The sequence below is a fragment of the Schistocerca americana genome, chromosome 3 (assembly GCF_021461395.2).
Source record: "Schistocerca americana isolate TAMUIC-IGC-003095 chromosome 3, iqSchAmer2.1, whole genome shotgun sequence".
NCBI classification, from domain to species: domain Eukaryota; kingdom Metazoa; phylum Arthropoda; class Insecta; order Orthoptera; family Acrididae; genus Schistocerca; species Schistocerca americana.
Window position 1 is genome coordinate 113,347,871 of NC_060121.1, and position 548,021 is coordinate 113,895,891.

General features: G+C 41.8%; 1 protein-coding gene across 1 annotated transcript; it reads right to left on the reverse strand.

The window, feature by feature from the left end:
• Positions 1-24,753: 24,753 nt before the first annotated feature.
• LOC124605904 (coiled-coil and C2 domain-containing protein 2A) lies at positions 24,754-373,737 on the reverse strand. Its single transcript, XM_047137851.1, has 21 exons — positions 373,548-373,737; positions 359,140-359,337; positions 340,372-340,510; positions 336,743-336,860; positions 318,448-318,749; positions 307,629-307,914; positions 267,235-267,467; positions 231,082-231,324; positions 222,777-223,016; positions 188,199-188,340; positions 187,312-187,515; positions 178,769-178,965; positions 167,492-167,815; positions 162,844-163,039; positions 126,742-126,930; positions 96,669-96,834; positions 72,477-72,598; positions 63,466-63,717; positions 35,204-35,433; positions 28,125-28,260; positions 24,754-25,618 (listed from the first exon to the last, which is right to left on the reverse strand). The coding sequence occupies exons 1-21, from the start codon at positions 373,735-373,737 to the stop codon at positions 25,430-25,432; spliced, it is 4,296 nt and encodes a 1,431-aa protein (XP_046993807.1). The 3' UTR covers positions 24,754-25,429.
• Positions 373,738-548,021: the final 174,284 nt, after the last annotated feature.

The window sequence follows — 548,021 nt, forward strand, 5'->3', positions numbered from 1 at the left end:
TTGTATTATAAATGTGGAAATAACTCTGTATGTTATACTTTCACAAATAAACCACTGAACCAATTTTGATGAAATTTGGCATGGAGACGGCTTGAATGCTGAGGAAGAACATAGGCTCCTTTAGAAAATGCATAGTCCAACTTCTTCTCTGAAGGTAAGATACTGTTTTGGAGGAACTGTTTATACTCTTAAAAATAACTCCGTACACTCAGGATACTTTTAAACCAATCTCCCTATATTTTCACTTCCAAAAACAAGACACCATATAAATGATTCATTTTGTAACCCCAACAATTACTGCTCCGGCAGATACTCTTACATACTTTATAACAAATACAACCTAGAAAGCTCTAGCAAGTCCACCATCTGGACCTCACGAAAGTAAGTGAATAAGTAAGTGTCTTTTCTTTTCTTTAACAGCGTTCAACTGTTCTCAATAATGACTGATGTAGCACCGTCACGTAGTAAGTCGTGTTTGCTCCTTGTGCTGGGCGTGTAACTTCTGAGGCGAGCACTGCGACTAGCTACCCACGCCGGTCAACCGTCTGATACACGCCAGTCCTGCACACACATAATAATGGTGCAGTAGGCACAGTTCCACTTTCAGACACTCATCTTTAAAATAACGTGTGTCTAGATGGTGGAAATATGAGTGTCTCTAGAATTTACCTACTCCAGTCCTGTCACAGGCTTACCCTGCCCCATCAGAAACCAGGCCATATGTGAAAGCAGTTAAGTCATATACCAACTCTGCTGCAAACACTTCACAGCTTTTTACGTAGGTATTAGTACCAACCAGCTGTCCACCATGATGAATGTTCTGATTTATCCTTGATTCTTGTGAATACATTGTGAAATTTTATCACTTTGTTTTTATACATGGTATTTTTATATGTTGTACTAAATCCACGAAAGCCATACACAAAGTAAATAAATAAATGGCCACCACCAAACTGTTGCCAAGAACAAAGTTGACCACCTGGTAGCATAACATGCAGCAGTACACAGCATGCTCGATTTCAATGGCTGCTTCACAACCTAGGCCATCTGGATCCTCCTCCTCCTCCTCCTCCTCCAGCAGCAGCAGCAGCAGCAGCAGCAGCAGCAGCTCTTCTGAACTACACAGATGATAGTTACCCTTACAACACATCCTCCACTTCTGTAATTGTCCTGGCTTCAACTTGAGGTAATCCACTTCCTTGCACCCTCTAAGCAACAGTTTCCCCTTCCTCTGGCCCATCGCCTTCTCCCGATTCATTTCCCTAAGTCACCTTCATCGTGTGCCGCTCCCCAATGGCCCTTATTACAATCGTGCTTTACATGCCTCACCTACATACCTGCCGAACCACTAGCTACCCACCCCAATTCTCTCCCCCTGTCCCCTCCCTCCCTCTCCCTCTCCCTCTCCCTCTACACACTCTATCCAACGCTACCCCCACCACAACCAGTTCACAGCATATGCACTGTAAGTCCAACTGGCACCTTGTAGGGACATAGGTGAGACGACTTCAATCTGTTTAACTGCTGTATTTTCGCAGGCCACTAGTATCGCTAGGTCATCTGCGAAAGCTAAAAAACTGACCTTTATGTCATCATCCTTTTGTCCAAGTTGAACGGGTTTCCAATGTAATATATGTGAAAGGGGTTTGAGGTGAAAAAAGATAGAACAATTACAGGCAATCCAAACAGAGTCATGTTGCCATGCTCCAAAAAAACTAAAGATATTAACTGAACCTTCTGTCTGTAATAAAGCCTGTCTCCTTGAATTAAAATAAGTAAAAAGAACCTCATCAATATATATCAAAACGGCTATCAGGTAAATGATCAGTGGTTGATGAATAAATATCACTATGACTTAGACCATCAATCACTAATGGAACACAATTAAATTGGCAGCATGTGTTTTTAATCATGAACAGAAAGAAAGAAGTTAAGGGATACTTTCATTTTTTTATATTCATAGATGTCACAAGGAATTGCTGGAATCCTGAGGTTGGCAAAAAAGGCTCATAAATGCTATTTTCATAATAGGTTTCTTTCTCAAATCAGGGCAACATTTTACTTTAATACTTTAATTGTGAAAGTATACCACTGTGACATAACTACGCAACAGTCTGAGAGAGTGGTGAAGATGTCACTGACATCAAAGATATTATCAAGAGGATTATAGAAAGAATTTTAACTCTGAACTGTGTGCCAGACTGGGACTCAAACCTGGGATCTTGGCCTTTTGTGGGAAAGTGCTCTATCAACTAAGTGATCTGACCATGACTCGTTACCCCTCTGACTTCCACAGTGCCTCGTCTCCTACTTTCCAAACTTCACAAAAGTTCTCCTGCATACCTGTCAGGAAGTCTGTAAGGTTGGAGAAGAGGTGCTGCCAGAAGCAAAGCTGTGAGGGCAGGTAGTGAGTTGCACTTGGATTGCTCAATCTGTAGAGCACATGCATGTAAAAGGCAAAGATCACAAGTCCGAGTTCCAGTCTGGCGCTCGGTTTTAATTTGACAGGGAGTTTATTCCATCACGCTGACCACTCAGCTACCAGGGGCAGACTTATTAAGATAATTAACAGTAAACTGGAGAAGAAAGGTTCTGTACTTGAACAGTTTATTAAATCAATAGTCATTCATCTTAAGGTATTAACTTAATGCCCAATTCCTTCAAATGTTTCAGGTGCCAGTAATTTAGATATGCTATGCAAGCACCCTGTGAATAAGAAATATCCTCATTTTTGCCACCCTATATTAAATGTTGTAGGTCATTCTATATGAAGCTGAGACAGATCTGTGGACCTGGTTGAAGGAAAATCTAAAACATATATAACCAAGCATGTACTGTAAGCTGAACCTAAGAAGATATATAAAACATAACAGTCATTATACATGTAGTGCCATCAATGCTGTGATAGTAAAGAAATGGCCAGTCACAGAGATGTGGGCAAATTACACACAGGCTAGAGTATGTAAATGCTGAAATGCATATCACAAAGCAGGTTATGCAATCTAGTTAGGCAGTTAAGCCATCAGGTATCACTGATGGACAGCCCAGTGTATTCTCCAGACAGACTGACAGTAGTAGGTTTCCTAATGTGTTCCAATCTATGAAGAATCCAGTATCATTATGAAAAGAAAAAAAATTGACCTAGAAACCACAAACATGAGACCACTCAGGGGGCTTGCCGCTCTGTGGTGGGTTCATGCTTGGCTATCACAAGGTCCCAGGCTTTGCAGCGGATCGGAGTGTGGAATGTCAGATCCCTTAATTGGGCAGGTAGGTTAGAAAATTTAAAAAGGGAAATGGATAGGTTAAAGTTAGATGTAGTGGGAATTAGTGAAGTTCAGTGGCACGAGGAACAAGATGTCTGGTCAGGTGACTACAGGGTTATAAACACAAAATCAAATAGGGGTAATGCAGGAGTAGGTTTAATACTGAATAGGAAAATAGGAATGCGGGTAAGCTACTACAAACAGCATAGTGAACGCATTATTGTGGCCAAGATAGATATGAAGCCCACACCTACTACAGTAGTACAAGTTTATATGCCAACTAGCTCTGCAGATGATGACGAAATTGAAGAAATGTATGATGAAATAAAAGAAATTATTCAGCTAGTGAAGGGAGATGAAAATTTAATAGTCATGGGTGACTGGAATTCGGTAGTAGGAAAAGGGAGAGAAGGAAACGTAGTAGGTGAATATGGATTGGGGCTAAGAAATGAAAGAGGAAGCTGCCTCGTAGAATTTTGCACAGAGCACAATTTAATCATAGCTAACACTTGGTTTAAGAATCATGAAAGAAGGTTGTATACATGGAAGAACCCTGGAGATACTAGAAGGTATCAGATAGATTATATAATGGTAAGACAGAGATTTTGGAACCAGGTTTTAAATTGTAAGACATTTCCGGGGGCAGATGTGGACTCTGACCACAATCTATTGGTTATGACCTGTAGATTAAAACTGAATAAACTGCAAAAAGGTGGGAATTTAAGGAGATCGGACCTGGATAAACTGAAAGAACCAGAGGTTGTATAGAGTTTCAGGGAGAGCATAAGGGAACAATTGACAGGAATGAGGGGGAAAAAATACAGTAGAAGAAGAATGGGTAGCTTTGAGGGATGAAGTAGTGAAGGCAGCAGAGGATCAAGTAGGTAAAAAGACGAGGGCTAGTAGAAATCCTTGGGTAACAGAAGAAATATTGAATTTAATTGATGAAAGGAGAAAATATAAAAATGCAGTAAATGAAGCAGGCAAAAAGGAATACAAACACCTCAAAAATGAGATCGACAGGAAGTGCAAAATGGCTAAGCAGGGATGGCTAGAGCACAAATGTAAGGATGTAGAGGCTTCTCTCACTAGGGATAAGATAGATACTGCCTACAGGAAAATTAAAGAGATCTTTGGAGATAAGAGAACCACTTGCATGAACATCAAGAGCTCAGATGGAAACACAGTTCTAAGCAAAGAAGGGAAAGCAGAAAGGTGGAAGGAGTATATAGAGGGTCTATACAAGGGCGATGTACTTGAGGACAATATTATGGAAATGGAAGAGGATGTAGATGAAGATAAAATGGGAGATACGATACTGCGTGAAGAGTTTGACAGAGCACTGAAAGACCTAAGTCAAAACAAGGCCCCGGGAGTAGACAACATTCCATTAGAACTACTGATAGCCTTGGGAGAGCCAGTCCTGACAAAATTCTACCTTCTGGTGAGCAAGATGTATGAAACAGGCGAAATACTGTCAGACTTCAAGAAGAATATAATAATTCCAATCTCAAAGAAAGCAGGTGTTGACAGATGTGAAAATTACCGAACAATCAGTTTAATAAGCCACAGCTGCAAAATACTAACACAAATTCTTTACAGACGAATGGAAAAACTAGTAGAAGCCAACCTCGGGGAAGATCAGTTTGGATTCCGTAGAAATACTGGAACACGTGAGGCAATACTGACCTTCCGACTTACCTTAGAAGAAAGATTAAGGAAAGGCAAATGTACGTTTCTAGCATTTGTAGACTTAGAGAAAGCTTTTGACAATGTTGACTGGAATACACTCTTTCAAATTCTGAAGGTGGCAGGGGTAAAATACAGGGAGCGAAAGGCTATTTACAATTTGTACAGAAACCAGATGGCAGTTATAACAATCGAGGGGCATGAAAGGGAAGCAGTGGTTGGGAAGGGAGTAAGACAGGGTTGTAGCCTCTCCCTGATGTTATTAAATCTGTATATTGAGCAAGCAGTACAGGAAACAAAAGAAAAATTCAGAGTAAGTATTAAAATCCATGGAGAAGAAGTAAAAACGTTGAGGTTCGCCGATGACATTGTAGTTCTGTCAGAGACAGCAAAGGACTTGGAAGAGCAGTTGAATGGAATGGACAGTGTCTTGAAAGGAGGATATAGGTTGAACATCAACAAAAGCAAAACGAGGATAGTGGAATGTGGTCGAATTAAGTCAGGTGATGCTGAGGGAATTAGATTAGGAAATGAGACACTTAAAGTAGTAAGGGAGTTTTGCTATTTGGGGAGCAAAATAACTGATGATGGTCGAAGTAGAGAGGATATAAAATGTAGACTGGCAATGGCAACAAAAGCGTTTCTGAAGAAGAGAAATTTGTTAACATCGAGTATAGATTTAAGTGTCAGGAAGTCGTTTCTGAAAGTAATTGTATGGAGTGTAGCCATGTATGGAAGTGAAACATGGACGATAAATAGTTTGGACAAGAAGAGAATAGAAGCTTTCGAAATGTGGTGCTACAGAAGAATGCTGAAGATTAGATGGGTAGATCACATAACTAATGAGGAAGTATTGAATAGGATTGGGGAGAAGAGAAGTTTGTGGCACAACTTGACCAGAAGAAGGGATCGGTTGGTAGGACATGTTCTGAGGCATCACGGGATCACCAATTTAGTATTGGAGGGCAGCGTGGAGGGTAAAAATCGTAGAGGGAGACCAAGAGATGAATACACTAAGCAGATTCAGAAGGACGTTGGTTGCAGTAAGTACTGGGAGATGAAGAAGCTTGCACAGGATAGAGTAGCATGGAGAGCTGCATCAAACCAGTCTCAGGACTGAAGACCACAACAACAACAACATTCCTTTTTTCTTTCTTCATTCACCTTCTTCTATCCTCCTCCCACTTTGGCGTTTGAGGTTCCACTTTTTCTTCCTCCCTGCTCCTGAAAGCTGGCCCATGCATCTGACAAGTGACAGGTCATTGGGTAACATGTAATTCCCAGCTCTCGGTGGACAGGTAGGGCACGTAGCCCCTGGAACAGGCCAGGCCCAGGGAGGGGTGATTGCCTGAGTTGCTGCCTTCCCAAATTGATGATTGGTCCCTCTTTCAGGTGTTTGGGAGGTATGACCTGAGGTGTTGAACAATTACCTAAGGCAGTTGCGCCCCCTTCTGAAGGGTACCCCCAGCTGGAAGGAGCACACCATTGGAGACGATGTTAATCAAGGGGGATTTTCTCACAATGAGCCTATCGTCTTCACAGTCAATGGCTATGAAATGTAAACAGAATGAGGATAACAATTTAAAAACCTCCAGCTGCACCAATGTTCCTTGTGGTTTCATGTACGTCCATCCTTCGCAACGGTAAATCCGTTTATTATTCAAAAATGTGCTGATGAAATTGCTGGCCCAGTGAAATCCTGCTGTTGTTTATGCAATGGCACTTTGCTATTGTAGACTACTTCAGATTCTCAAGCACAACAACTGCTTGCAGCTTCGCTCCTCCGTGGCTATCCTGTTTGTGTTGAGGCTCATCGAATGCTGGATTCTTCCTCTGGTGCCTAGTGTGACTGAGGCAGAAATCCAAACGTGCCTCTCTGATCAGTGTGTCATTGCCGTCCATCGGGTGATGAAAAAAGTGGATGCCTCCTTAGTGCCCACACGCACTGCCTTTCTCACTTTTGATAGAGTGTTTCTTGCATCAAACATCAAAGCAGGTTATGAAGTTATCACATTCAAAGCATATTTTCTGAACCCGATACGCTGCTACCAGTGTCGTCATTACAACCATACTGAAAGCCCTGTCGACGCCCAGCCAAATGTGTAATCTGTGGTAAGGATGCTTACAAGGGTGATTGTCTACCGCCTCCTCCCTGCTGCATCAACTGCAATGATGACCATGCTGCCTCTTCCTGTGATACTGTTCTTGCTACATCTCGCTCCATGAAGGACATGGCCACACAGACATGCATCCTCAAATTTAACACCACTGTTGTGAAATTGCCCAGCATCAAGGTAGCTGTCTCCTTCTCTAGCTGTGCGACGCACCACCAAATTATTGCCTCACGAGGCAAAGTCACCAGCTACACAACCGGTAGGCTGGAAAGGACAGAAGGCATACTCCTGTGGAGACTTCCTATGTGCCTCCAGCCAACCAACACCTGTGTCTTCTTCTGTTAACTGGAAAGGCTCAAAGATGTCAAACAAAGGCAAACGGTCTTCTCCTTCGCCGACTCAAAGATCCTCTTCAACGGTGTAGCCATTGCCCGGCTGACCTCTGTGTTGCTGGTGCGCACCATCAACCATTTTCCTACCCTGGACTCTGTAGGCTGACAACAGAAGAATGATGACACTTCTGTAGAACTCATGGAGTAGGATCCTCCTGCCTTTCTGCCCCATAGCAATGAGTCTTCAAAGGCTGGCTCTAGGCAGCTGCCAAGGTGACACTCCTTCATTTTTTACTCATCATGACACTCCTCCACTGGAGCGTTCGTGGTCTTTGGTTCAACAAAGAGAATTTATGACTGCTCTTAGAATTGCCAGTGTCTATTGTTCTCTGTCTTCAGGAAACAAAATTGAATCCTGATAACCACTTTGAGCACTTGCATTTTTTCCCAGTCCTAGTAAGGACAAACACCTTCCTTTTAACTACTGCACAATTTCTCTCACCAGCTGTGTTTGCAAGGTATGATTCATACCTGGCTGGTATGGTGGCTCGAGTCTCGCAATTTACTAACGACTGCATAGTGTGGATTTTGAGTGCAGTGTTCGGCACTTGACCATCTTGTCACTTTTTCCACCCAAGTCATGAATGGTTTTCTGTGGAAATCCCATTCTGTGGCTGTGTTTTTCAATTTGGAGAAAGTCTACGACACCTGCTGGAGGACTAGTTCTCTCTGTACTCTCTACACGTGGGGCTTCTGTGGCTGCCTGCCACATTTCCTTCAGAATTTTTAAAATACTGAGTTTTCAAGGTAAGTTTAGGTTCTGCCTTGTCGGACACCTTTATCCAGGAAAACAGTGCACCTCAGAGTTCCGTTCTGAGCATCGTCCTCTTTGCTATTGCCATTAACCATATCACGACCTGTCTATTGCTGGGCATCTCCCACTCCCTTTTCATTGATTTTGCCATCTATTGCAGTTCTCCACGGACTTGTCTCACTGAGCGGCATCTTCAGCAATGTCTTGATCATCTCTACTCATGGAGCATCAACAAAGGCTTTTGTTTTTCCACTGACAAATCTGTTTGAATTTCTGGAAGCGCAATTGGTTTCTTCCACCATCTTTACATCTTGGGCCTGTTGCTCTTCCATTTATTGAAACTATGAAATTCCTGGGGCTCATGCTCAATAGGAAACTTTCTTGGTACTCCAATGTGTCTTACCTGGCAGCATGTTGTATGCAGTCCCTCAGTGTCCTACATGTCCTCAGTGGTACTTCCCGGGGAGCAGATCATACCACGCTTCTCTTTTTGCACCGGTCCATTGTCCATCAAAGCTAGACTATGGATGTTTTGTTTATGCATCTGCACATCCGTCCCTCTTCCACCATCTTAATATTACCCACCACTGTGGCATCTCTTTGGCCAATGGCGCATTTTAGACTAGCCTGGTTGACAGTCTGTATGCAGAAGCTGCCGAACTACTGCTGTCCTACTGCTGTGACTTTCTCCTCTGCAGATATGCATGCCGTTTGACTGCCAATTATGTCCACCCATCCTAAGCCTCCTACTTTGATGACTCCTTTGATCACCAGTATGGTGCTTGTCCCTCTTCTGTTACCTCCTGGAGTCCACTTTCAGCACTTAATATAGCGGCTTGACACCACCTGCAACTTTCCAGTGGGTGTGAACCCTACTCCACCTTGGCTTCTTGATGCGGCCCGTATTAATCTTGGCCTTCAGTTTCACGACCTTCACATGGAACTTCGTGATAGTACCTTTGTGTATGCTGATGGCTCTCCTCCTTTGTCATTGGCACCGCCATTTTTTGGTATCTGATTCTAGAACACTGCTCAGTATTTACAGCTGAGCTCTTTGCCCTGTATCAGGCCATGAAGTACATCCGGCGACACAGGTTTTTCAATTGCGTAATCTGCTCGGACTCTCTCTGCACCATTCAAAGCCTCTGTGTGCTGCACACAGTCCATGCCTTAGTGCAACACCTTGGGCAACTATTTTTGCAGATTTCGAGCTCCACCCACTATCACCCTCCCCTTCCTCCATCAGAAACGAATGGAGGAAGCTTGGGCGATACCCTTCTCTTCTCAGAACAGAGTGCTGCAATGCCACTTTTACTATGACGGAGCTAGATCTTCCTCTCACTTCATCCCGATCCTCTGCCCCATGACCAGCCAGTGTTCGCTTTCAGATGTTGCGCACCTTACTCTTGCGGGCAAACACTTTCTCCTTCATGTGTACAATTGCATGTGGGCAGAGGGTACGTTTCCCAGATGCAGGCCTGAAGTCACTGTCGTACCCATACCTAAGCCCTGTAATGACAAACACCTTTCTTCTAGCTAGTGCCCCATTTCTCTCTCCAGCTGTGTTTGCAAGGTGCTGGAGAGAATGATTATGTCCAGCAGGTATGTTGGCTCGAATCTCACAATTTACTAACCACTCCGCAAAGTGGATTTCGAGCACACTGTTCTGCAGTTGACCATCTTGTCACTTTGTAAACCCATGTCATGAACGGTTTTTTGGAGAAATATCTGACTGTGTCAGTGTTTTTTGATTTCTAGAAAGCCTACGACAGCTGCTGGAGGACTGGTATCCTCCATACTCTCTACACGTGGGGTTGCTGAGGCAGCCTGCCCCATTTCCTTCAGGAATTTTTCAAAGACAGAGTTTTCAAGGTATGTGTGAGTTCTGCCATGTCGGACACCTTTATTCAAGAAAATGGTGTGCCTCAAGGTTCTGTCCTGTGCATCTTCTGCCAGGCACCTTTGGCTTCCTTTATATCAACAATTTTGTGGTCTATTTCAGGTCTCCATGGACTTGTCTCTTTGAGCAGCATCTTCAGTGTTGTCTCGATCATCATCACTTGTGGAGCATCAACAATGGATTTCCCACTTCCACTGACAAAATCATTTGTATTAATTTCTGGCAGTGCATTGTTTTTTTCCACTGTCTTTACGTCTTAGTCCTGTTGCTCTTCCGTTCACTGAAACTATGAAATTCCTGGGACTCATGCTCAATAGGAAACTTTCTTGGTCCTCCCAAGTCCCTTACCTGGCTGCTTGCTGTACACAGTACCACAGTGTCCTACGTATCCTCAGTAGAACTTCCTGGGGAGCAGGTGGAATTACTCTCCTCAATTTGTACCAATCTCTTGTCTGTTCGAAACTAGGCTATGGGTGTTTCATTTATGTATCTGCAGGTCTGTCCCCCTTATGCTGTGTCTATACAATCCACCATCGTGGCACTCGTTTGGTGGTGCCTTTTACACTAGCTTGTTTGAGAATCTGTGTGCAGAAGCTGCGGAACTACTACTGCCATACCGACATGATGTTCTTCTCAGTGAATACGCATGCTGTTTGTCTGCCATGCCTGGCAGCCCATCCTGTGTCTCCCTATTCAATGATTGTTTTGATTGCCAGTATGAGGTGTGTCCCTTTTGTCTGTTACCTCTTGGAGTTCGCTTTCGGCTACTTCTCCGACAGCTTAACTGCACGCTACCTGTCACTTTCCCGATGGCCGTGAACCCTTCATCACCTTGGCTTCATGCAATGTCCCATGCTCACCTTGGACTTTCATTCACTTCCTAAGGACACTACTCTAGACTCACTCTATTACCGTAAGTTTCTCGGCCTTCACACAGAACTTCACGATAGTACCTTTGCGTACACTGATGGCTCTTGGACTGACTGTTGTGTCAGGTGCGACTTTGTCATTGGCACTGACAATTTTCGGTATTGGCTTCTGAAACACTGCTCAGTATTTACAGCAGAGGTCTTTGCCCAGTATCAGGCTAAGCAGTGCATCCGGTGACACAGGCTTTACAATTATATCATTTGCTCCAACTCTCTCAGAGCTCTTCAGAGCCTCTGTGTGCTGTACACCATGCATCCCTTAGTGCAACAGGTCCAGGAAAGCTTCCACTTGCTCACTCTTGATAGAGCCTCTGTGATTTTATGTCAGTCCCTGGTCATGTTGGTCTGACAGGAAACGAGGCTGCTGTCACTGCTGCTAAGGATGCAGTCCTCCTACCATGACCCACTAGTTCTTCCATTCCCTCTGATGATCTCTGTGTTGCTGTTTGTCAGCAGGTGGTGTCACTTCGGCATCACCACTAGTCTTCCCTTCATGGGAACAAGCTCCGGGGAATTAAACCTCTTCCAGCAGCTTGGTCGACCTGCTCTCGGCCCTCTTGCCACAAGATCATTTTAGCTAGGTTGCATATTGGGCACTGTCTTTTTAGCCATCGTCATTTGTTAAGTGGTGAACCCCTCCCCACTTTGTGCTCATTGTCCTCAATATTTGATGTTTCACCATGTCCTGGCGGAATGCCCATTTTTTTAACCACGTATGCTGTAATTTATGTTTGCCGTCTGAGTTATCGGCCTTTTAGTGAACGATGTGTGGCTGTCACCTCCTTTTTACATTTTATCCATCATAGAAATATGGCAAAGGACATTTATTCTTTAGTTCAGGACCTCCATTGTCTCTCTGGTGTATTTTACGGAGTTTTCTCCAAGTCCCTGTTTTTAGGTGTCTTTCCTTCCATTGATTGGTCTTAATGTGTAGTTGTTCGTAACTTGTAACTTCTTTTTCTTCTTTGTGTTTGAGGGTTTGACCTTTGTTGTTTTTGTGCCCTAAAACAAAATAAAAACAAAAATAAATAAATAAAATCATGGTGCTTTGCACGAGCTCCACTGGACCCATGGATGTCCACATGAATGTTCCCCAGAGCATAACAGAGTTGCTGCCAGCTTGTCCCCATCATGCAGTACACATGTCAACGAGTCATTCCACTGGAAAACAATCGATTTGTGCCCTCCTATCCATGATGAAGAAGGTATCGGGATTCATCAGACTATGCAATGCTCTGCCACTACAGTAAAGTGCAGTGCCAATGGTCACATGCCCATTTCAGCCATAGTTGTGGTGTTAATATTGGCACATGCATGGGTCATCAGTTGTGGAGGCCCATTGTTAGGAACATTTGGTGCACTGTGTGTTCAGACACACTTGTATGCTGCCCAGCATGTTAGTTCCGCCATAGTTCACTGCCTGTCCTGTTTTGGCAGTCTGCCCAGCCTATGACGTCGGACATCTGTAACGAGGTGTGACTTCTCAACCTCATGACATCTAGACATGGTTTCACCTTGGTTTTGCCACTTGTTGAAGACAGTAACCCCAGCACTCCTCAAACCCATATCAAGTTGTGCAGTTTCCGAAATGCTCATGCCAAGCCTGTGGGCCATCACAATCTGCTCTCGGTCAAACTTTAGCTTGCGCGCCTTCCCCATTCTACACACGGACCGCATTCTCACTGATACTACATACACCATGTATGTGTTTGACTAGCATCTTTTCTCACCAGGAGATGCTGCTGTCACCTGGAAGGGTTTATGCTGATAGTAGCTCGGTGGTCATAATGTTATGGCTGATCAGTGTACATGATAATGGGAAGAGTATGATATGCGCTATGGCATATGATACTATCAATCTGTGCAATCCTGATTTTTACATAAAATAAGGAAAAGGCAACCACTTACCTACGGAGACTTGGTGCATGGCACACACAACATATAATAGAAAGCAGTTTCCTGGGAAGATGAGAGACAGAGAGGGGGAGGAAATGGGAAATGATCCATATGAAAGGAGAGGGTAGGAGATTAGAGTGAGGTAGGTCTTTTGCCATGTGACTCAATGGCTATGCAACATGATGAAAGGAGTTCCGAGGGGTAAACAGAGGGAGAGGAAGGTGGTGGCGAAGATGGAGACAGGGAGGGGAGAGATTAAGAGAGAGGGGTCAAAAAAAGGGGGCAAGAGGTGGAAAGGGCCCACATGGAGGGGTACGTAGAGGAGTGGGAGAAGGCATACTCAATCTGTATGGGAAAGGAGTGATGAGAACAGGAAAGAGAAGGGGAAACACGTTAGTGGAGGTTCAGGTGGGGAGGCAAAGACTGTGAGAGTGCAGGATATGCTGAAAAGACAATTCCCAGCAGCACAATTCAGAGAAACTTGTGCTGGAAGGGAGTATCCAAATAGTGAAGCAGCTGTTGAAGTCATAGTGTTGTGGCGTGCAGCATGTTCGGGAACTGGATGGTCAAGTTTGCAGTTTGCCACAGTTTGGCAATGGCTATTCATGCAAGTGGACAATAGTTATGCCCACCTACAATGCCGTACAGTAATTGCAGCACAGATAAATAAAGTGGCTGCTTTCACATGTGGACCTGTCTTTTTTATTGGGTAGGAGATGCCTATGACTGGACTGCAGTAGGCGGTGGTGAGCAGATGTATGGAACAGGTCTTGCACCTGAGTTGACCATATGGGAATGACCCATGGGGTGCAGGAATGTGAGCAGGATTGGAGTAGAGAAATATTTTGTAAGTGGACAGGGTGGCAGAACATTACTCTGGGTGATGTGGTTAGGATGTCCCTTATCTTAGGCTATGACATGGTATGACAAGAGGTAGTCAACGGCCTAGTGAAGGATATGGTTGAACTTTTAAAGGCAAGGATGATACTGGGTGATAAGAGGAGTGCTAGCTGGTGGCTAGTTAACAGGGACACTGGTGTCAGGGGAGGAGATGGAACAGGAAAGCTGTTTATGAATGAGCTGGAGAGTCTCTGGTAAGTTTATCAGTATATTTCAACAACTCCTGCTTTCCACTTTCTAAGCCGCATCTGCAGTGAAAATCTCTTCTATTCACACCACCCCTTCCCCCTACAGATCATGTATTCTCTTCTTTCTCCCGCCACTCTTCCTCCCCCACCATGTGGACTCCCCCCCTCTCTCTCTCTCTCTCTCTCTCTCTCTCTCTCTCTCCCTCTCTCTCTCTCTCTCTCTCTCTCCCCCCCCCCCCCCCCCCTCTCCCACTTACCCCTTTTCCCACCCCTCTCCCTGCCTGTCTCCCTCCTTACCACCACCTTTTCCTTCTTTCTTTCTCTCCCTCGCCCGCCCCTCTCTCTTTCTATCGTTAGGTGCTCTATCCTCTTGTTGTGCTGCTGTTGAGTCATCTGGTGAAAGACGTACCTCACACTATCCTGGTATCCCCTCTTTGCATCATGCATTCTTTCCCACCCCTTCCTCACCTCCGTCTACCCAGACAACTGCTTTCGACAATCGACATTCAATAATGTCTCTCTGCTACTGCGAACATGAATGTTTGTGTGTGTGTATGTGTGTTTGGGGGGGGGGGGGGGCATGTAGTTCTACAAGAAAAAGAGCAAGAACTCAAAAGCGCCAGCCCTCTATAGATAAGTCATTGCCTTTCCATTATTTTATATATTTTTCCATCCAGGAGTTTAATTATTGTTACCAGTCCTCATTTATCCAATTTCAGCCTTTGCAACATTATATAAACATTTTCTCTGTTTGTTCACATATTATTTCCTTGTTATTAACCCTTATAAATAGAGGGGAATTGCTAGAGCTTATTTCAAGTGTGTTTCTACAATATTCATAAAGCTCTCACAGCTACTCAGTATTCTCTGCACTTGACAGGCAGCTTGACCACTCCTATTTTATTTGGACTTGAAATGAATTACTTGGTTTCAAAAACAAGGGCAATAATTAACTTGTTGTGGCTAATTTTGACAGAATTGTCCAATGACATCAGAAGTTAATATATTTTCTCCTGCATTCTGAATTAGTTTCAATCTCTGTTTAATAATCAATCTTCCTTCAAAATCTGGGAGACATCTGCGGGGTGTGCTGTTCTTATGGTGACAGCTGTAGAGAGTTACTTCAGGTATGCTGACTCTTAGTACTGGATTATTTCGTAAACTGATTTGAGTGCACAATTAATCACAACAGCACCTCTTACTGTAGGGCTGTGTGACTATCTATTTGTGCTATCTGCATTTGTGGTCTGGTCATCTATATTTAACAGTTAATACGTATGGGTGCCTCCCCCATGACCTTGCGTGCCTCAGCGATACAGATGGCCGTACCGTAGGTCCAACCACAATGGAGGGGTATCTGTTGAGAGGCCAGACAAATGTGTTCTTCCTGAAGAGGGGCAGCAGCCTTTTCAGTAGTTGCAGGGGCAACAGTCTGGATGATTGACTGATCTGGCCTTGCAACACTAACCAAAACGGCCTTGCTGTGCTGGTACTGTGAACAGCTGAAAGCAAGGGGAAACTACAGCCGTAATTATTCCCGAGGGCATGCAGCTTTACTGTATGGTTAAATGATGATGGCGTCCTCTTGGGTAAAATATTCCGGAGGTAAAATAGTCTCCCATTCGGATCTCCGGGCGGGGACTACTCAAGAGGACGTCGTTATCAGGAGAAAGACAACTGGTGTTCTACGGATCGGAGTGTGGAATGTCAGATCCCTTAAACGGGCAGGTAGGTTAGAAAATTTAAAAAGGGAAATGGACAGGTTGAATACAGGGTTATAAATACAAAATCAAATAGGGGTAATGCAGGAGTAGGTTTAATAATGAATAAAAAATTGGAGTGCGGGTAAGCTACTACCAACAGCATAGTGAACGCATTATTGTGGCCAATATAGACATGAAGCCCATGCCTACTACAGTAGTACAAGTTTATATGCCAACTGGCTCTGCAGATGATGAAGAAGTTGATGAAATGTATGATGAGATAAAAGAAATTATTCAGGTAGTGAAGGGAGACAAAAATTTAATAGTCATGGGTGACTGGAATTCGAGAGTAGGAAAAGGGAGAAGAGGAAACATAGTGGGTGAATATGGATTGGGGGAGAGAAATGAAAGAGGAAGCCTCCTGGTAGAATTATGCACAGAGCATAACTTAATCATAGCTAACACTTGGTTCAAGAATCATGAAAGAAGGTTGTATACATGGAAGAACCCTGGAGATACTAGAAGGTATCAGATAGATTATATAATGGTAAGACAGAGATTTAGGAACCAGGTTTTAAATTGTAAGACATTTCCAGGGGCAGATGTGGACTCTGACCACAATCTATTGGTTATCAACTGTAGATTAAAACCGAAGAAACTGCAAAAAGGTGGGAATTTAAGGAGATGGGACCTGGATAAACTGAAAGAACCAGAGGTTGTACAGTGTTTCAGGGAGAGCATAAGGGAACAACTGACAGGAATGGGGGAAAGAAATACAGTAGAAGAAGAATGGGTAGCTCTGAGGGATGAAGTAGTGAAGGAAGCAGAGGATCAAATAGGTAAAAAGAAGAGGGCTAGTAGAAATCCTTGGGTAACAGAAGAAATATTGAATTTAATTGATGAAAGGAGAAAATACAAAAACGCAGTAAATGAACCAGGCCAAAAGGAATACAAACGTCTCAAAAATGAGATCAACAGGAAGCGCAAAATGGCTAAGCAGGGATGGCTAGAGGACAAATGTAAGGATGTAGAGGCTTACCTCACTAGGGGTAAGATAGATACTGCCTACAGGAAAATTAAAGAGACCTTTGGAGAAAAGAGAGCCACTTGTATGAATATCAAGAGCTCAGATGGAAACCCAGTTCTAAGCAAAGAAGGGAAAGCAAAAAGGTGGAAGGAGTATATAGAGGGTCTATACAAGGGCGATGTACTTGAGGACAATATTATGGAAATGGAAGAGGATGTAGGTGAAGATGAAATGGGTGATACGATACTGCGTGAAGAGTTTGACAGAGCACTGAAAGACCTGAGTCGAAACAAGGCCCCGGGAGTAGACAACATTCCATTAGAACTACTGACGGCCTTGGGAGAGCCAGTCCTGACAAAACTCTACCATCTGGTGAGCAAGATGTATGAAACAGGTGAAATACTGTCAGACTTCAAGAAGAATATAATAATTCCAATCCCAAAGAAAGCAGGTGTTGACAGATGTGAAAATTACCGAACTATCAGTTTAATAAGTCACAGCTGCAAAATACTAATGCGAATTCTTTACAGACAAATGGAAAAACTGGTAGAAGCCGACCTCGGCGAAGATCAGTTTGGATTCCGCAGAAATGTTGGAACACGTGAGGCAATACTGACCCTACGACTTATCTTAGAAAATAGATTAAGGAAAGGCAAACCTACATTCCTAGCATTTGTAGACTTAGAGAAAGCTTTTGACAATGTTGACTGGAATACTCTCTTTCAAATTCTATAGGTGGCAGGGGTAAAATACGGGGAGCGACAGGCTATTTACAATTTGTACAGAAACCAGATGGCAGTTATAAGAGTCGAGGGGCATGAAAGGGAAGCAGCAGTTGGGAAGGGAGTGAGACAGGGTTGTAGCCTGTCCCCGATGTTATTCAATCTGTATATTGAGCAAGCAGTACAGGAAACGAAAGAAAAATTTGGAGTAGGTATTTAAGTCCACGGAGAAGAAATAAAAACGTTGAGGTTTACTGATGACATTGTAATTCTGTCAGAGACAGCAAAGGACTAGGAAGAGCTGTTGAACGGAATGGACAGTGTCTTGAAAGGAGGATATAGGTTGAACATCAACAAAAGCAAAACGAGGATAGTGGAATGTAGTCGAATTAAGTCGGGTGATGCTGAGGGAATTAGATTAGGAAATGAGACACTTAAAGTAGTAAGGGAGTTTTGCTATTTGGGGAGCAAAATAGCTGATGATGGTCGAAGTAGAGAGGATATAAAATGTAGACTTGCAATGGCAACAAAAGCGTTTCTGAAGAAGAGAAATTTGTTAACATCGAGTATAGATTTAAGTGTCAGGAAGTCGTTTCTGAAAGTATTTGTATGGAGTGTAGCCATGTATGGAAGTGAAACATGGACGATAAATAGTTTGGACAAGAAGAGAATAGAAGCTTTCGAAATGTGGTGCTACAGAAGAATGCTGAAGATTAGATGGGTAGATCACATAACTAATGAGGAGGTATTGAATAGAATTGGGGAGAAGAGGAGTTGTTGTACAACTTGACAAGAAGAGGGGACCGGTTGGTAGGACATGTTCTGAGGCATCAAGGGATCACAAATTTAGCATTGGAGGGCAGCGTGGAGGGTAAAAATCGTAGAGGGAGACCAAGAGATGTATACACTAAGCAGATTCAGAAGGATGTAGGTTGCAGTAAGTACGGGGAGATGAAGAAGCTTGCACAGGATAGAGTAGCATGGAGAGCTGCATCAAACCAGTCTCAGGACTGAAGACAACAACAACAACAACAACAACAACAACAACAAGTATGGGTGGAAACATCTTTACCTCTTCACTTCATTATCCTATGAAATTACTCTGGGGATTTGCATAATTTCACTTGCGAGTTGTTGAAAGCTTTTTTGTAATTTCTGAGAGTTCACATTATTGTTTGCTGTTTCAAAGAACATACATGGCCATCAAAGACCAGTGCATGTAAAATTAGCTTTGTAACTCTGTATTTTTGTGTGAGAGAGAGACTCTTTTTGGGATTAGACTACACTCGTACTTACAGGAAGGGAAGCTACTTGCATATTATGTGAATGGCAGATTTCTACCATGGCAAAATCAGTTAACCAGTGGTAAACATGAACCCACACGCTATACAGATGACATCTAGAATGCTAATGCAATCACACCTGCACAAGTAGGATATAATGCACTATGCATTAAATTTCAATTAAGAAAGAAGTCATCATCCCAAAAACTGATCTGTGCACTAGTCACTTCCTAAAGTTTTCACTATAGGTGGCATGTCCTTGTCTTCCTTTGACCTGTGAAGTGAAGTGTTTTACCAAAGCAATTATTAGGAGGCCTATGTTGAATTTTCCATCCAAATTGTACAACTGATCAGTGCTCTCTGATTCTAACCACAATGGAAGGCTTGAATTAGAAAATAGGCTGTGACATTCTGGACTTTTGCCAAAGGGCTGAGAACTACAGGGTAGCCTAAATGGGTCAGTGGTGCAATACATATCAGAGAGTACTATCTAGTTGGCTGAGTGTGCATGGTGTCCACCAATTTTGTTACCTTAGGCGACTCTCCATCTGATCCAGAAAATGATAGTTGTAGGAGATGCCAGAGTATTAGTGTAAGGCCCAAGGATAGGAACCCATGGATGATATAGTTAAAACCCAAGTGAACAACTACCAAAGGACTCACAAGAAAGTCCCAAAGTTTGAAGCAATCTTAAAAAGCAGTGGCGCTCACACAATACTAAGTACTGAAAGCAGGCTAAAACCCACAATTGACAGCAATGAGATTTTTGGGGTGTATATCAAAAGGATAAGTTTATGGGAAATGGATGTGGGGTTGACAGTAGACAAGAAACTCAAACCTACCAATACAGAAATTGAAGCCACAAGTGAGACCGTTTGGGTGAGACTTAGTATTAAGAACAGGTATAAACTTACAATTGGGCTCTTCATAGACTACCATGGTCAACCCAGATGCTAGTGAAAACCTTAGATACATCCTCAACTCACTAGTACAAATATTCCCCAATGATACTGTCATAATTGGAAGAGACTTCATCCATTCAACAATCTATTGTGTTAATTAAAATTTTGTAAATGGTGTGTGTAAAAGAATGGTGTGTGTTAAAGACAGCCTGCAAAATAATACCAAAAGCTTTATCTGAAAACTACTTGGAACAAATAGTTTGTAGTCTCACTCATAATGGTAGTAAATGGACATAATCTCTTTGAAGATAAGCAAATTGAAATTGGTATCATGAGGCAGTTGTAGCTACAATGCTTACTACATTACAGAGGGCAGTTAAAACAGTATTAATATTTACATGTTCAGTTACATAAAGATGCAGTTGTGTCATAACTCAGACAGAAATTCAAAAACATTTACTTATGGGCAGAAGCAGGTAGAGGAGTTCTGGCTGAAGGTTCAAAGAATAATTGACTACACACTGGATAGAGGGTACCTAGTACAGCAGTTTATGATGGAAGGGACCTTCCATGGAATATACTAATTGTAAAGAAACTTGTAAAGGAGCCACAACTTCCGCATGATAGTGTAAAACAAATAGGAGGCTATACATAAATATTGACTGAAACATGATAGGCTGTCCAATGGGCAATACATGAAGCCTTCAGTGACCAAGTTAGCAGAGTCTTATCAGCACATCTCTCACATACCCAAAGAAATTCTGGTCTTATGTGAAGGCTATCAGTGACATTGAAGTTAGTGTCCAGACACATACAGATGACACTTAATTGATAAGGAGGGTAACAGAGCAAAAGCAGAAATGATGTACAACATTTTCATATGTTTCTTTACTAAGGTAGGTATGGGACTACAGTGCCTGTTTAATACTTCCACCACTCAAAAGATGGATGGTCATTGGCACTGAGAAACAACTGAAATCACTAAAATTAAACAAGACTTCAGGGCCCAATGTAATCCCTGTCAGATTCTATATAGAATCTGCTGCTGACTTAGGCCCCATTTTAGTCATAATATACTATAGGTACCTTGATAAAAAGTGTGTCCAATGATTGGAAGGAAACACAGGCTACATCTATGTACAAGAACATAGCACAAGTGACCCACAAAACTACCATCCAGTGTTACTGGCATCCATGTGTTGTGGACTCCTAGAACATATTCTGAGCCAAGCAAAATGAGGCATCTTGAAGAGAATGACCTCCTCTATGCCAAACAGAACAGATTCCAAAAATTTCACTCAGGCATCAAACAACTTGTGCCATTGTTGCCTGTCATCATTAAAGACACAGATCAAGGCAGTCAGGTATATGCAGTATTTTAAATTTCTGAAAAGCATTTGACTCAGTACCACACCTATGCTTATTATTGAAACTACAATTGTAGGGTATATCAAGAGAAATTTGTGACTGGATTGAGGATTTCCCAGTAGGGAAATGTTGTCTTGGATGGAGAGTCACTGAGTGACATAGAAGTAACTTCAGGTGTGCCCCAGGGAAGTGTGTTGAAACCCTTGTTGTTTATGTTGTATATTAATGACTTGGCAACCAATATTAGTACTAACCTCAGGCTTTTTACAGATGATGCACTTATCTACATTTAAGTACTATCTGAAATAAATGCACAACAATCCAACCAGTTCTTTTACTGCAATATGAGTGGGTCACCACTGGATTCAGTCAGTTCATATAGGTACCTTGTGTAAAAACATGTAGGGCTATCATATGAAATGGAATGGTCAAGTCTGCAAATGAGACTTGTCTGTTCAATTTTATAATATTTGTCAAGTGTGTGGGGCCCATAGCAAATAGGACTAACAGGGGATACTGAATGCATAGAAAGAAGAATGGCTCAGGTGGTCCCCCTTGACTGATGTCAGAGCATCGTGGAAATGCTGAAAAATCTGAATTAGCTGTTAATTGAACGTAAGTGTCAATTATCCTCTGAAAATCTACTTACAAAATTTCAAAACTATTATTAACTAAAGAATCTAGAAACTTTCTTTAGCCACCTACCTGTCTCTTCTGTAGTGCCCACAAAGACAAGAAGAGATTAATTACACAATGCATGGAGGCATTTAATCAGTCATACATGATTGGAATGGGAAGAAATCCTTCCATGCACGTTGCTGTGGGTTTGCAAAGTATGTATTCAGGTATAGATCTAGAGTGCAGGTTTACTTTTACTTTCACTGCACAGGATACTTCATTTGTTTAGTGTTTTCTGGTCTTAAACAATCATGAATACATTAAAAATTACAAATAAAGAAATTCTAAACAATCAGTTAAATAAACAAAAGGAAAAGTTGAAGATCAATGGCTATATTTTCCAACCACTTATGGTAATTTATTTTGAAGCAGCTTGAATAGTTCTCCCATGGGTACGATGAATGCAGGTAATGGGAATTCCTGAACAATGTGTTGCACTGTCTGTGCCACCTCACTACAGTCGCTGCTCACAGAGTTTACCATCTGAGGCTGTAGAGATTAGCAGCTGTTTTCCTAGTCCCACATCTTATACAATTCAGTCTGCACTGAGAAATATGAGGAAGGTTAAAGCCTATAAATTCGATAGTTAGTTTTCAGCTTGTGAGATGCCTTGCTGGGATGATGGTAACCATTCTGATTTACAGGCAACTGCTGGATTGGAACTGCTGGTTAACTGGCTCATGGTAGATGTACAGACTAGTTCCTTTATATTTTTGTCCATAACCAAGTGAAACCTTGCTATCTTCTAAAGTGAGGTGGAGTGATGTTGCTTAGCAACAGGAGCCATTGAACAGGCATAAGGAAAGCATATCAGATACAGTGCACAGCGTCTGTCAAAACTGAACGTTCATTAAGTGAGTGTAGAAATAGTTGAGCCATATGTCTGAACAGTACTGAATGTACTACAGTCAGAGCTGTTATTCATAAAAATGTTTGTGACAGCTCCCCCAAGAATACCAAATAACTTCTGCAATAAATTATTGCGGTTCCAAAGATAGTGCCAGCAGGTTAGAAAGTGATGTCCAGGTAGTTTGGAATGAAGTTCCATTGTTATTCATTGTCTCTGAATATTACCTGTGGACATTAATTTGTGCATTTGTTGCTCATCTAGACTGTTGAAACTTCTGTTTCAGCAGATTTGGTTTCAGCTTCCACTTTCTGAAATATTCATCTAATACACTCATGTCCACTACCACTCTTTCCTCAACCTCTGAGAGACTGGTCCATTTGGTCACTAGACAGACATCACTGACATGCGTAAATTTGAGAGGCACAGTTGCTGGTAGGTTGTGGATATAGAGCTTTAACAACGTAGGGGAGACAACTGAACCTCGAGATGAGCCATTTTTCAGTTTTTTGGATTTATTCTGCATGTGTTCAGAGTAAATGTGGAATATGTAGAACTGCAGTCACCAGTTTCACTATAAGTCTTTATCTCCAGACTGTGCCACATGCTGCAGGCAGATCTAGGAACACATAATCACTTTTTTTCTTTCTTCTTGATGCCAGGTGCTTAAGGAGATGACCTGGTCCTTGCAATTATGATTGGTGGCAGAATCCTGCTTCTTTTTCTGCTGAGATTAGTGTTTCAGTTGGCGATGCTATTCTGTTTAGTATCAAACTTTTGAGTAATCAGTATGTAGCAGAGAGCAGTGTAATTGGTCAGTCACTTTGTGGAAGGTCTCAATCCTTCCATGGTTTCAACAGTACAATGACATTAACTTTCTTGAAGAATGGTGGTACTCTGGCCATAATATGCAGCTGAAAAAGGAAGTAATCCATTGTTTGGTAGCACTCCACAGAACTTGAGCAGTTCTGGGAAAATGCCACAAAAGTCTGCAGACTTTTCACTCTGGTGGTAGTTTAAGCCTTCCTGCACATGGAAAGATAAAAGTGATTAAGCACAGAAATCATGTCACTGAGCCATTCGTTTCATCGTACGTAGTTCACTTTTGATTCTGTTATTAAATTTCTTACTGGCAGTTAATGTGGAAATTGAGGTAAGGTGATTTGTAATGGATTCTATATTAACCATTGCACAATTTCTTGATACTGTTGCAAGGAGTCCAATATATGAATGAAAGACTAGGCTTTCTTGCTATAATTACTGAAATTTATACTCTCAACAGTTTTCAAGAGTTCCGAAGCTGTTTCATGGGAGTTGATTTCTTTAAATTCAGCAGCAAGTCTGTCTGTTCTTTTCATTACACTCTTGTGTAATGTCCTTTCTGACTCTTTGTTGAATGCTTCTCTGGGCTGCTGCTTTAATCGAGTTACAAAACCTCTCATACTTCTCTGGAACTGGCTTAATCTATCTCATATTAGCATCAGTGTGTTTATCATATGTTTCCCTAATGGCTTTTTCAAAGTAACAAGGTCTCAAAACAGAACATAAAACTGAACTCCAGTATATGATGGCTGTGAAGGGGTTAATGAACGTTTGCCTCCAAATTCATAAATGTAGTATCATCAAAGTGGGAGAAGTGAATCACAGATTAGGTGAATAGTCCTAGTTTCACTAAACTGAATGAAATAAGCCTTTGACTTTGGCATCATATACAAGACTTACATTATTCATTTGTATTTATATTACATTAATTGTAACATTCCTTTTTTCTTTGTCAGATCTTTCTAACTTGCACTAGAAGCGGTGCATAAATAAGCATCCATTTCATCATGACATGATGCCACATTATGTAACCTCATATAATATTATACAATGTCCTGTCCTATATCATAATGTATTTATCCTGAATGCCAAATTACACGAAGCACAGATAAGTGAATAAATAAATAGAACATTTGTGCTCAACATGATGTCTGCTGCATCACATTTAAGTCTACTGATCACTTCCTTGAATGATTCTTGATCCACTGTAATCAGAAGTTTTTATCTGAAAGTAGGTTTCACATGCATTGCACTGGTCAGGAAATATACAATAGAATTATGAAATGCAAGCTTCAGCATTCAGTATAAAATATTTATTTTATTTTATGAACTAGTATTACAATCTGTCTCATAACACTATATCCTGTGCCAAGAACAATTTATTTATGCTATGGTCACAATGTAACATGATAATGATTTTCTTCACAGTTACACATATGTTGTTCACCATGGTCTCTTCTTCAGTATGCTGCAAGTTATCTTCTGTTAATGGTTTTGATATAGAAGACAGTTCTTGCTCAAGTACGATTTCACTTGAAGAGGAGGATATAAATGTTATCTTATTTAACATGAACTAGCTGTAATAATAGGAAGGAGTGAAGGCAGTTTGTGGAAGCAGCATGTGCTCTGCAGGGCCTGTGATCGCTGAATATCTATCTATCTCGCTGTAATATAAATTTTATTTTCATCTGTTTTCTGATAGCCTAATAATAAATAAATCAAACATTGGATGTGAACTGTTCCATTCCATTATTTGTAATTTGTGATCTTACCTGAATGGTAGTAGCAGTCTTATTAGGGTACTAAAGCCAAACAAAAACCTAGATAAAAGAACATTAGTGGAGTTTGGATGATACAACATACCTAAATAATATTCCTGCAGTTCTCTGTGTGTAAAAGTATAAATACTTCGGTACCTTCTTTGGACATGCAGAACGTTTATAATCACAAAAACACAAAAAAGGCTATCATCAGCAGCTTGTCAGTAATAACAGTCTTATACACCAGTAAATAGTTTGCCAGCCAATATCTAAGAACCAGTTTAATAGTTCACCTTCTTTTGATGAGTGACGCTACATATATCCACACTGAGAGAACATTGCCAGGGTATGGATGAACATATACTGCAAGTGCAAATTCAGTTTCTTCATTCTCAGTATTATGGACACCTGTAGCTTTCACTGTCTCATTAATAGCTTCGATGTTGGTATATGGCATATTGATAGGAAATCCACAAACCTAAAGACATATTATACAATATTAGCAGATTAATGAACATGTAATTTTACTTTAATTTTTAGTATTTAGTATTTCTCAAACTTCAACAAAAAGAAAGGACAGGTTGATAGAAAAACATCCAAAGGCATCAAGGAGTAGTAGTAGTAGTAGTAGTAGTAGTAGTAGTAGTAGCAGCTTTATTCATCCATCGATCTCTTTTTACACAGATATAGGACAGTCAGTAACTGAAGGAAATTTGTGTGTGTGTGTGTGTGTGGGGGGGGGGGGGGGGGGGAGGATGATTGGAAGGAGTATAAAATTGACCAAGATTTGAATACAGTATGCAGGTTCATATGGACGTAGATTGCAACAGATCTAAGATGCGGAAATGAACAGCATAGACCAGACTGGCATGTACAGCTGCATCAAAGTAGCCTTTGGACTGGCTGCATCAACAATAGCACAACTGCACAGTATATATATGACACCAAATTAGATTTGATTATCAAAACCAGTAGACAGAATGGCATATATCACAGCATGAACATAAATATGCACAGTTGTATTTAATGGTTAGCAAGTGTTTCAAGCATATTTTATGTAAGACAATCCGTGCAGTAAGCCGTAGTTGTAGTAGTAGTAGTAGTAGTAGTAGTAGGAAAATGAGGAGGAGCAATGGAAGGTAGAAAGGCAGCAGCTGCTTCTATAAAAAAAGACTTACATTACAAAAGTCAAAGAATTTGCAAGCATAAATTATGCAATAATGGAGCAACAGTTCCTCCAATAAGTATAGCAATACTTGAGCTGTAATTTTTGGTCTTTTCATTTCCAGTGGAAATAAATCTTGCAGATCTAATGATGTGTACAGATTATCATGAAACGAAGAAAAATATAACATCCCATGTTGGGAACTGATGAATATGTCCCAACTTTGCAAAGCTAGAAACTGGATGCACTAGAACAATTGGATATTACCAGTCATAGTGTGAGAAATACATAATACAATGAAATGAACAGCTTACAGGTGACACAAATATTTGTTTCACAAACTTTGCAGATCTTATTTAATGTATGTAATTATTATTAGCTTTCCATTCATGATGGGATTTGAATTTGCAGGCTACCACACATTGTTATACATCATCCTTGTTTATTCAATATCTTTTTGCTTTAATATTTACATTCATGCAGAGCTCACTTGCATTATTTAAATGTTGGTCTGTGGGAAGCGGCTTTCTAGAAGATACATGGTTTGTGTACATACAGGGCTGTTATTGTGACATTGCCGATACCTATGGACAACATACTCCATTTCATTTTATCTATATCATCAGTTGACAGTGATTAAGCAGGCACAACAGCAAGGGAAGCAGTCACATTATTTTATTATTTTTATTGTTCTTGTTCAGGTTTTATATTGGAGCTTTGAGGTTTCCTGTGCAGTAATTATGAAGATCAAGACTTGGCCTTTGAAACACACAAATTCTAGTGTTTTTTACATGGCAATAGGTGGCTGAGTTGACATTGTAACATTTATTTTTACAACCATGACCTCATATCCATTATGGAAAAAAAATCAGAACTTACCATTCAACTTACACAAAATAAGGGATAGTGGGATAATGTCCTTTATCCCATGCAAATGTCTGCTTGTGTCTGTGTATGTGCGGATGGATATGTGTGTGTGTGTGCGAGTGTATACCTGTCCTTTTTTCCCCCTAAGGTAAGTCTTTCCGCTCCCGGGATTGGAATGACTCCTTACCCTCTCCCTTAAAACCCACATCCTTTTGTCTTTCCCTCTCCTTCCCTCTTTCCTGACGAAGCAACCATTGGTTGCGAAAGCTTGAATTTTGTGTGTATGTTTGTGTTTGTTTGTGTGTCTATCGACCTGCCAGCACTTTCGTTTGGTAAGTCACATCATCTTTGTTTTGTCCGCCCCGGTAGCTGAGTGGTCAGCGTGACAGACTGTCAATCCTAAGGGCCCGGGTTCGATTCCCGGCTGGGTCGGAGATTTTCTCCGCTCAGGGACTGGGTGTTGTGTTGTCCTAATCATCATCATTTCATCCCCATCGACGCGCAGGTCGCCGAAGTGGCGTCAAATCGAAAGACCTGCACCAGGCGAACGGTCTACCCGACGGGAGGCCCTAGCCACACGACATTTCCATTATTTTATCTTTGTTTTTAGATATATTTTTCCCACGTGGAATGTTTCCCTCTATTATACTTTATATTATTACATATTCAAAAAAGATTTTATGGAATGGAAGGAGTTGCCTAGTAGAGATGATTTCAGTTGGTATTTATAGTTAATTTTATCATGTAATGAAGTCTTGATATATCTGCCTGTGTGACATACATCACATTTATGAATGTTAGTGTTGTTGGTGAACTGACTGACTGTTGACATGAAACTTCATAAATTAATGAAAGTACCGTGAGGCTGACATCAGCATGCCCATCTGTTTGAAGGTCTGTGAAACTTTTTAAAGTCTGATTTCCTCCATACAACTAAAAGCTATATACTTGCCTTGTGTGACCCTAGTATTTGTTGTAGTTCGTGAATATGTTCAGCTATACCCAATTCTTTGGATTTCAAAGATGCTGTCTCCATTTCAGGCAATAGCTTCCGTAAAATTGCAATACAGTAACGGTTCCAAATTGTCCTGTAAAAATATGTACATATTATTTAGTTCAAAATATGTTAGCCTCTCAGCATTATAATTGCTCGAAAGCATGTCTAGTAATTTCAAGTTTGCTGCAGATGCATATTTTATCTACAGACGAACTGCCAATGTTGTCACTGATCATAGTTCATCTGGAGACCATTGCCACTACCAGTTGCGAACAGCTGAAGAATATAATCATGTAGAAAAGAGATACGTCTGCTTCATGTGCTTTGGGGAAGAGCTTGTCTTCATTCTGTAGTGCTGAATTTGTAGCATGTTTGGCTTGGGTGTGTTATACACAATATATGCACTCAGCTCATTGATATTGATTCCCAAAGTACAAGGTGATTCTAATTAAAGTTAAACTTTCAAAGCACTGTAGAGATAACACCACTGGTTAGAATGATGTCAAATTGCAATGGAACATTATTGGACAAGGGGGAAAACGAATGGCAGAACAACATAAATAGTTACAAAATGTAGCAATAGATGGCACTGTGAGCATCATAATGTAATAGTGGTCAACTACAAATGACAAATGAATCATACAACAAAGCCTAAGGTGTATGTCTGATGTTAAACAAACTGTATTACTCAGTGAGCATGGGTGTGCAGATGTGACACTGTTAATTATGTCATCCCATCCACCACAGCAATGTCATATCACATCAGATGGCAAAAATCAGTTTTTAACTGTCCTGAGACCAAAAACTGCATAAAAAGCATCAATAAAAATCAAATCGGATTATTAATTTCCATATGACTGGCACAAAACATGTTGAATATGCTGTCCACCATTTTCTGCAACAGGTAGAAACAGAAACATCATGTTCCACAACTGATTGAAGTGTTTCCGGCATCACATTTGGAATGTGTTGCGCAATGCATGCCTTGAATGCAGCTAAGTTTGCAGTTGGAGCACTGAACACATCTTTCAAACAGCCCCACAGCCAGAATCACAGGGATTAAGATCAGGTGATCAGGACGGCCAGGCTGTAGGGAAATGGCAGCTGATAATTCTAGCATTTTCGAAATGGACTTCAGCAGCTGCTAAACTGGATTTCCAACATGTGGAAGTGTGCCACCTTGCATAAAAATGATCCCATCCACACTGTTGGAGAGCTGGAATGATGTGGTTATGTAAAAGACACTCATAGCACTTACCAGTGATGGTACAGGTAACAGAACTGGAAGCACCTGTCTCTTCGAAAAAATATGGCCCTATGATAAATGATGCCATAAACCTGCACCACATAGTGACTTTTTCGGGATGAAGTGGTAATGGTTGATTTGTATGTAGATTTTCCATTGCCCATATTCGACAATTCTGTGTATTGACACATCTTGTCAGATTGAAGTGGGCTTCATCTATCCATGCAAGCAAGAAATTCTGAAACAAAGGTCTCTCTTGCAGGTGGTTCAACAGGAAGCAACTCGTGGACATGGGTAAATTTGAATGGATAGCAGAGAAAGATGTTTCATAGGATTTTACGCACCGTGCGCATGAGTATGTCCAATGTTCAGGCAATTCTCCGTGCACTACATGTTTGCACACCACCTCTTGTCTCCTCCTGCATTGCTGTGGCCATTGCTTCCACTGATGTCGAATCAGTTTGTTTCCTCCCTCTACCAGGTTGCACATCAAAAGAACCCGTGTTTTTGAATTTCCAAATCATTTTCTCCAGACCTACAGCAGTCATCGGACCAACGCTTTTTTTCAAATCCTTCAGTGTCCAGAACTTCTGCAGAGTGACAGATGCACAGCCATCATTCTTGTAATACAGCTTTAAAGCAGAGCATGATCACGCATTGAGACAGTCATGGTGAATGTCGCAGATGCTAAAGGAGGAAAAGCCGTGTACTCAGCGTGTTTATACCCACTTCAGTGGGTCACGCACATGACAGGTGTTTTCATTTACGTATTCTGACACATACAGCGCCATCTATTGATCAATTTTCACACTATTTTTTTCCTTCTGCCACACATTTTCCCCTTTCTCCAATGATATTCTGTTGCCATTTGATGTCATTCTGAGCAGTGGCTTTATTTCAAGAGCGTTTTGAAAGTTTAACTTTAATTATAATCACCGTGTATATAATAATGCATGGGCAAATTTTATGACTGCTTAATGATACACAATGCTTCAATTAATGCTGTACACACACAAAAAAACACTTTTGTGTTGTTAGTTTACAGTCATCATAGGGTTTGCCAGTAACTAAATTATTCTGATGCTCATCTCTCACAAATATGATTCTGCACAGTCATACTGGTTGGAGACCAATTACAGAATTACTTACCCAGTGGTAAGATCTGTGTGTAATAGTAAAAGTATGAAATACATTATATATTCTTACTTTGCATTATAAATTTAGATATTTTACAAAAGCTGTTGAATTTTTACTAGTTGCTGTGGTAAATCATTTTCTTGCATTGAATAGATAATGGAACCTGAAGATGATCTTACAAATGAGAAGGTGTAGAAATACTGTGGTAACTTTTGTCAACTTTAAAAAGGCTTATGATTCAATGGGTAGGCAAACATCATTCGACACTTCAGAGGAATTCAAGATTGACAAAAAAAACAAGAGATGAAACATGGATGGCCTACGTCACACCAGAATCAAAGCAACAGTCCATGGAAGTTGAGCAAGGGCATCATTTTGCTGCAAGAAAATGCCCGTCCGCATGTGGCGAATCGGACCAAAGATCTCATCACATCTTTTCGATGGGAAACTGTAGATCATCCTCAGTACAGCCCCGATCTTGTGCCCAGTGACTATCATCTGTTCCTGCGCTTGAAGAAACACCTGGGCAGTCAGCGTCTTCAAGACGATGAAGTCAAAACAGTGGTGATACAGTGGTTAACAGGTCAGGCGCCAGACTTCTATGAGGAGGGTATTAAAAAACTGGTACAACGTTATGACAAGTGCCTCAATATTGGCAGAAATTATGTAGAAAAGTAGATTAAGGTACAAGCTTTCATGTAAAAATAAAATTATTGAGATACCTTAGCATGCCTTTTTTTTAATTTCAAAACAGTACTTACTTAAAAAACACGCCTTCTAAATTCATAGGACAAATGTTAGAACCATTTCATATTCATCCCGATGTTCATTAAGGAGATGGCCTCTTCACCCTTCTATTTAACGTGGTTCTGGAAAAAACTGTGAGGACATGGGAAAGGAAATTAAGGGAATTCAACTTGAGAGTAAAAAAGAGCAGAGAATCATTTTGAACTGTTTGGCTTTCGCGGATGACCTTGCCCTTCTAACCAACAATAGAGAAGAAGCCAAACTTGCACTGGAGAAGCTTTACAAAATCTTACAGAAAACTGGACTACAAATCTCCTACAAGAAAACTCAATACATTGAAAGCAAGCCTGCAGATAATCTCCCCATTACAACTCAGTACGGGAAAGTGGCACAAGCTGTGCACTTAAAATATCTGGTAGAGATAATCCAACCATCAGGACAGAACTCCAGAGCCAATCAGAAAGATCTCCAAATTACAGAAAGCATATAAGCTCACTTGGAATCACTAAAATAAAAATATATTTCTGTGAATGCAAAGCTAAGGCATTACAACACAGTTATTCTACAGGGTGCACTCTCTGCTGCAGAAACTACAGTGATTCATAGTTATACCAAAATCAGAGAGACTGAAAAACAAGAAAGAAAAATTCTGAGGAAAATATACTGACTAGTGTTTTATGCAGGAATTTGGATGAAGAGGACAACAAGAGAGAGATCGATAAAGAGATATAAACAATAATGGATACCTTTGGAAAGAGGAGAATGAAATTTTAAGGACATTTTGGTAGGATTAACAAGAACAGGCTCAAAAGGCAAATCTTTGACATAGCAAACACTAGCAAGAACAAGACAAAGGGGATAATTGAAACAGAAGATGTTAAGGAACTGGGAATCACATAAGACAACATAAACAATCGAGAACAGTTCAGGAAACAAATAATTGGAAGAATGCAAGAGAGAGCACAGTGAGCATATGAAGAGAATTTGGGAAGAATGAAGGAAGGAGAAGAAATCATGACTAGTCAAGGTTAATTCCTATCTTAAATGGGAATAATAAATAATAATAATAAATCATTTTCTTTGTGCCCTTGAAAAAATCATGACTAATCAAGTTTAATCACTCTCTCAATAGGGAATAATCAAAAAATAATAATAAATCATTTTCTTTGTGTCCTTTTTAATTCAGCTATATTGTATTTTCTGAAGTTTCACACTGTCATTTGGCAAATAATTACTTTGAGAGGATTTGAAATTTACCTTTTGTTAGATGCAACTCTAAAAAAATATGTGCATCAGTGTATTCTAAAAAGGAGTGTTAAAAATACTTATGGATAGGCTTGTTTTGTTGCAAATATCCGTCATCTTCAAAGGAACACACAACTGAAAAAACACTGCTGACTGTTTATGGCATTAAGCAGTCAGAAGAATGAAATATAAAATTTATGATTTACTTCATTCATAGTGATACAAATGAGCAGATATAGTTTCATATTAATGCTACTGCATTACTTTTGAGAAATCATCTTCTGGAATGCCATCTCACACTATGGAAGATCTACTTTACTCTAACATATCAGTTAAAAAACTAATGTGGTGCTGCTACACTATCTTTAACTGAGTGCAAATACCACTGGTACAGATTTCTGAACCATACTGAAGAGCCCCTTTTTGAGTGACCTTATTTCATATTTGTTTCATCAGTAACATTGTGTGAATAGCAATATATGGGAACAGGAATAGTCAGAAGGGACAATTCATATTTGTCCTCAGAAATTGTTGTTGGGAACATCCACTATTTGTGATGCACCAGATCAGTGACAATATCATCAAATTTGCCACTGGTCTGTTACAAATGCCTGGTATGTTACCAGAATGACAGTGATTGTCTACTAAACTTGTGGATATCACTTGAAGCCAAGACACAGATCAGACTTATCTGACAACATGATTTTCAGACAACTCGCAACTCACTGTCTATGCTCATTTGCACATTAAAGTCTAATCAAAATAGAGGTTTTCTTGATATGGACAACACACCATGCTGTCTTGGATGGAGAGTCATCAACAGCTGTAGCAGTAGCTTCAGGTGTTTCCCAGAGAGTTATGGCAAATGATATTAATAGTAATCTCTTGACATTTTTCAGGTGAAGCAATTATCTATAATGAGATACTACTTGAATAAAAACAATGGAAATTCCTGGATGGAGCAATAGATAAGATAAGGGAAAAGTAGCTGCCCACTGGTCACGGAACAGTGTGTGGAGCATAGAAATATGTAACGGAAAACTGCATTCACACTAGCTTTCAAGCAATAGGTAATGTGAAAGCTGTTTTCTGTTAGGTGTTCCTGTGCTCCATGGATCAATCTGCCATAGCTGAGTGGTTGTCCAATATAAAACTGCACAAGCATCCAATAATATCTTGGTAAGATTTCAAAGAGGGCAAACACTGGCAATTTGCATCAAATGTTCACAAATGTAAAATTATGTAATTCACAAAACAAAGTTATAGTATCCTATTACTATAAAAGAAGTGCATCATAACTGGTCTCAGTCAACTCATAAAAATAACTGGAGATAACAATTTGTGTGAATATGAAATGGAAATATTGCACAGGCTCAGTCACACAAAAGTGGTAGCAAACTTTGATTTGTTGGAATGATGTTGGCAAAATTCTGTCAGTCTATGAGGGAGATCACTTACAAAACATTTGTGCAACATGTCCTAGAATACTGATCAAGTTTGTGGACCATATCAAATAGGGCAATAGGGGACACTGAATATTGACAAAGAAGGAAAGTATGAATGGCAGCAGGTTTGTTTGACCCATGGCAGAACACTTTGGACATACTGAAAAATCTCAAGTGATAAACATTTGAAGATGGATGCCAACTATTCCATAAAAGCTTACTTAGAAAGTTTCAAGAAACACTAAGAACTGTGGAATCTGGAAATATACTACCCCATGTTGTAGGGACTGTGAAGACTAATTACAGAACACACAGAGACATTTAAGCAGCCATTAAATGTCTAAAGTCACTACTGTCATAATCTGACTTTGCAGTTCATCTACAGTAGTTGAAAACAGGCAAAAACACACACAGTCAAGATGGTCCACTCCTTGATTCACAACTGTTGAAAATTCATAATTGTTTGAAACTGTATGGCCTATCTACTGCTGGTGAATTGTGTTACTACTAATATATTGGTGTCAGTTCAGTGGGGCTCCATTCAGCTGGAAAACTAATTCACTGACATCAAGCTACAATGGCACACCTTGCCATCTATTCTGAACTCTATGTGTCACTGATGACTACTCTGATCAGTAGCATATTTGGAATGATTTTGCCAGCAAAATACTGCTCTAAAAGATTAACATACTTCAAAGATTAGTAAAAGAAAGGTTTGTACTGCAACATCATCATCTTCGGAAACTGATGAAAGCACTGAAGGAAGGGTGGGTTTGGGGCAGGGGACATACCATTGTAACCTACTTGTAAAAACTCAGCCAACCAACTGACAGTATGAAAAGCTCTGAAGAATGTTTCACAATTATGAGTACTTGCATTATCTATCAACAGCTGGCTTCTGTAGCTGAACACTTCCCTTGCCCCAGCTAAGGGCAAAGTAGCTTTAAAATTGTAGTATGAAAAGAGTTTCTATCATACACTAAATTAACAATGAAGATGAAGATAAATTTGCAAATCTCATGAAAAAAATATTTTTAAACTTCATAAAACAAAACTTAGCTCTCCTTGGCTCAGAATAGAGGACTGTGTAATGTAGAAGTGAAAGAAAAAGAGTACTTTATTGTTTATTCTATTTCAATAGGAATTAAAATGAAGTAAGAAAACAGTCAGTACTGTGTGACGGAGATAAGAGGTACTGCTTAACTTTTGCTTACCTCGATGTTTTTCTCCACTGCATAATATTCTTTTGTAAATATTTCTCAATTTTGTCCTGCAGTTGCTGCACAGCTGAAAGGGATGTCTCACTGTATTCAAGTGATGGAGGTTGAACACTTCCTGTAGGTGCACTCACATTTCTGCCAAATGCTGGATACCAATCTGACTTTCGGCTCACATCAAAACGTGTTCTATGGGGCATCTCTTCATTCTGAATATTTGCCCATACCTATTAAAACAAATGAGTATTTTACAACATAACTTTTACAGCAATATTTTAATATTGTTATTGAAGTTTGTGAAATAAGACATTTGTCTTACAAAAGAAATTAAACAAATGAAATTACTTTATTTACTTATGAAATAATAATATAGGAAAAGTAAAGATACACACATGGCATAAGCATTGTAAAGTCTTGGGGTTATGGAGATTTCAGGGCTGAAGATTGTCTTCAGCTGCAAAAAAGTAGCAATATTCACTGAAAACAGGCTTATACCCTTGTGGCACATAGATAGCAGTGTTGGATACGTAGCAGGGTAATTAGTAGAAAGTAAGCTGGTAACCACTTGAATTTTTGGTTTTAGCTAATAAATTTTGTGAAGTTTTGTTGGTATTGGTATTAGTTTTGGTTTAGTAGTATTAATAAAAGTTGTTGCTTTCTTAGTAGAGGGAAACTTTCGAGACTGCTATTGTTAGTTCTATAAATAGTTCTACTGGTGTAACTGAACTTAGATAAGTAGACATTTAGTTTTTTTCAGTAACTCTAAAATTTTACCAAGACTGAGAAGTGTGGGCTCTGTCGTAGGTTTGTGAGTAGTGGGTTACGGTGTGGGGTTTGTTCAAAATATTTTCATTGAGCGGAATACAGTGGGCAAGCTAGTGGGCATTCTAGAAAGATCCTCTCCTGGGAATGCAGAATCTGTAGTAGAAATAAGTTGATACAGGAACAGGAGAAGAAGGTCTGTGGCCTTCAGGTGCAGTTACAATACACAAAGGAGGAACTAAATAGGTTGAGGAGGGTGAATGGTGCTGGGGAATGGGAACTGGCAGTTGGCAAGAAGGCAGCTAGGAGGATCAGGTATTCAGACAGTCGTACTTAGCGTATATGCAATAGATTTGACCAACTCTCAGAGTTGAGGGGAGAGGAGCCTTGTGTAGCTATAGATGTAGGAAACATGCAGCAGCCTCAGCAGTTAGGAGGACTAAGTCAGTTTCAACGTCTCACAGAAAGAAGAAGGTTCTGCTGCTAGGTAGTTCACACAGTAGAGATGTGGGCCAGCACTTGCAGGAAGTGTTGGGGAGTGAGTACCATGTCACCAGCTTTGTGAAGCCTAGTGCAGGGTTGGGCGTCACTATCAGCCTCATCTTAATGCAGCAGCTGTTAAGTGCATTAACATGGGGCTGGAGAAGGCACTGCTGGCATGGGCCACATTGCAGTGGTGCACGTTGAGTCTATTAGTAGGTTGGATTTCACTAGGCATGGCCTGCACCTCAATAGGCATGGGAAGGGGAGGCTGGCAAAGCTTATAGGTGACAGTGTAGTGTGTGGTGGCGGTGGGATCACTCATGGAAGAATTCCTGTAGTAGTTGGTGTCACAGCTACACCTTTTTTAGATTGAAGTCAGCTGATAGGTATACCTGGTTAAAAGAAGTCCCTCAACTAAGGTATCACCTTCACAGGATGTCATGTTTCCATGTAGAGAAGGAATTAGCATATTTCATCAAAATATAAGAGGTATTACAGATAAAGTTAGTGAACTGCTTATAGATGTTGACTCTGAAATTATTGGTATAGTGGAGCACCACTTAAATAATTTGACAATTCAAAGGCATCCTTTACCAGGATACAGATTAGCTGGCAGTTTTTCAAGGAGTCCCTTGTGGAGTGGGGGAGTGGCTATGTTTGTAAAAAACAGTATTCCATTTGAGCCCATAGACGTATCACGGCATTGCACTGAACAGATATTTGAATTTTGTGCAGGGGCAGTTGAATTTAGTGAAACTAAACTTCTAATTTTTGTGGTTTATATGTCCCCTAACTCTGACTTCAGAGTGTTTCTGCTCAAGCTAGAGAGGGTTCTTGATTCACTTTATAGGAAAAACCAGAAATTCGTTATATGTGGTGACTTCAGTATTAATTTTGTATATGATTGTGCAAGAAAAAGGATGTTGGTAGATCTCCTAAATTCATAAGATCTGATGCAGACTGTGTTTTTTCCAACTAGGGTGCAGGGGAACAGTAGCACAGCCACAGGTAATATTTTTATTCATTCTTCATTACTAGATGGGCATTCTGTTAGTAAAAGGGTGAAGGCCCTTTCAGACCATGATGCACAGATTTTTACACTAAAAGTCTTTTTTACTCAAACAAACATCACATATAATTACAAATTATGTAGGGAAGTTAATCTAACAGCAATTGAGAGTTTTTTAAATCTTGTCAAGGAACAAGAGTGGCAGGACATTTTAGTGCCAATAACATAGATGACAAATATAATGCTTTCCTTGACACATTTCTCATGCTCTTTGAGAGTTGCTTTCCATCAGAATGTTCTAAATGTGGTACTAGCAGTAAAAAGTGGCCTGGGTGGCTGACTAGTGGGATAAGGATATCATATAGAACAAAGTGGAAATAATATCAAAATGTTAGAAGTAGTCACAATCAAGCTACAGTAGCCCATAACAAATAGTATTGTAAGGTGATTAAGTTATTAGGAAAGCAAAGAGTATGCGTTATGCAAACAGAATAGCTAATTCACAGGACAAAATTGAAACCATATGGTTGGTTATGAAGTGTCTCGTCAACAGCACGAGGTCAACAATATAAAAGTCAGTTCATAGTAAAAATATTTCTGTTAATGATAAATCAGATATATGTACAGCATTTAACAATCATTTTCTGAGCATTGCAGGTGAATTAAATAATAATTTAGTTTCTACAGGGAATCACGTAACTCTCTTGGCAAATGCCTTTCCAGGACTGATGTCTGAAATACTCCTCTGTGATAATAGACAAGGGGGAGATTGAGTCAATAATTAAATCACTGAAGACTAAGGATGCTCATGGATATGATGGAGTGCCTAGCAGAATATTAAAGTACTGTGCTGCACCTGTTAGCCCTGTACTTAGCCATATTTGTAATTTTTCCATTAGGAATGGTCAGATTCCCGAACGATTAAAGTACTCAGTAGTAAGGCTGTTTTATAAAAGGGGAGAAAGGGATGAGTAGACAATTTTAGACCTATTTCTATGCTATCAGTATTTGCTAAAGTTATTGAAACGGCTGTGTATGTAAGGATAATTGCTCACTTTATATCACATAATTTGCTATCAAATGCACAGTTTGGAAGTTGTTTAACAACTTTTCTCTGTGAGGTACTGGGTGGGTTAAACAAAAGGTTTTGAACACTAGGCATATTTTTTGATTTAACTAAGGTGTTTGATTGTGTTGATTACAAAATATTATTCCAGAAGTTGGACCATTACAGAATACAGTGTTGTCGTAACTGCTGTCCGCTTCACGTCTGCTGTGCAGCGAGCTACCATAATTTAAGTATTAACTGTATTTTTCTTCCGTGTGTTTTTGCTTTTAGGAAGCTTTAATTGTTGAGTGCTATTAATAGTTCCATAGATTTCGTGTTTGTTTTGAATACAGTCAGAGAGAGTCCCTTTAGTCAACCATAATGCCAGTAGTGCTAGTGTTTGTTTTCAATACAGTCCAGAGACAGGTAGTGCTATTTTCATTGTTTTCTACAAGAAGTGGCTAGCAACCACAGTTTAGTGAATAAACAGCCGCCTTTAGTGAATTAGCAGTCTAGTTAAAAGTTGATTAACTCTCTTCAGTAAATTGATTCCTTAGGATGGATGGGATGTGTGACTGCTGTGTACGGACGCAGGAGGAGCTGGCCACTGTTCGCGAACAGCTGAGCGTGTTGATGGCCGCGGTCAGCCGTCTTCAGGCTGCTGCCTCAGAGTGTAGCGGCAGTGGGGAGTCTGGTGCGTCGCAAGGTACACCCCAGGTGTTACATGCTTCACCCACTGTCCCAGCTGTCGAGACATCTTCGCGGGTACTGGGCGCGGTTGGGCCACCCTCTCCCCAAGGGGAGTGGCGGGTTCAGCGGCGTTCGAGGCGGAGGGTCAATGTGGAGGCTGGCCGTGTGGCATCGCCCGCTCTGCCTGTGAGTGGACATGTGGCTGCTCCTTCAGCAAGGTCCGAGCAGGCACACGGGGGGAGGTGTTTATTAGTTATTGGGAGCTCCAACGTTAGGCGGGTGATGGAGCCCCTTAGGGAAATAGTGGGAAGGTCGGGGAAGAAGGCCAGTGCTCACTGTGTCTGCTTGCTGGGGGGTCTCATCCGAGATGTGGAGGAGGCCCTACCGGCAGCGATAGAGAGCACTGGGTGCACCCGACTGCAAATTGTTGCTCATGTCGGCACCAATGACTCCTGCCGTCTGGGTTCAGAGGTCATCCTCAGTTCGTACAGGCGGTTGGCGGAATTGGTGAAGGCGGAAAGCCTCGCTCATGGGGTGGAATCAGAGCTAACTATTTGTAGTATCGTTCCCAGAACCGATCGCGGTCCTCTGGTTTGGAGCCGAGTGGAAGGCTTAAACCAGAGGCTCAGACGATTCTGCTGAGATCTGGGGTGCAAATTTCTCGACCTCCGCTATCGGGTGGAGAAATGTAGGGTCCCCCTGAATAGGTCAGGCGTGCACTACACGCCGGAAGCAGCTACAAGGGTAGCGGAGTACGTGTGGAGTGCCCATGGGGGTTTTTTAGGTTAGAGAATCCCCTCCCTAGGCCCGACAAGACGCCTCCTGAGACGCGGCAAGGTAGAAGTAGGCAAAATGCAACAGGGAATAACAATATTAATGTGCTAATAGTAAACTGCAGGAGCGTCTACAGAAAGGTCCCAGAATTGCTCTCATTAATAAACGGTCGCAACGCCCATATAGTACTAGGGACAGAAAGTTGGCTGAAAACAGACGCAAACAGTAATGAAATCCTAAACTCAGATTGGAATGTATACCGCGGAGACAGGCTGGACAGTGAAGGGGGAGGCGTGTTTATAACGATAAGAAGTGCAATAGTATCGAAGGAAATTGACGGAGATCCGAAATGTGAAATGATTTGGGTGAAAGTCACGGTTAAAGCAGGCTCAGACATGGTAATTGGATGTCTCTATAGGCCCCCTGGCTCAGCAGCTGTTGTGGCTGAGCACCTGAAGGATAATTTGGAAAATATTTCGAGTAGATTTCCCCACCATGTTATAGTTCTAGGTAGAGATTTTAATTTGCCGGATATAGACTGGGAGACTCAAACGTTCATAACGGGTGGCAGGGACAAAGAATCCAGTGAAATTTTTTTAAGTGCTTTATCTGAAAACTACCTTGAGCAGTTAAACAGAGAACCGACTCGTGGCGATAACACATTAGACCTTCTGGTGACAAACAGACCCGAACTATTTGAAAAAGTTAACGCAGAACAGGGAATCAGCGATCATAAAGCGGTTATGGCATCGATGATTTCAGCCATAAATAGAAATATTAAAAAGGGTAGGAAGATTTTTCTGTTTAGAAAAAGTGACAAAAAGCAGATTTCAGAGTACCTGTTGGCTCAACACAAAAGTTTTGTCTCAAGTACAGATAGTGTTGAGGATCAGTGGACAAAGTTCAAAACCGTCGTACATAATGCGTTAGATGAGTATGTGCCAAGCAAGATCGTAAGAGATGGAAAAGAGCCACCGTGGTACAACAACCGAGTTAGAAAACTGCTGCGGAAACAAAATGAACTTCACAGCAAACATAAACATAGCCAAAGCCTTGCAGACAAACAAAAATTACGCGAAGCGAAATGTAGTGTGAGGAGGGCTATGCGAGAGGCGTTCAATGAATTCGAAAGTAAAGTTCTATGTACTGACTTGGCAGAAAATCCTAAGAAATTTTGGTCTTATGTCAAAGCGGTAGGTGGATCAAAACAAAATGTCCAGACACTCTGTGACCAAAATGGTACTGAAACAGAGGATGACAGACTAAAGGCCGAAATACTAAATGTATTTTTCCAAAGTTGTTTCACAGAGGAAGACTTCACTGTAGTTCCTTCTCTAGATTGTCGCACAGATGACAAAATGGTAGATATCGAAATAGACGACAGAGGGATAGAGAAACAATTAAAATCGCTCAAAAGAGGAAAGGCCTCTGGACCTGATGGGATACCAGTTCAATTTTACACAGAGTATGCGAAGGAACTTGCCCCCCATCTTGCAGCGGTGTACCGTGGGTCTCTAGAAGAGCGTAGCGTTCCAAAGGATTGGAAAAGGGCACAGGTCATCCCCGTTTTCAAGAAGGGACGACGAACAGATGTGCAGAACTATAGACCTATATCTCTAACGTCGATCAGTTGTAGAATTTTGGAACACGTATTGTGTTCGAGTATAATGACTTTTCTGGAGACTAGAAATCTACTCTGTAGGAATAAGCATGGGTTTTGAAAAAGACGGTCATGTGAAACCCAGCTCGCGCTATTCGTCCACGAGACTCAGAGGGCCATAGACACAGGTTCACAGGTAGATGCCGTGTTTCTTGACTTCCGCAAGGCGTTCGATACAGTTCCCCACAGTCGTTTAATGAACAAAGTAAGAGCATATGGACTATCAGACCAATTGTGTGATTGGATTGAGGAGTTCCTAGATAACTGGACGCAGCATGTCATTCTCAATGGAGAGAAGTCTTCCGAAGTAAGAGTGATTTCAGGTGTGCCGCAGGGGAGTGTCATAGGGCCGTTGCTATTCACAATATACACTCCTGGAAATGGAAAAAAGAACACATTGACACCGGTGTGTCAGACCCACCATACTTGCTCCGGACACTGCGAGAGGGCTGTACAAGCAATGATCACACGCACGGCACAGCGGACACACCAGGAACCGCGGTGTTGGCCGTCGAATGGCGCTAGCTGCGCAGCATTTGTGCACCGCCGCCGTCAGTGTCAGCCAGTTTGCCGTGGCATACGGAGCTCCATCGCAGTCTTCAACACTGGTAGCATGCCGCGACAGCGTGGACGTGAACCGTATGTGCAGTTGACGGACTTTGAGCGAGGGCGTATAGTGGGCATGCGGGAGGCCGGGTGGACGTACTGCCGAATTGCTCAACACGTGGGGCGTGAGGTCTCCACAGTACATCGATGTTGTCGCCAGTGGTCGGCGGAAGGTGCACGTGCCCGTCGACCTGGGACCGGACCGCAGCGACGCACGGATGCACGCCAAGATCGTAGGATCCTACGCAGTGCCGTAGGGAACCGCACCGCCACTTCCCAGCAAATTAGGGACACTGTTGCTCCTGGGGTATCGGCGAGGACCATTCGCAACCGTCTCCATGAAGCTGGGCTACGGTCCTGCACACCGTTAGGCCGTCTTCCGCTCACGCCCCAACGTCGTGAAGCCCGCCTCCAGTGGTGAAGCGACAGGCGTGAATGGAGGGACGAATGGAGACGTGTCGTCTTCAGCGATTAGAGTCGCTTCTGCCTTGGTGCCAATGATGGTCGTATGCGTGTTTGGCGCCGTGCAGGTGAGCGCCACAATCAGGACTGCATACGACCGAGGCACACAGGGCCAACACCCGGCATCATGGTGTGGGGAGCGATCTCCTACACTGGCCGTACACCACTGGTGATCGTCGAGGGGACACTGAATAGTGCACGGTACATCCAAACCGTCATCGAACCCATCGTTCTACCATTCCTAGACCGGCAAGGGAACTTGCTGTTCCAACAGGACAATGCACGTCCGCATGTATCCCGTGCCACCTAACGTGCTCTAGAAGGTGTAAGTCAACTACCCTGGCCAGCAAGATCTCCGGATCTGTCCCCCATTGAGCATGTTTGGGACTGGATGAAGCATCGTCTCACGCGGACTGGACGTCCAGCACGAACGCTGGTCCAACTGAGGCGCCAGGTGGAAATGGCATGGCAAGCCGTTCCACAGGACTACATCCAGCATCTCTACGATCGTCTCCATGGGAGAATAGCAGCCTGCATTGCTGCAAAAGGTGGATATACACTGTACTAGTGCCGACATTGTGCATGCTCTGTTGCCTGTGTCTATGTGCCTGTGGTTCTGTCAGTGTGATCATGTGATGTATCTGACCCCAGGAATATGTCAATAAAGTTTCCCCTTCCTGGGACAATGAATTCACGGTGTTCTTATTTCAATTTCCAGGAGTGTACATAAATGACCTGGTGGATGACATCGGAAGTTCGCTGAGGCTTTTTGCAGATGATGCTGTGGTGTATCGAGAGGTTGTAACAATGGAAAATTGTACTGAAATGCAGGAGGATCTGCAGCGAATTGAAGCATGGTGCAGGGAATGGCAATTGAATCTCAATGTAGACAAGTGTAATGTGCTGCAAATACACAGAAAGATAGATGCTTTATCATTTAGCTACAAAATAGCAGGTCAGCAACTGGAAGCAGTTAATACCATAAATTATCTGGGAGTACGCATTAGGAGTGATTTAAAATGGAATGATCATATAATGTTGATCGTCGGTAAAGCAGATGCCAGACTGAGATTCATTGGAAGAATCCTAAGGAAATGCAATCCGAAAACAAAGGAAGTAGGTTACAGTACGCTTGTTCGCCCACTGCTTGAATACTGCTCAGCAGTGTGGGATCCGTACCAGATAGGGTTGATAGAAGATATAGAGAAGATCCAACGGAGAGCAGCGCGCTTCGTTACAGGATCATTTAGTAATCACGAAAGCGATACGGAGATGATAGATAAACTCCAGTGGAAGACTCTGCAGGAGAGACGCTCAGTAGCTCGGTACGGGCTTTTGTCAAAGTTTCAAGAACATACCTTCACCGAAGAGTCACGCAGTATATTGCTCCCTCCTACGTATATCTTGCGAAGAGACCATGAGGATAAAATCAGAGAGATTAGAGCCCACACAGAGGCATACCGACAATCCTTCTTTCCACGAACAATACGAGACTGGAATAGAAGGGAGAACCGATAGAGGTACTCAAGGTACCCTCCGCCACACACCGTCAGGTGGCTTGTGGAGTATGGATGTAGATGTAGATGTAGATACAGGGAGTAGCTCACAACTGGTACACCTTTTACTTCAATACACAGCAAAAGGTCATTATTCACAGTGTCGAGAATGTCTGTGATGTGGGGTCTGAGTGGGATACGGTCAAATGGGGGATGTCCCAAGGATCAGTGTTGGGGCCACTCCAGTTCCTTATTTATGTAAATGATATGCCCTCTAGTATTACAGGTAACACTAAAATATTTTTGTTTGCTGATGACACTAGCTTGGTAGTAAAGGATGTTGTGTGCAACATTGGCTCGGTTTCAAATAGTGCAGTTCATGACATAAGTTCATGGCTTGTACAAAATAAACAAACGCTAGATCACAGTAAGACTCACTCAGTTTTTACAGTTTCTAACACACAATTCAACAGAACCCAAACGTTTTAATTTCACAGAACGGGCATATGATTAGTGAAACTGAACAGTTCAAATTCCTAGGTGTTCAGATAGATAGCAAGCTGTCATGGAAAGCCCAAGTTCAGGATCTTGTTCAAAGGCTTAATGCTGCCATTTTTACTATTCGAATGGTATTTGAAGTAAATGATCTTTCGACACAAAAATTAGTCTACTTTGCTTATTTTCATTCGCTTATGTCATACGGTATTATATTTGGGGTAACTCTTCCCATTCTAAAAGGATATTTTGGCTCAGAAACGGGCAGTTTGGGCAATAAGTGGCATGAGTTCGTGAACCTCTTGTCGATCCTTGTTCACTAGTCTAGGTATTCTGACACTGGCCTCTCAATATATATATTCTTTACTGTTGTTTCTTGTTAACAATATCAGCTTATTCCCAAGAATAAGCAGCTTTCACTCAGTTAACACTTGGCAGAAATCCAACCTGCATTTGGATTGGACTTCCTTAACTCTTGTGCAGAAAGGTGTGTAGTATACTGCTGCATCCATTTTAAATAACCTATCACAAGAATTCAAAAATCGTAGCAATAATTCACACACTTTCAAATCGAAACTGAAGAGTTTCCTCAAGGGTCACTCTTTCTATCCTGTTGAGGAGTTCCTTGAAAAATTAAACTGATTCTTATGTTATATTGTTGATTGTGTTTACTTAAATTTATGGCTTGATATTTTTATCTGTTATTACTTTTATGTTGTAATTTCATGAACTGACACGTTCCATGGCCTTGGAGATTTGCTCCTCAATTTGGTCCTGCAAAACTTGACATGTAAATAAATAAATAAAATGTCATGTCACACAAGTTGTTTGCATGTGTTTACAAGCACTGCACTGTCAAACATTTCAGGCCAGTCACTAGAGGAACTGTGTTTTATATATGCGGTTTGATTTTGTTTATTCTTTGATGTATGCTTTTTACATTTTTGTTTCTTCTGTGCCTTGTTTACTGCATAGTTACTGGATAACTTGTATGTTCTGCTATCTGTGGATTAATGTTGAGTTGTGAGCTTGTGTTCTCAGAAGCTATTATATTTTGTCACCATTTCTCCTGTGACTGCATTCAATGAAGTTTGTCACTGGTTGCAAAAGGGAGTTTTTCATGTAGCCCAGTTTCATCATATTGAGATACAAGGATTAAACTGTTGAACATTAGCCTACCTGGCTTGTACTGACAATACTCATGGTCAAACAGGCTCAAGAGTTCCCAATACAGCACAGAAATTGATAAGGTATCAAACACTACTGATCAGCCACCTATCTAATAGCCGGCATGTCCACATTTGGCACAGATAACATCAGCGATGCATCTACATCTACATCTACATCCATACTCCGCAAGCCACCTGACGGTGTGTGGCAGAGGTTACCTCGAGTACCTCTATCAGTTCTCCCTTCTATTCCAGTCTCGTATTGCTCATGGAAAGAGAGATTGTTGGTATCCCTCTGTGTGTGCTCTAATCTCTCTGATTTTATCCTCATGGTCTCTTTGCAAGATATTTGTAGGAGGGAGCAATATACTGCTTGACTCCTCAGTGAAAGTATGTTCTCAAAACTTCAACAAAACCTCGTACCGAGTTACTGAGTGCCTCTTTTGCAGAGTCTTCCATTGCACAATGCATCATGGTATGAAAGCAATGAGGCCTTGGTAGGTTGCTGAAGGGGGCTGGCACCACATCTGCACACACATCACCTAATTCTCGAAAATTCCACGTACAGAGACGAGGAGCTCTGATGCCACATTCAGTCAATTCCCAGATGTGTCTGATTGGGTTCAGATCTGGCAAATTGGGGGGGCAGCACATCAACTGGAACACGGCTTTGTGACATGGTGCATTATCTTGTTGAAAAATGCTACTGTCATTGGGAAACACGATCATCATGAAGGGGTGTATGTTGTCTGCAACCAATGTACGATACCCCTTGGCTTTCAGCGTGCCTTGCACGAGCTCACCTGGCCTCATTGACTCCCAAGTGAATGTCCCCCACATGAGCTCCACCAGACTTATGGATGCCCAAGTGAATGTCCTCCTCCTCCCCCCCCCTCCCCTCCCCAGAGCATAATGGAGCCACCACCAGCTTGTCTCAGGTGTCAAGGAGCTATTCCGCTGGAAGACGACGAATTCGTGCTCTCTCATCAGCATGATGAAGAAGGTATCAGAACTCACTACACTATGCAATGCTCTGCTACTGTGCCAATGCCCAGTGCTGATAGTCTCATGCCCATTTCAGTTGTAGTTGCTGGTGTCATAGCATTAACAGTGGCCATGCATGTATCATTGGCTGCAGAGGCCCATTGTTAGGAGTGTTTGGTGCACTGTGTGTTCACATACACTCGTACTCTGCCAGCATTAAAGTCTGATGTTAGTTCCACCACTTTCTTGCACCTGTCCTGTTTTACCAGTCTGCCCAGCCTACAATGTCCGACATCTGTAACGAGGAGTGACTGCTCAACCTCACAACATCTAGACGCGGTTTCACCTTGTGTTGAAGACACTCACAAAAGCACTCCTGAACACCTGACAAGTTGTGCAGTTTCTGAAATGTTTGTGGTGAGCCTCTGGGCCATCACCATCTGCCCTTGGTCAAACTCAGATAGATTGTGCACCTCCCTCATTCTACATACGAACAGCACACTCAGTGATATTACATGCAGCATTCATGTCTGACTAGCAGTCATTCCTCACCATGTGAGGTTGCTAACATCTGGATGGGTTTATGTTGATAGTAGGTTGGTGGTCATAATGTTCTGGCTGTTACATTTAACTCATGTAGTGCAAGTTCAAGCAGTATGTGAGAAACAATGAACTAGCCCCAACAACAAGCTTTCATTCCACTTAAGATTTAACAATTTTGTGAAACACAGGGGGAAACAGCATTACATGCTACCACCATACAGACTCATGTAGTATTTGAATAGATATGCAATAAGAGTTCTCATATAATATGCATGCACATATAAAGATTTATGGTGAGCTTTAAGTACAACTAACAGTCAAAAGTTGCTCTTCATAAATTGTCACATGACTCTAATGCCAGCTCAAAGAGAAATAATGTTTCATTTGATTTAATTGTTAGAGTGTATAATGATTTACTAGATAAGTTGAAAATAAAAATTTTGATCCCGGCTCATGTAACAGATAACATTTATAGAAGTTATCAGCATTGAACCAGTTTGAACAACTGAACTGTATAACAAACAAATTAATTAGAACAGCAAAATCAATCAGTTATTGATAATATAATGTAAATGGATGTATAAAAAATCTACTCACCAAGCAGCTGCAGGGGAACACACACACACAAAAGTATTTAACGTTTACAAGCATTTGGAGCCAGTGGCTCCTTATTCTGGCAGAAGAGTTGACATGGAAGGATGAGGGGTGAAGGAAAAGGACTGGAGAGGTTTAGCGAAAGGGGCACAGTTCAGAAAATTCACCCAGAATCCCAGGTCAGGGGAGAAGAATTAGAAGTTATAAATTAGAGAATTAGAAGTTAGAAATATAATAAATGAAATAAAATACTGGGGATGAAACTGTATTACAAGTACAATTGTGAGAATCAATTACAACTGTGAGAACCATCATTGAGTTCTTTCCAACACATGACACTAGATCATGGGATGATTGAAAGATGAAGCCAAACCTGATATTTCCAGAGTTGTCATGTAAACTACTTGAGCTGTTTGAGAAATGCTGAAACACAACACTACAGGATAGCCATTCAGTCTCCTTTTGGTACGACCAGTTCAAAGCAGTTTCACAATAGATAGTTACTAATGCAGTTTCTAAAAACTGCTTCACTTTTGAAAGTATGATTTTACTTGTTCCACATACCTATAGATTCTACTGCATTGTGGTATCTTCAGAACATGATGAGTGAATGAATTACATGATATGATTCATGTACAGAACAACATAGAGCCTCCCAGCTGCTGTTGGTACTTTACAGCAATGTTTGCCTTTTTTCACACAATAATGGTGTTGCCATCAGAATTTATGACATGTCTATTTTCATCCTTAGACATTAATGGACAATTTTGCTCATATCTTCAGTGTTTGTGAATTATTGTTCACTATAAACATGATGGTCTTTGATGATTATGGAATGGTAATACTTCATGCAGACCATAGGAATGAAGTCCCATATATGGAGGAAGTAAGGACTTTGCTTGGGAACTGTTATATCTTAGTTGAAGGGAAAGTAGCACTTCATGTTCTATGGCTTCCACAGCAGAGTGACACCAATGCATATAATCTCAATCTGGAGCAGCTCGATTTCTCCATGACGCCCAATGAATCCACAGGCAATGCAGTCAGGCACAATGTGGTGTTTTGCTTAACATATACTGAATGAGATGGTGTTTGCATCTGCGGCATCTCTCTCATGCTTGACGACAGCCGAAACTGAGGAGGGACTCTTTGGAAATGATGATATGCTGCTAGCTAACATAAGACACTCAGCACTGAGAAGGCACTATAACAGGAAGCACCTTTAGTTAGTGTAAGGACAATTATATGCAGGGGAATAAGCATAGAAACTTTGTGGCATCCCAGACACATAATAACTATATGGACAGATAAAGACACTCCTGAGAAGTTATTCCAGAATATGCCAACAGTTGAGATGGCATTTTAAAGTCTCTGACTGTCAAATGGATGAGGTGCCTGTAATTCTGAGTTGATATCACATTTCATGACCCACTGCTGCATTTACAACTCATTCAGTCCTCTTCAGCTATATGGATACAAGCTAAGATATAATTGTAGGACCAAGTGACTAACAAAACTACTGAAGTTAAGTCTGAGTTACTATAGGATGCTGAAAATGGTCTGAACGGATAACTGTATATTGTGCAACAATAGTGGATCTGGAACCACACAAGAATGAAAAAAGACTAAAATTTCATGCTTTATTGATGCTGAGGTCATTAGAAACTGAGCACACACTCAGACTGAGGAAGGTTAAGGAAGAACGCCAGACATGCCCAATCAAAGAAATCATCACAGCATTTATCTTAAGCTATTTACGGGAAACCTATACCTGGATGCCCAATACGGATCTGAACCACTATCCATCCAAATATGAGTCCAGTGTCTTACCACTACGCCTCCTCCACATTGTGGGAAACACACCATCTACTAACAGTATACACATCATAAGCAGAAAATGTCTTGGAGCAAGTAGTATTAAAAAGGTCATGCGGAAGGAGAAGGCAATAAGTGCCTGCACTCAAATTTACACTTTATTACAATAAAAAGCTGAAATGAACTACAGCCAAATCAGCCTCAGAATGCTCAACAGTACCGACTGACCACCATGTCATCCTAAAACTGATAGGTGTCACTGGATGCGGATACGGAGAGGCATGTGGTCAGCATACCACTCCTGGCCATTTTCAGATTTTGTGACCAGGCCACTACTTCTAGATCGAGTAGCTCCTCAGTTAGCTTCACAAGGGCTGAGTGCACTCCACTTGCGAGCAGCACTTGGCAGGACCGGACAGTCACCCATTCAAAAGCTACCAAAGCCCGGCACTGATTATCTTCAGTAACCTGCCACAAGCTGGTGGTACCATTGAAGCAAGACCATATTACAATAACAGTACAAAATTTCCAATTATGCCATTTTTAGGGTTCTGTAACTCAAACAGTAAAAACAGAACTCTTATGGGACTGCTTTGTTGTCTGTCCGTCTGTCAATCTCACTATTAAGACACTCTTTCTCACGAAAAGGTAGAGGTATCAAACTGAAATTTATGTCACACATTAAGGTCTACAGTACCTTGACAGGGCAGAAAATTGAAGCTTCTAAGTTAGTTTAGTCAATGGCCCAGGTTGTGAGGCAGCCACTGAAACAAGCATTTTATGTTCAGCTGGATGTCGTGCCACAGGGTAGTCCACTTTTCTATTGGCCACAATTTGGCTGTGTCCATTCATCCTGATGGACAGCTGGTTTGTAGTCATACCAATATGAAAAGCTGTGTAATGACTGCAGTAATGCTGGTGTATGACATGGCTGCTCTCACATGTGGCTCGGCCTCTGATGGCATAGGATAGGCCTGTGACAGGTTTGGAATAGGAAGTGCTGGGTGGGCAGGCCTTGTGCCTGGGTTTTTCACAGGGAAATGACCCTTTGACAAGGAATTGGGATTGAAAGTGACATGAGGATAGACTAAGATGTTGTGGAGGTTGGGTGGGTGATTGAAAACAACTTTAGGAGGGGTGGGAATGATCTCGGGAAGGATGTCGCTCATTTGAGGGCAAGATGATAGATAATCAGAGCCCTGCAAAGGATGCAGTTTAGTTGCCCAAGTCCTGGAGGGTACTGGGTGATGAAAGAGGTACTCCTCTGTAGCTGGTTCTTGTGGGAAGTGGGAGGATTAGGGTTGTAAGGGAGATATTGCATGGGGAATCTGTTTGCAGACTAGGTCTGTGGGATAGTGACTGTTTGTAAAACCTTCAGCTTATTGGGCAAGGGAGTTCTTGAAACTAGAAATACACTACCCCTGGCTGTCTAGACTGTATGGGAGCAATTTTTTGATGTGGAAGGGATGGCAGCAGTCGAAATTCAGATGTGGTTGGTGGGTTTAATATGGACAGATGTGTGGAAGAGGCCATCAGAAAGGAGGGCATCAACATCCAGGAAGGTGGAACGCTGTGTTGAGGAGGACCAGGAGAAGCAGATGGGAGAGAAGATATTGAGATTGTTAAGGAATGAGGATGGAGTGTCTTGGCCCTGAGTCCAGGTCATGAAGGTACACTAATGAACCTGAAACAGGCCAGGGGTTTGGGGTTTTGGGAGGATAGGAAGGTTTACTCTAGATGGCCCATAAACAAGGTGACATAAGGGGTGCCATGTGGGTGCCCATGGCTGAGGCAAGGATTTGTTTGTATACCTTTGCTTCGAAAGAGAACTACTTGCGTGTTAGGATAAAATTAGTAAGGTGTATGGGGAATGAGGTACTGGGTTTCAACTCTGAAGGACAATGGGAGAGTTACAGTTCAATAGCACTGAGGCCATGAGCATGAGTGGCGTTTGTATATAGGGAAATGGCATGAAGAGTGACGTGTAGGTATCCAGAAGGTAAAGCGATGAGGATGGTGAAGGAACTGCAACTCAACATGTCATCTTTACAGTGAGTAGCAATCTATCCTTTTCATAATATTACTGATATTCCAATCTGGACTTTGCATTGTTTGTTTTTATCCTAACAGCTTTTCTTCCATCCCTCAACCCAGTTATGTTTCCCTTTGTTACTATTCTCTACAGCATTACTCTGCTCATTGTCCACTGTTTCTCTTTTTTCCTATATATTTTTCATCATCCTCCAAATTGCACACATGCTCTGATATCCGAGCTACACTGTATCAACGGTATCGTTTGCACAAAACACACAGTTATGTGACCATGCAGATTGTTGGTGCAGTCTCTCATGCCCCAGATTCTTCCCACCTATAATTATACTAATTCCTGCTGATTACATTTCCTCCCTCATCTTCACATATTTTTGTGTGTTATTTTCCACAATCTACTTATGCCACACAAACTTGTGTACCTCTGACTAATCTCTAATCTCCCCCCCCCCCTCCCCCCCAAACCTTACACCAACACATGCCATACGCCATACTCCTGTACCTTATCCATTTTATCTTTTTCACTCATTTTTGTACATGTTTTATGTATTTGTGAATATTTTATGTATTTCAGCAAATTTTTACATACCTGTATATTTTGTGCATATTTTTATACATTTGTGCATGTTTCTATGTGTTTGTACATGTTGTTATGCATCTTTTTCTGTTATCTCCCTTCCCTAACAACCAACTAATGCCTTCATTTGCCCATTTTGCTACATCGTTTCCCGTTTCCTCCCAATTGTCCCTGCCACAATGGACTTCTGCTCTGTCTTTCTGCACGATTTCAGGAAAGTTCTGTCTAAAACCCAGTTCCACAACCTGTTCCTTAAATGCTGCTTATACCATGCAATCCCCTCAACAGCCTAACCATAAAAATTCATTTCTCTCAATTGCCCCCATCATTTTACAAAGACCTTAACCTTTTCAGAAGCTACCTGTCCCTATCCCTCATAAACCCAATAATGCAAAAACACATCTCAATGGCACAGGCATCCCACAACCACATCCATTCCCTTGATGAGATACTGCTACTGTGTGATTCCTTCTACATATATCATATCTTTGAAATTGTTTCCCTTGCTCTCCTGCACCTGGAAGTGTGTCCCTGACATCACCTATATGAGTTATCCAACCTGGTGACATCCTACTGCTGCCTTGGGACACCATCATCCAACCTCTATCCATTCACAGTGTTCCTCCTTGTCAATCCTCAATAGCACCCAGATTCTCCCTAGCTGACCTTCTCAACTTGCCACATCCCTCAAATCTCCCTATCAGAACAACCCCAGATCACTATTGTTACCCTTTCCACCAAAATTCTTAGCACCACAGAAACTTCAACACTATCCAAAAGCCTCACTGTTTGCCCTACACCCAAAATTAACCATGTTGGACTTGCCAAAAACCTTCTCCCTTTCTCCTGATCCCTGTAACTGAAACACTTATTTGCTACAAATCCCAACATTGTATCCTACCTCTCCCAGTTCATACCACCATCCATCCTTGATCATCCTCCCTCCCCCCCCCCCTCCCCCCCTCAATCACCCACCTAACCATCCGCTGGTAACCATCCTTCCCCAGGTCCCTTCCTAAGAACACCAAGCTTTCAGCAGAAGAAAGAACAACCATACACAGTGTTGTAACCGTGACCGGAACAGTCGTGGGGTGACCGTGAATGAAAGCGTGGCAGGTCACAAGTGAATTCCTCACGAAATTGACAACGTCCATTAGTACATGGAAATAAGCAAAGTAAACACGATGAATGTAAGCAAGATATTGAGAGACTTACGCGAATATCAGACTGCCTCGCTGAGTGAGAGGCAAGCGCTTAAATACATGACAGGCTATGTCGCCTATGGCCGCTGGGACCATGGGCTCCACAGTGGTGCCCTCACATTATATGTAGGCCAGGAGGGTGTGCAGCCACAGCTTATGGCATGACGGTTACGAGAGACCTCTAGTGGTAATTGAGGTCCATGCCATCTGGCACAGATTCGAAACCTGCGGCACTTGGTACCAGATCCCTCCCCCCTGAAACTTGCACAATGGGGTGGAAATGCCCCAGATGGTGCCGCAGTGGTTGGCAGATGGGAGAAGACCTGGGCTCGTCAACCGCCGTAGGCGGGGAGGAAGGGACGTCCGAGGTGTCCATGATGGCCGACCCAGAGGCCAAGGTGGCAGAGGGAGCTGCCGATCCACTTGGGGGTGGGGAGGGCCGCAGCAGGCTCGCGGGGAGGCTGAACCAGGGGCAGTGGCAGCGACTCGAGGACCACGTCTGTGCCTGAAGGAGATAGCAGAGGAGGAGATGGCTGCGGGAGTCCCACGGGGGTACATGGGCGGAGCTGGTTATAATGGCGGCGCTCCAACCCATTCAACGTCTGCACTGACGTAACACACCGCCCATGGGCTGCGATGACTGTGGCGGGCATCCAACCCACCTTGCTCCCATACACGTGGCCCCACACGGCTGTGCCGGTGGTGTAATGCTGAGAGGACCAGGACTGGCGGCAGGAGGGGGCAGCATCAGCAAATGGACCACGGCTGCCCATGGAGGAGCTCCGCCGGACTACGTCTGTCAATTGGCGTGGTGCGATAGGTGCTCAAGAACAGGGTGAGGGCCGACGTGGTTGGAGATAAGCCTCTCTGCCGTGCCATTGGAAGAAGGGTGGAAGGGCGGGCTACGGATATGTTTGATACCGTTGGTCTGACAGAAGTCATGGAAGGAGGATGCCAAGAATTGGGGGCCATTATCGGAACTAATGTGTGAGGCAGGCCCTCAATGGCGAGAACCTGGGCCAGGGCCGTGAGTGTGGCATCCATGGTGGTTGATGCCATGCAGACGACATATGGGTATTTGGAGTAGGCATCAATGATAAGTAACCACATGGACCCCAAAAATGGGCCTGCAAAATCGAGATGGATGTGATCCCAGGGCCAGCAAGGCACAGGCCAGGGTGCAAATGACTGAGGGGGGCTTGCCTGGTGATGCGCACACACAGTGCACCCACAGACCAGGTGGTCAATATCGCCATTATTGCCAGGCCAATACACGTGCCAGCGAGCCAAAACTTTCAATGCGTGACGTACCACAATGCCAGCGGTGTAACAAACTGAGTACTTGATGCCACAATTCTAGAGGGATGAACACCCGATGGGCATCCGACTCCATGGCCAACAGAAGGACATCATCAACCACGGAGAGCCTGTGGGACAGATGACACCAGGGGCTGACTTCAGTCCACATCTGACAAGTAATATAAGAGGGCCACCCATGGACCACGTAGCAGAAAACCTGCTGCAAGATAGGGTCTTGGCGTGTAGCCATGGCAATGTGAGCAGCCATAAGAGGCAGACTGTCCAGCGAATCCTGGTGGGTGGAGTCAATGTGAAAGCAGAGGACTTCCTATTGGTCAAATGCAGGATCAGGGCCTGCTGGGAGACGTGACAAAGCATTCGCGTTAGCATGATTGGTGGTGGGTTTATACCGAATGGTGTAAGCATAATTCCGTAAAAATAATGCCCAGTGCTGGAGTTGTTGAGCCATCCCCTCTGGAAGGTGAGTGTGTGGTCCGAAAAGCATAACTAAGGGTTTATGGTCCATCAGGAGGGTGTACTTTGCCCCAAAGAGATAGATGTGAAATTTTTGGATGGCAAACACTATCACCACAGCCTCCTTTTCAATTTGGGAGTAGTTCAGTTGTGCTGGGGTCAAAGTCTTAGATGCATAAGCGATGGGCTGATCTGAGCCATTGGCATTCCAATGCGCGAGGACGGCCCCAATGCCATATGCTGATGCATCAGCCACCACAACCAAGGGGCGGTCCAGAGAGAATGGAGTAAGGCAAGAGGCGGACTTCAGCATAGCCATTAAATGGAGAAAAGCCTGGTCACCAGCAGGAGTCCAATCAAAAGGTACCCATTTGTGATGCAAGTGATTGACAGTTTGAGCAATGGAGGCAGCCTGGGGTAAGAACTTTAAGTAAAAAGCAACCTTGCCCAAAAACACCTGGAGTTAAGGTAAGTCCTTGGGACGAGGAAGGACCTCAATGGTTGCGACATTATGACCCAAAGGGCAAATGCAATCTTTTCTAAGCCAGTGGCCTAAATATTCCAACTCTGGTTGAAAAAAACATCACTTGTCCAGCCAACAGTGTAAACCTGCAGATTGCAGAGCGTGAAATAAGGCGCTGAGGTTTTGAAAATGTTCCTGGCAGGAAGAAGTTGACCTCAGGGAAGATCAGTTTGGATTCCATAGAAATATTGGAACATGTGAGGCAAGACGGACCTTACGACTTATCTTAGAAGAAAGATTAAGGGAAGGCAAACCTACATTTCTAGCATTTGTAGACTTAGAGAAAGCTTTTGACAATGTTGACTAGAATATTCTCTTTCAAATTATAAAGGTGGCAGGGGTAAAATACAGGGAGTGAAAGGCTATTTACAATTTGTACAGAAACCTATTGGCAGTTATAAGGGTCGAGGGACATGAAAGGGAAGCAGTGGTTGGGAAGGGAGTGAGACAGGGTTGTAGCCTCTCCCCGATGTTATTCAATGTGTATATTGAGCAAGCAGTGAAAGAAACAAAAGAAAAATTCAGAGTAGGTATTAAAATCCATGGAGAAGAAATAAAAACTTTGAGGTTCGCCGATGACATTGTAATTCTATCAGAGACAGCAAAGGACTTGGAAGAGCAGTTGAATGGAATGGATGGTGTCTTGAAAGGAGGATATAAGATGAACATCAACAAAAGCAAAATGAGAATAATGGAATGTGGTCGAATTAAGTCGGGTGATGCTGAGGGAATTATATTAGGAAATGAGACACTTAAAGTAGTAAAGGAGTTTTGCTATTTGGAGAGCAAAATAATTGATGATGGTCGAAGTTGTTGTTGTTGTGGTCTTCAGTCCTGAGACTGGTTTGATGCAGCTCTCCATGCTACTCTATCCTGTGCAAGCTTCTTCATCTCCCAGTACCTACTGCAACCTACATCCTTCTGAATCTGCTTAGTGTATTCATCTCTTGGTCTCCCTCTACGATTTTTACCCTCCATGCTGCCCTCCAATGCTAAATTTGTGAACCCTTGATGCCTCAAAACATGTCCTACCAACCGATCCCTTCTTCTAGTCAAGTTGTGCCACAAAGTCCTCTTCTCCCCAATCCTATTCAATACCTCCTCATTAGTTATGTGATCTACCCACCTTATCTTCAGCATTCTTCTGTAGCACCACATTTCGAAAGCTTCTATTCTCTTCTTGTCCAAACTAGTTATCGTCCATGTTTCACTTCCATACATGGCTACACTCCATACAAATACTTTCAGAAACGACTTCCTGACACTTAAATCTATACTCGATGTTAACAAATTTCTCTTCTTCAGAAACGATTTCCTTGCCATTGCCAGTCTACATTTTATATCCTCTCTACTTCGACCATCATCAGTGCACAGTCATCATGGTCGAAGTAGAGAAGATATAAAATGTAGACTGGCAATGGCAAGGAAAGGGTTTCTGAAGAAGAGAAATTTGTTAACATCGAGTATAGATTTACGTGTCAGGAAGTCGTTTCTGAAAGTATCTGTATGGAGTGTAGCCATGTATGGAAGTGAAACATGGACGATAAATAGTTTGGACAAGAAGAGAATAGAAGCTTTCGAAATGTGGTGCTACAGAACAATGCTGAAGATTAGATGGGTAGATCACATAACTAATGATGAAGTATTGAACAGAATTGGGGAGAAGAGGAGTATGTGGCACAACTTGACTAGAAGAAGGGACCGGTTAGTAGGACATGTTCTGAGGCATGAAGGGATCACCAATTTAGCATTGGAGGGCAGCGTGGAGGGTAAAAATCGTAGAGGGAGACCAAGAGATGAATACACTAAGCAGATTCAGAAGGATGTGGGTTGCAGTAAGTATGGGGAGATGAAGAAGCTTGCACAGAATAGGGTAGCATGGAGAGCTGCATCAAACCAGTCTCAGGACTGAAGACTACAACAACAACAACAACAACAGCTGTGGACAGCATGAGTTTGGTTGGAAAGGCACGAGCAGGTGCCAACATAGTTCACAAAATATTCACTTCTGAACGCATACTACAACTTCACTGCAGAAGCCACAGAAATCACACAAGAGCACACATCAGCACTCCGAAATATTTCTATCCTCCACAATCATGTGCAAACTGCTCCACTGTCCAAGTCTTTCCGCCAACTGTGCATCCGTCGTGCCATCACGTGCAGCACTTCCCGTCCTGTGCGACTATCCCCCATGCCGCACTGTTCCGCTCTCCAGAATCCCCGTGTCCTCTCTTGAAACGATCCTTCTCCCCCACTTCCATACAGTCTCACCATTAGCGAGTGCTGTGATTGGCTATAGCACTCCCTTCATGTCTCCAAGCCAATGTACACTCACAAATGTATTTAAACACATACAAAATACTGGAGTTACAAAAAATAACTTGAAATTAAATAAATATTCCTATGGCTGGACCATAAACACACACTAATACACATTATTAAACACATAAACAAAAAATAGACATATATCAAAGGTACAGCAAGCAAAAGTAGGCCACTAGCCTAACGTCTCTGTGCTTTCTAAAACACAGTAAATAATTGACCAATTTCTTCATGAAGAGCATTTATTGGATATAAACAAAGGCATAGAATAGTAAATATATTTATAAGCATGCTGCTACTGTTTTTTTCGTGTAACTGTGGAGTACTTATGGCCTGACGCGATCGATAGTAATCGGCCACTTTGACCTCCAATAACTCATGTACTATTCAAGTCACATGCCTGTAATTTATACTAATTTAGCTTTACACTAAAAGCTTCCTAAAGACATGTTGGTCAACAAAATCAGATAAAATGTTTAGATTTTGGAAATTTGTTGCTGGGTATTGCTTGTATAATTTATGGTCAGATATTAAACTTTAAATTAATAAAGGTATTGAAAATCTGATTACACCATCAGAATCGTTGTGCAAATAATAGTAATGCACATGTTTCTTTTTGAGGTATCACGATTCATCTGGCTACTATAAATTTCCGTATGAACTGTGAAATGTCTGCTATTATTGTTTCACAAAGTCCACCATATTTGGCACTCCCGGCATAGATGTCTCCTTCATCGACACAAAGCACCGTCCTTGTCACAGTGTCAACATGGAATTCCCACCCACGCGATCGGGCTGGACCCCTCTTGCTTCGGCGAACATCCGGCACCACGTGGTCGGCTTGCCGAGCGACCCGCACCCGCCAAGCGGCCACACCAACTCCGAACTTAGAATATTTTCAGGGCACCACAATTCGCCTGTTACTTCGCACACCTCCACTTATTAACATTCTGGCTTGCCAGAATGTTCAGAAGTAGCAACCTTCAGTTCATACTAGTACACATAAACAAATTACAAAGAACAGAATTAACTGATTAAAATCCCAGGCCAATAGGGTTCACAAAATTTTTGTAGTGGTGTGGGAGCAGCATGAATTTTGAAATAAAATAACACAAATTATGAACGAAATGGCATATTAAATAAATGCCAACATTTCAGTTATGCATACACAACTTTTTTTGACAAGAAATGAAGTTTTTTAAATACACTTTCATTTGTGTGTAATTTTGTAAGCACTTCTTGTGCCACTCACTCAGCGCTAAGGCGCCTTCTTGCACTAATTTTTCCGTCACACTACACATGGTCACACGGATTTTAGCATGAAGTATTGATCAACTCACATCAGTGTTTTGACCAAGTGCCTCACAGAAATTGTGTCTGCCTCTGAATTCCAAGTTCCACCATTTATCGTGACAAATTTGTCTACAATGAAAACCAAAAGTACAAACCCCTCAACAAACCATTTCCCAAAACCAACCAGGATCCTCATTAAAGATTCCCTCCAGTGGAAAACGATACTTTAGGAACAAAGCCACAAGGCAAATGACTGAATCACAGTAAGCTCAAATTTCCATAAGTTCTATTTATTTGGCTTTGATCAATTCTTCCCACCTCCACACACCAACAATTGTTTGCACATACAATTACACTTTTAATGCCCTTCAAATTGACCACTAAATTCTTTGCCACACTCTTATACAAAGCATAAATGGATATATATTTTACTTAAATTCATGAAGTCACTGACCTCCACGCACCCTCAGTGCCTAAACTTCCCCCTATTGCACATGTACAGTGCCACAATAAACTAACAAATTACTAATGAACCCCCAAGTAAAACATATAAATTATCTCTCCAAAATTACTACCACTAATTACAAATTAGAACAGCTTTTAATTTCTCCCCTTTCTCTATATGCCCTTAGCTATTTCAAATTTCTCTTGTTTCCACATATGTGGCAGCAACGACCGTAATATTCTAGCATACCAATGCCAATCAGTCTTATTAGAATCACACTCCTCCTTTATATACCAATTTGTACGAACTTCATTACACAAGCTATCCCCATCATCACTATTTACTTCAGCCCTCTCTAAATTTTCTTAGTTTTTCCATACATTTCACTGATTCATTACCCACAGCCTGCACAACTTTACTGTTTTTTCCCCTCAAAAATATCAACACTTGCAGCTTCAACAAAATTACACATCAATTCACTATTAAACACTTTATCTTTCTGAAAGAATACATTGATGCCTAAGCCATCATTACCATAAATATTCATCTCAGCAACCTTATCTGCTGACACACTATTTAAATCACTACATAAATTCACCTCAGAAAGCTTTCTTTCCTCCTTCGACAAATTAACTTTACATGAATCATACACCACTTTATCCTCCGCCGGTACGTTACACAAATTGCTGCTACCTTGTTGTACAATTTTGGGACTTCCAGACTTGCTACATTCTGCTGTGATTGGACAAAAATCAGCACATACTGCCATTTCTACACACTTTTCATCCAGATTAGCCCCCGATCCTATTTTACATACCTTCTCACTTTCACACTCTGACATACGTTTTAGATTCACACATTCATCAATAAGTTTCGTTTCGCCTTCATTCGTGATTAGAAACGCGTAAATTCCTTCCTCCGAAGTATCAATACCAGTAGCTTTTACATCATTACATAAATTACCATTACTCTGTTCCTTTAAACAGAAATCATCTACCTCTGCAGATACATTTTTAACTTCAACTGCTGGCGAGACCAATGCTAAGCCTCCCTTAGTAACTTTGATGCTTTCCGCTGAAACACAATCACTCTCACTTGCAGCTGGCGAGACCAAAGCTACACCACCTTCACTAACATCGATGTTTTGTAGACTCACAAATACTTGTTACTACATCACCTTCCTTACTGCAATTGCTACTATTTGCTAATACCTCTTCAGAACTCTCCATCCAATTTGCTTTCACAAAATTCATCTCCTCTTTAACTCCTTTTTAAGCCCCTGAATCTTTCCATTCATCACCATTCACACACTCATTCATTACACATTCATAACTTACATCATTCCCCACAAATGTATTCCCATTACTTTTATTTAAATCTCTCACAAATCTATGCTTCTGCCGTTTGCACCTGCTTTTATTGAAAGAGACACCTATATAGCCTTCCTCTTTAGCAAACTCCATATTACATATTTGTTGCCTTTCTCCAAACCTATCAACATTTCTACCATTACCATTATCTCCATTCTCACAAACCTTACTAACTTTACCTAATGTGCAAATAGTTCTCCTTTGAAGGAAAGGTATACAAACAAATCTGCAACAGACCCATGGGCACCAGCATGGCACCTACCTATACCAACTTGCTTATGAGCCATCAAGAGGAAACCTTCCTAGCCTCCCGAAACCCTGACCTCTGGCTTGGTTAAGGTTCACTGATTATATCTTCAAGATCTGGAGTCAGGAGCCAGACATTCAGTCCTATTCCTTCATGACCTCAACACTTTCTTCCCATCCACCTCACCTGGTTCTCTTCAACCCAGAGTCCCACATTCCTGGACATTGACCTCCTCCTCTTCGATGGTTACATTCACAGATCTGTCCACATTAAACCCACGAACCACCAGCAGTACCAGCATTTGAACAGCTGCCATCCCTTCCGTACCAAAAAATTCCCCCCGTACAGCCTGGCCAGCTGAGGACGACATATTTGCAGTGGCAAGAAATCCCTGAAGGTCTTACAGACAGGCGCTACCCCAATACCTAGTCCATTAACTGATGTCCTGTGCTATATCCCCACACACAATCAATCTTCCCTCTTCCCATAAGAACCAGCTACAAAGAACTGCTCCCTTTGTCACCCAATTGTATCCCAGAGTGAAACAGCTGAACCACATCCTTTGTCAGGACTTTGATTATCTATCACCTTGCCATTGAAATGAGGGGCGGTCATCCCAAGATTATTCTGCCCCCCACCCCTCCCCCATAAAGTGACATTCCATCAACCACTTGACCCCCACAACCTAGCCCATAACTATGCCACTCCCAATCCCATCCCCTTGCCAAAGGGATAATTTTCATGCAGAAGACCCAGATGCAAGATCTGCCCCAATCCACCCACCCAGCACCCCATATTCCAGTCCTATCACATGCTTGCTTACCTTATCCCATCAGAGACTGGTCCAACTGTGAAATTAGCCATGTCATATAACAGCTCTGCTGCAATCAATGAACAGCTTTTTATATTGGTATGACTACGAAGCAGCTGTCCACCAGGATGAATGGTCAGCACCAAACTGTGGCACAACATACAGCTGAACATAACAAACTTATTTCAATGTCCGCTTCACAATGTGGGCCATCTGTATTCACTCCTCCACCACCAGCTTTTCTGAATTGCACAGAAGGGAGTTATCCTTACAATGTGCTATCTGCACTAGTCCCTGCACACACGGCCAGGCAGCACTCACTCCTTTCTCCCTACATGTACCCTGCTATCCCCCCACTCTGACTTGCTGCTTCTATTCAGCACAACACCATTGCATTCTGGCCGGAGTGGACAGAGATCTGAAGAAGGCTATGACTGAAAGCACAATGATGCCTGTCTGCAACTCACTGTGTCATATTTATGGTGAGTAGCAACCTATCCTTTTCATAATATTGTTCATATTCCAAACTGGATTTCACTTTGTTTGATTCTATCTATATACATATTGATTCTGTTGATTTAGCAGTGAAATGCATGCCTGGAAACTGAGAGGGTCGAATCTTGGCCGGGCCACAGATTCTTCAGTCTTTGTTTTAATCCAGTCTTCATCTCTCTGTTCTGTGAGGAGTCATCAGAAACACCACGTGGTTCAGATTTCACGTTAAACTGTATGTCCTCTTTCCCCAGTTCAATAACTAGAGCAGGTTACAGGACACTTAAGCTGCTGAAGTGGTGTCCAGTGGATTTCACTGAGCCACATGAAATTATTATTATTAGTAATGTTTAGAATGGACATCAACTGATGGCCTCTTAACCCTTTTTTGCATGAACCATAAGTATTTTTGCTTTGTTCCCTTATGTGTCAAAGATAAAATTCCCAGTTGTATTGTTATTTCTATGTGCTTGCTTGCTTAACTACCTCCATTATTTATTGCATTAAATGGAGAAAGTCTTACTGTATTCAGTGTAACTTAATAGTCAGTACCAGTACTCACATTGTCTTCATTAATGAGGCAATATGTTTTTTGGAGAGGACAGAATGTGTCTGTGATGCTACATGCTTGACCAGACACAGGATCCCAAATGCGGAAAGTTCCTGGGGCATCTCGAGTTAAAACATAGGCAGCTGGTCCATGGGGCACACCAACTCCGAGGAGCAGCCAGGCTTGCATTCCCAGATGCAGGAGGTAGCAACACAGCAGCACAGCATGGTCCTCACAGTCGCCAGACAGCAACCTCACAACTTGCTGAGAAATATACCAAAATATACAGATGTAACACAAAATAAAATTTCCCAGATATGTTTGTTAACCTTATGTTATACTGTTTATATCATTATCATGGTACAGATATGTGGTTCACTTTTTTGTCTGAAATATTTGCAGAATAGGACTAATTCATAAAAAGTTACAATATTACAAAATACGGAACTTCGTAATACACATGGATTAGATTGAGATTTATAACATTAGGGCAATATCCACTGCAATATTAATGCTATGGACTCTGTGAGGTAACAAAAATCAAAAGAACTGCTTGAGCAACTGATTCTAAAAAATCAAAATGAATCAGAAAAGCTCAAAAGACAATGCAGATAATATACATAACAAATCAATATGTATTCAATAGACAACATACAACAGAGATAAGTGTATTGCTGCATTGATTTCAGAGACAGATAATATATTTATTAAACTAAAAGAGAGAACTATAGATTCAAAAGGACTCTCATTGGATAAAATTGTTAATACAAGTTTTTGCGATATGAAAAATTACCTAATTTGGGTGAACCAATAGTATAGTCAGTTTAATACACAGAAAAGTTTGTATGATTTTCCTCCTATTATTTAATATAAAGATGCATGTATCAGACAATAAGAAAGAAAATTAAATTACAATTAAAATATGTCATATATATCATTGAAAGAACCATGATTTTAAAAAAAAAATTATAAGTTGGTGTAGACACATTACTCGAGTAATAATAGGAGAAATGTACAGGTATCAAAAATGTATGGTGGTTCACTTTCAAATATCTTGTGAGAAAATCTGTGGTATTTACCACCAGAAGCTGAAACATTGTTGAGCTTCCACTCACTGTTGGTGGTCGTTATGTGCGAGGCTAAAGTCTAAGGCATACAACTGACTATTTATGGGCCAATGTGAGTTCCAGAGCCTGGCAGACGAATGGAATGATGTTCTGAAATTAAGTAAATGCACTAAAATGAAATGACTGGAGGTGTGAGTGGCACAGATAGCCTAATAGTAATGACAGCTTCTCACAATGAGCAGGAAATCCAAGTTTATGCCCCAAGGTGGCATCGACTTTCAACTGTCACCTATATTGATTGATTTGATATTATTTATTGTATTCAATACTGGTGACAAAATTTCATCTAATCTAAGTTTTTCTTCTTTTATGTGAAAATTATTGTTGTGTTGTCAGATTTTGCTAGCCTTACTGTACATTTTAGTAACATGATGCCCAGTCCTATTCCTGGAGAGACTACAGACAATTTTGATACCATTTTATTATTCAGTATGTTTCATAGACATGAAATGATGTCACAAGAATAATATATCTTTACAAATTGCTTGTCAGTTCTACTTTGACCCTATCTCACAACAACTTACTTTCCGTGAGACATGAAAAACCCTGCACACTGCCACAAGAAAACCGACAAGTAAGGCTTAATGACACTTTCAGTAGATTGGGTCATGGAAAGAAGCATCACTCAGATTTTTAAAATTTCTTGTATGTCTGTAGTATCAATTCAAACATCAGAGTCGGTTTTATTTTTGGATGGGTAGGTACTTAAAAGAGAATGGCAGAACTTTATGTACTGAAATCTATGGAAAGTTACTCACACAAATAAGAATCTGTACAAAAATTCTGACCATCATTCAAATAAGGAAAGAACAGTTGAAAGGAAACAACTGGTTGGAAGCCTCATGCAAGCTGAGTTTACGAACCTACAGCAAAATAAAATAGCTCTTGTGGACCAAACACAAACCAGCCTCTGCAGTTAATGATGCTAGTTGTAACTTGGGGCTTGCTCCATACAATAGTGACTACCTTTGAAAGTTGAAGATGAAAGGAAATCTTTTAAGGAAAAGTCCACTGTTTGGTGATTTTTCAAGGAAGACTGCACAAGGATATGGTGGGCAGTCACTTGACAGATGACTTAGATGAGTTGGAGCATCTGAAAATAGCCAAGACTGACAGAAGATCAAAATTTAGATTCAACACAGGACAGATAAACTACATAGCAACACACAACATAAATTCCATCATACAACCAAGGAAACTCAAAATTGTAGCAGACAAAATGGATTGCAAAGGAGGACTTCAGGAAATGAGAAACACTGATCAGGAACCAACAGAATCACACAGATATATAATTTATAGGGAAATACCAAGAAAAAGTGTATTGAAACAATGTCCACAGTTAGGAACATGATATGGGGTCACTCTCAAAATAATTGAATCTGTAATAGAATTTAAATCACAATCTCCCAGGCGATCTACAGTAACTATAAAAACTGCAAATAAAATATACACAATAATAAATTCCCATCCCCTAACTAATTATAAAAATAATAAGAAAGGACACAGAGAAAATATGGATGAATTTTGGAAGCTAGATCAGATGGCAACAAATGTAAATAAAAACCACACCAAAATTTTAATTGTTGATTTTAGAGGCCAGCCCGGAAGGGAGAAGACATACAGGGATGTAACAAAGAAATGGCTAACACAAAGAAGAACAAACAGGAATGTATGAGACTACTGGAATTGTGTAGAAATCATGATATGATCTCAAAGTCCACACTTCAAGAAAAGACCAAATAAACTCAAAATTTGGAAATATCTGGACTGGAAAACAGGAGAATGGCACTGGATCATGTCTGTATGGCTAAAAATTACCACAATGTGAAAATTCTGAGCGGTACAGATACTGTATCAGATCATTACATGATAAAAATAAAAATTAAATTTACCCTGTTAGCAAGGAAAAAATCCCACCCCAAAAAGAAGAGAACCCATGACCCTCATAAGTTGATAAGTAACAAGGAATATGGAGAACAAACAAGGAATATAAAGATAAAACAGATAATCTAGAGGAAATGGCTCCTCAGTAGAAATAAAAAGCTGAACAGTAGCCCAGTAAATCCAAGGAAAAAAACATAAATGGTGGAGTGATGAATATGATAAAACAATGGCAGATAGACATCAAGCTTGGCTAAGGTATCAGCGTCATAAAACAGGAGAATCACACTTTGAACTCACAGACCAAAGAAAGATAACTCAAAAAGTAATAATAAAAATTAAATGCCAATATTGAAAAGATATACTTCTAATGATAGAAATAAATAGTGAGAAAACAACCTCCAGAGATTTCTACAAATTATTTAGCAGACAAGCACAAAGATATGACTCTCCAATATTAATGTTAAAAGTATAAAAATAATAAGATGGCCCTTGGCAGTGCAAAAATATAGAAATTTTAGCAGAAATATTAAAAAAATTACTAAAAATTGCAAAGATGTTCCAAAACTACTATAAATAAACACAGATGCCCCTATTAAAACTCCAGCAGAAAGTGTAAACCCACATGCAATCCATGAAGTCTACAAAGCTTTTAAAGAGCTCAAAAACTAAAAGATCAAAAATTTGTGGAACTTTGGAAATACGCAGCAGAACCAGTGAAGATATCATTACATCAATGCACAGTGAAAATCTGGAACAAGGAAGAACTATGAGAATACTGACTACAGACTTCAAGAATGCTTATCATTGTTTCTACAGATCTTCAGTGATGAAGACACTAAGAAATTTCAGTCTCCACCCCAAATAAAAATTTAGCTCTAATGAACACCAAATCTACTGTAAAGTTCAGAGGAGAAATATCTGAGCCATTTATGACTAAAACAGGGTTAAGACAGGAAGATGATTTATCTCCGTTACTTTTCAACTGAGTGCATCATGAGAGAATGGTACAAGGAAAATCCTAAAAACATAAGAAATGGAACCAAGAAAGATAAAATAAACTTAAACTGCTTGGGATTCTTAGATGACTTAGCGTTACTAGCTAATACATTCAAGAAGCCAGAAATCAACTAACAACCCCACAAAATATAGCACAATGAACAGGACTCCAGATATCATTCAAAAAGACTGAGAAAATGGTAGCAGATCCACTATTAATCAACCACATAACAGTAAATAACAGGGAAGCAAGAAACATGCATGTAACAGCTAACAAAATGATAAAAGCTCAAAAATTAACATGGTTGCGTACAATAAAATATGTCTCTCAATCAAAATTAAATTAAAACTTTACAATATGCTGGTTCAACAAGAAATGACACATGGAAGTGAAACTCTTTTCAGTCACCCAGAGAAACATATTTGACAAAATCCTAAAAGTAGAGAGAAGAATAGCTACAATACACATAAATAAGAATGATCAAAAAGACGAAAAATGGCAGATTGTGCCACATGAAGTGGTGTACAGCAGACTGGAGCCCACTGCAGGTACTATACAGAAAAAAGCATCTCTTTTTTTGGTCACATTACAAGGAAACCAGAAACCAGACTACCAAGAAAAATTATAAAGAAACTTTGGAACATGAAGCAACAAGCAGGATGGGTATGGAATATCAGGGAGGATATGAAAGAGCTAGAATTAACCCTGGATGATTAGCAAAACAAAACAGAAACTTTAAAGCAACTGAAAAACATAAAAATAAGATCGAAATAAAATACAGACAGACAACAAGTAATAAGAAAGAGTATTTACAGATGAGGAACAACAAAAAAGATCAGAATGAATGAAAAGATACTGGGCAATTCAGAAAGAAAACCTACTGAAAATGACCAGAAATTGATTGAAACCGTCCAATGAGGCCTTAAAGCAGGAGGAGGAGGAGGAGAAGAATGAGAAGGAGAAGAAGAACCTACGTTGTCAATTTTGTGATTCACTGACACTTATTTTAGCAAATAGTATATCTACATCAGAAGTGTAGATATAGAAAATGGAAATGGAAAGTGCTATACTGCAAATACTTTCACTACATGCCAGCAATATACATGTTGATTAAGATTTCATCCTTACTGAAGGCTGTTCTCGGTATTTGCAGTAAAGAAAAATGCCACTCTTACAGATGGTGAGTAGTGTGTTTATGTATGATGGTTATCGGGTGTTTGAAAGTGGAATTTGTAACACTGCATGCCCAGAGGATGTGCATGTGCAGTTTATCACCGTCTTTCAAACTTTGAGACATGGGAGCATCATATCAATGTTCTCACAGACAGTTAGCTACAATGTGACTATTAAAAAGTGAAGCTGACGAGGTGCACTCAGGAAAATTGTGCAGCAAGAAGAGTAGGCACAGGTCCTTCCAGAAAGGTTACACCATTAGAAGATAGCTCTGACAAACAGATGGCTGACAACAATTGAAATATGGTTACAGTCTGGATGTCATCACAAACTGTCAGAAATATTAGTAAAAGTTGTATGGGAAATCTCAAATTATCATTTGCAGTTTATCACTGCCACCATGTCACAGGTACCACAGACTTGCACGGTGTAGAGCCAGCGTCAACTGAGATGCTGAGGACATAATGTGGTGTCCAGTGACGAGTTTTTGGTGGTAGTATTGATGCCAAAATCTCTGTAGATGACAAGTTAAAATGTCACAGGGAGCAGTGATTCTTGATGCCTTACCCCTTCAACTCCTGGAATCATGGATACAAAGATGCAACTGATTTGGTAACTGTTGAACGGTGGATGAGTGTTTGGAAGTGCATAGTTAGAACTGTAAATACTGTTGTCATATACTTCATGGACAGAGTACCAAAACGTATATTCCAGTGGATAATGCAATACCTGACCATACAGTTCGCATCACAAAGACCTCAAGGAATGTACTGATTGAGCCTGTTCATTTGTCACCCACAGATCATGTCTGGGATGTGATGGGAAGACGTATAACAGCCTCCAGGCAGCAATCTTCATGAACTGACACAGCATGTGTTTCAGGCATGGCAAAAAATTCCTCCAGGATGATATTCAAAGTCTGGCGGTCTCTGTGATTCAAAGAACACAAGAGAGCACTAATGCGTGTGGGGTAACACCTCTTACTGATGTTGATGGTGGCCATTACTTTAAAATGGAATCTGAGTTTAACCATTTTATTCCTGCTTTGCAATGAACATTTCTTCAAGTTTTATAAATACTAGATTTGTGCTTCACAGTGTAACGCTTTCCATTTCTGTCAGTGTATACAAAATAAGAGTGCACTGAATATAACTATAACAAATGCATGACACAAAGGAATGAAATACATTAGACGCCAGCAAGTACTGATTTATATCAATGGAGAAAGTTGCAGATTTGTGCTGGATGGAGATTTGAAGTTGGGTCTCCTGCTTCTTAGGCAGATGAGCTGACCAGTATCCCATACAGACACACTGATCATTGCAGCTGCATGGACTACCCTAGCATGCTTCCCATCAGACCCAGATTCTCAACTTATCCTCAGACCACTGATGTAGAGCCCCATACCCATTATCCTCATTACTCATGTCATTTTGCCAATTCCCATAAGAGTTCAAGCTTGCAGTGCATCTGCACTAAAGGGGTTGCAGCACACCAGTCTTCAACTCTTATGAGAATCGGTGAAATGCTGTGAATAATGAAGATAATGGGCAATGGGCACTATTTCAGTAATGTGTAGATAGGTGGGAATTTGGGTCCGATGGGTGCATCCTAGGGCAGTCTGGGCAGTTGCGATGACTACTGTGTCCAGATAATGTAGTGGTCAGTTAATTTGCCTGTTAAGCAGGAGATCCAGGTTTGAAACCTGGTCTGACAAAAATTTTCAACTTCTCCCTTTGACATAAATCAATGCTCACTGGCAGCTGATGTCTTTAATTCCCCCTTGAATCATATCTTATTTTACGGACTATCTATGGACTGTAAACTGCACCTTAATTTTTAAGCAATTTTTTTAAAATAACATTTTTAACATTTTTATTATTAGATTGCAAAACCAGACTAAAAAAAATCTTAGTTTATGAAACCAAAGTGACCTTTAAAATCCCTGAAACCTGTCATTTGAACTTTCTTCTTCTTCGTCTCCATCATCATTGTTGTCCTTTTCACATATAAGATGCTCTTCATTGCCATCGAGAGTGTCGCTTATGCTGCACTTCTTGAAAGATTTAACAACAAATCTTCTCTCACTCTAGACCATAACTGTTTTATCCACTCACATATTTGTTTCATTGTAGGTCATTTTAACACTCCCTTCGGCGTGAATTCATGTTGGATTTAATTCATCATCCACTTGTTCCATTCCTTTCTCATATTCACTGTAAATGGTTTATTTATGGAGACATCAAGAGGTTGCAATTATGAAGTAGGTTGTCCTGGAATAACAGCAAGCTCTGTATTTCACTGTCTCAATTTCTCTTTCACAGAATTTTTCAAATGATTGCTAAACTGGTCCATCACAAGAACTCTTCTTCTCTCCCACACTCTGTTAATCAATAATGTCTTACCAGCCAAGTCAATCCAACCCTTGTCATGTATGTGAGCAACAAAACCTGGCAATATTTCAGGTTTTGGCATTGTTTTGTGCTTGAAAATGATCACTGGATAAAAGTTAGTACTGTCAGCACAGCATGAAAGGACAACAGTATACTGCAATTTTTGATGCCAACTTGTTTTTATAGTTACAGTTTTAGAACTTTTCAAGACAGCTGTTCTGTTACCCAGCAAATCAAATGTCAGAGGAGTTTTGTCCATATTCACTACTTGGCTTAGTTCCACATAGGTTTTCTTTTGATGTTGAATAATAAAGCAATAGAAAGATAATATTTTCTCTTCATACTCTTGTGCCATTTTCCAAAATACTTTGGTTTTTGGTTCGCATACTAAGTCCATGTTGGTTCACAAACCTGTAGCACAAACCAACTCCACCCCTAAAGTTTTTCTCATTTTTCAGTTCTTCTTTACTGGCTCGCTAACTGCGAATGTTTTTTTATGTTGGTGGAGAGCCGAAACGCCACTCAGCTGCTCTGTTTCCATGTTCTTCTGCATCTGCTATTACTTTCAATTTATAGCCCCATCATATGAATACTTTTTATTTTTTCCATTACGAAACTAGCTACTAACAAAAATATTGTACTGTTACTGATAACACAAATCACTTTAATTCGTGTTCACTGGCACATTTGATGGCAATGACGCATCAAAAGTTAAACGGTGTTCTGGGTTTGTTATGGTGGGGCAGGAAGGAGAGCGTGTTTGCAGGCTTGTGAATCCCTACAACTCATGAGAATTGCATTGGTGTACTGCTGCTGCCGGTTGAATCCAAGGCTGGCAGATAGAGATAGGTTTCCCATGGCATTGAAAATATGGCAATTTTTAAGACTGGTCAGAATTTTAAATCAATCACTGGATATTTTTAAATTAATTTTGAGCATAAGATGCACCTTTCAAAGAAAAGAAGTGTGTCTTGTAATCTGTAAAATACAGTGTTGCTGCATGATCAAAATGGTTCTGTTATTTCACACTTGTCTGAAAGGAACAGACACCACATATATAAAAAATGCCATAATTTTAAAGAAATTCTTTGTTAAAAGCAAAATATTGGGATAATAAGTGGATCCCTCCCCTCTCCCTGCCCAGAATATAACATGCGGTGATAGAACAAAACATTTAAATTTCACAGATGAAGAATACTTATTACAACTTTTATTCCGAAAAACATTTTTATATTTGTATAATCACTGGCATAAAAAGAAAGAACTACAGTTCTCCAGTTTATGCATGAGTAATATAATCTTGTACCTGAATGTGTGAGAAACTGTTGTTTGATTACATTTAATTTATTTAGAATTACTTCTTCTCTTGCCAGTGGAAATTCACCTAGAACAGCTATTATATTACTATTATGTAATTAAACTGCTTGCTACAAAGAAAAGTGCACTTACATCTGATGTCAGCCACACATCAAAAAGTCCTGGGAATAGTGTGTTACCAGATATAACAGGTATCATTGCAACATAGCGAGCAGCCATTTCTGCTGTCACAGGACCATCATCTCCACACAGATCTGAAATATTATCAGTGCAATGCGTCTACATCAGGATTGCAAGAAAACTGACGAAATTATGTTTTTAATAGCACACAAGATATTCAATAGACATTGACCTAAGGGAGAGGTAAACAAGAAAGTGCAAAATATGGTGACTCTGCTGTCAAAATGTATAGGCCTAACGTACTCATACCAAAGCTTTGAATTTTTCTAAGGTTTCACTTTCTATCTGAAAAATGTTTGTTATTAGAAATGTGTAACTCAGCTCACAAAAATCTGGTTTCTAAACCTTCATCAATTATGGAGCTGGATACTAGTTTTAGTTCCCTCAAGTCACCTGACAAAACTAAAAGGATGACCATGCAGTGAAAACAACAGCAACTAACCTTATTGATGTATGGTATGCTAGCTTTGTAGCTAATCTCTCTCTCTCTCTCTCTCTCTCTCTCTCTCTCTCTCTCTCTCTCTCTCTCTCTCTCACACACACACACACACACACACACATCACCACCTCCCTTATCCTCCCTGTCACTCACTATTGCACACTTTGAACACCCACTGCTATAACATACAATAACAAAAAGAACAGCTATACCATAATCCACTGTTTTCTCAAATGCAAGGCTTGTTTCATACCTAAACTCTCCTGTACTTTTTCCTTCTATTTATTTATGCACTTAGTGTTCATTTTTTCCTGTCAACATAAATTGCAAAACATAACCATAGCACCCACTACCAACCCAAACTTCTAGATTGCACATATTTAAAAGTCTTACAATAAAAATATCTATCCTTCCCGGTAGACCCTTAGGGCTTCCTATCTCTGAGAATGAAACCACAGAATTACATTTACAAAACCATTTGAGAAAGCCATGTAACCTATGCCTTCTTCCCATCTGGAAATACCAATACTCACAAAAAAACCATTAACCCCATAGCCTTTCTCTCTGTCAACCTCTCATAGTTTCCAGAGCCTGCTTTGGTGACCTACTCTACCTATCACTTTTCCATACACTTCCACATCCTCCTCCCCATAAACTAAATTACTTTAACACTATCTGCAGCTTACCAATACTGCTGTTAATCTGTCTTCCAAATACCTGACTGCAGCATAAGTCTCATTCCTCTCAAAAAGCTTTACTTTCAGTTCAAAAACTATGCTTAATCATGCTGTTCTTTTCAGGCTTTGTCAATGACCGGCTTAATTCATTTATTTCACTGGAAGATGTTTTCCCTACCCACACAACTGACCACAGTCCAGCTAATGCACATAATGAAGCTTGCCATAACCACTTCAAGACTCACTTCAACTGAAATCCTCCCCAAGCTCCCTCTCTTCTGCACATAAACTACCAGGAACACTCCCAGACATTCCTCAGCTCCAACCTAGCTTTACCTGCACTATTTGATCATAAGTATCTGGACACCCCCAAAAACATACGTTTTTCATATTAGGTGCATTGTGCTGCCAGGTACTCCATATCAGTGACCTCAGTAGTCATTAGACATCATGAGAGAGCAGAATGGGGTGCTCTGCGGAACTCATGGACTTCAAATGTGGTCAGGTGATTGGGTGTCACTTGTGTCATACGTCTGTGCACAAAATTTTCACACTCCTAAACATCCCTAGGTCCACTGTTTCTGATGTGATAGTGAAGTGGAAATGTGGAGGGACATGTACAGCACAAAGGCGAATAGGCCGACCTTGTCTGTTGACTGACAGAGACTGCTGACAGTTGAAAAGGGTTGTAATGTTTGATAGGCAGACATCTATCCAGACTATCACACAGGAATACCAAACTGTATGAGGATCCACTGAAAGTACTATGACAGTTAGACGGGAGATGAGAAGAAACACCAAAAAATGCCTTGCCTGATGTAAGGAGCTAAACACTGGATGACTGAACAGTGAAAAAACGTTGTGTGGAGTGAAAAATTATGGTACACAACATGGCGATCCAATGGCAGGGTGTGGGTATGACGAATCCCCGGTGAACATCATCTGCCAGTGTGTGTAGTGTCAAAAGTAAAATTCAGAGGCAGTGGTGTTATGGTGTGGTCAGGTTTTTCATGGAGGGGGCTTGCACCCCTTGTTGTTATGCATGGCACTATCACAGCACAGGCCTACACTGATGTTTTAAGCACCTTCTTGCTTCCCACAGTTGAAGAGCAATTGGGCAATGGCAACTGTATCTTTCAACATGATTGAGCACCTGTTCATAATATACGGCCTGTGGTGGAGTGGTTGCATGACATGGTCTGGCCTGCACAGAGTCCTGATCCGAATCCTATAGAACACTTTTGGGATGTTTTGGAATGCCAACTTCGCACCAGGCCTTACTGACTGACATCAACACCTCTCCTCAATGCAGAACTGCATGAAGAATGGGCTGCCATTCCACAAGAAACCTTCCAGCACCTGATTGAATGTATGCCTGCAAGACTAGAAGCTCTCATCAAGGCTAACGGTGGGCCAACACCATATTGAATTCCAGAATCATCAATGGAGGGCACCACAAACTTGTAAGTCATTTTCAGCCATGTGCCCAAATACATTCAGTCACATAGTGTACCTTCCCCAAATGTCTTTCCATGAGTCCAGCATCACAGCTATGTTATATGCTGCTTTTGATGACTTTAAATCAATCTTAAGGTTACCATTTTTCTCACAGACTAAGAGTCCACCAACATGGGCATCAGCTGCAGTGACTATTTGATGAGGGGCCACTGCCAGCTTTCTAAAATTCCTTTAAAAAAAACCTTGGCACTGCGATCCTATCATAGAAGTTCAACATGAACTTGAACCAACATTATTATATTAGGTCCATTCCAAAACTTTTCACCTACGGGAAAAATGCTGAATGAGGCTAATGACGGAGCATTTTTCCTCTTTAATAGAAAGTCCACTGACAATGCTGGAGCTTCAGCAAAACATGTCTGCGATATAAAAGAAAAGAAAAAAATGGTCTTCTGCTCAAAATAAAGATCTCTCTACTGTTTGTTCAGTTGTGGCTCACAAATGATAGACCAGCTTATCCAATGAATTTTTTGCAATCTCACTTCTAGCATCCAAGTCACTAATTACTTCTTCCACTGCCTTTTCACAGCTCCTGTCACAGTATCACCAGACTCTTTGCTTGTAGCATCCCTGTATGCCAACATTCCACAGAACCATGGCTTTTCTACCATGGAAAATTACCTTCTACCTCCTGACACACTGGACACTGTGACCGAGCAGTTCTAGGTGCTTCAGTCTGGAACTGTGCTGCTGCTACGGTCACAGGTTCGAATCCTGCCTCGAGCATGGATGTGTGTGATGCCCTTAGGTTAGTTAGGTTTAAGTAGTTCTAAGTCTAGGGGACTGATGACCTCAGATGTTAAGTCCCATAGTGCTTAGAGCCACTTGAACCTCTTGACACCAAATCCACCACCCACTTTCCTACCCTCTTGGTTAACCACATGCCGATTCATAATTATTTCTGCTTTGTAAGCAAATCACACAGAAATCTGCAAAACTACTCAGGGAAGTCACATGGCATGTTCCTATGATCATCGTTTATGAACCACCTAAAGGATCATTCCCATTTTTTCACTGATGACATATTTGTGACTGACACATGGTAAGGAGAGCCTTGATCTTTTCTTCCGTAACTCTTTATCTCAGTTCTGACACCTGTCATACATTACATGCTAAAAACATTCATATCACACAACAGCTGTGAGTATTCCATGTGTAATGGGAAGAAGGTGATATTCAGATACACCAATAAACATGCCAAAGCCTTTAAAGACAGACACTATTCTTCCCATTTAGTCTACAAGGAGATTTCTTGTGCTATTTCTTTACACAACAGCCAACAAATCTGTCACAACTGTCAATCAACTGCCAGCTATTATTCCACTTATCACTGAATATCACCAAGGCTTTGAAAAGATCATCCTCATCTTTCACTGTGCTTCATCAAGTTGCAATATAAGAAATATCCTACTTGAAATCCTATCCTCATCAGCCACAGCAATGTTTACCAACCCCAATGTAGCTCTTTCCAGTGAGCACATTCACTGTAAGTGTGCTGTTACTGATACCCATAGCAACGATCTACTTAGCAGTATGTGCTAGCTAGTAAATCTTACCTTCCAGTACCTTCTGTCATTACACACCTTTTCTGGCAGATGTGGCATTGTCATGTGGTGCTGACAACACTAGTAATAATGAGCATAGAGAGTCTGTAGCATTTTTGAGCTAGTCAAGTTAACACCTGATGAAGGAATTGCAGAAGACGGACATCTGAAGTTAAAATGAAAAATATTGATATAAAGACTAATGAGGAGACATGAATTTGAGCATGTTGGACATGCAAACAGCAGTGGTGCCTGACATGTATGCAAGAAGTGGCATACAAGTGAAACAGTGAACACCATGAACATTTAGTAAAGAAGACAGGTTCCAGTGGTATCGGACATCGGTACCACAAAACATCAACGACAGCATTGCAGCAAAAATTTGGATGTCTCGCAAAAGCTTCACTGGCATAGTGGGTTGCATGCGGCATTGCTGCTGTAGGTGTTGATGAGTAGAAGTGTATTTTGGGTGAATGTTGGAAATAACCTAATGTATGGTGTCGGGAAGTGAAAATTGGTGAAATGTGGCTATAGCAATAAAAGTCATGGAGGAACAAGACAAGACAGATAGTGAATAGAATTTTAAGTTATACAAGCCGGGAACAAAATGAAAAGGTAGATGCAGATTCAGGTGTCGCAGAAATGTCAGAAACCAGTGAAATAGACTTTTATTTCATGAATGAGGCAGTAGATGTGAAAGACAGTAGTACACTAATTTCACAACTGCAGAAAAAATACTAACAAAGCAAAGCAAGCAATATAAAACAGGAACAAACTCAGACAATTACCAAAGGGGAAAAGAATTTAGGTATGCAGACATTTTTTAGCAGCTGTGAGGGCATTGGGATAGAAAGACATCTGCCTTGAAAGGGATAGAGAAAAATATACATGAAAATTCACCTGAACTGAAGAAAAAGATTCAGGAAAACAGTGCTCAAATAAATCAAGAGTTAAAGGTCAGAAAGAAGAAAACACTATGTATTTCAATAGGATGATAGAGGAAAACTGGGCCTAAATCAGAGAGGTAACATCTCAGCAAGCAGAATTCCTTATTCAATGGAATGAGCAAATCAATAAACTGAAAAATGTGTCACAAAGGGCAGACAGACAAACTGAAAAATAATGCAAGTCAAACCAGCTGTGGCTAGGTGCACCAGCAATTACAACCTCTTTGATGCACAACTAGTCTCTGTATGAAATGAGACAAAAATAATTGAAGTTAGTGATAACAATAAGGCAGAGATTCACCAAGAGCAAGACAGTGTTAACAACATGAGAAAATATGGTTGCTGACACTGTGACTGCTGACAATGATAACATATATACCTTTGTAAAAGAAATGATATAGAAGGAAGCCACTAAAATCAATAGAGTCTTGAGTGAACAATGTAGCAGTAAATTGTTTATAAGAAGGGCAACCTTCTGATGGAGATGGCAAGAGATTCCAACCAGGAGGGAGACTACATCCAGTGGCATTTTTGCACAATCTTAAAAGTGAAATATGGATGAAATGGGCCAACAATAAAAACATGTACTTTGCAGTGAGGAGGATGGAGCAAGGAGCTGCCAACTGGACAGATACATTAAATTTGAACAGGATGATGTACAATGATTTGGAAAAGCCTTTGTGGATAACCACTGGCCACAGGAAATGCAAGAAGAGGTCATGGATGAGCTGAGGGTGTGGGGCTATGGCTGACAGACACGTGGGTCACTGGCAGGCATGCCAAAGAAGTCACTAGAATTAAATAGATATTTGGACATGTCATTGGGAGAGAAAACCTTAACAAGATGCTTAATGAGCAGAGTACTGGCATGGTATGGAGATGTCATACAGTCTCATCATTGAAAAGAAAGAGTATGTGAAGATGATTATAAAACATGTAGAAAACAAGCAAACAGGAAATTCGAAAAAGGATTAAAATAACTGAGGCCCAAACTACTGAGATCCCAAATAGAGGGGTGAATGGCTACAATATAAGTGGTATGGCAACAATAGGGAGCATGAAGCACAGCACAGAGGAAGTCAAGAAGGCAGAGGCAGCTACATGAGAGGGGTTCCTGAGGTCACAGTTGAGGCTGTGGCAGATATAATCACAGCTATTTTGTAGCCCCATGTGAACAGGAGACAGCAACTAGCAGACAAAGAAAGCAGGTGAGACAGTAGCCCAGGAAACGACTAAGGGTTCCAGGTATGCACTGCTCTGGAACTGTGCTTGAGGGGCCATTAAAAGCACAGATAGCCACCATCAAAACTGAAGGGCTGAAAGACAAGAAACAAGAACTAATAGAAGAAAGACAATTAGCAGAATGAGAACAGGTGTCACCTATTACAAACGAAGAAGTAGCATTCATAAAGGTACAGGCTTTGTGAGATTAAAAAAGAGAAGCATGTGTGATATCTGAGAAACTGTATAACAAACAACTGAAAAAAGGGGCAACAAACATAATTTACCAGTGAGTGGTTTCAAAATTACCAGAGAGGTCTGAGGCAGCAGCAAAAGCCTTTAAGGTGGGAAGGTTAAGTGACGGTTAGCATCTGTAACATTTGACTGTTTTAAGGGCATATCATGTGACCAAGGAGACAGAAGCAGAGTAACACACACAGAGATGTGCCAGTCACAGTCGGTACAGCGAGCTGTGTGATGTGGTGCATTTCAACACCGTGATCATTCTACAGAGCTTCAGTGAGCAATGCCATATGACATAATGTGCATGGAAGATGCACAGTGGGGATGCCGACAGATGGTTGCAGTAAGGTGAGAACCATGCTTTGCGCTGTAACACAAACAGCACTCCTGTGGTGGCTACACTCTCTGCTGACAACAAGATCTACCAATGGTGGCACACCATTAGCTTCAACAGGGATAGACTGTGCCTCTTCTTTTATAATCATGAGTATGTTCCAACACACAACTGGCAGTTAAGCTATGTAAGTTGGGCTGCTTACTTAGCAACCCACCATACCACAACATTACTACAATGGGATGCCGCCACCACCCAAGGCAGCACATACGGCTAGCCTGAGGGTTAGGGAGTGCTTTGAGTGCAGAAAGGGAAGGGGGCTAACTGTACTGAGTACAGGGGATACTTGACAAAATTTACATACCTGGATTATAAACAAGCTTCACAGAACATACCTGCACAAGAAACACGCATTTCATTCTGTGCTTTATGCACAAGGGTTATTCAAAAAAGTATCCAATCTTATTTTCATGGCAGTCATCGATTGGGCAAATGAGTGGAATAACATTATTGGAACAGTTTTGTTTTAAGCTTGGCGATTCTCATGTTGAAACAATCTGCAATATTCAACAAGGGTTTCGGGAGGAAATATGGGTCCCAACAGATAGAGGAGTGGTACAACCACTTCAAAGATGGTCATTCATCAGTGAAGAATAATGCATGTTCAGGTAGGCCCTCAATAATTGCAAATGAGCTTGTTACTGATGGTGCAAGGATCCTGGTGATGCAGGAGAGACAAATCACAGTCAGAAAACTTGCAGATGAGGTTAAAATTACTATTGGATCCTTTAATTCCATTTTGATAGACCATTTGGACTTCAGGACAGTGTCAGTAAAATTTGTGCTGAAGTTATTATCAACTGAGCAGAAACAATTTGTTTTGGAAGTTGCCCACGACATGCTAGATACTGTGAACAGTGATCTCAATTTTCTTGACACAGTGGTCACTGGTGATGAGTCCTGTGTTTATGAGTATGACCAGGAAACAAAGTTCCAGTCATTGAAATGGAAGCAGCCATCATACTTCAGACCCATAAAAGCAAGGCAGTTATGCAGCAATGTGAAAGTCATGCTGACTATTTTTTCTGACTCCACTGGTGTTGTATATTGTAAGTACATCCCAGAAGTACTACCAAGAGGTTCTGCATCACCTTCATGAAGCAGTGAGTTGCGAACAGTTAGACTCATGGGCAGTGGGGACCTTCACAATAATAATGCACCTGCTCATCGTTCTCAATTAATTTAGAGTTTTTTGGCCAGGTACAACACAGTTGTGGTTTACCAGCCTCCCTGTTCTCCTGACCAAGTACTGAGTGACTCCTGGTTTTTCCCTAAACTGAAAAGGACTCTGAAGGAGACCAGATTTCAGAAGAGGGAAGACATTGTGCAGAATTCAACAGAGCAGCTCCACACCACACTGAAAGAGGCTTTCCAGTGATGTGTATAGAAACTGAATGGGACTACTTTGAAGGTGACTTGAGTCAAACAATTGTATGTGAATAAAGATCAATTTTATAAATAACAATATTATGAAAAGGATAGTTGCTGCTCACCATACAGCAGAAATGGTGAGTCACAGAAAGACACAACAAAAAGACTGTTACAAAATGAGCTTTTGGCCAACAAGGCCTTTGTCAAAAATAGACAACAGACACACAAACACACTCAAGCAAATGCAACTCACACACACATGACCACTCTTTCTGGCAGCTGAAGCCAGCAACAGTTATAAATAATAGTTGCATACTTTTTGAACAGCCCTTGTACTATTACACAATTATTAAGTTTTACAGAGTGCTACAACTTTTTATATAGTTTTCATGTATGTTGTTTGTGTGATATTTGTCCTTTATACGTGCTAGGTATTTTGTTTCTGTATGAAATCATTTTGATACCTATGCTTTGACCTATGATGTCTGATGATGTACCTGAATGGCTACCAGTAACTTTGTAAACATTTAGTGAGTGAATGATTTAGAGTGTTGTCTCATTGCAAAATGTAGTAAAGCCATAAATAAAGGTTTGGCCACAGAAGTTGGCCCTGTGTTTTGATGTTTTAGAGCTTTTTTTTTAACAGGTGGTGCATTTATTTGCAAATTTCATGGGATTTCGTGATTTTTCGCCAAAATTTGAATTTTGGAAATATGAAAGGATGGGCATGAAAGGATACTATTATTGGTACCCTTACTGATGATCTACCTAGCAGTATGCACAAGCTGATGAGACTGAGCTTCCAATATTTTCTGTCATTATATGCCTTTTCTGGTGGATACAGCACTGTGTCATGCCAATAATTCTAGTAGTAATTAGTGTGCGAAGTCTGTAGTGTTTTTTAGTTGCTGGGTCAAAATCCGTTGAGGGAGTCATGGACATGGGAATGAGTAGTTAAATTAGGTAATATTTAGAAAATGTAGTGAGGAGTACATTTAGTTTATGTATATGAAGGTTAAGGAGACGGCACAAATATGAAAGTGTTTCAGGTCAAGCACAAAAGAATTTATGGGACGAGAAGTGAACTTACGTGATTCATCTGAATACCCATTGTTAGTATGGACACCAGCAAAGGGACTAAAGTTTAGAATTAGATAACATTAGCAGACGGTGGAACAAATGAACCTTGGTTGTGAATTATATCAGTGTGAATGAGAAGGAAATATTTAGACATATTCTGTTGCTCAGAGTTCGATATGATTTCAGTAGCAGTGAGTTAAAGGCATGTCACAAATAATTAGGCACATGGTTTATTTTCTCCTGCAGTTCCCCTATTTTATTTTGTATTTATAATTCTGCATTCACCTGACCAAAAGTCCTGTTCTTCCTGCCACTGAACTTCACTAACTCCCACTATATCTAACATCTACTTATCCATTTCCCCTTTTAAATTTTCTAACCTACCCATCCAATTAAGGGATCTAACATTCCACATTAAATCTGCAGAATGCCAGTTTGTTTCTCCTGATGAAGATACTCTCCTGAGCAGTTCCTGCCCACAGATCTGAAATATTTTACCCAAAAGGATGCCATCATCATTTAACCATAAAACAGAGCAGTATGCTCTTGGGAAAAATTACAGCTGCAGTTTTCCCTTGCTTTCAGCCGTTCACAGTACCAGCACAGCAAAGCCATTTTCGTTGATGTTACAAGATCAGATCAGCCAGTCATCCATACTGTTGCCCCTGACACTACTGAAAAGGCTGCTACCCTCTTCAGGAACCACACTTCTGTCTGGCCTCTCAATAGCTGCCCCTCTGTTACGGTTGCACTTACGGTAGAGCTATCTGTATCGCTGAGGCACACAACCTGCCACACCAATGGCAAGGTCCATGGTTCATGTAGGTCATCCCCCTTAAACATCTGATCACCAGACTTTAGGAATATGGCAATTAAGCTAGAATTTCCAAGGGTGGGCTCACATTGTGCTCCCTGTGAGATAGCTATTGGTTTGTACATGGTATTATTTCATCCTCCAGTGTGGTAAAGATCTTTATGGTATGTTAGAGATCTGTTGAGTGTGACATCCAGAGAATATTTAAGAAGAATGTACTTTGGAGCAGTACGTCATAGAACTCAACTGATACATAAATTCACAAGCCTGTTGTACAGATGGAAGCAGCACATTTCCTTTTTTGTACTGTTCACACAGTCTTCTCTTTATGAAGTAGTCCCATAGAACAGCCAGATTGCTTGTCAGTGACAGTGGTAGTGTGTAGCTAGCATCCATCACATACCAAAATTTCCTGCTGAATCTTTCTGGAAGGTTATACATTACATTGAATAGGTTGAAGTAGTAACTTAGAAATGAAACTGTGGTGGAAACTTTCTGAATTGCTATTTAGTTTCAATAGCATGATTTTACTGAAGCCCCTTTGCCACATACTTCATAGTCAAACAACACAGTAGTGAAGCCTTTGTTCATAGGAAGTTTCTCTCATGTGAATATTCCTTCTGATATGAAGAAACAAATTTACAATCCTATGGGCCAGAGTGTGAAATGTTAGATACCTTTAGCTGGTTAAATAGGTAAAGAAGCTGAAAAGAGATATGGATTGGTTAATATAATGGAAGGAAACATTCCACGTGGGAAAAATTATATATAAAAACAAAGATGAGGTGACTTACCGAACAAAAGCGCTGGCAGGTCGATAGACACACAAACAAACACAAACATACACACAAAATTCAAGCTTTCGCAACAAACTGTTGCCTCATCAGGAAAGAGGGAAGGAGAGGGGAAGACGAAAGGAAGTGGGTTTTAAAGGAGAGGGTAAGGAGTCATTCCAATCCCGGGAGCGGAAAGACTTACCTTAGGGGGAAAAAAGGACAGGTATACACTCGCACACACGCACATATCCATCCACACATACAGACACTAAGAGAAGTGAAGATAGTAACAACTATGGACGGCGGGAAAGGATTGAAATTGGAAGCCATCTTCCAGAATTTTGCACGGAGCACAATTTAATTATCTTAGTACTCGTTTTAAGAATTGGGAATGGAGGGGAAGCTTCAGTGTAAAACTAATGTTGCGCATATTCCAAGGGAATATTTCACAATATTCACTCCATGTTCAAAAGTATGTGTGGATGGATATGTGCGTGTGTGCGAGTGTATACCTGTCCTTTTTTCCACCTAAGGTAAGTCTTTCCGCTCCCGGGATTGGAATGACTCCTTACCCTCTCCTTTAAAACCCACTTCCTTTCGTCTTCCCCTCTCCTTCCCTCTTTCCTGACGAGGCAACAGTTTGTTGCGAAAGCTTGAATTTTGTGTGTATGTTTGTGTTTGTTTGTGTGTCTATCGACCTGCCAGCACTTTTGTTCGGTAAGTCACCTCATCTTTGTTTTTATATATGGATTGGTTAAGTTAGATATAATTGGAAATAGTGCAGTGGCAAGAGGAACAGAATTTTTGCACTGGTGATTACAGATTTATAAAAATAGGATCAAATTGGTGTAATGCACAAGTGCATTTAGCAACTGATAAGAAAACAGGAATGTTGATACGTGGGTAAACTACTTAAAACAGCATAGCAAATGGAAAATAATGCCCAAGATAAACAAAAAGTAAAGGTCTATCACAGTAGTACAAGTACAAATGTCCAACAGCTTTGCAGATGATGAGGAGATTGAAAGAAATGTATGACAAGATAACAGAAATTACAGAAAGTGTTAAGGAAGATGAACATTTAACTGTAATGAGGGACTGGAATTTAATGGCAGGAAAAGAAAGAGAAGTGAAGATAGTAACAACTATGGACGGCGGGAAAGGATTGAAATTGGAAGCCATCTTCCAGAATTTTGCACGGAGCACAATTTAATTATCTTAGTACTCGTTTTAAGAATTGGGAATGGAGGGGAAGCTTCAGTGTAAAACTAATGTTGCGCATATTCCAAGGGAATATTTCACAATATTCACTCCATGTTCAAAAGTATCCAGTGTCCTATTACTGGACTTAACATTAGGTGTATCCATTCTTTGCTTTTAAGACAGCTTTAACTCTGATGGGAACACTTTCAGTGAGATGCCTGAATGTCTGTGGAGGAATAACAGCCCATTCTTCCTCAAGAGCTGGAAGCAGAGAAAGTAGTGATATTGAAAGTTGGGGTCCAGAGTGATGTCGACATTCTAACTCATCTCAAAGTTGCTCTGGGCTGGTCAGTCCATTTCAGGAAATTTATTGTCCGCAAACATTGCCTCACAGTTGCTGGTCTGCCATAGGGTGCATTGTCATGCTGATACAAATGAACATCATCTCCAAACTGTTCCTCTACTGTACACAGTATACAATGTTGTAAAATGTGTTCACATCCTTCCGCACTTAGCATTTTTCTAAGTGCAATAAGGGGAACACACTTTAACCATGGAAAACATCTTCTTACCATAACACTACCTCCTCTGTACTCCAATGTTGGCACTACACACGATGGCTGGTAATATTCGACAGGTATTCGCCAAACCCAGATCCTTCCATTGGCCTGCTACAACATATAACCTGGTTCATCACCCAAAATCACTCATTTCCAGTCATCTACTGACCAGTGGCGTTGCTAACCTGGTTCATCACCCAAAATCACTCATTTCCAGTCATCTACTGACAAGTGGCGTTGCTCTTTACACCAACTCAAGCGTCCCTTAGCACTGACTACAGAAATGTGTGGCCTACGAGGAGCTGCTCGACCACTGCACTCAATTAATTTTAACTCCTTATGCACAGTACCTGTGCTACCTGGATGAGTGGTAGCACTTTGGAACTCCCAAATGATTCCTTCCACTGATTTTATATGCCTTTTTTACAACCACCCTCCACAATACTCAAGAGCTCCTATCTGTCAGTACATGGGATCTGCCTGGTCATGGTTTAGTTGTGGTTGTCCCTTCACATTCCCACTTCACAATCATACAGCAACCAACAGTTGACTTGGGCAGCTTCAGGAGGGTGGAAATATCCCTGATAGGTTTGTTACTCAGGTGACACCCAATGACTAACCAATGCTTAAACTCTGTGAGCTCTCCTGAGGAACACATTCTGCTGTTACTGTTTGTCAGCTGAAAACACAGTACTCCCCACCTCCTTTTATACTTGGCAGGTCTACCTCTCGTGATATCTAGTTGTCAATTCTGCAGTACATAGGGGTGTCAGAAAGCTTTTTGTCAAACAGTGTATATAAATTACCCACTGAATACCATCAGGCTGCTCATGAAGATGCTGTTACACAATGAGAAGTCACAATGCTAGAAAATTGCAGTAAAACACAAAAGACCCACAGAGGATCACCACTTGGTATCACAATTGGCAATTAACCCTCAAAATAACAAATGTAATATATAATGCACAAATAGATGGAAAGAACCATTGCTGTATGATTACACCATTGCAGAACAAACACTGGAAGCAGTCATATCCATTAAATATCTGTGAATATGCATACACCAAAAGCTAAAGTTGTAGATAAAATATCCCTCTACACATCATAAGACGGCTTGCAAAGTAAGGATGTAGATGTAGAAGTCTGAATATGAGGAAGAGAGACAGAGACATCATAACACTTAAGATTGATTATATAATTACAAGACAAGGATTTAGAGACCAGATGTTGAACTGTATAATGTTTCCAGGAGTAAATGTGGACTCTCATCACAGTTTATTAGTTATAAAATGCAATTTAAAGCTGATAAAATTGCTGGAAGGTTGGAAATTAAGGATATGGGGTCTGCATATGTTAAAAGAAATAGAGATTGTTGTTGAGAGTTGGAACTTCAAGCAATGACTTATTATAATAACTGAAAAAATATGATAGAAAATTAATGAGTAGCTTTGAGAAATGAAATAGTGACAGTAGCACAAGGACAACTGTGGGAAAAAAGGTCTTGTAGGAATCCTTGCAAATATACATGACATTTACACTGAACTGATGAAAAGATAAATTATAAAAATGCAACAAATGACAAGAAGAAATGGAACAGAGCACTGAAAGACCTAAGTCAAAACATGGCAAATGAACAGATGATATTGCCTCAAAATTATCAAGTGGCAAAGGAGAATCACCCATGACCAAACTGTTCCACACAGTATATATGCAACATGTGAAATACCCTCTGATTTGAAGAAGAATTTAATAATCCCATTCTGAAGAATGCAGATGCTGACAAGTGTGAATACTATCAAACCATCAGATTAGTAAGTCATGTTTGCTAAATACTTTCTTGAACTATTTAAAGAAGGATGGAATTACTGGCAGCACCCAACCTGTGAATAGATCAGTTTGAGTTTCAGAGAAAGTTAGCAACAAGCAAAGTAATACTAACTCTAAGATTATCTTAGAAGCAGATTTAATACATGCAAGCCACCATTTATAGCATTTGTAGATTTGCAAAGATCTTTTGATAATGTTGGCTGCAATACACTCTTCAAAATTCTGAAGTTATTAAGGATAAAATACAGGGAACAGAAGGCTTTGTAGAGCCTGTACATAATCCAGAGTGCAGTTATAAGAGTCAAAGAACACAAAAGGGAGTTGGGAAGTAGTTGAGAAGGTGGTGAAACAATGTTGCCACATATCTTCTATCTTAATTGGTTTGTACATACATAGAGCAAGCAGTAAAGGAAACTAAGGAAACATTTGGAAAGTGAACTGAAGTGCAGGGAGAATAAAAGAAACTTTAAAGTTTGCAAATGACATTGCAATTCTGTAACAGACACCAATGGACTTGGAAGATCTCGTGAAAAGGTTGCATATAATCTTAAAAAGAGGTTATAGAATGAACACAACAAAAGTGAAACAAGGGTAATGGAGTGAAACCAAATTAAATCGGGTGATGCTATTTGTATTAGGAAATGAGACACTGAAAATAAAAGATGGATTTTGCTGTTTGGCAAGAAAATAACAGACAATGGCCAAAGTAATGAGATCTTGTGAAAAGTACAGTGGCATTAGCAAGAAAAGTACTTCTGAAAATTAAAAACGAACAAACTAAATATCAATATAATGGAAGGAAACATTCCACGTGGGAAAAATTATATATAAAAACAAAGATGAGGTGACTTACCGAACAAAAGCGCTGGCAGGTCGATAGACACACAAACAAACACAAACATACACACAAAATTCAAGCTTTCGCAACAAACTGTTGCCTCATCAGGAAAGAGGGAAGGAGAGGGGAAGACGAAAGGAAGTGGGTTTTAAGGGAGAGGGTAAGGAGTCATTCCAATCCCGGGAGCGGAAAGACTTACCTTAGGGGGAAAAAAGGACAGGTATACACTCGCACACACGCACATATCCATCCACACATACAGACACAAGCAGACATATTTAAAGACTAAATATCAATTTAATAAGTGCTATGTATTTTCAAAATTATTTATCTGGAAAGTAGCCTTATATGGAAGTGAAATGTGAACAATACACAATACAAAAGGAAATAAAAGCTTTTGAAATGTGGTCTACAGAAGAATGCTGGATATTTGATGGGTGGATCAGGAAACTAATGAGGAAGTGCTGCACAGGGGAAAAAGTTATTTATGGCGTAGCTTTACCTGAAAGGAAGGGATAATTTGAGATGAAACATACTGTAGCATCGAGGAATAATCAATATAATTATGGAGGGAACTGTAAGGGGTAAAGATTGTGAGGAGGAGACCAATGCTTGATGACTGTAAGTAAGTTCAAGTGGACACGGATTGCAGTAGTTATGAAGAGATGAAGAGTCTTGCAGAGAACAGATTGGTATGCAGAGCAGAACAATCTTTGGACTAAGATCGCAACAACATCAATTGTGTTGAGTTGAAATGGTTTACAAGAAAGTGTGTGTGTATGTGTGTGTGTGTGTGTGTGTGTGTGTGTGTGTTTTCTTTTCCGAAGGAGGCTTTGGCCAAAAACTTTTCATTGAGCTTGACTCAACCTGTCATCTTTGTGGTGAGTAGCTACCTATCCTTTCCTTATCTTGTTGATATTCCAGTCTGGAGTTTCCATTGTTTAACAATGTAACTCACCAATATACGAGCCGAGCTGCCACTTTGGACTGTAATAAAATATAGTAACCACATCATCAGTAAAAAATAAAAACAATCTAAGATCAAGGTCAAGTGCCACCTTGGTCACAACACATGCACAGTTGACAGCAGCTCTTAGGAGATGATACCTCTAGTCATTTAGTCCATGGTCTTAGAGCTTTTTACTGATAATGCAATTGGTGTAATTGCTGTAGTGTATTACAGTCCAAAGTTGCAGCTCAGTTCATATACTGATCAGTTACAATTGTTAAACAATGGAGACTCCAGGTTGTAATATCAACATTATAAGGAAAGGATAGATTGCTACTCATCACAAAGACGACAAGTTGAGTTGCACACAAGCACAATGAAAAGACTATTACACATTTAGCTTTTGGCCAATGTCTCCTTACACACACACACACACACACACACACACACACACACACACACAAATTAATTCAAACACACATCCCACACACATGACCGCAATCTCCAGCAGCTAGGACTGGAATGCAACTGTCACACTGAATGAAAGCAGTGATCTGGAGGGGGTGTGAAAGGAGAACGGATAGATGGGTACGGGTGGGGGGAAGAGAAATGTGCTGTCTGTTGGAGCATACAGGGACTAGATAGAGGCATCACAAGACTACCACACATGCTGTGTTAGGAGGCTGTGGGGTGTGGAGGTGGGTTGGGGGAAGGGAAATGGGGAGCAGAAAAGGAGAGGAACAGGAAAGGGAAAGACAGGCAGGTGGATTAGTAGAGAGTGGCACACAATGAGGGAGAGGAGACATGAATAGGAAGGAATTTATGGGTCAGAGGGTGTGGAAACTGTTGGGTGGAAGGTGTTGGGACAATACATTACTGTGTGTTGATCCCATGACAATTTCAGCAGTGAACAATGTGTTGTTAGGATAATTCCCACCTGTGGAGTTCAGAAAATCTGGTGGTGGAAGGGAGGATCCAGAGGTCCTGGGTTGTGAACCGGTCATTGAAATCAAGAATTTTATGTTCAGCAGCATTTTGTGCCATAAGGAAGTCTACTTTCCTCTTGACCACAGTTTGGCAGTGGCCGTTCATCCTGATAAACAGCTGGTTGGTAGTCATACAAATGTGGAAAGGTGTGCAATTATTGCAGCAGATGTGGTATATGACATGGCTGCTTCCAAAAGTCACCTGCCCTCTCATGGAATAGGATAAGTCAGTGACGGGACTGGAATAGGAAGTGCTGGGTGAGTAGATTGGGCAGGTCTTGCATCTGGGACGTCTTTTTGCATGTTTTTACATATTTGTGCATGTTTTTATGCATCTTCTCATGTTTCTGAATGTCTTTATGTATTTTTATGTGTCTTTTTTGTTATTCAGCTCCCCTCACAACCATCTAATACATTCATTTCCCCTATGCCATTTGTGCCACAATGGAACACTGCTTCATCTTTCTGCACCAGTCCTGAAAAGTACCTCTTTCTCTAGCTAAAACCCAATCTCACATCTGCTTCCTTAAACACTGCCTAAACCATGGAATCCCCCACAATGACCCAACCATGAATATTCATCTCTCTGGCTCCCATCCCTCCTTTCACAATGACCTTCACCTTTTCAGATTCTACCAGTCTGTGGCACTCATGAACCTGGTACTGCAAAAACACATCTCCATGGTACAGGCATCCCAGAATTGCTTCTACTCCCTTTGCAAGATACTGCTACTCTACAATCCCTACCACATGCAACGTATCTCTGAAACTGAATCCCTTGCTCTTGAGCACCTGGATAAGAATTCCAGACACATACTCCATAACTTATCCAACCTGCTGGCATTCTACTGTCACCTTATGGCACCACTCTCCAATCTTTAACCTACCCACAGTGTTTTTCCTTATGAGCCTCTCATGGCACCCAGACCCTGTCTACTGACCTTTCTAAATCACGAGCCAAAGCATTTATGGAAAATGGTTGTTAACATTTGCACTGAAGCACTCAGCTCCACAGAAGTTTCATGCCTGTCCAAAGGCCTCACCTGAGCCCTCTACCCAAATTTAGCCACGTAGGACTTGTCAAAGACTCTCCTTTTCCCAATCCCTGCAATGGGAATGCTTCTTTGCCAGTGTTTCCTCCAACCAAATCCCAACATTGAACCCTACCTCTCCCATTTCATACCACCATCCAACTGTGATTCTCCCTTCCTCCCTCTCTCCTAACTACCCCTTGGTCACCTTCCAGGAATACCTTACATCCAACTTGGCCTCACCACCCTTCCACAGGTTCCTTCCAAAGAACACCTACCATTCAGCAGAAGAAAGTACAGCCATACAAACTTCAAAACAAATTCTAATCTAAACATTCTGCCTGCAGACAAAAGTACCACCACTGTCATTATGAACTGTAGTGATTAACTGGTAGAAGGCCTTTGCCAGTTATCTGACTCCTGTACCTCTAAACTCTGCTAGACTGATCCCATCCCAGAAGTCCAACATCACCTCCAGCCCCTGTTTAAAGCCTTAGGCCCTTCCCAGAACCTCTCCCGTGAATCCATTCCCCATTTCGCCCCTATGACACCCCACATATGCACCTTCTACATTCTACCCAAAACCCAACAAACACAAGAAACCATGATGCCCCACTGTAGCTGGTTATTGTGCCCCCATGGAAAGAATTTTGGCCCTCACTGAACAATACCTCCAACCAACTGCCAAATATCTAGCCTTGCATCAATGATATCAACCACTTCTTCCACTGACTCTCCACCTCTCTCCCAGCTGCTTCATCTGGTTCTACTCGACTCAGTATGCCAATTTCCTGGATGTTGGCCTCCTTCTCTCTGATGGATCCATCTGCACCTCTATCCATAGTGAACTGACCAACCACCAACAGCATCTGCATTTTGATAGCTGTCATCCCATCCAAATCACACAATCCCTCTCACAGAGCTAACTGGGAATGGCATATCTGCAGTGACAAGGACTCCACTGCCCAGTATGCTGAAGGTCTCATAAAGGCATTCACAAACAGGCATCATCCTCCAGACCTATTCCACAAACAGATCTCTAGTGTCATTTCCCCAGACATCCCCAATCCTCCCACCACACAAAAGAACCAGCTACAAAGGAGTGCCCCCACAGGAATCATATACCTCTGGAAGACCCAGCTGCAAGGCCCGCCCAATCCATCCACTCAGCACTTCCTATTCAAGTCCTGCACCAGGCTTATCCCATCTGAACAGAAGCCAGGGCACCTGTGACAGCTGACATGTCATAAACTAGCTCTGCTGTAATCATTGCACAACTTTTTATATTTGTATGACTATCAACCAGGTGTCCACCAGGATGACTGTCCACAGACAAACTGTGGCCAACAGCAAAGTAGACTTCCCTGTGGCACAACATGCTGCTGAACATAATAGGTTTGATTTCAATGGCTGCTTCACAACCCGTGCCATCTGGATCCTCCTCTCTACCACCAGCTTTTCTGAACTACACATATGGGAGTTATCCTTACAACACATTCTCCACTCCTGGAATTATCCTGACCTCAACCTACAGTAACCTACTGCCCTCACACCTTCCAACCCATAGTTTCCACCCCCTCTGGTCTATCATCTTCTCCCTATTCATGTCCACTCACCCTAATTGTGCACTGTTCTCTGTCAACACACCCACCTGTCTTTCCCCTTTTCCACTCTCTGCTCTCCCCCCCCCCCCCCTTTTCCCCTCCCCACCTCCCTGCCGCCACAACATTTCGATGCTGCGCCTGGTGGAAACCTTGTCATGCCTCCATCTAGTCCCTGCGTGCTCTGCCATACAATGCTCTTCTCTCCCTCTACCCATACCCTGCTATTCCTCCTTGTTCCCTGTCCCCTCCAGGTTGCTGCTTTTGTTCAATGTGACAGTTACATTCCAGTCCGAGCTGCCAGAGATGGCAGTCATATGCATGAGGTGTGCTGCCTGTGTGAATGAATGTGTGTGGGTGTTTCCTTTTCTGAACAAGGCTTTGGCCGAAAGCTTTTCATCATGCCTGTGTGCAGCTCAACATGTCATCTTTACACTGACTAGCACTTTTCCTTATATTGAAGTTACAATTGTCAAATGTTTTCATTACATGAATTTAGGAAATAAATCAATATTTAATATTTCATAAGGAACTTTTGTTATCTGATGATAAACAGGCGTTTTACTACCCCTGAAAATAATTCTAAGCGTAGTTTTCAAGAGATTATTTGCTTATTCACTTCCACAGTTAGAGAGAACCTCCAGAACAAAGTTGGGTAAGGAAAATTATTAATAAAAAGCTTGAAATTGCACCAGTGACTTTGGGGATGATAAAGTTTTAAATTAAAAGTGGGCAGATATTTGAGTTGTTCTACATAACCTTGAGTGAATGTCAGTTATTTGAATTTGATGGAAACCTCACCAAACAAACTCATCACTGTGGGAAAAGGCTACACAGTCATTTCAATAGTGTGGTAGGTAGATAATTCTGGATAAACAAACCAATGGAGAACCTGGCTGATACTCACGCCTCCTCTGCATTGGTGGGCAGCTCTAAGGTGTTAAGCAACGTGACGTGTGTCACCACTGTGCCAGAATGGATGGTGGGAGTAGTGGTGAACACGAATATGGGTCATCACAAATTTTGATGGCCAGATCATCAGTGCAATGGTCCATGATGTTGAGTGTAAACATGGCACATGGTGATGTCTGAAGGTGTTGGGGGAAAGTGTCACATGATGGAGAGTTGTCGTCACACACACTGCATGATGTTTCACTGTTAGTGCTTTTGGAGCATGAGACGGAGTGAGAATCACTTGTTGCCTCTTCATCAAAGGGCTCAGTTGGGCTGGGGGTGTAATCCAGTAGAGGCAGTGCACAGATTATTGCCAGATGATCGCACTGAGTCACACATACTCAATGTCCATAAGGGCTTGATCCTGTATACTGATAACATTTGGCATCCTGTGAGCTTGCAGTGGTGGAGTCAACGTGGCCGAATGTGCCTGATATACATGAGCCATTTGCATGGTGCAGTAGTGATGCTGTCTGGATACCTGAAGATAAACTGAAGTGGCTGAGAAAGTCCATACCAAGCACTGGTCAATTGATATCGGCGACATGAAATGTCCACGTAAATTTGAGGTCTGGCGTAAGGTAGATTGGAGGTCAGCTGCCACAACCATGCTGATTTGAGATTTGTTGGCTGTGGATAGCATGAGTTTGGTTGGAAAGGCATGAGCAGGTGCCAAGGGCGTAGGGACAATGCTAGCCTCTGTGCTGGTGTTGACAAGGAAATGAATCTTCAAGCTGTGGTCAGATATGTAGAATCTCTCACTTGAGTCAGAGGAAACACTCAGTGGAAGATGTTTGACAAGGCACTGTGTGGGATTGTTGGGCACAGAGGCACCTACACTGGCCCAAGAGTGAAGTTCGGGGATGCACATACATGATATATGGCATTTCCTTGCTGCATTGCCAAACATGGTATGAAACAAGCAGAGTGGGCAGAATGGGTGAGGGGTGTTGCAGGTATTATGTTTGCCTCTGTTGAGCTTTGATGGAAGTGCCATGTGTTTGGTGTTGGCTTCAGCTGGAATCAGTGTATGTCAGGGATCCAGTATAGGCATTGTACAGAGGTTATTGCCAGATGACTGCACTCAGTCACACACACTCTTCTTGCGTGCTCCTGCCCGATCATTGCTACCCAGGTGAAAGGATAGCATGACCTTGAGTAAAGGAAGCAGGTGTTGTACACTGTTCCTGCTACTGATGACTGGGAAATGTTAAACACATCACATGTTGTGTAGAGGGGGAGAGTGCTGTTGGCAACTTTGTCATCAAAATAACCACAGGTGTTGGACAGTGGCAGTAGCTGTCTATGACAGATGATCCAGAACACTTGGTCCACGAGGCAAAGTTTGATATCCAGAGGGTCAAACTACAATGAAAGGACCCATAACTGTAGTTGATGAGGATGTCTGACAAGCCACAGTGTCCACAGTGCAATGTCTGGCATGATCACAGGGTCAACTTGGATCTGCAACTGGCACCAGAGCTGTGACAGAATTTGGGGTCCCAGATGTTCATCACAATTCATATGATGAATGGCCTCTTCAGAAGCATGTGACAGTTGTTCAATAACACTAGTTTCAGCAGTGATGTATGTGAAATGGGTGGGAGAGCAAAGCACCAAATCACTGATGAGACACTGTATATATGCAGATGAAGTATGTGTCATTGTTGATGATGCTATGGATGTTGAGCAAATTGTCTACCAATGCAAACTACATCTTTGGTTTGCCTTTCTGCAACAGCAGTTTCAGGAATCAGCCAATCAAAACATGCTGTTAAGCGAAAGATGAGCTGACGAAACATGAGGCACAAACAGTGATGGGGAGGATTGTACAATGGCAGAACTACAATCTTGATTAATATGACATGCAGGGCCTGAAGTCAGATCGGTGCACTGCCTGAGGTCCCGGTGGATAGGGCAAGGCGGCAGCCACATGAAGTGCAGCCAGTGTGGAAGAGATGAACGTGGTTGTCCAAAAGAGTGGCAGTAGGTGTACATGCAGAGTGAGTCTCTGGTACAGGGTGTTGCCCAGTGTCTCTGTTGGAGAGGGGAAAGGGGGTTAATGAAAACCTTGGAAGCAATGTGGAGTGGATGGCACACGCACGGGGCTGACCGGCGTGAATGTGCCAGCTGTAAGTGACACAGAGAATGGTGGAATATGCACAAAGAGTGGATCTGGTGGTCATATGACACACTGGGGTATAGTGTGTGGTTAGCAATATGATATATGCTGACCACGAAACACTGGTGGTGATGCATGTTGCACATTTACACAATGCATGATAATGTCAGGTTTCATAGGCACATAATAATGATACTGGGCACACTAGGGTCAGCATGACGTGGAGTGAATGAAGCAGATGGTGTACAATGTATCTGCCATTGAGGTCTGGGATAAGTTAAACCCATCATGTGTTGTAGATGAAAGGAAATGTGTCTCTTGCATCAGCGTTAGCTCTTTGGGCTTCACATTCGAAGTCTAAAGCTGGTATGGATAGCATGGAACGCAGACCACTGGATTTCAGGCAATCCATTGATTATAGCAAACAATGCCACAGAACATACAATCGTCAATAAAATGCACAGAAATGTGGGGTCACTAATGTGGTCAATTCAGTCACTATCATCAATAGTTGGATAAGAGAACTACCAAAACGGCCAAATGCAAAAATATTATATATTAGTTGAATATTACAGACACAAAAACACATGCACAGACTGAAATCAGGGAACATAGTCACATAGTATATGTTGGTGGCAAAGGTAATGTTTGGCAGACAATAATCACTACATGTGTAATACTTTTTTATTTCATACTGTCCAGCTCTGTTTACCTTCACCCACATTCCAAGGTGAAAAAAGTACCCACTTCTTGAAACTGATCTTTTACTATTAAAAATTTACTGTTTTTCAGGACAAAGAATCTAGATGATATGAAACCTTATCCATTTTTACATTTTTCACTTTATTGTCAGGATTAAGTGGTCTGCTACCAAAGAGAAAAATGATTTTAAAAATGATTATAATTTCATTTTGGGATATTCCTAGTCACGTAGACGAATTACTGTACTATGCTTGTGCAGGTGCAAGTGCATGGAGGAATTTATAATTAAACACACAAGTATAAAAGCCAAAATCTACTATGCATGATATCCAAACATTGGCATTTACCTGGTGGTGCAAGAGCTCGGAAAAATCTTGTAACACAAACTGTTTTGCCACTAATATCTGTAACCAAAGTCTTAACTTTTCGATGTGGAAATTCAGCCAACATTTGCTCTTCCCATTTTTCTAAGTGTTCCTGAACATGTGGCAGCTCAGTACTTTCTAGCTTCTCCTGCACAGTCAAAATGATATGTTGCATATGAACACATCTGAGTATTAAATATAGACTGACAGGTGTACACTGAGATTACATTATATACGCTACATAATTACTGAAAATTAAGCAGTATACGAATTTCACCTTGTGAAATTGCAACAGTCTGATACTGCTCACCTCAAAATACACATCTTACAGGGTAGTAGCTTATAATGATCTAAAAAAAATTACAGATTTCTGTCTGTAAAATGGAGTCCAATCATGGAATACTGCTATAGCCTGAGTGTCATATGGCATGAATTACTGGCTAGTCAATGATTGGCAATACACAGCTCTTAGTTTCAATTTCAATGTTGTGCCGAAGTTTGATATTTAAGAATAAGGATTTTGGAAACATCCTAAGAGTACTGAAAAATACAAGAAACTTATTGTTGGTAACATCTATGGATATTTAATAAATGCTACATTGTATGTTAACAGAACAACTCTCTTCAAGAGTCAGTTCAGGTAGGTCTCTTTTTCATTTTCATGCCTAATAGATCTCCTTTTTCCATTAGCATACCCTTTCATTGATTACTGTAACTGGCCCAACACATTATTTTGTTTTGTAATGCACTACTGCCATATGGAAAATATAGCATACTCAAATACACCCAACTGAATCATCATAACATATAATTATAATTATTTATTGATGTATTCAAATCATCATATAAAATTTCCAGTCAGATTAAAACTGTGTGGACTGGGACTCAAATCAGGAGCTTTACCCTTCATGAGGAATGCTCTTATCAACTAAGTAATTCAGGCATGACTCTCGCAGATCAACCCTGACAGCTTCCCTTCTGCAGTACTTCTTTCCTACTTTCCAAACTTCTCCTGCAGATCTTGCAGGATTAACATGCCTGGGAGAAACGATATTTCATAACAGTGCACACTCTCCTGCACAACGAAATTTCATTCTGTAAATCATTACGTACTTGAACAGCAGAAATTATATGAATCAGAGCTGCATTTAAGTGCCACACATTGAGCTGATTGCTAAGCATGCATCACAAAACCTGTAGACCTATTTGAACTCTCCAATGCTTTATTTCAATAGTCAATGTACTAAATTACTCATTCGCTTCATCCTTCATTAATGTATGTCACTCTGGGCTATGGTTTCTGCGGATTTGTTTAATACATTGATGCTGAAATCTTCTGAATTGTTACCTTCCTCTTCAAACTTTATATTTTGATCTCTTTGTTGGGATCTTTTTCAGTGTGCTCTTACAAAAGTTATTTTTTATTTTATTTTATTTTTTTAATATAAAAAAAGAAGTTGAGCTGCTGTGTAAAAATCTCCAGAATGCCAATATTGTTGGGTAAATACTGAAAGAGAGGTGGGAGGGGGGTATTATCAAAACATTGTTGTTGTCATGCCAACAAAGTTGTTTAAATTCATTGTGCACTGTGGCTGGGTACTTGCTTTCTTGATGCCAGGTAGCCACAAAGCTGAAAGTTTATAGCCATCATCTCTATTGAAATTGCACTCATATGTGGAGATTTCAAGTGCTGTCTGTATTTTCCTTCTATAAATATTATGTGTTTTGGGCAGCACCAATATGTTATTAAAATCTATATCCTAGTTACATTCTTCTGCATCTGCATGTTTTACATTTTCTTTTAAATGTGTATACCATTCGTCTAATATGTCCTACATTAATTTTCCTATCTTGACACTTGATAATATTTCAGCTAGCTTTTGGGATACGTATTGGGTGACTGACCTTTGTAATTTATATGTCAGAAAGTGATGCTGTAATGCCCACAACAAGATTTGCTTACATTATTTTGCTTCATTTTGTACAATGTATGATCCTTCTACTCCCATTTTATATAACATTTTAAATACAAAACATTCGAATCAAATTGGAACCATTACTTTTTTTGGCTGTTGTGTAGTTATGTCCGACACTGATTTATCCAGCATAAATTACCATTAATAATGAATACTGAAAAAATTAGAAGAAGAAAGCTATCTTACCTGTAAGAGGAAATGGTATATTGTTACAGAGTTAAGCAAGGCAATAGTGTCAGTTTAGAAGAACAGATGTTAAAACTGATGTAGTCCACAGTAAACAGGTAAAAACTATTAGCAGTGGCTATTAGATTTCTGAATTTGGTGAGATTATCAGCTTTTCATTAGTAATGTACTTGTGGTAGTTTCACAAGGATTCTTCATCTGGATTTTTCCTACCAACACCAGCTTCTCTTAATTGTGCAGGTGGGAACTCTCCCAGCAATATATCCTACATCCTACATTCACATAACTCCGTCAACACACCCACAGTCTTTTTACTTCTCTTTCTCTCCTTTTCCACCCCCCACCCCCTCTGCCAATGTCGATTCTCCCAATTGCACCTAGATGCCCTACCCTCTCTCCACCTTGTCCCAGCATGTTCCCACAAACAGCACTCCCGTCCCCCACCCATACCCTGCTCTACCTCTCCCTCCACACCTCAGCCTCCTTACCCTCGCCACCCAGACTGCTTCTCCCATCATGCGCAGTTGCTCACAGTGTAGCCTCGGCAACCATAGACAGTGGTCATGTGTTTGTGAGCTGCATTTACGTTAATATGTGTGTGTGTGTGTGTGTGTGTGTGTGTGTGTGTGTGCGTGTGTGTTGTCTATTTCAGAAGAAGGCCTCATGGGTAAAAGCTGATGTGTTCAGTAGTCTTTTTGTTGTGCCTGTCTGCACCTCAAAATCTCTGCTATATGGTCGGTAGCAATCTATCCTTTTCATAGTATTGTTAGTAAGGATTGTCATTCGCTTAGTGATATGTGCTGAATTTCTCTAAGATTTTATTACCCTGTATTGGTTGCAAAACTTTTAAATTACAATATGATATTTATTTGACATAAAACTTTATGTTGGAGAACACAGTCTAACACATCTCTCAACAAAGGTGTTACAATGAACTGCTCACATGTTGTGACTCCAACGTTTATTACAGGTGGGTGCTGAGGCCAATTACTATCCCTCTGATTATGTTTACATAAGTGCCAGTCAAATTAAAACAAGACTGATGGAAAAAGTATGTAAATTGTTTATTATTTCAAAAGTAATTGCAACAACTGTTAATAAGTTTAATCCACTGTAGGACAAGATGATCAATCCCTACAGAATCACAATGTTCCCAGGCATGCACCTCTTCATCTGTAGTGAATCAACTTGTCTCAGTGCTCCAAAAATATGGAAATTGCATGAGTAGAGATTGGGAATGTATAGAGGATGTGTAAGGGATTCCCAGCAAAACTTCTGCAACATAGTTCAGTGCCCAGGAATGTTGAAGGACATCATCATTCGGGTACAGTATGCCCATCCAAATGTTTCCAAGGTTGTTTCATTAGTATCAGTCACAACTGGAATCAGTTTGCTTATACAAATACCTAGATGCAACAAAATGCAAAGAAGGCTGATAGGGGATACTGAATGTATACAAAGAGAAGCAGCAGCTGTGGTCACAGATTTGCTTAAGCCATGGGAGAGTTTGAGATGCAGAAAAATCTAAACTGGGAGACATTTGAAGACAGACCTTACTATTCCACAAAAGCTCTCTTGAAAAGTTTCAAGAAACATAACTGGTACAGCATAAATAGAAATGATCATGCAGCCTTGTGTGTGTGTGTGTGTGTGTGTGTGTGTGTGTGTGTGTGTGTGTGTGTGTAATGTCATTCACAAAATTAAATATCAATTATGAAGACAGGATTAGATTAGTTAGAGCATGCAAGATACATTTAAGCACTCATTCTTCCCACACTCCAACTGTGGCTGGAATGGAAAAAACCTAAATACGTGATAGAATGTGAAGTACTCTCTGCCATACACTTTACAGTGGTTTGCAGAGTATAAATGTAGGTGTAGATTGTGGGCTTCTTTACTAATTACTACAACTGAGTAACAATGCTTCACAAATAAAAATAATAACAGTAAAATAAATATCGAAATACAATGGGATAAATTAACTTTGTTATCATGTGACTACATGATTTATTGGATGAAAATAAGTGCAGTTAGTGTCACATTGAATGAAACAACAGACATGTATACCAGACCAAACAGTTCTTATGCAAAATGATGAAACAACATTCAGACTACTAACTTACTGTGACTCCTGAAACCACCAATCAGTATGGTCACAACAAGATACGGATAATAACTGTGAATTTGTCTGGTAGCAGCCACACACTACCTTGCCTTCTGCTCCAAAAGAAGGAGTAAGCACTTCTAAAAGTTATAGACTGTCTCTTTTAAGACGAAAAAAGATTCAAACTCAGTATTAAGAGGTTTGGTTTCTGTATGGAACATAAAATATGAGAGCGATTGAACATTCTGAAACACGCTTAACTGAGTTAGGAGATATCATTTGTAGCTGTTGTAATATTTAAATTTTTTAAAGATTAAGTATCTCAGTTTACTTAAATGTGATGCATTTTAAAGACTGACAATAGCTAAACTTTTATCAATGTACATGTCACTGTTGTCAATATGTATTTATGAGTAATGTCACGAAGTTTTAATATCATCCCAAAAGAAGATACATTCTTCCTCTGCTTTGCAGCTTCAAGTCAGCAATTGTGGTACACATTGAAATCCTCATACAGCAGTATTGCAACTTATTGTTAGAGAAGCCAAACAAAATAATGCAGCTCACTCATAAAATGAAGTGTCACATAGTAATTTCTTTTCTGTGGTGCAGACATTTCAATTGTGGTCAAACAAGTCTAAATAATGAAGAAGAAAGTAGTAGATCATCTTTCTGTGAAGAACTGGGAACCACATGAAACATGGAGGCTCTGGTGGTCAAAGACCAGTATATCACAACTAAGGAGATAGCGAGAAAAGTAAAAATCAGTCACAGAGCAGTTTTCATCATCTCATAGGATGTGCTGAATTAGATAAAAGTTGCTGCTCACTGCATTAGCAACTGCTCATACCCATTCAAAAACCCACTAAACCAATGCAGTAGCGGAAATGATGTAGTTGTTTCAATCCAGACGATTTATTTATCTGCCTAGCCACCATGGTTGAATGCTGGATGTATGACCATGGCTCTAAGACAGAGAAGCAAAGCAAACAGTGGAAACATGTGATTTCATCACCAGCAAAAAGGAAAAAGGCCCAACTCATTGGACAATGTGATGCTGAGTGTTTTTTTGGGTCTGTTGTGATCTTAGTTATAATGTTCAGAAGGGGCAAACTGTCAGTAGAGCATACTACCAAAATTTCTTGACAGGGTCACTGGAGGTTGGCAAAATTAAACATAATGGAAAGTTTCCAAGGATGTGTTCCATGGTAATGTCTCAGCTCATTCTTCCCAGGAGACAGACACACATGCTGCTTCCTTGGGCTATCAAATTTTGCCTCATCACTGCGTATTCTCCTGCTGTAACACCCAGTGACCTCTTCTTCTTTCCTCAGATGAAGAAACAATTACAAAAGAGCCATTTCCAAAATGATGATGGAATTATTTTAGAGGTGGAATGTTACCTACAGTACGAAAATGCACACTTCTACAATCAAGGTTTCCACCAAGTCATCCACCATTACGAAAAAAGTGTTACATTGGAGGATGGGCATGTTGAGGAATTCTAATATCATCAGCAGGTTTCAAGGTCATAGTTTGAATTATTTGGAGTGATAATTCATACTTCATGACTACATCTTACAGGGTCTTATGATTTGTTTTAACAACTACACTGTAAGTCACTGTTATGCAGATATGTTACACAATGCAAAAACATCTGATACTATAATTAGGTAACCTGGAGTATACAGCTAAACATTTCCAGTGACAAACTATGTCTGCAACCGGTAAAAATAGACTTACAGTTCTCTACCTTCTATATAAATAAAAATGTAAATGTTTGTTTGTTTAAATCTTAAGTCTGAAAGTTCTTCAATGATTCCTTTCACATTTTTGGATAACATTACATTCGAACATGTGCATGTTTTATATACCTACTGGAACGCCACATATAATATATAAGGATATGTGTAATAGTCATAAGGGAAAACTTAAAAATGTAAATGTTAGTTCAAAATCTTATATCTCCAAAATTTCTTCACCAATTTCTTCAAAATTTTGACACAATGTTTCATTTAAATACATGAATTTTTATATACCTAGTTTTTAAATATATGTAATATAAATAAATATGTAATGTATAAAGAGGAAATATATATGTACAAACACAGGGTGGTCGGAAATTCCCGTTACAGACTTCTAGGACATGTAGAGGATAGTGAGTACATAACATTTTGAATAGGAACCTGTGTCCAGAATTGTACCGTTTCCGTTCTACAATAGTTTCAGTTCAGATGTGTACCTTGGCAACGTCTGCTTAGGGCAAGAGAAACATCTCAGAGTTCCCTGTCCTGGAATGCAACAGGGTAGACATGATGACATGTACTACGTCAAATGATCCCCAGATGTCACTTATTGTCTGCTTTGCTGTGAGACCGAGTCAATACCTGTGCATCACCGATAGAGGAAACATTGTGCAGTTCACATTTGCCGAATACACAGACATGCTCCTTGTGTTTGGTGAAACTGGGGTAATGGAAGGGTTGCTATTCAGCTGTATCACGAACGCTTTCCACACCGTCACACTCCATTGCACAAACTGTTTGCCCAAGTTACACAACGGCTACGAGAAACAGGCACCTTCACCGTGAGGAGGCAGGACTGTGGTGCTACACGGAAACGCCGCACTCCCGAATTTGAAGAAGGTGTACTGCGTCGCATTGAAGATAGCCCATCAATGAGTTTGCGAACAATTGCAAGTGCAATGGCTGTTAGTCACAGTACCATCTTGGATGTCCTGCATGAGCAACAATTACATCTGTACCACTTACAAAAGGGTACACGCTATGTGTCCAGCAGACTTTGCACAACGTGTCACCTTCTGCACATGGTTCCTGTACTGTTGCATCGACGCGCCTGTTTCCACGTTGAGTTATCTTCACAGATGAATGTAGGTTCACAAGGGATTGTGTTCTAAATGCTCGAAATAGCCATGTATGGGTGGACAAAAACCCTCATGCCATGCATGTTCAGGGATTTCAAGACAGGTTTGGAATTAACGTGTGGGCAGGGATTCTGGATGGTCATGTGATTGGACCATACCTCCTTCCATCCAAGCTCACGGGTCCTGCATACTTAGTCTTCCTATGACACGTAATGGACCCATTGTTGGAAGCTGTGCCATTGAATGTCCGTCAGGAAATGTGGTTTTAAATGATGGAGCACCACCTCACTTTTCACTGACTGTCTGGAGACATATCAACAGACGGTATGGTAAAAGATGGATAGGCCGTGGTGATCCAACTGCGTGGCTGCCATGAATGCCAGATTTAATCCCTATGGACTACTTCTTGTGGGGTCGTATGAAGAGCCTAATTTATGAGACACCTGCAGAGACAGAGGAAGATCTGCTGGCACGAGTTCTGGCCACTGCACAATACACTGAAGAGACACCAGGTGGGATGAAGAGAGTGTACCAGAACATGCTTCGGAGGTACAATGTGTGTAACAACGTTGGTGGTTGCCACATCCAGCTGCTGTTGTAAAGCACCGGTATGTTGCGGCTGGTGCCGTGGATGCTGGGTTCTTGTTGTTATCGACCAATGTAAATCATAAGGTGTAAGTTGTAATGCAAATGAGTAAGTAATAATGGAACGAGTCAGTATTCTTTTCAAATGGATTGCAACAATTGTACTGGGTCACGCCTAACTACATTCCTCATGTGGGTGTGGATGAGATAATCATCTGCATTGAAACTGTTGTAGAATGGAAACGATACATTTCTGGACATGGGTTACTATTCAAAATGTTATGTACTCACTACCTTCTACATGTCCTAGAAGTTTATAACAGCAATTTTATCCACCCTGTATATATATAACATATAAAGAGGAAATATTGTTAAGAAAAATCTCAGAAAGTACTTGATCATTTACTTCAAATTTTTACAGGGTACTGAAATAAATGCGTGAAACATTGTTAGCAAACAGGAACATTATATTTATGGCTTATTGGCTTATGATTGGCACTACTACAGACTCTGTAGTTGTTGCAATAACAGCAAACAAGGATCAGATCAGAGAGAGAGGGGGCAGATATGAGATAGACAATGGGTTGGAAGCAAATGAGCATAGAAAACAGAAAGGAGGAGATGGACAGAGAGAGGGGGGAGAAGGTGATAGACAGAGCAAGGTGGCAGGAAGTGATGGACAGAGAGAGGAGGAGATGGACAAACAGATGGGGAAGAGGAAATAGACATAGATGGAGGTGGGAGGAATGGGTGTGTGTGGAGGGGATTAGGACAGATATCCAATAATATCCAATTCCCATTCATAGTAGAAATGTGTGCTTTCCCTTTTCTTTCTTTTCCATTTCACAAGGCTGGGCCACAGCATCACATGGTCAGGAACAACTAGGAATAATATATAATGGCAGAATATACCGGGTGATCAACAAGTCAGCATAAATTTCAAAACTTAATAAACCATGGAATAATGTAGATAGAGAGGTAAAAATTGACACACATGCTTGGAATTACATGGGGTTTTATTAGGAAAAAAAAAATACCACCCCATATTGCTAGATGCGTGAAAGATCTCTTGTGCGCATTATATGGTGATGATCGTGTGCTCAACCGCCACTTTCGTCATGCTTGGCCTCCCAGGTCCCCAGACCTCAGTCCATGCGATTATTGGCTTTGAGGTTACCTGAAGTCGCAAATGTATCGTGATCGACCAACATCTCTAGGGATGCTGAAAGACAACATCCGACGCCAATGCCTCGCCATAACTCCAGACATGCTTTACAGTGCTGTTAACAACATTATTCCTCGACTGCAGCTGTTGTTGAGGAATGATGGTGGACATATTGAGCATTTCCTGTAAAGAACATCAGCTTTGCTTTGTCTTACTTTGTTGTGCTAATTATTGCTATTCTGATCAGATGAAGTGCCATCTGTCGGACATTTTTTGAATGTTTGTATTTTTTTGGTTCTATTAAAACCCCCCGTCATTCCAAGCATGTGTGTCAATTTGTACCTCTCTATCTACATTATTCCATGATTTATTCAGTTTTCAAATTTATACTGACTTTTTGATCACCCGGTATGTACATATGTCCAGCACCTCCTCCTAAACCAATAAATCAATTTCAAAAAAATTAAGTACATAACAGCTTAATTAAAAAACCAGTATTGACACTTGGGGGCGTGGGGGGGGGGGGGGGGGGGGGGGGGGAACCTCCTAACTCACATAGGTCTGGAGCTATGGATGAAAACCTGTTTTTCAGCCTCTTGCATGTAGGCAGCTATGCACTGTGGGCATGTTGTATGGCGATACTGGTCTGTCTTATTGATATGCTTTGCATGCAGCCTGCATCTCAAGAGAAAAAAACAGCTTTCTCACACCCAACATGAAGGCTGCCCTTCACACCTGGCACATCATTTTAGAGTATTATCGGTCCTTCTTATCAAGCTGATTTGCAGGAAAACCTACATGTCAGGGGAAAAAACACCATTTTCTAGTACCTGATGTGCAGGCTCCCCTCAAAAAACAGAGTAGAAAGAAAGAGGAAGGGAAGAAAGAGATTGAGAGTGGGGGAGGAAGGGACAGCCAGAGACAGAGAGGGGAGGGGATTGATGGAGAGAGGGGGAAAGTTATTTGGATGAGGAGAGGGGAAAGAGGTGGACAGAGAGGCAGATGGGGATACAGAGAGAAGTAGGGAGGATGAGATGGGCAGAGAGGTCAGGGAGGAGAAGATGGGTAGACAGGGTGGAGAAGGAAGTGTGTTGTGTGAGTGGTATCGGCATGCCTTACAGAGACTACACATGCGGACAGAGAAAGTGGAAGGAGGCGGTGGACAGACAGAGAGTGGGAGGAGGAAGTGGTCAGAGACTGTGGAGGAGGAGGAGCTACACAAAGAGAGGGTGACATAGGAGATGGATAGAGATAGAGAGAGAGAGAGAGAGAGAGAGAGAGAGAGAGAGAGAGGAGAAGAGTGTGATACTTGTGTCAAACACGTACATTCCATGGGGAAAAGATTAGCAATAATAATAAATTTTACGATAAAGCTATCTAGCCTCCACATTGCCGTATAACTGACAACTAAACAGAAGTTTGTCATGAGCACAAAATCTCAACACTTACCCTAAAACTTTCATGTTCATGCGCTTATACAAAACTAACATAAACTTTTAAGGAAGTTGTTCGTTTATTCACTCATCAAGAAGAACAACCTTAAAGTATTTGGAACAAACTAATGTACACATTAATATCAACATACATGCTCTGCAAACCATTATCAAGTGCATGAAAAAAGGTAAGATGCAACCCTCTGAATTTAATCTGTATACTGTATTACCAATAAGCTATCATGATATAGCTTAATATTATTTGCACTTAAAACTAGTTAAGCATAACTCAAATTAAAGTGAAAGGAATCATTTTGAGGGAAAAAAGAAGTAGCCGTGTCAGTTTTCTTACTTGCTTACATAAGTGACAAGATCATTTTATTGGAATTGATTTTATACAAATATTGCAGCAAATTAATTTTGACTTTCTGCAAGCTGAATAAAATGTCCTTACTTTCCACAATCTTCATTCAAAATGAATAACCTACATCACCAAATTTAGGAAATCCATGAATTTCATCTCATAACAGCAGTATTAATCACCTTACAAAATTAGTTACATCTTCCAGTTTAATGAACCATTTAATAATCTGTCTAATCACACTGCTTCTTCACAGCCTCACCAAGGGTATATGACTGGCGTTTTTGATACTGGTGCACCAGCAAAGTTAGAATAACCAAATATCTCTGGTTTTCATCTCCTGAGATATACAAAATCCAATATCCAAAGGAACTTAACTCTTCTAGCACCTATAGATCCAGAACAATCTCTTCCAGTGCCTCTCCTTTGGCTGCTCTAGAAACTGAGATGTATAGTTTATGACAAATGAAACATCTTGTCTAGTAATACAGTTAAATTTATTAGACAACTAACAGTTTCATGGCTTCGTAGATAACCAAGCTTCTTCAGATTCTCCTGCCTGCAATAATTCTCACTTGTAGTGTCAACTGCTGTTGCATTTTTCATATTGAACCTTTTCCAAATCTCTTATGCATAGATATGTTGATTTATGAAGACTGACCTATCACCTTGGCAACTCAGTATGCATACCCAGAAAATATTCTGGTATTCAGTGGTTACTTTAAGTATATTACATTGTATCTGGGGAATAAAACCCCTATCTATTGCTCCTGAAGGGATTATAAAGACAAGATTAGAGTAATTACAGCACACACAATGGTTTAAAGAGCCACTCTTGCCACACTCCATACATGAATGGAAAACAAAGAAGCAATAGTAATTGTTACTACTGCACATTGTACAGAGGTTTGCAGAGTCTGGATGTATAGGTAGAAAGTGGTTTTTGCAATTTTTTTTGATGAAATTGTAGTTTCTGCAAGATATATACTATACAACACACTGATGTGCTCTGCAGGCCCATTTTGTTGTGGGATGAATACAACCACCATGAAAAATTTTGCATGATATTACCTTAATATTTCTTTAACTTTTATATTGTCAAGTTCTAGATTATATTCACTGAAAAGTTCATACTTGATATTCATAGTTTCTGATAGGTTTTAACACATAAAAAAGCCTGTCTAATTATTCAGATTTTTCTTTACCAAAATAAACAATTTCAAACTTGGAAAAACCACATGTAAAACAAAGTACTTCACATACTGAGTGAAGAAAATTCAATGAAACTACAAGCTTCTGCAATAAAAGAACAGTGTCTACCTCCTTATTTCGTTGGCAGCATGAAGTGAATCTGCTCTGAAGACCAAAATCATTTTGTCTGTTATAGACTTTTTAACTTATTGGTAAAAGTAACATTTACTTCAACATTTATTTTGCATTAGTGGCCAATTTCAACTCTAACCGATGTACTGAAGGATTCCACCGTGAATGAAGCATCATCCTGCTTGACATTTAAGTTTTGCTATATTTGTTACAATAATGCCATAATGTTCCATAAGAAAACTAAAGAATTCAGTTTTTACTGTATGTCTATGTCACTTCACCTTTTGTTAAGACACAACAGAAGACTTAAGCCACATTTACCTTGAAACTTCCTGGCAGATTAAAACTTTGTGCTGGACCAAGAGTTGAACTTGGGCCCTTTTTTCCTTTCGCGGGCAAGTGCTCTACCAACTGAGCTACACAAGCACGACTCTCACCCCGTCCTCACAGCTTTACTTCTGCCAGTACCTCGTGTCCTACCTTCCACACTTAACAGAAGCTCTTCTGCGATGGTAGGAGATGAGGTACTGGCAGAAGTAAAGCTGTGAGGACGGGGCGTGAGTCGTGCTTGGGTAGCTCAGTCGGTAGAGCACTTGCCCGCGAAAGGCAAAGGTCCCGAGTTCGAGTCTCGGTCCGGTACACAGTTTTAATCTGCTAGGAAGTTTCATATCAGCGCACACTCCGCTGCAGAATGAAAATCTCATTCTGGGCACATTTACCTTGTAGACTACATGCAACAAACAGGGACAGTCACACTGACACCAGATACACATTTATGATTCACAAGTATCACAAGTTGTTTTATCTCCAGTTTTAAACTGTATATTATAACTGGCCTGCAGTTCAGCTATGACCCTCTTTGTAAGTATATTTAATTTCTTATTACAAAGAGTACATAGTGTTGTACCACATATTCAGATTTCGTTCAATTGTGCATGGAGCACAGTAACAATGACAATATATAAATACTACTGCACATGTTGCAATTAGTCTAATCTTGTCTTCACAGTCTTTCTGGAAGCAGTACATATGGGGCTGAAGCCTATCTCCAGACTTTTTATTTAGTACTGCTTCACAAACTTCCGTAAGTACGCTCTTGCAGTATATTTAGCATCTTTCGTCAATCATCTGTCCATTCAGTTTTTTTGGCATCTCAAAGCTATCCCATGGTTCAGAAAAACTGTGACCACCTATGCAGCCCTTCTTTGTATACACTCAATACCCCTGTCAGTTGTATTTGATATGGGTTTCACACATTTGAGCTATATTCCAAGATGAGACACAGAAGTGTTTTGTAAGCAGTCTCCATTGTGGGCTGACTCCATTTTCCCAGTACCCTATCGATGAATTGAAGCCTATCAGCTTTACTACAACTGAGCTTATGTGATCATTCTGTTACATATCGCCAAAAATTGTAACACCCAGTTATTTGTATAAATTAACTGATTCAAATTGTGACTCACGGATATTGTAGTCATTGGATACTACTTTTCTGCATTTTGCAAAGAGCACAGTCTGAAATTTCAGAATATATAATGCAAGTTGTAAAACTTTGCACCACTTGGAAATCTTATCAACATATTGACTGAATATCTGTGCAGCTTTTTTCAGCCAGTAATTAATTACAGAAACTGTATCTTCTGCAAAACATCTGAGGTTATCATTTATATTGCCTGCCAGGTCACTAATGGACATCAAGGGTACCAATACACTTCCATGTGTGCACCTGAAGTTACATCTACTTCTGTCAATGACTCTTCATAAGCTACATCACCCATATCAAGAAATCATCAAACCAGTCACAAATTTTGTTTGCTACTCCATATAATCATACTTCTGTTCATAAACATTGGTGTGCTACTATGTAAAATATTTTTCAGAACAGAAGAAATAGTGCACCTTCTTGATTGTCCTGCTCCATTGTTTGCAAGATTTCATATGAAAAAAGTGTCAATTGAGTTTTGAATAATTGATGTTACTGGAATCCATATTTGGTGGTGTATAGAGGAGATCATTCCTTTTGACATATTTCATTATATTTACGTCAGAATATTTTCTAGGACTCTCAAGCAAATGTACAGCAATGAGATAGGATGGCAATGTTTGTGTATCAGTTTTGCTATCCTTCTTGTAAATAGGTATAAACTGTGCTTTCTTCCAACAACTGAGCACAGTTTCTTATTCGGGCAATCTTTGGTATATTATTGTTAAATGGGATGTAGCACAACATTCTGAACAGAATCTGACATGGATCACACTAGGCCCTGGATAATTTTAGTAATCTCAGTTGTTTCTCAAGGCCACTGACACTACTATTTATTTCCCTCCTATTTACAGTGCTGCAACAATAAAAGCAGGTAATTCTGAACATTCGTGAGAGAGTCTTGAAAACTCCATACCATATTGTTAATTGAGAACTGCAACTGTTCTTTTTAGAAAATGTGACAAAGGTATCTTCATTCTCTCCCTTATTTCATTGTGTATTTAGGTAATAAAATACACATTTTTCAGAGTTTTTGGTGACTTAAAAGTGTTGTATTTAATGTATTTCATAGTAAATTGTGAGCTACAGTTGTATATTCTCCAAACTTTGGCATCAATATCAATTTAAAAACCATTTACCTTTACTAAACTGTAGGTATTTATGTGATTAGTGCAATGTTTCCACTTTTTTCAGTATTTACCCATTTCTTCTAAGTTGTTGTTTTAAATATTACCATTGTTACATAAATCGAGCTCTTACAAAATCAGCTTCTGCACTGTGTGATACTGTTTTGTTTTGCAGTATTATGACTCTCATATCACATTGTTTCATTTCCACTTTCAGCATTAGTGCGTATTGTCCACATTTGTCATACGTTAGCTCTGTTTCTAATACTATTTTACAGCTCTGTTAGTGAATATATCTTGACAAAGGTTTGATGCACAAAGTTAACTTCAATCTTTAACTTGTATCTCAGTCTTGAAAACAGTTTAATACACTTAGTTATCTTCAATCTATAGCTTGTATCTGAATTTTGTTCACAGTTCATGGTCTACTGAGTGGTGTCGCTACCTCTAGATCACGATGCCTGGGTTTGATTCCCATCCAAGATATTACAGGAGATTTTCTTCACTTGGGAACTGAATGTTTGTGCTGTACCAATCATTTCATCTCATCTTCATCAATGTATAAGTCACAAAAGTACCGTCAAATAGGATGGCTTGCACCAGGTGGCTGACCTACTCTATACAGGGGCTCCCAGCCAATAATGCCACACAATCATTTAACTCTTTCATCTTGGGTTTTTCTGTCATTATAACACAAAGAACTTTCTTCAGTGTTGAAGTTTCAGATTTTAAAAGTAACTTGTCATTTTTGTAGTGTAACAGATTCTAAATTTAGAACAGAACCAGTGAGGCCTGACAGTCAATCAACAGACACTGTGAGGCAGACATAAAATTATACTTTCATCCTTCTAATGACCACCAGACTACACTAGTCAGAATGCAGTCCAACTGTGAGCTATTCTTGGGCACAGGATGGATTAGTAGCTGTTCATATGTGGACAGAAATTGTCCTGACTGCTATCAAAGCACTGTAAGCCAATTTGAATGGAGAAATTGAAGGAATCTCAAGTAATATCCTCTCCTATGGATATTGTACTTCTCTATAGGAAATACAGGATCTACCACTGCTCATCCATTTGACTTTGAGTGGTACATCAATGACAAAGGAGAACTTAGGGTATTACATGCACTGCCGTAAACAACACCTTCACTGAAGTGAACTGAAACTAATCCAGTGAGACACACTTTACCTGTTGGGAAGCCTGCTGTGTCTGTGTCAATGGAAAGCAAATACAAAAGGGTAGGGGTCTGTTAATCATTGAGAGTTTAAATGTATGGTGAATAATGGTTCCCTTTAGAGAAATTGCAACAAAAGATGAATAGGATCACTTCATCTGCTCTGCGATGTCTGCTCATCATGTTAAAAAGGCTGTTCCAGCACCCACTAATGAAACAGGACACAGACAACAGCAGATTTTGGAAAATGCTAAATTAAACAAAGACTGTCACCTGGTCTTTGATGACATTTTTGGTTCTTTCTAGCAACTGGCAAAAAAGTTTGAGAACTCCAGCCTTGCTCACTCATGCAGTTTCGATGAAATCATAATTTGCAGCATTGTTCCCAGACCTGATTGGGGCTCTCTGGCTACGAGCCCTGTGAAAGGCATGAATCAGAGATTTCACAGGTTCTGTGATAATCTAGACCCGAAATGGGAGATGGGTGATTACAGGTCAGAGGTTGCTTCCTTGAAATTATTGCGATCAACTGTCACACCATTAGCAGCAAAGTCCCAGTGTTTCAAGCAGTCCTTAAAAGGAGTGGTGCTTTTAAAATACTAGAAATATAAAACATGCTGAAATCTGACATCGACTGCAGAACTATTTTTTGGGGTAAATCTAAGTGTACACTGTAAGAATAGGTACGCTAGGTAGAAAACAGAGGCGATGTATTTGATGCAGTAGACAAGAAACTCAAATCCTTCAGTTTAGAAACTGAAACTGCATTGTTTGGATAAGATTTGGTATCAAAGGCAGATATACACTTATAACTGGATCCTTCCACTGACCACCATATTCACCACACATGTAATTGAAAACTTAAGAAAATCCCTCAGTGTGCTGATAGATATGTTCCTCAATTATACTCTCATAATTGGAAGAGACTTAAATCATGCAACAGCCAGTTGGGATAGTTACAGTTTTGTAAGAGATGAATGTGAAACTACATCCTGTGAAAGGATGATAAATGTTTTCTCTGACAACTGCTTGGACAAAATTGTTGGGAAACCCAGTCATGATGGAAATATATTACATTGTATGACAACAAATATATCTGACTTTTTTGAGGATGTTCGTACTGAAACTGGACTCAGTGGCCATGTTTCCTAAAGGACAAAGGGAAACTAAAACAAACAGAAAAATTTATATATGAGTTGCCTATATTTTATTTTTACAAAATACATCTAGGAGGAAGCAAAATATTGGTTGAGTCTTCTAGAAATTTATGCTCTTGCAATTTTAACTGGAAACCTTGTCATAATGCACAATATCTTTTTTGTAGCATCTGCCACTGGAGTTGGGTGATCATTTTTCTTATGCTTTCATAATAAATAATGAAGTTGTGACAAAAATTTTTTTCTCTTCTCTGAATCTTCTGTATTTCATCCACAAATCCTTTCATGGAAGGGTCCCAGAGTGATAGGCATTGCCCAAGTATCACAAGAATGAAGGTTTTGTAAGCTACCTTCTTTATAGGTAGACTACACCTACAGTACAACAGCACACCTGGGCTGATTGCTGAAATATTGTGTCCACTAGACAGTATGAACAGGCAGTACATCCATGAACTGTTTGATCAGCAGACATAGCAGGAGAAACTAAAGACTCACTTAACGCAAAATTATTCAATAGACTGTCATCATTGATATAAACCTACAGTCGTGTGAATCTATTCGAATGGCTTAAAACAGTATATTGTATGCTTTCAAAACTACAGTGTAAGATAAAACATATTCCATACCAATCCATTTCCTGTCTCATGGTAGAACCCACATCACAGACTGTCCTTTCTAATCCTTTCTCGCTTTACCTCAGATGTGAGCAAACCATAATACAAAACACAGAACCTCTCTCTGAAACCTAGATGAGTAAGCAAAAACATTTTTTGTTTTGCATTATGTCTGTGTGAATCATAAATAAATTGAAACTGAGTTTTATTACTAGCAACAAATGCCATTTATGAATATACTGGGAACTGCCTGTAAGAGTTACAAGATCTTTGAAGGTGTTCAGTTACACAGAACCCCTACTGCTCTCTTTTGCTGGACAAATGTTTCTTTTCAAAGTTATTTGTCATCCTCCACAACATTATTTATTAATGCTGTTTATAAGGTAAATAACATTAACAAACGCCCGCATCTCGTGGTCGTGCGGTAGCGTTCTCGCTTCCCACGCCCGGGTTCCCGGGTTCGATTCCCGGCGGGGTCAGGGATTTTCTCTGCCTCGTGATGCCTGGGTGTTGTGTGCTGTCCTTATGTTAGTTAGGTTTAAGTAGTTCTAAGTTCTAGGGGAGTGTTGACCATAGATGTTAAGTCCCATAGTGCTCAGAGCCATTTGAATCATTTGAACATTAACAAACATTGTGGCTGAATCTGCTTTAAGTAACTTTTAATACTAATGATATTGCAGTGCCTTTATCGTTCAGAAGTACAATACAGTGTACCTTTAGACATGCATGCACGCATGCCTGAACAAACAGGCACTGAGGTGACTACAGCTGTTACAAAATACATGAAATGCACTCGCTGTTGTGAATACTGACAACCTTCAGCCATATAATCGAATGACGTCAATGAAAATTTGTGCTGGACCAGGACTCGAATCTGGATTTTCCACATATCGTGACTGACTGCCTCACCATTAGGCATTCAACAATGACTCAAAGACAGACCAAAACTTCCGTAGGTCATCAACCATGGAAATCCAGGTTTGAGTCACACCAATTTTCGTTGTTGTCATTAAATTATATAGCAGTTGGTTGTCAGTATTTGAAACTGCAAATATATTTCAAGTATTTCATAATGGTTGTGGTTGCCACAATGGCTGTTCCTTCAGAAATGCAAACGTGTCTGAAGGAACATCCCATCATACTTCTGAACAACAGAGGCTTTATAATATCACATTTATCCACTGAGACTGGGCAAGCAATTTTCAATCAAAATGTTTCCCCTGTTCAGAAATATACATAATAGAGGTATGACTGCAGGCTGTATATCCATGGCTCACGACATATGGTAGTTTCAATCTGGCTGAGTGTTGTGATCAGATAGCCTAACGGTAAGGTGACTGCTCATTATAAGTGGAAAATCTGGGTTTAAGTACCAACATGGCACAAATTTTTGTTGTCACCATTCCATTATACAGCTAATGGATGTCAATATTTGCAGCAGCAGCAAATATATTTCATGTACTTTTAATACTTGGTACAATCATGGCCTTGATTATTGAAAATATTAAAATTCAAACCAGCACTATGAAAACTAAGATCACACATTCTGTTTCTTGAACCCTCCTTGTCCCTTGTAGCTACTCCAACAGGCCTAATATTGAAAGTCCCTGTTTCTGGATGTAATCCTACTCTAGACCAGGCTCTTTTACAGTTTGAAATATAGTGTTTTCTTGCTCTTATCTGCCTAATTTGTGACCTATATGCCTCATCAGCCAATTTCCATCCCAACAGACTTCTCTCCTTCTACAAAATCCTGCAGTTATCTGCCCATCATGTTTCCTTGGATGGTATCATCCATTAAGCCAACTTCAAACTGCAACAACATGCCAGACTTCAACTCAGAAAGCTATCCCACCCTCTCATAAGCTACTTGAAGAGTGGTGTTTCCCTCCCTGTCCCTTTGCATCTCCCTAAACAGTCACACCATCAACCACCACTCCTCTCCTACAAACAAAGCTTGGCCAACTTCCTTAACATCCCACAGCCTTCACCACTGCCTTCCAAACCAAGAACAACCCATAATCAGAAGAACCAGTCACAACAATACAGTGTCCTCAACCTTTCATCTAAAGCACTCTCCCCTCCTGAATTAGCTGTATTATCTAAGGGTGTCATTGTCAACCCTAAACCTGCATTTGATCATGCTGCTTTGGTGAAGGACCTAATTTCCTTCACACATAATGCCAACTGGAAATATCCAACCCAATCCCAAAACCTATCCAACAGCAAACCTGACACTGAACCCTGTTTTGAACCATTTTGACCATGATCCCAGCTCAATCCACCATCACTACCTCAAAATCAACCCTCACAAGCCTTCCCAAAATTTCTCACATCCAGCATTGCTTCACAACCCTTCTTCACATCCACACAACATGACCCTAAACTGTCCTCTGCAGAACTCCAGGCTCTATGTTCCCTAGAAGCTGATGACTCCATCATTTTTCTTCCAGCAGGCAAAGGATCTACCACTGTGGTATTAGACCAAAAGGTGTATGTTAGTGAAGGTCTATGACAGCTGCCTGACACCTCTACAAACAGCGTCTGCCATCAGATCCCATCCCTGTGATTCAAACTGACCTCCAGTCCCTTCTTAAAATCTCAGGCCCCTCACAAAGACTAACACATCAATCTACACAACTTCTCACCCCACCCAAACCATGCAGCCCCCACCTTTTACATTCTTCCTAAGATCCACAAACCAAATCATCCTGACTGTTCTATAGTTGCTGACTTCAAAGCAACCACTGAACATATAACTTACTTAGTTGATCAGCACCTGCAAGCCATAGTACAAAGACTTCCCTCCTATATCAAAGATACCAACCATTTCCTAAATCATTTGAAATCTTTGCCAACCCAAGTCCCATCACACACCTTGCTTATCACCATTGATGCCAGCTCTGTCTATACCAACATCCCCCACATACATTGTCAGTCTGCTGCTGAACATTTCCTCAGTTGGCACCCACCTGATTCCAAACCTATGACATCCTTCCTACTCACCTTAACCAACTTAATACTTACCAACAACTACTTCACCTTTAAGTGGTAGACATATAAACAGATCAGGGGTACAGCCATGGGAATCAGAATGGTTCCATCCTATGCCACCCTCTTCGTGGGCCACTTGGAGGGACTTTCCTGTGATCCATAAGTCTTCAGGCCCTTGTTTGGTTTAGTTACATTGATGACATCTTTACCCTATGGACTCATGGTGAGACTGACCTGTTAAAATCCCTGGAATCTCTGAATACCTTCTCCCAATTAAATTTCACATGGTTCTATTCTGAATCCCATGCCACTTTCCCTGATGATGATCTTGTCCTCACTGAAGGCCAGCTACACACTTCTGTCCACATGAAACCTACAAACAAACAACAGTGCTTACATTTGGCAGCTACCATCCTTTCCATGTCAAACTTTCCCACCTATACACCTTGGCAATCAAGGCAAATATATCTGTTTGGATACAGACTCTTTACAGCAATACACTAACATTCTCACCTTAGCCTTCATTGGACGTAACTACTCCACCAGCCTATTTCAAAAGTAGATTTCCTGGGCCATCACATCAAATCCTGGTACTGCTGATCCCTCCAAAAAACAACTTCAGAGCATACCACTGATCACTCAGTATTATCCTGGTCTTGAATGTATCAATCAGCTATTTCCATAAGACCACAACTTCCTAAAATCATGCCATGAAATGAGATCCATCCTGTCTGAGATTTTGCCCACCACACCTAGAATAGCTTTTGTCACCCTCCCAATCTCCGCAATATCCTTGTCAGACCCTATGCTCCTTCTGCACCCATCTCTCTACCCTATGGCTCCTACCCCTGTGACCAACCATGCTGCAAGACTTGTCCTATGCTCTGTCCTACCACCACCTATACCAGCCCTGTAACTGGCAAAACATATACTATCAGAGGGAGAGCCACCTCTGAAACAACATGTCATATACCAGCTGTTAAGTAAACACTGTTTGACCTTTTACATCGGTGTGACAACCATCAAATTATCAATTAGGATGAATGGGCATAGGCAGAAGGTATATACTGGCAACACACAATATCCTGTTGCAGAGCAAGCTCTACAACAAGACAGTCATGATCTTGGTACCTGTTTCACCACACACACCATCTGGATTCTTCCCCCAGACACCAATTTCTCAGAACTCCGCATGTGGGAACTAATGTCATGTCCTTGGTTCTTGGACCTGGTCTTAATTTACGTTAATTCCTTCAGTCTCAGAGTTTCTTCATAGTAAAAACTCTTTTATTCACTCTGTTTTAGTTTTCTACATCTTTCATTATCTTGCCCACCTATTTTTCACCCCTCCCCCTCCTCACACCTCTGTTATGTACAATGCACTTAGCTTTTCACTCTTATTAACTTATGGATGATGTTTAACCAGCAATCTCTGCTTTGTGTATTACCCTGTATTCCACCTTTAAGCTCTCAGGTTCTCAAATCTTGTCCGATGCAGTCCCCAACAATGTCTTTCCTTCTCATCCCGTCCAGTGAGTCTCCCCTAACCAGCGATTCTCGGTGACTTCTGAAATCTGCCCCATTTTCTACACCTGTTCAGTCCTTTCCCTTCATCCCTCTTCCTTCCCCTTCAACCATTCTGCTTGAAGAAGGTGTCACTGGCTCCAAAAGCTTACCAAATTATAACCTTCTTTTATGTGTGTGTCCCTCCGCTGCTTTGTGAGGAGATTTTTAATCCATCCAAATAAATTACTTTGTCAAAAATTGATTGTTTTCATTGTTATAAAATTCTTTTTTTGCCTTACTTGGAAGATAATACTGAAAGACAATAGAACGTGTTTGCAAATAAGCAATCTCCCTAAGCTTGAAGTACACACAGTGAGACAGTGACAGATACATGCCAAACGGAATCTTGATTAATTTGTTGTGCACTGACTAAATTTTATCTTGTTATCCAGGTGGATCAAAGGAAATGCTGAGTCACAGATAGGCACAACAAAAAGACCATCACAAAATAAGCTTTCGGACAACAAGACCTTGTTGGCTGAAAGCTTATTTTGTGATAGCCTTTTTGTTGTGCCTATCTGCGACTCAGCATCTCCGCTATATGTTGAGTAGCAAACATCCTTTCCATAATACTGTTACATTCCATACTAGATTTTCCATTGTTGGATCAAAGGAAATTTACACATACTGGTCACTTTAGTGTTTGATCATTCATGTCTGTATTTACCACTTGCAGATCATTTTTATTCATCTGAATCTGCATAAGATGAGACTTTATACCATTAAGACAAACTTTTTGCTGTAAAACAATTGTAAACCTATTTATATGGACTTTGTCTGATGTGGTTTGTGTGTACACCCTACATTAATATGTATGTGTCATTACAAAATTACACAGCTACAACAGTCCTTTAAAGCCAGTGGAAGGACATTTATGTAGGTTAGGAATTTTGAGTGATGCCACATTTTGTGTTTCCACATTCTGATTTTGTTTCAATTTCTGTCGTCTATATATTGTTAAGGCTACCTTCTGTTTTTTGTTATGAAGTTAAGACTCAGTCCTTGAAAGAGGAATATAATTTATGACATAGAACTATAGTTTCCCAACTAGAATTTTGTGCTTCACAAAAATCAGTATCATTGGAAATGTCACAGAATATACCAACAGGAGTTTTATCTCTGGCAGGATTATATTTTTGAAATCATATATGGCCTTTTTCTGTAGAAAATCCCTTACAATAGCCAAACTGAGAGGCAGCTGGCAAGTAATGCTGTAAAGAGTGAGTCAGTGTTCTGTTACAACCTGTTTTCTGCACGCATTTTGAAAAAAGAAAGGAGTGAAATTGGCCACCAATTAGAGGTGATTTTCTTGTTTGCATTCTTTTAGATGGATGTTAGAAAATCTGTCACTATGTCCTAACTGAAAGAGAGTCCCAGGAGTGCAATAAATTCATTATTGCCCTTCTGAAAACAAAAAATCTGTTTGTCACAATTTATAATTACAAATTAACTTTGCCTCTTCCATGGTTCCAAACGAAATACAGTTCTGTGGATTTGGCTCCACCTAATTCCCTGGAGCCAGAACTAAACAGTGAAATAACTAACACTTGAAGAAAGATCTTTTCCAATGCAGAAGCCTACTTTTTGGTGTTCTGCTGTTGTCATTGATGGTATGTCAACAAGAGCTTAACTGAGGGACTACAAGTAGTCGGCACATGAGTCAGCCACTCTTGTCGACAGGAATTGTCATCAGTAATCCCTGGGTCTCTTTAAATAGCTGGAACAGGAAGGGACATTCTGCCCCCTAGTAACTCATGACCAGATGTAGGTGTGGTCTTGCGATGTGGACAGTGACCTCTTGCTGTTGCCTGCCGAGGTACCTAGAGGTCTGTAGTTCTTCGTGCACCTCCTGGTGGTCTGGGGGCATATCTGAAAATCCCACATGGCTGCTATGGACTGCAAAGCATTGCTTTTTCATGACTTGCACATTATAGCCATCATGTGTGTTGTGGCTTGTGCCCCTGGGCACCACAGGAGGTATCATTATTCTACATATGAATCTGTTAGCAAACATCCCCAGAGTCATTGAATGATTACACAGGTGGCTGAAGGGTGGTCATATCAATTAAGCAAATGATTTTTATTACTCTGCTTGGAACATCAAGTCAAAAGATTTTTTTACTTCTTTTTTTGGTAATCTCCTTAGGGACTGTATTTTTGAAACTGTCTATCGCTTGTCAAAACCGTGTCTGCCACAAAGCATTTGTATTTGGTTGTTTTTTAATAGGTACATTGCTACCACTGTTAGGACCAGTCACTGAAACCACCAAACAGTTTTTAAATGTGTTGTCATTTCATGCCACACTCTGTATTTCTTCTTCTTTTCTTTCTGTTCTTCTAAACATTATAAAATTTCTTTTTGTCATTCTTGTCTCTCCTTTGCCTCTCAGGTCATGACATGTTATCAGTTACTCCACACTGGGATTGTTAATTTATTAATGTGTGTGTGTGTGTGTGGGGGGGGGGGAGGTGAGGGGAGGGGGGGGAGTCAGTGGGGGGGGGGTGAGGTGGGTGGTGGGAGTGGGGGGGGGGGAGACCACATTGTGCTGCCCTGCCGACAATCAATCTTGCTTCACAACAGACTATATTTGGAACTGACTGTGTTTTTGGCTTGAGCATAAATGCTTGCTTACTGTATATGACGTGAGCTGAATAAATCTTTCATTCCATACCGTATCATGTTGTATGTATATTGTGTCATTCTCTACCATATAGATCTACATTGGTGTCCCAAAACAACTATGAATTACAGCAAATACACACCAAACCAGCTCTTATGTATCAAAACTTTAGCCACTTTGTTAGCATTGTGCATTGCAGTTCATGAATTACATGAACGAGTGCAGTACCGGAGTGTACAATGCATCACAGCCACCTCTCCAACGAAGTATATTCTTCAAAAGTGAGAGTGACACTTGCCTGTGGAGTGCATCAATGATTTTCAATAATTCTGAACAGTGACACCCTGTGTGATTTCGTTACCACCACTGCTCTGCAAAAGGCCCGTACCGAACCACTAGTATCTGACTGAACTTACCCCCGATCACCTGCTGTGAACAATGACTCTTTTGTGCCATATGAACTAATTTTGGGCCCAGTGTTGATGCAGTCACCAACACAAATGCACTGTCTGGCTGCCCTAACAATTGCATTTCATACGAAAATGGGACATTCACCTATGTTACAGCTACCAATTCTTCCGTGGCAATTGGAATGACCACCCACAGATGTCGCCTCCAGTCTGTGCTCTGTATGGTTCACTGTATTGGACAGCATCCTCAGTGCACATGACGTCACCAGTGACACTACAAAATTCGTCTGCTGCTATCATGCATAGTTTGGCGATACTGCGTGCAACTGCCATTCGCTGTGTAACCACCCAAAAGGGCTGCATGGCCTGCAATAGGTGCACAAGATCATCATTATCATTCAAGCCACCTCATCTCACATAGCAAAGGACCACTGCACATTCTCCAATGCAGGACAATGGCAGACTCTATATCTCAGATAATCTTGGACAGCGATACTATTTAGTTGATTATGGCTCCGACATAAGTGTGGGACCTGGAACCTTTGCTGCCACAGCACACAGAAACACTATTATACACCATCACGCTGTGAACAACTCAGCAATCACTGTTTAAGGCTCTGAAACTCGCACATTGGACCTGGGGTTCAGAACAATGGTCACAAGAAACTTTGAATCGGCATGTCAGCAAACTGGTACTTGGTGCTGATTTCCTCTGGCATTCCCAGCTTCTACTGGATTTATCAAATGGCATGTTGATTCAACATGCAATGATTGGTAAGCTGCTGGCATCATCAGCCGTGCCCTCTTGGAAATGCAACATGTCCGTAGCACATTTTCTTTACTCAACAACTAGTAGTACACCCCTATGGATGATCACTATCATCTTCTACTTGACTGCATCAAATCAATCATTAAGACTTAACAAAACCAGTTTCTTTATTTTGAGAGCCACCTGGAGTCTCTACGCCCTCAAACAGGAGACTGAAACAACATGACCGGCAACCCAAAAAACATCTGAAGAACTCACTGCAGCACATCATCATCTACAAAACTATTGACAACCTCACTTTTTGATGATAACGCAATTGTACCAGTGCAACACACTTCCAATGCACCTACACCAGCCGTATACAAAGCCTTTAAGTACCAAAAAGGTTAGTAATGCACATCCTGCTCTAGTGCTCTCTGCTCTTACCATGCACAACTTACCACCCACGAATTCCCCTCGCTTGTTATTCACCCAGTGCACCATCAGTAATGGAACAATACACAAGATCCCCACCATGCCTGGTCCCCTCCAGTCTGACACAGACAACACCATTTCCATCAGATAAACTATGCACCACCAAGGCAGTGGTTGATGAACTTTTACAAGCCCGAACAGTCAGACCTTGAAACAGTCTGTGGGCTTCCTCATTAAACTAGTGCCAAAGAAAGATGATACTTTATGTTTATGTGGTGACTACAGAACTCTTAATGCATGTATCCTAACTGGCAGCTACCCGCTATGGAATATCGGGGAATTCACCCACTACCTTGCAGGGGCATCTGTCTTCGGTGTGAAAAATTTTTAAGTTATATATTTTTCATGGTGTTGGCACTCAAATGGTTAACCATAATATCTGGCACAAGTGACTTGAAGTGGGAGGTGTACAGCAACCACGCTGATTTTTTTGTGAAAACGGACTCTTTCCAAAAGTAAATGGTCTGCCTACAACTGTGAATTTCTTGCAGTCTATGAGGCAATCTGTCAATTCAAGGACAGTGTAGAAGGCAGCCCACCAGTCATCAACAAATCACCAACCACTATAGGGCTCAATCCATAACCCATCGAAAAACCTATGCACTAGACATTTCTGCCACATAGATTACATCACACAGTTTACAACCAACATGCATCAGATTAAAGGCATGGACAATGGCATCATTAATTACCTCTCATGAACAAATATCCTCTCCGCACATAAATCAGCTACGATAAATTTGTGGAGGCTGAACAGCACAACAAACAGCTCTAAGTCTTCCTCAATGAAACAACTACTACCCTGAAACTTGAACATCATCCTATACAGGGAACAATGAGACAGATGCAGTAGAATGAGTCACGAAACAAATGCATTCCTTCATCCCTCAACCATTTTCGTTACATCCAATGTTGAACCTTTGAAGCGCCTTATTATAGTTCATTTTGTATGGCCGAATGTCAAGAAAGATTTCAAGGAATTGACATGCATGTGCATACCTCCTCAAGAAAGCAAAGTGGGATGCCAAGCACAACCACACTTCAGACAGTTTATGATACTGATATGGCATTTTCAAGATATGGCGGGACCCCTCCAGGAATCTGAGGGTTACCAATACATTCTTTCAGTCATCAACCACACAATGCGGTCTCTCCAAGACATGTCAGCAGTGCCAACCACCAGAGCCTTCATAGAAGCTTGGATTTCCCAGTACAGGTGTCCAGTGTCCATAATCATAAATCAAGACTGACAATTTGAAGCTGCCCTGTTCAGTAAATTATGTAACTTCTGTGGCACTCATCATCACTGAATGACCACCTACCACCCTCAAAGCTACAGCATTGTGGAACAATGGCATCAAGTACTAAACGCCTTCCTCATGTGCCTTGGTCTTCTTTGAACAGAAGCTGTACCAAGGGTGCTATTAGGCATATGCACCACCCACATAAATTACCTTCATGCCCCTACCACTAAAGTTCTCTATGTCAAGCTGCTTGCCCTTCCTGCTGAATTTGTGCTACAGATGCCACTGGAATAAACCAGCAAACTTCCTGCTCTCCTCACCGGGGTAAAAGAACACATTACAAAACTCAAGATACAACCTCTAAAATGTCACAGCACTCCTAAAGTATTCAATCATAAGGTACTAGTGGTCTGCAATCATGTTGTGCTCGATTATGATACAATCCTGCTTGATTGACAGCTTCCTTATACAGGTCCACACAAGGCTCTAAAACATGGCACATTCAAAATACTACTGACTGGAACACCCAGCACAGTATCTATCAACCATCTAAAACCTGCATGGGTTGTTCAGGATGACACATCCACCGACAATGACATATCAACCTCTACCATCTAACATAGTGTGGCCACACACATGCGCCATGGCCATCAACAATTTTGTAATATAACTTGATGTCAAATACTTCCATTTGATGACCTTAGCATCAAACTGCTTGATAAGTTCCTGGTCATCAAAGGCAGCCATCGTATCAAGGCTGTCCGCCAATGGTTTCCTAACAATCACCACCCCCTGAACATCATAACCCTTTGTCACTCCAATTGAGGACCATCAGGACAACTCCCCACAAGCGAACGTTGTCAAAATTCTCCCAACAACTGACATTCCACAACAATTAGATACTATGCACCATCATCGGCCCATGGCGATCACCTTTCCCCAGTGTTCCACACTATGGATGGGTGATTGGGGGGGGGGGGGGGGGAGGGGGGTGGTTGCTCTCTAAGGTTTCAGATCAAGCAGATGTGCTTTCTTGTTGTGCACCATTTGAACAAAATAAAGCTTCTATTCTATACGATAACATGCTGTATGCACTTTGTATCATACTCTACCATATGGACCCACATGTGTTATGGCTTTGAGAGTTCATCAACATTAATAACTTGAAAGGAGTTATTTGAAATGCAAGGATAGCAAATGAATTGGTAAGTGAAGGTGAATTCATCTTTTGTGATGCTTGACAGCACCTCAGTAGTTTTTTCTGTATGTCAGCAACATCAACATCAGAAAAATGCTTTCCTTTTCTGTCTCTTTTCATTCCAGGAAACATAAAGAAGTTGCAAGGGGCAAGATCATGTGAGTATGGAAGGGCTGTGTGAGTAGGGGCATTGTCATGATGGCAAAACTAGTCATCCAGCTGCCACAAACCAGGCCACTTCTGCTGCACACCTGTTGCACAACCATTTAAAAATTTCCAAGTAAAAAGCCTGATTAACTGTCTGACCCCACAGAACTAACTCTGAATGTGTGACTCCTCTCATTTAGGGAAAAAAAAGCAGCATTATTTTAATGTTTCATTTCACCTAATGAGCTTTCTTGGGGTGAGGCTAACTTTAAGTCTTCCACTGGCTTGATTACTGCTTTGATTCAGGATTGTAATCATAGCACCAAGTTCCACACTTATGATAATTCTTGAAAAAAAAGTTTGGATCATTGCGGGACTCTTTTTTTCAAAGCACAGCATGCTTCCACATGACCGCATTTTTGTTCATCAGTTAGCAGTCATGACAAAAATTTGTCAGTCACCCTTTTTATTCCCAAATCTTCTGTCACTCTAAGTCATTCCCAACAGCTCCACTATTTCTACAATGGTCCATCATCAATGTCTGTTAATAAGTGCACAAATGTTTTCAACGTTTTCATGGAAGGACAACTAGAACAAGGTTTGTCATCAACTCACGTTTCACCATTTTTGAAACAAGAAAACCGCTCAAACAATTGAGTTTTCCCCATGGAATCATCCTAGTACACTGTTTTTAACATTTCAAGAGTTCCACTTTTTCTGAGCAAAAACCAGAATTTCACAGCTGCATGCTGTCCATGAAATCAGCCATTGCAAAAAAGATAATCACATAAATCCGTTGTTACCTCAAGCTCTGCCAAAACTAGTCCTAACCTTCTTCAGTGATAGAACTCAGCTTACTGGCTCTGGAATGTTCACTATGTACTCCTAGCAGCAAAATGTAGTAGTACAGAAGCTCTGTCCACCAAAAATCAGTTCGGTTTCTTTTGGGTACCTTTTTCTATATTTAAAAATGGAAGTTATGATCTCTATTATGACTAAGTCTCTATATTACAAAATGAACATATAAAATATAGATACAAATTGAAAGTTTCGAATACCTTCAGTAATTCTGGTGGGTTAAGAGGAGGTTGCACTGTGATGAAAAGAGTGAGAAATGTTGCATCATTCTGTGGCTGCAACAGCTGACTATCTCCAGAAAGTGACAAACTTGCCAGCTGTGAGAGTTGAGATTCCCTTTCATAGCCTAATAATACTGGTGGTGAGTACAGTTTGAATGTACCTTCAACCTGTGGAGTCAGAAAAACTTGATATGAACTAAACACAATTAAAACCTTCTACAATAAAGCCAAGAAGCATTTCTTACACTCAGATTAAAAATAAATTATATGATATTTGTTCCCTTTTTGTATCCAAAAGACTGCTTTTAGATATATTTACAGTTACTGTCAATAAAATTCAGTATTACTTGGCATTAGCAACTGCGCACTGAACAAGATGTTGACAGATTTTTAAGAATAATGTGCAATAAAACATCCACTGACCTAAGAGTTTAATGTCATCCAATTACTTGCAGATGTTCTGAAGTGGTTCCCAGTAATTTTCTAATAATAAACCTCATCAAAATCAGTTGCATCCATTGCATTCATTGAGAAAGCCCACAGGAGACTATTATTACAAACAAGAGGCAGGGGATGCAGAGCATATACTGTTTGAAATACTTAGGTGTCTACATAGGGAACAGGCTTAACTGGAGGAAACACTAAATACTTGAAATAACTCAGGAACATTTGCTCTCTGGATAATCTACAAAATCAGGGGCATCAGTGTCTGAAAATCTGCCTGTTTTGACTTATTCCATTCAGTGATGTATTATAGAATCATCTTCTGTAGCAATTCACCACTAATGAAAACAGTCTTCATCATTCAGAAAAAGCCACTATGACCTGGAGACATTGGCCATGTATGTGTGAATTGTGCTCGTGTGAAGGTGTGTGGTTTTTATTTCCTTTTAGCCAAAAGCTTAAGTGCTTAGCAGCCATTTTTCTGTGACTGCCTGCAACTCAACACCTCCTCTATATTATGAGTACAAACTATTCTCGCCATCATATTGTTGTTATTCTACCCTGGATTCTTCCTTGTTTATTTTGATTACTCAAACACAACTGGCCATTGTTGGCTGCTGTCATCTGCTATTGCCATCACACTGTGGTGAAAGATTGGTAAACGTCATCTTCAACACTCGAATCTGGATATCATTCAGCTTCACACCCTCTTCATTTTGATTAAATCTATTGGGGTGTTTAGCAATCTCTATGGCCTCTCTCTATAGCTCTTCATGGTATCCACTTGTGGCTGTCTGTACTTGATTCTCATCAGAATAAATCATATGGTTTCCTGGCTCTAAAGCATGTTCTACAACAAAAGCTGATCTGTCTGTGCACAGTTAGCCTTGTGTTCTACCCATTTTTCAGCTGTTCTTTTAATAGTATCCATGTATAAGTCTTTAGAATTACATGGAATCCTTAAAATTCCTGCTTTTCCCAGCGGTTTGCAACAATCCTTGGTCAACTTTAGGTGTTCTGTATCTTCTGGGTGGGTTTATAGATTGCAATGATATTCTGTTTCATAAGATTTTTCATATGCAGTCAGAAAGGTATTTAATGAAATGCAAGAAAACCTTTGATTTCCCAGATTCCTGTACATCATTATGGTCTTTTCATATCTGTTTTAATGCTTGCTCTCTCTCTCTCTCTCTCTCTCTCTCTCTCTCTCTCTCTCTCTCAGTGGATATTTATCTTTTCTTGATCAACAAATCATGAAAGAAGGTTGTATATGTGGAAGAGGTCGGGAGGCACTGGAAGGTTTCAGATAGTTTATATAATGGTAAGACAGAGATTTAGGAGCCAGGTTTTAAATTGTAAGTCATTTTCAGGGGCGGAAGTGGACTCTGACCACAATTTATTGGTTATGAACTGTAGATTAAAACTGAAGATACTGCAGAAAAGCAGAAATTTAAGGAGATGAGACCTGGATAACCTGAAAGAACCAGAGGTTGTAGAGTTTCAGAGAGAGCATTGGGGAATGACTGACAAGAATACTGGAAAGAAATACAGTAGAAGAAGAATGGGTAGCTCTGAGAGGTAAAATAGTGAAGACAGCAGAGGATCAAGTAGGTAAAAAGACAGGAGCTAGTAGAAATCCTTGGGTAACAGAAGAGATATTGAATTTAACTGATGAAAGGAGAAAATAAAAAATGCACTAAATGAAGCAGGCGAAAAGAAATAAAAAAAACTAAAAAATGAGACTGACAGAAAGTGCAAAATGGATGGAGGAAAAATGGAAGGACGTAGAAGCATAGATCACTAGGGGTAAGATAGATACTGCCTATAGGAAAATTAAAGAGACCTTTGGAGAAAAGACAATCACCTGTATGAATATCCAGAGCTCAAATGGAAAACCAGTCCTAAGCAAAGAAGGGAAAGCAGAAAGGTGGAAGGAGTATATAGAGGGTCAATACAAGGACGATGTACTTCAGGGCAAAATTATGGAAATGGAATATGAGGTAAATGAAGATGAAATGGGAGATATGATCTTGCATGAAGAGTTTGAGACAGAGCACTGAAAGATCTACATCAAAACAAGGCCCCAGGAGTAGACAACATTCCACTAGAATTACTGATAGCCTTGGGAGAGCCAGCCCTGACAAAACTCTTCCATCTGGTGAGCAAGATGTGTGAGACAGGTGAAATACCCTCAGACTTCAAGAAAAATATAATAATTCCAATCCCAAAGAAAGCAGGTGTTGACAGGTGTGAAAATTACCAAACTATCAGTTTAATAAGTCATGGTTGCAAAATACTAACACCAATTTTTACAGATGAATGGAAATACTGGTAGAAGCTGACCTTGGGGAAGTTCAGTTTGGATTCCGTTGAAATGTTGGAACACGCAAGGCAATACTGACCATATGTCTTATCTTAGAAGATAGGTTAAGCAAAGGCAAACCTACATTTCTAGCATTTGTAGACTTAGAGAAAGCTTTTGACAATGTTGACTGGAATACTCTCTTTAAAATTCTGAAGGTGGCAGGGGTAAAATACAGGGAGCAAAAAGCTATTTACAATTAGTACTGAAACCAGATGGCAGTTATAAGAGTCAAGGGGTATGAGGGAAGAAATGGTTGAGAAGGGCGTAAGACGGGATTGTAGCCTACCATCAATGTTATTCAATCTGTGTATTGAGCAAGCAGTAAAGGAAACAAATAAAGTAGTATTCCAAGGAAAGCATTTCTGAAGAGAAATTTGTTAACATCGAGTACAGATTTAAGTGCCAGGAAGTTTTTTTCTGAAAGTATTTGTATGGAGTGTAGCCATGTATGGAAATGAAATTTGGACGATAAATAGTTTAGACAAGAAGAGAATAGAAGCTTTCACACCGTGGTGCTACAGAAGAATGTGGGGTAGATCATGTAAGTAATGAGAAGGCACTGACTAGAATTGGGGAGAAGGGGAATTTGTGGCACAACTTGACTAGAAGAAGGGATCGGTTGGTAGGACATGTTCTGAAGCATCAAGGAATCACCAGTTTAGTATTGGAGGGAAGCATGGAGGGTAAAAACCGTAGAGGGAGGCCAAGAGATGAATACACTAAGCAGGTTCAGAAGGTTGTAGGTTGCAATAGTTATTCGGAGGTGAAGAGTCTTGCACAGGATAGAGTAGCATGTAGAGCTGCATCAGACCAGTCTCTGGAATGAAGACCACAACAGCAACAACAACAACAACAACAACAACAACGACGATCATGCATTAGCAAGATATTTCGGCTCCACATCAAGCAGCTCTGCTTCACAGATGTTTCTTGCTCAATCCAACTTATAACACTTTGCTTTTGTTGTGGGTGATAATTTGAAACCTGGTGTAGGTAACAGGCCTTGTAAGTGGATTTTAAGTATACTGTTTGAATACTGTTTGACCTCAGCTACCACCTCCTTTCTTGATGACTAGCACATCAAGAAAATGTAAACTTCCATCTATGCAGTTTCTAACGCCCGTTCTTCAGATTTCCTGGATTAAGGGGCTCCTCACAATGATACGATCTGTCTGTTTGTAGAACTCATTATTCTATTTGAAGAACATAGTCATAAGACAGTATTTAAATAGTTCTGCAACATCAGCAGGAAAAATCCTATTTGTCTGTTCCAACACCTCATTAAGTTGAATCATGGTAGACAGCAATATCACATCAAAACTAGCTAACATTTCTTCTGACTGGACCACTATGCCATTTAATTTACTGATAAAATGTGCCAAATTATTGATATAGAGCCCAACTGACCCATGTGCAGTTGTAATAGAGCTGTCACAGAATTTGGCACTGAACAGGTGGGCAAACAAATGGAGCTTACCATACATCACAGTGGAATATGGCTACGAAGTCTTTCGCGACATATTTCTTGAATAAAAATCTCTCGGTGTACATGCTGCGTCAATTCAGGATAAAACTCCAAGCTTTCGACCACTACCTCCATGGTTGTCGTCAGGCCTGCTTAACAAGCATAAGATTTTATTTGAAGAAACCAGAGTAATAGCCCACGCATCGAATTACTGGGACTCTGTAATCTGGGAAGCAGTTGAAATTAGACTTAGCAATAATAACTTTATCAGAGACAATGACTATGCACTTAGTGACACTTGGAAGAGTGCACTGGATAAAGAAAAGTTGCAGAGAAAAACTTCCCGCACTTTATCTCCTGATTCAAGGGATGGCGCTGCAAGCAACGTGGGATAGAAATTACATCTATGGAAGTAGAGGGCACCACTTCACTATGCGCCATATTGCTGTAGCTATGACGTATTCAAGCCAATCAGAAGCCGTCCTTTGCATATAAAAGTGGGAACCTCGCTAGTTCACGACATTCAGTTTTAGCCCTGACGACGACCATGGAGGTAGTGGTCGAAAGCTTGGAGTTTTATCCTGAATTGACGCGGCATGTACACCGAGAGATTTTTATTCAATCACAGTGGAATGTTTTCTTTATGAACTTTCAGAAGCCCATAAAGACTTGGTGGTAGCACAACTACAGTGAACAAACTCTTCTGCCTTCTCTGCTTATTTGAGCACTTTTCTTTATCAACCATGTAACAGTTCTACTACAAGAACGCCCAAATGTGACTAGAAGAACACAATGGCAACTGCAGAATGGGAAAGACACACAGATAAGCTGTTTCAGAATATGCTTTGCAGCTAAATGATCACCAGATTAATTTTGATAAAACTCAAGTACTGGCAGCTACATCTGGATACCATAAAATGCTATACAGAGAGACCACAGAGGTTACTAAACACCCCAATAATTTTAGTTGGATGCAAGAGAGTGTGACACTGAATGATAACTGGATTCTGATGCTGAAATAGGTGTGTCCACTATGGGATGATAGCAACAGTGGATGTCAGCAAGTGACAGTGGCCAGTTGTGCTTGAGTTTTCAGAACATGTGATGTCATGCCTCTGCATGGAACCACATGGGACTGGAATTTTACTTCAGCCAGTAGTGCTAGGGTGTGCACTGGATCTTCAAAAAACCTGCAACATCCCTTGAACATGTTCTCCACAGATGGAAAGGAAATGTTGCATTTCATTAGGAAATTCTTGGTGTAGTGCTCAGAATAATTTAATAAGTGTGACTTTTCTGGCCACAAAAGTTTACATTTTACTATTTATTGATCGTTAATATGTATTTTTAACCTCTGCTTTACGTGACTGTTAATGACATATAATTGTGTAAGCTTTACTTCAGCCAGTAGTGCTAGGGTGTGCATTGGATCTTCAAAAAACCTGCAACATCCCTTGAACATGTTCTCCACAGATGGAAAGGAAATGTTGCATTTCATTAGGAAATTCTTGGTGTAGTGCTCAGAATAATTTAATAAGTGTGACTTTTCTGGCCACAAAAGTTTACATTTTACTATTTATTGATCTGATCGTTAATATGTATTTTTAACCTCTGCTTTACGTGACTGTTAATGACATATAATTGCGTAAGCTTCCGCGGGCAGAGTCAGTCGACATAAAAGTTTTCTGGGTGTAGTACCATGTCATAATATACAAAACTACTGCTGTTGGAGAAAACAGACCTAGAAGAAGGCCACTGCAACCATGGCCGAAATGTTGGTTTCTCTCCAGCAGCAGTAGTTTTATACATTATGACGCGGTATCACACCCAGAAAACTTTTATGTTGACTGTTAATGACATGATCATAATAATGAATTAAATGTTTTGATTCATGAAATAAATATAACAATAAATAAAAATGTTTGTTAGCTCTACATCTATACTCTTCAAATTGCAGTGAAGTGCATGAGAGAACTTTCTCCAAAAGTTGAGTAAGTTAGTGTGTTTTCTATGTGGCTGTCTACTTGACAGCATATCTTCTACAGTGATCTATCTAGTGAAATAGCTGAATAAACAATAATAAGAATCTTAGAAGTCCAACTGGATCTACAACTTTTATTAAGAATCAACAAATAACAGAAACTTAGGAACTGAATGTAGGTTAATAAGGTTGGAAGAGGAGTTCAATGACATCAAATGGGATACAGTAGACTTATCAAAAGTAAGATGAGAAAACAAAGATGACACTGAGATAAAATCATGACACGTGTTTTATAACGAAGCTGCAGAATACAGAGGAAAGACAGGTGTGGCCTTTTCACTGTGCCACTGCATACGCAAATATGATTAGTCTGACTGTCAGTATCTGGTCGACACTTGTGTGTCTGTCAGCATTACCCTGTGGTGAAATCAATCACTGTTGCAATTGCACCAGAATACTGGTTTTAAAGTCATTAGTATAGGTACAAGCATCTGACTTATTATACTATCACAGAGATTCCTTAGTTCTAAATTGATAGCTTGTATGCATTGGCAAATACATTTAAAGTGGTGATAGTAAGCATAGGACACTATCTTTTTACATAAATATGGTTATTAAACGAAATTATCTTGTCTATAAATTCTTCCACAGGCATATCTAAATTTCTTTTGCTGTGAAATGTTACTTAAATGTTTTTAAACTTAGCACAAGCACAAGCTATACATCAGAGACTTGTAATAGTTTCTTATTGAAAAATCTATTCTAACTATACCCATTCAAAATTAAACACAAAGTGGTAAATTATTTTTTACTCTGTGCATATGTTGTCGGTACTGCTCTACCGACTGCCATTTGTTTTCTGCAGGATCTAGTTCCCGCCATTAGTGTTATATTGGCGATATGTTAGTTTCGCGATAGTGAAGTAATTTTTGGAGACATAGATAGACTGAATTTTGTTCAATCCTTTGTCACCAAATTTTAGAGAAAGTAAGTCGTTATACCCTCCCCCCCCCCTCCCCCTCCCATGAACATTGGACCTTGCCATTGGTGGGGAGGCTTGTGTGCCTCAGCGATACAGATAGCCGTACCGTAGGTGCAACCACAACGGAGGGGTATCTGTTGAGAGGCCAGACAAACGTGTGGTTCCTGAAGAGGGGCAGCAGCCTTTTCAGTAGTTGCAAGGGCAACAGTCTGGATGATTGACTGATCTGGCCTTGTAACAATAACCAAAACGGCCTTGCTGTGCTGGTACTGCGAACGGCTGAAAGCAAGGGGAAACTACAGCCGTAATTTTTCCCGAGGGCATGCAGCTTTACTGTATGATTAAATGATGATGGCGTCCTCTTGGGTAAAATATTCCGGAGGTAAAATAGTCCCCCATTCGGATCTCCGGGCGGGGACTACTCAGGAGGACGTCGTTATCAGGAGAAAGAAAACTGGCATTCTACGGATCGGAGCGTGGAATGTCAGATCCCTTAATCGGGCAGGTAGGTTAGAAAATTTAAAAAGGGAAATGGATAGGTTGAAGTTAGATATAGTGGGAATTAGTGAAGTTCGGTGGCAGGAGGAACAAGACTTCCGGTCAGGTGACTACAGGGTTATAAACACAAAATCAAATAGGGGCAATGCAGGAGTAGGTTTAATAATGAATAGGAAAATAGGAATGCGGGTAAGCTACTACAAACAGCATTGTGAACGCATTATTGTGGCCAAGATAGATACGAAGCCCACACCTACTACAGCAGTACAAGTTTATATGCCAACTAGCTCTGCAGATGACGAAGAAATTGAAGAAATGTATGATGATAAAGAATGCTGAAGATTAGATGGGTAGATCACATAACTAATGAGGAAGTATTGAACAGGATTGGGGAGAAGAGAAGCTTGTGGCACAACTTGACCAGAAGACGGGATCGGTTGGTAGGACATGTTCTGAGGCATCAAGGGATCACCAATTTAGTATTGGAGGGCAGCGTGGAGGGTAAAAATCATAGAGGGAGACCAAGAGATGAATACACTAAGCAGATTCAGAAGGATGTAGATTGCAGTAGGTACTGGGAGATGAAGAAGCTTGCACAGGATAGAGTAGCATGGAGAGCTGCATCAAACCAGTCTCAGGACTGAAGACCACAACAACAACAAGTCGTTATAACAATATCAATACTGTATTTTAATGATATAGATCTTCAAATATTAACAATGTTAATACATAACATCACATGAGCTTGTTTGAAACATGTACTGTTTGGGTACATTGAACCAAGTTCTCCTGGGGCACAATGAGCCATGGTTCATTGGCTTCGTCCTCTTATGAAGGATGAAGTTTAATTGCAACTGATACACCGGAGAAAGATTTGTTGCAAACCACGAAACATCCCAATAAAAAGGTCAACCAGAAGCTTTATCAGCAGGAATCAGATGACGACATTAGTGAGGTGCATTATGAAGAGAGCGATGTCAACGTGGATGTGTCTGGTGAATCTGAGTACAACTTTGAAGACTTGGACAAATTACCAGAAACAGATGATTTCGTTTTGACCAAAACACCGGTTTACTATGTAGGGAAGATTTTGAAACTGAAGGATGATGCAAGAGACTATCAGGTATCATTTTTGAGAAAAAGGGAAAAACTGGGAGGGAAGTTTTATTTTCCTCAAGTAAAGGATGAAGTTTTTGTTCCAGCTAGCAACATTCTTTAAGCGCTCCCACGACCTGCTGATGATGGTGTGACAAAAATCATATTTCAAATTTGGAATCAGCTTCGAGTCCATTGATGTTTGGTAATTCCAAAATAAGTTACATGATGGTGTGCCTACAGATTTAATTATATGATTCACACATGGAATATATGTAAACATTATGTTTAAAGTACATTTACACTTACTTTGTATGCTAAATAGGTTTTTTCAGTGAACGTGTTTAAAGTGGTTCACTGTACCCCACATGTGGGGCACAATGAACAATTTACCAAATTTTCTTCAAAGGCGTGCAGCTAAAAAACAATTAATGACAATGTAATCATATAAGGCCAATTGATACTTGAATGATTAAACTGTAACATCTGTAAATCACAACTCGGTAATAAAATTACTGGATGAGTAACATGGAGAAATATTTTTTATGGTTCAATGTGCCCCACTCTCCCCTACAAGCAATACCTTTTCCTCGCTGATATTAAATAATTAGCTGTAGCAAAAACTATCTGCATAACCTCTTATCAATAATATTTCCTTCAAGCAAAAATGACTTTCTTTTGTTTGGTAAAATTTATCACTGCCTCACAGAGATTAAGCTATGAGCCAAGTCAGCCATACATTTTGCTTTGTAATATTAATAATCCTATCAGAATATGTCTTTGAATTTCAAGTGATTCTGTTTTATATATGTTTTAATGTTCCATACCTCATTCTGTAAAAACAGAATTGTTGATGGATCACTATGTTGTCCATATCTCTGTCTGTCTATCTGACTGACTTTTCAAAATCCTTGTTCTCAAGAATGGCCAAAATTTCAATTATGAAATAAATATTTTCTAAAGTCAATGGAGAATATGGTATCCTCCAAAAAATTCTCCAGGAGTGTGAATGCCAACCAGAATATTGTTAATTAGAGTATTGTCAATCTCACACACAATGTCTGTGAATTGCATTTTTGTGAGTGAGTGAGTTTTAATGCAATTACGATTACCTAGTGCCTATTAAGCATTTCCACTGTCACTTAAAAAATCTTCTTCACTTTCATTAAAAAAAAAAAAAGCCTTTCCAATTTTTATTTCTCATTTATCTTTTATCTTAGACTGATAGCAGTCAATGAAGGGTAAATTGTTTCAATTATGAGTTGAGAATCCAATATTAGTTTAAGTACCAAAGCATGATTATTTTTCTTTCATCTTTAATAGCAGGTACAGGCAATATGTGGCAAGTGTATTAGTATGGACTCTTTGTCCCATTTCCCAGATGGCCCTGATCCTGACTTTGATCAATAGGAGGTCCTCTGTTTTCGCACTGATTCCTCCCGCCGGGTTGCGCTGGATGGTCTGCCTCTTATGGCTGCTCACATTGCCACGGCTACCTGCCGCGACCCTATCTTGCAGCAGGTTCTCCGCTATGTGGTCCGCGGGTGGCCCTCCTGTGTTACTCATTGCATGCAGTCTGATTTCAGCCCCTGGCACCACCTGTCCCACAGCCTCTCCGTGGTCGATGATATCCTTTGTTGGCCATGGAGTCGGATGCCCATTGGGTGGTCATTCCTCCGGATTTTCAGCTTTAGGTGCTCAGTTTGTTACACCGCAGTCACTGGGGTATGTCCTGTATGAAAGTTTTGGCTCGCCAGCATGTGTATTGGCCTGACATCGATGGCGATATTGACTGCCTGGTCTGTGGGTGCACTGTGTGTGCGTGTCACCAGGCAAGCCGACCTCAGTCGTTTGCACCCTGGCCTGTGCCTCGCTGGCCCTGGGATCGCATCCATATCGATTTTGCGGGCCCGTTTTTGGGGTTCATGTAGTTATTTATTGTTGATGCCTACTCCAAATACCCATACGTCGTCCACATGGCGGACGGTGATTTTTTGTATTTATGGCAGTTGAAGGCAGTGATTGAATGGACAACAAAATAAATGAAGGGAGAAGCAGAAATGGTGTGGAACACTTTTGGTAAATTGGATAAATTGCCTGAAAATCCAAGTTTACACTCAATGTGTAATACTAGTTGAGTAATGTCAGTGAGATGTGGCTAGATCACATACAAAAGTGGACAGTTGTATCAGGCACGACAAGTGTCGCAAACATTAGCCATATGACAAATATTAACTATCTTTGCAAGAATCCCCATGTCTAGTATGACTGGCCACTTGGGCATGCAACTATTACTGTATGACGCACATTGTGATGTTAGGAACCTGATCATATTGCTACACATCTTCAGTAATATTAGATGACATGAGGTTTTGTTGTCTGAAGTAGGTTGAAGTTTTAACCAAATAGTTCAGTGATCGGCATTGCTTAAACTTGAGGTTATTTCACATTTATTAGTGACTACTATATCCATCTGGGATCCACCCCCACATACTGTGGGCTCCCACCTCTCTGGCACACCAAGTTTCTGTCAACTCTCTCTCCCTTAGTTGCCATGGTAACACTTGGTGCTAACTTTGCCACTAGTGGCTTGAGAGTCACCGCAATTAGTGCAGCTACTGTGGGCACCATTTCTTCCTCTGTAGGTCACATATCCACTCATCATGAAGTCTGTCGGATGGCTATAAATGACACCGCATGGCTGCTCTGCACTATTTCAAATTGTGAGTCACCCCAGGCCAAGTGCTAACGACATCCTGCTGATCCCACAATCAGAGCTCCTTTTTTCACCACAGCTTTCATACTCTTTGAGCTGCTTCTGAGTGTTCTCTTTGTGCCTTGCCTGAATTCTCCACACTGAGCCCAACACCAGCCACACCCATGGCCTATCAGTCAGTGCACTGCTCACCGTTACTCCTGGATTACGCTGGCCATGTCTGAAGTCTCTCAGATGGAGCATCATCTGTAGCAGCCATGCTGTCTCTGACCATTTATGAGCCTCTGCTTTACTGGAACCTCTCTTGTGGATTGTCCTACACTTTTACCACTCTCCACTAATAAGCTTTGCTCTTGTAAGAACTCTTCCACTGCAACACCAGTGACTATCAGTGTATTGGAACCAAGTGTGGTATTAGGAAGAATTCCACCAATAGCTGGTAAAATTGTTGTTTATTGAAACACAGCCAATTTTATGGCCTAAAGCTGCGTCATCAGGTGTAACCTACTTGGTAAAAAGCAAAGTACAGTGTCACCACATTTTGTGGATGTTAAAATTAATAGAGGAATGTCTAAAATATACTCACAATGTTAAAAGATTAGAGGCATACCCATTGCTCCTAGTCAAAATTTGCTATTCAGTGACTATTGTTGATTCAATGATGAGTGAAAGGTAATGAAGATGTGTTACGTTCATTTAGGACAATCTGCCAATCCAGTTCCTTTAAAAACTTTTAGAATCCTCTCACTACACAGCATTTTTCTTTATTCTTTTTAAATGCAGGCAATTTTTAAAACATGACTCTGTAACGACAAGTGTCACCTGTCAGCAATTTGTCCTAAATGAATGGAACACATCTTCATTATTTTTCACTCTCCGTAGCATTGACAATATTCACTGAATAGCAAGTTTCGACTGGGAGCAATTGGTATGCCTATGATCTTTTAACACTGTGTGTATATTTTAGATATTCATTTATTAATTTTAACATCCACAAAGTGTGGTGACACTGTTTTTTGCTTTTTACCATGTAGGTTGTACTTGATGATACAGCTTTGGGCCACAAAAATTGTTGTGTTTCAATAAATAACAATTTTACCAGCTGTTAGCGGAATTCTTCCTAACATCATGCCTCTGGATGCCCAGAATATAAAGTAGTTTGTGGAGCAAAGTAGTTTGGATTCACATCTGAATAAAGTTCGTTTATTCTTGCAATGTGGGGAAAGTTAATTGGGGAGGCTCCTTCAGCCTTGACACAAAATTTGGCAACAAGGAGTGGATTTCATCCCACCAATGACTATTTTTTCATACTTTTTTATGCTCACTCAGCAGAGTTTCCCATTCTCTTCATACTACTTATGATGGTTACCGATGTCTTTCTCTTTCACCACATGCCTAGGCCTCATTTCAGTATGGCTTCACCTCGCTTGACTTTATTGCTGTAGCTGCTGCTACTACAGTGCATGAAACAGAACAATGAATTGCAACAGAAGCCAAATTGCATGCTGCTCACGACTACAAGAGATGCCGCTACTGTTGCTCCCAGCCGAGCCTGTCAATACCCTGCTGGAGTCCCACCAGTCTGTCACCCATCTGGCCAAGTCCATCGACTGCCTGCCAACATCCCACTGACCCACCACCCTAACCACCAAACCTACCAACTCCCTGCTGATACCCTACTGGCCCGATGACTTCCAGCTGAATACCTCACCGTATGGCCGACATCCCAATGGCCTGTCACCTGTCATTGCTGGCTCCATCACAGATGGCCCTAACAATGCATTGGCATTGGGTCAGGTGCCCACAGAGGTACCTTCTCCTCTACTGCCCCGATGCTGCTTATGGGTTTTGCAATATCATCCAGAGATCACAGTGCCACACCAAAGTAGGCAATGTGAATCAATACACACAAATTAGTGAGGACTTGCTGCAGTTCACAACAACCAGTGAGAGACTCTCCAGGAGACACACCCTTCCTCTCAGTACAGCAGTGCACTTGCGCTGAGATCCATATAATGTCGGGCATGCAAGAGCTCTGCCCCCAGTTCATGACCTCATCTGGAGTCAACATGATAATGTAGAACAAACAAGTTGTTAAAGTTCCTGATGAAGTGTACTTTCATAAATATTGCATTTCTTACTGCAAAAGAACAATTTTTTAATATATGCATCATGTGATGCTTTGCCAGTCAATGACAGTTACAAAGTATACAACAATCCAATGCCAAAGAAGTGTGCTAAAGTTACGTAAATTTTTTATTCACTTATATGATACAGTGAACTAATATTTCATGAGTTCTAGTTTGATGAGCCTTTTCCCAGAGTAATCGCAGAAACCACAATTATGGCCGACAAAAGTAATTTTGTCTGGTCATAACAGGTTTCAATGAGTCTCTGGCCAACACCACAACTACACTACCCAACGTAGTCGGCCCCACGGCCTCTAGCACTGCCACAGGTATGACAAAACCAGCCTGAATCCCCCCCCCCCCCCCCAACCACCAGCCTGGATCATTTTGGCACCAGTATGTCCCCTACACTGCTGGTATGGCCCCTTGCTGCCACCACCATGCCATGTCCTCTATGCTGTTGGTGCAGCCTCATCTGCTGCCGGCATGGCCTCCTCCACCCCTGGCACAACTTCCTCCTCTGCCAGCCTGGCATCCTCCATTGCCAGCCCAGCCTCACTCAACATCCTATCGCATACTATGTACCTATGGTTTCATTTTCTGCTTCACTTCCTCCTTCCGTTCCTGCTTTTCCACCTCGTGAAATACCGCCCTTATTTGAGGCATCGTTCTCATTTCCAGTTCCTTCTGCTATCCTTTTCACTGAGCATATAGTGGGAAGTTCACAGAAGTTATGATGTAAAATCCTGGGCCACACCTGAGCTCAGGACTGTCCCCATGTCTCAGTGGCCAGCTTGCCTTCCACAATGATGACCCTCCTTGCCTGTTTTTTCATGTCTCCGATAATGGCAGCCTGCTTTGCAATCCATTTCAATGTCACATCGGATGCCTTGCCAGTCTGTTGGCATCACTGCATCGCGGGCAGTCACCTTTGGTCAAGCACCTCCTTCTGAAAGCTACCAATGCCTCCCAATGCCCCCACTGTTCACTAGGCCAAGGAAACCTGTTCCCAGCAGCAGCTACATCGCCTCTGAGCTAGCTTTGTCACCTCTTCTTAAGGAGGGGGTGGATATTATAGGTGCCTAGGATCCACCTCCAAGCAACACAGGGATATACTGTGGGTTGTTACCTCTCCAGATGCTGGTTACACATAACATAAGCACACATAGTTCATTTCCAACAACCACTATGGTAACTCACTGTGCCAAACTTTTCTGATAACAATGCGAGAGTCACCACAATTAGTGCTGCCATCACGGGCATCGATTCTTTCTCTTTGCAGGTCATGTGCTTGCTGATTTTTGTGAAGATATTTTTCCAACAGATGGTTGTAAAGGATGCCACCCCACAACATTGCACCACTCTGCATCAGGAGAGAAGCACCAACCACATTCTGCTGGTCCCTCTATCAGAGCTCCCTTAGTCCACTGCAATCGTTCACTCTGAACTGCAGTCTAGTATTCACTCCATGCCTCGTCTGAGTTCTTCATGCTGAGTTCAATGTTGGCTGCACCTGTGGCACGTCCATCAATACACATCTCGTCATTAGACCTGGATTACTCTGAATGTGGAAGTTGTAAAAAGCAACTATCATTTCTAATAGTTGTCTCGTCAGTCAAGTTTCTTCCAAGACAATAGTACCAATAAACCAACTTAGCAATCATATTGGATAAACCTTAGACAGTGGCAATTTCCTTCTCACACATTTCCTAGTACATTTGGCACCGTTGTCTTTACAAACAATCCTTCTTCACAAATCACTATTCATGGGAATAATGTAATACAGTTCTCAGATAGAATCACCAAAGTTTTATGAACATATTTCATTATATGTTGATTTTTAATGAAGATATTTACACTGATGTTGACTGGCAAATGCCATGTTAACATGTCAGCTACTGGGTGCCGAGGGCTGTAATTATTGTCTCATGGTTCTATATATAGAAGAGCGTAAGGATAATTGGTGAAATCTGTAAATACATTTTACTTCATAATGATACCTAAATGTAAACTCCATCCGTAGATGCTGGTTGGTTGACTGGTGTCGACCAGCCACCATGTCATCCTCTGCCAATGGCATCACTGGATGCAGTATGGAGGGGCATGGGGTCAGCACACCACTCTCCTGACTGTTGTCAGTTTTCATGACCTGGTGCTGCCACTACTCGGTCAAGTAGCTCCCCAGTTGGCATCACGAGGTTGAGTGCATCCCATTTCAGGCCTCCAATCATAGAAAAATCCCTGGCTGTACTGGGTATGGAACCCAGATGCTTCGCATAGTGGTCAACCACGCTGCCCACTCAGCTACAGAGGTGGGCAGAGGTCAAATTTAGTACTAATGGCGTTCTAGAGAACCAAATAGTAATTAGTTTAGCTGTATTTTAGGTGACTGTAAAATTAATGAAATTCAATGTACTATTTTCTTGATACAATGCATTTTTTTACTAACACACTATTTCAATAAACAAATGTGTTTCCTAGATCAGAAAAATTTGGGCAACAGAACTGTAATATCAGCTTTGAGATCTAAACTTGCTGCCAGATGCAACTAAGAAAAGTATTTTCAGGTGGGTGGAAAACTTAATTTATGAATAACTTTTTAATTAATAAAATTTGAGAAAAAGTAAACCATTTACTGGAAAGAGAAAAATTACAGCTTTAGAATGTGGTGTGTCACTTTAGAAATAAGCAATCATTAGCTCACAACATTTTTTCCCAGCACATGGTTTTTGAATGTATTAAATTATGGAGGTCTTTTCTACTCCATCTCTAGCAGAACATTTTCTTATATATAAAAACAAAGATGAGGTGACTTACTGAACAAAAGTGCTGGCAGGTCGATAGACACACAAACAAACACAAACATACACACAAAATTCAAGCTTTCGCAACAAACTGTTGCCTCATCAGGAAAGAGGGAAGGAGAGGGGAAGACGAAAGGAAGTGGGTTTTAAGGGAGAGGGTAAGGAGTCATTTCAATCCCGAGAGCGGAAAGACTTACCTTAGGGGGAAAAAAGGACAGGTATACACTCGCACACACGCACATATCCATCCACACATACAGACACAAGCAGACATATTTAAAGACAAAGAGTTTGGGCAGAGATGTCAGTCGAGGCAGAAGTGTAGAGGCAAAGAAGTTGTTGAAAGACAGGTGAGGCATGAGTGGCGGCAACTTGAAATTAGCGGAGATTGAGGCCTGGCGGATGACGAGAAGAGAGGATATACTGAAGGGCAAGTTCCCATCTCCGGAGTTCGGATAGGTTGGTGTTGGTGGGAAGTATCCAGATAACCCGGACGGTGTAACACTGTGCCAAGATGTGCTGGCTGTGCATCAAGGCATGTTTAGCCACAGGGTGATCCTCATTACCAACAAACACTGTCTGCCTGTGTCCATTCATGCGAATGGACCGTTTGTTGCTGGTCATTCCCACATAGAATGCATCACAGTGTAGGCAGGTCAGTTGGTAAATCACGTGGGTGCTTTCACACGTGGCTCTGCCTCTGATCGTGTACACCTTCCGGGTTACAGGACTGGAGTAGGTGGTGGTGGGAGGGTGCATGGGACAGGTTTTGCATCGGGGGCGGTTACAAGGATAGGAGCCATTCCCTCCGCAAACATGCCTTCGCCCTAGCCAGATTACGCTCGCATATTTTATTTTCTCAGGCTTGTCTGACATTTGGCATTACCCCCAAAGGCCTCACACTCAAAGTTCCCATCTCTGGCTGCAACCCTTCCTTCCATCAGTCCCTATACCAGTTCCAAACTGAACAATCCATTGCCCTCACCCACCTAATCCTTCACCTACACATCAACTCAGCCAATGAACACACCCGTCAACTCCTATCCTTAATAAAAGTCCTTAATCTTTCCTCTCCCACATCCACACCGGCTGTTCAGAGCATCCTCCTACAGGCCAACCGTAAATTAGAACAGCATGCCACCCTCCACCTCAAAAAACTATCCAATCTCCTGGTTTCCCACCTCCGGAAAGGCAACTCACTCACCCTTCACAACCTTTCCAGCAAACCTCAACCTCCTCTCATTGCACACAAACCCAGTCTCTCCCATCTACTCAATCTCCCACTTCCAGCTCCACTCCCTCCAAAACCTCAAAATTCCGATCAACACAATCTGGAACCACAACACCCTAATTCAGTAGTTAACCTTTCCTCCAAAGCTCTCTCCCAATCCGAAACCTCTGTCCTATCCAAAGGCCTCACCTTCAGCCCCACTCCCAGATTCAACCAAACAGCCCTCGTCAAAGATTTACTGTCCTACACTCGTACTCTCTGCTGGAAGTATCACTTTGCCACGAAGAAAAATGATCCTAATCCTACTCCTAATGATCCGACTCCTCAAGACACCATCCAAATTGAACCCTGCCTGGAACAGTTCCGTCCTCCGTCACAGCGGGACCCACCTCCTCTTCCTCAAAATCACCCTCTCCAAACCTTCCAGGAATTTCTGACTTCCAGCCTTGCATCTCAATCCTTCTTAAAAAACCTTAATCCTACACCCAACATCACCACTGCTGAAGCCCAGGCTATCCGTGATCTGAAGGCTGACCGATCCATCGTCATTCTTCCGGCGGACAAGGGTTCCACGACCGTGGTACTTGATCGTCGGGAGTATGTGGCTGAGGGACTGCGTCAGCTTTCAGACAACACCACATACAAAGTTTGCCAAGGTAACCCCATTCCCGATGTCCAGGCGGAGCTTCAAGGAATCCTCAGAACCTTAGGCCCCCTGCAAAACCTTTCACCTGACTCCATCAACCTCCTGACCCCACCGACACCCCGCACCCCTACCTTCTACCTTCTTCCTAAAATCCACAAACCCAATCATCCCGGCCGCCCCATTGTAGCTGGTTACCAAGCCCCCACAGAACGTATCTCTGCCTACGTAGATCAACACCTTCAACCCATTACATGCAGTCTCCCATCCTTCATCAAGGACACCAACCACTTCCTTGAACGCCTGGAATCCTTACCCAATCTGTTACCCCCGGAAACCATCCTTGTAACCATTGATGCCACGTCCTTATACACAAATATTCCGCACATCCAGGGCCTCGCTGCGATGGAGCATTTCCTTTCACGCCGATCACCTGCCACCCTACCTAAAACCTCTTTCCTCATCACCTTAGCCAGCTTCATCCTGACCCACAACTTCTTCACTTTTGAGGGCCAGACATACCAACAATTAAAGGGAACAGCCATGGGCACCAGGATGGCCCCCTCGTACGCCAACCTATTCATGGGTCACTTAGAGGAAGCCTTCTTGGTTACCCAAGTCTGCCAACCCAAAGTTTGGTACAGATTTATTGATGACATCTTCATGATCTGGACTCACAGTGAAGAAGAACTCCAGAATTTCCTCTCCAACCTCAACTCCTTTGGTTCCATCAGTTTCACCTGGTCCTACTCCAAATCCCATGCCACTTTCCTTGACGTTGACCTCCACCTGTCCAATGGCCAACTTCACACGTCCGTCCACATCAAACCCACCAACAAGCAACAGTACCTCCATTATGACAGCTGCCACCCATTCCACATCAAACGGTCCCTTCCCTACAGCCTAGGTCTTCGTGGTAAACGAATCTGCTCCAGTCCGGAATCCCTGAATCATTACACCAACAACCTGAAAACAGCTTTCGCATCCCGCAACTACCCTCCCGACCTGGTACAGAAGCAAATAACCAGAGCCACTTCCTCGTCCCCTCAAACCCAGAATCCCCCACAGAAGAACCACAAAAGTGCCCCACTTGTGACAGGATACTTTCCGGGACTGGACCAGACTCTGAATGTGGCTCTCCAGCAGGGATACGACTTCCTCAAATCCTGCCCTGAAATGAGATCCATCCTTCATGAAATCCTCCCCACTCCGCCAAGAGTGTCTTTCCGCCGTCCACCTAACCTTCGTAACCTGTTAGTTCATCCCTATGAAATCCCCAAACCACCTTCCCTACCCTCTGGCTCCTATCCTTGTAACCGCCCCCGATGCAAAACCTGTCCCATGCACCCTCCCACCACCACCTACTCCAGTCCTGTAACCCGGAAGGTGTACACGATCAGAGGCAGAGCCACGTGTGAAAGCACCCACGTGATTTACCAACTGACCTGCCTACACTGTGATGCATTCTATGTGGGAATGACCAGCAACAAACTGTCCATTCGCATGAATGGACACAGGCAGACAGTGTTTGTTGGTAATGAGGATCACCCTGTGGCTAAACATGCCTTGATGCACAGCCAGCACATCTTGGCACAGTGTTACACCGTCCGGGTTATCTGGATACTTCCCACCAACACCAACCTATCCGAACTCCGGAGATGGGAACTTGCCCTTCAGTATATCCTCTCTTCTTGTCATCCGCCAGGCCTCAATCTCCGCTAATTTCAAGTTGCCGCCGCTCATACCTCACCTGTCTTTCAACAACTTCTTTGCCTCTACACTTCTGCCTCGACTGACATCTCTGCCCAAACTCTTTGTCTTTAAATATGTCTGCTTGTGTCTGTATGTGTGGATGGATATGTGCGTGTGTGCGAGTGTATACCTGTCCTTTTTTCCCCCTAAGGTAAGTCTTTCCGCTCTCGGGATTGAAATGACTCCTTACCCTCTCCCTTAAAACCCACTTCCTTTCGTCTTCCCCTCTCCTTCCCTCTTTCCTGATGAGGCAACAGTTTGTTGCGAAAGCTTGAATTTTGTGTGTATGTTTGTGTTTGTTTGTGTGTCTATCGACCTGCCAGCGCTTTTGTTCGGTAAGTCACCTCATCTTTGTTTTTATATATAATTTTTCCCACGTGGAATGTTTCCTTCCATTATATTGATATCATTAATTTGAATCCAACAAGAACATTTTCTTATTTATTTATCTCTTTTTTCTCCTACTCTAAATACTCTGTTTTCATAATGTACTCTGCTTTTGTCTCTAAATTATCCTCATAGTGACATCCTAACCAATCCATGCATGCACCTGCCAGTTTCATCACAACACCATCTTTTATAATCCTCTCTTGCCCCATTACTCCTTTCCATGCCTCACATAACTTCCATTTCCCTGCCACACATACCAGCCAAGACTGCTACTTATTACAAACAATTGGCAGTGTCGGGGGACTACAGTGGCTGTGAGTGTGATTTGTTTCTGTTTGTTAAGTCTCGAGAAGCTAAGCAGTTTTCCGTCTTCACCACATATCTGCCTACCGCTTAGCACAACCCATATTTGCCAAGTAGTGATCTATCATCATACAGATATTATGTCACCTTCGACTATGTATTACTGTGTCACTATCTTACATATTTAGATAAAAATGGGAAAAATGGAAAGATTAAAATACTACAGCAGACGCAATCAGCTTTTTGGTCAGATACAGCTTCTCTGCAACACCCAAAAATCTAAGAAAGTACACAAAATTTTAAATATGTACTACACTCATCTTGCCAGCTGATACGAACAATATGCACCAAAACAGAACTACCAACGGAATGGAAAATGGCCCTGATTTACACAATTCATAAGAAGGGTGTCAAATTGAAATGTGACAACGTTGGAGAAATAGCTGTGCTTAATACACTGAAGTGCCAAAGAAACTGGTATAGGTATGCATATTCAAATACAGCGATATGTAAGCAGGCCGAATATGGTTCTATGGTCGGCAACACCTATATAAGACAACAAGTGTTAGGCACAGTTGTTAGATCGGTTATTACTGCTACAATGGCAGGTTATCAAGATTTCAGTGAATTTGAATGTGGTGTTATAGTCAGCGCACGAGTGATGGGATACAGCATCTCTGAGGTAGCGATGAAGTGAGGGATTCCCAGTATGACCGTTTCACAAGTGTACTGTGAATATCAGGAATCTGGTAAAGCATCAAATCTCCGACATCGCTGTGGCTGGAGAAAGATCCTGCAAGAAAGGGACCAATGATGACTGAAGAGAATTGTTCAATGTGACAGAAGTCCAACCCTTCTGCAAACTGCTACATATTTCAATGATGGGCCATCAGCAAGTGTCAGCATGTGAACCATTCACTGAAACATCATCGACATGGGCTTTTGGAGCTGAAGACCCACTCGTGACTGCACGACACAAAGCTTTACACCTCGCCTGGCCCTGTCAACATCGACATTGGACTGTTGAAGACTGGAAACATGTTGCCTGGTTGGATGAGACTCATTTCACATTGTATCAAGCAGCCCTGCAGGATTCATAGTGTCAATTCCCTCCAGCACTACTTCAGACATTAGTCAAGTCCATGCCACGTTGTGTTTCTGCACTTCTGTACACTCATGGGAGCCCTACACAATATTAGGCATGTTTACCAGTTTCTTGGGCTCTTCAGTGTATATGCTACAGGATCCTGTCCAACTGCCTCGTACATAGAACTCACCAATTGGTGAATATTAAGGAGGTTTTCAACCAAGGTGGTCAACTGTGGATCACATCTTCATTCTCTGACAGCTCACTGAAAAACTGAGACAACATGGAAAAGAACTACACATTTTGTTAGTAGATTTCAAGAAGGTCTATGATTGCATAAACCACAAGAGCCTGTTCAGTTGTCTGTTGTCAGAGTTTGGGATGCCATAGAAGTTCATCAACCTGGTAAATATCTGCTCAAGTGAAACGCACAGTAAGGTGAAGATGAGACACTGACCAACAGGAAAATCTGCTTGGGTGAAACACACAGTAATGTGAAGATGGAAAACCAACTAACAGGTGACTTTGAAATTGTGATGTGTCTCAGTCAAGGAGATGGATGATCTTTTACCATGTTCAGTTTTATCCTTGAGAAGATCATATGTGAGACTTTCAAAAAGGACTTTGAAGGGATTCAAGTCAAAGGGAAGAAGCTGTCATCTCTAGCCTACGCAGATGATATCTGCTTAATTAACAGCTCTAAAGAAGAATTGGAACAAATGACCAGGGTACTGGAGATGGCTGCCAGTAAATTTGGGCCACTTATAAACAAAGATAAGGTAGATAACCTTGTTATGGCTCATTGAGAAGGTCAAGATACTGGACAACTACAGTCACTCTGGAAGGCAAACCATTTCTACAACAGAGTCCATGAATTTAAATACTTTTCAGAGAGAACTCAACATATGAAGTAGAGATTAATGCAAAGATACAGGCAGGAAATGATCCTTCTACAGCATAACACAACTGCTTCAGTCCAGGTTCAAGATTTGACTCTGTAAAACATTGGTGTAATCCGTGGTACTACTGCATATAGCTGTGAGCACGACTTTCATGAATTTCTCATATCTGAGAGAAAAGTGCTACAGAAGATCTTTGATCCAGTGTTGCATACAAACATATCAATATAGCACGAATCAAAAGATGCAAGAAGCTACAGTGGATTGGGCATGTGGCTTGGATGGAAGATGACAGAAGCTCCTGGATTTCATCCCATCAGGTAGGAGACTTCCAGGAAGACCAAGGAAGAGGTGGAGGGATGGCCTCAATTAAGACCTACAACAGTCAGAGATAGGTGTGGACAGATGGCAGATGGCAGTGAAGAATAGAAGACAATGAAAAAGGAAACTTGTAGCAACATGCAGTCCAATGGGCCTGGTTGTGTAAAAGTAAGTACCACAATCATCTCGCCGTTAGCCAAACAGTGTTCAAGTCCCCAGAATAATTTATTGCAACACAATGAATGTTCCATAAAAATACGGGAGAACTGCCAGATATCAGTAATGTCCTGCCACGATATTTCAGCACAGAGGCTTCTGGCCATCTTCAGGTGAGTGCCACTGTAGTAGTACTGGCGAGTACGCGCTGAGCTCCGCTATTTAAAGCCTTACTGAGGTGACATTGCGCATGCGCTGCTCAGCGTGCATGTTCATAATGGCTCACTCTGTTCTGATGAAGACCTACAAATGACGGAACAAGGAAGAGGAAGAGGCCTTCAGGTCAACTGTTTATCTACCATTTATTGGGAATATTTTTTCACAGATAGGCAGAATATTGAGAAAGTATCAAGTGAGAGTCATCTTTCGCCCTCCTTCCAAACTTTCATCACTGGTGGGGTCCGTTAAAGACGACCTGGGCCTGCATAAACCAGGTGTTTACAAAATTCCGTGTGAATGCGGCAAATCATATACAGGGCAAACAACACGAACTGTGCAGGAACGCATTGTGGAACACCAACGGCATACTCGCCTTCTCCAACCCACAAAGTCCGCAATCGCCGAACATTGTATTTCCACAGACCATTCCATGAATTACAACAACACAAAAATTTTGGCCCATACATAAAACTTTTGGAGCTCGATTATCAATGAATCTGTGGAAATAAGATTGTCTGACAACAAGACTCTCACCAATAGATAGCGGTTATCAGCTAAACTCTGCTTGGAATCCTGTTATAGAGAAACTTTGTAGTCGACGTAGTTATCTGCATGAAGATGGAAATCGACCTGATACCAATACGCCAGGCTTTCACAGTGGAGGGCGCGAGGTGCAGCGCACAGAGCCATTATGAACGCGCATGCGCAATGTCACCTCAGTAAGGCTTTAAATAGTGGAGCTCAGTGCGTACTCGCCAGTACTACTACAGTGGCACTCACCTGAAGATGGCCACAAGACTCTGCGCTGAAATATCGTGGCAGGACGTTACTGATATCCGGCAGTTCTCCCGTGTTTTTATGGAACAATCAGTAAGCCGGGAAAGCTTTAAACATCACAACACAATGAATGATCTTCTGGTTCACTATTGAGGCAATTACTCACTGGGGGCAACAAAACTGCCACACTGTGTTTCTGACAAGGTTTCACAGCTGTCCACCAGAAAACAACTCCCTTGTCTGTAGCAGGAGAAGGGAATTATGAATCACCTGAATATATTTTATGCCAGGAATTGACTGGAGCCCACAGAGGCAATCAGACAAGATGAAAAGTACTCTTCCCTATCCCCACCACACATGCTCCACTGCCTTCCTAGCAGTTGTTCACAAAGAACTGTAGTCATGTCTGCCTGGAATACCTGTATCAAAGGAAAACTCACTCAAGAAAACTAATAAATTATGAGACAGAAATTGTACTACAACTGACCAATGTAAGTATGTTTTATATTAATCTTGTTTGCCAATCCTTGTAGTGTTGTAGATTTCTGTGCTGGAGCACAAAAGGTCTTTGGATTAACTGCATAGAAAAAATAATAAATGTAGGATGTCGTTTGCCTTTTCTATTTTTATTCTTTCTTTTTGGAACACCATTGGGGTCAAGGATAGACAAAAATTAAGCTAGAGCATGTGTCCCCTTTTACTTTCATACTTGCCTGTCAGCAGTCCTATGCATTTCACCTACTTGAGGTAAGTACTGCCCAGTAATTCTGTTTCATAATTTGGCAGGAATTTCTTATAGACAAGAACAGGAAAAATGATTGAGCAGCCAATAAAGTCAAACTGCTTCAACCCATTTTTAGACTCTGCACTGCTAGTAATAAAACATACTTTCAAAGCTAGATTGCCCGCATCTCGTGGTCGTGCGGTAGCGTTCTCGCTTCCCACGCCCGGGTTCCCGGGTTCGATTCCCGGCAGGGTCAGGGATTTTCTCTGCCTCGTGATGGCTGGGTGTTGTGTGATGTCCTTAGGTTAGTTAGGTTTAATTAGTTCTAAGTTCTAGGGGACTGATGACCATAGATGTTAAGTCCCATAGTGCTCAGAGCCATTTTCAAAGCTAGATTGAGACTGCTGTAAGTTTTATTCGCCCACATTGCAGTAATTACATGTATGCACCACAAGTTTTGGCAAACTTCAATTGCCATCTTCAGATCTGAAAGAAATTTTTACAACAATTTTTTACAGACAGAATCCATTATGAAGAACCTCTTTTTCAAAATATGTCCATTACATACCATCTAAATACATCAAACCTTGTGTCACTCTATGTGGTGTGCTGTCATCTAGTCATGAACACATGGGAGCACAACTGTAACATACATAAAAGCAATTATGAAAAACCAACACCAAGACTATAATAAAGCATGTCAGAGTTGCACCGCACCAGTGCAACATCACTCATCAAGTAATAAGAATTTAACTGTGGTAACCACTCACAAAAGTTATGGATAAAACCCATAAGGTTGGCAACTGAGAACGCACTACCAAGCAATAGTCAAATGGACTGTATTGCTTTAGAGAGTATCACCAGATGACAGCGGTCTCCTACATGATAACCTAAGAATATACCACATACATATTTTCCGTGTTTGTATAATACGTACAGAGATGACAATAATCTGCAATTACAACTTTTTTCATACTATGAAGACTTTCACATATGGATGTTATAATTGCTGATGAATCTTCTGGGCTGTACGGTCATAGTCAAAGAAACTTTTTGGTTTCTCATATTTCATCCAGAGCCATGCTGGGTGTCTTTGGAGGTGCTCTTGGCAACACTTACGTCATACTAACTGATGAGTTGGGAATCAGAGAGTGACACAAATACTGTATAAAGTGGGCATGGTTGAATTTACATGTGAGCAGCAGAGATAGTCTTTGTCAGAGACAAAATTTAAAATACCAATTTGTTGCCTGTCAAGGATAAAAACTTATCTATTCATTCTGCAGAGGCACTGTCCATATATCATTGAATTATATGCCTCTTTTTTTTTTTATCCTTGTCAGGCAACAATCGACAGTTAAGTTTTATCTCTGACAAAGATTATCTCTGCTGATCATGTGTAAACTCGACCATGGCCACTTTACACAGTATTTTTGTCTTTCTCCGACGCCCAACTCATAAGTCAGCAAGACTCAGAATTGCCAGGAGCAGCTTCAAAGATGTCAAGTACAGCCCTGGACAAAATATCAGGAACCAAAAAGTTTCTTTGACCATGACTGTACAGCTCAGAAGATTCATCAGCAACTTTTTTTATACAAAATTTAAAAGAATTTCAACACAGTTTCTCATTAAGAGATGGGATGTGGCAGTGTCAATAAGCTGCAACAGGTGCAATGTTTGAGAGCAGACAATTCACATCACTCAAGTTTTGTCAAAGCATCACCAAAATATTTCATAAGATTCCATGATTAAAATGAAGAAATGAAGTTGATTAGACAGGTGATGGCAAGGGGCTTTTAGGGAGATGGTTCATATCTTTTCTCAACAGAACACTTTTTTACATTTAGACAAATGTTTAAAGTGTTTGTACATACATTAATGGTATGACAGTGATGGACAGAGTTTATGCTTATTGACAGGTACAGTATATACAAAACATGACTATGATATGCACCTGCCACACAAGAACATTATCAGCAACGTACTGTTACAATCAGTCGAAAAAGAAAAGGGTGGGGGTGGGGGGTAAGAAAGGGAGGGAGGGGGGTCAATATAGGTGGAGTCAAGGACAATGCCATGAGACAGTTCATCTCGTGCATAGACAAATATGTCCAAGAGACATGCAGTATAACATGTTGTACTAATACATTAAGATGATTATTCAAGTTGTGTACATATCATTCTCGCCGTGTGCTCATATTACTGACAGTTTTAGGGTTTCACAATGTCAGTGACAAGATTGCTGCTATGTACATAATTTGAATAATCATCTTAATGTATTAGTACAACATGTCCCTTGGACACATTTACCTAAGCTTGAGATAAGCTATTTGACAACATGGTCCTTAATTCCACCTATATTGCCTCTACCCTTGTCTTTCTGCCCCCCCCCCCCCTTCCGCCCTCTCCTTTTCTCTCTCACTTGTACGTAGTTCACTGATATGAATATAGACTACCTTCTTTGCCAGTACACAGATGCCATATTATGATTAAACTGTACATCTTCCATTTACAAACAGCATCTTGCTGACGAAGTTAAACAGTGTAGATGTATTATGTGTAAACTTGTAGCTCTTGGGTGGCAAAGATCAAAATTACGCTTTGTACATATAGTACCTGTCAATAAGCATCAACTAGGCCTGTAATTTACTGTTATACCATTAATATGAATGCAAATACTGTGAATATTTGTGTAAATGTAAAAAAGTGTTCTGTCAAGAACAGAAACAAACTGTCTCACTAAAAGTTCCTTAGTGTCAAGAGCATAGTTCACTACATTTCTTGATTTTAATCTGGAATCTTATGAAATACTTTTATGTTTTGACAAAATTTAAGTGGTGTGGATTCTCTGCTTTTAAATGTTGCACCTGTTCAACCTCACTGACACTGCCATTTCCTATCTATTAGTTATAATGTGTGAATTTTATACAAAAATTGTAATTTCAGATTACTGTCTTCTCTGCATATATTATACAAACATGAAAAATATATGTGCTATATTCCTAAGTTATCATGTAGGAGACTGCAGTCATCTGGTGTCACTCTGTAATACAATACAGACCATTTAACTATTGCTTGGCACAAGGATTTTGTCAAAGGGGGGTCAGATATGTTAAAGAGGAGCTTAAAGGGGCTCATGTTTTTCATGTATTCTGGAAACACACTCACTTATTTTTTAAATTTTTATTTTGGTTTCAGGAAGCTTTCATACAAATAGTGTTATTTGGTCTATAAAATTAAGCAAGAAAAGCTTTTCTGTTCTTTAGGTGTCAGGGGGACATCAATCAGCATGACTGCCTTTGTTGCAGCTTTGTTTTTTTACAAAGATATGAACAGAGGTATGACTTTTATAAATGACACCATTTTTTTTATTTGGTAATTCATTTTCTCTTCTAAAAACCTATTCAGAAAGGTTTGCGTGCTCTGGATTCAGAGGGCTATGCAGGCGGTAGTGTAGCTACCAGCAGGGCCACCCATGCCAGACAGGCCAAAGGGGAGAAGACAGACGAACTGTGTACCACAATGACCTATCATTAGCCTGTCTCCTGTCCTATCCTATCCTAAACCTCTCCTTTTTCCTTACCATTATCAACCCTTGCCAGGGATATGGCGTAGTCCTTAATGGCAGCTACAGTGGAGAAGAACATCTTTAGTATGGCGCAGCTGGTGGAGGAGGAGGTACCCTTTCCCTCCTAAGTGCAAATGAGGAGTGGAACCACTGCCTTGTGGTGAAGAGGGGTTTTCAAAGACTGAGGGAGTGAACTCTGAAAGAAAATCCTCAGATGCATTAGGCTTAGCAGGCCAGCAGATGAGAAAAAGTTGTTATTGCTTTCAATCAAAGAACAAGCCTTGGATTAGAAATACCTAATGTAGACAGCACTTCTTGTTCCCCTGGAATGAATGACAGCTCTTCACAGCCTGAATAAAAACCAAGGAATGCAAGAAGATACAATAAACAAGAACAGACAACTAGAATCCAACAAAAAGTCAAAAACAAGTTGAGAGTGGGAACATTAAATGTAATAACCTTGACAGGAAAGACTGAAGATATTGTAGACATGATGGAGAGGAGAAAGACTCATATCCTCTAAATTGCTGAGAGGTGGGTACAAATCATACTGGCAGGGTCACAATAAAGAGGCAAAAACTGGAGTGGTGTTAGTGTTTTACAAAGACATTGATCTAGTTACAGATGTGAGCTTTATAAGTGAAAGGATAATTAGAGCAAGAGTGAACTTGAGAAAGAATAGTTTTACTATACTCCAAGTGTACGCACCTCAGCAAGAGTACAAGGATGAAGAAAAAATTAAATTCCTTGAAGAACTGGAAGACCAAGTAAGAGAAGATAACATTATGATAATTGGGGATCTGAATGCTCAGATCAGCATGAATAGAAATAGATATGAGGAGGTGATGGGCCCTTTTGGGTACAGAAGATGAAGTGTGGAGGGTGAAGAAATTCTAAATCTGTGCATAAGGAATCATCTTTTAGTGAAGAATGCATTCTTCAAGAAACAAGACAGCCATAAGACTACAAGATATGGCTGGGATGACAAATCTAAGACAGTTATAGACTATATATTAAGTGATAACTTAATTGGAGGAAAAGTAAGGGACACTACAGTCATACCAAGTGAGCACTTGGATAGTGACCACAGGTCACTACTATCTGATCTGAATTATAAAGTGAAAAGTTTGAACGCTGTGCAAAGAATGCCAAAAATTAATGAGTGAAAGTTGAAAGAAGAAGAAAATAAGAAAAGTTTCCAAAATACAGGGTGATTAAAAAAGAATACCACAACTTTAGGAATTTAAAACTCTGCAACGACAAAAGGCAGAGCTAAGCGCTATCTGTCGGTGAATTAAGGGAGCTATAAAGTTTCATTTAGTTGTACATTTGTTCGCCATTTCAGCAAATAAAGTTTTTGGTCCCTTTTTCTTCGAAGGTGCTACTGTAACTGGACTACAGTATCTGGAGATGTTAGAGAATTGGCTGTTCCCTCAGCTCGAACAAGAAGCACAACAATTCATATTTCAGCAGGATGGAGCGCCACCACATTGGCACTTATCTGTCCGTAACTACCTGAACGTCAACTACCCGAGGCGATGGATCGGCCGCCAGGCAGCCCGTGACAGAGCACGTCATCACTGGCCTCCAAGAAGCCCTGATCTTACCCCCTGCGATTTTTTCTTATGGGGGTATGTTAAGGATATGGTGTTTCGGCCACCTCTCCCAGCCACCATTGATGATTTGAAACAAGAAATAACAGCAGCTATCCAAACTGTTATGCCTGATATGCTACAGAGAGTGTGGAACGAGTTGGAGTATCGGGTTGATATTGCTTGTGTGTCTGGAGGGGGCCATATTGAACATCTCTGAACTTGTTTTTGAGTGAAAAAAAACCTTTTTAAATACTCTTTGTAACGATGTATAACAGAAGGTTATATTATGTTTCTTTCATTAAATACACATTTTTAAAGTTGTGGTATTCTTTTTGAATCACCCTGTATAGTAGCACAAAAATTGCCAAAAACTGAAAGGGGTAGTGTAGAGGAAGAGTGGAACCTATTTAAAACATCAATAGTTGACAGTGCTGTGCAGATATGCGGCAAAACAAAGGGTAAAGTGAAGAACAAAGAAACCAGTTGGTGGAACGATAGAGTGAAAGATGCAATAAAAAAATGTAATATGGCAAAGGAAAACATAGAGCTTGAAAAAAGAAATCAGAACCAGGGGCTGGTACCAAAGGTGAACACAAGGTGACAATACTGGAGAAGGAATACTGACAAAAGAAACTAAAAGCAAAGATAATTGCGAAAAAAGAAAAGGAGAAGAGTTGGGAAATATTCACCCAGCAACTAGAGCAGGATAGCAAAGGGAACCAAAAACTGCGATATGGGTTATTGAAAAGTAAAAGATCTGATAGAGAAGACATAAAAGTGATTGAAACAGAGGATGGAGATATTATCAGGGACACTGAAGGTATCAGAGAAGAGATGAAGAGTTATTTTGAAATCTTACTGAATGGGGAAGGTGCACAAGAAAGTGACACTGAAGTCACTGAATTAGAGGAGGAGAAGGATCCAATCTCTTGATCAGAAACTGAGAATTCCCTCAAACAGATGAAAAGTAGGAAGGCGGCTGGAGTGGATGAGCTGACGGCGGATATGATTAAAGCCACAGGAATACAGTGGTTACACTGGGTGCTGGGGGTGATACAGAAAGAACACAAAGTGCCAGATGAATGGAAGAAAGGAATTACAATACCATTGTTCAAGTAAGGTAGTAGAAAGAAATGCACCAACTACCGAGGAATCACACTGTTATCACACTGCCTTAAGATAATGGAAAAGGTCATAGAAAAAAAGATTGTGGAAAATTCTAGAACACCAATTAAAGGAACAACAGCATGGGTTCAGAAGTAATAGGGGAACAATAGATCTCACTTTCTCCCTCCATCAGTTAATGGAGAAGTTTTGGGAAAAAGGAAAGGACTTGATAGTAGTATTCGTGGATTTGGAAAAAACATATGACACTGTACCAAGGGATAAAATATGGGAATGCTTGAGAAAACCTAATGTTCCTGATTCATTAATTAAAAAGGTCCAGATGCTGTAAAATGGTTGTGAGAGCAGTGTACAAGTAGGAGGTGGAAGATCAAAATGGTTTAAGACAAAGAGAGGTCAGCAAGGCAGTTCACTCTCCCCTTTACTCTTCATTACACTTATGGACACAATCATGAAAGAAATCAAGGAAGAAGAAAATTAAGATCTCAACGTATTTATTTTTGCTGATGACATCACTATTTGGGGAGAGACGGAAATGGAGGTTCAGAGGAGACTAGAATACTGGAACACAAAATTTAAAAAAATGAAGTTAACTGTGAGCAATGAAGATGAGCAGGACACCCACACCTTGTCACACCATACTGGAGAGGGAGGCAGTCGAATGTGTGAAAAGCTTCAATTATCTGGGTAACATCATATCACATGATGGAAGTTCCAAACTAGAAGTTTTAAACAGAATAACAAAAAGATCTAGCTTCTTCCACCAAGTATGAAATCTGATCTGGGACAAGGAAGTCCCTCAAAGAGCCAAACAGACTATGTATAAAACTTATCTCCTGCCAATAAATAACAGAGTAGAAAGTCAAATACAAACATGTGAAATGAAGTTCATTAAGTCAGCTCTACAAAACACTAGGAGAGACAGAGTCAGGAATGACTATGTAAGGAGAGACCTGCAGGTGACATTGTCTACAGATGAGAGGATGAGTGCTTTGAGATTGAAGTGGTTCAGCCACGTGAAGTGAATGCACCTTACTCAAACTCCATGCCAGTTTTTGGGGATGGAGGTACCAGGAAGAAGACCAATTGCACAGCCTAGAAAGAGATGGGCAGACCAGGTTACGGAAGATCGCAAGAGGAGAGGAGTAACATGGGATATAGTGGAGAGGGAAAAGTTATACCAGGACAGAAGCCAATGGACGCATATCGTTCACAAAGTTCCTACGCGGCTCGTTGGAAGGAAACCCTGATGATGATGATGAAGAAATATGGACCTGCTGTAAAGAATGATAACGGTAACCTGGTCATGCCTACTAGTCCACCACCCAAAATTTGCTCACATACACCCACTCCCACTTTCCATTCTCACTCACTCAGTCAGCCCAATTCATTGTCATTATGTCTCTCTAACTATCATTGACTCCCATCTCACAGTCACAGTCTCATTCGTTCTGTCCTACTATTGCTCTCTCCTCTCACTGTCTCCTCTTGTTCTCCCTTGCTGCTACTGTATCATTTATTCCTTCTCACTGCTGCTGTCTCTTCTCACTGTCACTGTCTCATTCTTCACTGTTGTCACTGTCATCGACTCTGTCTCTCATTAGCACTGTCTCCCACCCTTTCCCACTTTCTCTGCCTCTTTATTACTGTCCCACAGGTTCTGTCTCCTTCACTCTCATCCTGACACTGTTCTGTCTCTGTCACTATGTTTCACTGCCACTGTGTCCCTCTCTTTCTCTCACACTGCCACTCTGTCTCCTCTACTCTTTCTATACCACAACCACTATCTACTACCACAGACTTATTATTACTTATTACTTTTCCATCACTCTCTCACTGCCACTGTCTCCTTCTCTCACAGCATAAAAAAGCAGGAATATGTTTGCATACCAAATTTTGCGAAAAATTTTAAAGGTGCTGAGGAAGCTAGAATGAGGCAGCTACTACCCTAACTTTTCAATCAGAGATATTTAAACATGAGCATATTCACCTCTTTTCGTGTTCCAACATAAGCATTGTTCCACTGGTGTCCTACTTTTTCCTGCTACAGCAGAGCATGTCACTCATATGAAAAGAACTGTATGGGTAAGTAAAATTTTGATGGTTTTCTTGTGTGAAACCGAAATAATAGAACACTAATTTTACACCTCAGGCTGGATTTTACACACAAAAAAATTCTGTATGTGCTTCAGTACCACAACATGGAATTATCAGAACTGTTCTGATAATAGCAGAGACATTTTACAGCATCTTTCTTCATGATACGTCATGTTGTAAATTACATTTTCACCTCATGTATTTTATATCTACTAGCATGGTAAATTTGAACCTCTATATCTCAGAAACAGGAAAAGATAACAAGAAAATTTTCAAGCTTGTTTGAGATTGGGTTCTTATGAATGTATAGTAAAAATTGCACCCATTTGCTGTGGATAGTCATCATGGCATCTGCAGCTCAGTTTTGGTACTCAAATATCATCTTTTTGGGATGTTTCTTGGTGACATAAAGATTTTTGAAAATGGAAAGATATCACTTCTAGATAAATGCCTACAGAATATAAGGTTAAAATATGAGAAATTTACTGTGCTTATTTATTACTTAGATTTCATCTCACACAGGATTTTATGTGCTTATTTGACATGTACTTGCAAGATAACTTTGAATTCTGTATCTCAGAAACAGATAAGGATATCTACAAAATTTTCATAGTTATTTGAGATCAGGTTCTTTGGAACATATTGTAAAAATTTTAGCCATTTACTGTGTATAGCCACCTTCAAATCTGTGGCTCAGTTTTGGTATGGAAAATGGGTAAAAAACCATTTTTCTAAGGTGCTGCCCAATAACTAACAGTGCCTCCATAAGCCCCTTAAGATCCACCATACACCACAGCAAATGCAAAAAGAACCTAAGCAGGAGTAAGTGTGTAATTTCATATTTTGACGTTGTGCTGTAGGATTGTGACACTAAGACAGTCCTGTTGGGTACACAAATAGTCCCTAGGCCAAAGGCTATCCAAAACACTTGAACCTTACATTCTATTTTGAACAGAACCCGATATATGAACCACGGAAGAATCCCATTTTTATGTGTGAAGTTTTTGGAAGATATTAGGCAGTGCATGCTGCCACATACATATCAATTTATTGTGTGGCTTTTAGTGCTTGGAGATTGAAGAGATGTTCTGTTCATCTTTGATGCAGTTCTTTTCATTTAAACAGCGAGGCTGCACCTTTAAGAAAACTGGAATCTGTCAAGAAAGAAAGGAACTCAGAAGTAACTTACTGTGGCCTATAGCAAGGGATCAACATTGGCATTCTCTGAAATTGCAAATGTGAAACCACAGAAACCCATTATCAAGGTTGCCAGCAGATGGATTTGGAACACTTTGCATCCTGAATTCAGGGGTTGCTAGCTCAGCACCTCATCCCGCAGATCTATTCCAGTCATTGTAGAATTTGGAAAAACTGGTTCTTGTACATTGTTTTAAAATAAAAGAAAATGTATTACAAAACTCTGATACTGCCACGTATTTTCTTTAATTGTGCATGCCTGGCCATTTGATGATACATAAATATATGCATATTTTTAGATTTAATGGGCATTGAATTCCTTGCTTCAGTTATTATAGTGTTAGAAGAGCATAAATAGATTTTGAATGAAAGGCGGGGCGGGGAGACACATGTACATGGAACAGTTCGTTCAGGCAAATTCAAACAGCCCACTGGAAAAATATTTTAGAAACAAACTGTAGAATGTATTACCATCACATACCTCTTCTGCTCTCCACAAACCCCTCCCCATAATTCCATATCAGAACTGGTTTTCATAACTGAGTACTAGCTGGGTGACCAGACTGGGTGATATTTTGCCATCTGGTCTACTAATGATAGAACTTTGAGCAAATTTTTTAAAGACATGCAGCCACCCAATGTTTTGGTGGTGTTTCTGTTGATCAGCGCTATGTTTGGGTGACGCAGGTCAATCCAGGTGTATTTTATTCAGTGATTTTAATATAATGTCATCTGTAATATTGTTTACCATTCCACTGCCTTGTGAAATACAGAATTGTTGGAACCCCAAAGTTCTACCAGTCTCCAAATAATGATGCCAGTACTAACATTAAACAGCTGGAAATGGGCAAGTAGGCTACTATAGTAGAGCACACACATTTTTAACTTATCGCAACTCAAGTGGACAAATCAAAACCAGTCTTCCTCTTTTTTCTTGCTACAGGCTTATCCACAATTAGCAACTATCATAACAGTACACAGCACAAAAACAATAAATGGCAACACGTACATTAAATCCAACTGCAAGCAAGAACTGAACTAATTAACGAAACAATAAATGAGCTCAAGTAAAGTTGACTATGTAGAGAAGTTGCTCTTGTATGCAGATGGTATGTAATGCACATATTTTGCAAAAAATTTCTTCATAGTGAATTACTAATACTTGACTGCAAGAAACAGTTGTAAAAACTCTGTTGTAACTATTTCTTTCAGGTCTGAAGATGGCAGTTAAAATTTATCAAAACTAGTAGTCCATATACATAATTATTGTGGTGTGGGCAAATAAAACTTCTCTACCAAGAATATTATTTTTTTCATATAAAAACCTGTCACACCAGTTTCCAAAAGACAGCTCTTTTCATACATTCTAACAGACATTATTACTCACAAACAATTAAAAGCTTTAAATTTTAGAACTCAGCTGTACAAGCTTCATATCAGCAACTTTATAATAATAAAATAACAAAGATGTTACAAGTATTTAAATATTGAATGGCTGATTTTGATTCTATCAATTACCTGGGAATTGAAGTACAACGTTGAAAATGGAATTTGCAGACTTCCTAGCCAGTTCCTCTCCAGTCGTTGATGTATATTTGTCTCCCTTATGCTATCATCAGCCAGAAGGTCAATAACAATCTCATCAAACAAATTGAAATGAACAGAATCTTTTATTGACTGGAGTGTTCCATGAGAGTAATCACCACCTGGTGGACTGTTAAGTTAATAGAAATTTACTGAACCATATGTAAACAATTTCATAAACATTAAATGAAATTACAGCCTACTCAGACTAATCTACAAATTTATGCAATTAGTATACAGTAAAGATGTGATATGCTACAGTTTAAAGATGTAAAATTAATTACATATGTTGAGTTACTTCTTGGAAAATGCAAACTGTCAAAGTGTATCGCAAGATGGAACTGTGATATTGGTAGTAACAAATTATTAAAATAAGTATATCCCTTTGTAAGTAAGTCATGTTTTATATCCAAGCTAGTTACTTACTGTATTTCACTTGTAATGACTTATACCATAAAACACAATGCCCAGGTGAAAATTTCACAGTTTGGTGTGATGATGGTGCTGATGTAATTAATTTATTTTGTTATGATGTCTGGATCAACAGATACATAAATAAGTGTCATCTTGCACATCACTCTCAACAATGGTCAGCCAGTTCTCTTGTTTCGTTGGTATTATGAACTTCATGTGATCAGTTTTTCTCTGAGATAATACTTGTTAGTTGCCACAGACAAGCAATCCTCTTATCCCAAATGATGTGTTATCATTCCCAGAAGCAACTTTGCTTAATTACTCTGCCACACTCTGTACTCATTATTTTCATTAGTCATACATATGAAACATCTCTAGATATTCTTAAATAATTTGGGAGTAAAGGTGCCTGTCAATGAATACCATAAGTGGTGAGTCACTGACAGGCACCAAAAAAGACAGGCTTTCAAAAGAAATTCATCGAAGAGCTACGGTACAAATAATTCCTCACTGCCTATCTCTCTCTCTCTCTCTCTCTCTCTCTCTCTCTCTCTCTCTCTCTCTCTCTATCCCTCCTGTGGCCAAAAGAGAGGCAGCAGGTGTGGAAGTGGGAGGGGGGGGGTGGCAGGTGCACTGGCTAGGAATGTGACACATCTGCACTGGAGCCTGTGAGGTGTGGAGGTGTGGCACACAGTGAAACTGATGTAGAGGTGTGGGTTGGGAGGAGGTGACAGAACGGAAGAAGTGACAACCACTGAGTAGGGTGTGAAGACTGAGGAAAAGAGGATTACAAGAACAAAGGATCTGTACTGAGGATAGCTTCCATCTATGTAGTTCAGAAAGGTTGCTGCTACAGGGAAGGATTCAAATGGCACGGGGTGTGAAACAGCCATTGAACTGAAGGATGTTGTGCTCAGCAGTGTATTGCACCACTGGATGATCAACTCTGCACCTGGCACAATTTGGTGGTGACCGTCCGCTCTGGTGGACAATTGGTTGGTGATCCCACCCAAAGGAAATGCTGCACAGAAATTGCAGCAGAACTCACATACAAAATGGGTGTTTTCACCAATGGGTAAACCTGTGTCAAGGACTGGAGCAGAATGTGCTGGGGGGGGGGGGGGGGGGGGAGGAGGAGGAGGAGGGGGGGGGGGGGGGAAATCAGGCAAGTGGTGTTGCATCTGGATCTACCACACAAGAATGTGATCACTGTGGCAAGAGGTTGGGGGAGTGACTTACAGATGGACCACGATGTTGTAGATCGGATGGCTGACAGAATAGCTCGTTAGGAGGAATGGGAAGGATGGTGGGTAGAATGCCCCTCATTTCAGGGCACAAAGATAGATAACCAAAGCCTTGGCAAGGGATATGTCTGGATTAGATGCTCCAGTTCGTGGTGATGATGGGTGACACGGGAGGCACTTCTTTGCAACTTATTCTTTGGGGGTGGTGGGACAATTATGGATGTATGAGGAAATGGCATGGGAAATCTCTTTGAAGAATAACCTTGGGAGGGTAGTGTCTGTCTGTGACGGCCTCTGTGAGACCTTCAGCATACTGGACAACGCAATTCTCATCAGTGCAGATATACCGTCCACCAGTGGCCTGACTATATCAGAGTGATTTTATGGTGTGGAAGGGGAGACAGCTATCAAAATGCAGGCACTGTTGGTTGTTACTGGGCTTAATACAGACACAATTATGGATGTCACCATCAGAGAGGTGTAGGCCGAAATCCAGCAAGTTGGCACGTTTGGATGAGACGATGAGGTGAGATGGGTCAGAGTGAAGCTGAAGCTGGTAAGGTTCACGTTCCCCGATGATATCTTCACGGTTTCAACCCATGTCCACGACACACGACAGTGATGCCAAATTTATTACATCTGTTTGTATCAAGTTTTAGCTGGGGATAAATCACGTTGAGTGCTATATGAGAATGCAGGCTTTCTCGGTGAATCTTGATGATAAAATCTTCTCTGGTTGACAGCCTAGTCAATGCGTTGTTCTCCAGCAACATTTCAGCAAGTTTCTTACTTGCCATCTTCAGGTGAAGTGTCAGGTTCACATCTCGTCCGGATCTTTATAGCTGCAGGACCTTGGGATTCTCTGCATCCTCAGTGCCAGTCAGGCCAATCAGGCATGAGCAGGATCAGTGCAGTGGCGTGTGGTGGGGGGAGAACCGTAGGCGCCAGTTCCTTGCGTCTCGTCTCGGTGCGCACTGTTTATTCCATTTGCCACCACTGACCTGCCCCCCAGCGGTGCGCTCTCATCTTATACTTGATAATATTGTGTTCCAGTTCAGCACCATGTAGAGAACAATATATCAAGAATAAGACAAGAGCACACTGAGGGAGGCAGGTCGGTGGCGGCGAATGGAATAAACGGGCTGCACCGAGATGAGACGTGCCGCCATGTCGATTCTGCTAGTGCCTGATTGGCCCGAACGGCACCAAGGATGCAGAGAAGCCCATGGTCCAGTGGCTATAAAGATCCAGATGAGATGTGAACCCAACACTTCGCCTGAAGATGGCAAGTAAAAAACTTGCTGAAACATCGCCGGAGAACAATGCTGTCTATAAAAATGGCAGTCGTTCTGAAGTCTCATTTCTGAGTTCTGTATACAAATGAACAGATATAATGTTTAAGAGCTGCTTAATATGTCAGCATCTGTTCTGAAGTTTTCTTCTATATTCTGTCAACCACTACTCTACTGGGGCCTCAAAGACTTTTAAAAGTTTTTAAATAATTATGAATATTATGCCACTGTGATTATTCACTTTTGTTTTGTTAAAGGGTGTGAGTCACAATTAACATCTAGCCATCTGAGAAACCCGCTGTTACTCAAATTTCATTGATTGATTGATTTCTTTATTAATCTATGTAACAATTTACATTGGATTTCGTCAGCAAAATCATATACAATACAATATACCTACAATTTATACACATAAAATTAATATTTACATACATTTATTAGCTTTCCACAAATATGTTTTCAGATTGCATCTCCTCTGGTACTTTGTCACTCTTCCATGACTTGATAATTTGATGATTTCCTCTTTTTCTGGTACTAAGATCAGTCTGGATTGACATGTGTGGTTTACTTAAGGTTATTTTGTAACTGTTGAGCTTCATAGAAGAGGAGGATGCAAACAATTTCATACAACCTAGGAAGCTGTCTTTGTTTTTACAGGCATCTTCTGTGATGGGATGCAGAAATGTAGCACCTTACCAAAAGGGTCCTAAAGATTTTGTCTAATCCATACTATCTTCTTCATTTCTGTAATGACTAAGAGTGTGTGAAAACTGTATATATATATATATATATATATATATATATATATATATATATATATATATATATATATATAATAAACCTGGTGTTTATTACATTGAGAAGCCTTCACAAACAATACCAAAAATTAATAAGTAAAAACTTCATATGTGCAAAAACTGTCTGCCCTCACTTATTCATTGTCAATGAGATGTTAGCCTATAACTATCCTTCATCATTCATCTACATCAATAAACCATATAATGATAGTTTCTTTATTCATGTCGGTTCTCTCCCTTGTGTAACTACCTGACTTCATCTTTTTATTTCAACGCAGTAAATAAATATCCAAATTTCACCCATGATAATCATCTGAGTAAGACTGCTAGCATCAAATCAGAAAATAACAAATATACTCATATCTTAGTATGAGAGAGACCTTTACTCTCAACAAATTTCCATTCAAAAATAAACATAAATGTTTCCCAATTTAATTTACCGTATAACTGACCAACACACACTTTTTTCATAAAATGTTGATTGTTTCACATTTTGAACATCTGCACAACGAACACATTCAAACTGCATAACAGTAGGAATATATCTGTGATGACTAGCCTTCCCAATGATAAACGAAAACTGTTCTTGCCAAGTGAAATAACTTATTAAGTTGACGTCCAAGTTCACAGTTCCCTGTAAGTCAAATGACATTATTTTTACATCTTCATTGACTTTTCCACAGAAGATTAAGTTAGCTATGTTTTTGAGATCTTGGAAAGACCTCATACTATAGAATGAAGAGGATGTATCTAAAATAAACAAAAAATGTGCCCTATATTTCATATCCCTAGTACTGTAAATGTATGCTGAGATGAAAAAGTAAGTCTTACTCACCGCAGTAGTATTTGAAGCTCTTGATTCCATGTGGGATTTGCTCCTTCAGCAGTGGTTGTTCTACAGACAGTATCTTGAAATGATACTTCAACAAATGGTCTTACTGGAACCAGTGTGAACTTGCAACCCTGTGGCCCAACTGTGGTGATGCCCAAAGTATCTACATCTTTCCTGACAGGAACATCAAATGCACGTACAATATTTATAATAATCTTTACTTCTGTGGTGGAAATGTTTTGTGTTGTCACTTTCTTTCGTTCTTTTCGTACTGGTCGAAGTGGTCGTTTTGGTTGTAACCATTTCATGAATGTCAAACCTAATGTACTGGGAAAAAATAAAAAATGTTATTACATTTCATGCTACAAATATGTTCACAGACTGATAATACAAATACCTATTGCAAAATGAATGCACTAGACATTACTTTCCACACTGATCATTTTATTACAAAGAAATGTAACATAATCCCAGACCTTGCTTTTTAGTGCAGTCTCATACTCACACACTCATGTAAATGTGCCTCATATTTTACACTTAACAACTTTGTTTCCCATAACAGTTAAATGTAAAACATGAGAAATGTTTACATAAACATTTTATTTTGTTGTTGTTTTAAGAAGCAAGGTTTGGATTATGTTACATTTCTTTGTAACAAAACAAACAATGTGAAAAATAATGTCTGGCAGATAGCTTATACAGGATATATCTATGACACTGATGATGTTACAAACTTCAGAGGTGATGCAGAAATGACGAATGTATCAATTTGAGATAGGGACTCTTGATCCGGACATGACTAATTCACAGATTACGCTGATCAACAAAATTTTTGAAATGGTGTTCTTTGCTAAATCTTGGGTGGTAAATTTGATAATTAAATAAGTTTTTGGCTATCAGGCTGAGTTTCTCATATTACTCTACCACATAGCTATCAAAATCCTTGAAAATGCTGCATACTGGTTATTCTTCTGTAGCTTAATCTAAAAAACCTAACTTAAATTTTCAGCAGATTTAATTGCTGAAAAATAATCAAAAAAAGTACAGTGAATTGCCACATGTACACCTCAGTTCAAAAATTACCTTCAGGAAATGAAGGTGATTCAATAACACTACTGACGACTCATTCTGAACTCACACAATCACATTCCATTTTTTGCCACTTGCATCTCAGCCTAGAGAGTTCTGACAGTTATTAGAAGTGATTCCTTGTTTTCTAAGGTCATGAATGTTTGTGCTTTTATAAATTCAGAAGAAGAAATGACCTATGTGCCTATTTAAAAAGCACAAATTCTTTTTGTTATATCTGTAGACAGTTATCTCTGAAATCACAAAACGGAAACTTAAACCTCTTGTAAAGAAGTGAAATGAACTTTATTTTGGGTGTAAGGTTAAGAAGGAGGATGATAATTGGACCCCACCAGAATGCTGTTTCTCATGTACTGGTAAAAAGATCATGTCAATATCCTTTGCTGCTCCCCTGATTTGGAGGGAGCCAATGGACTGCTCTTTTGTCTGACAAATATATCCTAATTTACCATCTGCTATAAGGTCTTTGTGTCACAAAGAAGGGTAACAGATACCAGTGCCTCCGAAGAGTGTGACAGTGACTGAAGGTGAATACAGTGACAAATACACTTAAGACAGCAAAGAAGATATGCAGGCCAACCCAATGCTTCAATGTCGCTGTGAATCAAATGAGCGACACTTTTGGTGTCATGGGGATCTCAATGATACCATCTGTGGTTTAAATTGTCAAAATAACAGGCTGAGCTTCCAGCTTCAAAATTAAAAGGGTGAAATATTATTTTTTGCAATTGAAAAGTGTAGTGAGTGTTTATTGTTAGCACCATGCTGTTCTTCTGAATATTTCTCCAAGGGAAACAACCCTTTTTTTTTCCGGCACTGGCATTGGCACAAATTTTAATTCATTACTTCAGCATCTAATCTTATAGAAAATTTCATTCTGGTCAGATTGCTCATGAGAGACATATCGGAACTTTAAACTGTTAAAACTGTGTGCCCGACCAAGACTCGAACTCGGGACCCAAGTTCGAGCCTCGGTCGGGCACACAGTTTTAATCTGCCAGGAAGTTTCATTTCAGCGCACACTCCGCTGCAGAGTGAAAATCTCATTCTTTAAACTGTTACTCCCACTAACCTAGTATGAGAAATAAAAACACCATGTATTGCTAGGTAATTGCAATTTTTCTTCGCATGCAGCTCAGTTACACAAAATGCTGTTGCATTGTATATCAGTGGGACTGCAGAAATAGAAAAGCACTATTATGGGAAAAAATTGCGTCATTGAAATGTACTCCTGCCTGGACAGAAGATTGTGATAAACACTCCTCCTGTTGACCCAAAAATATGTATCTGTGTCCATTGCACATTATATTGGGTCATGCCAAAATTTTTGTAAAAGCCACAGACAACATTTTACCTGAATTCAAGCACTGGCAAGAGAAGTTTCCCAGGATTGCTCAAGCAAAAATACAGGAAGGAACTCTGATGAACATTTCCTTGATTTGTTGAGAGATGTTGAAAAAATGACACTGGCATCTTCATAAGAGTCTGCATGAACTTTTTGGGCAACAGTAGAGTGGAGAACTGTTGTGACAGTGTGTAAGAAATACTAAGATCATACCGCCTTATGAGCTGCCACTTAAAATACATTCCTTTCAAATCAGTTGTTTGTCTCATCTTATGAGTACTGCTCAAGTGTATAGTACCTCTGCCAAATGGGACTAACAGGGAATACTAAAAGTATACAAGGAAGGCTCACATGAATAGTCACATGTTCGTTTGACCTGTGGAAGAGCACCACAGAAATGTTGAAAGACCTGAACTGACAGATTCTTTAAGATAGACACCACTTATCTCCCAAAAGCTAATGTACAAAGTTTTGAGAACTAGTAGTATGTGAAGAATCTAGAGATATTCTTCATCAACCAGTGTATCACTCCTGTAATGACCATGAAGATAAGACTAATTACAGCATTCACAGAAACAATAAGCAGTCATTGTTCCTGTGCTTCATATCCGACTGGAACAGAAAGAAATGCTAACTTATGGTACCACACTAAGCTCTCTGCCATGCACTTCACAGTTTGGCTACAGGAGGTGCGTATATTTAGATAAAGGAAAGGCATAAGCAGTGGTCACAAGAAACTTAATAATGGGAGATATGCTATGCGGGATAAAGATATCAACATTACACTGAAGGGAGATGGTGAGAACACAGATTTGGTCTGCATAGGAAACATGCAGTAACAGTTCCTCCTATCAAATTATTTTTTGTCTCCAGCATTCACCCTTCATCCCCTGTATTTTCTTCCAAGATACTTCATAATCTCACTGGTGCTCTTGTACTTCCTTAAGTTCTGACTCATTAACCTTACTATTTCACTTTTCTAGGGAACTGATTTTTGAAGTACATCTGCTGACTGAAGCATCAAATGAAAATTTGTACCATTGCTGCAATTCGAACCTGCGTCACCTGCTCACTAGGCAGACACACTAACCACTATGCCACCCTGGCACAGTGGCTTTGCACAACTGCACAGACTGTGCTAGTGTGCCTCCCTCCTCAATACAAATTCCCATTTATGCCTCAGCTCATTTAGTATTCGCCCTAAACTCAAAAAGCATTGCAGAGTCTCTCCAACTGTACTGGAATAGCATTTAAGCATTGAACAAAACAGGAAAGGCATGCTAGGGTAGTCTGTACAGTTGAAACCCACTGTGCCAGAGTGGCATAGCAAGTAGCACATCTGCCTAGTGACGAGGAGCTCCACGTTTGAATCTCAGCCATTGTACAAATTTATTGTTTCAATCTGCATATGTACATTGTAGATACTTGTGACATGAAAAGGTATCTACACCCATATAGTTTCATTTGATTTTTAAGGCACATAGCATGCAACTTTCAGTAAATCAGTTACCCCAATTTACAGTTCCTCAAGGCCAATAAACATGTGTTACTTTGACCATTGGTTATTTGTGTCTTACACTAGACTCATAATAACTGATATTGTGTTAAAAAAAATACATCCCAGTTCTTAATGGAAAAAGGGTCTCATGTGATTTGGAATTGTATGGCTCACTGTCAGAACAAGTCTTTTAACTTGGTGCTACTTTTGCTTCTTGAGTTTTATACATCTTAAATCCAGTTGTTTCAGTACATGAGATTTTGATTAGACCAAATAAAATTTAGTGCCCTGCCTCTGCCATTGATGATACTAGGACAGAAGGGAGAGGATGGAACATAGTGCCATTACAGTCTACTTCTCTTGAGTAGTACCGAGGAGTGTGCTTAATTAAACTTACCATCAACATCGTTATTTGCCTTCAGTATGAGATAAGCTGCAGGCAGATGTAGAATTTAATGCACTTGAGTTGCACACACTCCAGAAATGATTATCTGTTATTATCCATTTATATGGAAGTGATGTTTTGGCTCTTACATTCTGTCAAAATAGTTTAGATACAATACAGTTACATGAAACACTTCTTTGTTGACAGTAAAGATAAAGTCTATGAACATTTCAAGAAATTGATACAGGTAAATGAGCAGGAAAAACATAACAAATGATACAGAAAGAAAAGACAAACAATCAAAGTTTTTATTTTTTACTTTTTACATATTTATTATTTTACCATGTTTATAAATGTTCTACATGTCTATCATTTGCCACATGGCACCTAACTGTTAGTCCAATTCTTCCCATATCAGGAGTGTTGGTAAAAACAGCTACTTCAGTGTGATGTCATAATAATTCTTCAAGGTTCTGCAGCAGAGATGGAACATAAACGCTATCCTTGATGTACGCGCGCAAAAAAAAAAAAAAAAAAAAAAGAGAGAGAGAGAGATACACACACACACACACACACACACACACAATTCAGCTGATTTCATACACAACTGTAGAAATGTGGACTGGTGCAGGTGATACCATTGTCATTTCTCTCAGCAAGGAAGAATGGTCCACAGACTGTCTTGCTGGACATGACACAGAGCATGTTAACTTCCTCAGGATCCTGGGCATATTCCCCAGGAGTACGCCAATTCTCAGACCCACATATGCATGTGTTGTGTCGATTGACCTTTCCCAAAAGACGAAAAGTGGTTTCATCACTGAAGACTGATTTTATCACAAAGTCACTATTTTCAAGATTGTTCTGTACATCAATGCAGAACTGCAAATGGCACAATCTGTCATCATGGCTTATGGATTTGCAATTTGTACAGCTTCACTCTTAACAATTTATGAAGGATTCTCCACAATGTTGGCTGACGGATGTTCAGTTCTGCGCCAGCTCGATATGTAAACTTTATAGGACTTCCCAACATCACAACCCTCACACCGCCCACTGTCTGTTCTGATATGCTTGATAGAGCCAGATACTTTGTATTGCACATGTGCTCTATGCAGAGCTGCACCCCTACATATTCAGCCATCACACTTACAGATATACTACACAGGGCAGGTACAACACCTGGCAGACCTTGGAGGATGTTTGCCAAAAAGTCACTGAGCTGTTCAGGACCAAGCCTGCTGGAGTTGCCATGGGACCTGGAGATGCTACCCACGGCACTATGAGACATGCAGGTTACAGTACAATGTTGCAGTCGCAGGCACCTCCTCACATCCATGCAGCCACGTGTTCATATGATGACACCATGCACATACTCTTCCATTAATGCCTACTGAGGCTGGTGCTCCAGCCAGTTACACTCCAGGTTCTGTCCGACTGATAGCTGATTTGACTCCAGGTTCTGACCGACTGATAGCTGATTTGAGTCTTCGATGCCTGCCACTGCTGCTGCCACCCGAGGTGTTATCTTACCCTCAATCACGAGTGCCGTATGAAGCTGCATTTTTGTCAGTCACTCCCAAGAGCAACTCTTCACTGTATCTGTATGTGATTGTCCATGAGCTGATTGCCTTGTGGGACCATTTTGTTACAGCATCTTACAGCTCTTCAGTAAGATGCTGCCAATGAGCTCCCAGACTTGTGGAAGTTTGTCATTACTTATCCTCCCTGCTCCTCACCACATCGACATTCATGGATTTCATCCTCGTGTGTACCTTTAAGGCACTGTTGAGGATTAACATTTCTATTATCAAGTTGTGCGGACATGTGTTCCTAGAAGTTGCATGTAGTTTAGTCTTGTCAATAAGAATTGTTACTGCAAACTATGTATCTCAATACTGTCATTCTGATGGGGCAACATAGTCATGCTTCTCATGTTTTTTTCCAATTGGTTTTCTGAATTTTGGTAGGCACTTGTTTGAAGTTCATTTCCCCAATGGTGTCAAAGTTTCTTACCAGTTGCAAGTTTATAAAATTGGTTTCTTTGTAACTGCCCTGTTTTATGTATGATTCAGCAGTCTATTATTGTGTTGTTGCATTAGGCATTGTCTTAATTGATGCTCTTGGTCTGCATCATTTTCAGTGGTTCTTTGGTGTAATTTTTGTACTTCAGTGACATCCAGATTACAGCAAGTTGGCAGTGTACTTTTGCATAAGGTTTGAGGGTCATTTTCTGTTACCTCGTCAGTCCAATCATTGTGGCTGTCTTTGGCACAAGTCATTCAGTTATAGGAGCAGCAAATACAGAAACTGCTGCAGATCATAACTCAGCTTACTCAGGTTATGACTGCAATGGCCGCATGTCAATAAACCACCCCTGGATTGGTGCCAAATAATCAGATGTTTGACAGCCAGAAAGAGGATTGGTCCACATACAGTCAAAGGTTGGAGACCCGCCTTACAGCATAAAGCATACAACATATGCAACACAGTGTTCACTTCATTGCAAGTGCAGATACAGATGTCTTTAGTTTCTGTTGTCAGTTATTCCCAGACTCTCATCTGCAGGATGTCAATTTTGGCTTGTTAGTGGAACATAAGAGTGCATTTTGTACTGACAGTCAACTCTGGTTGAGCCGCATGAGTGCCACAGTCTCGATTACCACTAAGCAGTCTTCCCCTCAGTGTTCGAGTGAGCTCAATCAAGGACAGTGTCCAGACTGGGCATCCACGAGTTTTGTATGTGGTGAGATGGGTCACCTTGAGTCAAATCAGTTGCGTTGTTGTTGTGCTGTGTGACAGTTTTGTGTTCACACAGTTCTATGGCAGAAGTCCATCTGCCATCGGGCCAGTCCTTACCAGTGACACCACCAAACACCAGCCTGGTGCTGCTGGCCGTGCAATCACCAATGCCAGCCCTCTCATCAATCCAGTCATCACTCTCTCTTTTCCTGTCATCACCAACCCTGTCAATGATGACACTGCATTCTCATCAACTCTGTCATCATTGGCACTGTCTTGGCTGGCCCTCCTGTCATCACCAGCCCCATCGACAATGCTGCCAGCCTTCTCATCTCTCCAATCATCACTAGCCCTGTCACAGCCAGTCCTCTTTCACCACCAACTGTGTCAATGATGGTGCAAACTTCCTTCTTGTCACTCCTGTCTTCAACAGCCCTGTTACAGCTCACCGTCTTGATGTCACCACCCTTGTCAATGTCAATGCCAGCTCTCTTGTAAGTGCAGTCGTCGCCAGACCTTTGACCACTGATCCTCTTGATGCCAATGCCAGTGCCTCCACACTGGTCCCAGTGGTGCCACCATTGCCATCCCAGCAGCTGCTACTGCTGTTACTGCCAGCTCTGCTGCTGGCACTGCCAATCCCATCAAATGTCCTTCTGGGTCTCGGGTTGTGCTTCTGTGGAAATTTTGCCACAAGCCCCGCTCCCGCCTGGAGAGGACAGTTGCCATTACCCTACACCGACATGGCATGCTTGTCTTGATGGAATCACATTTTGTGTTGTTTAGAGCCTTATTTCAGTACATTCATGTGCCTTGCACTGAGGTTTGGAAGCTATTGTGCAATGTTTATATGGTTTTTCTCTTCTTGTGTATTGCAGCATGTGCTCAGCAGTCTTATTAGTTGTGCTTTCTTCTATGGATGTTCATGTCAGTCTTGGGGTTCTTTCTTATGCACAGTGTTTTGGTTCTTTTCAATGATTGTGGGGTGTGAGGATGTGTTACAGTATTCAGCAACTAGTTGGTCATTTCTCAGGAACATGTTCACACACTCACATCTCTGAGATGGCTGAGCCATTTCTCTTAAAGGGGGAGGGGTGAGGTGTATGTAGGGCTGTGCCCACACTTATGGATATGCATTGGGGGCCAGGGATGGACCCTGCCTCACCCCTGAAGACGTTTGTCAATGTAAAAGTCACTGAGATGTTTACCACCAAGCCTCCTGCACTTGCCACAGCATCTGGGGCTGCTACCTATGCCACCACAGGACGCAGAGATAGTGGTACACAATGCTGCATTCATAGGTACCAGCTCGCATCTGCACGGTCACGTGTCCACGTGACACCCTGCATGTACTCCTCTGTAGATGCCTACTTACCGTATTTACTTGAATCTAAGCCGCACTTTTTTTACGGTCTTTGTAATCCAAAAAACCGCCTGCGGCTTAGAATCGAATGCAAAAAAGCGGAAGTTCTGAAAAATATTGGTAGGTGCTGCCACAACTAACTTCTGCCGTCGAATATATGTAGCGCTACACAGGCATGCTTTGTAGGCACAGAGATAAATACTGGCGCCAAAACCTCTGCGTCAGTAAATAAATTTAAAAAAAGGTGGAAGACGAGCTTTTTTTTCTCCGCCCTGAGTTTCGACACTGCATTTTCATACATTATTCAATGAAGTAAATACAAATTCTGTATTGTTCATCTTCGAATGTAGCAGAATTTCTATGTACTATGAAAATCCGACTGGCAAGACTTTTAGGGATGCTTGTCAATATGGCCAACTCTACGTTCTGAATTTTTTTCCTACCTGTGACAACAGATGGTTGCTAATAGGAACCTGATGAAATGTGAATCACATGCTGTATTATCACAGTCTAACATTATCTTCACCATAAGAATAATATGAATATAAACATTTTGCGGTGTATTCTTTTTTCATGTTTGCTGCTATCTCATTTAAATACTGTCTGCCTAATAAACTACGAAACTTGAGTGAGACAACAGCAAACGCGGAAGAATATACGTATCGTGTCATGTTTATATTCGTATTATTCTTATGCCTAATAGTGATACAGTCAGAAATGAAGCACGGCAACTGACTAGATTTTTAAATCTAAGATGACTAATTTCTGTGCAGCATTTGATGTACTAAAGAAGCGGCCGCAAAGATTTTCAAACGGAGAAAAATTTTCGCCTACCTCTCGTTCAGAACATGTTCTATCATACGCAGTCTATTATTTGGTTCTTGCTGATCACTATCAAAGAAAGCAGCAGTGTAAGTAACAACAAATAGCAGTCTCTTGCCATTGTTTCGCTATTGAGATGATTCCTCTCCTCTTTTTTTTTTTTTTTTTCTTTTTGTAAGCGGCGGTAGCGCGCACAAAAGCAAGCCATGCCGTGAGCAGCGACACGCCATAAACACGCACTATCAGAATGCGACAAACAATGCATGACGCAGTACAGTAATGCATTTTCAGCTTAGAGTGACGTAAACACCTATAACAAAGAAAACGGCACTTATCAGATCGAAGCAAAAGAAGCAATCAATTCAAACCAGATGAAGCACGTGAAAAAGGAAGGGTACCCGTATAAATACGGACGGAGCGCCTGACGCATAGCAATGGCTACCTGGTAAAGCTTAACTGCTAAGATTACGACTCGAACCAGACTACTGTATCGTCTTTCATTCGACCTAAATTGGGTCTCATATTACAATGGACCAACTTTGTTTCAATTTGGAGGTGTGGCCTAAAACTTTTCTCTCCCCTTGAATTTCGAGTCTCAAATTTCTGGTGCGGCTTATATTCGTGAAATTATTATTATTTTTTTTTTCCTTTATTTCGAGTCTCATTTTTCAGGTGCGGCTTAGATTCGAGTAAATATGGTAGGTCAGTACTCCACCCATCAAGAGCCAGTTATGCCCCACACTCCAATTGATCAACAGTCACTGCCACTGCCACTGCCTGCCAAGGTGTTGTCTTCCCCTTGTTGTGAGCCCTGTACAATGCTGCATTTCCATCAGCTGCTCCTGATAGCACTGCTTCATAGTATCTGCTCACAAACTCATTGTCTCGTGGTACCATGTCATTATAGCACGTTGCTGCTTGTCAGTGAACTACCTACAAGCTCCCAGTCTCGTGGGAGTGTGCTGTTACTTGTACTCCCTGCTTCTCAGCATTTTGACATTTATGGACTTCATCCTGGTGTGTGCACCTGTTAGGCACAGTTGAGGATCAATGTTTCTGTTACTGTGTTGTGTGGACATCCATTCTCAGAAGCTGGGTGTAGTATAGTTACGTTAATAAATATTCATTGTTCCAAACTGTGTATCTCAATATTATCAGCCACACCACTTGACTAAAGGATACTTCAGCACTAACAACCATTCACCTCAAATTTCTTCTACCACTTCACATGATTTTGTAACCTGGTGGTGTCTTGTGAAACTTGCCATGGAAAGCTCTTTGCACCCTCACTGTTGGTACACAATGGGCAAATTCAAGCACACAAAATGATTTTTCTGGATGTTTTGCTGACACTTTCAGCAACTGCACTATTGGCACCTTTGTCAGTGTTTTTTCAAGCAAACCTGCCAGCACCACATTCAAAAAAGCTTTGAAAGTCTGTCTTTCACATATTGTACCTTTTTTTACATTATGTTTAGTCATTTACCTATAACAATTTCTTAAAATTTTTCCCTGTGTTTATGGTTTAATATCCCTTGGAAGTTAATTCTATTTTACATAACCTCACCAGACCTTTTCCTTCACCCCTCTTCCTTCCTCTTCAAGCTTTCTCCCAGAAGGGGACACTAGCTTCAAAAGCTTGCATACTTTGATACCTTTATATGTGTGCTCTTTTGCTGCTGCTTGGTGAGTTAATGTTTTATCTATCCAATTACTTCATCTTTTCAAGAACTGATTATTTTTACTGCATTGTATGAAGTTTGATTAAGAGAAAAATTACTCAGTTAATTGATGGTTCTAGATATTGTCAGAGGTTGCCAAATTATTCAGGCCGCAAATCAAAGACTAGTTATAATGTGAAACATTTCAAAGCTAAACTACCACCACCCAAATTATTTTGTAGTTGTATAAATGATTGAAAATGGGACTGAGGGCATACTGTGAGATTAACTTTATCTGGATTACCAGATATAAGAAGATCATCTCTGTACAGTTCATTATTACACCAAATACAGATTACATTATGACATCTGTACCCAATATCAGGAACTTGATCCTCTGAAACAATGTCTTGTGGTTGCTTATTCTGTTGTGCAGCATGACATTGCTGTAGTATCCTCTGCTGAACATCTAGGAGAAATCTCTGGCCCCATATCCGATGTGACTCTAATGGATCTGGAGGTAGTTCATCATGACTTCTCTTTGGCTCCACAGACATCCGTTTGTCATATTCCTGTTCAAAAGTAGAAGAAAATGAAGATGGCAATCATCATAGGGTCAACAAAAATTATCATAAAACTGAAAATAATCAGAAAAGAATTACATTTTTTACTTTTTATCTATTTTCATTCAAATATGATATGAGCTAAATCTACTTACTTATATGAACCTATTTGTGTTAAAATCTTTCTTGCACAAGCTGCTAAATAATATACCTGAATACATGTATACAATGAAGAAACAATTTTTTGGAGATGGTTTTACACTACCTTTCACAAATACAACAAAACTGGACTACATTGATCAATTCACTGAAATAAATTATGAAACTGGAACCACTATAAGCAGCTATCATTTAACCTATTACAACTAAACAAACAATGGAAAATTCAGGATGGAATAACAACAATATTACGAAAGGGATGCATTGCTACTCAACATCCAGTCTATAGTGTGAGTAACGATCTGTCCCTTTCTTAATAATGTTGAAACTATTACAACTATTGAACAAAATAAGAATTGTTTATAAGCTAAAAAGCAGTAAAGAAGCAAAATAAGCAATTTTAACAGTAAAATAGAAAGAAATTGCAGGCAATAAATATATTACCTCACAGGAACTAAAACCAACTAATATCTCAATAGTAAGTGTCATCAAAATAGGTAAGAAGTAAAACTCAAATTTTAAAGAATTGGTTCCATTATGAAGCACACTTAAGACATTGCAGTTGTAAAACATCTGACCAAATGCAACACTATATAATATACACTGAAGAGCCAAAGAAACTGGTACAACTGCCTAATATCGTGTGGGGCCCACACAAGCACACAGAAGTGCCACAATGTGATGTGACATGGACTCAACTAATGTCTCAAGTAGTGCTGGAGGGAACTGACACCACGAATCCTGCAGGGCTGTCCATAAATCCATAAGAGTACAAGGTGGTGGAGATCTCTACTGAACAGCACATAGCAAGGCATCCCAGATATGCTCAATAATGTTCATGTCTGGGGAATTTGGTTGCCAATGGAAATGTTTAAACTCAGAAGAGTGTTCCTGGAGCCACTCTGTAGTGTTTATGGACGTGTGGAGTGTTGTATTGTCCTGCTGGAATTGTCCAAGTCCATCAGAATGCACAATGAACATGAATGGATGCAAGTGATCACACAGGATGCTTACATATGTGTCACCTGTCAGAGTCGTACCTAGATGTATCAGGGGTCCCATATCACTTCAACTGCACATGCTCCACACCATTACAGAGCCTCCACCAGCTTAAACAGTCCTCTGCTGACATGCAGGGTCCATGGATTCATGAGGTTGTGTCCATATCCATCTGCTCGACACAATGTGACCAGGCAACAAGTTTCCAGTCATCAACAGTCCAATATCAGTGTTGATGGGCCCAGGTGGGGCATAAAACTTTGTGTCATGTAGTCATCATGGGTACACGAGGCCTTTGGCTCCAAAAGCCCATACTAATGATGTTTCCTTGAATGTTTCACATGCTGACACTTGTTGATGGCCCACCATTGAAATACACAGCAATTTACAGAAGGGTTGCACTTCTGTCACATTGAATTTCTCTTCAGTTGTTGTTGGTCCTGATCTTGCAGAATCTTTTTCAGGCCACAGTGATGTCAGGGATTTGATGTTTTATCTGATTCCTGATATTCATAGTACACTCGTGAAATGATCGTATGGGAAAATCCCCATTTCATCACAACCTTGGAGAGTTTGTGTCCCATCGCTCATGCTCTGACTATAGCACCATGTTCAATCTCCCTTAAATATTGATAACCTGCCATTGCAGCAGCAGCAACTGATCTAACAACTGGACCAGACACTTGTTCTCTTACATAGGTATTGCTGACCAGAGCACCATATTCTGCCTGTTTACATATTTCTGTATTTGAATATGCATGCCTATACTAGTTTCTTTGGTGCTTCAGTGTATAATCACTCATTTATTGTTGTGAAGTAATAACAATCCACCCAAAACTGCAGATTCAGTAGACAACAGGAAAAAAAGAAGAAAAATTTAAACTGTAAACTTGCAAAACATGGTTATGATAGGAATTCACACTTATGTGCAGATTAATAACACAATATTGAAATAAAATAAAAATAGGGGAAAGATGACTCAGTTCTCATATTCTTTGTGCATTATGATATAAAAGATAACAACATGCATGAAAACATCACTTATAAGATGTTCCAGATGACAAATGGTTTCATAATTTTTAGTTTACTATGAGAAGTAAGTAATAAGCTAGTTTATGGATAACTATACATATAAAATAAAACTACACACTGAAACAGAATGTACATGTTCATAATGTTAGGAACTACATCACTTGTTTAGAAAATGAATAAAAAATAATTTATTTACCATTACACAGATTGTTGTTTCACAATGCATCTTTTCAAGAACTCCACCTGTAGCAGCTGCAGTATGGAATGAGTATCTCAGTAGTTGCTGTTGCCAATGCTAAGCACAGATATAGGAGGAGGATACAGGGAGCAGCCAGGAAACATTTTGAGACGACCACTGCAGTTAACATCAGTAGTCCTAAAATTGAGCTAGCCATGTTTGCTGGGTTAATCTTGCATTATTCTTATATTTCTTATCTGCTAGGGGCCTGCTATTAAAATTTTTTGGTTACCTAATTTTCCTGTGAAGTTCTTGAGCTTTCTAGATTTTAATAGAGCTTCAACATTGTGTGTTGTGATACAGCTGAGTTGGTTATAATTTATTATGGCCTTGTGTTCTGGCAGATGTATTGCTTTTTGAAAAAACAGACAATTATGTTAACCAGCCCACCAATTGTAAACAAAATTACAATTCAAGAACAGGAAACCACAGATACAGACATATTTAAATATAAAGTAAACGTTTATCTATATACAAAAATGAGAACAAAACTGCAGAATCTGAAACTTCCTGACAGATTAAAACTGTGTGCCCGACCGAGACTCGAACTCGGGACCTTTGCCTTTCGCGGGCAAGTGCTCTACCGACTGAGCTACCGATGCACGACTCACGTCCGGTACTCACAGCTTTACTTCTGCCAGTACCTCGTCTCCTACCTTCCAAACTTTACAGAAGCTCTCCTGCGAACCTTGCAGAACTAGCACTCCTGAAAGAAAGGATATTGCGGAGACATGGCTTAGCCACAGCCTGGGGGATGTTTCCAGAATGAGATTTTCACTCTGCAGCGGAGTGTGCGCTGATATGAAACTTCCTGGCAGATTAAAACTGTGTGCCCGACCGAGACTCAAACTCGGAACCTTTGCCTTTCGCGGGCAAGTGCTCTACCAACTGAGCTACCGAAGCACGACTCACGCTCAGATGGTAGAGCACTTGCACGCGAAAGGCAAAGGTCCCGAGTTCGAGTCTCGGTTGGGCACACAGTTTTAATCTGCCAGGAAGTTTCATATCAGCGCACACTCCGCTGCAGAGTGAAAATCTCATTCTGGACTGCAGAATCTGTTTTATTATACTGTGAAAGTACATCCTCTAATTAATTTTTACACATTGTCTCCAGCCACACTGAAACATTAGTTGTAGTGTTTGACGAGCTTTGGAATTTCGCAATCATGTAATTCTGCCACCTGCATCCACCTGACATTAAATTTCCATTAATCCAAACCTCTGGTAATCACTTTGTACAGAAGAGTAGGATTAATCTGTGGAAAATGAACACAAAGCTCTGAGATGATGAAACATCAATTTTCTCTAAACCTTTTGCCAACCAAATTCATTGCGTCTGCATTCACAATACTTGGTCAACAACTTGTCTCTTCATCATGGACAATGGTTCACCAACTCTTGAACATATGGCACTATTGTTTTACAATGCCTTCACTCATTACCTAAGATTTGGGCTAATAGTAATTTAATGCCAGATGGCTGCCGGTGGGAGAATTCTATGGTGCAGAACTTCAAAGCCAATCTAACGCTGTGACAAATGTCTAAATGTTGCTGGAAACAATGTGGAAAAATAAATTAGAGTCTGTACATTCACAGTATTGTAGAACAAAATCTGTAACACAGTCACATTTTTTTTTTTAATAAAAGGAGGTTATTTTATAAATAGCCATCAATTTTAGGGAAATCATAACAAGAATAAACAATCCAATAAAAGCACAATATGTCACTAAGAATACATACAACAAAAAAGGTCTCTCAACAGACACAAAATTAAAACACAACTAAACAGTTACACAACCAGATATAAGATACTGAAGTGGAACCATTTTCAAAACAATTAACACTCCACAAATAGGAAGAATACTTAAGACAGCCTAATAATCAGAATGGGCATTAACAAAGAATGCTAAGAAAATAGACATTGTAGACTAGTTTCTAATAAAACAGTAAAACAGCTTACAAAGAAATACAACCAGTAATGGGGAGGATAATGGAGAAACATCTTTGGACATGTACATCTACATCTAAACTCCACAAGCCACTTGATGTTGTGTGGTGGAAGGTACTTCTGGTACCACTATCTGATCTTCCCATCACTGCTCGATTCCTGAATAGTGCAGTGGAAGAACAACTGTCAGTAAACTTTGACATTAGCTCTAATTTCTTGAATTTTCTCACTGTGGTCATTTCACAAGATGTATATGGGAGGGAGTAATTTGTTGTCTGACTCTTCCCAGAATGTGCCCTCTTGGAATCTCAATTGTAAACCCTTTTGTGGTGTACAAAACCTTTCTTGGAGTTTGTTTAGTATCTACATAATGTTCTCATGCCACTCAAATGATCAGCAGGCAATGATTTGGGAAACCCAGACTTAACTTTGTGATAATCTGATGCTACTTTCAATTATATGGATTATGGTCAACATTGGCCAACCCTGGTTATAATGATATAAAACATTACATGTGAGTTGTCAAAAAAAATTGAGTGTAGAATTAAAAAGTGCATCACTAACACTACGCCAAAAGTAATTTTTTTCCACAGCAGTACCAGGCTACAATCCAGAATAAACAAACAAATAATGGGAAGGGTGATTTCAGATGAAAAAAGAAAGCTGAGAACTGAGTGAATGAAGCAGTACTGGGCCAATACTTAACTAAAAACTGTTCTTACAAAATTGACTAAAGCAGCCCAACAAAGGCAGTAAAATGTAAATAAATAACTAAATATCTGATAAAGAAGGAATAATACACAATCAAAGAGAGAGAAAGACCTTAGTTTAATTTTTTTAATTTTGTTTATTGTTGTAAATCCAGTCTGCAATCAGAAAAAGAGATACACCAGGGAAGAATAGGTTGGAAATGAACAATGAATTACAGCAATGAGATACAGTAACCTGATAACTTGTGAGTGTGATACAAAATGCAGACAGAAAGTAGGAATGAAGAGAAGGAGAAAAAATGAAGACTAACGAGCATAATCAGGACTTTATTGTCTCATATAACTGTAACAGATTATACATCAAATACAATATTTATTATAATATACTACAAAATTTGAATTCTTATATGGCTTAAATGCTCATAATTTTCTTTTCATCAACTCAGTTCCTACAATTCAGAAATTTATGTCTTTTGACTTGTTGCATATTTTAATTCCCATATATTGTGGGATTGATGGAAAAGTATGAACTATTCTTTGTTCCTAGCTTAATATTTGTGCTGGAAGTTATATGGAAGATTCAGTTCAGGATTATGATTTGAAAAGATAATTATATCACATACCTACAATGAGCAAATACTTAGTATATTTAGGTCTCATAATAGTGGCTGACAAGATTCTCCTGGCTTTGCTTTGTACATGTCTCTGATGATTTTCTTCTATAAAGGTAATATTATTGTCAGCTGCTAGCATTTCTCCTAAAGACAACACCGTGTCTCACAACTGCTTCAAAGTAACTATGGTAAACTATTTTTTGTCCATCCCAGTTACACTGACTAAGTTTAACATAGCAAATGTCAGGATGTTTTATTTATTTTTTAGATAATCTATATGTGAGGACCATGGCAGATTTCTGTCCAATTGCATTCCTAAGAATTTACATGTTCTGCTTCATTCAGTTCCTCACTTTCGTGAATAATCTGAATATAATTTATTTTAGATCATTTTGTCTCAAGTTGTGTCAGCTGCATTTCTGAAACATTTAGTTTTATGCCATTACATCTACATCTACATATATACTCTGCTAGCTCTACATATATACTCCGCTAGCCACCAAGCGGTGTGTGGCGGAGGGCACAATTCACACCAAAGTCATATTTCCCCCCCCTCTGTTCCACTCGCGGATCGCGTGAGGGAGAAACAACTGTCTGAATGCCTCAGTACGAGCTCTTATTTCCCTTATCTTTGAATGATGATCATTACGCGATTTGAAAGTTGGTGGTAATAATATATGCTCTACATCCTTGGTGAAGATTGGATTTCGGAATTTAGTGAGCAGCCCCTTCTGTTTAACGTGTCGTCTATCTGCAAGTGTGTCCCACATCAAACTTTCTATGAGATTTGTAATGCTCTTGCGATGGCTAAATGTACCAGTCACGAATCTTGCTGCTCTTCTTTCGGCCTTTTCAATCTCTTGAATCAGACCCAACTGGTAAGGGTCCCATACAGACAAACAATATTCTAAGACTGAACGAACTAACGTATTGTAAGCTATTTCCTTTGTTGAAGGACTGCATCGCTTCAGGATTCTACCAAGGATGGAGCTACGCATCTAGTTTCTCTGTAGTATTTATGACTCTTTCAGGAATTTGTTCTGCATTTTTATTTTCTATCAGTATGAACATGTCATCAGCAAATAACAATGATTGATAATTTATATTTATGAGTAAGAAATTTATGTAAAAAAGAAAGATGATTGGGCCTAGGATTGAGCCTTGTGATACCTCCTGTGAAATAGTTCTCCATTTTGAGTAATACTTTCCTTTACTCAATGTTATGACAACCTGTTTCTTCCTCACTGTCAGATACAGAGTTGCGCTCTACCAAAAGTATGGTTTGGTAGTTTTGGTACAATGCATAAATGATATAGTAAATGGTAGGATTACTGGTAGTACTGGTAGCAGTGACAGGGAAAAAAAAAGAAACATAAATAATTGTGTAAGACAGAAACTGTAAGCGCCCCCCCCCCCCCCCACCACCTCCACCAGTTTGCTTGGTTGATACTTTTTCCACATAATTAGAACCACACATCATTCAGTATTCGTCCACTGTGTATTTTATATCCTTACAGAATATAAATTGCATTTTGTAAGTAATAAAAATTAGTCGATCATATAACTTCTGCGCTTTTACTTAATCAAAACAATTACAGTACTTTTGATGCAAGTAAAATTTATATGCATGAACATAAAAATATAATTATTGTTGTTATTTTGTACTCGACAGAACGTTCTTCATCATGATCAAAGGCAAGAGTTCCCTTTTATTATTGCTAAATGCAAAAGTAGTTTATAAATAACAGAAACATCTTTCACATAAGTTCAATGAAGTATTAAAAAAGAGTTTTTGATATATTTAAGTTTTGTAGATTTTTATTCTTCCTTTCGGTTGGGGAAATTGCATTTTCTAGTGCTATATGAAAATTCTGTATTGTTTTCTTTATTTTTACTACTACATCACTATGTTTCACTTTATAAATCAACAGTTTTTGAATAAAACCTGAATTAAACACTGACAGTTTCAGTTTTGCAATAAATATTGTTCACTCTAAAGAAACAGACAGGAGGATAACTATGTAGAGCAAAATTGTTCCATAAGTTACCCTGCTCTTTGTATATCTTCACTCAGTTTCGAGACAATTCTCTGCTTACCATTTTCAGGTGAAACTAGTAAGACACTAACCACATACATAAAGAAAGCAATTGTTATGACATAATGTCTGATATGTATGCAACATGCCTAATGTACAGGTAATGCGGGTATGAACTTAACTGACCAAAAATACAAGGAAAACTACCACAGTCTATGCTTATTTGTGGTGTTCTATGATAGCCTATGATAGTTTTACAACTCTAGTCAGATATGACTTACACCTCTAAAGTGCTATCCATAATTCCATGCTTTTTCATTTTATATACAATAATGAATGGTTTACACCAGAGGAGCATAATCAAATGGTTGGTAAAAGACACCTGATAGAAGGGTAACTGCTAAAGTAACAACAGAGCTGATACTTTCTCTATTTGTATTTATCCCTTCCTTTACCACATGATTAGGTAATTTCTACTGTCTTCCTATTACTTTGCCAGCTAAATAAGCAGTATGAAGGGTACATGTCAAGCTACAAAAATTTAATTATAAAAAAGAAAATAAATATCATATAGAAAATAGTTGTCATAAACATTGTAGTATATACAGGTTCAGCTTACCACAAATATCTGAGGCAATATTTCCTTCTCACGAAGTGGAACAAGATGTAAACCACGAAATTCAGGTTCACCACGATCCCTGAGCTTAAGCAATCGAAGGCGTGGATTGCTGTCTAACTCTTCTGCTGTGCAGAAGTCAAATTCAGATTGCAGTGGGTCCAGCCGAAAATATGAATTTTCTCTGCACGAAGTTTCATCTGTATTCTGTTACAAAGAAAATGTAGAAGTAAAGTATGCCATTATGACATAAAGACCAATCATGAACTAATGCTTGAACTAAAGAGATAAAATACACATAAACAATAACAAATGAAAATGCTTTTAATAGAAACTGACAAAAAAAGGGAACGATAATGACTTTAGACCATGGGTTTTCTTACCAATTATCTTCTTGAAGAAGTCTGCCTTTTTAACAGTTTTGAAATAAAAACTATCTTTAATTACGTGGAAAGATAGATACACGCATTCAAAAATGCTAGAATAATTTAGTTCATTTACATTATGGTCTGTCTGCAAGGCTAAAGCAAGATGTCTCAGCTATCATCCAGAGATTAAGCTGGCTTAATCTGAAGTTTGAAGCAATAGTCAAAAAGTAAGGTACCCCACTTACTTTTTAAAATACTCTTGATAAAGAACAAGTACCTGCTTAAAGTCTCATGTGCATAAGATAGGATGGTAATACAATGAAGAGAAGGGTAAGAGTTTAAGTAGAAAAGCATACTGTTATTAAAATACAATGGTTTATTTATTCCAATATCAACAGGAAAATTAGTTGGAAAAATTTTGATTCCTGATAACCCTCTCCCACATTATAATTTATATTATAATCATCCAAGGACATTACAATAAAATAAAAATTAGTCACTGCATATTAAATGGCATCCTACCTTCAAAAAATAAAAGAATGAAGCATTTCTAGGGTCATTAGGATCCAAATGAGACTTCTCTGCCCATTCTTTAAGTTTCTGAGGATCTAAATTTCCATCCTGGTTTCGCAATGAAACTGGGAAGTCTGCTGGCTCACTGTGTCTGGTTAAACATTCAGAGTCAGTTATTTCTGATTAATTATGAAGCATATATTACAAGATTGTAGTGCTTCAACAACAAAATCAGTGCAAAACAGGCTCTTTCTCAATAACAACAAAATCCAATATAAAGCAAACCATCTTTTCAGAAGTAACAATGTATATTATCCAAATTGACTTGGGGGGAGAGGGGGGGAGGAGATTTTGGAAAATCAGTCTATTTGGATAACAGAACTGGTATATTTTTATTTACCAATTTACTGATAAAAACTATATGTACTGACCATAACATGAATCTCTTTCATTATTACAATGGCAAGTACAGTAGGAATGTATGTAGTACAGCCTAGTAAACAAAAAATATGTAATACATACGCATTTTGCATGTACAATACATAAGTGTAGAATTAACATTTACAAATATTCCTTACTTTTGGTCTGCCGAGGCAAGCCCACTGCTTATAAGCCGCCAAGTCATGCATTTTCATGACAAATATCTAATGCTGGTCACTTTCATCTTGAGCTTCAAACCATTGCAAGGAAATAGCCAAACATGTAAAAACTTCAGATACAGTGAGTATATTTTTAGCTTCATTTTGCGAACCACTAGTTCAGTGATGAGGTTTACAATTTTACTGTTGTTGTTGTTGTGATCTTCAGTCCAGAGACTGGTTTGATGCAGCTCTCCATGCTACTCTATCTTGTACAAGCTTCTTCACCTCTGAGTAACTACTGCAACCTACATCCTTCTGAATCTGCTTAGTGTATTCATCTCTTGGTGTCCATCTATGATTTTTACTCTCCACACTTCCCTCAAATACTAAACTGGTGATCCCTTGATGCCTCAGAATGTGTCCTACCAACCAATCCCTTTTTCTATTCAAGTTGTGCCATGAATTTCTCTTCTCCCCAATTCTATTCAGTACCTCCTCATTAGTTATGTGATCCACCCTTCTAATCTTCAGTGTCCATATGTAGCACCACACTTTGAAAACTAATATTCTCTTCCTGTCTAAACTATTTATCATCCACATGTTTCACTTCCATGCATGGCTATACTCCATACAAATACTTTCAGAAAAGACTTCATGACATTTAAATCTATATTCGATGTTGACTAATGTCTCTTCTTCAGAAACGCTTTCCTTGCCAGAGCCAGTTTACATTTTATATCCTCTCTACTTCGACTATCATCAGTTATTTTGCTCTCCAAATACTAAAACTCATCTACTACTTTAAGTGTCTCATTTCCTAATCTTAATTCCCTCCACATTACTTGATTTAATTTGACTATATTCCATTATCCTTGTTTTGATTTTGTTGACATTCATCTTGTATCCTCCTTTCAAGATGCTGTCCATTCTGTTCAGCTGCTCATCCGGGTCCTTAGTTGTCTCTGACGAAATTTCAAAGTCATTGGGAAACCTCAAAGTTTTTATTTCTTTCCATGGATGTTAATTCCACTCCAAATTTTTGTTTCGTTTCCTTTACTGCTAGCTCAATATACATATCGAATAACATTGGGGATAGGCTGCAACCCTGTCTCACGCCCTTCTCAATCATTGCTTCCCTTTCAGTCCCCTCAACTCTTATAAGTGCTATATGGTTTTGGTACAAATTATAAACAGCCTTTCGCTCCATGTATTTCACCCCTGCCACCTTCAGAATTTTAAAGAGAGTATTCCAGTCAACATTGTCAAAAGCTTTCTCTAAGTCAACAAATGCTAGAAATGTAGGTTTGCCTTTCTTTAATCTATCTTCTAAGATAAGTCATAGGGTCAGTATTACCTTGCTTGTTCCAACATTTCTATGGAATCCAAATTCATCGTCCCCAATCTCAGCTTCTACCAGTTTTGGCATTCACCTGTAAAGAACTGGTGTTAGTCTTTTGTAGCCACGACATATTACACTGACAGTTCGGTAATTTTTGCACCTGTCAACGCCTGCTTTATTTGGGATTGGAATTACTATATCCTTCTTGAAGTCTGAGGGAATTTCGCCTGTCTCATACATCTTGCTCGCCAGATGGAAGAGTTTTGTCATGGCTGGTTCGCCCAAGGTTATAAGTACTTTTAATTGAATGTTCATGTACTCCCAGAGCCTTGTTTCAACTAAGGTCTTTCAGTGCTCTTTCAAATTCTTCACGCAGTATCATCTTCATCTAAGTCCTCTTCCATTTTCCATAATACTGCCCTCAAGTACATCACCATTTTATAGACCATCTATTTACTCCTTCCACCTTTCTGCTTTCACGTTCTTGTTTAGGACTGGTTTTCAATCTGAGCTCTTGATATTCATACAGGTGCTTCTCTTTTGTGCAAAGATCTCTTACTGAGAAGGCAGTATCTATCACCCCCCTACTGATATGTGCCTCTACATTCTCACATTTGTCCTCTAGCCATTCCTGCTTAACCATTTAGCACTTCCTGTCGATCTCATTTTTGAGATGTTTATATTTCTTTTTGGCTGCTTCATTTACTGCATTTCTATATTTTCTCTTTTCAACAATTAAACAGAATATCTCTTCTGTTACCCAAGGATTCCTACGAATCCTCATCTTTTTAGCAACTTGATCCTCTGCTTCCTTCACTATTTCATCTCTCAAAGCTACCCATTCTTCTTCTACTGTATTTCTTTCCCCTGTTCTTGTCAATCGTTCCACATGCTCTCTCTGAAACTCTCTACAACCACTGGTTCTTTCAGTTTATCCAGGTCCCATCTCCTTAGATTCCTATGTTTTACCAGTTTCTTCATTTTTTATCTACAAATCATAACCATTAAATTGTTGTCACAGTTCACATCTGGAAGTGTATTGCAATTTAAAACTTGGTTCCTATATCTTTGTCCTACCACTATACAGAGTGGTCCATTGATTGCAACTGGGCCAAATATCTCACAAAATAAGTGTCAAATGAAAAAACTACAAAGAACGAAACTTGTCTATCTTGAAGGGAGAAACCAGATGGCACTATGGTTGGCCCGCTAGATGGTGCTGCCACAGGTCAAACGGATATCAACTGTGGTTTTTTTTAAATAGGAACCCTCATTTTTTATTACATATTTGTGTAGTACGTAAAGAAATATGAATGTTTTAGTTGGACCACTTTTTCGCTTTGTGATAGATGGAGATGGCGCTTAGTCACAAACATATGGCTCACAATTTTAGACAAACAGTTGGTAACAGGTAGGTTTTTTAAATTAAAATACAGAACGTAGGTACGTTTGAACATTTTATTTCGGTTGTTCCAATGTGATACATGTACCTTAGCGAACTTACCATATCTGAGAACGCATGCTGTTACAGCGTAATTATCTGCAAATACCACATTAATGCAATAAATGCTCAAAATGATGTCCGTCAACTTCAATGCATTTGGCAATACATGTAACGACATTCCTCTCAACAGTGAGTAGTTCGCCTTCGGTAATGTTCGCACATGCATTGACAATGCGCTGATGTATGTTGTCAGGTGTTGTCGGTGGATCACAATAGCAAATATCCTTCAACTTTCCCCACAGAAGGAAATCCAGGGACATCAGATCCTGCGAACGTGCAGGTAATGGTATGGTGCTTCGACGACCAATCCACTTGTCATGAAATATGCTATTCAATACCGCTTCAACAGCACGCGAGCTATGTGCCAGACATCCATCATGTTGGAAGTACATAACCATTCTGTCATGCAGTGAAACATCTTGTAGTAACATCTGTAGAACATTAGATAGGAAATCAGCATACATTGCACCATTTAGATCGCCATCGATAAAATGGGGGCCAATTATCCTTCCTCCCATAATGCCGCACCATACATTAACCCACCAAGGTTGCTGATGTTCCACTTGTCGCAGCCATCATGGATTTACCATTGCCCAATAGTGTGTATTATGCCGGTGTACGTTACCGCTGTTGGTGAATGACGCTTCGTCGCTAAATGGAATGAGTGCAAAAAATCTGTCATCATCCTGTAATTTCTCTTGTGTCCAGTGGCAGAGCTGTACACAACATTCAAAGTCATCGCCATGCAATTCCTGGTGCATAGAAATATGGTACAGGTTCAATTGATGTTGATGTAGTATTCTCAAACCGACGTTTTTGAGATTCTCTATTTTCACGCAATTTGTCTGCTACTTATGTGCGGATTAGCCGCAACACCAGCTAAAAAACCTACTTGGGCATCATCATTTGTCACCGGTCGTGGTTGGCATTTCACATGTGGCCAAACACTTCCTGTTTCCTTAAATAACGTAACTATCCCACGAATGGTCCGGACACTTGGATGATGTTGTCCAGGATACCGAGCAGCATACATAGCACACGCCTGTTGGGCTTTTGATCACAATAGCCATACATCAGCACGATATTGAACTTTTCTGCAATTGGTAAAGGGTCCATTTTAACATGGGTAATGCATCACGAAGCAAATATCGTCCGCACTGGCGGAATGTTACGTGATAGCACATACTTATATGTTTGTGACTATTACAGCGCCATCTATCACAAAGCGAAAAAAGTGGTCGAACTAAATCCTTCATATTTCTTTACATACTACATGAATGTGTAATAAAAAATTGGGGTTCCTGTTTAAAAAAAACGTAGTTGATATCCGTTTGAACTATGGCAGCAACATCTAGTGGGCCAACCTTAGCGCCATCTGATTTCCCCTCTTTGTAGTTTTTTCGTTTGATGCTTATTTCATAAGATGTTTGGCCTGGTCACTATCAATGGACCACCCTGTATAATCTATCCAGTTTCTCTAGGCCTCTTCCACATATACAACCTTATTTTTAGATTCTTAAACCAAGTATTAGCTATGATTAAGTTATGCTTTGTGCATTCTATCAGGTGGCTTCCTCTTTCATTCCTTACCCCCCTCCCCTAGTCCATATTCACCTATTCTTCTTATCTTCCTTTTCCTACTATCAAATTCCAGTCCCCCTGCCTATTAAACTTTCATCTCCCTTAACTATCTGAACAATTTGTTTCATCACATCAGACATTTCTTCAATCTCTTCATCATCTGCAGACTAGTTGGCATATAAACTTGGACTACTGTGGTAGGCATGGACTTCATGTCTATCTTGGCTATAATAATGGGTTCACTATGCTGTTCATAGTAGTTTATCTGTGCTCCTATTTTTTTATTCATTATTAAAACTACTCCTGAATTACCCTTATTAGATTTTGTATTTATAACCCTATATTCACCTGACCAGAAGTGTTGTTCCTCCTGCCACCGAACTTCACTAATTCCCACTATATCTAACTTTCCTATCCATTTCTTTTTTTTTTTTTTTTTTTTTTTTTCCCTGATAACAATGTCATCCTCACTAGTCCTCGCCGGGAGACCCAAATGGGGGACTATTTTACCTCTGGAATATTTTACCCAAGAGCACACCATATTCATTTAACCATACAGTAAAGCTGCATGCTCTTGGGAAAAATTATGGCTATAGTTTCCCCATGCTTTCAGCTGTTAACAGTGCCAGCACAGCAAACCCATGTTGGTAAATATTGCAAAATAACTGATGATGGTCGAAGTAGAGAGGATATAAAATGTATACTGGCAATGGCAAGGAAAGTGTTTCTGACGAAGAGAAATTTGTTAACATCGAATATAGATTTAAGTGTCAGGAAGTCGTTTCTGAAAGTATTTGTATGGAGTGTAGTCATGTATGGAAGTGAAACATGGACGATAAATAGTTTGGACAAGAAAAGAATAGAAGCTTTCAAAACGTGGTGCTACAGAAGAATGCTGAAGATTAGATGGGTAGATCACATAATTAATGAGGAGGTAATGAACAGAATTGGGGAGAAGAGGAGTTTGTGGCACAACTTGACTAGAAGAAGGGATCGGTTCGTAGGACATGTTCTGAGGCATCAAGGGATCACCAAGTTAGTATTGGAGGGCAGCTTGGAGGGTAAAAATCGTAGAGGGCGACCAAGAGATGAATACACTGAACAGATTCAAAGGGATGTAGGTTGCAGTAGGTACTAGGAGATGAAGAAGCTTGCACAGGATAGAGTAGCATGGAGAGCTGCATCAAACCAGTCTCAGGACTGAAGACCACAACAACAACAACTGAAAACTTTTCACAATACTCACAATTTTATTTTATCTTTATATTTTTAATTTGGGCCCTTTACACTAAACCGTGTTGCTCTGGCGATGTAGGAAGCATCTTTCAAATCAATGTTTTTATTATTTCTTAACTGATTTTCTTCACCCTGATCTTCTCTTTCTAACAATAAATTACACAAAAATTATTTTCTATGATACTGTTTAAAAGTCTCCATAACACCTAGATCCATGGGCTGTAATAATGAGGCTATGATAGATGGAAAAAACATCACTTTTATGAACCCACCATTTTCATTTAAGAGCTTACATGATGTCAAGGAGCAATAATCTTTTCTTGCTATCGTCATTTTGTAACTCTTTCAGAGGGCATAAATACTGCCATAAACCATTCCATGAAAATTGCGCTATGCATACAGGCACCCTTTTGTGAGGCATAAACTATAGGCATCAGAGACATATTAATATGTTTGAAACAATGAAACAACGTGGTTTCTTATTTTCACCAATGATGAGCATAGGCAACCAATGGCTACCAGTAGCATTAGCACAAGTGGAAGCTGTAACACAATCCTTGCTTATTTTTGGGCCAGGTGCTGCTAATCTCTATGTGAAGCAAGAGTTTTTCTTGGAAAAACTTTCCAGCTGAGCCCAGTTTCATTATCACTCTAAACATTTGTGAGAGCATAATCTTCTTCTCTCAAAAGGCTCTTAGTTTGATTTTCAAAGAATCAGCAGCTGAAGAAACAGCAGACAGCTTTTCTCCTTGTATTTGAACTTCATGAAATCTGTATCTTGACTTAAAACATTTTAAAAAACCCATTCCAGCTTTAAAATTTGATGAACCTCCAAGATTTTCACTCAATTGAATTGCGTTCTCACATAGATGTGGGAGTAGTGGTAGGTTCTCCCCCAGGATCATCCAGATGTGAGTTCATGGCAAGCTTCATAGTTTTATGACTTGTTGATCCATTTATAGAATTACACTTTGTCAAGCCAAGTGCATCTCTTAGCCAGGTTGTAGAGGATGTAGGTTCCTTGTGCAAGGGTTTCACAAAGCAGGATCATGTGGTGATAGTGGGTGGAGTGGGAAACAGTATTGATAGGTATCAGGGCTACAGTATTGAGTGTGACCAGGTGAAAATAGCCTCGGCAACAACCCATACCAATGTTGGGCTGATGCCTGCTTTCGTGCGGGATGATGAGCCCCAGTTGAACCGCTCTGTCAGGGGGGTAAATATGGAGTTGGATCAGTTGCGTAGGGTGATCACTCTGTCAGACATTGGATTGGTTCCTGTCGAGGCTATTGATAGGGGGGATTTCACAAGGCATGGTCTACACTTAAATAGGAAAGGAAAGGGTAAACTGGCAGGGTTGTTAGTGAAATCCATAAGGGGGGACACTAGTACTCATGGATGTACCTCTTTTTTAGACTAATGTCAGTGTCCAATGAGAAATCCAGGCAGGAAGGTGTTTAAGAGGTCCAAAACTCACAAAATTCTCACAACAGGAAAGTAAATAATAATGTTACCATATTTAACCAAAATATTGGTGGATTAAAGAAAAAAGTAGATTCTCACAAAAGTAAAGTAAAAAATAATGTCATCATTTTTCACCAAAATATCCTGGGATTGAAGAATAAAGTAGATGAGCTCCTGGTTTGTTTAGATGACACTGAATCTTATAATGTAATAGATATACTATGCCTGTCTGAGCATCACATTGTGTCTGATATGGAAAAGGTAAATATCAGTGGTTATAAACTAGCTGCACATATGAGTAGAGAGAATAAGGTGAAAGGAGGAGTTGCCATATATGTCAAAAGTTATCACTGTGTAAAAAGCTTAGATACAAAAAAGTTTTGTCGAAGCAACATACAGAAGCATGTGCCTGTCAACTTAAACTGAAGGAGGGCTCTTTTATAATTGTAACAGTATATAGGTCCCCTTCAGGAAACTTCCATTTATTCCTGGAAAACTTGGATGCCTTGTTGTGCTATCTCTCAGATAGGGGAAAGCAAATTATTATTTGTGGGGACTTCAAGGTTGATCCACTGAAAGAGTGTAATAGGCAGAATGACCTGGAACTCTTGCTCGGTTCTTTCAGTTTGACATCTGTCATTAATTTTTCTACTCGGGTAGTAAAGGACAGCAGCACATAGACAGATAACACTTTTATAGACCAAGATAGGTTTAAAAACATAAATTATTGTCCTGTTGAGAATGGCCTTTCTGATCACGATGCTCAGCTAGTTACAGTATATGACATAGCTCCATTCAGTAATTCAAAACTACCCTCCAAAGTTGTGAGTTCAATTAATGACTCAACAATTAGAAATTTCAGAGAAAAACTTCAGCAGTTAGACTGGGATGAGGTGTACAATGAACCCGATGCTAATTTAAAATATAACTTATTTCATGATACACTTGTAAGAGAATTTGAAAACTGTTTCCCCAAGAAAGTAGTTAAATCTAATTATAAGAAACCATGCAAAAAACCTTGGCTTACTAAAGGAATAAAAATATCTTGCAACCACAAAAGGGAACTGTATCTAAAAACAAGAAAGAGTAATGACCCAGAAACAGCCATATATTATAAAAACTACTGTGCTACATTAAGAAAGGTTATTAAAAAGTCCAGAAGCATGTGTATCATATCTGAGATTAATACCTCTGATAACAAAATCAAAACAATTTGAAATATTATTACAAGGGAGACAGGGCAAACAAGAGTACAGGATGACAGCATCACCATCAAAGCGAATGGAAACTTGATAAACAACAAGCCAGAAGTCGAAAACATTTTGAATAATCATTTTTTAAATGTTGTAGAGAAAATAGGATCTAAATTTTCATTAGACAAAGCAAGGCAGTTAATGGAAGAGGCCTTACCCACACCATTTGATAGAATTGAAATTCCACCCACCTCTCCTTCTGAAATTAGGAAGATGATAAACTCTCTCAAGAATAAAAGCTCACATGGAATTGATGGCATTTCCAGCAGGATAATAAAAGCTTGTTCCCAAGAAATAAGTGGGATTCTTAGCCACATATGTAATAGCTCTCTGAAGGAGGGTATTTTCCCAGATAGACTGAAGTATGCCATTGTAAAGCCACTGCATAAAAAACGGGATACGTCTGATGTCAACAACTACCGCCCAATCTCTCTTCTGACTGCCTTATCCAAAATTCTTGAAAAAGTAATGTATTGTAGAGTAGCTTCACACCTTTGTAAAAATAAAGTTTTAACAAAATGTCAGTTTGGTTTCCAGAAGGAGTTTTCAACAGAAAATGCTATATATACTTTCACTAATGAAATATTAAATGCTCTGAGTAACCGGAAGTCAACCGTTGGGGTTTTTTGTGATCTATCAAAGGCTTCTGATTGTGTAAATCATGGAATACTTCTAGATAAGCTCAAGTACTGTGGTATGAATGGGACAGTGCTCAAATGGTTTAAGTCATACCTAACTGGAAGAGTGCAGAAAGTTGAAATAAGCAGTTCACATAATATGCAAAAACCTGGTGATTTCTCAAACTGGGGAACAATCAAGGATGGGGTGCCGCAAGGTTCGGTCTTGTTCTTAATATATATTAATGACTTGCCATTCTATATTCATGAAGATGCGAAGTTGGTACTTTTTGCCAATGATAAAAGTATAGCTATCACACCCAACAGACAAGAATTAACTGGTGAAATTGTAAATGATGTTATTCAGAAAATCATTAAATGGTTCTCTGCAAATGGGCTCTCATTAAACTTTGACAAAACACAGTATATATAGTTCCACACAGTAAATGGAATGACACCATTAATAAATATAGACTTCGATCGGAAATCTGTAGCTAAGGTAGAATATTCAAAATTTCTAGGTGTATGCATTGATGAGGGGTTGCACTGGATAAAACACACTAAGGATCTGCCTGAAACGTTTGAGTTCAGCTACTTATGCTATTAGGCTCATTGCAAATTTTGGCGATATACATCTCAGTAAATTAGCTTACCACACCTATTTTCATTCTCTGCTTTCGTATGGCATCATATTCTGGGATAACTCATCATTGAGTAAAAGGGTGTTCATTGCACAAAAGCGTGCAAACGGAATAATTGCTGGAGCTCATCCAAGATCATCCTGCAGACACTTATTTAAAGAGCTAGAGATCTTCACTGTAGCCTCACAATATATATATTCACTTATGAAATTTGTTATTAACAATCTGAACGAATTCAAAAGTAATAGCAGTGTACATGGCTATAACACTAGGAGAGAGGATGATCTTCACTACTCAAGATTAAATATAACTTTGGCTCAGAAGGGGGTAAATTATGCTGCCACAAAAGTCTTTGGTCACTTACCTAATAGCATCAAAAGTCTGACAGATAGCCATATAGCATTCAAAAGGAAATTAAAAGAATTTCTTAATGGCAACTCCTTCTACTCATTAGATGAATTTTTGGATATAGTAAGTGGCTAATTTCCCCAAATTGCACAAAAAAAAAAAATATTATTAAGTGTCTTAATATTTTGTGTAATGTAATATCTTGTATAGACAACTTTTATTAACCTGACACGTTCCACATCATTACGAAGTGTCATATTCATGATCTATGGAACAAGTACTAATCTAATCTAATCTATAAAATTTGTGATGCTTGTCTTTTATTTTTTTCATGTCCATATGTCAACTTACTAACCTTGTACTCATTAGATAACTTGGTAGCAGATTCACCTTCTTCTAATCTTTCACTAATCTTGTCTTATCTGTCATAGAAAGGACATTTGAGTTTAGGAATTTCATTTCACAAGTTTATTTTACACAAGTGATCATAAAAGAGTGCAAATAGCTGCTGTTGTCAGTGGCAACTAGGTGTTGGTGCATGGGGGCTGGAGGGGGAGGGGGAGGGGGGGGGGGGGGGAGCAAGATCATAGTGGGGGCACAGTGGCATGCAGGAATGAATAACAGTTCGGTTAAGTGATCATTTGGTTGACTGATGTTCAGATAATTGACGCTCTACTGAAATAACAAAATATTTAGCACTACAGGCTGACTCATGTAAAAGTTTGTGGTACCATCTTAGCTTTCAGAACTACTAGTTCCTTCCTCAGGGAGGAGAGAAAGATAAGTTGGGGAAAGTTAAAAAGGAAGGGCAGATCACTCAGCTGAGGATGAGAGGGATCCAGCTGCTGTGAGGACAAGGGTTAGCAAAGTTAACAGGGACGCATCAGGGAGAAGGATATCAAATTTGATACATGAGTAAGCACTGTGCCAACGTCAGTCCAAAGATGATGAGGACAGAGTAAGAAATAAAGATGGATTAAGGGGAACAGAAATGAAATGAATAGTCCTATTAAAAGCTAAGAAGAAAAGGAGATAGGAAAGGGTGGAGGGTAAAGATTAAAAACATAAAAGCAATAAAGAAATGCATAATAAATAAAAAAACATGTAATGAAGAAAGATGATAATGAAAAAAAGGGGGCGGGGAGGTGTTATTGGTGGTTAAGTTTAAGTACGTGAAGGTATCAGGCTGCAAGGATATGTTGGATAGCAAGTTACCCTATTCAAAATTCAAGAAAACTAGTATTAGATTGGATGACCCAAACAATATATGTGGTGTAGCTGCCTTTCAGGACAACTACTCTTGCTGCAGAAGATGTATAGCTACTAGGTACTGGGTATTCCACCATCTTTCAAACATACATTTGAGACAGTTGTTCTGCATTCATTCTACATCCAGATCTGCATACATATGCCATAAGCCATCATATGGTGTGTGGCGGATGGTACCCTGGAACACTATTAGTCATTCTCTTTTCTGTTCCACTCACAGGGAATGAGGGAGTGAGGGGGGAAAAAAACAATTGTCTATATGCCTCCATACGAGTCCTATTTTCTCATACTTTATCTTCGCGCAAAAAGGTAGGAATTTAAGGAGATGGGACTTCGATAAACTGAAAGAACCAGAGGTTATAGGGAGTTTCAGAGGGAGCATTAGGGAACGATTGATAAGAACAGGGGAAAGGAGTACAGTTGAGAGATGAAATAGTGCAGGCAACAGAGGACCAAGTAGCTAAAAAGACAAGGGCTAATAGAAATCCTTGCATAACACGGAAGATACTGACTTTAAACAAAGAAAGGAGAAAATATAAAAATGCAGTAAATGAAGCAGGTGAAAAGGAATATAATAATCTCAAAAATGAGATTGACAGGGAGTGCAAAATGGCTAAGCAGGAATTGCTGGAGGACAAATGGAAGGATGTAAAAGCATATACTACTAGGAGTAAGACAGATGCCGCCTACAGGAAAATTAAAGAGACCTCTGGAGAAAAGACAACCACTTGTATGAATATCAAGAGCTCAGATTGAAAACCAGTCCTTAGCAAAGAAGAGAAAGCAGAAAGGTGGAAAGAGTGTATAGAGGGCCTGTACAAGGGTGATGTACTTGAGGGCAATATTATGGGAATGGAAGAGGATGTAGGTGACGAGGAGATGCATGAAGAATTTGAAGAGCAGTAAAAGACTTCAGTCAAAACACGGCCCCAGGAGTAGACAACATTCTGTTAAAACTACTAGAAGCCTTGGGTGAGACAGCTATGACATAACACTTCCATCTGGTGAGCAAGATGTATGACACAGGCAAAACATCCTCAGACTTCACGAAGAATGTAATAATTCCAATTACAAAGAAAGGAGGTTCTGACGGATGTGAAAATTACCAAACTATCAGATTAAATAAGTCACAGTTGCAAAACAATAACACAAAAGCTTTACAGATGAATTGAAATACTGGCAGAAGCCAACATCAGGGAAGTTCAGTTTGGATTCCATAAAAATGTAGGAACATGTGAGGCAATACTGACCCTGCAACTTATCTTAGAAGACAGGTTAAGGAAAGGCAAACCTATGGTTACAGCATTTGTAAACTAAGAGAAAGTTTTGACAATGTTGACTGGAATACTCTCTTTCAAATTCTAAGGCTTGCAGGAGTAAAATATGGGGACTGAAACACTATTTGCAATTTGTATAGGAACCAGATGGCAGTTATAAGAGTGGGGCACAAAAGGGAAGCAGTGATTGAGAAGGTAGTGAGACAATGTTGTAGCCTACCCTGATGTTATTCAATCAGCATATTGAGCCGGGGGTGGGGTGGAGGTGTGGGGGGAATTGGAGTAGGAATTAAAATCCTGGGAGAAGAAACAAAAATCTTGAGGTATGTCGATGACATTGTAATTCTGTCAGAGACAGCAAAGGACTTGGAAGAGCAGTTGAATGGAATGGGCAGTGTCTTGAAAGGATGATATAAGATAAACACCAATTAAATCAGGTAATGCTGAGGGAATTAGATTAGGAAATGAGACATTTAAAGTAGTAGATGAGTTTTCCTATTTCGGCAGAAAAATAAGTGATGATAGTCTAAGTAGAGAGTCCAAAACAATGATGGATACTTCTTAAAATAAATATTTCAGAGTAATAGTCTCCCAATCAGATCTCTGGGGGAGACATTTTGTGATGAATTTAACAAAAAAAAGAGGGTGTGAAAGAAGGAATGAAGTGCAAAATCAGAGTTGGAACTTTAAACATTGGGAAATTGAAGGGGAAGAGTCGAGAAATTGTAGACATGGTGTAAAGAAGGAATATAAATATGCTGTGCTTATAAGAGACCAGATGGAAGGGTGACAAAGCCAAACTATTGACAGAAGGATACAAGTTGTTCTATAGCAGTGCAGACAAAGAGTCCAGAAATGGAGTAGGGATTATTGTGGAGAAAGATCTAAAAGAGGAAGTCTGTGGAGTGGACAGAATCAATGACAGAATCATGAGCATAAAACTTACTATCAGAGGAGATGTCATCACAGTTCTAAGTGTGTACGTACCCCAGACAGGGTGTTCGGAGGAAGAGAAGGACGAATTTAGGAAAATCCTTGATGGAGTAACAATGGAAATACCAGGCAATGAAAGGGTGATAACTGGGAGAGATTTAAATGGACATGTTGGTGAGAGGAGGAGTGGGGAAGACAGAATTTATGGTGGATGGAATTATGGAGAAATAAATGCAGCGGGGCACAATATTGCAGAATACGCTGTATCTTTTGACCTAATGATCACCAGTACCTACTTCATCATAGAAGAGAACAACTTACAATGTACAGGAGCGGAGACCATAAAAGTCAGTTAGACTACTTGTTGTCCAGAAGGAAGCACATAAAGGAAATAAATAATACCAAGGTTATATACAGTGAAAGTGTGGCTGTGCAACACAAACTCATAGTGGCCGATTATGAAATGGTGGATGGAAAAAAACGTAAATGTATCAAGTGAGGAGAACACAGAATAAAGTGGTGGAAACTAAAAGAAGAGGTATTGTGGGAAAAATTCAAGGTAACAGTATTAAGAGAAGTGAAATTACCATGGGATGTACAGGAGTGGTGAAGTCATAACAGCAATGCAATTACAAAAGCTGGATAACATTTGCTGCCTGTAACAAAAGGAAAGGGACCACCAGAAGATAAAGAGGCATGGTGGTGGAATGAGGAGGCCCAGAAAGCGATAAAAGTGAAGAAAGATGCAGAAAACAATGGGACTTAACAGGAGGACAGGAGGATAGGGAAGCCTACACGACTACAAAAAAGATGGCAAAAAGAGCAGTGCCAAAAGCAAAGGCTGAGGCAATGGAAGAGGTGTATGAAGAGCTGGAAAGAAGACAGAATGGCAGGAAACTCCTATGCATTGCTAAAGCAAGAGATAAGGCGACCAAGGACATAACATCAATGAGGCAGATAAAGGATGAATCAGGTGTAGTATTACATGGCCTTGAGAAAATCCTGAATAGGTGGTGGGAGTACTTTGAAAGGTTGAACGAGGAAAATGTACAAGAGAAGTATGAGGATGGAGACATAAAAGAATGAATGACCCAAAGTATAAGTAGGGAAGAAGTTGAACACGCGATGAAGAAAATGAAAAATGTGGAGGCCCTAGGGACAGACCAAATCCCAATAGAAGCACGGAACAGTCTGGGAGAACAGGGAACTGATAGTCTCTGGTATCTAATGCAGAAGATATGGAAAGGAGAAAGAATGTCGCATGCGTGGAGAAGCAGTATACTGGTTCCCATATATAAAGGGAAAGGGGATATCCAAAACTGTGGCAATTATGAGGGATAAACATGATGTCCCACACAATGAAGATCTGAGAAAGGATAACTGAGAAGAGGTTGCATCTAGAAACTGAAGTATGTGAAGGACAATTTGGATTTATGCTGGGAAGAGGAACAACCAATGCAATATTTACACTAAGGCAACTGATGGAGAGGCGCAGAGAAGTACAAGCCGAACTGCATATGGCCTTTATCGATCTTGAGAAGGCATATGACAGAGTGCTGAGGCAAGAGATGTGGAGATGTCTGAGAAGTAAATGCCTGCCAGAAAAATATATCAGGGTGGTAGAAGACATGTATGAAGGTGCAATGACACAAATCAGGAGCAGTGCAGGTGCAACAAATGCATGAGAGTACGACTACATCAGGGATCTGCTCTCGACCCATATCTCTTTGACCTCGTCATGGAAATACCAATCAAAGATGTGAAAAAAGAGGCACCTTGGAGCATGATGTTTGCCGATGATGTAATCTGTGAACCCACCCAGGAGGCACTTCAAGACAAGCTTGAACAGTGGAGAAAAGCTCTAGAGGAAAGGGGAATGAGAATTAGCAGGATGAAAACAGAGTATATGTGTATAAAGGATGCCAAAGATCTATATATTAACCTGCAATGAGAACAACTGATGCTGGTCAAGATTTTTAAATACCTAGGCTCTTACATCCAAAGTGATGGAGCACTGGAGGCCGAAATACAGCACAGGATGGATGAACTGGAGGACACTGAGCGGAGTACTGTGTGACAAGGTTATCTACAGAATGAAAGGAAAGCTTTACAAATCTGTGGTGGAGCCTGCAATGCTTATAGCACAGAAACTTGTCCAATTACAAAAGCCCAAGAGAAAAAGATGGAAGTGGCAGAAATGAGAATGTTAAGGTGGATGAGTGTGGTTACACGAAAGGATAGGCTAAGAAATGAGTACACCAGGGGAACATGGAAAGTGGTAACCTTAGGGAAGAAGATCCAAGAAAGTACACTAAGATGGTATGGATATGTGCAGAGAAGAGGAGAGTACTACATGACGTGGGAAAAGGCTGAGATGATGATGATGGGTGTACGTAGAGAGGATATAAAATGTAGATTGGCAATGGGAAGGAAAGCATTCCTGAAGAAGAGAGATTTGTTAACATCAAGGATACATTTAAGTGTCAAGAAGTCTTTTCTGAGAGTATTTGTACGGAGTGTAGCCATGTATGAAAGTGAAACATGAATGATAAACAATTTAGACAGGAAGAGAACAGAAGCTTTTGAAATGTGGTGCTACAGAAGAATGCTGAAGATTAGATGGAAGGATCATGTACCTAATGAGCAGGTACTGAATAGAATTGGGAAGAAGAGGAATTTCTGGCACAACTTGATTTGTTGGAGGTGCTCGTTAGTAGGACACGTTCCGAGGCATCATGGGATCACCAGTTTAATATTGGAGGGAAGCATGGTGGGCAAAAAAAGTAGAGAGAGACCAAGAAATAAATACACTAAGCAGATTTAGAAGGATGTAGATTGCGAGAGGCTTGCGCAGGACAAAGTAACATAGACAGCTGCATCAAATCAAGACCACAACAACAACAACACCTTTGTGGTCCTTATATAAAATGCAGATTGGGAGCAGTAGAATCGTTCAGCAGCCAGCTTTAAATGCCAGTTCTCTAAATTTTCTTAATAGTGCCTTATGAAATTAACGTCTTTCCTCCAGGGATTCCAGTTTGAAATTACAGAGCACTTCAGTTGTTGTTGTGACTCGCCGATCATTCAAAGCGCCGCTGCGCAATTACGCGCGTCCTCTACGTGCGGCGCTCTCTGTCAGCCATGCAGCAGCTGCGCCACCTAAGCAGCCAGCCGAGCAGCGGCCGCTAGACTGGGACTCAGTGCTCATTCAAATGCTAACGTGTACACATGTCTTGCTTGTCAACTTACTCTGTGACTTATATGTGTTGTGTCGTTCTGAAATATTTGTGTTAAACTTGACAACAGTTGTGCTTGTGTTGGATTTTGTCTGCACAGTGTGGATATTCAAATTTGGGGGAGGAGGAGAGGGAGATGGAGAGGGAGAAGGAGAGAGAGAGAGAGAGAGAGAGAGAGAGAGAGAGAGAGAGAGAGAGGGGGGGGGGGGGGGAGATTCTTGAGAATTCCAGGTGTGTGGAGGAAGATGATGTATTAAGAAGCCCCTGACAAATCAATGGTAAGCAGGGTTGGGGGCAGGGTTTGGGAGGGAGGTTCGGAGAGTACCATAAGAACAACTTTTCTTTCCTCTCAGCTGATATATACTAGCCATAATGGTAGTTTAACTACAATTTTTAAGCATCATTAATTTGTATGATATAATATTCATATAATTAAGCAATTGAAAATCCAGGATGGGATGTAACCATCGAGGCCTCAACCTTCGTTAGTCACTGTGCTCACCCATCTAGCTCCTTCCTTGTTCCCATTCCAGCACTACACAGCTGTCATTCCACCATCACACCCAGCCTTTTTATTTCTCTTCTTTTCCACTACTTACCCCCCCCCCCCTCCCCGCCACTGCCCTCAGTCTAACCTGCAGCATTTCACTGTCTGCCACCTCCACCATATTATCCGTCCCTCTCCCCACCCCAGCCCCCTCCTTACCCACACCCAATCGCCACTCCCATCATACACTGCTGCTGCTGCTTGCAGTGTGGTTTCAGTTGCCTGAGACTGCAGTTGTGTGTGTGAGTTGCATTTTTGTGTGTGTGTGTGTGTGTGTGTGTGTGTGTGTGTGTGTGTGTGTGTGTGTGTCTACTGTTGTACCTATCTGCAATTCAGCATCTCCACTATATGATTCATATAATTAACAAACTTTGAAATATTAAGTATTTTTATATGTTTGATTTACGAAATTCAATAAAGTTAAATTTCACTGCTAGGTTCAAAAAACAGATTTCCCTGAGATCTTGTGAATGTTCTGAAATTACCCTGACTTTTTTAGGTAAAATGTAGTTCCATCAGAATTTCACGTTTTCCAGAAGAATCTAACCCTGCATCTGGTAACAAATCTAGCAGCTCACCTCTGAATTACTTTGATCTGACCTGATGGAGATCCTCAATACTCAAGCAGTACTGAAGTTTGGTTCACTCAAGTGTCCACACAGTCTCCTTTACAGATAAACCACACTTTCCTAAAATTCTCCCAATAAACTAAAGTCAGCCATTCATCTTCCCTACTATAATTCTTATATAGCAAGTAAATAAAATTCACCATTCTGCTCTTAGATGGACCATTTAGGCCTGACCCTTTGCCATATAATCCTCTGCCAGTGGCGTCAATGAAAGTGGTATGGAGGTGTATGTGGTCAGCACACCACTCCCCCAGTTGTTGTTATGTTCCCTGACCTTGTAACCATTAATAATCAGTTGATTAGCTACCCAGATGGCCTCATGAGGCTGAGTGCACACTGTACCAGTCCTCCCTCAATGGAAAAATCCCTGGCAGTACCAGGAATCGAACCCAGGTCCTCTGAATGGTAGTTAGCTGAGCTGAACACTCAACTACAGAGGTGGGCACCATATTTATGTGCTTGTTCCATGTCATATCACTTTCCAACATTGTACCTAGATATTTAATTAGGACAACTATGTCAAGCAGTACACAACTAATGTATTCCAACATTACAGGACTGTTTTTCCTACTCACCTGCATTGATTTAACTCCTGCACTCAGTCAATTTAGTGATGATCATTCTTACATTCTATGCAGTAGGCACAAGTTAGTTGGTAAACAGCATGCATGATTTTGTGAGACGATCTGCTTTTGATATTGTAGGTTTTACCAGTGATGGGGCTGGATTAGATGCTAGTGGATGGATGTGTGGGTCAAGTTTTATAGTTGAGTGCCACATTGTGGTACTTGACCATAAGAAATATGTGGCAAGGGGTCAGTGTCAGCTCATAAACACATAAATGTTCAAAACTGTCCCTAATAACCCCATTTCTTATATCCAAACTAAGCTGCAGAAAGTATTTAAAACAATATGATCATCACAAAGACTCACAACTACTTTAACTGTTTCCGTAAAACTCCTTATCCTTCTTGACCCCCCCCCCCCTCCTACTTTCTACCTAATTCCCAAAACATACTAAAAAAACCACCCTGGCCATAGCACTGTATATGACTTCAAAGCCCACAGCCATGTCCGATCAGCACTGCCTGATGATCACATGGTGCATACCTCCCACATAAAAGACACCAGTCACTTCCTCTGACAACTGAAATGTGTTCCCACCCTCTCCTACCCAGAATCCTCATCACTATTAATGTGACATGGCTCTCCACAAACATCCCACATGCACACAACCCCTCAGCCCTTGAACACTAACTCTACCAATGAACACTTGAAAGTCTTCCTAAAACCTTGTTTCCTGCCACCCTGGCCAACTTCGTCCTCATCCATAGCAATTTCAACTATGAACAAATCAGCAGTATTGTTATGGTAACTGGGATGACCCCACCCTATGCCACCCTTTTGATGTGCCACATTGAACTGGCATTCCTCACGACCCAGAGGCTGGGGCCCTTCGCCTGGTACAGATCTATGGACAACATCTTTGTAATCTGGGTTCACAGTAAAGGATTGCCTCCCCACTTCCTGCAAGAGTTTAACTCTTTTTCTCAACTCACACTCACTTAGTCCTTTTTGCAAATCCAAAGACACCTTCCTTGATGTTGACTCCACCTCACTGATGACATCCAAAACTCAGACCACATACGATGGGATGTTAAAAAATAACTGGAGTTATCGTTTTGAATTTTAATGCTCTAGTGCTTGATATTGGTGTTGGCATTACCAGAGAGGTCTCACTGTGAGTGACATAATATCATACATGGTTTGCAGTTGGAGGGAAGCAGGGAAAGTGTACGTGTGTGTTTGCTGTACCCAACATGGATCTCAAGTTGCAGCAGCAGGCATCAATTAGATTTTGCTTTCTTCTTGACAAATCTCCGTCACAAACATTAGAAATGTTGCAGCAAGCCTACAAATAGCAATCGATGGGGAGTGGCATAATTGTTTTCAGGAGGGTGAAAATGCCTTTGTGGATGCTCCTCACCCAGAAGGCCCTCAACTTCGAAGACTGAAACCAATGACAACACAGTTAATGTCATGTTGTGGGAAGACTGTCATTTATTGTTAACAAAGATTGAAGAGATTATGAATATAGTCTATAGATCAGCTGAAGATGTTATACAAAATGTTATAGGGTACAGAAAAGTTGCAGCATGGTGGGGGCCTCACGTGATCAGTGATGACGAGTCAACAACAGTAGAGAAGGCTTCAGCGAGAACCAGATTTTTTGGATAAAGTCACCACATGCAATGAATCCTGGTTTCATCTTTATGACCTAGAGACAAAACAGGACAGTACCCAGTGGAAATATCCCACAAATCCAAGACCCAAAAAGGCCAAAGTTCAACCAAGGGATGAAGCGTCACGCATTTTGTCTTCTTCGATAAGCAAGGCAAAGTGCACAATCATGTGGTGGATGAGCAACATAATGTTACTGCGAATTACTATTATGACATATTGAAGGGGCCATGAAGGAGGAAAACTGCAACAAAAAGATCACATCTTGCTCAAATGGAATGGATCCTTCATTACCAGCTCATCCCACCATCAAGACTTGAGAAACAATCGCAGAATTAGGCATTGAGGTGATAGTACATCCACCTTATTCACCAGACCTACTGCCGTATGACTTCTACCTATTTCCTGCAGCGAGAAAAGAGCTTCGAGGTCATTATTTTCAGAGTGATCGAGAGATAAACAATCAAATTTCAAATGGACTCAAGACAATCAAAAAGGGGCTTCAGGGGCTGTTTTGAACATTGGGCTGAACACTGGAATCATTGTCTGTGTCAGAGGGAGATTACTTTGTAGGTCTGTAATGGAATTTGAATAAAGCTGAGCAGTATTTTCTGCTAAATAAATAATTCAACTTTATTATGCTTATCCATTACGGATATTTTAGAACCGTGACTGTATATTAATGTAAATAAGATATACACAACTGCAACCAGTCTCTTTTTTCAATAATAATGATTACATATGCCTCATATACCTTAATGTAATAAAGCATTATTATTGAAAAAAGTGACTGGTTGCAGTTGTGTATAACTTATTTACATTAGGACTTGCTTGATTCTTTAAGAGGGTTTGATGAATATCCATCTAGTCTTCAGATGGATTTTACCTCATAGAATAGGCCCATTCAACTATAGGAAATTCTGTCACCTGATTATGTCCTTCAGCTCTTTGAGAAAGAGGGGAGACAAAGATTACGGGGAGAGTTCAGAGAGAGTAGTAGGTCACAGATAGTACACTGGTAAGCACAACACCAGCTTAAATCTGGATAGGATAACAGACTAACAAGAAAGATATGAACTGAGTGGTGCAGTTAGGAACTAGGAGGAAAAGAATATGGTTTTCCCACTTGCATACATAAAGGAGGGAATTGTGTTAACAACAAATGTTAAGTCAAGATGCGAGGGTGTGTCGGAGGGATGGACTCAAGACTATCAAAAAGGGGCTTCAGGGGCTGTTTTGAACATTGGGCTGAACACTGGAATCATTGTCTGTGTCAGAGGGAGATTACTTTGTAGGTCTGTAATGGAATTTGAATAAAGCTGAGCAGTATTTTCTGCTAAATAAATAATTCAACTTTATTATGTTTATCCATTACGGATATTTTAGAACCGTGACTGTATATTAATGTAAATAAGTTATACACAACTGCAACCAGTCACTTTTTTCAATAATAATGATTACATATGCCTCATATACCTTAATGTAATAAAGCATTATTATTGAAAAAAGTGACTGGTTGCAGTTGTGTATAACTTATTTACTTTAGGACTTACTTGATTCTTTAAGAGGGTTTGATGAATATCCATCTAGTCTTCAGATGGATTTTACCTCATAGAATAGGCCCATTCAACTATAGGAAATTCTGTCACCTGATTATGTCTTTCAGCTCTTTGAGAAGAGGGGAGACAAAGATTACGGGGAGAGTTCAGAGAGAGTAGTAGGTCACAGATAGTACACTGGTAAGCACAACACCAGCTTAAATCTGGATAGGATAACAGACTAACAAGAAAGATATGAACTGAGTGGTGCAGTTAGGAACTAGGAGGAAAAGAATATGGTTTTCCCACTTGCATACATAAAGGAGGTTGGTTGGTTGTTTGGGGAAGGAGACCAGACAGCGTGGTCATCGGTCTCATCGGATTAGGGAAGGATGGGGAAGGAAGTCAGCCATGCCCTTTCAGAGGAACCATCCCGGCATTTGCCTGGAGTGATTTAGGGAAATCACGGAAAACCTAAATCAGGATGGCCGGACGCGGGATTGAACCGTCGTCCTCCCGAATGCGAGTCCAGTGTCGAACCACTGCGCCACCTCGCTCGGTCACATAAAGGAGGGAATTGTGTTAACAACAAATGTTAAGTCAAGATGCGAGGGTGTGTCGGAGAGTAAGTGCCCATCTTCATTGTTCATGGAAAGTAATACCAAGTGAGATGATCCAAATAGTGCATGTGATGTGGCAGGCACTCAGTTCCAGTACATCATGATGTACAGCAGGTTCAGCAACTGGTTACTGAGTGTCCCCCAGATGGTCAGTTTTTTATGTCTGTTCATGGGCTCAGCCAGTTTAATGTGTCATTCCTATATAAAATGCTGTACAACAAAAAAACAAATTGATATTAAGAACATGACAGAATGCTACATTTGGTGGTGTGGGGAGGATATCAGGGAGAGAGGATCTTGTTTTATGTCTCGATTTAATATCACACTGGGTGCAAGGGGGCTACTTCTACAGGGTTTGGAAGCAAGAGCTGTGTTAATCAGAGAGTGAGAGGAAAACACTGCCTGCAAAATTTGTTTGTGGGTATGATCTGTGGGGTGATTGGGGGAGAGGAAAGCCTAGGTGAAATTGTTGGTGTAGGTGTTCAAGGATTCAGTAGTGAGCATATGAGTTTGCTGCTGATGCCTAGGATGTAGTGAAGGGAGTGTTTGATGTGCGTGGATGGCAGCTGTCAAGATGTAGATATTGTTGCTGTTTGGTTGCTTTTACCACAAGGAGTCAAAAAATAAGTTGAATTATGTAAATAAGTTATACAAAACTGCAACCAGTCACTTTTTTCAATAATAATGCTTTATTACATTAAGGTATATGAGGCATATGTAATCATTATTATTGAAAAAAGTGACTGGTTGCAGTTGTGTATAACTTATTTACATTAATATACAGTCACGGTTCTAAAATATCCGTAATGGATAAGCATAATAAAGTTGAATTATTTATTTAGCAGAAAATACTGCTCAGCTTTATTCAAATTCCATTACAGACCTACAAAGTAATCTCCCTCTGAGTAATCAGTCCTTCCATTTTTAACCTTCCCATTTTATCCCTTCTCAGCTCAAGGAAGGGACTACTAAAGTAAGGGTAGTATTGAATACTTTTATCTGTGTTCATTGGGTGTACCAAATATTTTGTCTCCTGAAAGCAAGCACTGGCCAGCAATTCAGTCTCACAACAGCAATCCAGTCTCACAATTGTATAATAAAATAAAACTTATTTCAAGAAAACATAACTATTGCTCTTGAATAGTACATTAATATCACTCATTTGCAGGTGTTTAGGACTTGCTTGATTCTTTAAGAGGGTTTGATGAATATCCATCTAGTCTTCAGATGGATTTTACCTCATAGAATAGGCCCATTCAATTATAGGAAATTCTGTCACCTGATTATGTCCTTCAGCTCTTGCAGCTGCAGTCTAGTTTGCCCTTCTTACAGACTATCTTCTAAGATAAGTGATAGTGTCCATATTGCCTTGTATGTTCTTCATTTGCCTGGATCTCAAACTGATGTTCTCCCAGTTCAACTTCTACGAGTCATTCCATTTTTCTGTAAATACACTGCGACCCAATAAAATTTCAATGCCTTGAAGATAGCATGTGACAGACAGCAAACTGACATGAAGGGTGCTACACGTATGGTTGTGCATATGATTAGCACATTTCATTGCATGCACACAAAGTAGGAGGAAGTAACATCATATACATTCTGTATATAATGAAAACTGTGCAGCCTGGGTTTCTCATTCAGAAACCACATTTTAATGTTAGTTATTTATGAGAATATTGTGTTATGCCTTGTCTAACAAGGAGAAATGTCTGCCAGACATATCAGAGCTTGACAGGATCATGGCCTACGAGGACTGTGGCTTGTCATTCTGCAATAGTGTTTAATCCCATAACTAGCATCCAAATATGTAATCACTGTGTTCTTGGTGGCCTTACCCAGTGCTTGGCTGGTTCTCAGAGGCCTACATGGCTAGCTCCAGGGACCATACAGATATTGTCTGTTCAGCTGTGCGGAACTGCACAGCTGCATCATGTGCCTTGAGTCAGGAAATGAGATTGTCTGCAACAAGACAGGAATCGACATGGAAAAAGTACATCTGGAGCAGCAAAGACTGCCAGCATTGCGACCATTCTCCATCTCCATCTATATTCAGCAAGTGTGGTACTTTCTGTAGTACTGTCACTTCCCCCCTTTCCTGTTCCAGTCGCGAGTGGTTCACAGGAAGAACAATTTCCGATAAGTCTTGGTGTGTGGTCAAATATATCTAATTTTATCTTCATGGTCTTTTTGTGAAATATGTACGAGGAAGCATTATATCTGTTGACTCTTCTGGGAACATAAAGGACTTTCTGAAAAATCCTCAACCTCGCCTATAGATCACGACACTACTCGCACGTCAAATCATAAAATTGCAAATCATTCCAGGCAGCAGTTGACTGTAGGCAGTCATTTTAAGCAGTTGTTGTGCTCATGGTGTTGAAAATGGAAAAAATCGAGTGTAGTGGAGTGATTAAATTCTTTGTAAAAGAAAGTTTAACACCAACTGAAAATCATTTGCAGCTTGTAAATATATATAGTGGGTCCTCAGCTTCAATTTCCACCATGAGGGAATGGGTGGCTTACTTTAAACATGGCCATGAAAGTGTCCAAGATGACCCAGATGAAGGACAACCAGAAAATGCAAGCACAGTGGAAAGCATTGTCAAAGTACACGATATGATTTTGGAAGATCAGCGAATAAAGATGCATGAATGTTCATGCTCTAGGGATATCAAGGAATATGCTGGTCACATCCTGCACCAGAAACCGAGCATGAGAAAGCTTTGTGCAATATTGGTGCCGCATGTACTCACTGTGGATCACAAATGCATTCGCACAACAATTTCCAAAAAGTGAATGGTGCATTTTAAGAAAAACAGAAGTGACTATTTGCATTGGTATGTGACAGTGGATGAAACATGGATTCACCACTACACACCCAGGTCCAAACAGCAGTCTATGCAATGGCTAGAAACCACTTCTTCACCTCCAAAGAAAGTAAGCACAGTGCTATCAGCGAGAAAGAACACAGTGCCGGTGTTTTGGGATACAAAAGGAATTTTGTTGATTGACTATCTTGGAAAAGGCAAAACCATAACTGGAGAAAACTACTCTCAACTTCTAACACAACTGGATGCAATCATTAATGAAAAGAGACCTAGCTTAGAGGAAGGAGAGAGAGAGAGAGAGAGAGAGAGAGAAATCTTCTGTCAGGGCAGTGCACCTGAACATAAAAGTGTCTTGGCTATGGGGAAATTGAGGGATTTGCACTATGAACTGCTGGAAAATCCACCATATTCCCCATATTTGGCTCCCTTGGACTTCCATCTGTTCTCAGAACTGAAGAAATTCTTTGCTGATCAACACTTTTTGCAGTCAAGAAGTTATTGTGGCTGTAGATGGGTACTTTGCAGCACTTCCGGAGAAACACTAGAGAGCAGATATGTGGGACTGGAACACTGCTGAATGAAATCTGTTGATATTAGAGGATATCATGTTGAGAAATAAAACTTCTTTGAAGGCGTAAACTGTTGTTTTCACTGTCATGATGCAGAATGCATATCTTGCAGCAGCTGCCACTAATGTTGGTAGGCAGCTTATCTCTGTGGTCCTTTCATGCTTACTAAATGAACCTGTAATAAAATGCTGCTCTTTTAGGATCTTTCTGTTTCTTCTATAAATTCTGTCTGGTACCAATCATATACCGATAAGCATTATTCAAATGTTGACTGAATGAGGCTCCTTTTTTGACAGACTACACTTCCAGAGGATTCTTCCAGTAAATCTCAGTATGGTATATGCTTTTCCTGTTATGTGGGTGTTACATTCTAAATTGTGCCATACACATACTCCTATATATTTTATGGGCATAGCTGTTTCCAGCAACTGTTCTGCAACTGTGTAATCATACAATAATAGACCTTTCTGTCTATGAATATGCAATATATTACACTTGATTATATTGATGGTCAATGGCACCAAGAGTCAGTCCTCTGCAGGTCTTCCTTAAAAAATGTACCAAAACTTTTCAACTGACTGACATCAAAGATCTAGGCCCTAACTCTGTCTGTCTGCCCAAGGATCCTTCTTGAAAATTGGAATGACCTGCACTCTTTTCCAATCATTATGAATGCTTCACTCCTCCAGAGATATGCTGTTAGAAGAGGAGCAAGTTCTTTCACATATTCTGTCTACAATAATACTGGTATCCCACGAGGCTCAGTGGCCTTCCCTCTGTTCAGCGATTTCAGTTGCTTTCTTGTCTCATGGTCAATTATTTCAATATCAGAAATTTTGTTGTTTATGTGCCAATTTAACGGTGGTACTACAGTGCAATCTTCCTCTGTACGATGTTAGTATTCTGGCCTTTTCTGTTTTGACCTCAGTTTCGATGTGGTTATGGATACAGAGTTGCTGTGACTTTCCTTGATGTGTCAGCAGAGAGACCAGCCCACTGGCAGTGACGCTCCCCATGAGACAGCTGGTTACAGGACTACATTGTCTTTTCACTTGCATTCTGGTTCTGTGTACGACATCATAATGGACATATTCATGTGATGAGGCTCTGGGGAGAAGAACATTGTCAGATTGTGTTTATCATCAAGACACAAGTCCTGCAACTTCTGTGATGATTTGGTGTGCCACTGGACACATGACATGATCATCTCTGGTTCATACAACTGTAAATTTGGCCAGTAGGCATTACATTTTTGATGTATTAAGACTGATGGCTGTTCCCTGTATTGAAGGCCCTGTTATGCTATCTTTCAACAAGATACTAACACAAAATTGACTACTGCCCTGGGCAAAATGTTCTCCAGATCTCTCCTCCATGAAAATACACTCCTGGAAATTGAAATAAGAACACCGTGAATTCATTGTCCCAGGAAGGGGAAACTTTATTGACACATTCCTGGGGTCAGATACATCACATGATCACACTGACAGAACCACAGGCACATAGACACAGGCAACAGAGCATGCACAATGTCGGCACTAGTACAGTGTATATCCACCTTTCGCAGCAGTGCAGGCTGCTATTCTCCCATGGAGACGATCGTAGAGATGCTGGATGTAGTCCTGTGGAACGGCTTGCCATGCCATTTCCACCTGGCGCCTCAGTTGGACCAGCGTTCGTGCTGGACGTGCAGACCGCTTGAGACGACGCTTCATCCAGTCCCAAACATGCTCAATGGGGGACAGATCCGGAGATCTTGCTGGCCAGGGTAGTTGACTTACACCTTCTAGAGCACGTTGGGTGGCACGGGATACATGCGGACGTGCATTGTCCTGTTGGAACAGCAAGTTCCCTTGCCGGTCTAGGAATGGTAGAACGATGGGTTCGATGACGGTTTGGATGTACCGTGCACTATTCAGTGTCCCCTCGACGATCACCAGTGGTGTACGGCCAGTGTAGGAGATCGCTCCCCACACCATGATGCCGGGTGTTGGCCCTGTGTGCCTCGGTCGTATGCAGTCCTGATTGTGGCGCTCACCTGCACAGCGCCAAACACGCATACGACCATCATTGGCACCAAGGCAGAAGCGACTCTCATCGCAGAAGACGACACGTCTCCATTCGTCTCTCCATTCACGCCTGTCGCGACACCACTGGAGGCGGGCTGCACGATGTTGGGGCGTGAGCGGAAGACGGCCTAACGGTGTGCGGGACCGTAGCCCAGCTTCATGGAGACGGTTGCGAATGGTCCTCGCCGATACCCCAGGAGCAACAGTGTCCCTAATTTGCTGGGAAGTGGCGGTGCGGTCCCCTACGGCACTGCGTAGGATCCTACGGTCTTGGCGTGCATCCGTGCGTCGCTGCGGTCCGGTCCCAGGTCAACGGGCACGTGCACCTTCCGCCGACCACTGGCGACAACATTGATGTACTGTGGAGACCTCACGCCCCACGTGTTGAGCAATTCGGCGGTACGTCCACCCGGCCTCCCGCATGCCCACTATACGCCCTCGCTCAAAGTCCGTCAACTGCACATACGGTTCACGTCCACGCTGTCGCGGCATGCTACCAGTGTTAAAGACTGCGATGGAGCTCCGTATGCCACGGCAAACTGGCTGACACTGACGGCGGCGGTGCACAAATGCTGCGCAGCTAGCGCCATTCGACGGCCAACACCGCGGTTCCTGGTGTGTCCGCAGTGCCGTGCGTGTGATCATTGCTTGTACAGCCCTCTCGCAGTGTCCGGAGCAAGTATGGTGGGTCTGACACACCGGTGTCAATGTGTTCTTTTTTCCATTTCCAGGAGTGTATATGGTCATGGGTTGCCGAGAGATTGGCATACCATCACCTACCAGCAGTTACAATTGATAAGTCTGGCATAGACTTGCAGCAGCATGGACTGACATTTCTCTCTCATTCATTTGTGTTAATTTGACTTGATTCCTTATTTAAGTGACAGTCATTGTTACTGGCAGAAGTGGCAGCTCTGTGTGCTAAATTTTGCACTACATTACTTCCTAATCACCTACACATCTAATCGTTTGTTCTTCCCAGCATATTTTAGATGCACAATAAGTAAAATTTCATTATTTGCTATTTTTCCTGATTTTGCAATTGTAATGGCCATCAGTCCAGTTTTTGTTAGTATTTTGCAACCATATCTTTTTAAGCAAATGGTTTGAGATCATGAGGGAACACACTGTTTCAGATCATGAAACCAATGGTTTGGAACTGTTTATGGCTTTCAGCACCTGCCTTCTTTAGAAGTATGGTTTTGAGATTCTTTTTGAAATCTGAGTGTATTTCACCTGTCTCATATACAATGGTCATTGCAAAGGTACTGGCAACTATTTTTTGTCTGAAAATTGTAATGAATTAAAAAATTCTGAAATGTGCAAATGGAATGTTAGTTCATATGTAAAAATTACATGTAGGGAGATGGATGAACATGCACACCCCCATAAAGATAAAGCATGAGAAAAAAGACAAAACAAATTTTGTTGTCTCAAACCTGTTTTACTGCCAATTGCGACAGAACACAGTAGTACAGGTCAGGAGCATGGACATGTTACATCTTAGAGTCCCTCAAAATAATCTCCCAATAAATATACCACATACTGACAATGTTGTGGAAGATGCTGAATACCCGTGGCCTAATGTGTTACTATTGTGGCAATGTCTTCATGTGTTTGAAAGCATGTCCCATGCAATGGCTCTCTCAGTTTTGGTATGAAATCACAATCACAAGCTGATAAGTCTGGCAAGTGTAGTAGATGCTTCAGTACTTCCCATTCCCACCGCATGAGCAGATTCTGTACACATGCTGCTGTGTGGGCTCTCATATTGTCCTGACAAATTAATGCACTGTGTAGATGTTCAGGACGTTTCTCCTGAATAGCCCATCATAGATATCACTGCAGGAAAATGTGACAGTAGTACAGAGCATCAACAGTTTGTCCATATAGGACGAAATAATATAAGATCACTCCTCTAATTTCATGGGCATTGATGACCACTATCTCAACAAGAGAGGGACTATGATGAAATTTCTGCCTTCATGGTGAACCTGGATGATGCCATTCCACAGACTGGTGTTTCAGTTCTGACTCATAGGCTCTGGCCCAAAAGTCATATATGGTGATGATTCTCGCAAGCATATTGTTTCCTTTCTCCTTATAACATGCTAGTTTCACATGACAAGTTCTGTAACATGTCCACTTTTCCACTTCACTTAGTGCATGAGGCACCCACTTTGCAGGAACTTTACACATGTGTAACTCAATGCTTAAGTACTGTAGATTGTACTCTTTTCAATACCAGTATGGTGCTGCAATTCCTGCAGTGTCCATCTTCTGTCATTCTCCAAGCAATAGGCAATCCGGCTATGAGCCCTATCCACATGCACATTGACAAGCTGCCTGGATCAATGCATGTCCATCATTGTAGCTCTGCCACGACTGAATGCATCTACCCACTAAGCAACCATTTGATATGGTACAGCAGCATTTCCTACCACTTCCACAAGCTCCTTGTGGCATTGTCATACATTCCTCCAGGTTGAACTGCAGTCTTTACATCTTTTTACAAAAGAGCACTGTTCAAGTCAGGTAACATCCATCCTGAATGGCTGTTCAACTCACACTGTGGTCTCTCTTCACACTTCATTCTCCTGGAAAGGACTGCCATTTGTAGTATTATGTTACATTATTATGGATTCTTGGGGAGGCTTTCTGATTCCATGGCATGTGCTTAGTTTGTAATGTACCATTGTGTACTGTTGTAATCGACAGTTAAACAAGTTTGCAATGACAATTTTTTTTCGTCTTTTTTTCTCATACCATATCTTTATGGCAGTGAGTGAGTTCATCCATCCCCCTATGCATAATATTTACATAGAACTGACATTTCACATGCATATTTCAGATTTTTTTAATTCATTACCATTTTCAAGATAAAAAATAGCTGCATGTAAGGTGGAATAGTTTTGTCATGGTTAGTTCCGTAAAAGATCTTAATAATTTTGAGAGAATGTTATGTGTTTCAGGTTCTGACTCTTTCCCCTATACAGCCCTCTCTATATTCCTTCTACCTTTCAGCCTTCTCTTCTTTGTTAAGTACCAGCTTGTTGTCTGAGTGCTTGGTGTTCATACATCTGCTTCTTCTCCTCCAAGGGTTACTTTAATTTCCTTGTACGTGACATACAGGCATGAAGGAAATAGAGGAGGAACTAAGCTAAAATACAAGGCAAAACACAAATCTTGCAATAACACACAAAATACTGAATTTAAATCACAAAAAAATGTAAAAATGTTACAAATTAAGCAGGCAAAAGGGAATAGGCACATTAAAATGAGACAGAGAGAAAGGGCTAAATGGCAAAGCTGCAAAATGATGCATGATGATGTTCACATTAATCTCAAGTACAAGTTTTATACCAGTGGTAATAATAATAATAATTATTATAATTATAATTATTATTTCCTTCACTTTCTCAGACGTTAAGTCCGGTTAAAAATGGAGTGACACGGACCTTGATCAAGCGTCACTTCGTTTTAACTGTGCAGTATGTGTTATATTGCATTTAGGAACTTTCGGGTAATTGAACATGTATCAATAATTACGGATTTCTGTAGCTGTATATATATGTTTGGATGTAGCTGTATTGCATTGATGTACTGGTGGATATTGTGTGGTATGACTCCTGTAGTTGATAGTATAATTGGTATGATGTCAACTTTATTATTATTATTATTATTATTATTATTATTTATGTGAAATGCATCTCGCACAGCAGCAAAATAAAAGAAATAATCATCTTAATTTATATGATAATGCAAAATTAAATTACTTATCAATTAAAAAGCACATCAAAAAAAATTTTTGCTGTTTTTGTGAGCAATGGTTATTTACATAAGAGGAAGTTTATTATGTCATACATCTCAATTACAAGTCATTAAGTCTTTTTACTGTGAAAAAATTGACACACAACACACACACACAAATAAAACAACAAAATAGAACTTATAAATATGTTGCCCATTCCAAACATGTAGGGAAAAAATAATGTGGACAACTGACTACTGGGACTTCAAGGGGGGGGGGGGGGGGGGAGGGGGAGGGGGGAGAGGGGGAGGGGAGGGGGGGGTATTTAACTACTATTACTTTTGTTAGGTTCTGGGTGCAGCTACTGCTGTTACAAGGGTCTCCAATGCTTTCTTACATCACACACACCATTTTATTGTACAACAAATTACAAATTCTGAAAGCTCGAACTTTTAGGTACTTTTCAATGTGGTCCCTGTCATGATTGATGCATGTTTGGAGACGCTCCAGAAGCTTTTTCATACCAGGGTCGTATCACTCTTCTGCCAGCTCTGCAGGAAGGAATGGATAGCTGTCTTCAGCTCTTTCATTCTCCCCAGGTATTAATTTAAGTTGGAAAACAAATAGTAGACACCAGAAGCCAAATTAGGGTTGTATGGAGGATGGTCAGTGATTTCACAACTGAAATTGGCAATGAGATCTGTCATGGTGCTGGAGACGTGAGGATGAGCATTGTCATGGTGCAAACAAATTCGCTTGGTCACCCGACCCCTCCTTTTGTTCTGTATATACCGGCGTATATACAGTGTCTTGAAATGAGGATATAAGATGAACATCAACAAAAGTAAACGAGGATAATGGAATGTAGTCAAATTAAATCGGGTGATGCTGAGGGAATTAGATTAGGAAATGAGACACTTAAAGTAGTAAGGGAGTTTTGCTATTTAGGGAGTAAAATAACTGATGATGGTCGAAGTAGAGAGGATATAAAATGTAGACTGGCAATGGCAAGGAAATCGTTTCTAAAGAAGAGAAATTTGTTAACGTCGAGTATAGATTTAAGTGTCAGGAAGTCGTTTCTGAAAGTATTTGTAAGGAGTGTAGCCATGTATGGAAGTGAAACATGGACGATAACTAGTTTGGACAAGAAGAGAATAGAAGCTTTCGAAATGTGGTGCTACAGAAGAATGCTGAAGATTAGATGGGTAGATCACATAACTAATGAGGAGGTGTTGAATAGGATTGGGGAGAAGAGAAGCTTGTGGCACAACTTGACTAGAAGAAGGGATCGGTTGGTAGGACAGGTTTTGAGGCATCAAGGGATCACAAATTTAGCATTGGAGGGCAGCGTGGAGATTAAAAATCGTAGAGGGAGACCAAGAGATCAATACACTAAGCAGATTCAGAAGGATGTAGGTTGCAGTAGGTACTGGGAGATGAAGAAGCTTGCACAGGATAGAGTAGCATGGAGAGCTGCATCAAACCAGTCTCAGGACTAAAGACCACAACAACAACAACATACCAGCGTAGCTTTGTTATTGTCTCGCATCACACTGCCGCATTGGTTGTTGTACCTGCTTCCAGGTAGTCAACTGGCAGAATGCCTTTCCAATCCCAGAATACTGAAGCCATCACCTTCACCACTGAGGGCATTTGCTTGAACTTCTTGACATTTGGAGAATCGGAATGCCATCATTGTTTAGATTGTTCCTTAGTCTCTGGTGTGAAGTTGTGGACCCAAGTCTTGTCCCCGGTTACAACTGAATCCAGAAATTCCTCATCCCATTCCCGGTAATGGTGAAGAAACTTGTGGGCACTTTTGACGCATTTCTTTTTTGTGTTCATAAGTGAGCATCCACAGCACCCACCTGGCACAAATCTTGTGACACTTCAAAATGTCCATCAAAATCTTGTCCATGGTAGTCTTAGAGATGGCCATGTCAGCTCATCATTCTCTTGCACAGTCACACCAACCCACAAGCAAAACTTCTTGACTTCTGTCACTGTCTCGTATGAACCTGATGGATGCGCACAGCCAGCCACGTCCTCCACTTTTGTACGGCTGTCTGTGAACTCCCTACACCACTTACGCACATTTTTTATGTCCATACACTTTTCTCCATACACATCAGTCAACTGGTGATGAATTTCAATAGGGGTTGACTCCTTAAACCACAGAAATCTAATCACAGAATGCAATCCATGCTTGGTGGGAGCGTCAATTTTCCCTTCCATTGTTAATGGCTGCTACGCCAAAAAGGAGCATTGCACAGAGTTGGGAACTGGGAAGGATAGTGGTGTGGGAAGCAAGGAACATCGCACTGTTCTTAGATTTAAGCGAGCTCACTCCATCCCGACAGGAGCTCATCGGAGACCTTACTTTATGGACAACCCTCATACTTAGTTTTAAGCCTCGTTTTCATATGAGGCACACCATTTACAAGATAGCAGACAATATAAGACAGTGATAAACACACACATGAGTAGAAGAATGAAGATGATCAAGGACACACCTCAATCCAGATTTTTCTGGTGGTGCCATTATTTCTCCAGAAATTTCATCCTTTCCCCATCCTGTTCTGCATTCAACTATTCCTGATGTGTACAAGCATGACAAAGAATTACTTGCTGACTGCATTCCTGGCAAGGGTGGGCAAAATGTACCACTGCCCACACCTGTGTGATTAAATGTGATCACCATATTGTTGCTAAATTCGTGATAACCTGTTTCACAATTCAGCAGAGTTGTTGCACTGAAACAAGAAATTAAACTTGTATACATATAAGTGTAACTCATGTTCCAAAAATGGGTTATTAATGATGCAAGAACTCATGAAATATCAACCAACACAAAAAAAAAAAACATTTAGTGATAAATATATGACATTCAGTTCGAAAGTGAAATAAAAAGAAGATGAAACATTATTCATTATTCATTGACAGTACTGTTGCTTATCCTATTCCTCTGTATTTCAGATCATCTTAGAAATGTGTAAATATGTGAAGAATTAAAAACCTTTGTAAACCAGTAATTACTTACAATAAAATGAGTATCATAAATACACAATAACAGTATCAAAGGAATAATTCTTGTGATAAAACTATAAAATTATAAGCAGGCAGAATGGCTGACCAACAGTTAACTCCAGGAGGTGGTAGTCCAATAATGCTGACAGACATATAAAAGTAGAAAATATGTACACATCTGCAACCCACATTACAATTTTTTTATATATTTTTCTTTGATCTCATTGTGTCTTAATGCCAATTCCAGTTGGTTTTCATCTTTTACCATAGGTCTGTTCCCTCAGATTTCATCTTGTTTCCCCTTATTTCATGAGTTTCATCCTTTTTAAGAATTTTCCCATGTGTTTGCATGTATTTTTGTAATTTATTCAGATATAATTCTACATTGTTTATGTATTTTATCCGTTTTTATCCACCACCATGGATCCTTGCTCCTTCCATCTACATCAATACAGAAAAGTTTCCTTATCCCTAGCCAGAACCCACTCCCACATACTGTTCCTGTGTTGTTGCTTGTCCCATGGTATCCCTCCAAATGGCCTTACCATCAAATTAGTCACCTCTGGCAGCCACCTTTCCTTCCACAATGAGCTCTATCTGCTCCAATCCTGCCAATCCTTAACACTCACCCACACAGTCCTACAAAACCATATCATTCAGTCTCAAACCTCCTTCCAATACCTTTTCTCCATCCGTAAAATTCTCATGCTAAGCAATCCCAAATTCCTGGATCCCATAACACACACTGAAACTCTTACACTCCACGAACTAGAGCAACATGCACACTGCCACCTCAAAAAACTCTCCACCCTGTTCACTTCCTACTCCCACCTTGGACTACCACTGTCCACTGCCTCTACAATAACCTTCAAGCCTTCCCCACATCCTCTCATAGCTGACAGAATTTTCTTACAGGTGTACTACATTTGCCCCATCCTCAAAAACTCCCTCCCACCAACACACAGAATCCAGAACCTAAACACAATCATGAACCTTTCCTCCAAAAGACTTAGCCCCACAGCAGTATCAGCCCTTTCCAAAGGCCTCACTTTTTGCCCCATTTCCAAATTCAATCATGCAAGATCTGTTAAAGACCTTCTCTCCTTCTTATGCTCCTTACAGTAGAAACACATTTTTGCCACCAACCCTACCAATCAGACTCAAACAAACACCAATATCGAACCCTGCCTGACTCAGTTCACTCCTCCATCCTCCTCAAATCCCTCAACATGCAATCTAACCTTACATCTACAGAAAAAACTGCAATCCACTACTTAAAAACTGATCCCAACCTTAAAATTCTACCTGCTGATAAAAGGCTTCATCACTGTTGTTTTGAACTACAACACAAGGATTACCTGACAGAAGGACTCTGCCAGCTGTCAGATTCATCCACCTACAAACACTTCCACACTGATTCGATTTCAGAAATCCAGCAGGATCTACAGTCTCTCATCGAATCCTAAGGTCCATCCCAGAATTTCTCCCCAGAATCCATCTCTCTCCTTACCCCTATCACTTCCCGCATTCTTACCTTCTACATGCTTCCTAAAATCTATAAACCCAACCACCTGCGATGCCCCACTGTGGCCAGTTACTGTGTCCCTAATGAGAAATCTCTGCTCTCATAGACTAACACCTTCAGCCTATTAGCTACAACATATCCTTCTATATAAAAGATACCAATAATTTCCACCAATGACTCTCCACAGTTCCTATTCCTTTGTCACATGGTGCCCTGCTCATCTTTATAGACCCACCTCCCTTTACACTAACATCCCTACTGCCTATGGTCTTACTGCTGTTGAACCACTACCTTTCCCAATACCTCATGTACTCAAAACCAACAACCTCCTTCCTAGTCACTATGGCCAACTATATTCTCACTCACAATTACTCCACATTTGGAGGCATTACATAAAAACAAATCTGGGTTCTGGTTACAGGCACCTGCACGACACCGTTCTATGTCGATGTATTCATGGGCCATCTAGAGGAACCCTTCCTAAACAGCCAGAATCCCTGACCCCTCACCTGGTTCAGTTTCATTGATACTCATTGATGACATCTTCGTGATCTGGATCGTGGTTGAGGGCACCTGACCCACATTCCTCCTGAACCTTAACACCTCCCCCATTTGCTTCACATCATCCTACTCCCCCCCCATGAACCATGGACCTTGCCGTTGGTGGGGAGGCTTGCGTGCCTCAGCGATACAGACGGCCGTACCGTAGGTGCAACCACAACGGAGGGGTATCTGTTGAGAGGCCAGACAAACATGTGGTTCCTGAAGAGGGCAGCAGCCTTTTCAGTAGTTGCAGGGGCAACAGTCTGGATGATTGACTGATCTGGCCTTGTAACATTAACCAAAATGGCCTTGCTGTGCTGGTACTGCGAACGGCTGAAAGCAAGGGGAAACTACAACCGTAATTTTTCCCGAGGACATGCAGCTTTATTGTATGATTAAATGATGATGGCGTCCTCTTGGGTAAAATATTCCGGAGGTAAAATAGTCCCCCATTTGGATCTCCGGGCGGGGACTACTCAAGAGGACGTCGTTATCAGGAGAAAGAAAACTGGCATTCTACGGATTGGAGCGTGGAATGTCAGATCCCTTAATCGGGCAGGTAGGTTAGAAAATTTAAAAAGGGAAATGGATAGGTTAAAGTTAGATATAGTGGGAATTAGTGACGTTCGGTGGCAGGAGGAACAAGACTTTTGGTCAGGTGATTACAGGGTTATAAATACAAAATCAAATAGTGGTAATGCAGGAGTAGGTTTAATAATGAATAAAAAAATAGGAGTGCGGGTGAGCTACTACAAACAGCATAGTGAACGCACTATTGTGGCCAAGATAGACACAAAGCCCATGCCTACTACAGTAGTACAAGTTTATATGCCAACTAGCTCTGCAGATGATGAAGAAATTGATGAAACGTATGACGAGATAAAAGAAATTATTCAGGTATTGAAGGGAGACGAAAATTTAATAGTCATGGGTGACTGGAATTCGTCAGTAGGAAAAGGGAGAGAAGGAAACATAGTAGGTGAATATGGATTGGGGATAAGAAATGAAAGAGGAAGCCGCCTTGTAGAATTTTGCACAGAGCATAACTTAATCATAGCTAACACTTGGTTCAAGAATCATGAAAGAAGGTTGTATACCTGGAAGAATCCTGGAGATACTAAAAGGTATCAGATAGATTACATAATGGTAAGACAGAGATTTAGGAACCAGGTTTTAAATTGTAAGACATTTCCAGGGGCAGATGTGGATTCTGACCACAATTTATTGGTTATGAACTGCAGATTGAAACTGAAGAAACTGCAAAAAGGTGGGAATTTAAGGAGATGGGACCTGGATAAACTGAAAGAACCAGAGGTTGTACAGAGTTTCAGGGAGAGCATAAGGGAACAATTGACAGGAATGGGGGAAAGAAATACAGTAGAAGAAGAATGGGTAGCTTTGAGGGATGAAGTAGTGAAGGCAGCAGAGGATCAAGTAGGTAAAAAGACGAGGGCTAATAGAAATCCTTGGGTAACAGAAGAAATATTGAATTTAAATGATGAAAGGAGAAAATATAAAAATGCAGTAAATGAAGCAGGCAAAAAGGAATACAAATGTCTCAAAAATGAGATCAACAGGAAGTGCAAAATGGCTAAGCAGGGATGGCTAGAGGACAAATGTAAGGATATAGAGGCTTGTCTCACTAGAGGTAGGATAAATACTGCCTACAGGAAAATTAAAGAGACCTTTGGAGAGAAGAGAACCACTTGTATGAATATCAAGAGCTCAGATGGCAACCCAGTTCTAAGCAAATAAGGGAAGGCAGAAAGGTGGAAGTAGTATATAGAGGGTTTATACAAGGGCAATGTACTTGAGGACAATATTATGGAAATGGAAGAGGATGTAGATGAAGATGAAATGGGAGGTATGATACTGCGTGAAGAGTTTGACAGAGCACTGAAAGACCTGAGTCGAAACAAGGCCCCAGGAGTAGACAACATTCCATTAGAACTACTGATGGCCTTGGGAGAGCCAGTCATGAAAAAACTCTACCATCTGGTGAGCAAGACGTACGAGACAGGCGAAATACCCACAGTCTTCAAGAAGAATATAATAATACCAATCCCAAAGAAAGCAGGTGTTGACAGATGTGAAAATTACCGAACTATCAGTTTAATAAGTCACAGCTGCAAAATACTAACGCGAATTCTTTACAGATGAATGGAAAAACTGGTAGAAGCGGACCTCGGGGAAGATCAGTTTGGATTCCGTAGAAATGTTGGAACACGTGAGGCAATACTAACCTTACGACTTATCTTAGAAGAAAGATTAAGAAAAGGCAAACCTACGTTTCTAGCATTCGTAGACTTAGAGAAAGCTTTTGACAACGTTAACTGGAATACTCTCATTCAAATTCTGAAGGTGTCAGGGGTAAAATACAGGGAGCAAAAGGCTATTTACAATTTGTACAGAAACCAGATGGCAGTTATAAGAGTCGAGGGGCATGAAAGGGAAGCAGTGGTTGGGAAAGGAGTGAGACAGGGTTGTAGCCTCTCCCCGATGTTATTCAATCTGTATATTGAGCAAGCAGTAAAGGAAACAAAAGAAAAATTCGGAGTAGGTATTAAAATCCATGGAGAAGAAATAAAAACTTTGAGGTTCGACGATGACATTGTAATTCTGTCAGAGACAGCAAAGGACTTGGAAGAGCAGTTGAACGGAATGGACAGTGTCTTGAAAGGAGGATATAAGATGAACATCAACAAAAGCTAAACGAGGATAATTGAGTGTAGTCAAATTAAATCGGGTGATGCTGAGGGGATTAGATTAGGAAATGAGACACTTAAAGTAGTAAAGGACTTTTGCTATTTAGGGAGTAAAATAACTGATGATGGTCGAAGTAGAGAGGATATAAAATGTAGACTGGCAATGGCAAGGAAATCGTTTCTGAAGAAGAGAAATTTGCTAACATCGAGTATAGATTTAAGTGTCAGTAATTCGTTTCTGAAAGTATTTGTATGGAGTGTAGCTATGTATGGAAGTGAAACATGGACGATAACCAGTTTGGTGAAGAAGAGAATAGAAGCTTTCGAAATGTGGTGCTACAGAAGAATGCTGAAGATAAGTTGTGTAGATCACGTAACTAATGAGCAGGTATTGAATAGGATTGGGGAGAAGAGAAGTTTGTGGCACAACTTGACTAGAAGAAGGGATCAGTTGGTAGGACATGTTTTGAGGCATCAAGGGATCACAAATTTAGCATTGGAGGGCAGCGTGGAGGGTAAAAATCGTAGAGGGAGACCAAGAGATCAATACACTAAGCAGATTCAGAAGGATGTAGGTTGCAGTAGGTACTGGGAGATGAAGAAGCTTGCACAGGATAGAGTAGCATGGAGAGCTGCATCAAACGAGTCTCAGGACTGAAGACCACAACAACAACAACATCCTACTCAACCCAACAAGCCACATTCATCGATGTTGACCTCCACCTGAAAGATGGCTGTATCAGTACCTCTGTCCATATCAAACCTACCAAACCTACCAACCACCTGTGATACCTCCACTTTGACAGCTGCCATCCATTCCATACCAAGAAGTCCCTTCCATACAGGCTAGCAACTGCCAACCCACAGTTGTCACATCTGTAGTGACAAGCAGTCTCCCTCGAAATACACTGAGGATCTCACTGAGATCTTCACGGACCATAATTACCCTCCCAGCTTTGTACAAAACCAGGTCTCCCAAGTCTTATCTTATTAGCCACCACCTCCCAAAGTCCCACTGTTCATCCACAGAGGAGCATTCCCCTTGTGACTCAGTACTGCCCAGTACTGAGAGTAACTGAATTACATTCTCTGCCATGGTTTCGACTACCTCTCATTGTGCCCTTAAATGAGATATGCTGCAGCTGTGTGCTCAAAATGTAATGGCTTATTTACGTTGATTAAAGTTACAAAGTCATTGGTGCCACTGTTCCCCACTTGCCCTAGGCATTTGCAGCCTCACTCAGTTCCTCGTTGAGAAGACTATCTATCTTTGGTCATAAGCTCTCTTTAGCTTAATACATCTCTACAGGGAAAATATCGTCTATGTGTAGGTGACAAGCTCTGCCCACTACCCTTCCCACCCCACCCTCAGTAGTACGCCGCCATCCACCAAACCTACACAATATCCTGGTCCATACCTACACAACCCCTGCTCACTACCCATTACCTCATGGCTCATATCCCTGCAATAGACCTACATACAAGACCTGTCCCATACGTCCTCTGACCACCACCTTCTCCACTCTGGTCACAAACATCACCTATCCCATCAAAGGCAGGGCTACCAGTGAAAGCAGACATGTGAAATACAAGTTAAGTTGCAACCCCTGTGCTGCATTCTACATTAGCATGACAACCAACAAGCTGTCTGTCCGCATGAATGGCCACCGACAAACTGTGACCGAGAAACAGCTGGGCCACCCTGTTGCTGAGCATGTCATCCAGCATGACATTCTCCATTTCAGTGAGTGCCTCACAGCCTGTACCATCTGGATCCTTCCCACCAACACCAGCTTTTCTGAATTGCGCAGACCCTCCCTGCAAGATATCCTATGTTCCCATAACCCTCCTGGCCTCACCCTTTGTTAGTCATTGTCCTCATCCATCTAGCCCCTTTCTTAATCCAATTTCAGCACTACACAGATCTCTATTCCACCAATGCAGCCATTCGTTTTACTTCTCTCCTTTCATGCTACCACTGCCCCTCTCCATACACTCTGTCTAACCTTCAAACTGCACCTAACTGCCCTACCCTCTCTCCATGTCGTCCACGCTCACTCCTGCAAGCAGCACTTTACTGTCTTACTGTCCCCTACCCGTACACTGCTATCCCTCCCCCTCCCTGACCCAGCCTCCTCCTTACCCCACCTAATTGCCTCTCCCATCATGGACTGCTGCTACTGCTTGTAGTGTGGCTTCATCTGCCAGAGACTGTGGTCACACGTGTGTGAGTTGTGTTGGGATGAGTGTGTCTGTGTATGTTGTCTATTTTTGACAAAGGCCTTATTGGCCAAAAGCTCACTTCCTGACAGTCTTTTTTTTTATGCCTATCTGTGACTCAGCATCTGTGTGTATGGATAGTAGCAAATAACGTTTTTATAACACTGTTTCACAAAATGCTAAAAGATTTTCAGACAAAACACTGTCCTGTAATTATACTTTGCTTTAGAGTTAAAACTTTTATGTAATATCATTTCACATTCAAACTGACCAGTGCACTATAATGTGTAAAAATAAAATAATTGCTATAAGTGGGGCTCTTGAACTGTTAAAAATTCCAGTCCCAGAAACTACACAATATGGCATTAAAATGAACACCAAATTAAAAAGTTGAAAACAGTAATATGGGGCTTACTTTACTAAGAGATTGTTGTGTAAAAATTTAGTACACATGTTATTACTCAATGTAGAAACTGTGAATAACAATTTTTTGGCTCGAACATGATAATTTTATATTGCACTTTAGAGTGGTTTCATTATTAATGTTATTGCAACGGATTTGGTAGTGTAATACTAGTACAATGAGTTAGGTTTTAGTATAAAACACAGTTCATCACCTAATTTCGGATTGCAACAATTTGAAAACTTAACAGGGAGACAAATATTTACTTTTAATTTCAAATATTTCTGCAGTTAATATATAGACTCAAGTGAAGAAACACATGCTAGACATTAGATTGCCATGTAACTAATAGTATATGTGGTTAAGAACAACAGAAAAAAACAGCTTAGCATTACCTGTCTGGAGGAGGAATATACACATCGGCAATAATGTTTTTGTTTAGAGCACTTGATTCTTCCCAGATCTCCAACTTCAAACTATCTGGGTGCTGCAGCACACAAATATTGAAGAGCTGTTCAAACTTCACTTCAAATTTATCAGTCAAAGATGCAATATTTGATTGGCATACTTCTTTCTCATTGTAAAAAATTTTTACGAACAATTTGGTACGCAAAACTGCTGATCTTCGTTTCTGCTCTCTGTGAAAAAATGAGAATATATTATTAATGTCTATATGTTGGTAATAGCTATGTTAAAGTGTTCTTGTTCATCAATTTTCTAAGAATTTAAACACTCACTGCTTAATTTTAGGTTATTTGTTTACTGTGCATATAAAAATTGCATCTGCAGTGCCACTACCTACTCTTTAAGTAAAAATTATACAACTTTAGCAAAAGCATTGAGAGGTAGTGTGGAAGCTGCCTTAGAGTGTTGCATTAACAATCACGAGCTGGTAGCTGCCAGTGTGGTGACATGTGGGTCACAATAACAGGTACACAAGTGGACTGCAAAACAAGGACAGTCAGGTGCAGCAGTAAATTGTACTACACAGTGATAACTATATAGCCAGCAGGACAATGTCACCACACCAGGGCAGGTCTCTTGTTATTGGTAATATGACTAGTTGTTGGGTACTAGTGAAGCAAATGCGTGCCAGAGGCATATATAGAAGTCAAGATTTTGAGCCACGGATCAGTCCTCAGCACTGGAAATGGGAAGCACCACCACCATGCCAGAGCTATGCCGGACAGTGAGATGACTGGGCACCACTAGCAGAAGTCATGGGTTCGAGACCAGGCTGAGCTTGCCACCAGCACTATGTCCTGCACCCCGCACATAACCATCTTCACGTGCCATAACGGTGATGCGAGTGGGGAGAGGGGTGATCAGGCCTCTACGATCTTGAGGAAAGTAGACATCAATGGCTGTGACCTCTAAGGGTTGCTAGTCTTCTACAGGCCTGTCATTAGCAATGCAGGGCACAAGTTCAGCAGCTAGTGCAGAAGCTGCAGCCCATATGTCAGTGCTGCTCAGGGACAGAAGAGAGAGGTGTGACTGCCTCACTCCATCATGTACTGATGTCAACAGTGTTTTCACAGTAGCGGGTATGGTACCCATGCACTACAATGTTCGAACCAAAGCCTACAGTGTCTTCATTTCGGGGTGAGTGATACTATTTTTGTTTTTGTGTGGTCATAGTCATGGGATTGAAGCTTCAGAGGCATGACTGTATGAGGGTTACCTTTATGAAACCATAGGAACCAGTGGATTTATACAGTTTCAGGGGAATTCTGGAGATGAATTGTTTTCATTCTATGAAGTGTAATTTGCTTGGGCATTCTGCCCTTGTGGCAAGTCTGTAGCAATTGTTTGCTTTACGTAATCATTTTGGACACATGGCCAGGCAATGCAGAGTTGAGGTGGCTCATGATTAGGCGAAAGAAATAGGTTGATAGAGTGCTCCATGACTACCTTTTCTATCTGAGTTATTAGTAGAACATTGTTTTGTGTTGTTTTGAGGCATTAATTTTGAATCATAAAGACGAATAAGGAGAAAGCAGTGACAAAATTGTAAATACAAAGTGTCACCAGAGAAGTGGCTATACAGTCATTGGTGAATCAGGTGGCTCAGTTAAGGGCTGATAAAGTGATTGCAGACAATAAGGTGGCAGAGAAAGATCACAGGCTCTTTGAGTGGATGCGTCAGTTGCTAACCTTGTTTCTCCTTTCTCTGATAGCATGTCTGAAAATGTGTTGGGATTTCTGGCAGATCTCGGGTCATAGGCCTACATATGGCTTTGTTCTAAATGTTTAAGGGAAGTTCTTGTAGAATGAAAATACTTTAGGATTAAAGGGGCCACTCACTGAAAAGCAGAGGCACTGAGTTGTAAATAGGAACACATAAAAAAAAGAAAACTGTCATTCTACGGATCGGAGTGTGGAATGTCAGATCCCTTAATCGGGCAGGGAGGTTAGAAAATTTAAAAAGGGAAATGGATAGGTTAAAGATAGATATAGTGGGACTTAGTGATGTTCGGTGGCAGGAGGAACAAGACTTTTTGTCAGGTGAATACAAGGTTATAAATACAAAATCAAATAGGGGTAATGCAGGAGTAGGTTTAATAATGAATAAAATATAGGAGTGTGGGTAAGCTACTATAAACAGTATAGTGAATGCATTATTGTCACCAAGATAGATACGAAGCCCACGCCTACCACAGTAGTACAAGTTTATATGCCAACTAGCTCCACAGATGAAGAGATTGAAGAAATGTATGATGAAATTTAATAGTCATGGGTGACTGGAATTCGATAGCAGGAAAAGGGGGAGAAGGAAACGTAGTAGGTGAATATGGATTGGGGGGAAGAACTTAAAGAGGAAGCCACCTGGTAGAATTTTGCACAGAGCATAACTTAATCATAGCTAACACTTGGTTCAACAATCATAAAAGAAGGTCGTATACATGGACGAAGCCTGGAGATACTGACAGTTTTCAGATACATTATATAATGGTAAGACAGAGATTTAGGAACCAGGTTTTAAATTGTAAGACTTTTCCAGGGGCAGATGTGGACTCTGACCACAATCTATTGGTTATGAACTGTAGATTAAAACTGAAAAAACTGCAAAAAGGTGAGAATTTGAGGAGATGGGACCTGAATAAACTGAAAGAACCAGAGGTTGTAGAGAGCTTCAGGGAGAGCATTAGGGAACGATTGACAGGAATGGGGGAAAGAAATACAGTAAAAGAAGAATGGGTAGCTTTGAGAGACGAACCAGTGAAGGTAGCAGAGGATCAAGTAGGTAAAAAGATGAGGGCTAGTAGAAATCCTTGGGTAACAGAAGAAATATTGAATTTAATTGATGAAAGGAGAAAATATAAAAATGCAGTAAATGAAGCAGGCGAAAAGGAATACAAACGTCTCAAAAATGAGATCAACAGGAAGTGCACAATGGCTAAGCAGGGATGGCTAGAGGACAAATGTAAGGATGCAGAGGCTTATCTCACTAGGGGATAGATACTGCCTACAGGAAAATTAAAGAGATCTTTGGAGAAAAGAGAACCACTTGCATGAATATCAAGAGCTCAGATGGAAACCCAGTTCTAAGCAAAGAAGGGAAAGCAGAAAGGTGGAAGGAGTACATAGAGGGTCTATACAACGGCGATGTTCTTAAGGACAATATTATAGAAATGGAAGAGAATGTAGATGAAGATGAAATGGGAGATACGACACTGCGTGAAGAGTTTGACAGAGCACTGAAAGACCTAAGTCAAAACAAGGCCCCAGGAGTAGACAACATTCCATTAGAACTACTGATAGCCTTGGGAGAGCCAGTCCTGACAAAATTCTACCATCTGGTGAGCAAGATATATGAGACAGGAGAAATACCCTCAGACTTCAAGACCAATATAATAATTCAAATCCCAAAGAAAGCAGGTGTTGACAGATGTGAAAATTACCGAACTATCAGTTTAATAAGCCACTGCAGCAAAATACTAACATGAATTCTTTACAGAGGAATGGAAAAACTGGTAGAAGCCGACCTCGGGCAAGATCAGTTTGGATTCCGTAGAAATGTTCGAACACGTGAGGCAATACTGACCCTACACCTTGTCTTAGAAAGTAGATTAAGGAAAGGCAAACCTACGTTTCTAGCATTTGTAGACTTAGAGAAAGCTATTGACAATGTTGACTGGAATACTCTCTTTCAAATTCTGAAGGTGGCAGGAGTAAAATACAGGAAGCAAAAGGCTATTTACAATTTGTACAGAAACAGATGGCAGTTATAAGAGTCAAGGGACATGAAAGGGAAGCAGTGGTTGGGAAGAGAGTGAGACATGGTTGTAGCCTCTCCTCAATGTTATTCAATCTGTATATTGGCAAGCAGTAAAGGAAACAAAACAAAAATTTGGAGTGGAATTAAAATCCATGAAGAAGAAATAAAAACTTTGAGGTTCACCGATGACATTGTAATTCTGTCAGAGGCAGCATAGGAGCTGGAAAAGCAGCTGAACGGAATGGACAACGTCTTGAAAGGAGGATATAAGATGAACATCAACAGAAGCAAAATGAGGATAATGGAATGTAGTCGAATTAAATTGGGTGATGCTGAGGGAATTAGATTAGGAAATGAGAGGCTTAAAGTAGTAAATGAGTTTTGCTATTTGGAGAGCAAAATAACTGATGATAGTCGAAGTAGAGAGGATATAAAATGTAAACTGGCTATGGCAAGGAAAGCGTTTATGAAGAAGAGAAATTAGTTAACATCGAATATAGATTTAAATGCCAGGAAGTCTTTTCTGAAAGTATTTGTATAGAGTGTTATCATGTATGGAAGTGAAACATGTGGATGATAAATAGTTTAGACAGGAAGAGAATATTAGCTTTCAAAATGTGGTGCTACAGATGGATACTGAAGATTAAATGGGTGGATCACGTAACTAATGACGAGGTATTGATATTGAGTAAAATTGGAGAGAAGAGAAATTTGATGCACAACTTGACTAGAAGAAGGGATTGGTTGGTAGGGCATATTCTGAGGCAGCAAGAGATCACCAATTTGGTATTGGAGGGCTGCGTGGAGGGTAAAAATTGCAGAGGGAGACTAACAGATAAATACACTAAACAGTTGCAGAAGGATGTAGGTTGCAGGAGGTACTGGGAGATGAAGAACCTTGCACAGGATAGAGTAGCATGGAGAGCTGCATCAAACCAGTCTCTGGACTGAAGACCACAACAACAACAAAAGAAAGAAAACATGCTAGCTTTTGGAGTTATCCTTTGTTGAGGTAGAGTGAAAACACACACACACACACACACACACACACACACACACACACACACACGTCAGAGGTTGGTCTGCTGAACAGTTGTTACAGATAGCAAAGTTATACCTGACAAGGGATGCAAATCATTTCAGTGGTGCATGGAGACACTATGCAATCTGCAAACTTTTGACCAACTAAGGCAGAGGCTAGAATAAAGGTATAGGAGACAGAATATTGCACAGTTTTTCCATAAGCACTTGATTATGGTTTTGAAGAGGTATAACAAAGTGGTTGAGAATTTTTTGGATATGGTTAAGAAACTGCATGTACATACTTAAGAGTTAACGCAGAGTGAGGAGGTGAACAAAGTACTGTTACAAGATGGTGAGCAACGTGGGCTCGATGCTGAGAGGTTTGACATGAGTGATGTCAAGGAGGGTGTGCACTGGGACACAGCAGTTATGTGGGCATTGGAGTATGAGGAGACTAATGTGTTGATGGTGTAAGGGATTAGAGAAGCATGTTTGCATCGAATGTAATAGTGGTCATGCAGAACATGTGCAAAGGCAATGCTACCAGCCACAGAGCAGTAATAGAGATGCTCTGGACTCCAGATGGTTTAAGAGAGATAATAGTAGGGACAATACGGACCAACAGCAGGGGTGTGGGGGAAATGGAAGAGGTGCTCTGGGTGGTAAGAAATATGCATTAAACTCAAGAGGGAACTCCAGAGCCTCTGGCTGAAGACGAATGCAGAGGCAGACTGTGCTACAGTCGGTGTGATAAGTGGTAGGAAATATAGGGCTCTGTTGAACACAGGGCTGCGTGTGTCAGTGGCTTTAAGGGAGTTAGTAGGTAGGAAATGAAGGAACCCAGCATATCGGAATTTGTGATGGATAGGGAATAATGATATACAATCATTTGGGTCAGCACTGATGAATTTTTCATTGGAGGCAACCAAGTTTAAGCAATTTATGGATGTCCATCCTATTTCATGGATGAGGGACTTCAGCTGATGATATAGATGAGAAAAAGTACCCCCACTGCTGTAGCTCTAGAATGTTGGTTCAAATGGCTCTGAGCACTATGGGACTTAACTTCTGAGGTCATCAGTCCCCTAGAACTTAGAACTACTTAAACCTAACTAACTTAAGGACACCACACACATTTACGCTCCAGGCAGGATTCGAACCTGTGACCGTAGCAGTCACGCAGTTCCAGACTGAAGCGCCTAGAACCGCTCGGCCACCCCGGCCGGCCTCTAGAATGTCTTTATTGTTTCACACAACTAGTTTCAGTGGCACATTACTGCCATCCTCGGGTTTCACCACTGCCAAAAGAGTATTAGAATTCCCTGCCACATTTATCATAGAGCCCTCGTTACTACTACACATGGGCTAGCTTTCCTCAGAGTCCAATCACTGGAGACAACATGGTGTTGAGGAGAGACTCCTGAGGAAAGCTAGCCAATGTGTACTAGTAACAAGAACTCCACAATAAACATGCCAAGGAATTATAATACTCTTTTGGCAGTGGTGGGACCTGTGAATGGCAGTAATGTGCTGCCGAAGCAAGTCATGTGAGACAATAAAGACATTCTCAAGATACAGTTGTGGTGGTATCTTTTCTCATATATTCAGTCTAAGCAATTTGTGGTAGTAGTGTCTTGTGTAAGTGAGGGCTAGATCCTAGGGTGAGACTTCCTGTATCAACATTATGTCCTAATCGACCTTTGATGTTGAATAGTGGAAACTAGTGGTATGACATTCAGGCTAGGGGAAACTGTTGCCAATGTTGATTTGCCACAAGGAATGTCTAAGGTCAACTGTAAGCAATAACATTGTGGTTTGATTCACATGACTGTCTGTCAGGAGGCACCAGAAAGTTGCTATGGGTGAATGTGGACCCTGCCTTCTCTTTTGATATACTGCATGTAGCAGAAGTGCTGGAAGGTAATAGATTATTGGATATAGCATGTTGTTTGATGAAATACAGTACTGTACATGTACAAGAGGTGGATGAAGGCAGAGTAGTACCGATCAATGGGGATAATTTTGGTGCTGAGGAAGTTAAGTTGTTGAAGGGAACATTATTGGATATTCTACAGATTCTGGATGAGGAAGACTGCCACACAGATGGTGTAGGCTACAAAAGGGCACAGGATACTGCTAGTGTTGAAGCATTTATAGGGCACAGACAGGACACATATGGAGAATCCGTTGCTAGAATTTCTGGATCTGTTTTGCCTGCAAGAGCCTTTGCCTTCCACACCAATAATTGAACGCAGGATTCTGACAGGAAATGAAGCTTTGGTGTATTGAAGACCATACAGAATGGTATGATGGCTGTAACCAGTTTTAGAGGACTTCATAAATCAACAACTGGCTGATGGTATAGTAGAAGAGAGTAGTAGCTGCTGGGGGAGCAGCAACCGTTGCTGTGCCCAAGAAGTCTACAGATGGCTCAGAGAAGTAGCAATTTTGTGCGATTACTGCCACTTGAATAGGAACACTATGATGGACACCTACCCAATTCTGAACATCACAGAGATAATAGATGACCTAGTGCAAAGCCAGTACTTCTTGACAGTGTATCTTAGGAGTGGGTACAACCAGTTGGAAGTGGCTCTGGAGGATAAACCAAAAATGGTATATGCTACACTCTGGGGACAGAATGATGCCTTTTTGGTTGAAGAGTGCTCCAGAAACATTCCAGTGGTTGCTGAACAGAGTGCTGTCTTAGAGTGTCTTGATGACATAATTGCTTTTCAAGAGATATGCAAGGGCATAGACAATGTCTAATGGAGGTGTTCAAGAGATTACGAGCAGCCCATTTGACACTCAGAATGGAAAAATGTTACTTTGCACTGGAGAAAGTTGGCTACTTGGACTATAACATTAATAAGGATGGTGTAAGAACTGATCCTAGGTTAGTGAAAGCAGTGCAAGATTTTCCAGTACCATGAGCAATCAAGGCATTACAATTCTTTCTGTGTCATGAATTTTTACAGGGAGTTAATGACAGGGTTTGCAGATATTGCAAACCCAATTATACAATTGTTGAAAATGAATGTTAAGTTTGTATGAATGGAGGTATGTTGGGAGCATTTATTGAGTTAAAAATGTATTAATGTTCTTCAAAAAGAATGTGATGTGTGGGCATGTTTTAAGTCAGAAAGTGGGGCATGAGGAACGTCCTATTGCCCTTGCATCAAGACAGGTGAACACAGTGAAAAGGAATTATTTCACAATGGAGAGAGAGATGTCTAGCTTGACATGGGGAGTAACATACTACAGGTGTAGCTTGTATGGTAAGAAATTCAAGGTAGTGAAACACTATACTGCTTTGAGGTTGTTACTAGGTTTGAAGGACCCATCCAGTAAACTGACAAGGTGGTCATATCTAGCCTTCATAATGAGCAGATAAAACTCCAAAGTACACAATAACACACAATCTTTACCATTTGAGCCGGTGTACATAAAAAAATATGCCACTGCCATTCAACATGATTAGCCAGAAGGGAGGTAGGAAAAGAGAGACGGTCCAGGAGATTACAAGAATGGTGAGGGAAGTATGGAGGAAGATCCTGTGAGCAAATACTAAGGCTCTGGAGAAGCAGGAGGAGGCAGTGAAGTGAGTGGGAATATTACCTCAGTACAGATTAAGCCAGTGGGTGATGTTGTCAAGCTGGCATGGTTCATAAACTCTGAAGGGAAAGGCAAAGAAGTTCGTAACGTGGCACCAGGACCAGTACCAAGTAACTGAAACTAAATCTGCAGTAAATGTGATACTGGGTGCCTGGGACCATTCAAGGGTGCACCGTAGGCAATTTCATGGGGGGGGGGGGGGGGTACTAGAGAAGGCAAGGAAAAGGTATAAGAAGAGGAACTGGAAGGATGAGCAACAGGAGTGAGGGTTTCAAGTACCTCACACTAGGTTTGCAATGAAGCCATGGACAATGTGTACTGTGATTGTGTAATTTTGGAATATTTTTCTTTTGTATGTAGTATAGGACACTAAAGTGGTTTTAGACAATGTTATATGTTTGTTTTAGGGTAGGTTTTATTGCTAGTGTGTTATGTATGGTGTGCTGTTCAGATAAACTAGGCTTCTGAGGGAGGGAAGGAGATATTGATCCCTGTCCTCAGGCTGCTATAAGGGCCATAAAAGAGGAATGCTAGTTTTGGCAGTGCTGTACCTCTTTGCTGGGGGTGAAGTGGCGGTACTGCAAGATCACTGGCTGGATGGAGAAGTTTTGTTTTCTGGAAACCAGATATGGTGTCATCCAGTTACAGATAGTCATTAAGTTAAGTGGTTAATGTGTGGGAGTTGTGGAATAAAATTAGGAGACCAAAAGAGATGTTTTCAGGGATACAACAGTTAGCAGTTAGTAGCAGCAGTTTATCAGAGGTGTTGAAGGAGCACAGGAAATTGCTCAGGACATATGCACAACTGAAGGAGCAAATTCAGGAAATAATTGGAATGGTGCTGACAAATCCAGGAGGGTGAAGAGGGGGTGGATAGATACTGGGTAGAATACTGAAAACTATATTTGGGACAGCAGATGCAAGCAACATAAGCCAACTGAAAGAAACAGTAGAAACCAGAAGGGGGTTAGCAGAGGCAAATAAAGTGACTATACAGTGACATTCCATACAGATTGTGTGTTAAATAAAGCACAGACTTTGAAAGCTGACAAAGGAAGTCATGGATTACACCAGGGCCTCATATAGCAGTCTGAATCAAGATTTGGGAGTGACACAAACATAGATACAAGACTAACTTCTCCCACTGTGAATGTGACAAGGAGTCAGAAAAACTGTGACTGTTCTTGTTTCCACTGGATCAGGGTGGACTTCACTGCCATTCGCTAGATGCCCCAAAATTGCTATTTTCATGGGTGATAAAGAGGCCTTAGTCTGAACATACTTCAATACAGTTGTCAGCTGGTTAAGATGTTCTTCAAACATTTTAGAAAAACAATATTGTCAAGCAGAGAGAAGAGACACATTGTCCATTTCAAGTGGTGACACAGGCTGTCCATCATACATCTGAAGGTTACTGGAGTATTACACAGCCCAAATGGCATGACTCTGTACTCTTAGAAACTTTCAGATGTTATGAAGGCAGTCTCTATTTGGTCAGCCTCATCAACCTTGATTTTCCAATAGCCTGTTTGAATGCCTGTAACTGAGTAATACTTTGCTCCTTTCAAGCAGTCTAGAGTGTCATCAATGAGCATTGATGGGTGGAGATTTTTTTTCATGCTTTTGTTTAATCATCACTAGTCAATGCAGAAACACCATGTGCCACAATTCAGCTCAACAAGGACATCAAGAGAGGACCAAGGAGTCTCTGAAGATCAAAGTTGTGATCACATAGCATCTTCTCCATTTCCTTCCAAATTATGCATCAGTCAGCTGGTGACATTCTACACACATGCTGGCTAATATGTGGACGATACTCAGTATTGGAATGGTATTTTACTATGGGCTGCTTGGTCTGAATTTTCTTTTCCCTCTGTATTTGAAAGCATCGGAAAATTGGTGTTGAATGGCAAATACTAATGACATTGTTGCTTCGTCAGGCCAGACTCTATTGGAAGTCTGATAGTAGCTTCCTTCTCTATTTTATCTGTATGGGTAGTGGAGCATGATTCTTCATCAATGGCACTGAGCTACCTTTCCTGGACTTGTTGGGATGCCCTTCTGCACACACCTTTAGGGATGAGTTGTGGCTGCTCATGATAATTAGTGATTCAAAGTTCTCCTTGATCACCTGCAATGTTTATGATCATCACTAGTACATATATTTCTTTTGTGAGCCTGTGTAGTTTTTTGCAATCAACAAAAGCTTCACAGTTTAACTGAGCATATACATGGTGATTTTTTCCACTGTGTACAAACTCTAGGTATTGATCAAAGAGAGGATATAGAAAAAAAGTTCTACTGAACTTATGTCTGGAAATGTATGGTTTCTATGCTAGAGACCATTTATTCAATCATACTTTGTCACAGAGGCTGCGATCTAATACATGTCGTATCATACAACCACAGTTACAGTATGCATAGGTTCCTCCTAGAGGGCAATACTGTTCCTCATATGTCATTCCCTAGTGCCCTCTCCTGCCATAGTAATTCATAATGTTATTTCCGGTTCACTTCTCTTGCTGACTCACCTTGTAGTGCATGTAATACAGCATAGTACACAATAGACCCATATTTGAATCGAGAGCTTGCCGACATGGTGTTTACTTATGCAAAGGCAAATGGCAATGTGCAGTGGGAAGCAAGGTTGTATCAGGAGATCTATCCCCACCAAAAACAACCACACCTGCTATTTGTCTGAGACAGGATTGTTTCAGGAAGCAGGAAATCTTGAAGGATGTACCCAAAATGTTCAGACACTAAACTTGGAGGAAAATATGATTAACACTGAGGAAGGCAATTGCTGTGTCAGTACCAGGCATTTTGACCACCAGTACAGGGCAAGCCAGACATCTGTGTGGAACATTCTCCAAGACAATTGTTATTGCCCTTATCAATTACAGTGTGTGCAAGGCTTATTAGCGACAGACTTTCCACATCAGGAGCAGTTTTGTCACTGGTATCTTTACAAAGCAACCATGATTCCAGGATATGTGTTATCCATCCTATTCACAGATGAGGTGACCTTTATGCAGAGTGCTATCTTCAACTTTCATAACAGTCATCTGTGGGATAGTTGCAAAACCCCAATGGTATGGTGACAGCGAATAATCAGCATTCGTGCAGCCGGAATGTGTGGGCTGGTGTAATTGGCGACCATATTTTGGGACCAGTCTTTCTTCCACATCGCTTAACAAGCCACAACTATCAGTGTTTCTTGTGGGGTGACTTTGCCACCCCTGATGGAAGAAGTGGATGATGGCAAGGGTTATGTGGTTGCTACATCATGGTGCTCCAGCCTACTTCACCATTAATGTCCAGACACATCCCAATCGTATCTTCGCTGGTTGATGGATTGGACGAGGGAGTCCATTTGCATGAGCTGCTTGTTCTCCAGATCTCAAACCATGCAATTTCAGGTTAAGGGGCCATCTCAAAAATATCATGTATGCAGAGTCCATTCCAGATGTGGAGACAGAGGAGCAGTGTATTCGTACTGCCTTTGACACTGTTCGGATGCAGCTTGGTGGATGTGAACATGTGAGATAGAACATGCTACGGCACGCACATGCATGCGTTGGGGCACATGGGAACAATTTTGAACACATACTATGGGTGCATGGTACAGCGCATATTATACCACAGTCTCTGTAACAACGTATGATTGAATAAATGGTCTCTAGCATGGAAACCACGCATTTCCAGACAAATTCATTAGATCTTGTTTGTTCCGTATCCTCATCAATCAGTCCCTAGCATTTGTACAAGATGGAAAAAATTACCCTGTAGATGGATGACTGGAACTTTTCTTGTTGATGCTGGTGTGATAACAGCATCTCCAATCACAAACAACCACCCAGAGAAATCTTTGTTATGACTGCTTGTTGGGATAGCTTAGTCAATCTAGAGCTCTGATTTTCCACAGTCTGATGGCTTGTGAAACCTGCAATAAGTCCCACCTGAGGACAACATTATGACTCATTCTGCTAAAATGAGGATTTCAAAGGGCTGTGTTCTGTTGTTGATAGTTATTCTTGTAATACAGGATGGAAAAGAGCCACCGTGGTACAACAATCGAGTTAGAAAACTGCTGCGGAAGCAAAGGGAACTTCACAGCAAACATAAATATAGCCAAAGCCTTGCAGACAAACAAAAATTACGCGAAGCGAAATGTAGTGTGAGGAGGACTATGCGAGAGGCGTTCAATGAATTCGAAAGTAAAGTTCTATGTACTGACTTGGCAGATAATCCTAAGAAATTTTGGTCTTATGTCAAAGTGGTAGGTGGATCAAAACAAAATGTCCAGACACTCTGTGACCAAAATGGTACTGAAACAGAGGATGACAGACTAAAGGCCAAAATACTAAATGTCTTTTTCCAAAGTTGTTTCACAGAGGAAGATTGCACTGTAGTTCCTTCTCTAGATTGTCGCACAGATGACAAAATGGTAGATATCAAAATAGACAACAGAGGGATAGAGAAACAATTAAAATCGCTCAAAAGAGGAAAGGCCTCTGGACCTGATGGGATACCAGTTCAATTTTACCCAGAGTACGCGAAGGAACTTGCCCCCCTTCTTGCAGCGGTGTACCGTAGGTCTCTAGAAGAGCGTAGCGTTCCAAAGGATTGGAAAAGGGCACAGGTCATCCCCGTTTTCAAGAAGGGACGTCGAGCAGATGTGCAGAACTATAGACCTATATCTCTAACGTCGATCAGTTGTAGAATTTTGGAACACGTATTGTGTTCGAGTATAATGACTTTTCTGGAGACAAGAAATCTACTCTGTAGGAATCAGCATGGGTTTCGAAAAAGACGGTCATGTGAAACCCAGCTCGCGCTATTCGTCCACGAGACTCAGAGGGCCATAGACACGGGTTCACAGGTAGATGCCGTGTTTCTTGACTTCCGCAAGGCGTTCGATACAGTTCCCCACAGTCGTTTAATGAACAAAGTAAGAGCATATGGACTATCAGACCAATTGTGTGATTGGATTGAGGAGTTCCTAGATAACAGGACGCAGCATGTCATTCTCAATGGAGAGAAGTCTTCCGAAGTAAGAGTGATTTCAGGTGTGCCGCAGGGGAGTGTCATAGGACCGTTGCTATTCACAATATACATAAATGACCTTGTGGATGACATCGGAAGTTCACTGAGGCTTTTTGCGGATGATGCTGTGGCGTATCGAGAGGTTGTAACAATGGAAAATTGTACTGAAATGCAGGAGGATCTGCAGCGAATTGACGCATGGTGCAGGGAATGGCAATTGAATCTCAATGTAGACAAGTGTAATGTGCTGCGAATACACAGAAAGATAGATCCTTTATCATTTAGCTACAAAATAGCAGGTCAGCAACTGGAAGCAGTTAATACCATAAATTATCTCGGAGTACGCATTAGGAGTGATTTAAAATGGAATGATCATATAAAGTTGATTGTCAGTAAAGCAGATGCCAGACTGAGATTCATTGGAAGAATCCTAAGGAAATGCAATCCGAAAACAAAGGAAGTAGGTTACAGTACGCTTGTTCGCCCACTGCTTGAATACTGCTCAGCAGTGTGGGATCCGTACCAGATAGGGTTGATAGAAGATATAGAGAAGATCCAACGGAGAGCAGCGCGCTTCGTTACAGGATCATTTAGTAATCGCGAAAGCGTTACGGAGATGATAGATAAACTCCAGTGGAAGACTCTGCAGGAGAGACGCTCAGTAGCTCGGTACGGGCTTTTGTCAAAGTTTCGAGAACATACCTTCACCGAAGAGTCAAGCAGTATATTGCTCCCTCCTACGTATATCTCGCGAAGAGACCATGAGGATAAAATCAGAGAGATTAGAGCCCACACAGAGGCATACCGACAATCCTTCTTTCCACGAACAATACGAGACTGGAATAGATGGGAGAACCGATAGAGGTACTCAAGGTACCCTCCGCCACACACCGTCAGGTGGCTTGCGGAGTATGGATGTAGATGTAGATGTAGATGTAACCTTCAGCAGGATCACTTTCATATCATGGAATATATAGTCTTCTTTAGTTGTCGGCCGAGGTGGCCAAGTGGTTCTAGGCGCTACAGTCTGGTACCTCGTGACCGTTACGGTCGCAGGTTCGAATCCTGCCTCGGGAATACATGTGTGTGATGTCCTTAGCTTAGTTAGGTTTAAATAGTTCTAAGATCTAGGGGACTTATGACCTCAGAAGTTAAGTCGCATAGTGCTCAGAGCCATTTGAACCAATCTGCTTTAGTTGGTAACAATAAACATTTGATGTCACAAAAAAGAAGTCCCTGAGTAGACTAGCACCTGGATAATTGGCCATCAGTGAGATTTCCTGGTATCCTAGTAGCTGTCATCCATGGAGGATTTTCATCTGTCGTGGCCTCACTCCATTGATGATTATTGTACTTAGTTTTCCTGTATTTGGCAGCTATGTGAGTGGCTGGTACTTCTCTACAGCAGCAGGAAGCAACTGTGACATGTTGGGGAGTGATTTCCTGCATGGTATAGTGATGCATTTCATCCCTCAGGTTGATTATTACCAACTGCAATTGAATAGTGTGAACAGCACTGTTGTGATCGTTGAAACACTCATTTTCTTTATCTGCAATAGTGTGCAAGGGTGGTTTGAAAAGTTCTCCGAATCACAATGAGAGATCAGTGCTAGCACGATGAGTTTTTCACGTGACATTCATTGGACTGTTGCCTGTAAACATGAGCCATGTCAGTGCTCTTGGAAGACAGCTGTGGTGGTCACATGGCACTGTTGTTGTTCCAATGTAGTGATCTGTGAAGATGGAAAAAATTGAGATTCAAGCAGTGATTAAGTACTTCATAAAGAAAGGTATGAAAGCAAAGGACATTCATGCCAATTTCCAGAATACACTGGGGGACTCTGCTCCTTCATATTCAACTATTGCCAAGAGGACAAATGAATTTAAATTTGGTCGGGAGAACTTTGATGATGATACATGCAGTGGTCAGCCAAGACGGGTCACTACTCCAGAAATCATTGCAAAAGTGCACAGAATGGTCATGGAGGATCACCGATTGGAAGTGCATGAAATTGCTCACGCTTGCCAGATGTGATCTGAAAGGTTATATCACATTTAACTGAAGAATTAGAAACAAAAAAAATTTTCTGCAAGATGGGTGCCACGACTCTTGATGCTGGATAAAAAATGCATGAGAATGGACATTTTGGAACAATGTTTGTCCTTTTTAGGGAGAAACAAACACGATTTTTTGCACTGGTTTGTGACCACAGATGAAACTTGGGTGCACTACTATACCCCAGAGACAAAACAACAGTCAAAGCAGTGGAAACAATGCTGTCATGGCATCAGTGTTCTGGGATCCGAAGGGGATTATGTTTGAAGATTATCTCCCCATGGGGCAAACAATTACTGGAGAGTACTGTGATAACCTCCTGGACAAATTACTACAAAAGATATACGAAAAAAGGCCACGTTTAGCAAGGAAGGATGTCATCTTCCATCAAGACAACACGCGCCCACACACATGTGCTGTTGCCATGGCAAAATTACATGAACTAAGTAAGGTATGAATTGTTGCCACACCTGCCTTATTCACCTGATATGGCTCTGTCAGACTTCCATCTCTTCCCAAAAGTGAAGATTTTTCTTGGTTGATGAAGATTCACTTTAAAAGAAGAATTGATAGCTGGAGTTGACAACTATTTTGCAGGCCTGGAGCAAACTCATTTTTAAGATGGGATAAAGGCAATGGAACATCATTGAATCATGTGCATTAATCTACAAGGAGACTACAATGACAAATAAAAAAAGTTTCAGTGATGTAAATACTTTTTTTCTACTCTGTTCTGAGAACTTTTCAAACCACCCTCGTAGAACATGTCCAGAGCATCAACAATGGGAAATATACTGGCATGTTGTCCTCTGTCCTCAAAATGTCTGTTCTTCTGTAGCGCATTGTGCTTAGTAGGGAAATCATTGTGCTGTGTTGGTCAAATGATGGGTTGTTTTTTGTTGTCTGCAGAGTAAGTTCAGCTGGCAAAGTGAATTCTTCTTGACACATTCGACTGTTGGTGGAGATTGGTGCTAAAGACTAATATACTTCTTCTTCAACATTCTCTACTACCTCCTGGAGTAAGGGGTTCACATTTTTTACTGCTCTCTCTTGCTTACTCAGTCCAAGAGTTCTGGCTGCCATAAACTTCTGTATCTCTTCTCTTACCATCTGGCGTATGAAAGAGACAAGATCATGTTGGTCTTCCACAACTGTCACACAGACTACATTCAAGAGTTGGTCATAACTCTTTATTTTATTTTATTTTTTGCTGCATCTCTTCAATGTGTTGACACCACCTGATGAGTGTATCTCTTGTTGTCACATGTTTACCAGAAGAGCCTAGTACATAACTTACACGATTCCTTTCATCAGGTGTGAGATTTTGCTGGCCTCTGTCACATGCAGCAAATGGCCAAAATATTCTGTATGTAGTACTGTGTCACTTCCCCATGATGTTGGGTTCTGTTCTTTAATTATTCTTCTATTAAGTGGTCTTGCTGCTGACTATTATCAAATGTTTTCTTCTTATTTTTCCTAGTTTTTGGGCTTGTCTTCATTCTTCTAGAACCACCACTGGGCTAGGCTGTCCCAGTAAAAGTACACATCTGGCAAACACATCATGTCATCATATCTGTCGTATTGGACAACCTCAGCCATTTCATCATGCCCTGACCTGCATCTCCAGAAAACACTGATGCATGCCTGATTCGCATTTCTTACTACTGTTTTGGGTCAATTGGTCTCTGGAACATATGAACCTCAGGAACAATATACTGCTTGTATTTGGTTCCTGTTCATGTAGGTGATGGTTTTTATTTTGCCTAACTGGAGCTATGGTGCTGTAGATGCTTTGAAGTACCTGATGTCTCCACCAGACAATGTCATGACATAACCACACTCAAGTCCAAATCCGGAAACAATCATCAATGAATTACAATACTTTGCACTGTTAGCACATTTATTACAGACAGAACAACCTCAAGGACACAGAGTGCCACTGTTTACATGAACATCAAATTTTTCATAATATGCTAACATTACAAACATAAGAAAACAGAGGAAAAATGCTCCCATCAGAGCACAAAAATGGTATGTTCCCTTGTAAAAAGACTGACTGAGAAATGGGGTACCAGCTGCCTAATTCTATTTTCCTCAGCAACTTTAAAATTTTTCCAAAAATTTTGGCCTGCGGACCTATCCACTCTTTCTAACATGCAACTCACCTCTCCCACCCACAAGCTACTCTCACTGAAACTTGCTCACACACACTAGTCCATCACTGTAAGTCACTCATACCCATCCACTCCCAGTCACTGGCTTCTGTCTCACAGCCACAGTATCCTTCATTCTGCCCAACTACTACTGTCTCCTCTCACTATAACTGTTTCCGTTTTGCTCCGTTTTAACACTCATTCATTCCTTCCCACTGCTGCTGTCTCTTATTGCTGTCACTATCTCTCTCTTCCTCATTGTCACTGACATAGATTCTGTCTCTCATTACTACTTTCTCTCATCCACTTCCACTTTCTCCTTCTCTTTATCCCTCTCCCACTGGGACTTTCTCCTTCACTCTTTTCCTAGCACTATTCTGTCACTGTCAACTATGTTCCACTACCACTGTGTACCTTTCTTTCTCTCACACTACCATTGTCTCCTTCACTCTTTCTATATCACAATCATTCTCTACTATCTTCCACTATTGGGTTGCTGCATAAGTTCGTAGCGTTTCTCCATAAGTTTAATAAACACAACATATACACACAATAGAGACTTTAGTCATTAATAATATGTTCTCTTTCAACATGTACAACATTCTGCCAATGCTGGGATACATTTTCAATTCAACTACTGTAGAAATCGCATAGTTTTGAGGTGAAGAGTTTGATGAGTAATGTTTGGAGCACATTTTCATCCGGAAATGAAGTTCCTTGAGGGTTGTCCAATAGAGAGCGGAAAAGGTGAAAATCTGAGAGCGTAAAATCAGATGAAGAAACTAGGTGCAGAATGACTTCCCAACCCAATTTCTGTTCAAAAGGGAGCAGAAAAGGTGAAAATCCGAGGGTGCAAGATCAGGTGAGTAAAGTGGTTGCAGAATGACTTCCCAATTCAACTTCTGTATAGTGTCTTTTGTTAGTCTAGCAGAATGTTGGTGGTCATTATTGTGGAGAGGCATCACTTCATGCAGTCTTCCTGCTCACTGTTCTCACACTGCATCTGCAAGACACCTTAGTTGTTGACAATAAATGTCAGCAGTGATGTTACATAAGAGGCAGCAATTCATAGTACACCACTCCATCGCTGTTCCACCAGGTCTTTCTATGGGGAGTTGCTGCTTTGTTTCGGCTCAACAATACATTTCTTTTCCTTCCATTAGCATAAAGACACCATCTCTTGTCACCAGTAATGATACAGGATAGGAACAGCTGGCATTATTCATGAGCCAACTGATGACAAGCAGAGATGCACATACAGCTGCCCATTAATTTTGGTGATTTTGTCTTACAGTGTGTAGTACACATACACCCAATTTTTGAAATTTCCCCACAGCATGCAAATGTTGCATGATGGTGGAATGATCACAGTTTGTCACATTTGCCAGTTCTCAGGTACACTGACATGGATCATTGTGGACCAATGCATTTAAACTGTCTTCATCAAACCCCAAAGGCCTTCTTGAGCATGGAGAGTCACTAATGTCAAAAAATTCTGCTTAAAACAAGAAAATCATTTTCATATCATGCTCAGTCTAATGGCACTATCCTCATAGAAGACGTAAATGTTTCTGACTCCAGAAATGTTCTGATTTCTGCACTTGGCACTCCATTGTCTAGTATTCACAGCTCTGATCACCATCTCCAAATGGCAAAATGACAATATGTAAACTCAAATAGCAACAATGAACTACAAATAAAAAATGACAATTGATAAATAAACACGAGGACAACATGCAAACAAAAATACTAAGAACTTATGTGCCAATCTTATATTTATTGCTCTTCCATCTCTTTTCCACTGTCATCATCTCCTTTGCTCTAAGCATAAAAAAGAGTAAATATGAAACTTCCTGGCAGATTAAAACTGTGTGCCACACCGGGACTCGAACTTTTGCCTTTAGTGGGCAAGTGCTCTACCACCTGAGCTACCCATGCACAACTCATGCCCCATCCTCACAGCTTCACTTCTGCCAGTACCTCGTCTCCTAACTTCCAAACTTCACAGAAGCTCTCCTACGAATTATTCAGAACTAGCACTCCTGGAAGAAGGATAACAAAAGTGTCCATCAATATCATTGTCATCTGCATAATTACTCTGCAGTTCCTATTTAAGTGTTTGGCAGAGGCTTCATGCACCAATTGGCAGACTGTTTCTCTATTTCTCTACCATTCTACTCTTGAATAGCATGTGGGAAAAATGAACACCTGAATTTTTCAGTGTGAACTCCATTATTTATACGTTTGTCATAATAATAGACACATCAAAAAAAATTTTGCATCACCTCAGTTCTGAGAGTGCTGGAACCTGTACAGGAAATTGGAACAGAGCTCAACATAAACACCATTTCTGCCCTTTTTATTGCTAATGAAAACCACACATTGCATGTTGTATCAACACACAGCAAGACCTTCAGAGCTGGTGGTCCAGATTTCTGTACACACCAGTACCTCTAATACCCAGTACCATGTCCTCTTGCACTGATGCACGCCTGTATTTGTCGTGGCATACTATCCACAAGTTCATCAAGGCACTGTTGGTCGAAACTGTCCCACTCCTGAATGGCGATTCAGTGTACATGTCACTCTACTTGAACTACTTCGTTATCCTGAAGGAAGTTGTTCACAAGATGTGCATGATGGGGGCGTGAATTGTTGTTCACGAGGACGAATGTCTCGCCAATATGCTGCTGATATGGTTGCTCTATCGGTTGGAGGATGGCATTCACGTACCATACAGCCATTATGGTGCCTTTCATGACCACCTGCAGCATATGGCAGCCCACATAATGCCACCCCAAAACAGCAGGGAACCTCCACCTTGCTGCACTCACTGTACAGTGTGTCTAAGGCATTCAGCCTCACCAGGTTGCCTCCAAACATGTGTCCGATGATTGTCTGTTTGAAGGCATATGTGACACTCATTGGTGAAGAGAAGATGATGCCAACCCTAAGCAGTCCATTCGGCATGTTGTTGGGCCCATCTGTACCATGCTACATGGTGGTGTGGTTACAAAAATGGACCTCGCCATGGACGTTGGGAGAGAAGTTGCGCACCATGCAGCCTATTGCACACAGTTTGTGTCATAACACGATGTCCTGTGTCTGCACAAAAAGCATTATTCAACATGGTGGCATTGTTGCCAGGGTTCCTCCGAGCCATTATCCGTAGGTAGTGATCATCCAAAGAAGTAGTAGCCCATGGGCAGCCTGAGTGAGGCATGTCAGTGACAATTCCTGTCTCTCTGTATCTCCTCTGTGTCTGAACAACATCGCTTTGGTTCACTCCGAGATGCCTGGACACTTCCCTTGTTGAGAGCCCTTCCTGGCACAAAGTAACAATGTGGATGTGATCAAACAGTGGTATTGACAGTCTAGACATGGTTTAACTGCAGACAACAGGAGCTGTGTACCTCCTTCCTCGTGGAATGACTGGAACCGATCAGCTGTTGGACCCCCGTCGTCCATCTAATAGGCGCTGCTCATGCATGGTTGTGTACATCTTTGGGTGGGTTTAGTAACATCTCTGAACAGTCAAAGGGACTGTGTCTGTGATACAACATTGTCACGTAGAAGGAGGTGTGTATATATAAACACACACACACACACACACACACACACACATACACAGCTACAGACCATTCCAGTACAGTGATACTTGATGTTTGTGGATACTTCTAGAATGTATTCAAACCGAATATAGAAATTAAAACTGTACAGTTCAAATGAGTTTTGAACTCACGACTTCCATGCAACAGGTAAGTATCATAACCACTAAAACACGGTGCTATTCAGCTTCTTCTGCAACATTGCTCCCTCCTTGGCAGCATCTCGGTGTTACGTCCTAGACCAGGAACGAGTCATTGGTCCAGAATACTCTGACTCCCGATGGCCGATTCTCACCCTGGCGGTGATCTTCTTAGAACTTCTTTTGCCGCTACGTTCTTCATCACCTTGTTGCCTGTCACTGGAGCTTTGAATTTACGCTGGGTTGCAGGATTCTTATAGGGCTTCATTCGAAGGACGTGGACCATATCTCTGATCTTTCATCATCTTGTATCGGAGATGAAATCTTCAAGTTCATAAGTAACATCAGACAACTGTCTTACAACCAAAGTAGTGCCTGAGGATCTTCTCAGAGAGACCAACCTTCCAAACAGGAGTGAAGACCCAGACGAGGTCATCAGGCTGGTAGACAAGAGTGCGGTGACTCATGTCATACCTTAGGCGATCGTTTTCTTGAGCCTGCAGCATGCGGATTTGAGCTAACTGCCAAGCTTCCTCAGCTCTGGTTAACATCTGGCCGATGTAGTCATCACCCAAGTCATCAGGATGTATTGGAAACACAGTGTCCATCATCGTAGTCGCCTCATGCCCATGCACCAGGAAAAATGGAGTAAATCCTGTGGCGTCTTGTTTGGTGGTGTTGTAGGCAAACATCACGAAAGGTAGCACCTGCTCAGCTCTGCTCAACACTGATGAACATTGATAGCATGTCGGCCAAGGTCTTATTAAGGCGATCTGTAAGCCTGTTAGTCTGCAGATGGTAGGCAGTCATCATATGAGGAGTAATGTTGCACAGACTGTTTATCTCTGTCACAAGATTTGATTGAAAAACTTTCCCGCGATCCGTAATTAATGACCTTGGGGCACCGTGTTTTAATACAATGTCTTCCATGATGAATTTGGCTAACTCAGATGCTTCAGCTCTTTTCACAGCTTTTGTAATGGCATAGCGTGTCAGATAATCAGTGCAAACAATAATCCATCTATTGCCAGTAGCAGATGTTGGAAATCGTCCAAGGAGGTCAATCCCAACACACCGTAAAGGCATTTTGGCTGGTGGAATTGGTATGAGTTGGCCAGGTGCTTTCTGAGGAACTGCCTTTCTCCTCTGGCACTCTCAACAGTATGACACATAGTGATGGACACTCCTAAATAAACCTGGCCAGAAAAATCTCTTGCAGATTCTATCATATGTCTTCATAAATCCTAAATGTCCAGCCTCAGGTGTGTCATGGAATTTCCGTAGAACATCTAAGCGCATGTGTTTAGGAATGACTGGTAGCCACCTATTTCCAAACAGATCAAAGTTTTCTTGCAAAGTAATCCATTAACTACATTAAATTTACCTTTCACATCCTCTGACCAATTTAAGGAAAGCATAATTGGAGATATCTTGGCGTCCTTCTTCTGCTCAGCAGAGAGATCCTGGAGTGCAGTGAGACAGTCACTATCTTCATCAAAGTCTTGATGGTCTTGCGCAGGATTTCTTGAGAGACAGTTGGCATCTCGGTGTTTTCTTCAACTTTTGTACACTATGGTAATGTCATACTCCCGAAGACGTAGTGTCTACCTGGCGAGTTGTCCTGTTGGATCCTTAAGACCTGTCAACCAACAAAGTGGATGATTGTCTGTAACAACTGTGAATGGCCTTCCATAGAGATACTGTCAAAATTTGCACATGGCCGATATTACATCAAGACATTCTCTTTCTGTAGTTGAGTAGTTTTTCTCGGCTTGTGTAAGTGTCCTAGAAGCATAGGTTATAACCTTAACTTTTCCATCCAAAATTTGCATCAGAACAGCACTGATCCCATACCCGCTAGCATCTGTGTGTAGTTCTGTTGGTGCTCTATCATCATAAAGACCAAGTACAGGGTCAGTCATCAGAGCTTTTGGCCTGGCTTTGATAAAATGAAGGTAAGCTTCTCACATCTCTAATACTTTTAGGAATAGGAAATTCTGTTATAGATCTCATCTTTTCTGGATCTGGCCGCACACCTTCATTTGACACAAGGTGTCCACATATTTTGATTTCTTTGGGTCCAAAGAGACACTTTCTTGTATTAAGTTTCAGTCCGCCTTGTTGGAGACACTTAAGAGCGGCCCTCAGTCTTTCTATATGTTCATCAAATGTCTCTAAGAACACTATAATGTCATCTAAATGACAAAGACATATCGTCTACTTCAGGTGCTTTAGAAGATTATCCTTCATCTGTTCAAAAGTTGCTGGTGCATTACACAGACCAAACAGCTTTACCTAAAACTCATACAGGCTTTCATGGGTGATGAATCCAGTTTTCTCACGATCAGCCTCATCTACTTCGATCTGCCAGTATCCCGAGTACATGTCCGTGGTTGAGAAAAACTTAGCCCCCTTCAGGCAATCTAGTGTATCGTCAATTTGTGGAAGCGCTTTTTAATTATCATATTAAGCTTCCTGTAATCAACACAAAAGTGCCAACTGCCATCCTTCTTCCTAATGAGGACCACTGGTAATGACCATGGGCTCTGCAAAGGCTGAATGATGTCGTTCTTCATCATTTTCTCTACCTTGTCATGAATTATTTGACATTCTGTTGCTGACACACAGTATGCTCTCTGGCTTATTGGTTGATGGTTTTGAGTGCTAATCCGGTGCTCCACCGTTGATTTGTCTAATTTGTCTGCACCTGTGGACTGAAGCATTCAGAAAACTCTTGAAGAATGGCAAGTAGCTTCTTCTGTTGTTCCTTAGAGAGATCTGGTGATAGCCTAGATAGAAGATCTTGTCTCGTAGTGGTAGTGCTAATTTTGCCCACAGACACGGCATGGGAGGTTTCTATGATGCTCAGCTGTTCTTCAGTTAATGGCTCAGCGTTTGCTACACACATGCGTCTTGGAAGGATCTGCGGTTCTTGGCGACAGTTAACTATCCACAATTCACCAAATCCGTTCTCAAATGAGACGACAGAGGCTGGGATGACCAAGTTATTCTTCAGCGATATGCTTCTCTTGCATTCCACTACAAGTTCCATGGGTTTATGCATGGCATGACATGTGACAGTTACCTTTCTAGCGCTGACTGCAGGAATGATCACTTCATGCAGCACACATTGTCTCCATACACTCAGATGTACATCTTCCTGTCCACAGTATCTCATCTTGTCTAGCATAATCTTCGAGTGACCATAATCTATAATTGCCTGAGAAGTTTTCAAAAAGTCCCATCCGAGAATGACATCATGACTACACTCTTGAAAGACAATGATTTCTAAGGGCTGTGTATGGCCACTTATACCCATGCAAAAGGTACATCTTCCTGTAGGTTTTACATATTTCCCATTAGCCTCCGTCAGCAGAGATGTTTTGTTGTCGACGAATATGGTTTAGTGCAACTGGCGATGATACTTCTCCGAAATGACAGAATATGATGCTCCAGAGTCCACAAGAGCTTGGGCTGGTCGGCCATCCATGAGGATATCGACATAGTTCCCTATCATTTTTGTAGTGATCAACAGCAGAGGAATTTTGTCTTCGGTGGCCTCACCTCCAAAGAAGGTCGCACCCTTTAGTTTTCCAGGTTGCAGCAGCTAGGTGATCGGCTGGAGCTTCTGTACAGCAATGAAGACCTCGATTAGCATGTTGGGGAGCGTCCTCTCCAGCAGCTAGCTTGCGGCGATGGTGACCTACGTCGTACTGCACCCACATCTTCATGTTCATCTTCGTCGTCCCAGAGTTGGCGTCAGTTAAGATCAATCAGCTGTCTTCTGGTGTGGGCATCATCAAATATCCACCACCTTTTTTGACAATAGTGCACCACATGTCCCGGTCATCCACAGGGGAAACATACTGGTTGGTTATCCTGGGTCCTCCAGACATTAGCCTTCCTTGGTGCCCAAACAGGTTCCTCATGCGGCATTGTAGGAACGTAACTCCGTCTTGATCTCAACTTTTTCAATGTTTTGAAGGGAAATGAAAGACGAGACATTGGATTCAATGTCTGTTCCACTTCCTCCCTTATAACCTCTTGAAGCATCTCGGTTTATTGCTTGCCGTGCAATCCAAGTACCTTCTGAACTTCCTCTCTCACTATCTGTGAAAAACACTTGTGAAATCAGTCACTTCCTCCATCACAGACATCGATACGACATTTGGAAGCCATTCAAACTTCTTCCGTGTAATTCTTTTTTAATGCATTGTCTCGATATACTGGCACCATTTTATGAAGTCGTCTGTTGTCGAAACCTTGAGGGCTTGATACATGTCCTCAGCAACATCCTTCATGAGATGTGCAACCTTATCTTCCTTCTTCATTCTAGGATCCACTATCTTACACAGCTCCAAGATGTCTTGAATGTAGGATGCTGTAGTTTCTCCTGGATGCTGTGCCCTGCACTTTAATTTATCTTCAGCCTTGCACTTCTGTCGTGTCACCGAAATACTTGTGCTGTTCCGCCTGGAATACTTCCCAACTTGTGAACTTCTCCTCATTGTTCTCATACCATTGCTTGGCAGCGCCCTCCAAATAGAAAAATGTGTTAGCCAAAACACACGGTCTCATCCCACTTGTTAAATTTGGCTATACACTCATATACCTTCAGCCGCTTGTTTGGATCTTGGCCTTCATCACCAGAGAACCTGGAAGGATGCCTCGTGTGGTAGCACACAGTTGCTGCCATCATAATGTCCTCTTCTTCTTCTGTCTCCGATAGATTGCGATCTGTTGAATATGGCTCGAACTCAGGTTTCACGCCACGTAAACGGCGGTGCTGTCGTGGCCTGATGGGAGCCACTGTGTCGTCAATAATGAGCGCTATCGCAGGTTCAAATACCCAACGCCTCCATCAGAATAGTGTCACACAGAAGGAGGTGTAATTAGATGAGTGACGAACACTAACTTCACTTAACGAAGGTTTATTCAACACCTGCACATACAAGAGCACGGAGGAAACTGCCTCCGGCCAGAACACATACAGTTTATACAGACCATTCCAGTACAATGATTCTTGATATTTGTGGATACTTCTAGAATGTATTCAAACCGAATATAGAAATTAAACTGCACAGTCCAGAGGAGTTTTGAACTTATGACCTTCCATGCAACAGGTTAGTATCATAACCACTAAACCAAGGTGCTACTCAGCTTCTTCTGCAACAATATCCACAGTCAGTGTCTGTCTTCAGGAGTTCTGGGTACCGAGGTAATGCAAAACATTTTTGATGTGTGTATAACATAACTGGAGAGAGAAAAAAAAATCTACTCACCAAGTGGCACCAGGAGAACAAACACATGAAGATGGTTTTACTTACGCAAGCTTTTAGAGCCAGAGACTCCTTCTTCTGGCAGAAGGGTTGAAGGGGAATAAAGACGTGTGAAGTGAAAGGACAAGAGAGGTTTAGGAAAGGACAGGAGAGATGTAGGAAAAGGGGTAGAGTTCCTTCCTTCACCCCTCTTCCTTCACCTTCAACTCTGCTGGACGAAGGAGTCACTGGCTCCAAAAGCTTGTGTAAGTAAAATCTATTTTATGTGTGCATTCTCCTGCCACCACTTGATGAGTGGATTTCTTTTTACCTATTCAATTAAATTATGCTGTCAAAATTTATTACTTTCATTGTTGTATTTTATGATGAGGATCATTTCTCCCTGTGTAGATTGGAGTCAACAAAATGTTTTGCCATTTGAGGGATAAAGTTTGTGAGTGTAATACCATGAAAATAGCTCATCACAAGGAAAAAACCTTTGTTTTAATGTTTAGCATATAAATTCACTTATCATATCCATGAATCTCTCTCCCCTTTTCATGATTATACAAAACTAGCTTAGCAACTGCTGCTTTGGTCACATAGATTGTATGGTCTACAGGGATTTTTTTCTGTTTTTATTTAATCTAATTTTTAAGTTGTTCACAAATTTCAACATCTTCTAAGCTTTTCATGCTAATTAAGGCCATATAAGTATGGTCTTTTCCAAAAGTACTTCTGACCAACAAATGTTTCTGGTAGTTGGTGTCAAATGTTTTTGTTAATTATGCCTTTGAATGGCAGTATTTCCACACCAACTTTCATCCCCTCACAAATATTTCTTTATGTCTAACTAAGACCAGTCGTCATAAATTTAAGTTTAAAATGTTTTTAATGTAATGAAATAAACCAACTTTTATTGCCTTTGTAGACCTGGAAAAGGCATTTGATAATGTTATCTGGCAAGAGATGTTCAGAGTGCTGAGGAAAAGTGGAATGAAGCACAAAGACATCCGTGTGATATTCAGTTTCTATAAGAATGAGGAGGCAGTGATTAGGAACTGTCACCAGGAACAAGAAGCAAATATTAGAAAAGGGATAAGACAAGGATGTGCTCTCTCCTCTTATATTCAACGCTTACATCCAGGAGGCTATAGACCAAGTTCGAGAAACTACTGCGGTAGGGATCAAAATTAATGGGCAGAAGATAGACATGCTATGTTATGTAGATGATATTGCTATAGTCACAGAGACAAAAGAAAATCTAGAGGAAGTCCTCAGAACAACGGAAAGAATTCTATGCAATCAGTATGGAATGAGAATAAACAATAAAAAGACTAAAGTGATGTATGCAGTACAGGAGCAGAATTTGAACATTTGAGAATGAGAATTGGAAGAGAGGAGCTGGAAATGATAAAGGAATTTACTTACCTGGGAAGCAAAATCACAAGGGATGGTAGAAGCCAGAAAGAAACTGCAAGCAGAACACAAAAGGCCAAAATTGCATTTAATCAGAGGAGGAACTTACTCACCAGCAAGAACATCATCAGCCTGAAGATAAGGGAACATATCACGAAAGCTTTAATTTGGAGTGTGGCCCTATAAGGATGTGAAACTTGGACAATTGGAAGAGAAGAGAGAAGGCCCTGGAGATGTGGTGCTATAGAAGGATGACGAAGATCAGCTGGAGAGACAAAGTAACAAATGAAGAGGTGCTTACAAGGGAACCTCCCCATCGCACCCCTTCAGATTTAGTTATAAGTTGGCACAGTGGATAGGCCTTGAAAAACTGAACACAGATCAGTCGAGAAAACAGGAAGAAGTTGTGCGGAACTCTGAAAAATTAAGCAAAATATACAAACTGAGTAATCCATGCGAAGGATATGCCACATCAAGGATATCATAAGCTCAGGAGCGCCGTGGTCCTGTGGTTAGCGTGAGCAGCTGTGGAACGAGAGGTCCTTGGTTCAAGTCTTCCCTCGAGTGAAAATTTTAATTTTTTATTTTCAGACAATTATCAAAGTTCAGGCACTCACACATAATCAACTTCGCTCTCCAAAATTCCAGGACATGTTCAGATTTGCTTGGACATGTGCAGGATTTGACGATCTACACACAGAAAAATTTGAAAACGTTAAAAACATATGTTTTAACAGAGCACAAGGAAAAGTGAGCGACTGTGAAACTGTTGGATTCATTTGTTGCAGTTTACGTGACAAACTCTTATGTTTTCATCACTTTTTTGGGAATAATTATCACATCCACAAGAAAACCTAAATCGGGCAACGTAGAAGAATGTTTTTACCCATTCGCCAAGTGTACAAGTTATGTGGGTCGACAACATATTCCTGTCATGTGACGCACATGCCGTCACCAGTGTCGTATAGAATATATCAGACGTGTTTTCCTGTGGAGGAATAGGTTGACCTATGACCTTGCGATAAAATGTTTTCGGTTCTCATTGAAGAGTCACGTCCTTTCGTCTACTAATCGCATGGTTTTGCGGTGCGGTCGAAAAACACAGACACTAAACTTATTACAGTGAACAGAGACGTCAATGAACGAATGGACAGATCATAACTTTGCGAAAACAAAGAAAAATTTTTCGCTCGAGGGAGACTTGAAGCGAGGACCTCTCGTTCCGCAGTTGCTCACGCTAACCACGGGACCACGGCGCTCCTGCGATCAGCTTATGCTTGATGTTGGCTATCTTCGCATGGACTACTCAATTTGTATATTTTGCTTATTTTTTCATAGTTCCACACAACTTCTTCCTGTTTTCTCGATTGATCTGTGTTCAGTTTTTCAAGGCCTATCCACTGTGCCAACTTATAACGAAATCTGAGGGGGGTGCAATGGGGAGGTTCCCTTGTTAGAATAGTACAGGAAACCAGATCTCCGTGGAGGCACAACCAAACAAGAAAAGACAGACTTGTAGCTATTGTTACAATCCATCCTGGATTTTCCATTTTTTGAAATGAAGAGCAAGGCAGACAGACAAGAGAAATGGTGTTCTGCTGCAAATCAACCTCAGGGTCAAACACTATAAGAAGAAAAAAATGAAATATTTACTTAAAATTTTCATCCCCTATTGCACTCTACTAGGGGTTGAATTCCCAGAAACACTGAAACATGTGTCCCCCCCCCCCCCCCCAACCAAGAAGTCAAACAGCGATATAGATGTAGCCTTCAAGTCCTTTAGTAATTATTTATTTTCAAAAAAACTTTCACCCACTTTTTAACTGAGAAACAAAATACCAGTTTTCATAGTTCTAGCTCTAAAATTCCCATAATAGTGATATATTTTCAAAAAGCCTTTCAGCCCCTATTTCACCCTCTTAGGAGCAGTATTTCAGACAACCTCTTGTTAAAAGAGGCCTACAGTGTAAGATCCACACCTTCTCCAAACTTCAAGTTTCTATCCGGAGCAGTTTGGGCTGTGCGATGATGAATCATTGAATCAGTCTGACACTGTTTCACCCCTTAGAGGTTGAATTTTAAAAACAATGAAACACATATTTTTTCATCTCCCACCAAAATGCCAAACACCAATTTCCAAAGATTTAACTTTCACCCAATATTTCACCCCCTTAATGACTGAATTCCCAAAAACAGTGACAAGCATACGTTTTATTTCTAATTGAGAAGCCACATACAAATTTTCAAAGATTTATTTTCAAAAATGTTTGCACTATGAAATATTTCCATAAAAATTTTCATCCCTTATTTCACCCCCACAGGGGTTGAATTTCCGAAAACAGCGAACCACACACTTTTTTATTTCTAACTGAGAAGCCAAATTTAAATTTTCATAGATTTAGCTTTAAAAATGCTTTCATAATAAAATATTTTCATAAAAATCTTATCCCCTATTTCACCCTCTTAAGGGTTAAGTTTCCAAAAACACTGAACACATATTTTTTAAATTTGCAACCAAGAGGTCAAATAGCAATGTTCAAAGATGTAGCTTTAAAATACTTCAGTAGTTCTTTAGTGATGATATACTTTTAAAAAAAGCTTTCACCTGCTATTTCACTCCCATTGGGTTAAATTTCCAAAAATGCTCAAACAGGTATCTTTTTATTTCTGACCAAGAGACCACATACCAGTTTTTGTAGGTCTAGCTTCAAAATTGCCTTAATAACAACATTTTTCTAAGAAACCCTTCATACCCTACTTCGCCCCCTTAGAGTTGGAATTTCAAAAATTCCCTTGTTAAATGATGCCGTGTAAGTTGTCTCTTTAATAGATTTTTTCCATCTTCTAATTGTTCTGCCAATAAAATACAATCTTTATTTCACTTCCCAACAACATTTTCTATTTCATAGCTCTGATTTTAGTTGCTCATAATTGTTATCCCCAGATATTTTGTTGAATTGGAAGTCTTTTAAGTTTGCATGATTTACCGTGAGACTGACATTAAATAGATGTGCAACCACCAACTGTGACTATGACCATTTCTAACCATGTCGACAGCAGTGTGCCCTAGAGTGACAGACCATGTGCTTTCTCTTGTACCTTCCTGGAGCTGTGTTTATAGAGTGACAATTCTTCTCATAGAAATCTACCACAAGTCCAGCCCCTCATCCAAGTTGTGGGAGATGAGCAACGGCATGAAGTAGGGGATTGCTTGTAGAAGTGAGGTACAGTCAGTGGGGACTGTGTGTGCCCTGGGAACACTACAGTAACTGTGGAGGTCCTACAGGAACCCTGAAAAGTGATGGCTAATGAGGCTCTGGTGAACCTACGATGGGCCCAGCAAGCCAGTAGTAGATTATGATTTCTGCTTTCAAAAATAGAATGGGCCTTGGACAGAACGGATTTAATCAAGAACTAAGATTTGGAACATTAAATATACAAACATTGACTAGAAAGGTGGAAGAGATGGTAGACATTATGTAAAAAAGGAAGTTAGACCTATTGGGGTTAGCTGAACTGAGATGAAAAGGAGAAGGAAGGAGAGAACTGAGGACAGGCTACCAACTGTCGTGGAGTGGGAATAAGGAGGGACAGAGAAATGGAGTGGGAATAGTAGTAAGAGATGGATTAAAAGAGAATGTGAAGGGAATAAGTGATAGGATGATGAAGGTCAAAATATCATTCGAGGGGATGACCATAGAGGCAATACAAGTGTATGCGCCGCAGGTAGGTTGCACTTCTGAGGAGAAACAAGAGTTTGAAGAGGAAATGCAGAAGCAGGTGGGAAGGAAGAATGTGATAGTAATGGGGGATTTAAATACTCATGTTGGAAGAGAAGTGTGCTTGGACCAGAGGGTTGGGGCTGCTGAAATGAGGAAGGTGAAAGACTGGTGGAGTTCTGTCAAAGAGAGACAGATGAGACGCTGACACTAGGAAGAAATGGGCAGAACAACTAGAGAAAGAAGAGAGAAAAATACTAGGTCCCAAAAGAGGTGGAGAGAGGTGGATGCGAAGACCTAGGGAAGAATTGTACTGGAACATGAGAACAATATCCGGGGAAATCAGACTCAAAAGGGCAAAGTTTGCTGGACATGTAGTTAGGATGAGTATGGACAGAATGATGAAGAGAGTGTGGGAAACAACATGGAGGACAAGGGGAAAGACAGGAACAAAGTGGGTTTTTGAACTTCAGAATGACTGGTTGGAACTGGGGATCAAGGTCGAAGGAAAGGAAAATTGGAGGAACAAATATACACCGACCAATATGCCTGAGATCAATGACAGAGAAGAATACAGGAAAAGATTAGAGTGTCACCAATGGAGTCGACAGGAGAAACAGACACTGAAGATCTCGGAAGAAGAGCAGGAGAGAAGAAGAGAAAGAACGAAGATGTTCTGGGAGAAGAAGAGGAAAATGCAGTCCACGAAGGGGCTATCTGTGGTCCTACAGAGGCCGTAACGCAAGAAGAAGAAGAAGTTCTGTCAAAGGAATGGCTTGCTGGTTGGGAACTCTTGGTTCAGGAAAAGAGAGAGCCACAAGATTACCTGGTACAGTCAAAACTTAAAGAGAAAGTCATTCCTGTATGATAGTGAGATGAACAGAAACATCATTGACATTAAGGTAATACCATCAGAGGCCTTGGATAGTGATCACCATTTGCTAGTAATGGACCTGAGAGGGACTAAGGATAATAAAGGGGCAGAAAATCAGGAAAGACGTGTAAGGGTATGGAAGTTGAAGGAGAAAGAAAGCAGGCTACAGTACCTACAAGTAATAAAGGGAAGCATCCCAAAGGGTGAACCAAACATGGTAGAAGAGGAATATGGTAGATTCATGGGAACATCAGCAAGTGCGGCAGAAGCAATATGTGGGAGGACAAGCAACAAAAATAGATGGAAAGAAACACCCTGGGGGAATGATAAAACAAAGAATACAGTACAGAAGAGGAATAGAGCCTTAACGGTATGGTTCCAGAAGAGAGCAATAGAGACAAGAGAAGAGTATCAAGCCAGAAAGAAAGAAGCAAAAAGAGTGGTCGCGGAGGAGAGAAGAAAGTGGATGAAACAGTGGACCAGAATGATGGAGGAGGATAGTAGAGGTTCAAAAAAGGTGTTGTATGGGATGATTAAAAGTAAGAGGAAGAACTGTACGACAAATTATAACTGAATGGTGAACAAAAGTGGCCAAAATGTAGAGAATAAGGAGGAACTCAACAATATGTGGAAGGAGTATTTTGAAGAACTCCTGAACCTGAATGGAGACCTGCATGAAGTGGAACAAGCTAAGGAGAGAGAAAAGAGAGAGAGAGAGAGAGAGAGAGAGAGAGAGAGAGAGAGAGAGAGAGGGAGAGAGAGAGAAAGAGAAAGAGGAGGAACAGCAAATAGAACATGGGGAGTAGCGGAAGAGGCATTGGGCAAGATGAAGGGAGGCAAGTCACCAGGTCTGGATGAGCTAACTGTAGAGATGGGTGAGAGCAGCAGGAGAGGTGGGGATACAATGGCTATATCGAGTAATGAAAATTGTGTGGAGACAGAAAATGATCCCAGAAGACTGGAAGAAGGGAATAACTGTCCCGATCTTTAAGAAGGGAAATAGAAAAGAGTGCAAAAACTATCAGGGGATAACACTGATGAGTCACTGTGCAAAGATTTTTGTGAAAATTCTGGAAGCATGAATTTGGGCAAAATTAGAAGGAGGTGACAAGAGAAGAGCAACATGGCTTCAGAACCAGATGGTCTGTGTTGGATCTAATTTTTGCTGTAAGACAACTGCAGGAACAATTATGAATATGGAATTGATCTACTAATGACCTTCCTGGACACTGAAAAAGCATATGATAGTGTTCATAGAAGCAAAGTGTGGAAAACCCTGGAGAACAGAGGAGTAGCAAAACAGATTATTTGGAGGAGAAGGGAAATGTACCATGGAAGTGTGAGCTGTGTAAAAGTGAGAGGAGAGAGATCAGCTTGGATTGAACAAAAGAATGGCTTGAGGCAGGGAAGTGCACTTTCACCATTACTCTTCATTGCAGTGATGGATGATATAATAAGTACAGTAGCACAAGTAATTGGTGAAGGAAAGATGAAAACTATGGTGTCCGCAGATAATCTGATGACTTGGGGAATAGGGAAGAGGAAGTACAACAGCAGTTGGACATGTGGGAACGAACAGTACAAGAATATGGGATGAAATTTAGTATAAGTAAGAGTGAGATGATTATCACAACAAGAACGAGGGAGAGAGTAACAACTGGAATAACAATTGGTGGGGAATGATTGAGAAGAGTAGGGAGATGGAAAAAATGACAGAGAAATAAACAAGCAGGGGAGAAAAGCAGAAGCATTTCGGAAGAGTGTCAGAAGCCTGATACGGAGCAAGGATGTACCCCAAATCAGTGAAAAGGTTATGTACTGGTCATACTATGCCCCAGTCCTAAAACACGCATCCGAAACCTGGGTTATGAAAGGAAGAGAGAAAAGCAAAGCACAAGGTAGCATGATGAAATTCTTGAGGAACAGTATTGGAGTGACAAAGATAGACAGATTAAGAAATGAGAGGATCAGAGAGTTAATGAAGGTGGAACCATTGCAGGAGGAGATAGAGAAATCAAGGCTGAGATGGTAAGGGCATGTTAAGCGAATGGAGGAGCAGAGGATAACCAGGAGGATACATGAGATGAAACTGGAAGGAAAGAGACCAAGAGGAAGACTGAGAGACAGATATCTGAAAGGAGTGGAGGAATACATCCAGAAGAAAGGAGAAGACTGGACCAAGGTGAAGACGGAGAGATGGTGGCAAGATAGAAGACGATGGAGAGGCTTATGTTCTAAACAGACCCGGCCAGAGGCTGGAATCTGCCCAAGATGATGATGATGATGATGATGAATTCGTCTCTGAGATCAGGACAATCTCTTACGTTCCTTTCAGGGAGAATAAGTTTTCTGTTGTTCATATTTTCTTGTTGCTTTCTTATAGAAAAAAAAAACTTCTAATGTACAATGCTACCTGGGTGCAATCTTGTTTTCAGCACGCACCGTAACGCATTGAGATACTTTATGAACAATATTTGCACATATATATTTAAAAATTATTTGTATTGTTACATAGTGACCATTTAAAGGTGGGGAACTGTTTACTTATTTCTGTTGAAGTATCCAGCTGTGAGCTGGATAATGCTGTCAATGATAATTTTAATCTACATCTGAAAACAGTAATACTGCCTGACAAATGTTTATTTTTGCTGGTAGAGTCTAGAAGAGATTTGTAGCAATATGTTTTAGACATAAGTAGGATCAGTGGGGGTAATCAAATAATTTTCCCTTCAGCATTGTACTGTTAAATATCAGTATTACTCTTACAGCAAATAATTTGCTGACAGTTTCATTGAAGTATAAATGCATTGCATAGCCATATTGAATATTCTAAACAAACATGCACACAAAATGCATATATGCACTAAATTCAATGAATTATTCCAAACTGTAGTTAAATACACAGGGAGAAAGAAATGGACTGTCAAAACAAAGCCATCACATTTAATTATGCAAGTACTGTGTACTGTAACAGGAGCCAAACTGTCCCAAAAATCATTAGAGATCACATAAGTTGTTATGTCACTGAAAAGCAAAAACAGTTCTGTTTACAATCATATTTCAGTTAGAGTATCAAAATCTTGTGCTGGCTTTATAGCTCCAGTCTTGTGTTATCTTTGTCATGAGTCAATGGGACAAGGTATACTTTCTAAAAGAGTGCAATACACAGCTGCAGCATCTAATTATAAAATATTTTTGTAAAATAAAAGAATACTCCTGTTGATGAAATACAATACATGTATTTCAATGCGCCAATGGAGATGTCATTTAAATGATGTGGTTGTTTTATCTCAGTAAGAGATTTTATGGTCTACTTCAATGGGCCCAATATATGCAACACATTTCTAATATTTACATCCTATTTACATTGGATTCTAATTTCATGGGTCAGGATTTTATACAATGGTACTTCCCTTACCTGGAAAATGAAGGATCTTGATCCACAGAATTATTATTGTTCAAACTGATGACAACATCTGGTTCTCCAGGAGGGCGAAAGCTCTCACGAAAACTGTTGGCAAGGTCTGAACGTACAGCTGCATCATCTAAATCAGTGTAAGTTTCTGTTTGTGACTCATGTTCATTCTCATTCTCAGTACTTCCAGAACTATTTGTCGGTTCACCTTTCCCTTGTAACTTCTTCGATATATGCTAAACAGATGCATTGTATATTTCAGTATAGCTTATTTACCAATGACCAAAATATTGTTGCCCTTATTGACTAGTTTTGATCAAGGAAAAATTTAAAATCAAAAGAAATAACAACATTCTGCCAGAGTCTGGCTTCAGCTGCCAAAACTGTGATCATATGTATGTGAGTTGCATTTGCATGTGTGTGTGTGTGTGGGAGGGGGGGGGAGGGGGGGTGTGTGTTGTCTATTTTTGACAAAGGGATTGTTGGCCAAAAGCTTATTTTGTGACAAGCTTTTTGTTGTACCTATCTGCAACTCAGCATCTCCGCTATATGGTGAGTAGCAACTATCCCTTTTATAATATTGTGAAATAAAAAGGTCTCATTTTTACTGGTGTCACCTCATACAGACTGCACTTCATAAAATTCTATTGGGAAATAAAGATGGAAAATACTTTCATTTAGAAGCTGGTAGCAGGGAGAGGTTCAGCTAAAAGCAAACAGAAACATAAAATGATCTCACTTTTACTGGTACAATCTTATTACACTTTCATGTGACTGCACTTCATAGAATTGTGTTATGCACCAGAGCAGAAAAGGGGAATGAACTCAACTCAATTTTTCTTAAGTACATGCCTGCATAGCCACAGATGACAGCATGCAGATATGACACAGCTACGCAGCAGAAAGAAACAATCAAACTTTAAGCTCCTCAGATACATGAGTGCATTTTGCTTCATTGGCATCAATTACCAAGTACGAGTTACACATTCAACAAAATGTCCACTGAGAGAGAGACAGAGATGTATTTTTTAGGTCTTGTGACATGAAGCAACAAGCGTTACCTCTGACAGAATAACACATTTTAGACACCTGACAGTGCAGTTAAGAGCCTGTAACAAATTGTAACCCTTTTGTGGGCACATTTTGTTGTAGCAACTCAGCAAAGATATTTTTTTGTTATCCTACATTAATTCTGATCAACTGACTATATTTATTTTTTGATAATTTTATTTTTGTGATTTAGGACCAAAAACAATGGTTGTAAATGGATTTCCAACTTCTCTTTTGTGAGTTGTTATGTTTTGCCATTACAAGTAAAAAAATTAAGATCAGTGTTTCCTGTTTTTATTTTATCTTTCCTTTCACTTTATTCAAAAAATAATTGTTCCCAATATTAAAGTTTACTTACCACAATGTGAAAACAAGCCTTGAAACTTTATCATGCAATAAAGGTATGAGCTAAAAATAATTGTTTCCAATATTAAAGTTTACTTGCCACAATGTGAAAACAATCCTTGAAACTTTATCATGCAATAAAGGTATGAGCTAATACTGGTCACTGTAACGTGTATTGCAGAAGTGAAGGAATGTGTTCCGACAATAGTAGTGATCCCATGACAAACAGAACCTATTTGTTGTGGCAGTTTTCATACACTTGGTGCAGAGTACTACCATGTTAGGCAAAGACAGAGGTAGTAAGATGTATTTCCAAAAGCTTTGGGATACCATTAAGTTGGTGGTAAGTATGTTCTCAAGGACCACAAATGATAGATTAATTTTGTGGTACGTATACTTCCCACGTCCCTCCAGAAACTACTTTGGTGGTAACCATGCTTCCCAACAACCATTAAAACACCATTGTTTAGTGGGACATATCCTTCCCACAGTCCTGACGGCTATATTTCACAACAAACAGAAATTACAGCTGGTGTAGTAGACTGCCACTAGATGTCAGGAGTATACAGAAGTGGTAACACATATTCCCTTAAACACTGTAAAGAAATATGTTTGCTGGGAAGTATATCCTCGAGGGCCTGCAAAAGGGTTAAACAAAAATGGTGGAATGAGGACTGCAGATGACTGGTAATGAAGCAGGTCACATTCAGTCATAATAAACAAAGCCTCACGTCATTACCTTGAACATGCTGCTTCCCATTCCCGAGATGGCAACATTCAAGTAACCACCACCTGCCACTCGTAGCACTTCATATTGTGGCTGCCTACCACATCACTGAGGGTCTTCCACCATCAGTACATCTCACAGTGTTTATCATATTAACATCATTGTCAGTCCTGGGTGAGAGGGCCATTCAGCACCTCTATTCCTGCTCGTCACTGCAAGCACTTCCTGGTGCCATGGTGCGAGTCGAAAGAGTTCACTGCACAATACTGAAAAAGCTAAGCCATTACATTTAGACTGGGATACCTATTTAAATTTTGTGGTGGGTATGTATAATTTGAAAGTTCACACAGGAACTGGTCATTCACCATACAAACCAATGTATGAGAGGTAAATTCTGTCACTTTCTGACATGATTCAGCCAAAATTAGGGACACAAGGTTAATCAATGAAACTGTTTGTCAAGCAGTTAAGAGAAGTTTGTCAGGGAGTAAACTATGCCAACACAAGGGCTGTGGAAAATAAGGAACAGTTGGTAAATGTGCTAGTAAAACACCGCAATACAGTACAGGGCAGTGAGTACTGCTAACAAACTCTTATACCCTGAAGGGCAACACTGGAGTTCTTAATGCTTCACTGTTACAGATGAGCTCTTTGCATTCTGTGCTCAGGCTGCTTTTATTATAGCTGTACTGCTTGCCAAATGCTGGTGCCTGTACTGAGAGTGGCATTCTGCTTGAGGGGGGGAAAAAAAAAAGAAATGTGTTTTCGAAAGATCTTTGATGAGCAGCATCATGTACACTGCATATTTTCGTATTACAATATGCTGCATATTTTCATATTACAAAAATATAAATTCGACTTCTGCCAAACACAGCACGTTAGTTTCCAAAGTGTTGGAATAGAGACTGCAGTGCACTTTTTTAAGCCAATCATAGCTCATGTCATGTGATCTTGCCAGCCAATGACAGCAGATATTCAGAGCATAGGACTCGTGATGCAGTCAAACAATAGCAACATCACTGTTAAGTAGCATGAACACACAAATAGGAATTACTGTACATAGTGTAGCTACAAGAAAAGCTAAGGTTTCACACATAATACTGGTCTTTTTAGTGTGTGTTACACTTCTAAGATACATTACATAAATGTGCCAGTAAAATTTTAAACAACGACATTAATGTCTCGTCTTCTGGACTTGAAATTATTCTAAGTGGCTGCTCCTCAAAGTGTTAAGTCTTAAATGAGAGTCAAACGCTCTGTGATTTAACAAATCATCTTGCGTGTAAGGAAATTTCCTTTGAGAATAACGCTTTTTAAAGAACCATTCGCAATATTTTCCCACGACCTCTTAGACATGGGTTCGTTACAGCAACTGCCAGATAGCAGCCAGAAAACAGCGTTACTGTGCGTAGGCAGCTATGATGATGTAGAAATCCCATATGTTCATACATATATGGCATTAAGAGATCTTACAAGATGTCATAAAAGAAATATGACATCAGAGGATACACCAAGAGCATAGTAATTCCATATACCATACTAAAATGCATAATTCGGCTTAACGGGCACATTCATACGTCCAGATTCACAATGAAGTAGCTCACAACCTGATATTACACTTTTCAGTGTGCTTTTCAGAATGCAAATTTTCTTGGAGCACCATTACTGCATTGTCTCATGTTTGGTCCTTTATTATGACATAATGCCATTACATGCCAGAAGATGAAAATGTGCACTTGAAATTCAGTGAACAGTTGAAACTAGTCAAAAGTGTGGAATGAAAAACTTTGTTTCTTATAAATTAACTGCACCTGTGGAAAAGATTACCAAAAGCCACATTTATTTAGAAAAAAAAAGAAAAAAAATTGTTGTGCAAAGCAATTTATGCTTGACTGCCAAAAACATGGAAATAAAATAAAATCAGAAAACTGAAACTAATAACATACTTTAGCATTCTGTAATTATGTGAATGTATTTTAATTCACTTGATAGCTCCAGTAAACGAAGAGGAAAAGCAAAATCTCTAAATGTAAACAGGCGTCACTATCCCCCTTCCCACTACAATTCAGACTGCTCTGCGCATGCATGAATCTGGCAGCCTGGCACACCAGAAAAATTTTTCTGGGTAGCATGACTGCTTCTGGGTACTGCTGCAGCCACGCTTCTAGTAGCCAGAAGCGGGAGAAGGTACTGCTCATACGAAATGCAACTGCACATGCACATGAGCCCGCTGGCAACTGCTCAAAACGAACTTAAAGTAAACTGTTGTGACGTTGCACTCATCGGGAGCAGTTTGGTGTTATGAAGTATTCCACAGTCCTCATCCTAAAGTGTTTGACACATTTTGATTTTGGCAGACGCTTGTGGGTGCATTGTGTTTTGTTGTTGTAAATGGCGTATTTCCTTCGCAACTTAAGTTTTATTTTGGTTTTATTATCTTGTTTATATTTTATTGCTGCAGTATTATTCTGCAGTAGCAGGATACAGTAAAATTTTGTTAGACTATCAGTCTTACCAGTCAAAATTACAAAAATTTAACTGAAGACTAAAACACCCGCATCTAGCCATCCTGATTTAGGTTTTCCGTGATTTCCCTAAATCACTCCAGGTAAATGCCGGGATGGTTCCTTTGAAAGGGCATGGCCGACTTCCTATCCCATACTTCCCTAATCCAATGAGACCGATGACCTCACTGTCTGGTCTCCTTCCCCAAACAACCCAACCCCTACTAAAGCAACGAAAAATTCCCAGAATACTAAATAATTCCTGGATTTTTCCCAGTTTTCTCCTGCATAAAAAATTACTGTTTTTTTCCAGATTTCCCAGTGTCCCAGACTGTATACATCCTGTTAAATTAAGTAAAACAACGCACAAAACTTTAAAGATTTTGCCGAGGTAAAAACACATTGCGTAAACTTTGCACATGGTTGATTTCAGCTCATACATTGCAGTGAATGAAATGTAGATATGATATTGAAATTTAGAGCAGAATGATTCCTCGTTTCATTCTTGAGTTGTTGTTGTGGTCTTCAGTCCTGAGACTGGTTTGATGCAGCTCTCTATGCTACTGCAACCTACATCCTTGTGAATCTGTTTAGTATATTCATCTCTTGGTCTCCCTCTACGATTTTTACCCTCCATGCTGCCCTCCAATATTAAATTGGTGATCCCTAGATGACTCACAATATGCCCTAACAGCCAATCCCTTCTTCTAGTCAAGCTGCGCCACAAATTTCTCTTCTCTCCAATTCTATTCAATACTTCCTCATTAGTTATGTGATCTACCCACCTAATCTTCAGCATTCTTCTGTAGCACCACATTTCGAAAGCTTCTATTCTCTTCTTGTCTAAACTATTTATTGTCCACATTTCACTTCCATACATGGCTACACTCCATGCAAATACTTTCAGAAACAACTTCCTGACACTTAAATCTATACTCGATGTTAACAAATTTCTCTTCTTCAGAAACGCTTTCCTTGTCATTGCCAGTCTACATTTTATATCCTCTCTACTTCGACCATCATCAGTTATTTTGCTCTCCAAATAAGAAAACTCCTTTACTACTTTAAGTGTCTCGTTTCCTAATCTAATTCCGGCAGTATCACCCAATTTAATTTGACTACATTTCATTATCCTCATTTTGCTTTTGTTGATGTTCATCTTATATCCTCCTTTCAAGACACTGTCCATTCCATTCAATTGCTCTTCCTGGTCCTTTCCTGTCTCTGACAGAATTACAATGTCGTCAGTGAACCTCAAAGTTGTTATTACTTCTCCATGGATTTTAATTCCCACTCCGAATTTTTCTTTTGTTTCCTTTACTGCTTGCTCAATATACAGATCGAATAACATCAGGGATAGGCTACAACCCTGTCTCACTCTCTTCCCAACCACTGCTTCCCTTTCATGCCCCTCAACTCTTATAACTGCCATCTGGTTTCTGTACCAATTGTAAATAGCATTTCGCTCCCTGTATTTTACCCCTGCCACCTTCAGAATTTGAAAGAGAGTATTCCAGTCAACATTGTCAAAAGTTTTCTCTAAGTCTACGAATGCTGGAAATGTAGGTTTGTCTTTCCTTAATCTATTTTCTAAGATAAGTCGTAGGGTCAGTATTGCCTCACGTGTTCCAACATTTCTACGGAATCCAAACTGATCTTGCACGAGGTCGGCTTCTACCAGTTTTTCCATTCCTCTGTAAAGAATTCGTGTTAGTATTTTGCTGCAGTGGCTTATTAAACTGATAGTTCGGCAATTTTCACATCTGTCAACACCTGCTTTCTTTGGGATTTGAATTATTATATTGTTCTTGAAGTCTGAGGGTATTTCTCCTGTCTCATACATCTTGCTCACCAGATGGTAGAATTTTGTCAGGACTGGCTCTCCCAAGGCTATCAGAAGTTCTAATGGGATGTTGTCTACTCCCGGGGCCTTGTTTTGACTTAGGTCTTTCAGTGCTCTGTCAAACTCTTCACGCAGTATCGTATCTCCCATTTCATCTTCATCTACATTCTCTTCCATTCCTATAATATTGTCCTTAAGAACATCGCCATTGTATAGACCCTCTATGTACTCCTTCCACCTTTCTGCTTTCCCTTCCTTGCTTAGTACTGGGTTTCCATCTGAGCTCTTGATATTCATGCAAATCGTTCTCTTTTCTCCAAAGGTCTCTTTAATTTTCCTGTAGGCAGTATCTATCCCCTAGTGAGATAAGCCTCTACATCCTTCCATTTGTCCTCTAGCCATCCCTGCTTAGCCATTTTGCACTTCCTGTTGATCTCATTTTTGAGACGTTTGTATTCCTTTTTGCCTGCTTCATTTACTGCATTTTTGTATTTTCTGCTATCATCAATTGAATTCAATATCTCTTCTGTTACCCAAGGATTTCTATTAGCCCTCATCTTTTTACCAACTTGATCCTCTGCTACCTTCAATATTTCATCTCTCAAAGCTACCCATTCTTCTTCTACTGTATTTCCTTCCCCATTCTTGTCAATCGTTCTCTAATGCTCTCCCTGAAGCTCTCTACAGCCTCTGGTTCTTTCAGTTTATCCAGGTCCCATCTCCTCAATTTCCCACCTTTTTGCAGTTTCTTCAGTTTTAATCTACAATTCATAACCAATAGATTGTGGTCAGAGTCCACATCTGCCCCTGGAAATGTCTTACAATTTAAAACCTGGTTCCTGAATCTCTGTCTTACCATTATATAACCTATCTGATACCTTCCAGTATCTCCAGGCTTCTTCCCTGTGTACAACCTTCTTTCATGATTCTTGAATTATTTGGTTTCATATCCAAAGGATGGTTGCACACGACATGCACATTTGTTCGCATCCTTCTGCATTGCAAATCGTTTGACCATATCAGTCATCACATATCATAAATGATTCAAGATATCAAAACGGGGTTTTCTGTAAATAACAGCATGCAATGAGGGACATATGTTGTATGACAAACACTCAATTTTTTTTTAAATTCGATAAGATATGGTAGTAACGGGTCTGCAGCAGTGAGAGGTCAGCATCTCAGGATCCATTCAGATGTCCACAGTACAGCAGAAAAATCCAAGCTTTGTGCATCTACATTACCAAAACACTTGGGAACAAACATAGCAGGATGTGTATACACACCCACAGCAGTGAAAGAGTTAACAAAGTATCAGAGACCATACCATACCACATCACCCAAATGACTTAGCCAGTAAACGTAAAACTACAACCACTGACTAAAACATGTGCATGTCATTACAGTGAAGTCATTTAAAGGAGCAATTGACACATCACCACATGTTCCATCACTTCAGCAGAAAAGGAGAAGTGGCCTAAGAAAAGAGAAGATATATGCAATGTACCATATGAAGTTAGATCTATGGGACAAATAGGGTGATTCAACATGTTTTTATACTCTAGATGTACATGGGTTATGTTGGGATACATGTTCGGGTAACTGGGTAAACATTTTTCATTTGCTTGTCTTTGATTCTTTAGGTATACAATGATCCAAAGGAGGGAGGGGGCTGATGGTAATTCATTTTCTCTTAGGTGGTGTACCAGTGATGATGTCCAGAAGGATGGTCATAATACTACTACACTTTTGCAGAGGAAGCATGATTCAGGACCAGCCTCTGAACACTGGGATTTTGTTCTCAGGGCAAGCATATGTGAGACTCACAAATCACAAGTGGACAATTAAATTGACATTCAACATTTGAAAGGTGTGAAACGAAGTCTCAGGACAGCAGAACATGTCCACAGAGTTGCACAAAGAGGCAATGAAAGGAGAAATACAGTATTAGCTGAAGTGCAAAATGAATATCACAAGTTAAAGCTTTCCTATGAAAAGTTAAGGGCTCATTTACAGTAACTGATGGAAGTAGATCCATGATCACTACTACAGAAGACAACAGGATGGCTGGATGCAGATGGGAAGCTATTAAAAATGGTGCTCAGGACAGCAAACGACAATGGTACAGAAAGCAGGAACAACATAAAAGGGAATCATAGAGGAGACGGCAGAAGATACAAAAGCAATGGTCTGTTTGTATGTGACACAATTAGCAAATGTGGAACAAGGAATACTGTATATTATCAAGACAGTGGAAAAGTTAATGACAGAATTAGAGCAGTACATGTGGAGCACCATGAATACCCTGATTAGTGATTGAAAGGAGGTGCACTTGATGAAATGATAGTAGTATTGAAGTTATTTATTGTAAACATTAGTAGACAGTTTGGAGGGTGTGAGGACTGAAATTGAATTGTTGCAGGAAGCAGTTCATCATGTCACCCATGTACATATGAGTGTGATACTGCTAACCCAGCCCATGTGGAGTTGCTAATCTCCCATGGGCATCTCCCCACATGGCAGATAGGGGAATGTTTACCAGTGGGAAAATAAAATACCTGGAGCAGACCAGAATTGGCAACTGCTGCTTTGGGTCTCCATAGGCCAAGGGAAGAAATCCCTGAATAAAAACTACCTGTCCTCAGGTAGAGATTGGACCTAGGGTTGACAGCCCACTCTGTAAAGAATACCTGTTATGAAACTTCAACAAAGAAAAACAAGATGGATAAAAGATGACAGATATGGCATGGACAAGGTTATGGTGGGTGTGCAACAAAATGATGGAGACAAGCAAATTGAGAAAAGAAAGAGAAAAATATGAAGCACAAATCAGATTTATTTGTCAGTACTTGGAATATGAGATCATTATACCACTCTGAAGTGATGCAAGGCCAAATAATGAACCTGAAGCAGAGCCTCAGAGCATTGCAAGAAGCAAGATGAACTAGGAGTGGAAACCTACAAAAGAAAGAAGCAAACATATTTTATAGATAAAGCAAAAGGAACCATGTGTTCAGGACAGGATTTGTAGTGCATCACCAAATAAAGCACTTAGTAACAGGACCATCCCTTTAAACCCAAGATACCAGCACTTAGGATAAAAGGTAAATTCTTCAATTATTCCATAATTAATATCCACGTAGCAACTGAAGAATCAGAGGATGAGGAGAAAGAAGCTTTCTATGAATCTCTGGCAAGAACATATGATGAATGATCAGGGCACAATACAAAAATACTACCCAGACACCTAAATCCCAGGTGGGAAGAGAACAGATATATAGACCAATAATTGGTATCTATAATAAACATGCAATAAGTTATGACAACAGGACAAGTTTGATACTATTTGCAGCATCTAGAAACATGGTGGCTAGCTTCATATTGTTCCCACAGAAGGAAATACATAAGGGAATACCAGATGGAAATACAATAAATCAGATCAACCATGTACTAACTGATGCAAGGCACAAGTCAAACTTAATGGATGTAAGGGGCTTAAGGGGTCCAAATATAGACACAAATCACTTCCTATTTTGGGCACAGGTGAAGGCAAGAATGTCTAACACAGTGAAAGGAACCCAGCCTAGGACAAATAAATGTAACATCATAGCTTTAAAATCAGAGGAAGCAAGGGAATGATAGCAGAAGAAAATAATTCAGGCTCTTGAAAATGCTGGAGAACGTAACAACATTGAAGACCAATGGGAAAAGATAAAAAAAAGTGCAGATAGCGGCAGATGAGATAATTGGAAACAGCGTGTGGCAGAAAAGAACCTTGTGGTTCAATACCAAATGTGAAACAGTAACAAACAAAAGAAATGAAGCACACAAAAGATCAGTACAACCACATTAAACCATGAGGATAATGGATGAATATAAAGAAAAATGGAAAATTGAAAAAAGGACCCACCAAAGGAAAAAGAGGGAATGGATGAAGAGAAATACTGAAGAAATGGAGCTTCTGAGGGGTACAAATAAAGCAAGGAAATTTCATAGAGAGGTGAATACGACAGGGAAACATTTCCGAGTCAGAACAAGTTTAATAAAAGATAGGAAGGGGGAAATTATTAGTCAAGAGAAGGAGATATGCAAGAGGTGGTGTGGCTACTTTGATAAACTTCTTAATTTGAGATCGATTGTACCAAGGAACCCAACAGAAATACAAGAGGAAGAGGATCCAGATAAAAATGAGGACCTATTTGATGTACAAGAGATGAGAACTGCAATGAGAATAATACAGAACAACAATAGAGAAGAAAATATCTTGGTGAGAGGAATGACTTTTCATAAATCTGTGCAGATAGTGGCCTATGCGGATGACATCGTCATAGTACCAAGAACTCTGATGGCAATGAAAGAGACATTCACCACACTTGAACAGGCCAGCAGGAATAAAGGACTAAATATTGACAAACAGAAAACAAAATAACTAGCTGCTGGGAAAGTGCACAAGGAGAATATGGCAGCCAAAATAACGAGGGTTGTTATACCTTCGAAAGAGTCAATCATTTCAAGTACCTGGGCTCAACTCTACCCAGTCTAGATGATAGCTAATGTGAAATAAATACACTAATTGCACCCAATAAAGCTCATTTCACCTTAACGAAGCTTCTATCTTTGAGGCTCATGACTAGAAACACAGAATTAACCATTCATAGAACACTGATCAGACCCTTGCTTACGTACACCTCTGAAACTCGGCCTCTGACAGCAAAGGACACTGAATTGCTGGATCCATTTGAGAGAAGGATACTCATAGAACAATCAACCCAATTTGTGAAAGGGGAAGATGGAGGAGGCAATATAACCATGAGTTGTATGCAAAGATCAGCCGATTAGAATAATTGCGAAGTCATCTACGCCGAGATAGGCTGGACACGTGGTATGGCTGAATGACATGGAAATACTAAAAAGATTTTACAAAGAAAGTCAGGTGGACAGAGAGGATGTGGTCAACTGAAAACTAAATGGGAGGATGGAGTCACATAAGACCTTCAGAAGATGGGCTACAGAAATTGGAAAATGCTCGCAAGGGACCAGGATAAATGGAAGGAGATAGCAGAAGATGCCAAGACTCATCATGAATTGTAGAGCCACAGAAGAAGAAGACTGCTAACTCAGCAGCAATTTCTGATAGGGTTACAACAAATACAGAGGGTAGCACTGACTGAGCTAGTTTCGACATCACCCATAAAGTTTCTGGTAGCAGTCAAAAATGCAAAATACTGATATTTTATAATCCATCCATACCCAATTAAGTGGAACACCATCAATAAACAGGTACAAGTACAGACTCACAGAGTGTTATTAGTCTCAGAATAAAAAGATTCTCATGTACTTATGTCTGTAGTAGATCTAAAGAATGGTATCACAAAGAATGTTACTATTTATCCAGTCACAGTAGTGCAGACTAATGAACAGGCATTTCAAATGAAACAATTTCTTGGGAAAATGGAAGTGGCAGAGTGTAAAGGGAAGCACTAGCCCCATAGCATGTCATTCTCAATGGAGAGAAGTCTTCTGAAGTAAGAGTGATTTCAGGTGTGCCGAAGGAGAGCACTGTAGGACCGTTGCTATTCACAATATACATAAATGACCTTGTGGATAACATCAGAAGTTCACTGAGGCTTTTTTCGGATTGGAAATGGCTCTGAGCACTATGGGACTTAACATCTGTGGTCATCAGTCCTCTAGAACTTAGAACTACTTAAACCTAACTAACCTAAGGACATCACACACATCCATGCCCGAGGCAGGATTCGAACCTGCGACTGTAGCGGTCACGCTATTCCAGGCTGAAGCGGTTAGAAACGCACGGCCACACCGGCCGGCTGCTTTTTTCGGATGATGCTGTGGTATATCGAGAGGTTGTAACAATGGAAAATTGTACTGAAATGCAGGAGGATCTGCAGCAAATTGACGCATGGGGCAGGGAATGGCAATTGAATCTCAATGTAGACAAGTGTAATGTGCTGTGAATACATAGAAAGAAAGATCCTTTACCATTTAGCTACAATATAGCAGGTCAGCAACTGGAAGCAGTTAATTCCATAAAATATCTGGGAGTAGGCATTAGGAGTGATTTAAAATGGAATGATCATATAAAGTTGATTGTCTGTAAAGCAGATGCCAGACTGAGATTCATTGGAAGAATCCTAAGGAAATGCAATCCGAAAACAAAGGAAGTAGGTTACAGTACACTTGTTCGCCTACTACTTGAATATTGCTCACCAGTGTGGGATCCATACCAGATAGGGCTGATAGGAGAGATAGAGAAGATCCAATGGAGAGCAGGATCATTTAGTAATTGTGAAAGCATTACAGAGATGATAGATAAACTCCAGTGGAACTGCAGGAGAGACACTCAGTAGCTCGGTACCGGCTTTTGTTGAAGTTTCAAGAACATACCTTCACTGAGGAGTCAAGCAGTATATTGCTCCCTCCTATGTATATCCCGCGAAGAGACCATGAGAGATTAGAGCCCACATGGAGGCATACCGACAATCTTTCTTTCCATGAACAATACGAGACTGGAATAAAAGGGAGAATCGATAGAGGTACTCAAGGTAACCTCCGCCACACACCGTCAGGTAGCTTGCGGAGTATGGATGTAGATGTAGATGTAGACAGCCACATTTTCAGAAAATTGGATACTACTGGATTTACTCCATATTTTCACCAGAAACAGTGATTGTCAACTGTTACAGAAGTGGAAGACCAACAGAGATGACAAAATTAAAATTTTAAAACAGCAGATAACTAATCATCAGAGTGAAGTGTGACATTTGTACTGGCTGGAAGAATCATTATGCATACTATCTGTACAGACGTAACATTCCTTATCAACACCTGGATTCCAGCCTATTACACTCTTTAGATCATAGAAAAAGGAAGAATTTCAGTTGACTAGATGCTACAACATGTAAAGCAATATCATGAGAAATGCAAGCAAAACATAATAATTGTTAATGTAACCACAACAAGCATTATCCTGAATCTGCTACTCATTTGTGCAATTTACTTCTGCTTAAATGTAAAATATTCCATTCAAATGAATCACCAATCCATCAAATACTCATGGAACATTACACACCAGTGATAAGAATTAAGAATAGAAACTGTAAATTGTATTAGAAGTAGGTAACTGACCAAAAACACAATATAAGTTTAGGTAGTTAATTTACACAGACTAAGCTTAGGAGCCTTACAGTTCAATTCAAGAAGCAACCAAGTGATTGATCTCAGAGTAATGTAAAATTGTGAATAAAAAGCATATATGGTGCTGTAACTACGAAATTTGTATATGTTCAACTTCATAGTTTATGTATGAAGTTTGTGTGGTGTCACCGCCAGACACCACACTTGCTAGGTGGTAGCCTTTAAATCAGCCGCGGTCCATTAGTATACGTCGGACCCGTGTGTCGCCACTATCAGTGATTTCAGACCGAGCGCCGCCACACAGCAGGTCTAGAGAGACTTCCTAGCACTCGCCCCAGTTGTACAACCGACTTTTCTAGCGATGGTTCACTGATAAAATACGCTCTCATTTGCCGAGACGATAGTTAGCATAGCCTTCAGCTACGTCATTTGCTATGACCTAGCAAGGCGCCAGTACCAGTTACTATTGATACTGTAATGATGTACCGTCAAGAGCGACGTTCACCATTAATGGATTAAAGTTAAGTATTCCACCAACTACGTCCGTTTTTTCTAAATTCTAATTTCCTTGTCCTGTTCCAGACCTCACGCCAACCTGCGTGAGCTAAAATGCATGCCTTTCGGCTTCCTCTAGTAACACGGTGTTGGCTCTCCTGCCAACCACAACAGTTTGTGCCTGATTTGGCTACTAGAAGTCAGCTGGCCTGCTAGTCTGACAGCAGTTGCATGTGCAGCCTGCCAGCTGCACCCCAGTTAGAATTAATAACTATTCAGGCAGGAGTGCAAGGTTCCACTGGCCACTTGTGTGTTGTCTGCTGCACATACTTTGTCTCTCATGTGTTTATGCCTTTTCATTCTTGGGTTAGAATATAGAGACTAGTTTGGTAATGGACAGAGAAAGCAAATTTGGGCTAAATTTCTTGCAGAAGAGGGGATTAACAAAACAAGAAACATAATCAGTACAGCCAAAAATACCTATCCCGGATCCAAGATAGTGATAAGTGGAATTTTACACAAAAGATCAGTTAGTGATGGCTACATAGACAGGATAAATGACTGGATGCAAAATCTGTGTGATACTTTAGGGATAGTATTTTTACATCTTAATAAGTTTGTAACCAATAAGTGTCTAGGACAGGATGGACTCCACATGAATAGGTTAAGCTCTAAAACTTGCAGTAAAGTGTTGGCAGATGTGTGTGCCTTAATAAAAAAACATGGGTAACTGACTTTTAGTAAAGGGGGTGATAATTTAAATAAGGCTACAAAAAATATTAGATGTGTTTCTGCCAGTAAAACGGATCATCTAATGTACTAGAAAAAATTGAAAAACAGAAATCAGAAAGCAAAGCAAAGGTAAGTGCTCAATCAAATAATCCAGAAAAAATGGTTCATAATTTTATGCTGTTCCATCAGAATGTTCAGTCTCTGTGCAATAAATTAATAGAATTGCAAATAATGCTTTCAAATGAATTAAATGATGCTTCTGTGTTATGTCTTAATGAGCACTGATTAAGAGAGGATATATTACAAACAGTAAACATAAAAAAATATGAATTGGCAGCCTACACTTGTAGAAAGCAACTTCAATGTAGAAGAAACTGAGAAACTGCATCTTTGTCAGAAAAGGAATACCTTACAAAAATACAGAACAACCAAAGACACTAAATAGGCAAAAGGATTTTGCAATATCATCCACAGAATTACTATCACATAAAACAACTGTAGTATGCCTTTACAGATCTCCTGAGGAAGACATAAAAAACTTTCTTCAACATATGGAAAAAACTTTAATTCTAACTGTAAAAAATAAACAAATACTCCTTATATGTGGTGATTTCAATATAGACTTTAGGAAGCCCCATAAAATAAGAATAGAACTATTGAATCTCTTATTTTCTTGTAGCTTGAAAATCACAACACATTCCCCAACACGAGAAACTAGCTCTACAAAATCCACGATAGACCAAATAATAATTAACTATAATCAACAACATTACATAGCAGAAATAATAAAGACTGGACTTGGAGACCACTATGGACAAAACATGAGTTTCAATATTGAATGTGATAAGGCCAACAAACTGACAAGTACATATGAGACCCGATCTTACAATGACCAGAATGAAACTTCCTGGCAGATTAAAACTGTGTGCCTGACCGAGACTCGAACTCGGGACCTTTGCCTTTCGCGGCCAAGTGCTCTACCATCTGAGCTACCAAAGCACGACTCACGCCCGGTACTCACAGCTTTACTTCTGCCAGTATCTCGTCTCCTACCTTCCAAACTTTACAGAAGCTCTCCTGCAGGAGAGCTCTCGCAGGAGAGCTTCGGTAAAGTTTGGAATGTAGGAGACGAGATACTGGCAGAAGTAAAGCTGTGAGTACCGGGCGTGAGTCGTGCTTCGGTAGCTCAGCTGGTAGAGCACTTGCCCGCGAAAGGCAAAGGTCCCGAGTTCGAGTCTCGGTCGGGCACACAGTTTTAATCTGCCAGGAAGTTTCATATCAGCGCACACTCCGCTGCAGAGTGAAAATCTCATTCTGGAAATGACCAGAATACTGAAATACTTAGAAATCGTTTAAAGAAAGAATCATGGGAACAAATTTATGGAGCTGGAAATATACCTGACAAATATCTTTATGGATACAATTAAATATCATTTTGATGTTGCATTTCCACTTAAATTTAGGAGGTCAAAACTCACTCACACAAACAAATGGATCACTACATGTATCAGAAAATCATGTGCAGAGAAACGATTCCTCTACAAAGTTACAAAAACATGTCACATAACACCAGAATTTGACAGGTATTTTAAAAACTATAAAATAATTCTGAAGACAGTAATAAAAAGTGCCAAAATGCTGGAAACTGACAGACACATAAGAAATGCATCAAATAAAATGAAAGCTGTTTAGTATACTGTAAAGATGGACACAGGAAGTAACAAAATAAAAACTAATAACATACATTTGATAAAAATTTGCACATTATCTGCAAATCACAGGAGTTGGCTAACACATTTAACAGTTATTTTGTAAATGTAGCAGAAAAACTTATTGAGCAAAATGTCACCCATAAACATCCCCCACAGGTAACACCAAAAATTGAACAGGTAGAAAAAACAATATTTCTCATATCAACTAATACACGAGAAGTACAGCAAGAAATCAAGCTTCTAAAATCAAAACATTCATCAGGAAAAGATAACATACCAGATTTTGTTGTAAAAAATGTGTAGACTTATTTTCTGAACCACTGACATATCTTGTAAACCTATCCTTCTCAACTGGCAGCTTTCCAACATGTTCAGAAATAGCTGAAGTTCAACCACTTCACAAGAAAGGAAACCAGGAAGAGGTGTCAAACTATAGACCAGTTTCTCTACTGTCTGTGTTTTCTAAAATTCTAGAGAAACTCTTTTACAAGAGACTGCCAAATTCCATAGATAAATATAATATGCTAACAGCATCTCAAAATGGTTTCAGGAGAAATCACTCTACGGAAACAGCTATCTTTTCTTTGCCGAGCCCTGCTTCTGTACAGTAAGCGAATACCTAACCAAACAAAACAAAACTGCCTTACCAATTAGGGCTGTTTTCATAAAATGTGTAGAGTAAGAAAATATTGTATAATTTTATCTTTTCTTAAAATGATGTCTGAAAAAAAAAGAAAAGTCAAGGAATGTGTATTGTAATTAATTAATGGTCCAATATCTTTTGTACACTGTACAGTCCTAGATTCACAGGACCAATAAATAAATAAATGACTGTTATGTCCCAGAACAGAAAAGGGAAGGAAATTAAATTTTTCTTAAGTTCACACCAGCACAACCACAAGTGAACAAGGCACAGGTGGTGACATAGCTAAAGCAGCAGAAAGAAACAATCAAACTGTGAGGTGGTCACGTACATGAGCACACATTGCTATATTGGCATCAATTGCCAAGCATGGGTTAGACATTCAGCAAAATGTCAACCGAGAGAGGGGATGGAGATGTTAGTTCGTTAGCTCTTGTGAAGCAACATGCATTATCTTGGATGTAATAACACATTATAGAGACCTGACAGTGCAGTTAAGAACCTGTAACAAATTGTTCAGCAGATACAGGAGAACAAGGACTGCTAACAACTAGTAAAGAAGTAGGCAACATTTGGTCATAACAAACAGTCATTACCTCATGCTAGTGTCCATAACACTCCAGTTCTCCAGTTCTGAATTCAGTTAGTCATTAGGATCAATGGCATTTACACTTATAGCACTCAATTCAATTATTATTACGGTGTAGTGATAGCCATGTGTTAGATGTGCCAGCACTTCTCATGAATACATTGCTTGCCATTCCTGAGATGTCAACATCCAAGTTACCACAACCTGCCACTCATGTAACTTTCCAACGGTCACCACCTACCACACTTGTGATGGGGAGACGAGGGTCTTTCAACACCAGTCCAACTTGTGGTGCTTATTGCACTAACATCATTGTCACTGCTGGATGAGAGGATCATCTGGTGTCTTTCTTTCTAATCATCGCTCACTTCCAGGTACCAGGGTCTAACAGCCCAGAGGGGCCAGGATCATTGACTACACAACTTTTGACAGTGTAGAACACCCAATCGGTCATCACAGGTCATTGCCATCTTCCAGAGCGGGTTCAAGGACACTCTAAAACAGTGTGGGGCAATCATATATGCTACAGCTTTGCCTGAAGACTGCATGATGGCAACTGACAAGTATTCAGCCAAACTGATGGAGTAGCGGCTTTGGTGACCAGTGGAACCAAGCTGACAACAGGAGTCAGCTGAATTCCACTGTGTCACTGGCATGAGGTTTCAGCTGAGGCTGACAAGAAGATACAGAACTGTAAATCTGAACCAATACATGTTAAAATGCTAATCATCCTTTATTCATGCTGAAAGACACTCTAAAGGTCCACATCAGCATCCTAACAACATAGTGGTGTCTCTACTCGGCACCCCTACAATTCTCTTGGAAAATAAAGATAGAATTTCATTTAACAGTTAGCAGCAGGGAGAAGTTCAACCAAAAGCTAACAGAAACATAACTGCTCTTCCTAGAATTATATTGGAAAACAGAGGTAAGAAAGGTTTACATTTACCATTTGGCAGCAGGCTGAAGTTCAGCCAAAAGCTATCATAAATGTTAGCATGCAGAACATACTGAAGGAAATGTGCCTATTCTGAGATAATTTAAATCATGAAGTACTAATGATGTGTGTTACCAAGTTACAGCACTACTGCTGCAACTCAATAGCTGTGATGCCATGCCCACTTCACCATGAAATCAGTCTGGACTTTACCTCTTGTTACAAGTGAAACCCAGTGTGCAGTAAATGTTTGTCTTTAATTGTCCTCTTGAATCATTTTCCCATTAACCACTGTTGCTGTTGTTAACCAGTTTTCATCTTCCTCAAACCTGCTGCCATCTCCTTGCTTCTGCACATTTACATCTTTTTTTCTTTTAATCTCTTTTAGCTTTTATTGTCACTCTGTCTTCATTACTTTCATCTTCTCCACCTAATGTTTATTATTTTAATTCTATCTATAACTGCTCATTTTTAGTTTTGGTATAACCTTTTCTTATCTGTGGCATGCTCATTTTGTAACACATCACTTTTAAATATCCTCATCCAGTGCAAATGTTTGTGCTAGTCTTGCCTCATTGTATTTCCCTTGATGGAAAATTCTGTGTGACTTCTCGGCTCAATTTCTGAATAGCCACAACTACAGTATGTCAAATCCATTATTCTCTTTTTGGATGGAAGAATTTCTAGTTACAAAAACTAAAACTTGCATCTGTGCTTGGATATATTCATTGCCAGTCACCATTTTTATTTGATTTTAGTTTAATTCCAGGAATTATTTTCTCACTAGATGTTCCTACCCATGGGTCTCACGCTAATTATGGAAGAGTGCTAGTGATTTTGTAGTTTAAATCAGGAGATTAACAAAACAATAACTTGATCATTGCAAAGTGCATGGCAGAGGGTACTCAGCACAGTAGAACACATTAGGGTTTCTTCCCATGAAACTGAGTATAGAGTGCAGGGAGAATGACAGCTGAAATATGGTTTCAGCTAAACTGGTTGAATCTAAACATATCTAAGATTCATACGATGCAAATCAAATCCAAACTGCCAAATTTTTGCAGATTAAGATTATGCACAACCAACAAGGTATAGAAGAAATCAACTCAGTGAAAGTTTTAGGTTTAAATTTGGATAAAGCTTTGAGCTAGCAGGCAGACACTGAGTAGCTAGTTAGCAAACTAAGCAGCTTAGCATTTGCAGTGCAAATATTATCAACAGCAGTTGACATGGACATGGAAAAAGTAGCATATATAAGTTATTAAAATTTTATTTTTATGGGGATCTGCAGACTCTAAATGATTAATAAAAGAAAACACAGTCTGTAGTAGGCTGTAATGTAGCAGATCTTTATTTAAATCATGTGATTAGCTTGTTGTGATGACTTGTCATTTTCAAGCACATGTGTAATATTACATATTACTTGTCAAACTGTCAAATCATTTTTCACTACACGTAAGTAGTAGATGTTATATTCAGGCCTTACATTGAAGATGGATCCACATTAACGTGACAACTTTAAACATCCTATTGGGAACTTAGAGCCAAGTCTCAAACTCTGCAACTACACTTTTGTGGAATTATTGGCTGCCTTCAAGCATCTACTAATTCAAGTTTTCAACAGTTCTGTAATGCTCTCCTGTGAGTTAAACAAACCTATGACCACTCAAGCCATCTATCTTTGTCTATGTGCAACTTCCCTTGTTACTAGTATTAGGTAAGGGTCCAACACACTTAGCAATTTTCTGAGACGGTGCACATAAGTGATTTGAAAGCAGTCTCATTTGCAGACTGACTAAAATCTTTGCAATATCCTGCCAATGGACAGAAGTCTATCTTCTGCTTTACCTTTGGCTATGCCTCTGTGAGCATTCAATATTATATTTCTACAATTTGTTATACATAGATATTTGTACAAGGTGACTGATTCCATTGGTGACTCATTGACACTTTAGTCATAGATTACTACTTATTTGCATTTTGTGAAATGCAAAATTGCATATTTCTGAACATTTAGAGTATGTTGACAATCTTTACACCACTTTGGAGGCTTATTCAGATCTGATAAAATGCAGGTGCAGATTTTTTTCAGACTGTAATTCATTAGAGATAACTGCATCATCTGCAAAAAGTTGGAGTTGTTCTTAATACTGTCTGTCAGATAATTAATATAGAATATGAACAACAAGAATACAAACACTCTTTCCTGGGTCACATCTGAACTTACTTTTGATTTTACTTTTGTTGATGACTTGTCATCCAAGGCAACATGCTGTGTCTACCCTACCAAGGAATCTTTAATCCAGTCACAATTTTTGTTTGATACTTCATACAATCAAACTAACAATGCACCTGTGGCCTAGGGGTGGCATCTTTGATTAGTATTCAAAACGTCCTGGATTCCAGGTTTGAACCCTGACACTGCTTAAAGTTTGAATAGAAATCATCATAAATGGCAACTGAAGACTTCCAGCAAAAAAAGTCACCCTCATTCTGCCGCTGGCATTGTCAAAGAGGGTGGAGGAGGAGACAGAGTGTCAAGGCACTCTTTGCCATTGGGTTGAGAAACTGCCCCTATAAGATGGAAGAATCAGCAATGATCAACAGCATGAGGATGCAGAAGACAATGGCAACCACTGCATTAAGCATACATAATGTGTATTTGCACGACATATGTCCTGTAATTGAAATGGTATCATGATGATCTCTCCAATGGCAAAATATTCCAGACTAGTCCTCCATTCAGATCTCCAGGAAGGCACTGCCATGGGGTAGGTGATCATGAGAAAAAAGATAATATTCTGTGAGTCATGACATGGAGTGTCAGAAATCTGAGGATGGTAGGGAAGCTAGAAAATCTGGAAAGAGAAATGCTAAAGCCCAATCTATATACAGTGAGGATCAGTGAACTGAAATGGCAAAAAGAATGGTAAGATTCACTGATGACTTTGCTACCCTCAGTAAAAGTGAAGAAGAATTACAGGATCTGTTGAATGGAATGAACAGTCTAATGAATACAGAATATGGATTGAGAGTACATCAAAGAAAGACTAAAGCATAATGATGAATATCAGAAACAAGAACTGCAAGAAACATAACATCAGAGTTGGTGATCACAAAATAGAGAAGGTTAAGAAATTCTATTACCTGGGTAGCAAAATAACCCTTCATGGACAGAGCAAAGAGGAAGTAAAAAGTAGACAATCACTAGCAAAAAGGGCATTTGTTGTGGTATCCTAGTCCAATGAGTTTGAAAGCCCACATAGTAACACTTGGCTCTAGACAACAGCCGCTAGCCAGCATTCCTAATACTTGCAAACACCGTTGCTGCTGCCTCAGTGAGAGGTGAGGGCCATATCCCACGCTCCAGCCTGTCAGCACCTGCACCCATTCTATAAAGCTCACAGCATAGGGTCCCAGATCTCAGTCCTCTTCCAACTGCACTTCAGTATCACTCATAGTATGCAGCATTGCTTGGTTCCAGATACTGTTATGTCTAGGCTCTCGATTTGGTTTAAACTCCAGACTTGTTATTCTGTTGTGTTGTCTTGTTCATCCATTGCTGTTTTTCCCTTTTGTGGTTTTCAGCAACTCACTGTCAACACCATTGGCCAGTCAGCTAGTGTCTCTTGGCCATGTCCAATTCCAGTTACTATAATTGGTGACAAAAAAAAGTTAACAGTGTCTTATGGATGCAAGACTCATGTACCTTGTGGAACAGCCACAGCAACAGCTGCTTCTGCAGTGACAGTTCAGTTCCCCTCAGAGGGGAGGGCAGCATACAAGAAGGTTACATGGCCAAAAATGCAGTTTGTTGTCAATAGTAATTTGGCTGGCACCACTTCTGGCTGGGATGGTTTCTCAATGTTTGTGTTTTCCATCAAGGACAAAGTTAAGGTCATCTCAGACACAGTTTCCTTTCACGAACTTGACAACCTCTGTGCCTCTATTGCATCTCTGTTCAAACCTGGTCTGGAAAGTGTTACCAATTTTGAGGTGTGTATTTGTCTATGTCCTGATGCAGTGCTCCATGTCTGTTAGGTATGTCCACTTCAGGTCTCTCTGTAGATGGCGGTTAAGCTTGAACTCAATTACCTTCATGAAGCTGGGGCAATTGAACCTATCAAAGCTACTGCTTGGGCCACATCCCTGATAGTGGTTAAGAAACCAAATGGCTCCCTCCAGCTCTGTGGAGATTTTGGGTCAACAAGCAGTGCCCAGGCAAACATGGAAACCTATATTATAGTGCATTGAGAGGACCTCCTCACAAAACTTGTCAGCAGTGAATATTTTTCTAAGCTGGACCTTGCTGATGCTTATTTAGAGATCCCACAGACTGAGGAATCGCAATGCATTATGGTCTTCAGTACAAACTTTCACCTCTATAAACATAATCATTTTCCCTTTGGGATATGTTCTGTTCGGCAATTTCCCAAAGATGACAATAACAGTTAACCATGTTCATTCCCACTTGTACCAATTATTTATGACTTAACAGTTATGGGTGATATGAGCCAAGACCAGCTGCACAACCTCTGCACCCTCTGTAGTATGTTGTATGATGCAGAGCTCAAGTGCAGTCTGCACAAATGCCAGGTTTTTTGGAGCAAGTGGAGCACCTTGAAAATTAGGTCAACAAAGATGGGATTCAGCCCACTGATCACAACATTTCAGTTGATGAACCTCTCCCATGTCCCCAAAACCTACAGGAACTGCAAGCTGTTTTGGGTAAAGTGAATTATTATTCTAAGTTCCTCCCACAAGCAGCACACATTATGCACCCATGCAACCAGTTGCAGGAGGAGGGCATTCAGTTCTGGTGGTCATCTACCAGTGAGCCTGCTTTCACCCAGCTTAAGCATACGTAAAGCTCGGTGATCTGCCTTTTACCCTTTTCTCCATCACATCACCTACTTCTCCTGCTGACATTTTCCCGTGTGGCTATGGCATTGTTGCAGTACTGACACACCATAATGATGATAGTATTGAGCAACCCATCACTTACACATCAAAGAGACTGACATGTACTCAAAGAAACCACTTATAGGTTGAGAAACAGGCTTTAACGATCATATGTACCTCTTTGGGAATAAGTTCACCCACATTACTGACCACAAACCATTGGTAACACTCTTTGAGCCACACTTTTGGTTTCACTTTGGCTCCAGCACAGGGCTCTTTTCCTTAGTTCTTAGAATTACACCATTAAGTACAAGCCTACCAAGCAACAAGCAAAAGTGGATGTGCTCTCTCATCTACCCTCAGGACTAGACTTGGCATTTAACCAACTGAAGATCTGTTTCCACACTGGCATAGAATGTCAATGCACCTTGGTTGAGTTTCCCATTACTGTTACTCACATACACACAGACACATGCTGTGACACTACCTTATGGCATGTCATCCACTATGTGCTACAACAGTGGCCCACTTAAGTTTTCCAAATATGCTGATCCAGAACTTTGGGCCCAAGCTCACCTTACTCATCCTTTGACTATTGTCTCTGATGTTCTCCTGCTGTATGTGGAGGAAGATACCTACCATGTTGTCATCCCACTTACCTTTCACTGTAATATCTTGAAACTCCTCCACTGTGGGCATTGGGATATGCCGTAGATGAAAACCCTTGCCAGGGAACATGCCTAATGACCAGGACTGAAGAAATATGTAGAAGTCATGGTGCACAGCTGTTCTGAATGTGCCCAACATCGAGCTGCTCCTCCTTAGTCTCTTGCCCCTGGCCCGCTCCCCACTGAACCTGTGACCACATTCATCTGGAATTTGCTGGTCCCTTTCTGGACTCTCTTTGGCTCATTCTTGCGGACCCTTATTCCAACTTCCCCTATGTGATTAACATGGCATCCATGGCTCCCACTGGCACACTCAAAGCACTTATCCAGATTTTAGCCATTGAAGGTCTTCCCTGTACTCTCATGTCTGACAACAGGCCCCAATTCACGGTGATGGCCTTTGAACAGTTCTGCAATGCCAGTGGCATTAAATACCTGTTTAGTCCACCTTAGCACCCATCCTCCAATGGCAAAGTGGAGCAGATGGTGCATAATTTTAAACAATGATGTTGAAACCAGTGGCCACATCCAGCACTGCACCAGCACTCACAATGTTCCTGAGCACTTACAGGATCACCCTCTCCATGACCACAGCGTGAGAGAGCTCCTCCACGGGTCGCAGCCAAGTACATTCCTCCACCATGTGGAACCACAGCCCTTTGAACCCCAGATCCGTCACACTGGACGATAGTCTGGGTTCAGCAGTCTGCATGCATTTCTATTGAACAAAACCTACATGGATGCTGTCTATGGTGGTGTCCACCCAAGGGTGGTGTTTCATGATGGTTGATACTTCAGAGGATTTGGAGTATCAGCACACCAGCCATCTCCATTCTCATCTACTGACTGCACCACCATCAGTGGGTCACTCAGAAATGGAGTGGCCACCCTTGCAAACCCCTCACCCACTTGGGGGTACAATTGCCCCCCCCCCCCCCCCCCCCCCCCCGTGTCCCCTTGGCGGTTTCCATGGATGAAGGTTTGGGGATGAGGCCTCATCGTCACACCCATCCCCTGACTGTTGACAGTTGTCTCCCACACCATCATTCCCTGACACATTGCCCAACATCCCATGTTTCTTCTCCCAGCTTGCAGGCTCCTCTGCTTGTACACCCATTTCAGGGGGAAGGGACCTGGTATCCCAGTCTGATAAGTTTGAAAGCCCATCAGAACACATGGTCCTAGATGGCAGACACTAGCTGGTACTCCTAATATATGCGAATGCTTCTATCGCCGCCTCAGCACTAGTCACGGGCTATGCCCCACACGCCAGCCTACTGGCGACCATAACCACAGTATAAAGTTTGCAGCATAGGGGGGCTGGGTCTCAGTTGTGTTCTGACTCATCTTCCATATTGTTCCTTGTACACAGCATTGTTTTGTTCCAGGTACTTCTACGTCTAGGCTCTCAATTTCATTTACACTCTGGACTTGTTGTGTTGTTTGTCCATTGCCATTGTTGTATTTTGTGGTTTTCAGCATGTCACCATTGACATCCTCAGCCAGTCAGCCAGCATCCCCTGGCCATGTCCAATTCCAGTCACTACAGGATTGCCACAAGTATCCCCAAGTGAAATTCCCTGATATTTCACTGATTTCCAGACAAGTTTCAGCATTTTTCCCTGACAAATATTGAGATTCAAGCGTAAGTAAAGACGTAAATTGACCATTGATCTTTGCAGCTATGGTAAAAGAAACAATAGTGCCAAACAAGGAAATATCTAAACAAAACTTGCAAACAGATGGCATTTCCTAATGTCAACAAAAATCTTAAGTACTAACATCAACATCTTTTCTAATGAACTGTTTTCAGATGGAGAAAGCAAGCTGAATAGTATACATGTTTCATTGAGACCACTGATGTTATTTAGCTTCAATAAAATGAAACACATTTGGTGACAAAAATACACATTTCCTTGGTGTTGCAAGACAGATCTAAAATACTTTCACTGATTTTAGAAATAACCTCAGAAAAAAATAAGCCTCTTGAAAGAAGTGTAAAAGGGAAGTTGTGTAAACCAACAATATAGGTGACAACCACTAAAAGGTTGGTTCTACTATGTTCATTACTGTCGGTTATTACCCAATGTGTTACATCTATTATTTTACAGGTATTATGTGATTTTCTTTTGAGAAATATTAGAGTACATAGCATAAAAACTGCCAGCGACTGCCACAATTTTATTCTTCTTGTCGTCCCTACTCTCTAATATATAAACTACTTTTGACATGCCAAAATGTACTAGAATAAAATGTCCATAAAACACCACACCTTGCAACATACTTGCGATGAGATAGTAGCAATTTCTGAACTCCATTGCCCATGGCCTCTGGCTGCTGGGGAGCCCTACAGTCCTGGGTTGATAGATAAACCATGAAAATCTGCTGCAATATGGTTCAAATGGCTCTGAGCACTACGGGATTTTTCTGAGGTCATCAGTCCCCTAGAACTTAGAACTACTTAAACCTAGCTAACCTAAGGACATCACACACATCCATGCCCGAGGCAGGATTTGAACCTGCAATTGTAGTGGTCACGCGGTTCCAGACTGTAGCGCCTAGAACCACTCGGCCACTCTGGCCGGTGCTGCATTATGCCACAAACAAACAGACCCACCCTGCAGGCAGGTCGGTAAGACTAGATCTGATGGGCAGGAACTGCACATTAGTGGGGAACAATGGGCTCCAGATTGGCAGGCCCAATCTGTTAGAGATACCCACAGAAATGGCCTGCGGTTTTGGCCTGTCATGGAAATCCACTAGTGTAGTCTGTTATTCAAGAGTCACTGTTAGCATGTTGATGAAATGGGACCACAGTGAGCATCCATGCAACAGTTAACTATATAACTTGCGCAAATACTCTGAGAACTAATAATAATGATAGGTAGCAAATCACCATAAAGATGATCACTGAGCCACAGACAGACATGTAGAAAAGACACTCACAGTCTCACAACTAAATTTTCGGCCAACTAAATTTTCGGCCATAGCCTTTGTCAGAAAATGAGAGCACACACACATTCACACAATCACTCAGACATGACTTGTGCACACGTGACCACCATCTCTGGCTGCTGCATCTACAGTCTCTGAGAATCAGGTCCAAACTGACCACTCCTCACACCTCCCTGCCTCTCATCTGCAGCTGCTAGGCTAGCAGCGACAAGTGGTGGCAGCACTGACTGCAAGCTGAGGGGAATGATAGGAAGGGGAGAAGCAGTAGTAATCAGGGAGTAGGTAAATGGCGCACATGCTCAGCTGCACCCAACCAGTGATGATGCATGACGTCTCAGTAAACAAACCATTTCATCTACTGAGAGAAAAATGAGATTTTTCCAGTGTTTCTTTCAAATTTCCTAGATACTTTACTGATTTCCATGAAATGTTAGAAATTCCATGATTTACAGAACCTGTGCTGTGTTCTTGCCTAAGAGAAGTCTACTTGGATCAAACACAAGCCTTAATTTGAGGAAGAAATTTCTGAGAATGTATGTTTGGAGCACAGCAATATACGGTAGTGAAGCATGAACTATGGAAAAACTGGAACAGAAGAGAATTGAAGCATTTGAGATGTGTTGCTACCAAGGAATGATGAAAATTAAGTGAAATGATAAGGTAAGGAATGAGGAAGAGCTCTGCATTGGCAAGAAAAGCAATGTATGGAAAACACTGACAGGAAGAAGGGACAGGATGATAGGACACCTGTTAAGATATCAGAGAATAACTTCCATAATACTAGAGGGAGCTGTAGGGGGTAAAAAATGTAGGAAAAGACAGAGACTGTGATACATCCAGCAAATAACTGAAGACTGCTGCTCTGAGATGAAAAGATTGGCACAGGAGAGGAATTCATGGCAGACCACATCAAAGCAGTCAGAAGAGTGATGACTCAAAAAAATTGTCAATAATTGTTGCCACGATAGTGGGTTAAACGCTTTCCAAAATATTGTAAGTATTGTATGTACCTGACTGATTGATCCCTGGCTTTTGCGATTTCATTTTAGAAAAGCATGAGTTAGTTCTCACATAACTATTTTCTAATCCACGTTGGTTGGCATGGAGGAGGTCATTCTGTTCAAGATACCTCATAATGTTTGAGCTCACAAAATGATCTAGGATTCTGCAGTGAAACAGAATGACAGTTTTATAGATCACTACGTGTGACTATTTTCTTCCAGTCACTGAGTGTAGTATTTTGTTCAACAAATCTACACTATATTATGTTAAAATTGGAGCTACCTCTACTGCATATTTTGTGGAGAATCTATAGGAATTCCATTGGATCCTAGAGCGCTGTTTAATTTTAGTGATTTTAGTTGTTTCTCAGTGTCACTGACAGTAACACACCTCTCATCTCTGTAGTGGTATGAGAATTAAACTGCGGCAGTACTTCTGTATCATCTTAGTAAAGCAACATTTGAAAATGGAGTTCAGCAATTCTATTTTTGCTTTGATACCAATAATTTCAGTTTCTGTGTCATCCATATGTGCCTGTACACTAAATTCGATGCTTGTGTGTTAGCAAAATTTTTTGTGATTTGTGAGAGATCTTTCAATAAGATTCTCCTTTGATAGTCATTGAATGCATGAAGCATTACCCTCTTGATAGCCAAACACGTTTCATTCAGCACATCTCTAGCTATAGCCCTATGCTTTGTTTTGCACCTATTAAGCAGTGATTTCAGGTTCTTTAGTTGTTTCTTTGCAGAGGCTGTATACCATGCAGGACAGCTTTCATCACAAGTCATTCTACTTGGTACAAACTGTTCTGTGCATTGTCAATTATTCTTTCGAACTTGAGCCATAATTTACATTTGATGCTTCATGATTTGAATTTAGAATTATCTGCACTCCATTTGTTTACCTCTTCAAAACTTTCATCTTAGTTATATGGTCAATGGTATTTTTCCTGTATTTTACTACTGTTACAATACTGATTTTCTATCTAGGTAAAAAAATATGCTTAAAGGAGTTTTAATTGGCCACTTACAAACTATTACTGATACCTTTTGATGTACAATTCTCTTTAAGAGAAAACCACAAATGAGACTATCTCAGACACAGATATGGCACTGTCAAACAATGTGCCCTACTGAACTAACAAAGAAACTCACTGAGACACAGCAGTAATCCAAAGATTATTACATCTAAAAGAATTCCACCACATATTAAACAACAATTAAAAATACTTTCAAACTGACAAACTTCAAGATCAGTCAGTCTATCTTCTATACAATTCACTTGATATTTGTGAGTACAATTTCCCGTGACTATGTTGCAGCATATTTGAACAACCTAAACTGCTGCATACTGTAGTGTACAAGAAGGATAAAATTATTGGAAAATGTCACACTATGTTAACCACATCTAAGCAAGGCCACATGAATGTTTGAATATGTATTGGCCAATGGTGGGGCAACAAAATAACACACAGATGAAAAAGTTACAAAGAAGCAGAAGAAGGGAATGACAAAAAAAAAAGACTAGTAGCGAGGTGAGATTATGTATACCGTAAAGTAAACTGAGAAAGCAGAGTCTTGCAGGCTAGGTGATTTGATTTTAGAGACTAGAAGGGTATCCAAATAAGTTAAATGATGAAAAAAGCCTTCAGTTCACACTGTTACATATTAAATAACTTACAAACTGATTAAAGCATATTGCTATGCTCTTTTTGGATTGCTGGACAATTTGTGGTGGCTGTAATGATGCAGAATGTTGATTAATGGCTAATTTGCCTGATGTGTACACAAAACATAGATGCTTCAACTGCTCACTCACCCCAAAGAGGTAAAGACACTGTAAATAATCACATCTGACAGTGTCGAGCAGGGTGTGCTTAACAAAATGTTTGAGCTTGACATTTTGTCACTTATGAATTTTCTTTTACTGTGCCATACTCTCTGTCTTCCTGTCCCATATCGCGGCATGCCACATTGTCCTGGCTGCCCACTAAGGCCCAATCTGTTTGATGCCCAGGAAGAATTGTGTTTTTTCCACTTGCCATGGAAGCATTGATGCTTTCCCTATTGCCATTTCCAGGATTACCACCTCAGTAGATACAGATCCAGTGCTTAAAAACATCGATCATGAGGTGGAATGCTTGGTCACAGCCTGCTGCAAGTGTTTAGATCAACAGTTGGCTCTGCACACTGATTTCCCTCTTTGGACACCATCTTGGAACAGAACTGCTAGACCCTTTTTAGGTGCTTTTTAAATGTTTCCTTATATTGTTTATTGCTTATCTTTGCAACAGGTGTGGTTCTCACATCCCTGTCTCCATTTTTTCTGTTGAAGGCCTCCCTTGCACAGTGGTTTTTTGGCTCAACTCTTTTTATAATTTTTGCTTCCACAAAGGCATCCACCGGCTTCACAGTTCACTGTGGTAGCACACCACCTCAGCCATGTTCACCAACTTTCCTGCCTGGGGACTGCTGATATGCAGAAGACGTGGTTCAGCTGCTTGATGCATTCTGTACTGATCTGGCCACTTCCAGGCAACTCCTGCATTGACATGGGCACCACCTACCCTGATGCAGGTGCCTCCTGCACTGATGCAAGTGTCTCCTATCCTGCTGCAGGTGCCTTTTGCACCTTTGTGGGAGCCTCTGGGGACTTTCAGTATTGATGTGGGTGCCTCCTACCTTGCCATAGGCGCCTCCTGCACAACTGTTGATGCCTCCAGGTGCCTCCTGCACCAATGCGGGCACCTGCCTCACTGACACAGGCACCTCTTGCACTGATGTGGGTGCCTGCCACTTCCTGCTGGCTCTGCCTACCCTCCCACAAAACATCACAGGTAGCGGCAACTGGCCGAGATAGGAGCAGCAACAGGGAAGTAACTGATTTTGCGACTTTTACGAGTTCCTAACCAGGAGTGAACTGTATAACGTCATCTTAGTGCTTTGATAGTTTAGTTTCTTGAGTTTCTGGTGGTAAATTAATCCGTAATAGACTCAGTTCTCACAGTTTCATTTGCGTCGGAAAGTAAACCAATTTTATGACATGTTACAAGTTCCTAATCAAGAACGAATTATTGAGTCTCACCTAAGTGCTTTGGTAGTTTAGTTTTTGAATCTCTGCATGTTATTCTAATTTACTTGACACAGTTCTAGTCTTTTTGTCAAGGTCTACTGCAGAGTTCCGGTCGATAGACCGTTTGTCTGGGTACTCTAGTTTTCCATGCTCTTTAGTATGGATAGGGACTGTGATTGTTGCGTGTGGATGCAAGTTGAGTTGGTGACACTTTGCTCTCAGCTCCAGGCTGTGACGGCTTCAGTTACACAGCTTCAATCTGCAGTGGATGGGCACAACTGTTGTGAGCCAGCCGTGGGGATCCAACAGATGTCCAGCACGTCAGAGTCCTCCAATCGGTACTCACCCATGGCCAGCTCAGTTACTGCTCGCACTGAGGTTGACCCCTCACCTGTGGAAGAGTAGGAGGTCACCTCAGGGCATGTCAGCTGGAGAAAGACTTCCCAGGGGACCGCACGTAAGGCCACCCTCGTTAGTCTGACAAACAGGTTCCTGGTGCTGCCTATGGCTGATGCTTTTGCTCAGCCACATGCAGTCACCCGTCCTGTTTCAGAGGGAACATCTCAGCCTGCAAGATCCAGGCAATCACAGAGGGTGGAATTATTGGTAGTTGGGAGCTCCAATGTTAGGCACATTATGGGGGCCTTTATGGACATGGCTGCCGAGTAGGAGGAGAATGCCAATGTGCACTCTGTGTGCATACTGGGTGGGCTCATTCCAGACATCGAATGGGTTCTTCCAGATGCCATGAGAAGCACAGGGTGCAGCCAACTGCAGGTGATGGCTGACGTTGGTACCAATGATGTGTGTCACTTTGGTTCAGAAGAGATTCTCTCTGGTTTCGAGTGGATAATAGGAATGGTAAAGGTTACCAGTCTTGCTTGCGAGATGAGAGCAGAGCTTACGATTTATAGCATAGTCAACAAGACCAATTGAGGTCCTCTGGTACAGAGCCGCGTGGAGAGTCTGAATCAGAGGCAGAGATGGTTCTATGACAATGTAGGCTGGAGATTCCTCAACTTGCACCGTAGGGTGGTTGGGTTTCAGGTTCTGCTGAACAGGTCAGGAGTCCACTACATGCAAAAGGTGGCTACATGGGTAGCAGGGGCTGAGTGGTGTGGACTGGGTGGTTTTTTAGGTTAGACAGTCTCGGGAAAGATCAAAAATGGCTCCAGTCAATGAGTACAGGGCAAAGAAACGAAAAGAATCAACCAAGCAACAGTCAGTACTGTAGTTGTAAATTGTCATAGTTGTGTTGGAAAAGTACCAGAGCTTCAAGCGCTGATAGAAAGCACAGAAGCTGAAATCGTTATAGGAACAGAAAGCTGGCTAAAGCTGGAGATAAGTTCAACCAAACTTTTTGTGAACAACCTAACAGTGTCGTGAAAGGATAGGCTAAACACAATTGGTGATGGCTTGTTTATTTCTGTTAGAAGTAGTTTAGCTTGTTGCGAAATTGAAGTAGGTAGTTCTTGTGAGCTGATATAGACAGAGGTCATTCTTGGCAACTGGAATAAAATAATAATGGGATCCTTTTACTGAACTTTCAATTCGATGACACAATTGCTGAATGGTTCACGGAAAACTCGAGCTTGATTTCAAAAATTTTCTTTTGATATGTTGGCGAAAATACATGTTTAATTCTGGAGGTATACATAAAACATCATCCAAAATTGTGTTAAATGCATTTTCAGAAAATAAATTTGAGCAGTTAGTTCCTGAGCCCATGAGAATAGTAAAATGTTGTGAAAACATGCTTGACCTCTTACCAACAAATAATCCTGAGCTAACAGCGAGTGTCAAAATGGATAGAGGGATTAGTGAACACACGGTTGTCCTAGCAAGATTGGGTATTGTAATCCCCAAATCCATCAAAAATAAACAAAAAATATACCTATTCAAAAAAGCAGATAAAAATTCACTTGATGCCTTCCTGAGACACAATCTCTACTCCTTCCAAATTAACAATGTAAGTGCAGACCAGATATGGATTGAATTCAAAGAAATAATATTGGCAGCAACTGAGAGATTTATACCAAATAAATTAACAAACAACAGAGCTGATACACCTTGGTATACAAAATGGGTCAGAACACTGTTGCAGAAACAACGAAAAACATGCCAAATATGAACAGGTGCAAAATCTCCAAGATTGGCGATCTTTTACAGAAGTTTGAAATTTAGTGTGGACTTCAATGCGAGATGCTTATAACAGTTTCCACAATGAAACTTTGGCTCAAAACCTGCCAGAAAATCCAAGGAGATTCTGGTCATATGTGAAATATGCTAGCGGTAGAAACAATCAGTGTCTTCTCTGTATGACAGCAATGGAAATACTATTGACGACAGTGCTGCCAAAGCAGAGTTACTACACAAAATTCCTTCACCAAAGAAGATGAAGTAAATGTTCCAGAATTTGAATCAAGAACAGCTGCCAACATGGGTAACATAGAAGTAGATATCCTTGGAGTAGTGAAGCAACCTAACTCACTTAACAAAAGGAAGTCTTCTCGTCCAGACTGTAAACCATTAGGCTCCTTTTAGAGTACACTGATACAATAGCCCCACACTTAACAATCATATACAACCACTTGCTTGACAAAAGATCTGTACCCAAACACTGTAAAGTTGCACAGATCAGACCAATATTCAAGAAAGGAAGTAGAAGTAATCCACTAAATTACAGGTCCATATCATTAATGGCAATTTGTATTCAAACATTATGAATTCCCATGAAGAAAATGGTCTATTGACACACAGTCAACACGGATTTAGAAAACATCATTCATGTGAAACACAACTACCTCTTTACTCACATGTAGTGTTGAGTGCTATTGACAAGGGATTTCAAATTGATCGTATATTTCTAAATTTTTAGATGGCTTTCAACACTCTACCACACAAGCGGCTTGTAGTGAAATTGCGTGTTTGTGGAGTATTGTCTCAGATAGGAGACTGAATTCATGATTTCCTGTCAGAGAGGTCACAGTTAATAGTAACTGGTGGAAAGTCATCAAGTAAAACAGAGGTGATTTCTGGCATTCCCCAAGGTAGTGTTATAGGCCCTTTGCTGTTCCTTACCTATATGAAGGATTTAGGAGACAATCTGAGCAGCCGTGTTAGGTTGTTTGCAGATGACACTGTCATTTATTGAATAGTAAAGTCATCAGAAGATAAAAAAATGCAAAACAATTTAGAAAAGATAACTGTATGGTGTGAAAATTGGCAACTGATCCTAAATAATGCAATGTGGTAGGACATCCATATGAGTGCTAAAAGGAATCTGTGAAACTTCAGTTACAGGATAAATCAGTCAAATCTAAAGGTCATAAATTCAACTAAATACTTAGGAATTACAATTATGAACAACTAAATTTTCAAATCTCGTCCAATACAGTCCCCAACAATGTCTTTCCTTCTCATCCCATACGGTAATCTCTCCTGACCCATGGTTCTGGGTGACATTCTTGAAATCTACCCTTTTCCCTCGACCTCTCCAGTCCTTTTTCTCCATCCTTCTTTCTTCCCCTTCAATCTTCTGCCTGAAGAAGGAGCCACTGGCTCCAAAAGCTTGCCAATCACAACAGTCTTTTATGTGTGTTCTACTGCTGCTTGCTGAGTAGATTTTTTGTCTAGCCAATTAAATAATTTTAACAACTGCACTGGAAGGAACACACGGAAAATGTCATGAGGAAGGCTAATCAAATACTGTGTTTTATTGGCAGGACACTTAGAAAATGTAACAGTTCTATTAAAGAGACTGCCTACACTACACTCGACCGTCCTCTTTAGAACACTGCTGTGTGGTGTGGGATCCTTACCAGGCAGGACTGACAGTAGATTGTGAAAGTTCAAAGAGGAGCAGCATGTTTAGTATTATCACGAAATAGGGGAGAGAGTGTCACTGAAATGATATACGATTTGGGGTGGACATCATTAAAACCAAGGTGTTTTTCATTGCGACAGAATCTTCTCAGAAAATTTCAGTCACCAGTCTTCTCCTCTGAATGCATAAATATTTTGTTGATGTTGACCTACATAGGGAGAAACAACTACCATAATAAAATAAGGGAAATCAGAGCTTGCATGTAAAGATACAGGTGCCCTGAATGAGATTGGAATAATTGAAAATTATTGTGAAGGTGGTTTGATAAGCCCTCTGCCAGGAACTTCAATGTGATTTGCAGAGTATCATTGTAGAGGTAGATATACATCACAGCTACCCAGCTTATGGCACCTAGTGACAACTGTTACATTGCCCAGGCCCTGCCTCTAGGGTTCCAGTTCCATCTGTTGGCATTTCCTGGAGGGGAGGCAGGCACAGAACTGCATTCCCTCTACTGCTGCCACATGGACAAGGAACTGTACTATGAATGAGTCACCCGCCCACATGTCACAGAGGAATGGGCATCTCATTGCTCTTCCCCCAAGGAAGGAGATGTGTAGTAACCTTCACCACTCTTACTGCAGTGTGCACCACGCAGCTTGAGTAGCATACTGTAAGGCTACTCTAGGCACCAACCAAAGGGCACAGATCATGGTCTGGTGCCTCAATCACCTGCAGCAACCAGTAGCCAGTAGTCAGTAGCCAGTAACCAGTAGCCAGCAGCCAACACTCTTTATATTCCCATGCACTGGCTCTGGCTTGCAGCCTGTGTGCGTCAAGAAGTCTGTACGTACCACTGGGCTTGTACATGTGCTTAAACTGAATTATCATGCTGTCATGCCATAACATAATAAATAGTTATTTTTTTTTTTTTTTTTTTTTTTTTTTTTATGACCGTGTCTTTTATTGTGTTTGGAGACACAACAGATGTTCATTTCAATTATAGACCACATCACACAAGACTTGCTGTGGAACATACTTAGGCCATGCTCTACAATCTGGTCATCATGATGGCAAATCAAAACACTTCCGTTCTATGGTAACACATATGCTGCTTTGGGTAATCAGCATTTATCTACTTCATCTTGTGATGAATACCAGTATGCAGTAGACGCATACCAGCTCACACTACAGGCAAAAAAAAAAACTGAACACTAGTTGTACTGACATGGACATATCCTGTAAACAGCACCTCTGATTGTTGCCAAAACTGCATACAACCTGAAAACTGTTATCAGATGTCCATGTGGACAACCTAAGAAAGATCATCAGATATCATTAATACATATTTTCAGTTTTTATGACTCTGCTAATTCCATGATCCAAGATGAAAAGGAAGTAAGATTAAGGGTTAATGTTCCACTAACAATGAGGTCATTCAAAATGGAATGCAAGCTCATATAGGACAAGGTTGGGGAAGGAAAGCAGTCATCATTTTTTCTCAAAGGAACCATTCAATTTTTACTTCAATCAATTTATGGAACCTCGGAAAACCTATATCTAAATGTCTGTCAGGGATTTAAACCTCACTCTTGCTTTAACCACTGAGTGACTTCTGTCATCCTAAGGTCTAAGGAAGCATATGGTGCTAAAGCAGGGAAGTGTTGAAATAATGGTTATGATGATCATAATAATGACAAAAGAAATCATGTATTGTAGGCTCGAAACCACTGTGACATAGAAAATAATAATAATAATAATAGGAACTGTGCAATAATTCAGAATAATTCACTCGATGCCTTCCAGAAAGACAGTTTCCATTCCTTCCAAATTAACTAAGTAAGCAGAGACTAAATGTGGCTTAGAGTCAAAGAATTAGTACTGATGGCAGTTGAGAGATTCTTACCACATAAATTTATAAGGGACAGAACAGAGCCCACATTCTACATGGAACAGGTCAGGACACCTTTGCAAAAGCAACAACGAAACCACCCCAGATTTAAAAGATCGTAAAATCTCCAAGGTCTGTGATGTCTGCAGAAGCTCCAAACTTAGTGCAGTCTTTAGTGTGAGATGCTGTTAACAATATCCACGATGAAACTCTGTCTCGAAATGTGGCACAAAATCAAAAGAGATTCAGGTTGTATGTGAAGCACACTACCTGCAAGACACAATCAATACCTTAACTTTGTGATAGCAATAAAGCCTTTTTGATAGTCAACAAAGTGGGGTTACTAAGCACAGTTTCCCAAAATCCCTTCACCAAAAAAGATAAAGTAAATATTCTACAATTCGTATCAAGAACAGCTGCCAACACAAATAACTTTGAAGATACCTTTGGTATAGCAAAGCAGCTTAAGTCACTTAACAAAGGCAAGTCTTCTGATCCATATAGCATAGCACTTAGGTTCCTTTCAGAATATGTTGATGTAACAGCTCCATATTTTACAATCATACACAATCACTTGCTTAATGGAGGATCTATAACTAAGTATTGGAAAACTGCACAGGTAACATCAACAGACAAGATAACAAACAGAAGTAATCCAACGAATTGCAGACCTGTACCACTGACATAAATTTGAATTAAGACTGTGGAATACATACTATGTTTGAATATTATGAAATGCTGTGAAGAAAACACTCGACTGCACACAGTCAGCATGGACTCAGAAAATATCATCCTTGTGAAACACAACTGGCTCATTATTCATATGAAGTAATGAGTTCTATTTATACATGAAGTAATGAGTTCTATTAACAGATATCTCAAATTGACTCCATACTGCTAGATTTCCAGAAGACTTTTGATGCTGTTCCTCACAAGTGACTTCTAACCAAATTGTGTGCCTGTGTAGTACAGTCACAGTTAAATGACTGAATTCATCATTTCCAGTTTGAAAGTTCACAGTTTGTAGTAACTTGTGGAAAGTCATAGAGTAAAACAGAAATGATATCTGGTGTTCCCCAAGGAAGTGTTACAGGCCCACTGCTCTTCCTAATCTATACAAATAATTTATGAGACAACATGAGCAGCCCTCTTGGATGTTTTTGTAGGTGATGCTGTCATAAACCATCTAGTTAAAGTCATCAGAAGATCAAAACCAAATGAAAAATGATTTAGACAAGATATCTGTATGGTATAAAAAGTAACAATTGGCCCTAAAAATTAAAAGTGTGAAGTCCTCCAAATGGGTACTAATTTTCAGTTACATGACGAATCACAAGAATTTAAATCATATCAATTCAAGTAAATACTTAGGTATTGCAATTATGAACAATTTAGATTGGAACCACCGCACAGAATATGTTGTCCAGGAACTGAACCAAAGACTCTGTTTTATTGGCAGGTACTACAGAAACTGAAACTTCCTGGCAGATTAAAACTGTGTGCCCGACCGAGACTCAAACTCGGGACCTTTGCCTTAGTTCTGCTAGGTTCGCAGGAGAACTTCTGTAAAGTTTGGAAGGTAGGAGACGAGATACTGGCAGAAGTAAAGCTGTGGGTACCGGGCGTGAGTCGTGCTTCGGTAGCTCAGTTGGTAGAGCACTTGCCCGCGCAAGGCAAAGGTCCAGAGTTCGAGTCTCGGTTGGGCACACAGTTTTAATCTGCCAGGAAGTTTCATTTCAGCACACACTCCGCTGCAGAGTGAAAATCTCATTCTGGACTACAGAAACTGCCTACACTATGTCTGTCTGACCTCTTCTGGAGTACTGCTGTGCATTATGAGATCCTTCCCCTTCCCCTTCATTTTGTACTATCATGAAAAAGGGGAGAGAGTGTCATGGAAATGATACATAAGTTGAGGTGCCAGTCATTAAATAAAACCCTTTTTTGTTGCTGTGAGATCTTCTCACGAAAATTTCAATCACCAACTTTCATTACCAAACATGAAAATATTTTGTTGACTCCCACTGACATAGGGAGAAATGATCATTGTATGCAAAGGAAGATCTAGACATTCATTTTGCCCATGTGATAGTCAAGAGTGGAATGGCAGAGAAATGATGTGGAAGTGGTTTGATGAATTCTCTGCCAAGTTTTTAAGAGTGAATTGAAGAGTAGTAATGTAAATGTAGATAGCTTGATGATACACTACACTTATTGCTCCACTGTAATCATTCAAGAGAAAAATGAAATATGATTGCTCTACAGGCCTTGAAATGTTTTACTTCTCCTCACAATTTCAGCCTAAAATCTGAGTATCTCATAAATTCACCCAGACCACTACTTTAAAGATCATTTTACCCCTTACTTTTTTAAACCAATCTCCTTCACACCCTATTGAGTATAGCTGAATAATAACTGTTTGCATGAGGATCACACCTACGGTTAAACTGAATTAAACAATAGCCGCTTCTGCTCCAGTTATGAAATGAGCAGTTACTGAATACAGCAAGAAATTATAGCATACCATTAATGAAAGGCATGTCACAAATGGAGCAGGAGACACTCTTGACATACCACAATGATTAAAATTGAGCAAGACTTTCATAAAAGCTTAGTGGAAAAGTTCCAAGTTGATATCCATTCCAAGAGGATAAGCCTACTGGCTCAAATCTGCACAGAAGACTTAAAAGAATGCTCAGTCGGCTATGAGTACATGTGGAGACAATACAGAGCAACCTTGAACATGGAGTCTGAAGGATGAAGATGAAATCCGCTGTTACTGTGATCAGGTCTTCTCCATTCCAATACATCTTTGAAAATCTATAGGGAGAACGGAAGATTAAGAATTAAATGTTCTATTGATGATGGATCACTAGAGATGGAGCTCAAGCTTGGATTGGGACGGAATGGTGAAAAAACTGGCCATGTCCTTTTCAAAGCAATGCTCCCAGAATTTGCCATAAGCAATTTATGGAAACCACAGAAAACCTAAATATATGTGCTCAGATGGGGAGTCAAATTACCATCCTCTTAAGTACAATTGCTGTGTCTTTATCACTTCATCACCTCACTAGATGAACATTTGGTGATGCAGCTCAGTATTGAGCCACTGGAAAAAAGTTCATGGTTTGTGGACATGCAAAATTTAAAAAAAGTTCTGGTTAATTGTCATCATGAATGAGTTTTAATCAAAATACACTAACCACAAAAACTGATTTAAAGGTGTCCATTTCTTTTTGAAATTAAATAATACGGACTTTATCTATTCCGCACATTCATTTTAAAAATTATAATTGTCCTAAATCTCGAACAAAAGAAGAAACACTGAATGCAATATTCTTACCATTTTCTGCTGGGTGTTGCCACTCTGACCCTGGCTTTTCAGTTTTTCAGATAACAGCTCCTTAGTCCAGATGTGCAGCCTATGCTCCCACTCCCTCTGCTCCTTTTCTCTGTCACCAGGTGGCTGGCACATGATTCGCAGCTGTAGTGGTGTGCAGCTGTAACCTTGTAACTGACGCAAGGTGCGTAAATCCTTCCACAGTGACAAAATACGAGCTAGCAGGTGACGGCATGCACGACCCTCCTCAAGTAGTTTTAACTGTGTTTGCAGGATCTCTTCTTTGTATCTAGGGGAAAAGAGATGACATTCAGTATATTTTTTCTTTCCTGTGTATTTATTAACACAACTTTAATGCCAAGTTACTTGTTTAAAACAAAATTAATAAAACTGATTTCAAACTCTGATGTTGTCTGTAAAAACCCTTCAAGATGTTTATGAGACACAATATATACAATTTCAAAAATGTTTTACTTTTTATGTTCACCTTTGAGAACTTATTTGCAATTTTATCTGCAAAATAATGTATTTTTTAGTTTTAAGTTTATTTATATATTTTATTTGTGTTTACACTACATTCTGGACTGATGACCTCAGAAGTTAAGTCCCATAGTGCTCAGAGCCACTACATTCTGCAAATCACAGAGAATTACTTACTGGGTAAACTTTTCAATATAGTTATTAAATATTCTTCTCATTCCTTCCATATACAGAAATTGGGAAACCACAGACTACATTTTTCTGGCTATGTTTTGATTAATTATATCATCTAACATAATACTTGTTTGAATTATTTGCAGCCTGTAGCTGCAAGCAGCATAAAATCCTTTAAACAATTTGTCATAGCTGCAGACCCAAGCTCAATGAAGATCATCAGCATAATATTTCACTAACATTTTCAACTGACATGAACAGATTATTCAGCAATCACAATGCTTGACTTATTACCTTACTACCATTTTGTGTTTAATGAAATACTAACAGAAGACATAGATACTTTAGATCATCAGCACTTTTAGTTGGTACCCAGAGAGCACTAAGTAAAATTTGGGAATTTTAGAAGGAAACAGAAGGGAAAGACAGATGACAGAGCAGTGCTGACAACCAGTGGACAATAATTGACAGAAATGTGGATCAGGATGAATTAACAATTGAACCAAAATACACCCTAAAACTAAAAGTTTACTACTGGAAAAAACTGGAATGCCCTCATAGTCTACCTAGAACTAAGTACCTACTGCTAATGCACAAGTTTTACTTACTTGTGGAATAAAATAATGTCTGATGATATGAAAAAAGGGTTGCTATAATCAGCATTAACAGAGTAAAACGCAACATTAAAAACAAGACTGGTCTATTTGACTAAAACAAAATCAAAACAACAAACGAACGCATCTAATGAGGACCTGCGTTGTGGTAGTTGCTTCAAGGCAGTTACACCTGGGACACAGGTATACCAGAACATAGCAAAAATGGCTTTGGAGGGGTATCTGTCATTTGAGAGCATGATGAAATGTAACTTTAAGGTCTGACACAGGATACTGTTCAGCTGTCCCCACCCTGAGTGATACTGTAAAAAATGAGGGTGCCCTTTATGACTGATTACTCAGTGGAATATCAGGAGCAAGGAGAGATATTGTATGGGATTTATGTTTGTGTACCAGATTTAGAAGCCAAGTATCTTTCTGTCAGGACATTGGCAACACTTTCAGCATGTTCCGACAGGAACAGCTTACTGTTCAAGATGTGATGTCTGCATGTAGCAAAACTGTAGTGGCTGACTATTTTAGTATTTGAAGTACTGAAGATATGATAGTGGATGTATTATTGGTGACTGGTTGATGTAATATGGAAAGAGGATCCATAAAGCCATCAGGTAAGTATATGTCAATATCCTGGAAGCTAGTTCACTGATGAGAAGAGAGCTAAGTAAAATGGATTGGAGGGTACATGCAGAGTATTTGAAGAATAAGTATAGGATCTCTTGATCCTAATTCCAAAGTAAACAGATGTTGCCAATGAACCTGAATTAGATGAGTGGTTTTGTATTTTGGATGGCCAGGAAGATGCATAAGTGACAAGATACATAAGTGACAGAAGGTAACTTACCATTATTGATGTGTATATATCAGAAAAAGGGTGAAAAGGAGAGAGAGAGAGAACAATTTTAGAAAATATCTTCAGAAGTTCATAAGAGAGACAGATTAAAAAGTCTGTATGCTAACAAGGAACGATTTTAATGCTATAATTGGTAATTAATTATTAGTGATGCTAAATGGCATTCACTGGAAATAAATTACAAACTCAAATAACAAGGCACTTTAGGACTTTGTAAGTCAAGAATAGTTGTTCCTCAAGCACACAGACATATAGAAATAGTATAGCTAAAGAAAAGTAACAAAAGCTGTTCACACATACAGAGTATACAGGGGAAGTGATATCTGGAAGCTAAAATACCATTAAGAAATCAATAGTCTTAGAGACATTGAGAAATGCATGAGGAAAACTAACTTCTTATGACAATAACCAATGTGGCAACAATATGGAAAGGACAGATTGCTACTCACAACATTCGGGTTCCGCTAAATAGGTCAGGTGTCCACTACACACAGGAGGTGGCTATACGGGTAGCAGGGGCTGTGTGGTGCGGACTGGGCAGTTTTTTAGGTTAGACAGTCTCGGGAAAGATCAAAAAGGGCTCCAGTCTCAATGGGTACAGGGCAAAGAAACGACAAGAATCAACCAAGCAACAATTGGTATTGTAGTTGCAAATTGTTGTAGCTGTGTTAGAAAAGTACCAGAGCTTCAAGAGCTGATAGAAAGCACTTAAGCTGAAATCGTTATAGGAACAGAAAGTTGGCTAAAGCCGAAGATAAATTCTGCTGAAATTTTTACAGAGGCGCAAACTGTGTTCAGAAAGGATAGATCAAACAAAGTAGGTGGTGGTGTGTTTGTGTCTGTTGGTAGTAGTTTATCTCGTAGTGAAGTTGAAATAGATAGTTCCTGTGAATTACTATGGGCAGAGGTTATACTCAACAGCCGTACCAAAATAATAACTGGCTCCTTCTACCAACCCCCTGACTCAGATGATATAATAGCTGAACGGTTCAAAGAAAACTTGAATCTCATTACAAAGAAGTATCCCACTCATACAGTTATAATTGGTGCAGACTTCAATCTACCCTTGATTTGTTGGCGAAAATACATGTTCAAAGCCGGTGGTAGACAGAAAACATCTTCTGAAATTGTACTATATGCTTTCTCTGAGAATTACTTTGAACAATTAGTTCATGAGCCCACACGAATTGTATATGGTTGTGAAAACACACTTGACCTCATAGTCACAAATAATCCTAATCTAATAGAGAGCTCCATGACGGATACAGGGATCAGTGAACACAAGGTCATCGTAGCAAGGCTCAAAACCGTATCAACCAGAACCACTAAAAATAAATGCAAAATATATCTATTTAAAACAGCAGATAAAAATTCTCTTGCTGCCTTCCTAAGAAAGAGTCTCCATTCCTTCCAAGCTAATTATATAAGTGTAGACCAGGTATGGCTCAAATTCAAAGATACAGTATCGACAGCAATAGATAGATTCATACCGCATAAGTAATAAGAGATGGGACTGATCCACCACGGTACACAAAACATGTCAGAACACTGTTGCAGAAGCAATGAAAAAAGCATGCCAAATTTAGAAGAACGCAAAAGCCCCAAGACTGGTTAAGTTTCACGGAAGCTTGAAATTTAGTGCGGACGTCTATGCAAGATGCTTTTAATAGTTTCCACAATGAAACATTGTCTCAAAATATGGTAGAAAACCCAAAGAGATTCTGGCCATATGTAAAGTACACCAGTGGCAAAAAACAGTCAATATCGTCACTGCATGATAGCGATGGAAATGTTACCGATGATGGTGCCACTAAAGCGGAGTTACTAAATACAGTTTTCCATAATTCTTTCATGAAAGAAGATGAAGTAAATATTCCAGAATTCAAAACCACAACAGCTGTTAGCATGAGTGACATAAAACTAGATATCTTAGGTGTTGCAAAGCAACTCAAATCACTTAAGAAAGACAAGTCTTCCGGTCCAGATGGTATACCAATCAGGTTCCTTTCACAGTATGCAGAAACAATACTGCCTTTCTTAGCAATCATATCCAACCACTCACTTGACGAAAGGTCTGTTCCTAAAGACTGGAAAGTAGCACAGGTCACACCAATATTCAAGAAAGGAAATAGGAGTAACCTATTGAATTACAGACACATATCACTGACCTCAATTTGCAGTAGGATTTTGGAGCATATACTGTAGTCGAAAATTATGAATCACCTTGAAGAAAATGAATTATTGATACATAACCAACACAGATTCAGAAAATATCATTCTTCTGCAACACAGCTAGCTGTTTATTCCCACGAAGTAATGAGTGCTGTCAACAAGGGATCTCAGATCGATTCCATATCCCTAGATTTCCAGAAGGCTTTTGATACCGTTCCTCACAAGAGACTATTAATCAAATTGTGTGCATATGGAGTATCATCTCAGTTGTGTGACTGGATTCATGATTTCCTCTCAGAGAGGTCACAGTTTGTAGTGATAGGCGGCAAATCATTGAGTAGAACAGAAGTGATATCTGGCGTTCCGCAAGGTAGTGCCATAGGCCGTCTGCTGTTCCTGATTTACATAAATGATCTAGGTGGTGATCTGAGCAGACCTCTTAGACTGTTTACGGATGATGCTGTAATTTACCATCTAGTAAAATCATCAGACAATCAATTCCAATTACAATATGATCTAGAGAGAATTTCTGTATGGTGTGAAAAGTGGCAATTGGCACTAAACAAAGAAAAGTGTGAGGCCATCCACATGGGTACTAAAAGAAATCTGATAAATTTTGGGTATATGATAAATTGCACAAATCTAAGGGCTGTCAATTCGACTAAATACCCAGGAATTACAATTACGAGCAACTTAAATTGGAAAGACCACATAGACAATATTGTGGGGAAGACGAAACAAAGACTGTGCTTTGTTGGCAGAACACGTAGAAGATGTGACAAACCCACTAAAGAAACAGCCTACATTACGCTTGTCCGTCCTCTGCTGGAATATTGCTGCACAGTGTGGCATCCTTACCAGGTAGGATTGACAGAGGACATCGAAAAAGTGCAAAGAAGTGTAACCCATTTTGTGTTATCATGCAATAGGGGTGAGAGTTTCACTGATATGATATGCGAGTTGGGGTGGCAATCATTGAACCAAAAGCAGTTTTCTTTATGGCAAGATCTATTTACAAAATATCAATCACCAACTTTCTCTTCCGAATGCGAAAATATTTTGTTGACACCCACCTACTTAGGGAGAAATGATATCATAATAAAATAAGAGAAATCAGAGCTAAAATGAAAGATTTAGGTGTTCCTTTTTCCCACGTGCCATTCGAGAGTGGAATAGTACAGAAGCAGTATGAAAATGGTTCGATGAACCCTCTGCGAGGCACGTAAGTGTGAATTGCAGAGTAGCCATGTAGATGTGGAGGCATTGAGTCAAGAAAGGCACAAGAAAAGGAATATTAGAAATATATCAACTTTCAGACAACATCCTTCTTCAGAAATAGAATTCTCACGTATTCCCACAACGACTCACACACACATGGCAACTGTTTCTGTGCACTGAGGCCCAAATGTCACTCTGCCTGAGCAACAATCCAGCTGCTCTGGATAGTGGGGGTATGGAAGAGGTACGAGGTGAGGAGGGGTAGAGATACTAGGGTAGGGGTTGCGAAGATGCTAGTGCTGCCTGTGGAAGTATGAAGGGATGTAGTGAAGATAGGGTAGGACTACTAAGTGCAGCATTGGGAGGCTGTGACTGGAGGAGGTGGAGGGGTGTAGAGGAGAGATGAGAGAACTAGAGAAGAGGAAAGGACTTGTAGGTGCATTGCACAATGAAGCCATGTGTGAGTGGAGTGGAGTGTGCCTGTCTGCTAGTCAACTCATTATCTAAATGGTGAGTAGCAGTCTATCCTTTCCATATTGTTGTTATTCCATCTTGGGCTTTCCATTGTTTAATCAATTTCAGCAAGGACTTTGAAATTACTTAGTCCTGAAGATAGTATCTCTTCACACTAAAGAATAATCTCAGAACTCCAATCTTTAAAATGATAAAAAAAACCTGTTGTAAAAATGTTGAGAACTAGAAAAAAATAAATCAAAACAAAAGGGTTAAAAACTAGAAATGACAAAATGAATCAAAGTATGTCTTGGCTTTTTGTGCAAGTGTTTGAACTTCGCTTTCTGACATGGAGTTATCAAATACATTGATTCCATTTGTTAGTATGTCACATTGTCATCCCATTCTCAAGAATCTGTAAAGAGTGTAGCCAATATGTTAAGATGGAGATGAAAAATATTTTTTGAATTGACATCTAGCATTTGTCATGTGTAAAAAATTCTCTCTTGTACTATTGCCACACTTGCACAGTGCTTAATTCTTTTGGCTGCAGGTGCATTAATATGGTGTCTGATTTAGGTGAACATCTGTAAAACTAATTCATCTTGATATCTTGTCAGTAAGAGCTGGGAGATGCTGAGAGAACGTGCATTTCACCGAACATCAGTGCAGGCTCTGGAAAAACAAAAGAGCATCATAGAGGATAGTGGGCAGTTCACAATCAGCTATAAGCAGTGGCACGAAACTAACAATAGTTCACAGTCTCATTGGAGTCCAGCCAGTGAGTTCACATAACAGCAAAACTCGCAGCAACTGCAAAAGATGATTACATTGGTTGTTGAAATATTGTGCATAAAATGGAAACATCAACTTGACTGACCTCCATGAAGTACACCACTACTTAGGACAACAGTATTAGGAAAAGAATGATTGCTACTCACCATAAAGTTCACCTGTTGAGTTGCAAACAGGCCCAACAAAAACACTTTTACACATCATACTAGGCCTACAACTTTGCTTCCGCCGTTTTTTCACAAAGTTCAGGGCTTTATTGTGTAAAACTTACAAAAAATTATGATTCATAGTATTGCCCATTGCTGGCCACTACATTCTCCCATCTTTCGGATAGCATACGAATCCCATGGCGGAAGAACTGGGCATCTTTGTGGGGATCCACAAATCAATTCAGTTTTGCACTTGTTCATATGATCGGAAGTACTGGTCAGCCAGACTGTATGCAACTGATCAAAAAAGGTGGTAGTCAGAGACAGCAATGTATGGAGAATATGCTGGGAGGGATAGGACTTCTCATTTCATTGTTTCCATGTGTATTTTGACAGGTTTTGCAACATGGGGTCAAGCACTGACCTGCTGCAAAATTACCTATATGTGTCTATTGCTGTATTGTGGCCATTTGTGTTTCAGTGCTGGTCTCGAATGCATCAGTTGCTTTCGATAATGATATCCTGTGACTGTCATCATCTGTTTCAAGCAGCTACGAAAACGTTCTGTCTTCCACCGCTATACCGGTCTTCAACATCAATATCACCATTCGTAAGGTGTTGAAAACATTCTCTGCTCATTCTTCCACTAACAGTTCCCTCACCATTGGTCTTACCCAGCATTTTAAGAGCCACAAGCTGCAGATCTCTTCATGCTAAAGCAAAAAATTAAAACTTCCCGTAAATGGCGAGAAATGGGTACATAAGTTGACATACTTAATCGAGAATAACCTTACGATGCAATCACAAATCAACTAATATTTTTAGGGCATTATGTTTACAGATGCCTAAGTTTATTGTTTTACACCTGAACCCCACTTACCTCTACTGCTGTCTATTGCAAAATGGTGGAAGCAAAGTTGTAGACCTAATAGTTTCCAGCCAAAGCCTTCTTCTGCAAAGAAAACACACACACACACACACACACACACACACACACACACACACACACACACACACACATTCACACAAGCAAGCACACCTCACACACATATGGCGACTACCACACACAGCTCCAACTGGAATGCAGCTGACATGTGAATAAAAATCTGGAGCGGAGCAGGAAAAGCGAGGGATAGCAGGTTATGTGTGGGGGGAGAGAAGAGTGCTGTCTGGTGGGTCATGCATGAACTAGAGAAACAGGGGCAGTGTTTCAGTCAGAATTGTCAGTAATAGTGGCCATGTGTGCATGAGATGTGCTTGCTTGCATGAATGTGTGTGTGTTTTCCTTACTGAGGAAAGCTTTGGCTGAAACCTATAATGTGTAACAGTCATTCTGTTGTTCCTGTGTGTAACTCAATGGATCATCTTTACGGTGAGTGGCAATCTATCCTTTTCTTAATATTGTTGATATTCCAACCTTGAGTTTCCATTGTTTGATATTAACTAGGACAGGTATATTTCAGTCACGGAAGACAAGTAGCAAAGTACTTGAATTAAGAAAGTACATATGTATCAGTTACAGAATTAATCAATGAAGAAACATGATTACAGTACTCAGATAAATTGCAAGCTGAAACCAGTAGGAAGATCTTGGGCAGTGTGCCAGACTGCTGGTGGAGCAGGAAGTGGAAAAGGAGAGGAGCTCTTCGTCGCAGACTACTCTGTGGCACAACATACAGCTGAACATAACATGCTCAATTTCACTGGCTGCTTCACAACCCAGGCCATCTGGATCTTCCCCTCCACAACCAGCTTTTCTGAACTGTGCAAATGGGAATGATCCTTACAATACATTCTCCACTCCTGAAATTATCCCAGTCTCAACATATGGTAACCTACTATCCCCACATCCTCCACATAACAGTTTCCAGCCCTTGTATTATCACCTCCTCCATTTTCACATTCCCTCACCCTCTTTATGTGCCACCCTCTACCAATGTACCCACCCATCCTTTCCTCTTATCTGCTCCTCTACTTTTCTACTCCTCTCCTGTTCTGGTCCCCATTTTTCCCCCACAACCCACTTCCTGATGCTGCACCTGGCAGTCTCTAGTCCCTGCATGTCCCACCAGACAGCATGTTTCTCTTTCCTCACCCATACCCTACTATCTCTCCCTCTCTTCCATCCTACTTCAGATTGAAATTCACATTACAGTTGTGTTTTGGTCAGAGTTGCCAGTAATAGTGGCCGTGTGTGCACAAGGTGTACTTTCTTGCATGAACGTGTGTGTGTTTTCCTTGGTGAGGAAAGCTTTGGCTGAAAGCTATAATGTGTAACAGTCATTCTGTTGTTCCTGTATGTAACTCAATGGATCATCTTTATGATGAGTGGCAATCTATCCTTTTCTTAATATTGTTGATATTCTAACCTTGAGCTTCCATTGCTTGATATTAACTAGGACAGGTATATTTCAGCCATCAACAGTCACATTCATCGAAGGCAAGTAAAAAAGTACTTGAATTAAGAAAATACCTATGTATCAGTTACAAAGTTAATCAATGAAGAAACATGATTACAGTACTTAGATATATTGCAAGCTGAAATCAGTAGGAAGATTGTGGGCAGTTTGCCAGACTGCTGGTGGAGCAGGACATATATTTGTTCAATTGGAAGTGTTAACCAAGTGTATGTTTACATACAGCTTATTTTTAGTGGCAATGAGTATCAATTTTTATGCCTTAAATATCTTGGCAGTTTGTTTAAACAAGGTAGACATCTCTGAACTTGAAACAAAGATGCAAAACTCCATGGAATTCCTTCTGATATCTTACAATCAAACAATGTGTGTTACAGTTTGTCTGAAATTAATAAATAATATTATAATTAAAGGTAAAAATTGAACATGCTTGAAGCATCTGCATCAAGTGTATCAATTAATTTAATGTAACAGTATTATGAAAAGGATAATTGCTACTCATGATGCTGAGTCATAGATAGGCACAACAAAAAGCCTGCAACAAGGCCCTCTTTGGAAATAGGCAACATATACACACTTACGCAAACACAGCTCACACACACATGACTGGTCTCTGGTTGATGAGTCTGGCCTCAGCAGCCAGAGACTGTAGTCATGTGTGTGTGAGCTGCACCTGCATGTGTGTGTGTGTGTGTGTGTGTGTGTGTGTGTGTGTGTGTGTGTGTGTGTGTGCTGTCTATTTCCAACAAAAGCCTTGTAGGCCAAAAGCTCACTTTCTGACAGTTTCGTTGTGCCTAACTGTGACTCAGCATCTCCGCTGTATGGTGAGTAGCAACTATCCTTTTCATAATATTGTTATGTTCAGTCTTGTATTTTCCATTGTTTAATTAATCTAATATTGATTTTTTTAAATGCTCATTTATTTAGGTAAGTAGCAACTATCATTTTCATACTATTATTATGTTCTGTCCTGGATTTTCCATTGTTTAATTAATTTAATATTGATTTATTTAGGATAAATAATTTACTAAGTTTTGCCACACCACCTCAAAAAATTATCCTACAGGACAATTGCAAAAATGATTACATTTTATTCTGGAAGACAAAACAGTAGCAGATAATTATAATTTCTGTTCTAAGGTATACTGTGTGCTTTATGAACATGGAAATTTCTTAGTTATAATATTAAGTGCAAGTGAAGACATGCGGGGAAAGAAGGGCAAACTCCCAAATTTAAAAACTTAGAGATAACTGTTGTCATCTGTTGCTGGGTACAGGAACTATCAAAATTGACATTGGTCTCATCTCTAAATATCCTAATGTGATATTTAGGGGTGAGACCAATGTCAATTTTGATAGTCCCCATACCCAGCAACAGATCTCTAAGCTTTTACATTTGACAGTTAGCCCATTTTTCCACACGTCTTGAAATTGATCATAGGTTTAAAACAGCAATTTCTACTGATTTTACTGACATTAGAAAATGACATTCTTAATTACCTCTGAAGCCTTTCTTTGTGGCTATCTTCATTAGGTGACTCATCTTGTGCAGCAACACAGCTGTCCCTTGCCCTGCGCAAAGCATCTAGTTTTCTAAATAGCCTGTTGATGGAGTCTCGTTCCTGTTGTGCTGCATATTGTCTGAACAATGAGGTTAGCTGTTGTGACAACACATGTTCACGGCTGAATAAAGGATGATGTGTGAATGTTATGGATAACAGTTGAACCTCTAACAGGTAACAACTACGGGACTCTTGTGTTCCAAGTAGCTTGTGATCATTGCCAAAATTTTGTGATCTAGCCTGAAATGGGCAATCAAAGAGATGAATGCAATAAATTTGTAGTAAATGTAATTAAAATGATATTCCAAAGGGCAAGATATGTTCTAATATCATGTTGTCAAACACACTTACATCCACTATCACACACATACACTGCATCCCCAAAGATATCCTCAATATGAATCCAAAGAATGCACAATATATCTTATCAAAGCAAAATAGGAACAGGTTTCCTAACAAAATGTCTCTTAGAAAGAACCAAGTAAACTTTAGTACACAGTTGCCAATACTCATAGAAATGCATGTACAATAAACAGATACTGAATTTAAGTGAGTGCTAAGTTCCTGTTGTAAGCAAAAATAAATAACTTTTTATGTTTTATAAACAGTAGGCCCAATTTTTGCTGCTCATAAATACTGAATATTCATGTAGTGTGAAGCTTGTTAAGCAATTTAATTCTGTTTTTAAGCATATAATCTGTCTTGCAATGCATGATAAGTATGGGTGTTGCCTTATGATATAAAAAAAAATAATAAAAAAAAAATTAAAAAAAAAAAATTGCTAAACAGGAGGAAAAGATTTGAGCCCTTCAGGCAGAATTAGATCACACAAAATTGGAACTAGATAGATTGAAGGGCAAAAAAGGTCATGGGGACTCGGTAAAGGTAACAAGCAATAGGCAAAAGGGGAACAGCTCATCAACTTCTTCTACATTTGAGCTATCAATATCGAATAAATTTGGCTTGTTACCTGAAGTAGGAGGAGAAGAGCCTCATACAGCTGTAGGTTACAGTAGGGTGCAGCAGGATTCTAGGGAGAGTAGGAAGAGAAGACTCTTGCTGCTAGGTAATAGCCATGGGAGGGGTGTAGACCAGATGGTGCAGAAAAAGTTAGGAGCAGGGTACCAGGTCACAAGTATTGTGAAGCCAAGTGCTAGCCTTAGCCAGGTGACAGAGGACACAGGAAAAATGTGGAAAGGTTCTGGCAAAAAGGATCAGGTCATTATAGTAAGTGGAGCATTAAATAACCCGGCCAAGCACAGTAATTATAGCATTAGTGGTGACCTGGATAAAATAGGAGTAGCAACTACACACACAAATATGTGTTTCATTGAGGTCCTGCAGTGCCATGACCAGCTCTGGGATAATACTGCTGTGAGCTGTGTTGACTCTGAGTTGAGCAGGTTATTGCTGACTAAAATGAATTCTCATATGAGCGCAGCGCCCATTGCTACAATTGGGAGATGGGGTTATACGAGGCATGGCCTGCATCTGAATGGGAGAGGGAAAAGTAGGTTGGCTGAACTTCTTGCAGGAAAAGTACGGGGGCCTACCATCACACAATGCAAGATCCCTGTGGTTACTGGTGTCAGCGGGCACCTTTTTTAGGTTAGAATCAAGTTTCAGGCACCCTGTTTCGAAAGAAGTCACTGTAACGGAAGAGCCCCACAAGTATGCACAGAAAAGTAAGGTTAGCTGCGCCACAATATTAGAGAATTGAGTAATAAGGTAGAAGAGTTCCTTAGCTGTTTGCTAAATTTATAGGAAAAGATAGACATCCTGTGCCTGTCTGAGCACCACATAACCACAGGGTTAGGTAAGTTACATATAAAAGATTACAATCTAGCAGCTTACTTATGCAGAACCAATATGGGAAGAGGAAGAGTTGTTGCATATATTAAGACAGAACAAAAATTAAAAAGCACTGACATAAGTAGATTTTACATATAAAAGATTACAGTCTAGCAGCTTACTTATGCAGAATTAATATGGGAAAAGGAGGAGTTGTTGCACATATTAGGACAGAACATAAATTCAAAAGCGCTGACACAAGCAGATTTTGTACTGATCAGCACATAGAAGTGTGCGCTTGTGGATTAATGCTGAAAAACAGTTCACTTTTAAATGTAACATTATATAGATCCCCACTAGTAAATTTTGAATTATTTATGAGGAACCTGGCTTCCTTACTGTGCTGTCTGTCAGACATCAGCAAGCAATTAATAGGCTGCGGTGACTTCACTGTAGATTTTCTAAAGGATTCTGATAGGAAAAATGATCTGGAAACATTATTTGGATCCAAAAATTTGCTCTCAAACATGGATGGATAAAGACAGTAGGTCCCTAATTGATAATGTTTTCTTTGATGAGGCACAAAGCAAGAAAATAACTGTTCACCCAGTAACAAATGCTCTCTCTGATCATGATGCACAGTTAGTCAGGATAAATGACATAGTGTCTTACAGTGTGGATACACCTCAGTGGAAGTCAATCAGAATCATTAATGACTAAAGGCCAATTGTTTCTAAGAGTACTTTACAATAAACAACCTGGGATGAAATTTATAAAGAACCAAATGCCAATATAAAATTTAATCTATTCCATGATAAATTCATGTTAGTATTTGAAAATAGCTTTCCATATAAGCTAATTAGATGGGACATTAAACAGCCATGTAAAAGACCATGGATCACTAAGGGGATTAAAGTATGTTGTGAAAGGAAAAGGGAAATGTATCTTTTGGCAAGAACAAGTAGAGACCCTGCAGAAGTTTTGCACAACAGAAACTACTCAATATTACTAAGAACGGTCAGTAAAAAATCAAGAAACATGAACATAATGTCAGAAATCAGTATGTCTGACAACAGAGTTAAGGCAATATGGAATATATTGAAGTAAAAGACAGGGTAACCAACCAGGATAACCAACCACAGAAGAGAATAACATTACTGTTGAATTGAATGAAAGGGTTATAAATGACTAGTCACAGGTAGAAAATGTATTTGATAATCATTTCTTAAACAGAGCAGAAAGCAAAGGGATCAACAGTGCAAAAGAAAGATCACAGCAATTTGTGAAGAAGTAACTCTCATAAAATTACATCATATGAATGTACCACCAACTTCAACTTCTGAAATTAAGAGGGTCACACATTCTCTCAAGAATAAAAGGTCTTCTGGTTTTGATGGTGTTTCCAATAGAGTACTAAAGATTTGTTCCCATATAATAATTTTCCAGAGAGACTAAAATATGCTGTTGTTAAACCCCTCTTTAAGAAAGGTGATAAGAGAGATGTAAGTAACTACCAACCTATTTCACTGCTGACATCATTTTCCAAAATTTTTGAGAAGTGATGTATTCTAGAATTGTATTTCACCTTGGCAACAATAATATCCTCAGCAAATCACAGTTTGGGCTTTAGAAGGGTTGCTCAACTGAGAATGCTATTTACATGTTCACACACCAGATTTTACAAGCATTAAACAACAAAATAGCACCAGTAGCTGTTTTCTGTGACCTATCCAAGGCAATTGATTGTGTGAATCATAGTATAGTCCCAGATAAATTGAAGTTTATGGGATTGATGGTATAGCCAACCAATGGATCATGTCATATCTAACCAAAAGAATACAGAAAGTTGTACTTAGTGGTGATTCAATCAACAGAATCCATGGACATAATTCTGACTGGGGAGCAATCACATATGGGGTTCCCCAAGGCTCAATCTTAGGTCCCTACTGTTTCTCGTATATGTAAATGAACTACTGTATAATTTACAACATGCAGAATTAGTTCTTTATGCAGATGACACCAGTATTGCAATCACTCCAAGTATACATACAGAAATGGTGAACAAAATTCTCAAAAGTATCACTGACTGATTTTCTGCCAATGGTCTCACCCTGAATTTAACAAAGACACATGATATTCACTTCTGCACCTCTAGAGGTACTGCATCAGTGATAAGTGTAATGCATGGTGATGAAATAATATGTAGGGTGGAAACTTCAAAATTCTTGGGTGTCCATATTGATGAGAATTTAAATTGGAAAAAACACATTTTGGAACTCCTAAAACAACTTAGTTCAGCAACATTTGCACTTAGAATTATACCAAATTTTGGGGAGAGAGAAATCAGTAAGCTGACATATTTTGCTTATTTTCATTCAGTAATGTCATACGGAATAATGCTCCGGGGTAACTCATCTTTAAGTAAGAAGATCTTCCTTGCCCAAAAACATGCTGTAAGAATAATATGTGGTGCTCACTCACGATCATCTTGTGCACATATGTTTAAGGAGTTGGGCATTCTGATTACTGCTTCACAGTATATTTATTCCCTCATGGAGTTTGTTGTAAATAATCCTCTACAGTTCAAAAGGAACAATGAGGTGCATAATTACAATATTAGAAGAAAAAATGACATTCATTAGTCAACATGAAGGTTGTCTTTAGCACAGAAAGAGGTGCACAATGCTGCAACAAAAGTTTTTGACCTATTACCCAGTGATATAAAATGTCTAACAGACAGCAAGGTAAAATATGAAAATAAATTGAAAACATTTCCCTTTGACAACTCCTTCTATTCAAGGATTTTTATGCTTGTAACGTGTAAATGGTGCTGGATCTGTATATCTTGTTTTCATTCGCAGGAGAGCAGGGGGAAGGGGGGGGGGGGGGGGGGAGATAGTGATATTTAGAGTACAAATAGATGACAAATTAATTTGCATTAGGAATGTAAAATGACTCGTTCCACATCATGGTGAGTTCGGAAAAGTCACACAGAACTCTGGGTCACATGAGACTTACTGGATGAGATGAGACAGAAAGAATGATTCAGTCAGGGGAGACTTACCAGACAGATTAGTCTTTCCTTCTCATCCCATCCAGTAAGTCTTTCCTGACTTGAGGTTCTGGACAACTTTTTCAAACTCTACCACTTTTCCTAAACCTCATCATTCCTTTTCCTTCACCTCTCTTCCTTCCCCTTTTACCTTCCTGCCAGAACAAGAAGCCACTGGCTCCAAAAGTTAGCAAACTGTAATATCTTTTATATGTATGTTCTCCTGGCGTTGCTTGGCGAGTAATTTTTTTAAATTTTTTTTTTAAGCCAATTACTTACATTTTCAAAAACTAGGTACTTTCATTGGTATGTCAAATACATATGCCATTTTAAGTCCCCTGTACAAAGGAAAATATCTTATTTTCAAACCTACCACTGAACATCCACAAACATAATTAATGAACACTACAAATTTTAAAAGTAGGCCTTCATCTTTTTTTCACTACATTTCTTTTATTCTGCTTGAAGTTAAAATGCAGTCCCTTTCTAATCTAACTTCTGAAAATTTTTATACAGCTTAGTAGCTATTTTCAGTAGCTGATTGCTGTGATTGGATTTTGGTCATCAAAGTAACAAATTCAACCTGTTCAGAATTTGAATGGAATATACATCCAAAATTTTTGACATGTTTAATGTCACATTAAATTACTTTGATCCTTGCAGCTATGATAGCAACTTTATAAATGAGTGTTTTAAGAAGTAAAATTCAGAAATATGGATGTAACAACTATTACTGCCAACAACTCTGTGCTAATTTAAGGATAACAGAGGTAGACTAGCTGATGAAAAGTATTTGGACATCCATTAGTGATCATTAATACATTGTCTGTCATCTGCTTGCCTTTATGATGACTTGAACTCACTGATGACAACTTTCAATGAGGTGTCTGAATGTTTGTGGAGAAATGCTGGTCCACTTTTCCTCAAGAGCTAAAACCAGAGAAGGTAGTGAAGTTTGATACAATGATCTGGAGTGAAGTTGACATTCTGACTCATTATACCGGTGTTCCATTGGATTCAAGTTGGGTGATATAAACTGAAGTGGATGTACATGTCTCTGCATCTGGAAGATAATGTATATTCAAATCTAGAACCTCTATGAGGATGTCAATCAGGATTGTTTTAAATACAAGCTGTAACAGTTGTGATCATCAGTCACTTTTGAGAGTGGATGTGGTGGGTTGATGTCAGTCAAGAATGCCTTTAACATGACAAAGACGTCATTATCAACACCTTACTGAGTTTAAACAAGGTCGTGTAACAGGACTACGAGAAACTGGATGTTCCTTCTGTGATATTGCAGAAAGACTTGGCAGGAATGCAGCCACTGTACATGTTGGCAGAATGTATGGTCACAAGAAGACGGAGCTTCAGATGGCCACATGGCACTACTGAGAGAAAATACCATTGTGTTCAACATTTGCTCTAGTGCCATTTGAGCAGCAGTTGGTACAAATAGGTTACTTCAAGGACAACTCTGAGCCAGATGCCCTACAGTGTGCATTCCACTGACCCAAAATCATCATCATTTGCGACTTCAGTGAGATCAAGCAAGACCTCATTGGAGGCCAGGGAGTACGTCTGTTGTGTTTTTTTATGACAGTTGGATCTGCCTCAGTGCCAGTGATGGCCATGTGTTGGGTAATGCATGGTCACATACTGTTGTTGTAACCCAAAATGCTCTACAGAGTGCCAACATGTTGCCTTGGCCTGCTTGATTACCAGATCTTCTCTAATAGAGCATGTATGGGACATCATCGAAAGACATCTCCAGTGTTGTACACAAACATCAGCAACTGCCCCTGTGTTTGACCAACCAGAGTGCACCAGACATGGATCTCCATCCCACATCTGGCAGATTTTGTAGATTTAATCAAACAAAGAAAAATCCAGGACAAAACAAAAAGACTGTCAAATAAGTAAGCTTTTGATCAAAAAGGCCTCCATCAGAAACATACACACACACACATACACAAACACAGTTCAAAAAAACATGACCACAGTCTCTGGCTGCTGAGGCCAGACTGTGAGCAGAAGCACATGACGGGAGAAGCAATCTGGGTGGTGGGGGTACAGAGAAAGATGGGGCAGGAAGGGAGAAGGATAGCAGGGCAGGGGTGGAAAAATGTAACATGTTGCTTGTCGGAGCATACAGAGACGAGGTGGGGAGAGGGTAGGGCAGCTAGGTGCACTCAGGAGGTTAGACTGAGGGCGGGAGAGTGGGGGGCATAGGAAAAGAAGTAAAAAGATGCATTAGTGGAATAGAGGGTTCTGTAGTGCTGGAATGGGAACAGGGAAGGGGATAGGTGGGTAAAGGACAATGACTAACAATGACTGAGGCCTGGAGGGGCACAGGAATGTAGGATGTATTGCAGGGAGAGTTCCCACCTCCACAATTCAAGAAAGCTGGTGTTGGTGGAAGGACCCAAATGACACAGGCTGAGAAGCAGTCACTGAAACGAAGAATGTCGTGTTGGTCACCCTGCTCAGAGACTGGGTGGTCCAGTTGTTTGCTAGCCACAGTTTGTCAGTGGCCATTCATGCAGACAGATAGCTTGTTGATTGTCTTACTCATGTATAATGCAACACAGTGGTTGCAGTGCAGCTTGTGGATCACACGACTGGTTCCACGGGTAGCTCTGCCTTTGATAGGATAGCTGATGCTTGTGACTGGACTGGAGTAGGTGGGGGTGCGACAATGCATGGAACACACCTTGGATCTTGGTCTATTACAGGGATATGAGCCAAGGGTCAAGTGGTTGGGAGCTGGGGTTGTGTAGGGATTGATGAGGATATTGTGTAGGTTGGTGGGTGGTGGAACACTGCTATGGGAGGGTTGGAAGTGTAGAGGGTAGGACATTTCTCATTTCAGGGCATGACAAGAGTGAGTTCAAACCCTTCTGGAGAATGTGGTTCAGTTGCTACAGTCCTGGGTGGCATTGAGTCATGATGGGAATGCTCCTCTGCATCCAGATGGTTGGTTGGTTTGTGGGATTAAAGGGACCAGACTGCTACAGTCATTGGTCCATCCAGATGGTGGAACTTAGGGAGATGGTGGGTGGCTAGAGAGATAAGGCATGGGAGATCTGTTTTTGTACAAGGTTGGGAAGGTAATTACGGTCTATGAAGGCCTCAGTGAGACCCTTGGTATATTTAAAGAGGGACCACTCGTTGATACAGGTGTGATGGCTATGGGTGGCTAGGCTGTGTGGAAGGGGGTCTTCTTGGTATGGAATGGGTGGCAGCTGTCGAATTGGAAGTATTACTGGTAGTTAGTGAGTTTGCTATGGATGGGGGTACTAATGTAGCCATCTTTGAAGTGGAGGTCAATATTGAGGAAGATGGCTTGTTTAAGTTGAGGAGGACCAGATGAAGCAAATGTGGGAGAAGGTTTTGAGGTTCTAGAGGAATTAATGTGGACAGAGTGTCCTCACACTACATCAAGATCATGAAGATGTCATCAGTGAAGCTGAACAAGATGAAGGGTTTGGGACTCTGGGTGATTAGAAAGGATTCCTCTACATGGCCCATGAATAGATGGGCATACGATGGTGCCATGTGAGCACCCACAGCCATACCCCAGATTTGTTTGTGGTGATGTCTTTAAAGGAGAAGTAATTGTGGGTGAGGATATAGTTAGTCACAGCAACTAGGAAGGAGGTTGTAGGTTTGGAATCTGTTGGGCATTGAGAAGGTAGAGTTCAATAGTGGTAAGGCCAAGGGCATTAGGGATCTTAGCATAAAGGGAGGTGATATCAACAATGATGAACAGGTTACAATGTGGTACAGGAACAGGATCTGTGGAGAGTCGGTGGGGAAAAAGATTGGTATCCCCTACATGGGAGGGTAGGTTGAGAGTAATAGGCTGAGGAAGCTGCTGTAAGACAGCAAAGATTCTCTCAGTGGGGGATAGTAACTGCCCACAATGGTGCATGCTGGGTTGTTTGGTTTATGCATTTTAGGAAGCATGCAGAAGGTAAGAGTGTGGTGAGTGGTAGGGGTGATATGAGAGATGGACTCTGGGGCAAGGTTCTGGGATGAGCCTAAGGGTTTGAGGAAAGACTGGAGATCCTGCTGGAGATCTGGAATGGGGTCATCATGGCAGGGTTTGTAGATAGATTAATCTGACAGCTGGCAGAGTCCTTCTGTCAGGTAATCCTTGTGTTTAAGAACAACAGTGGTGGAACCCTTGTCAGAAGGTAGGATAGTAAGGTTGGGATCAGTTTTTAGAGGTGAGATTGTGGTTCTTTCTGAAGATGTAAGGCTAGTTTGTATCTTGAGGGATTTGGTGAATCATGGTGAGGCAAGGTTCGAGGTTAGAAAATTCTGGAAAGCTAACAGGGAGTGATTTGGGTACAGTGGAGTTGGGTCATGGTTGAATGGAGGAGTGAGCTGAGTCAGGCATGGTTTATTAGTGGTCTTTGGTTGAGTCCAATAAGTAGGAATCATGGCAAAAATGTTTTTCTGCTCGACGGACTGAGAGAAGAAGGGAATGTTTTTAGCAAGTCCTGCACGATTGAATTTGGGAGTAGTGAAAAGTTCATGATTGAATTTGGGAGTATGGAAAAAGGTGAGGCCTTTGGAAAGGATTGATACTTCTGTAAGGCTAAGGCTTTCAGAGGAAAGGTTCATGACAGCGTTTTGGGTCTGTTTGGATTCTGGATTATGTATGATGGTGGGAGAGAGTTTTTGAAGGTGGGGTAAATGTAGTAGGTCTGCTAGGCAGGGTTTGTCAGCTATGAAGGGATGTGGGGGAGGTCTGGAGGTGTTTGTAGATGGTGGTAGTTCAAGGCAGGAGTAAGAAGTGTACAGGGTGGAGAGTTTCTTGAAGTGGCATTGAGCATGGTGCCCTAGTTCCTAGTTACTGGAGGGCAAGAGTTTCAGTTGTGCATGGTGCCCTAGTTCCTAGTTACTGGAGGGCAAGAGTTTCAGTGTGTTTTATGGGATCCAGGAATTTGGCATTGCACAGAAGGAGAATTTTATGGATGGATAGGAAGTATTGCAAGGAGGTTTGTGCCTGATTGTCTTGGTTTTCCAGGTCTATGTTGGTGAGGGTTAAGGACTGGCAGAAACTGAACACTTGGAGATCATTGTGAAAGGAGGGGTTGCAGCCAAAGATGGGTAATTTGATGGTAAGACCATTTGGAATTGGGGGGGGGGGGGAGGGGAGGGTCCATTCCCCTCACCTGGTTCACATTCATTGATGACATCTTTGTGATCTTAACCAAGCATGAGGACACCCTACCCACATTCTTCTAGAACCTCAACACCTTCTCTCCCATTTGCTTCACCTGGTCTTCCTCAACCCAACAACCCACCTTCCTCAATGCCAACCTCCACTTCAAAGAGGGCTACATCAGTATCTCCATCCATAGCAAACCCACCAATCACCAGTAATACGTCCAATTTGACAGCTGACACCCATTCCATACCAAGAAGTCCCTTCCATACAGCCTAGCCACTCATAGCCATCACACCTGTAGTGAACAGCAGTCCCTCTTTAAACATACCGAGGGTTCTCATTGAGGCCTTTACAGACTTTAATTACCCTCCCAACATTGTACAGAAACAGATATCCCATGCCTTATGTCTCCAACCATCCACCATCTTCCTAACTTCCACTATCTGGACACAGAGGGGCATTCCCCTCATGATTACCTGTTGTCATGCTCTGAAATGAGAAATGTCCTGCCCACTATAATTTCCACCACTCCCACAGCAGTATTCTGCTGCCCACCGAACCTAACCAATATCTTCATCCACCCCTACAAACACATACGCCCAACCCCTTGCCTCATGGCTCCTATCTATGTAATAGAGCTAGATGCGAGACCTGTTCCATAAATCCTCCCACCACCATCTACTCCAGTCTGGTCATAAACATCACCTATCTCATCAAAGACAGGGCTGCCTGTGAAACCAGTCATGTATCTACTAGTTAAGCTGCAGCCACTGAGTTGCATTTTATACGGGCATGACAACCAAAAAGCTGTCTGTCTGCATGAATGGCCACCAATGAACTGTGGCCAAGAAACAGCTGGACCACCCAGTTGCTGCTGCTGAGCATGCTGCCCAATACAATGTTCTTTATTTCAATGACTGCTTCACAGCCTGTGCCATCTGGATCCTTCCCACCAACACAAGCTTTCCTGAACTGCACAGGTGGGAACTCTCCCTGCAATGTATCCTACATTTCTGTATTACTCCTGGTCTCAGCCTTCATTAGTCAATGTCCTTTACCCGCCCACCCCATTCCCTTTTCCCATTCCAGCACTACACAGCCTCTACCCCATCAACACACCCACAACTTCTCTCCTTTTCCACTGCCTCCCCCCCCCCCCCCCCCCCCTCGCCACCATCTAACTTCCTGACTCCACCTAGCTGCCCTACCCTCTCCTCATCTCGTACCTGTATGCTCCCACAAGCAGCATGTTACTGTCTCCCACCCCTACCCTGCCATCCCTCCCCCTTCCTTCTGCAGCTTTCTCCTTACTCCCGCCACCCAAATTGCTTCTTCCATCATCTGCTGCTACTCACAGTCTGGCCTCAGCAGCCAGAGACTGTGGTCATGTCTTTTTGAGCTGCATTTGTGTGAGTGAGTGTGTGTATGTTTCTGATCATGGCCTTTCTGGCCGAAAGGCCACTTGTTTGACAGACTTTCTCCTGTGCCTATCTGCAACTCACCATCAGCATTACATGGTTTGTGGCAGCTACCCTTTTCATAATAAGACTTTGTGGGTTTGTATGTTTCCTCTACTACAAAACTGTAAAACACATATAACATAAGAACACTGATTTTTAAATATGGTGCAACATTTCAGTAACTGACAAGTGAGAACAAGTGGACTAAGATTATGGCACCATTGTAACAGTATGATTGAAATTGGATTGTTTAGGATGAGGAAAAAATCTTGGCTGCTTAGGCATTGTCTGCAACATAGAAGTATAGAGGGAAAAGTGGAAGGAATGAGAGGAAGGGGTAGGAAGATAATTAGAATGATGGTTGACATTAAAATATGATGAATGTACAAACAGAAGGAAAATGCTCAGAACATGAGAGCATGGAGAGCCTCCAGCTGAAACCTGTCATAAGACAGACATACTAAAGAAATAAAAATGAACCTGTCATAAGACAGACTCACTAAAGAAATAAAAGTGACTGAAATAACTTTGAGGTTAATAAATGGTGCAACAAAAAGTTTCCCAGGAAGTAGGTACATAGTGATCTGAAGTCATCATTCATTGCAAGCAAGATAATATTCTTAATAATTATCATCTTTTTTATGGTTGTGTCTTGTGTAATTATCAGTGTATGGTATGGCAGTTACTAGCCTGGGTGTGGCAGCTGCAGCAGAGGCAGCTTCAGCTACAGTGCATTAAATCAGTACTGTAACACTTGTTAGATACCAAATAGTATACACAAGACAAGTTTTCAGTTGTGCACAGTGGGACTTATGAAGCAATAAATTAACTTTACCAAACTAACAAATTATAACAGACGAGTGATTTGTTACACTCTGTATATGTACTTTGAGTTCACACTTTCAGTCTGTGTAAAAGAAGGCTACTGGAGGTTTGATACCCCAACAGGTGTGAGGTTATTAGAGAAGAGTATTAGTTAATATTGGCCAAGGGCAGGGGGGAGGAATCAGTGCTTGTTGCAGGACCTATCCTGGCACTTGCCTGAAGTCATATAAAAACACTGTAGGAAGCCTGAGTCTGCATGACCAAACAGGGGTTTGAAACCTACTCCTCTCAAGTATTGATCCAGTGTCATGGCTACTGCACCTCCTCACTAAGTTTTATTTTGAGGAAAGGAGCACAGGTATGCAGAGAAATTTTTCTCAAGAATGTGTGGACTACCATTCTCAAGAGCCAGTAAATCAAAACCAAAATGTAGTAAGTTGCTTTTAGGCCCAGGGGACTCAGTGAAGGCAGAAATCCTGGCAGGTATTATGTCTACCTCTTGAGGCCCAACATTTGATGTGCTGGTTCATTTTATATTATGGTTAGAGTACATAGCTGTCAGAGAAGAAACCACTCATGTAGTCTCACTTTTATATCTTTCAATGAACATATTTTCAGTGACTACAGTTGTACACATAACAAATGCACTGAATGTAACACAGAGATGTATCTTCCTCATCATCATGCTTACTGTGATTCTTTGCACCACAACTAACCCCTCCCCCCCCCCCCCCCCCCACCTATTCCACAATAAATAAATAAAATGGGAACACAGAAATTATTTGAAACCTGAGGAGTAACTGTCAGTTATAACTTGCTCCCATATTCAGTTAAAAAGAAATTTTGGAACATTTGTAATTTAATAACGAGAAGATAATCCTCAAAACCATTAAATAAACAGTAAAAAGAAAGAGAGAGAACATAAGTGATTTAATCACTTAAGCTGTGAGAAAGAGTGTCAATGTAGTAATAAATTAAGAGTTACTACATACTGTATAGTCAAGAGTAATACAAAATAACTGGCAATAAGATACATATAATAAGATGTAATCCAATAACAGCAGAAACATTGTACATCACACCTTAACTGGATTTCAATCCAAGTTCTGTGACCAATTGACTCAGAGTTGTATTGCGTGCAATAGAAAATGCATCCTGAAGCATGACATCTTTATCTCTGCCTTTGTTGTCACTGCTGATATTTTAATCACTAAGGTAATAAAAAATTCAAGAGGCAGTCATGGTGAAACAGTGCAGCAAACTTTTACAGCACCCAGTAGATTATTAAGGCACATAACATGTGCAGTTCTTCATTTATACATTCACAGGAATCTGCACAGCTCATGGCACACTGATGGAAAGTTATGAATTCCGAAAAGGAATGATGGTGGTTGCCAGATGGAAGTAACTTTCCAACTCCAAAATGGTGAAAATACTGAACTTCTTCAAGTCAAAGTGTCATGTATGTGCTAGGGATACTACACCGAAACAATGGTCATACCCTGTTGGTTTGTCTGCAACAGAATTTTGGCCAGTAACTGAGGGAAATGTGACTTTAACAGAAAAATAAAATGATGATTATCTTACAAGAGTTGGGGAAACATCAAGGAACCCAGCAGTGTGTGTATGTTATGGCCATAATTACAGGTAATGGACTTTTTTTCTTTGGCTTTTAAAATTGCTCACTGGATTATAGAATACTGGAAACCTTTGGCTGGCTCCATCAGATAAGTCAACAAGCCAGCACTTTCAAGTTTACAGTTGAATAAGGGTGTGCTGCAAAGATATCCATGTGTAACAATATGCAACAGGATTTATGGGATCAATAAGAATCGGGTTAAATCAAATGAGTCATAGATCCTAGTTTTCAAGAAACAGTTAGTGGTTCTGGACATAGTGGTGTTCTGTCATGGCATGGATAAGGTCTAACAGTCTATGTACACAGATCACTCAGTGGTGTCCTCCATGAAAAGCTGCATGGAAACTATTTGTAGACCTCTACATTGTATACACATTTTTACCAGATGGAAAACATATCCACCCATTAAGTAAAAGAAGTACAGGAACACTATGGATTGAAATTTCTTTGGAAATATCCAGTGTAGTTGTTTACTTAATATCACACAAGTGGTGCTTTTGTTGAGCTAGAAAGAGTCCACAGAGACATTAAGCCCAAGTGTAGAACTTATTCTACCAATAGGAAAGATGGTGGATAGATAGATAGATAGATCGATAGAGAGAGAGAGAGAGAGAGAGAGAGAGAGAGAGAGAGAGATGGATGGCTACATTAACAAACCATTGCCTTTCACATCTGATGATGAATAGCTCCATCACTCATGATCTCTGAGATCACAGTTTCTAAATATTTCCTGCCCTGAAAACCATTGGATTTGAAATTAAACCAATAATTTATCCTTGCCTTCTTCAGTGGATATTTAAACCTTTGCAACATAGATCTATGTCTTTTGCAGTTTTTTAAAATAATTTTTGCTAAACACAACAAACTTCTTCATGTTCCTAGACCATTCAGCAAATCACTTTTTCAAGTCTCTTATAGGAGTAAACAAATAATCACCATATCACACATGCAGGAACCTCTCATCTACAAAAGAACTTCCATTCTTTCAGCATCAAGGAGGCCCCATGTATAAAAAACTGTGTCATATGCCAAGCTAACTTTCTACCCCCACCTCCTTAACTAGGTGAGCATTGGAAGCAGTAAGGTGAATGTTAAGCAGTACATGTTATCTATTTAAACGATTGTTACTTTTCATTCTAGATGGCATTAGTAACAAGTACACAAGTGGTTTATTCAATAATAAACTTCTTAATACCTGTTATTCCTTCACTGTTCCTACTAGCTGGAAATGTTTTTCACAGGGTACTAAATTTGTCATAATGTCTGAAGACCACTTGAGGATTTAAGTGGAAAATAACAACATTTATTTGAAAACTGTGCAGATCGAGACAGAATTTTCAAATAAATACCTCTTAATTTGCTGATGAATTGTTTCACAGAGATCTTGTTTAAAATAATTAGTATTTTACTATGTTGGGACGGAAACCTCAGCAAGTTCACAGACAGTTCATTACTCTGCATCAAAACTCAACTACTGTTCCAGCTATAAATAGTTTAATGCAAAGACCACCATTTTATTTGGAACACATTCACTCTCTCAGTTCTTAAATGTTTTTGTGTCTTCCTATTTGGTGTTATTGCCTCTGAGTACAGGTCTTGCCTTCACTGTACCTCTGTTTGCATTTGCTTATAACTGTTGGACTCTTTTACAGACTTCCTTTGACTGCTCAGTAATTTTGTATGTCACGTTGCATTTCTAACAGACTGGATTTTGAGTCTTGATGACAGCATTTCAGTACCTGTTTACCAGTTACCACACGGATCACATTTTCACTGTAGTATTTAAGATCCTTACAGTGTGACTTTTGTAACACTTGAAAATCTGTCTGTACATCTACAGACATCCTCTGCAGACCAATGTGAAATGCATAGCAGAGAGTATTTACCACTTTCAGCTGCAATGTTGCACTGTTAGTCACAGTAATGTCACCACCTATCACAAGCCTGAATCACCACACTTTACACAGCAGACCACTGAGAGGCAAGCAGAAAAAGAGTTAATGAGGCTCTGAAAGGTACCAATAGGTATGTGGAGCCAAACCGACTCTAGTGCCACAGCCAGCTGCACTAGTTTTCTCCAATGAGGATCCAAGGTGCGAATAGCCCCATTGAGGTGGTCCCACAGATTCTTTATTGGGTTCAAATCTAGGGAGTTTGGTGGCCAGGAGAGTACAGTAAACTCATCATGCTGCTCTTCAAACCACACATGTACACTGCCAGCTATGTGGCACATTGCATTGTCCTGCAGGCAGATCCCACTGTGCCGAGGAAACTACATGCACATGTGGACATGGTGCCCAAGAATAGATGCATACATTTGTTGATCTACTGTACCTTCCACAATGACGAGATCACCTAGGAAATGCCACAAAGACATTGTCCAGACCATAATGCTCCCTCCTCAGGGCATGACCATTCCAACAATTACTGCAGAGTGTTTGCTTTCTGTCCAATGGAGCATAAAATGTAATTCACCTGAAAAGTTCACCTGTCACCACTCAGTGGACATCTAGCTGCAGTATTAGCATGCCAGTATTAGCCTTTGTTGCTGATGGATAGCAGTCCGCATGGATGGATGAACTAGACACCCACTGTGGAGGCCCATACGCAGCAATGTTTACAGAACAGTCATTGACGAGACTCTGTTGGTGGCCCCTTGGTTCATCAGAGTGGTCAGTCATTCAACAACTGCATGTCTGTTTGCCCGTACACATCTCCACAGCTGTCATTCCCCTGTCACCTATGGCTCATGACACACCACAGTTGCCTCGATGCCGATTTTGAATGGTGTCATTTTACCATACATGGTACACTTTAATCACAGCAACACATTATCAATTTACAATCTTAGCCATTTAGGAAATCCTTCCACCCTTAGCCCAAAAGCCAATCATCATGTCCTTTGGACATCAGATAAATTAATCAATTTCTGCATTATGACAACTATTGCACTGTTTTCTGCATCCCTCCAATATGCTTTATATGTCATCCACTGTTAGTGCTGCCACCTGCCACCATCCTCGAGTGGTTATTGGGCATTGACATCAAACATAGGTGGTGGTCTCATCAATGTGTCTATACCATGTAATATTGTGTGTTAAAAAATTTCCCACTTAACTTGTCCTATAAACAAATGAAAATTCTTGTAAATCACTCACTTTACTGCAGTCTAATTGTGGTAATGGACTGCTGTATCATTCAGCACTAGTGCTTGTGATGTATTATTATAGCGAGGAAGCATCTTCTGCACCCCAAACAAAGCAAGTGATTGCATCACACTTTTATAATGTAATACTGTTGCTGTTTTTGTTGTGGTCTTCAGATCCGGTGCAACCTTCTTCATCTCCAAGTAGCTACTGAAACCTACATCCTTCTGAATCTGCTTAATGTATTCATCTCTCGGTCTCCCTCTATGATTTTTACCCTCCACGCTGCCCTCAAATACTCCAATACAATGTAACACTATGAACCATAAACTAAATGAAATTCTGTAGTCCAAAAGTTTTTGCACTAACAAAGAGCACATCCTGACTGGATGTTTCCAGCTAAGAAGAGATTTACTACAATGAGACAAGATGTAATTTCTGCTGAAGTTCACGCAGAATAGGAACCCTGAGCTCCCAACAAAGAGGATCATGAGACTTCACTGTCCCCAAAGAGAAATGCATAGGATGCAGTAGTATATTTCTAGATTCTTTGCTTAATACTGGTACCCAAAAGTTTGTAAGTAGGAATTCCCAGGACAGATGGTGCCTGTATTCAAGCATTTGGCAGTTCAGACTTTTTAGTATTTCTGCGATCCTCTCCCATGCATCATATGCAAAAAGGCTGAAGTTACTATTAACATTGTCTGCAGATCATTCATATACAACATGAATGCTTGGGTCCCACTGCACTTCCCTGGGGAAAAACTGTAGTTACTTCCAATTCTGTTGATGGCTCCCCACCCAATGTAACATGCTATGTCCTCCCTACAAAGAAATCTTTAATCCAATCACAAATTCTGTTTGGTACTACATATGATCGTACACCTGTTAATAAACTTTCATGTAGTACCAAGTCAAATGCTTGTTGGAAGTCAGGAAATACTGAATCCATCTGACTGCCTTGATCAAGAGATTTAAGAATGTCATTTGAGAAAAGCAAGAAAAAAACTTGACCATGTTTGTGTATGGTTCAATTTGTACTTATTATACATTTTTAATTAATAACTGACCTCAAGCGATCATAAAACCACAAGAACAATAGATAAATGAATAAATAAAAGCTTTAAATTTCACCTACTAGTTTATATTCCAGTTCCAGCCTAGAATGACATTCTTCAGATGGTGGTGGATTGTATGACTTATATATCTGTGGATCAGGCATAGTTATCAGTTTCCCATCCTCACCAAACCATTTTCTGAAAGAAATAGAACCTCTAAGTTATAACGACATTTTCACAACTGGAAATTATAAGAAGTGGCAGTTTCAGCTACATTGTGTTTCATCAATTCTTATTCTAAACCAGTCAGTATTACGGCATTTATGAATCAGAGATGACTACCAGAATATGTATGACCCAGCCACTGCGTATCTCAGTGAAAGTCTCTCACTTTATCAAGATCTCCAAACATGACACAAAGCAAAACTTAAAAAAATACACAAGAAATTGGTTAACCATCTGCTAGAATTAAAGGCATATACAAAGTGACCTCCCATTACACACAATTAAACTGTGGCTTACTAATATGAAAACACCACCAGCTATGTACTGCATGATAAATAAACTGTTATCATCAAACTGAGTTGGACTGGCCTTAACCTGCTATTTACTTCCTTTGTAGACCTGTGCAGAAATTTTCCCCTCAGCAGATAGGACCTGGAGTGAAGCATCTCAATCCTTTGTGCTACGGTATGTTCCACTTTTCTGTTTGCTTACTTGGCTGTTGTATTAGCTTCAAGCTCTTCACAGAATGGGAAGTATTGTCAACATCCTGAACTGTGTAATTTGTTGTATTCATGTTCTGAATATCCTCAAGAATAATTCCACAAAAGGGACCGATGACCGTCGCAGTCTGGTCCCTTTAATCCCACAAACCAACCAATTCCACAAAAGGAGTACATGTCAAAACCATCTGCTCCCCACCTGTTTACACTCACCTTATGTCCAGACCTATTCACTGGCTAGTTCTTACCTTTCCCAGTGTCCTCAGAATTGAGAGCACTGTATCAAAAATTAACAGTTGGGGCACAAATCCCAAGGACATACAAGGATGACTCAATATTGATTTGGCAACTGACAGAAGTTGTGTTTTGACAAATGACCAATAGTTAGCAGCCTGCTGTTGCATCACAGAAAAGGAAACTGTGTCAGTGCAAATATGGCAATCCTATTGTCAACTTGCATGGTGCTGGAGCAGTGATCTCTTATATGGTTTTCAAGGAGTGACGCTGTTAAACTTGTTGAAATGCGTTGGAGAATGAAAGCATAGTGTAGTGATTTATGTACATCTCTGCATGAGTGGTGCAGAAAGGTTAAAAAGGGGTAACATATGTGGAGGCAGTCTGCACCTGAACCAGGCACACCACTTAGAGATGAATGAAAGTACTGCCAGAGTGGAAGAGCTTCTGAAGGAAAACAAGGATATTACTGTACATGAGATACCCTCTATTTTTGATGTTGGTGTTAGTTCAACACACACTATTGTCCATGATGATCTGCAGTTCAATAAAGTGTTCTGCACATCTGTTGACAACTGAATTGAGAAATCATCATATCCATGACAGCAGTGAGGAATTTTTGTGTCACTTCCAGACTGAAGCTAATTGATTACTAGGCAGAACAATTACATGAGACAAAACCTAGGTGCACTGTCACAAACTTGAAACTGAAAGATCAAGCATGGAATGGCATCACAGTTTTTCACCAATAACAAAAATATTGTTCAATCAACCACTGGTAGGAAAAGTCATTTTCACTCCCTTTTTAGGCATTACATGGAAAGGTTATTAACAGTGACCTGTAATACATACTCAAATCTGCAACAAAACACCTTTGCCTTGCAATCAAGAGTGAACAATGAGGACTTCTTGGTACAGGCATTTTGTTGTAACACATTAATGTTCATTCCCATACTGCCCATTCAATTATAGCAACAATAAAGGAGTTGAAATTTGAACAATGTAAGGGACAGATAGATTGCTTCCTTACATTGTTGATGTTCCAATCTGGAGGTTCCATTGTTGGATATGAAATCTGAATGTCTCAGACACCCATCTTACTCATCAGATCTCACTCTGTGTGACAGTCATCTATTAGAATAGCTCAAAGAGGTGCTGGAAGGCAAGTGACGAAGAGGTGAAAACTGCAGTGCACAAGTGGTCACATTCGCAGGCCACAAGAATTCTTTGTATGAGGTATCTATGCACTTCTGAAGCAGTGGAATGCATGCATTGAAAGCCACGTGGGCTATGTCATGTGTTTCTGAGTTCCACACATCGATCCACTATAGGTGAGTGGTTACCTTACCCTTATTTTATATACAATGTCAAAAAATGGTATATCTCTAATTTTTATGTATTAATTAACTTGCACATAACAAACATTTACGGTTTTCATTTGAATCACCTTCCTAATAAGAAAAAACCTGTCTCCAGCCATCCTGATTTAGGTTTTCCGTGATTTCCCTAAATCGTTTCAGGCCAATGCCGGGATTTTTCCTTTCAAAGGGCACAGCCGATTTCCTTCCCAATCCTTCCCTAATCCTAACTTGTGCTCCATCTCTAATGACCTTGTTTTCAACAGGACGTTCAACACTAGTTTCCTACTGCTCCTCCTAATAAGAAAAGTGACTAGATACACATCCACCTCACCCATTCTAGATCCATGAACGTAACTTATCAGTGCTACGTTAAAATATTACTTTACAAAAACATAATAACTTGCTATGAATGCATGTCTGTTATAGGCCTATTTATCATTAACAATCTGGTTGCTAGGTTATGAAAGGTACTACATAAACTAAGTCTGGAAAACACTGTTTATTCTTATCTCAGCAGCTAAAATTCTCGAAAGCCTTGTTGATTAAAAATATTGTAAAAGAGCTATTTTACTGACAGACAAATAATTGTGAGCCACACAAGTGACTACTGCACTAACATGTTTCATAAGTTTTATTTCAATTCAGCTACAGTGAGCAACATGGTGTGAAGTTTGTCCCTCAGCTCATTCTCTAACCAAGAATCTCATGCATACGCAGCATCTAAAGACAGTCATGCTATAAGAAACTAAACCAAACAACTCTAGCAGGCAAGGTTTGTTTAAAAAAAATTAAAAAAAAGAAAGAAAGAAAACCTTAGAAACTCAGTAATGCTAACAAATCCAGCATAAACAGTAAGTTCTTTGGCTCACACTTGTGTTAGTGTGTGTTAGCAAACATTTTATTCTACAAAAGTGTTAAATGAACATCCTAAATCATTTCCTCTAGAAAAAAAAAAAAAAAAAAAAAAAAAAAAAAAAGAAGAAGAAGAACACACACACACACAAAATCCTAATGAGCAAAATAGATGTATGCAGGAACATAATAAGTTATGTTTTTTTGTTTATTTATTTGCAACATACTCCATTACTATATTTCTATCATTATATGTGTGAATTGCACATTTGTGTGAGTGCAGTGTAGCACAATGATACGGATTATGATAATAATTCTGATGAGAGAAGGGAGAGGGTGAAACCTGGTGCCACCACATAGCCTATTCCTTGCAAAAAGCACCAAGGGGGCTGCCAAGCCTAATGTCCCATATGGCAATCCAACAGACAGATTACCAGTACCCAAGTGCAGCATCTGGTGATCAGGAACTGTACACCTGCATAATGCATTACCCTGACATCATTTGATATGTGTCAAGTAAGATGTTGATATACCGACCTTCCTCCTGCAGCTATTATGCGTTGCTCCATGAGGTTTCTGAGATGGCTTGGAACACGTAACTGTGAACCCACATATAAACCCTCTTCTTCTGGATAGCGTGGCTCACAACCTGGAGCCAACTTATTGAACAAAGGAACTGAAATACAAGTGGTTTTCATTCAGAAGTAGCAAACAGGGAAAAAATTATACACAACATACAAATGAATATTAACAAAGATTTTAATTACAAAATGTATGTACAATGCCTGATGAAAAAATTAAGCACTCAGAAGGGGCAGAAGCAACAAAATAAAACTTCATGGTTTGAGAGGGTGAGTGATGTTATTTCAGTGATTACAAAACTGAGTCAGATTTGTAAAGAATGTGGCAGCATGAGCCCGTTTATTGGTGTGACACTGCACACACCCTGGCCTGGATGCATGTAGTAATTCAGTTGGAAAGAGTGTCAGAAACACATTGTATCTTCTCCCGGAGCAAGCTGGCCCACATCTGTTGTGACTGAGCCTTGATATCCTTGATAGACTCCAAGCTGACCCCACGCATGTTCTGTGGGGGCCAGATCTGGGGATCTTGCTGAGTGTGGGAGTACCTCAACATCATACATACACTTCACACATTGTCCTGCTGAAAAATGGTACCACAATACTGTCTCAGAAAGGTAACACATGAGGACACAGGCTGTCCATGATGTACCATCGTGCTGTCAGAGTTCCCTCAGTCACTACTAGCTATGACCTGAAGTCATACCCAATGGCGGCTCTCCACACCATAATACCAGGAATAACACCACTCTGCCTCTCCAAAACATTGGAAGAGTGGGACCTCCCTTCAGGTGGCCATTATACTTGCTGATGATGGTCATCTTGGGTAGTGTAGAACCGTAGTACTTTTCTGAACAAAATGCAACACAATTCATCAGCAGTTCAAGCTTCCTGGTCATGGCACCATTCCAAATGCAGCCATTTGTGTTGTGGCACTTACGGCAGCTGCATGTGAAACAGTACTTCCCTAGTCTGAGTGCTAATAGTCTGTGACCAGGATGTTGTAGGGAATCAATTACTTGTCCTTGGATGGCAGGTGCAGATGTAAAGGGGTTATGACATGCATGGTCCAGTGACCCTCTACTGTGGTAGTCAACTGGAATCTTGACAATAAATATGCCTACCCCCACATTTCCTGTGCAGTCCAACATTGGTCACTGTCACATACAAGTCTGGATATTGCACAATTCAATCAGCTGGGCAAAGGCAGACACACAATGAAGCCCCTTTCAAATTCTGTCAGGTGCTGATAATCTGACTCACACTAGTATGCAGTATCTCGGTGTCCTTCACGGTGATCACTCAACATCTGACTCTGCTCATGCCCCTTATACCAGGCCTGGTAATAACACTAAACATAAATAACCCTAATTCTCACTGTTCACTTGAGAATGTAATGTTTTTTCAGTGGTTACAAAACTGAGTCAAATTTACTAAGAACTTACCAGTATGAGCCCACTAAATGGTATGATGTTGCATATTCTCGTACTCTGGTCTCGATGCAGGCACATACAGACACCTCTTGTGTTATTAGTGTACAAGGCTACATTGATATCTGACCATGTCTTCTGAGTGCTTCACCTTTTTTTTCATCAGCCAGTTTAATGCTTTAAAATATCATACATCTACATCTGCATCTACATCTATATTCTTCAAACCCCTGTGAAGTACACAGCAGAGGAACATTCCACTGTACTGGTTTTTTACCAGCCCATTCATGTATGGAGTGTGGGAAGAATGATCATTTAAATGCTTGTATGTGTGCCATAAGTAAGCTAATCTGGTGCTCATGGCCCCTCTGTGAGCAATATGCAGGGGTTTGTAGCATATTCTTAGAGTCATCAATGCCAATGCTTGAAATATTTTAAGTGTCTTTCTTTGGGTAGTATACGTCTATCTTCAAACAAAGCTGCGGCCATTTATGCTGCCCTTCTCTATATATGTTCACTATCCCCTGCTAGTCTTATTTTTATGGTCATCACACACTTCAGACACATTCTAGAATTGGTTGAATCCTGAAGTAACATCTAATGCATGTGATACACAGCCACAATACATCGATGCAATAATCTGGATGGAAAGTACTCCTCCTATTTTATTATGTAACAGTTCACACTTATATTAGTTAAATGAGAAAGGGTGAAAACCACATTTCAGTTCCATACCACCATTAAGAAGTTTAAGATTCCATTTCAGTGTTTAGACTTGAAAAAAATTATGAATATATAAAATAAAAAGCCATTGACAATAAAATTGTAACACCATGAGGGTGGTATGCAACAAACATAAAATTACTATGAAGTGTACTACATGCTTGGATATGCAAATGATTAGCATTTCAGTGCATCTGCATAAAGCACACAGAATAGATGCCATCTGAATAGAAGAAAATATTACATAGTGTGTTTCTAATTCAGAATATACATTTGAATATTAGGCCCTTCCCAGAATATCTCCCCTGAAACAATTTCCCTCCTCACCCCTATGACACCCCACACACCCATCTTCTAAATGCTCCCCAAAATCCACCAACCCAACAATCCTGGATGCCCCATTGTGGTTGGTTATTGTGGCCCCACTGAAAGAATTTCAGCACTTACTGACCAACATCTCCAACCAATTGGCCTTAATCAAGTCTCCCATGTCAAAGACACCAACCACTTCGTTCACCAACTCACAACCATCCCCACCCCTTTACCTCCTGGATCCCTCCTCATCACTGTTGACACAAGCTCGTATACACCAACATCCCTCATGCCCATGGTCTTACCACCATTGAACACTACATTTCCCAATGTCTACTGATTCCAAATCAACTACCTCATTCCTCATACACCTTACTAACTTTATCCTAACCCATACCTACTTCTCATTTGAAGGGAAGATATATAAACAAATCTGTGGCACAGCCATGGGCACATGCATGGCACCCTCCATTGCCAAACTTTTTATGGGCCATCTAGAGGAGACCTTCCTAGCCTCTCAAAACACCAAACCCCTAGGCTCTGGAGTGAGGGCCAAGACACCCTACCTCTGTTCCCTCACAGCCCCAACACCTTCTCTCCCATTTGCTTCACATGGTCCTCCTCAACCCAGCATACCAACTTCCAAGATGTTGACCTCTTCTCTCTGATGGCTACATCCACACCTCTGTCCACATTAAACCTACCAACCATCAACATTTCCTGCCTTTTGAAAGCTGTTATCACTTTCACACCAAAAAATTCCTCCCGAGTAGCCTGGCTTCCTAGGGACGGCATGTCTGCATTGGCAAAAACTCCCATGCTAGGTATGCTGAGGGTCTCACCAAGGTCTTCACAGAAAACAATCTGCCAGACCTAGTCTGCAAACAGATCTCCTCTGCCATTTCCTCTCACAATTCCCAATCCTCCCACCACCCCCAAAAACCAGCCGCAAAAGGAGTGTCCCATTTGTCACCCAGAACCACCCTGGACTAGAACAACTGAACCATATCCTTCATCAGGGCTTTGATTACCTATCACTGTGTCCTGAAATGAGGGACATCATACCTGAGATACTTCCCACCCAACCTCCACACTATCCTAGTCCATCCCTGTGGAAGACCCAGGTGCTAAATCTGCCAACCCACCCACCCAGCACTTCCTATTCCAACCCCACCACGGGCCGGGCTACCTGTAAAAGCAGCCATGTCATTTACCAGCTCTGCTGCAATCATTGCACAGCTTTTTGTATTGGTATGACTACCAACCAGCTGTCCATCAGGATGGATGGCCACTGCCAAACTGTGGCCAAGAGGAAAGTGGACCACCCTGTGGCACAACATGTAGCTGAAAATAACACACTTGATTTCAATGGCTGCTTCGCTACCTTAGCCACATGGATCCTTCCCTCCAGCACCAGCTTTACTGAGCTGCACAGATGGGAGTTACCTAACAACACATTCTCTGCTCCCATAATTATCCCAGGCTCAACCTACGGTGACATACTGTCCCCACACCCTCCACCCAACACTTTCCACCCCCTCTGTCCTATCATCTCATCCCCATTCTTGTCTCCCATCATGTATATTTGTTGCCCTCTGCCAATGCATCCACCGGTCTTTCCCCATTCCTCTCCTTTTTTGTTCCTTTTTTCTCCACCTTCCTGCCCCATAACCTCCTGATGCTGCACCTGTTGGCAGTCTAGTTCCTGCACACTCCACCAGACAGTGTTTGTCTCTCTACCCACCTGTACACTACTATCCCTTCTCCTCCCCCTTCCAATCCCCCTTATCATTGCACTTCCCCACCCCCTTCAGATTGCTGCTTGCATCCCATGTGATGTTACATTCCGGCCCGACATGGTGGAGTTGGCAGTCATGCATGAATGAGGTGTGCTTGCTTTTTGTTTGTGTGTGTGTGTGTGTGTGTGTGTGTGTGTGTGTGTGTGTGTGTGTGTGTGTGTGTGTTTACTGATGAAAGATGTTGCCGAAAGCTATATGTAAGTGTCTTTTAACTGTGCCTGTTTGCAACTTGACATGTTTCTTTATGGTAAGTAGCAATCTATGTTTTCCTATAGTGTTGAGTATTGGATGTTTCTGGCAAGACAGTATTATGTTTCATGTAAGGAGAAACATCTACAAACAAATGTCAGAATTGGACAGTTGCAGGATTCTGGGCTATTGAGGCTGCAGTTAATCATTCTGCAGTAGTGCTGCTCATACTGACCAGAAGCCCCACATCCATCACACAGATATCGAATCAATGGGTTCAGAAGGGCCTCATTCAGTGCCCTGCAGGATCTCAACAAACACACAACAAATGCCCAATAGGACAGACATATTGTTCTCTTGACCTTGTAGGATTGTTCAGCCCTGCGTATCTTGAGACAGGAAATGGGCTTATTTTCAGCAAGACAATTCTTGAATCTCACCTGGATAATGAGATCGATTTTCACTACAGAAGAAATGAACATTATCAGGGAAAGAGGATGTGGTACATGGCAGCTCAGGATAAGTGGCAATCCCAGTGAATCACTTGGTCTCACCAGTGAAGGGCACAATGCCTTTATAAGCAGCTGCTGGGAGCTCCACTGACACATCGATTTCTGAGTGAAGACTGCTGACACCATCCTTGTGATGCACTACTGGAAACCTGGTTCCTCTACTGGATTGGACTATCATTGCTATAAAGACTATTAGTTGCTGTGCTGATAATGACTCTGCAAGTGCCTATGGACTTTCTGGTAACATTCTTCCATTGCCAAGTTCGCTCACTCACTCTGACCCAGCTCAATGAGGTGTTGTGGACTTTTAACTGTGTTCTATAGTTGTTTGATTGTGGATGAATAAAAGCTGTACACATTGGTACCATTCAAAAGAAATTATGCCATATCCTGCATGCATCTGCAATTCTGATGCTGCCTTGTAGTCAGGGAAAGATTCAAATAGCGTTGTCAAAACAGAATCACCCCTTTTAAAATTTTTCACTTCGAGAATGATGACAGTTTCCTGCCTGTTGCTGATATACTTGCTTCACACCCAAAAAATTTCTTATAAGAGAGATTAGTATTAAATGCTGTAAGATGGCAGATAAGGAGAATATTATTAATACATAATAACTCAAGGCAACCTCAAGTGATACAAGGATCATTTTTTAGGAATTCATTAGTTCATAACAAGAGGATGCATATTTCCTTACAACAAACTGTGACTTGATAAGAAAGGGTTACAAGTAATCTCTACATATAAAAGGCAATGTCCTGACTGAGTGACTCATCATCACCCAGCCCAAACTGTTAAGGGTGGATCTTATACTGTAGCCATTGTTTAAGAAGTGATTTTTCAAAATTCCAACAATAAGGGGGGGGGGGGGGGAGGGTGAAGAATTTTTTTGAAAAAGTCACTATTAATGCAATTTTGAAGCTAGACCTACAAAAAATGGTATTTGGTTCCTCAGTCAGAAATAAAGAAATACATATTTCAGCATTTCTGGAAATTTAACTCTTTGGAAGGAAATAGCAAGTGACACCTTTTTTTTGAAAATATATCATTCTTAAAGAACTCTAATGTATACATCTATGGACATTGTTATTTGACTTCTCAGTTACAAATAAAAAAATATGTCTTTCAGTGTTTTTGGAAACTGAATCCCTAAGGGTGTGAAATCGGGAACGAGATTTTTTATGAAAATATTTTATTATGAAATCATTTTTAAACGTAAATCTATGAAAATTGAAATTTGGCTTCTCAGTCAGAAGCAAAAAACATACTTCATTCACTGTTTTTGAATATTCAACCCCTATTGGGCAAAATGGGAGATGAAGGTTTTAATAGAAATATTTTATTGTGCAAGCATTTTTGAAGCTAAATCTATGAAAATTTGTATTTGGCTTCTCTGTTAGAAATAAAACAAATACCTGTCACTGTTGTTGAAAATTCGACCCCTAAGGGGGGTGAAATAGGGGGTGAAACGTTTTATAAGAATATTTCATTGTGAAAACATTTTTAAAGTTAAATCTTTGAAAATCTGTGTTTGATTTCTTGGTTAGAGATGAAAGAATATGTGTTTCACTGTTTTTGGGAATTCAACCCATAAGGGGGTGTAATAGGGTCAGGCTGTTTGACTGAATCACTATCACACAGACAAAACCACTAAGAACAGAAACTTGAAGTTTAGGGAGGGTGTGGATCTTATACTGCATGCATCATTTGAGAAGGGATTGTCCAAAATGCCGTTCCTAAGAGGCTGAAATAGTGGATGAGAGGCTTTCTGAAAGTATGTCTCTCTCAGGGAATTTTGAAGCTGGAACTATGAATACTGGTACTTGGGTTCTCAGTCACAAAATTAAAAAATACATTTTCAGCAGTTTTGTAAATTCAGCCACTAAGAGGGTGAAATAGTGGGTGGAAGTTTTTTTCAACATAAATAATTACTAAAAAACTATGTAAGGCTTTTTAAGGCTACATCTATGACAACTGGTGTTTCTGGAAATTGAACTACTAAGGGAGTGCAATAGAGGATGAAAATTTTTAAGAAAATATTTCATTATGTTAAAAAAATTTTAAAGCTAAATTTATCAAAATTAGTATTTCACTACTTGGTTAAATATAAAAAATATTTGTTAGGGGATGAAAATTGTTATGGAATACAAAGAATGCAAAAGGCATGATTGACAAAAACTCTGGACTCCACCTGTAAGTATCACTTTCTGGCCAGAAGCACATTTGGAAAAAATCTCAATTAAATAAAAACATAAAAAAATCTCTGCAGGTCACACAGTGTATGCAAGCAAAGCAGTGGGTAAGCTAGTTTACTTATATGTAAGGCTCCATTTGAAGGTAGAAAGCATCTCACCGTAGCAACTAAGATTTATTTCAGATTACAAAGTTACGCAGTAAATGAAGCAGGCAAAAAGGATTACAAATACCTCAAAAATGAGGTAGGCAAAAAATACAAAATGGTTTTGTAAGTAAGAATGGCTAGAGGACATGTGTAAGAATGTAGAAGCATATATGACTAGGGGTAAGATAGATGCCACCTACAGGAAAACTAAAGAGACCTTTGGAGAAAAGAGAACCACCTATATGAATATCAAGAGCTCAGATGGAAAACCAGTACTAAGCAAAGAGAAGGAGTACATAGATGGTCTATACAAGGATGATGTAATTGAGGGCAATATTATAGAAATAGAAGAGCATGTAGATGAAGATGAGATGGGAGATATGACACTGTGTGAAGAATTTCACAGAGCACTGAAAGACCTAAGTCGAATCAAGGCCCCATTACTAAGCACTACCAAAAGCCTTGGGAAAACGACCCATGACAAAACTCTTCTATTTGGTGAGCAAGATGTATAAGACATGCGAAATACCCTCAGACTTCAAGAAGAATATAATAATTCCAATCCCAAAGAAAGCAGGTGCTGACAGGTGTGAAAATTACCGAACTATCAGTTTAATAAGTCATGGCTGCAAAATACTAACACGAGCTCTTTATAGACAAATGGAAAAACTGGTACAAGCTGACCTTGAGGAAGATCATTTTGGATTCCATAGAAATGTATGAACAAGCGAGGCAATACTGAGTCTTAATGAAAGGCAAACCTATGTTTATAGCATTTGTAAACTTAGAGAAAGCTTTTGACAATGTTGACTGGAGTACTCTCTTTCAAATTCTGAAGGTGGCAGGGGTAAAATACAGGGAGTGAAAGGCTATTTACAATTCATACGGAAACCAGATGGCAGTTGTAAGAACTGATGGGCACAAAAGGGGAGTAGTGGTTGAGAAGGAAGTGAGACAGAGCTGTAGCCTGTCCTTGATGTTATTCAGTCTGTACATTGAGCAAGCAGTATGGGAAACAAAAGAAAAATTTGGAGTAGGAATTAAAATCCAGGGAGAAGAGACAGCAAAGCACTTGGAAGAGACTCAGTTGAACAGAATCGACAGTTTCTTGAAAGGAGGATACAAGATGAGCATCGACAAAAGCAAAATGAAGATAACGGAATGTAGTCGATGCTGAGGGAATTAGATTAGGAAATGAGACATTTAAAGTAGTAGATGAGTTTTGCTATTTAGGCAGCAAAATAACTGATGATGGTTGAAGTAGAGTGGATATAAAATGTAGAATGGTGATGGCAAGGAAAGTGTTTCTGAAGAATAGAAGTTTGTTAACATTGAGAATAGATGTAAGTGTCAGGAAGTATTTATGAAAGTATTTGTATGGAGTGTAGCCACGTATGGAAGTGAAACATGGACAATAAACTGTTTTGACTGGAAGAGAATTGAAGCCTTTGAAATGTGGCGCTACAGCAGAATGCTGAAGATTATATGGGTAGATCATGTAACTAATGAGGAGGTACCGAATAGAATTGGGGAGAAGCAGAATTTTTGCCACAACTTGAACAGAAAAAGGGATCATTTGGTAGGGAACATTCTGAGGGGTCAAGGGATCACCAAAATAGTATTGGAGGGAAGCATGGAGAGCAAAAATCGTAGAGGGAGACCAAGGGATGAATACACTAAGCAGATTCAGAAGGGTGTAGGTTGCATTAGGTACTGGGAGATGAAGAAGCTTGCACAGGACAGAGTATCATGGAGAGCTGCATCAAATCGGTCTTTGGACTGAAGACAACAACAACACATAGTTATTCAAGAAATGACTGAAAACAAAAAAATGGATGATTAAGTGTTTATATTAAATGATGCTACATGAAATGGTGTTTATTCTGTGCAAACAGTCATCTAGTGAGTTGCATGGGTTGGGGTTCAATATCCTTTACAGTTAGACTTTAAATTTTGCAGTGGGGAGTGATGTGACTGACCTTGGTGATGTGTTGGCAAGCCTTACTACTACATACAGTGAGTTTCTTTGATAAATTGCAGTTCCATGGCTTATGAGATGAAACCAATCTTTTTTGTCGGTTTGTGCAGGTCAGAGTATACATTTTATTTAAGTATCCGGGCCAACACGAATTATTAAAAAATATACCTATATAACAGTTAATACCCCAGCATATGGCATGAGTCTCTTGGCTTTGCACTGCAAATTATTCTTACAGCCCTCTTGTGTAACTTTAAAAGCTTGTTAAGGTTTGCTTGTGTTGAGGCATCCCTTACTTCTCTTCCATAGTTTACACTAAATGATATCAACACATGTTAAGTAGTTCATAGTACATGGGTATCATTGCAGTATTTACTAAGCATGTTTATTGCAAATATATTTTTAGTCAGTTGGCCTGCCAGAGACTGAACACACATATTCCACAGAAGCGAATCTTGCATGATTATTCTCAGGAATCTCACATAATTTTCTTTGATGGCAATATCAGTTCTGATGTAGAACTGAATCTCAAAATCTGTCTGCCTTGTGGGGTTAAAACACATTACCACTTTTTTCTTGGTGCTGACACTGATATTACTTTCATTGAAATAGTGAATTATTTAATTTGTAATCCAGTTGCACAACATTTGTAATTGGTCATAATCTTTATATGCTTGCACACAATACATGTATCATCAGCATATAGAATTATATTTGAATTTGCAGAGCACTGTTATATGTCATTTACATATTAGTAAACTGTGGTCATAATATGTCAAAGTGAGACATACCGCAAGATGAAGTTTGCTTAGAAATGTGTCCTGTTACGAATCTAATCTAAATAGTTTAGGCATAATCCGTATCACTTCAGGTGGGGGGTGGTGGAGGGGGGGGGGGGGGGGGGAGGGGTGGTTACATTCATAGTCTTGGATGTTATTGAATTTAGCATATGTTAAAATTCAGAAGTAAGTAAGAAACACATATTTTTTTTATTTTCTCCAAAAAAATTCCTGTCGAGAGATAGGCCTCCAAAGATGACACTGTGAACACCATTCTGAAGAAGAAAATTTTGGAAAAAGTTTTAAAATGCTGTATATCTGTAACAGTTTTGTTAGATTTTTTTTATTTGAAAGATAATTGATTTATGATTACAATGGTATCCTGCATTTGGACATACCTGTCAAAGTTCTTTTACTGTTGACTTTTGAATTTTTTTTTATAATTTGCAGAATTTTTTTTTTTCAAAAATGCCAATCCAGAAAAGTTAGATTTTTTCTGGAAAGGAGAGCTTTCACTTTTAAGTTGGACAGGTTTTACTTTAAAAAATCATTTCTTTTTAACTTTCAAGGGTAATGGATGTCATCACTGAAGTTGTTTCTTACTAATTTCTTTGTTACAATATTTATTTCTATTGTCTTTGGTGCAGCTATTTCTTTTCACTTTCTTCATTACACTTATTTCCTATTACTTTCTTTGCTGCTGTTATTTCTTTTCACTTTCATTGCTGCAGATATTTCTTACACTTTGTTGAAGTATCTTGTCAGTTTCTTTGTCATGGTAGTTCATTGTAGGTTTCTGTATTGCAGTTGTTCAGTGCTAATTTGTTTACTGAAGAGGCTTCTAAGAAATCTGAGACCATCCAGTGAGTTCTGTGTTTTCGTGAGGAATTTCCCAGTTGACATAGTTGTAGTGTGTTTGTGAAAAGGGCTGCTTGAAATGTCTTCTAAGAGTGACGTGTGCTGACTATTTGCATATCCATAAAAGAGTGATTAAAAAAAAAAAAAAAAAACACTTTGTTCAGGTTGGGGATAAGTGTCCTCCTTTGAAGACTGTTTCAAAGTGAAGATGTTCCCAGTGATGACTTTTTGTGTTCTATATGTTTTGACAGAATAACAAAAATGATAGTATCTGGACAAGGTGAAGCCTCCCATGGTGCAGATGATGCAGATTTTGCATCAATAGAGGAAGAATTAAATACCCTGAATCAGTCAACTACAGCGGTAGGTATTAGTCCTGTTAAGTAAGTGTGGTCAGTGAAGTTGATTCATAAGCTCTATGCACCAAGAAAGTGCAGAGAAATTACTAAAGCTATGGATGAATACACTACAGCAAAACCGACCACAGTCTTCAAAGTAGAAATTCCATCTTCACAAGAAAATGAACCAAAGCACTCTTGCACCTCTTGCCAGGAATTTTTCACAAATATCAATTCAGCTGTTGAATATTGTGCATCCTACACTGATAAGGTGCAAGTTTTAACTATTATTCCAGAGACATTTTCAAAGAACATGACTTTGAACCACATTCCATCACTATCAAAGTACCTGGTAGACAAATCAAGAAATTTGAGGTCTGTAAAAGGAGTCTTTGGAAGACCAGATCGCTATTATGGTCATCATGTTGAAGCAACTCAAGTTCAAATAGTGCAGTCGTTTTATTGGGAAGATAAATGGGACTGTTCTCACCAGAGTTCCAACAAAAAAGACACAAGACACTTTTTGCAATTTATAAGAGCAACTATACAACTTCACATACTGGAAGATCAAAATTTTATGCAGTACAACCTAAGTGGGTTGTTCCACACTCATCTGTCTGTTTATGTGTGTACTGCGCAAATTTTGTACTTTGTGTGGTAACTTTAAAGAACTTACTGGAGCACATGACATACGATACTTTGGTTGGGCGTACGAAGGCATTAGTAGTCTGTGACGTAAAGCGAGAGACTTGTTTGTTTCAAGAATATGGTGACTGTCCTGGAAAGGGAGGACTGCCTTTACAGACATTTGGCCTGGAAGATGTAGCAGATAACTGCAGAAATTACATATGTGACATGGGAGGAAAATAAACTAATTAAGGAAATTGTTGCCTTTGACAGTTTCATTGATGAATTTGGTAAATGGTCAGTGAAAGCAGTAACACACCAGCATCTGAAAAAATTGCAACAAAACAACACATTGCAGAAGTGAAAGGGTGTTTGCAGGCTGAAGAATTATGTTTAGTGCTTCACTGTGATTTTGCTGAGAACTGATCTGTAATTCTCCCACAAGAAATAAAAGTGTATCATTCGAGTAATGACTAGGTTTCAATGTTTACAGGAGTGACATATTTTCAAAACAAGACCACAAGTGTTGCAGTTATAAGTGATGATGCAGGACATGACTCAGCACATGCTTTGCTAGCAATTGTGCTAAATTCATGGGCAAACATGGGCAGAGAAGATCATCATTATTTCTGATGGTGCTCTTAATCATTTTAAAAATCATTACCAGCTGTTTGAATTGAGTAAGTCGCTTGTGCCAACTGACTGGGTGTACAATGCTACTGGTCATGGGAAGGGGCCCTGTGATGGTGTAGGAGACCTGCTGAAGCACCATGCTACAAAACATAATCTTTCCAGGCCAAATACAGCTGTAATTCAGAATGCTGAGGATTTTACGAGAGTTGTGAAACCTTACACATCCACAGCCATGATTCTTTTGTCCAAAGAGGAAATCGAAGAATTCCGTGAGGAGAAAGAAAGAAGAATGGTCCAAACAAACTGCTCGTGTGAAAGGAATTCAGAAGACACATTTTTGGACTCAAAGTGATGGGCAAACTCATACTGCACAGGCTTTAAAGAGCAAGAAAGAAGAAATTCCGTTTGTTCAGACAACACCTCAGAAACAGCAGGACAATATTCAGATTCAAAACCTGAGAAGGGGGATGTTTGTTACATGTGTTTATGACTGTGACTGGTGGATTGTACAGATTATAGACACCACTTATGAGTTAAACAAAACTGCAGTGAACTTTATGCTACCACGTGGACCAGCTGTTGGATATAGTTTTCCAGCTGAAGAACGGCAACAACACCATCAATGTTCACTTCCTCTTCACAATGTTTTGAAGATTGTAAGTGCCTCAGTTCCTATTGGTTCAACAGGAAGACATCATTCTATATCAAAGGAAGATACTGAAGCAGTGGAACACATTTTTAGTTCATTGACTGGCTAATTTCAGTACAAAACAGAGTGCACAGAAGTTGTATAAATTGAAAGGTTTAAGTCTTTGCACCTTTCACATACATTTTGGAACCATTTAAAATGCTTGAAAAATGAGTCTCTTACTCATCTTTCAAAACTAAAATTATGTTAAATAAGCCTTGGTTTTGATTTTTATGGGCCTATTATGTGATTATGTAGTAATAAAACAGGTTTTATGTATGGCAAAAATTTCAATTGTATATAAAACCTGTTCAATCTAAACGTGGAAGCTTTCCTTTTCAGGGAATTTAGAACCATGTGGTACTAATCAACAGAAAAAAATTCAAAATTTTATGGATTGGGATTTCTGAAAAAAAAAAAAAATCCGTAAATTACAGAGAAAGTTCAGAATGGTATAGTAAAAGAACTTAAACAGATAAGTCCAAAGGGAAGATTTTTTTGTAATCATAGAACAATTATCTTTCAAATAAAAAAAAACCAACAAAATATCTAGAACTGTTCCAGAGACATAGCATTTTAAAATGTTTTCCAAAATTTGCATCTTCAAAATGGTATGCACAGTTTCATCTTTGCAGGGCTGGATCTCAAAGCAGAAATTTTTTTGGAGAAAACAAAAAAAATTCATGGTCTTTACTTAGTCCTTCATTTTAGCATATGCCAAATTCAATAACATCCGAGGCTGTGAAGGTAAGTTTTTTTCCTAGCCTGCCTGAATTGACATGGATTGAGCCTTTAGCAGTAATGCGGAAGACAACAGTTTTTTGCTATCAAAAAAAAGTGGTAAACATATAGTGTGAAACAAATTTTCTCCGTTGCCTGTTTGTCATTTGTTTCTGGAGGGAATGAGAAAGTCAAACAGGTAGCTGACTAGTCTTGCTGCACAGAAGTGAAATAGCTTAGTTAATACTTGTTTCCCTGATAAATGTGCAATATTATGCATAAATATCCACTGCCTGGCAAAAAAAGTAAAGCACCTGGAAGATGGTTGGTTGTCAATGTAACTACGTACGCACCATCGGTATGTTTGCAAATGATTAAAGGTACAATTCTATGTCACGGGCACAATGGCTACCAGAGTGCATTAGATCTTTTCTCATTTAGTGTTGTTACCAGGCCTAGTATTGTATACACCAAGGTGACAAAAGTCATGGGATACCTCCTAACACAGTAGTGGACCTCTTTTTGGCTGGTTTAGTGCAGGAACTCATTGTGGCATGGACTCAACAAGTTGTTGGAAGTCCCCTGCATAAATATTGAGCCATGCTGCCTCTACAGCCATCCATAATTGTGAAAGTGTTGTCAATGAAGGATTTTGTGCATGACCTGACATCTTGATTATGTCCCGTAAATGTTCAATGGGATTCATGGTGGGCAATCTGGGTAGCAAAATCATTCACTCAAATGATCCAGAATGTTCTGCAGCCCAGTGACATGGAGTATTATCATCAACAAAAATTCCATCGTTGTTTTGGAATGTTAAGTCCAGGAATGCCTGCAAATGGTCTCCAAGTATCCAAACACAACCATTTCCAGTGAATGATCAGTTCAGTTGGACCAGAGGACCCAGTCCACTTCATGTAAACACAGCCCATACCGTTACGGAGCCACCACCGGCTTGCACAGTGCCTTGTTGACAACTTTGGTCCATGGCTTCATGTGGTCTCCACCATACTCAAACCCTAACATCAGGTCTTACCAACTGAAATAGGGAGTCATCTGATGAGACCACGGTTTTCCAGTTGTCTTGGGTCCAACCAATATGGTCAACAAGCTCAGGAGAGGCACTGCAAGCGATGTCATGCTGTTAGCAGACGCACTCACATCGGTCATCTGCTGCTGTAGCACATTAATGCCAAATTCCACAACACTGCCATAACAGATAAGTTTGTCATGCATCTCACATTGATTTCTGTGATTATCCGTTGCACTGATACTGGTCTACTGGCACTGACAACTCTACCTAAATGCTGCTGCTCTCAGTCATTAACCGAAGTCCACTGGCCACTGCATTGTCCATGATGACAGGTACTGCCTGACATTTGATATTCTCGGCACATTCTTGACACTGTGCATCTCAGAATATTGAATTCCCTAATGATATGCAAAATGTAATGCCCCATGCATCTAGCTCCAATTACAATTCCATGTTGAAAGTCTGTTAATTCTTGCTGTGTGGCCACAATCATATCAAAAACCTTTTCGCATGAATCACCTGACAAATAAGTACAAATGACAGCTCCGTCAATGTGCTGCCTTTTTATACCTTCTGTACGCAATACTACCACCATCTGTATATGGGCATGTTGCAATCCCATGACTTTTGTCACCTCAGTGTATAAGGGGCCTTGGACAGTGTCAGATATTGCATGATCAATTTGAAGATCATGGAAATGCCGTGTACTCATGTGAGAGAGATTTATCAACATCTAACAGAGTTTGAAAGGGGACTCATTGTGGATCTCCATTTTGTCGACTGGTCAAATCATGCAATATCCAAATTTGTGGGGCATTTGATTGTGACAGTGGGCCAATGTTGGAGTGCATGGGAACGTGATGGTAGGCATACTTGTCGCCAAGGTTCCAATTGATCACATCTGATCAACACAAAAGATGATTGCCGTAATGCACACTAAGCACCTTTTAATCACTTCATATCTACACCTGCCATCCAAGATCAAGTAATGGACTCCCTGAAACATTGTGTGATCTCCCACACAACTGGTTGGAGACTAGCTGCAGCCACACTAGTAGCGTCACATGGATAGACTGCCATTAACATCACAACACTAACAGCTGTATTTGGAATGGTGCTGTGGCCAGGAACCATGGACTGCTGATGACTGGTACTACGCTGTGTTTGGTGACAAATCAAAGTTCTGCATTATTCCAGCTGACCAACATCAGCAAATATGGTGGTACTACTCCTGGCATTATGGTGTGAACAGCCATCAGGTGTAACTTCAAGTCACAGCTAACAGTGATTGAAGGAACTCTGTCAGCAGGTCACAGAAATCCTATGTCCTATTTTGTTATGTTTCATGCGACAGTATTATAGTGCCATTTTAAGAAGACAATGCTCATCCCACAAATGGCTTGTGTCTCTGTGAACTGTCTGTATGCTGTTGAGATACTCGCATTACTTTATCACCAACAAGGGGGCGGGGCTGGGAGGTTGAGGGGGCATTTGACTGTCTCCACCCCCCTACCTCCCCTCTGGAATATGGAGTACAGAGGTTACAGTCATATATTGACAGGATAACCATCAATTCTCTACAGTATAGTAAGTTTTTATGTGTCACCTAGAAAAATTAGTTCTTTCTTCAAACTGACTAACTCATTTACACTAAAAACTAGAATTTTAGAGTCTATCCCCTGTCCTCCGCCAGAAAAACTTATGCATACACTCATTCCTGTGGCCAGTACAGTCCCCTGTTATGTCCCCAATAGAATATATACAGGACTAGCTCAGGCATCAGATGTGAACTCAGTCCCAGTGCCTGAGCTAATCATGGGGTACAAATTATTTAATAATCTTCCTCAATCTGTTCAAGAATTACCTGAACAATTATTCAAACAAACAATTCATGACTGGCTAGTCCTCCACCCATTTTATGACAAGAGAATTTATCAACTGTAATGTAATACTATAATGTTAACAACAAACCTGTTGTTTCTTTCAAATTATTAATTGTATTTTAGTATGTATATGATGTTGTCTATTGCTGTAATGGCCGAATGACAATAAAATTATTGTTATTATTATTATTATTATTATTATTATTATGTATACCTGAGACCAAGGCCCAGTTACAACAGATGCGGGTCAGTTGGCATTGGGAGATGATACAATGGCTTTACGCCACCCTTCCCAACTGAATCAGTGCACTCATCCAGTTCATCCTGAGAAGTGGTCTCATATTGCCCTGTTCTTTATAAATTTGACTCGATACTGTAATCCCTGATATAAAATCACATACCTTCTCAATCTATGAAGTTTCATTTGTTTCCTCCCCCTTTTCGATGCTTCAAGGTCTTTTTTCTTATTTTTCCTTTTTTTCTTTATGCGTTGTATTTACAGTCTCTTTGGAATTAGAGAACTTATTTGTCTGACTGGCCATCCCTGAACACATTTTCATGTTTCAGACAGCTTGTTTATCGTTACAATTCTGATACCAGTCATTTGAAAGATGTTTAATTTGAAAATATGGATCCAAAAGGCATACTGCAAAGGAATGTACGTTTGCCTCATTATACCAGGAATCAATGACTTGGAAGTGATTTTAAGATCTTGTCTTGCCTTTTAATTGTCAAGATAATTAATTTTTGCTCAAATTTCGAGAATGTGAAATGTGTAGCCAATTTCTTCTTCATACACATCTTCCTTATTTTCGCTAATGGTCTGGGTTGGTGGCTCTTCCATGGGTATAGATAAATATTAGGTTGAATATGTTCATTTCTTTCTCGTTAATTAATCAAAATTTCTCTTGGAGTCAGACTACATTATTTTCAAAAGTGTAAATGTAGACTTGCCTGGCGTAGCCCTGTATTATTGTCGCAATTTTTTTCGGATGGAGCCTGCTAACACTGTTGAGATCGCGAAAATTGACATTAAAAAAGTCCATAAAGAATTGCTAAGTTTGATTACAGGCGGTCTGATTAATGTGCAACATGTTCTGTGAAAAGAGCTCCAAAATTAAAATAATATTCTTGAAAATATTAACAACTGTACAGAATCCTATGGAAACTTTCAGAAATCGCTGTCAAAATTGTCCTTCAAATCTGTTACTATGGACAACAAGAACGCAGACCCGGGATGCCTCATGGCGAGATACGGCAGCATCATGCAGGTTAAATACTTTTAATTACTTAAGTGAATATGTCGAAAACACTAGCAATGGCATAGTCGTCTGTAAACACCGAGCATAAAAACTGCTTGAATCGTAAGGAATCATCTGTGATATCTTTAGCGAGAAATTTCTTTCCACCAAATCCAAAGTTGGTTGCTACCAAAAAAGTTGTCCTCCCAGAAACATACTATGCAGTTGAGACATCATAATCAACCAGACAACCAACAATATCAATGCCACCGAGAAAAATGTAACGGCAGATTATTCTTGTTATTCTTTCTTTTCCCATTTCTCTTCAGTGCATAAAAGCGATACCATTGCAAACATTACGTACAGGTATCTTACTGAGAGGGAAGAGCACGAAATAAATTGAAGCACAAAACAGTTCCACAGCAGACAATAATGGCTATCTCACGGAGCACTGTCAACGGGGTAATATGCAACCAAAAACAGGATTGCTCGCTGAAACCTATCGACTTCTACTGATTCGGGACTTACAGTTAACACACTGTAGAAAGACGATAAATTCATGGCGAGAGGATAAAGAAGTTCTGTTTAGAAGGCAAATGAAATATTAGAAACAAAGGAAAAAACTAGATAAATGACTGTTACCTGGCTTGGAGCTCGGATAGAAGTACAAAGCTGCCTCTTTTTGGAGAAGCTCTGTCGTCTTCAGGGGCCGCCGAGCAGCAGTTTGTAAGACAACTTCCCAGTCCTCATCCTCCTTCAGACCAAGGTAATCGGCAGCCAATAATTTGGTATCGTCCTCTGTTTCTTCAGGTAGCAAGTCACCTCTGTCTTCTTCTTTATCTGTAAATTTTGTTAATCGAAGGCACCAATCCCTAATTTCCATAATTTTAGGTGCCGGAACGCATCTCTTCAAGCATACCATCCCCCCCCGCTCCCCTCTCCCATCCTTCCAGCCATAAAAAAATCACAAGTTTCGAGTTTTGGAAACTCGTGATAAAACTTGCAATGATAAATCATTTTTTACAAAAAACTGTTCTGAAATTCCATTTTTAGAACAATTTCTTATGATCACAACAACAAAATCACCAGATAGTATAAACAGCAGGGGCTACTACCAGACACTGTAGCAGTGACATTTTGCTCCCGACTTCTGTTCGATACATGTCGGCGCTAGTGGGTAGTCTTTGCGACTATGCCATCATGTTTTCAATTGCTACCAGCCACACTCTTCGAACAGTTGCAGCTGCAGGGTGAACTTTTCTTGACATTGCGATTTGATACACGTGTACTGTGTTAAATCTCTGGTGCCGAGTTGTTCCAGTGAGCAAAAAGAAAAAAAAATCCCTGGGAGACGCTGCCCTACCCATGTATTATCAACATCTACAAACCGTTTATATATTTCTGGTGCGACCCGACTGCATAAAACGCTTCCACGCGAAACCTGAACAACGATCGCCCTTGCCTAGCATAAAGCACTATTTCTAAATCACTTGGCTGCTGGACTCCTTGCTTCTAAAGTGACAGCGGAAGACTTCAGGCTGGCAATTCTGTATGTCTGTGCACTGCCACCAGTAATAACAATAATAGTAATAATAATAATGGTGTGTAGGCCTCACAGCAATTTAACAGCAGTACCATAGCTACTGTTGTGTTGTGCTGTCAATTATTTCGTTTATCTGTTGCAAAATGAGTAATGAAGCAATTTCTGAACCACTGCGAGAAATACCGTATCTACACTCGAAGATGGCATTTTGATGAGTTATTTAAGCATATATGATGTATATGTCTCAGTTTTACTCTCAACGATGCGTGGTACAAAGTGTGTGTGTGTGTGTGTGTGTGTGTGCGTGTGGACTATATGAGAAAGACGTTATTCATACATTCGTTTCACACGCTACAACATCCACCACATTGTGTCACGTGTTAAAGTTAGTGTTTGAAACTTGTGTACTCGATATTACAGTCTTATGAAAAGTGATAATAGTTATGATCATTTACAAATACTTATATCTTACCCACATGTTGGGAACCACAGATCTAGATCTAGAGTTTGGGATGCGATTTCGTGTGACAGCTAGAGCAATCTCGTGATTATCCCACGCGCCTTGGCTGCAGATTTGTACGTCAGTCTCGTGATTCGACCTGTTGTGCTGCCGCCATCCATGAACAGCGTTCAAGGAGGTGTTTTCCAACACGATAACTCTCGCCCACATACAGCTGATGTAACTCAACAGGTTCTACACAGTGTCGACATGTTGCCTTAGCCTGCGCGATGACCAGATCTGCCCCCAATCGAGGACATACGTCACATCACTGGACGACAACTCCAGCGTCATCCGCAAACAGCATTAACCGTCCCTACATTGACAGACCAATTGCAACAGGGATGATACTCCATCCCACAAACTGACATTTGGCACCTGAACAACACAATGAATGCACGTTTGCATGCTTGCATTCAACATTATGACAGTTACATCAATCATTAATGTACCAGCATTTCGGACTTCCAATAGCTTATCTTGCACTTACATTAACCCTCGATCTTGCAATGTCAATCACTTAAATATGTTACCTAGACAAATGTATTCCCGAAATTTCATAATTCTACATTAATTTTTTTATCAGTGTATTAAAAATAGCCCCCCCCCCCCCTACAAACTATCGCAAGGGCGCCCGTGGTACGACTGATTACGTCATACCACCATCGATAGTCGCACCCCTCACAATCTAATAATCGCTCATTATTTGTGACGTTTTGTAATAGATTTTGTCTATTTACGGATCTACACGCCTAGGCTTAGCCACGAAATATCTCAGTTTTAGAACGATATGAGTGATTTTCTGCAATATTTAAGAATGATTGGTTTGTACTGCAATTTCGCACTTGTAGGAAAGAAGCACGACGGCAGCCTTCAACCTTAATCAAATATTAGGAGTCTTAGCAACTTTTCCTAGCGCTGGAAGGGGCCAGCAGTGTTTAAAGGTTACCAGCCATGGTGCAAAAAAGGAGTCATTTCTGTATGACGTACAGTTACGATTTCATTAAGTCTGAGTGCGGCCGTTTTGGCATGCGGTGATTCGTCTCCTTCCTTGTCATTTTCGGTATTACTTTTACTTTTACTTTTCTTAAAATAGCATTAGCAGTCTTCCTACTGAACACTTCCTAACAAAAATCAGATAATAGTCACAGAGAGGTGCATAGTGCACCGTCTCTGACAGTGGCACCAGCCTTTCCGTTTATATTCGTGATTACTTGTGTCGCCTTGTTGCGATATTTCTACGGTCTAGGATACTCTCTTTGAGCATCTATATCGCCGTTGTCTGCGTTTTCGTCACCTTCCTCACGTGTATTCTCGAAGACAAGAAATTGTACCAAATTGTTCTTACTTGGTGCTGATACACCATGCTTTCCATTGCATTGCAAAAAGCGATTAGAGGTAAGTTCTATTTATATGGGAAAGCATTACGAGTCTGTTACGTAATTACTAACAGACGCAATTACATTTTATAACATCCCTTGTCGACGACGCCAGGCCAAAAAAGTTTTTTTTAGATTAGGCGAAAAATAACAGAAATGCAAATGGTTCAAATGGCTTTGAACACTATGGGACTTAACACCTGAGGTCATCAGTCCCCTAGAACTTAGAACTACTTAAACCTAAATAACCTAAGAACATCACAAACATCCATGCCCGAGGCAGGATTCGAACCTGCGACTGTAGCGGTCGCGCGGTTCCAGACTAAAGCACCTAGAACCGCTCGGCCACTACGGCCAGCAACTGAAATGTAGATTTCGCAAGAGTAGTTGGTAATGTTTTCGCCACAAAATAGCGAATTGACGAAAGAAGAGAGTGAAACCGCGTCACCTACATTGTATTTACATACTATGGTTCAAATGGCTCTGAGCACTATGGGACTTAACATCTGAGGTTATCAGTCCCCTAGAACTTAGAACTACTTAAACCTAACCAACCTAAAGACATCACACACATCCATGCCCGAGGCAGGATTCGAACCGGCGACCGTAGCGGTCACGCGGTTCCAGACTGAAGCGCCTAGAACCGCACGGCCACACTGGCCGGCTTACATACTATGGCAAAGCCTTTGAAAGAGTACTCAGGAACCTAATATGGGACAGAAGCGGAATCCGCAAGGACATTATAGTAGTACTGAAAAACCTCCATGACATGACGTTAAGACACTGACGACATTATGACCACTGCCCATCCCGAGATTGAATGGCAGCTGGTGGTGACCCGATATTGAAAGGTATATTGGGTGAATCATCTAAAACTCGCACCGCAAATATTGTGGAAATGGAAAGTGCTACTGATGTGAGGTTTTCACGGAATGGATTGGTAGTCACGATTCATATTTTTAGCCAATCAATAGATTGTAATAATCCTTAGAAAGCGTATTTTTGTGCAAACATACACTTTTTGAATAGGAGGAGGTCTATTGACACTAAACAAACTAAAAATAGGGTAAATTACAATGTCAGCGGTATTTGTTTCACGATTCTAGTGCGGGTCGTTTACGAGGTATCTTAGTTTTAAAAGTTCCCACACCAACACTTGTACTATACCTGTGGTAGCAGACACTAACGAACAACAGAAGTGCACACCTTAGTTATGTGGATTGTGTCCAGTAACGAGACAACTGTCTATCAAAGGTGTGGTCAAAATGACCACCAACAGTGTCAATGCACGCTTCCAGTCTGGTATGGAACGAATGATGCACACATGTTAGCGTTTCAGCGGAGATGTGCGAGCAGGTTGCAGTAATACATCATTGATAATCATCGCGGGTAGCTGGTATGTTCTTGTAAATAGCGTCTTTCAGCGTTCCCCATAGAAAAAGGTCGACAGGTGTCAAATTCGGGGAACAGGCTGGCCAAGTTACAGGTCGTCCGCGTCCAACCCAACAAAAATGTTCAAATGTGTGTGAAATCTTATGGGACTTAACTGCTAAGGTCATCAGTTCCTAAGCTTACACACTACTTAACCTAAATTATCCTAAGGACAAATACACACATCCATGCCCGAGGGAGGACTCGAACCTCCGCCGGGACCAGCCGCACAGTCCAGCCTTAGACCGGTCGTACAACTTCGCGTCCTATGGGCTGGACAACCATCATGTTGGTACCACAGGTTCCTGCTAGTCTTCACAGGAACGTCTTCTACCATCCGTAGAAGATGGTTTGTTAGGAAGCTGCGATACTTGAGCGCGTTCAGCGTTTCATCTATGAAAAAAGGGGCCTATGGAATGATGGCTCACTATCCCACACCACACCTTTACACTCCGTGAACGCTGACGTTCCACCTGACGAAGCCAGTGGGGATTGTCAACAGACCAATAGTGCGTATTTCGGCGGTTTACCATGATACATCTGGAGTATCTTCTCTTAATACCCATGTACAGATGTTTACAAGATTCTCATTATCGTGGATGGAACCTATGTTGCTGCATAATGTGTAGGACACTTGCCTGGCTCATGCCACTTCCTAGTACGACTGCGCTGGAGCTAACGTGCGGATGAATTGCAACAGCAGCTAGAACATTGATTTCCCCTCTCTTCTGTCGAAACTTGTTTCCACGTTGTCTAATTGTTACACCATGACTTCACGTAACTGATAAAAAATTACGAAGGTGTTTCACGTGTACTGGGATAACCTGCCGCATACTCCGTACAAGAATGAACTGCATTCTTCCTACACTCTCAATGCACCATTGAGCATATCGGCTTTTTTTGCATCGGTAAATCTCATCGCCCACTCACGACCTACTACTTGGTCGCGCACTAACGGACTAACAAGCCGCAACGCACTCAAGGAGCACTGCGTAAGCAAACATAACAACATCGCACCTAGGAACTACGAAGGTTGAATGGCACAAACAAGTGTCGGTGTGTAAACTTTACGATATCTCGTGAACAACTCGGACTAGAAGCCTGCAACAAATACCACTGACATTCTCATTTACCCTACTTTCAGTATATTAATGTCAGTAGGCATAGTTCCTTTAAAAAAGTGAATGTTGGTACCAAAAATACGCTTTCTAAGTATTATTACAATCCATTGATTCGCTTACAATACGAGCGCCTGACTACCAATTCATTCAGCGAAAACCAGTAGGTCAATAAAACTTTCCACTTCTGGAATATTTGCGGTGCAAGTTTCAGGTGGTTCGCCCTATATAATTGGAGCAGAAAAGAATGGGGAATCATTCATTTAGCAGTTATCTGTGCTCGGCAACTTCATGAGTTCATTCGAGCGCGACGGATGTTTCTACTGTGATCGCGCTCTCGGCCTCGGACGAGGACGCTCGTGGATTGGCCGGTCGGCAACCTTCGGATATCTGCGCGTCGGAAACTGCAGCCAGACGACCCACTGCGACGAACCAAGCTACGGAGAGGGGCTCCGAGAGGGATACGGGTATGGGCACGTCATCGGCAGCCACCGCAGATAGTGATTTAGATTCCGCCGAGCAGGGTCTTGCTTCTCTGCCGGTTCTTACCAGCTGAGTCGGCGACAGTCAGGCCAGCGACGCCAACGACGCGAGTGCATCATTGTGCGTGCGAGCGAGACGCGTCACCATCGCCACAGTCTGCTTCCAGCACTCAGGCGCCCAACAATGTGCGAGACTTCCAAAAGCCAAAACGCACCATTACAGTACGTCCCCTGCACGCTGAGGTGCCGCTACACTGTGCACATACAGGGTGGCGCACGAAATGTGTTACCATTTTGTTTTTGAATATAAACTTTATTGTCAATAAAATCTGAAAAGAACATATACTGCAATGAAGAGCCGTCCATGGAGATTTGTTCTAACTCAGCACATGCTCAATATGTCCACCATTTCGTTTCCTAACTTCCTTCAAACGAACACTGAAGTTAGTGATTACCCTACGGCACATGTCTTCCGTAATTTCACTGCAAGCTTGAAGAATAAGCCTTCTGAGCTCCATTAAATCACGTGGACGTTTCGGGAAATTTTTTTCCTTTAGGTACCCTTAAAGAAAAAAGTCACATGGATTGAGGTCTAGACTATTGGGGGGCCAATTTTGTCCGTCATTGAAGCGACCTGGAAACCTGAGTAAAATGATCCGCATGTCGAAATGCTGGTGTAAAAACTCCAACACAGTGTTTGCAGTATGTGGCCTTGCTCCGTCTGGCATGAACCACTGCGTTTTGAAGGGCAAGGCAGTAGCAAGAAGCTGTGTAATGAAGCTATTGCGAAGCATGCTCAAATAACGCTCACTGTTCAGTTTCTTCAAAGAAAAAGGGTCCAGTAAGTCCGTGACTGGAAATTGCTGCCCACGCTGTAATCCTCGGAGCATAATGTTGTCGTTCACGAAGCAATTGTGGGTTTTCAGTGGCCCAAAAGCGTACATTTTGTTTGTTAACCACACCGTCTAAATGGAAATGCGCCTCGTCTGAAAACCAAACGTTGTTGAGAGTTTCTTCCCTATCCTCCGCCCACTGAGCAAACAGTAGTCTCTGCTGCTTGTGTTCTTCAGTGAGCTTCTGTGCACAGGTCATCTTGTATGGGTACATATGGAGGTCACCTTTAAGAATGCGTTGAACGGAGCGTCTGGGTATTCAAAGTTGCACTGCTGCCTTTCTATACGATTTCCCCGGACTTCTCTGTAGAGCAACTCGTACCGCTTCAATATTCTCCGGCGAACAAACAGGCTTAGGCTGAGGTCGCTTCGCTTCCAATACTGTTCCTTCCTGTACAAATTTATCGTACAACCTGTGAATGGTCTTCTTGCAAGGGACCCATCGTGTGTTGAACTGTTGTCGAAAACGCCTCTGAGTCACAACAAGGCTTTTCGTTTCATGAAAAAGTAACACAATTGCCGATCGTTTCTGTGTCGTCACTCTTCCATTGTCAGCCATTGCTGCTTACTAGTCTCCTAGCGGCAGTATCGTGAATTGCACGGCATTTCGTAACAAGCTCTGCTGGTACTTCTATAGAGATCTCAGCGGGATATCTAATGTGCGTCGTAGATTGTGAAAGAAACAATCGGTAACACATTTCGTGCGCCACCCTGTATATAATTCTTTCGACGCGGTGGCTGAAGAGGACGCACCAGCATTCAGGAAGTTACAGCAGAACAGCAAGAAGCAGTCATCCCCACTGAAACTTTAAAACTACTACCGCTAGTGATGCACTACTCTGGGTAACTGTGCCACAAACTGAGGAAGGTCGTGTTGACGGTCACATCTTCAGATCCAAGCCTGTTGAAAAAAAAAAAATTATAAACGAGTCGCTAGCGAACGACTGAGACTCAATGTAAGGTTGCGGAATTTTGTTTCTGGAACAACCTTCCATTTTACACCTTTGCAACAGTCCCTACCGAGCCCTTGAAACTCGTTCTGTGGGACCTGCCTTCCAACATGGATCTGATCATAATCCAGAACATCTTGGTTGAGGCTCGTTTTAGGACCCACACAGTGACTTAAATCTCTGAACACTGGCTTTGCGAACCCACTATTTCTGATGGTGGCCCCGTACATGGAGTTCAGTACGGAAATGTACACCGTCAACTACCTTGCTGCCTGCAGAGTTATGATAGAAGATCTTCACGCTAAACGTGGCAAGCCGTTGTGCTTTAGATGTCAGGGAATTTGCCACATGGCGTGACTCTGTAGTTTCCCACGTCGCTGTATCGAGTGCTGCGGCCCTACCCGAGTACGGATTGCAAAAGGAGTCGACCAGCCGAAATTTGTCAACAGTGAAGGCCCTGCGCTGCGGACTATATATTCATTTGTACCACAGAGGGTGCAGTCGGCTTCCTTTCGTAGAATTAATACTTTCTGCTAAGTGAGGAATTAGCCCAGTATATTATACCATAACAGATCAGTGACTGAAAATATGCAAAATATGTTGACTTACTGGCTTACTAACTGAGACATTAATTTGCTGAGTTATTTCTGTCACAGCCCTTTCACACTTAATAGCTCACTGCAGTCATATTTGCTGTTTCCTAAAGAAACACAGAGAGCAAAACAAAAATCGATTTTTACGGCGAGCCAATTACAGTAAAAGCTATTGCTGTGAAATTTAATTACTTCAGCGGAATTAGTGACATCATTAAAATATCAATAGTAATTGCGGTTGTGAACATTGCACATGGCCAGGTACGAGTGCATATGCGATGATAGGGGCCCCGTGCATACTGCGGGCCGTTAGTCGTAGCAGGGAAACGTCGCAGCGCGTACGCCGACACAGGCTGGGAGTGGGGCATTACCTTCACGGGAAGAATAAACGCGCCGCGATCTACAGGGTGTTACAAAAAGGTACGGCCAAACTTTCAGGAGACATTCCTCACACACAAATAAAGAAAAGATGTTATGTGGACATGTGTCCGGAAAAGCTTAATTTCCATGTTAGAGCTCATTTCGGTTTCGTCAGTATGTACTGTAGTTCCTCGATTCACCGCCATGATTTCATACGGGATACTCTACCTTTGCTGCTAGAACATGTGCCTTTACAAGTACGGCACCATATGTGGTTCATGCACGATGGAGATCCTGCACATTTCAGTCGAAGTGTTCGTACGCTTCTCAACAACAAATTCGGTGACCGATGGATTGGTAGAGGCGGACCAATTCCATGGCCTCCACGCTCTCCTGACCTCAACCCTCTCGACTTTCATTTATGGGGGCATTTGAAAGCTCTTGTCTACGCAACCCCGGTACGAAATGTAGAGACTCTTCGTGCTCGTACTGTGGACGGCTGTGATACAATATGCCATTCTCCAGGGCTGCATCAGCGCATCAGGGATTCCATGCGACGGAGGGTGGATGCATATATCCTCGCTAACGGAGGACATTTTGAACATTTCCTGTAACAAAGTATTTGAAGTCACGCTGGTACGTTCTGTTGCTGTGTGTTTCCATTCCATGATTAATGTGATTTGAAGAGAAGTAATAAAATGAGCTCTAACATGGAAAGTAAGCGTTTCCGGACACATGCCCACATAACATATTTTATTTCTTTGTGTGTGAGGAATGTTTCCTGAAAGTTTGGCCGTACCTTTTTGTAACACCCTGTATAGGTCGAGCAGCGGGACGGCAGGCGAGAGCAGTCTCATGCTGGCACCCACTTTCGAGCAATATGCATTTTCTTCAGAGTTCTTGAGAGATACGCTATAGTTCTTGAATTCTCTGTACAAAATAATTTTGCAGAATTTCGCCAAAAAAACAATAGTACTCGAGAAAATTTTAATCTTGTAAGAAAATATTCACCAATTTACGGAAAAAAATTGTGATCAAAGTTCTGAATAGCTCCCCAAAAGTTCTACAGAAAACCCTCGTGACATTTTTTGTGCACACAGTAGTTCATGAGATAATTGCTGTAATGACGGGCCCACTTTCAGTCCATAAAAAACAAATTCTTACAACAGTTATGATCGCAGAGCTGCATAACATCTCAAGAGTTCTACCGAAAAATGTCAGTTAAACACTTACTTGAACTAACAAAACTTTGTCCTCAGGTAGCATGAAAGTTCGATCCCCAACTGGTCACCCACCAGCGCAAGATTACATTGTTTCGTTGTCTAATTTAACTAAGCCATTTAAATTAAAATTGTGGAAGAGGTAGATTTTGAAACTTTTTAATTACTGTGGTAACGTAAATTTAATCGGCAGTGGGAAGCGTTCTAAAATCTGTAGTACTACGGAGATACTGTGGTAAGAATTCGCGGTGCTCTCTTAATATAGTTACTGGAGACTGAGAAAACTTATTTTCACGTTTGGAAGACGTTCATGACTACACACCAACTCCAGAATATTTATTAAACAGAATACTATCGTGGAATTATGTCAAAAGAAAAGGCGGAAGTTTCGGCATCATGTCTTTCAAGCTCTGGGGTAACTGATATTTATGAACCACAACAGCCACAAAGATGTACAATCTACCAGAAATGAAAAGTATTCTCGGCTAGGAAGAATTTAAAGTGATTAAAGTGATAGATGCTAGACGAATTCTCTTCACACCGTCTTATCCTGCCTTCCAAAACGTGTCAGATGCCACGGCCGATACCGGATGGAAAATGTCATCTAAACAATAGATAAAGAAGATCGTCATGGTAATCTTAATTTAGTTAGATGCATCTTTATGCTGCAATGTTTAGTTGCAGAAGAATTCTGCAGAACTATTCAAATTTTGTACAGGAAACTGTACAACTACACCATATCTACCAAGAATACTGGGGAAAAAAATGTGTATTTCTCGAAAGTCGGGTGCCAACTTCACCAGCACTGAAAATAGTTCTCTCACTATTGCAGTTACCTCACAAAATATTATGAGCTCAAAAACTGTCATTACGGTTTTCTCCAAGAACACTTGGCAAGATATTTCCAAATGCAGTCATATTTTTTCACTAATTGGCAAATAACTTTCTTACAAGATTGAAATTATCCCGAGTTCTGTTGTTTTCCTCATGAAATTCAAAAGCAGTATAGAAATTTTGTGCGGAGTCGACACCATCACGTTGCACAGTGCATTCTGATAACTTGGGTGAGCCCAGGAGAGGAGCCGTGCTGTTGGCAAAGGCACCTGCATCGGTCGTCTGCTGTCACAGCCCATTAACGCCAAATTTCGCCGCACTGTCCTAGCGGATACGTTCGTCGTACCTCCCACATTGATTTCTGCTGTCATTTTGCGCAGTTTTGCTAGTCTGTTAGCACTGACAATCCTACGCAAACGCCACTGCTCCCAGTCGTTATGTGAAGGCCGTCGGCCATTCCGTTGTCCGTGGGGAGTGATAATACCTGAAATTTGGCATTCTCGACACACTCTTGACACGGTGGACCTAGGAATAACGAATTGCCTAACGATTTCCGGAAGGGAATGTCCAATACGTCTAGCTCCACAACCATTCCGCGTTCAGAGTCTGTTAATGCCCGTCGTGCGGCCATAATCACATCGGAAACCTTTTCGCATGAATGACATGACAAAGGAAACTGCCCATCGCTCCTCCCCCCCCCCACCCCACCCCCTCATATTTAGTGTTAAAATGGATCAGCGGATAGCCCGTCCGAACTTGAACACAAATCAGGCATGAGAACATGAAGAAGGTGTACTGAACTGTGACAAAAGAAGGAGACCGCTTATAAAACACTAATACGACCTATTCTTGAATACTGCTCGAGCGTTTGGGATCCCTATCAGGTCGGATTGAGGGAGGACATAGAAGCAATTCAGAGGCGGGCTGCTGGATTTGTTACTGGTAGGTTTGATCATCACGTGAGTGCTAGGGAAATGCTTCAGGAACTCGGGTGGGAGTCTATGGAGGAAAGGGGGCGTTCTTTTCGTGAATCGCTACTGAGGAAATTTAAAGAACCAGCATTTGAGGCTGACTGCAGTACAATTTTACTGCCGCCAACTTACATTTCGCGGAAAGACCACAAAGATAAGATAAGAAAGATTAGGGCTCGTACAGAGGCATATAGGCAGTCATTTTTCCCTCGTTCTGTTTGGGAGTGGAACAGGGAGAGAAGATGCTAGTTGTGGTACGAGGAACCCATCCTCCACGCACCGTATGGTGGACTGCGGAGTATGTATGTAGATGTAGATGTAGAAAATAGAACGGTCCACGCTCAAGATGCGCAACATGGACCAAATTTGAACAGCTGTGGCGTCGTGGTTGTGTGGTTACGGTGTCGGAATGCGGAGGGGGAGATTTGTCCTCAAATGTCTCTCGTGACATTTTATTTTTGTTCACAAAATTATGAACTATTCCTCCGGTCATTGACATGTCTGTTCGCTAAGTTCAAATTTATGTCTGTGTCGTAATGTCCGTTTTGCAAGAGCGAAAAAGGAGATCAGACGTACATACCTCATATTTGTTCTACACAGGTATCACATGTTATGTCTCTTGCGTTCCGTTTGGGAGGTTTTGACTCTTGAATTCCTTGATGTAACATAGTTCATACACGTTTATTTGTTGTTTTCATTCTGTGAGATGTTTATGCGTGATCTCTCTTGCTCTTACTATTCATTATATTTGCTTGCGAAGGTAATATATTCTTCCCACATGACTCGTATTCTGTAATCAATGTACAGTATGAGAATTGCCAAGACTACACAGAAGGAAAGCAGACACGTCAATGACCGGACGGAATGTTCAGAAAAGTGGGACACGAGGGAGATTTGAACACGGACCACACAACCCCGACACCGTGGTTCTTGCAGTTCTCTCGATGTTGCGCATCTTGAGCATGGACCGTTCGCTGTTTCTATTTTCCTTCAGCACACTTTATTCCTCTATTCATGCTTGACCTGCGTTCAGTTTCTGACAGGCTATCCAATGGGCCATTTTACCAGTAAATCTGAGAGGGGTGCGATGTGGAGTTTTCCTTGAGAGTACAAATGACAGCTCCGCTAATGAACTGCCCCTTTTTTTATGCCTTGTCTACGCGATACTACCGCCATTTGTATATATGCAAGTCGCTATCCCATGGCTTTTGTCACCTATGTATGTAGAAATCTAAAAAATTAAAAAAAAAAACAGTACTGGCCATTAAAATTGCTACACCACGAAGATGACGCGCTACAGACGCAAAATTTAACCGACGGGAAGAAGATGCTATGATATTCAAATGATTAGCTTTTCAGAGCATTCACACAAGGTTGGCGCCGGTGGCGAAACCTACAACATGCAAACATGAGGAAAGTTTCCGACCGATTTCTCATACACAAACAGCAGTTGACCGGGGTTGCCTGGTGAAACGTTGTTGTGGTGCCTCGTGTAAGGAGGAGAAATGCGTACCATCACGTTTCCGACTTTGATAAAGGTCGGATTGTAGCCTATCGCGATTGCGGTTTATCGTATCGCGACATTGCTGCTCGCTTTGGTCGAGACCCAATGACTGTTAGCAGAATATGGAATCGGTGGGTTCGGGAGGGTAATACGGAACGCCGTGCTGGATCCCAACGGCCTCGTATCACTAGCAGTCGAGATGACAGGGATCTAATGCGCATGGCTGTAACAGATCGTGCAGCCAAGTCTCGATCCCTGGATCAACAGATGGGGAGGTTTGCATGACAACAACTATTTGAACGAACAGTTCGACGACGTTTGCAGCAACATGGACTATCAGCCCGGAGACCAGGGCTGCGGTTACCCTTGACGCTGCATCACAGACAGGAGCGCCTGCGATGGTGTACTCAACGACGAACCTGGGTGTACTAATAGAAAAACGTCATTTTTTCGGATGAATCCAGGTTCTGTTTACAGCATCATGATGGTCGCATCCGTGTTTGGCGACATCGCGGTGAACGCACATTGGAAGTGTGTATTCGTCATCGCCATAGTGGCGTATCACCCGGCGTGATGGTATGAGGTGCCATTGGTTACACGTCTCGGTCATCTCTTGTTCACATTGACGGCACTTTGAACAGTGGACGTTACATTTCAGATGTATTACGACCCGTGGCTCTACGCTCCATTCGATCTCTGCGAAACCCTACATTTCAGCAGGATAATGGACGACCGCATGTTGCAGGTCCTGTACGGGCCTTTCTGGATACAGAAAATGTTCGACTGCTGCCGTGGCCAGCACATTCTCCAGATCTCTCACCAATTGAAAACGTCTGGTCAATGGTGGCCGAGCAACTGGCTCGTCACAATACGCCAGTCACTACTCTTGATGAACTGTGGTATCGTGTTGAAGCTGCATGGGCAGCTGTTCCTGTACACGCCATCCAAGCTCTATTTGACTCAATGCCCAGGCGTATCAAGGCCGTTATTACGGCCAGAGGTGGTTGTTCTGGGTACTGATTTCTCAGGATCTATGCACCCAAATTGCGTGAAAATGTAATAACATGTCAGTTTTAGTATAATATATTTGTGCAATGAATACCCGTTTACCATCTACATTTCTTCTTAGTGTAGCGATTTTAATGGCCAGTAGTGCAGTTTTCTCGCAAGTCGGGCGTCAACTTGACATGACTGGTGTGTGCACCTTGCAAGGTGTGTGTGTGTGTGTGTGTGTGTGTGTGTGTGTGTGTGTGTGTGAGTGTGTGCGGCCCACCTGCGCGCGAAGTCTGCGTGCCAGGGCGGGAGCCGGCGTGGCCGTCCCCGTCAGCTGTGGGCTCACTCTGCTGCTGCGGCTGTTCCACCTGCGCCGCTGCTGGCGCCTCCTCCGGCCACACCTGCGTGAAGAAGTCGTAGCCCGCGGACACCTGCAACACGCACCGGCCGCCGCCTCTCAGCACGCACATCCTCCAACTGTCACAGCTTCGCAATGCGCAGTCAACCGACGTAATACCATCGCCAGCAGACGAGAACCCAGCATCTGGAAACTTGACTGATACGAGAAGGACGACGCTCTGGAAGTGAGTCAACCGACTTCGCTCTGCTGCCACAGCGAGCACCAGAACTAATCTCCACAGGAACGGTCTTATTCTGAACTCTGTGAACTGTGAATGTGGGTCTCGAAATGTAAATATCGTATGGCACCGTTGACTAGGATAATCCACGGGATGGGAAAACGTGTTCTACCTTGGCGGACATTGGGCCCTGTCTTTGTGTATATGTCAAAGTTAGAACTGGAAGGAAAATCAGCATTGGCCGTATTTTGTTGTTTTATTGTCAGCAAAATCGATTTTCGGTCACTTAGTGACCATCCTCAGTGCTGTAATATAAATAAAAATTGGTAGGCACTGGTATCAAGCTATAACCATAAGCTTAGGGCGATCACATAAACTCAATGTTTATGTATGGTATTCGACGACCACGCCTCATCACAAAACGTGGACGTCAGAGGATCCCCCACACTGTTATCCAGGATAGACAGCAATCTGTGGCAGATATGACGACAGAGTACAATGCTGGTGCAGGCAGACGTGTTTCGGAGCACACCGTTCAAAGGACACTGTTGAATATGGAGCTCCACATCACTCGACCCCTACGTATTCCTGTGTTGACTCAACGACATCGTCAGTTACAATCGCAGTGGGCACAGCATCACTGAGTTTTCACAGTGGATCAATAGAAACGTGTCCCCTGTCGAATGAATAGCATTTCTTCTTACTTGAGGTCGATGGTTGGGTCATTACACGCCGTCATCCTCATGAATGGCTGCTTGGAAAGCGCACCGCGCCACAGTTACAGGCCGGTGAGAGCAGAACTAAGCCATGGGGTACACTGAGTTGGGTGTCCGTGGAACCTATGTTAGTATTCCAAGATACCATAACAACAGTGAACTGCGTCAACATTGTTGCAGACCACCTGCATCCCTTCGTGGTTGAAGTCTTCTCTGATGGCGAGGACATCGTCCATCACGATAAATCTCCGCGACACGAGAGCAGAATCGTGCTGCGGTGGTTTAGGAATGTGATAGTGAACTCTTATTGATGTCTCAGCAAATGTGCCTGGAACACGTATCGGGCGCCAGTTGCGTTCCCAAAAACCACCGTCCCGTAATTTTCGGGAATTTAGTGACCTGTGAGTAGACACCAGGTGCTTCTCTAAACCTATCAAAGACTTGTAGAATCCATGTCAAGCAGAATCGCTGCTGTTCTGCATGGACCTCTATACTATCAATCAGGTGGCCATCATAATATTTTGGCTCTCTGGTGCAGTGCAGGAGCGTCTTTATCACCTGCGCATTTTTAGGCTGAACGTGTGGTGGAGCTCTACCAGGGGAAATATTCTGATAACCAAGCTAAAAAGCAGCATTTTAGAGCAATTTCGGAATTAAAAATAATTTAAGGTTTATTATTTATTTGTTGAAATTATTCTGTACAATTTATAGTCCAATGAAATGATAAAATTAAAAAAGTAAAAGAATTGAAATAATGCTGGTAGTCAAAACGATTTATTAACGTCGGTATTAACAATTATATTTCTTTTTTAAAAAACAACAAATATTTTAAAAAAATATCGTAACTACATGCAAACACGTTTAGCAAAAAAAAAAGAAAATACAAGATAAGAAAGGGAATGTAACTACCTAACAGATCATATTTACAATTAATTCAAAGACGGTGCGCCGGCCCGGGTGGCCGAGCGGTTCTAGGCGCTTCAGTCCGGAACAGCGCTGTTGCTACAGTCGCAGGTTCGAATCCTGCCTCGGGCATGTATGTGTGTGATGTCCTTAGGTTAGTTAGGTTTAAGTAGTTCTAAGTTCTAAGGGACTGATGACCTCAGACGTTAAATCCTATAGTGCTCAGAGCCATCTGAACCATTTTCAAAGACGGTGCTTCACCAAACAAGCAGCCTCAAAGACAACGTTTCAAATAATCTTATTGACTAAATGGTTAACGCCTACACTACATATTAACGGAATTGCCTCAAAATATCACTTTCAGTAGTGAGCGATGGCAGAACTTTGAGTTCGCCATCTGACATCTTGGAATCTTTTTAACTTCTCACGGTTGGGGTTCAGAGTAGTATACAGTTCAGGGTCAACTCTGGTAGTCTACCTGCAGACCGCTACGGTCTTCTGACGCTGCTACCTTCTTATAGGCAACCGCACTTCTGGAGCTCCAGCGTTATTCGCGAGAACACGGGTGGGCAATCAGCGGTCCGCCACCCGCTCGCAAACTGAACTTAAGTCAATGCAAAATGAGCAGTTACCATCTGAAGAGTATTGAGTAAACACCGAAATGCGTTGTGGTCAACTAATAGAAATGGTATACGAAAATGAGTAAAAGCAGTATGATTATTAAACTACATACTTACTATGGAAATGAAAATGGGAATGATTTGGCGTCATTGGCCGGGAGGCCCCTTCCGGGGCATGTCCGGCCGCCTTGGTGCAGGTCTTATTACATTCGACGCCACATTGGGCGACCTGCGCGCCAGATGGGAATGAAATGATGATGAAGACAACACAATACCCAGTCCCTGAGCGGAGAAAACCTCCGACTCAGCCGGGAATCGAACCCGGGCCCGTAGGACGGAAATCCGTCATGCTCACCAACCAGCTATCGGGGCGGACACTACCTGTACTGATGACTCGCTAGTATTATCAGTAGTATTGATAAAGTTGTCAGAAGTTCGCTTTCTGGGCCAGGGTTGTGCGACTCATCTTTTTTTGTAAAAGTCGTGGAAATGGATGACAGTTGGGTTTGCTTTGGGAAAAAGGCGCCTATGATTATTTGAGACGTACATACATTTCTCTTCAAAGTAATTTGCGCAGATGTAGCTCTTTGCAGTTGGGAACAGTGTGTCCCGTTTTATATTTGCTACCCATCTCTACTTTAGCTCCTGTTCCTTCGATTCGAGCAATTGAACGCTAAACACACTTTAGGCATGTTTAATTTATATTTTGCTGAACAAATTGCAAAGAAAAATTAAACGATTCGCCAAATAAAGCAGTTCACTTTTCACACACACAGACACCAGACTGGTTCTCTTCAATGTGCCGCCGACTTTAACACTGGCTGTAACTCGTGTGTTACCCAGTCTATGATATTTAAACTCGTTGCTCATGACACAGACCAGTGAAGGTTTTGGTTACTTCGCGCAAGCGCAATGCCGTTCTGCCGCCGCTGAATTTGAACAACAAACAGAAACAAGCTTATAGTGTAGTCACTTAATACATTTAATATACAGAAACAACCCCAACTTATACGATCACTCATCAAAAACTTTTTTGGACAAATATTTAAAAAATTCTTGCAATAGTTTTGTCGTTATTCACACACTAAATTTCAAACACCCGAATGTCCTGTCTACGGCTAAAAATCGCGAAGCTAGTCCTAATTGACTGGGATTGCCTATCTCACTGCCGTATTTTGGTTTCCTATTGTTCCTCGTATTAACATTAGTTAATAAAACCTGTCCGTTGTGGACTGCTAGCTTACTGCAACTGGTAATAGTGAAGGCAATTTGTAATAAATTAGCTCGAACTAGTGTCTCTTTTACAGAAGTTTATTTTCAAGGCGTCTGGTATCTTACCTTCAGATGTTTACATTAATTAGTTGTTGTAAATTTGGTTTCTTTAATAATGGCGTTGTAGAATTTTGCAATGGAAGTTTTTAAGACAGTTACTGTAAAACATTGTAAGTAAAGAAACAATGTTTATGACGCGTAAATAAAGTGGTTGGTTGATTTGGGGGAGTGAACCATACAGCAAGATCATCGGTCCCATCTGATTAGGGAAGGATAGGGAAGAAAGTCAGCCGTGTGCTTTCGAAGGAACCATCCCGGCATTTACTGGAAACTGTTCAGGGAAACCACAGAAATCCTAAATCAGGATGGGCGGACGCGGGTTTGAACCGTCGTCCTCCCGAATGCGAGTCCAGTGTGCTAACCACTGCGCCATCACGCTCGGTTGTAAATAAATCTAAACATCTGAAGGTGGGGGTGAACGTAAAATGAATGTACTCTGAAAAACGCGTGTTTTGAGGCATAATTTGATGGCGTGGCTTGTCGGGAAAGGTGTGCCACTCGCATCGGTGCGTTACCTCATAGCGGAACTCCCGAGATATACGCCCCCTCCACAACGAAGTTGTGACGTCACACAAGTCGGATACTGTCCGCCATACTTCACGAACGCTCGGCTCTGTGCAGCGCCACCAGGAAATCAACATGCCAATGAAAAGGTACCCAGCAAAGGTCGTAACCTTCTCGTGTGCTATCGAATGTTTGCATGCATCTAAACGCGCAGTTAAGAATTATTAGGCTCGTCTGAAACAGTTACTCGCTCCCCGCCGGAGAGGGCTGCAGGCACTCGTACGACCCGCGTGTGTGCTTGTGTCACGTGACATGGCGGCCAGCGAGTTTAAGGGGCGCAGGGGGATGGAGGGGTCGGTAAGAGGGGTGGATGGTGGAGGCGGGCCGCATTCGTAAAAAACAACCTATTTAAAAGATGCACCAAACCAACGATTTTGAAGACACGGCAATGACATTTAGTACCATGCCTTTGCATTAAATTAGCACGTTTACTATTAAGTTCCTTGAATTATATATATTTAGATTTCTTTACGAAATTTAATAATTTTATTTTCAAAAAATAATAGATTTACCTTTTTCTCGGAAACTATTCAGAAGATTTCTACAAAATTTTTTCTGTTTAATGTATTTGTATATAGCAGGTTCTCTCAAGATTTTTTAATACAAGGAATAGGAGAATTCTAATAATTTTTAAATTATATTTCTGTAAGTGAAATTCATGCACAATTTCAAGTAACTTGCACCACATCTCAGCTTACACTCAGAATTTCAAAATTTACTCTCGAGATATCATTTATTGGGATTATAGAAATAAGTGTACAAAATTTCACAATTCTAGACTTCATAGCTTCTGAGAAAAAGGTCCATAAACATTAAAGAACATAATTTTCAGTAAATTCTATTTGAAACTGAACCTAACGTTTTTTCTTATGCCCCCTTTCAGAAGGCCGCAGATTTGTACTCACGGTCTTCTTTCCTTTCAAGGCTTCTCTAACGGTTTCTTGTTTTCTGCCTTCTTTCCTTTACCAGGTCTTCAACAGACTTTTCACCTGCAGAGAGGCGCTATAAATCGATTCACTCTAATACCTCCATCATCCTTACGTTCCCATCATTAAATACAGGAACTGCGTCATAAGTTGCAATTCTGGCAACTGTAACAGATGAGAATATGGTTTTACGGCATCTTTTCCATATGAGTCAATTTAGAGACTTATTTGGATTTCGTGTTTTGCCACGAACACACTTTTTTAGAAGTTCAGGATCGGCCAGAAACCTGTAATTGGGCTTGACAACATCCATGATACAATTAGGAAGCCTCTCCTTGTGAATGTACTCCACGAGATCGTTGTTCACAGAGCTAGTACTGAAGTTTTGCTTAAAAAAGTGGGCGTGTCAGGAACGTCGCGTTACACATTTGATTATTTTTCACGCACTTCGGATGCGATTTCATCATTGAAACCTTGGCAACTTGTTGTCCATGAGTTCTACTAATAAGTAAACAAAATGAACTGAAAATTGAACGGTCCCTCCGTAAGTGCGGGAATCAGGCTCGCGTATTACCAAAGCTTGCCCACGCCTGCCCTAGACAATTTACACTGAAGCGCCAAAGAAACTGGTATAGGCATCCGCATTTAAATACAGAGATAAGTAAACAGGAAGCATACAGCGCTGCGGTCAGGAACTATTAAGACAAGAAGTGTCTGGCGCAGTTGTTAGATCGGTTACTACTGTCCAGTGGCATGTTATCAAGATTTGAGTTAGTTTCAACGTGGTGTTATAGTAGGCGTACGAGCATTGGGACATCTCCGAGGTAGCGATGAAGTTGGGATTTTCCCCTACGACCATTTCACGAGTGTACCGTGAATATCAGGGATCCGGTAAAACATCAAATCTCCGGCATCGGTGCGGCCGGAAAAAGATACTGCAAGAACGGGACCAACGACGACTGAAGGGAATTGTTCAAGGTGACAGATGTGCAACCCTTACAAAAATTGCTGTACATTTCAATGCTGGGCCATCAACAAATGTCAGCGTGCGGACCATTTACGAAACATCATCGATTTGAGCTTTCGGAGCCGAAGGCCGACTCGTGTACCCCTGATGACTGCACGACACGAAGCTTTACGCCTCGCCTGGGCCCGTCAACACCGACATTGGATGGTTGATAACTGGAAACATGTTGCGTTCTCGGACGAGTCTCGTTTCAGATTGTATCGCTGGACGTGTACGGGTATGAAGACAACCACATCAATCCATGGACCCTGCATGTCCGCAGGGGACTGTTCACAAGCTGGTGGAGGCTTTGTAATGATGTGGGCGCTGCAGTCTAGAACCGCAAGACCGCTACGGTCGCAGGTTCGAATCCTGCCTCGGGCATGGACGTTTGTGATGTCCTTAGGTTAGTTAGGTTTAACTAGTTCTAAGTTCTAGGGGACTAATGACCTCAGAAGTAGAGTCCCATAGTGCTCAGAGCCATTTGAACCATTTTAATGATGTGGGGCGAGTGGAGTTGGAGTGATGTGGGCCCCCTGTTACGTCTAGACACGACTATGACAGGTGACACGTACGTTATCATTCTGTCTGATCACCTGCATCCATTCATGTATATTGTGCATTTCGACGGACTCGGGCAATTCCAGCAGGATAATGCGACATCCCACGCGTCGACAATTGCTACAGAGTGGCTCCAGGAACACTCTTCTGAGTTTACACACCTCCACTGGCCACCAAACTCCCCAGACATGAACATTACTGAGCATGTCTGGGATACCTTGCAACGTGCTGTTCAGAGGAGACTATCACCCGCTTGTGCTCTTACGGATTTATGGACAGCCCTGCAGTAATCATGGTGTCAATTCCCTCCGACACTACTTCAGACATTAGTCGAGTCCATGCTACGTCGTGTTGCGGCACTCCTGCGTGCTCACGGGGGCCCTACACGATATTAGGCAGGTGCACCAGTTTCTTTGGCTCTTCAGTGTATATGCTTTTTAAACAGTAACGGTCTTATAACGCTTCCTTGGCGTACTCGTGAAGTTACCTTTAGATCTGTCCAGTTTGTTCCGTGCTGGACATGTATGAGGAAAAGCGTCGATGAGGAACCCTCTGTGATCGGTTTTCTTTTGTGCGGCGGAGCGCAGACAGAGGATCGGCGTGGCCCGCGGCTTGACGGCAGCTGCCAGTGCTTGGAGTGGCCCGGTGGTGGCGCCCCGCACTTCCGCGCACATTGCGTTTCCTGGACACCTTGCCGATGGCAGATCGGAAGCAGCCGCCGACCGCGGAGGAAGCAGGCAGCGGGCGGCGGCTGCGGCTGGCAGACACCTGCGAGGCCGGCGACAGTTGCCGCCGCTGCATCTCACCTGTCCCGCCAGGGCACGCACTGCACTGCTCCACGCCGCGTCATTACAACCAGCGCCGTGACCGAGCGCCACTCAAACGGCTCGGGCTCGACCACTTCACGTCGCGGCTCCAGAAAAAAAGGGCTCTGCTCCAGCTTCCGACGGCAGCGTCATCTGGCTACTTCTGTGACGACTACGACTGTTGATAGTCCGATATATCGATATTTCAAGGTTTATTATCATCCGCTCTTAGTATATCGAAAGAAAGTATCAATGTATCGATACATTGGCGGAAAAGTTATCAACGAAACTGCCTATAAAAAATCGGCTGCAAATTGTAAATATACTGCCCGTTTTATAACTGCATGTTTAAGTATTGGTTTATTATTAGATATTCTGTACATCAGCAACCTAACAGCCTGTCTATCCGCCTTAAGGCAGGAACTGAAAACGATGCACTTTCATGCTTGGCTAGAATCACTTTGCTAACGATGGTGATGTAAGTGGGACAAAAAAAAGTGTCCGACGGGTCTGTCGTTTGGTTTCGCCACATGCCGGATTTTTTCCGGAACACTTCTTGTCGACCTGCATGTTTTTTTCATTTCTGCAAACGACAGCGACCTAGCAGTTGTAATGTCAAAATTGCGTGGTGAAGTTAAACGTTGCGGTTTCTATTGGTAGCGCCGAGCGCCGATTACACCAGCATTTCCCCTAACACGTCTCCGCCCACTGGAACGACCGATCTTTCATTTACATTTCTTTTCATCATTTTCAGTAGCTGTTTTTGAAGAATGTCGATGTAAAGAAATATCGCACTAGTTGTGTTAAAAATTGTTTTTTAACGCAATTGGCGTGCTGATTTCTTTACATCGGAAATCATTCACACCTCCACTCCCCCGGAGCAACCGGTGATCTTTTGTGCTACATATGCTTGCTTCTCATAGTCAAAGAGAAAGATCGGACGTGATGAAAGCTCAAAAAGTAGTAAGACCCCTTCACACAGTGAGAGGAAAATTACGTCCTACTACAGTTTCAAAAGAATGGCTTCAAATATTTTTAGAAAACTGTGAAAAAATATGATATGAAATAAAAATATCGGCTCTCAATATTGCCGTTTTGATACCGATAATCGATATGTCGAGTGTGAAATGCAGCCTGTATACATCGCTATTTCTTGGGAAAAATTCCAATACAACGATATATCGATATTTCCTCAACAGCCCTAATTACTACTACCTCCACGATGCATTAATGTATGAACACGAAAGGAAAGTCGTAGTTGAGAAGGGAATGAAACAAGGTAGTTGCCTATGCCCTATGTTATTCACTTTGCACGCAGTAAAACAAACCAAGGAGAAATTTGGAAAGGAATAAAAGTTCACAGAGAACGGACAAAGTAAGTGTTATGAAAAGAAAACCGAAAAGATCTGTTCCATTACACGAGATGTACATTCACAGCTGCTGTTGCTCTGAACACAGATTTGTTTGCACTAACTTTAACGTTTGCCGATGACACTGTAATTATGTTAGAGGAGGCAAAAATAGTTGAACCGAACAGACAGTGTCTTGTGAAGAGTTTATAAAATGAATACCGACAAATGTAAAACAGACTTAATGGAGTGTAAACGAATTAACTCAGGCGATGGTATATTACGAAATGAGACGCTTACACCCTGAGCTGACAAAAGTCATGTCGGACCTCCTTTTGCCCAGGTTAGTTGCAACTCGCAGTGTTGCCGGTGCAGGATTTTGTGCACGAACTGACCTCTCGGTAATGTCGAATAAACGTTCGATGGGATTCATGACGGTGCTATCTGGGTGGTCAGACTATTCGCTCGGATTATCCAAATGATCTTCAAACCAGTCGCGAACAATTGTGGCCTGCTGACATGTTGTTTTGTCACCCATAAAAATTCCATTGTTCTTTGGGAACATGAAATCCACGAATGGCTACAAACGGTCTCCAAGTAACCGAACATAACTATTTCCAGTCAATGATCGCTTCAGCTGCACCAGAGGACAGAGTCCATTCCACGTAAAAACAGCCCATGCCGTTATGGAGAAATCATCAGCTTACACAGTGGCTTGTTCACAACTTGACTCCATACTGGAACCCTACCATCAGCTCTTATCAACCGAAATCGGGACTCATGTGACCAGACCATGGTTTTCCAGTCGTCTAGGGTTGGTTGGTTGGTTGGTTTGGGGAAGACCAGACAGCGTGGTCATCGGTCTCATCGGATTAGGGAAGGATGGGGAAGGAAGTCGGCCGTGCCCTTTCAGAGGAACCATCCCGGCATTTGCCTGGAGTGATTTAGGGAAATCACGGAAAACCTAAATCAGGATGGCCGGACGCGGGATTGAACCGTCGTCCTTCCGAATGGTCGTCTAGGGTCCAACCGATATGGCCATGAGGCTAGGACAGGCGCTGCAGGCGATGTCGTGCTCTTAGGAAAGGCACAAGCGTCTGCCGTCTGCTGCCATAGCCCATTAACGCCAGATTTCGCAGCACTGTCCTAACGGATACCTTCATCGTACTTCACACACTGACTTCGCATTGTTGCTTGTCTGGTAGCACTGATAATCCTGCTCAACCGCCGCTGCTCTTGGTCGTTAAGTGAAGGTCGTCGGTCACTGCGTTGTCCGTGGTGGGAGGTAATACCTGAAATTTGATATTCTCGGAACACACTTGATATTCTGGATCTCGGAATACTGAATTCCTTAATGATTACCGAAATGTCGTTTCCCATGCGAATAGTTCCAACTACCATTCCGTTTTCAAAGTCTGTTAATTTACGTTGTGCGGTCCCAATCACGTCGTAAACCTTTTCGCATGAATCACCTGGGTACAAATAACTACTGTGTCAGTGCACTGCCCTTTTACACTTTGTGTACGCGATACTACCGGCATCTGTATATGTGCATATTGCTATCCCATGACTTCAGTCACTTCAGTGTAAAGTAGTATGTGATGGTTCAAATGGCTCTGAGTACTATGGGACTTAACATCTGAGGTCATCAGTCCCCTAGAACTTAGAACTACTTAAATCTAACTAACCTAAGGACATCACACACATCCATGCCCGAGGCAGGATTCGAACCTGCGACCGTAGCGGTCGCGCGGTTCCAGACTGAAGCGCCTAGAACCACTCGGCCACTCCGGCCGGCTGATGAAGCTGTTGCCCCGCATCATCGCTGAGTCAATGTATGCGTAACGCACAGCAAGAACGTATCCTCATTATCGCACTTTACTGTACTCTGGACAGCTTGGTTTCCGCTCCACGTGAAAAGGAATCCAATGAGATTCCGGCAAACGCGGAAGAATACACAGTGTAATGTTTACGTGAGGTTTATTCTTATGATGAACGGAGTATGGTAGAAGTTATTTGTTAACTCAATTGAACCTTCACCCCCATGTTCGGTGTTAAATTGAATGTACGTAGGTAAAATGTAGCGTCTAACGTCAGTTTGCGCAAGCATTTTACGTTGACTACCATCACTCTGAAGTATGTACTTCATCAAATAGATTTCAAGATCGTCCGCCCATCCTGATTTATGTTTTCCGAGATTTCCCTAAATCGCTCCAGGAAAATGCCGGTATAGTTCCTTTGAAAGGGCACGGCCTTCATCGGAGCCTGTTTTCCGTGTCTAAAGATCTCGTTGTCGATGGGACGTTAAACAGTAATCTCATCCTCCTCTGTTCTGACACAGACCGGCAGTCACGCAAGAATTCTGATCGATGGGGAAACATTCCAGTCCTTGGCCTACGCAACAAGCATTGCAGCAAATACTTTATTTATAATAATTAACATAAAGTATTGCCACTAATATTTCTATTACATTAATAAGAGACACGCTGGATCTTTTAGAAAGCAAGAGGTGGGGGGAAAAAGAAAGGTTTGGAAGGAGGTGCATGCGAACCTGCTACCTTTCTCTTCACGTCTCACGATACTGTCAAGTACACTACGGCTTCAACATGATAGTTCAACCTTTGTATATGGTATACACTGTCTAAAGACTCTCATTATTAATATTTAACTACGACAAACTGTACCAGGACGACGTCCTTTCGATAGATCATCATTGTGCCGTACCACTGAAACGGTATACTTCCATAACACGCAAGTTACAACACTAAAAACAGTAAGTACGGAAAGCTTAACTGCGGACACGTAGTTTCCTGTCGTTTTATTGCGACAAATCGACCCGCTCTCGAGAGATCCTCAATTTGCTGGTGTTCTGAAACAGCTTATTATCAAACTGCATGCTCTACCGATAACGAAAACCCACAAAATACGAAACTTAATTCTGTACAATATGGTGGATCTTAAGATCTGCGTGTGACGTGAAAACGACGTCGCATCTCACTGGCCATGTTCCTCTGCACGAGGCAAAAATATGAGTGCCAGAGTCTTTATTTTACGCTCCACAGCGTAGTGGGACGTGGAATTCCAAACTGTGACGTCACCAGCTCCTCGTCCTCGTTTACGTCCCGTGAGGGGACGGCTTTACTGAAGGCTATCGAAATACAGACGATACAAAATGCAAAGTGGCAATAGAGCTGAATAAGAGAAATTTGTTAACATCTACTATCAGTTTAAGTATTACGATGTCTTTTCTTGAAGTACTTGTCAGAATAGCCTTGTACAGTGGTGAAACGTGGACGATAAGCTCGAAATGTTGTACTATAGAAGAATGCTGAACTTTAGACGGGCAGATAGGATAACAAAGTGAAGAGGTATTGAATTGAATCGGGAAAAAAGAAAATTTTTCGTTCGAATGCAGCAAGCAACTTGAAATGGGTGCAAGGTTTCGCTAGTAGTGAGGAAATGAGGGTTGCACAGCACAGATTGGAAAGCTGCATCAAACCAGTCAAACCAGCCTTCTGACTGAAGACCACACCAAAGACAGAGTACAGTAATAGCAGTAACTGTCAAACATGGCCTGGAGTATTTCCTAGGGTGCATGTCATGTGACAGGTCGGCGGAAAAAGTTCTAACAGTCACTTTAGCTAGGTTTGGCCTGAACCCAGTTCTTGTCTTTGAATATAAACAACTTATAACATGCAGCAACACAAAATTAATCTCTCGTTGGTTAGGACTTTCTTCTTTGGACCCATTCATATGCAAGAACGGCAACTAACAAATACACTGACAGAAAAAAAATAGTATTATCAAGAAGGAGCTGTCCGACACAAAAAAGTTGGTAGGCGACATCCGCAGGATGATGTCTATTCAAATTTCGCGCCAGTCGCATAAGAGTGGCGCTAGCACCGCCATTGTGGAGATGCAAATCATGTTTGCTTTAAATACACGCTGTAACAGTCAAGAGCATTATTTACCTTTGAGTCTGGACGTGGTAGGTTGAAGTTAGACAAGAATGTCTTTAAGGCGGCAAGGACGCCATTGTCAGCACCTCACTGAGTTTGAACGGGATCGTGTAATAGGATTACGAGACGCTGGATGTTCCTTCTGCGATACTGCAAAAGGCTTGACAGGAATGTAGCCACTGTACTTGATTGCTAGCAGCGGTTGTCACGAGAATGTACGGTCGCAAAAAGACTCCGGACGGGCACCTGCCACAACAGAGACCGAAGACCACCCTGTTCGGCGTATAGCTCTGGCACATCGAACTGCATCTGTAGCAGCAATCTGAGTACCAGTTGGCACCACAGTGGCATTACAAAATGGTTACTTCAAAGACAGCTCCGAGCCAGACGCCATGTAGCGTGCATTCCACTGACCCCAAACCACCACCATTCGCGACTTCAGTGATGTCAGGCGAGAGCTCACTGGAGGGCAGGGTGGAGGTCTGTTGTGTTTTCTGGTGAAAGCTGGTTCTGCTTCGGTAACAGCGACGGCCGTGTGTTGGTTAGAAGGAGGCCAGCTGAGGACCTGCAACCAACCTGACTGCGTGCTAGACACACTGGACGTATGCCTGGAGTTATGGTGCTGGGTGAGATTTCCTATGACAGCAGGAGTACTCTCGTGGTTATCCCACTCACCCTGACTATAAATTCGTACGTCAATCTGGTGATTCGATCTGTTGTGCTGCCATCCATGAACAGCATTCAAGGAGGTGTTTTCCAACAGGATAATTCTCGCCCACATACCGCTGTTGTAACTCAACAGGCTCCACACAGGCTCAACATGCCTGGTCGATCACCAGATATCCTTCCAATCGAGCACATATGGGACATCATCGGACGAGAACTCCTGCGTCATCCACAAACAGCATTAACCGTCCCTGTATTGACCGACCAAGTGCAACAGGCATGGAAATCCAACCCGTACAACAACATGGACGCACATTTGCATGCTTGAATTCAACATTCTGGCGGTTACAACGATTATTAATGTATCAAAATTTCACATTTGACATGGCTTATCTTGCGGTTACGGTAACCTGTGATCCTGCAATGGTAATCACTTACATACGTTACCTAGACAAATATATTCCCGAAATTTCATTATTCTAAATTAATTATTTTTGGTCTTGTGATTTTTTTCCGTCAGTGTATATCAAAGACGGGATTACGATTCATTCTATTTCTCGAATTTTCGCTACACGACGAATCTAGCCGCTCAAATTATTTCCATTATCGCAATTGCACTCAGTTCAATACAGCTTATTCGTTTATTAGGATTTAATTCCAAATTATCATTTTTCTTGTTTCAGCGGATTTTCCCAATTTGTTTCAAAGCTGGTTATGTGTTGGGACCTTTTCACGCGTTGCTCTAAGACGTGAACAGAGACCGAAAAGCTTATTTACAATCCACTGTCTGTGATAACTACACTCCTGGAAATTGAAATAAGAACACCGTGAATTCATTGTCCCAGGAAGGGGAAACTTTATTGACACATTCCTGGGGTCAGATACATCACATGATCACACTGACAGAACCACAGGCACATAGACACAGGCAACAGAGCATGCACAATGTCGGCACTAGTACAGTGTATATCCACCTTTCGCAGCAATGCAGGCTGCTATTCTCCCATGGAGACGATCGTAGAGATGCTGGATGTAGTCCTGTGGAACGGCTTGCCATGCCATTTCCACCTGGCGCCTCAGTTGGACCAGCGTTCGTGCTGGACGTGCAGACCGCGTGAGACGACGCTTCATCCAGTCCCAAACATGCTCAATGGGGGACAGATCCGGAGATCTTGCTGGCCAGGGTAGTTGACTTACACCTTCTAGAGCACGTTGGGTGGCACGGGATACATGCGGACGTGCATTGTCCTGTTGGAACAGCAAGTTCCCTTGCCGGTCTACGAATGGTAGAACGATGGGTTCGATGACGGTTTGGATGTACCGTGCACTATTCAGTGTCCCCTCGACGATCACCAGTGGTGTACGGCCAGTGTAGGAGATCGCTCCCCACACCATGATGCCGGGTGTTGGCCCTGTGTGCCTCGGTCGTATGCAGTCCTGATTGTGGCGCTCACCTGCACGGCGCCAAACACGCATACGACCATCATTGGCACCAAGGCAGAAGCGACTCTCATCGCTGAAGACGACACGTCTCCATTCGTCCCTCCATTCACGCCTGTCGCGACACCACTGGAGGCGGGCTGCACGATGTTGGGGCGTGAGCGGAAGACGGCCTAACGGTGTGCGGGACCGTAGCCCAGCTTCATGGAGACGGTTGCGAATGGTCCTCGCCGATACCCCAGGAGCAACAGTGTCCCTAATTTGCTGGGAAGTGGCGGTGCGGTCCCCTACGGCACTGCGTAGGATCCTACGGTCTTGGCGTGCATCCGTGCGTCGCTGCGGTCCGGTCCCAGGTCGACGGGCACGTGCACCTTCCGCCGACCACTGGCGACAACATCGATGTACTGTGGAGACCTCACGCCCCACGTGTTGAGCAATTCGGCGGTACGTCCACCCGGCCTCCCGCATGCCCACTATACGCCCTCGCTCAAAGTCCGTCAACTGCACATACGGTTCACGTCCACGCTGTCGCGGCATGCTACCAGTGTTAAAGACTGCGATGGAGCTCCGTATGCCCCGGCAAACTGGCTGACACTGACGGCGGCGGTGCACAAATGCTGCGCAGCTAGCGCCATTCGACGGCCAACACCGCGGTTCCTGGTGTGTCCGCTGTGCCGTGCGTGTGATCATTGCTTGTACAGCCCTCTCGCAGTGTCCGGAGCAAGTATGGTGGGTCTGACACACCGGTGTCAATGTGTTCTTTTTTCCATTTCCAGGAGTGTATATAAAGCATCGTGTTGGTTCAAGAGTAAAATAAACTTTTTTCGAAGGAAAACATTTTTGCCTTTATTAGCTTTAATTAAAAATCAGCATAAATGTTAATGCAGCATATCCGTACGCACTGTATAAGAAACCTTAGTCTATCGCTAATTTATTCAAAAACAACAGGAGTTTGTATACGGTGGTAGGATTTAATGTTAATTACTCCTGTGTTTTATGAAGCTGTGAAATTTCAAACGTATCTATAGCTTGTTCTCTCGGCTGTTTCGTAGTGTCTCGCGTATCGCTTGCACTGAGGTCACGTCAGTCAGATGTCACTCGATTGTTCGAGCAGCGCTAGTTACTGTATCAAGCTCTGTGGCGTATCAGGAAAGTTCCAGCCCGTTTGGAAGTTATCATTTGCCCAGCCCTTAAAAAGGGCAAAATAGTGCTTCAGCTAAATAAGCACATAATTCAATATCACGTACAGAGGAAGGCAGTAGTAGGACAGCGACCTTTTAAGATTTCGCAAATGACCATTCGATGACGCTGTTGATATTCTTTTAAAATCTGTCGCTTCTTCCAAAACACAATGGCAGACCAAAAACTGGACGAGCAACTTGTTTACAGCGAGCATATAAAGCGTCAGTGTTTTGAAAAAATGAAAATTTGGCGTGAAGGCTTCTGTTGGGAGCTTTTTATTATTTTCGCAAAGCTCAACTCAGCAATAATACCTTGAATCACTTAGTTCGTTGGTAACCAGACACATTCAGGAAAGATTGTTTACAAGTGGTAGGCAGAATTTTGTCGTGGTCAGATTTCTGTCAACAATTAGCTTTGCGAAGGTCGACCAAAATCAGTTATTCTACAAAAAACATCGATCCGCGTCCAACGAGATTGAATAGGATCGACATGTGGCTTACTGTGAGCTGCAGGCAGGCCTAGTCATACGGAAGACTGCAGTACATTCTACACATTTCAAAAAAATTTTGCATCACCTCGGTTCCGAGAGTTTCGGAATCTGTACAGAAAATTCACTTCCGCCCTTTTTATTGTTCATGAAAACCACACATTGCATGATGTACCACCATACAGCGAGACCTTCAGAGGTGGTGGTCCAGACTGCCTCTAATACCCAGTAGCACGTCCTCTTGCATTGATGCATGCCAGTATTCGTGGTGGCATACTATCCACAAGTTCATGAAAGCACTGTTGGTGCAGACTGTCCAGCTCCTCAACGGCGATTCGGCGTAGATCCCTCAGAGTGGTTGGTGAGTCACGTCGTCCATAAACAGCCCTTTTCAATCTATCCCAGGCATGTTCGATAGGACTCATGTCTGGAGAACATACTGGCAACTCTAGTCGATCGATGTCGTTATCTTGAAGGAAGTCATTCACAAGAAGTGCACGATAGGGGCGAGAATTGTCGTCCATGAGGACGAATGCATCGCCAATATGCTGCCGATATGGTTGCACTGTCGGTCGGTGGATGGTATTCACGTATCGTACAGCCGTTACGGAGCCGTCCATGACCTCCAGCGGCGTACGTCGGCCCCACATAATGCCACCCCAAAACATCAGGGAATCTACACCTTGCTGCACTCGCTGGACAGGGTGTCTAAGGCGTTCAGTCTCACAGGGTTGCCTCCAAACACGTCTCCGGCGATTGTCTGGTTGAATGCATATGCGACACTCATCGGTGAAGAGTACGTGATGCCAATCCTGAGCGATCCATTCGGCATGTTGTTGGGCCCATCTGTACCGCGCTGCATGGTGTCGTGGTTGCGAAGATGGACCTCGCCATGGACGTCGGGAGTGAAGTTGTGCATCACGCAGCTTATTGCGCACAGTTTGAGTCGTAACACGACGTCCTGTGGATGCATAAAAATCATTATTCAACATGGTGGCGTTGCTGTCAGGGTTCCTCCGAGCCGTAATCCGTAGGTAGCGGTCATCCACTGCAGTAGTAGCTCTTGGGCGGCCTGAGCGATGCATGTCATCGACAGTTCCTGTATCTCTGTATCTCCTCCATGTCCGAACAACATCGCTTTGGTTCACTCCCTTGTTGAGAGCCCTTCCTGGCACAATGTAACAACGCGGACGCGATCGAACCGCGGTATTGACCGTCTAGGCACGGTTGAACTACAGACAACACGAGCCGTGTACCTCATTCCTGATGGAATGACTGGAAGTGATCGGCTGTCGGATCCCCTCCGTGTAATTGGCGCTGCTCAAGCATGGTTGTTTACATCATTGGTGGTTTTAGTGACATCTCTGAACTGTCAAAGGGACTGTGTTTGTGATACAATATCCACAGTAAACGTCCATCTTCAGGAGTTCTGGGAACAGGGCTGATAAAAAACTTTTTTTTTATATGTGTATTTTTCATCAACATTTACATCCAAAAAAGATCTGTTCGCAATGGATTCTACACGGTTTCTTCGATGCTCAAAAATAGGCCTATGACAATTGGACTGAGGAATTTTTAGATAATATCCGATGAAGAAAGCACAGCATCCGTATAATACATCGCAACAGAATACGAAAATCGGATACATTCTTACCAATCCATACTAAGGCAGCACTTAACTGTTCAAGTGTTCGGAGTTGAACCAAAACCCACGGAATACGATGGTCTGTTGTTTTGATTCTACTGAACATGAATATGACGGAAGAACAGTTGACGCTGCATGGTATACGACAATCTCTTAGTCAGAAGTCATTGATGAAAACAGGAAAAGCAAGGACAAACGGTGCATCATTCTTCATCATGACGACGCCAGCTGCCGCAGAACACATAAAACAATTTATTATTTGATGGATTTAAGGGAAGATGCTGTGGATTTGATTCAAAAAATCGATTTTTCAAAAATATTTTCTTCTTAATCTACAGAGTTCAATCTATGTTGTGTATGAATTTTATAATTTGATATCAGCATCAGAAACGTCTTTAAAATATTAAAATGTTAAACTGTGAACTAGAGACACTCCACCTTCGCAGACATTTGGGAAACGGTGATATGGGCCCTTCTTTTTTCAAAGCTGTAGTAGATACTAATCACAAAATACTCTAACACGAAAGTTGTAATGTGTTGGCCTCATCCAAAAGAGGCTGGCTGAGTGGTAGGCTACGTCACTTGCTGACGGAGAAGAAATGTGAAGCGTTTGAGGTTGGGAAACAACTATAAGGACGAGACAGACTTATTCTTAAACAAATTTATTCTCTTGAGTTATGTTGTGGGAGAGCTATTAGGGAAAATACAAACAATTTACAGGCAGAGTGGCATGCTGTGAGGGCAATGTAGTTTCACAAGACGTCCACCGAGCGATGACCAACGCATAATCTCTTCAGTACTTCAATTCTGCCATTATTTCCCTCACTGAAATATAAAACTGCATAATAGACACCAATTTCCAATACATCTAGTCCACAGAATGTCCTTTGTAGCATCTAATCCAAATCACATTATTTAGGTGTCATTTGCTCTTTGTCTTTCGGCGTAAACACATTTCCTCAGTAAATTGGGGCTTACAAGAAACATGAATATGGGCCTTACTGCATTCATAACAGGTTCTGGTAGGGAGTGCTTATGTTAATAAGTTTCATGTTCCCCCCCCCCCCCCCCCCCTTCCCCAACCAATCACAGATTTGCCTTTCGTACGAGTCGTTTTACGCGTTCGTCGCATTTCATTTCGCTTCTTTTTCTCTTGACTGTCAGTTTAATCTCACATTTATACCCACTTTAAGAAAGCGGCCTTTCGCTACACCAAGTGGAAATTCTGTTCAAGTCGTTCTGTAGTTTGCTTACGATTATTTGTCGACAATTCACTTCTCCGGATAGCAGCATCTGCGTACAATCTCTAGTGTTTCTCATAAATAGTTAACGTATATGTAGCGCCACCGTTCAATATTTCATTTATATCCCCAGCTGCAAAGGACTTTTGTGGAGAAGGGGTGTCTTGATGGAGTGAGATGGAAGTAAAGAGCAACCTTCTCGATATTCCAGCCTTGTCCACGGTGAACCAGACCGAACAAGTAACTACCGCACCTGAGTATTCTGGAGCTGGCTGCTCCATTGTGTTCTGCCACATCTTTCGCCATTCACCGAACATCACGCCGCGGAACGGGAAATCTGCTCTCCGCTGTTTGAAATTTCGGCCTGTAACTCGGCATATCCTGTTTATTTACACATTCTCTCGACTCGGCTCAGTTGCATAAAACAGACCCTCACGTGTTTCAGGCATACCGCCGAAACGCAGCAGACAGGGAATACAAATACGCCTTCTTTTATCACTCGACTTAAATCTGAGGAAAAGATTGACTCGATATATTCTGGAAGTTTATAGGGACAACGCGTATACAGGCGTGCGTCCGTCCGAAATGCCGTAGCGACGACTGATCGTTAAACTCTTCACATTCCATAACACATCTCTCGTTGGCGCTCGCCTCAGACGGACCACCTCTCAGAAATCTTCCGCGCTATGCTGCGCTCTCTTTGATATAAGGGAACGTGTGAAACATGGATTAACTCTTATATTTGATTTAAAATGGCCTCTAGTCTGATTAACAACACTCGGAACGTATACGCGTACATTTTCTTAAACTGATGTCAAAGAGATAGCCTGAAGTATCGTTCCGTCTCAGTTTCACAGTTTTAATTAGATTACATGTTTCTATCTCTCTGGACTATCTTGTAAACTAAAACCCTATAATACCCTATAATATTTTACCATAAGTAGAAAGGAACTGTACATAAATGTAGAATTTACCTCAGTAGTTGCGTCAGTAAACGGTCTTGTCTACTCAGCAGCACATATCAGAGCACTGTGTTTTGCAACGACGATCAGTGTTTTAAATACGTAATGTTGGAGGTAGGGGAGGGAAGGGGAGAGGGGGGGGGGATGCAGTAAGGCTGACTGGGGTAGGGGATGATATTAAAGACAACAACGGCACTAAAGTACGTGGTAGCACACTGGACTCGCATTCGGGAGGACGACGGTTCAATTCCGCGTCCGGCCATCCTGATTTAGGTTCTCCGTGATTTCCCTAAATCACTCCAGGCAAATGCTGGGATGGTTCCTTTGAAAGGGCACGGCCGACTTCCTTCCCTAATCCGATGAGACCGATGACCTCGCTGTTTGGTCTCTTCCCCCAAACAATCCAATCGACTAAAAGTACAGCCATAGCATGCAAAATATGAGTAGCAACATGGTGTGAATGGCCATTCCAGTCTTTCTGATTGTAGTCTTCACAGAATTGCCCTAGCGAATCAGTATTCTTCGCGTGTTATCATACTTTAAATATAGAAGTTAGCATTACAGTGATCTATATTTTTCGGTATTCTACATTAAACGAGATCACTATACCGACAAGTGCGCCTGTGTTAGCTAAGTGGTCAGCGTGTTTTAGTGTCGTGCGAAGGACACTGGTTCGAATCCCGGGACTGCCAGGGAGTTTCCATGGTGGCAGGACTGGAACAGTATGTATCCAACATTCCGAAGTTAACTGAAGACTTCTTTGAATCAGAAACAGCGGTTCCGTCAGTCTGAAGATTGACAGAGACTGGGCCGGCGGTGTGGCGGGCCCGTGTCCCTCCAAACCGTATCCAAATGACGCCCTATGTCAGAGGGTGACACGGCGGCCGGTCACCATCTCGTACTCTTCAGGCAATGTCGTCGCAGTTATCTTTTCAGTCCACTGGCAATGCACACACATATCAATAAGACAAGGAATCGTCAATTTCCACCAAAATACATGGCGCCACTGTTACACTGTGCGGAACACACAGTGGCGGCTCAATAAAGCGCAGAATCGTGGGCACATGTGGTACGCTAAAACGAGCGGGGTCGCACATACGCGCAGGTTGTCTTGGCTGCAGCCCAGCGCTCGCAGTTTAAATACACCATCTCCACTTTTACTAAAAACTCTACGGCGAACGGTGGCATACATCAATACACGGGCCAGGCATTAGCTCGCCACTCACGACCGGATTTCTGCGACGGGCCAGTTCCGTGGATATCACTGACGGATCTGGCCCGCCGATCTGAGGTCTCGTCGTTTCCGACTAACGTGCCATTCCCGCTCGTCGAGTCTAGCACTCCGACCTGCCCGCAGGCCGGGTCCGTTCACGTGCGGGGGCAAATCGGCGGGTTTTCGTGATTTATCCGCGAACCCAGGACTGCCGTGCATGCACAACAGGCCAGATGACACACGCGACGGATTTCATCAGTTGCGACTGTGTCTCACCACAAGTACGTTGTTCTGTCCTACCTTAATGGCATTTTATTTATTGTAGAATATTTTCACACTCTAACGCAGTTTACATCTTTGAGAGAAAGTATGGACCATGCCATTAAGAAAATTGTGGCAGTCGCTGACTGTCTGAACCTTTGTCAAGCATAGTAATTCGTAAGACCTGTAAAATAATGGACATAATACATTTATGGGTAATAACCTGCAACAACGAACACAGTACGAGAAACATTTTATTGACGCTTACTATACTGCTGCCTTATACAATTCATCCCCTCCCCCCCCCCCCCCCTGGTCCCTTTCACGTATCTTTTAAGAGATCTACATATTTCTGAGATTATTTCAGAAATTATTGAAAACATTTTAAATCTGGCTTTGCATCTACGAGAAAATGCGTATTTTTGTCATCAAAGCGTTTCGTTTTATTGAAATAAAGTATCGTCAATGGCCTAGAATGAAACAATCTGGCTTGCTTTCTACACCAAAAAACTTTTCGTTACAGAAGATGCTAATGTTACTTACGATATACTATGTCGATTTTCGCTAACGCCACGAAACGGTGACTGCTTTATGTTTTTCTATTCCCTCGTTCGGTTATATTGTTAGTTTTTTATAACACTTTGGTCTACAGTTGGAAACTGTCTAGAAATGTCTCAACAATATTTTTTAAATTCTTGTTTGTGTAACGTTCATGTGTCAATTGTCGAAAACAAATATTTCACGGTACAGTTGTGCACTTTTTCAATGTGCTCATTTTTACTGTACTTGTAGCAGCTAAAATTTGCTGTAACATGAAAATTACGCATTCATCAGTGGTGAATTTCGAGTATCACCTACATTTCCCTTGTTTCCACGTTAAAATTTGCTTCTTTTGTCAGAATAAAGCGTTTACACACTGTCATCTTGCTAACATGCTAATGAAGTTGTAAATGCGACAGAATCCTGAAACAGTGGTTTTTTAAACGGGGAACTGAAGACAAATCAGGCCAGAATCTTATGAAAAAGCCCATTTTCGGTATAAATATAAACGCATAATTTCTTCATTTACCTTGTTGCGAAGCCACACAAATCGTCATTCCACCAGCTACCGATGCCTCTTAAAAAATTATATCATTCCGTTGCAAAAGTCTGCAGTTACTCATATATAAGGATAGATAAGAAAGTTCTGCTTGACTACCATATGGTAAAACACCCTTCTGTTTGTGCGCTGCCAGTTGCCAAAGTCTCGTTTCGATATCTCGGACTGTTTCTGAGATATCGGGAGTGTTACGAGTATTTCATTTATTGCTGGCGTGCCGATCGCAAATGAGTGTGATGCATAACATTACTTTTCTCGAGATCGGTGGTAGATAGAAACCTCCTCCCAACTCTAAAGAAAAATTCAATATGTTAGCTAAACTTCATATGCAGCAACATATGGTGTAAACGTCCCATACACAAATTCATTGCGACCCCTATTTTTCTTTTCGAATTTTACGCTGTATTTCTTATATGCGAAATATCACAATAACTGTGTCTATTAGCGAAATTATGGCCACTACATTACGAAGCTGGCATATAAAGCCACAGCTGACGTAAAAACCTACCTTTTACCGAATAGTTTCTTTAAAATCGCCTGAGAAAAATTGCACGTATCCGACGCGATTCTGCAGGCGTAGCGCGTCAAACACAGTCTCGCTGAAAACTGACCTTTTTTGTGTCTTTGTTGGAACAGTAGCGAAATTATATGTAATGCTTTCGCCGGTGAACCGTTGCGCATGATAAGGTCCTTAAACTAAGCGCAGCACTAGATTCCCGCCGTGGCGCGAGAGCGTTCCTAACGGTTTCCTGTCTGCACGTCATCGTGGACCTCCTGCCAAGCGCGCACGTGGGCTCTGCACAGCGAAGTGTCCCCCTCTGCCAACAGGCGGCACCACTAGCAAATTCATTCATTCCCCTACTATCTGCAGCTCTGCACAGTGGCAAACTCAAACACACCAGAAACGTACTGTAATTTTGATAACATTTCCGAAGCAAGCGTGGATGAGCGTGTTGCTCACAAGCATACGCCGTGAAATTCATCAAACTGCACGTGTCCTCTCGCTTAAAGATTTGTGTGAAGAACAGATATCAACCCATGAGCATCACATACAGAACAGATCCTTCGCGTTCGTACAGGACATGATGATTGGGTTTAACAGCATTATATGCATGATACCTGCATCCATTTGTTACGACGCCGCAGGCAAAACCCCTCTGATCCTGGAGCGAGGATTCCATAAATATTATACAATAATTACATTTACACTCTCCCATAATTAACACACCATCTAGTATTGCGCATAATAGATGGCTCTTTTAGTTCGTTAGCTCCCATCTCGATTTTCCGAAAGACAGTTCGCTCGCTTTGCTACCGGTACTGCACACGCTCTTTCATTCGTTTTGCTAGTCATTTTAAATAATGACCAGTGCTGCCAATGCCCGTATTAGTACAGTTTTATGTCGAGTAATTAGACTTCGAAAGGGCAAATAAACCAGTTATTTACACAAATGGGGTAGCAACTACTTTACTTTACATACAGTGCACTCGTTGCATTTTAATTTTAAAATATATTTATTTATTAGTTCATTGCCGGAATATTACTCACAGAATATGCTAAATGCGTTTTTTTGTGGATAAAAATACACTTTCATAAATAATCGACATTTTTAAAGTTTTGGAAATAACCAACAAAAAATATTTCTGCTTTAGGTACAGGTTAAGTACTATATGGCACAAACAATAATACCTTTATCATTAACAGAAGAAACACTAACACTTATAACTTGTTACCAAACAATTACACATAGAAAAAATAACTATGACCCCTGAGTGAGATCGTATTCTAAAGCATACTTTTTGTGCTTTGCATTATCATTCTTTAAATAATCATTCTAATTCTCAAGTGAAATATTACAAAAACTTACATATTATTATGTAAAAACACTAATTTGGAAACTTTGTTCGTTGACAACAGTGTTCTTCGTTCATTAAGGATTTGTCCCGTCGCCGAAAAAACGCGTTCATAGGGCACTGATGTCGCTACTATGCAAAATCTCTTTAACACACATGCACATACATGAGGATATAACTGACGACGCTCGTGCCACCACTCAAGCGGATCTTTTTTTCGATCTAAATACTCTTCAATGAGGTATTTATCGAGTTCGCGAATACCAGCAGCAAGTTAGTTATCTGGTCTAGTGATTTTTCTTATTTCTTGGTCATACTCGTCCCATATAGAGTCTTTTTTATTTTCATTACTGTTGCTACTAGAACAAGACGCCGAAGGGTCGCTAGCAGTAGGATCAGCCACTAAAATATCTCGATTCTCCCTCTGAAGTAACTGCACTCTGCCAACTTTATTTTTGAGGCGTTGTATTGCAACTTCACAAGCTTTTTGATTTCTAAATCCTCTCCGTCTAAATCGGGGGTCCAGAATAGTACACTCAGCGTATACAATGTTATTCTCCAAATCTTTAAAACGGTCTTCCATGCCTTTCTTGAGCACTGATTGCACGGCGACAATTTTTTTATTGTTAGAAGCATGCTTCTGCAGAAAACTGTTGAGCAGGTTACAAAACACAGTAACTTTTGACAAAGTCACATTTCTTTCGGCACTTACTTCTACCGTAATTTCATAGAATGGACTAATTAAGGGCAAAACCCCTTCTATTATTTGTCAGTGACTTTCTTTTATTGTTAGGTCAGAGCGCAGAAGTGCTAACGTAGCAATCACTGCATCCTTTACCTTCAATATTCGCTGAAGCATGTCAAAAGTAGAATTCCAGCGTGTCTGGACGTCGTGTTTGAGCTTGAGGACAGGCAGATTCATTTGCTGTTGTGTAGCAATCAGTTTTTTTTGGCCTTGTGTACTACGATTGAAAAACTCGGCAATATTTTTAACTTGCGCCAAAACGTCAGATATTTCTTTAGTAGCTTCTTTAGATTTAGAGAGTGGGCGAAACATGAGACTGATCGCCACTCACCAAGTCTGACAGAAGATAAGATATTTGCAGCATTATCGCTAACAATAGCAGCAACTTTGTGGGAAATATGGCAGTCTGTCATAACGTCTTTCATGAAATTGCACAAGTTTTGGCTGGTATGCCGCTCTTTATAATTAATATAACCAAGTAATGCCGACTGAAGTTTAGTCTCTTCATCTACAAAGTGGATTACAATGGCTATATAGCTTTCATTATTCCTCGACGTCCAACCATCAGTACTGAGAGATAACGCTGATACAGTTTGCACCTTCTTTTGTACTTCATCCATTATGTCACTGTGAACCCTTGACATTACATTTTCCAAAAACTTTTTTCTTGATGGAAGTGTGTAGTTTGGGCAATGAGAAACTATCAGTTTTCGAAAATCTTTTTCTCCCACAATTCGTAGAGCGTGATGCCCTTTAGCTACCATCTTGACAACTTGTCTATTTCTTCAACCTTTCGGACTGACGGTGGTCTTCGAATATATTGGTTCATTGATTGTTGGGAGGCTGATACCGAAATAACATTCTGCAATAACGATGTAGTTTGATTTGCTTGCAGTGAGTTTAAACTAGACATTATCGGTGGTTGTCTTTCCATCGTTATTGCGATTAAAGCGTGTTTTGTTTTCATATGCCGGGTTAAATTTCCGTTTGAGCCTCCTGCAATACTTATTAATGTTGAACAGTAGTTACATTTTGCTTTTCTTTTATCTGTGTCTTCAGTGAAACGTGTCCACAAGGAACTAAGTTTCCTTTTTGATGACATCGTAATAAACAGCCTAAAACAAAATATAGTAACCCTATAATCAACCGATACGCATTACCGTACTCCACATCATCGCATTGTAGAAGTCCATTGTTAGGTGATGATAGTCATTTTACATTACACATTTTAGGTACAGTACTTACCTGTACGATTTTACTTCTCGATACTATGGTTATATGTCAGACACTGCAGTGCAGAATACCGTAAAACAGAAAATTCGCACCACTGAACTATGTAACTGCAGCTGGCAGACGCTCAGCACGATATGACGCTCATTGGCGGGGAGGAGGGCGGGGGGGGGGGAGGGGGGGGGGGAGCACGTGATTTTTTTAAAGCCTACTGCGGGCTCTCGCTCCGTCTCGCTATTGTCCGTCGGTCTTCGGGAAAGAGCGAACGAACTAAGTAGCGAGGTTATCCGTGAACTAGTTCGCTTAATTCGCCTGTGTGAGTGTTCTTCCGAACTAGTTCGTTCACGAACTACACAAGACTACCATCAGCCATGGATGCCATCAACAGCAGCATTAAAATTCTGACACAACTTGAGTTGACTGTGGTTTATCACGGACATCCTGCGCCCTCATGCGACAGTATCATGGTAAAATTTTACAACAAGACAATTCTCGCCCACATGTAGCACCCTTTTTTCTATTAACTGTCTGCGTGAGCCGTGCGGTTCTAAGCGCGTCAGTTTGGAACCGCGTGACCGCTACGGTCGCAGGTTCGAATCCTGCCTCGGGCATGGATGTGTGTGATGTCCTTAGGTTAGTTAGGTTTAAGTAGTTCTAAGTTCTAGGGGACTGATGACCTCAGTAGTTAAGTCCCATAGTGCTCAGAGCCATTTGAACCATTTTTTTGTCTGCGTGAGAGGAGCTTCCGTGGCCAGCAATAAACCCGGATCCGTCCACAGTAGATGTGTGGGAGCGGCTCAGATCGTCAGCTCCGTCCCAGTGCCGGTATCCGAGATATCAAGGTTCAGTTACAACAGTTGTGTTACAGCTTACTTTATGACTCCCTTCCCAATCGAATCAGTGCATAAAACCCACAGAGGGGTGCAACTTCGTACTGATAAGTCGATTCAAACTGCTAAGTTCTTTGTAACTTAAATAACATCATATACTCTCGCAAAAGGTGAAGTTTCGTCCTACCCTTCTGGGTAATTCACTTATTTCGTCCGGCAGTGTATGTCACGCCCCTTTTCTTAATATTATTTCAGTAGGCATTTGTACTAGAACAAGGAGTAGAAATTGACGTCATTCTTATCAAAGCATAATAAAACACGTAAAACGTATTGTTGAGGAAACGTCAACAAACTAAATGTGTCCTGCAAAACATATTCCGTGTTTTACTTCTGTGGAAGCGGCAAACTAAATGAAACGCTGCAGCAAGTAGAGGAATTCAGTGAAGAACTGTAATTATGGTGGTTGCAGAAATAAATATTAATTCAATGTAGCAATCTATTAGGTTTTCACCTGCCGATATGTAAAAACGATAACCATTGCATAAATACTCAGCATTTCAAAGAAATTACGTTAACTGTACCAACACATGTGTAATACTGAACAGCGGAAACACGGCCCTATAGTAGCCCAAAAAAGCCGAATATGCTCCTGTTTGAAAGGTAGGATGCCAGTTGCCTCATTCAAACTTCCTCACCACCTTCAAAAATTTTCCCAAAAATTTTGGCTTGCGAAGATACTCGCGCTCTTTTTAAGACACAGCTTACACCTCACTCCCACAAGCTAGCCTACCTGTAACTCTCTCACACCCACTAGTCCACCACTGTAACAGTCTCATGCCCGTCTACATCCGATTGCCCATACTCACTCATGCAGCCCATTCATTATCGCTTGGTGTCTGTCTAGTGTCATTATCTTACAGCCACATTCTTCTCCGTTCTGTCTTACTTCTACTGTCTGCTTTCACTTTTTCTCTCTTGCTCTCTCTTACTGTCAATATCTCATTCCTTCCGTCCTAATGCCGCTGTCTCTTCTCACAGTCACTATCCATCTATCTCCTCCTCGTTGTCATCATCACATACTCTGTCTCACTCTTTCTATACCAGTGGTTCCCAACAGGTGGTCCGCGGACCCCCAGGAGTCCGCGAGCTATGCCAGAGGGGTCCGCAAGATGCTATTAGAATAAAAAATATATACTAAATATATTTCGTATGATAACAGATTTTTTGTTTTGGCCGCTTCCTGCATGAGCAGAGCTTTAGCGAACGCAAACTTCTGCGTCTAGCGTTTTCCTAGAGCCAACTGACGCTATCACATTCTAGCGCAAAGCTAGAATTAGATAGATGCAAATAGTTCTGCTTTATGCCGTTAGACTACGCGCGCTGCCTCTTTGCAGCTGACAACTGACAGTCACTTTATACATAAACTCGCATTTCAGACGACAATCGACCATTGTTAATTTATTTCCAGTGGTTTCACAGACCGCACTGTTTACATATTCAATATTCTGTATTAAAACAGTAGTATTTGTAAAGCGTTGTTTTTTGGAGAAGCTACAGTTCGCGTAGGTAAAAATGGACCGTTGGTTAAAAAGTGGTTCGTTAAACGAGAAGGGCCTACAGATGAAGAGGAAGATAATGCATTTGTTATACTAAACACCCAGATTTGAAGACAAAGATTTTGAGCAATAATCAAAAATTTAACAATAACAATGATGGCTAAATTGAGAAAGTTTTAAGCTCAATATTTTTTCAATAATGAATATGTCAATGTTTTTTTAAGTACCAAAGATAGAAAAAGTATAAAAAGACTCTTAATTTGGCTTTTAGGTACTTGATACTGTGATATGACAAGGTACTAATCATGCTCGATCAGGGGGTCCTCGAGAACATTTTGTTGGGAACCCCTGTTCTATGCTACAAAAAAAATGGTTCAAATGGCTCTGAGCACTATGGGACTCAACTGCTGTGGTCATAAGTCCCCTAGAACTTAGAACTACTTAAACCTAACTAACCTAAGGACATCACACACATCCATGCCCGAGGCAGGATTCGAACCTGCGACCGTAGCGGTCGTGCGGTTCCAGACTGTAGCGCCTTTAACCGCTCGGCCACTTCGGCCGGCTCTATACTACAACCACTGCCTACTATCTTCCAGCATTTATTACTTTTCCTTCTCTTTCCCACTGCCGCCGTCTCTCCCAGCATAAGAACGGACGAATATGTTCGCATGTTAAATTTATGGGAAAATTTTTAAAGGTGCTGTCGAAGGTAGCTGGTTCTCCACTTTTCAGTCAGAACCTTTTAAACAGGAGCATATTCGCTTTTTGTGTTCCGATAGGAGCATTTTTCCGCTGAATCCCTTCTTTTCTTTGCCAGAGCGGGGCATGTAACTAACAGACATATAAAGTTTTGATAGTTTACTTACGTAAGTAACGTAAAACTAATTTTACACCTCAGACAGAATTTTACATGCACAAAAATTCTGCATTTTCTTCACTACTATAACATAGGGTTTCCAGATGATAACGGGGACGCTTTACAGCACATTACTCCGTGCTTCATTTCCGCCTCATACCGAATTTCACTCGCATATTTTACGTGTACCTCTCTATCTCGGAAACGGATAAAGATATCTAGAAAATTTTCATTAATGTACGAGATCGGGGTCTTACGAATATGTCATAAAAATTACACCCATTTGCTGTGCATAGCCGTCTTGGAACCTGCGGTTCGGTTTTGGTACCAAAATGCCATGTTTTTGGGGCATTTCTCGATAGCGGATAAAGATTTTTGATAACAGGAAGATGGCACTTCTAAGAGACAGTCCAAAAGAAACGATGTTAAAATGTGAGCAATTTGCTGCGGTTATTTATTATTTAGATTTTGTCTCATACCGGCTTTTACGTACGTATTTTACTTGTATACGTAAGATAAGTTTGAACATATGTATCTCGGAAGCGGATAAAGATATCGGAATATTTTCACGGTTGTTGGAGATCGAGATCTTAGAAACATATCGTAAAAAATTCAGCAATTTGCTGTGCTTAGCCGTCTTGGAATCCGAGGCTCGGTTTTGGCGCGAAAATATGGCAAATAACCCTTTTTGGGGTTTTTCTAAGGAACGGCTCCTTAAGGGCCACCGTAGACATATCAAAAGAAAGAATAACCAACCGATTTGCTCGACTTGCCTGAGCAGGAGGAAGTGTGTAATATTCATACTTTGACCCTACATTGTAGGATAATGACATTAAGACGATTCTTTTGTTGGGTAAAAAATGGCGCTAGCCCAAGGGCTGACCAAAACACTTTTTATTTATTTATTTATTTATTTTATTTGGCCTTTGAGTGTGTACTCAATTCAGCCATCGGCAACACATAGTGACAATGTACACATAATTGAATAAACAAATACAGAAATGTATATTTACAAGAATAAAAAGCTTAACTGTTACAGGTTTGTACATAATGTTTTAAAAATTGAATTGAATTGAATTGGAAAGTAATTAAAAGTGCCTTGGCTTTCAATTCACACCAATTCTGAAATATCTTCATCAGCAAGACATATTTATAATTTACGTACACCATTAAAACCTACAGATTGTGACCGGTACTCTTGATGAAGTTAACTATCACTTTATATAGACGTACGTCTTTAGTACACAAAAGAGAAGAAGCTGATTGAGGAAGATGGTAGCCCATACTCAGCAATGTCTTCAGAAAGACAAACACTTACCCCACCTTTCAGTCGCCAACAGAACTCGAGGTGTAAGTCAAGGAAGAATCGCGTTTTCATGTGGGGTGTTTCGGAAACTTTCAGTTGCTAACTTCAATGCTTGATTTCAACAGTAAATGAGAAAAACTGCAGCTGAGGGCTCCACTTGGTATAGTGCGTAATGACACAAACTCGGCTGCGTGCCCTCCGTCACGCGACTTAGATGTTGATTTCAAACCTTAACACGTCATAGATGGCGGCGTGCGTGGTCTACCTGTGGTCTAAGTGGATAAGATTTACTTAGGGGTAATGTGACGGCTGTTCTCTATGGCGATAGTATCTTGCAATGTTGTGTGTGCCTTGTCTGTGGTTCACGGACCTAGGTTCCATCTGTCTTACAGTAATATATGACAACGCAGCGCCGGCCTGATGGACTAGTACCAACAACACGGAGATAACACTCGTTCAGAGCAGTCATCTCGTTCCCGGACTTCAATCCGACTGCACATACATGGGACGGCTCTAGCCCGAATGACCGAAGTGCTAAACCCCCCTACCCCCACACATTGGGCACTGCTGACCTCCAGTACACGTTTGTCTAGCTTGTCTAGGAATGGGAGGCTCTACCGCAGGTCCAATCCACCGGATAGGGAACCTTCGTATCCTCTGGTTTGGCTTGCAGAGACTGCATCCACACCCTGCATTGACGTTCTGCAGCCACCAGAGTAGAGGTACCGTACAGGCTAAGATGCCAGCGCACCTTTCAGTGAGTACATAATGGAGATGTTTCATGTCGTTTCGTGGATATCGAGAACTTCTTTAACTTCAGACATGAGTCTACATCGTCGCGAACTGTTGCAGCCATCGGGGCTTCACACTTTTGCGCCTTGTTTTCGCGCAACCCTACTTTTTAAATTTAATTTAATTAAATTTAATTTATCTACCCATGTTCGTAGAAGGTTAACATACAAATGTTTCTTATCAAATTAGGTCATCGTCCCCATCGGACAAGGGAAGTATTGGGAGGGAAGTCGGCCGTGTCCTTTCAAAGGAACCATCCCGGCATTTGCCTGAAGTCATTTAAAGAAATCGCGGAAAACCTAAATCAGCATGGATGGACGAGGTTTTCAACTGTCGTCCTCCCGAATGCGAGTCCAATGTGCTAACCACTACGGCACTTCACTCGGTTTCACAGTAAGTGGCATACATATATTGTAAAATATATGTGTATATGGTATTTTCAGGAGTTACAGTCTTTTTAACTTCTCATACACTTATGTTTCATTCTTATATCAATTATTTATTCATTCTTACATTTTATTCTTATGTTTGTTCTTCAGAAATATTTGGCGCATTGTGTTGCATGATACCGACCGTAGTTATAATTCGAAACACAGAAATTTCGAACACCATGAGCATCACGCGAGGACAGGTTTACCACAGCGATATTACTTCGTACGAATCTCATTCCGGCAAGAAACTTCGTTAACATTACTGAAGATTTCATGGCTGGCAATAATTTCGCGATAAATCACGCATATCCGGCCTCTGTGGTCGAGCGGTTCTAGGCGCTTCAGTCCGGAACCGCGCTGCTGCTACGGTCGCAGGTTCGAATCCTGCCTCGGGAAAGGATGTGTGTGATGTCCTTAGGTTAGTTAGGTTTAAGTAGTTCTATGTTCTAGGGGACTGATGACCTCAGATGTTAAGTCCCATAGTGCTCAGAGTCATTTGAATTTGAAATCACGCATAACGGATCACTTTTCCGAAACTTGGCGCTTGAAGTTGGTTATCAATCAAGATACGCAACAGGAGTTTCACCGAAAACAATTTCCATACTTTTTTTTTTAATTCATTCACCAGACATAAAATTACTAGATGAGTAGGGACAACGCTATTTCAGTATACATTGTAAAACAGTCGTGCAGTAATCTGCTACGGACATAGATAGCTAAACGAAAAACAAAAATAAAAATAATTGGTTTCGAACGCGGGGTGAAAAAAAATGAAGCCGCAACGCTAGCCATTTCGGCTGAACAATTACGTCGCTAAAAGACACATAAAGTGCCTCGAAAACTTTGACGGTCGTTGTCTCGAAAACGATCGAACATATAATGATAAACCGAGACCCGTGTTCGCTTATGTCGGCTCGTCTTCCACTGGGGAAAGTTTATGGGAAACCGGGTTACGGCACTTGCCGTGTTCTCCTCCTCAGTGAAGGCTACTGGCGACGGCAGCGAGGCAGACAGACAGGGAGACGAGGGAACGCAGACAGCGAAGGCCGCGCAGACGGGCAGGCGAGGCACGTTTTGTAGGACAGCCGCGCCCCATTGACAGGCAAGCTGCGGCCTTTTAAACCAGACAGCCGGCGTGCCGCCGCCACACAAAGATGGACAAGAGGCGGCCATTAGGCGGCGGCTGCTTCCTGAGGACGCAGATGCGACTGCGGGACAGCTGAGCGCCGCTAGCTGCCGCCACTGCCACTGCCAGCACGTGGCCCGCACCTGACTCTCTCTCTACACCTGTACCTGCCATCTGCGGGTCTAGCTACCAGCACGCTCTATTGTAATCGCCGGCATCTAGAGAGTGCGCCGCTGCAGGAAGCGCCGCGGCAAGGTGCACCGTGCACCTCCAAGCGGGCTCCGGGAAGTTAATGTCGCCGACGTCCCATGCTTCAAACGATGGACGCCTTAAAATTTGATAATTACCGACCGCTTCGCCTAATTCCGCACGCATTAAAAATAATATGTCGACAAAGAACCAACATACAGGGTGGTCCATTCATAGTGACCGGGTCAAATATCTCACGAAATTAGCATCAAACGAAAAAACTACAAAGAACGAAACTCGTCTAGCTTGAAGGGGGAAACCAGATGGCGCTATGGTTGGCCCGCTAGATGGTGCTGTCATAGGTCAAACGGATATCAGCTGCGTCTTTTTAAACAGGGACCCCCATTTTTTATTACATATTCGTGCAGTACGTAAAGAAATGTGAATGTTTCAGTTGGACCACTTTTTTCACTTTGTGATAGATGCCGCTGTAATAGTCGCAAACGTATAAGTACGTGGTATCACGTAACATTCCGCCAGTGCGGACGGTATTTGCTTCGTGATACAGTACCCGTGTTAAAATGGACCGTTTACCAATTGCGGAAAAGTTCGATATCGTGTTGATGTATGGCTATTGTGATCAAAATGCCCAACGGGCATATGCTATATATGCTGCTCGGTATCCTGGACGACATCATCCAAGTGTCCGGACAGTTCGCCGGATAGTTACGTTATTTAAGGAAACAGGAGGTGTTCAGCCACTTGTGAAACGTCAACCACGACCTGCAACAAATGATGACGCCCAGGTAGTTGTTTTAGCTGCTCTCGCGGCTAATCCGCACGTCAGTAGCAGACAAATTGCGAGAGAATGCTACATCAACATCGATTCCACCCGTACCATATTTCTATACACCACGAATTGCATGACGACGACTAAGAACGTCGTGTACAATTCTGCCACTGGGTACATGAGAAATTACAGGACGATGACAGATTTTTTGCACGCGTTCTATTTAGCGACGAAGCGTCATTCATCAACAGCGGTAACGTAAACCGGCAAAATATGCACTCTTGGGCAACGGAAAATCCACGTTGGCTGCGACAAGTGGAACATCCGTGACCTTGGCAGGTTAATGTATGGTGCGGCATGATGGGAGCAAGGGCAATTGGCCCCCATTTTATCGATGTCAATTTAAATGGTGCAGTGTATGCTGATTTCCTACGTAATGTTCTACCGATGTTAGTACAATATGTTTCACTCCATGACAGAATGGCTATGTACTTCCAACATGATGAATGTCTGGCCATAGCTCGTGTGCGGTTGAAGCGGTATTGAATAGCATATTTCATGACAGGTGGATTGGCCCGCACGTTCACCGGATCTGACGTCCCCGGATTTCTTTCTGTGGGGAAAGTTGAAGGATATTTACTACCGTGATCCACCGACAACGCCTGGCAACATGCGTCAACGCATTGTCAATGCATGTGCGAACATTACGGAAGGCGAACTACTCGCTGTTGAGAGCAATGTCGTTACACGTATTGCCAAATGCATTGAGGTTGATGGACATCATTTTGAGCATTTATTGCATTAATGTGGTATTTGCAGGTAATCACGGTCTAACAATGAGCGTTGTCAGAAATGATAAGTTCACAAAGGTACATGTATCACATTGGAACAACCGAAATAAAATGTTCAAACGTACCTGCGTTCTGTATTTTAATTTAAAAAAACTTACATGTTACCAACTGCTCGTCTAAAATTGCGAGCCATATGTTTTTGACTATTACAGCGCCATCTATCACAAAGGGAAAAAAGTGGTCCAACTAAAACATTCATATTTCTTTACGTACGACATGAATATCTAATAAAAAAAGGGGGTTCCTATTTAAAAAAACGCAGTTGATATCCGTTTGACCTATGGCAGCGCCATCTAGCGAGCCAACCATAGCGTCATCTGGTTCCCTCCTTCAAGCTAGACAAGTTTCGTTCTTTGTAGTTTTTCGTTTGACGCTTATTCCGTGCGATATTTGCCCCGGTCATGATCAATGGACCACCATGTATACTGCTGAACTAGTGCCCTACAGTGTCTTATGAGGACGGCCGAAGGAAAAACTGTGAATCCTATGGTACACTATACAGGCTGTCCCATTTATCTTAACCACCCTAAATAACTGTTTGTCCAAATGCAAATTACAAAATGTTTCACGCAAATGTTCTTCAGCCGTCAGGGACACATTAATCAGCATGACTGCCTTCGTTGTATCTTTGTTTTTTACAAAGATATGAACAGCGGTATGACTTTTTTAAATGGCACCCTGTATTTTTTATTCGGTAATTCATTTCCTCTCCTAAAGACCTATTCAAAAATGTATCACATTGTACCATTCAATGAAACACAACGTTATTAATTACATAACACAACACTGACTTTGAGCCTGGGATCACAAACTCGTCCACGTGATGGAGTTGTCAGAAAACAAATGAAAAACAAGTATAAACATAACACAAAATTGACTTTGACTCTCCTGTACCATAGCCCAGGAGTAGAACATTCAGAGGTGCTCAAACTGGTGACCCTGGACATCGATACACTGGTGCATTCGTTGAAAGAAATAATTATTTACTGCTTCCAGTGTTGTCTGGTGAAGAGAATTACGAGCAAGCACGTTATGTTCCTGCATGTCCTCTGGAGTTGTTGGAATATCGCGTCGGACAACGTCTCTAATGCATCGCCAAAGAAAAATGTCCAGAGGATATAAATCAGGAGACCTAGCAGGCTAAGTAACTGTTCCTCCTCGACCAATCCATCTGGCAGGATACCTTCGGTTCAAAAAATGGTTCCAATGGTTCTGAGAACTATGGGACTTAACTTCTGAGGTCATCAGTCCCCTAGAACTTAGAACTACTTAAATTTAACTAACCTAAGGACATCACACACATCCATGCCCGAGGCAGGATTCGAACCTGCGACCGTAGCAGTCGCGCGGCTCCGGACGGAGCGCCTAGAACCGGGAGAAAGTATCCACTGAGCTCAATTACAAATGCAATAAAACAAGGCTTTTGTACAGTTAGGTAACAGAAGTCATGGGATACCTCCTAATATCGTGGAGGAACTCCTTTTACCCAGCGTAGTGCAGCAACTCGCCGTGGTATGCACTCAACAACTCGTTGGAAGTCTCCTGCTGAAATATTGAGCCATGCTGCCTCTATACTGGTAGCATGCCGCGACAGCGTGGACGTGAACCGTATGTGCAGTTGATGGACTTTGAGCGAGGGCGTATAGTGGGCATGCGAGAGGCCGGGTGGACGTACCGCCGAATTGCTCAACACGTGGGGCGTGAGGTCTCCACAGTACATCGATGTTGTCGCCAGTAATCGGCGGAAGGTGCACGTGCCCGTCGACCTGGGACCGGACCGCAGCGACGCACGGATGCACGCCAAGACCGTTGGATCCTACGCAGTGCCGTAGGGGACCGCACCGCCACTTCCCAGCAAATTAGGGACACTGTTGCTCCTGGGGTACCGGCGAGGACCATTCGCAACCGTCTCCATGAAGCTGGGCTACGGTCCCGCACACCGTCAGGCCGTCTTCCGCTCACGCCCCAACATCGTGCAGCCCGCCTCCAGTGGTGTCGCGACAGGCGTGAATGGAGGGACGAATGGAGACGTGTCGTCTTCAGCGATGAGAGTCGCTTCTGCCTTGGTGCCAATGATGGTCGTATGGGTGTTTGGCGCCGTGCAGGTGAGCGCCACAATCAGAACTGCATACGACCGAGGCACACAGGGCCAACACCCGGCATCATGGTGTGGGGAGCGATCTCCTACACTGGCCGTACACCACTGGTGATCGTCGAGGGGACACTGAATAGTGCACGGTACATCCAAACCGTCATCGAACCCATCGTTCTACCATTCCTAGACCGGCAAGGGAACTTGCTGTTCCAACAGGACAATGCACGTCCGCATGTATCCCGTGCCACCCAACGTGCTCTAGAAGGTGTAAGTCAACTACCCTGGCCAGCAAGATCTCCGGATCTGTCCCCCATTGAGCATGTTTGGGACTGGATGAAGCGTCGTCTCACGCGGTCTGCACGTCCAGCACGAACGCTGGTCCAACTGAGGCGCCAGGTGGAAATGGCATGGCAAGCCGTTCCACAGGACTACATCCAGCATCTCTACGATCGTCTCCATGGGAGAATAGCAGCCTGCATTGCTGCGAAAGGTGGATATACACTGTACTAGTGCCGACATTGTGCATGCTCTGTTGCCTGTGTCTATGTGCCTGTGGTTCTGTCAGTGTGATCATGTGATGTATCTGACCCCAGGAATGTGTCAATAAAGTTTCCCCTTCCTGGGACAATGAATTCACGGTGTTCTTATTTCAATTTCCAGGAGTGTATGTGATCAAATCAGACGACAGCTACGTGCGCTTCACGAGTTCGTAATTCTTTCAGAAAGACAGATGAAGGATGTCTACGAATGGTTGGTAACAACACTGAGCACCTCTAGTATTTTTATCGGTTGTATGTTTACGGATTTTTTTTTTACTTATATCCAGTACTACTTCCTCCATAATAGAAATCGATTTACAAGCCTGGTATTTGTGGCTGATTTTTGTAGTATTAAACGTTCACGGTGCACTTGTCGCGTTAATTTTTTTATATGCAAATCCGAGTTTTCGGTACATTGTCCTCCTCAGGAAATCAACTGACTGTCGAGAAGTAACGGCATCACACAGGTGCAAATGATGTAGCGGTGCCCATGCGATCACGGACTGCATTAGCGTCAACGATGAAACGTAATTCGCACCGAATACATATCTCGATATTTGATACGGGACGAGTAACATGAACTCTTGAGCACACAACTTCCGCGTGGCTGCCGATTCCTATCTCGTCCGTCATGTTCTAGTTGGACAAAAAATTTGATTTGTCTGTGCGAGATTAAGGGCTATTTACCTATTTACTCATTTCATGTTACAAACCATACATCACGCACAATAACAGTGACTGAAGCAGGGAATTGTCAGATCAACAGGATATTTTGCAATTCTATATTAGAAGATGCGTAGATAACCAGAATAATTGCTTTCTTCACGCAAGCTACGAGTTTTGGAATACCTCTTCTGGCTTTGTTCCTGCAAATGGTAACAGAAAATCTGGTGCGCCAGAAATTTTTCGTATGCTTTGTATCTTAGCTGTGTAAGTCCAGCAGGAAACTGACAGGCATTTACAACACCGTTCTTGAAATCTGGCACCTTGCACATATACCTGTGTTATCAAAATAGTCCACCAATAGTACCCATATGTGCAGATTATTTTCGTGAAGACTCTATGTTTAACCGCTGTTGAAGGAAACGCATCGGTGCATTTGGGATACGTTTCTCTACGACACTGATTGGTGATATAAATTTTAGTAGGCAACAAATCACGTGAAACTATATTTCGTTTTAGGTTGAGAAAGATAACTGCCGTTCCATGTTTTAATGCCAGTTTAACATTTAATAAACACATGCTTTGGTTATAATCTACGTAACTTTTATCAGTAGTTCCGTGTCCGAAAAAAAAATGTCTGGTTTGTTCGAGTGCTCTTTGTATCGTTTGCAGCACTTGCTTTCTGCCAGTTATATTATTTAAAACGTTGGCTAATACAGTGCATAATTTATTCATTCCTGTTAAGTTGTTCTGGCGTTTTTTTGTACTATAATGGTATGTACGAATTAAACTCAAACGAAATAAAGAATAGTCATGTTTCTGATAGTACTTTTAATGCTCGGCCCACAGGACAATTTTTTAAATGAAACAGCATGGTTATCATAGTTTTTTTGCACTAGTTCTGAAACAAACCGTTTTTTTTTTCAGAAATTTGCAATATGCGATGTAATAGACTCATCTGATCGCAGAATCTGAAAGTATTTTTGCTTTTGCCTTCTAGTGACACTTCGTGGCCATCATATTGTAGTTGGGCGAGATACCACGATTGAGGACCTTGAGCTGGCACACCGAGGCAGCTGGAGTTCGACATCCAGTTAAGATAGAGATCGTTCTATCGGGCATGTTCCTATTGAAAGTAAACAATGTGACATCTGTGTTTATACAAAATAACTGTCTGGCGCATGAAACGAAGTCAGTACTTCCTGGAAACTGGAAACCAAAATGCAGACAACCACGACAACAGAAACAGCATACGATGTCTTCCGTTTCTTGAACCAACAAGAAATAAAATTGGAAAAATCTAAAACAGACGTAAATTAAAACCGTCTTTCTACTGTATAAGGAGAGATGTTAGCACTTGTGAAGCACAGTCATAACCTGAGACTCCCATGTGTTTACAATATTCGGTGCAAATATGGCCACAGCTAAGCGGACCACATTCTGCGCTATAGCGAACATGATCAGTACATCAGGTACAGAAATCTAGAACATTATGCCTTTGTCGAACAAAACGTTACGTATAGTCCGCCTCGGTAGCTGCAGGGTCAGCGCGGATGATTGCTAACCGAAGGCGGCCGGGTTAGGTTCCTGGCCGTGTCGGAGAGTTTATCCGTTCGGGGACTGAGTGTTCTGTTGTCCCTATATTCGTATCGTTATAACCGACACAAAAGTCGCCTCAAACACCCTGTCGTATCGTCTTCCCACTACTGAGATGGCTGTATGGGCACGAACCGAAAGCTAATAAATGGAATTAATAAGCCCAATATAAAAATAATAACAAAAAAAAAAACTTTGCGTATAAGTACAAGACGTTTTTTGAACCAATACGGATTCTAGCCAACGCTTCACGGCACTAGGACTCAATTAATAAAGAGACTGTGTAAGTTACAATGTGTGTCTACAATTTCAACAGAGATACCAGCTACGCAATCAAGAGTGCGGGAGTGCGTGGTAGCAAGCAGTCAATACCGTGCGACTGCAGAGGTGCGTATTTTCTGTTCGTTCTTTAGTTAAAGCAAGCAGGCTGTTGGAGTAATGGCCGACGTAGGGTCGGGGACTTTTCAGTCAAACACCAGGCGAGCTGGTAGAGGCGCAGGAGGAGTCCCAATCGAGAACATTTGGGAGGGGACTTCCAGTTCCAGCACCCGCCTTACAAACATGGAAAAACTACCGAAAACTGTGCTCGGAAATGGGGGACAGCAACTATCATAATTTAATTCTGGAACAATTGTCGGAAACAAAAAAAACCTAACACATTGGAAAGAGTACTTCTGTATCTCTATACAGAGTGAGTGTTCAACACATGCAGTGTGCCTCTGTAACTGTCAATGGAAGGGAAAGCAATCGACGTGGTATTTTTTTTTATGACTGCACATTATCATCTCCGGTATTATTACACACGGTTTTCCGAAACTCCTTCACCAAAGAAGACCAAGAAAATATTCCTGAATTCTAATCAAGAACAACTGCCAAGATGAGAAACATAGAAGCAAACACCCTCGGTGTAGCAGAGCAGCTTAAATCATTTAATAAAGGCAAGGCCTCAGGCCCAGATTGTATACCAGTCAGGTTCCTCTCAGAGTATGCTGATAAAATAGCTTCATATGTAGCAATTATATACAACCACTCGCTCACAGAAAGATACGTACCTAAAGACTGGAAAATTGCTCAAGTCACACCGATACTCAAAAAGGGAAGTAGGAGTAATCCGCTGAATTACAGGCCCATACCATTAACATCGATTTGCAGTAGGGTTTTGGAACATATACTGTATTCGAACATTATGAAGTACCTCGAAGAAAACGATTTATTGACATATAATCAGCACGGATTCAGAAAATATCGTTCTTGCGAAACACAACTAGCTCTTTATACTCATGAAGTAATAGGTGCTATCGACAGGGGATGTCAAATTGATTCTATATATTCAGATGTCCGGAAGGCTTTCGACACCGTTCCTCACAAGCTTCTTCTAACCATACTGTGTTACTATGGAATATCGCCTCTGTTGTGCGACTTGATTCGTGGTTTCCTGTCAGAAAGGTCACAGTTCGTAGTAATAGACGGAAAGTAATCGATTAAAACAGAAGTAATATCCGGCGTTCCCCTAGAAAGTGTTATACTGCCTCTGTTGTTCCTGATCTATATTAACGACATACAAGACAATCTGAGTAGCCCTCTTGGATTGTTTTCAGATGATGCTGTCATTTACCGTCTTGTAAAGTCATCAGATGACCAAAACGAAATGCAAAATGATTTAGGTAAGATATCTGTATGGTGTGAAAAGTGGCCATTGACCCTGAATAAAGAAAAGTATGAAGTTATTCACATGAGTAGTAAAAGAAATCCGTTTAATTTCTATTACGCGATAAGTCACACAAATCTGACTGTAAATTTAACTAAATACTTAGGGATTACAAGCAACCTAAATTGGAACGATCACATAGATAATATTGTGGGTAGAGCAAACCAAAGACTGCGATTCATTGACAGGACACTTAGAAGGTGCAACAGGTCTACTAAAGAGACTGCTTACACTACACTTGTTCGCACTATTCTGGAGTACTACTGTGCGGTGTGGGATCCGCATCAGGTGGGACTGACGGTCGACATTGAAAAAGTTCAAAGAAGGGCAGCTCATTTTGTATTATCGCGAAATAGGGGAGATAGTGCTACAGGCATGATAAGTGAATTGGAGTGGCAATCTTTAAAACAAAGGCGTTTTTCGTTGCGACAGGATCTTCTCATGAAATTTCAATCACCAGTTTTATTCTCCGATTGCGACAACATTCTGTTGGCACCCACCTACATAGGGAGAAATGATCATCACGATAAAATAAGATAAATCAGGCCTTGCACAGAAAAATTTAAGTGCTCGTTTTTCCCGCGCGCCGTTCGAGAGTGGAACGGTAGAAAGGCAGCTTGAAGTTGGTTCACTGAACCCTCTGCCAGGCACTTAATTGTGAACAGCAGAGTAAACACGCAGATGTAGATGTAGATTATATTCCGTTAGTGCATAAGTTTGTAGTGTGCTTCCATAAGGTTAATTAACACAACAGATACACATAACAGAGACTTCAGTCATCAATAATACTTGGGTGTACATCAAGTCCGGGAACACTTTCAATTATTTATTGCACAAGAACTACACGTAGTACTGATGTTATACATATTGTATTTTGAACATTCGATATGCGAACCATGAGTGACCCGGCAGACGTCAGTACGGTAATGGAATTCTTGCCATACCCGTCCCAGCATGGCATCGTCGGCTGTGGCAGTCGCATCACTTATTCTCCCCCGGAGCTCTGCTACACCACGTGGTAGAGGCGGTACATACACCAGATCTTTAATGTGTCCCCACAGAAAAAAGTCACACGGAGTGAGACCTGGTGATCAGGGAGGCCACTTTATGAAACAGCTGTCCCCTTATGTAGCACGGCCGATCCATCGATGCGGCAGCTCCGTGTTCAGGTATCCATGAACTTCACGATGAAAATGGGGTGGAGGCCCATCCGAGTCCGATTGCATTTGAGGCATCAGCCACTGCTTCAACATATCCAAGTAGGAATATCCAGTGACAGTGCTCTCGGCGATGAGGAATGGCCCGTAAAGTTTTCGACGTGGCAAGACACAAAAAACGTTTACCTTTGAGGAATCACGCTCAGATTCAATGCATTCGTGTGGATGCAATGTACCCCAGATTCGACAATTATGCTTGTTCACTTTCCCATTAGTGTGAAAAGTGGCTTCGTTGGTAAAAATTAAGCGATCAACAACGCCATCCCCATCCTTATTCAAGTGTTGCAACTGCGAACAAAACTCAAAACGCTTGTCTTTGTCGTCGGCACTGAGCTTCTGCACTAGCTCCAATTTCAATGGTTTCATAGACAGCTTCTGTCGCGGGACTTTCCACACTGTCATTGGAGCTATTTCAAGTTCACGGGATGCACGACGCACCGATTTCTTTGGCCTCCTTATGAATGTCTCTCGTACGCGCTCCACATTCACTTCACTCAAACTGGGACGTACGCTTCTCTTTGCCGGGCACAAGCAACCCGTCGTAACGAATTTGTTGTGCCGGTAGTAAATGGCCTTCCTATTTGGTGGCTTCTTGCCATGCTTGATTCTAAACATCCGTTGAACAGCTGTAGCACACTTATGTAAGTCTGCAGGCTTTCGTGGCCGTTGTCACTGAAGTTGAAATCTTCTGGGTTATTAGGCCGCCTCTTGTTTCTTCTAAAATGATCGACGTTTCGACCCCTCTGCCGGGATCTTCCTCAGGATCTTCTGGTGTCAACTACTGCTAGAACAGCAGATCCTGAGGAAGATCTCAGCAGAGGGGTCGAAACGTCGATCATTTTAGAAGAAACAAGAGGCGGCCTAATAACCCCAAAGATTTTAACTTTACTGTAGCATCTTGTTTTTGTCAACTTCAACACACAGAAAGCTCGCTCCGCACCTGAATTCGCCATGTTTGCGATTAACGCTGCTATCGGCAAATCACCAAACTACGCTGTGGCGCTATACATGAAAAAAAAAAACCTTCAGGGTTTCTCTTCAAATTGATATATGTATGATATCTGTACAGTGTTTGGATCTTGTGCAATAAATAACTGAAAGTGTTCCCGGACTTTAAGTACACCCTGCACATTCTCCTTCACGATTTACAGCAGGACAACAGTCTGCCAGCGCTGGGGTAACTCTTGATTCCAACAATATAGAAATCACGTGGTTTTGAGGCCAAGAACTCGTCGAGCTATGTTCGGAGCGCATTTTCATCCAGAAGGGAAGTTCCTTGAACGTTGTTCAGTAGAGAACGGAAAGTGTGAAAATCTGAGGGCGCAAGACCAAACGAATAACGCGGGTGCGGAGCGACTCTCCAACCCACCTCCTGTATAATGTTTTTGTCAGTCTAGCACAATGCAGGCAGGCGTTATCGTGGAGCAGCACCGTTCCATGCAGTCTTCCTGATTGTAGTTCTTGGACTGCAAGACGGAGAAGTAACGCGACTACTGCAGCGGGGACCTCTGTTTGGACAAGTCCATCGCGAAAGACTGGGCCGTTCGTTGTTTTGCTGCTCAGGCCGTGACGGGCCCCTAGGGGCCGTGCAGTGGCCACCACACAGCCTATCAGGCGTGTGAGCGCCGCTATCAGCCGCCACCAGGTGTCCCGGGCTGGGACGCGACTCGCCGTTAGCCGTGGCGACAGCTGGGGAGGACAGGCAGAGGAAAGGGTGGCCCCCCGGCTGCGCCCCTAGCCGGCTTCCGGTCATTCCCCCCACGGTGATAGCCTTCCGGGGCGTCACGGCCAGACGTCTTACTCGTGGGAACACGCTTAAGTGGCGTCTGCCGATAACAGAACTGTCGCGGTTATCCGCCAAACGAGCTGGCCGAGGTGCGGCGGAACACCCTCCCTCCCGTCGCGTTCTTCCCACACCCAGTCCACTGAGTGGGCGCAGCACCTGCGATGAGAAAAGCTGTGTCCCTCGTTTAGTAATAAGTACATATACCACTGAGAACGGACTGGAAAAAAAGTTTTATGTTATCATCAGTTCCGCTACTATTTTATACCAATTTTTGATGTTTTTGTAAATTATAGAAATGTATTACATAACCACTTACTTTAAACCCATCAAATATGATTTTTAATGGGTAAAATGGTCTGCAAACGGGCAGTGTTGAAAGTTTTCTAAAATAATTTTGATAGATTTGAAATTCTCTTCTGAGACAGTATTCTCTTGATCCGTCAACGCGACACTGTAGAATGAAGACACCCTCTCGGAAACCATATTTGCATCTGCGTCTGTACTCTGCAACTCATCTTACGGTCTACGGCGAAGGGTACTGAGTGTATCACTTCCATCTACATCTCCATCTACATGATTACTCTGCAATTCACAGTAAAGTGCCTGGCAGAGGTTTCATCGAACCACCTTCAAGTGACTTCTCTACCGTTCCACTCCCGGACGGCGCGCGGGAAAAACGAACACTTAAATCTTTCTGTGGGAGCCCTGATTTCTTTTGTTTTATCATGATGAAAATTTCTCCCTATGTAGACGGGCGCCAACAGAACATTTTCACAAATGGTGGAGAAAGTTGGTCATTGAAATTTCAGGAGAAGATCCTGTCGCAACGAACAACGCCTTTGCTTTAATGATTGCCACCCCAATTCGCGTATCATGTCCGAACCACTGTCTCCCCTATTTCGGGATAGTACAAAACCAGCTCTCCTTGTTTGAACTTTCTCGACGTCCTGGGTCGGTCCCATCTGATGCAGATCCCGCACAGTACACCAGAAGAGGGCAGACAAGACTCTCTCTCTTTTTTCGGTCGCAAATAGTGCGTGGAGAAGACGCTTGTTGGTAATCCTCGATCTGAGCTCGAAGATTTGTACTTTTACCTTCATGTTAATTTCATGAGATATACCTGGGGGGAGCAGTGTATTGGTTGACTCTTCTGCGGATGTGCTCTTACGGAAATTTTAAGAGGAAACAATGTCGTCATACAGAACGCCCCTCTAGTGCCGTGTGCAACTGCAATTTGGTGCCCATTTCTGTCACGCTTTCGCACTCACTACCGAATCTCTGGATCTTCTCTAAGCCGGCCGGAGTGGCCGAGCGGTTCTGGGCGCTACAGTCTGGAACCGTGCGACCGCTACAGTCGCAGGTTCGAATCCTGCCTCGGGCATGGATGTGTTTGATGTCCTTAGGTTAGTTAGGTTTAAGTAGTTCTAAGTTCTAGGGGACTAATGACCTCATAAGTTAAGTCCCATAGTGCTCAGAGCCATTTGATCTTCTCTATCTTGTCTATCACTCCTTCCCGGTAAGCGTTCACACAGAAGAGGACTACCTAAGTATTATTCAGACTAGGGATTTGTAACCCACCTCATTCGTGGAAGGATTACACTTTGTGTGTAGTCTTCCAATGGATATCAGTCTGGTCTCTGCCTTAGCTGCAATTAGTTTTATGTGGCCGCTCGACTTTATATCGATCTGTATGCATACTCCGGGACATTTAATGTATGTGACTCTTTCCTCTGATTATTCGGCATTCATGTAATGATACACTGCTCGCTCTTTCCGCTTATTTGTACGCAGTACATTACATTCGTTTATATTTAGAGTCAACTGCCACTCCGCGCAGCTATTCCTGCATTTCTCTACCATTTTCGACTGTTGCAAGTTTTTTCTGAGCAACAACATCATCCGCGAAAACCTACACGGAACTTCCAACGTTATGTCCTATATAATTTGTATACAGGGAGCATCACCTAAAACTTGCACCGCAAATATTGTGGAAATGGAAAACGCCAATGATGTGCGCTTTCACAGAATGGATTGGTAGTAAGGGGCTCGTATTGTTAGCCAATAAGCAGGTTGTAATAATACCTAAAAGTGTATTTTTTGCGCAAACATATACTTTTTAAAAGGAACAACGCCTGTTGACATTAAAAAATATAAAAGTAGGGCAAATTAGAACCTCAGTGTTGTTTGTTGAACGATTCCAATGCGAGCTGTTTACGAAATACCGTATTTTGGAAAGTTCCCACACCGACATTTGTTTGTGGTATTTAACCCGCATAGTTGCTAGGTATGATATGTTCTGTTTCCTTACAGTGTGCTTGTGTGTTCCTTGAATGCATTGAGACTTGCTAGTCAGTCAGTGTGTGACAGTCCAAGCAGTTGGTCGTCAGCGGTCGATGGGGTGCAAAAAAGCCGACATGCTCACGTTGCATGCACACTGAACCTTCCTAACAGATCATCTTCCACGGATGCTAGAAGACGTTCCTCTGCAGACTAGGAGAAACCTATGATACCAACATGATGGCTGTCCGGTCCATAGTGCACGAAGTACTATAGCATGTCTTCACGAATTGATTTCAAATCGTTGGATTGGACGCAGAGGACCTGTACCTTGGCCGGCCCGTTCCCCGGATTTGGAGTCTGTAGACTTTTTTCTGTGGGGAAAGCTGAAAGACGCACTCTACAAGGATATATCAACTACAACCGATATATGCTACGATGTCTGACTGCAGCCTGTTTGAATATCTCCGTTGAAATGCTAGCACCTGTGCATCAGTCTTCCATATCAAGTGTGTATTGCCACTGCCGCTTATCATTTTGAACTCAACCTGTGATGGTCGAGTGTCTCGTTACCGGCCAGAATCCACGTAACTAGTGTATGCATTTGTGTTGTTCTTTAGTGTGCGCTACCAGAGGTACTGAACAAGTGTCGGTGTGGCAACTTTTGAAAATACGATAACTCGTAAATGATGCGCACTAGAATCATGCGACAAACACCAGTGACATTCTAATTTACCCTACTTTTAGTTTGTAAATGTCAACAGGCATCGTTCCATTTTTTTAAAAAGTGTATGTTTGCACACAAAATATACTTTCTAAGTATTATTACAATCAGCTTATTGGCTATTAGTACGAGCCCTTGACTACCAATCCACTCTGTGAAAACTGCACATCAATAGCACTTTCCATCTCCGCAATATTTGCAGTGCAAGTGATAGGTGCTTCACCCAGTATATTGCGAACAGTAATTGTCCTATAACAGTAACTCGGAGTACGCCAACAGTTGCTTTTACTTTTGAATATTTCTCTCCATTAGGAATGACCTGCTGTTTTATAGTTGTTAGGAACTCTCGATTCAGTCTACATTTGAACACGGAAGATAAACTGTCTTCAGCATAACGGCACACATTTGACAATGTCAGCATTTCCTGTTGGCAAGTAACCAGTCGTTCCGTCACTCGTGTGGCGCTTACAGTGTACTTTTTGTTGGAACGATATCAGAGCGTCGGAACGGCAGTAACAAGGTTAAATAACAAATATTGTAATTTCAATAAAGTTTGTTAACGGATCCAGTACACAGATGGAGTTTAGATCTGCACGTATTACAAAAGGTAACCATCTCTTTAGTTAATTTTCTAGCTGTATTGCGTCCGAATGGTTTTGCGATTGTCTTGAATCATTGAGAACAATATGTACGCACTCTATGTACGTTTCCGTCATGTTTGACCAGCAGGTGTTTGCTTCTTCATGTATCGATAGTGACAGGAGTTACTTTATGTGAATGCCGTGCGAGTGTATCTGCAAACTGCTTCCGAAATATTGTAATTGACACTTTCTGTTCTGTCGCGGGCTGGAATACATATAAGTGATACACAACAGCGGTGTAAAAAGAGGTAGAACGCCAAATTCGTGTCCGCAGCTCGTGGTCGTGCGGTAGCGTTCTCGTTTCCCACGCCCGGGTTCCCGGGTTCGATTCCCGGCGGGGTCAGGGATTTTCTCTGCCTCGTGATGACTGGGTGTTGCGTGCTGTCCTTAGGTTAGTTAGGTTTAAGTAATTCTAAGTTCTAGGGGACTGATGACCATAGATGTTAAGTCCCATAGTGCTCAGAGCCATTTGAACCATTTTGCCAATTTCGTATTTCTCAGTGGACTGCTATATGCACTCATCTGGTCACAAAAGTGAAATCAGCTTTCCCTTATTATACTCGGTAACAATTTACAGTTTTTGATAAACCCCTCCTGTGCTGTCACGTTTTCCACTACACTCGAATACGCACGTCAGGTTGTGATCGGCAGGCGACACGCCGCCTCAGCGAAAACCCAGCAAAATCGACCCCGGGATCAATGTGTTAATGCAGTACTGCTTAAATACAGAAACATACATTTTCCCTGTTGTGTTGGAGCGCCAAAATACACGCCTGCGTCGCGTATACTGTGCTACGATTGGCTAATAAAAGAAAACCGACCAGGTGCCATGCAGTTGAAGCGCCGTATTTAGTAGTTTTTGTATTTATACTGACGCACTAAGAAAACCTGCAGCGTATCTGATGCAATGCACAAAAGATCTCTCTAAAAAGCATCATTTTTAGTACGATTTGTTGTGCAAAATACTCAAGGAATGTGACGTCGAAGAATAATAATGGCTCTGAGCACTATGGGACTCAACTGCTGTGGTCATAAGTCCCCTAGAACTTAGAACTACTTAAACCTAACTAACCTAAGGACATCACACACATCCATGCTCGAGGCAGGATTCGAACCTGCGACCGTAGCGGTCGTGCGGTTCCAGACTGTTGCGCCTTTAACCGCTCGGCCACTCCGGCCGGCGAAGAATAATACTGTCACCAAGATACTCCTTGGGAAAGTACACTGACGGAAAAAGATCTCCTCACCAAGAAGCAGTTGTGTCACAGAAAAGCCACTACGTGGATGCAAATAAGGTTTTATTTATATATACGCTCTATCAGTCGTGATCGTTAGTTACCAATGAGCCTGTACATGGTGAGTTGATGTTAGTCAATAATATCTTTATGGCGCCAAGACACCATTATCAACACCTCACTGAGTTTGAACGAAGTCGCGTATTAAGGCTAGGAGGAGCTGGGTGTTCCCTCTGCGAAACTGCAAAAAGACTTGGCAGGAATGTAGCCACTATACATGACCGCTGATAGCAGAGGTCACGATAATGTGGAGCCGCAAGAAGACCGTGCTCCTGAAGGCCACGTAGCTATACAGAGATGGACGCCCACCGTATTCCGGGTATGCCTCTGATGCATCGTACCGCATCCACAGCAGCAATTTGAGAAGCAGGTGGCACCACAGTGACACATCGGTTACTCAAGGACAGCTCCGAGCCAGATGCCCCGTATCGTGCACTCCACTGATCCCAAACCACCGACATTAGCCACTTCAGCATTGCTAAACGAGAGGTCATTGGAGGGCAGGGTGGAAGTATGTTATGTTTTCTGATGAAAATTGTTCTGCCTCGGTGCCAGTGACGGCCGTGTGTTGGTTAGGAGGAGGCCAGTGAGTGGGTCTGGGGTGCGATTTCGTATAACAGCAGGGACACTGTCGTGCTTATCCCACGCACCCTAACTGCAAAAACAACATTTATTTCTGGTGATGTGACCTATTACTCTGTCAGTCACCTTTCAGAACAGCATTTCAGGAGGTGTTTTCCAACAGAATAACGCTCGTCCACATTCCACTGTTGTAACCCAAGATGCTCTACAGTGTGTCGACACGTTGCCTTGGCCTGCTCGATCACCAGATCTGCATCCAATCGAGCACATGTGGACATCATCGGATGATAACTCCAGCGTCGTCCACAAACATCATTTATCGTTCCTCTATTTAGCAACCAAGTGAAAATGCATGGAACTCCATCCCATAAACTGACAACACAGTGCATGCGCGTGTGCATGCTGGCATCCAACATTCTGACGGTTACACCGGTTATTAATGTACCAGTATTTCACTTTTGCAAAGGCTTATCCCGCGCGCACATTAACCTATGATATTGCAGTGTTAATCACTTGTATGTATATCTATGTTAGCTAGACAAATGTATTCCAGAAATTTCATTACTCTACATTAGTTAATTTTTGATGTTGCATTTTTTCCGTCAGGGTATTTTTGTCTAATATCACATTCGGGGCAGCGACTATTTGTGGGCGCATTTGAAGGATATACGGGAAGCTCATTTTTCAGAAAACATCTAGACTCAATCTGAACATTAAATAACTATGAATTACTGATATGAGAAAACGGCTGCCCTCAGATTTGCGACATTTGTATATGGGTATGGAGAAATGGCAAATTTTGTGACTTTACGTAAATATTGCCAATTCCGCGTTGTTTTTCGTTCTTTCATGTACTTCCCATTTGCAACTTAATTACAGGTACACTCATGGTCAAAATTTTAACCAGCACACTATTTGCTAGTGACAAAGTCCTACTAGTAGTGCTGTTTTCCACGTAAACTAAAAATAACACCTTTTCATTAGAATAAACTCTCTGATAACAACGACTGAAGTTTAATCTTATCAAGACCAGTTTATTTCCAAAATAGCCACCCGGTCGTCTAGAGGCATGTTTTCCATATTTTCTCTAAATCGTTAAAGGCTAATGCCATGGTGGTTCATTCAATCCGACACCGCTGACTTCGTTCCCCGCCCTTCCTGAATCCGAGTGTGTGACTCGTCTCTAGTGATCTCATCTTCGTGCCTTCGGTACAGTGCACCGTCCCACATGCCTACCCCTGTTAATGAACTTCACGAGTCAAGCGGGGTAGCCGTGCGGTTCGAGGCGTCTTGCCACGGTTCGCGCGGCTCCCCCGTCAAAGGTTCGAATCCTCCCGCGGGCATGGGTGTGTGTGTTGTCCTTAGTGTAAGTTGGTTTAAGCTAGATTAAGTAGTACGTAAGCCTAGGGACCGATGCAGCAGTTTGATCCCATACGACATTACCACAAATTTCCAAATTTCCAATGAACTTCACAGGACACAGAGATTAATGTGTTATCAGGAACATCACGCTCAAAGCTTGGACCGTGCGAGGCGGGTTAGTGACCAGCAGATTCCGCCCGCAATCGGGAAGACGGTGGTTTAGATCCCCGTCTGGCAATACAGGTTTGGGTTTTCTTTGCTATCCTCAAATCGTGTAATGGGAACGTTGTCTGTCGAAAATCTCCGATTCTCCAATCGGAGCCAGTCATCCGTTACCAAAGGCGTCGGTTTCGACGAGGCGCTATACACGTTCTTTATAAACCTGGAAAAAGGCCGCCTGGAATGATGAGTAGCGGTACACTTTGATGGAAAGTGGTGGCAGCATACGAGTACTTCGAAAACCACATGCAGCGATGTATCCTGCTTGACAACCGGACTCTGTTCAGACAACATCCATTCAGCAAGTCAAACCATCACCCTGCCTCTCTCAAATTGCGACAGAATGCTTTGACGAACAGTCCATAGACATGATACTGCTGTTAAGGATCCCCTCCTTTCCCTCCCACGTCACCTGACCTCGACTGCATAAAGCATATTTGGCCCAGTAGTGGCTCACAAACAAGAGATATTGATATTAGCACTCATGGTATTGGAAAACAATTAAGACTACCAAAGTGAACGAGGCACCATGTGCTGGAGGTATTCCAGTTAGATTTATATTATGTTCGCTTCCCACCTTGAGAATCTTCTACGTGACTGGAAAAGAGCGCTCGTCACTCCTGTTTACAAAGAGGGTAGAATATCGAATGGACAGAATTACAGAGCAGTGTCGCTGGCGTCCGTTTCTACAGCACATTCTAAGCTCACACATTATGACGTTCCTGTAGGAAAGCGAGCTTCTCACGAAGGATATGGAATATCTTATAGAACCCCGTACATCATACGAGTCCTCGACGCCAAATATTCTACAGAAACGAAAGCAACATCGCATCTGTCTAATAAAGCGTAACAGGATCTCTAATATCGTCAGTATAAATAAAGGGTTCACCAGACAGCATCAGCAGCATTATGACATTACTCGCTGATTATGTCTCTCTCTACAGGAAAGAAGCGCCGTTGGACGATCAAAAGGAACTGCAGAAAGACTTGAACAAAATTTCCACCTGGTGTAATAATGGCAGCTTTATTTAAGTGTACGAGCAGAAAGAACCCTACACTACCTCACTAACTTAGCACTGCTGCTTCGCTCGCGTAGACTGTATGGTCCATCCGCATAGATTTTTGTTTTTGTTTTTCCTTAATCGAAATTTTATGTTGTTTACAAACTGCAACATGTTCTAAACTTTTCACGCTAATTAAAGCCATAGAAACATGCTCCTCTCCTTAAAGCCATAGAAACATGCTCCTCTCCGAATCTCCTTCTGAACAAAATGCGATTCTGGTAGCTGGATTTAGAGGCCTTCGTTGATCCTGTCTTTTGAGTTCTTATGGGAATATTTCCACAGAAACATTCATCTCCTAAGACATATTTCTTTAGAAGTCAAACGCCAATTTTCATAGTTTTAACTTTAAAAGCGTTTTAATATACGGATAACGAAATATTTTCATAAATTTTTTATCCCCTTTTTCACCTCCTCAACGGTTGAATTTGCAAAAGCCACTGAAACACTTTTTTTTATTTCTAACCGCGAATCCCTACACAAATTTTCTTAGATTTAGCTCTAAAATGCTTTCGTAATGAAATATTTTCACAAAAAACTTTCATCCTTGAGGGGTTAGATTTCCAAAAACACATTTGCTTCTAACTGAGAAGAAAACACAAATTTTCATAGATTTAGCTTTAAAATGCTTTAGTAGTTCTTTAATAACGATTTATTCTGAAAAAAAAATTTTTCATCCATATTTCTCCCCCATAGGAACTAAATTATCAAAAAAGTTGAAACACGTTTTTCTTTATTTTTGACAGAGAAACCAAATATCAATCTTTGCAGTTCTAGCTTCAAAATTGCCGTTCAAGCCGTACTTCACCCCTAGGGCTAGCATTTCGAAAAATTCCTTCTTAAACGATAACTAAAGCATAACATCAAAAACCTCACCAAATTTTAAGTTTTATCATCAGTGGTTTGGGCTGTGCGATGATGAATCAGTCAGTCAGGACATTTCCTTTCCCATACAAAGTGAATTATCTAAAATATGCACCGCAAATATTGCGGAAATGGAAAGTGCTATTGATGTCCAGTTTTTACAGAATACACTACGTGATCAAAAGTATCCGGATACTTGGCTGAAAATGACTTACAAGTTCGTGGCGCCCTCCATCAGTAATCCTGGAATTCAATATGGTGTTGGCCCACCCATAGTGATGGCAGCTTCCACTCTCGCAGGCATACATTCAATCAGGTGCTGGAAGGTTTCTTGGGAATGGCAGCCCATTCTTCACGGAGTGCTGCACTAAGGAGAGTAACCGATGTCGGTCGGTGAGGCCTGGTACGAAGTCGGCGTTCCTAAACATCCCAAAGATGTTCTATAGGATTCAGATCAGGACTCTGTGCAGGCCAGTCCATTACAAGGGCGTTATTGTCGTGTAACCACTCCGCCACAGGCTGTGCATTATGAACAGGTGTTCGATCGTGTTGAAAGATGCAATCGCCATCACCGAATTGCTCTTCAACAGCGGGAATCAAGAAGGGGCTTAAAACATCAATGTAGACCTGTGCTGTGATAGTGACACGCAAAACAACAAGGTGTACAAGCCCCCTCCATGAAACACACGACCACACCCTAACACCACCACCTCCGAATTGTTGGTAGTGCACACGCTGGCAGATGACGGTCACCAGGCATTCGCGATACCCACCCCCTGCCATCGGATCGCCACATTGTGTACCGTGATTCGTCACTCCACACAACGTTTTTCCACTGGTCAATCGTCCAATGTTTACGCTCCTTACACCGAGCGAGCTGTCGTTTGGCATTTACCGGCGTAATGTGTACCTTATGAGCAGCGGCTCGACCATGAAATCCAAGTTTTCTCACCTCCCGCCTAACTGTCACAGTACTTGCAGTAGATCGTGATGAAGTTTGGAATTCCTGTGTGATGGTTTGGATAGATGATTGCCTTTTACACATTACGACCCTCTTCAACTGTCGGCAGCCTCTGTCAGTCAACAGACGAGGTCGGCCTGTACGGTTTTGTGCTGTACGTGTCCCTTCTCGTTTCCACTTCACTATCACATCGGAAACAGTGGGCCTAGGGATGTTTAGGAGTGTGGAAATCTCGCGTACAGGCGTATGACACAAGTGACACGGACCACGTTCGAAGTCCGTGAGTTCTGCGGAACGCCCCATTCTGCACTCTCACCGTGTCTAATCACTACTAAGGTCACTGGAGCAACTGGCAGCAGATGGCAGCACAACGCACCTAATATGAAAAACGTATTTTTTTGGGGGGGTGTCCGGATACTTTTGATCACACAGTGTAGGTGGGAGACAGGGACTTGTATTGTTAGTCAATCAACAGATTCTGATAATACGAGGGTTGTTTTTTAAGTAAGGGCCGTTTTTATTTTTTTAAAAGATACAAATACTTTTGTAAAAAAACTTTTATTTTCTGATTCTACACACTTTTACCTATTTTTCTACGTAGTTGCCTTGTTTATTTAAGCACTTGTCATACCGTACAACTAAGTTTTTAATTCCCTCTTCAAAGAATTCGGCCGCCTGCTCCGACAGCCAAGAGTTCCACGGCCGCTTTCACTTCATCGTCGTCATTGAAGCGCTGCCCGCCAAGATGGTGTTTCAGGTACCGGAAAAGGTGAAAATCGCTAGGAGCAAGGTCGGGGTTGTATGTTGCATGGTCCAAAACTTCCCAGCCAAAAGAATCAATCAAATCCCGAGTCTTTTCAGAGGTGTGAGGCCTAGCGTTATCGTGCAGGAGCAAAACTCCTTTTGTCAGCATGCCGCGCCTTTTGTTTTGAATTGCTCTGCGGAGCTTCTTTAGAGTTGCACAGTAGGCATCTGAGTTGATTGTCGTTCCTCGTGGCATAAAGTCCACTAGCAAAACACCGCGCCGATCCCATAACACAGTTGCCATAATCTTGCGCTTTGACAGCGTCTGTTTGGCTTTGACCTTGACGGGCGAGGTTGTGTGTCGCCATTCCATCGATTGTCGCTTGCTTTCGGGAGTGATATGGGATACCCATGTTTCATCTCCAGTGACAATTTGACTCAACATGTCATCCCCTTCTTCCTCGTAACGAATCAAAAAGTCCAATGAAGTGGCATATCTCTTCCGTTTGTGGTCCTCTGTGAGGAGTCTGGGTACCCACCGAGAACACAGTTTCTTAAAGTTTAGGTTTTCAGACACAATTTTGTACAAAACCGATCTTGAAACTTTTGGAAATTCCAAAGAAAGAGTGGAAATTGTGAATCTTCTGTCCTCGCGAACCTTTGTTTCGACTGCAGCCACCAAATCATCAGTGATCACAGAGGGCCGGCCTGAGCGTTCTTCGTCATGGACGTTTTGACGGCCATTTTTAAACTCTCTAACCCATTGACGCACTTTACCTTCACTCACTGCATTCAAGTCATAAACTGTTAACTGACGATGAATTTCTGCAGCTGATAGGCTTCTCGCGGTCAAAAAACGTATCAATGACCGTATCTCACACGCGGCGGGCGATTCAATACTCGTAAACATTATAAAGTAGCACAGCGATGCGTACACATCAGCTACAGAGCTGCAACTTGCATCAGTGTGAACGGGAAGGATGCCGGCAAGTGGCGCGGTGGCTTGTTGCGGCGTCCGCGCGAACTACGGAACTATACGCGCGAACGGCCCTTACTTAAAAAATAACCCTCGTACTTAGAAAGCGTATTTTTTGTGCAAACATACATTTTTTATATGGAACAAAGCCTACTGACACTAACAAACTGAACGTAAGGTAAATTAGAATGTCACTGGTGTTTGATGCAGGATACTAGTGCGAGTCGGTTATGAGAAATCGTATTTTGAAAATTTCCCACACCGACATTTGTACAACACCTTTGGTAGCACACACTGAAGAACAACACAAGTGGACACACTGGTTATCTGCATTGTGACCGGTAACGAGACAACTGACCTTCACAGGTTGAGTGCTACCCGATTGTTTGGGATCCATACCTGGACGCGTTGAAGTAAGACATCGAACAATTCAGAGGTGGGTTTGTTAGGTTTGTTCGAACAACAGGTAAATGTTACGGAGATGCTTCGGGAACTCAAATGGGAATCCCTATAGGGAAGGCGACGTTCTTTTCTAGAAACGCTATTGAGAAAATTTAGAGAACCGGCTTCTGAAGCTGCCTGCTGAACCATTCTACTGCCGCCAACATACATCGCACATAAGGACCCCGAAGATAAGTTACGAGAAATTAGGGCTCATGAGGAGGCACAAATGTCGTGTGGCTAGGGCCTCCCGTCGGGTAGACCGTTCGCCTGGTGCAGGTCTTTCGAGTTGACGCCACTTCGGCGGCCTGCGCGTCGATGGGGATGAAATGATGATGATTAGGACAACACAACACTCAGTCCCTGAGCGGAGAAAAACTCCGACCCAGCCGGGAATCGCACCCGGGCCCTAAGGTTGACAGTCTGTCACGCTGACCACTCAGCTACCGGGGGCGGACAGGAGGCATAAAGACAGTCGTTTATCCCTCGCTCTATTGGCAAATGGTACAGGCAAGGAAATGACTAGTAGTGGTACAGGGTATCTTCCGCCACGCACCGTAAGGTGGCTTGCGGAGTATCTGTGAAGATGTGGATGTAGAGGTGTTCAAAATGATCAGCGGCAGCGGCCATACACGTTCCCAATATGGTATGCAAAGACTGCCGTGCACGTGCTAGCAACTAAGCGGACGTCCGAGCAGGCTGCAGTCATACGTCGCTGCATATCATCCGTTGCAATTGGTACATCCTTGTAGACAGCGTCTTTCAGCTTTCCCCACAGAAACAAGTCTACAGGCGTCAAATCTGGGGAATGGGCCGGCCAAGTTGCAGGTCCTCTGCGTCCAGTCCAACGATTTGAAAACAATTCGTGAAGACATGCTGTAGTACTTCGTGCACTATGGACCGGACATCCATCATGTTGGTACCGCAGGTTCCTCTTAGTATGCAGAGGAATGTTTTCTACCGTACGTGGAAAGTGGTCTGTTAGGAGGCTGCGAAACTTGTGAGCTATCAGTGTTGCGTCTGTGAATAACGGGCGTATAAGCTGATGGCTCACTATGCCACAGCACACGTTTACACTCTATGGAAGCTGACTTTCCACCTGACGAAGCCAACTGGCTTTGTCAACTGATCGATAGTGCATGTTTCGGCGGTTTACCTGGCCATGGTTGGTAAATTTGGCTTCATCAGTAAACGAGATACACGATACATTTGGAGTGTTCTGTCTTAATAACCACATACAGAAGTTACGACGGTATCCATAATCGTTTCTATGCAGATCTTGACGGAGAGATGTGATACGGATTGAATCTATATATCAGCTACAACAAAAGCAAGGACATTAATTTTCCCCTCTTCTGTCGCCAACTGTTTCCTTATGTTAAGTTGTCTAGATGGTACACTATCGCTTCCACGTAACTGGTTGAAGAATTTGATATATAACTGCCGAGATGATTGTTGTTTATTAGGATATCTTGCCTCATACATCGTACAAGAATGAAATGCATTCTTTCTACACTCTCCATATACCATGAGCATGTCAGCTTTGGCTTTGGTATATCTCATCGTCCACTGACGACCTACTACTTGGGTTGTCACACACTAACTGACCAGTAAGTCGCAATGCACTCAAGAAACACCAAAGCACAATGTAAGCAAACATAACAAAATCCTACCTAATAACTACGCAGGCACAATGACTCAAATAAGTGTTTGTTTGAGAACTTTTCAAACTACGATCTCTCGTAAACGACTCGGACTGGAATCTTGCAACAAACACCATAATTTACCATACTTTTAGTTTTTTAATGTTAATAGGCTTTGTTCCATTTAAAAAGTGTATGTTTTCACAAAAGATACACTTTCTAGGTATTATTACAATCTGTTTACTGGCAAACAATACGAGCCCCTGACTACTAATCTATTCTGTGAAAACTGCATATCAATAGCATTTTCCATTTCCATAATATTTACGGTGCAAGTTTTGGGGGATTCACCCTGTATAGAGAGTACAAGGTTAATCATGTATATCCTCATGGCGTTGTATAGTATAAATATTTACAGATAACACTAAAAAGCGCTAAGAATCGGAACGGCCACTTAAAATCAGTACTAGGGAATGTGACTGGAAAGCTTCTGGAAAGATGCGGTGCATCTTCGTATAACTGCTAAACTTGGAAACAAACCTATCAACTTCGTGAAATATTTTGCATATTTCTACTCAATAATGTGGTACGGAATAATTTTCTGGGGTAACTGATCACTTACAAATAAAGCACTGATTACATAAAAGTGAACAATCAGAATGGTATGTGGTGTTCACTCACGGAGGTCATGAATTTACCTCTTCAAGGAACTTGACATTTTAACTGCGCTGTCGTAATACATATTTTCGCTAGTGAAATTCGTCGTAAATAACCCATCACATTTTGAGAAGTACAGCGGTGTATACATCTACAATACTAGAGGGAAAAATTACCTTTATATTCATTGTTAGAGCTGTCAGTAGCTCGGAGAGGAGTCAATATGCAGCAATAAAATATTTTTTGATTATTTGCTCAATACCATAAAATGTTTGACATGTAGCTAAGTAAGTTTTAAATCTAATTTAAAATCATTTCTCCTTGAGAACTCCTTCTATTCTATTGGCGAATTTACTACTTAAAAACTAGTAGCCATAAAAAATCTTGTTTTTAAGTGTAGTTGCATGAGTAGGAATGAAATGATAATGTGTTCATTAACGTCAACACTAATCATGAGTATCTACATCACTTCTATTAAAGAACTGTACAAATGATGGAACATGTAACTAAATAGCATCTGTAAATGGAATCACATATAAGACTCTAGCTTGTCTAACCAATTCTACAGTACTGTTGCGCTGTTTGGAGTCCTTATCAAGTACGAAAAACAGAAGATACAGAATGAGTTCAGAAAATCGTTGCTAGGATCGATCGCTACAGCTCATCGGAAGTGTAACAGAAACGCTCGGGAAACTTGAAAGGAAATCCTTGGAAGAAGCGCTACCTAATTCTCGCATAATCTTGTTCCATAAATTTAGAGAACGCCTACTGGAAGAAGACTTTGCGACCACGATGCTGCTCCATCCTGTACCTCGCATAGGTGTCACGAGAATAATAGAAGAGAGATTTTGGCTTATACGGGCACATACAGACAGTAACGTCCCCCTGGCTCTATGCGCGAATGCAGTAGGACACAAAGCACCCGCCGCCGTGCCCTGTGCGGTGGATCGTGGAGTATACATAGGGAAGCAGACGCAGACCAATGTCCTTGAGTTGTGGGCAGCAGATGAACAATTACTGATGAAGATTTCTTCCAAACACGTTCGGTCAATATGAAAATTTGTGCCAGTGTGGGACTCGAAGACGGATGTGTAGTTTATCGCGAGCGTATGCCTTAAACCATTAGGTTATCGGAGCGTGCCTCCAGGCCTGACACAAACTTTTATTGTGTTTCGTGCTGGAGACCATTCCAAGATAAGTCCCTGTCGTCAATATCCAGAAAATCGGCGTTACAGGTAGGCGGTTGTTTATGAGTGCCAATAACTTCAGGATGGGAGGAAGACGACAGTAAAGCAACTTATTATGACACCAAAGTGATATAAAGCCATTACATCATAAAGAAAGACCGACTCTGTACCCGACTGGTTGGCGGTACTTCCTTGGAGGTGTGTGGCACAGGATCCATCCATCCTTGTGAGAAGCTGCTAGAATACAGAAACAGCGCCATTATCGCGATTCCTCCACTGGCAATAATGGCTGGAGGTATTGTTAGCATGCTGTTCACGCGTGCCATCATCAAAAAGGCCTAAAGCATAAAACGTGACTGGTGTTTGTTTATCGAAAAGAAAGCAGAACAACTTACCAGTCGAGTCATAGAAGAAACTGACGAGTTTAGGGCGGCTGAATACAATGACGAGATGTTCAGGAAAATAACGGAAAACCACAAGAGTAAGAAAGGCCTGGAATATTTCTGTTTAACTGAATAAGGGTTACAAAGTTTAGCTTCTGATGCAGCTGAAAATCAGTATGTGTATTACCAGTTTCGAACAATGGCCGTGATAGGTTGCTCAGGCAACAGTGGAGGTATGTACGTAGGAGATCACCAGCAGAGGTAAAGGAAGACGAACATTTGCGTCAGGAAGCAAACTCCACTGGAAGCCGTGGTCACGACTGCAGCGAATACGAAACTGAGGTGGAGACGATGTGTAAGCAGCGAACGGATGGCAGATTGACAGACTAAGTTCTATGGTGGGTTCCATACCACAAGAGAAGATAGAGGCAATGACCTAACGTAAGGTAGATGGTTGACATTAGAAAACATGCGGCAGCAACATGGACGCGTATGCCTGGAGACTTGACTGCTATGGGGCTTGATCCAACAGTCGATGTCAAATGGGCGATAACGCTTATATTACGCAAAGCACATCACACTGTTTACGGAATGGTCGGGCGTCAAATTCCATCGTTGTCTCTATGAAAACGAACATTTCCTACCTTATCAATATGTTTGCTAGTCTTTAGTATTCATACATAAAAACTTCAATATCCATGAACTTCCTATAAGCCAGAAATGGAAGCACCATGTCCAGTCAATAAGAGGATCGGAATATAAACGTTCCGTTACAAATAGTACGATACCAACTTACAACAGTCCTCCACCTAAGATAAAAATTATTTCACCATTCCCACTTTTTAGTAAAACCTTAACGTCATTCTTACTTGATAACTTTTCCTGCTGAATAGTAGAATCTTTAGAACACAAACACAAAACTTGAAACAAGAAAGTGCAAAATATCTTGCTACAAGTAGTGCAAGCTGTCTTGCAGATAAAGCCAATGGAACAAACTCACTTATCAGAAACAGCGCACTTACATAACATCGAATATTATACAATATACTTCTAATTAAACTAATACGAAAGTATCAGAACGTACTAGACAATGAGAGCGTTACTAAAAAAGTCTGGATCCGATGAGGCGCGAACCGAAAAACATCACCCAATACCTATCAATTCTACAACCATGCACATCAGACTAAATTAACCCAGGGTGACTGTTGATCACACTTCCTGCCTTACCGTCTCCTGAAAGCTTCAATCGTAGATATGTTGTTAACTGACATTTAACTGTAACGAATTATACGAAGAACAACGCAGTTCTCATGGATTCTCAATATTCCGTTGCCTTGAAACAGCATTTCATAATACACAAGTTAAAATAATTCTTTACTCACGAATATAATGTTTCCCGTCATTTTATTATAACGAGTCATACAATTAACGACGGATTTTCGAGAGGTCCTCAGTTTTTTGGTGCTTAGGAACGGCATGTATCTGCATAGATATGGGCTGCAACTGAAAGGCAGTGTGGGGTTTCGCGATTCTGCACTGAAGCGAGACGGTATCACGCGACTTACGTGGAGTTCTACCCTCTCATTGGTCTATATTCAATCGAGTGTTCGGAATATCTGACATGACAGATACTGCTCTGTACGTTCGGAAAGACTCCCAAACCTGCCTTTTCCACGCTGTGAAGTCAGAAACTCTCCATTCTCAAGGCAGAACGTTCGAATACACGGTCGTGTGCCGATGGCTTTACGCGACGACTGCAGCATGTCTACGGGCGCTATCAACTCCCGCGCGACGGCGGATGCAGCGGACGCGTCATGCGTGAAACGTCCTGCACTGTCCACCAGACTTTTGGGAGGTATCCCGTAGATTAGCTGTCGCGAGTGATTGTACTGTGCTCGGGGACGCAGCGCCCCGCGAAGCTAGCGCGATTTGACAGTTTTGCTGACTGTTATGCGACATGTAGTGGCGGCGCCCGAGGACGGTTTGGGTGGCTGGTGAGGGGAGGGCGAGAGGCATTGCCAACGGAGCAGGTGAAGGCGGTGTGGGCGCGGCAGCGGCAGTGGCAGCTGTACCGACGGATATAGAAGAGGCACGGGCGGCAGCCGCGGCAGCAGTAGCGGCGTACACAACGGGGGCGGCACTGGCGCCATATGCCCGCCTGCTCAACAGCTGCGCGCGCCACGCTAAATATAACGGGCACACGGCGGGCAGCGGCCAGCGGCACTGTGCTCCGACACACGCAACCGCGCCGGACGCTGCTCTGCCCTAACCGCGGGACACCACCTCGTCTCCCTAGTCGACTGCAGTCCCGTCCTATCCCCAAAACATGAGACCACCGAGCGGGAACGGCGGTAAGGTACTGTAGCTCAGGGGCATCGGGCGCCGTGCTTCCGAGGAGTCACTCCGTCCACTGGGGCTCTTTCACCCAACCAGTACAGAAGCAGTCAGTATTCCATTTCCTACGCAGATGGTCAACGGATCCGGTGACCCAACATGTGGGTTGTATTTTAGAACAGTGCATTCTCTGCGGAACTACCGTAGCAGGAGGCGAGCATCACAGAGCCTATCCAGAATGGAGAGGCTACATAATGGCTAGTTAGGATCCAGCTATTAACTGGTACGGAACTGAAGCCTCATGCCCGATATTAATCTCCCTCACCTCTCCCCCTCTCCATTCCAAAAGGAACTGTATTACTGTTATCTCAAATTCAGTCGCTATATATACACGATTTTCGGAAATTACAATGAAATGAAAGCCCTTAGCTGCTTACAGGCGTTGACATACGTCGACGGAGAAAGTTGAAAATGTGTGCCCCGACCGGAACTCGAGCCCGGGATCTCCTACTTACATGGTAGACGCTCTATCCATCTGAGCCACCGACCACACAGAGGATAGTGCGACTGCAGGGACTTATCTCTGGCCCGCCTCCCGCGAGACCCACATTCTGAACGTATTGTCCCGCACTACATTCGTAGTGCCCCCGCCCATTATACACATTACTCGCGGCGCGTTGCCGATTCCCGTAAGAGTTCGGGCACTGTTTGTGCATTCGCACAGAAGAAGAAGATGGTCAAGTGGCCGGTGAGCCTTAACTATATATATACTAAGATAGTATCTGTCCTTTCGGACATGGCCGAAAGAAGAGACATCATCTTCGTATATTTTCGGAAATTCCCGTTACAAAACTTCTAGGACTTGTAAAGGGGAGTGAGTACATAATATTTCGAATAGGAACACATGTCTGGAAACGTTATCGAACGACGCTACAGAGCCTCAGACTTATAGGCACCGAAGCCTGTACATGTATGTTTACACAGGGTGATTCCGTCATGATGTTATCAAATTTCTAGGACGACAGAGAAGGATAAACGTATCAAATTGAGGTAAGGGTCCCCGTACCGGAAATGAACGATTCGAAAGTTACAAGCGGAAGATCATTCTGACACCTCTGACAGTGGAATACATGTACCGGTATTGTTGTTCGTTAGAATGTAGGGTACCAACTTCCGGAGGCTGTAGTATGGACCAAGACAAGAAAAATATGTATGGTAAACATGGGTTCTAAAATGCATACCTGAGGAACTATGAGCACTTGCTCATCTTCGCTAGTGCGAAACACATTTCCTCTGCTGATGAAATGCTCACAGCTCTTAAAGTACGTATTTTAGAGCCCATATTTACTAGAAATATTTTTCTTGTTTTTTTTTATTTTTATTTTTTTATATACTAACACCTCCGAAAGTTGCTTACACTACAATCTTAGCAACAACAGTACTGGCACGTCTATTCCACTGTCAAGAGTTTTCGCTTATAACTTCGACTCGTTCGTTTCCGTTACAGGGACCCTTACCTCAAACTGATATATTTATCGTTCTCTATCATCCCTGAACCTTTGTAACATCATCACGAATATATATATATATATATATATATATATATATATATATATATATATATATATATATATGCGCCGGGACCTATAACTCTGACGCTCTCTAGCGTTACTTGATGATGTTTCTGGACGTGGGTCGCTACCCAAATATTATATACTCGCTCCCCTCTACAAGTCATAAAGGCTAGTGACGCGACTTTCCGAAGACCATGTATACATTTCGACACATCTCTAGAACTTGTCTCCTTCTTACTCACCGTTGTTGTTGTGGTCTTCAGTCCTGAGACTGGTTTGATGCAGCTCTCCATGCTACTCTATCCTGTGCAAGCTTTTTCATCTCCCAGTACCTACTGCAACCTACATCCTTCTGAATCTGCTTAGTGTATTCATCTCTTGGTCTCCCCCTACGATTTTTACCCTCCACGCTGCCCTCCAATACTAAATTGGTGATCCCTTGATGCCTCAGAACATGTCCTACCAACCGATCCCTTCTTCTGGTCAAGTTGTGCCACAAACTTCTCTTCTCCCCAATCCTATTCAATACTTCCTCATTAGTTATGTGATCTACCCATCTAATCTTCAGCATTCTTCTGTAGCACCACATTTCGAAAGCTTCTATTCTCTTCTTGTCCAAACTATTTATCGTCCATGTTTCACTCCCATACATGGCAACACTCCATACGAATACTTTCAGAAATGACTTCCTGACACCTAAATCAATACTGGATGTTAACAAATTTCTCTTCTTCAGAAACGCTTTCCTTGCCATTGCCAGCCTACATTTTATATCCTCTCTACTTCGACCATCATCACTTATTTTGCTCCCCAAATAGCAAAAGTCCTTTACTACTTTAAGTGCCTCATTTCCTAATCTAATTCCCTCAGCATCACCCGACTTAATTAGACTACATTCCATTATCCTTGTTTTGCTTTTGTTGATGTTCATCTTATATCCTCCTTTCACGACACTGTCCATTCCATTCAACTGCTCTTCCAAGTCCTTTGCTGTCTCTGACAGAATTACAATGTCATCGGCGAACCTCAAAGTTTTTACTTCTTCTCCATGAATTTTAATACCTACTCCAAATTTTTCTTTTGTTTCCTTTACTGCTTGCTCAATATACAGATTGAACAACATCGGGGACAGGCTACAACCCTGTCTTACTCCCTTCCCAACCACTGCTTCCCTTTCATGTCCCTCGACTCTTATAACTGCCATCTGGTTTCTGTACAAATTGTAAATAGCCTTTCGCTCCCTATATTTTACCCCTGCCACCTTTAGAATTTGAAAGAGAGTATTCCAGTCAACATTGTCAAAAGCTTTCTCTAAGTCTACAAATGCTAGAAACGTAGGTTTGCCTTTCCTTAATCTTTCTTCTAAGATAAGTCGTAAGGTCAGTATTGCCTCACGTGTTCCAGTGTTTCTACGGAATCCAAACTGATCTTCCCCGAGGTTGGCGTCTACTAGTTTTTCCATTCGTCTGTAAAGAATTCGCGTTAGTATTTTGCAGCTGTGACTTATTAAGCTGATAGTTCGGTAATTTTCACATCTGTCAACACCTGTTTTTTTTGGGATTGGAATTATTATATTCTTCTTGAAGTCTGAGGGTATTTCGCCTGTTTCATACATCTTGCTCACCAGATGGTAGAGTTTCGTCAGGACTGGCTCTCCCAAGGCCGTCAGTAGTTCCAATGGAATATTGTCTACTCCGGGGGCCTTGTTTCGACTCAGGTCTTTCAGTGCTCTGTCAAACTCTTCACGCAGTATCGTATCTCCCATTTCATCTTCATCTACATCCTCTTCCATTTCCATAATATTGTCCTCAAGTACATCGCCCTTGTATAGACCCTCTATATACTCCTTCCACCTTTCTGCTTTCCCTTCTTTGCTTAGAACTGGGTTTCCATCTGAGCTCTTGATATTCATACAAGTCGTTCTCTTATCTCCAAAGGTCTCTTTAATTTTCCTGTAGGCGGTATCTATCTTACCCCTAGTGAGATAGGCCTCTACATCCTTACATTTGTCCTCTAGCCATCCCTGCTTAGCCATTTTGCACTTCCTGTCGATCTCATTTTTGAGACGTTTGTATTCCTTTTTGCCTGTTTCACTTACTGCATTTTTATATTTTCTCCTTTCATCAATTAAATTCAATATTTCTTCTGTTACCCAAGGATTTCTACTAGCCCTCGTCTTTTTACCTACTTGATCCTCTGCTGCCTTCACTACTTCGTCCCTCAAAGCTACCCATTCTTCTTCTACCGTATTTATTTCCCCCATTCCTGTCAATTGCTCCCTTATGCTCTCCCTGAATCTCTGTACAACCTCTGGTTCTTTTAGTTTATCCAGGTCCCATCTCCTTAAATTCCCGCCTTTTTGCAGTTTCTTCAGTTTTAATCTACAGGTCATAACCAATAGATTGTGGTCAGAGTCCACATCTGCCCCTGGAAATGTCTTACAATTTAAAACCTGGTTCCTAAATCTCTGTCTTACCATTATATAATCTATCTGATACCTTTTAGTATCTCCAGGGTTCTTCCATGTATACAACCTTCTATCATGATTCTTAAACCAAGTGTTAGTTATGATTATGTTGTGCTCTGTGCAAAATTCTACCAGGCGGCTTCCTCTTTCATTTCTGTCCCCCAATCCATATTCACCTACTATGTTTCCTTCTCTCCCTTTTCCTACACTCGAATTCCAGTCACCCATGACTATTAAATTTTCGTCTCCCTTCACAATCTGAATAATTTCTTTTATTTCATCATACATTTCTTCAATTTCTTCGTCATCTGCAGAGCTAGTTGGCATATAAACTTGTACTACTGTAGTAGGTGTGGGCTTCGTATCTATCTTGGCCACAATAATGCGTTCACTATGCTGTTTGTAGTAGCTTACCCGCATTCCTATTTTCCTATTCATTATTAAACCTACTCCTGCATTACCCCTATTTGATTTTGTGTTTATAACCCTGTAGTCACCTGACCAGAAGTCTTGTTCCTCCTGCCACCGAACTTCACTAATTCCCACTAAATCTAACTTCAACCTATCCATTTCCCTTTTTAAATTTTCTAACCTACCTGCCCGATTAAGGGATCTGACATTCCACGCTCCGATCCGTAGAACGCCAGTTTTCTTTCTTCTGATAACGACATCCTCTTGAGTAGTCCCCGCCCGGAGATCCGAATGGGGGACTATTTTACCTCCGGAATATTTTACCCAAGAGGACGCCATCATCATGTAATCATACAGTAAAGCTGCATGCCCTCGGGAAAAATTACGGCTGTAGTTTCCCCTTGCTTTCAGCCGTTCGCAGTACCAGCACAGCAAGGCCGTTTTGGTTATTGTTACAAGGCCAGATCAGTCAATCATCCAGACTGTTGCCCTTGCAACTACTGAAAAGGCTGCTGCCCCTCTTCAGGAACCACACGTTTGTCTGGCCTCTCAACAGATACCCCTCCGTTGTGGTTGCACCTACGGTACGGCTATCTGTATCACTGAGGCACGCAAGCCTCCCCACCAACGGCAAGGTCCATGGTACAGTGTATTTCCAACAAAATAGCCAGCCAAATTCATGATTATGAAATTGGAAGTTCTATTACTAGGTGTTGAAAAACATAGTAACAGATTTTAAAGACTTTCATTCAGCTACATATCTCTGTTCCCTCTGAAGCACATATGAACATGAAATTTTCATAATACGCGCGAGTACACCAGTCTGCGTGTGTGAGCCGTGGAGGGGGGGGGGGGGGGGGGGTTGAGGAGGAGGAGGGTATTCAGCCATACAATAATTTCCTACATATTCACTTCAATTAGATTTCGCGGAAGTTCTTGTGGCGGATTAAATACGTGCCACACGTTCTTTTACGCTTCTTTGAGCAATAGAATGGTTTGCCGAGGTAGGACTCGTTCGATTAATTTTGTATTTCCCTTCTGAAGACTTCAATGCATTAATGCAGGATTCCCTTCCGAAGGTCATTGATTGTACGCTGCTAGTGAAATATCTAACGTCATATAGCCGGCCGCGGTGGCCGTGCGGTTCTAGGCGCTGCAGTCTGGAACCGTGGGACTGTTACGGTCGCAGGTTCGAATCCTGCCTCGGGCATGGATGTGTGTGATGTCCTTAGGTTAGTTAGGTTTAAGTAGTTCTAAGTTCTAGGGGACTGATGACCTAAGATGTTAAGTCCCATAGTGCTCAGAGCCAAATTCTAACGTCATAACACTATTAAATTGTAAATGCTCATCAGGCCTACGACGATTTTTATAACTCCTCATCCTGGACCCAAACAATCGTACACTTTTATTAAAAACAACGATGCTCAAGACCTGTGCTTAGCACTTGACAGATATCCTTCGGTATGACTTGGATACCCACGTTACTTCTGCCTCAAATCTATATCATCTACATACTGCGCATACCACTGTGAAGTGCATGGCAGATGGTACAGTTATTACGACTTTTTACCGTCCCATTCACGCATGGAGCGCGAGAAGAATGGTTGTTTAAATACCTCAGTGTGTGCTGTAATTAATCTGATCTTGTCCTCATGATCTCTACGTGAGCAATAAATAGGGAGTTTGCATCTATTTTCAAGCGTCTACCAGTTCAATTTCTTCTGCATCTCTGGAACACTCTACCACGAATTAAGTAAACGTGTAACATTCCTACTACCTTTCTCTGTATACGTTTGATGTTCCCTGTTAGTCCTACTTGATGCCCCCCCCCACACACACGCACACACTCAAGCTATATTCTAGGATGGAATGCACAAGGGTGTCTCCTTTGTAGGTGCGGTGGCGCGGTTTGTTTCGTCCATTTACCTGCACCTACCTGTGAACTCGTTGCAGCAGATCGCCGGTAGGAAAACCGAGCAGAAACCCACCGTACTGCAACTCGCACCAGACTGCATACAACGTAACTATTTTAAGAATCGGGAAAAGGTCTTAATTTTGAATGAAAGGTAAAAATGCTGGCGAAACTTCGGTATATTCTGAAGTCGAGAATTAAACGTTCACTGCCAAGCCCGTGTGAATCTTAACACAATCACGCACAAACACTTTCATTCACGCTAGCAAGTTTATGGTAACGTATTTCCCTAAATCTGAACAGCTACTAAGAACGGGTTGTTTTTAAATAAAAATGCTCGCCATACTATTAAGTTTAACCGGTGTCCAATGCACTATAGTTTCTAGTTACCGATCTGCTCAATATCCTACGCGGAATTACCGTTTTTTTCTCAAACACAAAATTTCTTCAAAAACTCGTACTTTATTAAAAAAAACACACCGGAATAATATGCCTCCAGTTTAAAGCACTTTTGAGGTGTGTAGCACAACTAAAACCGGCAAATTATATCTTCCTTCGGAGCTCATAATATACACGACTGTACCATTGAAAGGCTGGGCTTCGACGACATAGACTGCTGTAAGCATTCTATATCTCCAAGAGAAAAGACGCGTGAAGAATACTCCGTTCTGATTAGTCAGTTTTCTTTAAGGCCAATAGAAAAACATTATTCTTCCGCGTTAGTCCGTACTTTTCATGATTAACCAATCAATAAACAATACACTTTTGAGCTGTACTTTTTTCCCGAAATAAATATTCAACATTCTGATATTTTGTTTATACTTTACGTTATTAACTATTTTCATTTGCATTCGAATTAGCTTTAATTTTACCATAAACTTACTTAACATATTATGATACAAAATTCCCCGTCGTGCAACGTTCATCAGTAGAACAATAAATAAAATAAATGTCGTGCGACTAGGGCCTCCCGTCGGATAGACCGTTCGCCGGGTGCAAGTCTTTCGATTTGACGCCACTTCGGCGACGTGTGCGTCGATGGGGATCAAATGATGATGATTAGGACAACACCCAGTCCCTGGGCGGAGAAAATCTCCGACCCAGCCGGGAATCGAACGCGTGCCCTTAGGATTGACATTCTGTCGCGCTGACCACTCAGCTACCGGGGGCGGACAGTAGAACAACGATCTACATATTTACTTTAGACCACATTCACGCATTATTCACGCCACTAAAAGATATACAGAACTGTACAAACATAAATAAACAAAAACGCCTTCAATAAATAAACACAAAAATTCACAAAAACATTCTCTTGACCTGTTTCTTGAATGTCTCTGTGCACTACTGTCCTCTAGCAGATGAAAATTAGAACTACGTACTCAACTGAACCCGCTTCTGACCGTCTGTCACTGTGCACGCATGAGTCATTCTCCCAATACACAGACTCTAGACAGGAGCGGTATAAGGCGCCACGCCTCAATGGGACTGAGCCTATGTGATCGTTCCATTTCATATCCATACAAACTGTCACACTCAGGTACCTATATGAATTGACTGATTACAATTGTGACTCACTGATGGCGTGTGAAGTTTTACATTTCTGATGATGATCTGTTGACTTAATGCACTTACAACAGTAGATAAAAGAGACTGAGACTGTTTTCTTACAATCAGTAAATAGTAATCGCTGCAGACATTGAGTGTAAAATTATTGATATCAATATTTAGTAAAGGGTACTACATTATTCTCTGGAAACCTTATCACAGCGCTATTCTCGCTCTCCTTATAGCGGAAGCAAGTGGAATGAAAAACGAAACGGAGTTTTTAAACATCTTTGCTATTGGCTTGAGTTTCTCACAGGTACAGATGTCAGTTACTATAAATTTCTGTTGATTCGTGAACCTATCACATGAGTTTGTGAATCCATGTGGGAACTTAGCACCGGGTGATCATTCACCTGCGCAGGAGCTAACTGGCGTGTTGGTAACTTTTGAACTGTAGCAGCATTATTTCCTGCCCTTCCTGGTCTGCAAAAACTGCGAGTTTACATGTGAATGCAGCAGAGAACTCGTGTGACAATGGAGTGGGGAGTCATCTAGAATCCTGAACCCTTATCTCAATAAGACACGATGTCGATGTATAAAAAAAAGGAAACAGATCAACTTTGAAATAAGTCTTACTTATTAGCCGTTAGACTGTGCAATATAGGCATCTCATGCATAGAAATAATATACTAATTTCATCTGACGTAGGAGTCAAGTACTGAGATAGTTCTTAACAGTTAAAAACACCATAATGCTGACATTAGGTGATGTATGATGCTGTCTTGCAATAGAAGCAGATACACGGCGCGCCTATGCTTGACCTGCCCCTAAAGCAGGCAACCGCGTAAAGCAAACAGCTAGCGTTTCGGAACGCGGGTCGTCGCACTGCAGGCGCAGCAAACGGCTCTACATTGTGCAGACAGCGAGAATCCCAACTCGATACTGAAAATACAATCGCACAAAAAGCGCGGGGGGACGTTAGGAGTTATGCTGAAAGACCGACTGCAAGTCCTGTTATCGCACCTGAGAATATTTACAGTACAATATACAAATCACAACTGCAGTGTCCCAAATGTAGTATGATTAGCTCACTATGGCGACGACTAATACCTACACGTTGCATTTCGGGCTCGTCGTCCACAAATCAGTACTGTGGTACTATACAAGTGAAATAACGGGGTGCAGAATGCGGATTAATACTTCAAGTGAAAGTGATGTAATTTGTCTGTGCATACTCGAATAGTTATTTCCGTGTTGTTGTTTTCAATCGATAGGCTCTACCCTGCGATTTCATGCACAACTCAGATTTAAATACATTCTTCGCCGACCGGGGATACTTACCAACTATTCGCCCTGGTATTTGACAGCAGGCTATGGTCTTTTCTTTAGTTAAATAGCTACGCAAAAATCTTCAGTACATATTATTAGATGTTTACGATAAAATCTAGATCGCACAATCAATTTACAAGTGTTTCAGTGCGTTTGCCATCATCAGACTGTATGGTGCAATGAAATACTTGAAATGAGTAAAGATAAATTGGTTGTGCGCTAAGACTTTACCTCAAATATTTGCAGGGTGACAATTATTGAACCATATAAAAAAACGTAAATTAGTTACAAACTACAGCGTGCACACACTTTATTCAGCATGTAAACGTCACTACAGATATTCGGAGTTAGGTTATGACAAGTGCAATATGCCTGCCATCACTGGCGATGATGTGGCGCAGACGAATATCGAAATTCTGCATGACCTGCTGAAGCATCGGAACATCGATGCTGTCGATGATCTCATGAATGGCTGTTTTCAGCTCAGCAATGGTCTTAGGGTTATTGCTATACAACTTGTCTTTAATATAGTCCTATAAAAAGGTTCGCATGTGTTTAGATCGGGAGACTATGGTGGCCAATCGTGGCCTATGCTAATGGCCTCTGGGTACCCCAGAGCCAGAGTGCGGTCCCAAAGCGCTCTTCCAGGACATCAAACACCCTCTGGCCCCGATGGGGTGAGACCCGTCTTGCATGAAACACATCTTGACGAAATCAGGGTCACTTTGGATAATGGGCATGAAATTATCTTCCAAAACCTTCAGGTACCGTTCAGTAGCCAACGTGCCATCAAGGAATATAGCACCAAAATACTTTTTCGCAGTGTCTCCCGGTTGATTCCCACCTGTTGTGCAGCTCATCTGATCGATTTCCTGTAGCTGGTTTGCAACACAGCGCGTGTCTTCTCGATGTTTTCAGGCGTTTCACTCTTTTTGGCCGACCGGCTTTGCCATCACTGTCATCACGAACACTACCCACCTCCCAAACATATGAATCAAATTCTTGATAGTCAGCACACTTGGACCGGCTTTCTTCAGCTTTAATTCGGTCGCAAACTTGCTTTGAGCCGCAGTTGGGCTGTTATTGCTCGCATAGGAGGCCTTCACAAGCGCTATACGCTATACCGTGACATTTTCACGCACAAATGGTCGATAACAAAAAGGTGCATGCGCTTACGCATAGTAATTCCCATCGTACCCTGCGGCCAACCATGCAGTTCGAAAATCCTAACACAAATTATTCAGGGCCCTGTAAATACTGAACGGAATGATCAATTAACCTACCTACATTTCAAACCGTAAGTCATCACTCTTTTTTACCGTTTCTCTGACCTCGTTTTTGCTGGGTCAACGTATAATTGTGGACTTCCCATAGAGCATTTTCCTTCCAGTGATATTTGTGGTTAATATTATTCTTCTCTTTATGTTATTATCTCAACGAAGGTTATGGTTTAAATGCCTAAAGATGCAACTCTAGACGATCTGACAATATATTGAACTGAAATACATAGGCAGGGAGATGTAGTTTTTTCAGAGTCATTTCCAAATTTATAGGTCAAAAAACAGAAAACTGGGAAGATTAAAGTTTAACGTTTATGACTGCTGCTTCCTTTCAGGTTCATGGAAATGTATGCGCAAGTTTAGTCTGCTGTTAAGCTTTTCAATATGGATGTCGCATTCCTTTGGTGGAATTTTTTGAGCAACATCATTACACAAGTTGAAACGTGTCTATTCTTGAGTGTCGGTCACACTTTGTGGGAATGCCGACGGAAACAGAACTTTTTCAGAGCTAAATGTCTACACAAAATCAAATGCAGTACATCGTAGTGTAGTGGGTAGCGTGGCTGCCTCTAGATCGAAGGGTCCTGGGTTGGATTCCCTGTCGCTTTAGAAATTTTCTTTGCTCGGGAACTGGGTGTTTGTGTTGTCCTGATTATTTCGTCTCAAGTTCATCACAGAGATGCGCAAGTCGCTGAAGTGGTGTCAAATAGAAAGACTTGCAGCAAGTGGCCGAAGTCCTCGATCATCTCTGCGGTCACGTTGCGCACAGCGCCCATGTTTCCGATTTTGGTCGACTTTCGTGAAATTCATGGCCAGACGGAAGCACAACCACCACCTAATTCTAGAAACCGTGTCAAACAGTCTCTTTTTTTGAAGGTGACTGATTACCAAACAGTGGACTAAGCAACCTGAGGCACTGCTGTTGATCAGGTCAGAAAGGTGGACAACAGAAACAAATAGAAAGAGAGAAATCAGAGACATCGTTACAACTAGAAAAAACAAGCTAGCGCAAAGGTGCTATAAGAGTGGAAGATTAGGTCATTTTCCCGCTGGCACATTCCCTGCTGCAAGTCTTTCAAGAGGACGAATTTTTGGTAGCATAGGTTCCGGAAGGTGCATTGTGTGACTGCTTAAGGACGGTGATTGATACTACTGCGTACAGCATAGCACCTTTCAGAACAATGGCTGGAATAACACTTTCAAATCGTAGAGGTAGCAGGGATAAATACATGGAGCGAAAAGTTATCTGCAACTTCTAGAGAAGCCAGACAGCATCTATAACAACCGAAGGACATAAACGGGAGGCAGCTGCGAAGCGAGTGAGACTACGTTGTAGTCTATCCTCCATGTCATTCAATCTAAGCACAGAGAGAGGAGCAAAGGAAACAAACGAGAAATTTGAAAAGGATATTAATGTTCAGAAATATCATACACATTAAAGGACTTAGAAGGGAAGTTCAGCGGGAGTTGAAAAGAGCTTGAACATCAACAAAAGCAAAAAGACGGTAAAGGAATGTAGTCGAATTTAATCAAGCGATTCCGAGGGAACTAGATTAGATTATGTAAAAGTGGTAGATGAATGTTGCTACCTAGGCAGCAAAATAGGCTATAAAATGCGAAGGCTATAAAATGCAGACTTGCAGTTTTATTTTTAACGAGAAATTTGTAATGTCGAATACAAATTTAAATGTTAGGAAGTGTTTACTGAAGGCATTTCTCTTACGTGTGACGTTTCACGGCAGTGAAACGTAGACTATCAACATTTCAGACAGGAAGATAAGAGATGGTTTTGAGATGTGGAGGTAGATTGGAATGTTGAAGATTAGATGGGTCGGTGGATGAAAAATGTGGAGGTACGAAATCAAATAGGGGAAAAATAAATTGGTGGCACAACGCGACTATGAGATGTATCGGTTGATAGGATAGACCTTGAGGCAGCAAGGAATTGTCAGTGGACGGAAGTGTGGGGAATAAAAGTTGTAGAGCGAGGCCAAATCTTGACTCAACAACAGTTTCAAGTGTATGTAGGCTGCAAGAATTATGAAGAGATGATTAGGATTGCATCTATCAAACGAGTCTTCGGACTGGACAGCAAAGCAACAGTATAATACCATGTCTGTGTTGTCAGGGACGGCGTCACAGAAGCGCCACAGAAGGAAAATATGCAGCCTAGTGTCGGCAAGCAGCCTACTCCTAACAATGAGCAACGTTTCCATCCGACTGACGGAGCACCCCTAAAAATGTCGCAAGCTCTTATTCAACGAGTTTCTGCAGCTATGTTTGTAGTTTCATCGCGAATATTTCCACGAACTCTGTTATCAGGACCATTATCTCACCCATTCTCCTCCCATAGCCAACCACAGAGTAGTGGTGAACGCTTCTGCTGCCAACAGGATTCGAACTGGCTTGCAGCAAGTACAGCGTCGCAACAGAAGCCGATATTTGTGACACGGGCTTCGGAGGTGTATTACACTGAAGCGAAATGAAAGCCAGTTTTCTCGAATTCCAGAGTTTTAACTATAGCAAGAAAGTAAAAGTAAACAACCCTGTGGTCAAATCCTGAAGGTCGTACAATGCTGATCGGCCACTGTGACATCGTCTGCCATTGGCATCATAAGGATGTCGTATGGAAGGTTATGTGGTCAAAACACCGCTCCCCGATGCTTGGAGCCGCTACTTCCCAGCCAAGCGGCTTCTTACTCAGCGAGCTTCTGCAGCAATGTTTGTAGTGATCCCTGTCACTATCTAAGAGAAACCCGTTACTTTAATGAACATTGAACCCTGGCACTCCGCACGACAGGGAATTTTGTCGCCGAAGTGAAAAAAACATTATTTTATTAGCAGCTTTTTATTTTTATTGAAAAGGATACTTTGGTGAGAAGCCTACTAGCTGTAAAAAGATTACTAGTGTTGCAAATAAAACAAGACACACTTTGCGTGCGTAAAAGCAGACAGACTTTAGTGGTAAAATAAATACAAAAAGAGATTCCTCTGCATTCGGGGAGAGGTAACTGTCTCCCTATTAAAGCCATCCAAGAAGGGAAGAAAATAAACATCCCTTGGGTCATATGAATTTATGTACTGAGTGTAACTATTTACGAACAGTTCTGAAAAGTTTGTTGGTATTTACTGTCCAATTTTTCTTCTGTTATCCACATTGCTTTGAAAGAAAAATTTAGAGTCCTTCAGAAATGGCGAAATAGCGAAATGCATGGCTCATCAACTTTAAATATCTATTAGTCTCCGGTGTCGGAAAGTGTGACCAGTCGCGGAAGATTAAGTCTTTTAAGCTTCTGTGTGAGAAGCCATTTGAGGAGTTAAGACTAGATTTTTAAGAGTCCATTTATATATTTTTGAATTGTTCTGCGTAGGTGAGCAGATGGGCCACAACTGGAGCTGCGTGGCATTTTTTCGCAAATTGATTACTGGATCTTCCGTACTCGACTGTATTTTTTTTCCTGTTTGACTCGTGGCTGAGAATATTTCGTACCAAGTTATACGCACAGTTGATGACAGCATTTAGTCCTGAATATAGTTTGCACCTTGTTCCATTCTGGACGACGGAAAAGCACGAGGTATAGAGGAGAAGTAAATGGTACATGAACGTGATATCGCATCTTCTCCGATGTTGCACACGTCTATAGTGAACTGACTGACGTATTCCAAGCCTGCGGTGTCATGAGCAAAGTTAACTGGAGGGTCCATGCTTTCTGGCCAGAAAAGTTGATAGAATACTTTATATTATATTTCAGCAATTACCTAATTTTGTCCCCTTACATAATTTTTTAGATAAATGGAGACCACTTTTACTATTATTAGATCGTTTATTACTTTCATTTTTCTTTCAATATTCAGCTTATTAATATTCAATAAAGTTTTAAGAGATCTTAATCTGCAACGCAACGAGGCAGCGCCCTATGAAACGCCGGGTCTATTAGCGCAGTCGACAGGTGGAACACTTGGAGGAAACAGACCTTCGTTCCATACAGGTATTCTAACAGCTTTGTGACGGAGCCGTGCTCCAATATTTTATTATACGAAAGTCTATACTGTAAGATAGCTGGCTACTAGCTTCCCACATACACTCCCCTCCGCCCTCACGTATTGTTAAAGCTTCACAAACTTAAGGTGTATTTATGTTTTCGCTTCCGGATGAAGCAGTTTTTTGTAGTTATATCTTTGACCAAGTTTGTCTTCGTTCTGTATAGGTTTTTTTACATCTTGTACGATACTGTTATGCTGTCAAGTTCATTGATCTGCATCCCACTTTATTTTAAGACGCTAACCATATCACATGTGTTTTCAGTTTAATAGTTAAACAAACATATTTTAGTGTGTTGTATGCTGGCACATAGACAAAGCCTCAATAACTGTTCCGCTCTTTCCATTTTATGTATTGACTTCACATCTGGGATTGGAAGTTGTTAAATTATACGCTTTTAATGTGAATTACATTACGTATTGATGTGTGCACAAAAAAGGAAGGAAGGATGATTATCGTTTAACGTTCTGTCGACAGCGCAGTCATTAGAAGAAAGGAAAGAAGGAAGATTAAGAGTTTAACGTCTCATTTGATGTTTACTGCTTGGTACACCACGGTAGGGAGAGGTGAGCTACTGTGTGGTGAAGCAGTTGTCATTACAGGGAAGCTAGAGAACAACAGAAATGATTAACGGACAAGTACATACAGTAAACAGAAGTTTTACTTAACTTGTAGCTTTGTCCAAGCATTTTTAAGAAAGAATTTGAAGCCATGTTGACTACTTTTCCACCGTGACTGCCTCAAGAAATATGTAAAGGTTTTTTTAAATTACCGCTACCAGTCACAAACTTTGTTAACTATTGTATTATTTATTTAGCGACATGTTTCGAGGGAATACCTCATCTTCAGGTTAAATGGCAGTACAAAAATTATTTTTGTAATACCATTTAGCCTGAAGATGAAGTATTCCATCGAAACAGGTCACTGAATAAATAAGTAATACAATAGTTAACAAAGTTTGTGACTGGTAGCGGTAATTTAAAAAACCTTTACATATTGTGAAGAAACTTTACAAAAGATTTACATATTGTGAAGAAACTTTACAAAATAAAATCAGCAATGAAGTCCACCTATTGCAAGAAGCAAAGCGTCATGCAGTGTGAGGGTTACGCTACTAATACACGAGCAAACTGAGGAGGAATGCAACTGAGACTGGAGACTGTCGAAGAGCGCGACTTGAGACCGGGCCGTGTAGCTGCCGCCGGCCATCCTACATCTCGGAGGGAAAGGGCGCTCGTAGTCGAAGTCACTGAAGACGTGGCTCAGTGGGCGTGCATCACTGGACCCGCCGGGTCTCCGTGCGAATGCTATCGGCGTCTGTCGGAAACGTGCGTTTTTGTTGCCAACTGTGGGACGCCGATGAGGGTAGTATCAAGCTATGATACCACATCACTGACATCAAGCTCATCAGAAACAGAACAGATTTTAGGGAAATGAGGGAAAACCTAAATCTGGATGGCCGTATGGGGATTTGAACTTCAAATGGTTCAAATGGCTCTGAGCACTATGGGACTTAACTTCTGAGGTCATCAGTCCCCTATAACTTAGAACTACTTAAAACTAACTGACCTAAGGACATCACACACATCCATTCCCGAGGCAGGATTCGAACCTGCGACCGTAGCGGTCGCGTTGTTCCGGACTGAAGCGCCTAGAACCGCACGGCCACTGTGGCCGGCGGATTTGAATTAACGTCCTCCTCAATGAGAGTCCGGTGTGATAACCACTTTACAGCCTTGTTCAGTGGTATATATACATCTTGTGCCTGCATCTACAATAGTTCACATGTTGCTTTCACCACAGGGATGTGCTCATTCTAGCACGATGAGTACGTGATGCCAAGTAATCGAGGCGAAGTTGGTAGAGCATTTGGTATTGTTTTCCCCACTATGTAACTTGATAATGACCAAGGGGGTGAAATTAGCCAATAGTCAAATTAGAAATTAGTGTTCACCTTTTAAATGAAATAACAACCTAAGCACTAAAATGACTTCCTTCAAGAAACTTATGAATACAAGAGTGATGGAAACAAATTAGAACACCCTTTTGGAGGCTTCCAGTTCACTCAAGATTTATTGTTGCAGCAGCGCATATGGACTACATGAAATGATTACACATCAGTAGCACAAGCGGTTATGAAGTATCAGGTACCGACCCATGCTGAGTCATATTAATATGTGAAACGCGGTGTAGCCTCCGTAGGCGCTTATTCGGGAATCCACTCGATCGTACTGTTGGCGAATACTGTCTTGGGATCCGTTATGTCGCGTCTCTTTGACCTGTTCACGTAGTTCTGCGAGAGTTGTTGGCTGATGAGTCGCTCGAGTTACATCTCATCTCATCATATCCCACACATCTTGGATTGGAGAGAAATCTGGAGAACTAGCCAGGAAAGTTGGTGCAGGTCTGGCAGAGCACGTCGTGTTTTACAGGCAGAGCGTGCGTGAGCAGTATCCTGTTGGAACACCACGTCACCCTCCTGCAGCAAGAATCGCAAAAGAACTGGTCTATCAACATTATGCACGTACCGAGCAATGGTTAGCGTCTCCTCCAGACACACCAAAGGTGAACGAGAGTTGTAGCTTATTGTACCCCAGACCATAAGGCCTCGGATGGAGCCAGAGTGTCATGTACGAATGCACTCTACGAGAAGCGCTCATCAGGTCTAGTAGTACCCGCAAACAACCATCGGTTGCATTCAGGCAGAATCTACTCTCACCGCTGAAGACCATGGCGCGGATCCCATCTTCCAAGTGATCCTCTGACAGCACCAGTCGAGCCGTACACGTCGATGCTGTGGCGTGATTGGAAGACGGGCTAGAGGTGTGTATGCCTGTAGTTTGACTGCTAATGCCGGTTCACAACAGTTCGTGATGACATGTCTGGGCTCACAAGCCCTCTTATATGTGCATCTGTGCTGTGATAGCTGTACGATGTGCCACTGCTGCTCTGACACTATGACGATCCTGGCGGGCGTCTGTCCTGCGTTGACGTCCAGAACCTCGTCTACAGGTGTGAGAACGTTCACGTGAACACAGACATTAGCATCATTGCACAGTTGTTGCAGAACGTCCATCTTGTGTGGCAAATGACCATTCCGCTTCTCGCAAGACCACAATTTGACCGCTTTCAAACTCGCTCAGTTGGCTGTAGGAAGAACGAGTGCATACAGGGCGTTACAAAAAGGTACGGCCAAACTTTCAGGAAACATTCCTCACTCACAAATAAAGAAACGCTTAATTTCCATGTTAGAGCTCATTTTAGTTTCGTCAGTATGTACTGTACTTCCTCGATTCACCGCCAGTTGGCCCAATTGAAGGAAGGTAATGATGACTTCAGTGCTTGTGTTGACATACGACTCATTGCTCTACAGTACTAGCATCAACAGGTTAGTGTTCATCACGAACGTGGTTTTGCAGTCAGTGCAATGTTTACAAATGCGGAGTTGGCAGATGCCCATTTGATGTATAGATTAGCACGGGGAAATAGCCGTGGCGCAGTACGTTTGTATCGAGACAGATTTCCAGAACGAAGGTGTCCCGACAGGAAGACGTTCGAAGCAATTGATCGGCGTCTTAGGGAGCACGGAACATTCCAGCCTATGACTCGCGACTGGGGAAGACCTAGAAGGACGAGGCAATGGACGAGGCAATTCTTCGTGCAGTTGACGATAACCCTAATGTCAGCGTCAGAGAAGTTGCTGCTGTGCAAGGTAACGTTGACCACGTCACTGTATGGAGAGTGCTACGGGGGAACCAGTTGTTTCCGTACCATGTAGAGCGTGTGCAGGCACTTTCAGCAGCTGACTGGCCTCCACGGGTACACTTGTGCGAATGGTTCATCCAACAATGTGTCAATCCTCATTTCAGTGCAAAAGTTCTCTTTACGGATGAGGCTTCATTCCAACGTGATCAAATTGTAAATTTTCACAATCAACATGTGTGGGCTGACGAGAATCCGCACGCAGTTGTGCAGTCACGTCATCAACACAGATTTTCTGTGAACGTTTGGGCAGGCATTGTTGGTGATGTCTTGATTGGGCCCCATGTTCTCTCACTTACGCTCAATGTAGCACGTTATCATGATTTCATACGGGATACTCTACCTGTGCTGCTAGAACATGTGCCTTTACAAGTACGACACAACATGTGGTTCATGCACGATGGAGCTCCTGCACATTTCAGTCGAAGTGTTCGTACGCTTCTCAACAACAGATTCGGTGACCGATGGATTGGTAGAGGCGGACCAATTCCATGGCCTCCACGCTCTCCTGACCTCAACCCTCTTCACTTTCATTTATGGGGGCATTTGAAAGCTCTTGTCTACGCAACCCCGGTACCAAATGTAGAGACTCTTCGTGCTCGTATTGTGGACGGCTGTGATACAATACGCCGTTCTCCAGGTTACTATTATCCATGTGGCTATCTATTGGTGGGCAACACTGAAACCATTATGAGTACATCTAAAATCCGCCTAGTGGCATGTGTCGTCACCGCATCAAAATTGATGTCGTCCTTCCAGGTGTACTATTTTTCTCCGGTAGTGTATTTTGCAGCGGATCTCAGTATCGAACAAACTGAGGCCTATGTTACACAGAGGGATGGTGATACTGCGGAAAGGCCCCTGAACGAAGTCGCAGAGGCGATGGAGGCTAACGATGGTGTTTAACAGGCCGTGTTATTTAGGATGAGACTAGGAGATTGCGCCACGTATCATTATGGTCTCGGCTCATTACGCACATTACTGCCACTGCTGCGGCAGTAGAGAATAGACGTGACTGTTCGGGGGGCGGCCGGGTGTTGGCCGGCGCGCCAGAGCGTCGCGTCCACCTGCGGCCCCCAATAAACTGACTATTTTACTCGCCTTGCGGTCTGTGCGGTGCGACCGCATTAGCATAACGCCATGTGTGCCCGGCCGGTCAGTATTAATAAGCGGCCGTGAGAAAGAGACCGCAAGCTGTGGCTTCATTCCCGCTCCAGGTGCGAGCAAGACGGCAACCTTTAATTGCGCATGCTAGAGGTAATGCATCCTGCTGTGCACCTGGTAAATAGGAAGGTGTTTCGTTTGATCTGAGCATAGTAGCGGCGGCCAGAATGGAGAAATTCAAGAAGTCGAAAACCCCTTTCTCGAAAACTTGAGGGAACAAAATGCCTTTCTCGAAAACTTGAGGGAACAAAATGCCTTTCTCGAAAACTTGTGGGAACAAAATGCACGTCAAATCTGCATCTATAGGCGTACCCTGCAAACCACTGTAAAATGCACGGCAGAGGGTAGTTGCCATGGTACCACATACTGGGGTTTCTTCCCGTTCCAACTGCGTACGGAGCGCGGGAAGAATGACTCCTTAAATGGCTCTGCACTTGCCTTCACGATCCCTACGGGAGCCGTATGAAGGGTAATGAAGAATACCTCTAGATTCTTCTCTTAATACTGTCTGCTGAAATTCTGTAGCTAGGCTACCTCGGAATAGTTTGTGCGTATCTCCAAGCTTTTACTTTCTTCAGCTTTTCGCTGACCCTATACTATGGATATAAGAAATCTGTCACCATTCGTGCTGACCTTCTTTGTACACGTTCAATATTCCCTGTTAGTCCTATTTGGTGCGGATACCACTCACATGAGCAATACTCTAGGGTGGGTCGCACAAGTGTTTTGTATGCAATCTCCATCAGAGACTGATTGCATTTCGTTAGAACTCAAACAATGAACCCAAGCAGACATGCCTTACCTACTACTGACCCTATTAGATCGTTCCATTTCATATCATAAAGACACTTACACTCAGATATGTGTATGAGTTGAAGATTCTGATTCTGACGTGTTGATATTGTAGTTTTTTTGTTTCTTCAAGTGCATACCTTTATACTGTTGTACATTTAAAGTAAGTTGCCAAACTTTGCACCACCTTGAAAACTTATCAAGGCCTAACTGAATATTTGTGCAGCTTTTACCTGACAGTACTCAATTTTAGATAAAGGCATCACCTGCGAAAAGTCGGAAGTTACTGTTAAATTGTTTTCAGGGTCTTTAATACACAACATGAACAGCAAGGGTCCCTGTACACTTCCCCGGGGTACATCCATAGTTAATTCTGCATGTGTCAATGACTCTCCATCCAAGATAACATGTTGTTTCCTCCACGCCAAGAAATTCGTAATTCAATGACAAATTTTGCTCCGTACACCATACGACCGTACTTTAGATAACAAACGGAGGTGTGGTATTGGGTCAAATGCTTTTCGTAACGCAATAAACATGGCGTCTACTTGACTGCTCTGATCCATGGCTCTCAGGATATCATGTGAGAACATCGCAATTTGGGTTTCGATTAACTGATGCTCTCGGAGTTCGTGCTGGTTGCCATGGAGCTTGCAGTTGCCGCCCTGAACATGTTAGATGGAACATTCGTGAGCTCAGTGAAGACTTTTATTTACAGTTCATCCGAAGTTTTTGGTTCCTTTCTAACGCTTGCCTTCCTTGGAAGCCACCAGAAAATTAAGTCACAAGGCACTTGATCTGACCTCCAAGCCAATACTTAGTGCCAATCAATCAAGGGATCACTCTCTAATGTCAGCTGCAAAAGCTCATGATGCCCTAACTTTGGTAAAGAAAAAAAGTGCGATGCTGTCCCACTCGGCAGTTACTGTCCACATCCACTCTTACAGTATCTCCAAATATGTTTCGTTTGTCGTCCATGTGGTGAAAAGGGCTTGTAAGCATCTTGGCTCTCACTTCTAAACTAAAGGGCCATAATGTAGTAGTAGCAACCAAGAGAATGGATGTCAAGCACAATGTCAAAGTACAAACATTTAAAATAGATTCACCCAATGTCACAATACTATATCTTGTACAAGAATAAAGATAAAAACGTTGGTGTGAATAATAACTTGCGTGCGCGATTAATAAGTAATTATTTTCAAAAGAATCATCCGATTTTACAAGGGCAAATATTTTACATGAATGCGGATATAACCTTGGAGAATTTTTACAATTACGCTTAGGATCACAGTTTTATTTACCTTTTGCAAATTCTCAACGTGCCCTCTGCCACACGGTAGTCACATTCGTGTCATATGTTCACATCTACATCTACATCTACATGGTTACTCTGCAATTCACACTTAAATGCCTGGCGGAGGGTTCATCGAACCACTTTCATACTACTTCTCTACCATTCCACTCTCGAATGGCGCGTGGGAAAAAGAAACACCTAAATCTTTCCGTTATAGCTCTGATTTCTCTAATTTTATTATGATATGATTTCTCCCTACGTAGGTGGGTGTCAACAAAATATTTTTGCATTTGGAAGAGAAAAATGGTGATTGAAAATTCGCAAATAGATCTCACCGCAAAGAAAACCGCCTTTGTTTCAGTGACTGCCACCCCAACTCGAGTATCATATGAGTGACACTCTCACCCCTATTGCGTCATAACACGAAACGAGCTGCCCTTCTTTGCACTTTTTCGATGTCCTCCGTCAATCTTGCCCGGTAAGGATCCCATACCGCGCAGAAATATTCCAGCAGAGGATGGACAAGTGTAATGTAGGCTATTTAGTGGGTTTGTCGCATCTTCTAAGTGTTCTGCCAACAAAGCGCAGTCATTGTTTCGCCTTCCCCACAATATTATCTAGGTGGTTTTCCCAATTTAAGTTGCTCGTAATTGTAATTCCTAGGTATTTAGTCGAATTGACAGCCCTTAGATTTGTGCGATTTATCATATACCCAAAATTTATCGCATTTCTTTTAGTACCTATGTGGATGACCTCGCAATTGTCTTTGTTTAGTGCCAATTGCCGCTTTTCGCACCATACACAAATTCTCTCGAGATCATTTTGTAATTGGAATTGATCGTCTCATGATTTTACTAGACGGTAAATTACAGCATCATCTGCAAACAATCTAAGGGAGTTACAGCGTTCACTGCTGTTGCTATACGGTCCAGCTGCTCACCCAAAGTTGCTGGAGGGGAAGACGCGCAGAAAGCGTATTTCAGCAAATCCCCACAAATAAATGACGTACCATGAGATGAGGCGACCCTGGAGGCCGAAGTTGCGAGACCCGTACGCCCCTGACAGCCGATCCGCCGCTGAGGCAGCTCAGTGTTTGAGAAGTGCTCTTACAGAACATGGGGGCGCTAGGGCGGCACTGCCCCGTCCTGTTCATAAATGGAATTTTCGGCATGTTTACGCAATTGTGAAAAAAGCCGGATCTCCACCATATCGAGGTACCTGCCTCCTGTAACCAGTACTCGTACATCCTTTTCTCCCCCCCCCCCCCCCCTTCACACCGTGCGCGTTTTTGCGCCTGTGTGTGAAGGCTAAAATCAAGGAATTGCCGTAGGGACTCTGATACGGTCTTCACTGATAGACTGACCCACGAGGAAGGTAATGTATTGTCGAAATGCCACACAAGTCGTCCGACCGTAGATACTTTGTGATACTTGTGCGATGCCGAGGAGGGCCGCTAATAATGTGTATATGACGAAGTATTTTGAAAGCACAAACAAACTCATCAAACAACCTCTGTGTTTACAAACATGCATAGCCTTTTTCCACGTGGATAGGTTCGTCTCGGAGGTAGGCGATTCGAATCTTGCGGGTGGAGAAAGTTTTCAGCGCCTGTATTTGCCCTGCAACGGGGCGAGAGGTGGTGGCATAAAGTTTCTCATCAACAAACTTTACGCCGGTGTCGTGGATTAAATTCCAAATCTCTCCGCAGTGTTTAATGAAGTGAGGGCATCTGACGCTGTTTGATGGTGATCCGCTCGTCGGGTAAGGCTGTGTAGCCTGACGGTCCCGGTCCCCTGTGTTTTATTTGAAAGGAAGCAGATTTCATTCCGTCCCTTTCGTTCATAACAACACAAACACAACTCTGCGCTGTACTAGCAGTCATCAGTCATCCCCACGACACAGAAACGCACTTGGCGTTCCATCACAGGTCGGAGGAAAGGAATAAGAAACCACCGTCTCTAGGACCTTAGCCAGGACGGCAGTGTGAAAGCTCGCATTTACCCCCAACGCACATTTGCTCGTATGGGACTCACTTTTTGACCTAATTCGTAGGAAAGTTATGTTCACAGTGTTATGCGATGACGAAGGCATACGTCTCACACACCGGGTTACAGCATCAAGAATAAACAGTGAAAGCCGCTCAGAAACTTTTGTAAGCTATTCAACGCAGGTGACCAATAGTCCTCAGCAAACATTAAGCTAGATTTGCATGGCAACGCACTGCCTGACAGACAAGACAAATGAGCACAGCCCCACTGGGTCAGGTCGACTGCCAACTGTAGAGTCCTCTTATTATTATATTTTCCTGATGACTGAATTGTAAAACCGTGCGTCAAATGAAGTTGTAGGAACGTGGCTACCGGTTAGTTCCAACAGCAAACACGAAATAAGAGTCGCTGTTAACTACGAGACAAATGCTACAATGCACACGGACGTTATCTTAAACATTTGGAGTGTCAAAAAGTTTCCATTGGAAACCCGCACTAACCCTTCCCTACATGCCGGTGCTTATATACCGCAATCGTATTCGCGCTGGGTTGCACATACGTTGCAGCAACTGAAAGTTTTTGATCGCCCCTTACACGAGGGCTATTCGGAAAGTAAGGAAAGATCGGCTGTGAAGTGTGAGAATCCGTATCGCCAGTGTCTCTAGTATGCACGCACATAGCGTCACGTCGCTCTTGGCAGTAATGATCGCACAGTGAGGGCGAAAAGATTGCTACAAAGTAGTGTCTTCCACCAGTATGAGTGCCTGCCGAGAGAGTTCACCTGATTTCATGCAACCCGACATAACGTAACTGTCGTACAGTTCCTCCTTCATGACTGTTCTCGGTCGCTAACAGCAGGGGCAATGAAGATGCTCCTGCGGCGTTTTCGATGGGAAGTGTTTCATCATCCACAATACAGCCCGTAATTGGCTCCCTATGATTTTCATCTCTGCTCAAACGAATGGCGACTATGAAGACAACATTTTGGCACAGATGAGCTGCAGTCTGGCGTAGAAAATTGTCGGAAAGCACAGGAGGCTGCCTTCTACGTCGAGGGTATTGGAAAGTTGGTACAACGCTACGAGAGACATCTGAGCGGCGACTACGTACCGGAGCAGCTGTAAGCTGTAGCTAACTGCTGGAAATAAAACGGTTTTGAAACTTCTTGACAGATTAAAACTGTGTGCTGGAGCGAGACTCGAACTCGGGACCTTTGTCTTTCGCGGTCAAGTGCTCTACCAACTGAGCTACCCAAGCACGACTCACGACCCGTCCTCACAGCTTCAATTCTGCCAGTACCTCGTCTCCCACCTTCCAAACTTCACAGAAGCTCTTCTGCGAATCTTGCAGAACTAGCACTCCTGGAAGAGAGGATATAGCGGAGACAGGGCTTAGCCACAGCCTATGGGACCTTTCCAGAATGAGATTTTCACTCTGCAGCGGAGTGTGCGCTGATATGAAAGGCAAAGGTCCCGAGTTCGTGTCTCGGTCCAGCACACAGTTTTAATCTGTCAGGAAGTTTCATATCAGCGCACACTCCGCTGCAGAGTGAAAATCTCATTCTGAAAACGGTTTTGATTTTCACTGTGGTTTCCATTTCACGGCCGATCGTTGCTTACTTTCCGAAGAGCCCTCGTACAAGCACTTCTCCAAGGATGATACTTACTCGTTTCAGTTCAATATCTACTTGATTCACACTTAATATCTACTTGATTCATACTCTTACACGCCTATTTTCCCGCCTGTGTACGTGGGCCCTTGTCTATGGGCATATAGGCAGATGTTCACGGCGCAACAGTCGCCGGGGCAAAAAGTTTTGGCGAAACGTTTTCGCGCTGACGAGAATACGCTGCAGCCGTGTTTCCGTCAACAGAAGGAAGGAGCGCAGGCTGATCGGTGCGCACGACACAAGGTGCTAAGTGCCGCCGGGGGCACTGGTGCCACCCCCAGCGCAGAAACGGCAGAGGCGCGGAGAGAATAGCGGAGCCCCGCTCCCTGTAAATAACCCACGACGGGGGCGGCGGCGGGTCTGGCGCGTGGCCAGAGGCAGCTGCCGCCCCCTGCCTCCACGCAGGCCGCAGTGGCTCCGTGTCCGGCGGGTCGTCTACTACTTGCCTAATCTCTCACGAGGAAAACCTTGAGGGCGAGGTCGCAAGCTCAGTTAGGCTCATTTGAAAGTGTCGCTTTAACAATTACGACAGGACAAATACACTACTCTCCATTAAAATTGCTACACCACGAAGATGACGTGCTACGGACGCGAAATTTAACAGACAGGAAGAAGATGCTGTGATATGCAAATGATTAGATTTTCAGAGCAGTCACACAAGGTTGGCTAACATGAGGAAAGTTTCCAACCGATTTCTCATACACAAACAGCAGTTTACCGGCGTTACCTGGTGAAACGTTGTTGTGATAACTCATGTAAGGAGGAGAAATGCGTACCATGACGTTTCCGACTTTGATAAAGGTCGGATTGTAACCTATCGCGATTGCGGTTAATCGTATCGCGACACTGCTGCTCGCTTTGGTCGAGATCCAATGACTGTTAGCAGAATATGGAATCGGTGGGTCCACGAGGGTAATACGGAACACCGTGCTGGATCCCAAAGGCCTTGTATCACTAGCAGTCGAGATGACAGGCATCTTATCCGCATGGCTGTAACGAATCGTGCAGCCACGTCTCGATTCCTGAGTCAACAGATGGGGACGTTTGCAAGATAACAACGATCTGCACGAACACTTCGACGACGTTTGCAGCAGCATGGACTGTCAGCTCGGAGACCGTGGCTGCGGTTGCCTTTGACGCTGCAACACAGACAGGAGCGCCTGCGATGGTGTACTCAACGACGAACCTGGGTGCACGAATGGCAAAACTCATTTTTTCGGATGAATCCAGGTTCTGTTTACAGCATCATGGTGGTCGCATCCGTGTTTGGCGACATCGCGGTGAACGCACACTGGAAGCGTGTATTCGTCATCGCCATACTGGCGTATCACCCGGCGTGATGGTATGGGGTGCCACTGGTTACACGTGTCGGTCACCTCTTGTTCGCATTGACGGCACTTTGAACAGTGGACGTTACATTTCAGATGTGTTACGGCCCGTGGCTCTACCCTTCATTCGATCCCTGCGAAACCCTACATTTCAGCAGGATAATGCACGACCGCATGTTGCAGGTCTTGTACGGGCCTTTGTGGATACAGAAAATGTTCGACTGCTGCCCTGGCCAGCACATTCTCCAGATCTCTCACCAATGGTGGCCGAGCAACTGGCTCGTCACAATACGCCAGCCACTACTCTTAATGAACTGTGGTATCGTGTTGAAGCTGCTTGGGCAGCTGTACACGCCATCTAAGCTCTGTTTGACTCAATGCCCAGGCGTATCAAGGTCGTTATTACGGCCAGAGGTGGTTGTTGTGGGTACTGATTTCTCAAGATCTATGCACCCAAATTGCGTGAAAATGTAGTCACATGACAGTTCTAATATAATATATTTGTCCAATGAATACCCGTTTATCATCTGCATTTCTTCTTGGTGTGACAATTTTAATGGCCCTTAGTGTATTAGCTGCTAATGACTCACCATGTGCATCAGGAGGGCGACAGAAAATGAGTGTCCGGGAGGTGCAGAGATCAACCTTCTACAGGATGTATGCATGACACTTCACAAAATGGACATCGTCGACATTCAAAAACTGTTCAAAAGAAACCATTCACTTGCACCATGAACACCGAATGAAAAGTGGCGCACCACGGTGATCAAAAAGGTTCGCACCATCATGACAGAAGAAGAACTCCTTGGGAGTTAAAAACTGTGCACAACGTTTAGTTAGCTATCCACTCTTTAAGAGTATGTAGAATCACATTGGTGTAACGGGGTTATGAGAACTGATGGAATGTAATAGCGCGCAACCGAATGCGAAACAGTCTGTCGTGAAGCTTATCGCGAAACTGGCCATCCTTAAAGTCGTAGCTGCATATAGTGCGATAACATATTTGAGTCCAATTGGATGGGAACTTAATCGTGAAGTTCACATTTCAAATATATTTATAATATTTACTTTTGAATACATCGTGGGAGCAGACAGTGATCAATGTTATTACTAATAGTTACTATTAAAATCAGTTTTGATCACAAATTTATTTATTCTGGTAACCGGTTTCGACCACGCCTGTCGTCATCTGCAGACCAAAATGCTGTATGAGCAGGAGCCTACTTCTGGTGGTAAATCACTGCTGATTTAACAGAAGGAGGCTCCTGCTCATACAGAATTTTGATCTGAAGATGACCATTTGTGATCAAGACTGATTTTAATAGCAACTATATTTATAATACCTGGGATAATCTTCCACACTGTGGCTACTTGTAAGCACACGTTCTGAATTATCTCGCAATCTTGGACGTTAGCAGACCCATGTTTACACAAACATTTTTGCTTCTGTTGTCGTATTATTTCACCCTTATCAGCTTTCTCTGTTAAATATGATACACACACTATACTATACCAAGTGATTAAAGCGACAGAATCTTTGAGTGACTCACCCTATCTAAACTACATTCCTTTTGAAAGGGAATCCATAATTAAAGTTCCAATTTCAAAACGCTGTAGAAAGACAACCATTGTTTAGAATGACATCATAAGATTTCAACAGCATATTATTAACACAAGGGGAAAACGTGACGGAAGAAACAAAATTAACGAAAATTTGACCAATAGATGGCGCTGTAAGCGTCAGAATATGCACACCAAGAGACGCGCCGCACACGGCTGTGGCTTAGTTTGCGTCCGAGACGCCCAGCACGACTGTCTCCATGAAGGATCGTGCGCTGCTGGTAAAACTCCTTTACAAGAAAAGTGAATGCGTGCCAGCAGCTCTCCAGATGGGTTGGACATTCAAGGGTATGAAAAAAGGCACTGGTACGATGTCTGTCTAGGGTCTGGAGAAAATGATTAGCAAATTCGAAAAGACAGGTTCTTTTGAAGCGCGGTATCGTAGAGGAAGGGAAGCAGTTGATCCGACTTCTGTCGAAGATGTGGCCACAGAATTTCAGGCGGGGTGGAGCGATGGTGGGCAAACATGCAGTGCGAGGGGAATACCGAACGTTGTACATTTCTACGAAACACCCTGCATTGCTTGCAGTACAAAATCACCTACGTTCAGAAGTTGCTTCCTGCTGACCAGCCAGCAAGGCAAACGTTCGCTCTGAAATTCCTTGCTCGCATGGAAGCGGCCAATGAAAGACCACGGAACATTATGTGGACAAACTAAGGCCATTTTCATATCCAAGGTCATGTCAATACCCAGGACTGCAAACATGAGCACAGCAACGGCGTTGTTTATCGTATCACCGTATTTTTTCGAGGAGATGAGTCCTGCAGGTCCTGTTGCCTATAACGTCACTTGAAAACGCTATGAAAGTTCTTTGTGTACCAACGTCATTCGAAGTCGTAAACAGCTTGGATGTGTGGGTGAAATCATGGCGCACAACACACAGCCAGTAAAGCGGCTACTGCAGAGGCGTTTCAGAAATTCTAGAATAATCAACTGTCATTTCCCTACAGCCTAGCCATCCACATCACCTGATCTTAATCCGTGTGACTTCTGGCAGGGGGTTATTGGAAAAGATGTTATGTTCAGTGGTCCTGCCACGAACGTCCAATCACGAAGGAAGCTGAATGGAAGCCACGCATTTTGGAACACATTTTCAACGTGACCCTCAGACGCTCAGAACTGTTGTGGAACATACGGATTCACGATGTCAACTTGTTGCAGAAAACGGTGGATAGTACATTGAACATGTTCTATAGCCAATCTCACGACAACTAGAAACCAATGTCATTTTGGCTTTTATGCTGATTTTTCCCCAAGGACAATTAGCAACCAATTTCATTGTTGCTTTTTATGCAGTTTTTGGCCCCAGGACAATTAAAAATCTGTGCCATTTTGCTTCTAATGTGATTTTTAGTTGGGTTGAGGGGTTGGGTTGTTTGGGAAGGAGACCAGACAGCGAGGTCATCGGTCTCATCGGATTAGGGAAGGACTGGGAAGGAAGTCGGCCGTGCCCTTTCAAAGGAACCATCCCGGCATTTGCCTGGAGCGATTTAGGGAAATCACGGAAAACCTAAATCAGGATGGCCGGACGCGGGATTGAACCGTCGTCCTCCCGAATGCGAGTCCAGTGTTTAACCACTACGCCACCTCGCTCGGTGATTTTTAGTTTCAGGACAATTAAAAATCGGCTTTTTTCGTCCGATGGGGTACGACCTTGCCATGGTGGGTGAGCTTACCTACCTAACAGTGCCACAGCTGTTCACTGTCGAACCTGTGCAGTCATGCACACTGAACAGTGCGGATGGTGAAACGTGCAACTCGAATCGTAGCTGTCGTATTGCGATTCATCTTTCATTTGCACCCGACCGTATTTACGTTAAGACGCTTACAGCGCCATCTATTGGTAAAATTTTCGTTAATTTTTTTATTCCACGGTGTTTCCCTCTGTGTCTTCCAAGAGTGACCTGACGTCATTCTAAACAATGGTTCTCTTTCTACAGCGCTTTGAAACTGGAACTTTAACTATCCACAACCTTGCACACTTACAGATGGTTCGAATATATCAATCATCTTAGCGGGAGCTGCCTCCTATGACGAGGCAGCTCGCCATGGCCGATCCTTCTTGTTATCCGTAGAAACGATCGTGCTAATAGTTGAATGATTCACTGTGTTACGGACCTTACCAAATGCAACAGAGCTACAAGTCAACAGAGCCTTGATATGCACCTATTCTATGAGCGTTCTGTTGTCCCTTATTGAGGCAGCTTCGTGAATATCGCAAACCATATAGCGCAGAACATCCTAAGGTAACTTACTACATTGAAAGATCTCCATAAATCGAGAATAACAGGACACACTGACATAACGACAACGAACCTGCTGACCAGTCTACTTGCGCCAATTCGTCCCCACAACAATTTTCCTTCCGCACATATACTGTTGTCGACTGCTAGTAGCTAAGGTAAAAGCAGGATGGTCAATGCTATCCAACGAGGGCATTAACTTCAAATGAAGTTGATTCCGGGCTATCAACAACGTATAGCACATCAGCTATTGTTCGTTATTCCGGTGTGAAGTGGAAAGAGCTCGCTTCCGTTAAAAGATGAAGAGCAGCTCACATGGCAACCAACAAAACAAAATACTTAAGTTAATGCTCTCTCCGCATAGCAGTTACTGTTCTGTTGAAGAGGACATCGTGCCATTTGAAATGATTATTAAACCAAGACACTAAGCTGTCGACAGGCGTTGATATACATCAACGGGGCAGTTGAAAATGTGTGCCCCGACCAGGACTCGAACCCGGGATCTCCTGTTTACATGGCAGACGCTCTATCCATTTTTTTTTTTTTTTAATCTCATTTTGTTCGTTTTTGTTCGTTGTATCTGCTCGGGGCGGACGTCGCAAGACACCCATTTCAGTTCGTCGTTGTTCCATTAACTCAGTTTTTTTATTACAGAGGGCAGCTAACCCTCTGACCGAACGCGCTGAGTTACCGTGCCGGCATCCATCTGAGCCACCGAGGGCACAGAGGACAGTGCGAGTGCAGGGACTTATCCCTTGCACGCTCCCCATGAGACACACATTCCCAACTTAATGTCCACACACTACATTAGTAGTGCCCCTGTCCATTACACTCATTAATCGCGGCAGACAATCGTTCCGAGTCCCGTAAGAGTTCGGGCAATGCGTGTGCATCCAGCACAAAAGAAGGAGGTCAATGGACGGTTAGCCTTAACTATATATGAAGATTGTATCTGTTCTTTCGGACTATCCTCTGTGCCCTCGCTGGCTCAGATGGATAGAGCGTCAGCCATGTAAGCAGGAGCTCCCGGGTTCGAGTCCCGGTCGAGGCACACATTTTCAACTGTCACCGTTGATGTACATCAACGCCTGTCGACAGCTTTGGATCTTGATTTAATTATCATTTCATTCTAAGAGAGCTGCATGGTCACCGACGGTATCTGATCTTTCAGATATGTCCGAAGGAACAGACACCAAATTCATATATCTTGCCATTTGTGTCGAGAGGTGTAAAATGCAATAAAAATGGATTAAGGACACTACAAAAATTTCTAAGAAACGTTGATAACTTCCCACTCTAGTCAGATGCAAGTTCTATGAACACTGAAGCCTGTTCACGTATTTGTAATTTCATTAAACTTCGCAAAAGGGATCTGTAACCATTGCAAAACATCGCATTTTCCATAATACGCAATACCTAGAGGGATACTTTGCGCCCATCACAAAAAAGCAAATTCAGTTAAGTGTGTGTAACTTTTATTAACAAAGTACATTTTAAATAGGTAATGATATATAACTAGGGTGCAGAACCTGAAAATATGTATCAGTACAATCTTAGTAGCACCAACACATTTTCCGTAGTGTTTACATCGAGTGGGGGGATACTTCATGAACATTAATAGAAACTTTAAAAAAATACATTCAAATTTCGCTAACAGTCCTTGATTTTCATTCACAACATACTTTCTAAAATTATACATATGTCTAAGAAGGGTGTTGCACCTGAAAATATGTTGCGAAAAAATTTTTGGGTTAAGTTTTAGCGAAAAATTTAAAACAGTTCCGGAATCTGATTAAATAAATCATTACAAACAACAAATATCATTCTTCATAATTTTAGAATACGAAGTATCAGACTAGATTACGGTATTTTCGTAAGGTGGGCACAAAGATTTTTGGAAATCCTTAACAGAGTCGAAGCTGGAATCCTTCGAATGCATTTTGAGTTTAGGGGAGAGAAATCCTGGGGGTGAGAAATATGATGGATAAGGTGGATGGTGAAACGTAGAGACTTGCTTCTCAGCGAAGAACTGTCGATTTATTGTTGTCGAACTTGTTGGTGCACTGTTGTCCAACACCAACAAACAAAGGGAATGATGTAGGGAACTCGTTGTATTCGAGTTAAGAACCGTTTTAACACTTGCTGATGGAATTCCTTACCTGCTGCTCTACTTGAAAGCACAATTTTATCTAAGCGTAGTCACTGTTATCGTGAAACACAGTCAACATCGTCTTCACCACCTGTTTTTGAAATAGGAGTATGTTCGTTTTTTCTGGAAGGGTGGGGGAGGCAATTAACAGAGGAATTCTGAATTTTCACGTGGAGATGGAAGCCTTTCACTGGAGTTTCTTGCAGAAACGAGACGGGTGGAGAACTCGGATCTCTCGACTATACGATCCAGGGAGAGAGTTGTTGTCAATAACAACAGAGGCCAAAGGTGATGGGAAACTCATTACAGTCAAAATGTGCTTCAGACCGGGGGACATTCAATTTTCAGAGGCGTCAGTCAACTTGTAGAATGATAATTAAAGCCCTTTCCTACAATAGGCAGACGTCATTAACGCATGTTTCTGTAGTGGTGATCGACTCTGAGATAGTCAGTTTCAATCCTGGCGGTGGAATAAATTTTCTCCGCCAGCATCAGCCCAGCAATAAGAGGAGAGAGGTGGTGATGTAACGTTACAGATCACCAGCCGTCCCACCAATGACTTTGGATTAAGTTCAAAACTTCTCCTCAGCATCTCTTGAAGAGAGGGCAAGTGATCCCGTTGATAGTGATCCGTCCTTGGAACGGAGACGTTATGCTCGGCGGCCCCTTTGGCGCTATGTAGTAGTAGGCTATGTTGCGGCAAAGGGTTTCTCCCTCTCTCTTCATCATTATTATACAGCACAAACGTAATACTACATATTCGGCTAGCACAGTCATCTACACTTAAACAAAGAATTATAACACATCATAAGGAAAGAGGCCACAGGGCTGTTCAAATGGCTCTGAGCACTATGGGACTTAACTTCTGAGGTCATCAGTCCCCTAGAACTTAGAACTACTTAAACCTAACTAACCCAAGGACATCACACACATCCATGTTCGAGGCAGGATTCGAACCTGTGACTGTGTCCACCAGTTCTTCAGAAAGCCAAATTACAGTTATAAAGAGTCGCAGGAAGTGAAAATGAAGTAGTAGTTGGGAACGAACTGAAACAAGGGTGTAGTCCGTCCCCGATGTTATTCGTCGGTACAATCAGCGAGCACTAAGGAAAAAGAAAATTTTTGGAGAGGTAATTAAGGTTCAGTGAGAAGAAGTAAAAACTTCGAGATTTTCTGTTGGCATTGTAATTCTGTCAGAGGCGGCCAATGACTTGAAAGATCAGTTTATCGTAATGGGTAATACCTTGAAAGGAGGTTCAACGAAACTAAAACAAGAGTAACTAAAAGTAGTCGAATTAAATCAGGTAATGTTCAGGGAATTAGATCAGGAAATAATACACTAAGAGTAGTCAATGAGTTATGCTACATCGGTTAGTACAGTAATTGACGATGGCCGAAGAAGTGGGGATATAAACTGCAGATTCCCAGCAGTAAGAAAAGCGTTTCTGTAAAAGAAAAATTTCTTAACAACGATTATAAATTTTTGGGTCAGGAAGTCTTTTATGAGGAAATTTGTCTGGAGTGAAACTTCGACGATAAACAGTTCAGACAAGATGAGAATAGAAGCTTTCGATATGTCGTGCTACATAAGAGTTGAAAATTAGGTGGGTAGAACCAATAACAAATGAGGAGGTACTGAATCGCTCTGTGGAGAACAGATATTATGACTCAATCTGAATAAAATAAGGGATCGGTGCATAAGATAGATACTTAGGCATCAAGGAACCGTCAATCTGATAATGAATGGAAGTATTGGTAGAGGGAAACCAAGCAGGCTGAAATACGAGGGCTATTCGGAAAGTAAGGAACGATAGGTCGCGAAATGGAAACTATAGTGAGAATCAAAACTGTTTTATTTGCAACAGTTAGCTACAACTTCCAGCTCCTTATCTCCACAGTCGCCGATCCGAATTGGAAACTTGTCGTACCTTTGTACCAACTTTCCACGTTATAGGAGGCAGCCGCCAGTGCTTTCCGCCAATTCTCTCCGCTGGCCATCAGCTCGTTGTCTGTGCCAAAATGTTGTCTACACAGCCAGCGGTTCATGTGAGCAGAGATGAAACTCAGAGTGAGACAATTACGGGCTGTATTGTGGGTAATCAAACATAGCCAATTGAAAACGATGCAGGAGCATCTTCATTGCCGTTGCAGAATGCGGCTGAGAATAGTCTTGAAGAAGAAAACGCACGACTGTTATGTAATGTTGGCTGCGTAGCTTCAGGAGAAATTTCTCTCCAGGCCCTCGTACTTGGCGGGAGACACTATCGTTCCAGATATCTTTGTGTGTTCCCTGCGTGCTCAGAACTAAAAAGAAAGACGTAACGCGATCGACGGGCATACTAGAGACACTGTCCAACACACCTGTGCAAAACTTCATCTGATCTTCACTGTGGTTTCCATTTCGCGACCGATCGTTCCTTACTTTCCGAGTAACCCTCGTAGATGAAGGTTGCAGTAGTTACGTAGACATGAAGAGGCTTACATAACATGGAGAGCTGTATCAAACTTGTCTTCGGAATGGAGACCACAACAAAATTTGCACCTGTTGCCGATATAGTGAAAGAAGCAAGCGAGACAAAGGTTAGAACCAGAGCGAACTCAGACTGGGCAAGCCATGTTCTTTTTAAAAGAAGCATGCCGATATTATATTTAATCGATGTTGGCAAACCAAGGTAAAAATAAATTTAAATTGCCCGAACCGTCATCTTTCCGTGCGGGTGGAAGACCTCCGACAAGGTTATACGAAAATTACACATTTAACAGCGTCACTACCTGTGGTGCATATAATGCCGTGTAGTGGTCAGTGTCACCAGCTGGCGCCCTGCGGGTCGTTAGCTCACACCTTACCATCTTTGTTATTTAGTATTTATCACTTTTCGAAGGTTCTCGAAATGTTGTTGTTGTTGTTGTTGTTGTGGTCTTCAGTCCTGAGACTGGTTTGATGCAGCTCTCCATGCTACTCTATCCTTTGCAAGCTTTTTCATCTCCCAGTACCTACTGCAACCTACATCCTTCTGAATCTGCTTAGTGTATTCATCTCTTGGTCTCCCTCTACGATTTTTACCCTCCACGCTGCCCTCCAATACTAAATTGGTGATCCCTTGATGCCTCAGAACATGTCCTACCAACCGATCCCTTCTTCTGGTCAAGTTGTGCCACAAACTTCTCTTCTCCCCAATCCTATTCAATACTTCCTCATTAGTTACGTGATCTACCCATCTAATCTTCAGCATTCTTCTGTAGCACCACATTTCGAAAGCTTCTATTCTCTTCTTGTCCAAACTATTTATCGTCCATGTTTCACTTCCATACATGGCTACACTCCATACGAATACTTTCAGAAATGACTTCCTGACACTTAAATCAATACTGGATGTTAACAAATTTCTCTTCTTCAGAAACGCTTTCCTTGCCATTGCCAGTCTACATTTTATATCCTCTCTACTTCGACCATCATCAGTTATTTTGCTCCCCAAATAGCAAAACTCCTTTACTACTTTAAGGGCCTCATTTCCTAATCTAATTCCCTCAGCATCACCCAACTTAATTAGACTACATTCCATTATCCTTGTTTTGCTTTTGTTGATGTTCATCTTATATCCTCCTTTCAAGACACTGTCCATTCCATTCAACTGCTCTTCCAAGTCTTTTGCTGTCTCTGACAGAATTACAATGTCATCGGCGAACCTCAAAGTTTTTATTTCTTCTCCATGAATTTTAATACCTACTCCGAATTTTTCTTTTGTTTCCTTTACTGCTTGCTCAATATACAGATTGAACAACATCGGGGAGAGGCTACAACCCTGTCTTACTCCCTTCCCAACCACTGCTTCCCTTTCATGTCCCTCGACTCTTATAACTGCCATCTGGTTTCTGTACAAATTGTGAATAGCCTTTCGCTCCCTGTATTTTACCCCTGCCACCTTTAGAATTTGAAAGAGAGTATTCCAGTCAACATTGTCAAAAGCTTTCTCTAAGTCTACAAATGCTAGAAACATAGGTTTGCCTTTCCTTAATCTTTCTTCTAAGATAAGTCGTAAGGTCAGTATTGCCTCACGTGTTCCAGTGTTTCTACGGAATCGAAACTGATCTTCCCCGAGGTTCCAATCCCAAAGAAAGCAGGTGTTGACAGATGTGAAAATTACCGAACTATCAGCTTAATAAGTCACAGCTGCAAAATACTAACACGAATTCTTTACAGACGAATGGAAAAACTGGTTCTCGAAATACCTTGTACATATTCTTCCAGGAGTCGAGTTCTGGTCTGGGAATGCGCTGCTGTTCGTAATAAATGTGCTTTCAGTCCTAATTGTTATATTTCTTAGGTGATCCTGATTTTTGTTTAGACTTGAGTGTGTTTACGATGTGACAAAAAAATCCGGATACCTATTAGTGAACATTAATATCGGATATTTCCTCCCTTCGCCTTTATTACGGCTTTAACTTTGCTGGAAACGATTTCAATAAGGTGTCTGAATGTCTGTGGAGGAACGGAGCCCATTTTTAATCAAGGGCCCAAAACAGAGGGGGTGATGTTAGACGCCAGGGTCTGGAGTGACGTCGACGTTCTAATTGATTCAAAATGTGTTCCACTGGATTCAGGTCGCGACTCGGGGAAGGGAGTCCATTTCCGAGATGTTACTGTCCACAAACCATTGCATCACAGATGCTGCTTTATCATTGTATGCTTTCTCTGCTACACTCAGTGCACAATGCTGTAAAATGTTTTCATATCATTCGGAATTTAGTGTTTTGCTAAGCGTAATAAGGGGGAGGGGGGGGCAACACACCCTTAGCACGAAAAACACCAAATCGTCCAGACTTCACATACACTGGTGTCCAAAATTAAAGCGACAAATTGCATTTTCCCCGTCCTGTGTCTAATTCATGATATAATCATACAAACTATCAACAGATGTTCGTACGATCGTATTCTGAACGGAAGATGCCATTCCGGTCAGCGGACAACCACGCCAACAATGATGTCAGGGCCCCTACCAGACAGGGTAGTGTTTTCTGGGTAGTTCCACATCCACAATCGCTGTGTACAAAGTCACAGACGGTGCAGTATGGCACAGAGAAGATGCCTAGCAGACTCTCTGTGGTGGAGTGCCGTAGGAAATATGGAAGCAGGACAGTAGCAAATTGATATGGCTCGATGGCTTAATGTGAACGGTTCCGTTTTTCCTTGGATGTGGCTACATGTTACAGAGAACGAGACTGTATCCCAAATACCAGGGCACGGCTCCCCACGTGTGGCATTAGAAAGAGAAGACTGTTATTTGGCTGTAATGGCATGACGGTACCGCCTTAATACTGTGCGGCAAATGGCATACGACGTCGCAGATCCACTGCATATATCGTTTGGAGGCAAACGGTGTACAGGAGGCTTCGGCAAAGTGGCCTTAATTTTCGGAAACCTGCTGTATGTACACCTATGAACGCGTCTTCGCAGAAGCGAACGTCTAGAATGGAGTCGCCAACATGCCACCTGACGGTCGAATAACAGACCAAAGTTCTTTTCACAGATGAACTCCGATTTGGTCTGGAGAGTGATTCTCGACGGATTACAATCTGGAGCTAACGTGGAACACGAGTGAATCAGCAAGGTTTAACTGCTGTCAGGTATCGTGACGAGATCTTGGAACCTCTTGTGCGGTTGTTGCGAGGTGCTGTGGGCCCAGACTTTGTATTGATGGACGATAATGCTCGACCTCATAGAGCACGGGTGGTTGATGTTTTCTTGGAAACGGAAGATATTTCACGTATAGCGTGGCCTGCTCGCTCTCCCGATTTGAATCCCATAGAGCATGTCTGGGATGCACTAGGGAGTGCGTCACGATCAGCATCCACCAATCACTCTCCAACACTTGCGAGCAGCTCTGTAGGAAGAATGGGCGCTACTGCCTCAACACGAGATTGAGGACATCATCCACAGAATGTCCCGTTATCGTCACCCCTGTATTGCTGCCAGAGGCAGTCACACCCCGTACTGAGCACATTAACCAGGTGTCGGAAAGTGGGTGCGAATCAGTTAAGTTGGAAAAAACGAACAATAATTTTGTCTACCGTTTTGCACATTGCATTTGTTTACCTTGTGTCTTGTTTACATAGTTTCTGCTTTACTACCAACTGTTTATACTGTTTTGTGGCAAAATATACGCAACCTTGAAAAATTTCCGTTTGTTGCTTTAATTTTGGACACCAGTGTATGATGGTAGATGACGTTCTCCACGCGTTCGCCAAACACAAGCCCTTCCATTGGATTCTGACCAAGTGTAGTGTGATTCACCACTCAAAATCACTCGTTTCCAGTGATCCCCTGCCCAATGGCGTCGCTCTTCACACAACCTAAAGCGTCTCCTAGCACTGGCTACAGAACTTTGTGGCTTGTGATGAGCTTCTCCACCACAGTACCCCATTCTTTTTAACTCACTACGCACAGTCGTATTGTAGTTGGACAGCTGGTAGCACTTTGGAGCTCACGAGTGATTCCTTATGCTGATTTCATGCGATTTTTACAAACATCCTCCGGAATACTCGACGGTCCGCTGTCCGTCAGTATACGCGGTTCACCTGTTCTTGGTTTAGCTGTGGTAGTTTGGTCGCGTTACCACTTCACAATCGCATCACCTATAGTCGACTTGAGCAGCTTTAGTTCATGGATTTGTTAGTCAGGTGACATCTAAAGATTAGTCCACTTTGTGACTGACTGAGCTCTCCTTACCGACGCACTCTGTTGTTACTGTTTCTCTGCTGACAACACATTACCACCCGAAGCCCTTTATACTAGCGGAAACACCTCCTGTGACGCCTAGTGGCCAATTCCAAATTACATAGGAGTGTTTGGATACTTTTGATCAGATAGTGTATTTCTATTTCGAGCTATGCAAGAAGAAAACTATGCCGTGAGATTAGGTTCATGCAGTAGCGCGGAGATTTATAATCATACTTCTCTCAAATAGTGGTGCTAAGAGCCTCACAACGTGACGTACTAGTAACGGCTACTGCTACGAGAACACAGGCGTTACGCCCGGATGGCCGTTCACATTTCACATTCGATATTTTTTTTCTATCTTGAGGTTCATTCTTGTTTCAGGTTTGAGTACCATTTGACACCACAAAATCAGCTGAACATATACATGGTATGAAAATTGACGATTTAAAAAAAAAAAATATCTTGACGTTTGCCTGTTACAGACCACCAAGACAGTAAGCGAAAAGAAGGCGCGCAACTATAACTGTTAAAACATAGTGACGTCCTCACGATTTAGAGGTGCAGGAGAAAGGCATCGTTTAGTTGTTTTATGTATAGTGTTTTAAGTTTGGTGTGGAGTTATTAATGTTCCGTTTTCAACTCACTAAGATCCAAGTACTAAACGCCGATCGAAGTGTACTGATGGTGAGATAGATCCATCTGACCCCATCGTGTAACTTATATTTTGCTCTGTTTTCTCCTGTAAATCCAATGTTTTGTTTAAGTTCGACGCTTTATATTGCTGACCTCATTGTCACTCTTCCCCTGATTTGTCGCATTATCCACATGCACGAAACACATGTGCCGGCCGGAGTGGCCGAACGGTTCTAGGCGCTTCAGTTCGGAACCACGTTGCTGCTACGGACGCAGGTTCGAATCCTGCCTCGGGCATGGATGTGTGTGATGTCCTTAGGTTAGTTAGGTTTAAGTAGTTCTACGTTCTAGGGGACTGATGACCTCACAAGTTACGTCCCACAGTGCTCAGAGCCATTTTTTGAACGAAACACATGTAATGTTTTCGATGTTAGTGCCACCATGTTTCGGAAGTTTGGGATTTGCTAAATGACACAGCCGAGGATCTGTTGAATGGATATTATATAGCAGTTATCTCATGTTCAGCAGGACAAAGCTTCACAAAAAGTCTCGTACATTATGGATTGGGAGGGACACGTTTCAGCAGCGTAGCCGGTTGAGCGACCAGCGTGTATTGTGCTGCCATCTGGTGGCAGAGCGCTGTAACCACGGAGCACACTGCTTGCCTGACTCTTTGCGAAGTCTGGAGCACTGGCGATGAATGACTGCGCAGTGGAATATGCCTCAGCAATTACGTTGTTCAGATGAACCATATCCTCATTTACAAATAAAACAAGAAGTGAAAAGAAGGCGATCGTGATACATCGTTGGTCTCCACATATTCTACCAATGGTGCTTCGCAAACACCGCAGACAGAGGAACTTAGTAAACGAAGTGGCTTGGCCTAAGAGCAAGTCCTCCCCGAATGGTCTACTTATCGGTCCTCATATCATTGCCAAAAATCTCCTTGAAAAATTACGAATTTTCCTGGCTACTGCCTGTGGGGGATACCAACACCGTATCAAAATTTACCAGGAAAGGCAAATGTTTGCCACAGTGCTAACTGTTCGTGACAGGTACCACATGCAACCTAATTTGATACTTCTAGGTAATAGATGCGTACGACGTCAGTGAAGCGAATGCTGTCGCGACGTTTGTCACATTTTCGTACTCAGGTCGCACAAGCGGCCGCTTACAGTCTCTATACAGCTCAGCAATCGGAACTCTGAGAAGTCAGCAGGTCAGGATAGGTTTGAGGCGACGCAGATTGCAGCGTAACCATGGCTTCCAAACGCGGTAAATAAATCCCTACATCCACAAAGAAAAATGGAACACAGTGCGACAAACTTCTTGTGCCAAAGAAAAATCTTACAATTTTCAACTGTCTCTGCATAAAAAGGCTGTCAAACTTATTGCAGCGATAAGTGACTGCAGATAAGTTACAGCCTAGAAACCGAAAACATCTGCCAGAATAAGAAAGGTAATTCTAGTGAACAATGTACCTCAACTCCTACCTATCATCCCCACAGTTTTCGAACCCAACAGACACTTATCTTTTTACCCACAGCCTTGAACCCTATGGAACATATTCTCTCCTCCCACAATACTTCTTACACAGTGCAGGTCCTTCAGATTTCGAGTCAAAGTGGTCAGGTGATATTTCATAGAAGAATGTCACGACACTGCAACAGTGTTTTTTAAATTGTATATATTTTTTGTCCCTTTAGCTGTCCGTCTTTAATCTTTTTAATTTAAAAACTTACAACAGTTCTCACATTTTTTCCTCATCTTTGTTATATTTTTAAGAACACTCTAGGCTGAAGAGCGGAGTATTGTACAGCCCTCTCCATCCACATGGGGCGAGGGGCATGAAAAGACACTAAAAAAGAAAAAACAACACATTTGTATTTGATATGTACGGAAAGAGTTATACACGGGTATGTACCGTGCTGGTTGATACATTGCTCTTTGTTTTGTTTGCAAATTTTACTTATCTCGCTACGGTCGCAGGATCGAATCCTGCCGCGGGCAGGGATGTGTGTGATGTCCTTAGATTAGTTATGTTTAAGTAGTTCTAAGTTCTAGGGGACTGATGACCTTAGAAGTTAAGTCCCATAGTGCTCAGAGCCATTTGAACCATTTTTTTTTTTTTTACTTACCTGTTCTTGAACACTGGAAGCGAAGATGCAAGAAAATATACCTGTACACTCAACGGTAAATACGACGAGTCAGTGGAAATGTTTTGACAATGGCGCACATTCCGTATTATATGTTGGTATTCTCAGTGCCGAATATTCAGAAAAGAAACTTGAGCAGCCAACGTAACGCATTATTCTGTACAGTGACGCCAGGGGCAAAGAGAACTTTAAACAAACACTCAGTAAGTAATTCTGATCAAACGATCAAAATTTGTGGATGGAATTTGTTTTTTCCAGTACATATGTTTTTAAGGTGCAATACCAGAGGTAAAATCACTTACGTTCTCGCACACAGCAAATGAAACTATTCGTATTTCGACGGAACTGCTCGTCACGCGGTACTAGCGCTAGACTCTTTGTCGTTTTCGAACGGTTTGCTTAAACTGTCATAAGAATCATCAAAGGCGATGACCTCAGTGGGAGAAGGCGAGCAGTCTACTACAGAAAAGAACTTTACTCAGTAGCACACCGAAGTATATTAATAAAAGTACGCTGACATGAAGCATAAAAAGACATTTGTGATTAAATTGAGGATTTCCTGGTAGGAAGTATGAATATGTTATTTCGGATGGAAAATCAACGACAGATGTAGAAGTAACGTCAGGTGTGCCCCACGGAAGCGTGTTGGGACTTTTGCTCTTCATGCTGTTGATTAATGGCATGCGAGACCTGACACGTTTTGCAGGTGATGCAGTTATCTATAATGAAGTTACATCTGAAAAAAGCTGCACGAATATTCGATCAGATCTTGATAAATTATCAAAGAGGTGCAAAGATTGGCAAATTGCTTCAAATGTACAGAAATGTAAGATTGTGCACATCGCAAAACCTAGAAACGTCTTATTTTGCGACTAGAGTGTCAACGAGTCACAGTCTGAATTGGTCAACTCGTACAAATATCTGGTTGTAACTATCTGTAGGGACATGAAATGGAACGATCACATAGGCTCAATTTTAGTTCATTATCGGGATACTGAGAAAATGCAATAGGTCTACGAAGGAGATTTCTTGCAAAATACTCATACGCCCCATCCTACAACATGGCTCAAGTGTAGAAAAGCGGACGGGGAAAGCGGTGAAGCTCCTGTGGAGCCTCAAGGAAAATGGCGTGCAGAAATATTTCTAGTGCATGACTCAAATCGGCCAAACTCTGAAGGCAACCTCCGCTAATTAGCTGTATCCTGTAAGTATATAAATTTGCAGTATGAGTTTCGTTTCTTTCGTGTCAGTCCCCGAAAACGCACATGACATTTTCCGGCGGAGCTTAAGTGTATTGCAAACTGCTCGCCTACTGGCACCGGGTTGATGTACAATGTGTCCGTAAATTATCTTCACTACTTAAGTAGGTAATAACTTTAAAAAACTATACTGGATATTAACAACTGGTTTTTAACATGCGATAAGATAACTCATAACGGCTTTTTTACCTTACAAGTGACGCAATTTTGGTGCAAAATTGAAATTGAAAATGTGATAAAATGTGGACGCCACAGGAGAAAGCTGAGTGTGTTGTCTCCACGATCCGCTGACCTCGCACCACTAGACTTCGTCCTGTGGGGTTTTGAAAAGGATCTGGTGTACCGAACCAAGGTCAGAGACCTACAGGCCTGGGAGACGTATTCGCAATGCATTTGAACATGTCACCGTGGATATCTTGAATCGTTCGCCGACAGAAATAGAATCCTGACTATACAGACTAGACATTATCCGTGCCACTACTGGTGCACACAATGGTATGCCTGAATGAGGCAACAAAACTTTATGAATTATCTTATGACATGATGAAAACAATTTGTTAATATCTAGTATAGTTTTAAAGTTATTAAGGTCTTAATTTGTGAAGATAGTTTATGAAAACCATGTACTTCGGTGAAACGCATGACAGCCTACAGACGCAGTTCCATGTTGATAAGCAATGTAGCACACTAATATGCCACGAGAAATAGTTAGTAAATAATGCAAACACCATTTCTATATATTGATGTACTACAAATTGAATAGATTACACCAGTCTGCATAATGACGTATCACTGAAAATAAATACGTGTTCTTAACTAGGTTTGTTTAGGTGATTTCAAAACTGTTCTTAGTTTTCTTCTATTACGTGTCGTTTTTTTACAAAGTGAAATGAAATTTACGTTATGTTTACGTGTAGGAGAAATGTGGAAAGGGAATTAACCTTAGGGTAAAGAAACAAACACTTAGAGCGAAACCTTCTACAAACTTAGAACTTTGCAGGTGACATTCTAATTCTCTCTGAGACGGCAAAGGACCTGGCAGGGGAGTTGACCGGAATGTACAGTGTCTTCAAAAGAGATTATAAGATGGACATCAACAAAAGTAAAAAATTGTAATAGTTTGTAGTCGAGTTAACTCAGGAGATTCTGAGCGAATTAGATTAGGAAATTAGCAAACCCAGAAATGTTTCGCAATTGATAAATATGCATGGCAACTTGATACACCTTCTAAACTCCTTCTACGCCTTCTCTCTGTCCATCTCCTCATCTCCCTCTCTTCGTCCATCATCTCCACCCGTATCTCTTCTTCTTCTTCTTCTCCTCCTCCTCCTTCTCCTCCTCCTATCTTCTATCCGTTTCCTCCTTCCCTCTCTATATGTCCATTTACTGCCCTCCCGCTCCCTCCTTCTGTCCTTCTCCTCTGATCTTTATTGAGCCTCATTATTGCCAACGAAACCTTCACTGCCAATTCATGTAGCTTAAAATGAGTGGATAAGTCGGTTGGGGTCACTGGTGTACGGGATATGAGAGATCTCTCCAGCTGATAGATCTGTGGAGATAGTAACTTCAATGACAGTATTTCACGTAGTTTTGATCTGCGATCGGGTAGAATTACAAAGTTTCAGTCGATGCATATTCCGTAGTAGTATTTTAATCATAAGCAGATAAGCCATCAATACAACTTTCCTATATTCTGTGAAAGCAGACTGCGAGGAAGGAAACAAAACTGGATATAGTTCTGTACAGAATTTTCGTTTAAAATTCTTGTGCGTGAGGGTTAGGCAACCACTTTGGGACCCCTTCGGCAGGGTTTGCCTACTTTCAGGTACTACAGTAACTGACAAGCAGAATTGGTATCGAAGTTTCTGACGTATATTTGTGACGTGCCCAACAAAGGTGCGTGCCTTTACCATTTTATTCACGCACATGTTAATGTTGCACTACCCCTTGACCACGCCACACGAGGGCGGAATACAGGAGGGGTGCAGAGACATAAGTACCCTTCGCTGCTCCGGATCACGTTCGAATTTAGTCGAATGGTTTTGAAAGGTCCCTAACGAGTACAGGAGAGCAAAAACTGCGCTCCACAGGGGTGCGATCACGGTCAGTGGGGATGAAGCCCACGATGTCGTTAGAGACGTGTTGAGACGAGCGTGTCGGCAGTGTCAAAGATTGTGAAGAACGTCCTCCTGAAGCTCATCGCACTGCGAATTGTTGTTTTCGACCGCAAAATGTATGGGAATCAACATCCCAGGTAAATGGGTGGTTTCATTGACGCCTTGTATGCTACTCCATCAGGCATTTTCGTGACGATTCTGAGCAGCAGTGTGTCTGAAATATTTTCCTCGGTCACTCGCAAGAAAACCCCCACGACGTAAACGCTGGGTATCGCTGTGCATACCAGACACGTCAAAGAAAAGGGTTACTATGGGGGCAAAAGGGATTGTGATGACCTTCCCATTGTGCGGCACGTCCACGGTGGCAGTGGGCAGAATTGTGGTGAAATTTGTTACCAGTGCGACACCTGTAGCTGACATGAACTTCTGAGCTCTGGCTCGTTTTCTCGCGTGCGTCGACAGCTTGCTGTCTGAGGCGTCGCCGACCCCGACGGTGACGTCGCAGGGCGCCACGCTTTTGCATCGTTGCAGATGCAATTAAGCGTTGCAGTGGGAAACAGTTCCGGGGTTTCCAAAAAGTGACTGATTAATTTTGTTGCGCAGAGTAATAAATTCCTCGACTGATCACTTGACACTCGTTCTTGAAAACTCCTAATTAGGTTTTTGTGGAATAGCTGGCACTTATCTTGAATCAGGTGCCATATTAGGTTCTCGAGCATATCCATAACGCCCTCCCGTTAGTCTGTGATTATTAGTGTTACCCTTGTTCGTATGTGTTTATTACGAGTAAAAAAAAAGCACACACGAGTAATAATCCTGGATGAACCGCGCGAATGTTGAGTCTGTAGTATGCAGTTCCCTTTCTAGACTGCCTGCATCTTCCCACTGTACTACGAAAGAACCGGAGTCTGCCATTTTTTTGCCTAAGACTCATCCTACGAAATTATTCTATTTCATTTCCTCACGAACTGATACACCCGGGTATTTGTATTATTTGACCGCTTCCAACTACGACTACAGACGTTGAAGTCATGAGACATAACTTTTTCCTTTTGCGAAGAGCACAACTTTACATTCATGAAGATTCACAGCAAGTTGCGAACCTTCGCGCGCACTTTCAGATCTTATCGGGATGGGTAGACCCTACAGCACCGGTCATATCTGGCATGTATATGGCACTTATTCCACCGTTTTGTGTCAAGTCGTTTTAAGTCAGTCACCAACTCATCTTGACGAGGCATGTACGATTATGAGCAGAAATATCAGAAGAAGAGATAGTACTGTCCGGGAAGCACTCCTCAAAGATGATGGAATATCCATTACTAAACAGCTAAAACGGTCACGTAATCCCAGTCGCAGGTTGCTTATCTAACGGATTCTGAAGGCAACAAAATTTTGATTTTCAGTGTTTCATGGAAGTGTTGACCAAATTTAAAATTTTACAATGCCCTCACAATCAGTTGAAACGGCCCAGTCACATTAACGTGACCACTGATTATGTTCGACGTCAACGTGCAATAGCCACCCACAGACGGCCGGTGTCAGCAATGGTAGTGGTGAGTATACAATACGTGCCGGGGAGAGGAGGAAAACAGTGCAATCGTTATCGTAATGCGGAAACAGAGCGATTTATCTAATTTATTTACTTCTTAAGTAAACATCTGATACCTGTTACTATACAGCAGGTCGTACATTGGGTGATTTTACATGTCGTATCATAGAAATTTAGTTTTATTACTATTACTTTTTTGTTGAAAATTTTACAAAAGGATACATAAAAAACCATTATATATATATATATATATATATATATATGTATATATATGGTTTTTTATTTATCCTTTTGCAAAATTTTCAACAATTTATACACACACACACACACACACACACACACATATATATATATATATATATATATATATATATATATATATATATATTCAGTTTTATTACTATTACTTTATATATATATATATATATATATATATATATACAATGCAGTTTTCAAAATGGTTCAAATGGCTCTGAGCACTATGGGACTTAACTTCTGAAGTCATCAGTCCCCAAGAACTAAGAACTACTTAAACCTAACTAACCTAAGGACATCACACACATCCATGCCCGAGGCAGGATTCGAACCTGCAACCGTAATTCATTTTTATTACTATTACTTTATATATATATATATGCCCTATGAGAGCAAATGCATATACATTATTTTGTTTAAAATTGTTGCTAACTTAGATAATGATAAGAAATAAGGTACATAATAGGATGTGGATGTATTTTAAATTAAAATTAAAAACGTATTTAATGGAAGAAACAAGAGATGGCAATTTGACATAGATATGATATGACAGTTCTTCCCTTTATATCTTCTGCATGCGAGGTTACATCTATGCAAAAGGGCGTGACCATTGACTTTCGAGACAAGGATATAAGCATTTCCGAAACGGCTATGTTTGCGTGTCGCCGTGTTTAAAGTATACGGCGCTTGACAAAACGACGCTATCCAAAATCGGCGCCAGGACAACTGTGGTGCACCATGGACCACAGATGACAGGGGTGAATGATGGCTGCGGAGATGTGTACGAGCCAATAGACTTGCAACCTGTTGACCAATCGACCGCCAAGATGCACCAAGGTGCAACCAACAGTCTCTCCTTAATGACCATTCAGCGGACGTTGCTGCGTGTGGGTCTCTGCAGCAGGCGTCCGGTTCATGCACGCACGCTGACTGCTGTTCATTGGCGACGAAGGCTGAAATTTGCACGGCAGTACCGTAACTGGACGTCCATGAGCCGACAAGTGGCCTTCTCAGATGAATCGCGTTTTACGATCCATCGACCAGATGGCCTTTGGCGTGTGCAGCCGCCGCCCAGATTGGATGAGGGCGCGTTATGGTCTAGAGAATTTTTTCGTGGCACTCTATGACTGATTTCATCATTCTGGAAGGAACAATGGATCGACACAAGTAACCTTGGGGACTATGTCTACCCCTACACGCAGTTTGCTTTTCCTCAGCAGGATGGCATCTACCAGCAGGACAATGGAACGTGTCACACAGCTCGCAGTGTAAGAGCACCAGAATGAGTTTGCCGTACTTACCTGGCCACCAGACTCCCTGAATTTAAACCCAATCGAGAATATGTGGGGCCTCCGCTATCGGGCTGTTCAAGCCACGGATCCTCAACCGAGAAACCTAGCGCAGTTGGCTACGGCACTGGAGAACGATTGGCTCCAGATACCTGTCGGTACCTTCCAGAGCCTTACTGGTTCCATTCCTGCACGTCTGCGTTGCAAAACATGGTTATTCAGACTTCTGACAGGCGGTCTGACTGTGTATTAAGGAGGTATAATGTTACTTCAACAACGGTGTAAAACAATAAGTCATGTATTAAACTTAGAAACTCTATATATGTCTTGAAAATGAGGGCACTTAGCTACTTGTAACCAGCTTTACACAGAATTTCAAACCTTTACGTAATCTTTTTTCGCTGATCCTTCCCCCCCCCCCCCCCCCCGATTATAGCTTATGAGAGACCTTTCCAACTGATGAATCAGAGGGGATAGTAACTTCAATGATAGTGTTGCACATAGGTTTGATCTGTGAACGGGTAGAATTACAAAGTTTCAGTCGATACATATTCCGTAGTAGTATTCTAATCATAAGCAGATAAGCCATCAATACAACTTTCCTATTTTCTGTGAAAGCAGAGTGCGAGGAAGAAAACAAAACTGGATATAGTTATGTACAGAATTTTCGTTTAAAATTCTTGTGCATGAGATTTAGGCAACCACTTTAGCATCCCTTCGGTAGGGTTTGCCTACTTTTAGGTGCCACACTTTTGCTGATCATGTAGTAAAACTTTATCATCAGGCACGACGTCTTAATTTATTACTTCTTTACTACTAACTCTACTCGCAACGTATTTTGCAGACAGAAGCCACATACACCACTAAATGTACGTGCAAAATTACATCGTTGTACGAGACGTAGTTCAGGAGATATAACATCATAACTGTTGAGGTCTGCATACACGTTTGAAGCTGTTTTGTGTAAGGGACAATCAGAGGAGGGGTTACTGGTAACATATGCATATGATAGTCCTCATGTTACACTTGTTACTGCTGAGCACGACATCCCGAAAGGTATCAGCACTTTTCTAATAGACATCAAAAGAGTTTCGAATAAAGCGAGTGCGCCAGCAGGGCTATAATAAAATAAGGAGATGGGGGAGGGGGAGGGGGAGCGAGGTGTCGACGGCCTGCAGCGACGCGGACGGAAGCTGCGCGCGCGCCCTCTGCGCGCCGCCGCCACCGCCCCGACACACCTGCACGCCATGCGTCTTCCCCGGGGCCGCGCCGCGCCGGGTATTTTAGCTGCGGCGCGCACATGTGCTCCAGACTCGGGAATCCATTATTTTTACATTCTCCGCCGCGGCGCGCCGTACCAGCTGCGGGCGCAGACGCCGCCGACGCCACTGCCGCCCCCGACGTCTGCCGCTTCGCTGCATCGGGCACGAGCCCGCATCAATTTGGCATGCGACGGCTACAGTTACCTGCTGACACCGACGGTCCGTAACCTTGCGCCCACTGGACTCGCTTCAGAGCATCTCCGAGGCGTTACCTAAGATCAGTGACGCCAGGCTATTCACCGAACTCCCGAGCCGCCGACAGCCTCCCATCACTTTAACCGCAAGCTGTGTTACCGTCACCGGAGAGTCCCTGGCGATTACGTCACAAACGAAGATGCCCGAAATCCATGACTGTCATAGGAGCAAAGTCGCGGAGAATAGTTTAACTACCGATATTAGAGACGACGCAACTACCCCCCTTCTCCGTGCATGTGCAATATGCCGCGTGCACAGAACTCCACACTCGGCGCAGTTTGTTGATCACTGACATTACTGTCTCAATCGCGAAATGGTTCGCAGCTGATCTGCACGCAAATAATTAACTTCACTCGCAAAGAGTAATCGATTTATGCCGGAAAGTTGTTGTTGGTTGTTTTTTGGGGAAGGAGACCAGACAGCGAGGTCATCGGTCTCATCGGATTAGGGAAGGACGGGGGAGGAAGTCGGCCGTGCCCTTTGAAAGGAACCATCCCGGCATTTGCCTGGAGCGATTTAGGGAAATCACGGAAAACCTAAATCAGGATGGCCGGACGCGGGATTGAACCGTCGTCCTCCCGAATGCTTGCCGGAAAGTCCTTCCTGTAAAATGGGATTACGACATATTCCTGTGGTGTCACCGCCAGACACCACACCTGCTAGGTGGTATCCTTTAAATCAGCCGCGGTCCGTTAGTATACGTCGGACCCGCGTGTCGCCAATATCAGTGATTGCAGACCGAGCGCCGACACACGGCAGGTCTAGTCGAGAGGGACTCCTTAGCACTCCCCCCAGTTGTACAGCCGACTTTGCTAGCGATGGTTCACTGTCTACATACGCTCTCATTTGCAGAGACGACAGTTTAGCATAGCCTTCAGATACGTCATTTGCTACGACCTAGCAAGGCGCCATATTCAGTTACTATGAATGTATCCTGAACAGATAATATTGTGAATCATGCACCGTCAAGAGCGACGTGCATCATTAATGGATTAAAGTTAAGTATCAAACTAATTACGTCCGCTTTCTGAATTCTAATTCCTTGTCATGTTGCAGACCTCACGTCAGTATAGTTCTTCCCTCCTCACGCCAAACTGCGTGAGCTAAAACGCGTGCATTTCGGCTTCCACTAGTAACACGGTGTTGGCTCTTCTGCCAACACAACAATTCCTCGTACGCTGTCTGGAAAAGAACCATCGTGAGTGTTGAAAAAAATAACCATCTACTTAGGCGGCTTCTAAGGTTCAATCCACATTTTATTTCCTTATTTTCCAGTCTTACAATTTTGTATCGCGTCTGCAGATAACATGCAGCATTCAGTGAGTAAAGCGCTACTGCAGAACGCATACGGTCGGTAGTGTAATTTTAGATCCTACGCTGACTGAAGAAGCCTGTACGGTGGTTTGAAGTGCTGTAGCCAGCCTTGAGAATGCCCGTTACTTCAGCAGCCAGGGTCGTACGGAAAGCACGGTTATTCCGACGCGAAGGAAGTAATAAATATTTGCTAATAAAAGTAGCTTTTTCCAGTACAGACTTTGAAAAAAGCCTACATTATAAGCATTTTTAAAGCAATCTTATAGAGCTAGAAATTGAACAACTTAATAAATAAATTAATAATGTCTAAGCTAACAAAAGTGTACGAACGGCTACGAAACATCACGAGTGTAAGTACGAAGTACAGGCTTCGCGCCATAGTCGCCATTCACCGGTGCGATGTCTTCTGATCTAGTTCTATCGTAATAACATACTCGCACGAAATTGTTACTTTTCAGTTAATCATTATTGTGTTGATATTATCAGTTTATGGTCTTTACCAAATAAATACATTATACTGGCACCCCTTCTGAACGTTATCCTGAAAAATATAGCTTCCCGTTTCATCTCTTAGAACCACAGAAAGAAGAATTACATCTTGCAGAGAACCCAAAGGTGTTGCTACTGCTTCTGCGAGTGGTATAAACTTCGAGAGCTTCTCAGCAAAACAGGTAGAAAGAGTCCTATACGACGACTCACTAAGATAGTCCAAGCATGGATAACAAAAGCACGGCCAGTCATAATGTACACTTCTTATACCATCACTGAGCACACTGGACCCGCATTCTGGAGGACGACGGTTCAAACCCGCGTCCAACCATCCTGATTTAGGTTTTCCGTGATTTCCCTAAATCGCTTCAGGCAAATGCCGGGATGGTTCCTTTGAAACGGCACGGCCGACTTCCTTCCCCATCCTGCCGAAATTCGATGCGACTGATGACCTCGCTGTTTGGTCCCTCTGTCTAAAAACCAACCAACCAATGTTATACCATCCTATACGGACTCACGGGCAAAACTGAGACATTTCTGGAGGTTTAGTATAAACGGTGGTGTCTTCCAGACTGAACCCAACCCATAGTGTCTCCCAGCCAACACTGGCACAGGACACTTATGCGTACTGCGTACAGAAAACAGTTAAATATTAATGCAAATAGAATTTATAGTGAACTTTACCAAACTTGGCCTACAAACGACTGATTCAGAAGTTATAAGTGCAAATGAGGAAGTTCAGTGTAAACTTGAGTTTCTTCCGGCGTATGAAATGTTCACACAAATAAGGGAAATGTACCCGGGTGACGTCTGCAACAACAGCCGATATTTTGACGGGTCATTTTAGAGGGACAAGAGTGTGCACGGAAATTTAAACCCTCGGTAGGGGGCCTACGTCGACCAAGAAGCATACGCAGAAAAACAACACACAAACTGTAAACAATTAGCGCCAGCACATAACCAAAGATGACTAACATCAGAAGTTATCGACTGTCAATATTAATTACCAAAAGGTGAGGAAGTGGCATTAACTCTGTCGCTCTCGTGTTTGATACGGGAGAGAGCAGGATTCGAAGCAGAGTTTAATCTCAATTCTTCTTTGATAAAATTATCCCGACAGCTGGGAGTGCACGCCAGAATGTGTTCTTATATTCCACTGGATGATAGTTAGTATCGCAGTGCTCTGCTATGGCAGATTTGCTCGGCTGTTGTAAGCATGTGTGGCGGTTATGATCAATACACAGGTCTTCCACGGTCCTGACGGTCTGACCAATGCGTCGGACACAGGAGACACCGGCCTTACACAAACCAACATCATTCAAGGGACGATCCGGCTCGACGACATTTACTAACACAAATCACTTCGAAAAAGTGCTGGTTCTTAAGGCCAGGCGGCTGAGAACCACCACCTCGGAAACGGCGAACTTATGGAATGTAGTTTAAAGGACGTGCGACTACGACTGAGCGACAAGGTGTTGGATGTCTTCGCCTCAACACAGAAACGGGATGTTCGTAGCTTTATAAAACACTATAGGCGCTAATGTGTCGCAGGTCAACGAGGGTACAAAGCTTTTGCAGGGACATATGTTTTGGAGAACACTATTACTTGCACACTGGAGAACATAGGGCTCCACAACAGACGATCCCTACGTGTTCCATGTTGAGCCCACGACATCGACAATTACGATCAGTGTGTCTCGGCATCATCGTGACTGGACGGTAGATTAACGGAAACGTGTCGCCTGGTCGGATGTAACATGTTTCTTGTTACACCAGGTCGAAGCTCGTGTCCGGATACGTCGTCATCCACGTGCTGCCAGTGGTGGCCAGGCAAGGGATTCCAGCTCGGCCGATATTCTAATCAAGTAAGCCACTGGGCAGTACTGTCGACAGTACGTCAATACACTCTGGCCGGACTGTGTTTGCGGCACCGATCACGGCCAAAGTGCACGGAGGAGCACAATGTGATCAAGAGTGAAATAATCTCTCGTAACTTGGAGCACTTGCATGCTACCGAGAAACTGACTCGTTGCAGATTTTATTGGGCCTAGTAACCAGTGTCCGGAATGGAGCGAGGTAGGAAAAACTGACTGACAGGACAGTAATATGAAGCAAACTCAACCCTCACTCCGCCCTCCCCCCCCCCCCCCCCCCTGTAGAACTACGCCAGAAGCGTAGCGTATAAATAATCAAGCTTAGGGGCTCAAAGCATTTATTCATGCCGCGGCTGCCTCCGTCTTGAAGCAGAGAGAATGATGGGCTTTTCAGTTTCAGAGAAACTACAGCTGACCCTCTGTGATGAACACTTGCTTGCTGATTACTCGCCAAGAGCCAGTACGAAGCGCGCCATACTTGTGGCGTGGCAGTTGCGGGACTTGGGAAAGTTGGTGTGCGATCAGTCTCCACCCTCTAAGGGATTCTAGTTGACGGACTGCAATTTTTCTACGATCTGGCTGGAGGAGGCGCGGCATCGCGACCTCCTAGCGACCTAGACGTCATCGACCATCGTCCCGGTCGACCCCTGGAGTACTACCGCACGGCATCGAACATCTATTGTCGATTATCACACCCAAGCGCACGACATGGGGACAATGAGTACGCGTGGGAGTGGACAGCCGGCAAAACGTCGGAAGGCCTGGGCGGGGAAATAAACACCTGTCAGTGCTAGCACTGGTTTGCTATACACACTGGCATAAATCTGCCTTCTCCCTCACAATTCCTCTCACCCATCCTGATTTGTAGCGGCCCGGAATAAGCCGCGTCCACACACAGGCAAACAGCTGCTCGAAACTTGCAGGACGCAGGCTGGCGAGTGCAGTATTACGCTACGCGCGACATTAAATTGGGTTCCATAGGGTTCGCGGTAGCAATCGAAGACATCATCACAGTTGTGGGCCATGTGACCATTATTGCGTACAACACGCATCCCTTCGTGATGTCTTACATGATGGCAATGGCATGGTGCAGTAGGAAAGTGTCCATGTCACGAGACCAGAATCTTACTATAGTGGTTTGAGGAGCATGAAAGTCAACTCGCGTTGAACTCATGGTCGCCAAATTCGCCTTATCTGAATCAGACGGAACACTGCTGGGACGCTATCGAGCCGCAGCTGCGCTCACTCAAACAACTGGCTCGTAATTTACTGGAAGCGCGTGACCTGCGCATAGACATCCGGTGCCACACCCCTCCGGAAACGTGCCAAGGACTTGTCGAATCCATGGCACGCAGAATCACTGCTGTGTTGTTTTCCAAATGTGGACCAACAAGCCACTACGCTGGTGCTCATAATGTTGGGGCCCATCAGCATATGCGGTTAGCCATCGTGGGAAAAATGCATTCTCGTAGCAAACAATGTTGGATGTACCGGGCCGTTTCCCGGTGGCATTACTGTTTCGTAATATTAAAGAGATTCAAAGACCGTAAGACGTTCTTCAACAACATTTCAACAGTTTTCACTGACACACTAGATAATGTTTATAACAAATCACGTAGGTAAACATGCACATTCTGCGTGATATTAATAACACAGCTAATGTTCGAATGATTGTAAATACGATGGCAGCTAAACCATATATTACAAGCGCTACAAGGAAGCTGGTTAAGCAACAGGAGCTAAATATAAAAGCATGGAGTTGCATTAACAGCGGTTTTCTGTCATGTCTAGAAGCTCAGTAAACGACCAGTTTCAGTCAACGCCCGCCACTGCAATGGCGCTCTCAAACGGAGCCCATGAGATTGCAGACATTCGGAGAATTAGATCTAACTAATTCTCAAGTGCAAACTGAAAAATTAATTATCCAGAAATTATTTACAGGATCACCTTCGGTATTTAGACTGTGCAAGACCGATACTGTTTTATTTTCTTTTATACCTCCTCTGACAAGTACAAAGCCAAACTGCGCTTACCTTCATCATACACCAATTTCTTCATGTCTGTCGTGGAATGACATAACAGTGTACGCTGCACAACTTCTGTATCCTCCTACAGTCAGTCAGCGACGATACTTTCCTGTACACTACAGCGTCATCACCAAGACAGTCAAAGATTACTGCTCCGCTATTTGTCGGATCGTTTATGAATATTTAGAACAAGAGTAGTCCTACCACCATTCGCTGGGGCACTTGTCCTATTTAAATTACCGTATGATCGCTGTTTCAGTACGGAACTCTAGTGCACTAGACTCTACGTCGGCTCCAGATCCATTGATAATAAGCTAACCGGATAAAATATTAGCGAATCCGTCAAGGCAGCACACTGGTCACTTTGTAAAGCTGCAGAACATGCTTGTACAACGCAGTTACGTGACGCCAACCGATGGCGTAATTCCTTGCAGTGAGATTCCGATTGACTGCAGGGAATCTGAGCAGTAATATTTAGAAATTACAGAATGGCAGGTGGAAGCTATAGTTCTGGGACGTGCCTAAATTCACACTAATGTATTTCCGCCAAGGAGCGACGAGGATAATTTCTGTTGCCCTTCATATAAGCTCCTCCCCCTCAGACAGTTGTACCTTCATCAATCGTCAAATCAACTAATCCTCAATTCCCTGGCTCATCCATAGTAAACTATTTCAGAAAGAAATTTGGCCGATCAACATAGCAACTCCGTCCGACGAGGATATCGCACGAGCGAGCAGCGATCAGCGATATGAAGGTGGTAACGATCTCGCCTCCATAGAGGGCGTAGCGTGAACATGGTGGGGCACGGCAGTAGAGGTCGCCAAGTGGCACGATTTAAATGGGAAAATCCTTTGGTTTCTCGGGCGCTTTAAATAAGCGCGCACTGTGACCAGGAAACCAATTCGCACCTCGTTATACACCACTACAGTACTGTGTTGATTATCGCAATGAAGACTTGGATACGAGTAGGACTATCTATATGTTGCTTCGGCGGACTTGGAGTTCGTTCTTGAATTAATTGATTTGCAACTTCCAGGGTGTAGCCATGTTCCATCATCTGCCGGATTGTACACTTTGTAAATGGGTTTTGCAGCACTTTACTCTGAGCACCACGAAGTCTGACACGCCTATTGTGCACGTAAGAAACAATTCGTGTTTTTATCCAGTAGAACAGAAAACACTACGTGACTGAAATTGCCCGATTTCTTAACGTATCAATGAGGAATGTCCAACTCGCGTACAAGGAATGGCGTACCACTTCCAGCCACATAAATCGGCGTACGAACAAAAGACATAAAAATGTCACGAGTCCGAGAGGCCAAATGAACTGTATCCCTCTCATCAGTTCGCTGGACGTTGAGATTGGACAGTTGAGGCAGTGAGATCACAAGTGTCGGAGGCCAAGCTCTGAAGGATGATAACAGTTTCAGTCTTATGACCGGAGGTGTCAGTGAAAGAGCAGCTGTATCTGTAATAACATTTTATTAACGTGATACTGTCTTCTCCGGCGCGCACAGAACGGGCCCGGCTGCTCGTTCAGGCGTCGGCGAGGAATACCAGACACTGCACTCTGCCAGCTCACGCAGACTGCGGCAGGTCAGGCGTACTTTCCGACAGCAGGGTGGCGCTGGGTGCGGTAAAGAGGCCCAGATACGCGCGTTTATAGAAACGACGGGACTCAGCGCTTTGAAAGACATACGCGCACTTGCATCCACAGTATCCTCCAGATGGTAGATTCGAAACAGGAAGCCCAGGGCTTCCTCAGCACACGTAGAGTGCAGCCAGGAAAGCTGAACACGTACAGCCTGGGAGGCGGCACTCAGCTGCTCACGTAGCAAACAGAAGATGGCAGTGTGTAGTCACAAGTAAATCTCTTTTCCTTTGACACTGGTCTGCCGGAAACCCATATATTTTCTGAACCTTATGTCACAAGTAGAAAAACTGTGAAATCTTAGGGACAGAGAGACAAGCGTTTGCGATGGAGAAGAATGGGACGAGGAAATGGACTTCGGAGATGACGGTGTCGAGAAGGAACTACAATGTTCGTCGCAAGAGTTGCCTCCCTCGACTTCGAGTTCATCGGCATCCGAGTATGTGCCTCTGCCCAAAAGGTGAAAGCATGGTCGTCCAGCAGGTATGACAGAAGAGGACTGGACTGTTCACAATCAGCGCCATTTAGTGTACGGGACCACAGATTCTACGACAGGCTAACCTCTGAGAAAACGTCTGTCGCATGTGTGAGTAATGAGTCAGTTCAAGAAAATTAAGAGCATAACCATTTTGTACAATTTGGAGAAAAAAATGAATACTCTGTCGATCCAGGAAATCAATTAGATTGTCCTGCAGAAATTCAAAGAGAGGGAGACACAAGGAGCAATTATTCACGACCGGACGTTGCGACTGTGGATCATGCAACTTAAGATAACGATTATTCCGCAATATACAATCTATTTCAAACTTCTGATTCCTGAGCGTATCGCTTCAAGGAGCGGAATAACATTGTTGATAGGGCAATAACCGCACAGTCGGCAGGAATTGGCAAAATAAGGAGGCAAATTTGTCACAGGTGTGAGATCATTTAATTGCAAACATTTGCAAGGTTATCGTTACAGAAAATTTTCTACCGGCTTATGTCTTCAGTGCTGACCAGAGTAGATTTGACAAAGAGTTCCATGGCCATCGAACCGTGGAAATCAGAGTAACAAAAGTTGTTCTCACTGTTGTTAGATCAGTCTCTGCAACAGAGCACAGTTCAATGAATATGCCTGTGATTTTAATGGAAAACGACATATTGCCGCCAACGTATGTGCTTGTATCCGAGCCATGTGGAAAATTCCCGTAGTCAAAGCCAGTAGAACCTCCGAATATAAGATCGTATACTCGAAAAACAAGCAAACATGTCCACAGTAGAGCTCAAACGGCTCTATCGTGACGTATTATGGCCAGAAATGCCAGATGACAGGAAGAAAATTCTGCTTTTAGTGGATTCATGGTGTTCTAACAAAGCTTGATTCCGAAATACCTGATGGTAAGTCCTACAGAAAGAACTGGTACCTGTCGGATATAGGAGAGAGATCCAGCGTCTGCATATTCATTTTTTCAGACACTACAAATCTTTTGTTCGTTACATAACGGACACAATTATTATCGAGACACACGAGCACATTTGGCATCGCGATGGTTTTCCTGCCCTGCAGTCCCTTGCCTCAGCCCAAGCCCTTTCAAGAATATGATTAAGTATGCTCTTTATAAGGACGGATAGCCGGACGACGAACTTGGAATGTTGATTGCGCCAATGGATTACTGCTTCGATTCATTTACAAATGATGGGTGTGTAAAGTACAAGGCTATCGCTTTTGTAAAATGTGCCCTTTGTGAACTGTCTTTCTGTCCATCTCACTGTTTATTTGATGAACTGCACCTTGTAACAGATTTTGTTTGAGGCCAATAACAAGTCACATTTTCAACGGCCAGTCTCCAACTGCCGGCCGGTGTGGCCGTGCGGTTCTAGGCGCTTCAGTCTGGAACCGCGTGACCGCTACGGTCGCAAGTTCGAATCCTGCCTCGGGCATGGATGTGCGTGATGTCCTTAGGTTAGTTAGGTTTAAGTAGTTCTAAGTTCTAGGGGACTGATGACCTCAGAAGTTAAGTCCCATAGTGCCCAGAGCCATTTTAACCATTTTTTTCCTGCCGCAGCGATGTCAGGAAATTTGATATTTTACCGGAATCGTGATATTCACGGTACATTCGTGAAACGGCGGTACGGAAAATCGCCACTTCTTTGCTACTTCGGAGATGCTTTGTGTCATCGCTCGTGCGCCGACTATAACACAACGTTGAATCTTATTTAAATCTGATAACCTGATTTTGTAGCACCAGTAATCGATGTAACAGCTGTGCAGACACTTGTCTTATACAGGCGTTGCCAACCGCAGCGCCATATTCTGCCTGTTTACATATTTCTGTATCTGAATACGCATGCCTATACAAGTTTCTTTGGCGCTTCAGTATATACATGGTGGCATAGTTACGTCAAAAACCTTGTGTGCCTGACCTATGTGTCGTACATTTTGCAGATACATCCGCTGGTATAAGTGGATACTGTCTGCAAATTGTGTTGGGAACAGAGTCAGTATAAGGGGCAATCAGCAAGTTTTCGTTCGAAGGCCATACAGTCCAGAATCGGCATACCCATCAGCCAAAATCACCGTTAGTATTGGCGCAATAATCCCACCGTCCAGCCGGTTGAAGATAAGATCAAAGTAAGACACCGTGTCCAGCTGCGTGAAGAAGTCCGTAACTGTCTGCTGCACTTCCTCGTCCGACAGAGATCACCAACCCTTCGACGCCATTTTTAAGAGGCCGAAGTCGTGATAATCGTATGGAGAGAGCTCAGGACTATCGTGCGGATGTTCGAGTGTCTTCCACTTGAGTTGGCGTAACTTCTGCACTACTTCATTTGCGATATGGGGGCGTGCTTTGTCACGAAGCACCAGCACTTCTTGCGGCGGGTGCTTTTCGACAGACATGCTGTCCCAGACATATTCTTCATTCTCCGGCGGATGTGTATCGGTGTTTTTCCGTTCGGCAGCCAAGAAAAGAATAACAGCAGCTGGTCCTGTGTGGACGCGTTTGGTAATAATTTCGCCATAGTTCACTTTTCGGCATTAATCGCACGGACGTCGGTAAGACACGAATGACACACTAATCCGTCGCCCACAGGTAGGCAGTTATATACCCGCATCGGAGGAGCGCTATGTTGGATACGCGCTGCAGCAACGCCGTCAAACGGAAACGTTTTGATTGTCCCTTGCAGCCAAGAAGTAATAAATTAAAACGTCATGCCTACTGCTGAAGTTTTACTGCATGAACAGCGAAAATGTAGTAACCGATTAATTTTTTTCCCTTTAATCTTCTAGAGGGCCATGTCAGCGAGAAAAAGTTTAGAAAAGGTTTGAAATTGTATGTTAAGTTTGTTGGGAATTATTAAGTGCTCATATTCCCAAATACTGGATGAATATGTTCTAGGTATTCGCTTACGATGCGTTACGCTGCCTCAAGACTTATACACAGTTTATAGCTGTAACACTTGTATTACTCTGTTACACGAAGGAGGACTCAAAAACCTTGATGTTACTTCATTGCCATTTTCCGACTAGTACGTACTGTTACATTAGCGGTCAGGACGTCTGATGCACTGAAGCTTTGACCTTCTACACGGCTGTTGAAATTCCTACGATCACACCGCCACAAATCACCACGAGATAGCACTACAGTCTGGAATTCCACACAAGCAGTCCTAACAGAACTTGGACACAATGTGTATGTCAGCGTCTTCTAACGAACTATTTTTAAAATTGTGCTTATCTGATAGTCTGTTACACCGTCCACTGCTACATTCAGTGATTGCGGAAATAAGGAAACAATCATTAATCGCGTACAGACTGATCGAAACTTTTTGCCTGGTTATAATGTGACAGACGACACGTTTCTGCAGGCAAGTGGAAGATCTATGACCAGAACTAATGAAGATTAGACTTTAACATCCCATCAAGGTCTAACAAGGGGAGGCCGCCAATTGTGAAATTCAGATTCGATTCGTACTGCGCATAATAAAAGCTCATGGCCAGAGGTGTAATGTGGCAAAGCACCAAGTTGCACTTCTCAGCCGTTGTCGAGAAAACGGACAGTTAAAAGAAACCGTTGTGGTGAAATACTCTCTGCGATTAATAATATTCTGCAGCGTCGTGGCGCAGCGGTAAGCGCTCGGGTTCGTAATCCGAAGGTCGCCGGATCGAATCTCTCGCTATGCAATTTTTTTTATTATTAGTTTCTTGTAATTCAAATATATATATATATATATATATATATATATATATATATATATATATATATATATATATATATATACTATTAATGAATTGCTTATGCATGTTGGTGAAGGCGGATCGCTCTCCAATTGTACAGCTTCCATTTTTCCGTTTTTTTAACAGGGTGTACCAAAGCTCTCCCGTCCGCACTGATTTTCGACGATGTTATAAGTTGCGCTAGGGACCGCATCTACCTTCTTTCGAAGTTAACAGGCAACTGCGCTGTTATGCGGCGGCTCGTTTCGGCCCAGTCAACATCTGTCCTTCAAGTGTAACGAGCGAATAACGTAGTTTATATTTCATACCTGCCACAGCAAATTTGTGTTCGTGGAGTCTCTATTCTAATTCGAACGTTTGACTTACGCTATACGTATTCGTTTCGGAATATAGTTTCTACGTTTTCGGTTAACTATACGTGGTTAACATTATGAAGGCAATTAATAACATTTGTGAAATACAACTTTGTTTGCGGAAAACATAATGATGTTCGAAGTCGCCAGTTTTTCCACGACAAACGACTTTCAACAACTTATTATATGCATAAGTGTTGCAACTGATTTCCGGGAATTTTCGGATTACGAACCTGAGCGCTTACTGCTGCGCCACGACGCTGTAGAATATTATTAATCGTAGAGAGTATTTCAGCGCAACGGGTGCATCTTGGTGCTTTGCCACATTACACCTCTGGCCATGAGCTTTTATTATGCGCCGTATGAATCGAATCTGAATTTCACAATTGGCGGCCTCCCCTTGTAAGTTACAACTGAAACCTGACAATATGTGGGGGGGGGGGGGGGGGAGAGGCTCTGCATTTGCGAAGAACTGTCCCAGCATTAGCTCGGTAACAAGAGTAGAGCTCTCTGTACAGATACACATCACTCGGCAAAAAAAACTGTCGCGATTATTCGAAGGATCACGATTTATGCAAAAAAATCTTCCCATTGAGAAATACAGATTTTTTGCGACGGGTTTTAAAACACGGCGTGATCTGTATTCAAGCAGGATAAGAGCAAATGGAGAAAGAAAGAAGAAATCAATGACCTTTTGCGAGGCGAACAGCTGCGGTAAGTGGACTGTGTCCACAGCCGAACACAGCCGATGGTTAATTTACATTAAAACAAGACTGCCATTCCATGTGTGCAGCAAGTGACCATCTGCCTCTGTTTCCGTGGGCAACCTTGCGAATCCTTACCCATATGTTTCCAGTGCCGACGGAGCGTGACACTGCACAGTCACGAATTTAACGCCAGCAGTTAAAATGCGGAGGCACGTGTACACTAGAAAAGGCTTCCGTAACAGGCCCATGATCGCTGCATTAACTATACGAAACAGGCTCAGCAGAATAAATTCTACTTTTCTGGAGAAAAAAAAAACTGTAGATGTAATGCCAAGTATGAAGACCTCATTGACGACACGATGCAATCTTGATGAGAGTGTGATAAATTAGTTTTTAGAGTGCAATAAATAAGTTTATACTGGCAGAAATGTATTATGAAACAATAAAATCGAATACTTTAGATGCAGTTAGACCATCTGCAAGGGATTTTATCACTACTGGAAAGCAAATCTCCATTTAGCTCCACAGGGGTTTGTCTTTAATACACTCATGGAAGTAACTAGAAACTGTATTGTATCGGACGTATAAACTGTGGTGTCACCGCCAGACACCACACTTGCTAGGTGGTAGCCTTTAAATCGGCCGCGGTCCGGTAGTATACGTCGGACCCGCGTGTCGCCACTATCAGTGATTGCAGACCGAGCGCCGCCACACGGCAGGTCTAGAGAGACTTCCTAGCACTCGCCCCAGTTGTACAGCCGACTTTGCTTGCGATGGTTCACTGACAAATTACGCTCTCATTTGCCGAGACGATAGTTAGGATAGCCTTCAGCTACGTCATTTGCTACGACCTAACAGGGCGCCATTATCAATTGCTATTTATCTTGTGATGCATGTACCGTCAGAGCGATGTTCACCAATTATGGATTAAAGTTAAGTATTCCAACAGATACGTACTATTTTTGCTAGTCTCATATCCCTGACCTGTTCCAGACCTCACGCCAGCCTGCGTGAGCTAAAACGCGTGCCTTTCGGCTTCACCTCCTAGTGGCTTGGCTGTCTTGCCAAGTCACAACATAAACTATACGGAATAAAGATACAGCTGCACTATTAGGTTAGGCAGACAGTCTATCTTTACTATTTCGGAAGCACGAGGATAAAGAATTGAGGAAAAAGGACTGACACGATTCTTAAACACACTACACCGTTCAATTATTTCACTTTAACTAACTATAAGAACGTGCATTTACAACACCTTTACACACTTTCCTATTGTTTTCACCATTCATAATTTATTAAACATTTCATAAAGCAAAGAATAAAAGTATAAAACACTGAGGTGACAAAATTAATGGGATACATCTAAATACTGTGTCAGACCTCCTTTTGCCCGACTCATATGACCTGGTCACGGTTTTCCAGCCGTCTAGGGTCCAGCCGATATGGCTACGAGCCCAGGAGGCGCTCCAGGCGACGCCGTGCTGTTAGCAAAGGCACCAGCATTATTCGTCAGCCGCCACAGCCCATTAAGGCCAAATTTCGTCGCACTATCCTAACGGATACGTTCGTCGTACGTCCCGCAGTGATTTCTGCGGTTATTTCACGCAATGTTGCTTGTCTGTTAGCGCTGACAACTTTTTGCAAACGGCAGTGCTCACGGTCGTTAAGCGCAGGAGGTCGGCCACTGCATAGTCCGTGGTGAGATGTAATTTCTGAAATTTGCTATTCTTAGCACTCTTCATACTATGGATCTCAAAATGTTCAATTCCATAGCGAATTCCGAAATGGAATGTCCCATGCGTCTAGCTCCAACTATTATTCCGTGTTCGAAGTCTGTTAATTGCCGTCGTGCGGCCATAACCAGGTCGGACACCTTTTCACATGAGTGCATATCACAGCTCGGCCAGTGCACTGCCCTTTTTGTACCTCGTGTACGCGATACTACTGCCATTCGCATATGTTCATATCGCTGTGCCATGACTTTCGTCTACAATTGTATTCGTTACGCCACGGTCCGATGGATGGGTAAGAGTTCCAACATTATTCCTCTCCAATCACATTATTTTGAAGGATGACACGGAACGAGAACGACTGCTGTCGTGTCCCTCCAGCTCTACCGCCGTGATTATTACGACAGATGTATGTGAAAGAGAGTAATAAATTTTTGCGTCACCTTACAAGGAGTTGTTTTTAAAGCATTTGCGTAATGCACAAGGCTTTTCTTGGAACGTCCCTAACAGAGTTCTACAGTTCTGTGACACTATAGCGATGATAACACAAAGCCAAGAATAAATGAAGCAACTCTTCTTTGAATGTTCCCTATCTCTTCCGTTAATCCAACTTGGTAAAGAATCCAGGCTGACTCACAATACTTACTCATACGAGGAATTTTTTAAACTTTTTGTTTGCGACCAATTACGTTTCTGATATATATAGACTTCCATGGGACTCTTTTAATCAACCTTAGTTCAGTATCTGTGAGCCCCCTAACAACATCGACATGCAAATACCCATCTGAAATCTTTACGTATTGTGACTCTTTTCAATGACTCGTTGCCACAGTTCTAGTCAAACAACGTATTTTATCAATTTTTTTGTCTTCAGCAGACTGCAAATAAAGAGCTGATCATCAATCACATCTTCTGTAACCTACGCTCACTCAAACACACACACACACACACACACACACACACACACATTTAAGAAAATTACTACATTTACGAAGTTGGCAATGCTCAAAACCACACAGAAAACAAGTGAAATTACGTAAACATTATGCCAAGAGTAGGATGCATGAAAACGACAGTACTGTTTCCCTTCTGAAGTTTTCAAATGTGAGGTGAACTGGAAAAAGCACAAATACAGCGTAAGAAAGAGCGAGTTCATAAAAGCCAAAAAAACTGCGAAAAATGAATGTTGTTGTTGTTGTTGTGGTCCTCAGTCCCGAGACTGGTTTGATGCAGCTCTCCATGCTACTCTATCCTGTGCAAGCTTCTTCATCTCCCAGTACCTACTGCAACCTACATCCTTCTGAATCTGCTTAGTGTATTCATCTCTTGGTCTCCCCCTACGATTTTTACCCTCCACGCTGCCCTCTAATACTAAATTGGTGATCCCTTGATGCCTCAGAACATGTCCTACCAACCGATCCCTTCTTCTCGTCAAGTTGTGCCACAAACTTCTCTTCTCACCAATCCTATTCAATACTTCCTCATTAGTTATGTGATCTACCCATCTAATCTTCAGCATTCTTCTGTAGCACCACATTTCGAAAGCTTCTATTCTATTCTTGTCCAAACTATTAACCGTCCATGTTTCACTTCCATACATGGCTACACTCCATACAAATACTTTCAGAAATGACTTCCTGACACTTAAATCTATACTCGATGTTAACAAATTTCTCTTCTTCAGAAACGCTTTCCTTGCCATTGCCAGTCTACATTTTATATCCTCTCTACTTCGACCATCATCAGTTATTTTGCTCCCCAAATAGCAAAACTCCTTTACTACTTTAAGTGTCTCATTTCCTAATCTAATACCCTCAACATCGCCCGACTTAATTCGACTACATTCCATTATCCTCGTTTTGCTTTTGTTGATGTTCATCTTATATCCTCCCTTCAAGACACCATCCATTCCGTTCAATTGCTCTTCCAAGTCCTTTGCTGTCTCTGACAGAATTACAATGTCATCGGCGAACCTCAAACTTTTTATTTCTTCTCCATGGATTTTAATACCTACTCCGAATTTTTCTTTTATTTCCTTTACTGCTTGCTCAATATACAGATTGAATAACATCGGGGAGAGGCTACAACCCTGTCTTACTCCCTTCCCAACCACTGCTTCCCTTTCATGTCCATCGACTCTTATAACTGCCATCTGGTTTCTGTACAAATTGTAAATAGCCTTTCGCTCCCTGTATTTTACCCCTGCCACCTTTAGAATTTGAAAGAGAGTATTCCAGTCAACATTGTCAAAAGCTTTCTCTAAGTCTACAAATGCTAGAAATGTAAGTTTCCCTTTCCTTAATCTTTCTTCTAAGATAAGTCGTAAGGTCAGTATTGCCTCACGTGTTCCAGTATTTCTACGGAATCCAAACTGATCTTCCCCGCGGTCGGCTTCTACTAGTTTTTCCATTCGTCTGTAAAGAATTCGTGTTAGTATTTTGCAGCTGTGGCTTATTAAACTGATTGTTCGGTAATTTTCACATCTGTCAACACCTGCTTTCTTTGGGATTGGAATTATTATATTCTTCTTGAAGTCTGAGGGTATTTCGCCTGTTTCATACATCTTGCTCACTAGATGGTAGAGTTTTGTCAGGACCGGCTCTCCCAAGGCCGTCAGTAGTTCCAATGGAATGTTGTCTACTCCGGGGGCCTTGTTTCGACTCAGGTCTTTCAGTGCTCTGTCAAACTCTTCACGCAGTATCGTATCTCCCATTTCATCTTCATCTACGTCCTCTTCCATTTCCATAATATTGTCCTCAAGTACATCGCCCTTGTATAGACCCTCTATATACTCCTTCCACCTTTCTGCTTTCCCTTCTTTGCTTAGAACTGGGTTTCCATCTGAGCTCTTGATGTTCATACAAGTGTTTCTCTTATCTCCAAAGGTCTCTTTAATTTTCCTGTAGGCAGTATCTATCTTACCCCTAGTGAGATAAGCCTCTACATCCTTACATTTGTCCTCTAGCCATCCCTGCTTAGCCATTTTGAATGCATCGACTGGTTATAATTAAAGTGGAGCTACTCACAGGGTTTGAGTGTGTGTTGTAATTACCATACGCCAGAGAAACTTTGTATATATGCCAATGGGTTAAAGTGCAACCTATTTAAACTGGAAAAAAACTTAGTTCCAATTTTGGCCATCAGGTGCAAATCTGGGCCGGCCTCAGTGGCCGAGCTGTTCTAGGCGCTTCAGTCTGGAACCGCGCGACCACTACGGTGGCAGGTTCGAATCCTGCCTCGGGCATGGATGTGTGTGATGTCCTTAGGTTAGTTAGGTTTAAGTAGTTCTAAGTTCTAGGGGACTGATGACTTCATGTGTTAAGTCCCATAGTGCTCAGAGCCATTTGAACCATTTTTTGCAAATCTGGCGATGTACAGCACCTCGTCGATGTCTCCGGTGCCCATATTGAACAAACTGAAGAAAGTGGCGGTTAATAATAAAATCGACATTATGCCTTTCTCACTTGTTTGACCTTTTCTGCTCACGTCGCGTCCTAATCCACTAAATATGGAAACACTTCTATACATCTTTCTTGCATTCACAGCGCCAGATTTCCACCTGGTTGTCAAAATTGGATTTTTTTTCCAGCGTCAATCGCTTACGCATTAACGCATCAGAATATCTACCAAGTTTCGCTGCCATACGGTAATTATGGCTCGCCTTGGACCTCCGTTGTGCGTCAATGTAGTAGAGATACACAGTTTTTAATTTGTAAATACCAAAACGTACAAATGCCGTAAAAAACGGTTTCAGAATCGTCCACCAACAGATAGCATAGTTCCATCTGTATCCACCCTTCAATACGGAACGCTCACAGCAAGAAGGGTCAATATGGTGCAAACGTGTGAAGCAAGCAAGCAACTACGAGGGTTGGAACTTTAAAAGTGGCAACTATTTATTTACAGCTAGTACAAAATAGATACGTGATTCAAAGTTTTACTGACCTTCAAAGTAGTCACCAGTTTTGTGTATAGCCCGTTGCCAGCGATGTGGAAGTCGTAGGATACTCTCAACAGTGCCAGTTGTATTGAGAGTTCGAGCGACGTGGTCCTTTGCCTGACGAATTTGTAGCAGTACTGAACCGAATGCCGTGAAGTGTTTCCTTCAGTTTAGAAATCGAGTTGAACTCACGAGGGCTTAAGTCAGGGGGAGTGCAGTAGGTGGTATAGCACTTAGCAGCCCCATCAGTCAAACAAATCAGTAACAGCTTGCACTGCACGTGCTTGAGCATTGTCCCGCAGAATGATGGTCAGGTCCTGCAGAAAGCGTCATCACTTCTGTCTCTGTGCAGTTCATTTTTGGAACACAACCTACCACCAGCTTAGAGTCAGAAGTGATGACACTTTCTGCAGGACATGACCATCATTTTGCAGAACGATGCTCAAGAAGCACGTACAATGCAATCTGTTACTGATCTGTTTGACTTCTGGGGCTGCTAAGTGCTATACCACTTACTGCACTCCCCTGACTTAAGCCCTCAACTCGATTGCTAAACTGAAGGAAACACTTCACGGCATTCGCTTCACAACTGCTACAAATTCGTCGGGCAATAGACCGCGCCGCTCGAACTGTCAACACAACTGGCACTGCTAACAGTATTCTACGACTTCCACATCGCTGGCAACGGGTTATACAGAAAGCTGGTGACTACTTTGAAGGTCAGTAAAACTTTGAAATACGTATCTATTTTGTACGAGCTGTAAATAAATAATTGCCACTATTAAAGCTCCAACCTTCGTAAGCCACGGAGAAACACTTGTGCTTCCTGCAGCGAGTCTGAAAGGGATCAGACTGTAGCCTTCCGAGTGACGGGATGGTTCTTTCGGAGAACTGTCACGCAAGTTGGGCGTGCTGCGTTAGCCACGCAATACTGCTGCTATTAGTGGTCACGTGAACATTCTAACACCCATACACAAGGTTCTGGACGTGCACAGACGCCCGCCAGAATAATGCAGCAGTGACATATCGTACAGGAATCACAGTACAGATAAGAAGACTTGTGAGCCCATATGTGTTGCGAAACGGTTATTAGCAATGGAACTACGTGCACACACACCTATAGCACGTCTGCCATAGTATCGACGTGCACGGCTCGATTGGTGCCGTCAGAGGATCACTTGGTCTTCAGCGATGAAAGCAGATGCTTCCTGCACGCAAATGATGGTCGTTTGTGCATACGACATGGACCTGGTGACCACTGTGTAGTATAGTGCATTCGCCTCAGACACAATGACCTCACCCCATGCCTTATGGTCTGGGTTACAGTAAGCTGTAACTGTCGTTAACCATTGGTGTTTCAGGAGGAGACGCTAACCATCAGGGGGGTACGTACAGAATGTTGTTAGACCCGTTCTTTTGCCGTTCTTGCAAACAGGAGGGTGGTATGTTGTTCCAACAGGGTCAAATGGTTCAAATGGCTCTGAGCACTATGCGACTTAACTTCTGAGGTCATTAGTCGCCTAGAACTTAGAACTAATTAAACCTAACTAACCTAAGGACATCACACACATCCATGCCCGAGGCAGGATTCGAACCTGCGACCGGAGCGGTCGCTCGGCTCCAGACTGTAGCGCCTAGAACCGCACGGCCACTCCGACCGGCCCAACAGGGTCAAGCTCGCCCATACACTGCTCGTGAAAGTCAAGTGCTCTGCAAAACGTGCAGGAATTTCCCTGGCGAGCACGATCTACCTAACCTAACGTAACCTGGACTTGATTATAATCGAGCACGGATGGGATACAATGGGATGAGAAGTAACTGGTGCGACTCGTCAAGCAACAACTCTTACAGAAGCACGTGAACAGGTCGAGTGGGCGTGGCACAACGTATCCCAGAACAGTATTCGCCATCTGAACGATCGACCAGATGCCAGAGTCAGCGCCTGCACTACCATCCGTGGAGGCTTTCCGACGTACTAATTTGGATGTTTCAGCATGAGTCGATATCTGGTACTTCAGAACAAACTGTGCTTTGATTTGTAGAAGTAATCATTTCATGTACTCCTTATACGGTGCTGCAACAAGAAGTCTCAAGTGAACTGGAAACCTCTAGAAGAGTGTACTAACTATCTTTCCTGACTGTATGTACACGGTAACATATTTCCAGACTGACCACAGAAGATGCTTTATAAATAAAAGCGAAACGCGTCTGGTGAAAAATACTATCTAAACGCAGTAGGTTTAGACGAAAAAGCAACAGTAACTGATTACATTATCTGCTTCGGAAGATGGCCAAGCAAACAAACATGTAATGTCTTTTGTTTAACTCTGTTTACACCCATTAAGTTGCATCTGCTTATCCTGAAAGTCTCCCGCTACTCTTTGCGCCAGGCTCTAATCGTCAGCATGGATATCTTCATTTCGCGACGTTTCCTTAATTATGCGGCCTTTCTCTGTAGAGCAATTAACGTGATGTACCATGTGGTTTATGCATATAGTGATTACAATCACGCGACCCCTTCAGAGCGGTAATACTCATGTGCAATTAAATTAGAGACACGGTGCTTCTGTTGCCACGATGAATGGATCAGTTCGACACGTCACGTGATTGGCGAGTCGTCACAGCTAGTATTGGTCGTGGGACTGTCAGTATGGAACAGGGCGGACGAGACAGCCCATACGAAGCTCTAACAGGCCACCACTACCTGGCAGTACTGAGGAGGACATGCTATTGTTTTAAAAGTTGTCATTGGCTATTAATACAATGGCAGCACAGAAACTCGACGATTAGTTTGTTTGCAATGAGCACTTCAAGAAATACTGAAATAAAAGAAAATGGAAACTTCGTGCGAAGGTTATCGTTGGATGACTCTTTTTAACGATTTTCGCAACAGCCTCTAACGCTTCATCTACATCTACGTCTACATCTACATGATTACTCTGCTATTCGCAATAAAGTGCCTGGCAAAGGGTTCAATAAACCACCTTCAAGCTGTTTCTCTACCGTTCCACTCTCGAACGGCACGCGGTAAAAACGAGTACTTAAATTTTTATGTGCGAGCCCTGATTTCTCTTATTTTATCATGATGATCATGATGATCATTTCTCCCTGTGTAGGTGGATGGCAACAGAATGTTTTCACAATCGGAGGAGAAAACTGATGACTGAAATTTCATGAGAAGATCCCGTCGCAACGAGAAACGCCTCTGTTTTAATGATTGCCACTCCAATTCACGTATCATGTCTGTGACACTATCTCCACAATTTCGCGATAATACAAAACGAGCTGCCCTTCTTTGTTCTTTTTCGATGTCATCCGTCAGTTCCACCTGATGCGGATCCCACAACGCACAGCAGTACTCCAGAACAGGGCGGACAAGTGTAGTGTAAGCAGTCTCTTTTGTAGATCTGTTGCGCCTTCTAAGTGTTCTGCCAATGGATCGCTGTCTTTGGTTTGCTCTACCCACAACATTATCTATGTGATCGTTCCAGTTTAGGTTATTTGTAATTGTAATTCCTAAGTATTTAGTTTAATTTGCAGTCTTCAAATTTGTGTGACTTTTCGTGTAATCGAAATTTAGCGAATTTCTTTTAGTACTCATGTGAATAACTTCACACTTTTCTTTATTCATGGTCAATTGCCACTTTTCACACCATACAGATATCTTATCTAAATCATTTTGCAATTCGTTCTGGTCATCTGATGACTTTACAAGATGGTAAATGACAGCATCGTCTGCAAACAATCTAAGACGGCCAATAACACTTCCTTGGGGAACGCCGGATATTACTTCTGTTTTAATCGATGACTTTCCGTCAATTACTACGAACTGCGACCTTTCTGACAGGAAATCACGAATCAAGTCGCACAACTGAGGCGATATTCCTTAGGCACACAGTTTGCTTAGAAAACGCTTGTGAGGAACGGTGTCGAAAGCCTTCTGGACATCTGAAAATATGGAATCAATTTGACATCCGCTGTCGATAGCACTCATTACTTCATGAGTATAAAGAGCTAGTTGTGTTTCGCAAGAACAATATTATCTGAATCCGTGCTGTGTGTCAATAAATCGTTTTCTTCGAGGTACTTCATAATGTTCGAATAAAGTATATCTTCCAAAACCCTACTGCAAATCGATGTTAATGGTATGGGCCTGTAATTCAGCGGATTACTCCTACTTCCATTTCTGGGTATTGGTGTGACTTGAGCAATTTTCCAGTCTTTAGGTATGGATCTTTCTGTGATCGAGTGGTTGTATATAACTGCTAAATATGGAGCTATTGTAACAGCATACTCTGAAAGGAATCTGACTGGTATACAATCTGGACTGGAGGGCTTGCCTTTATTAAGTGATTTAAGCTGCTTTGCTACACCGAGGATATCGACTTCTATGTTTCTCATCTTGGCAGTTGTTCTTGATTAGAATTCAGGTAAATTTACTTCGTCTTCTTTGGTGAAGAAGTTTCGGAATACCACGTTCAATAACTCTGCTTTAGTGGCACCGTCATCAGTGACTTCAGCGTAGTTATCGCGCAGTGAAGGTATTGATCGCGTCTTGCCACTGGTGTGCTTTATATACGACCAGGATCTCTTTGGGTCTTCTGCCAGATTCCGAGACAGAGTTTCATTGTAGAAATTACTGTAAGCATCTCGCATTGAAGTACGCGCTATCTTTCGAACTTCTGCAAAACTTTGCCAATTTTGGGGATTTTGCCTTCTTTTAAACTTGGCATGCTGGTTTCGTTGCTTCTACAACAGCAATAAGACCCGTTTCATGTACCATGAGCGGTCAGTACCATCATTTATTAATTTATGTGTAATATATCTCTCAATTGCCATCTATACTATCTCTTTGAAATCATTCCACAGCTTTTCTACGCTTACATGGTCAGCACTGAAGGAGTGAAGACTGTCTCTTAAAAAGGCGTTAAGAGCATTTTAATAAGTTTTTTTAAATAGATGTACTTTGCGTTTCTTTTTTATGGTCGAACGTGTTACGGTATTCAGCCTAGCAGTGGTCGTTAATCTCTGTATTCGTCATGATACTCACTATTTGTCCAGGATTATTTGTTGATAAAAGGTCAAGTATGCTTTCACAACCATTGACGCTTCGAGTGGGCTCATGAACTGATTCTTCAAAATAATTTTCTGAGAAAGCGTTCAGTACAATTTCGGATGAGGTTTTATGCCTGCTGCCGGCGAACACGCAAGAAATTACAAAAATAACCTAGTAACTACACAGGTATCTGTAAATAAGTCGCTCCTGTTGGAAGCTCTGTCTCTGACCGTCTATCCGACACTGAGCTATCTTCTGATAGACAATCAGCTATACGAAAGACTGATTACAAAAGATTTGCAGAATTTAGTCGTGGTCATACTTCTGTAAACAATCAATTTCCTTTAAGTGTACAAAAATTCCAAAATCGGAAAATATATGGACGCCGTACTCAACACGGCTGAAGATGAACTAAGTGCAACTTACCACGAGCTGTGGGCATTCTTAACGGATATCGAACTTAGCTGTACATTTGGTATTGAATATGTGCAGCTGTGGAAAAACAAATGTGTTCCCTACAGACGCCGCAAAATTTGCTCGGAGCTCAGATATACGCTCCTGTCATTTGGTGAAGGAATCTCTTCAAAAACTCGATCGAGGAAATGTAAAATCCGTATACAGCATCGCAACAGGACACGAAACTTGGATATATTAGTAAGAGCTGGAAAGTGTTTCGCTGATCCAAGCAGAACGGAAACCAATAAAAGTGGTTCATTCAGGAAGTACTTCCAAGAAATTAATGGATTGTTCCTTATGCGGTGCCGCGACTCGGTCTTTGGGCAGAAAATTGTTAGTCTTTAACAAAAGTAAGAAGAAGTAGTATGGAAGCGCCACAGAGCGTTGCGTTATTAGGAGCTGCGGTTCGGTAGCCGTCAGTGTGGCGACATGCGCGTCACGCAGTAACAGATCACTCGACAACTCAACGACCGGCACATGTGCTTCTGTTCACTGCACGTTATCAGGCACAGAGATTTCATAGTTAGTAAGCGAAGTGGGATTTGAGGCTCCTGTGAGAGGATGGACGAGACACAGAACACATGAAAGATTGCAGTGGTGCAGTCAAGTACTGAATGTGAGGTGCGGGGATTGAATTTTACCATTTACGTACTTGATTTGAAGGTGCTCTAGGAAGCGAAGGAATGGGACCTGCATGAGTTGATAGGGGAAGACAGACGGAGGTGGCAGGTGCAGGGAACGGTGGACTGCAAGTGCCTTGAGGACTTTAAACAGTTTCCATATGACAAGTGCGGAGATTCAAGCTATACCGGTATATGTCAGAATGTAAAGGATGACATATTTATAGGTAAGGGTAAATGCACAGGTGTAGCTGTTAAAACATTTAATTAGTTCCGGACTGTGACAAGTGATAAAAATATGACTGCGCATTTCAGGTTTGCTTTATATCTAAGGTTGGGAGTAAGTGCTCTGCTGTCTTACTAAGAGAAGTGGAACGGATAAGGATGGAGAAATGGATATCGGCACGAAGATATAGCCGAGAGGTGCGGCCAAAGATGATGACTTGCCTTTTTGTCTGTTCACACGGAGTTCTCCTTGTTACTTTACTTGACCAGGACGGTTAGGTGACATCGTGGGGAGACATGAGACAGTTCGAAGGTGCAACTGCTATCTACGTAAATAGTGTCGATAGTATGTTGGAAGAGGTAGATAGGGGGCGGCTATTTTTGAATGTCTGCAGTGTACAGAGGGTGAAGAAAAATTCGCCCTCTTGAGCGCCACAGCACGATTCCTTTCTAACAGTATAAAAATGCCTCTTAACTAAATGTTGCCCCGTCCATGTTTCTAGCAGAAAAAGGACGCAAAGGAAGACAATCTGGCAACGCTACAATCACATCTGCAAGTATCTTGGTTGAATACAGTATAACTGAGTTGCCCAGTTCTTAAAATGGTACGAGTTTTACGTTAGAATATTCGGGTTCGAGAGTTCGATTCTGGGTCTAGGTGTAACAGTTATTTATTTTCTAATTTTAGGCTGCGTGATACGGTATGTGGCTTCTTAGTCGTTCTACAGTAGGTCTCATACGGAACACCTACACTTATTTAACATCAACACAGGAATGACAGTTCAATTGCTGTTATTATTCCATTTTAAAGACTTATTTTACCTTTAAATGTTTACTCTGTTCTCTTACATGTACTATACCAGTCCATTGTGATCACTGCTTCCCATTTCTTCAGTTACACTCGCTTCTTCCAAAGCAAAAAAACGTAAAAACCAACAACAATCACCACAAGTCCACTTCTCTCCTTCTTGGTCTGTTCCCGCTTCTTTTACTCCAGGTGTTCTCCCGCAACCATACAGATCAGATAGCCACATTGTTTTGCACCACATGAACTACATTTGAAGCCAATTTCCAGTATACGTTCCCTCCATTGGTTCTATCAGTTAGTAGCAGATGTGACTATCATCACCAGTACTTTCTCGTCTGTCACATTTCTTTACGACGTTACTTTACAAATAGGTCTAGCATCCCGCTTCATAACGAATCTCCAAACTTCATTACTCAGTCAACGAATGTGGTGGTGTTCTTCAACGCTGCTCTTACAACTGTCGATGCAGCTATGCTGCGAATAGTTCAGAGAAGCATGATGCAGCTAGCCACTGAATGTCTGGATACTCATGGAGGTCTACTGGAGCCTACTCCGAATATGTGCGGTTTGTGAAAAACATACTGTGAGCGATAGCATATTTAAAAATATGACACCTGGCCATTATTACTGAGTGTATTAGGGGAGAGCAGGGCGGAATGGTCTAATTTCGGCTAGAGGCACTGGATAGCGCTCACACTGACAAGTATTCACCAGATCCAATGTTTGTTACAATTTAGTAAGGTTGCAACTGTTGTCGCGAGCCCGTTACGTAGTCTGCTTGTAACAATGAGCGAATTCGATGTTCTGTTATAACTCACCGGGCCGTTCCCAACTAAGCAGGGGACCGTCCAAGCTGGTGGAGGCTCTGTAAAGGTGTGGGGCGTGTGCAGTTGGAGTGATACGACTCTGACAGGTGACACGTACGTGAGCATTCTGTCTGATCAACTGAATCCATTCATGTCTATTGTGTATTTTGACGGACTTGGGCAATTCCAGCAGGACAATGCGACACCCCACACGACCGTAATTGCTACAGATTGGCACCAGGAACACTCTTCTCAGTTTAAACACTTCCGATAGTCACCAAATTCCCTAGACATAAACATTATTGAGTATATCTGGGATGCGTTGCAACATGCTGTTGAGAAGAGATCTCTACCCCCTCGTACTCTTACGGATTTATGGACAGCCCTGCAGGATTCATGGCGTCAGTTCCCTCAAGCACGGCTTCAGACATTAGTCGAGCCCATGCCACGTCGTGTTGCGATGCTTCTGCGTGCTCGCGGGGGCCCTACACGATATTAGGCTTGTGGATCAGGTTCTTTGCCTCTTCAGTGTATCTCCTTAAGCCGGCTTCTCCGGCCCCCAGTTCCCCACCTCCAATTGTTCAGTGGAGCATCCTCTGTGACCTGTTAAATTTTTGCACGCTCTTACGCAAACCCCATGTATGTATTAGCCGCCTTTAGTTGGAATGTTTGTTTGTAATTGGTCAGCACAGCTATACAATTGTGAATCAAGGTGCTTGATGTACATGTATTCACAGTATTACCAGATAGCCCACCTTTGATGTGTGAAATCTTATGGGACTTAACTGCTAAGGTCATCAGTCCCTAAGCTTACACACCACTTAACCTAAAGTATCCTAAGGACAAAGACACACATCCATGCCCGAGGGAGCACTCGAACCTCCGCTGCGACCAGCCGCACAGTCCACGACTGCAGCGCCCTAGACCGCTCGGCTAATGCCGCGCGGCTCCTATCTTTGATGTCGATTTTCTATCGAAAATATGCATGGACGAAATTTTATCAGAGATATATTTGCACTATTAGTTTGCAAAGTATAGCACTGCGGCGTCCAAGAGGACGTTAGTGGTGTACCCCGTATAGAGGATCTAGAGGTGAGTGGACAGGGCAGATCTTGGAGACATCGCAGCCTGCGGTTTATCTGGCGCCGTGTAACGTGACGGCGACGGCGGCGGCAGATCGCGCCGCTTCCTTCCGCCAGCTGCATCGTGCCGGTAGGGAGGAAAGCCTCCAGCCAGGGCGTTCCGCGACGGCGGCGACCGAGACTGGCAGCCGGCCGGCGAGACGCCGGTTGCCCACTGCCGAGGCGTCGCCGCGCCGCCGAAACCAGGTTAGGCCGGCGCTCAGCGCCGTGACCGCGCGCGGGCAGGTGTGCGCCCGTAATCACGGCAAGACGCCAGCGGCGCGTGTCTCCTGCCGCTGCGACGCCTTTAACGGACGCCACGACGCATCTGCCACCGCCACCGCCAGAGCTTGACCGCCGCTACGCCCTCAGCTCGGATTAGGGCAGGCGGAAACTGTCTTCCTCGCTTTTTCGTTTCCCGAGCTGTCTACGCTTCTGTCCCGGCACACGCATCAAAAAAATGGGAGTAAAGTCTTAGTTTCAACGGCGGTGCGGGTCCTCACATGATCGTAAAAGACGTAGACGTAATTATTTTGTCATCATTCTTCTGACTGGTTTGATGCGGCCCTTCACGAATTCCTTTCCAACGCTAACCCCTTCTTCTCAGAGTAGCACTTGCAATCTATGTCCTCAGTTATTTGTTGGATGTACTCATGTATCTATATTCCCCTGCAGTTTTTACCCTCTGCAGCTCCCTCTAGTATCATAGAAGTCATCCCCTGATGTCTTAACACGCGTCCTATGACCCGGTGCCTTCTCCTCGTCGCCGGCCGGAGTGGCCGAGCGGTTCTAGGCGCTACAGTCTGGAACAGCGCGACCGCTACGGTCGCAGGTTCGAATCCTGCCTCGGGCATGGATGTATGTGATGTCTTTAGGTTAGTTAGGTTTAAGTAGTTCTAGGTTCTAGGGGACTGATGACCTCAGGTCCCATAGTGTTCAGAGCCATTTGAACCATTTTTGAACCTTCTCCTCGTCAGTGTTTGCTATATCTTCCTCCCTTTGCTGATTCTGCGGAGAATCTCTTCCTTCCTTATCTTATCGGACCATCGAATTTTAAACGTTCTTCTGTAGTACCACATTTCAAACGCTTCGATTCTCCTCAGTTCGCCGCGCGGGATTAGCCGAGCGGTCATACGCGCTGCAGTCATGGACTGTGCGGCTGGTCCCGGCGGAGGTTCGAGTCCTCCCTCGGGCATGGGTGCGTGTGTGTTTGTCCTTAGAATAATTTAGGTTAAGTAGTGTGTAAGCTTAGGGACTGATGACCTTAGCAGTTAAGTCCCATAAGATTTCACACACATTTGAACATTTTTTCGCAGTTCCGTTTTTCCCCACAGTCCATGTTTCACTACCATACATGCTGTGCTCCACACTTACGTTTTCAGAAATTTGTTCCTTAACTTAAGGCCTATGTTTGATACCAGGGAACTTCTCACCGACAGGTGTGTCCTCTTTGCCAGTGCTAGTCTGCTTTTGATGTCTCCCTTGCACCTTTCGTCATTGGCTATTTTTGTGCTTAGGTAGCAGAATTCCTTAAATTCATCTACTCCATGACCATCAATCTCGATGTTAAGTTTGTCGCTGTTCTCATTTCTGCTGCTTCTGATTTCTTTTGCCTTTTTCTGGTTTCGTCTCAACCCATTTTCTGTTCTCATTAGGCCATTCATTACATTCAGCAGATCGCGTAAGTCTTCTTCACTTTCACCAAGGATAGCAACGTCTTCAGCGAAACTTAGATCGATATCCTTTCACCATTAATTTTAATCCCACTGTAGAACTTTTATTTCCGTCCTTGCTACTTCATGTATAGATACAACAGTAGGAACGAAAGACTACATCCTGAAGGATTTATATTGCTGTAATTTTGCCTTGCCCTGAACATGTTTCTACTTCCTTCTTTCGTCAATCAATTGGAGTATTTCTTCTGTTATCCAAGGTTTCTTTGCAGTTACTTTCCTTGTATCTAAGTGCAACTGCCCAACATCTCTGATTGCTGCTTTTGAAGACGTTCGCTCCTCTTCAACTGAACTGCCAACTCCGGTATTCTTCATCACAGTATCCACAACCCTACTCAACTTCAACGTGTCTTATCATCCCTCAGTACTTCAGTATCCCACTTCCTGCCATACTGATTCTTCTGGACGTTTCTCTCATAAACCACATTCCAGTCCCTGTGTTGTTTCAATGTACTCCGCAATGTCCTTCAGACATGTATGTACGTCTGAGCGAACAGGCACTGCTGCATAACGTCAGCTGTACGAAACAGAAGAATGGTATTCGCATTTGCAAATACTATGAAAGTCTAGCTGCACAATGTATTGACGAGAATGAAAATTTGTGCTGGATCGGAACTGAAACCCGGATTTCCCGCTTTACGCGAGCGGTCGCCATAATCGATTAGGCTATCTGAGCACGCTTCTCGGACAGACCCAGATCCCATATGTAACCGTTTTGTCTACATCCTATACTCGCACAGATATTGTAATTCTTGTACATGGAGAGACATATGCTTAAAGTCGCGGCCTTTGAGGTATGAAATACCATATTACAGTGCCTGTATTGTTTCGACGTACTCTGCAATGGAGTGGTGACGTCACAGGGAAGCATGGACTGCTGATGAACAGCGTCACACTGTGTTCAGCGATACATCGCGGTTCTGCACTGCCCCGATGACCATCGTCGACGTGTATGTCGCGAATCCCGCCTCGATGGAGGTACAAAAGTAGCAAACTTCGAAATTGTTCCGAAGCCGCGCTGAGAGGCTGGTGGTGAGACACATCCAGAGCTTTGCGATGTCTTTAAAAAGCTGGAACAAACATACGAACTCCCGGTACCGAGTGACCAACAGGTCTCCTACACACAAATGGAAATCCACACGCGTTGTGCGCGTGGCTCCGGCCGCGCCGAAAACAGACGTCAATGGGAAACTACCGAGAATACTTCCTAACATGGTATGGTCCTCTTTTGTCAGCAATATAAACTCGCGTCCGTCCGCGCCACAAAAACAACAGGCTTGCCATATTAAAGAGTCACTACCCTTGTGTCGCTCATCGACTGGTCTCGGACGTAGAAAAGTTATTAGCCTCGTAATGTCACCGTTGCTAGCGTGGTAGATTCAGTCGGACAGTTAACCGAAGTAACCCGGCAAACTGTTAGAGTTAGAGAGCGAGGATTTAGTGTGGAAGTAGTGCTTGAAGTAGAGTTCTTTTATCATGACTTCATTCTGACTTTTGTGCGTATTCTGAGATTTACACCGAGTTCCATACTCTGAAATACGAGGGTTGTTTAGAAAGTAAGTTCCTATCGGTCGCGAAATGGAAACAACTGGGAAAATCCGGTAAAGCTTTGCACAGATGTGTTAGGCAGTGTCTCTAGTACGCCCGTCGATGGCTCCCCCTAAGTCATCTCTGCTCACAAGAACCGCTCGCTATGAAGACAAATTTTTTCCACAGACGAGCTGCAGACCAGTGCAGATAACTTGCCGAAAGCACAGGCGGCTGCTTTCTATGACGAGGATATTCGAAAGTTAATACAACACTACGACAACACTCGGAGTTGAAGCGGTGACCATTCCGCGACCGACCGGAACTTACTTTCTGGACAACCCTCGTACTTATAGCTTATACACGGGTTGCTGTCAGAGTGCTACAAACAGTCCATGCCAATTTCACTCGTCGATTGTGTCGACTGAGGTAACATTCCCTGTCAACAGTAAGTTTTCCTCCATATCCTTCTCGGGACACGACAGGCAGTAAGATATTTTTGGTGCCAGGTGTGGCGTAGCGAAATATTCGCTGTTGATCAAGTAGGTGAAGGAAGTATTGCCGTTACTTGAGTTTGTATTGGCCGTTGGTCGAGTAGAGTGACCATTCAGACTGGGAAGGATGACAATATACCACAGAGGACAGGAATAGGAGTAGGGAAGCACAGAAGTTTTGTGGAACTAAGCCCAGAATCAAGTCAGATGAATAACTCTGAGACAAATTGTTCATAACCCAGCTGCTGTCGCGGGCCAGAGGCACTACCACCATTGCCGATGCGCTATAATGAGCGAGACGCTTGCCAGACCAATGCCAGATATCCACCAGTCCGAAACAGGCCCGCAAACTGGAAACTAAATGTTTCAATTCTGGAAAAAATGATTTAGCACGGCACTATAAACGAAGGTTTCTGGTAAACTTAATCACTCTCAGATCCACACGCCAAGCCAACTGCGAAATAGGTTGGCCATGACGGTCATCAATGTTCGGTAATTCAGAGGAAACGGCCCGATGTTGGAATGTGCTCTTGTTGTTAGATGCACTCAGTGTACAGGGTACACTCCCCCGTGTATACAGGAAGAGTCAAGGACTTGTTTCACGTGTCATCGCACTGGACATTACACCAGAGACTGCACGAGGAGCTGACAGCCCAACATCCGTAAGAAGAGCTTGCAGGGAAATGGACACCGAGTGTAATGCGGCTGTCACATTACACCACGTCAGGAATTATACACGCCGTGGACTGCGCAAGTAAGAATGACTATACCCAGTTGCAAACAGCAAATAATACTGCTGATAGATAGTGGTGCCCATGTTAGCTTAACGAACACTAGTATTAAAACGTGGAAATCACTGGGGCACAATGAGAGCTGTTGCCATTCGTATTATTGCCAACGAAGAGGTTCGAACCAAATCTAGAATTAAGATAACTCTACACACGAAGCATGGAATGGAATGTTTCAAATCTTAGGAACTGATATAGATCTACCCTTCAATCGCCTGTTGGAACGAGACTTCGTATATCGCCACTGCTTAATAATTGACTATGCCAACCGAAGAATTAGTATACAGGATGAGTAGGTACTTCAAATGGTTCAAATGGCTCTGAGCACTATGCGACTTAACTTCTGAGGTCATCAGTCGCCTAGAACTTAGAACTAATTAAACCTAACTAACCTAAGGACATCACACACATCCATGCCCGAGGCAGGATTCGAACCTGCGACCGTAGCGGTCACGCGGTTCCAGACTGAAGCGCCTTTAACCGCACGGCCACACCGGCCGGCTAGTAGGTACTCGTACAAATACAATAAGCAGACAAGGATGCAACCGCAGGGAAGTTACCAACATACACGGGTACGGGAACTGATGCCAGACGAACCACCCAAGCACTCGTGAGAAGGAACGGGGAGTTTGAAAGTACTAAGAGACAGCCAAGGAGGTTATAATGCCAGTGAGTCAAGCGACTACGGAACAGATAACCCAGCTATGGACAGTGCCGAATGCAAGATGAAGAAGGTTGCTAACGAAAGTGAACTCATGTAATAGATAAGAGACCGCTGCTACAACAGCCACCACGAATGCTATCGCAAGCTACCAGCGGTCAACAGAGGAAATGATCGCAAGAAAGAACTCCCACTGCACAAGGGAGTGATGGAGTATACAAGCGGACGAGTAGGAAATCGCAGGAAGAGAGCCAGAAAAATAATGAAATTAGGGAGGAAATTCTGGTAGGAGTTAGAGAAGAACGCCGCGACAGGCATCACTTTCGACACGCCTTAGATTTGCATGCGGCCAAGGGGCTAATTCAGCTACATGGAACCATTCAGCTGATGTGTGTCGAAATGGTTGCCTCTCACTACCAACTCACACCTCAGATGAACTTCTGAACTCTGGTGTTTCTTTCACAACTGTCGACACCTTGTTGTTTGAAGCGTTGACAAGCCCGAGGGCTACGTAGTTTTGCACCATTACACGGGGGAGTTGTTCGAACCTTTAAGACAAATTGAGCACTTCTGCGTCGCAATGGAAGACCCTTTAATTGTGTCGCGCAATGTGTTTCGGAGGAACGAGCGGGGGCCAAAATTCGCCAGCTGGAGCGACGGCAGAGCGGAAAGACAAGGAGCACGCGAAATCTGGCAGCTGGCGGCAGCTGGCCACCGGCAGCGCCGCTTATCTGCGCGCCGCCGCCCGAGCACGGCGCGGCAATTACCGCGGCCCGCCGGGTGCGAAGGCGTCCGGGCCGGCGCGGCGGCTGGACGCGGGCCGCGGGGCCATCTGGCGACTTCCGGCGGCGCGTCTTAAGCCAGCGAGCGCCTTAGCCGTGCGCAGTTCCTTCCGGCGCGCCGCGGCACCTGCTGGCAGGTGGAGGCGCCGCTGCTGTCAGGTGCGCCGCAGCCGCAGCCGTGGCCACGCAGCACGGCTCGCCGCCCGCAGCAGCCGCCGCCTCTCGTTAGCACGCTGCTGCCGCTTCTGGGAAGGCACGTGCGGCGCCGGCAGGTGGCAACGAGAGCCAATATCTGCCCGCAGCTGCCATCTGGTACAGACGACTCCTCGACGCACTTACCGATTCATCTCGGGCACCGACCGATCGCAGTTCCCCTCCGTACCTTCGAGCTCGGACGTATCTACTCGCAGACTACACCCTCGGATTCCGCACCACAAAAATTTAACCCTCAGCGCTCGACTGGCGAGGCAGCCCCGACCGCGTCAATATCGCAAGAGACTCAATTTCGGCCGTCTTCCGACACGAGCTTCAGGTCTACGAAATGAATGTGTGCTGTCTGTTCTTTCGGACATATCCGATGGAACAGACTCCACGCATCCATACAATTTATTCGTCTCGATGAGCAACAAATCCACAACCTTCACTGCGGTTGCACAATATCGTTCGACCTCCAATCTAAAATCAGCGAGCATGGAGGACACGGACGGAGATTGCGGACAGACGTGGGAATTTTGGAAAAAACGACATTTTCTCTATGGAGTGCGCGATTTATTCTCTTGTAAAATTTTTTTGTTTATTTATAGACACAATCACATGTTTACGACACAGTCATAACGGGTTTCGGCCACACAATGACCATCTTCAGATGCTAAAACAATACAAAAGAAAATTTATATTAAAACCTAAAAAATTAGTGCAATATTTAACCACGCTTATTAGTAATCTAACTGAATTTATGCGAAATACATACAAACAGGCAATAGCCGGAAATACAGCGCCATCGGGCGTCACAAATACACTGTACAAGTGCTACTACTATTTTCATCTACAACAATGTTTTCTGCTTGTTCTGAAATGTTATTTTACGATCTGTTCTGTAATCTTCAATTTTATGTACATTTGATTTAAATATTAATAGTAAATTTGTATATTTTAGGCTTTGAAAAATTGTCACTATCTTATAGAGGACGCGCGCATCTAGCGCAAATTTTTATATCTATATAACACCGTTGTTTTACATTTTATCGCTAGTTTGACAACGCATGAACCGGTGTTCAGTGTATGCCGCCTTTAGGTATGAACTATATGTATTTTGCATAAATTCAGTTAGATTAGTCTACTAATAAGCGTGGTTAAATATTGCACTAATTCTTTAGGTTTTAATATAAATTTTTTTGTATTGTTTTAGCATCTGAAGATGGTCATTGTATGGCCGAAACCGGTTATGACTGTGTCATAAACATGTGATTGTGTCTACAAATAAACAAAAAAATTTTTAAAAGACGTGTGAACGTGAGTTGGCCACGGAGCACGCCGAGGTAGCCCACGATGAACATTGTGTCCAAATGGCTCAATGGTGCCGGCACGGTAGCTCAGCATTTTCGGTCAGAGGGTTGAACAACTTAAATTGGAAGGTAGAAAATGTTGCGGGGAAGGCTAACCAAAGACTCCGTTTTATTGGCAGGACACTTAGAAAATGTAACAGATCTACTAAGGAGACTGCCTACACTACGCTTCTCTGTCCTCTTTAAGAATACTGCTGCGCGGTGTGGGATCCTTACCAGATAGGACTGACGAAGAACATCGAAAAAGTTCAAAGAAGGGCAGCACGCTTTGTATTATCGCGAAATATGGGAGAAAATGTCACTGAAATGATACAGTATTTGGGCTGGACATCATTAAAAGACAGGCGTTTTTCGTTGCGACGGAATCTCCTCACGAAATTCCAATCACCAACTTTCTCCTCCGAATGCGAAAATATTTAGTTGACACCGAGCTACATAGCGAGAAACGATCACCACGATAAAATAATCGCCGGCCGAAGTGGCCGTGCGGTTAAAGGCGCTGCAGTCTGGAACCGCAAGACCGCTACGGTCGCAGGTTCGAATCCTGCCTCGGGCATGGATGTTTGTGATGTCCTTAGGTTAGTTAGGTTTAACTAGTTCTAAGTTCTAGGGGACTAATGACCTCAGCAGTTGAGTCCCATAGTGCTCAGAGCCATTTGAACCATTTTTGATAAAATAATCGCCATTCGAACCAATAAATAAGAGAAATCAGAGCTCGTACGGAAAGATATATGTGTTCGTTCTTTCCGCGCGCTATACGAGATTGGAATAATAGAGAATGGTGAAAGTGGTTCGATGAACCCTCTGCCAGGCACTTAAATGTGATTTGCAGAGTATCCATGTAGATGTAGGGTTAACTATCGTCTGTAATAAAAAACTGAGTTAATGTATCAACATTGAACTTCAACAAGTGTCATAGGACGTCCGCCCCTAACAAATACAACGATCAATTACGAAAAAAATGAGATTAACAAAAAAAAAAGTGGTTAACGCAACTAGCTAGTAAGCAGCAGACCCCGGGTTCGAGTCCCGGTCCGGTACACATTTTCACTCTACCCTGATGATTCTGTGTAAAGTCTCGAAGCAGCTGACATCAATTCTTTCCCTTTCGTTTCTTTTCCTTTCTCCCCCACCCACCTTCAATTTACATAAACTTCAATTTCCTGTAACATCTGCATCTACATGGTTACTCTGAAATTGACACTTAAGTGCCTGGCAGAGGGTTCATCGAACCATTTTCATACTACTTCTCTACCATTCCACTCTCGAATGGCGCGTGGGAAAAAGGAACATCTAAATCTTTCCGTTCGAGTTCGGATTTCTCTTATTTTATTGGTTCAAATGGCTCTGAGCACTATGGAACTTAACATTTGAGGTCATCAGTCCCCTATAACTTAGAACTACTTAAACCTAACAAACCTAAGGACGTCACACACATCCATGCCCGAGACAGGATTCGAACCTGCGACCGTAGCAGCAGCGCGGTTCCGGACTGAAGCGCCTAGAACCGCTCGGATACAGCAGCTGGCGTTTCGTCTTCCCCACAATATTATCTATGTGGTCTTTCCAATTTAAGTTCCTCATAATTGTAATTTCTAGGTATTTAGTCGAATTGACAGCCCTTAGATTTGTGCGATTTATCGTATACCCAAAATTTATCGAATTTCCTTTAGTACCCATGTGGATGACCTCGCACTTTTCTACGTTTAGTGCCAATTGCCACTTTTCGCACCACACAGATATTCTCTCTAGATCATTTTGTAATTGGAATTGATCGTCTGATGATTTTACTAGACGGTAAATTACGGCGTCATCTGTAAACAATCTAAGGGGGCTGCTCAGATTACCACCTAGATCATTTATGTAAATCAAGAACAGCAGACGGCCTATAGCACTACCTTGCGGAACGCCAGATATCACTTCTGTTCTACTCGATCACTACGAACTGTGACATCTCTGAGAGGAAATTACGAATCCAGTCACACAACGCAAGCAATTTTATTAATAGTCGCTTGTGAGGAACTGTATCAAAAGCCTTCTGGAAATGTAGGAATATGGAATCGATCTGAGATCCGTTGTCGACAGCACTCATTACTTCATGGGAATAAAGATCTAGCTGCGTTGCACACGAACGATATTTTCTGAATCCGCGTTGGTTATGTATCAATAAGTCATTTTCTTCGAGGCGATTCATAATGTTCGAGTACAGCATATGCTCCAAAATCCTACTGCAAACTGAGATCGGTGATATGGGTCTCTCACTGCCGTATTTCTTGTACTGAAGTGTTCTGCCATCTGTAGGCCAGAGATATAAATGTCGGTCGCATAATGTCATAGTTTGCACTTATAAGAGTGCAGTCCGAACAGACCAACGAAGTGGGGCACGAGGTTTTATGTTTTGGCTGACAGTCAAACAGCATATGTTGCGGGATTTGAACTATACTTTGGAGCGACCACTACGCAGGCACTGCCAAGGCCTGGAACCCCATTTACAAGCTTGTGAGTCATGCATTTGTGTCACAAAATTACAAATGCCATTAGTAACACCAGTGATTACCATCTTTATATGGACAGACTATACGCTGGGTACGATTTCTCTACGTACCTGCTGGACAAAGGGTAATACTCAACTGGTACGATTAAACAGAATTGAAAATGTCTATCAGTTGAGCTGATCCAGAAGAAATTGAAACTGAAACATCATGAAGTTGCTGCCTACAGGAAAGATGACAAAGTAACACATGGCAGTGGCGTGGAAACACGAACGTAATGTTCTGATGCTAAGTACTTGGCGGAACACTGAAACTATCCCAATGACAGAAGGACTAAAAACAACAGAATGGAGAAATTCCTGAAGCTCAAAATCATTTGCAGGTACAATAAAAACATGGGTGGAGTGGATATATCCGACAGCTTCATCAGAAAAAAAGTGGTGGTGTACAATGTTTTTCTGTCTGTTGGTGACAGCAGTAGTCATTAGCTTCAATCTGTTCAATCTCGATGCTACTTCTAACCAGAAGCCCAAGTCGAGCCACAAGAGGTACAGAGTGACACTTCTGAAAACTCTGGATGGAAATTTACGGAACACAAACGAAAGAAGGAGGGGAAGACCATTTACTTTCTATGACGAGGAGGGACTATTAAAGCAGTCACACTTTATTTACCTCAATGAAAAGGGTAACACTAAGGATTGTGCTGTTTGCAGCAACAGGAAGTAAAAAAGTGACAGAAAAAAAGTTTGCTACCGCAACACACGTTCCAGAAAAACAGGACTCCATCTGGGTGAATGCTTCGATAACTATCACACCTTGAGGAAATACAGGGCCTAAGTGAAGAAATACATGAAATGACGTGTTCAGTGCTATACTATATGTGTCATTAGTTTATATTTAGCCTTGGCATATTTTTATTACATGTTACATCGATATGACAAAAGTCATGGGATACTTCCTAATATCATGTCGAATCTTCTTTTGCCCGGCTTAATGCAGCATTAACTCAAAAAGTCGTTGGGGGTCCCCTGCAGAAATATTGATCTATGATGCCTTTATAGCCGTCCGTAATTGCGCTAACTCTGCCTCGTGATGACTGGGTGTTGTGCGATGTCCTTAGATTAGTTAGGTTTAAGTAGTTCTAAGTTCTAGGGCACTGATGACCATAGATGTTAAGTCCCATAGTGCACAGAGCCATTTGAACCATGTGAATTGCGCTAAGTATTGCCGGTGCAGGATGTTGTGCACGAACTGACCTCTCGATCATGTCTCATAAACGTTCGATGAGCTTCATGTCGGGCAATATGGGTGGCCAAATCATTGGCTCAAACTGTCCAGAATATTCTTCAAACCAATCGCCAACAATTGTGGTTCGGTGACGTGGCGCATTGTCATCCATAGCACGAAGTTCATAAATGGCTGCAAATGGTTTCCATGTAGCCGAACATGACCATTTCCAGTCAATGATCGGGTCAGTTGGACCAGAGGATCCAGTCCATTCCATGACAACACAGCACATAACGTTACGGAGCCATCACAAGCTTGTACAGTGCCGCTACCCTCGGTCATTAAGTGAAGGCTGTCGGCCTTTGCATTGTCCGTGGTGAGTGATAATGCCCGAAATTTGGAATTCTCGGCACACTCTTGATATTGTGTATCTCTGAATATTGAATTCCCTAACGATTTCCGAAACAGAATGTTCCGTGACCCTAGCTCCAGCTATCACTCCGCGTTCAGTGTCGTTTGATTTCCGTCGTGCGGCCACAATTACGTAGGAAACCCGTTCACATGAATCACCTGAGTTCAGACAACAGCTCCGCCAATGCGCTGCCTTATTATATTTTGTGTACGCGGATGTTTCAGTCTGATGTTCCACAGAAATCGTTATTTTGTCGAGCAGAGCTGTGGTCTCTGTGTTTGCCATGATGTCTTCACATTGAGCGACAATTTCGTCAGCTAATCTACCATCACTATCGTCATTGCCAGCAGACGAACAAACGGCAATAATTTCGTCACCCGAAATCGTACCGTAGTAGCCAGTCATTTAACGTTATTTAACCCTATGTCTGAGCATCCTGGAACCCTTGTAAATGCTGCAGCATCAATGTTTTCATACAACCCTCCTTTACCCGTCCTAAGCAGTGCATCTACCTTTTCGTCGATGGGCACTACACCATCTTGTATGTGGATTAACAGAGTGGTCCATCTGAAGTTTCGGATGAGATTATCTCGAAAACTATACATCGGATAAAAATAGTGGGTAAGACAATTTCGGTAAACTCAAAGGAGGGACATCAAATGATACTACACGTGACCCCCAGCCCCCACCCCCTTGGGTGGAGCGGGGAGCAACTTTTAAATCTTAAATGGAAACCGCATTTTTTATTGCAGATTCGGATTCTCCACAAGGGGGCGGGGACTGGAGGTCACGCTTAGTACCATTTGACGTCCCCCTTTGAGTTTACCGAAATTGTGTTACCCACTATTCTTACTCGATGTATAGTTTTCGAGATAATCTCATCCGAAACTTCAGATGGACCACCCTGTATTTGTTCCAAGTTGTTGGCGGTATGGTTCAGTAATCCATGCGATAAACAGAGAAAATATTATATAACGCTTCAGAGAATGCTCGTAAGAGTTTTAATCTTAAGACTGCTGTTGGGTAGATAATTTTCAAATCTTTTTTTTAAATTGACGGATACGGAAGTGTTACGCCATGATCCAGCAGACCGGTACTTATCAAACTTTGCGGATATGCTCATAATGTACCCGGCCTTTTTCTTTTCTCTAGCGCTTATCCCGACTACTACGGGGTCCCTTTTGATGAATTGGCAAAATTTGTTTCATTATTTAATTTTGTGGCCAGGTGCCTTTCTTGAAGCCACTGCTATCAAGGTAACCTAAGGGAGAGAAGTCGCGCGCGTCATTTGTCTGTGAATCGTGGAAACTTTGTTCTGTGTGATGTTGTACAGTGTTCCCTGAGAACCTAGTAGGGAGCCAGGCCAGCATTTGCCTGAACGAGCAAGGGAAACCGCCTAAAAACCGCACTTAGGCTGACTGGTGTACCCAACTCACGGTCGCTAATCAGCCGCGCGGAGGATTCGATCCAGATCTGAGCCACCTGCCTGTCTTGCAAGCCAAAGTGCCGTGCATTGCGCTATACAAGCAGGTTGGTCGTCATATAACGGACACTAAATGTTTAAACATTCATTCCATTCGGACCTAATGTCCATCGCCTACAGCAGTATGAACTGCGACACCCACTGGCACGAACACATACCCGAATTCGTTGTGGCATGGAAGAGAGCAGCCCCTGAACGTCATCTTGAGAATTTTCTTGCCACGTCTGAGCCACATGCTCCTCCACTTCATGAAGACTGCTGACTGGATGCTGGTGCGACGGTATACATATGTCAGACATTCTCTATAGTGACAGACATATGAGTGGACCAGGTAGACCAGTGCAGCATCCGAAAATTCCTCGAGGCATTTTTGGGGGGAGAACTGCAGTTTGGGACCCTGCATCATCCTGCCTCAAAACATGCCATTTGTTACCCCCTCTCATGCTCTTCCACTTCATGAAGACTGCTGACTGGATGCTGGTGCGACGGTATACATATGTCAGACATTCTCTATAGTGACAGACATATGAGTGGACCAGGTAGACCAGTGCAGCATCCGAAAATTCCTCGAGGCATTTTTGGGGGGAGAACTGCAGTTTGGGACCCTGCATCATCCTGCCTCAAAACATGCCATTTGTTACCCCCTCTCATGCTCTTCCACTTCATGAAGACTGCTGACTGGATGCTGGTGCGAGAGTATACATATGTCAGACATTCTCTATAGTGACAGACATATGAGTGGACCAGGTAGACCAGTGCAGCATCCGAAAATTCCTCGAGGCATTTTTGGGGGGGAGAACTGCAGTTTTGGACCCTGCATCATCCTGCCTCAAAACATGCCATTTGTTACCCCCTCTCGTGAAAAAGTGATGACAAGAGGGTTTCCTATCCTGCCACATAGTAACAAGCATTCTGCTTCCCTCCAACAATTATTAAATCGGTTCCTTTTGTTACATGCAATAGCATCCCGTACCATGATTTCAGGGGTAAGTAGTGTTTGGGTCTCGAGAATCACTGCTTTTTGTGTGTAACCTTTCACCAGGTCGTCTCGGACACGTTGCCAACGATTTAAACTACACAAACAGAAACGAGACTTATCGCTGGACATTAGAGAATGACGCTCACTGTCCCTCTTGGCTTTACAACATGCTAGTTGTCTGTGGTGTTTTGTCCGCAGTAAACAACAGGTGGCAACTCTAGGTCCCAACTGAGGTTCTAGTAGGCCATTCCTGGCAGTACACAGTGAGCTCTGACCATAACTTCTACCAGGTCTTGAGCTCCTGCCATGCGTCTATTAGTCAGAGCCAGTTGAACAATCCTGATAATGGTGTAGTCCTTCTTGCTACGCTGGTCCCGTGAGTCCATCTTGTCATTACTCGTTTTACAGTCGTAGCTCCCATGTACCTTTCTCCCATGTCGACCTTTCTCAAAGTATGGAAGAAGATTATTATCAGCACATTCACGTCCCCTGAGCACTATGTGTTCTGATTTTCGCATGAAAAGCATCAGTACCGTTAGACATCCGCAATAGACATCATCTAATGACAACAGAATACATACGTAGGAATGGCTATCTCCGTACTGAAAATAAGTTCATACAAGGACGAAACTTTAATCGACGTGTCCTAGAGGTGTAACACATTTCATCTCCGTCATTGTGCTTTTACAACCTTGTATTACAATATCCTGCAACCCTTCTTATACATCTACACACATACTCTGCAAACCACTGTGCAGTAAATGGCGGTGGGTACTTTGTACCACTTTCCTGTTCAGTTCGCAAACGCTCTGTAATATCCCTTAGTATGTCTTCACGGTCCTTACGCAAGATGAAGAGCAATAGCATCGTTCTGTAGTATATCTCAAATTCTGATTCTCTAAACTTCCTCAATAATGTTTTGCGAAAAGATCGTCCGCTTCTCTTCCAGGATTCCCACTCACCGGGAACTGTCGTACTGGCAGAACAACAGTTGAAATCCAGCACCATTCTATTTTGAAACGATCTGGCGAGCATAAAAGACACTAGAGCAGTACTGAAGAATGGGGTGCACAAGTGTTCCGTCGCGATTTGTTCTACACGTGCGCTTAAGTTTTCCCAGAACGCATCCAATAAACCGTAGTCGACTATTTGCTTGCCATAAAATGAACTCGTGTAATCCCCCGAGATTCTGGTCAGGAAATAAGTACACTTCCGAAATGGCAGCGTTATCTTAGAGCGCTGGTGAAGATTCCGCAATACAGTGGAGTGAGCACTCTTGTGGAACTTACTGGTAAATTAACACTGTGTGCCAGACTGGGACCCAATTTCAGAGTCTCGCCTTTGACGAGCAATGTTCTCAATAATTGAGCTATCTAGGTCCGATTCGAGACCAGTGATGCACGATTTACAACAGTACTTCTGTGTTGTCTGCAAGGAAGGAGAGAGCTGCTGGCTGTGAGGTCGGGTGGTCAGTGGTAACTTGACAGCTCAGTTCGTAGGGAAACAGAACGTGGAAGATAAGCTTCTGCGATCAAGTTCCTGTTCAGCACACAGTTTTGGTCTGTCAGGAAGTTCAATTAAAAAAGATTTCCTCCAGATTAAACAGACATTTAATCTTACACGGTTCTTTCTTTTTACACTTTTTATTCCCCTCTTCAGTATGTAGAGCAGGCTGTTTTAGATCCAGTCCATTACAGAGTCGCGGTTTTTTCAGCCAATAACAGGCGAGCTGGTAGCGGGACAGAAGAAATTAACAAATAGAAATAGATGGGAGGTGCTTACAAGTTCCGATATTCATCTGACAACCAAGGAGAACATCTCATAAACTTTGGTCGGAACAGGAGGATTAGGATTACTTTAGAACCATTATCGCAGACAAAAACCGTGTATCAGGAGCAGTCAAGTGAAAACCGACACACCCGCTGTTACGGCATAAAGTCGGCGACGGCACGGCTGTCGGGAACGAAAGAGAAGAGACGGCAGTGAGAAGAGGACAGTCAATCGCACGCTGACCGATCTGCCTCCAGGACGACAACGCGACAGCAGCGGCCCCTATGTGAAGAGGACATAAGCGCCGCACCCGACTGGTGACAGCCGACTCCGATAGCAGGTTCAACGTTAGCCACTTCGTTAGCGGACGCATCTTAGCCTGTTTATTAGTACTTTCTACGTAGCACAGACTTCTGTTTGTCTACTCTGAAGAAGACTGATCATTTTGTATGTCACCCCTTGCTTGCGACACAGCTATCAAAGTTAAGTATTGTAACTGTCTTGTTGTAATAAAACTCATTAATACGAGTTGTTTGATTGTCTAGCGAACCGAGGATGAAGGATGCCTAGACAGAACAGTCGCCACAATGGAACGATGGAATGGTTCCATTCAAAAGTAATCAAGAAACGCGTTAAGACATTTATCCCACTGGGAGATGAGAAGATCAATTCTTGTTTCACAGAACACGGCCAGCCACTGACGGGTTCACAACCGCACCTACTCTTTCACTTCATTGTCTGACTGAAACTGACGTCCACACTTGTCTTTCTCCAGGTCACCAAAGATGAGAAAATTACAAGGTGAACGATCGGGGCTCCACAGAGGATTTAGCAGTATTTCCAACCCAAATCGCTGAAATGTAAACTCGTCCCGATTGACCGTGTGCGGGCGGATGTTATCGTGTAACAGGATGATTCCACCCAACAGTACTCCTGGGCGGTTTCACCCTATGGCACATCCCACTTTCTGCAAAGTGTCTTCGTAGTGCTGCACACTGATTGTGGTTCCATGGTCGAGGAACTCGACGAGCAGAGGAGCCCTGGAATAAAAGAAGAAGATAATCATGACCTTACCAGAACTTGTGTGAGCAGCTCTGGATTTCTTAGGCGGAGGAGATCTGGGATGTTTTCAGTGTTGGATTCGCCATTTTCCCTCATGCTGTCGGATGGAATCATCCTGTTGCACGATGAAGCCAACCCCCCTACTGCCAACCGGATGATGGATACGCTTCAGAAATTTGGTTGGGAAACACTCCAACATTCTCTGTACAGCCTGATCTTCCACTATGTGATTTCAAATCTTTGGCGACTTGAAGATAGAAATGCGTGGACGTCGGTTTCTGTCGGACGAAGAATTGCAAGAATGGGTTCGGTTGTGGATTCGTCAGCGGTTGACCGCTTTCTACAAAACAGGAATTGCTCAGTGCGATGAATATATTAACACGTGTGGTGATTACTTTTGAATGGAACCATTCCTGGTCCCGTTGAGGTGGGTGTTCGGTTTCCATTTGACTGCCCCTTACATACAAGTACGTCTCGTGTCTGTATGGTGTATATGTGCGTGTGTGTTACTGTACGACTGATGTGTTGAGGTGTGTTCTACCTGATTGTCAGCTACTGGTTATACCGGGTGATCAAAAAGTCAGTATAAATTTGAAAACTAAATAAACCAGGGAATAATGTAGATAGAGAGGTAAAAATTGACACACATGCTTGGAATTACATGGGGTTTTATTAGAACCAAAAAAAAAACGCCCCATATTGCTAGACGCGTGAAAGATCTCTTGCGCGCGTCGTTTGGTGATGATCGTGCGCTCAGCCGCCACTTTCGTCATGCTTGGCCTCCCAGGTCCCCAGACCTCAGTCCGTGCGATTATTGGCTTTAGGGTTACCTGAAGTCGCAAGAGTATCGTGATCGACCGACATCTCTAGGGATGCTGAAAAGACAACATCCGACGCCAATGCCTCACCATCACTACGGACATGCTTTACAGTGCTGTTCACAACTTTATTGCTCGACTACAGCTATTGTTGAGGAATGATTGTGGACATATTGAGCATTTCCTGTAAAGACCATCATCTTTGCTTTGTCTTACTTTGTTATGCTAATTATTGCTATTCTGATCAGATGAAGCGCCATCTGTTGGACATTTTTTGAACGTTTGTATTTTTTTGGTTCTAATAAAACCCCATGACATTCCAAGCATGTGTGTCAATTTGTACCTCTCTATCTACAGTATCCCGTGATTTATTCAGTTTTCAAATTTATACTGATTTTTTGATCACCCGGTACTTTTGCGTGTGAAACTATAAGTGCTGGCTCCGGGAGAGCCACGGCTCCGCTAGCCGCCTCGTGTGACGAGACAGACAGAGACGCGGCGGAAGGGGTGCGCGCCAGACGCGTGTACGCAGCCTCCTGCATATGCGGCGCGGCGCGCACGTGCGGGCGCCACGCTGGTCCGCTTCCGGTTCCGGAGTCGCGCTGTTTACCGGACGCTTTTCGGCGAGGCGGGCGCCACGGTGTTCCCAGACAGACGCGGGCGCAGACGGTCGGCCTCCACGTGTCCGCCAGCAGCAGCCAGCAGGCAGGTAGGGCCGCCACAGAAATACCTCCCGCCGCTGCGCCGCGCCGCGCACGCACAACATTTATAGTGTTGCCGGCAGCAACAGCTGAGGCTCCCGTCTCCTCGACCCGGGGACCAAACTAGAGGCGGGGGAGCGCGGAATAGACGCGGTGACGGAAATACAGAAACGGGGAGTGTCGAGGCAGTTTTCTTTTCTCTGGTCACCCCAGACGAGCATTCCGTCACTCTCACGACACAAAATGTACGTCTAGTGGGGTGAAGTATTGTTTTCTCCCTCCCATCAGACATGCTGGGCAGCACCATAAGTTGACAGAGAATATCTACACTCATGTTCATAAATTAAGGATAAATGCAGAATGTGGTGCCACACAACGTGGCACTACACAAAACTGGCGCTAATAGCATAGGCACGTAGGGAACACACACGACACAGATCTGTAAGTCCACGGTATTGGTGATAAGTTGCGAAAACCGTCCCGAAACACATGTGTTACGAAACGCCACTGTTTCCTGCGCATGTACCCCGACATCAATATGGGATATGATCACCATGCACACGTACACAGGCCGCACAACGGGTTGGCATACTCTGGATCAGGTGTTCGACCAGCTGCTGGGGTTTAACCTCCCATTCTTGCACCATTGCCTGTCGGAGCTCCTGAAGTGTCATAGGGGTTTCAAGACGTGCAGCGGTACATCGACCGAGAGCATCCCATAGGTGCTCGATGGGGTTTAGGTCTGGAGAACAGGCAGGCCTGATATCTTCTGTTTCAAGATACCTCGGTGGGGCCGTGCGTTATCATCCATCAGGAGGAAGGTGGGACCCACTGCACCCCCGAAAGGCGGACATACTGGTGCAAAATGACGTCCCGATACACCTGACCTGTTACAGTTCCTCTGTCAAAGACATGAAGGGGTGTACGTGCACCAATCATAATCCCGCCCAACACCATCAAACCACGACCTCCATACAGGTCCCTTTCAAGAACATAAGGGGTTGGTATCTGGTTCCTGGTTCAAGCCAGATAAAAACCCGGCGAGAATCACTGTTCAGACTGTACCTGAACTCGTCTGTGAACATAACCTTGGACCACTGTTCCAATGACCACGTACTGTGTTCTTGACACCAGGCTTTACGGGTTCTCCTGTGACCAGGGATCTGTGGAATGCATCTTGCAGGTCTCTGGGCGAAAAAACCATGTCTGTTCAGTCGTCTGTAGACTGTGTGTCAGGAGACAACTGTTCCAGTGGCTCCAGTCAGGTCCCGAGCAAGGCCACCTGCAGTATTCCGTGGCCGTCTGTGGGCACTGATGGTGAGATATCGGTCTTTTTGTGGTGTTGTACACTGTGGACGTCCCGTACCGTAGCGCCTGGATACGTTTCCTGTCTGCTGGAATCGTTGCCATAATCTTGAGATCACACTTTGTGGCACACGGAGGGCCCGTGCTACGACCTGCTGTGTTTGACCAGTCTCCAGTCGCCCTAGTATTCTACCCCTCATAACGTCATCAAAGTGTGTTCTTTGAGCCATTTTCAACACACAATCACCATTAGCATGTCTGAAAACGCCTGCACACTTACTAGCTGCACCGTACTCTGACATGCACCAACACACCTCTTCGTATGTGGACTGCTGCCAGCGCCACTTTGCGACGACCGCAGTTCAGATGCATCGCATGGTCATACCCCGCGGTGCTTTAAACCCGCAGACCGCCCACCAGAGTGTTGTTTCACCATGTATCAGCATTATCCTTAATTTATGAGCACGAGTGTAATACAGGTGAACCAGCACTCTCCTTCCGCTGTGTGTCCCTGAACGAATAGGCGACTTTTAAAAATCAGACAGGATCGAAACAATGTGTGGGGTAAGGAGGAGAAGTTGCATCGAGAGAAGAACAGTGTGCAACGTCCCGTCCACGACGATGTCACGACAGGCGTACCGCTAGTTCTGGTAGGACAAGGACGAGGAAGGAAATAAGCCGCGTTCTTTTCAGCAGAACCATCCCAGCACTACCCTTAAACGACTTAGGCAATTTAAACCCTCGGTGCTTGGGGCTATGCCCAATCAAAAACCAAAACACGACATATGGAGAAAGACAACAAACATCATAATTAACTGATATCGCTACACAACCCCAGACGACCAACATTTACCGAGCGAGGTGGCCCAGTGGTTAGACACTGGACTCGCATTCGGGCGGACGACGATTCAATCCCGCGTCCGGCCATCCTGATTTAGGTTTTCCGTGATTTCCCTAAATCGCTCCAGGCAAATGCCGGGATAGTTCCTTTCAAAGGGCACGGCCGACTTCCTTCCACGTCCTTCCCTAATCCGATGAGACCGATGACCTCGCCGTCTGGTCTCCTTCCCCGAAACAACCAACCAACGACCAACATTAGACGCTATCGATTGTTGAATAATGATCAACTACAGATGTGCAAGTTGTCCCTCTGATGTTTAAGAAGACCTGAGTGTCATGAGGGACAAAAAATTGATTTTTTTTCATTTAATACAATTCTGTGGTCCCTCCTGATTCTGGGCAGTACCTCATCATTTTCATCTTTTAATGCGTTTCTAAAGCAGATGCGGCGCGTGAATGACTAGCTGTTACACTACTGTCAAACACAAATTTTTACCTACAATGTCTCGTTATTTAATTTTGGCGCCGCTGTTTCCACAGTAGTTAGTTTGTGTGATATCCTTGAAGAACATACCGATTGTACTATGAGCAAGGATTTAATACAAGCGATCTTTCTGTCGATACAAATAGATTAGGTGAGTTTACTTATGTGTTTCGCGTGTGTTCGTGTTGCAAACTTGTTGGTGTGACAACGCATTTCAACTGCTTTACATCGTAAAATGCCAAAAATGAATACGTTTAATTTAGTTGTAAATTTTACGGTAATCAACACAAGCGTGTTATTAGCTATCGTAAAAATGAAGAAATTGTTACGCAGCAGTGAAGTGAGGTTTGGCCTAAAAGTTCGTCAGCAGTGCTTCAAAACGGAAGTTGAAACATCTTACTGAAAATTAACAAGATGTTGGTGTTGTAAATAGTCAAACTAACGGTTACATTTTAATTAGTAAGTGTAAGCTTTCAGAACTCCTTTTGTCTGTCGCTCAATGTAAATAGTGTAATATGGACAAATACCTTACATTTAGTGAGGACATAAGTAAGAGAAAAAGCCTATCCAGCAAAATTGCAGTGGACTGCACTATGACATCTCCTGTAACATGCACAAAATATAGTGCAGTGAATATTCGCCTTGGTTATGCCACGAAGTGTATTGGGAAGAAAAGCAGCCTAGATATTCTGTGCTATGTCGGATCACTGCCATTTGACAAATTTGAGAGGTATTATAAACGTTTGCATAACGTCCTAACAGACGTCAGTGAAGCACCTATGCAGAGAGCAGCGAAAGAAACGGTAGATATTTGTAAATCTACTGATATTGTTGCTGCATTTGACTGTTCCTGGCAGAAGAGAGACCATACATCGCTGAATGGATTTGTTAAAGTTACAACTGTCGCTACAGGCAAGGTTCTCGGCTATGAATGGCTGACAAAACACAACCGAGGTTGTGCAGATAAACTGAATGAAAACAAATATAACAAAGGCTTTGAAAATTTCAGTGGTGGTACGGAAAGCAAGGGGGCAGTCTCTATTTTTAGTAGGTCAATTGCGAAACGCGGTGTGCGTTACAATCAATACCTTGGTGATGGTGACTCTTAAGGCTTCAATTCTGTTGTGGCTGCTAAATCATATACTGAAAGTAAAATTTTAAAAAAATGGAATGTTTAGATCATGTGCAGAAGAGAAGGGGGCAAAACTTAGGAAACTCTGCAAGGACGTGACAGGAAAAAACTCTCTGGTGGCAAAGCAACTGTTGGATAAGGCAAACTCACTAAATCAGAAATAGGTAACCTCATAGAATATTAAAATCCAACAGTCAGAAGAGACAGCGAAAATGTCAGTGACACAAGAAAACCTATTTGGGCAACTCTGTTTCACAGAATATCCACTGATGAGGATCCACAGCATGGCCTCTGCCCAAAAGGAAACGCTTCATGGTGCAAGCATAACTGATGGGACTCAAATGGTCAATGGACAGTAACATACACGCAGACCTCATGCCAGATACTATTATGGTAGAACGAAACCCAATAAGCAGAGTTCTTTTAGATTCTAAACTTCTGGGAAAATGTTTACATGGCAAAACATAGAATCCGAATGAAAGCTTCAGTAGTTGTATTTGGGAACGCTTCCCATGCACTGTTTTTGTTGGCATGTCACCTTTCAGACTGGTGCCATGGACACCACTATATGATTTAATGATGCAGTAGCAAGCAGATTAAAAACTATGGACAGGCTAGAGATCAAAACTGAGAACAAGAAGAAAGTGGACTACTACGGGTGGACAGGCAACGTGTTGCTGAAGCGAAAAAAAGGTGCCGAAAGCATGACAAAGAAGAATAGGATAACAAAGAAAAGAAAAAACTAAAGAAGATGAAAAGGACACCCAGAATGAACAAGCCTATGGAGCTGGAATTTTTTTGACATGCTATCACTGAGACGAAAATAACATGAAAATCTTTAGTTTCAATTTCCGGTACTCAAAGCTCTTGCATACTTAGGTATCATTATCTCATCCAATATTAAAGCTACAAAAACAAAATTCTGCATGAATAATAATACAGTGCTTGCTAGCACAGCGAACCACATTATTCAACAATGTATTAAATATTTTAAGCTTGAGCATATCACACGTTCTTAAATTACTAGGAGAAGAAACTGACGTCAAAAAAAAAAAAAACGTTTTTAAGTACTTCTTAAACAAGTTAATATAAAAGGGACAAAACTTGTTTTGTCTTTTATTTTGAATATTGTGGAAGTACAGAAGTAAAGCGAACCTAGAATAAAAATTACGCGTAATTCAGAGTGTAAGATAAAACTCAATATTCATTCCATTATGTATTCCTGAGAGACAATCTCCACTCATTCCAAATTAATAGTGTAAGTGTAGACCAGATGTGGCTTTAATACAAAGAAATAGTATCGACAGTAATCGAGAGATTTATACCAAATAAATTAACAAACGACGGAACTGATCCTCCTTGGTAAACAAAACGAGTTCAAATACTGTTGCAGAAACAACGAAACAAACATGCCAAATTTAAACAGACGCAAAATCCCCAAGATTGGCGATCTTTTACAGAAGCTTGAAATTTAGCGCTGACTTCAATACCAGACGCTTATAACAGTTTCCACAACGAAACTTTGTCTCGAAACCTGGCAGAAAATCCAAAGAGGTTCAGAGGTTCTGGTCGCATGTAAAGTATGTTAGCGGCAAGAAACAACAATGCCTTCTCTGCGCGACAGCATTGGAGATACTATCGAAGACAGCGCTGCCAAAGCAGAGTTACTAAAGACAGCCTTCCGAAATGCCTTCACAAAATAAGACGAAGTAAATATTCCAGAATTCGAATCAAGAACAGCTGCCAACATGATAACGTAGAAGTAAATATACTCGGAGTAGTGAAGCAACTTAAATCACTTAATAAAAGCCAAGTCTTATGGTCCAGACTGTACACCAATTAGGTTCCTTTCAGAGTACGGTGATGCATTAGATCCATACTTGACAATCATATACAACCGTTCGCTCGACGAAAGATCCGCACCCAAAGACTGGAAAGTTCAGCAGGTCACACCAATGTTCAAGAAAGGTAGTAGGAGTTAGTTACAGCCCCATATCATTAACGTCGATATGCAGCACCATTCTGGAATATATATTGTGTTCGAACATTATGAATTACCTCGAAGAAAACGGTCTATTGTCACACAGTCAACATGGGTTTAGAAAACATCGTTCTTGTGAAACACAACTAGCTCTTTATTCGCATGAAGTGTTGAGTGCTGTTGACAAGGGATTTCAGATCGATTCCGTAGTTCTGGATTTCCAGAATGCTTTTGCCAGCGTACCACACAAGCGGCTTATAGTTTCAGTTATGTGACTGCATTTTTGATTTCCTGTCAGAGAGGTCACAGTTCGTAGTACTTGATGGAAAGCCATCGAGTAAAACAAAAGTGATTTCTGGCGTTCCCCAAGGCAGTGTTATAGGCCCTTTGCTGTTCTTTATCTACGAGGGCAGTTCAATAAGTAATGCAACACATTTTTTTTCTCGGCCAATTTTGGTTGAAAAAACCGGAAATTTCTTGTGGAATATTTTCAAACATTCCCGCTTCGTCTCGTATAGTTTCATTGACTTCCGACAGGTGGCAGTGCTGTACGGAGCTGTTAAAATGGCGTCTGTAACGGATGTGCGTTGCAAACAACGGGCAGTGATCGAGTTTCTTTTGGCAGAAAACCAGGGCATCTCAGATATTCATAGGCGCTTGCAGAATGTCTACGGTGATCTGGCAGTGAACAAAAGTACGGTGAGTCATTGGGCAAAGCGTGTGTCATCATCGCCGCAAGGTCAAGCAAGACTGTCTGATCTCCCGCGTGCGGGCCGGCCGTGCACAGCTGTGACTCCTGCAATGGCGGAGCGTGCGAACACACTCGTTCGAGATGATCGACGGATCACCATCAAACAACTCAGTGCTCAACTTGACATCTCTGTTGGTAGTGCTGTCACAATTGTTCACCAGTTGGGATATTCAAAGGTTTGTTCCCGCTGGGTCCCTCGTTGTCTAACCGAACACCATAAAGAGCAAAGGAGAACCATCTGTGTGGAATTGCTTGCTCGTCATGTGGCTGAGGGTGACAATTTCTTGTCAAAGATTGTTACAGGCGATGAAACATGGGTTCATCACTTCGAACCTGAAACAAAACGGCAATCAATGGAGTGGCGCCACACCCACTCCCCTACCAAGAAAAAGTTTAAAGCCATACCCTCAGCCGGTAAAGTCATGATTACAGTCTTCTGGGACGCTGAAGGGGTTATTCTGTTCGATGTCCTTCCCCATGGTCAAACGATCAACTCTGAAGTGTATTGTGCTACTCTTCAGAAATTGAAGAAACGACTTCAGCGTGTTCGTAGGCACAAAAATTTGAACGAACTTCTCCTTCTTCATGACAATGCAAGACCTCACACAAGTCTTCGCACCCGAGAGGAGCTCACAAAACTTCAGTGGACTGTTCTTCCTCATGCACCCTACAGCCCCGATCTCGCACCGTCGGATTTCCATATGTTTGGCCCAATGAAGGACGCAATCCGTGGGAGGTACTACGCGGATGATGAAGAAGTTATTGATGCAGCACGACGTTGGCTCCGACATCAACCAGTGGAATGGTACCATGCAGACATACAGGCCCTCATTTCAAGGTGGCGTAAGGCCGTAGCATTGAATGGAGATTACGTTGAAAAATAGTGTTTTGTAGCTAAAAGATTGGGGAATAACCTGGTGTATTTCAATGCTGAATAAAACAACCCCTGTTTCAGAAAAAAAATGTGTTGCATTACTTATTGAACTGCCCTCATATATAAAGGATTTAGGAGACAACCTGAGCAGCCGTCTTAGGTTGTTTGCAGATGACGCTGTCGTTTATCGACTAATAAAGTCATCAGAAGATCAAGACAAACTGCAAAACGAATTAGAAGAAATATCTGAATGGTGCGAAAATTGGCAGTTGACCCTAAATAACGAAAAGTGTGAGGTCATCCACATGAGTGCTAAAAGGAATCCGTTAAACTTCGGTTACATGATATATCAGTCAAATATAAAGGTCGTAAATTCAACTAAATACCTAGGAATTACAATTACGTACAACTTAAATTGGAAGGAACATGTAGAAAATGTTGTGAGGAAGGCTAACCAAAGACTGCGTTTTATTGGCAGGACACTTAGAAAATGTATAAGATCTTTTAAGGAGACTACCTACACTACGCTTGTCCGTCCTCTTTTAGAATACTGCTGCACGGTATGGGATCCTTACCAGATAGGACTGATGGAGTATATCGAAAAAGTTCAAAGAAGGGCAGCACGTTTTGTATTATCGTGAATAATGGGAGAGAGTGTCACTGAAATGATACAGGGTTTGGGATGGACATCACTAAAACAAAGGCGTTTTTCGCTGCGACGGAATCTTCTCACGAAATTCCAACCACCAATTTCCTCCTCCGAATGCGAAAATATTTTGTTGACATTGACCTACATAGGAAGAAACGATCAGCATGATAAAATAAGGGAAATCAGAGCTCGTACGGAAAGATATAGGTGTTCGTTCTTCCCGTGCGCTATACGAGATTGGAATAATAGAGAATTGTGAAGGTGGTTCGATGAATCCTCTGCCAGGCACTTAAATGTGATTTGCAGAGTATCGATGTAGACGTAGATGTAGAAACGAAAACAAACAGTCACACAAGGAAGCACTCCTCACACACGGATAGCTGCTATCTCCAGCCATACTGACCAGAATACAACTGAAATGTATCAAACGAGGGCAACAGTCCAAATTGAGGTGGGGAAGAGGGAGAGTAGTAATGTTCCGGTGGAGGAAGAGGAATCAGCACTGCCTGCTGAAATGTCCAGAGACTAGAGGTAGTACGACAAGCTGCCAGGTGCAGTGTCAGAAGGTTGTGGGGGAGGTGGGTGGGAGAGGGTAATGTAAAGGAAAGGAGCAGGAAAGGGGAAGAGACTAGTAAATGCATTGGCAGAGAGCAGTGCACAATGAGGGTGAGAGGATGTGTACTGGGAGGATATTATAGGACTGAAGAGGCAGAAAGAGTTAGGTGGAGGGTAAGGGGAGAATAGGTTGCTGTAAGCAGAGGCTACAATGATTTCAGGTGCAGACACTATGTTGTAAGGATACCTCCTATCAGCACAGTTCAGAAAAATTGGTGGTGGATAAGACGATCCAGATAGCCCAAGTTGTGAAGCAGCCATTGAAATCAAGCATGTTACGTAGAGCTGCATGTAGTACCACAGGGCAGTCCACTCTCATCTTGAGCACAATTTGGCGATGGCCACTCATCCTGGTGGGCAGCTGGATGGTAGTCATACCAATACAAAAAGCTGAGCAATGATTGCAGCAGAGCTGGTACACAACATGGCTGCTTTCACATACGACCCTGCCTCTGATGGGGTAGGATAAATCTGTGGCAGGACTGGAATAGGGCAGGTCTTGCACCTGGGTCTTCCACAGTAATATGATCCCTGTGGCAATGGGACTGGGAGAGGCATAGGGAGGTACTAGGACATTGCGGAGGTTACATGGGAGATGGAACACCACTTTAGGAGGAGTGGGAAGAGTCTTTAGTACTGTCCATTTCATGGCCCTACATGATGGTCATTTTCCTCTGAGTGAGGAGACTTCTATGAATTTTGTCATAAACTGACTCAGAACAGATCCTGACATAATCATCCTACCTGCAGACAATAGTTCCACCACTGTTGTTATGAATTGCAGTTACTACCTGGCGGAACATCTCCACCAGTTTTCTGGCTCCTCCATCTATAAACTCTGCCAGACTGATCCCACCCCAAAAGTCCAACATAACCTCCAATCCCTGCTTAAAGCCTTAGGCCCTTCCCAGAAGCCACCAATTTCCCTTCACCCTATTACACCCCCATGCATCCACCTTCTACATTCTCCCCAGAATGCACTAATACAACAGTCCTGGACGACCAGGCCCATGCCCATGGTTTTGGTGCTCTCCGAATGTCTTTCAGACTCCAAATCCACTACTCATTCCTCATACACCTTACTAACTATATCCTGGCACACAACTACTTCTATTTTGAAGGGAAGATATACACACAAATCTGTAGCACTACCATGGGAATACAGTTTATCGATCGTCTAGAGGTAAACTTCCTGGCCTGCCGAAACCTCAAATACGAGGGTAATCCCAAAAGTAAGGTCTCCTATTTTTCTTATAAGTACATAGACCAGTTTATTTCTACAATGGTTTACACCAGTTTACAGCTTGAACATTTAGCTATCTTTCGACATAATCACCATTTCAGTCGATGAATTTCTGTAGGCGCTGTGACAGCTTTTGTATGCCCATGTCATACCAGCTAGCCGCCATGCTGTTCAGAAAGTTATAAACCTCTTCTTTCACCTCGTCGTCGAAGCTGAATCGCTTTCCAGCCAAATGCTCTTTTAACCTATGGAACAGGTGATAGTCACTGGGCGCCAGGTCAGGACTATAGGGTGAGTGGGTGATTATGATCCACTGAAACTGTTGCAGGAGAGCAACGCTATGACGAGCGATGTGTGGCCGAGCGTTGTCATGAAGAATGTGTATGCCCTTGCTCAACATTCCTCTGCTCCGGTTCTGAATTGCCCGTTTGAGTTTTTTGAGACTCTCACAGTACCTGTCAGCGTTAACTGTGGTCAAACTGGGCATACAGTCGACCAACAATACCCCTTTCCGATCCCAAAAAACGGTTGTCATGACTTTACCGGCAGACTGTGTTTGTTTGAATTTCCGCGGCTTTGGCGAAGAAGGATGCCGCCACTGTCGTGATTGTTGTTTGGTCTCAGATGTAAAGTGGTATGTCCAGGTTTCGCCACCCGTGACAATTGAGTCCAGAAAGTTGTCCTGTTCGGCTGCAAGGCGGTGAAGAAACGCGCGGGAAGCATCAACTCGTTGCCGCATGTGGTCCTCAGTCCGCTTGCGTGGCACCCACCTTGCGCACACCTTCCGGTAGTTCAATGTTTCCGTTAAAATTCTGTCGGCGGTGCTTCGGGAAACCTCAGGAACCGACGTGCAGAGATCATTCAGGGTGATCCGCCGATCTTCACGCATGCTTTGCTCAACCTTCAACACTGTCTCCTCAGAAATTGATGGTCTCCCGCTCCTTTGTTCGTCGTGAATTTCGGCCCACCAGGTGCAAACTCTCTACACCACTTACGAACATTTTTGACATCCATGCACGACTCACCATACACTTCCGTCAATTGGCGATTGATTTCAATCGGTGCAGTGCCCTTTGCGTTCAAAAACCGAATAACTGCGCGCAATTCGCACTTGGCAGTAACATCCAACAAGAGCTCCATTCTCAACGGCTTCCAAGCCAAGACTGAGCGCCTCAGCGCGGCGTGCGACAGTGTGACCAACTGCCACACAGAGTTCTGTACTTACAAAAAAATAGGAGACCTTACTTTTGGCATTACCCTCATACCTGGCATGATTCAGACTCATTTCTGGTAGTTTCGTGATCTGGACTCATTCCTTCACTTTTTCTCCCATTTAATTCTCTTGGTTCTCCTCAACCCAGAATGCCACCTTCCTGAACATTGACCTCCTCTCTGATGGCTCCATCCACACTTTTGTCCACATAAAACCGACTAACCACCAACAATATTGCATTCCAACAGCTGCCATCCCCTTCACACCAAAAAGGTTTCTCAACCTGGCTACCTAGGTACTGTGTACTGCAGTGATGAGGGTTCCCTTGCCCATTACGTTGAAGGTCTCTGAAAGGCCTTCACAAACAGGCACTACCCTACTACCCTCACATCTAGTCCACAAACAGATTTCCCATGCCCTATCTCCCCACACACCCCTAATTCTCCCGCCACCTCCAAGAACCAGCTACAAAGAAGCACCCCTGTGTCACTCAATACCACCCTGGACTGGAGCAACTAAACCACATCCTCTGTCAGGACTTTTATAACCTGTCGCCATGCCCTGAAATTAGGGCCATATGACTCATGATCCTTTCCATCCCTCCACAACATCCTAGTCCATTTCCACACCACTTCCAATCCCAAACGCTTGCCACAGGGACCTTATGCCTGTGGAAGACTCATTGCAGTCCACACCCCAGCACTTCCAGTCCTGTCGCAGGTTCTGCTGTAATCACTGCTCAGCTTTTTACATTCTATTACCTCCTAATTCACATCCCCTCACCCTCAGAGTGAACTGCTCTCTGCCAATGCACTCACCACTCTCTTTCCTTTCCCTACTCCTCTCCTCTCTCCTCCCTTTCCACCCCCCTGCCCCACAGCCTCCGAATACTGCACCTAACACCCTTCTCTTGCCACTTCTAGTCCTTGCACACTCCACCAGGCAGTGCTGATTCCTCTTTCCCCGCCCATCCCTGCTATCCCTTCCCCTTCCCCAACTCACTCCAGACTTTTGCTTTCGTTCAATGTGTTTCATTTGCATTCTGGTCAAAGTGGCCAGAGATAGCAGTCATGTGTGTGTGAGGTGTACTTGCTTGTTTGAAAGTGTGTGCTTTCCTTTCTGAAGACGGCTTTGGTAAAAACTTATATGTAACAGTTCTTTTGTGAAGCCTCTCTGCAACTCAATGTGCCACCTTTCTGAAGAGTAGGCAGTTTAGCTGAAGAGGTGCGGACATCCCTAGAAACAGCCATAACAGATGTTGGAAAGACAAACACAGGTACAAGGAAAGTAATTGCAAAGGAACCTTGGATAACTGAAGAAATACTTCAATTGATTGATGAAAAAAGAAAGTACAAAAATATTCAGGGAAAGACAGAACAGAGCAATATAAATCACTCAGAAATGAAATAAATAGGAAGCGCAGGCAGCCAAGGCAAAACTGCTACAAGAAAAATGATAAGAAAGCTCAAAGAAATGATCATCAAAAGGACCGACTCCACACACAGAAAAGTCAGAACAATCATCAGTGAAATTAAAAGCAAGCATGGTAACTTTAAATGAGCAATGGGAATTCCACTGTTAAACACAGAAGAGTGAGCAGACATGTGAAAAGAGTACGCTGAAGGCTTCTATGACAGTTGTCTGATGATGAGACAGAAGAAGAAATTGGAGTGGATAGGGAACACTTGAGCATTCAGTATTACTGTGAGAATTTAAAGGAGCTCTGGCAGACTTGACGTCAAATAATGCAGAAGGGATAGATGGCATTCCACTGATATTGAAGGTCGCAACTAAACAATTAATCAAGTTCATGTGTGGGATCTACGAGACTTGGCCACATGCTGTCAGGGTTTCAGAAAAACATTGTCCGCACAATTCTGCAGATAGCAAGGGCAGATAGGTATGAGAACTAGTAGGCAATCACGTTAACAGCTCATGCTTCCATGATGCTGACAAAGTTGATAGACTTTGAAATCCATGAAACAGCTGAGGGAACAGTTATATAAGTGTACCAAAAAGTGGCTTGGCAACAATGTGAAAAAGGTGCACTCGAAAACTGTAGAGTACTTACCATGTGCAAAGTTTATCTGACAGTGACTTCTGTAATGTCAGCACATGACAATACAGAATGCATAATAGTTACCCATGAAGTGGTTTGTGAAATCCAGCAAGGTCTCTGGTAACTTCTCCCACTGCTCAACAAGTGACCTCTCTGGGTCAGTGACTTGGGGTGGGGGGGGGGGGGGGGGTTGGGCAGTTATAGGGCGGTAATTAATTGATCTACAATGTCCTATGTGATATCAAATACATTAAAATCTGTGGGAAAAGTGGACCACTCTAACCACACAATGTTATCACATAGTAAGAACTTGTTCACCAGGCAAGTCCTATGCAGCCAGTATTACAAACCATCCCGTGTTAACCTTTCCCCATATACACCAAAAAAGAAAGTTTTGCATTCTGCTGCAGGGTGTACCAGTACCCCTTTAAAATACATGCAGCAGGATGCTGACATTGTCAAGAGCACAACATTGTTATGGCTGTAAAATGTGCCATGGGTGAACCAGACAAACAGAAAATGAAAATTCCTCTTCAGGTTACACTATCACTCAAATGTGAATAGGATAGTAAACTTATGGAGAACAAGACACCATATTTGACAAGCCATTTGGTTTCTTTGTGGAAAGGAATTCATGTCAGATCACTGAGCACATATAGCAACTTCCTGCAGGCAAAATTAGATCGTCTGAAAGAAGATGCATGACACACAGACTGCTACCTAGTCTTTTGCCGGGACAAGTGCTGTGCTCACTGTGTGTCTGTAGTCTCTAGAGGTAAGACGATGCTGGGATGAAGCACATGGTTGACATTTCTGGCACTATTATCGGATGTTTTTTCTTTCCTGCACCTTCTCCACAACCTTGAACTGATGCTGGAAATGACAAACTCTGGCCCATGCCCACATGCACTGCCAGTGAAATGTATTTTGTGTGACAATTTCCTTCCCACTGACTGAAAAACTGTGTGTGAAATGAACAGAACACACTATCCAGAATCACTACGGACTGGAATTAAATTCCCTTTACATTCTTTGAGAACTTGTAGTGAGGACCAAGATGGTTAAGTTTAGTACGGGGACTCAGGTTTGAAAATGTGCTGTCTTCCCACTATACACAAAACATGTTGCTCTCTGACTCTTGCTGCTTGTTGTCTGGGTCCACTTAGGGGTAGGTCTCGATGTGATGACTACCAACATCAAAATAGATATTGTACCTCAATACCATGTCTCAGTATACATGATCACCAATTACTGGTACTCCATCATCTGCCACAGCCATAATCTGTGCCAGTAGGCCTTTCTCATATGCCACAGGGCTCTCATAAATTTAAGGGTTTTGTGTGGCCAGAGCAAATAGTCCAGCAGGTTCATAGAGGGAGAATGTGCACGCCAAGTAATCAGGCTACTGTGACCTATCCATCGTTGCCCACATTGTGGTACCAAAAAATCTCAGACAGCATCTGACAAATGAGATGGTCCACCATCATGCAGGAACCACATTACCATCTCACTGAAACCAAATGTTTTGATGCACAAGGAATCACAAGTGTGTAGCACCTGTTAGATATGGCAGAAGAAGATTTGGTCAAATCACTCACCTATCTAGGAACCTTGTCCAAAT

What these genes read in the sequence shown, in the direction of transcription:
- LOC124605904 (XM_047137851.1), bottom strand. Translation starts at nt 373,737, where the DNA reads ATGTGCGTGCTGAGAGGCGGCGGCCGGTGCGTGTTGCAGGTGTCCGCG. An exon ending in CACGCAGACTTCGCGCGCAG is followed by an intron (nt 359,338 to 373,547) that starts GTGGGCCGCACA and finishes CAAAATTTACAG; the next exon opens with ATAAAGAAGAAGACAGAGGT. An exon ending in CAAGATCCTTCATTTTCCAG is followed by an intron (nt 231,325 to 267,234) that starts GTAAGGGAAGTA and finishes ATTTTTTCACAG; the next exon opens with AGAGCAGAAACGAAGATCAG.